The 576716-nt window shown below is 42.1% G+C and overlaps 2 protein-coding genes across 3 annotated transcripts; both read right to left on the reverse strand.

Moving 5' to 3' along the window:
- Positions 1-16622: 16622 nt before the first annotated feature.
- On the reverse strand, positions 16623-33604 carry Fam3d (FAM3 metabolism regulating signaling molecule D). The gene is made up of 9 exons (XM_051139660.1): positions 33470-33604; positions 30974-31081; positions 26807-26827; positions 24813-24930; positions 23565-23623; positions 21890-21940; positions 20323-20407; positions 18546-18672; positions 16623-17111 (listed from the first exon to the last, which is right to left on the reverse strand). The coding sequence occupies exons 1-9, from the start codon at positions 33480-33482 to the stop codon at positions 17022-17024; spliced, it is 672 nt and encodes a 223-aa protein (XP_050995617.1). The 5' UTR covers positions 33483-33604; the 3' UTR covers positions 16623-17021.
- A 64610-nt stretch (positions 33605-98214) lies between these two features.
- Cfap20dc (CFAP20 domain containing) lies at positions 98215-359865 on the reverse strand. 2 transcript variants are annotated; one of them, XM_051139606.1, is made up of 16 exons: positions 359761-359865; positions 357598-357687; positions 354987-355080; positions 347616-347688; positions 270084-270198; positions 251534-251690; positions 219360-219497; positions 206425-206561; positions 205633-205795; positions 204221-204337; positions 202867-202980; positions 198962-199290; positions 165380-165583; positions 153483-153544; positions 112076-112170; positions 98215-99124 (listed from the first exon to the last, which is right to left on the reverse strand). In XM_051139606.1, exons 1-16 carry the CDS (start codon positions 359779-359781, stop codon positions 99012-99014), a joined length of 2022 nt encoding a protein of 673 aa, XP_050995563.1. In that variant the 5' UTR covers positions 359782-359865; the 3' UTR covers positions 98215-99011. The 2 variants fall into 2 exon arrangements, with proteins under 2 accessions (XP_050995563.1, XP_050995556.1); XM_051139599.1 differs by lacking the exons at positions 98215-99124; positions 112076-112170; positions 153483-153544; ... (1 more) ...; positions 198962-199290; positions 202867-202980 and having other exon boundaries at positions 204025-204337; positions 206389-206561.
- Between the last annotated feature and the right edge of the window lie 216851 nt (positions 359866-576716).

A 576716-nucleotide genomic window follows, 5' to 3' on the forward strand; every position in this document is an offset into this window, starting at 1 on the left:
AGTAGAGAGGGAGGGGCATTAGAGAGGAAGAGGGAGAGGGGGACATGTAGCCGGTTTTGTCCTTTTATATGGCCCAGAGCAGGGCCACGCCCTCATGGCAGGTAAGCAATGACATCATAGGTGGGCAGACTGAAGCAGAATCCTAACACTTGCAGCCAGCTTTAGGGCTGCAGGTCACAGACACCCTCAGACAGCCTTTGCTCTGGGTGCTGTGACTCCCTGCAGCCAATGTCTCTGAGGTGGCCAAGCCAGAGGAGTGCCCATCGGCTGCCTTGCGGTGGTAGGCCCAAACCCAAGAAGTCACGCAAGGCTTTTCCCTGTCCAAAGGGCTGACCCCACTAAAGGACGTCCCTGACAAACGTACCACTGGCTTCCGAGGACAAACAGACCCCTGAACTTCAATGCTGAGCTTTCTAACTGGTGCACACACAGAAAGAGTGACTGTTAGAGACAGGTACCTCTGCTGGTTCTTAGTGCTGGGGTTCGGGAGTACTGATTTGTGGCTTGGTTTTGTGTGTTGTGCGTGTGTTCAGGCTGGAGGTCAATCTCAGGTGTCATTCTCAGAAGCCATTCACCTTTCTTTCTCTTCTTTGAGGAGAGCCTCTCAGTGGGCCCTGGAGTTTGCAGATTTGGGTAACCTGGTTGGCCATCAAATCCTAGGTCTATTCCTTTCTCCATATTTTCAGTGCCAGGATAACAGGTGCACCGAATCTGGCTCTTTACATGCGTGCTCGGCCTCAAATTCAGATCTTCATGCCATGCAAACAAGCTTTTTACTCACTGGGTGACCTCCACAGCTTGTTTATTTTCTTTTAAATTTACACACAAGACTGACTGGCCCATTGCGCTCTCCTTTTCTTTAGCAGTGTCTCTGCTGAGTCTTGATGCCAGGGTTGTTTTATGATCATGAAGCGAAGTGAGAAGTGGCCTCTCAGTTTTTATTGTCTGGAAAATTATGCATAAAACCCAGTGGTGATTTCCCTTAATGTTTGGGGAACGATGCCCTAAAGTTGATGGCCTAATGGCTTCTCTGTAATGGATTATTTCATGATTCATTTTCTTCAAATTAGTTATCAACGATCCGGGTTTTCTACTTCTTCTTAGCCAAATTTTGTTCAATAATATTTTCTAAACATTTGTAGAAAGTTAAAAAAAATCTGCAGGCTAAGGACTGAGCATGGTGGCTCATGCCTTTAATCTCAGCAGTTGGGAAGAAGAAGCAAATGGATCTCTGTGAGTTCGAGGCCAGCTTTTTAGAGGGCAAAGTCATTGTGCATACAGGTAAGCACTGGAGAAGCCGGGGAGAGTTACATGCAGAGCTTACCTCTGCAAAGGAATGAGGTGCTTAGGTGTTTCTCCCAGAATTCTGGGGAAAAATACAGTGTACAGCTTGGTGATCCTTTGCTATCTGTTGAGCCAGGCTCTGCCCACATTTCCCAAAAATATTATGTTTATTTATCCTAGGTCCTTTCTCCCTAAATCTTTGACATTGCCTCTGTGCAATGAAATAGGAAGTTCATGCCTAACATTCTGGCAACACCCACATGTCAATCAAGCATGGTATAGGCAGGTTACACAGTGGAGTCCTTGAAGATCTGTCCCAGACACACAGGACAGCATTGATGAATCTGTGACATTCTAAGTTGGACTAGAAAGAGGTTAGAAGTCTGGGATTGTGTGACAATGACCAGGAGAGTGGTGATTCCTACAGGGATGGGGAGGAGCAGCCATCAGGTGAGGGTGTCTTTCCAGGCCATGGTCAGCTCTTTGCTTTAGCAGGTGGTTGGTTCCATGTTTCATTGCACCTTGTGTATCTATACATTTTTCAAATAGTCTGTTGTAGGTACTTAACTATTAGAATAATTAAAAAAATTCCTGAAGCTTCCTCCTCCTCTTCCTCCTCTTTTTCTTCTTCACTTTTTTATTTTTCTGAGATAGAGGCTTCTCTGTGTAATAGCCCTGGCTGTCCTGGAACTCTCTTTGTAGAGCAGGCTGGCCTCGATCTCACAGCGATCGGCCTGCCTCTGCTCCCGAGTGCTGGGATTAAAGGTGTGCACCACTACACCTAGCCTGAAGTTTATTTCTGATCTCCTTTCTCACAGAACTTGAATTTCAACTCAAGTCCCCAGAGAGTAGAAGAAACTCCATTCCCTACCACTATAAGATCTTTCTCTGGCTCCCTTGTCCCAGGATCACTGGGGGTAGAGAGCTTGGAAAATTAGCTTAGATATCCAGAAAGGGCAGCTGGTCCTTTGAGGCATGTCCATGCTGACACCCAGACCAGTAGAGTCTGAATTTGTGATGTTGTGCAAAGCCAGGGAGGCCTGGGGAGGAAGCATGCTCTTTCCCAGTGCTTGGGTACTCAGCTTATACTGTTGGTCTTCCTGAGTGGATCACAACCACCAGGTGGCTCTGAGGCTGAGCTAGGTCTTCTTCACGCCTCAGGACTATTTTCAGAGTGAGTGAGCTCCCTCTATGGTAGTCACAGGCCCATTCATTCATTCATTCATTCATTCATTCATTCATGTCTACTGTCTGATCTTTAGAGTGTGTCTTGATCTGACACATAGTGTGTGTGTGTGTGTCTGTGTGTGTGTGTGTGTGTGTATTTGACATATATGTATGTACATGGTGTTTGTGGAGAATAATGTCTAGGAGACCAAATGTCCACGTCAAGTGTCTTTTTCTATCACTTTCTGGCTCTTTATTTTTCTTTGTGACAAGGCCTCTCACTGAACCTGGAGTTGACTGGTTGGGCTGACTGGTCAGTGAGCTCCAGAGATCTCTACCCTACCTCTCCCCAATGCCGGAGTCACAGATATATGCTTCGGACCCCAGCTTTTTATTATTTTTAAAAAAGATTTATTTATTACGTATATAATGTTCTGCCTGCATGTAGGCCTGCACGCCAGAAGAAGGCACGAGATCTCATTATAGATTGTTGGGAGCCACCATGTGGTTGCTGAGAATTGAACTCAGGACCTTTAGAAGAACAGCCAGTGCTCTTAACCTCTGAGTCATCTCTCCAGCCCGGACCCCAGCTTTTATGTGGGTGTTTGTGACTTAGGTCTTGTGCTCACAGCAGGCACTTTGCTCATTGGACATCTCTCAAGCCCCTTAAACCATTGTTATAAGAGAGATGCAGACACTCAGCGACAGTCCACCCTGAGGATGGGTAAGCTGAGATGAGCGGCTAGATGGGGCTGGGTGTGACCTGGCTGAGGAACTCTAATACTGGCCACAGCAGAGGCAGGGAAGGCATAGAACAGATCCCCAGAGCCATCTGGGGAGATGATCTGACAATACTTCGACTTCCACTTTAGAACCGAGGAGAAAAACCTTTCTGTTGTTTCCGTTCATCCAGGAGCAGGCCGTTTTTCACGGCCGCTCTATAGCACTGATGTGTCACTACCAGTGCCTAACTGGGATCATAACTTCACCACTAGGCAGTTGCAGTGGCTGGTTGTTTCCGGCCCACAGGACCCTCTACAAATATTTACCACATCATGGACCCCCAAATGACCCAAGGCATTTCTAAGAGGCTAGGCAGATAGAGAAAAGCTTTCCTTGTCCCTCAGAATGATAGACACCACCCCCAGGCCCAATTCTAGGCCAGTCCTTGGAGGTTCTTGGTGTGCCATTCTTTGGGGACAGCTTGGGCCCTATTCCAAGGTTCCTCAGAAGCAAGATGTCACATGACCGAGCGAGGCTTATCCAGCTTCCCAGGCTGCCTCTGTCATCAGTCCACTTAGATGTTAGATGGCAAAAGAAAGTCCCAGGCCTTGTTCTCCCCTAGGCCCCAGGCTTGGCGATCTGATTTCTCCCTTAACAAAGCCACTTATTCAGGCAGGATGGTAGACTCCCTGTTATCTGAGAACTGGTCCTGGCCCAGCCAGGGAGCTGTGATTTGGGTTGCAGCCTGCAGGGAGGCTGTCCTTTGATTTTGGCCTCTCCTGTTCCACCTCCCAGAAAGAAACGCGATGCTTCTGAACTTTCAGAACCTGTTCACTGAGGCTCCCGGGGGTGTTGTTACCTTCCCTGGCAAAGTGAAGATTTATTTTGATCCTAGAGCAGCTTCACCTCTGATGCTTGGGATACTGAAGATGTGGGCTGTGGTGGGTGGGTCCCCTGTATCCAGGCTTCAGTTTGGAACTGGTAGTGTGATCCTCACCAGCAGCTTTGATCCCTCAGAGCTCACATTTTGGCTTTGCTGAGACATGGCCTTGGCTTCCTTTGCCATATGGACTGATTTTTGTAGGAGTCCAGTGTGTGTGTGTGTGTGTGTGTGTGTGTGTGTGTGTGTGTGTGTAGCAGGTACATGTGTGTGGTGTGTGGTAAAGGCCTACTTCAGGTGTTACCCACTTCATTTCCCTCCCTCCCTCCCTCCCTCCCTCCCTCCCTCCCTCCTGCATCCTCTTTCTTTTTAAGGTGAGGTTTCTCACTGGCTAGGCCTGCTAGCCAGCAAGCCCAAGGGACCAATCTGTCCCCAACACTGACATTGGATACACACACCACCATGTCCAGCTTTTTCATGTGGATTCTGGAGCCAAAACTCAGGCCTTTACTTTGCTCACTAAGCACTCTCTCTAGCTCCTAGAAGGTGTTCTTAATTTGCTTTCTTGAAGTATGCATACTGTGGATGAGAAGGGTGAACCCCGGGACTGGGGTGCAGGGACAGGCTGGCTGGGCTGTGCGTTTCCGTGAGACCTTGACTCTGGTATCTGTGGGAGGAATCTGAGTCCCAGGTTGGGGAACGGGCTGTTTGATGTGCTTCCAGGCCCTGGCTGTGGACCCTGGGCAGCGTTAGCTCTCAAGAAAACTCTTGTTTGCCTGGTGATGGTGGCACACGCCTTTAATCCTAGCACTAGGGAGGCAGAGGCAGGCGGATCTCTGTGAGTTTGAGGCCAGCCTGGTCTACAAAGTGAGACCAGGACAGCCAAGGCTATACAGAGAAACCCAGTCTTGAAAAACCAAAAGAAAGAAAGAAAGAAAGAAAGAAAGAAAGAAAGAAAATGATTCTTTCTGTTCTTGTATCTTCCTTGTCTCAATCAATGTTCTGTTGCTGTGGAAAGACACCATGACCATGGCACCTGTTATGAAGGAAAACTTTAACTGAGGCTGGCTTACAGTTCAGAGGTTTAGTCCGTTACCCTTACAGTGGGAAGCATGGCAGCATGCAGGCAGACGTGGTGCTGGAGTGGGAGCTGAGAGTTCCACATTTGGATCAGCAGGCAGCAGGAGGGGAAAGTCTCACTGGGCCTGGCTTGAGCATCTGAGACCTCAAAGCCCACTCCCAGTGACACACTTCCTCCAACAAGGCCACACCTCCTCTTACAAGGCCACACCTCCTCCTACAAGGCCACACCCCCTCCAACAAGGCCACACCTACTCCAACAAGGCCACACCCACTCCAACAAGGCCACACCCACTCCAACAAGGCCATATCTACTCCAACAAGGACATTTAGCCTAATTTTTACTCTTTTGGCTCCTGGGATGGAAGTAGGATCTCATACTGCAGGTCTGGCTAGATTCTCTTGGAATTTGATTCCTCCCTCTACCTGGTCAGCCTTTGATACCCAGATGAGCCAGGCACCAGGGCTTCCCTCCTGTTCTCCCTGGGGCCCTGTGGTGCCCAGTCTTCCATGTTGCTCTCCCCAGAGTCCCCAGCACCTACTAGGACCTCTCTGGGGTTGATAACTCTTCTACTGGGCTCTGTACCCGGTTCTTCCTAGTGGCTAATCTCCAGGGCCTGGCACTCCATACTCAGTGCAACTTGTCAACTTGACAGGACTTAAAAAATCATCTAAAGACAAAGCTCTGATCATGTCCGTGATGGAGTTTCTGTCTTGGGTTGACTAACATGAAGCCTGACCTTAAATGAAGGTGACACCATTCCATGGGATGGGGCCCCCAGAATGAAGACAATAGGAGAAATCAAGTTGAGTAGAGCAGCAGCATTCATCTCTCTCTCTCTCTCTCTCTCTCTCTCTCTCTCTCTCTCTCTCTCTCTCTCTCTCTCTCTCCCTTTCTGCTTCCTGACTGTAGGTGCCATGTGACCAGCTGCCTCATGTACCTACTGCTGTGACTTTCCACCACGAGGTCATGTATGCGCTAAAATAAACCCGTTCTTCCTGAAGTTGTTTATGTCAGGTGTTTGATCACACTAACACAGCACTGAACCTGCGAATTTCAGCCTGGATCCTCTGTGACCTTGACCTTTCACCTGCCCTTTGGTTCCTTCATGGGGAAACAGCCCTCTTCTCTCCCTCTCTTGCTGCCCTTAGCTTATTGAGCTTATTTTTCTATGTGCTAGGAGCTGGGGACACAGTGGTAAGCCACGGATCAAACACAGTCTTGTCCTTCCATGACAAATTACAGGGTCAAAGATGAAGTCACAATTGCGATCAGTGCCGTGGACGTGTTAGGATTGGCCCTGGTCAAGGGGAACAGGGCAGGAGAGTGCCAGTGGCTATAGGGTCCCCTCCCAGGTTGCAGTCACACTAGGATTGGTTCTACCCATGCCACTTTAAGTGTCAGCTTCTGTTATGGCAGCCCCTTGCCCTGAGCAGACACTCTAGAGCCTCCTAGGGAGGGCTTCTTATGGGAAAGGTCAGTTAAGGGGGCAAGTTCTTCCTCCCTTAAATCCTGTGTGCGTGTGAGTGTGTGTGTGTGTGTGTATGTATGTGAGTGTGTGCATGTATGTGTGTATGTGTGTGTGGTGTGTGTGTGTATCTATGTGTGTGTAGGATATCCAGGAGAAATTTTGGCCCTGAGGTCATCAGAAGGCTGTGCATGAGAGTACCGAGGAGTTACAAGGCAGCGTTTCTTCCTCCAGCAGCCAAAGCCAGCATGGGACACAAGCCTCTTTAGCGGGGAGCTGCCAGATCTCCACCACCAGTAAACGATCCATCAACTGGACGCCTTGTGCAGTGCCCCACCTATACATCTGTCTGAATGAAGCAGGCCTGGCCATTCAACTTCTGAACCCAGCTTGAGGCAGGCCAGGGACAGAGATAAGAAAAGCCCCACTGAGAAGCCTTGACAAGCACACTGTTCAGTTTTCCTGCCTCCTAAGGTCACTATTGCTTTCAAATGACCCTTTCAGTGACTGCCAAGAGCTGCTCTGCTCTGACCACAGGCTTCCCCAGGAAAGTCGGTCCTGTTTTCTCAGCGTTGCAGCCTGGGGCCGTTCTGAAGGTGGGAGCTTATGTGGGAAGATCCTTCATGGAGACAAGTTGCCCAGTGTCCTCAGGCCAGGCACAAAAACATCCTGGGGCTGCCAGAGCCGGAAACTGAGCAGATGGAGTGGCAGAGGCAGCCTGGAATGGACCACAACGTCCTGAGTCCACGGGGGCCCTGCTCACTCCCTAGCCTAGGGTACAGCTCCCACACACAGATGTCTCCTTGGCTGGCACTAACTAGTGTTCTTTCTGGGCATGTGACCTGTGCAGTTACTCAGGCTCTGCTGCTTGGCAGGGTGGGTACCCAGTTGACTGATCTCTGCTGTCTGAGATTCTTGGTAGTTTTTGGACAGGAGGCTTACATGTGTATTCTGCATTGGGTCCTGCTAAACACAGTGACAAAGCCAGTGCTTTGACTCTTCTGTGGCCTCCAGGGGGAAGGCCCAAGGTGGCCCCTGACTCCTGGAGGATACTTAGAAATGGTCATTTTAAGCAGGGCTGGGGGGGCGGTGGTATGGGAGTGAATTCACTTGCTCTTTACCATACGCAGATGGAGAACTGAAACCCAAAGCGAGGAATGCATCCAAGACACTGATTCTCACATGTGACAATACCAAATGTTTTTTATTTTTATTTTTTACTTTTTGGTTATCTGAGACAGGGTTTCTCTGTATAGCCTTGGCTATCCTGGAACTCCCTCTGTAGACCAGACTGATCTCAAACTCAGAGATCCACTTGCTTCTGCCTCCCAAGTGCTAGTATTAAACCAAATATGTATTTTTTTTGTGGCAGTGTGTGTGTGTGTGTGTGTGTGTGTGTGTGTGTGTGTGTGTGTGTGTATGTGTGTGTATGTGTAGACAGGGCTTCTCTGTCCTGGAACTCACTTTGTAGACCAGGCTGGCCTCGAACTCAGAGATCTGCCTGCCTCTTTCTCTTGAGTGCTGGGGTTTAAGGTGTGTGCCACCACTGCCCATCCCTAAATGTGTATTTTTATCTCCACTTTACATTCAGGGAAACTGAAGTCTGGAGCCTCTGTTAGGCCCTATAATCCCCGATTTCCAAGGAATGCCAACTCCTGAGGTTAGGTCTGTTTCCTCCACTGCACTGGGGACAGGAGCTGGGCAAGACTTCAGGTGAGCATGCATGCACTGTGCCTGTCCAGTGCAGAGCATCCTGCCCAAAGAGCTCAGTGCAGCCTTGATCTTGCCACTTTTTGCTGGTGAGCACTGAGTACCAGGGTCCTGACTTGTGAGATAGGGATGAGAGTAGACCTTCCTTGTGGATGCTGGTGAAATTTCCTTAAAAAGTGGGTGGATCATGCAGCTTTGTGCCAGGCAGGTAGAGCCTCAAAAGGCGCAGGACCAAAGACCAGACAAATGAGCCCCAAGAGGCAAGAAGGCAATAAGTGCCACCAGACACCATGTGGATGCAGATGCTCTGGGGAGGCCAGCATAAACCTGCAGCTGGCAAGCTCTGCTCTGTAGTCCCTGCCTCCACCTCCCTTTCCTGGTTTTTTGTTTCATTTTGTGATGAGGTGTCAGTCAATGCTATAGGTAGGAACTCAAATACAGAAGACCCCAGTCTAAGCCAAGTGGGCGAGTTGCCTCAGAGGTGTGGTGTGTGTTCAGGAATTGGGAAGGCACATAGTCAGGTGCAAAGGATTCTGGGACATGCTGCCTCCTCACCTCTTGTGGGCTCTGGACCAATGTCTCACTGTTTTTACTCTCCCACTGTGGGTCCTCACAGAGTCTAGTTGTGGCCTCCTGCAGTACTGGGGAGCCAGGGGGATGCTTGGCCTTGGCTTCCCTCAGCATTAGCAGTGGAGGAGTCGTACTAAGGACCCCATACACCGCTGATCTGGGTGCTGGAGTGTAGGAGCCCTCCACTGGGCTGTGTGGCCCCAAGTGCCAGGTAGACCCTCCCATAACGGATGTAGGTAACTGTGGGAACCAGCAGGGCCCAGCTGTGCCTCGTGGGCTTCATTAGGAAGAAACATTTTGTCTCAGGTCCTCCATCAAATGCACATCTGTCCCATCTTTTTGTTCAAGTTTAAGTTGAGGAAACGGGCTGGTGATGAGGAAGCTTAAAATACCGCTCCCATTCAGGAAAGCAGGCTTATAGTTATCTCTGTAATATCAAGGTACCTGGTCAATTTGGGAAGCTTCTGGAATGTTCCAAATTGTGCCTGAAATCTTGCTTCCATGAATGAAAACTACCTTCATTTGATCCTTGTAGCAGCCCTGATTATGGCCAGGGGATTGGCTTTGCAGATGAACGTTTTCACAGTCCAAGGGAAGCTCACAGTGTGCCCAAGACAAGTAGTGCTGTCTGTTTTCATCTCAAGGACCACAGCATTTCCCCACTCTGTGCTCTTCCCTTCTGCTTGGGCACCCTCGCTGCAGAGGCCATCATCTTCCCCAGGTGAACAGCATGAGAAAAGGGTCATTATGCCCCTACCCCATGGAGTGACAGCTACACCCAGGGACACTGCTGTGTGCCTAAGGGTAGGCTCTGGTTGGCCTAGCCAGCCATTTGATGCCACCTGAATCCTTTGCTGGGACTCTAGATGTGCCTTGTTATTCCCCAGGGAGCAAAAGGGGCTTCATCTGCATCCACCCCTAACCCCTCAGTGACACCTTTTCCCCACTAGCTACAGGGCCCTAGCCTAAAATCTTACTTCTTGCCTCTCTAGTTCCCTCATGATGCTATGTCATTGGAGGCACTGAGTCTCCTATTTGTTGGGGGTTATGTGGGTAGAGAACTTGCCAGTCCCCTTATACAGACACATAGCTGAGTTCTAGAGGCTCAGGTCGTTTTCGCTGAGGTAAGTGGTAGCTGTGCCCTGGCTCCCTGACCGCACTGCCGGGGGGACTAGAAGTGACAGACTGGGCTCCTCCTGTATTCCACACACCACAACACTGACACGAGAAGGCTCTCTGGCCACATTTGCAGATGCACTGCATCGACGGAGCCCTCTGCAGACCTCAGCTCAGAATATAGGAAGGTGATGGAAAATGACTTGAACACAGGCCTGATGATGGCACAAAGCTGGCTCAGAGTGTGTGCTCATGGGCACATAGCTTCACTTATTCAAGTCTCACACTGAGTCTTTTAGATGGTGACTGTTACACACAAGGCAATGAGCAGAAAGCTTCTATGACTTGCCCATAGCCCTGTATCTGGTGACAGCCGGTTATTCACTCTGTAACTGTCACTTTGCTTTGCCTTTTTTCTATATCCATGTGACTATGTTTGGACCCTCTCCTGGGCACCAGTGAACCCAGGTCACTTCGTCACTGCAGAAATGAAGAAATCAGACACGGGCTTTGCCATGAACCCTGTAAGAGTTCCAGAGCAGATCCTGGCTGTGAGTTGGAGAGAGTTGCGAGGGCATGAGTGGCTGAGGCCCCTGGGTGTGATGAGGCTAACCCTCTGCATGATCCAGTTTCCTGGTCCACCCGAAGAGCCCCAGCATGACACACAGGGGCCCCACCTTCTTCCCTGGATAGTTCCCATGGCATGAAGTGGGTACGAGGCACAAGTGGACTTTAGAGCTAGGACCAGCTCCTCCCTGCTGGAGCTGATCTCAGGAACCAGGGTGCAGGGGGGCTTCCAGGGCCAGGGCTCCCCACCATTTCATGGTTTATTGTTGCTCCAAAGCCTAGAGCATTTCAGTCAGGCTTCAAGCTGCAAGTTCTCAGGCAGTTCAAGGCCCTTTGGGGGTCCCCAAAGCTCCTAACCTCCCTGCTTTCTCTCTCTCTCTCTCTCTCTCTCTCTCTCTCTCTCTCAGGAAAACCAAAGCAACTAAGGTGGTATAGAAGCAGGGGTGACAGAGTAGTCACACAGGAGTGCAGCAGGTGAACTCTGACTGGCTGGGCCACAGGGCTTGGCCTCACCCTCTGGCCAGGTACTGCTTAGCAGATAGCCAATAGTTGAGCTGCCCAGGGCAGCGGGGTGAGCCTGTGTGGGGACCTCGGCGTCCTCAGGCTGGGAAGTCTTATTAATCGGACATCTCTGAGGACAATCAGGCTGGGGTGCTTCTGGAGTGGAAACTCTGAGAGCAGACTCTATCATTCGCGAGGGCAGAGCCACGAGAGCGCTGGAGCGCAGCCGGCTGGGCTAAGGCCAGGAAAATGTCTGGAGGCTGGATTCCAGGCCAGAGGCCAAGTTCCCCAAGTGTCCCAGCAGTTACTCTCCTTTTCTTGCCGCAGGCCTTCTCTCTGAGAGTAAGGCAGGGGTCACTGTGGGATTAAACACTAGTTCTGCCCCTCACAGTTGCGTAGCCTCGGGGACATGGTTTAACTTTTCTGACACTTGTCCCCATTCATCCACAGGCTATGAGTGGGTGACTGTGTGAGTGGAAACCTTCATTTTACCAAAGCATTGCTTGGATCATACCACTTATCGATGTGCTTCTGCTTTGGGCGAGGGTTGACTCTTAGCCGGAGTGCACAGGGCCCCGGGCTCAGTCTCCAGCACTGACTGAAACTGATGTGCTGGTATCTGCTTCTCGGGCTGAGCTGCACAGTGAGTTCAAGGCCAGCCTGGGCAACAGGCGGCTCTTTCTCTCAACCAAAGGAAAATAAAGTAATAAAAGCTTGTGCTGGGTCAGAGGGGTACAGTGGCATCATCCTGTAGGGCTGAGGATGAAAGGAGGTAGTGGCTTGGAGAGGGCCTCTGGAGAAGGCATCTGCAGAGAAGGCACCGCTGTCACTGTGCTGACAACAATGGTGCTGAATTCTGGGCCCACAGCTGAGTCCCAGGTAGCTAGCACTTTAAGTGCAACTGCTCTCCTCAGGTGTGGGACAGGGGAAATCCTGCCGCCACCGCTTTCCTGGGGGACAGAGCCTGGCATGGAGTAGGTGTTAGGAAATACACACAAGGTGATTTTACAGTAGCATTTTACAGGGAGTGGAGGCCAAGTGTATAACCCCCCCCCCCCCAGGTTTACCGGGAAGATCTGTCAAGCCATGCTTGCTTCTAGAACCTCATTCCTACTCTCCCAAGAGTCTGGTTCACAGCACCTGCCCCTAAACCACAGGACCTTTGCACTTGCTGTTCTCACTCTCCCTGTGTGTTCTCCCCTCCCTACCCCTCATCTTTTGATTCCTGCCTTGATTCTTTCCTTTCAACCCCCTGACCTGTCAGCATCACCTTAGAAAAGCCTTCTCGCCCCCTGTGCAAAGTTGCTTCCTGCGTTCCTTGTTCAGTATTTTTCACAGCACTCAGCAACTGAAATATCTCTGGTTTTGGCTCACCTCTCTTGTCTGGGATGGATCTGTCGTGTCTGATTAGTTTCTCTCTGGGTTTAGGACAGTGTTGGTCCCATTGCAGTAGCTCAAGTGTCCCCCAGGGATTGGTGGTTCCAGATGTAATCAAGTTGTCAGCCAAGGATACCCACCACAACAGCCTGCGAGCCACTGTAACACCCCCCCCTTGACATATATCAACCACGCTTTCATAGATTCATTCTATCACTTCTGTTCCTCTAATTCTAACATAGTATGAAACCCTGTCTCAAAAATAAGGTGGATGGTGACTTTGGAAGTCATCCTGTTATGAACACCTGGCGTCCATATGCACACATCTGGGTGAGCACATATGCACATCATGAACACTCCATCATACACACACTCACACACATGGGCACACACATACGTGTTTACTCACACACACATACCACACAGTCACAAATTTGCACACTCAAACCCTCATACACTCAGACACACACTCACCCTGACACACACATTCTCTCACATACACTCATACACACCCAAAACCCATGCATGTACTCTCACATACACTCACAATATATACACAAATGCATTCACTTACACACGTACTCACACACATGCACTCATTCGCACATACATGTATACACTCACACATCATCACATGACAAAATTTAATTCCACAGTTCTTGTGCTGTGTCCTCTCCAGCCTACATTCTGGCTAGGAAAGCATGCATTTGCTCCCCACTCCTTCTTCCTCTAGTACAGCCTGGAGTGGGCTCAGCTTCCTTCTGGCTGGGAGAGAGCTGCAGGTTGCAAAGGGCCCAAATGGCCGTTAGCTGCAGTAGTCAACTCGAAGTCCAATCCCCTGGGCAGCCATCTGGAAACCATCCACTGCCTTGCCTCTTGGTGGGGCAGGAAGGAAGGCGTTCCACATGCTCATCACGTTTCCTTCATCTGCCTGGACACCTGCTGAAATAGGGCTGAGGAGCTGCCTGGGAGCCTAGTGACTGAGCCTCCTCTTGGACTTTGAAGCCCAGCATTGGGCAGAAGGACCCAGTGCAATGTCCAGACCACATTACGTCAGCGGGGGGGTCAGGCACGTGGAGAGCCAAGGGGGCAGGCGTTCCAGATCCCTCTTTGTACTTACTCACTGGGGGTGGGGTGGGTGGGGGCTCCAAACTCCCTAGCCTCTTGCTCTTTATCTGCAAGATGGAAATAAATATCTACGCCCTTCCAGTAACCAGGAGGAAGAAGATCACAGAGCTGAAGAAGTTTGGGAAGAGACACTTCAAACCCTGTAACCAGCTGGTCTCTGTTCTGCAAAACCATGACGGCAGGACCTGGGATGTTGACCCTGAGGCTCTGTCTAATTTTCAAATGTCTTCAGAGGAGGCCATCAGGAGGATCACAATGGGCAGAGGAGAGGGAGGGGAGATTAAGAGGGGAGAGAGAGCCATTTACCTCAGAGTGTGGTCAGGGTAATGGTATCTGAAGGGCGGGCTCAAGTGTTGACGGAGATAGCGGGAGTCCAGGCCTTATTCGGAGGCACTTCACCTGTGTGGGTCTGGACATGTCACTTGACCTTTCTGAACCTTCTTATCAAGTGTAAAAGGGAGTATCGAGGTTCCCATTCCATGACGTCCTGAGGGTGACGAGGAGGTAGGTGTTGATGCTTGACTCTGGGCAGAGCTTCTGGGGGTCTGCAGTTCTCCAGCGGCAAGGCTGTCATCTCGAAGTCAGTAAGGGTGATGAGTCCTCTGCCTGTTGGTGAGACCCTGATATCCAGTTCAACTTCTTTCCCAAGAGGTGAGGGGCCATGACACCCTGTCTCCCTTTCGTTCCTATGCTGCCATCTGCTGGTGAGAATCAAAACTGCAGCTTCTGGAGTGGTCGCGGTGGAAGGGAGCTCCACTCTTGGTGGACGCTTTGCTCTTCAGGTATGCAGCAGGCCAGTCATTGGCAGGGATCCTGGATGCAGATACAAGACAAGCCTCAGGTCCCGAGGCCACCACTGGCGTGCAGAGATTCTCAGAGGCTTGTGTCTAGCAATGAGCAAGTCAACTCCAAGTCTCATCCATTTTACCTTCTGACTTAGCCCATCATCGGCTGTCTCTTAACACAGAGGCCTCTTCTCAGTCTCCTGCTATATAACATCGAGTTTTGTTTTTTGCCTTTGCGTTTTAAATACAAACTGTAGACCTAACCATTCCTTGTCTGGTTTAAACATCCGTGTCACCACTATCCCAGGTCCAAACTCTCTGCCTGGCACAGAAAACTGTACCTGTTCAGTCTTACCCTCACTCTCTCGGCCTCCTGGGCCTTGCCCACAGGTCTCTCATCCAATCACACACCTTACTCCATTTCGCTGTCGTCTCAGCTGACTCTTAGACAATCTACAGAGGGGGCTCCTGTGGATGCTGCCGTTAGAAGCCACCACAGGTGAGGGGACCTGGGTGCGGTATTGCTGTTCCCCACTCCCCTGCTGCCTCTCCAATCCCCTTTATCCCTGGGAGTCGCTTCCCTCTGTTCTGAGCTGGCTACTTGTTCTCCCCCTTGGTCTAGTGCTCTGTACAGTGTGTTCAGTGTCTCCTCTTACACCCAGGTGGCCACTCAGGTCCTTTTAAAACAGTGATTCCTGCCAACAGCTACCTGTTTGCCTAGTCCTGTCTCTGGCCACAAACTCACTTTTAAAGACTTTATTGGTTCCTTTTAAATCTTATAAGGTATCTTTGTTTATTGTAAACAAACACTTTTGGGTATACAAAGCTGTTTATGAAAGCTGTCTGTCTGTGGTCATTCCCACGGTGGGCTTTGGAAGCATTTTAAGGGCGTGGGTTCGGATGTTTGCCTGAGGTTTGAAGGCATTCTAGGGGAGTCGGGAACACAGGGGTTTACTAGGGTGGCTGAGTGGGTACCTTTTAGCTTCCTCAGTTCCACTTACTCCCGGCTGCCCCTCATGCTACCATAGCCCCCAGGCTTTCTAAACTCTATCTTCTGTCTACCAGGCTCTTGACATGCGTGAAGTCCTCTGTGAGACCAGAGCTTAGACACTCAGAGACTGGGGCTTTCCCCCTAATGAAGCCCAAAGTCTGTCAGTACACACTGCTATGAGCCCTTACTAGGATTTGATCCAGAGCAGTGGTTCTCAAGCAAATGCTGCAGCCCTTTAATACAGTTCCTCATGTGTTTTTTGTTGCTACTTCGTAGCTGTACCTTTGCTACTCTTATGAATCGTAATATAAATGTGTGGTACACAAGATATCTGATATGCGACTCCCCCCAAAGGGTCGAGGACCACAGGTTGAGAACCTCCAGTCTAGAGCCTGGGAATGGGCCCATCTCAGAGATCCTGGGCGTGTCTTATCGCCATGTCTTTTGATTCTTCCTCCTCTTGTTTCACCCTCTGGTCTACAGGCAGCTGACACTGACGTCTTTTTGGCCAGTGACTCACTGTGAAGACACAGGTGGCCTCTTGTCTCTACATGGGGTGGACAAGAAGGGCCTAGGGATACACATCACCCCAGCAGCAGCAGCAGCCCTCCCTCACCAAATGGCTGGCTGCTGTCGGGATATAAACACCCCACCTCTCAAGATCTGAAGGATGCTGTGTCTGAGGTGTGTGTTCTACAGAGTCGCAAAGCTCCTGCTGGGATTGCATTCTAGTCTCCAGCAGTTGGGTTGGCAACACTACTTATTGGCTGCCCCCTCCTCCGAACATGGTGTCTGACCTCAAATGCTTGTCTCAGATTCTACCTCTGGGGACCCCAAAGGCAGGCAAATGTTTAGACACCTGTCCAGCATTGCAGACACTTTTCTGTTCTTCTTTTTCGGGCTACCCTCTGGCTTGCCTTAAAAAGAGCTCACCGAGCCGGGTGTGGTGGCACACGCCTGTAATCCCAGCACTCGGGAGGCAGAGGCAGGCGGATCGCTGTGAGTTCAAGGCCAGCCTGGTCTACAAAGTGACTCCAGGACAGCCAAGGCTAACACAGAGAGACCTTGTCTCGAAAAACAAAAAACAAAAACAAAAACAAACAAACAAACAAAAAAGCTCACCAAGATGATATCTGTGTGTACTGTCTCCTGCATCGTCTTCCCTGCTCCTGTCCATCCTGGGAACCACATTCTTTCATTCCTGACTGAAACCCCAGGAAACCAGGTTTCACCCCAGCTGACAAAGGACCCAGCACCCATGCTAACCGAGACTAAGACCAGAACAATCCCAGGAGGAAGCACCGCCGTGTGAGAAGTCGGAGAGTGAAAATATCAGCAAAAATAGAATTTAATCCTGCTCAAGTGTAGGCAGCCAGTCCTTCTGGAGACAACCATGGGCCGTCTTGGTAGGTCTCACTTGCTCTTTCCACCGCAGCCGTTTCACAGGCCCCATGGCTGCCCATGCCCAAGCTGGCCATTGTGGGGCAGTGGGAGGTCACTGCTTCCTCAGAGGGGAAGCGAGTTGTGCAGGAACAATCAGCCCATCCCACATGACTTCTCTACTCTTTCCTGCCAGTCAGCTCCTGTCAGCACAGACCCAGCCATTCTGGGTTCTTCTTTCAAGTCAGTTGGGCGTTTCTTCAGCTCCCTGGGCCGGAAGGGCCACAGGCATCCTAAAATATCTTCCGGGGAACACAACCCTCCAGCTCTAGTAACTCCGGCCATCCTTCATATTTGTTTGTTTGTGGGTTGTTCTTTAAGAACTAGGGAGAGAAGAGAGATTTTCAGACAGTGGGCAAAGCTGTCGAGGACTCATGTAGAAAGCATTTGCCCTGTCACTCAACACTCAGAAGGCGTCACTTTCCTCTGCTACAGCCTCATTTTACAGACGGGGCCCCAAGCTCAGGGAAGGACCACAACTTGCTCGCGGTCTCAGAAATGGGATCAGAGCCTATTATACCCCATGGGGGCACCAAGAAAGGGAGAGCTTGGGGAGCGGTACCCTTTCTCCAAATTTTCCACTCACCTCCCAAAGGCCCCAGATTGCAATAATAACAGCACAGAAAAGAGGAATCCTAATGGCATTGAGCATCTGCTGCATACTGGCACTATCCTAAGCTGCATATGTGCTTAGTCTGCACAACAGCCCCGGGAGTGCATACTGTTACAGTTCCATTCTGTAGGGGAAACTGAGGCACAGATAAGCAATGCCATTGGGACATCCTTCGTGTGATTTCTCTGATGTGTTACCAGTACGGGAACATAGGACATCGTTGGGGCCTTGCTTTGGATGGATCTGGATCCTTCCCTCTAAGAGGAAGAGAAGGGCCTGCCCAGTGAATGCACCTTAGCTCAGCCTGCTGTCCTGACTCCCTTGGCTGTGCTGGAACCCAGTCCAGGCCCTGCATTCTCACCCACAGGCCATGAGCATTCTCCCATCCTTCTCCTAGCTCAGGCCATCTTGACCTAGGCCTGGTGTCTAAATGTGGGTGGCAGTTAATCCTGATCGCCCATTGGCTGGACTGACAAGTGGCCAGGAGCTTTGGGAGGAAGGAATTCCTCTGGATATGTCTGTGCCAGCGTTTGCAGACAGAGTTAACAAAGAGGGCAGTTATTAACCCAAACCATCCCATTCATAGGCTGGGAGCCTGGATGAAGGGGAAAAGGAGAGAGCCAGCAGGCCAGGCATTTTGCTCTCTGCTTCCTGGCCTCTGCAAGGTGAGCTGCTTTGCTCTGCCATGACGGGTGGAAACCTCTAAAAGCATGAGCCAAAATAAACCTGTCCTTAGATCGTTTCTCTAAATCTTCGTCTCAGCAAAGAAGTAAGAACACAACAAAATTTCTAATGTGGATGTGTCCTTACAGAACAACATGCATACAAGTCAGCCCTGTCCAGTCAAAGGCACAGCCCCAGTGGTCCTCATCCTAGAGATCAGTCCTGCTTCTGCATTGGTCCCTCAGCCCTGCCCGCATCTCACAGTCTGTGCACATCTGGGTGCTGTGTCCTGTCTCATTATCACATAGGCATCCTCTCTGTCTCCTGACTCTCTTCTCTCCCACGGTGCTCTCTGTGCTTGGCCAGCTAAGGCTGCCTGGGAGACAGGACATCTTTGCTAAGTGAGTCACTGTCCTTCTACCCCATGAAGCTCTTTGCTCACTTAGTGCTCACTCAGACAGGGAGGCAGCTAGGAACCCACCTGCTCGAAGGGGCTCTTATACTTGAGGTCTTTAGCACCTACGAAGACCCAGCTGTCCCGGAAGCCCAGCTGCTTTGCGTAGGAACTCCCCAGGTTGGTGAAGAGCGTCCTGATTTTGTCATTCATTCTGCCAAGGAGAACAATTGGGGTGAGGCTGAAGGTCATTGATGGGAGGTGGGGAGCAGGGTGAGTGGCTCAATGGTCGGCCCCGTTCTCCACTGCACCCATAGGACTTGGCTTTGGCGGCTCTTACAGTTCATTGGGACTGGGCCAGGGGGCTGAGGCTTTCCAAGGGAGTTTTTGGTGGGGCTGGGCATGAGTTTGGGCAGTACAGCTCTGTTTACAGTACTTCACATCTTCATCCGGGAAACACGGGACATTGTGAAGAATCAACTAGACGGTGGAGTTAACACCTTCTCTCTCGCACAAGTCATTGTAAACATTTTAACACGATCATGAGTTGTTGAACGACGGGATCCATTCTAAGAAAGATGTTCAACCTGTCATTAAGCAACTCAATGATTTCTGCAAGGGAGAAGGGAAAGCTCCGCCCTTTAGTTAATTCATTGTAAACATTTTAACATGGCCACAAGTTGTTTAACAAGCTATGTAGCACAGTGGGCTTCTTCTTTTCATGTATGTGTATACATGCACACACACGTATGTTGCATGTGTGCGGGCACACGTGTACTATATGTGCCTATGCATGTGTATGTGTGGTGGCCCAAGGCTAATGTTGAGAATATTTCTCAATCACTCTTCCAATTTATTCTTTTGAGTCAGGGTCTCTCAATCAAATACAGAGCTCCCAGATATGGCTCGTTTGGCTAGCCTGCTTGCTCTGATAACCCTTGGTCTTGGCCGTCAGATGCTAGAATTGCAGACAGGCTACCATGTCTACCTATCACTGATGCAGGTTCTGGGGATTTGAACCCACTCTACTCTCATTCAGCAAGCTCATTATGCACTGAGCCGTCTCACCACCTAATAAATGCGCGCGCGCGCCTGTGTGTGTATGTACTCACTCAGGCCTAGAGGGTGAGTGTGGGGGTTTGCATGGCCTCCACAGGCTCATATACTTGAATGCTTGGTCACCACGGAGTGGACAGTTTGAAAGGATTACAAGGATTAGGAGATACGACCTTGCTGGAGGAAGTGTGTCACTGGGGATAAGGCCCATGTTAGGCTCAGTCTTGTTCTCTCTCTCTCTCTCTCTCTCTCTCTCTCTCTCTCTCTCTCTCTCTCTCTCTCCCTCTCCCTCCATTTGGATCAGGATGTAGCTCTTAGCTACTTCTTGAGGACCATGCTCGCCTGTCTGCTGCCATGCTCTCTGCAATGATGATAATGAACCAAGCCTCAGAAACTAGAAGCCAGGCCCAGTTAAATGCTTTCTACTATAAGAGTTGCTTTGGTCATGGTGTCTCTTCACAACAACAGAACATTAAGCCAGTGAACATTCTTGCAAGTCCTTAATATTTATCATGCCCATCACTTGCAATGTGGTGTGTCTTTTTTGTATGTACAAATGATGATATACGGCATCATGCTATGAGCTCTGTGGCCAGCCAGTCGCTATTGGATGAGGACAGTGTGCCACCATTGTAAGTGAAGGGCACAGCACACCACCAGAACACTATTTCCACACTCACCTGCTTCTTTTCTCAGGATAGTTTGCTGGAAGGTGGGCTTCTTTCAGGAGAGTGGGCAAATGCGTGCAGGTGTGGATGCATTTGGTTTACATTATCATGCAGCCTAGCAGGTGGGGTTTCCCACTTACTTGGTCCCTGGGTCATCATAGGAGGCCACCAACACCAGTGTGCCATCTGGAATTTCTGCAAGAAAGCTCATCAGGCGTTCGGGGTCTGGGAGAGGAAGGAAAGAGAGGCACTGGTTTTTCGGAGAAATGAATGCGGGCCATCCTTTTTCTCTTCTACTTCCCTAACGACCCAGGCAGGACCTGGTCCAGGCTGATGGGAGCTCAGACTGCAGATGGAGACAGTGTGATGGGGGTGGACCTTCCTGCCACATTTTTCCCAGGGCAGGAGAATGTGAGAAGATAACAAGAGGAATTTATTCATGTGTCCCAGAGGGCATGTAGCTCAGTTGATAGAGCACATGCCTACGATACACAAAGGGCTGAGCGGATCCCCAGCACTACATAGACCTAGTGTGAGGGCACTTGGGAGGTAGAGGTAGGAGGATCATAATTTTGCAGATCTCTACTGTCCAAGGTACCATGGCTTCTTCTGAGTCACCACAGTATAGGCTGTTGTTTGCCCTTGGTCATATAATGAGTGAAGCCTGGGCTTCACAAGTCTCTGTCTCAAAACAAAACAGCTCTCTGGGGTCTTGTGACATACCCACAAGGAAGAGTAATAGCCCTACTTGTGGTGTCTTCATGAAGTTTACGGGGAGTGCAATGCACGCCTCTGAATGGAAATATAAATTGTTAGCAGAACTGGCCACATAACTTGTGGGGTCCAGTACAAAATAAAAATGGAGGGCCACTGATGGCAAAAAAAAAACCGGTTAAGACCATCAAGATTGTGACTGTAGAGACTCAAACCAGCAGCCGAGCTGTTCATGGGACTCACATGCCTGGGCTCCAGGCCAAGGAGGCCTGCTCTGTCCACCATGCTAGAGAAAGAAGGGTGACTGTCCTAAGAGTAAGCCTTATATGCTTACTTATGCACAGAGACTAGAAAAAAAAAAAAAGGAACAAAACAGGTCTAAGTGGAGAAGCAACACCTGCAGAGAGAGGGAGTGGGGCACCTCTCAGAGGTGCTGTACGGACCTTAGGAGGTCATGTCCTATCCCTGGGTCCACTAGAGATCTCTGCAGCCTTGACTTTTATAGAGTGCTCTTCCTAGCGGGGCTCGAGGAGGCACCAAGGCCTTATGCCTCAGCACAACAGTGGATAGACATATGTCTGCCACTGATACCAACAATGGCATTATTTTAGCCTGGGGTTCTGCCTGGCCTCTAAACCTGCCCCCCTCCCCCCCGCCCTGCCCCTGAGGATAAGTCGGAATTGCTAGGAAGTGATGAAGCAATAGGGCTTTAAGCACCCCCCTTGGGTTATGTCAGAGGCAGCCAACGGCTTTCCAATTTCACACGTTGGTTTCATTTTCCTCCTGTTTCTCTCCTTGATCCGCCATGGGCGTTTCTTGAAATCAGCGTGTAAGCAAACCATTACACTCAGACCCTCATCTAAGGCTCTGTGCCTGAGTGTCTAACTCAGGAAGGTGCTTAAGGCAGCAGAATGATCCTCAACCCTCCCCTTTTCTGTGCCCACAACTTCCCTGCCACAGGAAGGGGCCCAGCCAGGTGACATCAGTGCCCACCTCCGGAGTACATGTCGAAGCTGCCCTTTCTCAGCAGATGTCCTGTAGATCCTAGTGAAAAGAGAAAGTTACTTCTCAAAATGTGAGTCACCCTGCTTGTCATTTTGCTGAATCTGGCCAATGGGTAGTGTAGAGCCTCAAACTAGAGTCAGAACCGAATGAAGCTAGGTCTCATGAAGATCATGCAGGGTACATCAAGGACTTATTTGAGAGGTAGAACACACTGGCCAAACGTCCAGAATGGAACAGAATCTAACTACTCAGGGTCTGAGTTCTGTCATGACAGTTGCACGGACACAATTCATCAGTTGGTCTTCAATGTGTGCACAAATTCAATGGGCTGCTGGCTCAAAATGGAATCTATCTAAAACAGTACGTGGGCTAGATATGTATTTTGAAAAAAAAAAAAAAGGGCACGGTTATCAGTGTCCCCACATAAGTGGGAAGTCTGCAAGCCAAGTCTCCCAACTTTTGGAAGCCATGGAATTTTCAGTGATTATGGTCCTTGGCTTTTCAGGGTCTGAATTGTGTTTTAAAGATTTAGGAGAAAATCTTGGTTTTCTGGAGGAAAGCCACAGGTCCCAATTCCACCACTAGATGGCAGTATTGCAGAGGGTATGGCGGTGCCGTGGCTTCTCCCTGTAAGTAGGAGCAGGCTCACCTGGCAAACCCTCCCAGAGTCTCAGAGCCATATGGAGCTCTACCCAGGGTCTTTGGAAGGGGTTATGCGTCTCTGTGAGCATGTTCATTTGTGGGGTTTTCTAGAATCAGGGTAGAGGTGAGTAGCATAGTCTGAAGTGTTTCTCAGAGGAAGCTCTGCACAGCAAGAGGTTAGGAGCCAGCCATGTTTTGCCATGCTTTGTTGCTCTGGCTAATTATTATCTATGAGGAGTCTGAGGCCCCAGTCTGCACACAAGTCTGGAGACACTGCAGTGCAAGGAGGCTGCTACCTGGAGTTGGCCAGACTGGGTTCAAGTTGTACAGTATATGTGTAACATGTTAGCTTTCTTCTCCTTTCTTCTCCTTTCTTTCTTTCTTTCTTTTCTTCTTCTTCTTCTTCTTCTTCTTCTTCTTCTTCTTCTTCTTCTTCTTCTTCTTCTTCTTCTTCTTCTTCATTATCTTTTTGGCTTTGTGAGAAGCCAGACAGGAAGTCTCAGTCTGGGACCTTCCTTCTGTTTTTCCCTCCCTACTGCCTAGAAGGGGGTGTCTCTCCTTTTCTCCTGACCATTTGTTGCTTTTTTTTTTTCTTCTCCTGCAGCTGTCTATCACTCATTCTGGAGCCTTATATGATTACACGTGCCTTATCTGTTGAGCCTCAATTTCCTTATTGTGATACCCACAGGGATCATGAAGCCAGGGCCTGTCCTTGCTCTCAAGTGTCCTGCCTAGCCTGCCTCATACTAGCTGCCGTTCACACTTGTGGAATAAAGAACACTGTGTTTGTACTCCACATGTGGTCTCACCCTGCCACTGTCTGCCCACCGTGACGGGAGTGGCTGTGAGAGTGGAGCCACGAGTCACAGCAGTGAACGCTTGGGCAGGAGCCTTGGGTGACGAGGCCTGTAAGACCTGCTGCTCCCCCAAGTCCAGCCTTGCCCTGTCCTGAATTCTGCAGGAGGACTCAACAGGAGGCAGGTCCCCTTCCTGGGCCTCAGGTGTGACCTTGGCCACTCACCGTTCACTACAGCGATGTTCAGGCCTCTGCCCACGTTGTTCCTCACGGGACTCATGATGCTGCGGAGGAAGGAGGAGAGTAAGGTAGGCCAGCTGTCCAGGAGCAGAAGGAAAATGCTGCTTTGGTGGTGAGGACATTGAAAGGGCCTACCGCTGGGGCCCAGGGCAGAGGCACTAGGAGACACATGTGATGGTCTGGGCTGGAGAACCTCTTCTGGAAGCCTATGGTGAGCTGTTATTTGTGCTGTAGCCAGTTAGTCCAAGCCACATTTGGGCCAGTTTGCACAGAGAGAGGCCTGATAGTTTGAGGTGTCTGGTGGTAGGGTGAGCCCCGTACCCTAGGATGTGAGGAAGTAGAAAGTAGAGTTTGGCCAGCCTAGAGTGGTTAGTCCCCCTGTGAAACTGAGATGGGCTCCCACCAGCCCAGGCTCCACACACTGGGCTCGTACTTTCGCACTCCCAGGCTGTGGTTTCTGGGACAGCAGACTGACCCCATCCAGCCTCCTCCTGATCCTTTGGCCATTGTGACTGGGCCAGGACTGGATTCAGGTCCCAAGGCAGGAAGGAGACCCCAGTCTTGGAACTGCTCTCATCCTGGTGAGGTGCTAAAGTGGGGCTAATATGTCAGAGTATGCTGTGGCCTCCCTCATTCATAGAGGAGTCCTATGTTAGTGGAGGAAAGAGTGGCTAGCAGAAGAAAACACAGCTAAGGTGTGGGAGGAAGGCTTGCTGGTGCCGTTTGCATGGCTAAGTCCTGCTCACCCTGAAGCTTGGAACCTCTGTCACTTGAACGACACATCCCAGTATGATTCCTGCTTTGCCTAAACCAAGTGGTGTTTAGTTCAGCATCCTGACGGGAACACTCATCTGTTCTCCAAGTCAGGATGAACATAACTTTTCTAGGATGGGAGTGGGTGCGATAGTTTCTTTCCCACAGCATTCCAGACACCAGAAACTCAGAACTTTTCTGTTGGGCAGACTTGCCATAAGCTTGGCAAGTAACAATAACAGCTTAACTGCCTGTGCTTGGGAGGGAAGGGCAACTTCGCAAGGTGTGGCTGAGTTGGAGCTCCTTGGCTCAATGCTATTTGTCACACACACACACACACACACACACACACACACACGGGGTCAAGGGTTGCCTGCAAAGGCAGGGGCTTCCTCACAGGCCTGCCCTGAGGCTTAACATTTCAGATGGATGGATGGATGAAATGCAAGTGAAAAAGCTTAGCCATCCCCGAGTACTTACATTTCATTTTCAAAGCACATGGAGGGGCCCACAACATTGGCAGCCCCACTGCTGATTTTAAATGCGAAGAAGTTGTCTAGGCAGGACTTGCTGAGGCCACACTTGGTCTTTGGGAGCCCTGGGAAGGTAACACAGCATTCTCACAGGGGCAGCATCTGGGGAGGGGACCGGGCCTTGGAGTTTTGTTTCTTTCTGGGCACTGCAGAGTTTCCATCAACTGCGTCAAAATGTACAGGGCTCTGGCTGAGGGTCTGGCCACCCTAGAATTAGTTTGGGGGCTTCCTGAGACAGGCTGCTCCTGCAGAGATTGCTGAGAGACTGGGCTGTGCCTCGCTGGATTATCTTGGTAGACCCTGTGCCTGGGCATTGGTGGATACATGGCCCCTGTTCACTGGCTGAACATAGAGCCTCTTGGTTTGGCTTGACTTTGGGCTGGAAAGGATGATATGGGTAGCAAACCAAGGGTCTCCCTGGTTCTCACTGGTGGGGAAGGTTCTAGTCTCTGGAATTCCCAGAGAGCTTGCTTGACCAACTGCAACTAAGTCTAACAAGCTTGATGTCAACAAGGCAGCTTAAGCAAGCTTTTCTGGAATTGATTTTCTGACCATCCAGCCTTCACCACCAGGCTGCTGAATAAAGAAAGAGAAATGATACTCACAGGAGGTCTCAGCTATGGGGAGCCAGGATCTGCTTTCTGAGTTGTGGCTGAAGGGACTGTCTCCATAGCTGCTTTGAATTCTGGGCCACATCTCTCTGGGAACCCTGGTGCCACTGCTCTGGGCCCGAAGCTGGTGGATTGTCATAAGCACTGTGTGTGTGTGTGTGTGTGTGTGTGTGTGTGTGTGTGTGTGTGTGTGTGTAAACATGCACTTGGAGGCTACATCAGGAACTAGAAACTGCTCTTCTACTAATCTGCTATGTGGTTTTGCTAAAAGCTTCTCCAATTATTTTTGCTGATGTCAAATCAGGGAGTTAGTTTTGGTCAAAATGGACTAGCAGGTTTTCTCCTAAATGTCAGTTTGGACCTACTATGAAAGGCTTAATGATAAAAACTCTTCAAGCTGGCTATGGGCTTGGAGAGTGAGGATGTGGGAATTGATTAGCGATGTCTGCCATGGGACCAGGAATGGTAGAATGTAGTATACTTGCTTGAGTTTTCTATTCTTCCAGCAGATGATATCTGCAAGGTATCATAAATCTGTGGGTCTGTTTCATAATTAGACTGGGGAGACTTCAGAGGGACGAGGTCAGGAGTATAAACGGGTTATGTGTACTCTTGTAGTCTGCTTTCTGCAGCCTTGTGTGCACTGGGCTCAGTAAAATCCTTACCCTAAAGCTTAGCTGTCTCTAGAGTTACCATGTTGGGTTAGGGGGTTGAGGGACCTGGCAGGTAGGTCTTATGCAAAGAGCTGTTGGGGAGTTGATCTCTAGAGTAGCAGGGTGGGGGTGTTTGACCCCCTGCTTGCCACTACAACTGCTTGGCGTTAGCCAGGTGATCTCATTTTTCTGAGCCTGTTTTCCTACCTATAGAAAGGGAGTACTCATGCAACCTGCATGGGGTATGTCAGCTTTATATGAGATGCCCATGAGGATGAAATGCAGCCCTGGCTCAGCCAGAGTTAATATCAGCAGCAGCCATGCTCCCTTCCTCTACCTGCTTTGTTCTTGGGAGCCCTGGTCCTTGCTGAAGCCCTCTTTCAATTCAAGGTGAGGTTCTAGAGAGAGGAGGCAGGGTGCCTTGTGGTCTAGACTACCCAGAAGGAAGTGCAAAAGGGAAAGAGCTGAGCCATGTCCCTACCAGTCTGAATGACTGAGAGGAGATGCCCAGCCCCCACTTCAGGAGGCACCACTGTCACACTGTCACTGTCACAGAGGAATGAGCTGGGAAGTCCCTGGACACCTGTGCTTCTCTGGGGCATGCAGAACTGGGAATAGAGACCTTGGGTCATCCTACCAGAGGGCAGATGATGGGGCGGGGCGGGGCAGATACTCACGGGTCTCCTTGGAGGACATGCCTGTTTGAGAGAAAGAATCTAGTTAGTGAAAAGGTACTTCAACCTCCTGCAGGATGGGGGGAGGTGGGGGCTGGGAAATGGGAACAGGAGACCTTGACGTGAGTTGCCCCTGTTACATCTCCCACTTGCTGCTGTCACCTGTTCACGAATAGGCACAATGCACATACACTCATATACATACAGGCACAGGTAGGGACACCCATGCACTGACACATACATGCATACTCAACACACATAAGCATAAGTGTACATATGCACCGACATGAATTATTCATGTTTAAAAATCAAACTGTGCTAAGTGTGAGGAGAGTCTGGAGGTCAAGCCTTAACCCCTTTTGTTTGGTGGGTGTGATGTATAAGCACCACGTGACTCAGTTTACTTGACAGCACACAGAAGGTATCACAAATATGCTTGCTGGGCTGTTGAGAGGGTCCTGTGAGACCCCGAGGGCCTCAGTGAAGGAAAGAACCATGCTGCTGGCTGATGCCACTGTGGTCCCTGGGTCTTTTCTTCCTGGGACGCTTGTCTGTGCTAGGCCTGAGGCATCCTGGTCACTGCCTGGTTTCATGTCTCATTCTGTCCTACTTGTTCCCAAGTTCCTAGATCAGGTGTGGACACAAAACTGGCAGGGAAGGAGGATGCCTCTTCTGGTTCCTAGGCACAGCAAATGACCAAGGCTGAGCCAGCCACACTACCACAGTCCTCTGGAGGCAGAGCCCTTCTTTGAGTTAATATATTCCTTCAGCTCTCGTGTGTGTCTGTGTGTGTGTGTGTGTGTGTGTGTGTGTGTGTGTGTGTGTACCATTTTCAGTTATAATGTGGGCATCTGGACAGTTGGTAGCCATCATGTGTCCTAGAGAGAAACTTACTATGGGTGTAGCTTCTACTGTGTTGAAGGAGAGCAGCACGCGAGGCCTGGGGATGTTGCTCAGTTGGTAGAGCTTGCCTCGTTGCAGGATCTTTGATCCCATTGTGATCTCTGAGATTGTGAACTGTAAAAACCTGTCTTTGATCCTAAATTGCGGTCCCTGAGATTGTGAACTGTAAAAACCTGTCTTTGCCCAGGTATGGTGGTGCACACCTGTAATCCCAGCACTCAGGGAAGCAGAGGCAAGCACATCTCTATGAGCTCAAGGCCAGCTTGGTTTACAAATTGAGTCTAGGATAACGAAGGCTACACAGAGAAACTCTGTCTCGGAAAAAACAAACCAAAGCCAAAGCCAAAGCCAAAGCCAAACCAACCCAAAAAAACCTGTCTTTGATCCTGTGTGATCTCTGAGATTGTGAAATACAAAAACCTGTCATTTGTTTAGTATGGCTGAGTCCTAACATACACCTTTAATCTAAGAACTTTCTGTTTATTGTGAACAGGCGGTTAAGGTGTGGTCCAGCCAAAAGCTTTCTGTACACAGGATTTAATAAAGTTAGTCCTAGGTCAAGAGGTGGAGCAAGAAACCAGCTGACAGGGATTAAAGAGTAGGAGGGACTTTGAGTTGAGGGGTATTTAAGACAGTGGGTAGAAGTAGGAGCTCATTGGCTTTTAGCTCTTGTGCTTTCAGCTTTTAGCTCCTTAGCTCTTTAGCTCTTTAGCTCTTTAGCTCTTCAGCTCCTCAGTTCCTAAGGCCTTTGGCTTTTGGGGCTACCAAGCCTTTGGCTTTGGGTTTTTGGACTTTTCCTCCTGGGCTATCAGCTGAACTAATGAGTCTTTTGAGCCTTTTCCATCAGGATGTGAGCTGGGAGGGAAGGTTAGCTGGGTGCTTTCTCTGCCTCTCTAAGCTAGCAAGTTTCTCACCCCAGCATCTGGCTCCTGAGTCTTTATTTTCATTTAAAACAACTTTGCCTAGCATGCATCAAGCCCAGCTGTGATCCCAACATTCAGGAGGCAGAGGCAGGAGGACCAGCAGGCCAGTCCATTCTCCACTGCCTGGTCAGTTTGAGGGCAATCTGGGCCATACAGGACTGTTTCCAAAACAAAACAAAACAAAACAAAACAGAACAAAACAGCAGCTACGGCATCCATGGGTATATAATAAGGCAAGCCATGGGGGGATTTGTGGCACCCCTGGGACCCGCTACACCTGACTTCTCAGTTACCCGGAGACACTGACACTCTCAAACTAGTTAATTCTATCCTGTCTCTCCTGCCTGGGTTGTCAGCTAGGCCAGGAGTTCTGAGCCTCTTCTTCCTATGCCATGGGCCTCAGAGGACCAGAAAAGCCCATGAGCTTCTTTCTGAGTAAGTTGGTCCTCACTCTCCTGGGATAATTAGTAAATTTCTTCTCTAGCAGAGCCCAAGTGCAAGTTATTAAGTGCATAAAGTAAGCCAGATTGAATTACGAAGGAAACCAATTATTATCATCTTCTTGTATATTAATGATAAGTGTACATTTGTGCTGTAGTAACATATAGGCTTTGGGATCAGCACATGAAGTCATAAAATAGCTGTGTGTCTGGGCTGCATTTCTGGAGTCTCTTAAATTAGGGGAATGCACTGCTGTTTTTCGGAGGCATTGTAACTAAGTCTGTTTGTTTCTCTAGACCATAAATGGGGGCCACTTGTTCCTTATTTTGGAGACCCTGTGACTTCACACGGAGTGTGAGCCCTGATGCTTGTGGGCTGGAGCTGTTGGCCTGTCATCTCCCAGGTAACAGCTTTGAGGGATAAATGGCTACCTGGGGATGGCTCAACAACATTTGCCCACTGCATTCAGACTGTGGCTGTCCTGTACAATACACTGTGGTCTTCTTATACTGCCCTGGCTAACATGTCCTTGAAACCAGCAGGCAGCAGAATCCATCTCTGGATCAGGGACATGGCAGCCACCAAGTGTCTATATAAATGAAATCCCAGTGTGAGCTCCGTGTCTCAGCTGGCAAGAGGCAGATGGCAGTGGTGGTGGGTCTCAATCTCCCAGGAAAGCAAATATCACCATATACACCCCTTCCCTTCTCTCTTGAAAGGCTTTAAACGTACACACTCAGGCTCTCATCCCTGTTCCAACACCTCTAATGGAGAACTTGGCTTAGTTTTAAAAGTTGTCCTGACTTTCTGTTTTCTCAGAACACACATGATGAAACCATGCTACCAATGATGCTCGAGTCTATTACAAACCTCATCAAGGACTACTTCCTGAGGATATCAGTGTATCTTAAATCAGAGACTGTATAGGAAAAGCAATAAGAACATATCCATCTCCCTTTTAATCCTTCATTTGTTCACCTGCCTACTCATCTGTCTAATCACTTATCTATCTACCCACCAACTCATCTACTTGTCATCCTATGCGTTCATCAATTCATCTATCCAATTACTTACTTACTGATCCAACCTGTCATTCTATGCATCTCTTCGTTCACTTACTGATCTGCTCACTCGCCTGTCTGTCCATCCACCATCTGTCTGTCTACCCACCCACTCATCTATTCATTCACTATCTATCCATTCATTCATTATACACATCCACTCATCTATTCATTCATTCATTCATTCATTCATTCATTCATTCATTCATGTATCCCTCTATCTATCCACCCACAAACCCATGCATCTATGCATCCATCCATCCATCTGTGTCTCTCACTCTTTAAATAGTTATCAGCACTGCCCTATAGATAAAATCCTTGCCTGCAGGAAAGTTACATTCTAAGAGGCGAGCCAGGCAATAACTAGGGAAACAAATAACTCAATGATGGTATTTGGAAAGAAATAGGCTGTCACAGAAGAGGCTAAATAAGAAGGCCAGGCTACAGCTGGAGCTGGGGAGGTCATGGAAGGCCTTTGGGATGGCAATATTTGAGCAGGAAGTTGGAGGTGTAGTGGAACAGACATGCAGGCCATGCGGGCCCTGCACAAAGAAAGTTTGAAGCAGAGTGCACAGCAGGTAGGAGAAGCCACTCAGTATCACTTCTTCATTCATCACTCAGCATTTTTTTCCTTCCTCACTTCCTTCTTTCCTTCCCTCTGTCCATCCTCAGGCCAGGGCCCTGGAACACTTCTCTGCTCTCTATAGCTTCAGCCTTCCTGGCAGTCCAGGGATCTTACACCATGCCCCGCAAAGCCAGTGCACAGATCACACCTGGCTGCCTGCTGGGGTCTTCAGCCGCCCATCCCTGGTCTGCAGACTATGGCCGTGAGCCCCACTCACCCAGCCAGCGTGGCAGGCGGATGGTTTTCCTGCCGAAGCTGACGTAGCTGCGGTAGAAGACCCACATGGCAACCAGGGTGAAGATGAGGGCCACGGCACGAATCAGACCTGCAAGCAGGGAGAATTTATCAGACCACATCCACACCCCAACAATGCTGCCATGCAGGGCCATGAAGAAATGTCATGTTTGAGCTCTTGATGACAAATTCCAGCACTATGGGACACGCTCTGTCATGGGTACACCATGAGACTGTGTGCTGAGACCACATAAGAGTTCATGCTGGAGTCAGACAGGGAGATTTATGAGCAGATGTTGAGAACACGCTCCAAAAATGGCCATTGTGAAGGAATTGAAAGTGCCCATCCTTGGGCTTTAGTTAGCCGCCCAGAGAGAACCCTCAGGAATGTATCCTGGGGCCTGTACTGTTCGCAGGAACTAAAGTCAGTCAGTCCTAAAGAGTAGATATGGTAAAGCCCTTCCTGCTGTGGTCCCTGGCTATCACAGTTCCAGCTGCTTCTCCTCAGACAGCCTCTCTCAAGCATCTTATTTCTTTCCAAACACCATTACCACACTGCTTTGCTGTGGTTTCCTGACTCTACTTCCCGGATTGGGACTTTCTTGAAGGCAAGGCTTTTGTTTTGTATACAGAGCATGTACTAATATGTATTTGATGAATGGAAGAAAAAAGGATGGATGAATGGATGGATGGATGGATGGATGGATGGATGATTGAGTGGATGGATGGAATGGCAGGTAGGTGGATAGATAATGCATGGGTAGAGGAGTGGATGTGTGGGTAGATGGATGGATGGATGGACGGATGGCCTGGATTGTTGCTATTATAGTCATAGTGGTAGGCTTGGGCATCTGAGGATGTCTTCCATATTTTTAGTCAGCTCAAAGCCACCACAAATAACCACACAGTAGAGTTGCTCAGCATTTTCAGAACAGGACAAAGCTCCCCAGCCTCCCTTGCTTTACAGCTAGAAGTGACTCTGGCTCCTACACCAAGGAGCAATCCCATACATGGGAGAGACACCAAGAACTCATCTACTTCCTTGCCTTGCAAAGACCAGAAAGTGTAACGCCATGATCTCATTTGGTTTGGGGTGTAAGGTGATTCCCCTCAGGGTCCAGTCCACAATTTGTGGCACCCATTATGTGGCAGGCTACTTCACTGACAGTTTTAAAAACAGGTTATCTCAATTTGTCTACTAAATCTTTGTGCTTGGCAATGAACTACTTCACAGATAGGGAACTGCAGCTTGAAGAGGGAGCTGCTTTCCCGTGATGACTTGGGAAGAGGAAGGTTGGGACCCAGGAAAGTAAGCAGACTTCAAATCAGGTGCCATGCTTTCTCATGGTTGCCTGGGAGTATAAGTGGTGTGTGTGTGTGTGTGTGTGTGTGTGTGTGTGTGTGTGTGTGTGTGTGTGTTGTATGCACACCCCATCTCAGTGCCTTTACAAAGGGATCCACTCTCAGGGTGTGCCTGAAGGCCTCTGTCTCATCGTGCTGTTATGTGAGGACCCTGAAACAGCCCTACCTTAGGTTGGTATGGGGTCCCTGACTTCTGGCTGGAGACAGGTGTTTCTAAGCTGAGATTCCAGGCAGATGGGGCCACTGGGCAGTAATTGTTCAGCTCCCCAAGCCTGTAGGTGTATCCAAACTATGACCTATAGGACACAGGCAGCCTAGGATAGCTACAGATGTGACCCAACATAAAAACCTTAAACTTAAAAACATTCAGAGATTTTCTTTTTCTCTTTCTTTCTTTCTTTTTCTCTTTCTTTCTTTCTTTTTCTCTTTCTTTCTTTCTTTTTCTTTTTCTTTCTTTCTTTCTTTCTTTCTTTCTTTCTTTCTTTCTTTCTTTCTTTCTTTCTTTCTTTCTTCTATGAATGGAGAGATGACTCAGTGGGTAAAGAACTGGCTACCCAGGCTTGAAGACCTAAGCTCAGATCCCCAGCATACATGTCAGAGCCAGTGCAGGGGGTGTGTATCTAGAACACTAGCACTACCAGAATACGGGGGTGGAGACAAGCATGTCTGAGGGATTTTATATCTGGGGAATTCCAAGATCAACGAGAGACATTGTCTCAAAAAATAGAGTAGAGATTGAGAAGAAAACATCTGACATTGACCTCTGACCTCTATGCACATACACTCACACTCACACACACACACACACACACACACACACACACACACACAAAGTGAGTCTCTCTCTCTCTCTCTCTCTCTCTTTATTAACTTATTAGTGGCTAAGAAGTGTGAACTTTGTAAATGACAGTGTTATGTCCCAATGTCCAGAGGCCTGGAGGCATGCCCTCCATTCTCCCAGGTCTCTCTCCTCCTGGAATTCTTGCTGAGACCTTTGACAAGAAATACTGAACCCCCCTGAGGCTGGGAGGGAGGACACTGATGATAGAAAAGTGACCCCCAAAGCAAATTTTAGAGCCAACCCCTCCCACCAAGAAGCTACAGAACCCTGACCTACCTGCCACTCTCATCCTTTTGAGGTAAAGAATGGCTTGGGGCCAGTACTAACCTGTGGAGAGAAGAAAAACCAATTGCCAACTGACTTCTGGGGTCTGAAGACCAGGGAGGGTGCTGGAACTGAGGCTGGCTTCCTTTAGCCTGGCCTCTTGCCTGCCCTAGGAGCAGGGGAGCAGTGTTCATCTCCTTCATGCAGCCTCCTGGATTTCACCCAGGGAATGCCGAGATAGCACATAAAGGGAGGTGCATATTCAAGGAGTCGCCTTACCTTCATTCCCTCCTTCCCCCTCTCTCCCTGCCTTTCCCCCCCCTTTCTCCAGCTCCTCTCACACCTACCTCCCTGACTATCCACCCGCCCAGGGCTGTGAGGCAGTAAAAACCATCAGTAAAAGCAAATGACTTTTGTTGATGTATGGAGACATAAGCAGGCAGGACGGGCGTCCTGCAGGTGAGCTCCTGCCAACTGCTCTATGGATATCTCTTTTCAGGGATTAGTAAGGACAACTCACCACGGCGAAGCCCAAGGACATTCAGCAGGTGAAAATGATGGATTTGGATGCACAGCTGCAGCCGCAGGGCCCCTGCATCCCCCACAGGGCTCCACTTCTAGCACACTTTGTTTCACAGGGGAGTTTAAAGCTGAGCTTTCTCTTTTCTTGTGTCGGGGCAGGGTCCAGGTCATCCTCCCACAACCTCTGCGTCACCTTTAGGCGCTGGGCAGTTGCCCGTAATAACGTGGCAACTTTGAAAGCTTCCTGGAGGCAGGCGGGGATTAGGAGGCAGGCCAAGGGCTGGGTGGTGGTGAGTTGGAGCCAGGGCCAAGTGGCCTTTCTGGCCTGTTATGATTTCATTCCTCTCCTCCCTTCCCCCCTGCCTAGAATTTTCTTTCTCTCAAGAATCTATCTTAACAGATATCCTCTCAACAGTCTCCAATGTCCAACTGCCAAGGACTCCGTAAGACTGGAGAAGGGATTAAAAACCCACGAGGGCCCTAACGCCCATCTGTGTCAGGTCAAGCACCACAGGCCTCCCTCTGTCTATAACGGGTGGTACTGAGGCAGGATCTGCCCTCCACCTTTAAACAATGGTAGCATCCACTGAACCCTCCAGTGAATAACTACCAGCATAAGCTCTGCCCACCCCCCGTGCCTTCAGAGTCTGGAATCTAAGCTGTTGTCTTGCTGTGCCTCCCACGCCCCTTTAAACCTGTACTTTCCACCAAGAAGGCTTTTGTAGACCCTTAACTTCCCTGAGATTCAAATGACACCTTTTTTTTTTTCAGGTACAAAAATATATTGTAATGTCCTTAGAACGTGACATGTAGTCCAGGGGCTCCCAGATGAGAGCTGAAGGACATTTTGTGCCCCACTACCATGGACATGTCGGGGCAGACAGGGTAGAAGGGCCAGGCTAGGATAGGGCAGACATGGACAGTAGCAGAGTGTGCAAAAAAAATGGCCGACTCAGTCAGGGGCAGGGGTGGGATGGGCTGAGGAAAGAAAAAAAAAAAAAAAAAAAGCAATGAAGGAGAAGTAGAGATGAAAGGTGGTGAGGGATAGAGGAGATGGAGGAGGGACAGATGAAGAGTAAGGAGTCTTGGTGGAAACCCAGAGATGCCCAGGAATCAGGCAGCTTTATTGAGAGGAGGAGAGAGGGCCAGGGCACACGGAAGACTCCGGCTGGGCAGCCATGCTTGGCAGGTTGTGGCTTCAGGGTTGGGGTTGGGAGCAGCACGTAAAATCCTGCCTTGGCCATGGGCTTACCAGCCTGAAAGTCCCTCCTGCTTTGAGTTCCTGGCTGCCCACCTGAGCTCCCGAGGAGCTCCCTGGGCCCCAGAGTCCCCAACGTGCTCACCGGAGCAGCCTGGCAGCTGAGTGGGTGTTGTAGGGTTGGAGTTTAGGGTTGGTGGGCTGGTAGGGGTAGGGGTAGGGGTGGGGTTGTGGGGAGGGGAAAGACTTCAGGAACAGATAACACAGGGTGAGGGAGAGATCTCTCTGCAGCCACTTAATATATGTGAGAAAAGAGTCTTTCCTTGTCACAGCTAGTCACTTGGGCTGCAGAGTTTCAGGTCCCCTTGTTGTAGCTGCAGCGAGGCCTGGTAGCCTAGGGCACGGCTACAACTGCCGGCTGATGCTCATACAACAGATAGGAAGGGTGTTGGGGAAGAAATGAGAGAAGGGTTCTGAGAAGGGCATGGGTTACTGTGAGCAGTGCCTTCCCTCCCTGGCCAGAGAGCTACCCAACACCTCCTTGTCCCTCTGTCTTTCCCGTCCCCACACTCTACTGATTTTACATGTTCAGATCAGGTTAGAAGCCTACAAGGCTTTCTTCTCCCCAGCAGGCCTTGTGTCCTGCAGAGCCAAGGCTACAGGGATGTTGAAGAGCTCCATAAACACTCAAAGGTGGGATGAATTAAGTCCTACACAGTCCTGGGAGGGGTGGGGGTGGGGTGGGGTGTCTGACTAAACCACCACACGGAGAAGCAGAAGGAAGAACAGAGAGGCAGAGTGATGTCTCAGGCCACACAGCAGGTGGCGCGTTTCATTCCTGAAGCGTTTGGGCACCAGGCACGGGGAACGGCAGGGACAGTCTCACTCGGGAGCACCACTGGAACTCTGCCCTTCTAGTCCTTTGTCTAGACACTGATGCTAAGACTCCATACCTAGAACCCACTTACTCAGTTTGCAGGGCTCGTAGTAAAAGCCGTTTTCTCTGGAAAGCCGCCTCTGAGCTTGGGAGTCAAGGCTAAACATGTCCGTGTGGTCCTGGCTGGACACGTTCATCACGTTACGCTACCCTGACAAATCAGAGCCTTTTCTATGTCCATTGAGCCTGCTTTTGAAGTTAACACGTGATTCAAACAAGACCAGTCTGCTACTTTACTGATGGGTGTATGGAGGCTAGGAGATTTCTCCCTGGAAATGCTAATGTAAGTCTGGATCGATGGGGCCAATTCCATGTTTCCTTTCCCAGTGGGGACATGACCTACCACAGGGGCCCGAGCAGCTGTGTGTGACAGCGTGGTCACAGAAGAATTCAACAGTGAAATACTTGAGACGCTGGCAAAGAAGCTGCATCTGGGCAGCCAGGCAAACCTGGGCTTGCCGCTCGTAAAGTGTGGCTCATATTGGGGCATAGCTCTCGAAGTCCTAATTCTCCCTTGGAAAAAGAGGTGATACTATCTGTATATTGTGGAGGGGCAGGCGGTGAGTTGCCCTGTCTAGAAGGGCTGTGGGTCCTGAGAGCGCCTTGCCTTCTCGCTTGCAGGACTCGCTCACTCCTCCTGCGCTGTTTACGTTCCTCTTTGGCCTCATTCCCACAGGGATGTTTATTCTTTCTGTGGAACCAAGGTGTTACCACAGCATCTCTGCCTGTGATAGTCCCTCGTACCCACCCCGCCCCGCACAGTGTTAGGCATTGAACCTAGGACACTGAGCATGCCAGACTTATGCTTTGATACTGAGCTCTACCCGTACCCTTTCTAATCTCTGCTGTGACATTTCCTAAAGGTCATGTAAGATCCAGGATGTCAGTTTCTTCCAATTTCCTGGAGTTCTCTATACACATGTGCCTTTCAGCTCAACAACAGCCTGGCCCAAGGCAAGGTAGCCAGGGAAAGGAGCGGCCCTGCTAGGCTCGCAACGGCCTGCCAAGACAGGAGGGTCAGGGCTTCTCCAGTGAAGTGAGAACCTCACCTGCTAGATTCTGGCTCATGGACCTTCCCTGCCATCCCAAGGACCCCCTCCATCAAAGCACTTGAACAGCTTTGTGTTTGGGCCTGAGCTTTTGGCCATCTCTCTCTGTGCCTGCAGCCACTCTAGACGCCTTTACTCCTGTCCTGGTGTGGGTGCCAGGCATGTGGAAGGTGTGCCAAGAACAAAGGAAAGGGCTTTTGGCAAACTGGCCTCCCTGTGCTGAAATGGCTTCTTCATTTTTATTTAATATATTCCCCCCCGCCCCCCCCCCGCCAAGCCAGATCTACCCAGAGGACACATCTGGACTTTAGAATGCACCTGGCTTCTGAAAATTTAAGTTGTTATTTCCACATCATCGTTGGACGTTTCACAGACGATGTGTAGTCACCCAAGCCTGAGGATCATTGTGTCTGTTCCTCCAGAGCTTCTTACCTGTCCCCATCCCTGCCGGGCAGTGAGTCATTGCTAAGGTCAGACACTTTGGGAGATGAAAGTCCCACCAGGGCGGTGATAGGGTCTGAGGGACACAAAGGCCAAGGTAGAGAGACATGATTAAGCGTGAACACTAAGAACACATGCTGACAGGCCTGCTACAGATCAGCCTGGAAGCAGGGGCTGCAGAAGGACCTGCCCGGGCCTGCTTGCCCATTCCCCCACTCTCCACTCACCGCTGTCCACCGTGAATACATGGCCTGCGTGAGGCTACCGTTTATTCTTGGATAGCCCTTCTCCTAAAGCCCTGATATCTACAGGGAATTATTGATGATGTCATCAACACAGAGGGAGATATGCAGTGAGTAACTCCATAAGCAATAAAGCTGCTAGTGGGAGTAATTTGTTTTAGTGATATTTGTTTAGGAAGCAAATAGCTTATAATTTCCATAATATCCTGTCTTCACTATTGTAGAGTTTTGCTTTGTTTTTGTTTTTTAAATGTGTAGGTACTGTTGTTTTTTTTAATTAACTTGACAGAAGCTTAGACATATCTGAGAAGAGGGAACCACAATTTGGAAAATGCCTCCATAAGACTGGTCTGCAGGCAAGCCTGTGGGGCTTTTTCTCTATTAGTGATTGATATGGGAGGGCCCACACCATTGTGGGTGCTGCCATCCTTGGACAGGAAGTCCTGGGGTGTGTAACAAAGCTGGATGGCTGAGAAAGTCATGAGCGAGCAAGCCAGTAAGCAGCATGCCTCAATGTCCTGTCCTTTAGGTCTTGCCTTCAGGTTGCCGCCCTGCCTTCCATCCGTGATGGGGTGTGGTCTGAGTTATGAGATGAAGTAGACCGTTTTCTCCCCTGTTTTCGACTGTGGTGCTTTAGCCCAGCAATAGAAACCATACCTAAGGCTGTGTGTGTGTGTGTGTGTGTGTGTGTGTGTGTGTGTGTGTGAGAGAGAGAGAGAGAGAGAGAGAGAGAGAGAGAGAGAGAGAGAGAGAGAGAGAGAGAGAGAGAGAGCTCCTGGGGAGGCCAGAAGAGGGTCTCAGATCCCCTGGAGCAGCAGTTATTTGAGGTTGTAAGCTGCCTTGTGTATGCTGAACCATTTCCCCAGCTCCTACTTATTAAAGAGAGAGTATCTTAGGGTGTTTCCTAGGAGAAGATAACAAATATTTTATACTAGGCACAGTGTAACCCTGAATTATTATAACAGCTTTAATCCTATAGCAGATCAGTGAAGAACCTGGGGAAACTGAGTCACAGAGTACTCGGGTTATACAGCTAAGAATCAGAGGAAGAAGATTTCAGATGAGGCAGTGTGTCTCAAGAGCCCATTATTATTATTTTTTTCTTTTTTAAACTTAAGACAGGGTCTCAGACTGGCCTCACACTCTTTACATACCCTAGGCTGGTCTTATAGTCCTCTTGCCTCACCCTCTTAAGTGCTGGCAGTACAGGCATGAGCCACCATACCCATCTAGGAGACCCATGCTTAATCAACCTTGTAGGCTGGACCGGGTAGGCAGGCCATTTGCTCCTAGAGATGAGAATTCAGCCTGGCTAGGTGAGCAGGATGGAAACTGCAGACAACATGTGAGTATGTGTGTGTGTGTGTGTGTGTGTGTGTGTGTGAATAAAGCATTATGAAAGAGGTGTTGGGTTGCTTGTGGGACCTAGTTAGCCAGTGTTTACTCTATGTGTAGTTCTGTTAGCTAAAGGTGCACAGGAGCCTGGGAGCTCCCTGGGCTGGGGTTTGGCTGAGCTTAGGTGATGGAGAAGGGATATGTGCTTGGGATATGGGGATCTAAGGTTCTCTCTCTACTTTCATCCTCCCGACTGGCAGGCCAGTCTCCCCAGGAGGCAGATCCATGAGTACCTGTTCACTTTGAAGGCTAGCTACTTGGCGTTTATCCTTACATGGCTTTTAGGAGGTCATTCTTCTGACCGAGATTTGGCTTGATGCGCTTTGCTCACTATCTCCTCCCTCACTTCCCCCACTGCCCAGGGAGGCCCTCAGTAAAACGACTGCTTTAGTCCCACTCACTCCTGTAAAGCTTCAAGTCTGTAATGCAGGTGGTTAACAATGGGACATGGTGGAGCCTGCTGTGGGCTTTACCGTGGCCTTGGCAGCCGCAGTCCTCTCTCAGCCTCTATTTTCTTGTCTGTCTATGCCACCATTAATGCCTAGCTTAACGGGAACGAGGTACAAGGATGCACCCAGACACCTGAGTCAGTACAAAGGATGTGCTCCTTAAGGGACAAGTGTAGGTAACAAAGCACCCCCTCCCCCGGCGCCTTCCTCTCTGGGAATGCTGCATGTGCTCCCAGAACAAGATGACGATGACTCCCATAGAGCAGCTAGAGAAAAGTGGAAGAAGTCTTCTCATGCAAGCCCTTCCCTTCCCCTCTATTGGCTGAGAAGGCAGTGGCAACTTCAAGGGCTGTACCTCCTGAGGTAAGCAGTTGGAGTCACCAGAATACTGAATCAGGGTGGGGCTACCTGCACTGTCAGGCTTTTTCCCTGCTCACAGCAGGCCTGCTGATAACTTGAGTCACTTCAGTTAGGTCAAGCATGAAGAAATGGACTCATTTCATAGGGAATTTGGTTCTATTAGAGGCAGATCATTCAAGATGGCTGCCTCTTGGGAATGTGCTTGGATATGATGTCTCATCTAAAAAGGTCTAAGACCCACATGTCTGACCAAAGAAAGAAAGAAAAAAAATCACAATAACGATTCTAATAAGCACAATTGTTCTGCCAATTTTGAGCCCACTGTTACCATGTAACTTCCAAACAATCTTGCCAGGTTTCATTTTGATGAACTATATTTTTACCAGTGAGGAAATTGTGGCCTAGAAAGGCTGAGCAGCTTGCCCAGTGACAGTTAAGTACAGTGGCTCAGGTAGCATTACAATCCACTGCTGTGGTAACAAGGAAAGAATGGTGGACATGAGGGTGCCAGGCACCTGTTGCCATGGCTACCTGTCTAACACCTAGAATCCATTATCTGTTCTACCGGTGAGCATTCTGATCATCATTTGGGAAAACACCTGTACCTTTATTCATTTGGATAAGGTTGACTCTAATCAATGACTCCAGGATGGCCATATGGCCCAGGCCTCAACGAGAAGAGTATGTGACATCCTTTTAGTACAGAGATGAGATCATCCAAGGGCAGATTAGTGCTCTGAAAAGATGTTTAAGCAAAGAAAAGCTGCTTTGCTGTTGGCCTCTTGAGTCCAGATGACTCAGAAATAGAACTAGAGTTTGTTTGGTTTTGGCTTTTTTCAAGGCAGGCTTTCTTTGTATAACAGCCCTGGCTGTCCTAGATCAAGCTGGTCTTGAACTCACAGAGATCTACCTGCCTCTGCCTCACAAGTGCTGAGACTAAAGGTGTGTGCCCCCATGCCCAGTGTGAAACTAGTGGTATTGAGGACGTCTCTGCTACCCTGCAGGGACAGTTCTCCTGTGTGACAGTTTGCTGGAGGATAGAGCATCTTGGAGATAGAATCCTAGGAGTGTCACAGTCATTCTGACTTCTCTATTCTACATGCCAATGTATGTCTTTTTTTTCTTCATTGGCACCTGAGTCCTACCTGAATTTCCATAACTGTTCAATAACTGTAATCCCCAATGGGGCTAAACGAATCAGGCCAACTCCTGTGTCCTCAGCAGCAGCTTCCTTCCTGATGGCATCTCTGTAAAGCCACCTTGCTGCTGCTGCTACCTTCACCAGAGGAATCCCCTATGGGGGAGATCTAGGTCCTTGGCGTGGTGCCTGTGTGCGGACTGTGTTGACTCCAGCTCCTGCCTCCACACTTCTGCTCTGAGGTATCTGCCATGGTGCCTTCACTTCTGTTTGCTTGGGACCCTATGCTTTGTGATATGTTGCCTCCTTTGTGAAGCCTTGGAAAGTCTTCCTCCTTTGGCAGATTACCTTTCCTCTTTAGGCTTCAGTGGTTCCCCTGTAAAACAGGGCTAAGACCCACCATGCAAAGTTGTATTTAAGTGCTCAATGCCATGCTAGATGCAGTCAACCCTCCACAGGCATCAGCTGTCATTTTGTGATGGCTACTTGTTTTGAGCACACAGAATCTACACCTATCTGTTCTGGGTTGTCTAGGAGATGTCCTCCAAAACTCATGTGATGAAGGCTTGGTTCCCAGTGCAGCAGTGTTCAGAGGTGGGTCCTATGGGCGTGATTGGATTGTGAGGGTCTAACCTTAGGACCAGATTAATTTATCGAGTCCATAGCTTAGTGGACTGCTAGGAAGTGGTAGTCACTTTAAGAGGCGGAGCCTAGTTGAAAGAAGTAGTCCATTGTACATTTTGTCCCCACACTCTGTTCCATGCTCTCTCTGCTTTGAAGTCATCAGCTTTGCTTCACTGTATACCGCACACCGTGCTGCCCTGTCACACCATGTGCCCTGGTCCAACAGAGACCAATGACAACAGAATAGAGACATGAACCCAAATAAATCTATCTTCTTTTAAGTTGACTTTCTCAGGTATTCTGTCACAGTGACCGAAAGCTGACCGACACACATCCCTTGTAGTGTTGCTGCTATTTACTTCCAGTCTTCAGTGTGACTATTCTGATAGACTGTGAACTTCCTGAGAGAGCATTTTGTCATTTCTAAAAGCCTGGTACCTTGCACAGTCCCCTAGGGTGCAGTAGGCACTGAACACCGACAGGAGTACCAGCCTGTTTTTGCACCTGCTCCATGCCAGCCCCGTGGCAGGTGCTTTACACTATTGACTTTTGCTAATTGATATCAGTCAAGTCTCCAGGAATTTATTAATGTCCCCATTATTTTTTAAAAAAGAAATATACCAAAATACTAATTCCAGTAAATAAGTGGGTTAAACTTATCTGCTGTAAAACAGATGGTTTACTCTTTGGAGAGAGAGAGAGAGAGAGAGAGAGAGAGAGAGAGAGAGAGAGAGAGAGAGAGAGAGAGAGAGAGAAGCTTAGGCAAGCACAAAAGATGAAGTAACTGGCCCAAGGAGACACAGCTGAACCAAAGGTACTCTTATCTGATCTCTGGGGAGGGAATTTAGGGTTCCGACCTGCCTTCTAGAGCTCCCAAAAGCAAAGGGTTGGTACCACCATTGGAGTCTCAGCACCATCTCCAATGAACAGCCCTCCTATAGGCTGTCTACTGTCTGCTTGAAGCTACATCAGCCACTCCGTTGGACAGACCACTCTCATGCTAGGAGGAGGAGGTGCTCCTGCTGGAAACGTTGCCAAGCCATGCCTTCAAGGATCCTCCATCACAGAAAAATGCCAGCGAGCAGGTTAGGCTACTCAGCTCTGCAGATCCCCAAGTCCCTACTGGAATAGAGTAAGCAGACAAGGTGTCAGGCTCAGAGAGCTGGGTAAATGGTGAGCGTGCAGGAGAAGGCTTCAAGCCTTCCAAGGTGGACGTCAGCAGGCACACAGACGGATCAACTGGGGGAGAGCCAAACTCTCCCCTACAGCCGAGGTTAACCTGCGTGTGACACTGTCTTATCTCACCATTGACCAGCAGCTCTACCCTCTTCGGGTCTGCACTTCCCCCCTATTCCCTCCTCCTGTTGGTCACTCCTCTCCTTGTCTGTCTTCCCACCTTCCAATTCCATACTGTTTCCTGGGAGAAGTCCATCCCAAACTCTCAGGCCATCTCCACAGCATGTGACAAAGCTGATTTGATAATGATGGTCCCTGCAGGTTGATTTTGCTTTCTGGCTAGAGCAATGGTGTATTCACATATCCTGCAGAAAGTGCTCAATTAATATTCTGTGAGTGAACCATCTACAGGGACACTCCCAAACCAGCTAGGTAGCATAGTGCGAGGGCACAAACTTTGCAGCCTTTCCACCTGGGTGAATGAAGTCCCTCAGTGCTCTGGCTTCCAGCTTTTGGAGGGGAGCAATAATGAGAACCAGCCTCGCAGAGGCTGCTGCATGGAGGGTGTGTAGCACCCTGTTCATGCTATTAGCTGAGCGTTAGTAATGTGTTCCACAGATGTCTGACTAACGAGGCTGAACCAGGATAGTCAGCTGCTCATTTCCATTTCACAGATGAGGAAAGCAGATCTTTGTGCGATGAACTGGCCAGACAGCAGTGTCAGAAAAAATCTCTCATGACCGTGTACCTTTGTCATGACATTTCAGGTCAGTCTTTCCAGAGACAAACAAAATTTGCAGCCAGAGAACATCCTGCCCCTCTTTATTAATTATTCAAACATCTGTGGAACTTGACGTTCACCTAGAATGTGTTCTTTCTTTTAGAAGCATGAATATACAGGTGAATTAATACACATGTTATCCCTGTGGTCAAGGAATAGCATCTAAGCCAGTGGTCAAACCCCAGGCTTTAGAACCCTAGATATTATCTTTGTACCCACAGCAGACATAACTAATCAATCACAGCATGCCCTGTACTGAGTGCTGACCCAGCCTTCCCCTTAGCCTACTGTCAGTTGGGCTTGACCCCCTCAGAGGAAATCTGGCTTTCCTCACTGTAGTCTCTTCAGTTTGCAGTTTCCCTTTTCCTTTTCCTCTTGCTTTCTTTCTCTTCATTTCCCATCCTCTCTGCCTCTACCATTCAAAGGTGAGTGAGAGGTAAAGTCTTCTCTCATCTGGCAGAAACGTACCTGAGGCTCAGGGCTTACTCTTCTTGGTAGAGAAGGGGTGATGAATCAGCTGTTGATGTCTTGGGTCCTGCCAACTGCCTCCCTGGCCTGGCTGCTGATGGAGCAGTCTCTTGGTTGTGGCTACCCTAGTTGGCTGCTTTCCTCTGGGTGCAGCTGCCCAGAGGGAGTGACGGGGCAGGTCTTGTGCCCCTTGGGAGGGTAGCTGCTTTCAGCCCTGCCCATGATCTACCCTGCTTGGAAGAGATTTGCAATTAACCCTCCCTGCCTCGTTAAACAACCTTACCAGGAAGGAGGAAGTTTATTCTAGAACTCTCTGGGGGAAGAAATGAGGCTAAAGTCTGGTAGGGGCATGGGCAAGGCTGTGCTTGCTTTCTTCTGAATATAGCCGCTCCAGCCTTCCCAGGTGACACTTGGGTGTGAGCAGGAACAGCATGGAGTGAATCCTCCCACCCCTCTTCCTCCCCCCCCCCCCCCACCCCCGCCTCCAGCTCTGCCAACACCAGTCAAATAATAAAACAGAAAATATTCAACTGATGCTAAACCTTTCAGGGTCTGAGTGGGGAAGGGGCAGGCACAGTGAGTCGGTGAAAGCACTAGTGAGGGAGAGAGGACCTCTTGGATTAAAAGTGAGGGTTAATGGGGAGAGGAGGTAGGAATAGGAGAAGGACTCTGGGTTTGGGTTTGGACACAATGAATTAAAGATTAAAGCTGGAGGTGGAGGAAGAAAGCAGAGGAAGGCACAGTGAGAGCAACAAATGGCACCTCTCTCTCCCTAGCACCCAGGTGTGTTTGGAGGGAGCCAACCTCCCTAGGCTTTGTTGCCAATGGAGACTTATTCTTTATATACCCCTTTAGGATGGGTTGTTGCCCAGAAAGACCTTTAGTCCTCACACACTTGGGCTGAGCTGGGGCTAGGAGAAGCAAGAGGGTCAAATGGGCCCAGCGTTCAACTCAGCAGGGCAGAGTGCTGTGACTTTGGGGTATCATTTTCTGAGCCCCAACACTGGTTTCCACTTATCTGTCCTGCTGTACTGGGAAGTGAATTCCGTGCAGTCAAGGAACACTGTCAGTGTTCGCCAGAACGGTGCCTGGGCCTCAGACAGTGCCTGGTGAAGACTTGGGAAAATAATGAATGAAGCATGAGTCCTGGTGACACAGGTGGCATTGGCAAGGACCAGTGTGGTCACCAGCTGAGACCCTGTGGAGTTGCGTGGTTTTGGGGGCCTATCCTGAGCATTTTCATAGAGACAGTGCTTCTATGAGCAGGATAAGCCCTTTGTTACAAGGTGGCTGTGAGCATAGAGTCAGAGAACACGTTATAGCCTCCAGGCATGTCCAACTTGCAGCTTCCAAGATTATTTTGAACACAACCCAAGGTAAAATTCCAGACTTGCTTACAGCATTGAGATTTTTTTGTTTTTGTAATGTGACTGATTAGTTCTCAAGCATGAACTTTGAAGATGACGGGGTTGTATTATTGCAATGCCAAAAGACTGGCAGCACCTGCAACCTGCACCGAAATCCTCAGGCAAGCCCACCTCAGGAATCATAGCACACTATCGTCTGTGCACACTACGGTCTGTGCATTTGGATTTTCTGGTGACAGAAGAGAGCTGCTTTCCCTTTTCTCTCTCAGAAGACAATCCTGAGCAATCAGACTCCATGTCAAGTCTGGATATGAGGCTTCCCAGAACAAGAAGTGTTGAAAACGCAACAGCTGGTATTTGACTATTGACTTTTCCTGCCATGTGCTTTGTTGCCAGTGGGGAGAAGAGGGTGGGGATATTTACCCTCCTACTGTCCCCAAAGGGCTCAGGACAACAGCAATCCATGCCTGAGGGAAGCTATTTTGGGGCCCAAAAGCACTTGTTTGTATTTAGTTATAAAATCAACAGAGACCCATCACAAAATGTTTGGAAAACTTCCTTCACCAGTGTGAAGGAAAAATAAGCAGGTGATGCCCCTGGGACTGTTGCTTCCTGCTCCAATTGTGGTGTGGGGTGTTGTATTCTCTCCACTTGTGTCCGAGGCACTTCACTCTAGTCATAGAAATCTGTAGACATGGTCTCTCAGTGCGCACACTTGCACACCATAGACTGCCATGCTTGGTCTACTCTCCAAAGCTGGGCACTTAGGACCCTCCTGGGTTTGAGTGTGTGAGTATGTGGGGTGCATACTTCTAAAGAGACTGCTGTGCAAATAGACAGATGTGAATTGTTTTCCTTTATGTGTGATGTGTGAGGTGTGTGTGTGTGTGTGTGTGTGTGTGTGTGTGTGTGGTGTATGATAGGTGAATGTGTAACTAGAATAACAGTATTGTTAAGTATTGTAGAGGGGTGTAGGCAGGATGATGAAGAATGCAACGTCATCCCCAGCTACATATTGAATTCAAGGACAGCCTGGTCTACAATGAGACCCAAGAAAATAACAAAACAATTTATAAAGAACACTATTAAATGAGATATGCATATATTTGTAATTCATCTTAAGAACCTCTCATAAAACTGTTGCTACCTACAACTTGCAAATGGAGACACTGAGGCACAGAGTAGTTAAAAACAATTTTTCCATGTTGACACAGCTCACAAGTGGGAACAATGAACACTTAACACACACACCCTTCCCTGAGATCACAGACATCAGCAATCAGGGCCCCTTTTAGCTCTTTGGAGCCTCAGAACACACAAGGCATTTTCTGAATTGAGGTTTCTCTCTCTCTCTCTCTCTCTCTCTCTCTCTCTCTCTCTCTCTCTCTCTCTCTCATTGTGTACAGTTCTGTGTTCCTGACAGGCAGATAAACTAATCTGAAGATGAAGTTTATTTCACCAGAGCTGGCATGTTTTTGGAATTAGAATGCTTCATTCACTGGAAAAAGCACAGAGGACCAAACCTCTCCTGGCTAGTCAAAGAGCAAACAGCAAAGCAAAATCACTTTGTGTACATCTGCATGTGGACTGCACAGTGTGCACATGTGTCTGTGTGTGACTGTGCATGCAAAGGAGGAGCACATGTGTGGGTGTCTACAGATCATATCTGACCTTAGGTGCAAGGGCAAGGGGAGTTGGCTCACCAGTGAAATAAATGTCCAGTATACCAAGTGCTTTAGTTTTAATTTTTGAGAGGAGACTAGACCAGGATCTATGCCAGGGTTTCTTAGTGATCTCTTTAGCACCAAATTGGCATCATTCTTTCACAGAACCCATGGGCCTTGGTAACAAAGGGAGGCCAGTGAAAATGAGTCCTCTTTAGGACTCCACACTGGATGTCAAAAACCATCAATGCAAAAACTTGACCCTTTTCCTCCAAGGGAATAAGAGACTTTATACTCGAGGCAAATATGAATGAACGATTATACCCAGAACACAGATTCAGGTTCCCCAAAGTACCATGCGTCAATGTGGTAACAGTGTTATGAAGCTTTTCATAGGAATGAACAGAAGAAAGAAAATCATAGCTATAGCAAAGCTGGGAAGCCTCTGCTATTGGCCTCAGGTGTCACCTGAAGGCATTACTAGCTCTGTCTATACACGCCAAAATACATTTCTACCTGTAGGTTACACGGCTATCAGGTCAAGCACAGATGTGGGCACTAAGTGGTTATTTAGGGGGTTAAGACAAGCTACCTTACCTCTGGACCTGTAACTTCCCAACCCTGAGGGGTTCATGCTGGGGATGAGACCCAGTGTCCTGCCACTGAGCTGTACCCTCTAGCAGTAATGTTAATATATATATATATTTAATTTCTTCCCCTTCTGCTACAGTTAACAGCAATCACTTTATAATCAGATTGCTGTAACACTACGTCCCTTCCCTACTCTCTCTGTCTTTCTTTTCAAGGCTCCCCATTTGCCAAGTCCTCCTGGGTGTGAATGTAGGTTTAACACGCAGAGATGTTCTCCGAGTGTGTCTCCCTACTGCCTTTCTAGGCTGTGGAGAGCTCTGGGCAGGGCAGAGATCTCGAAGCCCTGATGAGGAAACAGCCAATCTTTATGACTGACCTATAGCTTTCTTAAACTGTAGTTCACAGCTATTGCTCTTTCATTGCACCAGGATGTGCTTGCCCTTCCTTGCTTCCAGGTTGCTGGCCTGGCTGGCATCTAAACCTCTGACAACAGAGTCTCACATACAATAGGCCAAGGTGCGGGCTGGGCAAGCTAGAATCTCCTTTCCAGAAGCTGGGCCTTGAGTAGGAGGGCCCATCAAGGGATGTGGTGGGCAGGCCTTATTCTAAAGCGTCTCAGAGAAGGCACACATGGCACAAGCTTGGCGTTTAATTCTCTGGTTCTCTCTAGGCACCCTAGTAATCCTGAAAGGAGGCTAGCACTTGGGTTTTCCCAATCCCTAAAACTTTCAGCTCTCTTCCTGCTTATCAACAAAACATATTTAATGGACACCTTCCCTGGGCTAGAAACCAGGCTGGGCCCTGATATAGGGCAGGGTTGAGATCACCAGATGGCTCTGCCATTTGTTTCTTTGATCTCCTCCCTCTCTCTCTCCCTCTCTCCTTCCCTCCTTCCCTCCCTCCCTCCCTCCCTCTCCTGTCTCCTTAGACAGATAGTATTTCCCCTGTATCAGTAGCTTCTATTTCTGAGGTTTCAGTTACTCAAATTCAACCTTGGACTTAAAATATTACATGGAAACATATTAAGAAAGAGCAAGGGCAGAGGTATAGAGGTGTTGGAATAACCCTGCTATTTGAGGTTGTAGTTCTTCTGATCCGGATAGCCACTCTGAGCTCAGCTTTAGGGATAAGACCCCCTCTCCCCAGCAGGGCCTCAGGTTCTCTGCCTGACTCCATCTGGAGAGTGTCTTTAGACATAGATGCTCCTAACTATATTGGATATATGGCCCTTGACATAACTCCCTTCTAGCTCTCTTCTCCCTGTGCCTTTAGGATAATTAGGTACTGTGTTCCCGTTTATATGATAGGAGCGTGCTGCCAAATGTAAAACAAGCATCCTGAAAGTGCCTGGTTCCAACCAATTATGTACACCTATCCTGGAAGCCCCTCACCCACTCCACAACATGTACAATGTGTATATAGCCTTTGCTCTCCCTGATTTAAGTTGAACTAGCTCTTGAAGTGGTTCCTGGAGCGCGTGATCTCCACTGTGCTTATGGTCTTCCAGGCCCTGCGTCTCATCTTCTGCTCCTCTTTCCTAGCTGGGCTGGTGGCCAACAGCCCCCAGGGAAGAGGAGAACCACACAGAAAAACCACATAAATAGGATCTTATTATAGCGTATTGTTATAGCTGCGTCTTGTTCTTAGTAACTGTGTCTGGAGAGGAAGTAGCTCTTCTTCCTCATTTATGTGTGGAGCAAAAACATATGATAGATAGGGTGAGCTGCTCTCCATGAGTTAGGCATCTCTGGTGGTCTTGGTGTGTGGCTCTGCTGGAGGAAGTGCTTCTATAACAGGTCCTCAAACATTTCTGAAAACAAAATTTTCCTGATAGAGGAAACCAGTTATTTTCTAAGAAATATGAAAATAAAGAACTTTGTTTCTGGTTCTTCCATGTGTTGTCGTCATCGTTGCCATGGTGATCATTGGATGAAGACTTACTCTTCATGCTCACATTTGTCTTCCCCAAGATACCTAGGAAACCCCGGCCTCACCTGTCTGTCTTCTAGGGCCACAGGGCCTCAACTTGTATCAACAAGCCACTCCCTCCCTTTGAGCCTCAGCCTTCTATGCACAGTGTAAACCCCACACAATTGGCTCACAAGTAACGCTCAGCTGTTTCTCATTTTCACCAACTTGTCTGAGCCAGCCTATTGTGATTCGACAAAGCCACGAGTATAGATTTGCTTAGTTTCTGACTCAGCAGAGAAGTCTGTCAAGTCACCAAATGACTGTGTCTAATGCTGTCACATTGCTAGTTTTATGTTAATGAGTCAGGTGACTGTCCTAGCCTGTGGGACAAATCAAACCAGGGGTCACTTGAAAGATGACATGCGGACTGAAAGTGGGGACAGAGATGCGAGAAACATTGAGTCAAGTCTGGAGATTTCTGACCAAGTAATGCAGAAAAAGTAAGACTTTATATAGCAAGGTCAACAGGATCTATTGTAATCTCACTTCCTCCAGTCCCCAGGCAAGAATACAATCCCCTATAAGAACTTCCTTAATCCTCTGGATAGTTCCCTGTAAGAACTTCCCTGTTTCTCTGGGTAGTTCTCTGTAAGTAATTCCCTATTTCTCTGCCTAGACAATCCAAAGACAGCCTAGAACACAAGACCTCCTTCAGCAAGGTCAACAACTCTAAGGTCACAGCGTGCCGCCTAAGCATGGGATTTCCAACATGGCTGAATTTAGCATGGCTCCCCACAGGTGACAGTTAGAGCAAGAAAGATATATGCCCAAAGTGACTTTTCTGAATCAGATTAATAGTTAACACAATGGTTTTAATCATAGCAGATATTCAGATTTAATCTGTATTATTAACATTTCTCTATCATTTTCTTTTAGACAACCAGGCAGCAATGGACCAAGCTCAGAGTTGCAGTGTCTCAATTCTCACAGTAAACATACACACACCCACAGTGCATATGGTCTCAAGCTGCCATCATCAACTTTCTGAGTGTATCAGGAGTGGGTCTGTGACTTAGAGGACTTAGAGCCTCACATCTGTTTAGTACTGGATCTGGCTACCGGACGCTCTCCTGGGTGGCCAAGCTGGTACGTTTATTTCCTATCAAATCAGCGAGCTGAACATGTTTGTGTGTCCGATGGCTTTTGTGTACGTGTATAGTGGTGAGCATAGCTCCCTTCCAATCAGTTGATCTGGGAATTGAAGCTTCATTGAGTTTCTCGGAAGCTCTGGTTCGGAGGACTGCTTGAGCACCGATCAGGTACTGCGGTTTGTCTTTTTTCTGTCACGTCTTCTCTGTGCCGCCTGGCGTCTTTAAAAATGTCCCACCACTTGCGCTGAACAAGCACCAAGAAGACACTGGAACTGCAGAGTTTTGAGGGCGGCTGCTGTTTGGTCTTGGTGAAGGCTGTTTTCAGTTTGCAGCCTGGTTACAAGCCTGGCCCTCCAAGGGTGGTTTGTCTGTCTATCTTAAAATGTATTAACGTATGTGGACACTATATGTTTGATTTTAAATGTATAAATTTATTATGTTCTGCTCACCTTGCTTATAAATTACTGGTTATTGAAAATGGTTAACAAAAAAATTCTTTAACATCTGTAACAAAAAGGCTGGCTAATTTAAATTTTTAAGTTAGAATTGGAGCCATTCTAAGCAGCAAATGGCATAAGCCAACAGGTCTCTAAAGATACTTTTAAATTAAGGTTTTAATATAATTACTGGCCTATATTTAAAGCTAGACTTATAAAAGATAAGATTTAAAACAATGTTTCTTTAATAATATATTAAAGCTGCACTTCCAGGCTATATAGCTTAAGATTATACTGTGAACTCTTATCTAAAGATTTATAATTTGCTTATTGGATGTGATGTTTAAAATTCAAAGTTCAAATGATTGTTTAGAACATATATGTGTGCGTATGTATTTGTAACACAGTTGTTTTTAAATAACAACCATGCGAGTCACATGGACTGTAGCCTTCAATGTGATTCCATCATCTTGAGATATTCACATGGTATATGGCAATAATTTTAGAGCCTCTTGGTCCTAATGAGGTCTCTGCTTGTTATAAAGGTCAATTCAGGTTAACAGACTGCTGTATTGCATACTTTGGAAATGCATAATTCTAAAAGATACTTTTAAGTTAAGAAATATTAATTTTAGAGCTATTCAATTATTTACACTGTTAAAATTTGGGTTTTGTCTTCTAAATTTATAGTTATTATGTTCTACCTTCATTCTCAAAAAGGTAAAAATCACTGCCTTGGGGATATGTTTGGCTTTATTTTCTGAATATGGCTATGTTTTTAATTGCCCACCATAGCCTCTAACACCACATGGCTGGGAGCCACCTTGCCGTAGCCTCACCACCATCTTGGCTAAGGGCAGTCACATGGCTGGGAGCTGCTCTGCCGTGGCCTCTCGGCCATCTTGGCTAAGAGGAATCACAAGGGTGGCAGCCAGTTTGGTTGTGGGAGACTCAAGCCTCTCTATTGAAGGCTGACAATTGCATTCAGTTGCCTTGCTCGGTACCAAGAGCAACCTCTGTCCTTTAAGCTAGCTTTTGCTATTCAATCTTAATGATAAAATGTGGCAGAATCAGCAAGATTTCCAGTCCATCAATGAACTGTATCTATCATTAAAAGTTTTGCTTTGATATTCTGAGATATATTTAAGTTGTACTAATAACTGATGCAGTTTATGATCAGCTATATCAGTGAATCACTTAATGAAAAAATTCTAAGAGAATGATGCCTCACTCTCTAGGTAGGGTAGATGGTTTTTGGTTGTTCAAATCTTTGTATATTGATAAAAAAATTAAGGTTATATTTTGATTACAACATACTATGTATCAACTCTTTTAAGGTATTGTGCCTGTGCAATTCTTAAAATGCTATGTGCAGTTCCATTCCTTTTAAAACGCTACTATCACAAAGTGTTAAAAAAAACTTATGGTTTTATTAGGTACCAGTTCGGTTATTCACAGGTAGTTCATAAAACAATAAGCCAATATATAGCTAAAACCCAGCAATTCAGATATACAAAAAATAGACAGATGTCTAATTTATTAGACAGATGTCTAGCACTTATCTGTAGATTATAGATTATAACATTCTGTTTTATGTTTGTAAGATGTAGCTTAGAGCAGATAGCTAAAGGCAGACAGGGATTGAACACAGATATACTGGTCCTCAAGCTTATCAGAAATCTGCTGAGTATGGCATTAAATATATTTAAACTAATTATGACAGACAATCTTACTTCCTAGCAGTAATCCTTAAGGTCTCTGAGAAGATTTGACATGGCAGGTGACTCCAACTCTGGACTGTGGTCTCTCGCCACTGAGAAAAACTGCTCCATGGATCAGCCTTAATGGTGGACAAATTGGACACCCTTGGAGAGTCATTGTCTCACATTGCTGAATAGGGGGTGAGGTCAATCTCTTCTGTGCTCTCCTTCCACAGAAACATCCTCTCATCTTCTGTGCCTCTGTGTCTGATGGCCAGACTGTCTCTGCCCATGGTGCCATGTTATTACCACAAGAGACAACTGAGACAACTGTCTAGGTACCAGGATATGGTTAGACATCTCTGTCATTTTGATTGGTACATAATATTGTCTAGGTTACAATTTATCCTTCTCAGGTCTCTGATTACATTGATGGCTAAGCTAATGGTAGATTGACGGCTAGAGGACAATTAGATGCACTGTTGGTACATTAGTCAATTCATTAGCTAGTCAAAACTACTAGGTCCTACGTCTCTTCTCTTATTTAAAAAGACTAACAGGCTTGCCCTGCTGACAGACTTCATGTTAAATGGAACACAACTTTTAGTGTAACTCAACTTGCCTGTGTCTCTTAGTGAATAACTGGATAGAAAAAAGGCGTGGTTTATATAAGGTCTGAGGAGCTGTAAGTTTAAGTTAGGTGAGTGAAGTATTTGCAGGTTTGAGAAAGTGTTTAAAGGTTGATGCATCCAAGGTGAGAATGTTAGAAGGTCTAAGAAACTGTTCCAAGAAGATATTTTAAGGTTGTCTATAAGAAAGTGTTTCAAGTTGAAATGCAAGTATTTGAGAGTCTGAGAAAGTGTTTAATATTTGAGTGTCTAAGAAAATGTTTAGATGTTGGTAAGTGCAAGTTATAAAAGTTAAAGAATTTTAAGAGAAGCTTTAAGGTACATAAATGCAAGCTGTAGATTTAAAATGAGATCCATGGTTACAATAAGCTGGTAGAGTACTGGTTGCTTATTAATCAGTCCCAAGCTCAAGATTCTAATTTCCCTTTGGTTGTATTCTGAATATAGGCTTAAGGGTGCTTCTCATCATGCCAAAAATGAGTCTGTCCAATCTGTATATCAAGTCTTCTGGACTGAGAAAAGAATGCTCATCCTTTTACTGGGTTTCAAAGGCATAAGCCTACTCCACCTGTCTTATACACAATTTTAACTTCTGTCCCTAGTCTGTATTTGTCTCAGCAGATTTTTACCTGCCTCATAGATTCTATACAGAGCTGCTGAGATCTGATCCTGCTGGAAGCAGATGTATACCAGTCCCACAGATAGGACTACTCCCTGTCTCTTCAACTGGATCAGCTAAACAGATGCTTTTGATAAGTGCCCCATTAGCCTTTGACTAGATTTTCAGTCCTGACAACAGCGCCCTTAGTGTCAGCAGGAAGGAGTTACAGAAGAGAATGACCTCGCCAGTTTTCCCATTTACAGGCCGAAATGCTAAGTCAAGGGCAACTCTCTGACACGGAGTACAAATGGCTGTAAGAAAATAGACTCTTAGTTCTGTTTAAACCAGTCATGCTTTGTGTCCTCCCTTATATCAAGCAAAGATTGGGTGCCATCCAGGTAATCGTCATGAAGGCGCAGTACCTGGCCTTACAACAGGCCGACTTAGAGGAATAAGTTTCAGGAAGACTCATGATTGGGTCTTCAGTGAACCTGTCAGAGGGGGGAAATGTAAGGGAAAAATTAATGCCATATTCTATATTTTGCAATTAATGATGTTCTGTATGAGAACTTGTCATTTATGTGACCCTTCTCCTTGCGTTCTGGGAATGACACCTGCCAGCAGTCCCCAGAAACTGCACTGGAGCGATTACATACAATGAGCTCCCAATGTCCCTCTGAGATGAAAAGACTTCCCCTCCAGACTCAGCCTCCACCCAACCTGCCTGAAGGTCAACATTCCTATGACCTACAATTTCCCTGAAGATCCAGCCTCCACCCAACCTGCCTAAGGGTCAACATTCCTGTGATCCACCACCCTCTCTTCCTTTTATAAGCCCATTGCCCTTGAAGCTCGGGGTCACTCTCCTATCCTGCTGCGTCAGGAAGGATTGTGATCCGAAGCTCTGAGGCTGTAATACAGGACTTTGTGTTTGTTGCATCAGTATCAAGTCCTGGTGGTCTTTTTGGGGGTCTTACCATCTGGGTGATCTCAGTATTACACTGAGCGATCTTGGTATTACGTAAGTATTCTGTTGGGAAGAGATTGGAGGTGCCATTTTACAAACTCGTAGCAAGTTGGGAGGAGATGGGGGTACCATTCTACAGACACAACATATTAATGGCAAGTGCAGGGATCATGGAAGAGCCAATTTCAGACAAACAATTAAGATCTGATGGGTACTGAGTATACATTACCTCTGATTTTAATATATTTTTACTAATGCATGTAAATAATTCAACTTTTAATAATGGTATGCTCTCTAACTGGCCCTGGAGATTTCTGGAAATTTAGCAGTTACCTCTTCTGACCCAGGTAATATAAGCACACTCTCAGACTCTCTTCCATATGATTGGCACCAATGTGAGCAGGTTTTTATCCTTCCCTGGTCATGGTCTTTTTACAGTATCCACCGTAGCAGTCTTTGTAGGCACGTCTAATGAAGAACAGAGCATTACTATGCGCTGTCTGCTTCCTTGTTTGTAACGTCTTAAAATAAGGGCTTTGTTACAGTCATCTGTGAGTTCTTAGTCTTCAGCATAGGGCCTGGCACATAGCAGATTCTTCAAATACTGATGAATGGCTAAGCTCTAGAATGTAGGGAGTAACCAAAACTCTCTGTATGTGAGCAGAGATGGCCTCTCCCATTACCACGAGTAAGATGTTACAAAGCCAGGATATTAATGCATTACTTACATTTCCTCTCTTACTATGTATTACTATATTATTCCCCTGGAAGAGATTGTATAGTTTATATTAGTTGTCCATTGCTCCATGACAATTGCTGTATTCTTTGAAAAATACTTTTATTGTATATATATGATCCGTAGCGTATGTGCACTGTGTGCCTGGGTGCACATCTGGAGGTCAGAGGGCAACATTGCAGGGTTAGTTCTCTTCTTCCACCTTTACCTGGGTTATGAGGGTGGAATGAAGGTCTTCTTATTTTCCATCCTCCACAGTGTGGTCTCTTACCCACTGGCCTCACAAATTGTCATTCTAAATGGCTTAAAGGACCACACATTTATTACCTCATAATTTCTGGAGTCAGGCACACTCCCGCTGGATCTCCCACTTAGTGTTCCTCAAGGCTGCAATCAGGGCATTAGTTAGGGTAAGCTCTCACTGGGGGCTCACCTTGGGGAGGGTTTATTTGCAAATTCATTCACCTTGTGTGGCAGGCTAACATATATCTTGCAGTGTGACTGAAGGTCCCAGATGTCTACTGGCTGTTGGCTGGAAACTATGCTCAGGCTTGAGAGGCTGGACTATAACTCTTGGCCAGGCAGGCTCCGTGGAATGGCTGTTCACCCAAGAGCAGGAAGCATCTCTCAACTTAGGGAGGGTGCAGTCCCTTATTATGTGCATTCATCCAGTTAATCCGGGCCCACTGGACATTATCTCTTGTCTGGCTAAATCCAAATAAACTGATATGAGGCATTAAATAGGACAAATCCCTCCGACTTTGCCCTATACCAGAAGCCAAAGTTTCTACCTGTACTCAGGGAGTGTATTCTGTTATCTAGGTGATGGAAGTCACTGGAGGTCACCTTGAGGTCTGCTGTGTCACTTTAGCTCTTGGCAGAGCTGCCTAGGCGGCCACACATGTTCTTAGAACTTTCCGTTTTTCCTTATTAGATGGCTGATCTCTACGTTAGTGTTTATACGATACTGATGCTTAAAGCCAAGTGTTTTCACTGGGGCCCAGAATGTCTGGTAGAGCCAAAGTCCTGCTCTGCTTTATGGGCAGGTCGGAAGTGAGTGTCCTGTGACGTCTAGAAGCCATAGGAAAGGAAGAGCTCACAGAAGGCAAATGCCTCAGGGCAGGCATGGAGACCAGCTGGTGGCTGACTCCTCTTGATTTTGTCTGGGGATAAGAGGGGCCTGAGGAAAGCTGACACTGTGGAAGACCTGGGCTTAAGAACTCGTATCTTCTCTGGCACCCACTGTAGCACTCGGCAGGCAGGCGGCCCCCTTGTCTACTTTTATATCTTTTTCTCATACACAAAAGATAGTATAGTTGCCGGGTGTGGTGGCGCACACCTTTAATCCCAGCCCTTGGGAGGCAGAGGCAGGTGGATCTCTGTGAGTTCCAGGCTAGCCTGGTTTACAGAGTGAGTTCCAGGACAACCAGCCAGGACTGTTATACAGACAAACCCTGTCTCAAAATTAAAAGGAAAAAAGATAGTATAGTTTAGGAAGACTTCAGAAGCAGTAGCTTTAAGTTGGCAACTAACAATCAGAAGATCCAGTCACTCTTAATGGAGTAAAGAGAGAAAATTCTAGAAGCAAAGCTAGAGTACTCCAAGTTCCAGCCTAGGAAATTCTTGGTTATGGCATAGCATGCGAGAAAAGATAGCTGGTGAGGAGGCCAGGGTATGTGTAGACGCATTGGAGTGAAGGAACTTGGATTTGGTTGACTGATCCTAGAAGATGAGGGGAAGGTAGTTATCACATCAAAAAAACCAGCTCAGATTATCACTTGAGCTGGACAGCACCTCCAGGTACTGTGATGGCCTGCAAACCCTTATGTCCTCAGAACCTTCCTTTGCTAAGGACCAGTGGCCTGCTGAGAAACAGGCTGCCATCTATATCTCTCAAAACCCCCCAGTTGGTAGCTTTTATTGATTCTTGCATCGTAATTGCTTGTGGTTCTGTGCTGCTGCTGCTGCTGCTGCCGCCTAGGCGAGGTCTCTGTGCAAGCCTCCTGATCGCACCAGAGATGTGAAAAAGAGTTAGCCTTTTTAATGAGATTGCCAGTACCGGACAGCAGTGGGAACTTGGGAGTTCCAAAGCTGGTGGTTAAGCTGCCTTACTTGTCAGTAGTGATCAGGGCAGCCAAGTGTGGGTGGAGGAGGACAGCTCCTACTTCCCTGGAATAAATGAGGAGTCTCAGATGATCTTTGATGAAGGAGATGGTGCCGGCCCATTTATTTCATGTGAGACAGGGACCTGTATACTTTAGGCAGTGGGAGGGGCTTTGAGGATGGATGCATGCCATTGGCTGGGACTAGGATGATGGTGATGCTGTGTTTGCGTGGGGAAAGATGAGAGGAGACAAGCTCCTGTGATTGGCCACCTGTAACCGTGGGGCTGTGTCACATGCTCCCGAGACAGGCATGGGAAACAGCAAGAGGGCTTAGTCCCATAGCTTTGTTCTCAGGATGAGCTTTTAAGTCTCCAGTGTGGGATTTCTGGGGCTTGGACACATCCATCTCAGCAGTGCTGTGCCAGCTCCCCTGAAGGCACAGCCCAGGACTCCACAATTACTCTCACTTGGGCAGTACCAAGCTATTAATCAGGGCTTGATAACACCACAGATTCAGCTATTGTGAGCTGGGAGAGGATCTCTCCAGTCCAAGTCTCGTCACATCCTGCCTTGGGAAGACTGGCCCGAAGGTGGCGTTGACGCTTGAGCTTCCCTTCTCTACTCCATCACCTCTCTACCTTGCTGCTTTGCTTTTACCCACAGCTACCTCAGGTGCAAGCCTCCCATTGCTGACTGCTCTCAGGGCTCACTGTTCGGCAGTTGTCCAGTATGTCTTAGGAGCTCACTCCAAGCTGATAGAGACACTAATACAATTAATTGGCCTTTATAAAGCATTTTGGAAAACCGGTGTCATAAAAACCCTGAATCTAGAGAGCATGTCTAGCAGAGCCTGAAGCAGGATGGAGTCTGACTCAGCCCAGGATTAACAGGAAGTAGCTTGTACATCATCACTGGGCAGCCTACTCTCCTGATTCTGTTTGATGACGCCATTTTGAAACCATGGTTTGTCGGCATTCCTGCAAATCGGTGTCTTTGGATTTCCCCATTCCAGATGAAAATACTCTTTATTGTGTGTGTGTGTGTGTGTGTGTGTGTATGTGTGTGTGTGTGTACATGTGTGCGCGTGCACATGTGAGAAGGCCTGAAATTCACATCAGATATATTCCTCAATCATTCTCCGTCTTATTTATCGAGGTAGGACCTCTCTCGGAATCTGGAGCTCACAGATTCCACTTGCTCTAGGTAACTAGTGTATCCCACTAACCTCCAGCCTTTGCTTCCCGAGGGCTGGAATTACAGGCAGCTGCTACACCTGACCAGTTTTTATGTGGGGAACTTGGGTTCTCATACCTGTGCAAGCAAGCACTTATCCATGGAGGCATCTTCTCAACCCATAGGCAGTATTTTTATGGTGAGGAGACTGAGGTATAGAGAGGAATGATAACGAACAAAAAGACAGCCTGTGGTTGGAGGAGATGGCCTCTGCTGGCTGGGAGGTTTCACTAAATGGATGTGCACCTATTCCTCTAGGTAAACTGCCCAGGGACCCACACAGTGGGAGCTTACACTAACTTCCATGCTGTGGGTATTGAAAACCACTTTGGTAGGCAATTGGGTGGGACTGTCATTCTCATATCAAGAGCCACATTAAATATGCCTGACCATTTGTCTTTCTTTGTTTCTTTCTTTTTTGAGACAGGGTTTCCCTGTGTAGCCTTGACTGTCCTGGACTCATTTTTGCAGACCAGGCTGGCCTCGAACTCACAGTGATCCACCTACCTCTGCCTCCCGAGTGCTGGGATTACAGGCTTGCATGACGGCGCCTGGCTATTCAGTCTGCCTGACCTTTGCTCAGAAAGATCCAAATGCTTTAATCACAGCCCTTGCCGTTCCCCTTCTCAGGGCTGTCCTTCTGAAACCTTTCCAGTGTTAGTCTCTGAAGAAATTCCACCGGCAGCTCATATATAAACACATCTTAGCTCAGCTGCATCCATCCGGGAAGCTGGCTCAGCTGTTTCAGAAGCAGCTTGTGAGGCAGCGGTTCTCTTGGCTGGCTGCCCAACAGCACAGTGAAGAGAGACCCTGCTTAGTTTCCAAGCCTTCGGAAACCTCCCACCCATCTCACCACCGCCTCAGCAGTCCCCAGGGCTGTTGATCAGGTAGAGACTTTCCTGTCCCTTTCTGATATAAACGTGCAGTTTTAGCTCTTAGCACTGAGCACAAAGAGGGTGCTCGTAGAGCTCAGGCCACAGCGTTTCCCGGAGTGGCAAGGGGCTGATTGTTGTCATGCTTATTAAAGTATGGCCTTGAATGTCAGGCCAAACAGGGGCTGGTGTGTACTCTGAGTAAAGTAAAGCCCACTCCCCTGCGAGAGGTTGTAGCTGTGAGCAGACGATGAGGCCTTAGGGAAGAAGGAAGTAGAGTGAACATTCAAGGAGATATTTGCCTTAAATGGTGACAGCAGAGTTGCCAAAAGACCCAGAGCTCAGGTTGAAAGGCTGCAGGCAGGCGTGGTGGCACAGGCCTTTAATCCCAGCACTCGGGAGGCAGAGGCAGGCAGATCGCTGTGAGTTTGAGGCCAGACTGGTCTATAAAGCGAGTCCAGGACAGCCAAGGCTACACAGAGAAACATTGTCTCAAAAAAAAAAAGAAAAGAAAAAAAAAAAAGAAAAGAAACAACTATATATTGCCAACCAAGCAATATACAATTGTATATTGTGACTTGGGGCCTGAGGGCCCTGAGAGATCTTAGGGGTTCCCAGGGCTTGAAGCCAAACACTGGACACCATGGACATTGCCGGGAAAGGAATGTACAGTTTCCACTGGGTTTCCAAAGTATCCCAAGACTGCAGAAAGATAAAGAGCCTCTCTCAAATGTCTAGATGGTATCTCAGGGCACAGTCGGCTGGATAACAGGTGGGTGCTGGCAGGCCTGTGCTGGCCTGTTCCAAATCTATCCTCCCCAGCAGAGAGTGAAGCTGAAGTCTGGGGAGAAGAACTGAGAAAGAGGTGTGATGGACCCAGGGGTGTCCTGAACAGCTTGGAGGCGGGGTTTGCCCTGTTTTCAGGTTTGGAGGCGGGGCTTGCCCTGTTGTCATTGTTGTAAGTAAGGTCGCTCCAGTATGGAGAGTGGAATGACATGTTTCAATGACCACTCTGAAAACATGAATCTTTTTCAGCAAATGTACAAATATCGTTTCAGTACAGTGTCCTGACAGATAAACACCATTCTCAGCTCTGTAGGTTTTGTTTGTTTATTTGTTGTTTTTGTTTTGTTTTGTTTTTCTGTCAATTGGGTTGAAAGACTGTGTGATAAACTTAAGTGTCTACCATCAGGTGGCAAATAATGAGTAAGCAGGCTCTTCAGAATTCATTCTGTATCCCCAGGAAAAAGATGACATGGCTAAAATCAGGCATAGAAAGGAGGACAGGCTAAAGGTGATGGCAGAGAAGCCCACTCTCCCTGCAGCTGAACCAAAGGCTGTAGTGCCATGCCCCAACATGAGGCAAGCCTGATTTTCTACCCCTTGCACTTCTTACTCTGCAAGGAAATTAACCTCTCTGGTCTTCGGTTTCAGTAATATGAGAACAATGAGAGGACTCGCTGTGCTTGGCTGCAGGGATTATTATGTCAGATTCTTGATCTACAGCAAGTCCTAGTGACAAACAGATGAGCGGCCTCCTTCCCTTTCAGAATCCCTAAAAGCTAGGAGCTTGAGTAAGTGACAAGAATGCATAGAGCTGCTGTGGTGGTACGTGCTTCTAAACTCAGCACTCAGGAAGCTGAGGCAGAAGGATTGCAAGTTGCAGGTTAGCCTAGACACTTTAGCCAGAGAGAAAAATAACCATGCCTGGAGAGGAGGTCCTTGCTTCATATAGCCTTGAGAGCCAGAAACCAGAGGCTGGATAGCTCAGAGACTCAGGATAGAACAGAGCACAACTGGCAAAAAAAAAAAAAAAAAAAAAAAAAAAAAAAAAAAAAAAAATCAATGAAATTATTCCTAATACTACTCTGTAATACTCAAAGACTGGAGCCTAGCATAATCGTCACCAGAGAGGCCTTATCCAGCAGCTGATAGGAGCAGAGGCAGAGACCCACAGCCACACATTAGGCCAAGCTCAGGAAGAATCCCAAGAAAGAAGGCAAAGGACTGTAAGAGCCAGAAGGGTCAAGGGCACAAGAACACAGCCCACAGACTCAACTCACCTGGGCTCATAGGAGCTCACAGAGACTGAACCAACAATCATAAGTCCCACATGGGTCTGACTTAGGTCCTCTGCATATATGATAGGGTTATATAGCTTGGTCTCTTGGGGTGACTCCTAACGGCAAGAGTGTGGACTGGCTCTGACTCTTTTGCCTGTCTTTGGGACCCCTTTCCTCCTAATGGGTTGCCTTGCCCAGCCTTGATATGAGGATTTGTAGCTAGTCTTATTGTAACTTGTTAAGCCATGTTTGGTTGATATCCCTTAGACTCCTGCTCTTTTCTTAAGGGAAATAAGGGAGGGGGAGGTGGCGGGGAGAGGAACTGGGAGGAGAAGAGGGAAGGGAAACTGAGGTAGGGATGTAATGTATGAGAGAAGAGTAAATTAAATTAAAAAAAAAAAACTAGAACAAACAACATGTGTTTTTATACTCACTCCAGAGTTTTTCCATTTAACTATTGTGATATATAAGAATATTGGTTAAAAGCCCTGGGGTCCAGAGGCCTAGGGGTGAGTCTCTCCTCTGACTGCAGATCGCCATGGCCTTTAGCAAGTCATTTCTCTCTTCCCTGCCAAGGCTCCAGATAGGCGCACAGGCTTGCACGCCGATGCCTAGAGGCAACACTTGCTGTCTTAACCTCCTGCTCCAACTCTCTCCATAGCTACCTGTGACAAACATGTGCAGTCAGTCAGTGGAGGGGACAGAGTAATCCATTCATATTCTCTCTCTCTCCCCATAAACACATACACACAGGGAGAAATAAATATTTGTAAAATATATACAATGAAATATGTGAAAATGTATATGAAAATATGTAGAATATATATATGACACACACATACACACACACACACACATATGTGTGTGTATATGTGTGTGTGTGTATCACCTTGGAAAGGAAAGCAAAGAGGGCTGTAGATGTAGCTCAGTGGTAGAGTAATTGTGTTCTATATATGAGACCCTGGTGTCTATTTCTAACACAAAGAGAATCTAACCTAATTTCCTCATAAATGTTCTAATGACAAATGTTCAGGAAAACAAAATTAAGGTGGAGACTTTACACATAGAGTCCTTTCAACAAAATATACTTGGGTGTCTGGGTGACATCTAGGACATTCCTCCCAGTAAAGTCATCACATGGCCTTTGTAATTACTAGGACATGGTACAGAGAATTCTCATGATGGAAGTGGATTTTTGTGGCATAGTCATTCCTACTGGCATCACCCGGAGATGTCACTTGTAAATAGTGACAGATACATCCTGACACCAAGACATGAGGAGCTGCATGGTGGTCCCTGGCTCTTGCTGTTCACTGTTGCTTAACCATGATGGTAGGCTTAAAATTATCAACGGTAAGATCTCTGGTTCTTGCAAGTTTTCCAGTCCAGCCCCAGATGACACCATATTGGAGTTACAGACTATGAGATACACAGACTCTAAGATAGGGTAGCAATGACCTCAAGCCAAAGCGTGCACATGTTTTTTACTCTCCTAGGTGCTTACCCTGGTCCTGACTCATGGCAGATACTGTGAAAACACCCATCACATCCTGACAGTTCACCTCCTGGCCCCCTGATTCTCCCAGAAGCATCAAAAGTTGTACTTCATGTACGTGGGTAGGGAGATTCTGAGGAGTGGAGTCCTACCACAGGACATGTGTCTTTCTCAGACCCATGTTGAAGCTCCTCAGCCTCTACTCAGATGCTGCTGTGCAGGGGGAACCCCGTGATCGATATGGAATACTCCTTGGAGGCAGTCCCATCCCCTTTGCCACCATCATCAATAATTCATAAGTCAAAAGGACTGATGTTATCGACTGAGGCCACTACAACTCAGCAAGCACACCTTGAACACTGTGTGGAAACCAGCCATTTCGAAAGCCTATGGGCTCCAGGGAAGCATAGTTCATAAAGATCCCTCTGTTTTCCTGCTTAGGGACAGGGGAGCCCCCTCATGGCATTACTTCACCCAGTGCAGCTTCATAACCAACTTCAGAGGTTTCTATAGCATTATGTGTGGTCAGCAAAATGAAGCAGGCTTTGTTGGATCTGCATATCATTTAATGGTAAACGTAGCAGAAAAAGCATTCAGAAAAAAAAAAAAATGAAATTCAACATTAACCCCAGAATAAAGCCAGCGTAACCACTATTATCATTTTGCACCAAATCTGACATTTTCCAAGGCAAACAAAAACATTAAGTACAATGGTGTCTCTTCAGATGCTCTCCCATGCTGGTGTGGGTGCATACCTGTGTGTGTGTGTGTGTGTGTGTGTGAAATAAAGCCCGTTACTCAAAGAAAAATGCCCAGTGCTAAGAAGGTTCCATTTTAGTCAGGGCCCATGTGTCATCATACACCTCAAAACTGAATTACTGCCTGACGATTTGGTGGTTTGAGGGCACTGAGAACAGACCTTGTCAGATCTTATTCTTTGTGTTTTACAAGGCATGTCATAGCACACGTTTAAATCTCATGGATTTTATGCTGAAGCATGAGAGGCCTGGGGCTGTGAGTTCTGAGGTTAGAAAAGAGAAACGGTGAAATAAGATGCTGTCTGCATAGCCATAGAGATGTGTCATAACCCTCTCGGTCTACAAAGCGATACTAGGGTGAGAAGAGGCTTGAGAGAGGGAGAGTGTGTGTGTGTGTGCATCTTGGATTAGGGAGTTGGATCCGTGCGTAAAATGCTCATGGTGGGTGCAGTATGAGGACCTGAGTGTGAATCCCAAGAACCTACATGTGTCCCACACAGTGGCACACAAGCACAGCAACCTTATGGTGAAATGGGAAGTAGAGACAGGAGGATTCCCACAAGCTCATAGCCAGCTAATCAGGCATAAGGAGCAGCAAACAACAAAAGGCCCTGTCTCAGACAAGGTAGAAGGTTAGAAACCAACACTGGAAGTTCTCTTCTGACCTCCACACCAGAGCCATGTCACATGCCTACTCAGATGCCAGTTACCACCACCCGCTTCCCAGTTGTGGTTATTTAAAATGCCTTCTAGACATTGCCAAGTAATTCCCGGCCTCAAGGAGGAGTGCACAGCCTCCCCACTCCCACCCCCATTAAGAACCAGCCATCTACACTGAGTGGTATTTGGCTATAAAGAAGGCAAATATGTATCATTTTCAGGAAAACAGATGCAACTGGACATCTTCTTAGTAAGCAAACTAACCCAGGCTCTGGGAGATGAATATCACCCACACGTTTTATATGTAGACTCTAGAGGCTTTTTAAAGCTAGGCATGGTGGTGCACACCTGTAATCCTGGTACTTGGGAGGGAGAGGCAAGAGGATAAGGACCTCAAGGTCATTCAGTAAGTTCAAGAACAACCTGGGCTGCACTAGACTCTGTCTCGAAAAGAAAAAGGACAGGAAAGTAAAGATGGCGATAGAAGGCAGGTGCAAACCAGGGGAAAGAGGGATGACATGGTCAACGTGGAACACGGAGTGTGTGTTAATCACTCTTCTCATCTCTATAATGACACCTGCAGAAGCAACTTCTGGGGCCGGGGACTTATTTGGCTCAGGGTTTGAGGAAATAGTCATGGCGGCAGGAGGCTCCATCACAGAAGCAGGCAATGGTGGCTTGTCACATGGCATTGACTAGGAAGCAGAAAGACTAGGGCTGGAAGGGGCCTGGACTACAACATTTAAAGCCATGCCCTCACTCACCCACTTTCCACCTCCTGAAAGCTCTACAGTCTCCGCAAAGAGGACCACCATTTGGGGACCAACTGTTCAAATACATGAACATGGGACATTTTACATCCAAACCATGTGTGAAAACGTCATGATGAGAGTTGCTGCTTTGTGTAGAATAACGTATATGAGTAACCTAAAATTTTGAAATAGATATAAAACTGAAGAGGGAGAGGACCACTGATGTAGGCCCTGCAGACATGAAAGATGGTTTTTCTGCTGCTTATAAGCGCCCCCCCCCCCAAAAGCTTCTGGCATTCCGTTACAGCAGCTGAAAGAAACTGAGACAGCATTCATTTGCTGTTTTATTTTTTTCAGTCATTTGAAGAATAATCACTGTCGCCAATGTTTGACAGGGACTAGATCTGAGAGGAGCAGGCATTTGGACCTCCAAAGACCTCTTAAGCCAATGAAAACCCAGTGCTCTTCTGAAAGAAGCTGCAGGCTCCCAGGGCAAGGTAGAGGTGAACCAGGTGAACCCCATGTGGAAACTGCTGGGGAATGAAGCCAGACAAAACGGATAAGGAAACTGAGACTAAAGGGCAGGGCAGTGAGCATAAAAAGGTCCCCCAAAAGCCAGAATCATCCGTGTGCCTGCTGCAGCAAGATATAACACTAGACTGGAGAAGAAGGTCATCACAGTAAGTTCTTCCCTGGACTAGTTTATGAGGAACCCATGATGACCCTCAGCATGACAGCTTGGGTCTCTCAAAGACTGCATGGCACTCAAACTAACAATACAAGGTTTGTTTACAAATCAAATGCTCATATTACAAACAAATACAAAAGAGGGCAGCTGTAGAGGAATTTTAACTCATCATATGGCTGTCCTGGCAAGAGATCACATCCAAAGACCTTCTATGTCTGTGTGCTCCAAATGGAATACAAGCATGCCTTTCATCCAGTAGAGAGAGGCAACCAGATCTGAGTGCAAGGCCAGCCAAGTACAGAGCAAGTTTCAGGTAAAGAAAATCTTAGGTCCAGAAGTGGTGGCACATGCCTTCAATCCAAAACAATGAAGGTCAAGTTAGTTTGTAGAAGGAAACACCCTCCATCCTATTGGGACTCTAAATGAGAGATGCATGGGAGAATAGCAAAATAAAAGGATACAGAGGGTCCTAGAAATCTACAAGTAGAACAATATGATAGGCAGATTTTGGCTCAGGGGTCCCGCTCAAACTAAGGCACCGGCCAAGGACAATACAGGAGGTAAACTTTAAACCCCTTCCCAGATCTAGCCAATGGTCAGAATATTCTCCACAGTTGAGTGGAGAGTGTGATAAGACTTTCTCACGTACTATGGTGCCTCACATTTGACCATGTCCCCTGGAGGGGGAGACCTGGTGGCACTCAGAGGAAGGACAGCAGGTAGCCAAGAAGAGACTTGATACCCTATGAGAATATATAGGGGGAGGTGATCCCCCTCAGGAACAGTCATAGGGGAGGGGAATAATGGGAAAATGGGGGGGGGGGAGGAATGGGAGGATACAAGGAATGGGATAAACATTGAGATGTAACAAGAATAAATTAATAAAAAAAAAAAAGAAAAAAAAAGGGTCATAAGTGGGGGGGGGGGAAAGAAGGAAACACCCATGTGTGAAAGTGATGTTTAATTGAGTATCAGTCAAAGTGAGAAATCAGAGAAAGATTTGACAGAATAGGACACGCCCAACTCTCACAAGAAAAGAGAGGAAATGGAAGCTACTGAAGGGAGCAACACAGAGAACAAGAGAGAGAGAGGAGTTTTACCAGGAGAATAATAGAGAGACAGGTTGCAGAGAGGGAACTCAGGTAAAGACCAAAGGACCAGAGAATGAGAAGGAGCCAGAAGATTAAAGCAGATTGCTGAGTTAGTCTGAGGCCAAGCAGAGGAATTCTATGCCTTAGAGAGAAGCCAGACTGAGTAAGTCAGCTGGGAGAAGAGTTTGAGCCAGAACATCTGAGTTGAACCAGCCACCCTAGAGCTCAGAAAGAGCAAGAAAGGGCGAGCTTATTAAGCAGTAAGTCTCAGAGGCTGAAAACATTCTAGGCCTAGGTTAGATTGTACAGAGGCTAGAAGCTTCCAAGACTAGGCCTAGGTTAGCAGGAGGCAATAAGCCTCCCAGACAACAATTGAACCAGGAGAGAAGGAGTTCCTTTAACAAGTAGCTATCAATATTTTGCTGCTTGTGCTTAATTATCTTCAATAAATGGCATTTGAAGATAATTATTGGTCAATTAATATAATATCCGATTGAAGCACTTCTCATGGGTGTTTGCCAATTTGTGTGTGGGGTTCTTAATTATGGGAAATACAAGGCTTGGATGGAGCCTGATTCCTCACCGAGACCTCCAAAGGTCTGGTCCCAATAGTGCAGTAACAAAGCACTGAGAGGCATTTAGGGAATTGGGAAATGTGAGAAATACTTGCCTGGAATAAAATGGAGCAGATCCTGCTTCATGCCTCTCATGCAATCTAAACACTGGGTTCACCTTAGCCAAGCCACTTGAATCTTAACGTTGTGAGCCAGGGACAGGAAGGGCAGCTGAAGATTCCTTATCACATGATCACAAGATCATGATGCCATCTCACCCAAGAGAAAACTGTGGGTGTTCACCTATCTTCAAGCCACCCACTAACTCTGAGAACTCTTGTGTCCTGCCAATATATCCCCTTCCACTTCGTATGCTCAGCTTTCTTACTGTGCCGGTAACTAAGAACTTTGACCAAGACGGAAATAACTGGAGGGAAGAGAGACGCTGTCTATTAATCAATTTTTCCACTCAGGTTAGGTTCTCTGTGTAAGGAAAGAGCAGCTTGCTTTTAGAAATATGAGCGTGGCAGCCACAAGCCATTTAGCCTTGATAAATGCAGAGAGTGTGGTTTGGAGGGCACCTGTCTCCAACTAAAATGGGAACACAAAGAATTATGGCCAGAGTGAGAGGTGGGAGAGGGCAGTCGATCCATTTACCAGAACTCGAGAAATGAAGTCATTAGCCAACAAACAAACAAAGGGCAGAAACATTGTTCAGTCTGTTATCATGACTTGAGGCCCCTACTTAAAAGAATTATTAGAATGAATGACAAATATCCCAGGCTGGTTGTGAATCAGGACAGCTTTTCTTCCTGGATTGTCTGCCTGGCTCCCAGGGAAGTTTCTTCAGCAGCCTTCCCACTGTAGAGGCCCTGAATCAATGGGCAGCACACATTTAGGTACTTGATAAGCATTTGTTGAAAGAATGGACAAATTGTTACCCCAGTTCTATTATCCTTATTGTGGAAAAGAAGAGTAATACAGTCTCTAGAAAATGGCCATGCTTTTAGCCACTTGAATGTATTACTCATTTAAAGGTATTCATTCAACCATTTCATGTGTTTATAAGTTTGTTCACAAAAGCCAACCTCCAAAATGGGTGCCAATGATTCTTCTGACTTTGGAATTTATGCCACCAAATAGCCCCTTCTTGTCCTGAAGAGGAATAGATAGGTCTGACCAGTGTAACCGAGAATAATTCAGGAAGGATCACGTCTAAGTCTACACCACAAAAGATACCATGGCTGCCACCTTACTGTCCTGAATAGTTGGAGAAGAGCCAAACTGTCACGTTAAGGACATTCTAGAAGCTTTCCACAAGGTTCACATAGTGAAGAACTAAGGTTTGTTGGTTTGTTCATTAGTTGGTTGGTTGGTTGGTTTTGCCAAGAGCCATCATGAGCCTATCATGCAAGTAGATGAGCTATTTTGGACTTTTCCAGTCCCAAGCAAACCTTCAGAAGTCTGCAGCTTCCTGAGCAATCACAGCCCAGAAAAGATCAGCAAACAAACAAACAAACAAACAAAAAACAAAAACAAAAAACAAAACAAAAACAAAACCTACACCCCTAAGCATGGAGGAGAAAGGAAAAAGCTTTTTGTTGAATCTACGCTCAGAACAGAAAATTGAAAGCCTGGGAATCTGACCTCCCCTACAATGAGGTTTGGCCCACTTCCTGTCTAACCAGTCAACTCTGTAAGCCATTATGGCAGGCACACTGCAAAAGGTTGGGCCAGTCCTGGGCCTGCAAACAAACACCTGGTTCCAAAGTGAAAATGACTAAATGGCTCTTCACCTTTCTCTTCTGCAATGAATGATTTTTTTTTCAGTTTTTCCCTCAAACACATATACACAGAAGAGACAAACAGAAGATTCTACACACACACACACACACACACACACATACACAGTCACTCACTCACAAAGATAAGCACCATATTCTTTAGATACATACTCTTATGTATTCATATGCCATAAATAAGTCTTTCAGGCATACACAGAAGTTGACAGGCATGATTTTACTTCTGCAATATCCCATAGTACTAAGAGTCCTTTGTCACCCGTTGTTCCAGCTAGGTAGACTTCATGTTGGACAGTTTCTACACAGATATAATCAATATGGAATCTTGTTCCTCTTGGTGAAATGGTTAGGTAGTGAAAACTCTAATTAAAATGTGCAAATGAAAGCAAGGTATAACAGTGACCCTTCAAGGTGCCCTGAGTCAATCATTTCTTGAGAGTCACACACTAGAGTGAGATCTCATCACATACTTAACGTACTGGTCTGCATCACAATCAGTAATTTCCAGCAGTAGGTCAGGAAAGACACCGTGTCTTCCAAAGGCACTCTCTTGGATCAACCTGCAGAAGGTAGCCAGTTACCATGCCATGGGGACAGCTGAGCAACCCTTTAGGGAGACTGCCAAGATGAACAGAGGGTTCTCACTAATGTCAAGCCAAAATTGGACAGTCAGATGAGTAAGTTCTCTTGGATAGAATCATCCAATCCCATGGAACCTTTAGATGATGAAAACCCAATCCACATTTTAATTACAACTTCATTTCTGATTGCATGACTCTGAGCTTGATTTACGGAGCTAAACTGCTCCTGGATTCCTCACTCATAAGCATTGTAAGCGATAATACATATTTAGTCTTTTGAATACTCTGGGTTTTAGGGTAATTTTTCCATAACAATTGGTAACTGATCAGCAACATGAAATTACCAAATGGTGTTGTTAAGACTTCCCAGAAATACAGAGCTATTGCAATCCCAGACTCTCAACGCAGCAGATGGCTACACTGGGTCTGCATAGAATGGGTAAGACAAGGGTGAAGGACGGGTTGGGGGATGGGGCCCAACCCTCACTGCTCAACTATTTCCTACAAATAGATTTATGGCAAGGGGGTGCATCGTCTTCAGTAAATGAGTATGCATCAGATTCTTGGGACCCACTGTGGGTTTCCTGATAGGATGAAAGGCAGAGAACTGGAGGGACAGGAAATAAGTAGCTAAAGGGCACAGGCAATCTTCTTGCCAGACAACAAGAAACAGCTCTTTCAACCAGAACATAGCTTTTGACGCTTCTCATCTGGAGAAGTACAGTATTGTAAAAATGAAGTCCTTCAATAGCTCAGATACACTGGATTCCCTCCAGCTTGATTCTACCCCAACTCAGCGAACAAAGGTACACCAGCACCCAGGATGTGAGCCCAGTCTTGCAAAAACCTGGTTGACCCCTAGTCCTAATAAAGGTGGGTTATGTGTGGGAAGAGAACACACCCAGCAGTAAAACATGTGGTTGTCAAGACCCAATGTACTTGGCAATGATCACTCCCTTCACTGTGAAACTATCAGCTCTTTGAACAACACACTTGGCCAACATTTGCTTCCAATGTGTACTTTCTGTGGGTGTGAGCAGAGGCAGGGAAATAAAAGGAGACAATAGTATTTGCTTCCAACAGTGCAAGAAATCAGTGTCCACTGAGCACTGACTGGTCAGCTGGATAGGAAACAGTGAACAAGCTCTAACCACGGAGTGGAGGCAGAGAGAAGTAAACTGGATCCAACACATGACACTTGTATTTCATCCTTTGGGAAACATGAAAAGAGGGTTCCCCATTATACCAGTACATTGTGACGTCTTTCACGTAGAGGGTACATTGGTACCTGTCTTCTTGGAGGAATGCCAGTCAGCCTTGTGGGGTAGGAAGTCCAGAAATGGAAGTGCAGGCAACTCCACTCACTTCTCTGTATTTTCTATAAATCAGGCACAAGGATCATTCTACAACATATATTAGGTTCTGTTTACTGATACTTGGCCCTGTATTTAGCATCAAGCTCACAGAGTTTAGTATATTCCCATGACCTTGAGAGCTAAAATAATATTAAATAACTGGATCCTAAGGCTATCAAAAGCCAAGCTGGATGCTGGGACACAATGGCAGACACATGAGTTCCAGGAATCAGGACACTTTGGAAAGCAGATCACGAGTTTGAAGCCATCCTGGGTTACATAGTGAGTTTACATTTAAAGAACAAACAAACAAACAAACAAACAAACAAAAAGACCAAGTTGATGTTTGCTCCCAGGTCCCTGGTCACAAAACTTACACTCCTAAAGTCACTACTATAACAGGTGAAAGAGTGAAAGCAAATGAAGTCAGACCTTCCAGCCAATAGCAATCCAGAGAACACCAGAGTTGTATGCACACATTTACAATATAAATACCAGAGAAATTATAACCAAAATATTAAAAGATGTGTGAAAACTAAAGATAAACAAAAGGGACTAATTAGTATTAAGCAAAGAGAGATCTCTGTCTGTCTTAGGGTTACTATCACTGTGATAAAATACCATGACTAAAGCAACTTGGGAAGGGAAGAGTTTATTCAGCTTACACTTTCACATCACAGTTCATCACCAAAGAAAGGTAGTCAGGACAGGAACTCAAGCAGGGTGGGAACCTGGAGGCAGGAGCTGATGCAGAGGCCATAGAGGGGTGCTGCTTACTGACTTGCTCCTAATGGCTTGATCAACCAGGTTTCTTGCTCAACCACAAAATATGGGGCCCTCCCCCATCAGTCACTAATTAAGAACAGAATTCTGCTTAAATATAGGCAAGCTTGGATGCAGACAGAGCTGATGGCCAACTCTGCCAAAACAGAGTGAGTTCTCAATAGTTCCTGCCTCACAAATATGTCTGTCAGGTATATTGGGCCCAGAGACTGAAGATGATGCTCCAACGTTATAGAGAGTTTTGGGTGACTGTTCAGGCAGCAAACTTTCTCTGTCATTTTTCTTTCACTTTAGAATCTGCTAACCTGCACTTCCTGTTTACTCAGGTAATTAACTTTATTCCTTTCAAGTCTCTGATGAGGTTGAAGACCAGATAGTTTAGTCTTACAATTAAGCTTAGTTGTTTAGGGGTTAAGATGTTTTTAGGTCTAGATAGATGTTGTAAGTTGATAGAGATGAGATATGGTAGATATTGATTTACATTCAGAATTTTAGATGCACCAAGATAGGAAAGATGTTTTCTTCAAGGTTGCCAAATACAAATAGCCAAAACACTCTGAATGTAACATTAATATAATTCCTGAATATTTCGTGGTTCTTCTTGCTGTACGTAGTTTATTTTATGTAGGTGTAATAATATAAATGTATATGCAAAGAAATAAAAACTATAAAAGAAAAGAAAAGAAAAGAAAATGCCCTGTAGGTCTGCCTACAGCCTGATCTTATGGGGGCATTTCCTCAACTGATGCTCCCTCCTCTCTGATGACTCTGGCTTGTGTCAAGTTGACATTAAATTAGCCAGGGCACTGTCATATTCAATTAGTATCTGTTTCTCCATCTGCTGAAAGCTTGTTATTTCTTCTGGTCTATGAAATAGACACATACACAGGTGAGAAGGGGTGAAGTGTAAGCCTTCTGTAAAGACAGAACTACCGGCCGGGGGGCGGGGGGCGGGGCGGGGCTGTAGCTCGGTTGATAAAGTGATTACCTAGCATGCATAAAGTCTCCAAATCCAGACCATGTAAGCCAGCTAGGCATGCCTGTACTCCTAGCACTAGGGAGATGGAAGCAGAGAGAGCAGAAGTTCAACATCATCCTTAGGCATATAGTTGAGGCCAGCCTGGGCTACACACACATACACACACACACACACACACACACACACACACACACACACGCAATGCATGCACACACACACACACATGCACACGCGCACACACACACACGCTTAAGAGAGAGAGAGACAGAGACAGAAGAAGAGAGAGAAGTACATTTGGCAGTTTCTCTGAGTAACATTTCTTACCCAAGTACAGGGTTAAATGAAGCTAACAAGCCACTGTCCTTTTGCATATACTCTACACATTGACCCCAGCCAAGTCACTGATAGGCTTTTTATGTTTGTATGTCAAGGGGGGGCTTATGCAACCATTTGAAGCATCATTTTGGTGACCTGGTGTATCTACACAGTAAGGAACTGAACAAAGAGCATCTGGAAGAAGCGTGATGGGGCTGTCATACTGAGCTTCCCACCAGGAAATGCATCCTCAAAGCATAACCTGGACTCTCCTAAGGCAGTTGGCTTAGTCATAGGATGCGCTCAGTTCTCAGACTCTTCCAAAGACAGAGGCCACGCTTTTCCTCGTGTCCTTCACTCCAGGCCTGGAAGTGAACTTCCCAGTCCACTCAGCACACACAATTTCACAGGTAAACAGCAGAGTCTGGGAACCATAGGCTCACTGAATTCCAGAAGAGCCTCCTGATCAAGGGGCTGGCTTTGATCACTGGCCGTCCCTCAGTGCCTAGCACAAGAGGCAATGAGTGTCCTTCAACTTTGTGATGCATTCCGAAGCCCTCAATCTCTGCAGAGCCGTCTTCAAATAAAATCCCAGCTTCAAAGAGAAGTGTTTTAAATTCCACTTTATACTTGTATATACTAACATATGTTTCTCACTGTTTATTAGTGAAATACTTCTCCTTCCCAGCTGTCCCACGCCAGCTCTTCAACCTCTCAGAATACCTCTCCAACACCCTATACCTCTGACCTCAAAGACTTACCTGCTTCACCCTAATCTCCAGCCCTTACACCTTACTTCCACCTGTCCTTTCCAGCTCGGCCTTTCTCCTTTTCTTCTTCAACTGTCTATCTTTTATGCAGATTACAACTGACAGAAGTTCTGAGAACTAGGTAACAAAGTTCGTGGCCACAGGAGAAAGCAAGGGTGTCAAATGTGAAGCAGGTGACCCAGAGTGAGCAAAGCCGGCATTAAACCCAAGAGGAAGAACATCTCATCTGTGAAGGGGTTGGAGGGCAGCCCCACCCACAGGTGACTAGATAAACAGTGGGGATATAGGGTGTTAGCTTTGGAGGGACCCAGCCTGTGACACCTTCTTCCTGACTCCCGGCAGCATCAGGAACTCTCTGTTGAGAGGTTTATCCAGTGTCCACAGAAATCAGACAGCAGAGACTGTTTCCTCCTGAGTCCTAAACCAGGAGGGGCTAACAGGGCTCCACAAGAGGCCTTAGCCAAAGCTAAAGCCATAAACTTCTCCAAGTACACATCTTCCATATAGAAAAGACCAGGAAGCCGGGCATGGTGGCACATGCCTTTAGTCCCAGCACTCAGGGAGGCAGAGGCAGGCAGATTGCTGTGCGTTTGAGGCCAGCTTGGTCTACAAAGTGAGTTCAGGACAGCAAAGGCTACATAGAGAAACGCTGTCTCGAAAAACTAAAAAGAAAGAAAGAAAGAAAAAGAAAAGAAAAGAAAAAAAGGCCAGGACAAGCGAGGAAACCAAAGAACAGCAGGGTGAAGATGAGGACCGTGGCGCCTGAACCTGGGCAGGGCCAGTGGAGGCACCGATTTAACACTAAGTACATCATGGCAGCGGGTGGTCCAGACTTCAGCCTAGCATGGCCTGCAGCTTTTCCTTTTTTTATTTTTTTATTTTTTAGTTTTTTGAGACAGTGTTTCTCTGTGTAGCCTTGGCTGTCCTGGACTCGCTTTGTAGACCAGGCTGGCCTCGAACTCACAGCGATCCGCCTGCCTCTGCCTCCTGAGTGCTGGGATTAAAGGCATGCGCCACCACCGCCGGGCTAGTTGTTTCTTGATACTCCTCATCAGGACCTTCTGTGGATACTCAAATCTGTGGTGGTTCAAAGATCATGTAGGATGATGGAGTGCTCCCAGGGGATGCATGGTAAGCATCTCAGGATTGCTTACCATAACTAATGCAAAGCAAGTAGTGCTGAAACGGTTGCTGCGCTGTTTAGGGAGAGGTGACAAGATGCCCTTGTGGTGTGGTGTGGGCTGAGCCCATGAGTGTGAAACTAGTGAAAGCTGAACAGTTTTGGTTAACTACACAGTTCAGTAGGCGGTTCCTAGGCAGCTTCTAATAAGCCTTACCTCCTTTGGTGTATGCTCTTGTATAACCCATTCCTTGAGCACATACTGGGCTCCTGACTTGTTTCTGTGTCCAGACTGGCAACAGTGAAATGGTATCTATCACCTCACAGTCAAGATATAAGATTCTGGTTTTTCTCCCATTGTCTATCACTTGCTTTCCCACTTACCTTCTCCAGTAGACAGCCAGCAGCTATACTGTGAGTGTCTAATGTGCAACAAAGAGGTGCGCCTCAGGGACAGCCAGGGAGGGACTCAGTAATGATGTGTATATGCTTGGAAGTAGATGCTTCCCCAACGGACCCTTCAGGTGAGCCCACAATTAATCTCAGCACCTTCTTCAGTCTGAGAGACCTTGAGGCAGAGACCCTCAGCCTAAATAGAGGTGTCATTCCAGCCCACAGGAGAACTGTGTGTTACCAAGTGTCAGGGTAATTTGTTTGACAGCAATAAATTAATATAGTCAGGTCCAACATGTGAACATGCCATACAAAAGCCCAGACAATGTCACTGAAGAAATTCACAAACTGAACGTTCTTTGTTGTTCTCCTTCTTAAGGAGTTTGAAAATAGCACATGTGTCCACACCCCAGACTAGGGTAGCAGACAACCTTGTGTCTACTGAGGCTTCATGTGACCCAGCCTCTGCCAACATTAGGCCTCCCAAGAAAGCTTGAGAACCTCTGGCTTTTCCTTCTCAGACCTTGGCCATGTTCTGTAGCCAGAAACAGTTGGAGAAGAAAGTTGAATGGCTTTCATCTCTAAGGAATAACTATGTGCCATCTCCCTGAGGGACATGCTCTGTGGCCACACAGAATGACTGACCTTTGCTCACTTGATGGATGTGACATTATTTCTTTTGGCTCCCCAGAAACCTTGTCCTATCACATGGATCTGAGAGTCTGTGGTCTGGACCAATGGCTCTGGGTAGACTAGCAGCTATGATAATGGGGCGGGTTGAGAAAAGGTTGCACATGCCAGGCTGGATAACCGTGTAACAGTTAGAGTGCAAACTATCCCAGTGGGAAGATATCATGTCAGCCTCCACAAAACATCTCACCCAGAAATCACCAGGGTGGTCAACTGAGGGAGGCTTGTGGATGCTGATAGTGTCTGTGGGGGAAATCCTCCATCAGTTAAAAATCCTCACAAGCGGGCAGTCATTTCCCACCCCAGCACCTGGATTTGTCCTGTGAGTATCCGGAAGTTCCAGACTGTAGAAGGACCGTGAAAGAGGTATGCTGGTGCTGGGAATTGAACCCAGGTCCTTTGGAAGAGCAGTCAGTATTTTAACAGAAATTTCAAAGGTCTAAGTAAAAAGAGTCAGGGCTGAAGGATATCCCAATGTTTCTTGAGTTACTAGTATGTTTAATCTTGGTTCCAGAAATTACCATGCCCTTAGTGTTGCTCGTGCATGGGATAGGCACCCAGGAGAGTTCAGAATTCTGTTAGCCACAGAGCTTAACATAATAGAACACATGTTCTTAATTCTGGGGAGTGTGTCTTATGTGGCAGGACCTCCCTTGATAATTAGAGGTGCTTGATGATTTCCTTTCAGAAGAAAGGTTTCTCTTTTTAAAACCATTGATTGTGCATGTATGTAACTAGCGCGCGCGCTTGCGCGCGCGTGTGTGTGTGTGTACCATATGTGTGAAGATACCTGTGGAGGCTAGAAGAGGACGTGATTTGGAACTGGAGTTCCAGGAAGTTGTGGGCTGCCTGATATAGGCACACACATCCTTTGCAAGAGCACCAAGTGCTGCTAACCTCTGAGCCCTCTCTCCTGCCCCCAGAAGAGAGTTTTTATGCGTATAAAATACACAGGATTATGAGCTAACCAATTTTATTAGAAAAGTCATTAAATAATTAAAAAAAACCCAATATAGTCCTAAATATGCGTTTTAACTAGTATGTTCAACAGCTAGAATAAGAACTGAGTCTCTTGTGCAACTGGCATACTTTCACAAATAGTGATAACTGTGAAATATTGAGATATTGGCAATAGCTGTAGTATTAAAGAAAAACATTTGGGATTTCCATTGACAGTGTAGTAGCCATGGGAGAAAGCTCTAAAGAAGGTTTATAGGGATACAAGAGGGAACTCTAAAATATGCCACCCATAAGCCGGAGAGTGGTGGAAGCTCATGTTACAATTCAGGCTGAGTGCAAAGGCTTGAAAACAAAGTTTAAGAAACTGGCAGAAGAGCAGCATTTGTGTAAGTACAATCATCTGGAACTCTAATGTCTATGGGTGGGAGAAAACAGCTAAGATTTGTCCCAGCTAAGATGTGAAAGCATGGATTTTTCCTCCAGCCCCCAGTGGGTTAGACAATGCTCACATCCAGACTGGATAAGTCTAGAAATAGCATTTTACTGTCTGTTTGGGTGTCTGATAACCCAGGGACATTGGCATCTAAGGTGATCCATTGTAACCCTTTGCCAACATGGTGTATCTTCCTAATCAGTCTCCAATGAAGATCGATATCAGGCCACATAAAACACGATACAGCTATCCTCCATAAAATGTTATTTCCCTCAAAAGAGGAAGGAAGTGAAGTCCTTTGGTATGTTTACTCCTTTCACAAAATACCACAATGTAAATACGACGACACATTCATAACATTCAGGCAGCATATGCTATATGGGAACGAGAGGGAACGAGGAGGATAAAGTGCGTCAAAGTATGAGGACTGCAGTATGGGTTTCCATAACCTACAAAGAAGCTGGGCAGCATGGTGGTTGCCTGTAATCCCAGCAGTCTGGAGCCAGAGACTGGGAATCCACGTGCCATGCTGGCTAGCTACACTAGCCAGACTTGGCGAGCTCTGCGTTCAGTGAGAGCTCTTGCTTCATTGAATAGAGAAGGACGGAGGAAGATACTGATGTCAACTTCATGTCTTCACATATAGGAACACATGCACCTGTATAAAATGTATATGCACATGAGGGCATGTCACACACACACACACACACACACACACACTACACACTCACACACACTCATGAAAGAAAAAGAACACAAGAGGAAAGAAAACAAAAATAGTTATTTAATATACATATATGTGAAGATATATTCCTAGCAAAATAGGAAAGAAATATTCCTAGCAACTACAGTCCCCATCTCTTGGATAAATACCATTTTCCACTTATTCTGTATTCTCTCTGCTTTCTGCAGACACTCTAGGTAATGGACCAGGGCATTCACAGTATTGCCTGGATTGGGCTTGCTGCCATTCTTCGCTGACCTTATTCAAAGGGGATGTTAATTTAAAAAATACCTTTTGTTTTGAAGATATCCCAACTCAAGCTTCATCTCTGTACACCCCTTTAAGTCCCTACCCCCACCCCTCTACCACTCCTCTCCCCCAGATCCACTCCTCCTCCATATGTCTTCAGAAAAGACCAGGCCTCTCAAAGATATCAACTGAACACAGTGTAACAAGATACAATAAGACTAGGCACAGACTCTCATATCAAGGCTGGGTGAGACAACTTAGGAAGAGGAAAAGGGTACCAAGAACAAGCAAAAGAGTCAGAGACACCCCTACTCCCATTGTTAGGAGTCCCACCAAACACCAAGCTAACCATTATATACCCAGATCCCGAGAGGACCTAGCACAGACCCGTGCATGCTCTGTGACTTCCACTTCAGTCTCTATGAGGCCCCGAGACATGCTTAGTGGATGGATGTCTGTGGGCCAAGTTCTCCTAGTGTTCTTGATCTCTGGCTCTTATAACTCTTTGTCCTCCTTTTCCACTGGGTTCCCTGAGTTCCAAATGAGAGGGACCCAATGAAGATCTCCAATCTGGGCTCTCTTTCTGCCTAGTATTTGGCTGTGAATCTCCTCCCATAGCTGGAAGCCTTTCTGGTGGTGATTGGGCTAAGCAGCACACAGAGCTTTAAGAGATGTCTAAGAGCTCTCCTATAGCTTCCACACAGCCTCACTTACCTTTTAGTACTATTTCCTGATGATCATCTGGAGTGTTCACCATGTCCTAAACCATAACTTACTTCTTGGCTTGTTAATTCAGAGACACAAGGAGCCCAAAGAATCAGGGAAGAAGTGTCTACTTGCAGCTCTGTGGGGCCATTGAATCCTGGTACCTTTTTAGTTTCTAGTTTCTATAGAACTCAGACTTCTGGGCCATAAGAGCATCAAACGAGAGTTGGGGGAAGAAATGTACAAGGTTAGTAAGCAGGGGTTCAGTTTTATGTCCACACTTTGGTTTCTGTACCCATGAATCCTGGCCATGAAGAAAGATAATAATCCTATACGGGATGCTGACTCACAGTGCACAAGGCCTTCTGTGAATCTTGCGAGTCTTGAAAAGTGCTCGACTACAACTAAGTCTTCAAGGATGATGCTATGACTCTTTCAGGCCAGCTTTTGCAAGGTAGTGGGGAGCACGGTAAGACCAGTGATTTCCTGGAGCATGAGCCTAAAGCTGCGCTTCTTTGGTTGGGAGCAAACATCTTGGTCAAAAGCAATACTGTGGAATATCACGTTAGGGATAAGGCATGGTGTAATAGTTTATGATGTATGGTGAGCCCCCCCGCCCCCAGAAGCCTTATGTGCTGGGAACTGAATCTACATCTAGAGTGTATGCCTATTTTAAAAGCAAAGTGGTTTTTCTTCCATAAGTGAGCCAATATGTTTTGATATCTGGCTGGTTTTGGAAGACAACAGTGCCATATCAAGGTCCTGTGCTTATCTTGCCTCAGAGATGACGGGGAAGGCAGTGATGGTCACAGTAGCTCTGACTTGGTGAGTGGGCTTCATCCCCTGGCCACGTGGGGACTTAATCTTCCCACCTGCTTATTGCTGGTCTGGGGGCTCATGCATGGGGTGCAAGGGACTCCTAGAACATGAGGTTCAAATTAGTTTTAGTTTTTTCAGTAAAAACTTAGATCTTTCAAAAAGTTTTTTTTCCCCCTTCCATGATGGAAGTTTGCTCTGCCCGGTGACCTTCACCCTGACTGAGGCGTATACAACTATTTAGTGAGCAATAACTCTAACTTAATCTAAGCGTACTGTTTCAACTCTCTGCCAGGTGGGGCGGATGTGCATTGTGCACATAGTAGGGGCTTTATTACATTATTTAAGTGAATGGATACAATAGACGAGTGTCTTGCAGAAGCAAATAGAAGATTTTGTGATTCTTTAGCTACAATCATTGAGTGTCCTTTGGCTATGTCTGTTAAAAGGGAACATCACCTAGTTGATACAGGGCTTGAAGACCCACCCACACGCTCTCTACATGATTTCATGACAATCTTTAGTAGTTGGGTCTCCCCAAAAGAGGGCTTATTTCTGTTGGGCATCTTTCTCCCCCACAGAACCAGCTCTGGCTTATTTGTACCGTGTCTTCTGATTAGAGGGCTGTAACCTTAGCACAGTGATTAATACTGTGGGCTGCCTCGGGAGCCAGGCATAGCTGGCTAGAATCCACGTCTCAGCAGAGACCCAGCACTGTCCCCATGAAAACTGCTCTTGTCTTCCCCCTGCTGTTAACACGCCGAGGACATTTTGTTTTGTGTTCCGTTTGTGCCACATTGCTTGATTACCTTCCTGCTCACTTCATCCCATTGTATGATGGCTTTTTACTAACTTTGTCCCATTTTTTCTCCCTTTGAGAAGTATATGTAAGATGTTGTAGTTCTTAATAAACTTGCTTGATATATGGGGCTGGAGAGATGGCTCAGTGGTTAAGAGCACTAGATGCTCCGGGTTCAATTCCCAGCACCCACATGGCAGCTCACAACTGTCTGTAATTCCAGTTTCAGTGGATCTGACACCCTCACACCAATGCACATAAAACAAAATTAAATACGTTATTAAACACTTGCTTGACAAAAGCCATCAGCTTGTTCAAGGCCTCCTGAGCCTACCTTTCCTATTTTTCGTATTTCTGACCTTGTGTTCCATAGGACTTCACTGAAGAATGGCCTGCTTGTCCAGGTCAGCAGCTGATTACTTTGCATCTGCAGTCAGGAAGTAGAGGAAAAGGAATGTGCTCAGCTTAGTTTTTGTTTTTCTTTTTACTCAGTCCATTGTTCCATTCATATTTAACATGGGTCTTCCTGTAATGTGGTTTGTTTTTTTTTTTAACCCATGCCCCTGTTTTCCCAGAAATAATGACTCATGAGATTCAAAATGTATTTACAAATAGCTAGGCTCTTCTCTGACTAGCCCATGACTTAAAATAACCCAATTATTTTAATCTACATTCTGCCGTGTGGCTGATTACCTGTGCTCAGGTACCATGCATCTGTCCTCCTCACATCTTCCTGGATGACTCTCATGCACCTCACCCTCTCCCAGAATCTCTTCTGACTAGTGGATGTCTTATCTTCTATTCTACCCTTTCCTATAGGTCATAGTTTTTTTTTTTAACTGACAGATGTTGCATCCATATAATACATAAGGTATTCTCTCTACATCTTCCTGTCTCAAAACTAATCTGGGAACTTTTTCATGGACACATCCAGGAGTTTGTCTCCTAGGGTGTTCCAGATCCTGTCAAGTTGACAACATTAACCATTACAGTAACCAACAGAATGCTGTGCAGAGATGCCATGTGAGAATGCTGTGCAGAGATGCCATGTGAGGTCTTGTACTAGTTCTAGAAAGGTGCACAGCTTTCATCTGGTTCTACTGAACTTTCCATAGATTTCCTTCTTGGGATCCAGCTGTCATGTTGGCAGTAGCTGAGTGGACAGACCACAAGTAGGTCCTCCAGTTAGTGATCTCAGGTATGCTTCATGTGTCCTTTACTAGATACTAGAGACATGTGAAAAGAAGCTTCCAGATGGTTCTAATTGTCAGACATTTATGTGGATCTTCCCAGCTGAAGCCACAGATGCCATGGAGCTTAGTTAAGTCACAGAAAAAAATCCAAGAGTAGAATACTGTGGTTCTGGTCTTGTATTTCTTGAGTTTGGAGTTCTGTGTTATGCAGAATTGGTAATCGGAATGGATGTTAAAGGCAGTTTTGTTATGGGCTGGAGACCTGTGACATAACAATTTCCAACCTCCAAAAACCAACATTCAGGAGAATCAAGGCAGAAGAGGGGGCAGGTTACTCTGTTGTTGATATCTCTTTTCTACCCTGTCTAGGTATAAATGTCAAATTGTACCTATGATTTTCTGCAGGAGTCTTTCGTTTCATTGTTATTTGGGGACTGGTTGTTTTTGAAAGCTTCCCCAACTGATACACACTGCTGGCATTTTGCTAAGAGAGAGAAAGTCATAGCTTGCAGGACGATTCACTTCAGTGTTAGCAAACTATAGCAGCTGCCTCCCAGCAGAGCTGCCTGCCCTGGAAATACCTGGGTGGTCCGATTCAAACTCACCTTTCTGTCTGCTCCGTGTCCACTCTTTAACATGAAGCTGCCACATCTGTGACCTCGCAGTCATGTTTCTACCCCTCTAGTGTATGGAAGCCCCACCCCCAATCCATACTGGCATTTCTCCAATCTTGAATTTCCCCAGTCCCAGTGAATAGTCTTTCCATCCAAGAGTTTGAAATGGAACCTAAAGCAAAGCAAATGTTCACTTTTGTGGGCTTTAAAGAACACCAAGAATTCAATTGGAAATTGAAATTGCTCAGCACAAGAATAAATGCTTACCGTGTGTTGTTATTTTGCACATCAGGTGGTAAAACTGTAACTGTGAAAAAATTACTTATAGTAAGATCCTCCGCCTCGCCCAATAATGCTAGTGCAGCAGATGAGCTAATAAATATGTAACACTTTGTAATGACATTTGCAGTCTTGGAGAGTAAGCCTCTCCCGCCTTCACACAAACAAAGTGCACAATCATCCAATATTACACATTTTAATGGGCGAACTTAAGTCATGTAATGTCACTAGCATTTCACATTCAGCGATTTTCCTAGCTGAGCCACAGTGCGAAAGAACCTGTACCCTGGTGTTTGTGTTTTCTCTTTGCTGGGATGTTTTTGTTCTCTGAAATTCTTCTGATTGAAAGCGCAGAGCAATTTTTCCTTTGAGCCGGAGTCTCAACATGCAGCTCAGCCAGGCCATTCTCCTGCGCCAGCCTCTAGAACGCTGGGATTGTAGGATCGTGTTACCATGCCTGCAGCACAGGGCATATTCCTGCACCTCTATTGTCAATTAAGAGACACCCACAACAAGTACTGTGGCTGCAGGGAGCAGGCTGTGGTGGTGGACAAGCCTTAGTGTCTTGGTGACCTCCCCTAGATCCACTCTGTGGCTCTCAGTTTTTGACTTTGCTAGGCAAAGTACAGGTGGTATTTTCTCATGAGGGTTAGCACTAGGATTAAAGGGTCTGAATAATGCCTAGCCATGGAGTTTTCATGGACCGTGTGTGTGTGTGTGTGTGTGTGTGTGTGTGTGTGTGTGTGTGGTGTGTGTGTAGTAAGGGCAATGGTTAGATGTATTTTAGTGACTTCTAATAGAAGGGACATGTGCTCCAGAGGCACGCATCTTTTATTTTTGTCCTAAGATGGATATGGGTAGAACTTCAATGGCTTGTCTTGACATCAACATAGACCAAAACGCTTCAGTTCAGAGGCTTGGTTGGGTTCCTTCTCCTGGATGCAAAGAGCTTCATGTTGCAAAGAGGACCAAAGGGTTCTCGCTTGGTTTCTTGCGCCGACGGTGGTTCTTCTTTCCCCTGTGTGGGATCTACTTAGAGTTGAGCTGTTCGTCACTGTAGGAAGGTAGGGAGCTTGGGTGTCTGAGAACTTGGGAGCAGCACTGATGGGATATGACAGTCTGCCCTGAAAGGAAGCCGCTTCTGTGCTTGATTTGTAGGAGTATTTACCACGAGCAGGAGGTGAATTTTGCAAGATACTGTTAAAAAAAAGTCTGGCTTCAAGATTCAAATGTTTAGAGAGCATTCCTCCTGCTTTCTTTTCTGGGTGAATATGGGTGGTATTAGTATTCCTCTTCCTTTTAAATATTTACAAGAAATCACCAGTGAGCACTTTGGCCTGGAGTTTTCTCTTGTCTTTGACAGGGAGAAAGGCTATTATGGCTCAGTGTTTTAGTTCAAAATGGCACAGCAGAACAGAGCGGTTCATGGTGGCAGGAGTGTGTGCTGGATGCTGGTCACGGTGGACCCAGGAAGCAGAGTGTGGAGAGTTCTGTCACTTGCCACACCCCATCCAACGGGTCTTGGTATGTAGCCCCGTGACCCCTTAAACTCTTGCTCCTTCTGTCTCTGCTTCTGAGTGCTGGGATCACAGGCACAGAGGCTGGGATTGCTCTCTCCCCTGCCCGCATACCCTGGAGTGCTGCTGCTGAGGAGGATTTAAACTCTGGTTTCTAATGTTAGCTTATAGAACAATGGATGTCATTAAAGCATCTTCATGTATTGTTTGGTTGACCCCTATTCCTGTCTGCCCCCCCCCCCCCATGCCCCTGCCTCTCCTGCTGCCCACTTGGAGATTACTCACTCCATTTTCCTGTCACATACATTGTTAATCTCTTTTATACTTTCTCCCCTTCTTAGTTTTATGACCTATACCCCTCCCTGCCTCCGCACACATATATTCATGGCTGTAAAAATTAAAATCTAGGATCCACATATGAAAGAGTGTATTATTTATCTTTCTGAGACTGAGTTACTTTGCTTCACATAATTTTTAGTTCTGTGCGTTTTCCTATAAATGTCATCATTTAATTTTTTTATAGTTGAATACAATTTCATATTTTATGTGTTGCCATCAGTCGATATGGAGTTGGAAAGAGACTATGAATGGAGCAGATACGGTACATTTTGAGTATATGGACTTGGAAAATTCATCTACCTAAATGAGAGTGCATGTGATTGGTCTCTTTATAAGGTAATTATAGTTTTTTAAAAGCAATTCATAGGCTGGGAGATGGCAGTAGCGTGCCTGCCTTGAAAACATAAGGACCTGTGTTTGTGTCTCATAACCCAAGCCAAAAAAAAAAAAAAAAAAAAAAAAAAAAAGGCATGTATTGTGGTACACACACTTGTAATCCCAAGTGACAGAGACAGGTGGATTTGTGAGGATTTCAGGCCAGCCAGCCTTAGCCTAATTGGTGAGTTCCAGGGTTCAATGAGACATCAAATCTCAAAAACAAAAAACAAAAAACAAAAACAAAAACAAAAAAACCAGCATGGGTAGCAACCGAGGAACAACTCCTGAAACTGTCCTCTGACCTCCACGTGCACATGCACCCCCTCCCCAAAGCAGTTCACAGGACAATGACAAGCAGTGTGGCTTCACAGTAAGGCTTACAGTGTTACAGGAAGAGGTGCGCGGCAGCCACTCGAGTGTCACTATGAGCAGGCAAAGGTATGTCTCACCCCACAAGAATGCTTCTGTGGCTACCCAGCTTGAGTGGCTCTTGTAGTTGTTCCATGACAGGCCCAGATGACGTAATCTGATTATTTTATATGAAGAATAGCCTGATCATATCCTGTCCTGTATCAAGGACCTGGAGGCGCTGGCAGGCGCGATGAGACTGACGTCAGGAAAGAAGTTTCTGCAACTTTCTTTTGCTGGTTGTGGCTTTGTCTGGCTGTGTATCCTCACCGTGTGAGCAGTAGACACTGTAGTGGGAGGTATAGCTTGACTCCCAACATCCCCCACACCAGCAAGCTTCTTTTCTGAACTGTGAAGCTAAAAGCTGAGTCCTATAACACCAGCATTCTTGATACTTTCACTCCTGTGAAAATGTGAGTTTAACTCAAGATAAGATGTGCTCCGGGTCCTGCTAAACTTTCACACGATCTGTTGTGTAATGAACTGGAGGCTGCATTTCAGAACAAGTTGGGGGGGGGGTGATTATAAATCATCCTTTGGTGCCAATAAAAGGTGGCAAATGAGGATGCCAGGTTACTATAGAAACACCAGGGGAATAGAAAGGCAAGATGGATGCCATACTGAGAGGAAATAGATTTTTGAAATGATATGTGTATGTCACATGAACCATTTTCCTTTTATTAAATTTATAGACAATAGGAAGAATGTTCCTACTACACAAAATAATCAATAAACTTGAAATGTGGCTAGGTATTTATGAAGGCAAGATGCCTTATGGACATTCTTTTGAAAAAAATGTAGAGAGGTTTTTAAAGTGCAGTAGCTAAATAGGAAATACTGTTCAAGTTGCAGCTACAATGCTAATGCCTAAGCAGCAAGCAAGATGCTGTGATGAGCATTTGGCTTACTAATATACAATGTAGACATCAGCCATATGAAGACAGTTGCTGGACAGCAGTGCCTCTGGTGGCTAAGCCATGAAGTTTGATGTCACCTGGCCTCCCAGGAAGATCCCAAGTTTGTTCAGCTTCCTACTTTATGTATTGGATTGATGCTTATTCCTGAGCTGTCATGAGGATCGATTGAGAGAACGAATCCACATGTGTGATCGCTAATCACAATGGTCATCTTGATGAAATCTAGATTTACATAGAAGAAAGGCTTCTGAGCATGCGTGTGGGGGGTTATCTTTATTAGGATAATTGAGGTAAGAGACCCATTCAACATAGGTGATACTATTTCTAGTATGGGATCCTGGATTGAAAAAAAAAAAGGCAAAAAATGACCTGAATAGAAGCATTCATTGTTCTCTGCAAATTGTGTCAGATTCCCACTGCTGCAGCTTCCCTGCCTAATGGATAGCAACCTTGAACTGTGAGACAAACCCTCTGTTCCTTGAATTGCTTTTGTCAGGGTATAGAGTAGATATTATATATTTTTGAATATGGTATGTGTTATTATGTGTATTATATATTATATCATGGTAATGGGCAAAGAAACCAAGACAGCATGGTTCAGTGCAGTGCTTCGGAGCAGAGTGAGAACTCAGCTGATGGTTGTGTTGACAATAAACAAACCTGAAGACAATCATTGATTTCTGGGGCAGGGTAAAGTGTTTAGTAGAGTCATAACCCCATGTCTACCCTAATGGTTTATGAGGTAAACGGGGGGAGACAGTTTCTCTTTGACATATTAACTGGTGGTGTTGGTTGAAGTCAGTTCAGTATAAATGCTACAGAAATACTGTGGGAATGCATCTGAAGGACCAGTGAGCTCGGCACACAAACTTCAAGAGGTATCTGCTATAATGATGCCTGCATTGCTTATGGCCTGTGACCATGTGCTGGAGCAGTGCCACAGTAGGTGGTCCAGGATCTGTCAAGAGATACTTCAAATGCCCTTTATCACTTAGGAGTTCCTGAAATCAGTGAGAGATATGCCTCTCTGCTTCCCTGGGAGGCTGTTAGCTACCAGCCCACAAAGGCAGGAGTTGCAGAAGGTAAGGAACAGAGCCTGGATAGCTGTGAGCATGACGGAGGATGACCACTCCAGGATCCACTTCAGGGAGCTAAAGTTCAACTTTACTCAGGGAGAACAAAACCTTTACAGTCCTTGGGGAGTGGGTAGGGAGCTCCCAGGGTAGGTGTTCATAATTGGCTGGAATTAGGCACTTTAATGATGCTTGTTTCGCATTTGGCAGCATGACCATATCACATGAACAGGAACACAGTACCTAGTTATCCTATAGGCACAGGGAGAGGAGAGCTAGCAGGGAGCTGTGTCAAAGGCCATATATTAAATGTGGTTAGGAACATCTATGTCCAAAGACACTCTCCAGATGGAGTCAGGCAGAGAGTAGGAGGTCCTGCTGGGGGAAAGCGAGAGAGACCTCTATCTAATGCTGAGCTCAGAGTGGCTATCTGGACTGGGAAGACTGCAACCTCAAACAGCAGGGTCCTTCCAACACCGAGAACTTTTTATAGTAGGTACTATTTTAGAGGCAGGCGTGCACAGTATAGCCTGGTGTTGAGGTGGAATCTTATGCAGTTAGTAGAAAAGCTGCTTCTCACCTTAGTTGGTCCCTAACACCCAGCCTGGCATGAAAGCAGTGGCAAAAACAGTGCCCCACCCCCTGCATGTGAATCTCCAGGCGTCTGTGGGAGTCTGCGTTGCAAACTCTTTGAGAAAGAGGCATGGGAAACTTCACAGGGTTCGTGAAGACTTGGTGAGGCTTTCCTCTAATCTGTGATTAAATTCTGAACGAAAACTTGGGGAGAAGTTTGGAAATGTTTTCCAACCATTAGAAAAGCATCATTGATTTATCCTAAGGGGAAGGGAGCCAGTCTGGAACTGTACACAGTTTGAGTTCTAGATACTGATGATTTAAAGTCCTTTTTTTTTTTGGACAGGGTTTCTCTGTGTAGCCCTGGCTGTCCTGCTGCAACTAGCTCCATAAACCAGGCTGGCCTCGAACTAAGATCCACCTGCTCTGCCTCCCCAGTGCTGGGATTAAAGGCGTGTGCTACCACTGCCTGGCTAAAGTACTCTTTATATACCCTAAAATAGATTTCATATTAATAGTAAAAGTGGGATGGCTGAGAAAGCCCTACACAGTACCAGGAAGGTTAGGTTAGAAAAAGAAACCAAAGCAACCAACAACACCAAAACAAAACCCTAAACCATACAAAGAAACAAGAATTTATACAAGCTGGTTGCTCAGAGAAGCGTATCTGAGATCCTTGCTCTGTATGGCAGCTGTTGTTTAAATCTTGGTTTTTTTTTTTTTTTCTCTTGACTTAAGAGTAAGATTCTGAAAATTCATATTGGAATCAGTTCTTTCAACCATATGGGTCAGACCTGAATTATTACAAATATTGACTAAGTCCAGTTTCAAACTGTTTCCAAAGTGTCTGTTTTTCTACATGGTACCAGGTATTAAATCCCTAATTCGGGTTGGCCCTATTTGCCCCAGTTCTCAGGCAAGGTTGCTTTTTTTCTGAGCACGCTGTATAAAGTCGATGTCCCTATGTTTTCAGGTCAAACATTTTAGAGCCCAGCCTTCTAACTGAGCAGAACACCAAACTATAATGTGTATGCAGAAAACTATGTGCATGTCCATGCATACATTTAGGAATGGTGTAATCAGCACTGGGTGGTGTCAGAGTCCGAGCCTGCTGGCCCCTCGGCCCAACGCACCTTAGGTACAGACGACAATCATAGCAGCCAGTGTTCCCAGAACCCTTCATGTTCGCGAAGTGCATAGCTCATCTGTCAGCATCCTGCTTGTCTCCACGTTTCCTAGCTTGCTGAAACAGAATTGCCACTTAGGATTTTGTAAGTTACCTAGCTCATGCTCCCACCCCACAGATCAGTGCCGCCTGCTCAGTCTACAGAAGTCTCCAGCAGAGGATCCAGGCCTGTAGTCCTCCGACACCCTGTGACTTGGCTGACTTCTTGACTGCTCTTGACCTTTCTTCTCTATCGCATCATCAGGTTGCGTGTTAACTGTCACAGTTCCTTCCCAGTCCAAAGTGCTTCCCATTTAAGATTTTGTACAAACTAGACTTGAGGGGAGAGTTAGGGCCCTGAAGTGGTGACTTATGGGACGTTTTCAGCGCCCAGTGTCTCTTCCACTTTCTTAACACTCAGAACAGTGCTATAGGTCCAGCGAAGGTGAACGCCTAGGTCTATGCTTTTGCTTAGGTCAGAATAAATGTGATCGTATGTGGAACAAAATAGCTCTAATCCCCTAAGAGCTAAAATAGGAAAACTCTTAGGCTTCCTGGTTTTTTTTTTTTTTTTTTAAACAATGGTACTAAGTCATGAATGGTTTGGTGAGCCACTGGGTCTTGATTACACAAAACACTCTTTAACTGTGCCTTTTCTGATGAGAATTCCATTTTCTAAAGGTTTAGTTAGCTATGGTAAACTAAGCGTTGAAATATCGCTGTAATGCAATGAGGTTGGATGTTCGGAGAAAGACATTCACATTACTTCTGCTACAATCCCTTCTGAAACAGTTGTATTTGATGTTATTGTTAATCTCTTACTGTGTGCCCAATCTATACATGAAACCTACCCCCAGATCTGTAGATTCAGGAGGAAGGGAAGCATGTAAGGAATCTGTTATTAGTCACAGTTTCCGGCATTTACAGGGAGTCTTGCAGCACACCCACCCAGGACGAGGGGTGACTCGTGCAGATCTCAATAGCTTAAAACAGTGGCTCCCATCCCTTTCAAACATCCACTCAATGCATCTTCCTCCCCTTATTAATTTGGAAGCTGAGACCCAGATGTGTCCTGGAACATAGACAGCCAGGAAAGAGAATGAATGCTTCAGCTTGGAACGTACACACGATGAGACTGAAGAAAGTGAAACAAGCATGTTTCTAGCAGTAGCCAACCACAGTGCAGCTGACCTCAGCGGCCAGGATAATTTTGGATTGCCTACAGATGGGATCCATCTATGGTCAGTTTGCTGAATTGAAACCGTTGAATGCCGCAGGCGCCATATGCCCTTGGGAACGTCTAAACTGTTGCCTCCACCAAAGGAAGTCAAGAAGAGAAGGAAGCACAGGCAAGGAGAGGTGGCTTGGCCAGAAGGCTTCAGCCTTCGACCCACATAAGGACCATTTGGGTACCTTGCAAACATGCTGATGCTAGGTCACAACCCCGGGCTGGAGGAAGGAGGTAGAAATATGGAGGAGTGGGACCCAGGTTGCAGCAGATTTTAGAGTTCTCTGAAATTCAAAGTGTAGCTGAAGGTGATAGCCACCGAAAACAATAGGCAAATAAAAACACTACGAAATTATAAAAGAAATCTAGTCCTGATGTCCCTTATATATTAAAGCTTCTGTAGTGACCGTGCACTGCCAAGCAGAGAACATCTGAATTCCGTTCTTCTCTGCTTATCTGGCTTTCCCTTACACCTTCTTTTTCTGTTTCCCTTCATATTGCTTTCCTCCTTTTCCTGTGATAAGGACCAAACTCAAGGCATTGCGCAGGCTAGGCAAGCAGTTCACCACTGAGGTACTCCCCAGTCTTTACCTGAAGCATACATAGATTATTTGGTTTAAGAGAAAACCATCACTTTTTAGAAGAATAACAAATGTTCTATGGCAGATGTTCTTAGACCTTACCTCAGATTAAAACTGTTGAAATAAGCTAGTTAGCCTGATTAAAGTGACACTGTCCTTAACACTTTCTATATATAAACACTTAGACACGTTTTCTTTTTCATTATTTTTAGAATTATCTATATGTCAAAAGTCAAAGAAAAGTCAAATATTGGGCAAAGAATATCATACTTACTAAAAGTAGCAAGAAAGGTAAGTCTAGTGGCCAAAGGAAGCACTCTTTCGTGGGGTTGGTTGATTGAAAAGTTGAAAAAAATTAAAGCCTGGTTTTAAATGTATGATTTGGTTTTGCAGCTAATAGGTTCCATGGTTCAGGTGTGGGTTGGGTGTCCCTAAGGGGCTGACTGTGTTTTGAGGTGTCTATGGGGTTGTCCTAGTGGGAAGTGCTAAGCATCCTTGAGGAGGTGGAGTCTTGTGGAGGCTCCTCAGGCCACTGAGGCATCTTCTCAAGAGGCTGAGTCTGGCCAACACCCACCTTCTGCCCTTGCTCTGAGGTGTAATGCTTTGCTCTTGACCTTTGTGTTCCTCACTGTGAGGTTCTGAAGCCAAGGGGCATCTCATGCCACAGAATGTGAACAATGTAATGGGACCTTTGGATGTTCAAAAGCGTGTGTCAAATAAATTCGTTCTTTTTCACTAGGTAGCTTGAATCATGTATTTCATTATAGTGATGCAAAGCTGACAGATATAGCACAAAGGGCAAACGGCAAGATTTGCTTGATTTCTTTAATTAAGATAATCTTGCTTCAGGAAGATATAAAGCAAAGTTGAAGGGAGTTTTAATCCCATCCTTTGACTTACTGATAGATCATGGGAACTCTATTAATAGAAATTATATTTCAGAATGGCATATTACCAGAAATTAACAAAAGTAATTTCCCCTTCTGGACTTCTTAGGCTAAATTCTCCCAGATGATTTTCAATAATTAAAGTCCCAAGAACAGCAGTTCCCCAATGCCTTCATCCACTATGGCAAATGAGAGATCATTTCTGATCTACAGGTTAAGATATTGACAATACTTATTACAAGGAGGAGATAGCTTATACGCTTAAATCTTGCCAAGTTCAGCAAAAACACTGACAATGATGAGTTGGGCTGATGAAAACCAATCAATACCATTTCCCACACTTCACTTCTGTAACGCTTCACGGAATTACAGGTGATTAACTACAGAAGAATATGTCAGCAGTAAAAATTAGTGTTATCCGTGGCCCATGTTTATTGGCAATTTAATTCTTATAAGTCAAATTATTTTGACTTAATGTGATTCTAAATTATATTAAAACCACACAAACCAGGACCAAAGTATTCATTAAGATGTAAAGGTGCAACATCCATGATAAATGAACCTTCGCTTAGATTTATCCTCTGTTTGAAGTTAACTGTGTTACCTACAGTTACATGTGTGCAAAATTGAAAATGGGGTAAAGTTTCTTCACCTTGGGTGAGGAAGGCCCCAGCTGGGGAATAGTGAGGTTTCTGCACTCCTGGTGTTGGATGAAAACTGACTGAGTCTGAATAGTGTGATCTTGCTGCCTGGTCAGGACAAATATTCTAGCCACTGCTAGCCTGTTAGCCTTTTCCTTCCATCTTGAACAGGAGCATAGCTGTCTTGAATCAGGTGTGGCTGGAAGGCAGGGTGGGGACTGAGGTCAAGATTAGCATATAAAGAGAAGCCAGAACAGAGATGGAAAACTTTACCAACTTGGTGGCAACTGAGTGTAGCAGGCAGAGCATGAGCAAAAATAGTCACTTATACAAGTCAACTATAAGGCAGCTACTGGGAGCATATGCCATCAAACCCTTAACCTTTCTCCAGCTCTGGCCCACGGCTACTCTAGGGAATGCTTTCCCTACTTAACGTATTATTTCTGCCTGTGCTACTATTAGTGTGTGTCTGTCCAATTTCCTATTCTGGGCCACCAGAGCATGGAAGTCCCAGTGGGTGCCCACTGGACCTGGATCTCTGTCTATACCAGGGGAAGCTATAGGGCTTCATGAAGTCAGGCCCATTAAGGTCCCCTTGTAGAGGAACAGGGAGGCTCACTGGGCTCCCAGCTTCCATGAGGCCCCCACACCCTCTTCAGTTACACAGAATGTTCAAAGTTGACTGCAGAGAGGGTGTTTGTTCTTTGGCAGAGGAGCTCCCTGCAAGTTGCCCACAGAACCCTACAGTGGTGCAATGTCTCCTGAGTCGCCCCTGCTGTGGGTGGGGCTCTTCAGTAGTGTAGCTGCCAGTAAACTGCTTAGGGGACTTCTGGGTGGAACAGCAGTCTCTGAGTCACCCATGCACCTGCAGTTACCCCAGTTGATTCATTGGTTCATCAAATGGGACTTTGCTGGACTCTTTGGTTTGTGAGTATATTCCTTATCTAGGGTAAACAGATTTCTTTTTAAAATTATTCCTAGGAAAATTCCGGTGCTACTTGAATTCACAACCATCATCACCAGCACCTCCGCCATCACCACCCCACACCTGGGAACCTCTTTATAAAGAAAAATGACAATCCCATGTCTCTTGTGTGTCCTTGCCTTGAACATGTACCCCTTCTCCATTCCCACTGCGTTTACTGATCTGGAATGGAAGTTCTGTTTCTTGGAGGGCATACCAGGATGCTGATCCTTGGTGTATAAAGGCTGTGAGGCCAGTGAGTGTCCCTTCTGACAACTGAGGGAAGGATCTGCAGAATGAAAGAGAAGGAGATGCTAACCAAGTCTGGAGATCCCAAGCTCTTGGCAAAGTGTGTATAGGGTCCATTCAATGGCATGTGGACCATGGGAATCCTCAACTGATGTGGGAGAGGAACCCACACAGAAGTGCCGAATTATCTCTGCCCTCTGCAACTGAGTGCCTCTGGGTAGTTAGCTTTTCAAGCTGATTTGTAAAGTCAGAAGCTTAAAGAAGTCTTTAGTCATCCTTGCTCTGCCATTTAGATGACTGCATCCCAACCTGCCTACTAGGAGAAATGGAGAAAACAGAATTTGCTTGGCAAGAATTCTATGACCAGATTATCTGGAATATAAAATGAATGATGTATGAAATTGAGGTGCTGCTACAAAAACACAGGGGTGCAGCTGATGCTGAACTTCCATGATTCCAGTAATTTCAGAAGACTGAGGCACCGCATGCAAAGGGAGTAAAGCAAGTGTACTTCTGTGTTTTCTGCCACTGCACAGTTTAAAATATAACAGCCCAGAAACCTCCATCAGCTAGATCTTCAACTAAAGCCAAAGAACAACTTTAAAATGAATTCTCTTAATTAATTGTTCTTTGAGTTCTGCAGTCTCTATAGAATAGATGATACTATTCTTGTTTCTTAAAACAGATTATATATATATAAACCCGAACTAAGAATGTGTTTGAAACAACTGACTTGAATGAAGTTAATTTATAAAATACTCTATGGCAAAGTATTTCCCCAAACTCTGAAGATACATGTTAATCTTTTCCTTCAGTAGAAAACAAATCAATTGGAAGGGGAGAGAGGGAGGTTGGGCCTGCGGTGGGGGAGGCAGAGAGTGTTCGTTATTTCCAGGGACACTAAATCATTACTATCATATGATGATTGATGACAGTTTCTCTTTCATAATTTCTATTAATTGGGATCTGTAATTCAATAATAATTTAGAGACTGATGACTAGAAGTCATTGTAAGCTTCATTCTGATGAAAGGAAACAAGAAACTAAATCAGTCACCTGATTTATACCTAATAACCTTAGGATGTAGCTCCATATTGCTATTTTTTTTCAGTGTTCATTTGTAGCCGTCTGGTCTAGATATAAACGGCATATATTAGACACTAAGGCCCCGAGGACAAGTGGAGATTATGGGATGGTTCCCATGGGCATATAGAACTTGATACAGAGACAGAAAGCCCAGTCAACAACTTTGCAAAATAAGCAGACCGTGCTATTTTGTCTAAAAATTGGTGGTGTGAAATGAATCTCTTTATATCTTTCTATTCTTCTGTAGCTAACTGCTACCCCTTTAGAAAAGACAACACAGATGCACAGGCTGGTTGATCAGCCCTTGTAGGCACCTTTGGAGAGGCATCTCAGCTCGTCCTTCATCCACTGCCTCCAGCTTGAACAGCTCTTTTCCTGACTTGGGTTTCTGAATTGAAAATGGAAGCTAATGTTTCTATATGGTCAGTTACGGAATAGCAGAGTCCTGGCTTGAGCACCTAGCTAATAAAAGTTATGAGGAGAGAGCTTTGGAGAGTAAGAAGCATCAGAGGCAAGGCACAGATAACACTTCTAGATTTCCTAGACAGACTTGGTTGGTTTTTGCCTGGGTGATCCTCATCCCTCCATCCCCAGCACTCCTTTTTCCTTTAGGGACTCTCTTACCCTCGTCCCACTGGTCCTGTGGAAAATGGAAGCCAGGCTTACTAGTGACATTGGCTGATACCATCAGAGGTCTGAGGTCGACTCTTGGGGGTGTACCAGGTTTTTATGTCCCTCACCAGGAAATTTAGAAGAGACACGACTGTAACTGGAGGGATGATTTGTTAGAAGAAGCTACACTTCAAGGCAGAAAGCAGGCAGGAACAGAGAGGCAGGGGCCTGGCGCAGAGCTGGGCCAGGCGTTGGGCTCATTTGAACAGCATGGGCCTTTGGCATCTTGTGGTCCTAGTGCAGGCTACCTGGTCCAAACTCTACATATGGACCTGTGAACTTCATGTGTGACATATCTTGCTGGCATCTTAAATCTCCACCCAGGTGTGTGTGTGTATGTGTGTGTGTGTGTGTGTGTGTGTGTGTGTGTGTGTGTGTGTGTGTGTGTGTGTGTTGGTTTTATTATAAGCCAGAGAACTTCATATACCCTGGAACGCTGCTGTGCTTAGTCAGGAGCCTGCTGGCTTTGGTGGGTCCGGGCTGCAAGGATGTTTCTAGGTTTCCTTTGCCAGTTTGGTTTTCCCATATGTCGACTGTATAAAGCTTTTATGACCTCACTCTGCCCTCTTCTCCTGCCTCATTGGCTTCTTGCTCCTCAAGCAGAAACCTGAGGCAGGAAAAGGTACCACTACCATTCTAGTGACCAACTGCCATGAGGCTGCAGGGATCACACTGCAGCCACCATGACTCCGACCCAGACCAGAGGTGCTTGTCAGTCTTTGAATTGAGCTGAAGGTGGGGCCTGGAAATGTGGAAACATCCTGTTTTGGGGCTCATGAGGCATTTTTGCATCCTTAGCGTGCTCCCTAATAAACTGCTCATGTTTTTGATGTAACTGCAAGTGTTAGCCAACATAAACTTGTAAATGACACGGTCTACTCTGTGGATGGCTTTAACACCGCTTACCCTCCATTCCAGTCTTTACGTTCTTAATCAATATAACTCCGATTTTCCTGGGCGTGGTGGCCCATGCTGTTAATCCCAGAATTTTGGAGGTACTGATGGGTGAGTTTTGAGGCTAGCCTTGCCGACACAGTGAGACTTCCAAGCCATCCAGGGCTACATAGTGAGACCTTGTCTCACAAAAAAAGTCTCTTTTATAATTTTGTATGCTCCATGAAGCCTTATTTTATTCATTCTCATTTTGTAAACATGATGATATTTGAGAGAAAATTCATAACAAAGGTATAATTTGAGAAAAGGGATTAAAACCTTATCAAGCACAAACATGGCTTTAAATAATGTATGATCCTTGGGACAGGAGCCCAAATCTGCTTGTGGAAAAAAGTCCTTACTTCCTTTATCAACATGAAATGAAATCGGAGAAGTGCCATTAAATTCATCCACACACCAATAACTTCCCATTTCTAACGTGCTTGCCTTATCAAAACCCTTTATGAAGTAACAAAATATGCCTGTTCATAAGACCTGCCCCAACTCCATCTTAAAGCAGGACGCACATGTTTCTTGCTTTGGGATGAAAGTGGAGTTGCTCTGATGTCGCCTTAAGATGAGAGAAAGCAGAGCCAGGCGTGGTGGCGCACGTCTTTAATCCCAGCACTCGGGAGGCAGAGGCAGGTGGATCGCTGTGAGTTCGAGGCCAGCCTGGTCTACAAAGTGAGTCCAGGATGGCCAAGGCTACACAGAGAAACCTTGTCTCGAAAAAAAAAAAAAAAAAAAAAAAAAAAAGATGAGAGAAAGCCACCCGGCTCTCTTTAGGCATAGATCACAGAGGCAGGGAGGTGTGGAATGGTGTTCGGATGGCAACCCCTTGTTAAATCTGGATCCACAGAGCCAGATTATTAGGATTCTAAGACCAGTGGTAAAAGGTAAGAGCAGTAAAAGCAAAGCGTGGTGCTCAGTAGCCTGATGATTAACAACGCTGTGATCTCAGCTAACTCCGGAGGAGCTAGAATTGAAAAGACATAGTGGGGCCCATGCCCACAGACCCTGATCACTGAACCTGACAGCTCATGTTTCCTAAGAGTCTAAAAGTATGGCAAGTTGCCTAGGAATAATCTAGTACTGACAACAGGGTAAAACAAAGGAAGTGGTCTTTTGGCCACTATATTTTATTTTTAATACAAACAAGCCATAAAAAAGGTTTCAGACATCTTTTAAACAAGGATACGCTTTCTGTAGTGTATCAAGCCATCATTTATTACAGATTAACACTGGAAAAATTTGAACGAGTAATTCTTAATTTGCTTACATAACATATACAAAGTGAGAATTAGAGGTTTGGAACGAACAACTAAGAACAAATTCAAAACCTAAAATCTGGTGTCTGTATTAATTCCTTCACAAGTTTCAAAGCCACATACACACAGCTACAAAGAGAATGCAGATGATGTTAATTAACATTAAATGCCATTTACAAAGCATTTCTCTCCATTTCTTTTGACTCCCTTGGAGCCCCTGGCCACCAGGCAGGCCACCACACCTCCTGTGGACTTCACGCTGCTGTCACGTTCCATCTGCGCTGGCTGTTTTCTGCCCTCGAGGCAGGAACTAGACCAACTCGTAGTATTTCCCAGTCTGAGGGTCAAAGTAGCAGTTGAGACACGGGTCATAGAGCAGAGTCAGCACTTCCTCATCCTCTTCCACACTTGGGTCCTCCTCACCTGTGGCCAAGGGAAACCACAAACACATTAGCTATTGGCCTGGCCCAGAATTCCTAAAGTGACACCCCAGAAGGGAGCCAGGACAGGGGTCGCTACATCTCTCATGAGATTTTTCTCTATGCAGGCGGAAGTTAGGCTGGACAGGGGGGCATGGCAGAAAGCACTGCATTTACACAAGCTTGAGAAGAAAGCCAGGGACTCAAGGGCCAGCTCCAAAATGACGGATAAAGCATAAACGCCGGGCTGGAGAGATGGCCCAGTGGTTAAGAATGCTAGTTGCTTTTAGAGAGAAGATCCAGGTTTTGATTCCCAGCACCTACATGGCAGCTGGCACTTCCTGTAGCAACCCAGTCCCAGGGCATCCAATGTCCTGTTATGGCCTCCTTGGGCACTATAACATGGTACACAGATACACATGAAGGCAAAACACTCTTACACATAAAATAAACAATGAAAAACATGCAAAACCAAAATGGTATGGAGGAGAGCTTGAAGGGAAAAGGATCCAATGGCAGTCATGTCAGCATCAGATGTCGAGCGATATCCAAAATGCAATTCCCACATGTGCCCGAGCTATGCCAAGGGCAGAGCAGCGGGAGTCCAAGGCAGAATAGAGAGGCTTTATTCATTTTGTCCCCAAACAACCGTGCATTTAAATGATGCCATTTACAAAACTAAGACCCATAAAACAGAAAATGTGCCAGGTGATCCTTGGTTTTCTAAGCTTGATGGGGATCTAGGCGATGGCTTGAGTGGCGGGAACAGCCATTGGCCTAAATCATTAGCAGAGTATCCAATAAGTAGTATGCAGTTGAAAATGCTTTACTAAGCCTCTTGTGGCTCAGTTGGTAAAGCACCAGGATCTTGAGTCTGGAGGTCTAGGGTTCAAACCCAAGTAGAACTATTTTGGGGACTGCAGGGAAGAGGACACACTCAGTTCTGTCTTGATTTAATGAGCTGGGGTGGGTGGGTAGGAGGGGCTTTGCTTTTCTGAGGAATAGGCGAGGGGGATAGGGGAACAGAGAGGAAGGGTGGGATTGGGAGGGGCAGGTATGACCCAGATGTAAAATGAATAAAATAAAGAAGTTAATAAAAAATGTTTTACAAAACTACTTTCTGAGCTTCTTTGTGTGTCCAAGAGTGTCAAGGACTTCAGTATTTGAGTTCTGATTCCTTCAGAAGTTCGAGTCTTCATTTCTGAGCAAGAAGGATGAGGTAAGTCTCAGAGAACAGATGGTATTTAGGACATTTTTCTCTTTATTATTAGATCATGCCACTAAGGACCACAGACAACTGTGGGCTGTGAGCTCACCGAGGTTGATTTCCAAAGGGCTTGGGCAATGAGTATGAGAAAAAGATCTGCAAGTGACAGAGGTTCAATAAAACCCATATATGGTTCATTGGTGCATACATGTTTGACTGTGTGTGTGTGTGTGTGTGTGTGTGTGTGTGCACTGAATGGGGGTCAAAGATCAATGTCTAGTGTCATGCTTGACTGCTTTACATCTTATATTTTGAGATAGTACCCTTCCCTGAGCTGGAAGCTCATGGCCTTGGCTAGACGGATTGGCCAATGAGCTTCAGGGATCCCCAAATCTCCACCTTTCCAGTGCTGGGATTGGAGGTGTGAACTCCCATTCTTGGCTTTTATGTGGGTGTTGGGATCTTACTGTCCTGGGCACAGAACTATAACCTCAATAATCAGGGTCTAGAGGGCCATGAGTTCTAGACCAGCCTAAACACAACAATAGCCTGACTTAAAAAATAAACTAAAACAGAATGCACGGAGCCCATGATCTTAAATGTTACTACTTAGTACAATTGGGTGGTGGAGGGAAGCTTCCATTTTTATCCAGCAAAATCAGAGCAAGCTGTCACAATCACCATCAGGACATTGGCAAACTAGAGTTAGGACCACAGGCATAGGCCCCCATGACGAGCGAGGCTTTGAAGCCACTCCAAGCCCATCTTTCTTGTTACCACCCGAACCATTTAATATAGTCCTCCCTAGAGCCAGACACTGAGCTGGGTGCCAGGCACAAAGACTCTAAGAAGCAGGTTTGTTCTTAGGAGCGTGTAGTAAATTTGTGATGCCTTGCCTCTTGTGAGTTGAATTCTGCTTGAACAGTTCTTAAAAACGGGGCTAAGAGGGATGACTGCGTCTGCCCTGCTGGCTGGTATTTCCCTAATGGTTTTGAGGACATGTTTCTTGCAGTAGCTCCTTATACAATCATGCCTGGGTAGGTAGGATAGAGGGTATTCATTTTGCAGATGAGGAAGCCGAGGCCTGCAAAGGGAATAGCTCATCTGAGGTTGCTTGGTGGTGATTCACAGGCACAGCTTGGGACAAAGTGAAGTAATGGGGCATAAGCTCAGTGTCCCTTCTCATAGGCCCTTGTAAAAATGGACAGGCTATTACTAATCCGCGCTTGCTCCAGTACCCTGGGTTCCCACTTATTAAGCAAATCAAAGCCCCTGCTCAATATCTAAACAGACAAACACAGGCCTTGTGCCCTGCTGCTGAGAAACTGCCTGCCCATCCTCAGCCTGGCTTCCTCCTCAGTCCATCACATGGGTCTTCTTGGTCTAACTTTCAAGGACACATGTCAGCGTTTCTTCTCTCTCTCGCTCTCACTTGAGCCCACTTGGCTGCAGACTGGTAGTGACCAATGTTTGAGAGTTCTGGTCTGCTCAAGAAAACTCCTTAAAATCATAATGTGCCCAAATTTAGCTTCTAGTATCATGCTTGATGTTTTGTTTTGTTTTTGAAGAGTATGGAATCACGCATTTAATTGGGAGTTTAAACATGAGCTAGACTAGAAAAATGTACAGGGGTACTACATTCTCAAATATCAAAATTGGAAGCAGAGGAAACTGGATTTCTCATATTTCAAAACCTACTGGTGACTATGAGAGAGTCAGCTGGGAGGCCAGGGGTAATGGGTTCAGTAGGCCCAAAGGAAAAGAGCAAGCTTGGTGATGGTGGGGCAGAGGGCATTAGTACTTCCTGCTTTAAAGATGAGGGGTGCATAGGCATGAGTGGTTTATAGAGGATTCACTGGGGTCCCAGGAGGAGGAAGAGGAGGCGGCAGGAGGGCTTTAGGGAAGCTGTTTTGTCTCAGAACAAGGAGGTATTCTCTTAGCAGTAGAACTGACCAGTAAGTGGCAATATCTTAGGGCAATCCTTGGATTCTGTAGATGAGTCTATAGACTGCAAAGGGCCAGATCCACTGAAGATCCCCTGTGACCTTGACTACCAGGATTTATATCCTTGAAGAGTGACAGGACTCTGCTACCAATGACATTGGATTCCCAGTGGCAGCTGACTTGGGTACTTGGCACCATTTTTAATGAACAGCCGATTGGAAAAGGAATGTTGTTTTCCCATGAATGTGATTTAACCATACCAAACAGAGCATCCACTAAAGTTTAACAAGGAGTTACCAGGCATTGCATCTCCAGAAGGCTAAAAATACCTGTGGTTTTCCAAATTCCAGCATCTCTGGGGATGGGGATGGTTGCCTGAATGGTTCATTTGCCTCTGGGCCTTGATTTCATCATTTCTGCAAACTGGTGATCACAATGTCTCTGCCATGGGGCTTTGTGGAAGTCTAAGCTGGATGTGCATATGCATAGCACAGCGGCTGTTCAGTAAGTGGTGGTTACTACTGTTTAGGACAATAATGAGATAAATGATGGACTATTAACTATGTATTTTTAGTAATTTATATGTATCAATACAGCTAAGGACGAACCAAAGGCTGTGTAGAGGCAGGAGGTAAAACATCTAGACAATGTGGAGATGGCTCCATATCCCATTTCTACCTCACTGAAGCTGAGGGATGAGTGGGAATTCCCCGCAGACCCTCTATTTTGTATAAGTTGTGATATTAATAGAACCTGCCGTGGTTCCAGTGGGGATAGAGTAAGATTATACTCAGCATACAATGAGTTCTTCACAAATGGTACAGAATTGTGCTGGCTGGTTGTATTCCAACTAGACATAAGCTAGAGTCATTTGGGAATGAGGAACATCATTTGAGAAAATGCCCCCACCAGATTAGCTCATGGGTAAGCCTGGAGTGATTTTCTTGATTGATGACTGATGTGGGAGGGCTAAGCTCACTGTGGGTGGTGCAATCCCTGGCCTGGTGATCTTGTGTGCACTAACAAAGCAGGCTGAGCAGGCAATGGAGAGCAAGGCAGTAAGCAGCACCCCTCACGGCCACTGCATCAGCTCCGGTCTCCAGGTTCCTGCTCTAAGTTGTTCTGCGATGGACTAAGTGTACACTGAGACAGAGCCTTTCCTCCCCCACTGCTTTTGGTTATAGACTTTATCACAGCAACAGAACCTTACAAAGGCACTCATCACTATGGAGGACAAGAGACATTAGAGGAGGGTATTCCTTATAGCTACTTAGCCACCCAAACTGTATCTTCTTGAGTGTTACTACATACACACACACACACACACACACACACACACACACACACACACACACAGAGAGAGAGAGAGAGAGAGAGAGAGAGAGAGAGAGAGAGAGGTACAGTAAGTTCGAATGAAATCAGAAGGTATCAATTAGTTTATATAGGACAACAAGACGATTAAAAGTCCATAGACAAAACAAAAACAAAACACCATTTTGATTCAAAGAGGAAAACTATTTTTTTCCATCAAAAAGCCATTGAGATGGCTCAAATAATAATATGAAAGCAGTAAGTCACAAGGCTAATGGTAAATCATGAGTGCTTGTGGATCTGCCATTTAATTTCTGGTCTTTACTAAAGTGTTGGTTAGACCAGCCGAGAGCACAGGAGAGCAGTGGCCTGTGCAGCTGTCCAGTTTATCCTGTGCCTGCACTGAAAACAATAACAGTGTAAGTGAGTGCTGTTCAACTGGAAAACTTAATACGTTTACAACCAGCTGGGGAGCTTTCAAGATGAAAATAACCTCTGTGCCAGGCCCTGGGTCTTTCCCTCGAAACTGCAAAGGGGATCAAGGTGGGGCCCATCATTAACAAAGCTCTTACTGTATGATGCAGAATAACCAAAGCAGTAACTGCTGTATAAACGCATCCGACTTGGTATGTGCGGCCATAGAACGGGAGCATCATGTGTCTGAACCACGGGCCTAACATAATTTTGTGAGTTTTAAAACTACCAACAACGGTATATGTATAAAAATTGGGTGAGCTTATGTATAATCTTACAATGAAATAAGTACTTTAAACTTACATAAAAGGTTTTGTTTTCATTGTAATTTAATTTCTGTGGCCTCCAACTTAATCATTTTGCCATAGGAATCTCTGCTTAATGAAATTATAACATCATTAAGCAATTGCCAGTATGATGTCAAGTGTTGGGGAATGTTTCTAAAGGTAATTATCCTGCATGGGTATGGGGTAATTTTCAATTATATTCTCCTATACTGCAGAGTTTAAATTTTTCCCCTTAAAATGCTAAATTGCTCTATTTAAAGACTGGCTTTACAAACTCCAAAAGGACAAATTAACAAATAAAACCACTTTCTGCTACCAGGCTCAGAGCATCTGGACAGGGGTCCAAATTACATTTTTACTCTTCTCCCTATAACAAAGCCATTTCTACTGAAATAAAATTACCTTTCAGATAATAATCTATTTACAAACGTTCAGCCTCATCTGCTTTGAAATTGGTTAGCAGCAATAGGAAAAGAAAGCCCAGCAGAGCCAGACCGAATGCAGCAATATGGCTGCCCTCCCTCAGCCGCCTCAGCGTTGGTGAACAACTCCTTGAGTTCATCTTTGAGAGCCAATTAACAGAAATCTTTAATTATTTATATTTAATCCATGTTAACTGTGGATAATAGAAAACCTGTATGTGCAAGCTAAGGCTTAATGCTTGACAATAAGTGAAGGGCACCATTTATCAGATTTAAAAATCTCAGAATCAAGACACTCTACTTGATTTTCGATTTTTCTGATGTTGCCTCTAGAATTAAAAAACAAACACACAAACAAAGCATTTTCCCTTCTGTAGATCCTGAGGAATGACTGGCCGTATTTTTATGTGCACACCGATACCGTATTGTTTAAGAGATTCACCAGCGAGGAGAGGTCACTGTGTGGAGTAGTATGCCTGAGAATCAATCAAGATGACATCTGAGATAGGATTCTGCTGTGTACCAGTTGCCTGGAGTATCTTTTACCCACACACCTCAGAGCAGGGAGAAATCCATGCTCACTGGTGGCATCTGGAGGTCTCCTGTGAAGCACTTGATTTTGAACTTCAGCAACCAAGGGCCTTCAAAGTATAGGAAGATAGAACACCAAGGGTGGGGTTGAAACGATTTAAGGCTCTCCCACTAGTATTGCTGTTGGAAGGCAAGTCAGGTGCCACTGGGAACCAAGTGGCCTCTGTGTAGACAGGTGAGTATGTTTTACCTGGAAGATGCCATTTGAGGGTCACGCTGTGGGACTTGGATTAGGGGTCACTGCAACTTTTTTTCCTTCCAGGTCGTCTCTATTATAAGTGTGACTGGCCACGTGGGAGGGAGCCTCCTAGCCATACTGTTGTAGGCTACAGAGTTGTCAGCGTCTCAGGAACATGGTTTCTGGCCAGGTGTCAGCACCAACACCACACACTCTCTCCAGCAAAGAAAGCTGGGCCTCCATGTTGGCCATAATCCTTCCCAGAGTACATGTGGTACCCCATAAGTAGGGACGGTTCTAGAAGAGTGACTAGAGAGCTTTGGACTCAGCGATGTGCTTACGTTTCTTTCAGAGAGCTGACTTATATCCGTGAAAGGAAGGTGCCTCCTTTAGTAGTGAGCATGTCACTAGCCCAGAGCCTCTGACATTTACACAGGAGACAGCCCTGGCCCCTGAAAGTGATTTAAGAGAAAACATATCTCAGATGGTCCTCGCTTGCCTCATAGAAGTGGCAGGGACACTGCCTTTTAGAAGGTCATAGAAAACCCATGGATCATTTTATAAGCTGGGGATTGAGTTAGGGGTCTAAGTGGAATACTAAGAGGGCTCCTGAGAATGGGAGGGATAGCTTAGCTGGTACAACCCTTGCATGGTAAGTAAGACTTGAGTCTTATCCCTAGAACCCATTGTCTCAGTGTTTGCGACAGGGAGACCAGAAGGCTTGTGGGGCCTGCTGGCCTGGCTAGAATCTGTGGCAAGATGAAGAACATGTCTCAGTCAACAAGGTGGATATAATACCCACCTGAGATATAATACCCAAGGTTGCCCCCGCCCCCACCATGAAGAGAACTGATGAAAGACTCATAGGAAGAGACTTGCTAGATTAAAAGCCATCACAGTGGACCTGTTCTTGTTGGTTCTTTCTAACTTCAGCATACATTCTGTGGAGAGCACTACAATGTGGGGCAAGCTGCTGACGGTCAGGCCTGTGGCTCTACACTCCTTCACACCTGGGTATGGGACACAGGCTACTCTCCTAACCTCACTGTCATGTAGGACATAATGTCCTACTGGACAATATTGTGGTTTAACACTCAGAAAAATTCCATGTCATGCAGGGCAAACAGCAGAACCTCACTAAGGTTCTATTATTATTTTTACATTGCCAATTTTATACCCCCTCTTTTGGGGAGGGAGGTCAGCTCTGTGATTCCTTTGTTTCCCTTTAAGTCTTGGAAGAATCAGTTTTCTCAAAGAGTGTTGTCCCCAACAAGTCAACCACATTCTAGTGGAAGGCCACATATCTAAGAATATTTGGGCAGCACAAATTGGCCTTGGTGGGGAAAAAAAAATAGACACCAAGTTGGGTGGGAAGGGAAGTAGAGAGGTGGATCTGGGAGGAGTTGTGGGAGGGAAGTGAATAAGGCCAAAGCTCATTGTATAAAATTCTCAAAAAAAAAAACTTAGAAACAAAGCAAAACTAAAGAATATTACTGCCTCTAAGACAGACAGTATGTTCGCAGTTCTGGAATTGAAAATAAAGTCATTTAGAGTTTAAGAGAGAGACAGGGGTTTTGTTCTACAGCCTGGGTTGGGTGCTGTGAGCACAGGAGTGCCAGCAGCTACACATCTGTAATAAGCCTTGCATTGTAAATACATCCTAAGGAAGCCCACAGGCTCACTCAAATTGCCCCATGTCTCCCATGGAGCACACGCTCATCTGCTTATCACAACTATATGTCCTGGATGCCTCTGTAGGCACCAGGTACCACAGATGCTCAGTGAAGCAGAGCTCTCGGACCCACTGTTAGGCAGGAAGTCATTATGTAGCTGTAAGCAGTTACTAAGAAAGGACACTTCTGTGGATGGGGAGCAGGCAGCCAGATAGCCATCCGTGCATCTGCCTGTCTGTCTATAAGGAGCGGTGAGAATCCTGTGAGTTCTTGACTAGTAGCTTAGATGATGGATTAAAAAAAAAAAAAGCATTTACTGCCCATTTGTACCTAGTGGGAGACTGACGCCTGAACAGTCTGTGTGACACTGTCATACAGAACGTGCAGGAGTGTTATTTTTATGAGATGCTGACAGTACCGAGAACTCCTTGGAAGGCCTTTCTTACTCCAAGTTTTTGTGAACTACGGAGAGGTCTACAGGCTGAAGAGAGAGGTGATTATTATTCCATGTTGAAGCTGGTAGGTATGAATAATTTAAGGGTCATATCTGTAAAGGAACAAATGTCAAAAACAAATTGACAACCATTCTTCCAGCAAAGTACGGTTCATTTTCAAAAGGTCAGCTCGGTAGTTTTTTTTTTTTTTGAGTAAGTTCTGAAATCTTCACTTCTCATTTTACATTTCACACAGGCTCCGGGAAAACACTTTTTCAGTAAGTGTTAAGGGCACTTGTGCTTGTGGTAATTAATATTCCACAAGCATGTTACAGCCTAGGAGGAACTAGGAAGAGCCCACCAGCCCTCCTTCAGCTGGTGGCAGGGGTCAGAACGGAACTCTGTAAGCACACCACCATTTCTGCCAGGTGCACGGCTCACTTAAGGTGGCGGTTCTATTCACCCGGCCTCCCACTGAATAAGGCAGGGCCTCCTTGGGTTCCAGGCCAGATGTATTCCTGCATCTCCTTTTGAACAGCTTGGTAAGTTTTCTAGAACTACACCTTAGTCAGGTCATCATACTGGCCCCTGCTGGAGGCGCATTCCTAAGTCCTGCTCTGGGCACGGTGGCTTCTCCTTCATCGAAAGAGATGAGGTGGTCCAGGGCACTGCTGCACAGCCCCGGAGAACTTGTGGAGGACGGGGTGATAGCAATACCCACGCTTTGTACTCTAACGTTTAGAGGCTACTGTGAGAATCAAGTACAGGTGAAGGCCCGGAACACAGAAAGACAGATCACTCGTTAACTGTTATTTCTGTCCTAGAAGTGTCAACATGGATGATCCCTTTTCTCTGTGGTTCCAACTTGAAAAACAAGACAAAACAAAGCAAAACCCAAGACAAGATAAAACAAAACGTACTTATAAACTATACAGCAGTTCAGCAGACAGATGCTGAGGTGGCTGAAGCCCCATCTTAGCCTGGGCTCCACCTGGGAATTTGACCTCTGGGTTAGTAATTTACCTGGTAAGGCAAACAACAGGCTGAATTTATCCAGTTTGTGACGGATTCGTCAGAGTCCCAGGGTAGGACTTTAAGACACTCATCCTTCTCTGACCTCTTTTATATACTGGGATTTTATATGAGATCCTTTTTGAAGTGAGCGCTCACTGTTTAAAATAAAGTGTAAAGGCCACTACTTCATGTTTGAATTTCAGGAATCTTCCAGATGTATAAAACCCAGGGACGAGGAAGGAAACCCTGGCTCAAGTTTCCGTGAACTGCTCTATTGAGAATTTGGAAAACCTGATCCATGCTGGAGACTGCTCAGGGATGTGGGTCCTCGAGTTAGCAACTGGCCATCTCTTACATACTGAAGCTACTTGGGAATAAAAAGAAGAAAATGAGTAAGTAAAATGAGAGAGAGAGAGAGAGAGAGAGAGAGAGAGAGAGAGAGAGAGAGAGAGAGAGAGAGAGAGAGAGAGAGAGAGAGAGAGAGAGATGGTGCCCCATGAGACTCTGGGCAGAGCAGAAAGTGGCAGGTTACATGTAGAGACTCTGGCTGTAGAGGTCCCAGCCTTGCCCTGGATCTCCTCAACTGTGGCTAGCCATTTTGAACAGGCAGGGGGTGGGAGAGCAGGCACAGGAAGGGTAGCCAGAAGTCTCATTCTCTTTGTTCTCTCTCATTAAAAACACAGTGATTTAGTCCTGTATCCTTTTTCTGACAGACCGGAAACTCTCGATAGAAAGAAAAAATAATTTATATTTGCCTCATGACTGTGCTATGAGGGCTAAATACAATGACTCAGCACACATAAGTGGTGAGTGAATGGCAGCAGCAGAAGCCCAGGATGAGTTCCAAATGGCTGCTGATATTAACTAGAGACTTGAGCATTATTTTCTTTGAGAAATATTTTATAGGATTAAATGGAACCCCTATCTCAGTGTACCAGCTAAGCACAGAATGTGCGAGGCTGCCTAAAATCTCGCTGTTTACCATGGAGAGATTAAGCAAATAGCCAACCGTAGTCTTGATGGTGTTAACTAAGCACAAAACACCCGCGCACATCGCAGAAGGAGCCTGTGAACAAACAGGAAGCGTTAGCTCCTGGAGGTATTGCGCGTGAGCTCCTGGGGAGAAGGGAGGTGGACAGAGATGAACTGGAGGGCGGCAGGCAGCCGTGCACGCTCTTGATCTGGCTAACCCTGGCCGATGTGCTGCTACATACAACTCCCTGAATTTGGGACGTTTGTTCTCAGTGGAAGTTCAGTTGACTTTCCACATTATACAGCTCCCACTGCCAGCATGGGTGGTGCCATGGCGACTGGAAGATAGCCTTCCGGCCACTTATCACTAATACATCTAGCCAGTGCCTCTGCTCAAGGACCACGCTTCTGGGTCCTGTGGTTTACTTAGGACACTTAACATAACGTATTATTTGTTCCCTCACAGCAAGGTCTCCTCCTGACAGCCCAGACTCTATTTTTCTGTCATAAGTAATTATAGATGTACACCTCTACAAAGATTCCCAATTTGAGGGGCACAATCCAGTTCAGACAGTAAGTCACAGCGACATCTCCATCCCTTGGGCAGCCGCAGAGTGCAAGGCAGACGTATGAGCTCTCACACTGAATTTTCCACATCTGAAGAAAAAACGGATGCTCCATTTTCTCCCTGGGGCAACTGGGCAGCAGGGGAGAGGGGAGACCCGCTACTTTTGGTGGAACAATTTATATTAGTTTCACTTAAAAAAAAAAAAAAAAACAACTTTAGATACAGTGTTCTTCCATCTTCAAAAGTCAACTCAAAAAATTGTCTCAGCCCTATTAGAGGTCATTTGTCACCCCAATTATGTACTTGAATGAATCTGAGTTTCCTCCTAGCCCTGCCATCCTAACCACTGTTTTCACCAGAGATTCTTATTTGTTTCTTCATTTTGAGACAGTCTCGTGTAGAACAGGCTGATCTGAAACCAGCTGAGGATGACTTGGAACTCCTGGTTCTGTGCTTTAAGAGCGCCATGATTACAAGTGTGCTTTCACACTCGGTTCTGTATGCACTAAGCAGGCATTTTGACAACTGGCTTTCGTCTCTAGCCCAGAGGGTCTCTAGTGTTCCTTTTCCGCCCATCCCTGACATGCAGGTTCCCTGCCCTAACTAAGACCCAGTGGCTCCTCTTCATGACTTCGCCACCAAAGAGAACACCAAGGGGATTTTCATTCCGGTTTCTCAGCAGTGTTTGCACTGTTTGTAGGTATGTCGTGGCCTCATTTTAGTGAAAGGGCTGCGTCTCTGCATTAAGGAGAGTGTGCACACGCAGTCACTTCACAATGGGATCACACAGGGAAATAGAGAAATGTGTGTGTGTGTGTGTGTGTGTGTGTGTGTGTGTGTGTGTGTGTGAATGTCATAGAGTCTGATAGTTTATGCAAGCCAAGATGGCACAGCTCCATTACTTGATGTGTCTCCTGATGGGATCAAGAAATCAGTACACAGGAGGTGTACGAGGCTGCTGGAGTGGCGCAGCAGGCTGTTTTACAGTAAACATCCCTTAGTAGGTAGGAGGACATTTTAAAACAACGATTAAAAGTATAGTACAGTAAGTACACGAGCCAGTGACAGCTTATTATCACGCATCGTGTACCATGTGTGATTGTACGTACTATACATTTTTGTTTGTTCATTTGTTTTTGAGACAGGGTTTCTCTGTCCTAGAACTCGCTCTGTAGACCAGATGGTCTTGAACTCACAGAGATCCCCCTGCCTCTGCCTCCTGAGCACTGGGATTAAAGGCGTGCACCACCACTGCCCAGCCTGCATGTGCTTATGCTTTTAAGCCCTGCAGGCTGTTTACACTAGTAACCCACAAGCTCATAGGCAGTGTGTCCTGCTATGATGACAGTAATGACAAGGCATCAGGAAGTAGAAATTTCCCAGTTCTATTATAATCTTCTTGCTCAGGTGTCAGATGTGTGAGGTCCAGTCTTGACCAGGATACCACACAGTGTTCCAAGAGGCTGGGGCTGCTTTACTATTCTTACCAGCTGCTGGTATTTGGCAGTCACTGCTATAAGTGCTTCAAATACCGCACCTCACTGAGCCTTTACAAGGAAGTAGCATGTGGGGCTGAGCAGGCACTATAGAGGTGGCAACTAAAACTCAGTGGTCACAGCGGGAAGTGGGACAGTTGGAAATCAGATGAAGCTGATGTAGACATCAACTGTGTGCTGCCCTGGGGTGAGCCTTCAGAAGCACAGAGAGAGCCTCTCTGTAACCTACTTAGTAAAAGGCGAGGCACAGGTGAGCTAGCTCAGTGTGCATGCGCAAGCCTGTATGGTTAGTATGAAAGCAGAGGCGGCTCAGAGTGACTGATTTTCTCTATCTGTGGTAAGTGACCTTTACCTTTTTATTCACAGCATTTCTTGCACTCTTACCTTGCACACTCAAACTTGCAGAGGACTCCAGAGGCTGCTCCACCGGCTGCTGACTGGGAGGGATGATTGGTGGGCTCAGCATGTTCAACCAGTCTCTAAAGAGGAAAGAAAGGGAGTGAGCAACACAGGTGCAACCCACACATCGACCTGGTGCTCTCCCGTGGTTTTCACTTCTCTGGGGCTTACAAAGGAACACTTTATCTTCCCTCATGTTCAGTAAGAAAAATGCTGAGAGGTTAATATTGAGTTTTGTGAAGAGGTTAATCACGAGTTGATCATTCAATGAGTTGCTTGATTAAAACAGCAACCTAAATGATAACCATTTCTCTTCATATCAGTTGGCTATCCTGAAATTGTACATATAAATAACATCATACAGACTAAATAGGTTATATTTAGGAACACACACGAACACACACACACACACACACACACACACACACACACACACACATACACACACACACAATGTATGCATGTAACAACAATTAATGAAGAAAAAAGGCCATGCATTCGGAAGGGAGAAAAGAGAGGTTATGTGGAAGGGATTGGAAGTAGGTAGGGAAGGGGGAAAATAAGTAATTATACCATAATCTCAAAAATAAAAGAGAGAAATAATGATAAAAAGAAATACACTATTATTGCCATGAAAATGCAGTATATTTACTTTTTAACAAATTTATTTTTGGGTATATGATGTATATGTGGAGGTCAGAGGGCAACTTGTGGGAGTCAGTTCTCTTCTTCCCCACATGTGTCTCAGAGATCAAACATAAATCCTCAGGCTTGGTGGCACGGAGACATGTTACTTTCCTGTATAAACATTTTCCCCATAAGGAAATTATTTCAGCAAATCACGCAAAATACAGCAGAGATGATGCTCTTTTTGGTCTGGGGTGAGAAAGCTTGACACACTATGTGTGATGTGATCTGGATGACGGTGTTCTCCACATGAGTTGAGCAGAAGTCAGCCTGAGGTCTAGTGTGGGGCCACCTTTACTGCCCCCTCCTCCTCTCTCATAGTCTCCCGTAGCCTGTACTAGATACCTGGGTGGCACAGGTCAAATGCTTCTCATCCCTAAACCTGCTCCTAAGCTGCCTAGGTAGAGGGGACCAGGCAGGGGAATGGAAAGGATTTTGCAGTGCGAATTCTATTTGTTGCATGGATATTAGCAACTATATTGTTTACCCCTTTCTTCTAAACAGGACCATGACCTTTAAAAAAAAAAATCAGTTAATTAATTTATTCACTTTACATACAAAATTGTAGCCCCTCCCTCCTCTCCTCTAGGTCTCTCACTCCTTCTTCCCCTTATCCCCCCTCCCTAACCCCTCAGGAAAGGGGAGAACCCCCAACCTACTCCAGCATATCAAGTTACATCAGGACTGAGCATATCCTCTTCCTCAGTGGCCTGGCAAGGGAGCTCCACCAGGGGGAAGTGATCAAAAAGCAGGCCATAGTGTCCACGTCAGAGACAGTTCCCACTCCCCTTACTAGGGGACCCACATGAAGACCAAGCTGCCCATCGGGTACATCTGTGTAGAGGGCCTACATCCAGTCCGTGCATGGTCCTTGGTCGGTGCTTCAGTCTTTGTATGCTCCCCTGGTCCTAGGTTAGTTGGCTCTGTTGGTCTTCCTGTAGAGTTCCTGTCCCCTCCAGGTGCTTCTGTCCTTCCCCCTACTCTTCCACAAGGCTCCCAGTGCTCCAGTCAATATGTGGGTGTGAGTCTCAGTATCTGTTTCAACCCATTGCTGGCTGGAAGCTCTCAGAGGACAGACAGCTATGCTAGGCTCAGGTCTGCAACTGTAGGGAGTGTGGTTAATAGTGTCAGAGCCTGGCTCTCTCCCTTGGTGTGGGTCTCAGGTTGAGTCAGGCATGAGTTTGATATCCCTTCAATCTCTGCTCTATCTTTATCCCTGTACATGTTGTAGGCAGGGTGAATTTTGGGTCGAAGTTTTTGTGGGTAGGTTGGTGTTCCCCTCCCTCCACTAGGTGTCCTGTCTGGTTAGAAGGTGGCCTCTGCAGTCTCCACGATCCTACTAGGGATATCAGCTAGAGTGACCCCTGTATCCTCCCAGCAGCCTCTCCTGTCATATTACTCTGGCTTGTCTCAGAGATGCCCCCACCCAGGGTTTCTCTTCTCTCTGCAGCCTCTGTGTCTTCCTGCTCCTGCTTCTCCTACATCTGACCCCCAAACCCATCTCCCTCAGCACTCCCTGTCCTCTCCAACCCCTTGGGCCCTCCTTGTCACTTAGCTTCTTTGGGCCAGTGAATTGTAGTATACTACCCTGCACTATATGCCTAATAGCCACTTATAAGTGAGCACGTACCATATGGGTCTGGGTTACCTCACTCAGGATGATCTTTTCTAGTTCCATCCATTTGCTTGTGTTTAATAGCTGAGTAGTATTCCATTGTGTAAATGTACCACAGTTTCTTTATCCATTCTTTGGTTATTTTCAGTTTCTGGCTAGTACAAATAAAGCTGCTATGAACATAGTTGAGTAACTGTTCTCGTTGAATGGTGATATTTTGGTATATGCCCAGGAGTGGTATAGCTGGGTCTTGAGGTAGAGCTATTCCCAATTTTCTGAGAAACCTCCGGATTTATTTCCAAAGTGGTTGTACAAGTTTGCACTCCCATCAGCAATGGAGCAGTGTTCCCCTTTCTCCACATCCTTGCCAGCATGTGCTGTCACTTGAGTTTTTAATCTTAGCCATTCTGACAGGTGTAAAATGGAATCTCAGAGTTGTTTTTAATTTGCATTTCCCTGATGACTAAAGACGTTGAGCATTTCTTTAAGTGCTTCTCGGCCATTTGAGAGTCCTCTCTTGTTTAGCTCTGTACTCCATTTTTAATTGGATTATTTGGTTTGTTGGTGTTTAATTTCTTGAGTTCTTTATATATTTTGGATACTAGCCCTTTGTCAGATACAGGGTTGGTGAAAGTCTTTTCCCAGTCTGTAAGCTGCTGTTTTGTTCTATTGACAGTGTCCTTTGCTTTATAGAAGCTTTTTAGTTTCATGAGGTCCCATTTATTAATTGTTGGTCTTAGAACCTGAGCTGCTGGTATTTTGTTCAGGGAGTTGTCTTGTGCTAATGAGTTCAAGGTTGATTTCCACTTTCTCTTCTAAAAGATTTACTGTTTCTGTTTTTTTTATTGAGGTCTTTGATCCACTTCGACTTGACTTTTGTGCAGTGTGACGAATATGGATCTATTTGCATTTTTCTACATATAGACATGCAGTTAGACTAGTACCACTTGTTGAAGATGCTTTCTCTTTCCATTGCGTGGTTTTGGCTTCTTTGTCAAAAATCAAGTTTCCATAGGTGTGTGGATTTATTCCTGGGGTTTTGATTCGATTTGGTTGATCAATCAGTCTATTTCTATGCTAATACCATTGTAATTTTTATTATTGTTGCTCTATAGTACAGCTTGAGATCTGGGATGGAGATTCCTCAGGAAGATCTTTTATTGTACAGGACTGTTTTAGATATTCTGGGCTTTTTATTTTTCCATATGAAGTTGAGAATTGTTCTTTCAAGGTCTGTAAAGAATTGTTTTGGTATTTTGAGGGGAACTGCATTGCATCTATAGATTGCTTTTTGGTAAGATGGCCATTTTTACTACATTAATCCTACTGATCCATGAGCATGGGAGATCTTTCCATCTTTTGATTTCTTAAATTTCTTTTTTGAGAGACTTGAAAATTTTTCATACAAGTCTTTCACTTGCTTGGTTAGAGTTATACCAAAATAATTTCTATCATTTGTGGCTATTGTGAAGGGTGTTATTTCCCTAATTTCTTTCTTAGCCCTTTTGTCATTTGTATACAGGAGGGCTACCGATTTTTTTGAGTTAATTTTGTATCAAGCCACTTTGCTGAAAGTGTTTATCAGCTGTATCAGTTCTCTGATAGAATCTTGGGGGCGACTTATGAATACGCTCATATCATCTGTGAACAAGAATACTTTAACTTCTTACTTTCTAGTTTGTATCCCCTTGATCTCCTTTAGTTGTCTTATGCTCTAGCTAGAATATTAGGTATTATATTGAAGAGATATGGATAAAGTGGGAAGCCTTGTCTTGTCACTGGCTTTAGTGGAATTGCTTTGAGTTTCTCTCCACTTAATTTGATGTTGGCTATAGGCTTGCTGTATATAACCTTTATTAAGCTTAGGTATGGGCCTTATATCCCTGATCTCTCCAAGACTTTTATCATGAAGGGATGTTGGATATTGTCAAAGGCTTTTTCTGCATCTAATGTGATTTTTTTCTCAGTTTATTTATATGGTGGATTACATTGATGAATTTTTATATATGAATCATTCCTGTACCCCTGAGATGAAGGCTACTTGATCATGGTGGATGATGTATTTCATGTATTCACAGATCCAGTTTGTGAGTATTTTATGGGGTATTTTTGCATGAATGTTCATAAGGGAGATCGGTATGAAATTCTTTCTTCATTAGGCCTTTGATATAGTTTGATATAAGGCTGACTGTGGCCTCATAGAATGAGTCTGGCAATATTCCTTCTGTTTCTATTTTGTGGAACAGTTTGAGGAGTAGCTCTTCTTTGAAAGTCTTGTAGAATTCTTTGCTAAAATCATCTGGCCCAGGGCCTTTTTTGGTTGGGAGACTCTTGAGGACTGCTTCTATTTCCTCAGAGGTTATAGGACTGTTTAAACTGTTTACCTGATCTTGATTTAACTTTGGTAAGTGAAATCTATCAAGAATATCATCCTTTTCCTTTACATGTTTAATTTTATGGAATACATGGTTTTGAAGTAAGACCTAATGATTCTTTGGATTTCCTTGGTGTCTCTGGTTATGTCCCTCTTTCGATTTCTGATTTTAATTTGGATAGTCTCTTTGCTTTTTAGTTAGTTTGGATAAGGGTTTGTCTATCTTGTTGATTTTCTCAAAGAACCAGCTTTAAATTTTGTTGATTCTTTGAATTGCTCTCTGTTTCTATTTTATTGATTTCAGCCTTGAGTTTTTATTATTTCCAGCTAGCTGTCTACTCCTTTTGGGTGTGCTCGCTTCTTTTTTTTTCCTAGAGCTTTTAGGTGTGTTTTTAAACTGCTAGTATGAGAATGCTCCTATTTCTTTATGAATGCATGTCATGTGACGAACTTTGCCATTAGCACTGCTTTTATTTTGTCCCACAAGTTTGGGTATATTGCTCCTTCATTTTCTTTGAATTCTAGAAAGTCTTTAATCTCTTTATTTTTTTCCCTGACCCAGTGGTCATTGAGTAGAGAGTTGTTCAGTTTCCGTGCATTTGTAGGTTTTCTCTTGCTTCTATTGTTGAGATCTAACTTTAATCCATGGTGGTCTGATGAGAAACAAGGAATTATTTCAATATTTTTGTATCTGCTGAGGTTTGTTTTGTGACTAAGTATATGGTCAATTTCGGAGAGGGCTCCATGAGGTGCTGCTGAGGAGATGTGTATTCTTTTGTGTTTGGGTAAAATGGTCTGTAGATATCTGTTGGGTCCATTTGATTCATGATGCCTGTTAGTTTTATTATCTCTCCTTTTAGTTTCTGTCTCAATGATCTGTCCATTGGTGAGAGTGGAGTGTTGAAGTCTCCCACTATTAGTTTGTGGGGATAGATGTGTGATTTAATCTTTAGTAATTTTTAAAAAAATGAATGTGGGTAATCTCACATTTGGGGAATAGATGTTTAAAATTGAAACATCATTTTGGTGGATTTTTCCTTTGATGAGTATGAAGTGTCCTTCCCTATCTTTTTTGATTAATTTTGGCTGAAAATCTGGCTACTCCAGCTTGTTTCTTGGTTCATTTGCTTGGAAAACCTTTTTCCAGCTCTTTACTCTGAGATAATGTCTATCTTTGTTGTTCAGGTGTGTTTCCTGCATACAGCAGAATGATGGATCTTGTTTTCACATCCATTTTGTTAGTCTGTGTCTTTTTATTGGAGAGTTTAGTCCATTGGTGTGGAGAGATATTAATGACCAGTGATTGTTAACTCCTGTTATTTTGATGTTGGTAGTGATAATAGAGTGTATGTGTATGGTGTGGGTGCGCTTCCCTTCGTTTGGGTTTTCTGATGTGGGGCAACGTATTTCCTTTGGTTCCCTGGGTGTAGTTAGCCTCCTTGGGGTGGAGTTTTCCTTTGAGCATCTTCTGTAGGACATGACTTGTGGATAGATAGTTTAAATTCGTTTTTGTCATGGTATATCATGTTTTCTCCATCTACGGTGATTAAAAGTTTTGTTGGTTATAGTAGTTGGGGCTCACATCTGTGGTCTCTTAGTGTGCCTGTAAGGTATCTGCCCAGGCTCTTCTGGCTTTTAAAGTCTCTGTTGAGAAATCAGATGTAATTCTGATAGGTCTGCATTTACATGTGACTTGTCCTTTTTCCATTTAAGCATTATTCTTTCTTTGTTCTGAACACTTAGGGTTTTGATTATTATGTGGTGAGAGGATTTTCTTTTCTGGTCCAATCTATTTGGTGTTCTGTAAGGTTCTTGTATGTTTAATAGACATCTCTTTCTTTAGGCTGTGAGGTTTTGTTTTCTTCTATGATTTTGTCGAAAATATTTTCTGGGCCATGGAGCTTGAAGTCTTCACTTTCTACTATTCCTATTATTCTTATGTTTGGTCTTTTCATAGAGTCCCAGATTTCTTGGCTGTTTTGTGTCAGGAACTTTTTAGACTTAACATTTTCTTTGGCTGATGTACTGGTTTCTTCAATTCTATCTTCTTCATCTAAGATTTTCTCTTCATTTTGTGTATTCTGTTGGTGATGCTATGTTCTCTTCCCTAGGTTCTCCATCTCCAGGACTGCCTCAGTTTGTCTTTTCTTCATTGCTTCTATTTTTATTTTTCGGTCTTTACCAGTTTTATTTATTTTCTTCGTGTGTTTGATTGTATTTTCCTGTATTTCCTTAAGGGATTTATTTATTTCCATCACTTGTTTGACTGAATTCTTTTTTATTTCTTTAAGAGATTTATTCATATCCTCTTTTAAGGCCTCTATTGTCTTTATAAGGTTGGATTTAAGGTTGTCTTCTTTTGCCTCAGCTGTGTCAGGGTGTCCAGAGCTTGTTGCAGTATGATAGCTGGGCTCTGGTGATGCCATATTGTCTTGGATCTTGTTGATTGTGTTCTTACACTGGTCTTTAGTCCTCTGGTTGTCCCTGGTGTTGGCTGTGTGTTTTCGATGCTGACAGGACTCCTTGGGGAGGGAGGCAGAGCCTTGGGTCTGATGGTGGAGCTCAGTGAATAGCAGACTTCTCACTGCTGCTGGCTGGTGTTCCTGGAGACATGCAGCCCTGGATGTTCCTTTGCTGGCTGTGTCTCAGGTAGGCAGAAGAAAGGCTGGATTGGCTATTACCTGGATGTTCCTGGTGTCCTTCAGGCCTGGTTGATCCTGTGGACAATAGGCCTCCTGTAGAAGGCATGTTATGGAGCTCTGGGGGCTGTGTCCTCTGGCACAGGAGAAAAGCTGGGCAGGCTTTTACCTTGTCCTTCCTGAGGCTGGCAGGCCTCCTCCAGGGGGAAGGTTACAGAACTTTGCTGGCTGTGCCGCAGGTAGGCAGGAGAACGGCTGGGTGGGCTCTAACATAGCCATAGCTGTTTCTGAGAAATCACAGGCATGGATGATCCTTGGTCCAGCAGGCCTCCTCCAGAGGGAAAGTTATGGAGCTGGCTGAACCTGGAGATTCGCAGGCCTAGATGATCCTGGGGCTGGCAGACCTTCTCCGGAGGGAAGGTTACAGAGCTTTGATGGTTGTGTTCCCCAGTAGGCAGGAGAAAGGCTGGGCATGCTCTTACCTGGTTCTTCCTGGTGACCCACAGGCTTCGATGAGCTGGGGCCAGCAGGCCTCCTCTAGAGGGCCAGGATCATACTGTCACATCATATTATCAATATCTAATATTTTCTCCCTCAATTTCTGTATTTCATACTTTCATCTACAGTGGGAAGCAGCTCTAACCAGAGGCAAAGCTCACCAGCTGTCAGGCCAGTGCCAGCTCCATGCTCCCTACAGTAAGAGCTTGGCCACACCACTTAATGCTGTTGAGCTGGACCTGCACAAAGGAGGTCTTTGTTTGAATGCTGGGCCAATGACTTGATGTTTTTCCTTCCCAGCTGTAGGTGTGGAGAACATATGATTCTTTCTTAAGATTCTGTTTTGTTTTTAAAACCATTTCATTACATTTACTTTTAATCAATTGGTGAGAATTTTGCTTATAGAAATAGATGAACCCCATTTGGCACAGATCTGGGTACAGAGTCATCATTCTGTAAATTTTCCTTGTGATACTCTGATCATGGAAGCCCATGCGTGATCTGACCTACAATAGTAAACCAAGGTGGCCTTGCTGGAATTAAACCAGTAAGAGATGGCTTGAATGCTCACCAGAGCACTATATAGCTCAGCAATCGCCTTACATGGCTGAGGTTTCCCTCTGCAAGCCACTCATTCTCCAAGTATACAAGTATTTTAACATAAAAATTACTCAGTTTCTACTTGTAATATTTTAAGAGACTTTCAATCACTGCTTACCGCAATCCCTAGATTATGGTTGCTGAATAAGTGAGGTGAACATGCTGTGTAATTGAATTTCATAATAACATATTGAGAACATCAGAAAGGATTTGTCACAGACATTCAAGCTAATGGGACATTTTCTGATAAGTACCTTTTATTTAGTCCCTTTAATTATAGCAGACCAAAATTTCCCTGAACTATAGAAAACCATGAGGTCATATACAAATTACCAGCCCAGGAACCTCATTTCTTAATAAGAGTTTTGAAAAACAGATGAGAAAATAGGAGAATAGAATGGTATCATTGGAAGACCCTCTTCTGTTTCTGACCAGGGGCTCTCCACTGTGTGGGGAGGGGTCTTATTCTTGGCTTGGAAATTCAGGCAATGTGAATGTTGGTCCTTGTTTGAACAGTGGGCCAATGACGTGATGTTATTCCTTTCCTGCTGTAGGTGCGGACAATGTATGGCTCTTTAATGGTAAGAAAAGACTTCATTATATTTATTATTAATCAATTGGTCAGTCAACAGAAGTTGTAAACTACACTTCATAGGCTAAGTCTATTTCACAGCCTAGATATGTTTGGTATGCAAACTAAGTTAACCATTTAGATTTTAAATGGTTAAATGGATATATTTCACGGCATCTAAAAATTATATGAACTTCTGCCAGGTATGGTGGCATACTCCTCTAATCCCAGCACTCAGGGAGGCAGAGGCAGGCAGATTGCTGTGAGTTCGAGGCCAGCCTGGTCTACAAAGCGAGTCAGGACATCTAAGGCTACACAGAGAAACCCTGTCTTGAAAAACTGTGTGCATGTGTGTGTGTGTGTGTATTTCAAAATGCAGTGTCTACAAAAGGTTGGATTCTATGGCTACTTTTATCTACTATGACAGGTTTAAGTGTTCATTATCTGGTTCTTTACCAGAAACTTTTGATGCTTCTCCTCTCTAACCGGAAACTCATCCCGGTTCTTACAACACTAATCCAGCCCTCGTGATCATTCTCATCTCTGTCTTGTTTTTATTAGTAATGCCTTTCAGACAGTGATCAGCCTGCTCCTCAGGTACTTGGCTATAAACACATAAAAGTAGTTTCCAAAATGCTAAGTAAAACAAAGAAGACATGTGAAAACAGAAACAAAACAACACAAACAAACATTCCAGCCTACTACACAACTGCTCTTTAGAGCTTTATATGTATTTTTTTTTTCCTTTTGTCAAAATATCATGCTCAAAATTTTCGTGGGTTAGCCTCTCCTGGCCCTGTTCAGTGTGGTTGTATTATTCATGTGAAGAAAAAAAAAAAAACCTTTTTGCTCCTGATCATATTACATTTTTAGGATTTTCTCATCCATTTCCCCTAATTTATATTATTTTTAAAATGTCATCGAATAAGAAAGCATTAACAACTGAAAAATCAAAATGCACAGGACAATACATTCAGATAACATCAGACTGCTCCACCCTTCTCTGTGGACTCTCTCTCTGGTTTATCCCCACCCACACTGTTAAGAGTAATGTTTTGCTTACAAAAGAATGCCCACACATACCTTTTCCCCTCTTAAAAAGTTTTGAGATTGTAATTTATTACTTTCATTTTGCTTTCCTTTCTTTCCTCCAAACCCTCCCATATACTCCTTCCTACTTTCCTTCAAGTTCATGACCTTTTTTTTTTTTTTAGCTGTTATTGCATGCATGTATGCATATCTACAAACACATATCTTCCTTTAAAAAGACTTCCTCTTTTTATGAAAAAGCAGCATGCTATAGTTACCCCTTTGTAGTTTTTTTTTTTTAAAGCTTGTAATATTCCCTGGAAACTCTTCCTTATGTGTACAGAGCTCTTCCTTAGGTGTATGCTACAGCTGCATAACGCTTCATTATGTGGATTGACTGCCATTTATCTTAGCCCTGTCCTCCATTTGGGCATGTTTTCAGTAGTCATAGCTATAGTGAGCACTGCAATGAAAATCAGGCATTTCTCTCCAAGGTAAGTTCCTACAAGTGAGATTCTGGGAACAAAAGGCACGCTTGGCATATGAGGGCCAATCGCTAGATATTGACAGTTCCCTCAGCACCCATGTGCTCTCTCATCAGCCATGTGCAAGAGTGACAGTTTTCCCCGAGCAAAAGCTACAAGGACACTGTCTTCAGCTTTTAAATTCTTTCCAGCCTGATCCATGAGAACTGCTCTCTTATGGTAGTTTTGATTTGTCTCAATTTTTAGTATAAATGGATTTGACTGCATTTTCATGTTTAAGGCCATTTAAGAAATATATACATGTGCATACATATATGCATGTAATTGTATATAAATTACATATATGCATTCTTTTTCACATGCTTTCTTTGATATATATATATATATACACACACATATATATACATAAATATATATAATATCTCCATACATTAATGTCTTCTTCATCTTGTATCACAGTTTCTCTATTTTTGTTTGGCCATTTGTCTTTGCTTAGGTTTTTTCCCTATCTATGTAAAAAAATTTTTTTTTATTTTCCTGTAGTCAAATGTATGAATAATTTTTTAGAGTATTTACAATCATAGAAAACTTTCCCTTACAGCCACGTCTTATAGATATTCATTCATATTTCTTCCAGTCATTTGTCTGGCTTCATTCTTTAAGCTTGAATTTCTGATCCATTTGGAGTTTATTCTAGCATGTGGTGTGGGTCTGTTCTGGTGTAAGGTACATACAATGTTACTTTTCTCAATGACAAAGATTTTATTGACAATTCGTATTATTTTAACATTGGTTTAGAGTGCATGTGTGGTAGTTTGAATGAGATGCCCGCATAGGCTATGACAGTTAAATACTTGGTCTTCAGTTAGAGCACTTTCTGGGGGAGGCTGAGAAGGTGTGGCCTTGCTGAAGGAAATATGTCACTGAGGGTAGGATTGAGAGTTTAAAGTCTCTCACCAATTTTGAATTTCCTTCTTCTGCTTCCTGCTTGTGGGTTGAGATGTAAGTACTCCTTTCTCAGGGCTGTTCCAGTTGCCATGGCTGCCTGCTGCTACTCACAGTGAAGGTGGTGAACTTGATGCTTTGGATCTGTAAGCCCCCCCCCCCCAATACACCCCTCCTTCTACAAGTTGTCTTGGTCATGAAGTTTTATCACAGTAGTAGGAAAGTATCTAATATACAATGCAATTAAAGTTTTAAGTAAAGTAACTCTTTGGTTTTTCCTGGGCAAGCTATCTACAAACTATAGTTTTAACAGGGGTTTGCTTGTTAACTAAACAGGGACTAAACTGAACCGACCAGGAATTTTTCTTGCAGTCCCTTCCAGAATCTTTAAGATACCACGAATCTCCCAAGTAGAAGTCGGACAGAGGCTGTAGCACTGGCCCAGTCATGGCTCAGAACTGTCATATCTCTTGGAACCACACGGCACACTGTGAGAAATGCTGGTCCCTCTTATGCCATTTTCCTGCCTAAGTGACCCCTTCCCTTCTCCCCTCCTTTTCCCTTTTTAATATGGGGTCAAACCTGACCCAGTGCTCTGTGCATTCTACTCAAGTGTCCATCGTTGAGCTATAACCCAAGCCTTTAAAAACCCAACACTTTATATATTCTTAGCAGCACCATTTTTCTCAAGAACATTCTTTTTTTGTCACTTGTTCAATAGCAGCCAGTGGTTCATGAACTGTCCCTTACACATTGGCCTCTTTGTACGTGTTTAGTGCTAATCCAGTATCTTGGCTCATAATCAACTCCTTTAAATGTCCACACAAGCAAAACACAGACAGCAAATGGGGACTTCAGCTAAGATTCTTTCAGAAGCTGCTGTACTGGTTAGTTCTTTCTCAACTTGACACACAATCTGGGGAGAGGGGGCCTCAACTGAGGAATTACCTCCATCAAACTAGTCTGTGGCTCATGCCTGTGGCTCACTTTCTTGATTTATGATTCATGTGGGAGGACCCAGTGTCATCCTAGGCGGGTGGTTCTGGGTTGAAATAAGAGAGCGTATTGAGCAAGCCACGGAGAGCAAGCCAATAAACATCTTCTTTTGATGTTTCCTGCTTGTGGGGTGGATTCTTGGTTGATGACTGATGTGGGAGGGTGCAGCTGGTTGTGGGTGGTGCTGTCCCTGGATAGGTGGTCTTGGATGTATAAGAGAGCATGCTGAGCAAGCCATAGGAAGCAAGCTGGCTAGCAGCTATCCTCTATGGTCTCTGCTTCAGTTCCTGCCTTCAGGTTCCTGCCTTGATTTCTCTCAATGATGGATATTGATCCAGATGTGTAAGCTAAACAAACCCTTTCCCCAAGTTAGTTTTGGTCATTGTTTCATCACGGCAACAGAAAGTCACCAGCACAGGCGCCTGTCACAGTGTTACTTCACAGCCATTTACTTGAGCGTCGTCCCCTAGCCATGCATGTTCCGCAGTCTCTTCTTGTTCTTTGTTCAGCCATTCTCACAGCTGTCCTGTTGTCGACACTGGTTGTTCCCTCGGCTCTGACCAGCAAACACCCTGTACTGAAAGGCCTCTGCTCAGACAGCATTTCTTTCCACCACACCGGCTCTCTGAGCACACCTCAAAGCTTCTTCTCCCTCCTGTTGGTCTGAGGACTCAGACTTCCCAACACTCCTCCCCTGCCCCCCATTTGGAACACGAGCGAACTCCTGGCCCCGTGTGTAAATGACGACAATGGTTTATCGAAGAGTCAAGGTAGTGGAATAATTTTGAATAGCACACACAAAAAGACAGTGCAAGAAGAGAATGAAATTATCTTTTGAATTTTAATAAGGCTAGGGACCTTAAAACTTTGGTTAAAAAAAAAATACTTAATGATCCCATCTAACCCATGCGCTAGATAGTGGGTATTATTTGAGTAGGGCTGGATCAGATATTAGCTGAACTGAAGACACTATTATCAGTTAAAACAGACTGTTAGTTTAGATTGGGAAATAGCTCATTGTGTAAAATACTTGCTGTGCAAGCATAAGGACATGAACTTGGATCCCTAGGTCTGGTAGCATGCATCTGGAATCCCAGTGCTCCTATGGAGAGATGGGAGGTGGCGACAGGACAATCCCCAGAAACTCACAGGCTAGTTACCTTGGTACAAAGTGGTGGACAACAACAGCAGGCCTTGTCTCTAAGAAGGTCTGACTCCATGGCATGCTTGCACGCGCGTACACACACACACACACACACACACACACACACACACACACACACACACGCAGAGAGGGAGAGAGAGACAGACAGACACACACACACACACACAAACAGATATACACAGACACACACAGACGCTAACATACACACACACAGAAAGACACAAACACATACACATACACATACACAGAGACACACAGATAGACACACACACATACACACACACACAGACACACGCATACGCAGACACATACAATATGAGCACAAGCTAGCCTATCATCTCTTTGCATATATGGTAACTACGGACTCAATTCCAATAAGCCAGGCGCTGGGAGCTGCAGGATACAGTCATGGCTCAATGGAAGAAGCATTCTAGTGGACAGAAAATGACTACAAACCAGGGGACGTCCTCACTGGCTGATCAGCTACTCCGTGAGTGTCCTTAAAGGGTCTCCCTGTAGTGAGGCTGCTTATAATCTGGTGTACATTTAGGTGGCTACTTAGGGGAGTACTTCTTCAGTGACATCAAAGTCGACACTACTGGACTGCTCAGACGCCCGCTACCATAACGTTCTGGGTAGAGGAACAGATCTGATAAAACACTTCTCAAAGATCTGCCGAGAACTAGGTGGTTTGCAGCAACACCTGCCTGTAGGCTTAGATTTGTCAAAGCCTACTTTACTTATGGTTCTTAAACACTTCAACTTCTCTTCTAACCCACCAACCAGAGGAAGGGGAGAAGGAAGGTTAATAGGAAGAATGTGATATGGACCTGTTTAGATGTAGTTGCTTGGGCCAATTCCACTCTGCATTGCCAGGACACAAGTAGTGCAGTCCAATGGTCAACACCAAACAGCACACGAATCCACAGATGTGGCACAATCCAGCAGAAACTGCAAGGCTCTGCTGAAGTGGCATGAGTCCGTGGAAGCAGCCAGAACCAGCTGCAGTACCATGAGAAGTTTTCTAGAATGTTTCTCTCTGTGAAGTGAAGACTGGCGAAGTTCGGCCAAGACCAGTGAAGTGTTTGCCAAAAGCCTCTCACGGTCTGTGGTTGTTTTTATACTCCTCCCCGCCATTAAGCGCCCTCTCACGTGTCTGCTCCCAGCAAAACATCACATGCCCTCTCTTCCAGAAAAACATGTGACCCCTCACAAGCCAGCTTTCAGCAAAACACCACGAGATACACTGAGTTTTTAAAGAAATCAGAATCTTCCACTTCACTTGTCTAATACTTAGTGACATCCATTTGCTACCAATGACTATTTCTTATTCACCAAGAGAAAATTGGATTCTAAAAAGTCTTCTCTGGTCATAGAAGAGGCTGAGGGGAAGATTGGTAAATATCTCTGTTTTGGGGGAAATTCAGTTTCTTCTACAACCTGGCCTGGTTTTCTAGCAAAATATATGTGGACTACAAACTTCCAATTCAGGAAGTCAGAGGCTGCTCTGGACCCCAAAGAAAGAACTTCTATACTACAGGTCTCCTGGAGGTGATGGTCCGAGTTTTTCTGGGAAGCACTGGACAGTGTGTTATGAGTGAACCACATAGTCTTCTTGTTCTTCTTGTGTGCTGTGCCAGAAGTATTCATTTAAAAGGTGCTGAGCTGGGTTCCCATGGGGCTCTAGAAACATAGGCAACAGGCAGGATGTGACCTGTAAGCTGTGTTCAGTGACCTCTATCTTAGGGGAAGGAACCATGGAATGGAAACTTCTCAAGGTTCTGTCAAAGACTGCTGCCACATTTGAGTCCACCTTGTCACGGACTCTGTTCCTATTACCAAAGTCCAAGCCACTGTTTTGCGGGAAGCTCTTGCTCTCTGCAGCACAAGTCCCTAGGCTCCTCAGGCATTCCCTTCTGTGCTGTTCTCCCTGAGATGGTAACTCGATACACCCCCCTTCTACTTAGCATCAGTGAAAGTCACTGGGAAGCCACAGGACTGGGAGAAAGCACCTCCCCTACCTTGCCTTTGCTCCAGCCACACTGCCCTCTTGTCACTGCCCACCATGTCCTTTCCTGTGACGGGGCTTGCTGTTGCCCTCCCTTGGTTTGGTGAATTCCTTCCCAGCCTTTGGATTACAGCTCAGGCATTACGTTTTCTGAGGTGATTGTGACATTCTCTCGCAAATTCAGCTGGGTTCCTTTTCTACTTCTCACTAAGCAATGGAGTTCTCAGCACTGTGAGGCACTGTAGCTCCCAGCTGCACCCTGAGCTATGTGGTAGAGGCAGTCCTCCACTGCATAGGATATGTGATGAGGTAGTCCTCCTCTGCATATGATATGTGACAGGGCAGTCCTCCACTGCATAGGACATGTGATGAGGCAGTCCTCCACTGCATATGACATGTGATAAGGCAGTTCTCCACTGCATATGATATGTGATGAGGCAGTCCTCCACTGCATATATGTGACGAGGTAGTCCTCCAATGTATGTGATATGTGATGGGGCACAGAACGCCTTCTGGGCTTTCAATATCCATGTGTCATGTGCCTCAGTTAAGTTGAGATACAGGATTTGGGCCCATTATGAGGAATTATGGTGATTAAATGCACACACAGTATACTTAGTAATCAAATCAGGATAATAACAGTTTTATTCTTGCATGCTGGAGATTTTGTCTTTAGCCATTTTGAAAAGTATCATAGATTATTTAGACTTATAGTAACTACTATGCTAAGGAAGAGGAAAGTGCAACTCCTTCCTTCATGAGCTGGTAGCTCCTTCTATCTGCTTCTGCCCGCTTCTGCCCCTCTTTGCCTCTGTTCTGCCCACTATTTCATCCCATTTTCTACAAAACTTACCAACTTCTGCCCACAAATTAATGAGAGCATGGTGTATTTATTTTCCTGTGTCTGTCTTCTTTCACTCAACATGATGATCTGAATTTCATTCACAGTGCTACAGCATTTCATTACCCCCGCTTCACGTGTGGGCATGCATGCACTTGTTTAAGCCAGACGACAATACTGGTGTCATTTCTTGGGAGCCAGCTATCTGGCCTTTTGCTGGCCTGGGACTTGTCAAGTAGGTTGGCTGGCCAGCCACTGAGGTGGGCCCAGGGATTTGCTTGTTTCTGCATTTCCAGGATGGGCATTTCAAGTATGTGTGTATGCAAGCCAGGGGAGAAAAGCGATCAGTAATCCTGCTTAGTATGAAGACTATGAAACATCAGTGACCAGAACAAGAAGACTGCCCTGATGGTATAACAGTGGCACTCTTATCTTGGGGCTAATCAATCATTAGCTGTCTGATTAGATTCAAGGTCTGCTCAACAGGAGGGAAGTCACACTTGGTACTGTAAACACAGGCAACAGCTGGTGGCTGGAGAGGTCACAGAGCTGAGAGAAGAACGTACTACTGACATTTTCCTAAGTCAGTATAATCTCTCTGTATTTGAAACGCTGATCTTATAGTCAGAGCATAGCTCTCCCTCTTCCTCAAAGAAGCTCCTTTTTACAACAGGGTTAGACTACTATAGAGATCCACAACTGGCCAAAGTGTGAAGTGATTGTGGGACGCCCATTCCCAGTTGAGGCATCCATAATGCAACCCCTATAGCTGTGGCTCGGGAACACAGTGAGAGAGGACAGAGAGACTGCAAGAGCCGGAGGAGGACCAGGACAGCTCCGGGATGACTGGGATGCTGCATCCATGAAACCTCCTCAGTATGTTTGCCTAAGTAGGACCTGCACCTCACAAGGCTCTACTGGTACAAGTGCTACAAGGTTGCCATTGGAGGTTGCTAAGAGAAGGAGATTCGGCTTCCTGCAGCAAGAACTCCCAAGTGCTCAGCTCTAAACACACACATACAAGCAACAGTAAAACAGACGTAAGAGTAACAAAGTAATAATAATTAAAGACGAGGTCATTAATTTGAGATGAGGCGGCAGGGGGAGATGGGAAGAGTTGGAGGGTGAGGAGAGAAGAGTAGAAATGAGAAATACAGTACTCACACATGATATTCTCAACGTTTTAAATAAGAAAGGAATGGAAGAATCATGCCCCTTCCAATTTTAGTTTTTAAGGAATCTCCATACTGCTTTCCATAATGCCTCCTCTAATTTACTTTCCCCCACAGCAGTGGGGCATACACATCATGGCCAGCGTTCATTTTCTGTCTTTTTGATGTTAGCCATTCTAACAAGGAAGAGAATATCGCTTTGTGGTTCTGCTTTGCAAGTCTCTGATGGTTAGTGAGACTGAACACTTTTTAATAGCGTATAGTCATTGTCCAAAATGATAAATCCACTATGACACTTTCATACATGGATATCATGTGACTTACTAACTTTACTCTCTTGTCCTGCCTCCCACTATATCTCCTCCTCACCTTTTTTCACATAGTTGCCACTGTGCTTTCTCATGTTATATATATATATATATATATATATATATATATATATATATATATATATATATATATATATATACTTTTGCATGCATATCTATACATATTCTAGATTCTACATAACAGAAGAAATATTGGATATTTGTTCTTGTGAGTCTGGCTTATTTAGTTAAAATGATCTTTCAGTTCCACCCATTTTCCTTCATTGGTCATAATCTCGTTGTTCTTCATGGCTGAACAAATTCCATTGTTTAAGTACATCAAAATTTACCTACGCGTTCATTGATGATGGCCATTTAGGCTATTTCCATAAAGCAGCTATTGTGGTGAGTGCCATAGCAGACATGGGTGTGCAGGCACGCCTGCTGAATGCTGACATAATTTCCTCCAGGAATTTAAATTACTCAGGAATGTCACAATAGGATGGTCTAACACTTGTACTTTACGTTTCTTGAAGAGCCTCTGCTGATTTTCATAATGGCCTCATTAATTTGCATTTCTTCCCACAATGCACTGGAGTTCCTGCTCTTCCACCCCATCTTCTCCCACAGCACGGACAGCCAGAGGTGTGTGTATGCATATCATGTGTGTGTATTTTTTGACAACAGACATTCTGACTGTGACAGCAAGATAGAATTCCAATGTAGTTTTGACTTGTATTTCCCTCATGACTAAGAACTTTGCGTTTTATATAAATATTTATTGACTGTGCTGTTTCTGAGTAATATAATTCATTTGTCTATTTATTATTAATTATCAATGGGATTTCTGGTGTCTTAAGGTTTGAGTTCTGTGTATATTTTCTGTATAAATCCCATCACCTCTCTCTTCGGTAGGCTCTCTCTTTACTCTGTTCACAGAGCTGTTCAATTTGATGCAATCTCACTTTGTACTAATGATCTTATTCCTCGGCCTCCTGGTGCCCCTTTCAGGAAGTTCTTGTCTATGCCTCTATCTTGAAGTGTTTTTTCCAATTGGTTTCCAAGTTCTAGGTCTTACATTAAGGTCTTTGATCCATTTTCGATTCTTTTTTCTAGTTAAGTAGACAATTATACTTTTACAGTCATTCTTTGGTGATCCACATCTGCATATCATGCACTCCAGTCATTTTCACTCCACATTACACCTTCTCCGCCGCATTTCCTCTTTCTCCTGAACTCTTTCTTCTTCCTAACAAGTCTCTCTCTGACTTTCATGCCTTTCTGCTGCTTTGTGACCCACTGAGTTTAGTTAAGATTGCTTATCGTGCATGGGGTGGGGGAGGGTTATTTACTGGAGCAAGGACAAGTTAGCGGTGGCTACACCACTGAAGAAAATAGCCACCCCCAGTAACCATTAGCTATCAGAAGGTCTTCAGGGAGGGATGGATGGGGCTGATGACGGAACTGATGTTTGCACAGGGTGGAAGACAGGGGCTTTGTCTGTAGACAGGAGCTTTGTCTCCTTCCCCTATATGTGGGTACCTGTTTTTCCAGCAGCATTTGTTGGAGAGATTATCTTTTCCCTCATGGTTTTGGTGCATAGTTTTTTGAAATTCAGATGGCTGTGTGGTTTATTTCCAGGCTCCTTATCCTATTTCATTGGTATATTTGAGACTGAGCACTGCTCTATGCACTTGGCCCCTGCATGTCTTTTCTGAGAAGCACCTACTTCTGTAGGCAGTTTTCAACCAGGTTGTTTTTTCCATTTAGATGTTTGAATTTCTTATATCATGAATATAATATCCTAGATCCCTTGGGAGATGAGTACCAGGAAAATGTTTTCTTAAATTCTGCTGGTTGCCTGGTAATTCTGTAGATTATTCCCATTGCTGGGTACAGTTTTTTAGGGTGAAATGATCATAGCAGCCTATATTTGCTTTTGTTGCCTGTGCTCTTGGGATCTTATCTAAAACACTGGTTCCTATAAGTGGCTGGAAGTGTTTCCCTTTGTACTCACAATTTAAAGTTCAGCAGTTTGGTAAGAGGAATGGATCTAATTTTATTTTCCTGCAGTCGGAAACACAATTTTTCAAGTATCACCTATTGTAATAGTTGTGTCTTCTGGCCTATGTTCCAGGAACCTTACTAAAAAATTTGTTGGCCACTGGGGTCATGAGACCAGGAGAGCTGGCCATGCCTCTTACCAGATGTAGCACTTGAGAGAACAGGCCTTACTTTACCTGGACGGCACAGTAGAGCTCACCCTGGTGGCAGGGGCTCCCCAAAGGGTGTGAGCATGGGATAGCTGGCCCTGCCACTTGTCTGCTTTGCAGTGACATGGGCAAGAGAGAAATGCCCCTTCTCTTGCCCCTTGCCACCTATCAGGAGACCAGGCCCCAGGGTCATCACTACTGCCCCTGCCCCTCACCACCAGCTGCACTTGGGACAGTGGGGCCTGCACTTTCCCTGGGCAGCCTAGTAGAGCTGGCCTTGGATTTGGGAGTTGCAGGTGAGCTGGACCCAAGGGCTCATACATGGGAGTTGACCCTACTTCTTGTATGCTGTAAGGTATTACCAGTGAGGAAGTGATGTCTTCTTCCCCTCCCTCATTACTCACCATCTATGGCAGGCAGAAGAGCTCGCCCCAAGGTCATGAGAGTGGGAAAACTGGCCTTGTCCCTCACTGGCTACAATACTTGGGAGAGCAGGCTTTGTACCTTACTTGGGCAGCAGGGTAGAGCTGGCACTGATGGCATGGGCATAGATTAACCAGCCCCAAGGGCAAAAGAATGGGAGAGCTGGCTCTGCCCCTTGCTGCCTGTGTCATTGGGTGGACCAGCCAGTATAGGGCAGGAGAACTCACCCCCGTGGTATGAGTGCGGGAGAGCTGGCAGGCTGACCAGCTCAGATATCTCTCAGGTCCAGATCCATGGCTTTGAGTTGGCACACCCCAACATCTGCCCGATCTACGAACTGCTGGAGTGCATGAGGGGGACAGTCCTACAGATCCAAAACCACAGGATTTCCATAACACAGGGCAACAACAGGATATTTGAGAAAAGTCCTAGTGAGGTTCCAGTATTGATAAAGTAGCAGAAGCCAGAGGCCCTGTACCAGACCAACAAGTCATTGCAATGGAGCTTTGCAGGCAAAGAAGTGTGGACAAAAGGGTATACTGTGGGACACACTGTGACACTCTACAGCTACCACATTTTTTTTTCTGTTGTTGAGGAGGCTGCAAAGGTGGAGGGAGATATGAGGGGAGGGGAAGATGAGTAGGGCTGAGGTGCATGATGTGAAATTCAAATCATGAATTCACAAAGAACCAATAAAAAGTTAAAAAAATATATAGTTGGCCAAATGAACACGGATTAATTTCTGGGTCATTCTGTGCCATTGCTGTATCCATCTACTTTTATGCCGTGCTGATTTAATTACTGTAGTTTTGTAGCATGTCATGAAGTCAGGTACTGTGATGTCTCCCATAGGTTTTTTTGTTTGTTTGTTTGTTTTTCTCCCCTTAGAAGCACTTTGGCTAGTATGGATGTTTTTGTGGTTACATGTGAGTTTTAGGAAGCTTTTCTGTTTCTATGAAAAAGACATTGACATTTGGTTGGCAATTTTACTGAATCAGTAGACTGCTTTGGGTAATACGGAAATTTTGATAACAAGGATGGCAGTATTTTTTTATTGTTTTAATGTCCCCTAGAGATTCATAAATAGTTTGTAATTTTTCAGTTCAGAGACCTTTTTACTTTTTAATTCTGTTTCTTCCTAAATATTTGTTTTTGTATACAGCTCTAATGAACAGCCTTTAAAAATCCTTTTCATCAAGTTCATTATGGTTATGTAAAAATGCTACTGGTTTCTGTATGTCGATTTTGTGTTCTGCAACTTCACTACATTTGTTTAAAGTTCTAGGAACTTTTCAACAGAGTATTGTCTGGAGACATAAAAAGTGTTCATATGAACAGGGAGGGGTTCTCTTTTCTCCTAGTCCCTATACAAGAGGTCCACCTCTCCATGTCATTTGTTAGAAAACCGATAAAACAGGGAGTACCAGGTTCCACTAAGTTCTTAGTGTTTCAAGAAACCACAGAAGCACTGCATTCCTTATACTAATTCAAATATACTTTATATGTTCTCTGTAGAACTGAATATCAATATATCTTGACAGTATTATCTGTAAGGTAAAGACTATATTAGCAGCATAGGAGACACACACACACACATATGCACGTACACACACACACACACACACACACACTCCCATTTGACATGACAGATAATTAAACTCTAGAATCACTTATCATGGCACTAGATATAAAATACAATTAAGACACACGAGCAGTAACACCCTATAGACTTGAGACAGCACAGAAAAGGACCGGCCCTTTTATTTTATTCTCCTAACTGTTTTCAGCAAAGCTGTTTTATAATTTAGACTTAGTTGTTTATTGATCTCCTGAGTTTTAGCAGAAAGACATGGCTCCTGCTCTTTAGGAGTTCACTCATGGGAGTGGTTAGAGTCACATAAGAGAACCTAACCCGGGAAACAGCTGGGTGAGAAGTTTATGGAAAGCTTTATAGCAACAGTTATGAGATGGTTATTCCTTAAGGATGAGAACGAGGCAACATTAGGAAGCAGGTGGGAAAATACTCTAGAAGAAACAGTATGCAATGTAACAGGAATGCAGTGCAAGGTAAGCTGAAGCACTTGTGGCCACAAGAAATGATGAACTAAGTTATGAAGGCCCCAAGGAATCAAAGTATGTATGTATGTATGTCATACATTTATGTATGTGTTACATTCAGTTGCTGAAAAAATTAGAATGCATGGGTGGCAAACTAAGTTATGAAAGCCCCAAGGAATCAAACAAAAGATGTGAGTCTGGAAGAAGTGTGGATCTGCATTTTAGAAAGACCCCAGTACAGATGCATTGAGAATGGGTTGGTGGGAGACAAGAGAGGGGCCATGAGGACTTTGCTGCTTTACAACTGGAAATAAATAATGGTATTATTTAAATATTTACACGTATTAGGAAATAGCTAGGAAAACACAGAACTTCTGCTTTGCCATTACTAATTCCTTTTGGAGCACATCAAGCCTGTTGGTAGGCACTACTCCACCACCCTGGTTCCTCTAAGTTGGAGCTGCCTGACTGTTTAAGCTTTCCTAAAAGTAGGGCATACATTTTCTCCACTAAAGGTGCTTTTTTGTGTGTGTGTCAGAGAGAAAAGAACATTCTTATCATCAAAGATGGGAATCTGACAGGAAGATCAATCCATACAAGCCTTATGAAAAGAACTCTCATCTGCCAGGAGTTTCTCTTATACACTTCCTTGTCCTCTTCCCACGACTTACTGCTTCTAGCTAAGGTCCCTTTCCATTTCCTTTCTATATGTTGTGTTTCTATATTTAATCTAGCTCTGTTAAAGGGGTGTGGAAGCGTCAGTATCTAGTTTCCTTTGGCTCTCCATTTTCCCACTGTGAAAGTCTGCATGCACACGCAGAACTTAAAATATTAATGTCAGAGGGCTCGCACTCGCATGTTCTGTCTTTGGTCAGTAGGATTCCCAAGTCCTAGCTAGAGAACCGAGGGGGTAACAGAATCTTCTGCCCCCAACATTGTGCAGAGATCTCCCGAGAAGATCCCACATTTAAATGGTTCTTTGGTGACCTCTAACATCCTTGGTAATGGTGATTTGCCTTAAGAGTTTTATATTCTTTTTTTAAAGATTATTTTTGTGTGCTTCTTAGTGTTCATGTGACCGACACTGTGTTGGATCCACAGGGATGCTGAGCAAATCAAGGTGTAAGTCCATACACGTCTGAATAGGCAGTCAGAGAAGAAGGCATGCCATGTTATTCAGTGCATGGAGAGATGTTTGATACTGTACAGAGAGATGCAAGCTAAACTAATGATGTTCTACTCACAGTCAGGCATGCGTTCTATGGTCGTAGAGACTAGAAGTGGGCAGTGGATGGGCAGACTGGAAAGGCAAAGGCAGGAGGAGGAGGAGGGAATTCAGGATAATCCTCACCTGTGTAATTTGTTCAAAGACTGCCTGCGTCTGGTTTTTTATAGAAAACCCCGACACAACCCTCAAACACACAAGATGGTGAAGTACTTAGACGGCTGGTAGGAGTAATCGGTGAATTGGTAAGCAATTTGGCCATGCTTATCAAGTTCTCCTTTGTCTGAGTGATTCTCCTGCTGGAAATCTACTGTGGCCTTTAGGGAATTGCCTTGAGTTGCTTGTTCTAGTGCCCTTGGCAATAACAAACACGTGGAAACCACCTAGATGTCCAGATGCTGTCAAACAAGGAAGTGATTTCCAGGAGCTCATGAAAAATTAGCCCATCGGTTTGTAAAAATTCAGAAAGCTGCCCAGGGCCCGCTCACTGAGTTCATAGGGGAAGCAATGCAGAGGCCAGGCCCATCCCATTTGTGCAAACAAAACAGAGAAGCTGCCTTTTCTAGTATATGCATAGGAAGTTTCTAGATGTTAGGTGCTTAAGAAACTGTTACCCACCATTACACCTGGCAGTAGAGATGGGGGCGCTGGGAGTGGAGCTATCAGACATCTTTTTCATCTCTACTTTTCTATTGTAGTTTTGCACTTCAGGCATCATTGTTGTTTTGGTGCTGGGGGTAGAACAAGAGCTTCCCTCTTGCTGGCCAAGGGCTCTACCACTCACGTCCACTGGCAGCCATAGGCACTTTCTATCTTAATGTTAGACTCTCTCTCTTTAGGATCTTCCACCATGATGAGAGGTCTGCAGGAAGACTTCTATCTAAAAACATCTAATGTCAGTTGTTAAGGTGGCCGCTGCTTATTGGACACAGGGCTTCATAGACCCCTTCTACTGATGGGAAGGGGACAGGAAAACAGGTTCCTTTCTCATTGTCACCTCCCACCAGCAAGCCAAGGTCCTGGCAGCCTTGCTCACTGGGTGGGTGGACAACAGCTCAAATCTTCTTCAGTGTCGGCAATGCTTCTGGAAACGTTCACATTTGTATCTGCACGAATGACAGGTGTTTCAGCTAAAGATATGACCGAAAAGTGGGTGGTCATGTCAAGACCCATACATGAGACTGGAATAGAAAAACAATGCTGCTCGATGTGACACCTGATACTTCAGAGGACATGAGTTGACAAAGAATGGTTAGGGCAGGCACTTTAAGAGATATTTTCCTGTAGAGGGCAGGCCACCCCAACAGCTTCAGGGGGATACAGATTTCCTTTATTCCCCAAAACGTGTTCAAATGATTATGTGATGTTTAATATTACATTTTAATTTGTCTTTCAATAGGCTTTCCTTCTCCCTCCCTCCATCTCCTCTTTCTCGCTCTCTCTCTTTCTTCTTCCTTCTCTTTTAATTTTTTTTAGTTGCTGAAGGATAAAAGGAAACCAAGAAGTCACCCAGGTGGCGACTCACTTCCTTACCTTGCAATGGAGAATGATTCAGGGTGAAAATTCTCAAGGAAGTCAGTTTATCTCCTCAAAACAGAAAAGCCCAATCAAGCATTGTCTGATTAATTAGAGACACTTGGAAAAAAAAATGCTATCAAGGCCCACAGCTGTAATCAATTTAATCAACACGCAAAGAGCCAATCTATGGTTTTCTTGATTAACAAAGCTGAATGTTAAACAGACAAGAGTGACATTGTAGTGCCATTAGCTAAATCTGCAAACTGAGAATTTTCCCTAAATATTCAAAGTCAAGTAAGGGTGAAGTGAAAACTCTCTCAGGCTGTCTCGTGCTATGAGCTCCATGGGCCTGGGTTAAAACAAAAAAGGTGGGAACGAGAAGTGAGTACCGGCTGCTCCAGAGAGGGTGCTCACGCGAATCGACTCTCGCCACTCCGTGCAACGCAGTACCCCCTACCACACTGTGGAAGTGTGAGTGGTTGTCACTTGAAATTCCAGAAAGAGCCCCGGGGTGGAGCAGCTCTCTGTGGCATCTGTAAAAGCCTCTAAGGCAGGAGCATTGCTGGGTGCATCCTAACTCAGGCTTTGGCAAGCTAAGTGTGGAAAACTGTTGCCTTTTCAAGTCTGAACTAGAGAACCAATTGCCCTGAGATTAGAATACAAAATAAAAATTCACTTAAACCTTCTGGAGAGACTTAGAAGGAACCTCGAGAGTGGGTCGGGCTGTAGCTCAGCCTTGTGGGCTTTTGGTCGGGATGACACAGGCATCATTTTATCACTGTGTTGGGCTATCAGAAATGATATTTGCATTGTGACTTCCATTTTCCTTTTGGAAGTTTGGCTATACCTTTATTTTTAGTACTCAAATAAAACAAGGGTATGCTGAGAAAAGAAAGGCTCTTTGAGGTGAATGACTATTTGCCTCCTGCCTCTCCTTCCCCTTACCGTGTTGACTGGCTGCACAAGAAAATAAAGAGCTGAGAAAGCTGACAGGATATTCCGCTGACAAGATTAATTTTTTTCAGCAGTTGCAGACTGTGTTAATTGTAACATTTCAGTTAATGAAAAATATTGTGATAGGATGCCGATGTGGGTGACAAATGGACTTTTAAACAGATATGATGGCAAAATGCTATTTAAAAAAAACATTTGGGAGGAAATAATCTTGTGGCACGGGCATGGGCCATTCCTCTGAGTCAATTAGGCTTCCCAGAGTGGGTAATAACTCTTCCCAGTGGCCAGGCTAGCGTAGTCGATGTAATTACTCAGTGTTACCACAGCAGCTTTCAGGGGGCTCTCACTCTGCAGAAAGCTTACAGACACAACTGTGACACAGAAGGACAGACACTGCAGTATCAGAAAGAGCATCGGGACCGCATCAGAACAGACCCAGAGCTACACTCCTGGTGCTCATCGGGGAACTTTGCATGGAAGGGTACACAAGTAATAAACCGCACAACTCAGGGAGCAACACCAAATAAACCCCACAATTCAGGGAGTGACCCCAACACCAGTTGGAGCTGCTACCTGGGCAGAAATGTGGAGTCCTCTCTGCTCCTTCTAGTCATTATGTTCTTTTCCTCAAAGGCCACCAGATGGCGACACTACAGCTCCAAATGCCAGCTTGAACAGTGTATGGAGTCCTTCGGTATGTACTCCTTAGCTACCCAGAGTCTTTTCTGAGCGTTATGAAATTCATCCAAGCTTTTGAGTGTAATTAGCATTCTGTCTTGTCAATGCAGCGCAGTTTATTCATCTCTTCTAGCATATAAAACCACGTCTTTCCAGCACATGGATGTTTCGGGTATATTTACGTGAGTTCTGCTGGTTGGGGTCTGCAGAGTAACTGACGGTAAGCAATGAGAAGGCAGTTTACTGACAGTGTGTGTTGCTCAGGAATGAGCGACACACTGAATAACTGGTGATACAGGCTCGCAGAGCAACTTAACAAGGGGCCTATTGGACTTTCAGTGTTACTGGTGATGACTATATCTACAAAGGTAAATTAGCAAGAAATTCCCCTGGGGGCTGGTGACTAAGGGCAGCTGGGTTTCAGGAGGCTTTGCTTTCGATAAGGAAAAAGACAAGATCTTGTCCTGTAGCTCAACTGCTTTCACTTAAAAATAATCTTAATAGCAGTTCTAGGGAGGTTGAGTGGACCCTCAACCTCCATAGGTGACTTTGGATGCACACCTGTGTGCCCTTGTACTGGCCATGTATGAAGGAGTGTTACTGCTGGATAAAAGGCCATGCTATGTTTAGCTCATAGGGAACAGTGTTCCAAAGCAGTTATATCAATGTGTATACTCCCTTGGCAGTGCATCTGCACATCGGCAGACAGTGTAGTCACACCCCTCATCAGTTTATACCCACAGACAGTGCAGTCATACCCCCAGCAGTTTATACCTCTGCTGGCTGTCTATGTACACCCATTACCACCGTGTTTATAGCCCCTCAGCAGTATATTCATAGCCCTTGGCTGGGCATTCAGTCCCCTCCTGCAGGTGTTCATACCTCCTTGGCAGGGTGTCTCTATCCACTGTGGCATTTACATGGTATACTCACACCTACCCAGCAGAGTACGCACACTCCTTGGCAGTGCATCTATATCTCCCATAGCATTTACACGGTATAATTACACCTCCCTTAGCAGTGTACTCACACCCCTTGGAAGTGCACACAGCTTCCCAAGCAGGGTACTGCTATTCCCCTCACCTGTCTTGGACATTTTACCTTACTTTTGGTTTGTCTCTATTTTTTTTCCTACTGACTCATATTTTGTTCATATACTGAGGACACTAGCCCTTGCATTGCTAATAGCTCCTATTTTGTGGCGTGGCTTTTACCTGAATTACTCTCTTTTAGTAAGTTCCCAATTTTAATAGAATTTATTAGTTGGTTCCTTTATGGCTTGTGAGACTGAGGACCTATTTAGGAACTGTCCTCCTACCAGGAGGCTATACACCTCTTCTGCAGTGCTGTCCTTGTCAAACATGGAACGCGGAGGGCGGGGCAAGCATCAATCAGTGAATAACTACACAACAGTATGGAACTGCTACGATGTTTATGTTGCTCGGTGCTTGAGAAGTAGCACAGTGGCTGACAGGCTGTGTATGAGGCAAGGTGGCTATGAGCAGGGAAGGCACTGTAGGGGAAAAGGCTTGGCACGGGCAGGCTTGAACAGAGGGGAGGTGGCCAGAGTGGCTGCACACAAACCCTTATAAGGGAAACTGTATAAAATATATTTGCACCAGCAGGCATGGGCCAGGTCGCTCAGTCTCACAGTCTGTATCCGGCCAGTGAAAGGTTTTAATAAGGAGATGTAGACTCAGATCTGTGTTTACGAAGTTCATTCTAACTGCTCCACCGGGAACAGGCTGTGGTAAAAAAAAACATGCACGATGCATAGGGACTCCTTACTAGTCTATAGCAACAGTCCAAGGGAAAGAGATGGTAGGAGGTGTAGAACTAATCATGAAGCAATTAGGGAGACAGGGCAACTCAAACCATGACCATGATTTGCTCTGCACCATGAGGCACAGGGTCCTGGCGAAGGGTGGCTGCAGTCCACGCAGTTTGGATTACATCTAAACTATCTTGTTCAGCTGAGAGGATGCCAGCTGGGCATCCCAACAGTGTGCCACCACGGCAGCTGATTACAGCCAGCAATGATAGGACTAGGATGTGTAAGAGCCTGCAGGAGTGAACAAAGTCACTCAGATGTCCTACACAAGAACGATGTGTGAGGGGGCGATGGCTCAATGCACTGTTCTGAGGGGGATGTGCCAGCTTGGCATCAGAGTTTCCAGGCTGGACTTGTCTGATAACGGAAGGGTACACCTCATGGTGTGCCAAGCTAGTTTCCCGGGGCATACGAGAAGACCCTGGGATAAGTCACCTCCCTGCAGCCCTGTGATGTTTGCATCTCTCACATTGCAATTGTCCTTTCTCTCCTCAGTTTACCAGTGATACCCTATTATCACTGTTTAAAATTATGAAAAATTCCATATTACTAACGAAGTTGATACCACTTATGAAGTTAATCATGAGATGGTCTGTGTATTGTCTCAATGAACCCTGGAAGGAAGCCTGGAAATAGGAAGGAAGGTCCTACTTTTTGGGTAACTGGATTAAGGCTTGGAGAGGTTAAATAATTCACAAGGATATAAACCTGCACTTACTGCCAGAGACTGCGCTTTAACCAGAGCGTTTTCCATCTCCAAAAACCTCGTGTTCCATGTGCCAATTCCAAATAATAACTGAAGCCATTTTGTTACTAATTTATTGGCTATAATGAGTGGGGTGGTTGGCAGCATGTCAAAGAAAGAGGAAGTGTAAGTGCCAATCAAATATGTGCCTGGAAGTCTGAAGGCCTGGAAACATTTGGCAAATAGTATCAATAGCTACTGAAGACTGACTGTGCAGGGATGCCAGAGCACAGCTAGCTGCTTCCACCAGGCACACTTCCGCATCTCCTCCTTGCTTCCTTCTTCCAGACACTCCTTTACTTACCCCAACTTGGGAGTGTTAATTTCAGAATAGGAAAAGCCCACAACCATGTACACACACACACACACACACACACACACACACACACACACACACCATAATTTCAAGTCTCATCGTCTAGTATTCAAGTGCTGGTTACTGGGATTAGGCACAGAGTTAGGTTGGTTTTACCCCACCCCCACCCCTAATATTTTATTGACTATTTAGGAATTTTATTGACTATTTGACTAATGCATCCTGATCACATTCGTTTCCCAGTCCTCTCAGGTCCACTCCCCCAATCTTGTGACCTCTCTCCCCCAAAAAGATAGAAGAGGAGGAGGAGGAGGAGGAATAAGAAGAAGAGGAGAATGAGGAGGAAGAGGAAAAAGAGGAGGAAGAAGAAGGGAGGAGGAGGAGGAAGAGGAGAAATATATAAAATTCAATTTGTTGCTCATATATTCACTGGAGCATGGTCAAGTTCTCAGTGGCCAGGCCCTTAAAGAGATCTGAGTCCTCCCGTCCCCTCCCCCTGCTGTAAGCCGTCATCTGTGAAGAGCTACACTTCAGGGTCCCTATCACATTTTTAAGAGTTCTCTTCAAGGCTTCCTGCCTAGGCAGTTACTTTCTGGGGGCTGGGTGGGGGGAAGAAGGGGAAGATTTATACAGCAAATATTAGCTCCTTTCAAATTTCAAACATGCAATTACATAGATCCACCATTGGCAAACCAAGAGAAGACAGTGTGAAACAAGCCACACCTTACTTATGTTAGGTATAAATGCTGAGATGTTAAGAGAAACACTGTTTAAAGGCACCAGAGGCATTTTATCCTGATGCAAGTCCATCCTTGTCACATTAGTTACATGTGTGGTATTCACATCTCATATTTATTTATATAAAATAAAAATTTGTTAAAAGTTTTTTTTCCTGATGAATATCTACAATGATACAAAATAAAAGTAATTTATTTTCTTGCTCTGGCTGAGTGAGCACTCAGACTAAGTCCCTTTCACCCACCATCCATAGGAAGACAGTAGGCTTACTCAAATATACTCTGTAATCTCAATACAAAGCTAGCCATGACAATGAGAGCCCATGAGGACAGATAACCCTCATGCTACTTAACATGGCTGTTAGAAGACGGGTTTACATGGACTCTGTGGCCTGCTTTTCCATCACCACGCCCTGTCAGGGCTGCCTTGCCTGGCCTTGCAGTCAGCCCTGATGAGACCCGATGTACTGGGTTTGGTTTGGGGTGAGGATCCCTCTTTTCTGAGGAGTAGAGGAGATAGGGGAAAGAGGGAGGGAGGGTGGGACTGGGAGGAGAGGAGGGAAGAATGTAAAGAGAATAATAATAATAAAGCGAAGACAGGGTTCTGTGACTGAAATGCCTGAAGAGAAGGAGAGGCAGGCACTGCGGAGGCGCGCTGGAAGGAAGCCAGGCTGGGAAAGGCCAGGTATGCTCGCCACGAGGGTGCTGCTTTCTCTTGATTCAGAAGCTACAAATTTTAAGGGAATAGCCCGAAGTGTTTTTTAAGGTCAAACTAGAAATATGCTGATGATTTAAAAATGCAAGCCAAGTGCTTTATTCCATTACACCAGCAGTGCTACTACAGTTTAGGAATATCATTAAATCAGCGCAAACCCACACGTACCGTTTTCTGTACATTTTTCACCGTGCTGCCTTCTGACTACGAGTAAGCAGCTAATCTGCTCTTCCCCTCACACTTCCTCAAAGTGACAGATCCAGCCCTTGCCTAGCGCAGGAGGTCTTCATTTACTGCGTGCCTTGCCAACAGCACTTTTTGGCTAGCCAGCACTTGAATCTGGAAGTTCCCTGGCGGTACCCAGAGGCTGTCGCATGGGCTGTGGCCCACCTTGTTCCTCACTTCTTCCATTAATCCAGGAGGCTTTTTTCTAGACCCCTACTATGGAGTAATCGTATTTGCAGAATGAGGGCAGTTTTTGGTTTGGGTAAGAGTTTTGTTAAAAAGAGTTTGAGAGGGCAAATTGTGAAAAACAAGGGAAGTGTACTCTTTACCAAGTCAAAACACTGACCATACCAGGTTGGAAATTTCTTTTAATTCTCGTGGCCAATGAGTAGACTCCCACTCTTTAGTTTTAACCCCTGTGAAAAGAAGAGCATCATCTACAATTGAGGGATGAATCCTGCCCACAGGAGGAAGCGCTGTTTGCATAATAATGTGTATCTGTCACACATATGACCTGAAAACAGAGGCTATGTAAGATGCTGGCCTGTAATTATGTTCAGTAAGTGGTAATAAGGCCACATACAACTCACCATTTGGCTACACTTGTTACTGAGCCATGTATGCACGTGAGCATTCAGCAGTCACTATTAACCCGACAATCAGGAACAAAGAAGTTGTTCATAGAAAAATATGAGAAATACTTTCTGTTAAGTCTGCTTAATAATACACACGACTGTTTCCCCCATGAGTATACATACCCAACCCCCACATAATTTTCTCTAAAAAATTATTTATTATAATTTAGTCATGTCACATCCCGGCTGTTATCCCTTCGCTCTTATCTTCCTGTTCCCACCCTCTCTGCCTCTTCCACTCTCTTCCCCTCCCCTAGACCTCTGACAGGGGGTCCCTCTTGGCCCACCATCAGACCTGTCTGACCTCAGCCTATCAGGTCTCATCAGCATAGTCTGCATCCCCTTCCTCTGTGTGCCAGCAAGGCCGCCCAGCCATGTTCTTGTCCTGAGCACCAAACTGCATCTGATTCGCCTTAATGGATGGCAAAGGGTGGGAAGCCTTTTAAAAATCGATGGGCAGGAAAGAGTCAATAGAACAGTAATGTTTGTGTTAGTTCAGTCAAATCAGCTAAGGGTTGTTCGCCTTTTCACCTTGGAGTCATTTGAAATAGGCTGAGCATTTGACTCACATAGGGTTTATTATACTGAGTGGGTTTTTATGTGTAATGAACATCATAATATGAAGCTATAAATGCTAATAAACATAATATATTGCGAAAATGAGAAATTATGTGTTTTAACTTCGATCAATTTAAAAACATAATGTTTTTCATTAACAAGGGAAACGAAAAGAAACACAGGGAAGAAACAGGCAACATCTAACAAGAAGTGGAGTCTTTGCATGGCACCAGCTTCGTAAGGTGCCATTTTCCTGTGCCAGGCTTGGTACATGCTCTCCCGCCTCAGTGCCCTGCCCCCGCCTCGCTCATCTGCACACTATCTGCACGACACACAGAGGGGTGCGCTCAGGCTCATGGAAGGCATTTTCAGGTCTTGGGGCTTCCGAAACACTAAGCAGCCCTGAAGCGAGGGGCTGAAGTGCACTCTATGCCCATGCTTTGGGGTTTCTTATTTAGACAACAAGGAAGCTCTTCTGCATTTCGCAAAATGTACCGTGAGGTGGTGGATCTAGAGGCATGACACTCGGGACACTTGTGGACTGTGGACATGACAATCATCATGGTCTCCCATTTCTCAGGGTATATGTCCTTGTCTGAGATCTTGGCCTGCCCTGCCGCCTCACCTCTAGCAGAGCAGACATGTTTTAAACTAGAACTGCCACTTATGCTGGCTGAAAGTTTTTATTATTCTAAAGAACAGGATGTTTTACTTAAAAATTGAAGCTATACAATTGTTAGAATGGTAAACAATTGCTTTGGTAATTATTATCTTTCCACTGGACTGTGGGCCTCCTGGGCTGTGAGTTCACTATTGAGATGGAGAGCAGTGATTAGGGAGTCCTGAGGGATCACACTCTGCTGGCTAGAGATGCTCAGATTCTTTAGGGATTTTTCATTTCAGACACAGAGGCTTTGACAGCCTGGGGGTACAGATGCACTCTGTCATTCTGAAGTCCCCATGAATAAGAGTTCCAAAAGTTTGCAACTTTGGAGAACAAGTCAATAACAAAAACATTGGTTATGTTTACCAGTCTCAGTATACACAGTGGAAAAACTAGACTTGGGCTGAGTGATGTGTGGAACGCCAGCAGCCCAGAGAGACCCAGTCCCAGTGGAGGGCAGTGAAGAGTAGGGTTGTCCTGGGCTCAGAGTGGCAGGTCCATCCAGGCATGGTCAGAGAAGAAAGCAAAGATGAAGACATTTTGGGTAGGTAGGCAGGCGTGGGTTGTAAGTCCTTTGCCGCAATGGCTACATAGGGCCTGGGACCTGAGCAAACTTGCTGAGGGAGAAGAATCAGGAAGACCAAGATTGAGAGGGGGGGCGCAGGTCAGCATGTACCAAAGGCCAAGGAGGAGGAGGAGGAGGAGGAGGAGGAGGAGGAGGAGGAGGAGGAGGAGGAGGAGGAGGAGGCAGCAGTTGTGAAAGGGTAGGCGAGCACTAGCTGCCTGCCCTGATCAGTCACATGTTTCTGCTGGTGAACTGCTGAAGCCCCTACAGGCCAGGATGAGGGACGGTTCTCTGAGGTGGGCAGGTCATTGTCCTGGGTTAAGATGGGTTAAGAGTGGCTGGAGGGAAAAAGCTGGAGGATTCTCTGGGGCTTTGGCTTGTTCTGGGAATCCTGTCCTTGCAATTCTCTGCAGCAGCACAGAGGCTGGGAGAGCTGTTCTGACTCCTGGCTTCTGCTGGGGGTTGGAGAGGAGAGGGCCCAGATGACTTAAGCCTGCTCTCACAGAAGAACAGTGGTCTCAAGAATCTCTTCAAGAAAATGGTGGGGCGGGTGGGAGAGGCTTGATTTAAATGTGCCATCTCCACCGGCTCAGGTTTTTTACCTCTTTCTCCTTTATTCAAAATATATGTGCACCTACATCTATATACATATATACATCTGTGCACCTCTTAAAAAAATCCCCTATTTGCTTATTTTGGCCAGTGACGGCTAACCCACCTTTTTCAGCAGTGGGACCCAAGCACATGGCCAGCTAGCAAGTGGACTGACTCCATAAAATGCATATGAACAGCCAGTTGAGACAAACCCTTTCCAGTAAGCACACGAGAGAACAGACTAACTCCATTTTAGTAAACAGTCTCAGTTTAAAAGCTTAAAATAACCACCTATCAGAGACTTTACATTATGGGTATTTTCTTGGGTGTAGTTTAAAAACAAATCTGTGGGAAAAAGTAGGAATAGGGCCAGGTACCTTAGGGCCCCAAGGGAGCAAGATATTTGGATGTGCATGGGTCAAGGATCAAGGCTCAGTACATAGGGATGTAGCTTGTGAGGACAGACTGGAAAGCCATCTTTGAAAGGTGAGTTTCAATGATTTGAACACACATTTCTTATATGTTTATTGGTTTTGGGATTGTTTGAAGAGGCAGGAGTTCAGTGGAAAAAAGCAAGGACTTGCACTTTTTTTGTTGTTTGTTTTTCAAGACAGGGTTTCTCTATGTTATCTTGGTCATCCTAGACTTGCCTTTGTAGACCAGGCTACCTTTGAACTCACAGCGATTCACTTGCCTCTGCTTCCGGAGTGCTGGGATTAAAGGCGTGCACCACCACGCCCAGCAGGACTTGCACTTTTGCTCATGCACTTTGCACATTAGCATTCTGGAAGGGGAGGGTGGGGGCATGTAGACAATGAACAAATAATAAACTGTCAGTTACTGGAGAGCCCTATGGTCAAAATAAGAATGATATTGTATTAAAGTGAGACAGTGATGATTTTAGGGTGAATGTGTAAAGAGATGGTGGATACCTGATCCCCCGCAAAGCTCCCGAGGTTAGAGCCCCCAGTATGTGAGGCAGAAAGAGGACCAGAGTGTAGTGCGAAGTGAGCAAAACACTTGGGAGTGCAAAGCTGAGAGGTGGGATTAGAAATGAGACTTGAACTCTCTCTAGACAAAAGCCTCCCATAAAAGCACAATTCTACCTGACTGTAAATACGGCAAACTTACCGTCCTATCATGAGAAAAAGTAAGGGGAGCTCTCACACAATCACAGAAACAAAAATGCAAACTTTAACTGGTTAATATTCAGGACAAGCAGTTTCGTTTCCCAGCACGTTCCACATAACACTTCTCTCTCCTCTTGCCCTCAACTCAAAGGCTGATGGAGCTTCTATCCTCACCCAGATAACAATACGGGCAAGAGGAAGAAACAGAAAAGAGACAGGAAGTGTGTTGGTCAGCTTTCCATCGCAGTAACAAACACCTAAGATGAGCAACTTAAAAACAGGAAAGATTTATTTGGCTCACAGAGACAGAGGTTTCAGTTCTTGCCTACTGACTTTGTTGATCTGGACCAGTATGCTGTAGTGGGGGACATGTAGCCGTATGCTCACTCCATGACAAACAGGAGGTGCATGTATAGACACACACAAACACACGTATTCACACAGATGTGTGCACATAGATACACATACATACACAGAGGAGAAACAGAAAGCACAAGAAAGTGATAGGGGTGAGGAGGAGGAGGAAGAGAGGGAGGGGGAGGGGAGGGGGAGGAGGAGAAGGGGAGGAGGAGGGGGACGGGGAAGGGAAGGGGAGGGAGAGGATGAAGGAAAGGGGAGGGGGACAGGGAGGGGGAGGGGGAGGAAGCTTGTGGTTCAGCATCATCCTCAAGGGCACACCTCTAATGGTGTGCTTTTTCCAACTAGGGCCCCCCCCCCAAGCTTCAACTGCCCCCAGTTTCACCACAGGCTTAGACGCAGACCTTCAACACATGAGCCGCGGTGCTCTAAGTACGGAAGATTGAGGCCTCAAGCAAGCAAGTGTGAATCTGTGGTGATGGAGTTACAAGATCAAGAGGCACTGATACCCTTTCCCATAGAGAGACCGCCAGAGAAATGATAGGAGCAATCTGTGACTTTATATATGCAGACCAAAAAGACATAACGCAAAATCCAGGCAGCAGGAAGACCACGAACGGCATAAGAGAAGAGAGATGCTTGCTTAGGATGGAGAGTCTCTGTCCTACTTTAAGATGGCCCAAATGTGACAAGGTGAAGAGGAGCCTGAAGGGCAAGCTCCGTGGGCTTATTTTCACATCATCTTTCTTGTGCCAGAAGAAAAGAGGGTTGAGCACTAGAAAGAAGGTCCATTCGGCAGAATCCTGACAAGTGGAATTCTGCTTCCACCAGGTCGGCTAAGCCAGCAGGAACTGAGGTCATTGGGTATTAGTCATTCGTCAGAGTCTTCGGGGCTTTATCAGATGATTGCAATTATAAATATGTTCATATCACACAAAAATATGGCAGAGCCACAAAAGACTTAGACCCTAACATAATCTTCAATGGCATTTAAAAGAACCAAAAAAAAAAAAAAAAAAAAATCCCAAAACACAAAACTCCCAAACCTAAGATGGTAACAAACAACAAAGCAAACACTGTGTATACCCATACCTTCCACTGCTGCTTGGGGATTCTACAGCCGTTTTTGATATTGTTTATCTCCATAAACATTTAAAACCTTAGGAAGCATTTGAATCCAGTCCTTCCCCTCCCAAACTTTCCAACAGGTCGTAAAATAGCAGGTAGCATTGCTATTTGACAGAAAAACTGAAAGTCAACTCATCCTTGCAAACACACAAGCAGAACGCAATCACAGCTTATTTCATAAAATTCATTCCTGAGCAAAAATACCTTCTACAGTTCTGAAGAGTCTACATAAACATATAAATGGCTGTGCCTAAGGGACAGCTCTAAGCCTGCAAACCCAGAGATGGCATTTTCAAATAAATGACTGGAGGCTGCAACAGGCATCCATTTTTGCTCTTTCTGGCAGCATGCAAATTTACATGCTAGGAAACATTTCTCAACATGAATGAACTGTGAAATTGTTTCCTCCTGCCCCACACTCCTCTAAATTGTATTAGATTATGTCAGCCATTTCTACACCTTGTAAAAGCTGTGAGTGCCCCATGAGGTAGCCCCAGCGGATTGGGAGGGAAAGGCCCCAGCGTGTGAGCTGCTGCCTAAACATCAGTTGGCGCATTAGGGAAAAATAATGGGGACTACCACCCATTGCCTCAGGATGCATGGGAAAATGGCTCTGCTGCAAATCGAGACACGCCAGGGTGTGTGATGAGGTGAACCATATACATTTCACTTCCTAGACTGTAATCTTCTCAGGAAAATGATTACCGTTGCGTCCCACCTCGATCCAATGTCAAGCACTGCCCTGAGAGTACAAGTGAATGATTTCACCGGGAAGAAAACACGCTCTGAATATAGTCAGTGTCTTAGCTATTTCCAACCCGGAGCCAACTTTCCATCACCTGCATTTGCTTGCTTTGTGAGTTGTATATTATCTCTAATATTAATCCTGCACACACAGAATGAAGAGAGCAATTATGTTTCAGAAATGAAAATCTTTCCAGAATAAAATGTAAATGAAAGACCGGAGGATACTGACTGTTCTGTTACGCTAATGAAGTTAACTGAAAGTTGACTTCAAATCATACGTGTATGCACATGAGTGTATGAAACATGAAAGTCTTAGGTTCTTAGATGCACTTCACTGAAGGTACTGTGGTCACTTGTCACAGGGCCACATCCTGTGGTCCTATTACTGTGCAAACCTGCATATGCTTCCTGTCTGTGCTGTGATTATAGTCACATTAACACCTGCCTCGTTGCCAGCGCTCAGACTCTCCCTATGCAGAGCTTCCCAGCTAGGGGCCAGGTTAGAGGCTCATATATCTGAGAGGGTGCCTCAGAGATTTAGCTTCTTTCATATTTTTTTCAAATTAATTGTCTCTTTCTCCTTTAACTATAAGGCCCTATGTTTTGAGATGTGAAATATAGGGTATTATTTATAAGAAACACAATAAATCACATGAATTGATCACATGGATCGATTCATCCCCCTTTATATGACAATACATACTGATCTTTTACATTTATGGCCCAATAATGCCTTTCTGTCAACTCCCCAGGCTGCGGCATTATGAGTCAGAAGCCAATGCACAAAGCTGTAGGTTTTTTGAACTTATATACTATTGTTAAAAATGAAATTATGGACAACCAGATAGCAAATGGGGTTGAGAACACCTTTTCCTCTTCATAGTTTGTCCTTTTAAATTTCACTATGAAGAAATATAAACTAGTTTTCCCTAAGTGAATGAACACTCGGTTGCATAAAAGTGTTGTCTGTTCTGTTGGTGAATTTTCTTGTATCCCATCTATTAGAATCAACCTGGAAAAGGGATTATTAGAGTTGTGCACTATCCCATCAAAATGTCAATCACTCATCCAGTGTTTAAGGCTCTTTTCTATTCAGCTTGATGAAATAAAAGCAAACCATGGGACCCTTCCCTTCATAGTAGCCACAGAATCCTAAGGTTGGATCTGACCTCAGATGGCATTAACTCCAATGTTTTCTTTTACACATGAAGGTGTTTGTAATAGTATGTGAAAACTGGGAAGGGCGACAGCCTTGTCTGAGATCATGTACCAGGCTAGTGACTGAATGGTGATAAGGTTTAGCCCCTTTCTTCTTCTTTTGAAGCCAAGGCTCTACTTTCTAGCATATTTAACTCTCTTCTCGCTTGTTCAAACTACAACTTCTCAAGCTGTTATAATTAGGATTAAAGTTGGATCTGCCCCCTCCATCCATCCATATCGGTCTGTCTATCTATGTGAAAATGCCTTTTTATACACACTGAAATTCTAATTTCAATTTTAGGCTCATGATTTGTGACGGTGACAATTTTCCATGGACCAGGACCACAGGGATGAGTGCTAACATCTGCGCATGTCATAAGTATTCCCAGCTCTAACAAAACTCCTGTAAGCCGTGTAGATGGCCTCCCAGGAGCCTTGTTAGGACTCTTCCATGGCTCCGCTCACTGTTCACTGCAGATTGGATCAGAGGTGGATACTTGGTTCAATCTAAGCCAATCACATTGACAGCAGAAACTAGAAAGTAGAATTGACATTCAGACAGAGTCTGTCAGCCTCCACATGTAGACAAAACTGTGATATACAAACTTCAAGAGCTATCAGACAGCCACACTTGGGATGAGAAGCAGAGGGAGCTAGAGTTCAGAGAGAGGCACGGAGCAGAAGTGAGGATGGAAGCAGCGATGGAGATGGGGCCTTGCCTGGCTGCTCTGCGGGCTCTTTAGTCCTGGCCCATCCTGAGACCCGCCTGTCCTTCCATCCTACCATGCAGCATGGTATTCTACGAGACAGACGCGCTACCTACTGCTGTAATGAGGCTCCTGCAGCCCGGCATTCTAACTACACGAATCCTTCCTGCGTCTGGCTCTCTCTTCCCAGCTCTCTCGATGCTAGCAAGGTTGCCTTTGCTCCAGCTCACTTCAGTCTGACCTGAAACATGACGTAACAGAATGCACTCTGGAGCTGAAGCGATGCTCTTTTTGGTGTCAGCCTTCTCCACAGGGCAACTCACAGACTTGGTGAGAGATGCATTCCTGTAACTAAGACTATTAGTGGAGCTCGAGGTTCCCTGGCTTCCAGTAACACCCAGCGCATAACAAACAGGAAATTAAGTCATGATTTATCTGAATAAACTAGCTTCCATAAATATGTATAAGAAGGCGGTAGTGTTATACTGTATGCATCTGGTCTTGTCTGGTTTTTTGAGGCTTGATTGTACTCTGTAGACCAGGCTAGTATAGAACTCACTATGTAGTCTAGGCTGCCCTCAGGCCTGCAGCAATTCTCTTGTCTTAGCCTCTTGAGGACTGATGATCCTATGTATTTTTAAAGCCCATTCACACTTATGTATTCCTGATTAGCCTAAAATAATTCAGAAGCCAATAATGTTTTTGAGATATCAAAATACTTATCAATCACAAAATTATGAATTTGTGAAAAAAGTGAATTGTCATTTGAACTTACATAATTTTTCTTGATAAATTTAAAGGTATATAGAACACTCATACTCCAGATGCACCAGACATCAAATGCCTATTAAAATGGCATATTTATGAAAACCGTGAGTAAGTTACTGTTCAAAAGAGCTTTCCCTGTGCTGAATTAGCCCATTTGAACTTCCTCAAAACATCATGAAGTAATTATTGTGCCTGAGTGACCTTGCATCATATGACTTGCTCAAAGCCCTGCAGCCAGGTATTTGAATACAGGTGGGTTGTTACCACCACATCACAGTTTGGATGAGAAAAGGGTATGAAGTAAGACTTCAGACGAAATGATCTCTGGCTGGACATTGGCATAGGCAGGTGGATCTCTGTGAGTTCAAGGCCAGCCTGATCTACAGAGCAAGTTTCAGGACACCGTTACATGTTGAGTTTGTCTCAAAACTGAACCAAACCAAGCAATGCCCGAAACAAACAAAACACAACCACTACCACCAGCACCACTCTCACCACCACTGATACCACCAGCCCCACCGGCACCGCCACTGACACCACCAGCACCAGCCCCACCCCAACATCGACACTACCACTATTATCACCACTACCACCACCCACAATACCACCATCACCAACACCACCACCACCAACAACAACAACAAAATAAGAACCCTGGGAGATGCTTTGCGTGTTTGGCAAATAAGTTTTATATAATCAAAAATAATCTACAACCTTTAAAGTAAAAGGGTTTAAGTCAAAACCATGTAGGTTCCTGATGATTCTTACCGAGGGTTAGATGGAGAAGGCGGATTCATTTCTTTCTGATAGTGACGGCCCTGGTTCACTGGCTGAAAGAAAGAAAACATCTGTGAGGCAGGAAGCAATAAATGCAATGTGCTTTAAGTTCACCTTCACATCAGTTCTCAGTTTTTATAGTTTGATATCAACACTTGTCAGTTTTCACATCTTATTCTACATACAGGAAAGGACTGGCTTCACTTCCCAGCATAGGCAAAGGCTCTGAGAGGCCCAGCAAATCGCAGGGCGATATAAATGATGAAACACAGGCCATTTCAATACTTGGTGATAAGCTTCAATAGCATCTACAATGCAGATAAAGGCCACACATAGAGTTCTCCTTGTGAAGTTTTTATGCTGTTGCTATCTCCAGAGACAGGAACAAATAAACAGCAACAACAAACAAAACAAAACAAAACAACACCCAAACACCACCACCACCACAACAACAAACCCACGATCTCTTGTTGAAAGCATGAGCAATAACTAGCAAAAACTAGCTAAGTTTGCAAGGATTTCTTCTATTGCCATTAACTTGGATCACTCATGCAAATCTTAGGTTCCCCCCCAAATGTATAAGACAACTGTAAGCATTGATCAAACTGAGCTGAGAAAGTGGTGCTAATAAAAAAATGTGAACTCTCAATTCCCGCCCCCACAATAAACCTTTCATCATTATTTGAAACACAACTAAAAACAAACAAATAAACCAAAACAAACCCCCCCCAAAAACAAACTAATGCTAACAATGAAATATGATCTTTCCTCTTTGGCCTATAAAGAGAGAAAGTTAGTTACAGCTAATACCAACTCCATTTTGAACAGCATTCTAAATATTTTCCTTATGTGGTTAACAATGACAAAATTCTAACAAGAAAACCACTTTATTTCAGCATTCTTATTTTACTGCAGGTTGGAATTCGGATGCTTGTGTGAATTTCCTTGGAATGTTTCTTCTATTTGCAGAGAAGTTGTTAAGGCTTCCGTACCCATGGTAGGTGTGGCCCTCAGTGAGGACCCCAGCCAAGGCCAACAGTGCAGCTGTGGCAGCTGTACATGAAAAGCCTAACTTCCTCCTTCCCCACACAGTCCTTATTTTAAGGGGTTCTAAAATAGTAATAGCACAGCTGGTGAGAACTTGTAAGAGTAAACACTCTCTTGCAAGTATTCCTCCAATAGCCAGGTGTGGTGGCGAATGCCTTTAATCCCAGCACTCCAGGAAGCAGAGGCAGGCAGACTGCTGTGAGTTTGAGGCCAGCCTGGTCTACAAAGCAAGTTCAGGACGACCAAGTATCAAACATCCGTGGGATCATCACATGAGGTAGCCTCGCTACCTGTGCCGCACTCAGCTACTTTGGCAGCTAATGGCATCAGCTCATCACCATTTCAGGACTACACAACAACAGCTGGGAGAAGAGCGGATGGGAAGCATGTCAAAGGCACAACTCTGCTCACCAGAGAAATCAAGCTGTTAGGAATTTGCAAGTGAAATTTAGTTGACAATTTATGCTCTAATATTTCATAGTGAAAGACATTAGCAGGCGAAAGGCCTAACGGGTTGCTTCTCTGGATCAACTCCCACTGGTATAGGAAATCATTCCCAATAATGCATTCATTGGAATTCACTCAGTACTTCAGCAGCACCAAGGCCTCCAGTGAATGGACTTCTGTCTATTTATTTCCACAGGCCTTTCCAAAACTTTCTGAGCATCACTGTCCTGATATTCAAGCAAAGTCCATCCCCAAATCTTACAGCCATTAATTCCATGAACACTCATCCCAGCTCCTTACTCCAGATGCTGGTTTTTTTTTTTTCCCCCATTGGAAGGCACCTACTGTGTTTGTGATGCAGCCCCTAACTCCAGATGCTGCCTTTCCTCCACTGGAAAGCGCCTACTGTATTTGAGAGGCAGCTCTTTGAACTCTGTAGATCCGTTCCTCTCCATCTTTGGTCATGTTTAGATAAGGCGGAAGAAGAGCACAGCCATTAATGACTCTCAAGTGTTTGAAAACAGTCAACAGAGGCTTAGAGGAGTGAAAACTGTTTATGTGAGACGTAGGAAGGCCAGTGGCTGCCTGTCCACAGTCGAGTGTTGCCAAGTGGGTGTTAGGGGGTTTAAAACACACTACTCCACACTTGTATCTTGCATTTGAGAAATAGAAGCAGCGACAAGGTCACACATTCCTGTCCTCACTCTTTACCTTTCACGTATCTCATAAAACCTAGGAAGGTCTTGGTGATCTGCCCCTGAGATAGGCCACAGCACCCTTATGTGACTGGCTCCCTTCCCCCCCCCCCCCCCCCCCCCCCACCCCGGGAAGAAAGGAAAACCCTTATCTCTGAAGATACAGAAACACAAGAAAGAAGCTGATCAAAAGGCCTTGCTAAGCGCTCCCACTGTGTTTCCAGGAGATCATATCACCTTTATTAAATCATATTTCTCCATAATTTTCCACTTTGTCAAATCTAGCACGACAATATGCATTTAACCATTTCTCCTGTAAGATACATGTTTAACCATTTCTCTGGCTTTTCTTTTACTAATCTGTCTTGTTGTGGAGCCTCAGGCATGGATCTAGAGTGGGTAGTGAAGGAGACATTTTCCTTCCCTACTGTGTTCCTCTACATACGTATCAGTGTATTTTTAGGTAGGTAACATCCTGTGGTGGTACCTGTGATAGAAAAAAATAGAATTAGCCTTATCTATAGACTACCATAAGTAGATGCCAAAGACCATTTCTGACACCTGCAAGTAACTACAGCATTACCGACAGTGGCAGCAGCTTACCAGTGTCTGCAAACAGCCATGAGAGCAACGGCACTGACTTATATCTACTGCGCATTTGCTTCATGCTAACTCTTGAGAGAGATGATCTCATGTGAGCCCCACAGCAAGCCCGTGATCTATACGTAATTAACTCCATTTATTAGAAGAGGACATTCAGCGACTAGAGTGAACCCATGATCGTGCCTGGCAGGAGGCAGTGCCGCCAGAGGCTGTGCCTATTCAGCGAGCGTCAACAGCCTCCTATCTCGACATGAGTTTGTTTGTACCATTTAATGCTGCTTGGGAATTCATGCAAGCTGTGGACTGCATGTTCTTGAGAAGCAGCGTGGCAGGGTCTATTCAGTATATGGTATGAAAAACAACCACCACCACCACCACAACAACAACTACAAAGCAGTCCCAAGACACATTTGTCTGAAGGATATGAGACTGCCTAGTTTTTATCAATTACATTCACATGATTTGACTCTCATAGCAAATCACTATATAATTAAAATTAAAGACAGTAAGTTTTTTTTATCACAACGATAAATTTGGGCCTGTCGTCATTAAGATGTAATAGACACCGAGGACATTTATATTGTGAGGGGACTTCCATAGTCACTAACCACAGAACAACTCACACATTTCCATATTTTCTCCTGGCAGCAAAGAAATCATTGTGACTCTATTATCAGTTTTTTTTGGGTATTGTTTCTATAGTTTCATCTGATTTTTATCGACAGCTTAGCACAACCAACCACCGCCCCCCCCCCCCCCCCCCCCGCAACCTTCCAAGCTTACCAGGATGAAAACAAAGCCAGCATACCCTGCAAAGAGCTGAGGGACTAATGGATCTATAGGTTAGAAGAAATTGAGACCTATTAGATTAAAAAAAAAAAAAACCTACAATGCTAGGTTTGTATGCACAGCATCCTGGTGTCATGGAAGACGCAGATAAACTCCTGGCAGATACATGAAACAGAACCCGGCAATGGAGGAATTTGTCCTTTTGGTGGTGCTGTTGCTATGCCTTAGTGCCAGGAAAGCTGTGCTCATAAAATTAGCCACCACCCAGAAGCTTTGATTTCCTATGATCAATTTGCTGGAAATGTTGAGGTAAGGGAGAGCAGGGAAGGCTAAATAAAAGAACAAGAGATAAGATAATCCTGCTATGTTGAGAGGTACAGATAATATTTTTATGTTGTTATGTAAAATCTATTGAAAATGGCAATAATATCGCAAGGTTAATCAAGGCCATAAATAACTTGTCTGAGAACCTCGCCATATGCTTAGGATTTTATTAAGTGAATTTTGCCTCATTTTCTCCAAATATTATGCTCCGCAATATGCCACATTGACGGATGCATAAAATGAGCATTTAAATCCCCCTTGCTCCCCTTTTCCAACCTAGAAAGGCTTATATATTTGATATTAGGTTATGGTATGAGGATTTTTAATTTGAAGAAAATGATAGCTTTGAGGCATCTAATCAGAGAACAGCATGCACATTAGGTGTGCTTTTCTTGACTCTCGGTTCATAGAGGGACAGAGATAATGAAGTAGTTTTAAAAAAGGAAACTACCAAAGACTGTCAGCAAAGTTCTGTGGGGGACAGTGTGGGCACCAGTGTGTATGCTCAACCAAACACAAACACACCTTTGCTAGTACAGCTCCAGTCCATGTGCACAGCCCCAGTCCACCTGCAGAGCCCAGTCCATCTGCACATCCCCAGTCAATCTGCACATCCCCAGTCAATCTGCACATCCCCAGTCCACCTGCACATCCCCAGGGCACCTGCACATCCCCAGGGCACCTGCACATCCCCGGTCCATCTGCAGATCCCCAGTCCATCTGCACACCCCCAGTCCATCTGCAGAGCCCCAGTCCACCTGCACATCCCCAGTCCACCTGCACATCCCCAGTCCACTTGCAGAGCCCCAGTCCACCTGTACAGCCCTAGTCCACCTGTACAGCCCCAGTCCACTTGCACAGTCCAGTCCACCTGCAGAGCCTCAGTCCACCTGCACATCCCTGGTCCACCTGCACATTCCCAGCATATTCTCAGTCTACCTGTACATCCCCAGTCCACCTGCATATTCCCAGTCCACCTGCACATCCCCAGTCCACCTGCATATTCCCAGTCCACCTGCACAGCCTCAGTCCACCTGCACATCCCCAGTCCACCTGCAGAGCCTCAGTCCGCCTGCAGAGTCCAGTCCACCTGCACAGCCCCAGTCCACCTGCAGAGCCCCAGTCAACCTGCACACCCCCAGTCCACCTGCACAGTCCAGCCCACCTGCAGAGCCCCAGTCCACCTGCATACCCCCAGTCCACCTGTACATTCCTGGGTCACCTGCATATTCCCAGTCCACCTGTACATTCCTGGGTCACCTGCATATTCCCAGTCCACCTGCACATCCCCAGTCCACCTGCACAGCCTCAGTCCACCTGCACAGCCCCAGTCTACCTGCAGAGCCTCAGTCCACCTGCACATCCCCAGTCCACCTGCACATCCCCAGTCCACTTGCAGAGCCCCAGTCCACCTGTACAGCCCTAGTCCACCTGTACAGCCCCAGTCCACCACTTGCACAGTCCAGTCCACCTGCAGAGTCTCAGTCCACCTGCACATCCCTGGTCCACCTGCACATTCCCAGCATATTCTCAGTCTACCTGTACATTCCTGGGCCACCTGCATATTCCCAGTCCACCTGCACATCCCCATATTCCAGCCACCTGCACATCCCCAGTCCACCTGCACAGCCCCAGTCCACCTGCAGAGCCCCAGTCTACCTGCAGAGCCTCAGTCCACCTGCACAGCCCCAGTCCACCTGCAGAGCCCCAGTCCACCTGCAGAGCCCCAGTCCACCTGCACAGTCCAGTCCACCTGCAGAGCCCCAGTCCACCTGTACATTCCTGGGCCACCTGCATATTCCCAGTCCACCTGCACAGCACAGTACATGTACACAGCTCCAGTCCATGTGCATAGACCCAGTACACCTGCATAGCTCCAGTAGCCACAAAAAGGGTAAGTGCTCTGGAAAACTTGAAAAAATTCCTCTGGGAAGCAGCAAGTTCCTGTCTTGGGAACTTGGCTCATTTGCTGACACAAGGCAACAGGGAAAGACCCTTTAATGAATTAATTTTACTGGTGATTTTAGTAAACGACAAACATGGGATTTAGCCCCAGACAGCTTTATATTCTTTTTGTTATCATATGAAACTGTATTCATGTTTGTGTGTATGTGTGCATGTGTGTGCACATACAAGCACATGTGTGTACACACACACTCACATACCATGAATGGAATAGTTTTATGTTATTGCCAATCAAAATCAGAAACACATTTACTTTAAAAACTTATTGCAACTAAATCTTAGTTCTCTTCCCAAGGCGGCTGCGAACCCAGTTTTTGAACAAATCTCATGAGGGCTACTCTTTCCAGAACGCCTCCAAAATCGATTACTTGTAGCCTGGTTTCCACAGAAGTTGTAAAGTATTGTTTTAATTGAATTTGGGTCTAAGTTAGAAACTTTGAAAAATTTGTCTGTCAAAGGCCAATGGATTTCTCAGTAGGCTTGATTTATTTAGCTTAAGAAGCCCACGAGAGGCAGTTTGTGAGGGAAGTATGGTTACATTTAATTACACTTTTAAATGACTAATTTATTACACCTAAACACCTCTTAAACAGTACACACTGCTCAGGACTGTCGTGGTGCAGGAGAAGCAGCATATGTGGCAAACACAATAGCTTTTGCTAAGGCCTTCACCACGCTCTGTGCCTGCTCTCTAGATGCAGCACTTGTGAGATCCTCCCACAAGGACAGACGCTGGACACGGCCTCACTAAAGCTCCTTTGCACACAATGGCTCATGAAGCCTTGCTCGTGGGGAGAGCTTCTCTGGGCGTACACTGACTGTTTAGTATCAATATTTAACATAAAATATTGCACGTGCCACTCAAGCTTTACTTAAGCAGAACAAAGCTGATGTTTGTTTTGGAGCTGATGAAAGCCAGTTTACTTTAGAGTAAAAAGGAATTATTTAGTGTGCATGTTACATTTTATCAGTTTCATTTAATCAATGACAGACAACCAGCTGTGCGGCCTCATGTCGGCTGTCTTTATGGGCTTTATATAAGGACTGGGGACACTTATAACAATGTTATTTATTGTTGCTAAGGGCTCTAGTTGAGCCTATTGACCATGCAGGAGGCTGAAAATATGTGAGGAATAGGACAGGGACATTTATTTGATGTTTAGGGGCTGAGTCAGCAGGCAACGGCGCTCTCCACAGCGCCTGATACAACGGGTTCAGTCAACCCCTGGGACTGCCATGTGGAAGAAAACCAACTCTCCCGACCTGTCCCCCAACCTCCACACCTGTGCCATAGGGTACCCCGATCACAACTAAAAAGCGAGCCAGTGTGTAAGCAGAGAAGGTAACACAAGCCACCCAACCAAATGAGTGGGTGCATTCCAAAGGGAGAAGTGAGATGGAAGAGTGCCCCAGGCAGAGAACAGGGACAGGGACTCCCCCAAGCACGGGCAGCCGATGCAGTGTCCTGTGCATATGCTGGATGGGGTGGGGGTGAGTGGGCGTGGTGAGTTTCAAGTTCTCTGGGAGCTGAAGGACAGGCAGAGGCCTGAAGAGAAGGGTGTCTGGCACAAGGAGTGATGCTGCTGTCCCCACAGACTTATGTCTGCTCCTTTTTGGAATCTGAAATCCTTCTTCCGCGTTGCACACATGTAAACCGGCACTCATTCGTGAACTCTGGGTTACCTGATGCCTTCACTGAAAGCACGCCTGGAACCCAGGAGCCATACTGATGGCTCCTTCCAGCATCTTCCCATAGTTCTTTGTTTTATTGTCATCTCATCATCCTGAATTACAGAGCATCTGTCTCTCTATGAACATCTTAAGGTGGGGGCAAGTTTTATCCCCAACGCCCAGCCGGGTCCCTAACACACTGGACTAAAAAGGGTGTAGAATGAGAGACTGTAGCACAAATGAACAAGTTTGGGATGGGAGTTAGATATTCTTGGCTCTAGGGCATAAAGTAAGATAGAGCCTTCACCGTGAGGCCTAGAGTAGAGTCACAGAAAGTTCTGGAGTGATCTGAGGGATAATCCAGTGCAAGCTACACAGATATTCACACAGCACAGCCAGGGAATTATAACCGGTTTGAAAGCATGGAGTGATGTGAGAAAGGAGGCTGAGATGGGGGCAGTTCTCAGAGTGCAGGGATCCCTCTGTGCCAGACACAGGAGGCGACAGGGAGCCACGGAAAGGAAGAAGTAGAACAGATCTGGGCTTTAGAAGGTCTAGTGTTGTGTACTCTGGTGCCTCATATTTGACCGTGACTCCTGGATGGGGAGACCTGGTGGCACTCAGAGGAAGGATAACAGGCTACCAAGAAGAGACTTGATACCCTATGAGCATATAGAGGGGGAGGAAGTCCCCCTCAGTCACAGTCATAGGGGAGGGGAGTAAGGGGAAAATGGGAGGGAGGGAGGAATGGGAGGATACAAGGGATGGGATAACCATTGAGATGTAATATGAATAAATTAATAAAAAAATAGAAGGTCTAGTGTTGAAAATGAGAACTGAAATTTTAAGAGGACTTTCTTTGGTTATGTGTATGTCTGTGTGAATATACACCATGTACGTGTGTTGTCTATGGAGACCAGGAGAGGGTGTTGGAGCCTCTAGAGCAGGAGTTACAGGTGGCTGTGAGCTGCCTGCCATGGTGCAGCAAACAGAATCCTGGCCTTCTGCCCGAGTAGCACACGCGCTCGACATCTCAGCCATCTCCGACAATATGGCTTTTACTAGGTGCTTACCGTGTTTCAAATTCAGCGCCACTTGTTTTACAAGATAACAGGCTGGCTTTCACTCGTGACATTGACTTCAGAACAAGCACTCCTACCCCACAACCTGTGGCACTTGGATCAGAGGCAAGAGGATGAGGAAGTGCTGCTGAAGAAAATCAGACGAAGAGCCACCATGTCAAATCTGTGGCGTTGGGCAATAGGGGTTAAGAGGGAAAGAACTGGAGTGATGGCTTATTGGTGTAGAGCACTTGGTGCTCTTGCAGAGGACCTGGGTTTGTTTCTCAGCACCTATCTGGTGGTTTATGCCATTTGTAACTCCAGTTCTATGGGATCTGACACCCTCCTCTGACCTCCAGGCACGAGAAATTCAAACACCGAGCATCTACAAGCAAGCCAAACACTTACACACATAAGATAAAATAAATACCGTCCCCCCCAAAAAAAACTAAATAAAAAAGGAAACAAATAGAAGAGCCTTAGAACCCAAAGACTGATATGAACACGGGGGAAGAAAATGTGTGAGCAGGAGAGTTGTGTTCCAGTCTTCCGGCTCAAGGGCCATTGGGGGTGGGGCAACTCCATTCACTGAGGCAGAAGAAGAGCAGGGCATCACAGTGACTAATGCCAGGAGCCCTGTCACTTTCCTTCCCAGTGTCTGCACACCTTTTCTGAGGAGAAAGGCACAAGGTCTCAGAGCAGCTGAAACAATGCTTGCAAATTGCTCTATTTAAACTCCACATGAGCAGCAGGATACAGAGTTCATTACGGAATGCAATTTCCCATTTGTTGATAGTTCCAATATTGGAGCAAACCAAATTTGATGAAATAATAAACATATCCTATGAATACTAAAGGTAGGATTTTTCAAATTCTTTCTGTCTAAAAAATAGACTTTTCAATTTCTCATTTGGCTGAATGGAGGGGTTATTAAGTTCATTACTGATGGTGTTATTTTTGGCCGTGTGTTCTTACAGCAGGGTACTTGTCATGCAGGAGCCTTCAGTTGTTGCCAGAACAGGACAGTGATGAGAACCCAGTATCCAGGGCAACCAAGAGTTCAGACTTCTCAGTCCATAAATAATCATTCCTCAGCTTGCCCTCTGTACTGCTGGCCTCCGAGCCACTTCCTGATGAAATGAGCTCCATCCCGAGGCTACTGTTCCCTTTCTAACTGGGGTCTAACTGACTGCTGAGGACTATTCTATAAGAAAGGCACTGTTTCTCTTTTGCCTGCAACTGGCTCTGAGGCTCTTCACTCTGGTGCGAGGATGCTCTGTGGCCAAGGTCGCGGGGACTTAGATATTTTTCTGGGTGGTAGATACTGTCCAGCACTCAGGCTGCTAGGAGGGTTATGTGTATCCATGGCCACGTCTAATGAGATCACAAATTAAGGGAGAGAAAGCTGGGTCAGGGGAGATGGAAATAGAAGGTCCTAAGTGAACGCTGGTGGTGAGTGTCCCCCTTTGTATCTCCTGGGAGTGTATTTGAATTTGCCCTCCATGATGGCTTGTGTGTTTACTCGAGAGTACAGGAAACTCAACTTCCATCGGATGTCTGTAATACCTAGCTGACAAGCCACTCACACATCAAGAGCCAGGAAGACAGTCAGGCCACTTCTAGAGGGCCTCAGTGTTGTCACGGGGATGGAAAGCTCTAATGGCAGCGGGAAGCACTCAGGTAACACATCTGACTGCTGGACGAGGGGGCTGCAGCAGCACGGAAGGCCTCCAAAGATGCTGGAGGCCTGGGAAAAACTGGCTCTAAGATAAAAGCAGATGCAAAGTGTATATTTATTAAATATATGAAACTTGCCTTCTGTCTACCAAATTGGAATGTAATATTTATGTAAAATTAAAACATAATTTAAAAAGTTATTAATGTTCATTTTGGTGTGTTTGAGTGTTTTGTCTGCATGCTTGTATGTTTACCACCCATGTGTCTGGTGCCTGTAGAGGTCAGAAGAGGACAGTAGATCCTGTGGGACCGGAGTCTTAGGTGGCTGTGAGCCACCATATGGGTGCTGGAAACCAAACCCAGGTTCTCTACAAGAGCAGTGATCACTTTTAAATGATGAACTGTCTCTCCAGGCCCTAGTTTATGTTTTTATTACAGGAGCTTTTCATTATTTCTATTCGGCATCCAAGGAAGTAGGCAAGAGATGGTCAGGAACCTGTGTTGACCCTGGAGAACACAGTCATTCTCCTGCTGTTGTAGTTGGGATTGCAGACAGTCTGTGTGAAGGAGAGCCAGCTTTTGTTTATTAGTGTTTCCGCCAGGACCTCACACATGCTGGGCAAGGACTCAACCACTGTGCTATATTCCTAGCTCTATACAGTTATATACAAGCTTTGGTCAAACTTACTATTTCCTTCCATGCTAGGCCATGGGGAGGGTGATGATTATACCAATGCATTCTAACACGTGAGCACATGGGGATGCAAGCCTTTAAAAATAATACCTGCAGCTCCTATCCTGACCCCTCAAACACAGGGAGGAGTTACTCAACATCTGGGGACTTCCACAGAAAGTTCTCGTCTATCCTCACAGGTAAGCAGTGTTTAGTACAGCTCTAGTCTTTCCCTTTGTTCGTCCAATTAATAAGTATTTCACTGGTAATTATTAAGTCTCTTATGTGGCAAAGGGCTTGTGTGCTAGGAGCAGGACTTGTCAGAGCCCATTTCATTGCATGGTCTTGTATACTGCTCTGATTTTAGTGATTTCCCCCAAAGTCCATATATCAGAAACTTCAGTGTCTATGTGAGGGGCAGAGAGGTGGGGTCTTTGTGAAGCGATGGCTAGGGCGTGAGGGCCCTGAGTTCACAAATGAATCAATCCTATTATTGTGGGAGTAGGTTTTGATAAAAAGATTCATTGAGCCCCTTTCCATTAATGTGCTTCTCCGCCTCCCCAATTCTCCCCGCCTTCATGGGATGGTGATTAAAGAAGACCTCTGCCAAGTGTAGGTCCTCTGACTGTGGACTTTTCAGCCGTTAGAACTCAACACAACAGCTCCTTGTGTTTGCAATGACCTGGTTCTCATCTATTGTGCAGAACAAAATGGAACTAAGACACTCAATCATCACACACACACACGTTCCCAAGACTGTATAGACAGTGAAAGACAGGACAATGGCATCCTCTACTATCTGTCCCTTCCCTAAAGGACCACTTCACTGCTTGCTTTTCATGGCGGGCGGCTCCTCATTGGCTCTGGTTTCCCTGGATAAGGCTGAGCTTGCTCCTTTTGAAGGCAAGGAGACAGGATGCAAAGTACATGACTCACAGGCGGCAGACAGGAGTTCCACGTGGTTGTGTCATCGCTGCTGGTGCTGATGCTGACATTACAGCTGTCCACCTGGGATGCGCTCAGGCCATGAGGAGCCCCAGTATCTTCCAAGTCTTCCTTCTGCTGCCGCCTGAGGCTTGCCAGCATCTGCAGCTCAGATTCGCTCATCTGGCTGGGCTGGTAGTTCCTCCAGTTGTATTCCTGACCAAGAGACAGAGAGATGACAGCGTCACTTGGTTTCCGTTTTATGGGCCACCATCAAGTGTGACTCCACCTTCAACGGAAGCCCAAAGGCTCCTCACAGCTTCATGAGAGGCTACTCTGTGTACTCCGTACACAGGCACATTGCTTTCATGAGGGACCTCAAAAGCACCAAGCTTGCATCTGCCTCATCTCCCCTGTGCTTGCCAGCCCCCCTTGGCTGCCTGGCTGGCTAACTGATGTGACTCTTCCTCAGGGAGGTCTTTTTTTTTTATTATTATGAGAAGTGGGACCACATCCTCTAGTGCATGTTCTCATAGAATCTAAAAGCTTTGCCTTTTAGCTCTTGTCCCGGTTGTAGCTGTCTAACTAACTGCCCCTGCAAATGACGAGTCAGCCACGAGCCCTCCACAGAGCAGTGCCATGACTGTCCGACTCCAGCTGGATTGCCATGGTGAAGATTTGTAGGTACTTAACTGTGGGGACCAAACTCAAAGCAGTTTTTAATTAAATGAATTTAACTGTTTACTACTGACAGCCTTTGGGTAAAGGGGTTCCCGATAGCCCAGGCTGGCCTTGCAGTCACAGCAGTCCTCCTGCTTCAGCCTCCTGAGGGATGGGGTTGCAGGTGGGAGTCACCATACCATGATCAACTTAAAAGGAGCGTTGAAAAGAGAAACATCCTTTCCAGACAAAAGCCCAGTTTATAAGGGAGAGGATGGGTTGCAGCAGTGTTGCCTACTAAGGCCAAATATATTCAAATTACATGGACATGGAGGGTAATGACTACTGTAAAAAGCCACCAAAAATATCTGAATGTAAGGTGGGAAAATGTACGTTCTGCAATTCAGAAAGGCCTCACACGTGCAGTAGACATCTACTGACAAGGGACAGACAGTAGCTGGAATCGAGGCCCTTGCTGGAAGTCGCCGGAAGCTAATACAAGTAAACATTATCTATTCTTCAATTTTTAAAAATTTCATTTGTGTGTGTGTGTGTGTGTGTGTGTGTGTGTGCGTGCGTGTGTGTGAGAGAGAGAGAGAGAGAGAGAGAGAGAGAGAGAGAGAGAGAGAGAGAGAGAGAGACATGGAACACATGTGGAGGTCAGAGGACAACTAGCAAGAGTCAGCTCTCTTCTACCACATGGGTCACAGATGTCAAACTCAGGTTGTCAGGCTTGGCAGCACGTGCCTCTACCCACTGTGTCATTTTGACAGCATATAAATCATATATCAATGTATAGGACAGGCATTAGTATATGAAAGCTTGGACACGTTTTATTTCTTTTCCTTTTGGCTTAAATCATGGCTAAAATCTTGGCCTTACATATGAGAAATATACTTCATACTCAAGTCTAATACACAACTTAAAAGTAATTTTGAAATATCCTGGTCTATCTGGAAATGTTGGTTCTCATGACACATGAGAACTTTCAGATTTTCCCACTGAGACTCCGACTTACCTTCTTGGAAGACCCTATGAAATAGAGACCGCCTTTTCTTTTTTATTACTTTATGAAAAACTGCAATTCTGAAAACAATTCTTGGGATGCCAAATGCTTTCTGATAAGATATTGCCATCTCTATAACTTGAATTTTTAAAATATTGCTATTTGGTAATATGATGAGCAGATTTTTTGGAGTGTTATTGGGAAACCTCAATTAAATCCTTACTCATGACTCCAGAAGCCTGGTACAACAAGAGTCCTCTCCCTATGTACGTAATTACTTTTTAACGTATCATGCAAATGCTTTGTATGTACTTTGCCATTTATATACTTGGTCATATTAAAAACTCCTATTACAGTTTTTTATTGATTTATAAAACATCTTTATATACCTAGGACAATATACCTCTGCCATAGTTATGCAGACATTTCCTTGCCATCATCTTGCTTTTCACTTTGTGTACACACACACACATACACACACACACACACACACACACACATACATATATATCTTCATGGTAAAACTGTATAAATTTCCCACTACAAATATAGTATCTCCCTTTCATGCCACATGTATTGTTATTTTCTCTTGTTTTCCTAATTTTTCCCTCTCTTAATATCCCTTCCTCTCCTTCTCAGAGTCCCTTTTTTTCTTCCCATCCCAGATCCCTCTAAGTCCACTTATGAAAGTAAACATGGAGCATTTATCTTTCTATCTGATGTTTTGTTTAACATAATAATCTCTAGTTCTACCAATTTCCATGCAAATGCCACGAATTCATTTTTTTTTTTAAAGGCTGAATAAAAATTTATTGTGTAAAAATACCAGCTTTTTGGCATCCTATCCCCTGGGCTCCAGATTCTGCCCTAGAACTCCAGTTGCTTCCCCAGAGGCCAGGCTGGCACCAGGGACCCCGGGCCATGATGAGTCTTGGGACCCCAGAGGTTAACATTGGCATTCAAAACCCCAGAGGTCACGCAGGCCACAAGACCTCCAGTGGAGACACTCTACTGGACCTGAAGTCTCTCTGGTCACTGAACCCCAGGCCACTCAGGCCAGAATCCAAGAGAAAAAACACCCATGTAACAAAGATAAATTCAGAGATCATCACCTAAACCTATAATAAACCCAAACCCGGACTAGGAGCCAGTGTAAGAATATAATCAACAACAGCCAGGGCAATATGGCATCACCAGGACCCATCTATGCTACTACAGCAAGCTACTAACACAGCTGAATCACAAGAAAATGACCATAAATCCAATTTATGAAGATGACAGATGGTTTTAAAGGAAATGAATAAATCCCTTAAAGAAATCCAGGAAAGAAAACACGTGAAGGAAATGAACAAAACTGTTCAAGACCTGAAAATGGAAGTAGAAGCAATAAAGAAAACACAAACTGAGGGAGAGATGGAAAACTAGGTAGGCAAACAGGAACTACAGATGTAAACATCGAAGTAAGAATCTCAAGTGTAGAAGATACGATAGAAAAAAAATTGATATATCAGTTAAAAATGTTAAATCTAAGAAGTTCCTGATACAAAACATCCAGGAAATCTGGGACACTATCAAAAGACCAAACCTAAGAATAACACAAACAGAAGAAGTGGAAGATTCACAGCTCAAAGGACAAGAAAATATTTTTTAGTAAAATCGTTGAAGAAAATTTCCCAAACCCAAAGAAAAAGATGCCTATAAATGTACAAGAATCTTATAGAACACCAAATAGATTGAATAAAAAAAGAAAAGCCCTCCTGTCGCATAATAATCAAAACACTAAACATAGAGAAAAAAGAAAGAATATTAAAAGCTGAAAGGGAAAAGGACAAGTAACATATAAAAGCAGACTTATTAGACAAAGACTCTAAAAGCCAGAAGGGCCTGAGCATATATCTTGCAGAATCTAAGAGACCACAGATGCAACCTAGACTATAATACCCAGCAAACTTTCAGTCACCATAGATGAAGAAAACAAGGTATTCTATGACAAAGCCAAATTTAAACAATATCTATACAGCTCCACAGAAGATACTAGAAGGAAAACTCAACCTAAGGGGGTTAAGCACACTCTCTAAAACACAAGAACTCACAGAAAATGCATAATTCCACTGCAGAAAAACCAAAAAGAAGCAAAGAGACACATTACCACCACAAACATCAAAATAACAGGAACTAATAATTATTGGTCATTAATATTGCTCAGCATCAATGGACTCAATTCCCCAATAAAAAGGCACAGGCTAACAGAATGGATGCAAAAACAAGACCAATCATTCTGTTGCATAGGAGAAACATACCTTTTTTTTTTTTTTCCCAGCAACAAAGAGACATCACCTCACAGTTAAGGGCTTGAAAAAAGATTTTCCAAGCAAATGGATCCAAGAAGCAAACTGGTATAGCCATTCTAATATGTAACAAAATATACTTTCAATTATAATTAATCAAAAGAGATGGGGAAAGTCACTTCATAATCATCAAAGGAAAAATCCACCAAGATAATGTCTCAGTTTTGAATTTCTATGCCCCAAATGCAAGGGTACTCATATTTGCAAAAACAAACAAAACAAAACAAAACAAAAAAAACCAAAAAGCTTAAATCACACATTGAAGCGCACACATTAATAGAGGGGAACTTTAATACCCCACTCTTATAGGACTGGTCATCCAGACAGAAACTAAGTAGAGAAATAATGGAACTAACAGATGTAATGACTCAAATGGACCTAACAGGTATCTATAAAACATTTCACCTAAACACAAAAGATTATACCTCAGCAGGTTATGGAACCTTCTCCAAAATTGACCATATACTTGGTCACAAAACAAGCCTCAATAGATACAAGAAAATTGAAATAGTCCCCTTGTAGGCTCAATTTTCTTAACAAATATATTTCATTACAAACTAACCAAAACAATAGGAAAAGAGGATTAAAGAATACAATAACAAAACTGTAAGGATATCAGTTCTGAGGAATGATTCTCCTGGCATAATCAGCAGGATTTCTTCTGCTGGAACCTGGAGTAACCAGAACTCGGAACCTCAGCAGGAGCCCGGAGCCCCAAAGCCTTCCCTCAAGCGGTTCTCTCTAGGAGCATCTCGAATTGGAGCAATGAACAGCCAAAACTATCCCAAGTCTCCAAAGGCCCCCTCTCCAGTTTTGGGCTCATTTATACATCTCCTCCTGGAGTCTGTTCATGGATCTTTTCAGCTGGCAACAATCAAGCTCCCGCAAGGAGGTGGTTTGGCTTCTAGTTGATTAACCTCACCTGTTCTCTCACAAGACCGTTCTCCATCCCACACTTGGGATCATAACAAAAACAGGTTTATCTCTCCTTCACCCCCTGTGTCTTATCAGACCACCATGGACTAAAGCTGGTCTTCAACCACAACAGAAACAACAGAAAGCCTACAAATTCATGGACATTGAACAATTCTCTACTCAATGAACATTGAACTGGGTCTAGGAAGAAATTAAGAAAGAAATGAAAGACTGTCTAGAATTCAATGAAAATGAATGCACAACATACCCAAACTTATGGGACATAATAAAAGCAGTGCTAAGAAGAAATTTCATAGCACTAACTACCTTCAGAAAGAAATTAGTGAGGCCGGGTGTCGTGGTGCACACCTTTAATCCCAGAAGCTGGGAGGCAGAGGCAGGTGGATAGCTGTGAGTTGGAGGCCAACCCGGTCTACAAAGCGAGTCCAGAACAGCCAAGGGTACACAGAAAGAGAAACCTTGTCTCAAAAAACAACAACAAAAAACTAGTGAGATATATTAGTGACTTAACAGCACATCTGAAAGCTCTAGAACAAAAAGAAGTAAACACACCCAAGAAAAGTAGATCACAAAAGATAATCAAATTGAGGGCTAGAATCAATAAAATAGAAAGAATGAGAAAAATACAAAGAATCAATGAAACAAAGAGTTGGTTCTTTGAGAAAACCAACAAGATAGAAAAACCCTTAGCCAAATTAACTAAAAGGCAGAGAGACAATATCCAAATTAACAAAGTCAGAAATGAAAAGGGACATAACAACACTGTGGAAATAAAAAAAATCATTACGTCTTACCTCAAAAGCCTGTACTCCACAAAATTGGTAAATCTAAATGAAATAAGTGATTTTTTGATAGATTCCACTTAGCAAAGTTAAGATTGAGTAAACAATTTAAATAGTCCTATAACCCTGAAGGAAATAGAAACAGTCATTAAAGGTCTCCCCCCGACAAAAAAATGCCCAGGGTCAGATTGTTTTAGTGTAGAATTCTACCAGACTTTCAAGGAAGAGCTAACACCAATACTCTTAAAATTATTCCCCAAAATAGAAACAGAAAGAACATTGCCAAAATCACGCTGATTTTGCCACAGTCACTCTGATACCTAAACCACACAAAGACCCCCCAAAAGAAAGAGAATTTCAGACCAATCTCCCTCATGAACATTGGTGCAAAAACATTCAATAAAATATTTGCAAACGGAATCAAAATTACATAAAAATATCATCTACCATGATCAAGTAAGCTTCATCCCAGGCACACAGGGGTGATTCAATATACAGAAATCTATCAATGTAATCTACCACAGAAACAAACTGAAAGAAAATAAAATCACATGATCATCTCATTAGATGCAGAAATACCTTAGACAAAAATCCAACACCCCTTCATGATAAAAGTCTTGGAGAGAGCAGGAATACAAGGCACATACCTAAATATAATAAAGGCTATATACAGCAGGCTGATAGCCAACACCAAACTAAATAAAGAGAAACTTAAAGCAATTCCAGTGAAACCAGGGACAAGACAAGGCTGCCCACTCTCTCCGTATGTCTTCAGTATAGTACTTGGAGTTCTAGCTGGGGCAGTAAGACAACTGAAGGAGGCCAAGGGGATTCAAATTGGAAAGGAAGATGTCAAAGTATAGTTGTTTGCGGATGAAATGATAGTATACCTAAGTGACCCAAATACTCTACCAAGGAACTCCTATAGATGATATATACCTTCAGCAAAGTGGCTGGATGGATATTAAGTCAATTAGAAAAACTAAGTCAGTAGCACTCTTATATACAAATGATAAACGGCTGAGAAAGAAATTAGGAAAACACCTCCCTTCACAACAGTCACAAATAATATAAAGTATCTTGGTGTAACTCTAGCCTTGCAAGTGACAGACCCGTATGACAAGAACTTCAAGTCTTTGAGGAAAGAAATCAAAAAAGGTATCAGAAGATGGAAAGATCTCCCATGCTCATGGATCGGTAGGATTAACATAGTAAAAATGGTCATCTTAGCAAAGCAATCTACAGATTCAATGCAATTCCTATCAAAATTTCAACACAATTCTTTACAGACCATGAAAGAACACTACTCAGGCCGTATGGAAAAACAAAGCCAAAAACACAATAGTTAAAAGAATCCTGCCCAATAAAAGATCTTCTGGGGGGTATCAGCTCTCTGATTTCAAGCTGTACTACAAAGCAATAGTAATAAAAACCTGGGCCCACAGGGCATCACAGAAACTGAACTGCCAACCAGGGAGCATTCATGGGACCGACCTCGGCCCTCTGCACACATGTTACAGTTCTGCAGCTTGGTCTTCATGTGGGACTCCTAACAGCAGGAGCAGGGGCTGCCTTATTCTGCCGCCTGCCTTTGGGACCCTTTCCTCCTATTGGGCTGTCTTGCGTAGCCTCAGCAGAGGAAGACGCACCTAGCCTTACTGCAACTTGATATGCCAAGGCTGGCTGATGCCCATGTGAGGCCTCTGCTTTCCGGAAGAGAAAGGGAGGAGGAGTAGCTTGGGAAGAAGAAGGAGGCGAAGACTAGGAGGAGAGGAGGGAGGGAAAACTGCGCTTGGATGTAACAGAAATAAATACAATTAAAAATATAATCAGAAGCAGAATGTGACCATCGAATCAAAACCATGTTTTTATACCACAGTTCTAGGGATATTGGCCTGGTTAATTCTGGAACAAAATGTAAAGAAGGAATAGCAAGAGGAGAACTCTGTCTGATTAAAGTTACGTGGGTCAGCTGCCCATGAAACAAACAAACAAACAAACAAACAAAAAAACAAAAGTACCATCCTTTTTTTCCCCCTTCCCCTTTGATGGGCACCCAGGCTTTTGTGAACATTACAGCAATAGAGAGGAGTGTAACATTATCTCTGTTTGTTGACTGAGAATCTTTTGGGTATGTCCTGAGAAATGCACCTAGGACCTAGGGTAAATTTTAGTTTTTAGAGAAACTTTTACCCTAAGTTCCACAGTGGCTGGACTGGTTTATATTCCTGCGAGCAGTATGAAAGGGTTATTGCCTGTCTTCTTGATGATAGCCATTCTGATGGAGTAAAATGGACTCTCAAAGCAGTTTTAATTTGTATTTTCCTGATATCTAAAGATATCAAATATCCCTTCAAACTTTTTTTTGGGGGGGGCTATTTGTGTTTCTTCTTTTGAAGACCATCTGTTCAGTTCCTCGACTCATTTACTGAATGGATGATTTGTTTCTTTTTCTGGTGTTTAAGTTCTTATAATTCTTTATATATTCTAGATGTTAATCTCCTGATTGAGGAGTGATTGGCAAAAGTGGTACCTCCATTCTGTGGCTGCTTCTTTACTCTCCTGAATGGCGTCCTTGATTGTTCTCAGGTTTCTAAGTCCCTGAGGTGCATTACTGACCTATTTATTTGCGATTCCTCAGATTTCTCATTGGTTTAAGCTTTCCTTGTAGAACTGACTTAGTTACACTGCAAGGATAAGTCTAGCTGTCCTTTAATTTTCGCTTGATTTTACAAATTTAAAGGCTTCCACGGATTCCTTCAATGGCCCACTGCGTCATTCGTGAGTGCACCAGCCAGTCCCCAAGTCTTTGTGTAAGTTCTCTTGTTTCTGAGGTCTAGTTTCATTGTTATGACCTGATAACACCTAGGGAACCATTTTAATGTTTTTGAATTTGTTTGGACTTGCTTTGTGACCTAGAATGTGGTCTATTTTTAGAAAAAGTTAATGGGATTCTGGGAAGAGTGTATATTCTATAGATATGTTAGGTCCATTTGATTTATGGTACAGCTCATCTGAAGCTTTGTTGAATTTTAGTTTGCACTGCCCATCTACAGATGAGAGCGGAGTCTCAGCGTCACACATTATAACTGCATTTTGACCTAGCTCACCTTTTATTCCCATTAGTGTTTGTTTTATAAATTAAGAAAAAGTCTCAAATTTGGCCTCCACATATTTACAATTACTATGTCTTCTTGATGGCTTATTTCTGTTATTAGAATGTAGGAGCATTAATGAGTATTTAAGTATTTAAGAAGCTTTGGGAAAAATAACACAAGATAACAACAATTATATTCCAGTGGAAAAACCACTAAAAAAGTAAATATTTCAAAGTCACGAGAAGTAGTCGAGGTAACACTAAACATATGACAATGTTATAAGCATCACTGTCAGGTGATATACGCAATTCATAATTACAGTGGCTATATGAAAAAGAAAGACAACCAGTGTTGGCAACTGTGGAAAAATGAGACCCTTGACACATCGCTGGGTGGGAATAGAAAGTGGAGTAGCTTGTCTGGAAGAGCAAGTTTGTAGTTTCTCAACATGGTCAACATTAGAGCGTTCACTGAGACCCAGAAAGGCACTCCTGAACATGTATGATGGGAATGAAAAGTCCATGTTTATACACACACACACACACACACACACACACACACACACACACACACACACACACTCACAAGCGCGCGCGTGTGCCCAAACAAACCTTAAATGGTTTACATGAATGTCCATAGCAACATCATTCCAAGTAGCCAAAAGGTGAAAATAGCTGAATGTCCACGTATTAGTAAATGGAGTTTTGTTTATCCACTTTATATGATATAGCTCAGCCACAAAGGGTAACAAATGTGTGTCACATTACACAGTCTAGACAAACATTGAAAGCCTCATGCTATATGACAGCAGGCACATGTAAAGACCACATATCATGTTATCCCATTATCTGCCAAGTCCAGAGTAGGCAAATACATAGACATGGAAAGTGGATTAAGATGTCAGAGGCTCAGGAAAAGGAATGGAAGCAACTGCTAATGGGTATGTAATTTCCCCTTGGGGGTGGTGAAAATGCTGTGAAATTAGGTCACCGTGGAGACTATAGAATGCATTAAAATTCTTGGATTGCTTAAAGCAGGTGATTTTTATGGTATATGAATCATCTCAATGAAAAAATAGTTTAGTAACCTGAGGTGGTAGGAACCCCTGATTAACTTTGGGTGCACCAGTGAGCATGTGACATGCTGTCCTTCCCTTCAAGTTATGGAACTGAACATCCCAGTGTGTCACACCATCATGCCACTTGGCTTGCCATTTTAACATGTGTTTTTACAATGGAAAATGACACTTTAACTTTTGAATTTTTCATTGATAAGAAATTAATATGTCATTGGTATGTCTGAGCCGGGTATCCAATCTGTTTATTTAATTCATAGGCCTGTACTGTGCCTGATCAGCAGCCGTTGGTTTTTGTGAAGAAAATAAGAGAGCTTGAGGTGGAGATTACGTCAGACAAAACTAGGGCTTTATCCAGGTCCTAGTTTTGCCATTTTCAGTCACGACTAAGGACAGCATGTATCGCTTTGTGCCTCAGTTTTCTTCATCTGCAGAGGCCACAGTAACCCTATGGGAAGTTTGGTGGGCTTAGTTGTAGATCGCCAATGCTTAGCACAGCAGTGCACAAACGGCGAGACAGCAGGCTAGTGATAGCTGTGCTTTGCATTTAAGAGAACAGTGTGTTTTAGCTCTCACATATCCATTAAAAACACATGTGCTGGAGACTCAGTCCTTAGCACAGGGTCTAAGGAGGGGAATGGAATACTCTGTGTGTGTGTGTGTGTGTGTGTGTGTGTGTGTGTGTGTGTGTGTGTGTGTGTGTATACATGTGAGTGCCTGTGCATGTCTGCTCTGGGGTAAGTGTGGTAAGAGGACTTGTAGAGAGGTTTTTCTCTTTGCACCTTAATGTGGATTCTGGGCGCTGAACTGAGATAATCAGGCATGTGCAGCAAGTTCCTTTCCCAACTAAGCCATGCTACTGTCCCTGGAAGTACAGCTTTTGAGAAGTGGGTTAGTGGTGGTCTTGGCTCACTGGTTATGCCATAAAGGGGACTGTGGGGCTTCCCTGTGTCTTCCTTTGCTTTCTCTGTCACCACCTGGCCATGAGGTTTTGCCACATGCTGTCATTCTACAGGACCCCAAACAACAGGGCTGACCAATCATGGACCGAGACCTTCAAATTGTGAGTAAAAATAAACCTTTCTTTATAAGCTGGTTATCTTGCCTATATGTTATTGTCACAGCTAATACATGCTCCTTCATGTATAACTACATTAAAATTATGTGTAACATAAAACATAATACAAAACATATTTACTAGCTGAGATTTAAAAGTTGAAGACAGTTTAAACCTTTCTTCTGAATCCAATGGGTTATCTTTGGAATGCATGGCTTTAGTGGGAAAACATCTCTCCAGGCCCTTAGTGCTGACAATCAATTCCTGTAGTCACTGCTGTTCCCTTCCCTCATTTTCTCTGTTGCAGAGAGAGGACTGGGATACATGAGGGATGCAGCACATGAGTGATGTCATTAACTTTCTAGCAGAATTAGACAATGCCTCACTGAAGTCCAGGTGACATTTGATAAGTGTGCCGGCAGCAGAACTGGTGGCCTTTAGTATGATCCTTCCAGCACGGGCAATACCGCAGGGGCTAGGGGAACACCTGGCTGGGTGACGACAGTGATCTGCAGCAGTGGAAATAGAGACTGAGTAATTCATTCTATGGATGCTGACTGAGACGCCCTCCCAGCCAGGCTTTTTCACACTAAGCTTGCTTAGAACTCTGTAGTCTCATGCTTTTAATGCACACTGCGACCAACCACCATACGGAAGGGGCACAGAGAAGGAAGCCGCTTTTTCCAGGGTCACAGATAGAGCAACTGGCACAACAGTTTTGATTTGCAATTGCTTAAGCCGTTTCAGAATCACCAGAAAGGCGGAATCATTTATTTTCCTTAGCATTTTAAAGGAGGCCTGCAGTACAATCTTCACGTCAAGGGGACTCCACACATGAGATGTTGTCTAACTGAATTGCCCAACCACAGAGAGGGAAAGTGCTTCTTGTAATTCTGACTCTGAAGGGCTCAGTATCTTAACTGTAACCTAATGTTGTCTCCAAACAGTCTTGCAGGAAAGGGAGATGCTGCCCATCAGATTAGGTAGGAATAAGACAATGGGACGAAGGCTGTCAACTCAGCTGGGCTCTGCCCCCTGGGAAGGTCCTTCAGATGTCTTTAGACATCAGTAGCAAAGGCATGCAGGCAGCGGCCCTCAACCTTCCTAATGCTGTGCACCTTTAATACAGTTCCTCATGCTGTGGTGACACCCAACCATAACTGGTTTTGTTGATACTTCATAACTGTAGTTTTGCTACTTTCATAAACCATAATGTAAACATCTGATCTGCAGGGTGGTTTTAGGTAACTTCTGTGAAAAGGTCAGTTGATTCCTAAAGGCATTGCGGTCCACAGGTTGGGAACCACTGCATTAAGGAACAGCTGTTGTTCTTTGAGCCTTACAGTAAGCAAAACAAAGGAGACTTCTGGGGTAAGATGGCCATCAGGCAGCCAATGATGAAGGGCTGCACAGGTAGGCACAACATGGGCTTTTATGTCAGCTAAAAGAAAAAGTAACTCTGGTGGAAAGATAAAACACGACACACAACAAAACAACCTTTGAACCTGACGCTCTTTATACCCAGTCTCCTTTTTCGAGATTTTAGCCTGGAATAGCTTAATTGATTAAATATCTGCCTGCACGATTTGGGGAGCTTCAGCCTTCAGTTTACAGTGTGGAGACAAGTGATCTATGCTCTCATGGCCAGAGCAGACCAAGAACCTCTCAGTGTCTTCACAGATGGGAGGGGAACAGAGCTCTGGGAACACTGGGAAGCTGTCTTTGCTCCAGAGCTTATAAATATCTAAGATGCTTAGGAATCAAGTCCCCACTGTGACTGCAGGCAACTCTTACTGCACAGCAGGAACGCCGCGCTGTGAAAACTGACTATGAGGTCAGTCCTGAGCGAGGGCTGCGGTTCCATGGTAGAGTGCCTGTCTAGCTATGGCTGAGCCCCGAGTTCCATCCCCAGCACACGGAGGAGGAGTCTACCAAAGCATCCTACCCTCTGTATTGTTTCAAGCGACACTGAGTGTATCTGTGTACTCACCCACTCTACAGAGGGTGGCGGTTGGCAGAGCACAATACAAACGGTGACATCAGAGCTTATAAGTGCAGTATATTCCAACCCTCAGGCAAAAAAATGTGAGTCAAGCTGGAAGTACGCAGATCATTTCCATGGGAAACCTTTAAGTAGACTAGAAAGTAACACTTCCACATTACTATTTTAGAAATGGAATAATACTGACCCAAAGTAACATGGATGGGAACGGTCATAATTAATTGAAACTCTATAGTGCAAAACTGCTTCCTGTGTCCCATTCATGTATCATTCATTAAAAGTCGAAAATTTGACCAAAAGATATATTATTAATAGTTCACAAATGAAAACTACCCCTTTGCTGGGTAAAACTGATAATGATGTCACAGTCACACAGGGGAAAACTATGCAGTCGTGAAATGACTGCTCTTTTTACTCTCACCAACAAAATGTTATGACAGAGGGCATCAAAGAGAAACAGAGGTAGAACTGACCCTGGGGACAGAGGTAAAGGGGCAGGGACAGGAATGTGCAGGAACAGAGAACACAACGGGCGGGGCCTCTGAGTTGTTGTTACTGTTTTTCTTTCTTCACCTGGACAGTGGTTACATGAGTTTTTTCAGATTGTGACCACAATATACGCTCATGGTGCCCACACTGCCACCTGATCAACCACAGTGACAAAGTCTCAGGCTCAAAGAGGATTTGTGTGGACCTGACTGCTTGTTAGTCTGCGGCAACCCATTCACTCTGGCAGTTCTACAGGAGAAAACAATCATCGGTCTGTAGAGCGCGAGTGGTGCCTTCACACTTGTATTCACTCTTACGCTTGTAGATGTAAATGGAGTTTTCAAAGATTTTTTTTTTGGGGGTCCTATGTGACAGCAAGAACAGTAAGAGAGTCAACTGTTGCAGGCTAACTTTAAACTTTAATTGCTATTTTAAATTGAGTAATCATTTCCCTTCTACTGCACTTGTAATAGTGTTTAGTTTCTGAAACTGCCATTTAAAATTGTACGCGACGGCACGCTAGCATCCTGGGGCATCTCTTCACTGGTGTGGCTGTGCTATGCATCCTTGCCAGGACTTGCTCTGATTCACTGCGGATGCAGGGCTAACAATACAAATGAGGATCAAGCAGGAGGCGCAAACTGGAGCTGTAAAGTGGCATACACTTAGCCACTCTGCTCACTAACAATTTACGGTATTTTGCAGCATGTGTCTACTACATGAGGGGAAAATTAAAACTTCAAGATGGAGCCATGATGTAACCTAGAACGCTTTGCTAAGTGTCAAGGATGTGGTCTCAGCTCACATAACATAACCCAGGAGACTCCAATTGGCAGGAGCAATTCCCAGAGTCTCCACTGTGTTTCAGGTCAGTCACATATCTAGGTGTAAGTGGGGCCAGTGCCATTAAATATCTGCCACAGGCCTTTCAGCAGCAGACACACATGACAACCCTGCATGTCCCCCACACCTATCCCCTAAAAAGGACTCAGGAAGAAAATCTTGGGTAGTTAAACTCCAGTTAATTCCTTGTGAGGAGATAGGAAATATTTAGTATAATCCATGTGCCCGTGCCTTTGGGAAGGAGGGCCACCAAGCAGTTTCCACAAGTTTTTCTATTGAGAGAATACCCCAATCCGGCACAAAAAACACACTTCCATACGTTTCCTCTTGATGGTCAACTTGCTAATTTTCAGAAAGAATTCTGACAACTATAACTGGATTCTTTTTAACTTTACAGAGAGTTGAAAGCTGGTTTAGAATTTTCCAGCACCTATCTTCAGAGTTCACGGTCCTTCCTGAGCAGCTCACCATTAAATGTACTCTAGAAGGAATATGGCGAGGTCAAGCTGAAGAGGACTCACATTCAAGGATATGACATCTTTGAGGTCACAGTAACCGCGGACATGAGGCAAGCATGGCAGCCTTCAATAAGGGATTAAACTATGCTTTAAGAAACCGAGTTACTTAAGGAACTAAGGATTTTGGATATTACAGAAATGAAAATAGCAGAGTAGGCAATTTGAAGTTTTGGGGTGTGAAGATGGAACATGTCATGGGACTAAGAAGAGAGGTGACAAACATGTCCCCATCTGTGTACATTTACTGCCAACAGAAGTCAAGAAGCCACCTGGACTGCTATGGAACTGCTTTTGGAGATCTCTAGTTGGAGACAGGCACCTGGCTTCTGGAAAGTTCAGGGACTGACCCTGCTTGTCACTTAAGAGTAGCATCTAAGAGTAGAGTCTAAGGAAGGAGTTTAAGGTGTAGCTGGGAACTGAGGATCAAGTACAGTGTACCCTGCAGAAAAGGTCATAGAAAGAGCTCCCAGAGACTTCAGACCTCCCAATGTTTAGAGATCCTGTTGGCCTGGTCCTCTATGTAACACAGGAAAATGGCAAGTAAGTCTTGACCCTACCTGAAATATAAAATCAAGATATCAGAAAGACAAGTTTCTTCGCTTGAACAAGATGCTTACTTTAGCCTTAGCATGTTGGAGAACGTACAGGGAGCTGTCACCGTGAATTTGGCTAAAGAGTCCAGGCATCTACATTACCTCATACTTCTGTTAGTCCTGTCGGCTTGGTCAACTTCTTCTACTTACAATTTATTTAATTTTTTTTTCATGTGTATGTGTGTGTGTGTGTGTGTGTGTGTGTGTGTGTGTGTGTGTGTGTGTGTGTGTGTGCGTGTATGCTTGCATGTGTGTTGGTGCTTATATAGGTGTATGCACTTGCATGTGGAAGTCAGAAACTAAGGTCGAATGGCATTCTCTACTGTTTTCCACCTTCTACGCTGAGGCAGGATCTCTCGCTTGAACTGAAGCTTCTGGCCTAGCTACTCATACTAGCCTGCTTGCTCTAGAGCTTTCTCTGTCTCTTTCCTTGTCGTGTCAGGATTCCAGGTGGCCCTTTACCCGACTTGTCTCCTCAGATCCAATTTCTTCAACTTTTGAAAATCTGAAATTGATCTCTTCACGACATTAACAGGCGTACTGGTCACACGGCAAGCTGCTCACTAACGGATACCACAGTGCCCTGCTCAACGACAATGCTACCAAAATTTTAGACTATTCAACTTTTCATTATTTCACGTAACTTCTGCTCTAGAGAATTGGGCCTTAGTAATAAATTGCCAGAAACTAACCACTCTGTAACAACTGTAGGATTTGGGAATAAATACTGTCCGAGGGCACGTGGGCTAGGATCAGACTCCTCTACTAATTCACGCATTTACCAACAGCACAAATGCCTCTTAGTCCCTGGCTTCTGTAGTCTCAGCAATAAACTTAGATGAAACTTAGGTAAAGACCTTGTCTTTTGTGGGATAGGAGAAAGTACAATTCTGACAAAACATGAAATATCAGAAGTGAGTTCCCTAAAAGCTTTTAACTGGCGGGAATGTCCGTGTCATTCAGCACTCTGGGTCATGAAATGCTGCTAGTTTGGCCTTGATTTAATTTTGCCCGTCAGCAGTGAAGCTCCACCCCTTACAGTTTAGACCTGGGAACAGAGCAGGCACACAGAAGGCGGGGAACGAGGAGAAGCACCGCGCCTGTTTGTAAATACTTCACAGAAGGGACACATGAACCCACTCTGTGCAGTGCTTATTTAACGATGGAACACCAGAAGCATATGCCCGCGATAGCAGCCACTTACCAAAGAATCACTGTTGTTAATTTTTGGACTTTATTAATTTGCCTTAGAATGCCAGAAATAGTGGTTTCCATATGGCTGAGAAGTAAATAAATGAACCATTCTTCCTTGTATAATGTTCCATTGGATTATGGGATAGATGCTCTACACACACTATTTTATTTCATAGTTGAAACATGCTATGGACATGCATTGTTTTCCTCCAGCCCTGGCCTTTAGACGAGCTGACTGAAGCTGAAGATATAAGTAGCAAGTCCAAGGTCACAAAGGGAAGAATGCCACACGTAGTCTCCTGCAGGTCTGCCTGGCTCCAGTCAGTGTGCTGGGCCACTGTATCCAGGGCTCCTGACTTAGGTGCTTGGGGGGTAAGGAAAGGCAGGTAGAATTGATGGAGTGCTCTGTGTTGGAGAAGCCTGTTGTCGGCTGTCTCCAGGGCAGCATGGGGCCACTGGGCACCGGTGATGGAGCTGTCAGATGGAGGAGAGTCACCTCTAAGTGAACCTGCACAACTGGGCCAGGGCACTGAACATTTGTCTAATATGGAGGGAACCTGATACTGAAACAGGTGTTGGGAACACAGCAATATTGTTGTAGCTTGAGCAAGGGCTCTGAGACACATTTCTAAATTCTTTAAAGGATGAGGTATTGCTGGAAAAACAGCTGCAAATGGCATATTCCAGTGGCAAATTCAAAGAGCGACAGATGGCTTCCCTTTGAATAAAGAGTATTATATAAATTAGGAAATGTGGAACTTCATGTAAATGGAACAAGGCCTTTAAAACTTTAAAGGAATTTTAAAATTCACTTTTCATTAAGTTTGTAGAGCAAAAATTACAGCCTTTTGAAATAAATATGGTGGTAGCCACTCCCTGCTCTAAAAAGCCTAGATTAAACAAAGCCTAAAATACCTTTAAAAAGTATTCTTCTATAATTGAATTTTGAGACTAAAAAATTGGACATTAAAGTTGAAAGTTAAAAAAAAAAAGAAAGGATTATTGTCTGATTTTTTCCCCTATGGAAAGCACCTGAAGTCGTACTCTATAGCCCTTTGGTCTTTCTCACGAAAATGACCAGTTTTCCATAGGCTCCGCCTCCTCCTGGTACTACTTTGCCCATTCTCACTTTGGCAACAAATGCACAACAACTGGAGCTACCAAGCCCAGTAGATAAGTCTATTTTGTGTGTTTGTTTAAAGGTGCAAGGAGCGACACGGCAGGGCTAACACGGCTCACTCATAATGCCTTGAATGCAGTTGTTTACGTAGAGAAGTTTAATTACCAGCTATCTACATGGCTGCAATATTACCCCAAGGGCCGTACTTCTTTCTTAATTAAAAATATTTGAGCTCCATAATAAAGAACTCGATTAAAATATGAATAAAACATTGCAAAGGAGAAGTTTACCAAGCACGCAGCAAATCAATTTCCAAAAACCTTCCCGAGAGTGGTACCTTTCTAGGCCGGGGCCACAGACAGCTCCGTCCCTCCTTGTGTAAGAGCCTTTAGCTTTCCTTTGCCATAAAGGGGGTTCCCACTCGGTCAGAGTGCAGGTTTGCAGCGGGGCGTCCACGCACAACTCCAGGTTGTCGGGACTTGAGGCCAAGCCAATGCTTGAGCTCTGGAGCAGGAACAACATTTCTATCTGTCCAGGCTCTCAGCTTCTGAACTCTGGACAATCTTTAATTTTGTGTGTTTCCTTTTCCACATAATATGCTAATAATATTAGCGCCATGCCTCAAACATCTGTCTCTTGCTTTCCTTCCTTCATCTTGACTCTGGACGAGCAGTGGAATACCTTGTTCCGTCCCTGCCTGTTAGTTACATCAGTTCTTGATAAGCCAGAGGCAATCTTCTCAATGCCATGCTTAATGCCCTCCAAACGCTTACTATTGCTCCTAGGATGGAGACTTCCCTCTTTAAAAACACTACCTGGGTCCTGTGTACCTCTGCGACTTCATCTTCATCTACTTATCCTTTGGCCACGTGACCCGTCATTGTTCTCAAAGCCTTGCATCTGGTGCTTCTGATGCCTGACACGCTACTCCCAAGGTTACATGCACATCACAGCTCAAATATGACCACCAAGATAATCACTGATGTACCTGGCATGGTGCCCAGCCCTGCCGCTCCATTGCATTATTTGTTTTTTCCTATACTCGTTGCACAGATTCCTCTATACAGATGTTTGTTGTTTTTCAACAGCTATAACCTGCTGAAGAGAGAGGCCTTATCTAACTTTGTCAGTGTTGTACCTCTAGCACTGAGGAGAATTCCTGACCTCAGGCATGTAGCAGATGTCTTTATCCAGAAAGCGAACCACACAGCAAAATTCTGTCATCTGGAAGTGTCTCTTTTAGATGTCCAGCAGAGGTGGTAGTGATGCCTGGCATGCCCGTGAGCTGAGCGTATGGCTAAGAGAGCTGGTCCAGCAGTGGTGGCTGCAAAGTGATGCTAGACTAATTCTCAAGACTGATGGGTGGCACCAAGTATATGTTCTAGCTGGTGTCATTTGTCAATGTAAAACTAAAATAGGCAAAGTACAAAGCAAACAAAATTAAGAAAAAATTCCATCGATGATAACTTATGAAGGCAGCAAAGCAAGAAAGAGAAATAAAGACACATAAAAGAAGCGAAGCTATTCTTTTTTGTATAAACAAGCAGGTGGTGGGATACAAACAGACTCCATTTCTATATATTAGCAGTGGACACACAAAGATAAAATCAAGAAAACTATTCTACCAGAAAGATAAAATATGTGCAGATAAATTTAACAAAAGAAGCTAAAATTCACATACGGAAATGGTGAAGCCCTGCTCAATGACAAATGTGTAAAATTGAAAAAAAGAAAGGTACACCGAGAGTTTGAAGGCTTAAGATGATACCAGTTAATATTAATACCAGTTGGTGCTATTCACAACCTGCTCTGGAGCTCTGTGTCACCCATGCTAGTCAGCTCCCCTGCACACACTGCTGTATGTGTGAGAATAAGCTTGCCAGGAAAGTTGATTTAGATAAAGATTCTGGAAGGTCCAGCCTCAGATAGGGCAGTCTGCTCTGGTGGGGTGCCAGAGACGCAAGGCAGGGTGCACATGGCAGAGGAAGTTCTTTTATGTCATACATAAGAGAAGCCAGAGGAGAGGAGAGAGAGGGGAAAATGGGACTTGCCTTCTACAATACTATTCACAGTCCAGGGCCAATGAGAGAAGACTTCGCATAGCAGCCCCCCACCCCACCCCCAAAGGTCCACAGTATAGCCCAACCGCCACAGCAAGCCTACAACTAAGGGGACTGTTTTAGTAAATTTTCACCAAGATCCCAGCTGTTTTTTTTATGCCAAAATTGACATTTTCAAATTCATATGTAAATGCAAGGAACCTAGTACAGCAAGAACAACAAGGAATGGGCAGAGTGAACATGGAGAATGCTTACACTTCTTGACTTTGGACCTTACACAGAGCGAGAGGAATGGAGCTAATATAGTACCGGCAGAGAGAATATGGATGTATGCTACGTGTATCTCACATACCATTATACTGGGAGAAATTTCTTTCCTAAAAATATGCTGGAACACTAAATCTCCATGTTAAATAATGTAGGTAGATCAGCATTTATTCTACACACACCATATTAACTTAACATAGGCCACAAAAATAGTTGAAAAGTCAGAACTATAGAAGTGTCAGAAGAAATCTTCAGTGTAAATAGTTGTGGCCTTGGGTCAGGTGCCGGCTTTTTATATATACTACCAGATTCGCAGCAGCGGAGGAGAGCAACAAGTTCATCAAATTTTAAAATGTTCATGTTTCAAAAGGCCCCACCAGGAAATGAAAAGGCAACCCACGAGTAAATATTTTAAATCATATATTTGGTAAGAAAGCTTCATTCAAATCTTATTAAGAATCCTTGCAAATGAATAATGGTAAGATAATCTAATTAAAAATAGGCAAAGGACTTGAATAGACATTTGTCTCAAGGAGATGTGCAAATGGGTAATAAGCACCTGAAGTGCTGCTCAGCATCGTTAGTCGTTACAAGGATTCAAATCAAAATCAGCGAGGGACCACTTCACAGCCACTAGGATGGCGTAGGTCCAAAAGACAGACCAGAAGAAATGCTCATTAGAACATGCAGAGATTGGAGCCTTCAGACACTGCTTATAGGAAAGGAAAACAGAGCAGACATGCTGGGAAGAGCTTGGCGGCTCTCCCCTCCAAGATAGCAGCAGAGTTCCTTACAATGTAGCGATTCCACTTTTACATATGTATTCAGGACAACTGAATCCACATGCCCACAGGAAAACGGCCAGGAAAGTTCATAGTGTCCTCATTTCTAATAGCCCAAAATAGAAGAAGCCCAAACCCCTCAGCTGATAATTGAATAAGAAAATAAGGCATAGCCAAATAAAGGATTCAGGTACAGTGCGATGGCTGTTATTGGTTGAAGACCCAAGCAGCTGGGTATATCTGTGAGGGATTTTTTTTCTTAATTAAACCGTTCAATGTGGAAAGATCCACCTTTAATCCAGATTTTTTGAGGTGGGAAGAGCAACCTTTAATCTGGGCCATACAAGGAGGCAGCCTCTATAAAACACATGGAAGAAACAAGTTCTTGTTCTTTGCCTGCTTCCCCTTGCTCTTACGGGCAAGTTCATTCCATCACTGGGATTGGAGCCTGTTCCTTCAGGATTTTGGCATATACTGATGATATTCCAGCATATACACCCAGCCTCGAGAAGTGAAAATGATTGGACTCTTGGAGCTTCCCATTGGTAGACAGCCCCTGTGGGACTAGTTAGACCACAGCCTGTATGCCACTCTAATACAACACACACACACACACACACACACACACACACACACACACAGAGACATACACACACATACATATACACAATACATATGTGTATAGATATACATATACCTACATTATTGCACATACTCACTCTATCGGTTTTATTCCTATAGAGAATCCTAATAGAGAAAAAATCAAGTGCTATGAGGTATATATTCAGCCAGAGAAATCAAACACGGAAGGCCACATATGATGGTCCCATCTGCGTGACATGTCCAGAGCAGGTAGGGAAGAAGCAGACGGGTAGTTGCACAGAATGTGGCAAGGGTAACGAGGATGACTGTTAGGGAGGGCTGGATATCTTCTGGGATGACTGGTGATGGCAGCACCTTGATAAAAAAAAAAAAATGCCGAGCCAACATTTTAAAGGAAGCATTCTGATAAGTGAAAACGCTCTTAATCGAATGGTTAAATTGAGGGGGAAAGCTGCTTCTATGGGTCTGTCGGGGAATCCCCCTGTGGAGGAGGCACAGCATCGGAGGGAACTTTCACAGGTTCTTAGTTGCGGAAACCTAGAGTCCCCTGTAAAACGGTGAACATGAGCTTGAGCTTTGTGCCTCAGAAGAACACTCCACTCCTGCTGCAGTTTCACTCCTCGGCGAGGCAAAGCTACCTTTTGTCTCTAATGACTTTACATCCTGTTAACTAAGATGGCCGGCTGCACTTGCAAACGTGAGCCATGGGCCGGAGTGGTTATATGGGTTGTCAGAGATGTAACAAGAATAAATTAATAAAATTATTTTGAAAAAAAAAAAAAAGTCTCCTGCTTCAGGCAGGACAGACACGTTGGAGCTGGGCTTTGAAACTTGGAAACTATATTAAAAAAATCTCCTGAAATAATCCAAAGGGTTTCTGGGAACTGTTGTGACTCAAGTGGCTCTTAAGTGAGGAGAATGTCACCATCTTTCGCTCCAAACTTTGGTTCCTTTCCTCTTCCTGTCACTCCCTGGCAGGACGCAGAACCTACCTTGCTGAGTGGCAGTGAACTTCAAGTCCACGCGTGCCTTTACAGGCTTACTTTTGTGTTCTGGTTTTAGTTCTGTTTTAAAAAAAAAAAAACCAGATAGGAAGTAAAAGTAACCTTTTGAATACATAGACTGACGGACTGTATTTAGCTGTGACAGCAAAGAAGTCAGGGGGAGAAGCGACAGGGCCGGTCACTTGCCGAGGCCTGGCCGGCTACATAAGGTTAAGGGAGGCAGCGTTGCAGAACGACCCTCAAGGCCAGCTTATGACAACTTCAATTTGTTAGTAGAGGGAAATAAATAAAAAATCACAAGGTTAAATAATTAATGGCTTTTTGATTGCTTTAACAATATTTTATAAATTAAAAACATGAAAAAAGGTACACACAGCCTTTTCCCTAACTAGTCACAGAACAAGTGATTTTGCTATTTGTGGATGAGCACAGGTTTGACTTTCGGCTTTGGGTATCAGTAATGTATTTTCTTCCTCTTCCTTGAAGAGAGGTTGTCAGCATCAGGAGGAAGTGGTTCACAGTTATTCTCATGGCGTGTTGTGCATGGACAGGATTCTAGAGTGACTTAGAGAGTCCACGCTCAAGTTCCAACCACAGCAGCTGTTGTCCCTGGAGTGTGACCTTTTATATCTGAGTGTCCCATCTGAGTGGTGGGCACAATGGTTGTCCCCAACTCTTGGGGATTTTGTGAAAAAAAAAAAAAAAAAGAAAAACACAGTGGAAGCAAAGGGGTGTGGCACAGTGGTGGACATATGGAATGTTTAGCTATATTAGCTACTTCCATTGTCCTGATGATGAAGAGGTGGCCGTCTGCGACTTGTACTCGGTTGCTACTGATTTCAAAATGATTAGAGCACATATGAGGCAAAGTTTTGTACTGTAACAAATACAGAATTTTTTAGACATGATACATAACATTTTTCATGCTTTGAAAAAAGTGGAGTCTGTGTGGTTTGTTCTGCAGCATCTCATTTATTTTCCAGTTTCTGAGTGTAGTTTATGAGAAAGTGGACGGAGAAAAGCACTAAGGAAGAGGGGGAAGGTCACCCTGATGGACATGCACACAGCCAGCCACACAAGCAGTGCTGAGGTTTAGCTGAGGACACGGCTTTACTCTTAACCTTCACTCATATCATTTATTATTTGTGAAATTGCAGCACAGAGATGAGAAAACGAAGAGAGTAATGATGCTTTTATGGCTCCTAATGTAGATTGTTATTGAAAATCTGTCAATTTAACTGGCAAGCTTTTGGCTCAAAAAATAAGGTCTCATTTATAATTTGCAGACAGTGATCACTCAAATTATAGGAAGTAACTGGGAAATAAAAAATAACTATTATGATGAAAACCACATAATTATCTTTCTCATTAAAAGCATGAGGCATTTTGTTATCACTGGGATGTGCAGCATACTCTTTAACAGCTGTTGTAAATGAACTAAAGCATCTGAATGAGGAAGAAAATACATTACTGATCACCCAAATGATAAAGAATACCTTCTGTTGTAACTGTGTAAGTGCACCAAAGCACAACCTAGCGGGAAGTCCCGCCCACACAGAAAGCACAGCAAGCACACACACAGACCCTTCAGGAATCTTTTTCACCCTTCCCAAGACTTATCCTCAGGAAGTTCTGGTTGCCGAGGCTGGCTGTTATGGCAGGATCCCTCTGCTGTGATCAGGGGATCTGGGATTTTCTAAGAACACCTTCCTTCCTTAAGGGCTAGAAATCCAGGAGACAAGCAACAAACCCATTTGTGACATCAATCTTGGCTGTCAACTCTGGATTGAGAGATACCTGAACAACCGTTAAAGCACACTTTAGGCTAGGTGTATCTGTAAAGGTGTTTCCGGAATGCTTTACAAGTTGGTCAGGAACAGAGGGGGAACGCCCATGCTGAATGTGTGTGACATTACCCAACAAGGCGCGGTCCTACACAGGACAGAGTAGAAGGTTTGCTGTTGCTAGGACCCAGGGACACCAGACAGCAGATTCTAAGCATTTCAGTGCAGACTTGCAGCAGTGACTCTTCCAGGCCTACAGTCCTAGACTGGGGCTGCACTCTTGTTCCCTCCTGTCCTGGGGCTTCCAGCTTCCTGCTGGAGAAGCTACGGTTTCTTGAACTATCCCAGCAGCAGATGGCCACGGCAGGCCTTTGACGCCTCTGGTTCTGTAAGCCACTGAATAACCTCATCGCTACATATACACTAGATGGGCTATTTTCCTCTCCAGAGCCTTGAGCAGCATGGTAGTTTAAAGTTATTTCTATGTGTTTGCCTCACTGAGGAATTCTGGCTTTCTGGTGTTCCTCCTCCCAGGGAGGCCTTTCCTAGGTGGCTTCCTCACGTCTATCCTGCTTTCTAAAATGGACTACCACAGATGCACTGGTACTTGGGACGGGAGAACCCTGGAGACTATGGTTACCCCACACTGAGGAATAAAGTGAAAATCATTTTGGGCAGAAACTTATGAATAAGATATCAAGTACAAGTTTTTAACAAGTTAATAAGTGCCTATGAATAAGGCACTATATATTTTACTTTAATATGAAAAGTGAAACATTAGTAGCTTAGACAGATATACAAATCACAAATAGGTACTAATCATTTGCTAAGATGCCTTTCTCTATAGTTAGTAGTCTTGATAAGGCATATTTTTCTACCCCCCAGTAAGCAATCAGAGAACACTTAAAATATTCACACATTTGCTTCAAAAAACACCTAAAAGAGGACCCACAAGTGAACTACAGCATTTAGAATGGAAGGCTGTGCCTTCTACATGCTAAGCTGCGTGCAGGAGAGAAACCAAAGCATAAGAAATGTAGCTTATTTAAATGAGGGAATGGTATTCTAAGAAAAAAACACGGTATTTTTGACTGCTGTCAGGAAGTTTTGTTGTTTAAGAGCAGTAGATAATAAAACGTGCTTTATAAAGTGTTTTTCTTACATGAACATTTCAATGGAAAGTGTATTTTTTCAGAAAATATCAAAATCCTATTCAATATAATTACTCAAAAAGCTGGAAATGAATGTTAGAATATCTATCTATCTATCTATCTATCTATCTATCTATCTATCTATCTATTTCCTGTCTGTGATCTATCCATAGGAAAGCAAAGGTGAAAAAAATTAATGGCCAAGGAACTAATAAATATTGGAAAAGAGCAATACAGTGTCTTTTCCATGCTATGAAATACTACATATTGCACCATAAAAATTTCTTGCTATATGATAATATTTAAAGAAACACCTATATCATTTTATGTATGTATGGTAGATTTTTCTAATTTGACTCACTCATATTTACATACAGTAAGCAAATGATGGTCAAATAGGCTTGTATCAGAGGAAAGATAAAATCCTAGCACATTTAAAAAAGTGTCAGGTGGTGCCTGACCCTGACACCAACTGCATAGGGACGCTCAGCAAACTAGTCCTTGACCTTCCATTTAGAGCCACATAGGACTAAATACACAGTTGCTACTAAAATTAGGTGTCTTAACACAAAGTATTTGGTGAAAAAGTTGGACAGCTTAGTTTCACATATGTTCAGTAATAATGATCCCACCAGGAAGGTGAAATTTCCTCTTCAGAAGGAAGAGCATGTGACGGCGAGGAAGCCTGCTCTGGGCTGAGCGTGGGACAAGGGGAGAGTTAGCAGAGATTTAGTTAGAAAGACTCCATTCCTGTCTTCTGCCCTTCCTTTCTCTGTCATCATTTTAGATTCTTGTCCCAGGCAATGTGGATGGCGGGAACATAGTGGCAGACCAAGTCCCTGACACCTGGAGATGTTAGTTATGTGATTGGAAGCAGTCTATCACAATGACACAGCACGGAGTGCACAGGTATGGCACTGTCTGTGGGATGCTGGGAAGGGCACTGACTTACAAGTGTCCAGTTCTGGGGCTACAGCTCCATGACGTGATTACGAATACCAAAGGTGTACTGTGTATTCCAGAAACCCAGAGATGAGGACTTAAGCAGTCTTTGCCATAAATAAAAAAGATGGAGAAGACATGCTTAACCCCATTTAAATAACAAGCTACATGCACACATTGCAGCATCACATGGCACAGCATTAATCTGTACATGCTTTGTACTCTTCTGTACCAGTTAAAGGAATGGAATTAAAAACCTGTAATGGCAGAGAGAGGACTGGAGCAAAAGCAATGTGACTCACAAGGTAAGAGGCAGTAAAGATCTTCCAGAGCGCAGACACTCGCTTGTGAATATTTAAAAGGTGACTAAAACCCGGATGTTTGCTACCTCTTTTAGAAGGGCCTGCCCAAATGACCTCACTTGGCAAGAGGTCTGCAGTGCATCAAGGTGCAGCCTTTTCTTGCTCCTCGGGCCCACCTTTCTGCATGGCATAGGCAGGGTGGATACACGTGAAATCACTCACAAGCACGTGTCTTGGCCATCAGCTCACACTTTCCTTATGTTACACCCCGGTTTGGAGGTCAGCCAAGACAAACACATATCCCAGTAAGTATACTTCCCATGCTAATGTGATTTTTTTTTTCTGGACTATTTTAAATATACGGGAAGGACAAATAACTGAAGGATCTGCACAGGCAATCGTAGATACATTCCAGTCGCCGGCCCCGGACCCCTAGTTGTAGTTTATACCAGACTCAGAAAGGAAATTAAGATGATTGAGAAGGACAAGATGATATATAAGACTAAGCTGAATTAATATTTTGATGTGACCTGGCTAGCTTTTCATTTAGAGGAAAATTCTACTGTCGTCGCCAAGAGGAGGACACTGAGATGACTATGTTCTTTTCTTTAGTAATGCTTCTGCCTCTTGTACAAGCCATAGCAGATGCTGTCCACTGACTTAACATATGTAATGTATTTGGGCTCAACTTGCTGGTGAGTCAATTCCTGTGTGAGCGCTATGCATTTGTTACATGCATGAGAAGTCAGCTTCCTGAGAATGGATCAAACCACCACACTCTCCCTTTAGTTGATGATGGAGGCAGTGAAAACCTGCACAGCAGCCAAATGTACTTTGTCAGAGGAGCAAAGAGGGCATCTACCATTTTCACATTCCAGTTATCTGTGTAGAGTGATATATTTTGTGTGCCTGGCTCTTTAAAAGACCCTACGCCTTTCAGGTTAGTTTGGCTCTGGGAATTCTGGGAACAGGAGAGGACATAAAATGGGAGCCCGAGGCTGAGAGAAGGAGTAGGATTGGGGAGTGGGGCAGGAGGAGGGTCCAGCTGGAAGAAGAGCAGGGTCAGAGAAGACAGTTGGTGCAGGAAGGAAGAAGAGGGAGTGGGGCTAGAGAGAAGAGAAAAGACTGATCAGAGTGAAAATAGGAGACAGCCGAAGTGAACTGGGTTAGCCGACAGTCGGAGCAGAACAGTTGGTGACAGCTTGAGCCAGGAGAAGCTGAGCTGAGCCAGAGAAGACATTAAGAGACAGTTAGGAGAAGAACCCAAACAAAGTAATGAAGTAGCAAAGAAAAGAAAAAATAAGAGAAAAACAATGATAAAAACAAAGTTACACACTGGCTCATCGGTTTCTCAGAAGAACAAGTATAAAATGCTTTTGAGTTAGTATCTCTTTTTAAAAATCCAAATCTTTTCAACTGTGTGTCTACTGGGCACAGAAACATTTGTTATGTTAAATACTCAGTCATGCCCCAGTGCCAGGGACAGGGACAGAGTGTGCCTGGTTAGCTGTGGCACAGCATATGTACGCTGAAGAGCATGGCTCCCCGAGGAGCCTGCACTGCCTTTGCTGAGCTACATTTCTTAGAAGGACGTGCAGATGGGCATTTGGGCAATCATTTCTGGATGCCCAGAATGGATGGATCTTGCTGAGCTGTAATTTTGAGAAGATAATTTTGAAGACTCTTGAGGGCCACTGACTTAGCGCAAATGGGGGCCTGAGCTCTTTGAATCCTAACTTTCATGTTGAATGAGTCAGGACAGAACTCATTCTAGCCTTTGTGAAAGTGGATGTTCCTGTATAGGTAAAGAAGGGAGCCTGTAACATTCTAAACGACTCTGTAACAAAACACATTTGCAATATTCCGGGCTCACCCTTGATGGCAATCTTGAATTGCAATCTGGACAGTGGGAGTTTTTCAGTTTTGGTCAATATTAAATGTGCTAATTGACAACAACTTTCAGCTGCACAACAGGGCTGGCCAACAGCTGAGGTGATACTTTGGTTTTTGAGGAAAGAGATTAGTTATCTGGACAAATTATAGCAATATACTTAGAAAAATCAAAACTCAATTTCTTTCATGAGAATAAGACAGGCCATTCCAGCGTGTCTTAAATGTCTTTAGAACAACCATCTCCAAACAGGATTTCTCCTTCTTGGCTATTACAGGAAACCATCAAAGTATTAATATCATTCTCTGTGAATGAGAAAGAAAAAAAGGAGAGCAGTGTCTTCCACTTCTGTTTACTAGTTTGTAAACAAAGTGAAAGGAAGGCAGGGCAGTCCGCAGCCAGCTCCCAGCCTTCATCCTGGCTGACACTGGGTTGAGCAAGTTCTTTCTGTTTCAGTATTGTAATTCCGCTGCAAGGCAGTGACTGTGTGATGGGAAAGTACAAGCATATGAATATTGGGGAAGTAATAAGGTTCCTGGAATTGTTCAAAACAAATCACATTTTCCAAAGACGTAGGCCTGATGGTTGTTTAGATCACAGCACTGCAAAGAGTCCTTACACAAAGTCCCACCTACGACCACACGCTGATCTGCAAGACTTGCAGCTTCCACCAAAAATGGCAGGACGTTGGGTTTTAAGTAAAGAAGTAACTTATGCCATCTTCTGTTCCCACACAACATCTCACAGCCTTGTAGAAGGGACGAAGAGGCCTTTGGCCTTTTGAGAAGTGCCTCGGTAATAATAAAGATATGCCACTATGAACAGGCCAAAAGGATTATTCATACAGAATAAATATTAGATTTGTCTGGCAGGCTACTCTGAGGAGGCCATTACATTGTAATTCATAAAATACAGGAATTAAATGTGAGGCAATATATTTAAAAAGCCCTTTCATTTTCCTAGTACATATACTGACATTTAAAATTTTTCAAAGACTACACCGAAACAAAATGTCACACGTAGATCAAGCATCCTTTCCATTATATGTGTACAGATGTGTGGAGGAGCTAATCAAAAGACAGTGGAGGTGAGGGACTTATAATATAATGCAGGAATGTACTCTGTTAGGAGAAAGCACGCAGGGAAAGTAGCTGATTACTGAATGAAAGTAACAATCCCAGGAAAGAACTAATGCGGGTATTAACGATGCTGCTTACACATTTGTTCCTTTCAGGCTTCCATACCGTGGGCGGACAGAAGACATCAAAGACTGCCCACTTGATCTGAATGCAACAGGTCTATGTTCTTTGGGGCCCCAGTTGGGTACTTCAGGGGCAAATGTTCCAATCTTGACTGTTTACAGGATAAGCAGGTGAAACCATCTGCATCAGTGTGTGCTACGTTACAGCCACAGCTGGGGTGGTGGGAGGTGACAGGGTGCTAAGGAAACGTCAAAGCTGGTAAAACCTGCAGAGCAGATGCACCTGCTAGCCACGAGGGGAGCAATGACGGGACACCAAATGGCTTCGTACAGACGCTGTGACAGTATGCGAAGCCCTGTGTTTTAATAGCTTTCCCAGATTTACATGGTACTTTCAATTTTATAGCTCGTCATGAAATATATTTCTGTAATATGCCTTTCAAATAAAAGGCACAACTTCAAAATTAACTGAGCACCAGCATATCAGTATATATGACAGCCTGGGGAATAAAATACACACCAAGCAGAGAGTACAAGAGGATATTTTAAAAATCCACACTTTTGAGGCTTTCATACCGTGGCCTCAGATGTGGATTAAGTAAGGTAGTACACCCTTAAGTTATAAAGACACTATATCAACAGAACCTTATTTTAATTAGTTTCTACTATGGAATGCATGCTTTTCTTTTATTATAATAACACAATGTGATTCTACCTGGTTTATATGTTACTGAATTTAAACTAATTTTTCTTTAAATATCACTTACTTGTCACACATTATATCAAGTCTTTTATTATTGAGTAAAAATTTCAAGTATAATAAATAATTATTACCTGTCCGTATACTAAAATATCAATGTTTCCCTTAACTATAATTATGTTGCTCTAAGGATGTCACCTTCTGAAACAGTATAACTAACATTAAAGATGCTATCTAAATTCATCTTTCTTAAAACCTGGAGATGTATTTAAAATAAACACTGCAAAAGATAATCCAATTTCCTATAGTTTATACAATCGATAAATAAGATAAACTTTCCTTCAAGAAAATATGACATGCCCCCAAGCCAACCACCAAACAAAAAAGGAAATTGATTTTGTAGTTAGACTTCTGTAAATGAATGTAGTTGTGTATGTGTATGTGTGTGTGTGCGCATGTTTGTGTGTGTGTGTGTGTGTGTGTGTGTGTGTGTGTGTGTGTATCTTATTTGTGTCTCTGACTCCATGACATGGCAAGGCTCTGTCTCTTCCTAATGCACTCTTAGGAATCTCTGACTGACAGTGCACCAGGCCAGTGTGAGCGATGAGATGGTCCCAGCACAAACTCCAGCCATATGAGGGCCACATTGACAGGCATGGCATGGGGGTGGGAAGTGGGGGATAGAGGTTAGGGGGGCGGGGTGGTGGTGGGAGGGAGCACCCTGCTATGCAGTTAGAGCTTGGGGGCAATGCATGAAGAATTTAACTTTCATTTCATATAGTTATTAGTAAATATATTTTTGTGTAATAAACATTGAAGGGCATCAGAAATAGAAGAGATAATAGAAAAAGAAAGCACATAAAGTGGTATCAAATTCAAACCCCCAGATGGGAAAGTCTTCACTTCCTCCAAGACCTGGATAGCTTGAGGCCTATGTGTCTGTCATTCAGGTAGAGGAGCTAAGTTCCTCACGGCGTGCTCTTTCCAGGGAACTGATACTTCTCACCTGTCAGGACATTTCCACTAGTAAAGTGAGTCTTTTGCAGGTAAGTAAGAAAGATGGCTTTAGGCTAATCCCTTGTGTACCTTGTAGAGTTTTTTTTTTTTAATTGTTGAAATGTTGACTTCCGCACCAGCAGAGAGCTGAGGACAGGCTGGACTTTGGTAGTGTGATTTTTATGAAGTATCACCTGTCTCAATGTTTTGTAAACATCTTCTCCATCACCTTCTGATTGGCTTAATAAAGAGCCAAATGGCCTCTAGAAAATCAGTAAAGGACAGGTGGGACTTCTGGGCAGAGATAGGAACTCTGGGAAAGAACTGGGTGAGGAGACTCACCAGCCAGATGCAGAGGAAGGAACAGGTGCCGGTTCTGAGGCGAGGTAACAAGCCACGCGGCAGAGCATATATTAGTAGAAACGAGTTAATTCAAGTTATACGAGCTAGTTGGGAACAAGCCTAAACCAAGGCCAAGCTTTCATATATTACTAATAGTCTCCATGTCACTACTTGGACGCTGGCCAGTTGTGACAGTCCAGTGATAAGTGCAGCCCAAGGTAAGGTGACAAGATAGTGCTGTGTGTTCCTTGGAAAGACATAAGCCTATACTTTATATGTATAAGTTAACTGACCAGTTTGGCCAAGTGAAACTTAGAAGTGATGGTGCGAGATGGAAACCCTATTAGATGCTGAAAACAAAAGTCCATTTTATACTTTTTACAGCTTAATGATTTCAGGGACAAAAGATAGAAATGTCTAATACCAACAATTAACATGGTGGCACTTAATGCCACCATATTTAGCATCATGTATTACTTGAGCACACACAGAAGCCAGGGTATTAGATAAAAAGGATCCAACATATATTGTGTTGACAAAGTTGATTAAAAGATGTAAACCCCATAATTCCTGCGAAAGCTTTGAGTAGTGTCCTCACATTCTCAGCTGGCTCTGCACAGAGGAGGTGAGGACCTAATCTGCAGTGCACTGTGCATGGGGCATTCTCACTCAGTTACAGGCATTTCAAAAAGCCTGTAAGCACACATACAAGTTTTTCCTAATTATTTCTATATCATATTAGGTGCACATACTTTCTTAAACTTTAACTTGACTATGGTGCTTTTAAAATATGTTTCTCTAACACATAGAAATTACTATTGTTAAGAATAAGGATATATATATATACACACACATACACACATACATACATACATACACACATACATACATATTGGGTAACATGTTTTCCTGACAAGCAGGAAGATCTGATTTTTGAGCCTGAAAACTCCCAGAAAAAGCAGGGTGAGGTGGCTCATGGGAAAGAGGAGACAGGCCTGCCAGAATAACCTGCTTAGCGAGCTGCAGGCAGTGACAGACCATACTTCAGAAAGAAAAAAAAAAAAGGTGGAAGTGACACCTGAGGCCTCTGCATGCATTGTACATAAGTGCACCCAATACACATGAACTACAAATACACACACACACATGCACATGCATAGAGGAAACGCATATCCCATTCACTTCACATAGAGATAATAGTTATAGCATTTAGTTTCTAAACAAATATTTCTAAGCCAAATTCAGCTTGAGTTTAACAAATTTTTATCAGTTTACTAACTTACATATATTTATATTCTAAATAATTCTAGACAAACACCTCCTATAAGGAAAGTCCCAGTACTAATTCATGATTCATTATCTAAACTTTAATTGGCACAACTCTTGAAATTCTGGAACCATATGGAAAATAATGAGTCCTAATAGGTCTAAGGTGAAAAGATGGCAGGGGAGAAAGGAGCCAGAAAAGTGTCAATTCTGAATGCTTAGCAACTGCACTACAGATCTCCAGAGACCCTGACATTGGGTTGCCAGCTTTGCAGTGGTCTTGTTATCATGTACTCAACTGTAAATTATTTCTAATTCTGTGAGCCAAAGATTAAAATAAAAATATAAACAACTGAAAAACTGGCTTCCATAATTAAACATAAAATTGGCTGTTAATAATAAAAACCTCCAGAAATTTTTAGTTACCATAACAACCTGATGGAACTGTTGACTGACATCGCAATCTGCTGCATTTTTATAAATAGCAATTGATTCCCCCCTTTCATTCCAACATGTTTTAATGCTCATTGGCACGAAAGGGACACTGTGCTTTAAGCCTATTTTACTCATCAAGTCGTGTACCTCTTCGCTGCTGTCGCTGCCATAAAAATCGTCTTCCAGCTCGGTGTCTCTCCTTGTCACTTTGCTGTCCACCTTTGGGTCCAGGACAAATGGGCACCCCCTGGGGGACATATCATGATTCTTCCCGTGGGGCGCGGACCTCGGTCTGGATGAGAAGGTGAATATGCCTTGGGGAGCCATCCGTGCTTCCTCTGCCTCAGGCTCACTGTCCTTGCTGGTGTCCAGCCACAGGTGTGGAGCCATGCGTGAGTCCACATCGCGGAGCAGAGACGGACTGCCACACTCTGGGTCGGAGGTCGGCTCGGCCGTTTCAGGGAATATCCACTCATCTGACGACAGCAAGAGAGGTGTTCCAGTAAGCGTTCTTTTAGCAGGTGCTTAGGAAACATTTCCTGTTGAAGCAGATCAAGTAAGGCAGAAAGAAGCCAGGGGAGGCGGTTTCTCCACCATCTTGGGCCTTGCTACCCAGTTGCTCACAGAACAGTGCCCACGGCCACAGGCAACTCATTTACACTTCTTCATTTGAGCTGAAACCCTGGCCAGGAAATTTGTAAGACTGAAATAATTATCACCTGTCTTGCAGCAAGTTCTGTATAACACACCCTCATTAATTTGCCATCCAGTGAGGGGAGCAGTCAGATCTTGAGAGGATTTGAGTTATGACACCTCCCTTTTACCTCAGGAAGGCAGAGGACAGTTCATAACAAGCTTTCTTATACAGACCATCTGGTCACTGTGGGTTCCGAGTCAAGGAACCCAGGCAGGGATGACTGGCGGTCTGCTTCTCTGCCACTTGTGGATAGAAATAATTCAGCCTAAACCTTGCAGATACTGCAAGCTAAATCCACAGAAATACTGTTAATCCGAGTGGTAGCTTCTCAAGTTTGAAATACCCTTTCATATTTAATTTTAGAAGATATTTTGATATTATTTTTGCTCTTATTTGTTTTTTTAAATTCCGCATATGACTGCCAAGAAAAAAATTTTTATCAACTATTTAAAAAACCTTTCACCTTTTATACCACTCCGAAGGTGGTTTTATAACTATGATCTAGGCAATGTGAGAGGACAATGTTTACTGGAAATTCAACTAAAGGCAATGTTTGCTTGCTTCAGTTAGAAAGGCTACAGCAAAGAGGACTATTTCCCCATCTTAGCCTTTTTCCTTGAGCGCACCTTTTCTCCCTGCATTGTCTCCGGGGCGGGGCTTTCAGCTGTTCTGCACAGCCATGAATCGATGGTGTGATTTGTGCTGGACCTGTAGGCTACTGCGGTTATGACCACAATGAAGGTAACCATGGAAGACGTAAGAATTGCCAACTACAAAGCCTAAACTCTGAAAGCAAGACCCAGAAACCTCTCACCAAGATGACATTGATGGCACAGATGGCAAGCAGCTCAAAACTACACTCATCAGTTACTCACCATGGACCGCTGTTACACAAAATGACTGGTGGTAAAGGGGTTGATAAAATATATAATGTATAGGTCCATGGCTGGAGTAGGCTAGATCTACTTTGTCTCTGCCCAGAGGTATGTGCAGTCTGAGTCAGTGTGGGCAGGGAGAATGAACAAGTTGACTGGACATGGCTGTTTGGGGCAGGAAACCCTCCTGTAGGGACTAGGCACACACTGGGGCTCTGCAAACCCAGGGAGTACTCTGAAACAGTGTCTATATAAATTAGCTTTGGGGTTGCAAACTTTTGCTAACAATAGAAAGGATTCTGAATGTGCAACATTCATAAGCTAACTCAAAATACAATGAATGCACAGTGAATCGCAGGGGTTTCTGATGGTGCTCGCCCATGTTGCATGGCCCTTTCATGCTGTTAGCAGTGACTGTGTCATTCGTAAAGTGGCTCTATTTCGGTTTAACAGCCACAATTCCTAGAACTAAAGTAACTTTGTTCCCAGGTGTTTTTTTTTTTTTTTTTCTTTTTTGTATTCTTGTTTCCCTGACCTACTGATCCTGGAAACAACTGACCATAAGAGATGTCCACTAGTGGCCTGGCATTCTTCATCCCAGTGGACACACCACCTCCCTAGCTACCCACGGCAGTGGCTTACTGCAGGCTGAGGAAGGAAACATTTCAGTCTCCTTGGCCTTTCTTTGTTCTGTCCTGTAGGTACCCACCTGGGTCTGAGTCTTCCACTAAGGACCTCTTCAGCAGGTTTTTCTCCCTGATAAGGCCCATGTTGTCCTTAGTTTGCTCAGCCCTTTGTTCTACTTATAAACACTAGGTACTTTCAGCATTGACAACTATAAATACAAAAATATCAGCCAGCCCTGAAAACTGTTGATGACATTCTATGTCTTAAAATATATTTGGTCACCATCCATTAATATTTGAATTTGCTTTCCACCTTAATAAATGGTGAAATCATATCTACAAATCAAGTAATTGTTTGAAAATAATTTTTCTGGAAGTATTTTCTCAGATGTGTGATTTGTATGCCTGTTTTATTTACATACACACCTGGCACTTTATAAAAATTTCATGGGTCAAGCCTGAGGCTGAACATGGTTATAAAAGCCAATGTACTATGTTCTGTACATGGATGTGTGGAGCAAAGGAGCAAAAAGGATTCTGGGAGTCTTCACTATTCATTAGACAATTATTCAGGGCCTCCTTGCCAAACATTATTAACTGTCAAAAAGTCAAAGTGAGAGGAGTGTTTTACACCAAAGTAATACTAATTATCTCAATACCACAAGCTTTTCTGGAATCTGTACTTTTACCTCAAGTATTTCCATATCAATTGTAATGAATAATTTGGTGTGTTTTCTTAGAGAAATATGTAAATTACCGTGTAATCACAATATTGCAGCAAACAAGATAAATGCAAGAATGATCACCTAAACATCTAATTAGTTTTCCTACACAGTCAGATTTATGCTAGAGACACTAATTGCACCTAACATTTTAATGAAGGTTTCAACACTGCATAAATAAGACTGACAAACTACAAACAATTTTCATTTATTTTCCTTTTCCCTTTGCTCAAAAACAATTTGCCTTTGTAAAAGTAGCAAACACCTGCTAGGCACGATACGTTGATGGGCTCAGTGCTCTCCATTTATACAGAAGACTGGAATACAACAATAGGTGATGAACTTGGCAGGGGTGGGGTAGGTTGGGTGTGTGTGTGTCTCAGTGTGAGGGCAAGGCTTCAAAGTTTTAAAGTTTCATTTCTGAGTGGGACAACTCAGGTTTTAAAATACTCTTTCATCCATTAAAGTGGTGACGTAAGATTTGAGGGTAAAAGGGAGATTTACAAAATATGATACATTTCAGCAAATAATCGTATCATTATTTTTGGAAATGACTGAGTTCGAAATGTTTGGGTTAAAGTAGCCTAAAGCAAGGGTTCTGCTGTGGGGACGGATTAGGGAAAGCCATTTGTCTGGTAGGGATGGAGGCTTGGCATTCCAACCTACCCAAAACACAAAGGAGCTAAGCCACATGGTCAGGCCACTAGTCTCTGAGGAAGGTAGGACCCACCCTCACCCTCGGGAGACAAGTCTACTTTAAACCCTGAGAAAGACAGAGGTGACGTTTAATGAGATGATGATGTACTTGTCCTTCTCAGCATGCCCACCTCCTCGGCCATGGAGGCTTCCTGCCTGCCCTCTGGCTGCCCTCCACGGCCAAGGCTTTTCCCTTTATTTACAGAGGTGATACTGAGAGATGCAGCTAGTCTGCACTGGGGATTTTTCTTTCAAACTCTAAAAACTGCTTCTAAGTTTTCATTTGAGACTATTCCTAAACTCTTTTATTAATGAAACTATGAACCTCAAGATGGGACTCCAATTCCCCTAGTAATAGGTGACAATGGTGGTAGACTCCCAGACTTTCCAGTAATAGTTGGCACAACTATATTCTGTGAATACTAAGGATGCCGACCTGCTTGGTCAGGAGCTGGGGGCTCTGGCGTGCTGGCGCTCACTGGCTGGGTGACACTGTCGAGGGCGGTGGTGGCGTCTTCCTCTTCATTCCTGTTACTTCCCGAGGAACTACCTGTATTGAAAGAGATATTTCCACCCTGGCATGCTATTGATGCTTATTGAAAGTTGTTTTTGAAGGGTGGTATTAATTTTGTATATTTTTTCCAGTTATTTGAGAGCAAACGAGAGGCATCATTGTGGTTCACGTGCATTTCTACAGTACTTGACTGTTGCTCTCTTGCTCCTTACCCCCTCTCTCTCTCCCTCTCTCCCTCCTTCTCTTCCCTCCACTCTCTCCGGGGTACCCATCCTGCCCCCTCCCCCCTTTCCTTCTCTCCCCACGCTCATTTAATAAACGCCTCATCTAATAAAAAAATAGTTGAATGTTTTATGATACATTCTGTTGCATTTTCGTAGGACTTTACCTTACAGTATTTTGATTTGCACAGGGACGTTTTAGATTTAACTGTTATAGTATGTAATAAAAATAATTCCAGAACACATATAATTTTAAAGGGGCCTTCTATTTTTTCTTGATTTTTCCCACAGAAGAATTAGATGATAATTCTTTTAAAACAAGCTCTCTTTCTCATTGCCGTAAGAAGATGGATATGAGCTTTACTGTGGAATTAGTTTTTCTACCTACCCTTAATAAAAATAACATCAGACCTGGCAGACTGAATCTTAAAAATTTGGAAAATAGCGCTAACAGATCTATTCATGCCATCCTTGGGCTGTCTTCAAGATGGACTAACGTATACGTCTACAAATCTACATAGGCAATGCCTCACATCCCATCTTTAAGGGGATAACTTGAGCAGCCACTTCCATTTATCCAACGCTTAAGTGTGGATGTGGCTATGTTTAACTGCACCATATCATGCGCCAAGAACCCAAAGGGAGACACGGCAGGGTAAGGAGCGTTCTGAAAGAAAGGGCTTTAAAAGAGAAGACATACACTGAGTCTGAAAAATGATAATAAAGCTCAACTGGAGAAAAGACTTCAGGAGGGAATTTCCTCTATCACATTTGGGTCCCAAACAGCAGCAGCCCTTTAGGTTTCCTTCAGCCCTGAGAGTGGAGGGAGGGGCGCTGCCTGTGTGTGCTCCTGTCTGCTGACTCCAGCTCGCTCTGTTAGAGTAGACTCTGGAGCAATGCTTTTGCAGAAAATTTGATTTCCGTAATCCCCACAGAACAGACATTTATATTTTAAATCAATTGGCTCATAATCCTTTGAAATTTACAACCTGCAGAGAGATCCCACTGCCCCGAATAACACACAGATCTGAGACAGTACTGAAGCAATGCCATACCACAGTGCGCCTCTGTCCTTTCTCTGCTGGTGCCTTTCAACCAAGATCTTCTTCTGTTGTTCCTCTTATCTGCTGATGGTTCTTGAGGGGGATGTGGGTACATAATAGGTAGACTGGCTGGTAAATTTCCATATCAAAGAACAAAAGCCAGAACAGAAAATACTATATTGATTGTAATAATACAGTAAATGTATTTATCACTATAGCATTCATTGCATCATTGTGACACAGTCTGAGGCTATATAAAAGGCACAAGTTAGTCCTTTACAGAAAATAGGTGCTCATTCCTAGTTCAGCAATAGAATTTCTACATGAGTGATAAATTTCATGCGAGGAATAAGACTCTTAACATTTATAGAGGGCTACAAGAAGTGTGATTGATGTTACTCATACAACATGCTATATTAAAAATGTATTTAAAAATGACAGAAAAATTCCTTTTTCTGTAAAGAGAAAATATAGCAGGGTAAGGAGTTTTCCAAAGAAGGCTGGTGAGTGGAGACTAAGCCTGGAGAAGAATTCTGAAGTATGATTTGGTATTTGAATAATAACCATAGCTGCTAATGTTTACTAAGTCCTTTTTTTTTTTTTTTTTTGAGCAGTACCTTCTGTGGAACTGGTTTTCATCACTGGCTCTCACAATGATCATTTGAGGCACCTACCATTCACCACCATGCCCAGGGCCTGCCAGAATGCCTGACTTGGCTTAAAGAGGAGGAGAATGAGGTTCCGTGGTGAAGAGGTTTGAAGCAGGCTTCAGAGACAGCCATTGGCAGAACAGGGCCGTCCGTCTGTGCTATTCATTTTCTCATGCCGTTTGTTATGCCCCATGGGCCTGAAATGGTCATCGTTAATTTCTAACTCAAATAAAATTAATTTAAATGTCCTCTTTTCCTCATTTACTGAAATCAGACCAAGAAGGGAAGAAAAATATAAGACAATTCTAAATCTTGTTTTCTGGACTCAATTTTTCTAACAGATACAAGTTGCCAATTCCTTTATTTCTCTGTTAGATTTGAGCTCTCAATCTGAAATGAGACCAGTCTTCCTACAAAGATTTTTCTTTTCATCAATGAGAGAAAATAAAGAATACTCTGCAAACAGAACCTGAAATCATAGTAAAACTTAAGCATAGAGCTTCCAAAATATAATGATAATCAGATACTATTTTATTTTGACGTCACTATCAGAAAGCAAAACTAGGACATTATAGCTACTTAAAATAACAATAGGCAAAAGGACAGAGAAGACAAAATGGTGCATGAATAAGCCTTCCAAATGTATTTCAGTACCCAATGCCTTTTTCACTATGAAATGGTCATTTTCTAGAGTTAGCTCGGTCTTGATTCATCTCAATAAGAACATCTCTCACTATTTTCCGCTGGCTTTTACTTTCCATGCGACTTTCTTACCGGGAATAGGTGTGGTCTGCTTCATTTGGCGACTGTTCCCTTTTTGTTCTTGCTGCTCAGACTCAGGTGTTGGCAAGGCTGACACTTGTGCACTGTTAACATGCTTCTCCATGGTAGGCTGCTGGCACAACTGGCTATTTTTGCACCCGATGGATCTTACTGTCTGTAAGGAAAAGGAATTAGTATGCATTCTTAAAGATACAGCGGTTACATTTATTATTATTATTATTATTTTTATAAAACCTATATAGGCAAAAACTTAGACAAATAAGTGAGAAAAAACCCAGAGGAGCTATAGCTAAAAGGTGATGTGAAAGGAACTTAGAGAAAACTAGAAATGGAAGGAAAAAAATAGCATGAGATGGAATAGCAGGCAACAGGTTCCCTAGGCACACAAATTAAAAGGTACTGTGAGCTATGCCTGCCTGCAATAGTAGAGCCTAGTAAGAATCATCCTACATGCCAAAGATTCGAAGGAAGTCAAAACGCAGACTATTTGAGAGTCTGTGCATCGTATGGTCACTGGTCTACATTTAACGTTTCTTCTTGACAGAGATGGAGATATGCCTGTAGGCGACATGTTTATTAAAATACTACTAAAATTTTTAATTACGTTGACATGACAGAGGGAAAAATTTTAAAGTCTTTTAAGACTCTACATTCCTGTTGAAAATTTATATAGGCCTACTTTGGGCACATAGTCAGCTTCTTTTTCCTTTTCTTCCCACAGCCCACATGTCTGTTAGCATCCTCTACCCTTGCTTGGGTAGGCTCCTCAATCCTCCTGCCCACCTCACTTGAGAGCCTTAGGTTATTCCGTCTGCCAGAGAGTGGAGGTGGTCCAAGAACCCTGGACCCGAATGCAATGTGGCAAACATCTTGGCTTTTGCTGTTCCGGATGCTTCCTGCTCCTCTGTTGATGAACTGGTCTGTTGGTTAAAGAAAGGCAATCCATTAGTGAATAAAGTAACCATCACCACATTACAGTACTTCTTGGAGTTCAGATGCCATAGGATGTGAGTCAACACCTATTCAAAATGAAAACAGTGTGTCAGATGTATAGAATCTATAGGGTGTTTCTGATAAGGCAAGAGAGTTCAGGATTATGAGGGAGGTTTTAGCAGCTGGCAAGTAGCTAGCACCCCTTACATTCTATTTCCCAAATTTAGCCATGTGGCCCCTGTTGTCTCAATTTTCTTAACCAATATATTTTATTACAACTTATTAACCAAGCACACATCACTTATAATCCGACTAACCTAAACAATATGAAAAGAGGATTAAGGAACACACTGACAAAACCTTAAGGATATCAGTTCCGAGGAATGATTCTCCTGGCATAATCAGCAGGATTTCTTCTGTTGGAACCTGGAGTAACCAGAACCCAGAACCTCAGCAGGAGCCAGAGCCCTGAAGCCTTTCCTTGAGTGGTTCTCTCTAGGAGCGTCTCGAAGTGGAGTGATGAACAGCCAAAACTATCCCAAGTCTCAAAAAGCCCCGCCTCCAGTTCCGGGCTCATTTATATATCTCCTCCCAGAGTCTGTTCATGGGATCTTTTCAGCTGGCAACAATCAAGCTCCTGCATGAGGTGGTTGGTCTTCGAGTGGATTAGCCTCACCTGTTCTCTCACAAGACCGGTCCGATCCCGCACTTGGGATCCTAAAAAACAGGTTTATCTCTCCTTGAGGCCCCCAAACCTGCAGAGAAGGCTCAAAGAGGTGATTGAGCTGTATCCCAAGAAGGAAAGACGGCAGGAAACATGTGCCATGCCTGAAGGAACTCTGGTTTGTTTACTTTCTGCCTAAAACCTTCAGGCTTGCCCTGTTACCCAGCACATTTACTTTAGAATATGCCTTTAGCATTTTAAGGCTTTCCAAAAGACCCAGCTTCTCCTTCCCATGGTCTAGTGTCTAGTCCCTTCCCGAGTGTGCCTGCCCTTCCCCGCCCTCGCCCCATCCTTCCGCCAGAACTCACCTTCTGCCCAGAGTGTCTACACGTGTTCTTGAATTCTACACGTTACTTAAGAGCACACACTTCATTCTCACCGCCAGGTGAACTGTTTGTGCTGGGTCTCAGGCCTCTAGACTGCCCAAGAGCAACCAATGATGTATTTGCCATTTGTGTGACTGATAATCTCTAGGATAATGCCCAAGAAAGCACACATTTCAATATTTGTTAAGATGTTGTGAATAATTTTATTTAACTTGCTTTTCTAAAAAAAAAAAAAAAAAAAAAAAGAGGAAGAAGAATACATATATACATATTTTGGTATTATTTTTAAATAATTTTATTTACATTATTTCCTTAGGGAAAATATTTTGACTATCTTTAGTAGCTTAAAAAAAAAAAAAAGACACACACAGAGTGTACAGAGTATTTCTCAAACAATGGTGAGCATACACAATTACCCAAGGTACTCCCATGACTGCTCCAGCGTTATGTATCATCCATTCTCCAGAACGCAGCCAGAGGCCTTAGAGACAGGAAGTACTGTCTCCTTTACTTCCTTCCCTTCAGCTCCTCAATGGCTAGTCCCCTGGAACCATCCATTTTGGCATCTCCTTCCATCTTACACCCTTGTTTCCTGCTCTCTCCTGGCCTTTTCAGTTTTTCCTTCAAGGCATCGCTGCATGTCACCCTAGGGTGAGGAGGCATCTCCTTCTTTGTCTTTATGTCTTAGGTACCGTTTCTTCAGACATGTCTCTGGGTCTTTCTCATGAGGATAATTTCCCTCATCAGGGAACATGCTTGAAATTCATATTTACACATCTCTGTAGCATCTCTTGTAGTGTGTGCTCCAGTACATGCAAAGTCAGTGGTGACCCGCTTCTGGCACCCTGACATGGAGGCGCCATCTAATGCACTCTTGCTAAGGAAAATGGTGTATCATATGGAGTGTGAAGGGATGCTGGATTTAAAACTCAGATACTTCTAATGACACATCTTGAGGAGGAGGAACCTATGAGGAGGATGTGAAGGTTAAGATAAAAAAGTTAACGGTTTGTCTGAGTGGTGAGGCTCTGAATGTCAGAAAGACTCTTGTGGCAATCTCATGCCTGTTGGGTTAAATGCAAAACTTCCCACTAGCAAAAGACTGAAGATGATGCCTCAATGTTATAGAGCGTTTTGGGTGACTGTTCAGGCAGCAAACCATCTCTATCATCTTCTCCATTTGAAAGCTACTAACCTGCATTCCCTGTTTACTCAGTCTCTGGTGAAGTTGAAGACCAGATAGTTTAGTTTTACAATTAAGCTTAGTTGTTTGGGGGTTAAGATGTTTTTAGGTCTAGATAGATGTTTTAAGTTGATAATAATGAGACATGATAGATATTGATTTATATTCAGAATTTTAGATGCACCAAGATAGGAAAGATGTTTTCTTTAAGGCTTCCAAATACAAATAGCCAAAACACTATGAACGGAACATATATGTAATTCCTTATTGTTTTGTGGTTCTTCTTGCTGTAGGTAGTTTATTCTATATATGTTTAATAATGTGAATGTATATGTAAAATATTTAATAAAAAATTGAAAAAAGCCACATATATGTGCATCTGTGTTTTCCCATTTTCTTAACAAATAACCATTTGAATCAGTAGACCATAGCTTCTCAAGTTGAAAAATTAAAAAAAAAAACAAAACGCAAATTCCAGGTTAGTTGTAAAATCTATTAGATATCATTTGTACTTTTGATGATAAAGTAGAACACATACTAGATGATTTATTCTCTTGTAATGTTCATTTCCCTGAAGAAGCAGCAGCGAGGCTCTGTGGGATGCAGTGCAGGCCTACACAGGATTGGCACCATGTGGGGAGCCCTGCTCTGCCCTGCCCTGAGAACTGTCCAGAAACGGACTGGCACCGTGTGGGGAGCCCTGCCCTGAGATTTGTCCAACACAAGTTTATCTTTCTCTTCAAGTATCTCACAAGGGCAAGGGCAATTTCCTTGTTTTGTTTTCTCCTCACACTCTTCATCTAAATTCAGTTTCCTTCTAACCAGTTTAAGTTCCTTTGTGTAAAAGACCATTTAGTTTGTATTCTATATACCTGTCTGCCATGCTTAGTTCGGCAAATGGGAGACAGTGATTGAATTTCACCAAAATCATGGATGTAATGTAAGAGGAAACCAAGGACTGGGGGTGGAGAGTTCAGCTATTACATTGATGAAGCTCCAGCTACAGTATAAAAAATGAGCATATGGACATATCAACTATTCACACTTACACTTTCAACTTTTAAAACTTTATACTTTTTTGAGAATTTTATACCTGAGGACTGTATTTGCCTCATTTACATGCCTCCTCCCTCCTCTCTCTCCTACCACGGCCCTGACCCACTTTCATTCAAGTTCACAATCCCTTCAATGACTGTTACACACGTATACACATACACATGCTACGTAACATGCACACATACACAGGGACACATGCACACACATATGAAACCTACTGGGTCTTACTGATGTATGGCATGTGTTTAGGGCTGATACTTGGGACTGGATAATACATGAGGGAGCTTTCCTCAGAGAAAGCCAGGTCTCCCTCTCAGCAGTCACGGCCTAGAGCTCTTTATCCTGGGGTAAGGCCTGTGAAATTCCCCCATTCCCACCGGCATGACGATTGTTGTTGCTATTAAGCAGGTCTTCTTTAGGCAACCACAGTGTTGAAAATTTATAGGTGGGTGCAGCTCCACCATTACGTCTAGAAGACATGTGTCTAACAAACAGCAAGGCAACCTGGTCCTGTGGGTCTTGCAGGGCCCTTCCGCCTCTCAATATTTCCTGAGTCTTAGGTGTAGGGGACGTGTTACAGATTTATAGTGTGAGCTAGCATCTCGTGGCCATTTGTTCTCTGCATTGTCACCAGTTGTGGGTCTCTAATAGTCTCTACTTCTTGCAAAAGAAACTTCTTTCATGAAAAAGAGCTCAACTCATCTGCTGGTATAGGAATTCGTACTATTAGAATACAACTTGGAGATTTTAGTGGTTTAAGCAAATAGCAGCAATAGCTCTCTGCTAGTTGGCTGGGCATGAACGATTAGGCCCAAATTCACTTCTATTAAGTGAGCCTTAAATCTATGTGGACAGCTGTTGGTCACCCCTAAAGTATGTGCCAGTGTTTTAACTATTGGGGCTATCTGGCCAGGCTGGTCACTATGGCTCACAGACTGTACAGCTGGGCATGACTACTGACCACGTCTGTGTCCTGAGAGCTTTCATGGCACCTTCTGATACTGAGACAGGAAGCTTTCAAGTGAGTTCTAGCTTGACTCCTCCAAATCCTGTGTCTGAAGAGTGTGGCGTCTTCACTTTCTGGGAGGCAGGCAAAGGCAATGGCAATGGACTATCTTGTTGTGGGAGTCTCTTGGACTCTCCCATAAGCAATGACTGGAAAGGAGGTTTCTCATTATCTGGTACTGGGCATTTCTTAGTCCATGGCTCACATTGGGAATACCATCAGTTCAAGCTGTGCAGCTTTATTTAGACACACACACACAACCCCCCCCACACACAGTGTTTTACAGTATGCTTATAAATAATGCTCCTCAATGGCTTTTTCAAATATCCTTGGTGTTATATTATCTCTTTCCCTACTCCCCATTTAGAGTGGCCCCTGTTCTCATTTCCCTCTTCACAGCACCAGCGTTTTTAAAGGAATCTTTTACTCAGTAATGGATGTGCAGTGATTATTAAAGATACAGCCTACCTGAGATGTTGTCATGTCCTAAATCATAGAAAACTAGTGTCATGCTAGTCTACCAGAGATGAGCACCCGGACACAGTCTATAGGCAACTGAAAAGTCTTTATTCCATCCAGCTAATACCACAACCAAGTGTTGGTGGGTCCTAGGTGTGACCATGGGCGTCCAGAACATGGGGTTATTAAAGGCAGATGCCACATCCTGGCATCTCACTTGGCACTTGCAGGGGGCTTTGTAAAACCAAGCAATCTGACCAGAAGGTAAGAAAAGCAGTTAGCTGGAAGGGGAGGTTTGCACAAAAGGCAGTTTAGGAAAAACCTAAAGCAAGTTAGCTAGGGATATCCTGACCTTGAGTTCCTAGAACAGAGTTGGGTGATTTTCCATGGGATTCCCATCAAGGAGATCAAATTCTAGTCAAACCTGTAATACCCTCAGCAAGACTACAAGATGGAGGAACCTTTGCACTGTCTTGCCCTTTCACACTAGGTAATAACATGGATTTTAGAAGAGGACCTATTATCAGGTTTTATTATAGAATAAGCCACCACACTGTATTTACATTTGTCTGTTACTAATTTTTTTTTTTTTTTTTATAATTCTGGCTATAAAGAGTGCAAATACTCCATTATTTAAGATATCTTTAAGCTTGATACCACAATGAACATACAAGTTTTATAAATCCTTCTTTGTCTTAACAATTCACTGCCTAGAATCTTATTACCTGTCAAAGTCAATTCTCCATTACTGTGCATTATTTTATGCATTTGTTTGGATAGGTTCCTAATTAAATCCTACAAGGCGAAGTAATTTAGGTTTTTGGTTTCTAAAATAAGAAGTAGAAGGGACAGAGTTTCTTCAACAAGAAACATCTTAACAGAAGGAGACTATAGGCAGAGATGTATGTGCTTTGGATTTTAAAAGCAGCTACTTTAAAAGTTGACATCAATCTGCATAAAGTGAGATTAGATATCAAGATTAGATTAAAATCTTGCTCAAGGCATTTCATTTTCCTGAGTTTGTAGAAAGTGAATTTGGTGGCGGTCAGGGATTTAGCATTAATTATTTTGCTATTTCACTGAGGGGGACATGCCTTTGTAGTTAGGTTGTAAAACCTCAGGCTGCACTCTCTAATTGTCTTTTAGAGAAATAAACAGCCATTTTTTTTTTGTCTCAAGATACAATGCTCTAATTATTATAGTCATTTAAGCTTGCAAGGTTTTCAAAGCGTAACCAGACAGACATGCTTCATTTCAGCCCTCACCACTGAGGGGCCATGACTAACACTTTCATCTAACAGTCCACTCAGAATTAAACTTGGCACCAGGGTCCAGATTTGGGATTAATTTTTATTTTTAGCATATTGTGTTGTTCTACAGCAAAAACAAAACATGAACAAAGGTTGATTCTAGCATAGCACTACTATTTTGGACAAGCCATCTGACCTTCTAATGCCTTAGCTTCTCCCTTTGTAAGACTGGGCTAACAACGTACTTAAATCACAGCATTGTCTGTTAAGACTACATGAAACTAGGCATGTTACGTACTTGCGTTGTGTTTCGGAGGGAATTGGTGTCTAGCACGTAGGTTGCTAATATCTTTCCACCTTTGATAGTGTTTAAAGTTTACAAAATATATCCATAGTCATTAATTCCTTAGTACTGACCAGGTGCTTAGCCTGGTTGGCACTGAGTGAGACAGCGAGAGAGATGGAGCACTACCTCATCCGGTGAGCTTGCAGTATGACGGATGCAACAGATGACTACGTAGTTCTAGGCCCTCCTCTATGTAATGTCCTTATTCTATGTCCATAGGAGAAGAAATTAAGCTGTGTCCTCAGTCTGAGCCAGAGCTCAAAACCAAGTTTCTATTCACTTGCCTTAAAACAATTACATGACGCTGCCCTCAGTGAACATGGGTCAGGAGGACATCGTATGAGAGTCTTCCCATATTCAATATGTGCTTTCTATGTAATTTTACAAAGCCTTCTAGCTAAAACCACGTTATCTCAAAAGTGGATGATTGATGATTGTATTGATAGGTACCAAAACTTCATGAATATTATAATCCAATGCATGTCACGGGGATTAATGAGGTCTGTGAGGAACTAAGCAGCTAACATATGACTTTAATGTCCTGTTTCAAAGGGAGTGGAGCTGGGAGGAGAAGAGAGAAGGCTGCACTGAGGTGGCTTTAGTGCCTGGCAGGTAAGGCATTCCAAAGGTACTTGTGGGCTGTGGGGTAACCGGCTAATTTGAGAGCCTAGGCCTGGTGCACAGTAGTCAATCAAATGCTGTTTTCAGACTGCTGGAGAACTGTCAGGCTACAAGCCATGGAAGTGGGATGAAAGGAAGACACATAAATGCCCCAGGCAGGACAGGCCCTGGGAGATCACAGTCTATCTCCAATTTTTACACATAATTAAAGCCAGTATGCAGTCTTATCTCATTAATAGAAAGTTTACGACACTTTTCAAGGCAATAAAATGATATTAACAACTGCAATTGGATTGTATCTTTCTGTGCTGAGCTGCAGTAGGACTGTACACAGTTTGTGCGTGAGGCTGGGCCAGTTCTGCAGTGTGCAGCATAGTTTTCCCCACAAGGTCTTGGTTTATTGAAAAGCAAGAATTATCCTAGTTTTTGTTTCTTATGCTTAGTGAGGAAAAACAGAACTAATTTTAAGGGAAATGGTTGTATTTTGAGAAGGCCTTCTATTCTGAATAAGGACCACAGTTTACTTGGTCCCGGATATGGGACAGAAATGCGGCATTTTCCCATAAATCCAGCAGGCTTCCAGGAACTAGTTTCCAAAATACCGAGGAGAGATCGTGAAGGGAGTCAGCAGTGAAGACCCAGCTCCACAGGCAGACTTCTGTTCACACGCTAGCTCCACCACTTGCTAACTGTTCATCTGTGACAGGTTCAGTTTCCTCATCTACAAGATGGTGATTTTGATGGTGTTGCCCCAAAAAGGCTTTGTGAGAATTCAGTAGGACAGCCATGTGTGGGGTTTAGTGCTTGGAACACAGTGACAGGTCACTAAATGTTAGCTTTGGTTACGACCATGAGGAATTGTTGGGAAATAGCCTGTGTTTAAGTCATCTGGTTAGCATTGTTTTACTCATTCATTTGATTACTCAGTTGACAAGTGTTTCTTGTGCTTTTGGTAAGTAGTGAGTATTAAGGTGCTAAGTACTAAATTAGGTGCTATGGAATACAACCAAAAATGAGATCCCTGTAGTGTCCTCCTCAAACATATGTTTCTCTCTGTCTCTGATCTGGGGTGTGTGTGTGTGTGTGTGTGTGTGTGTGTGTGTGTGTGTGTGTGTGTGTGTGTGTGTGTGTAGGTATGCACATAAATGATGTGCCTGTGGAGGTCAGAGAACATGCTGTAGGAGTCAGTTCTCTCCGTCTACCATGCAAAATTCAGGGGACAGAACTCAGGTCATTAGGCCTAAGTGGCAAGTAACATTTCTTGTTGAGCTATCTCGCTAGCCCAGGATCCCTATTGTTTTGGGGGGGGGGATAATAAATAATGAAAGTACACAAGAAAATATATTATATAGTATTTATTAAATATATATTTAATTATAATACACACACACACACACACACACACACACACACACACACACACACACACGATCTAAATGAAATTGCCAAATAATGGAGAAGACAGAATCTCAACTGGCTATTTCTCTTGTCACCCAATGAAACTTTCAGTATTGGGTTTGGGTTACATCTAATTGAGTTGTTGGTCAAAGGGGCCTGATGGGAATCTCCAAATAACACAGGCTATAGCCAAGACTGTAGGTTTCTTTCTGCAAAGTGACAGCAAGGCCCATTGCTTTAGACAACACTTACACAACTCATTTAAGATGGAGATGTTGAGCTGGTGCTTACATAGAGCCTTCACCTCCGCATTACAGTGTCTTTGGTAAAAAAAACATGCTCCACATGATATAGTACCAGCTAGCTGGAATAAAGACTTTCTATAGGCTGTAGATTGTGTCTGACTGGACTTTGTTGGGTTCCCTGTAACACAGCAAACATTTTTCTCCAACTCTGTAGCCTTATTGCTTGAGCCACTGGAGACTCTTTTCAGAAAGTTCTTGCATATGTCTATATCTTGAAGTGTTTTCCCACCAACAGTCTTTAGAGGCTCCCTTCACATATTACTATCTTCAATCAGTTTGAACTGATTGGTGTACAAAAAGAGACGGGGATCTAGAGTCATTCATCTACGTCTGAATATCCAGCATTCCTGTGCCATTTGTTGAAAAGGCTGTCTTTTCTCCACTGTGTGTTTTGAACATCTTTCTGTAAACTCAGGTGCTTGTAGGTGTGTAGGTTTTCTTTGGTCCTTTATTCTATTCTGTTGATGTATATATATCTGCTTTGGTGTCAGAATCATGCTGTTTTTATTATGGATCCATAGTATAAACTAAAATCAGGAATATTGATACCTCCACCATTGGTTTTTTGCTCATGATTGCTTTAGTTGTCTGGGGTCTATTGTGCTTTTATAATGAATTTCCGGACTTATTTTTCCTATTTATAGAAAAGTGTCATGCAATTTTCACAGGGTTTGCATTGAATCCTTAGACTGGTTTTTGGCGATACAGCTATTTTCACAATATTAATTCAACTGATACATAAAACCCATAACTTGGCTCTATGACAGCATACACTAATTCATTTTCCTTTTAGGTTTTGTTTCACAGTAGATTTTAGTCTTTGGTTTGAATTTTGCTTTCATAATATGAACTCTACACAGAAATCTAATACAAATTGCACCAGTGCCAAAGAGAGCTGCCTAATTCATCCTCCTTTTTCTTCCCCTCCCACCTCTCCCTGCCCACTTCTCCCTCCCTCCTTCTTTCTTTTGCCTTTAGGTGCATTAATTCACAAGTCTGCAGTTGCAGTAGGTGGTAGGAATGCCTGTTTCCTCTTATTTAGAAAGTGAAACCCCAGGAAAATAGCTGCTGTGAAAAGATGGGCAATGGGGAAAGGCACCTTCCGATTTTTAATTACGACTTTTGATTTGTGTTCAGGGGGCCACTGGACCTTGTCATTAATGGTGAATGCTCCCTTTCAATAACCAGACCACATTCTCTGGTTCAATTAAACTGGGTCCTATTAATGGAAGTAAGATGATCAGATTCCACAGCCCTAAAGTCATTAGCTACTGTGCACTGGGAGTTGACGGAGAGAATGGGGGAACTGTGGAGCTTTTTGGAAGCATAGCCTTCTTAGAAACAGTGCTTTTATTAATTCCATTCAAAGCTCTTGATCAAGCTACATGGCATTCGACACAATACTGTCTGAGAGAGTTAAAAAAAAAAATCTCAAGGTTTTTTTTTTGGTCATGTGAAAATCCACGGGAAGTGGCTACTTCTCTAGAGGCTTTATTGTGATCTCTCAATATGTGCATTTATGATAAAATATCAAAATTTACATGAGCACTACACAGCCAATTGTATGAGCATACAGTCATTTTCTCATGCAATTCAAATTTCATTGTGGGAGTTCACTTTCTAGAAAGGGACAGGAACAAATAGTTCAAATAGAGACACATCTGGTGGCTTGGCCATGATTAAAAAAGTACCTTTCAAATCAAACACCTTGTACAGAGAGAAAACATTAATATACTCGTTTCTGGTAAGCTTTAAAGTCCACATATATGAAAACCAGCTACTGGAATGTATTTGTAAAAAGGAGAACCACACAGTACTATGCAGGTTCATGTCATCTTGGCTATCGTGAATGTGCAATGAGACTGACCTAAGAGAAGCAATCATAATGGATCACAAATGGATGTAATTGGTATTTGAGGAGAAAAAGAAATATACTCATGGACTGTGGCATGGACTTGACTATTATTATGCACCAGGAGTCTACTTACAGAATTTGCAAAAGAAAAAAAAATTCTCTTCTGTGTGTTAGGCTTGAATATAGCCTATGAAAGTGTTCCTATGTAGTTAGTATTTATTAAATCTTATTCAGTTTAAGCATCTTTGGAGGTTTAAATAAAAGTGACAATGATATTGTGAATACACTTGTTTTTTATTTTAAAGACCGCTTGTAAAGCGTTCAGCTGGAAGGACAGAGGGTAGAAAGAGACCCTTCGTAATCATGTCCCCTGATGTGCTGCACAGGCTAGTCATTCCTGTTATTGAAATTATCATCTACATCACGTACAGATACAGCGTCTGTTATTGAAAATACTCTTCCTGTACTTCTGTGGCAGATTTTAAGATTAAGCTGCTGCCTGAAAAGCAGTGAACTTACTTTTATGCTTTGATATGTGTGTCCATGGCTCCTTAACAAACATGGCTTGCATGAAATCTTTCTGTTTCTCTCTGTGTCTTATTATATACACAGAAAGTGCACATATTTCATTCTTTGCCTCATTGGTAAGAAAGGGGCCTATCCAAAGCTAGTAACTGTGAAGCAGCTGAGGGTCTCACTATACATTCTGTTTTTCTATGACTTTGGGAATGATACGATCAAGGGTAAATAGTATAGTGCCCACTAACATACAGACTTCTTTTGTGCTGAAAAAAGGACAAAAGAGGTCTGATTCTTTAGGGAACTGCAGCTTCTGGAATATAATGCTGATCAAAATTGGCAGAGAAAATACAGGTGGATAAAGAGTTCATGCTTTCAGTTTTCATTACAAGCTTCTGCTTTTTCCTGTTTTTATCCGAGCACTCTTGACCATTTCTGTTATCTGAGAAGCCACCAATCCTGCCGCTCCCCCCTGCAGTTTCTCTCAGGGCTGCTGTTGATACTGGCCCAGGCCCTGTCACTTTGGACCCTTCCATTTTCTATCTGATCACTGCAAAGGCATCTTAGTTACCCTCCTTTGTCTCAACCTCTCACCTGGTTTCAAAAGTCACCTGGAGTCCTGCTGTCAAATTCAGCTTCCTAGAACATCACTGTCTCTTTACCGGAAGAAGGAGAGACCCTCCCACAGTATGATTCTAAGAGAGTGTTCAATCAGTCAAGCCATTTCTTTGACAAATGAGCCAAGGATTCGCCATCACCTTGGTCTTACTCAGTCTTCTGTCCTGATATACTTCCATAAGTCTCTTATTAATTTATTATAAATACATTAATATGCATAGAATATTTTCAGGATCTACTGCTACGATCTATATGCCACTATGCCTATTTTTTTAGCTTCTTTTGAGTTAGCTCCCTGTATCTGTGTTACTTGAAGCACATAGCCTTCTCAGGCTGAGAGATCCAGTGGTCTCAATGTTGGCTGCACATAACCATCACTAGAGGAGGCAAAAGACAAAAACAAAACAGACTCGCCAATTAACTAAGGGTCTCTGTGGGGAGGGTGTAGACATCAGGAAAAAAAAAGTTTTGTGCTGCCAAATGTTGTAATTTTAAAATGCCTCAGGGGTTCAAACATCTGGGGGAGTTGAGCTTATATTGGGTTTGATATGAAGGCGTTTCATTGATTTGGTCAGCTGGTGTGAGGTTGGCACAGAGGTGCAACACTGGAAGTCCACAGGGCATTTAAAAAAAATGGTGACTATTTAAAGAGGAATGCTACATATTCAGGCAGGGCAACTCTAGCTACAACTGACCTGCAGCTTCCTTTTTAAACTGACAGTGAACTTCAGTCAGCTGCAGACCTGTCACTCCCTACACCTCCTCCTTCACAGAGAACAGCATTGCTGGCCTCTTATTGTAGTGCTCCAGTAAAGTTGTCTTTTAGTGGAGGGACAACCACTCCACAGAAGAGCACTGCTCCACATTTCTTGCTACCTTCTCCTTTCCCCCAGCGAATCACAGTGCTGAAGCAGATAAGGGTTCATATGGGTCGAATGTCACATGCCAAATTCGTCATCACAGTTGTCCACCTGGGCTGGCAGGGGACTGAGCTTGCAGGCCCTGGCCTTGTACACTGACAGTACTGTGGAAGAGTGAGGCATAGGGACATCTTTAAAGGAAGACACCTTCACGGGAAAAGGGGACACAGATGATGCTTATAGGAGCCTCGGTACATACCTGATTCTGCTGATCTCAGAGGATGATCTCCAAATTTTATTTCAGTTTGGCGGAGCTTTGTCATGTTCAACAGCTGTGTGACATGAGGAACGTCTGCTGAAAGTTGACAGCTTCGCGGAATACTATCTGTGGGTTCATCTGTTGGAAAGGAGTGTCATATACTATGTGAAATGAAGGGGCAGCCATGCCTAAGTATAAGCCATTCTGCCAACTGAACACACTTTATAAGGACGCCAAGTGGAGCAAAACACTTCAGAGTGCAGCTCTGGACACCTAACTCAAACTTTTAACCTTGATGTCTGTGGAATGGGCTTGGCAGCTCCGGGAAGGAGATGAGAAACTGCCTCTTCTCCCATGGAGAAGAGCTCGAAACAGACATGATTCTAATGAACGAAAGAGTCAAAGGACATTAGAAAGGCACAAACAACAGCAGAAAAGCATGGGAAAACAAAGGTGGGTCACTCAGAGGAACAAAAATCAGCTGATGTGAGAGCTACCGGATCTTCTGCACAGTCATCAGGAGTGGCCATTAAACGTGTGCTGACTTAACATGGATGCCCGTGGCTGGAGCTGCAGCTGGATGCTGTGCTGAAGGCGCAGAGTGGTGCTGGCTGGGAAGCCTGCTGCACAAGTGTTGCATGGGACCTTGAGCTGAGTTTCTCCACAAGTGGATGATGAAATGGCAGCTACTGCTCCTGTCAGTACCTAGGCAGGCAACAGCATGGGACCCCAACAAGCGCATTGAGTCTTACACTGGACAGTAAATGCAAGCTCCCTCATACAAGAACCAGGGGACATGGGTGGTGAAAGACATCTGAGATCCCGCCGAGGAAGAGAATACCCAGCAAACATACACTCAAAAATAAACACAAAGGAGAGAATCTTCCAGACCACCTCAGAGGCCTAGCCACTGAAAGTCCTCAGGAAAGCTACAGTCCCTAGCATAGCAGGATTGGACTGGAGCTGGCAGGCAAGGAGTGGGTGCTAACAGGGGTGACTTCTGCAGGCTTCTGTTAAAAGGCTTGCTTGTTTTACTCCCCCCTCCGACAGCCAGCTGGGATGAAGTTTTTCTGTTTTCTTTGCTTTAAAAGCTCCCTGTAAGATGGAATTTAAGGGTGTCCAGGCATGCCAAGACCAGCTTAAAAAGACTCTCTAGTCTTTGGTCATGCTGTGATGTCTTTGGGTCTCTAATTTGCAACAATAGTAACTTCTGATTTTATTTTTTATTGACATAAAAAACTTTTATTTGCATGGTTGTATTGCCTGCATGCATGTTTATGCACCACATGCATGCAGTGGGTATTGGATCCTCTCGGATTGGCGGTATAGATGCTTGTGAACTACCACGTGGGTGCTGGGAACTGAACTCTGGTTTTCTGAAAAAGCAGACAGTGCCTTTAACTGCGTGCCCATGTCTCCACTTCCCAGGGATACTTCATGTATTTAGTTGTTTTGCTTTAGCTTGTATTTCACCCAAACAGGCCTTCATGACATCCTTATTTGTTCTAAAGTTTATTTGTAACATTTTCGTTATTGTTTCCTCATAGTCCCAATCCATACAGTCTCCCTCTTATTCATACTAAACTCTCTCCCATTTCCCATCTACTTCCACTTTTTCTCCCTGGTTTTTTGAGACAATGTTTCTCTGTGTAGCCTTGGCTATCCTGGAACTCACACTATAGACCAGGCTGGCCTCAAACTCAGGAGTCTGCTTGTCTTTGACTCCCCAAGTGCTGACTCCCAAGTGCCACCACCACCTGCCTCCTTCCTTTCTAAAATTACCTCTAGTTCAAAAGAAATTGTAAACTAAAAACCATAATGAAATTCCCCAACCTATAATCTACATTTTCCTCACTCTGAATCATTGTGCCTCTATCTCTGAAGTTTTTTGGAACACTAATGTCTTCTACTGCAAATCAACCTCAGAGCTTCTGTCAAGTAACTGCCTATATTTCTTCAGTCAGTTTCTCCTCAAGTCATGGTGAGGAACCCAAGTGAAGACAACTCACCAGAAGAAGCACATATAATCAAAGAAGGGGGGAGATCCAAGATGGTGGTGCACTGCAGGATAGCAGTGACTACATAGTGACTTAAGGACTGAACTGAGAACTACAAAACACCAGTGCTGGTGATTCCCAGGCGAGAGGGGTCCATACTGTGTGGTGTACGAATGGGCCTGGCTTTGGGCCACCTGACTAATCCACAGAAAAGTCCCCGGGTCCCTGCAGGCATGGGAACAGTCTCCGAAGTCTGCTCTGGGTATCAGACTGAACTGGAGACTACAAAACACCAGTGTCTGGGTTTTCTAGCCCAGAGGACATTCCATGGTCTGGAATACAAGTCGATCCTACTTCAGGTCACCCCAACAATCTACAGAAAGTCCCTGGGTCCATGCAGGCACAGAGGGTTCAGGAGTCCTACAAGGAGGCCATCAAGGCTGGTGGATCTGGACCCAGGAGGGCCTGCACAGACTGTTGCACCAAGGACAATGCATGCAGTAAACTTAGACCCCCTGTTCAGATGTAGCCAATGGACAGCTCATTCTCCACAGTTGGGGGGGGGGTAGGGACTGCCTCTGACATGAACTCTGATGCCCCCAATTTGATCACTTCCCCATGAAAGGGAGGCCCAGAGGGCATACAGGGGAAGGGGAAGCAGGCTATCCCTGTGAGACCTGATAGGCTGTGGTCATATGGTGGAGGAGGAAGTCCCCTTCTGTCAGAGGTCTAGGGGAGGGGAATAGGGCAGAAGAGGAAGTGGGAAGGAGAAGATACAAGTGAGAGGATAACAATTGGGATGTAATCTGAATAAATTATAATAAATTAAAATAAAAAAATCAAAGGAGAAAACAAACAGGGTGAAAAAGAGAAAATGCTAAAAACTGGAGGATACATACATACCAATAGATGTAAAACACACACACACACACACACACACACACACACACACACACACAGACACTCTCCACACAGACATGAGAAAGCAAGCCACTATGACACCTTTTCAAAATTACAGCTTCCAAATATCAGAAATCCAAGATAATGAGACATCTGAAGTACCAGACAAAGATTTCAGAGTTCTACTTTTCAAAAGAATCTGTGACACACAGAGGACATTAAAGAACAGATAAATGAAATAAGGAAATTCAGGATCTATATAAGGAAATCAGTAAAAAGTGGACAAAACAGGCATTTGGAGCAAAATTTAAAACGCCTGAGTAAAAATTCAGCATGGAATTACAAATTTTTAAAAATACCCAATAAAAATGCTAAACATGAAAGGCCAACCAAACAAATAAAAAAACAGTGAAAATCATCATGAGAAAAGACCAAGTAGAATAAAAACTATCAGGACAAGGCTGAGGGAGCAACACATCCATCCATAGGTACATTTACAAAACATCACAAAAAAAAGAGCATCAAATAACTGTCCAAGAACTTTGAAATATATTCAAGACACCAAACCTAAGACTCCATGGAGAAGGAGCTGCCACAAAATCTAACTTAGTCACTGAAATGATAGCAGGAAATTCCTAAAGCCCAAGAGCGAAATAGACACCTATACACGAAGCATTTATAACTTTAATGTGAGGTAATTCTACAACACATAACAGTCAAGGAATAAAAATAGAATGCAAAGGACAATATTGTATGTTGTAAGGAAAATGCCAACTCAACTATAATGAAAATGCACCAGTATAACATCAAGTCTCTTGTCAGCAACTCTTAAAGCCCAAGAAGCATTCAGTGATACATGTTAAGCCCTGGGAGTAAATAATGGTTAACAAAGATGTTATATCCAGCAAAGTTATCTTTTAAAATTGGCAGAGACGTATGTATATTGCCAGTCAGACAGAAGCTAAAGCAACTGAGGAACCCCAAGCCAGCATTACAGAGAGCACTTAAAGGAAGACTATACACAGAGAAGGAAGAAAGACAGTCTTGGCCATGAGAGGATGGGATGAGTACATTTCATAAATGGATGAACAAGGAGGTAAGAAGAGATCTAAGATGTCCAACACAGTAGCTTCATAAAAGGAACAAGGAAGAAAGAAAGGAACAATAATCCAGACAATCTGAGAAGCAATCAAGGAAACCTCAGAAGTAGCAAACTCTTCCTCATAGTAATTGTAAATGCAAAGGACTCACTCACCATTTAGAAGATGCAGATGGCATAACTGAACTAAACATAAGTTCTTATTATTTGTGTCTCTGAGAATCATATACCACTGGCAAAATGGTTGACTTATCGTTATTACTGCTGTAATGAAACACCATGACCATAAAGCAAGTTGGGGAGGAAAGGGTTTATTTGGCTTACATTTCCCTATTGCTGAATGAAGTCAGGAGAGGAACTCAAACAGGGCAGGAACTCAGCGGCAGGAGCTGATGCAGAGGCCAAGGAGGGGCGCTACTTACTGGTTTGCTCCTCATGGCTTCCTTAGTCTGCTTTCTTATAAAACCTAGGACCATCACCTACAATAGGCTGGTCCCTCCCCCATAAATCACCAAGTATGATGGTGGCCTAAGATCTTGCCCATGCCTGGATCTTATGGGGGCCCTCTCTTCTCTGATGACTCTAGCATGCATCATGTTGACATAAAACGAGCCAGACAAAAGAGTCAAAGCATGGGAATTAGGCTCTCAAGCAAGTAAATATAAGCCAATAAGCTTGAATATTCTAATAGCTTGGTAAAGCAGATTTCAAACCAATTATAAGAAGAGATAAAGAAGGTCACTAAAGTTAATAAAGGAAACAAAATCAAGAAATGTAACAGTTGCAAATAGACATGCACTCAATTTTGGGGCTCCTAATTTCTTTCTTTTTTTGGGGGGGGCTCCTAATTTCATAAATGAAAAACTGATGGGCAGATAAGGTCACAGTTCCCGACACAGTAATGGTGTGACTGGGGACTTCATTAACCCCATTCCATCTTTACATATGCCGTCAATAAAGAAACTTCAGATCACTAGATTTAACAGGCTATCTCATCTACCAGATACAAAATATACATTCTCCTCAGCAACTCCAGGAATTTCTCTAAAATTATTCACATTATGCGCCATAAAGAAAGCTTTATTAAACACACACACATACACACACACACACACACACACACAATTCCACTACCTTACTACAGTAGTCAAGAAACAGAAAGAAACAACTACAGAAACCACAGAAATTATACAAATATATGATCACTGAAGAAACCAGGGAAAGATTAAGAAATTCAGAGAACCACATGGAAATGGTGGCGTTAAGTGCAAGGACTGGGAATCCATTTTCCAGCTGTAGAGAAAATCAGTGGCAGAAAAAAAATCTTCCAATTAATAAATGAGCTAAAGAACTGAATGGACAGTCCCCAAAGGGGTAAATACAAATGGCCAATAAATATATGAAAAAGTTTTCATCATTCTTATCCACAAGGAAAATGAAATTAAAATAAAGAACGACAAATACTGGCAAGGATCTGGTGCAGAAGATCTCTCAAATACTATTGATGGTCTGGAATGCCAACCGGGCATCCTCTACAGAAATCAGTGTAGTGCTGTCCCAAGAAATGGAAGATAGAACTGATGTATGCCCCAAACATATCATTCCTGGGTAACATGCTCAAAGGTCGTAACTTCTACCACAGAGATCCTTGCCCACTTATATTAGTATTTCACTGTTAACTATAGTAAAAAATGGAGTAGTTCAGACGAACATAAACAGCTGAGTAAACCAGGTAAGGTGGTGCATTATAAACAGTGGAATTTCACTCAATGTAAAGAAAGCTGAAATCATGACATTTGCAGGAAAATGACCGGAACTGTGAACACTGATGAAGAAAAAAAAAAAAAAAAAAAAGGAGGGGAGGAGAGAGCTGAGGCAGGGGACTGGCAGGAAAGAGAAAAGAATGGAGTACACATGGTATTAAAGCAGAAGAGGGGGAGGTGAATCAAGAGGGCTGGGAAAGACAATGAGTAACAGCAAGGTGTGAAGAAACCACACTGAGTACTTTGCATACTAGTTTAAAAAAAATAAAAATAATAAATCCAGAAGTAAAGTGTGTGTGAGGATTTTGCTGCTTACTTCCGGCGTTGGGGGCATTAAATCAGGTAACACTTAAAACGTACAGTGAGACCACAGACCTGTGCACTGAGTCCGGGCACGCACTGGCAAGATTTCGTGTTCTCTTCTTTGTGTTTAGTTAGGTTTTTAGGTTAGCTCACAAATAATGGCTTCATCGTGGCCTCTTCATAAGCATGTGCCATTATATTTCGTTCTCATTTATTCTACCTCCTTTTCAGTAGCAGGGGTGTAAACGAGAGAACTGGCTGACTACACTCCAGCTGAGATTCCTTAGAGTACACTGGTTCAGTCATGAGCTCAGGAAGCACAAAGACATCACTGAAAACTGAAACACCCACAGCCATTATTAGGTTAAACTTTCTATCCTGAAATAATTAAAGCAAACAGACTCAAAATTGAGTGTCCTGTTAGGGTGTTCACCCAGCTTCCTGACGTTAGCCCTCACCGGTGAACACTTCCATTGTGAGATCACTTGTACTTTAATGCCGTTCATATTTTATAGGAGTATCTGAATTTTTAGCAATTTTTTTTACTCATATTCTTATTCATCAGTACATTTAATGTTATTTACTTGTATAGTTTCTTTTATTGTAAATAAATTAATCCTCTCATTGTAGGAAATAGAAATAGAAATAATCTATATATACAGTAAAAGTCTTAAAATGAGCATGGCACTTTAGTAATTTTATTGCTTATTATTTTATTATTTGTGGGTTTTTTGTTTGTTTGTTTTGGTGACAAAGTCTTACCATACAACTGGCTGGCCTGAAGCTTACTGTGTAGACCAGGCTGGCTTCAAACTCAAAGATTAGCCTCCCAAGTGTTGGGATATAAGGTTATCATAACTATGTCTGGTTTATTTTGTAATTTTAATTTCCATTTATTAGAAATTCAAATATTAGAAATTTGGTAATCGATATAGACAAGGGTTTATAGTTACTGAAACATAAGCAACTTAAATTTCTAGTACTTCAGGCATAATGAACACAGTACAGTGTTTCTTGTACTTGGAAAAAAAATAAAACAACAACAGCAAACAAAACAAAACAACCCCCCCAAACCAAACAACAATAGGAAAAAACACCATAAAAGAAAATGTATCTTTGAAGATGATGATACTATGGGAAAGAATCAAAGAGAAGTCAGATGAAAGCAACAGACAAAACTCTCTATGGCACAAAACAAACACGCACAATGTACGTAATAACAAATGATTCAAAGAAAATAAACAAAAACGTAAAATAAGTTTATGTGGTTAGCTTAGGCAACATTTAATTTTATTTTTCTCTTCTATAAATATCAACATTTATGATATTTTATTACTATTTATTATTTCTTGACTGTTTTACTGTCTAGGGGAAATTTGTATATGTTGACTATTAGCATGAAAAATTTAGCCCAAACCATCCTTCTGAATGTATAAAGTCTCCACAGTGAAGCAGGCAGATAAGCCACTGTATTTGCATAACATTCTAATCTTGAGGGGAAATGAATGACTTAACACAAACCTTCAATGCTCAGAGGTAATACAATGGTTTTCACCAGTCTAAACAACAGATTTACAAGTTGTGGTGTTCAGCTCTTTATTTTTAATTCATTTTTTATTCGTCACTGGCATTTAGCAAGCTGGGTTTTGGGTACACCTTGCAAGGTCAGTACTTAGAAGGCTCATGTATGTAAGAGCAGCCTGGCCTACTCAGTAAGATGTCTCAGGCTTGAAGGTTAGAGACAAAAGAACACCAGTGGGAAGTAATGCAAGAAATGAACTCACAAGAGAACATATTTAGAAAAATAATAAAACCAACTCAGATGCATATGTCATGCAATATAATTTGAATTCCTTTATTTATTTATTTATTTTTTACCAGTGCCATTGCTGTTTCAATTTCATGTTGAAAGAGGAAGAGAATTTTAGAGATTAGAACCTAAAAGCAAATTTGTGTACTGACTCTTATAATGGGACAAGCTGGACAGGGTAGGCTACTGGGAGGATGTGGGGGGAGGGGGGAGCCTAGCTGAGACTTCTAGTATCAGGGATCATGGAGACTGAAGAAGACCCCTTCTAACTAGACACAACTCCTACTGGAGGGAGGGAAACACCAACCCACCCACAAAAACTTCGACCAAAAATTTCCCCTGCCTATATGATGTGTAATGATAAAGATAGAGAGGAAATTGAAGGAATGTCCAACCAATGCCTGGCCTAACTTGAGACTTGCCGCATGGGAGGGAGTCAGTCCCTGACACTATGAACAATACTCTGCTATGCTTGCAGACAGGAACCTAGCAGGGTTATTCTCTGAGAGGCTCCACCCAGCAAAATATTAAGACAGGTGCTGAGACTCATAGCCAAACATTGGGTGGAGCACAGAGAGTCTTGTGGGAAAGTGGGGTGGGGGGAGGATAAAAGGACCTAGAGGTGATAAGAGCTCCACAAGAAGACCAACAGAGCCAACTAACCAGGGCCCACAGGGGCCCGTGGAGTCTGAAGCACCAACCAAGGACCATTCACAAATTGGAACTAGACCCCCCTACCCATACACAGTCTATGAGCAGCTTGGTCTTCAAGTGGGTCCCCTAGTAAGTGGAGTGGAGACTGTCTCTGTTGCCTGCTTTTGGTAACTTACCCCTGGCAGGGCTGTCTCTCCATGGCACAGGGGAAGAGGAGACTTGATGTGCTGGGGTGGGTTGGTGGAGGTGTATGCTCTCCTTTTCTGGGAAATAGGGGATGGGAGATAAAGGGAAAGGGAGGAGGGTAGGACCAGAAGGCGAGGAGGGAGGGGGCTATGATCAAGATATAAAATGAATAAATTCATTAAAAAAAAAAAAAAGAAGTTGCGAACTCTATAGTAAAGAGGTTGTGTGAACAGAGTAGGGTCCAATGCCTAAATGGCCAACATGAAGCTCGAGTTTATAACTTCCGAGGGACAGTCAGAAATCCCCCAGCATAAGGTTTCTGTATGGCTTCTTTATTTGTTATGCTGAGATGTGGTTTTATGATGTAGCCCAAGCTGGCTCTGGATAGGCACCGAAACGCTGGATGGTGGTAGTCCAACTCCACACCAGCCTACATTCTTTGATGGCAGCCAAACTATGACAAAACTCCAGTCTGCATCTCGTAGGAACATGGTTAACATGAAAGTCTGAATTATGTGCTCTCTTACAACTTAAATCATTCTCTGAGAAAAATTGCAAGTAGCATCATATGTCAACAAAAACGACCACTGATAACTTAAAAACAAAGACTAGTCATTGTATAGCTCAGATGTTACACAGTCTTCATAAGGTAAAGGTTTGGTCCCAGGGTAGCAGCAATTAGGAATGGCAAAGCCTCTGAGGTGGGGGGCTGAGTAAGAGGTCCTCAGGTTATTGAATGTATGCCCCAGAGAGGATTATGGGACCTGTTGTCTTTCTTTCTCCTCTTTTGTTTCTCTGCCACTGACAGAGTTTGCCTTTCCTAGCTGCCACAGACCCAGAGCACCAAAACAAATTAGCCATGGAGTAAAACCTACTAAACAGTGAGCCAAAAAACACTTGTTTCTTTATGAGTTGGTCATCTCAGGCATTTTCTGAGAGTGATGAAAAGGTGACCAACACCAACTGTTATGCCAGCTTAGGACATCTGGATCACAACGTTGCTCTCAGACCTCAGGGGGCATTAGTCTCTAATGAGGCATTAGTCGCACTTCCATGGAACACAACCATGGCGGTGCTTTATGACCACTGAGTACTTGGCAGCTCAGTGTTCCGTAGGTCCAAGAGGAAACTGACTCATTTCCCACCACTTATATCCCAACCATTTCCCTCCTTCAGGCCAATTACTGAGTCACTTTATTTTATTTATTTTTAACATTTATTGCTTAATTTAAACATTAGGATTAATTCTGAAAAACAGCACAGAGCTTACATAAAACTAAATAGCTCTAAATTGGGAGTCTAAAGAGAGCCTAGTTTGTCTTAACTTCTGTACTTACTCCATTTAGTTTCTATTTTGAGTGTACTCATTAAGCCTTTATTAATTATAGGTGGCCGCTCTCTATGGCTTAGAATCTAGTGGTAGGCCAGAGCAACCTTCGGAAGCTCACACCTAGCAGACCATATGAGAAATATCGTGATGATTAAGTGAGGTTCAATAACAATTAATGTGTCTGTATGAAGGCGTGCCTGGTTGCTCAGCAACAAGTGTGTGTTTCCTACTGACAAGTATGTATGGGCATGACAAAAAGCTCAGAGGTCTAGATTCAATAATTATCGGTAGGTGACTTCAATGGCTGGCTCTCATTTTTGGCCAGGTTATTCAAAGTAAAACTCAACAAAGAAACTTCAAACTTCAACTAGATCACAGGTGAAATGGACTTAACAGAAACTACAGAGTATTCGGCCCAACAGATACAGAGGGCACATTTTCAAGCAGCCCATACGATCTCTAAAACTGTTTTCAGTACAGACCACAAAGCAAGTCCTTAAAAATACCCAGAAACCACACAAATACTTGAACATTTAGTAATGCTCTCTTAAATGATGTAAAGTCACTGAGGGAATCTGGAGGAGACTAAACATTCCAGGAAGTGAATGAAGACGAAGGGCAACATACCAGAACCGTGAAGGAAACTTTACAGCAGTGAGTGCCTAGGTTAGAAAACTGGAGAACCTAAGAGGAATGTACACACGCCTAGACATGTGTGACCCAACCCACTACGGATAAGCCAAGAAGATAGGGATAAACACAGCCATAGCAAGCAACAAGATTGAAAGAGCAGTAAGAAGTCTCCCCACACAACCAAAAGCCCAGTCAGGGATGAACCTAGTGCATCCTAAGAGCTTGAGAACACCCTCTTCTTTTCCTTGGCCTGGACACAATCATGCAAGAGTGAGATGGATCTGGGGATTAGGCTTCACGGACCATGGAGATTAACCCAGGCCACTGGGGACAGATTGTGGTTTCTAGCTAGATTTCTCATCTAGTCTTATCTATCATGAAAGACTTCCTGGAAAGCCAACAATAGTATCAGTAGATACTGAAGAAACTATCTAGGCCAAGGCTCTTCATGTCCAGGAAACGTGCCATCACTGAAACACAGGAACTCTAACATATCTCTGTTGGTCTCAGGGTTTTAGTGCTGTGAAGAGACACCATGACCATGGCAACTCTTATAAAGAAAGGATAACATTTAATAAGATTAGCTTACAGTTCAGAGGTTTAGTCTATCATGATCATGGCAGGAAGCATGGCTGCACACAGGCAGACATGGTGCTGGAGAGGAGGCTGAGAGCTCTACATCTGGATCCTCCGGCAGTAGAGAGAGCGAGCCTCTGGATCTTTCTTGAGCTTCTGAAGGATCAGAGCCCACCCACAGTGACACAATTCCTCCAATAGGATCACAGCTACTCCAACAAGGCCATCTCACTCGAACCACTACATGGCCTTCTTCTCTCCTGTTGGCCCTTATGCACCAGAGGAGCTTACAGGATAGACTTGATGTTAGCTCTGTAAGATTTCCTAAAGAATATCAGTTCTCAAGCTGTGGGTTATGACCTCTGTGGGGGTTAAATGACTCTTTCACGGGGGTCAAATATCAGATATCCTGCATATCAGATATCTACATTATGATTAACGACAGTAGCAAAATTATAGTTAATGAAGTAGCAACAAAATAATTTTATGGTTGGGGGTCATCACAACACACGGAACTGTATTAAAGGGGTGCAGCATTAGGAAGGTTGAGAATTGCGGGTGTCGGGGGTGAAGAGTGAGAGGGAAGGACTAACGTTGGTTAGGGAGGGAATGTGACAGGACACTGCTCACAGTATACTCTGTGAGTCTTGGTCTCCTTGGCTACTGCTACTCATGTCTGGCTTGCACAGAGGGGCACAGTCTATGACAGAGACATTTTTGAAACATTCTTACTCTTTAGAAAGAATGAACAAGACAGAGACGAATGAAGATAAGAATTTTGGTCACTCCTGATGAGATCCCTTCTAGCGTTTTCAGCCCTGGTGTCACTGGGGTTTCCCCAGCTCTTGTGCCTCTTAGATTGAATGGATTGAATCTTGTCCCTCTTCCCACACTCATGGGCTGAAACCCTAATCCCAGTACCTCAGAATGTAGAGACAGAACCTTCAAAGAGGTGCTTAAGTTAAAATGTCATTATTAGATGACAAAAGATGATATGGCCTTAGAAATAAGAAGAAAGAGTTAGAACACAGGGCTGGCTACGTGGAAACAGAGAGAAAGTGACCCATAAGCCAAGGAGAAAGGCTCAGAAGTAACCAATGCTACCAACACTTTATTTGGACTTTCACCCTTCAGAATTATGAGAAAATTCTGTTGGTAAAAATGCTGGGTGTGTGTTTTTGGTTACCCTAGCCTGCTAGGATTTGGGTATGGTTTCACATGTGTTTCCCTAAGGGCTCATGCCTACTGTGGCCATGTGAGGTGGTGGAACTTTTGCCAGATGGCATTTAGTGTGAGATAATTCTGTCTAGAGACATGATGTTGGTCCTTTGAAATTAGTTCATCCCACATATACGGCCTCTTCTATTTACTCACCATGATGCTAACACTACGGTGTCTGGGCCACATAGCCACCAGAATTATGAAGCAAATATACATCTTTATATATAAGCAAACAAGAGAGATTTTATCATAAAACACAAAGCAGCAGCTTTTTTCTGTATTAATGGTGAAATTTGCCAAGAAAAAAGATGAAAAATCAATAGCCCACAACAATGAAACAAACAGAACCCCACAAAACAATACTATATCATCATAGGAAAATAAGCCCAACCAAGTACATAAGAGATATCTATATGAAAACCTTAAGACAATATAAGAAGAAACCAGAAAATGGGAAGGTCCCATTCTTATAAACGGACATACCTGACATAGTGGAAATGGCTATATTACCAAGTCAGTGCAACCCAAATTCTAATGATATTCCTCATGAGAATAGGCAAAAGAATGCTAAAATTAACAAGAAAACATGGAAGGCATCAGTGAAAGTGATCCTGAGAGGAAAAAGCAAAGCTGGATGCAGCATAATACCCGAGTTTAAACATACTGCAGAGCAACAGGAACAAACCAGCATTGTGCTGGCACAGAGCCAGGCAGACAGACTGTGGTCGTTTGAATAAGAGTGGCCTCATAGGCTCATATATCTGGATGTTTAGTCATCAGGGACTACGAGAGAAGAATTAGGAGGTGTGGTCTAATTGGAGGAAGTCTGTGCCTGGGGGCGGGCTTTGAGATTTTAGAGTCTCTCTCTTTCTGCTGCCTGTGGATCCAGATGTAGAACTCTCAGCTACTTTTCCAGCACCATAACTGCCTACTTGCCACCAGGCTTCCCGCCATGATGCGAATGGACTAGATCTCCAAAACTGTAAGCCAGCCCCAATTAAATGCTCTCTTTTGTAAGAGTTGCTGTGGTCCTGGTTTCTCATCACAGCAATAGGATACTGACTAAGACAGGTAAGTGGAATACATTAGTGGACAGAGAAATGAATGCACACAACTCTAGCTACCTTATTTGTAAGAAAAATATATTAATAAGACAGCCTCTTCAACAAATGGTGCCAGGTAAATTGGATTATACACATCATGAAGAACGGAAGTAGATATGCATCTTTTACCCCAAACCCAAACCAAATTGGACCAATGCCTTCATTAAGGCCTAAACTTTTGAAACTGCTGCAGAAAAACAAGAAAGACACTTTGAGACGTAGGCAAAAGGCAAGGACTTTCTGAAAAGGACCCCAAAAGCATCAGAAACAATCTGAAGAATTGAAATATATAATTATATGAAATTATATATAACAGAGGAAGCACAGTGCTGAGCAAATTTACCATAAATGAAAAAGAAAACCTTGCCAACTACACATTAGGTACGGTTAATATCTAGAATATATAAAGTATCATAAAATTAAATACCAATAAAATATATCATCCAATTAAAAAAGGGGTGGCTAATGGTATTTGGTCATGCAGTACTTTAGCTTTGTGAGAATTCTGCACCCCAGTTTCAAGAGTGGCTACACTAGGTTGCAGTCCCACTAACAGTGCATGTGGATGCACCTTTCCCCCATATGTTCTGCAGCACTTGTTAATGGTTGTCTTGTTGATGGTTGTCTTGTTGATGGTTGTCTTGTTGATGGTTGTCTTAGCCATTCTGAATGAGCTGAGATGAAACACTAGAGTTGTTTTGATTTAAATTTCCTCAATCGCCCAAAAGATCCTTTCTTAAAAAATGATATTTCTCACTCATTTTTACTTCAAATTTTGAAAAACTCTGTTCAGATCCATATAAATCACCTGTGGACAAGTCTCAAAAAGCTAATAATAAATTTTCCATGTGACCCAGCTATACCACTGCCTGGCATATGCCTAAAGGTCTCAACTTCCTACTCACTAGACACTTGCTCAGCCATGCATATTGCCACTCTGCTCACAATCACTAGGAAATGAAAACGAGCTACGTATCCTTCAACTCATGAATGGATAATGAAAGTGCGGTACACACACACTATGGAATACTGTTCAGCTATAATGAAAAGGAAAACCATGTAAACTTCAGCTAAACTGATGGAACTAAAGATAGATGAGGTGACCCACAGCCAGAAGGACAGATGCCACATCTCTTTCTTTTTTTTTCTTCTCCATAGTTATTTGTTCTCAATATTTTATTCCAAATGCCTCACATGGTCTCGGTTATATTTAATTTGTTCACTTTGCATCCCGATTGTAGCCCCCTCCCTCACAGTCACCTAATCCCACTCTCCTACCTCATACCCTCTCCCACCCTCCCTCCCCTAGTCCTCAGAAAGGGGAGCCCTCCTCCTCTAACATCTGACTTCAGCCTATCAGGTCTCACCTGGACTGCTTGCATCCTCTTCCTCTGTGGCCTTGCAAGGCCGCCTTGCCAGGGGGGAATGATCAACCTGTGAGGTCAGAGTCGACATCAGAAGTAGTCCCTACTCCCCATATTATGGGATCCACTAGGAGACTGTGTTGCCTCTGGACTACATCTGAGCAGAGGGTCCAGGTCCTCACCATACATGGTCATTGGTTGGTGCATCAGTCTCTGCAGCACCTCCCTCCTCTGCCAGGATTTGTTGGCCCAATTGGTCTCCTTGTGGACCTACTGACCCCTTCGGGTCCTTCTATTTGCCAATTCTTCCATAAGACTCCCTGTGCTCCATCCATAAGTTTGGCTGTGTGTCTCAACATCTGCTTAGATCTCCTGCTGGGTAGAGTCTTTCAGAGGATCCCTATGGTAGGCTTCCATCCTGTTTCTTCTCTGCAGCTGCTTCTGGTGTCTATTCTATTTGTCCTTCTGAATGAGAATTAAGCATTCTCACTAAGGAACTACTTGTTATTTAGTTTGTTTAGGTCTGTGTATTATAGTGTGGTTATCCTGTATTATTTGGCTAATATCCGCTTATAAGTGAGTATATACCAGCATCTTTCTGGGCCTGGGTTACCTCACTCGGGATGACCATTTCTAGTTCTATCCATTTGCCAGCAAGTTTCAAGATTTCCTTGTTTCTTAATAGCTGAGTAGTATTCCATTGTGTAAATGTACCAGTTTATCCATTCTTCGGTTGATGGACATCTAGGTTGTTCCTAGATTCTAGTTATTATGAATAAAGTTGCTATGAACATGGTGGAGCAAATGTCCTTGTTGTATTGTGGAGCATCTTTCGGGTATATGCCCAGGAATGGTATGGCTCGGTCTTGCAGTAGCACTATTACTAATTTTCTGAGAAAGCACCGGGTTAATTTCCAAATGTGTGTACAAGTTTGCACTTCCACCAGCAATGGAAAAGTGTTCCATTTTCTCCATATCCTCACCAGCATGTGCTGTCACTTGAATTTTTAATATTAGCCATTCTTGTAGATGTCAGATTGAATCTCAAGAGTAATTTTGATTTGCATTTCCCTGATAACTAAAGATGTTGAGCATTTCTTTAGGTGTTTCTAGACCATTGGAGGTTCCTCTGTTGAGAATTCTGTTTAGCTCTGTACCCTATTTTTTAAATTGGCTTATTCGGTTTGGTGGTGTTTAATTTCCTGAGTTCTTTATATATCTTAGATGTTAGTCCTTTGTCAGATGTCGGGTTGGTGAAGGTCTTTTCCCAGTCTGTAGGCTGTTGTTTTGTTCTGTTGACAGTTTCCTTTTCCTTACAGAAGCTTGGCCTTTAGTGAAGGGTGATAAATAATGGATCTATTTGCATCTTTCTACACGAGGACCTCAAGTTAGACCAGCACCATTTGTTGAAGATGCTATCTTTTTTCCATTGTATGGTTTTGACTTCTTTCTCAAAAAAACCAAGTGCCCATAGGTGCGTGAGTTTATTTCTGGGTCTTCAATTCAATTCCATTGATCCATCTGCCTGCTTCTATGCCAATATCATGCTGTTTTTATTACTGTTACTCTATAGTACAGTTTGAGATCAGGGATGCAGATACTTCCAGAAGACCATTTATTCTATAGGATTGCCTTAGCTATTTTGAGTTTTGTTTTTTCAATATGAAGTTGAGAGTTGATCTTTTAACATCTGTAAGGAACTGTGTTGGGCATTTTGATGGGAATTGCATTGAATCTTTAGATTGCTTTTGGTAAGATGGCCATTTTTATTATGCTGACCCTATTGATCCATGAGCATAAGAGATCTTTCCATCTTCTGATATCTTCCTTTTGTACAAAGGAAGGCTACTGAGTTAAAAAAAAATATTTTGTATCCAGCCATGTTACTCAAGGTGTTTATCAGCTGTAGAAGTGCCTTGGTAGAATTCTTGGCGTCATTTATATATACTATCATATCTTCTTCAAATTGTGATACTTTGACTTCTTCCTTTCCAATTTTTATCCCTTTGATTTCCTTTAGTTGTCTTATTGTTCTAGCTAGGACTTCACGTACTATATTGTAGAGACATGTAGAGTGGACAGCTTTGTCATGTCCCTGATTTCAGTAGAATTGATTTAAGTTACTCTTCTTTTAGTTTGATGTTGGCTATAGGTTTGCTGTATATTGCCTTTACTATGTTTAGGTATATGCCTTATATCCCCTATCTCTCCAAGACCTTTAACATGAAGGGGTGTTGGATTTTGTCAAATGCTTTTTCAGCATCTAAGGAGATGACCATGTGTTTTTTTTCTGTATTGATTGATACTGTATGATATATTATATCGATGGATTTTTGTATATTGAATCACCCCTGCATTCCTAGGATGAAGCCTACTTGGTCATGGTGAATGATATTTTTGAAGTGTTCTTATTTTGGGTTTGCAAGTATTTTATTGGGTGTTTTTGCATTAATGTTCATAAGGGAAAGTGGTCTGAAATTCTTTTTGTTAGTTCTTTGTGTGGTTTAGGTATCAAGGTGACTGTGGTCTCATAGAATGAATTTGGTAATATTCCTTCTGTTTCTATTTGGTAGAACAGTTTGAAGGGAATTGGTATTAGCTCTTCTTCAAAGGTCTGGTAGAATTCTGTGCTGAATCCATCCAGCCCTGGGCTTTTTTGGTTGGGAGACATTCGATGGATGCTTCTATTTCCTCAGCAGATATAGGACTATTTAATTCATTTACCTGATCTTGATTTAATTTTGGTAAGTGGTAGTTATCAAGAAAATTGTCCATTTCATTTAAATTTTCAAATTTTGTGGCATTTAGGTTTTTGAAGAAAGAACTAATGATCCTTTGGATTTCCTTAGTATCTGTCGTTATGTCTCCCTTTTCATTTCTGATTTTGTTGATTTGAGTGCTCTTCCTCTGCCTTTTAGTTAGTTTGGCTAAGGGTTTGTCTATCTTGTTGACTTTCTCAAAGAACCAGCTCTTGGTTTCCATTGATTTTTTGAATTGTTCTCTTTGTTTCTAATTTATTGATGTTAGTCCTGAGTTTGATGATGTCTAGCCATCTACTTCTCTTGGGTATGTTGGTTTCCTTTTGTTCTAGAGCTTTCAGGTGTGCTGTTAAGTTGCTAGTATGTGATCTCTCCAATTTCTTTATAAAGGCGCTTAGTGCTGTGAACTTTCCTCTTAGCACTGTTTTATTGTGTCCCATAAGTTTGGTATGTGGTACCTTCATTCTTTTTGGATTCTAGGAAGTCTTTAATTTCTTTTTGCATTTTGTCCCTGACCCAGAGGTCATTGAGTAGGGAGTTGTTCAATTTCCATGAGTTTGTAGGCTTTCTGTTGTTTCTATTGTTGCTGAGTTCCAGTTTTAATGCATGGTGGTCTGATAAGATGCAAGGGATTATTTCAATCTTTTTGATGTTTATTTTGTGACCAAGTATATTGTCAATTTTGGAGAGGGTTCTGTGTACTGAGAAGGTGTATTCTTTGTGTTTGGGTGAAATGTTCTGTAGATTAGTTAGGTCCATTTGATTAATAACATCTATTAGTTTCATTATTTCTCCATTTAGTTTCTGTCTTGATGATCTGTCTGTTGGGGAGAGTGGAATGTTGAAGTCTCCCACTATTAATGTGTGGGGTTTGATGTGAAATTTAAGCTTTAGTAATGTTTCTTTTACAAATGTTGGTGCTCCTGCATTTGGACATCATCTTAGTGTATTTTTCCTATGATGATTATGAAGTGTCCTTCCCTATCTCCTTTGCTTAGTTTTGGTTGAAAGTCTATTTTATTAGATACTAAAATGGCTACTCCAGCTTGCTTCTTGGGTCCATTTGTTTGGAATATGATTTTACAGGGCTTTATTCTGAAGTAATGTCTATCTTTATTGCTGAGTTGTGTTTCTTGTATGTAGCAGAAGTAAGAGTCCTGTTTTTGCATCCATTCTATTAGCCTGTGTCTTTTAACTAGGGAGTTGAGGTCCTTGATGTTGAGATAGGTCGATGACCAGTCATTGTTAGTTCCTGTTTTTTTATGTGCTGGTGGTGATGGTGGTGGTGGTGGTGGTGGTGGTGATGGTGGTGGTGGTGGTGATGACGGTGGTGGTGGTGGTGGTGGTGGTGGTGGTGATGGTGGTGGGTGGTGGTGGTGGTGGTGGTGATGGTGGTGGTGGTGATGACGGTGGTGGTGGTGGTGGTAGTAGTAGTAGTAGTAGTAGTAGTAGTAGTAGTGTGTGTGTGTGTGTGTGTGTGTGTAGTGTGTTTCTTTTCTTTTGGTTTTGAGGATCCTTTCTTTTGGTTTTACAGATGTGGGGTTATTTCCTGTGTTTTCCTAGGTGAAGCTAGCCTCCTTGGATTGGAGTTTTCCTTCTAGTGTCTTCCGTAGGGCTGACTTTGTGGCTAGGTACTGTTTAAACTTGATTTTGTTTTCTCTATCTGTGGTGATTAAAAGCTTTGCTGGGTCTAGTATTCTGAGTTGGCACCCGTGGTCTCTTAGTGTCTGCATGACATCTGTACAGGCCCTTCTTGCTTTCCTGGTGTCTGTTGAGAAGTCAGTTGTAATTCTGATAGGTTTACCTTTATATGTGACCTTTTTCTCTTGCAGCTTTTAATATTCTTTCTTTTTTTTTTTCCTGTACATTTAGTGCTTTGATTATTATGTGGCAGGAGGATTTTATTTTCTGGTCCAATATATTTGGAGTTCTGTATGTTTATGGGCATTTCTTTCTTTAGATTAGGTAAGTTTTCTTCTATGATTTTATTGAAAATGTTTTCTGGGCTGTAGAGTATGGAGTCTTCTCCTTCTTCTATTCCTATTATTCTTAGGTTTGATTTTTCATATTGTCCCAGATTTCTTGGATGTTCTGTGTCAGATTTTTTTTTAGATTTAACATTTTATTTGACTGCTGTATTGATTTCTTTAATCAATCTTTAATCGTCTATGCCTAAGATTCTGTCTTCCATCTCTTGTATTCTGTTGGTGATCTTTATGTCTGTAGTTCTTGTCCTCTCTCCTATGTTTTTCATTTCCAGGATTGTCTCAGATTGAATTTTCTTCACTGCTTCTATCTCTGTTTTTAGGTCTTGAATTCTTTTATTCATTTACTTCCTTGTTTTATTGTAGTTTCCTGTCTTTCATTAATTTCATTAAGTGATTTTTTTTTTCAATTCTTTTATCTCCTCCTTTGTATTACTATTCTAGTTGGAGGGATTTATTTTCCTCCTTTAAGGCCTCTATCATTTTTCATAAACTCAGATTCAAAATCTTTCTCTTGTGCATCAGATGTGATAGTGTCTCCAGGGTTGTTATGGTAGTGCGACTGCTGGTTTCTGGTGGTATCAAATGGCCCTGGGAATTGTTGCTTGTATTCTTACGCTGACCTCTTCCCATTTTGATGTCTCTGGTGTTAGCAGGTTTGGTGGTCTACGATAGTCAGAGAATTTGAACATAGGTAAAGACAATGGGGCTTCAGTCCCGGCCATCACTTCTGCTAAGTTCACTGTCTCTGTTGGCTTCCTGTTTATTACCCAGGTACGTCAGGCAGTTGGGGAGCAGTCAGAAAGATATCCGAGCAGAGGGCTGCTCTGGTGGATTCACTGGCTTCGTTGGGGTGGAGGACAATGGAACTTTGGTCCCTCACCCAGCCCAACTCACCTCTGATGAGCTCACTGTCTCTGTTGGCTCCCTGTTTGTGATACAGGTAGGCTAGGCAGCTGGGGAGCAGGTGGAAAGATGTTCAAGCAGAGAGCTGCTCTAGTGAGCTTGAGAGCTTCCTCAGGCTGGAGGACAATGTGTGCCACTGGTGTTTTTGAAGTCCACAGCTCCCTGTGAGCTCCGGAATTTGGAATATGTGCACCTGCCAAGTGTGTGGGCAGTCTTTGGAGCCCTCACCCATGACTACAGGGACACAAAGACTTTTCTGTGAATTAGCCACGTGGCCTGAGGCTGGACACACCTGTTTGGAACCCTCTCACCTGGGGATCACCAACACTGGTGTTTTGTAGTTCTCAGTCCAGTCCTTAGGTCGCTGTACAGTCACTGCTGTCTTACTGATCGAATAAGGTGTATGTTCGGTGCTGCCATGTTGGATTCCCTCCTCCCCAGAAATTTAATTTTAAAAAGGGACAAAACCAATAAAAAAATTAAGAGATCTACCAATGGATTAAGATATTGGAATAATGAGACACGAATTTAAAAATTGTATTAATGTAACTGACGAGCTTGATAACAAGATGAAGAATTCTTTTAGAATAATAGCTGTTTTTAAAAATGAAATGAAATTCTAAAATCAATACACATAGCTGGAGAATGAGAAGTATGTACTCATTCAGCTACATACAATGCACTCCAATCACAGAAGGCTGTTCCAAGCAGCATTAGTTTAATAGCCTAACAATAAACGACGTAAGGGTTGTTCAGCAAACATCATAGTACATAGCAGTGAACAGGAGCAGACCAAAGAGGCATATGGCACAGACAGACCTACAATGAAAGGCACCACATGATCCCAGTTTTATTAAGTTCAAAAACAGGTACAATTAATCAGACAGAAGTGAGGAAGGAGGAAGCAACAATCAGGTGAGGACAGCAGTGTTTTTATAATATTTTTAACACCCAAACTTCTTGATCAGAAATACAGAAATGTGTCCTCATTGCTGAAACTCCACAAAGGGCCTCTTTAGAATATGGGCATGCTTCTATATGCATAGAAAACATTAACAGTGTAATACCTATGCTTCAATAAAATGATCATTGAAGTGAGGTAAGAACAAATTCTTCTTCTTTTATAGATGTACCTTTTATTAACATTAAGACATCCCCAACCAAACATAATTCCTTCTTCCTGTTAATTATAACTTGTGTCATGTGCCTGATGTACCTGAATTCAGGAGCTCTCTCTTGTTCAGTTTCTTCAGAGAACACCTCTTCCATGTGTTTATATACAGGCAGAGATGGAACATACTGCAACAGCCCCCGGAATCAACTGTGGCCACTCTCACTATCTTTATTGTATCCTTTACCCTATGAGGGTCACGAATGAATGAACTCCCCTAAAGTTGCCAGCCAACTTCTATGTAGGCTCAAGGCTTTGGCCTTATATGTTCATTTAAGACGCCCCTTCAGCTTAAAAAATACACAAGTTCCATTGGCCTTCTGTTTTCTCTTCTCTCCATGTTAACTCTGAATTTATACTCTTTTAAAAATATTCTGGATCAGAGACTAAAACATACATTTAACTTGTTGTATTTTATTCAGTTTTTTTTTTACCATTATATTAACAAGGCTGTAATTAACTTCCCATGATCTGATTGAGTGTGCATGTATTTTCTGTACTGTACTGTAGCATCTTGCTTTATACAATATTTTCAATGGTAGCCTATAACTCTTTTAAAAATATTCTGGATCAGAGACTAAAACATACATTTAACTTGTTGTATTTTATTCAGTTTTTTAAACCATTATATTAAAGAGGCTTAATTAACTTCCCATGATCTGATTGAGTGTGCATGTATTTTCTGTACTGTAGCATCTTGCTTTATACAGTATTTTCAATGGTAGCCTATAAGGTATCCAGTGTACTCATCTGCTTGTGACCTCTCTGGAGAGCTGTCAATATGCATGGCTATGTTTTATTATCAAATGAAATGTATAGGCACAGTGCTCTGTGAATGACCCACATCCAGATAGAGCACAAGTTTAAAATCCACAGACAAACTTCTAAGAAAGCACCTTGACATCTTATGTGCAGCTCTGCTTCCAGCTTCTAAAAGAATTGATTTTTAATAAAATAACACCAGGTAAAACTAAAAGGAAAGCATTAGTATTCTTTCAATATTTTTGGTTGTGTTCTAGCATATAAGCACTAGACCAAGGTGTAATCTGAAGATCAATTAATTAAATTAAGAATAATATAAATATTCTACTCCTTTTTAAAATTATATTTTATTAAATTATTCATATTATATCTCAATGGTTATCCCATCCCTTGCATCCTCCCATTCCTCCCGCCCTTCCATTTCCCCCTTACTCCCCTCCCCTATGACTGTGACTTAGTGGGACCTCCTCCCCCTGTATATGCTCATAGAGTATCAAGTTTCTTCTTGGTAGCCTGCTATCCTTCCTCTGAGTGCCACCAGGCCTCCTCATCTGGGGGCCGTGGTCAAATATGGGGCACCAGAGTTTGTGTGAACATCAGTTTGCACTCTCCACTCAACTGTGGAGAATGTCTACCCAGTCCATTGGCTAGATCTGGGTAGGAGTTTGAAGTTTACTGCACATATTGTCCTTGGCTGGTGCCATAGTTTGAGCAGGACCCTTGGGCCCAGATCTGCCCATCATAATGTTCTTCTTGTAGGTTTCTAGGACCCTCTGGGTACTTCTATTTCCCCATTCTCCCTTGTTTCTCTCACCTAGAGTCCCAATAGGAAGTCCTCCCCTCACACCCACTTTTCTGGTAAGTGAAGACTTTCATGGGACATGATCCTTGGGCTAGTGTCCAGATATAATTGAGTATATACCATTTGACTCCTTCTGCTTCTGGGTTAACTCACTCAGTATGATCATTTCTAGTTCTATCCATTTGTCCACAAACTTTGGGAATTCCTTGTTTTTAATAGCTGAGTAGTATTCCATAATGTAAATGTACCACAGTTTCTTTATCCATTCTACTACTGAGGGACACTTAGGCTGTTTCCAGGTTCTGGGTATTATGAATAAGGCTGCTATGAACATGGTTGAGCAAATGTTCTTGTTGTGTGCTGGAACATCTTCTGGGTGTATTCCAAGGGTGGAATAGCTGGGTCTTGAAGCCTTATTCCCAGTTTTTTGATATAGTGCCAGATAGATTTCCAAAGTGGTTGTACAAGTTTACATTTCCACCAGCAATGAAGGAGTGTTCCTCTCTCTTCCCATCCTCGCCAGCATGTGTTGTCACTTGAGTTTTTAATCTTAGCCATTCTGATGGGTGTAAGATGAAATCTCAGAGTCGTTTTGATTTACATTTCCCTGATGATTAAGGACGTTGAACATTTCTTTAAGCGTTTCTCAGCCATTCGATATTTCTCTGTTGAAAATTCTCTGTTTAGTTCTGAGGCCCATTTCTCAACTGGGTTATTTGGTTTGGTGGTGTTTAATTTCTTGAGTTTGTTATATAATTTGGATATTAGACCTTTGTCAGATGTAGGGTTAATGCAGATCTTTTCCCAGTCTGTAGCCTGTCACTTTGTTCTGTTCACAGTGTCTCCTGCCTCACAGAAGCTTCTCAGCCTCATGAGGTCCCACTTATTGATTGTTGACGTTAAGGCCTGGACTGTTGGTGTTCTGTTTAGGAAGTTGTCTCCTGTGCCAATGTGTTCCAGGCTCTTCCCCACTTTTTCTTCTAACTGATTTAGTGTCTCTTGTTTTATGTCGAGGTCTTTAATCCACTTGGACTTGAGTTTTGTGCATGGTGACAAATATGGGTCCAATTGCATTTTTCTACATGTAGAAATCCAGTTTAGACCAGCACCATTTGTTGAAGACGCTATCCTTTTTCCATTGAATAGATTTGGCTTCTTTGTCAAAAATCAAGTGACCATATGTGTGCGGATTCATTTCTGGGTCTTCTATTAGATTCCATTGATCAACCAGCCTATTGCTATGCCAGTACTATGTTGTTTTAATTACTGTGGCTCTATAGTACAGCTTGAGATTGGGTATGCAAATTCCTCCGGATGATCTTTTATTGTATAGTATTGTTTTTGCTATTCTGGGTTTTTTGTTTTTCCATATGAAGCTCAGAATTGATCTTTCAATGTCTTTAAAAGATTGTGTAGGTATTTTGATAGGGATTGCATTGAATCTATAAATTGCTTTAGGTAAGATGGCCATTTTACTATGTTAATTCTCCAGATCCATGAACAAGGGAGATCCCTCCATAAATATTCTACTCTTACATAGACAATGTAAGGAAAAACTCAACTTTCCATTTCTAACACATTCAATAGGAAATTATTATTGTGGTCAAATCACTACATGAAACTCCTGCAGAGCAAGAAAACAATGAGGAAACTCCAGAGCTCTGGACCTCTCTGTCACTTGCAAATCCTTAGTAGCAAGGTGTCTTTCCCATGCAATGCCTCCTGCTTTGCAACACAAAAAAACAAACAGGTGCATCCACCAGGCTCCCATGCACTGGTAATCTGGGGTCTACAGATCAGACAATCGCCATAACATGTGTCACTCACTAGAGAGAAGCAGGAGGAAGAAATCTGTTTCTTGTGAGGGTGCCAGAAAACTAGACATTGGCCAATTTCCTTTTAAAATTCCTCTACTTCTTGAGCCCCTTCGAGAGAATTTTGTTTGCAATTAAATCCCAGCTCAGATGGAAAGTACTATCATAACAAAAAAGAAGCAAACATGAAACGTAGGCAAGGTTTTGTGATATTAAGCTATGGTAAAGTCATTTGATCCAGAACAAATCAATATGATTATGAGCAAAATTACTTTAGTTGAACAAGTTAAACTACTGAAGTGCACACATACTACCCCAAAGGCGTGGATAATTTTAAAAATACAGCAGAGACTTTCCAATTTCCTAGGATTTAGATCTTCAACATATGCCTAACAGTCTTCTGAATTTCATTGGTGTCTGCTACAATTTTCTTTTGTCAGTCTAATTGTATTGATTTGTATTCTTTCTCTTTGGGTACATTGTCAGTATGTTCAACATTTCGTAGAGCAAAACCTTTGTTTCATATGGATCTCTGTACTGTTCCGATTTGTATTCCTTCTTTATACTGATTTTGACTTTGGCTTAGTTCTATTTTTTCACCATTAAGACATGCATTTGAGGTTTCTGTTGTTAAGGTAGGTTTTTGTACTTACAAATTGCCCTGAGAAACACTTTCATTGTGCCCCACATGGTTGGGTGGGCTGTGTCTTTGTTTATAGTTAATTCTGTGATTTTTTAATTTTCTTGCTTTTCCCCATCGACCAGCCATTATTCAATAGTGTTCAAATTTGATTTTTTTTTTATGCTTTGTAGTTTCACAAGCTGAACTGAGAAGTTTAGAAAAAATTTCTAGACACACATGATCTATCAATTATAAATACATAAATTTAATTTGACCTATAATGAACAATAAGATTGAAGTACTACTAAAAAGCGTATAAACTAACAACTCTATGCCCACATTGATTTCCTAGTGAATTCTGCCAGACCTTTAAAGAAAAGCTAACATTAGTCCCTATCAAACCATTCTGTAAAATAGAAATGCCAAGTACAGTACTGAACTCATTTTATAAAGCCAGTATTACTGATACAAAAATGGATAAACACATAAAAAATAAAATTGTAGGCCAGTCTCTGTAATGAGCACAGATGTGAAATTTCTCAAAATGTTTGTAAACCAAACATAATTATGCATAAAAAGATCACTTATAGTTGGATGAAACTGTATTGCATGTATGTACCACATACATCCTATTCATTCATCAGTCCTGATTTCTTAGACACTATGAACAGAGCAGTGAAGAACACGGATGTGCATGTATCTATGCAGCAGAACACAGATGTGGTGTTAGGGTGGACAGCAGGAGCTCAGTGGGGAGGAAGAATGCGATCAAAATATATTGTGTAAAAATATGGAATTCTCAAAAACAATATTATATTTACTAAAAGATAATACTCTTATCTGTGGGTACACGGACAAATATTTAGAACGTAATTAGAGATTATGCTGGTCCATGACTTCAGTAGCCTGGGTAGCTGGCCAGATTTCCTGAACCAGGCATGATTTCCCTCTTGCTGTGTGGGCCACGAGGTCAGCGGGCCAGTGGCTGATTGCCACAGAGGGATGGCTGCCACTGATGCACCGTTAGGGTTCACCTGCTGTGCTGGCCAGTGTTGAGCTTCACAGCCCTGCTGGAAGTCCACATGATGCCTTCCAGAACCATGAGAACTAGTATTCAGAGAGGAAGCATTCCTTTTGGTTAGTTCCAGATCAGAGGAGTCTGGGTTCTGTGTCTGAAGTGTATGATATCTTCAGCAATAGGGGCTTAGCAACTACCTTGGAGGGGCAGCGGAAGGCAATAGACTGTAACGTTTGGGAAGTTTCTTGGAAAACCTGACAAACTACCCCAAACAGGCCTGGTGTGTGTGTTTTTGCTAGATGGTCTTTGGCGCTTTGAGGAAGCATCAGCTCAGATGAGTGTATTTCATTTAAGCTATGTATTTATACGTAGACTTACTACAGTCATCATAGGCTTTTATCTATCTATCTATTTATTTATTTATTTATTTAGTTTGTTTAGTTTTTTATTTAATTAATTTATTCAGATTACATCTCAATTGTTATCCCATCCCTTGTATCTTCCTGTTCCTCCTTCCCTCCTGCTTTTACCCTATTCCCTTGCCCTAGGTCTGTGACCGAGGGGGATGTCCTCCCCTACTAAATGGTCATAGGTTATCAAGTCTCGTCTTGGTAGCCTGCTTATTCTTTCTCTGAGTACCACCAGGCCTCCCCACCATGGGGAAGTGGTCAAATATGGGGCACCAGAGTTTGCGTCTGAGTCAGTCCCTGCTCTCTATTCAACTGTGGAGAATGTCTTGTCTGTTGGCTAGAACTGAGAAGGGATTCGATGTTTACTGCAAGTATTGTCCTTGCTTGGTGCAAGAGTTTGAGTGGAACCCCTGGGCCCAGATCTGTCTATCATGATGTTCTTCTTGTAGGTTTTTAGGACCCTCTGAATCCTTCTGTTTCCCCATTCTCCCACACTTCTCTCACCTAGAGTCCCAATAGGATGTCCTCACAACTATCCTAATGTCCTGGTAAGTGAAGACTATCATGTGACTTGCCTCTTGGGCTAGTGTCCAATTATAAGTGAGTATACACCATGTGAGTCTTTCTGCTTCTGGGTTAACTCACTCAGTATGATCATTTCTAGTTCCATCCATTTGTCCACAAATTTTGGGGTTTCCTTGTTTTTTATAGCTGAGTAGTATTCCATAGTGTAAATGTACCATAGTTTCTTTATCCATTCTTTGACTGAGGGACATTTAGGTTGTTTCCAGGGTCTGGCTATTATTAATAAGGCTGCCATGAACACGGTTGAGCATATGTCCTTGTTGTGTGGTAGACATCTTCTGGGTATATTCCAAGGAGTGGAATAGCTGGGTCCTGAGGAAGCCCTATTCTCAGTTTTATGAGATAGCGCCAGATAGATTTCCAAAGTGGTTGTACAAATTTGCATTCCCACCAGCAATGAAGGAGTGTTCCCTTTCTCCACATACTCGCCAGCATGTGGTGCCACTTGAGGTTTTGATTTTAGCCATTCTGATGGGTTTAAGATGGAATCTCAGAGTCGTTTTGATTTGCATTTCTCTGATGACTAAAGATGTTTGAGCATTTCTTTAAGTGTTTCTCAGCCATTTGATAATCCTCTGTTGAAAATTCTCTGTTTAGTTCTGAGCCCCATTTCTTAACTGGCTTATTTGGTTTGGCAGTGTTTAATTTCTTAAGTTCTTTATATATTTTGGATATTAGATCTTTGTCAGATGTAGGGTTGGTGAAGTCTGTGGGCTGTCGCTTTGTTCTGTTGATGGTGTCTCCTGCCTTAACAGAAGCTTCTCAGCCTCATAAGGTCCCATTTATTGATTGCTGATGTTAAGGCCTGGGCTGTTGGTGTTCTGTTCAGGAAGTTGTCTCCTGTGCCAATGTGTTCCAGGCTCTTGCCCACTTTTTCTTCTAACCGATTTAGTATCTCTGGTTTTATGTTGAGGTTTTAAATCCATCTGAACTTGAGTTTTGTGCATGGTGATAAATATGGGTCCAATTGCATTTTTCTACATGTAGACATCCAAATAGACCAGCACCATTTGTTGAATATGTTATCCTTTTTCCATTGAATAGATTTGGCTTCTTTGTCAAAAAATCAAGTGACCATGTATGTGTGGATTCATTTCTGGGTCTTTGATTTGATTCCATTGATCAACCAGCCTATTACTGTGTCGTACCACGCTGTTTTAATTACTGTTGCTCTATAGTGCAGCTTGAGATCAGATATGGAGATTCCTCCGGAGGATCTTTTATTGTACAGGATTGTTTTAGCTATTCTAGGTTTTCTGTTTTTCCATATGAAGTTGAGAACTGAACTTTCAATGTCTTTTAAATATTGTATAGATATACTGATAGGCATTGCATTGAATCTGTAAATTGCTTTTGGTAAAATGATTAGGCTTTTATTTTTAGGTAGATATTTTAATATGATTCCTATACCTTTTAGACATCCTTACTGTTGCTTTATTCTTGCCCTCATTTTGTATTTGTCTCCCTTCCCACTCCCTAGTTAGAGCCCCTTTCCTCTTTTTTCTCATTTCTCCCATTAGATCACTTGTACATTGTTCCTCCTTTTCTATTGCTCTCCCTTCCACCCCAAGCAATGGCCCTATACCACAACACTTCTCAACAGACGGCGACCGTTACAGAAAACCACAACCAGTTGAAATGCAGAGCTGTGGAGCCCTGTCCCAAATATAGAACAATGCCCACACCTAAGGCTCAGGGATTATTTCTGAACTGGGAGCAGGAAGATTGTAAGAGCCAGAGGAACAGGGGGTTTGCTGTGACATTATGTCACCCGATAATGCTAGAAGATACACTCAAAAATTATTAGCAACAATGACTTCCTAAAACTGAGCTGAACAAAACCAACAATAGACATGCTAAGGTGGATAGATGAAAGCCTTCATGGCCTGAATTCTATGCAAAGAGCTAAAGGCAACCAAGCAATGCTGAGAGCAGAAAATGAGTCTTCCCTAGGGAGAGGCACACAGACCAGTCATCCAACCTCACATGGTCAGTCCTTAAAACAGGAACACAAGTAAGATTACATGGACTGAACAGGTTAATATATGTATTTAGGAAGATATTTTATATCTATGTACACATAAACATATATGTATATGTCTGCATACATATACACACACACAAATACACAAACATACACACACACAAATACACAAACACACACACACACAAATACACAAACATACACATATGTGTATGATAACAATTAAAGAAAATAGAAGTCAAGAGTTCGATAAAAGAGCAAGGAGAGTATATGAGCGGTTTGGTGGGAGGAAAGGGAGGGGAAGTGAATATTTTCTCAAAAAATATTTATTACTAAGTACTTTAACATAAAGATGTCTTTAAAGGATATAAAATTTTATTTTCTGATTATGAAACCTACCTTTAAAAAACTTAAGAGTCCAAATGGAATAAAAATAGGTCTGACCCACCCTCCTGGGGAAAAAAAGGGGTTATTCTCCATGACCAAGCAGGTTTCATTCCAGGAATGCAAGACAAACCAATGCACACACAGAAACTGTTGTACATATATAGAACTCTGGACAGAAATCACATGATGATCAATAGAGACCTCTGACGAAGTTTAACATAATATACATGATAAAACCAATGAAAACAAATAAAAAGGAACCAGTCACATCACTAAAAGGCAAAATATGACAGAACTATAGCTAACCCTGTACTACAATGTGAAAACCTTCAAGCATTTCAGTAAGACTCAATAAGTAAATAAAAGATACAAATAAGAAAGCACGAAGCCAATATCCCTATTCGAAAAAAATATGATCTGATACATAAGAGAGTCTGAAGACGCTAACATAAAATTTCTAAAACTGATAAACGCCTTCAGAAAAGTATGTGGATATAAAAATCAACATACAAAAATAAGTAGTTTATCTATATGTGAGAAAAAGAAATATGATAAGAAGAATCAGGAAAACAACCTGATTCATAGTATCTTCAAATATTATCTTAGGAAAAAAACCTAAATAAGGAAGTCAAAGATCTCTCTGATGAAAAACATAAAACAGCAGAGGTAGAAAGCTCTCCCCAGGCTCATGGTCAGTACAATGAATAGCCTAAAAACCGTTACATCGCTGCAGGAGAGCTGTAGATCCTTGCCATGCCTCCAAAATTCAAATGACACCGTATCTACATGCGGAATTCTCAAAGAGTAACATTTATAAAATTCAATGAAGCTGCCTTAGGAGACAGAGGCAGGAAGACCTCTGACTTTGAGACCCAGCCTGGTCTACAGAGTGAGTTCCCTACACAGAGAAACCCTGTCTCAAAAACAAACAAACAAAAAAGCAAAAACAAAAACAAAAACAAAAAGAAAGAAAAAAGCAAGCAAGCAAGCAATGATGTTTGTGATGCAGCTTCAGGTAGCAGCACCAACAAAAGGAGGGATATGCGGGAAAAAAGATGATTATTCCCTGTGCTCACTTGGCCCTCTTCCTAGCTGCTGCTGCTGCTGCTGCTGCTGCTAGAACCAGCATTTCCAGGCATCTGTCACTGACTGAGGACCAGTGGGCCTGAGGAACTCTCCAGGTAGTCTTTTGCAGATTGGGACTTCTGAGACACTTATCACATGTGACTGAGCAATTCCTGCACTGTTGGCCTCTCCACTGTGAGAGGGCCACCTTGGACTACACAACCCTAATGTAACAGTTGTCACAGAATTAGAAAAAAAACATTTGTGAAGCTCACATGGCCACACAATACACACTGCATACCAAAGCAGTTCTGAGCAAAGGGAACAGTGCTAGTAACATCACAGTGACTGATTTTGGACAAAGATGCCCAAACTACAATATAGAGAAAAGAGAGTCTCTTCAAAAAAATGTTACAGAGAAAACACCTAAAGCGCTGCAGTACCGGAGTGGACTCCAGTAGCCCAGGAAGCAATAGCAAGAAGAAGGAGACAGGGATTCATGAAATGTGAAACTTCTGTATTACAAAGCAAGCAATGAGCTGAGTGAAGACACAGCCCACAGAACAGAGGACTGCCATCTAGAATATCAAAGAACAGCCTGCCCAGAGTCCTAACAACTCAGGTACTAAGTAAGCCGAGGAAACCGCGGCTCTCAAATGAGCAAGTATGAAAGGGTAGTAAACATAAAATGTGTTCAACATCCCCACTACAGAGCTTCAACCTCACCAGTCCAGAGCGGCCATCACAGGGGACACAACAGAAGTGCTGGCAAGGGGTGAGGAAAGGCAACCATGTGTACTGCGGGAGGCAATACGAAGTAGTCTATCCAATACTCAAACTGTTCTCAATTAAAACAAACTTTCATGTCTATAACTTAATTTCCATTCTAAATTGATGTTTAAGTTATCTCTTACTTTACATTTCTCTTAAAGGACCCCCCCCCCCGGAAACGTGAAAGAGCATACCATCTCTATCAGCTGTTTCTTGAGGCTTTGACTTTAAAGTGAAGATCTTCCGTAGCTTACAGTTAGCAGAGACGATAATGCCATCCAACGACTGGAAAACTGCTCCTTTGAATATCTCACTGGTGAAGGCGACCAGGTCAATGCACAGATTGCACCACTGAGATCAAGAGAAGCAGACGCAAGTTAGGACCCTCCACGGCACAGATGCAGAGACTCACACCACGTGAACCATCTCATCTGCCCCTCCCCAGGCTCCAGTGTGCTCTTTCAGTTCTGACTTAAGTTTTCTTTAAAGTGGCCTCAATTCTCTTCCACAAATGCCCACAATCTGAACTACACAGTGGTTATCTGACTATCACACTCCCATCATGAGTGACCCATCTCTGGGACAACAGCTCTCTTGTCCGTGGGCACCATGCTAGGGGCATGCTAAAGGCAGGTGCTTTACATCACTTGAAGCTTGAACATTAGAGAGAAGTAGCCCATTGTTTTTTCCAAGGGGATTAATTTGATTACAATTAGATACTTTAGTTTTGGTTTTTAAAAGGTAGGGATTAAATCAGAAGATCGGTTAAATGGTACCCAGTACTATCTACTTACAACCACTTAACCTGTTATACAAAAATAGATTCTTCTAGAGGATTTGTAATTATGCTGGGTGTGTGCCAATTTTGAAGTACTCTTGCAGGTACTAATTCCAGCCTACTAAACAATTAGATCCCTTAGCACTTCATCAAATGAATTCTATGGCCTAACTGAATAAAGGAAGAGGAAAAATAATCATTAGTGAAAAATTAAGACATATTTAAGAATGTACGATAAAAGAAAAATAATTTTTGAAATTGAAACAAAAGCAGTATTAAAATTTCATGTGCCTCTTTTAAATATTAGGGTCTTGAATTATTTTTGGAAGCAGTTTATAAATAAGACCTTTTCTAGGGAGGATGTTGATTTTACTATGGAGGTGAGTCCAAGGTTGTCTTGGTAACAGATCAGTAAGAGATTGTACTGAGTTACTGATTAAACCAAAATGATTATTTGTTGTAGATGTCTCAACAAGAACGTTACCTACCTAGGCTGTGAGAACACTATGGTGTCTTGGGGAGAACAGCCTGGAGTTAGCTAGGGAGGAAGTGGGTTTAGCATAGCTAGATAGTGACAATCAGATGGATTGTGACATGGGGGAAGCTTTTTTTTCGGGGGGGGGGGCGGTTAAAGCCTGTGAGGCCAAGCTCTCAAGAATCATGAAGGAGACCCTAAGATTCTCAACAAGAAGAAATGCTTTCTTTAGTTCTGCACATAATAACATGCAAATGCAGAGCACTGGGAAATTAAGCTTGGGTGGACCTTGATGTAGGAGTGTTCTAAGTGACAGAGGTCTTGGGGCTGAGTTGTGTCTGAGTCAGCATAAAGATCACTGAGACACATAAAGAATGAAAAAGAAAGAAAGAAAGAAAGAAAGAACAGGGAATGTAGAAATATATAGGGAGGACAGGACAAAACGTAGACTAGTGAATCTACCCCTCAACTTAATGCCTTGTTACTCACAAGGTTATTTTTAATTCACTGGTATAGAATTTTGCATATTGAGGCAAAATAAGTTTAATTTTGATATAATGGTATAGAATTCAAATTTAAGATTATTCTTCACACACGTTTTATATACATATATATTTCTACTCTAATGTGTGGTGTTGTGCCCATACAACTCAACTATGATACAAGGTTTACACCCAATACTTTGAAAGTGCTATTGCAGGCTGTTTAGGATAATTAAGTAATACAAGTTAACTGTTAGTTGATCAAATCATGGTCATGTCCATTACTAGTTTATTTTTATCACAAGAATATACATCCTAGGTGCAACAGATATATTTGATTCTATAGACAGATAAGGTAAAATAGATATGGTCTTCAAAAACCTCAGAGACCTACAGAATATGGAATTTAAAGATGTTTTCATTACTTTAAAGATTCTTTGACAATAATACAGGTTAACTCCTGGCAACACCCAGCCTACCTTATGGAGATGGCTTCAAATGTGTCAAAAAAGCCACTGTCCTATTTTCTACCACAGACAGAATTCTGCGTAAAAAAGGGCAAGCTTGGATGCAGGCAGAGTCGACAGCCAAACTCTGCCAAGAGAGGGTAAGCAAGTCCTCAATAGTTCCTGCCTCACAAATATGTCTGTCAGATATATTGGGGCCAGAAGGCTGAAGAAGATGCTCCAACATTATAGAGAGTTTCGGGTGACTGTTCAGGCAGCAAACTGTCTCTGTCATTTGCTAATTTTGGAAGCTGCTAACCTACACTTACTGTCTACTCATATAATTAATTTTATTCCTTCTCAAGTCTCTGATGGGGTTGGAGACAAGATAGTTTAGTTTTACAACTAAGCTTATTTGTTTAGGGGTTAATATGTTTTTAGGTCTAGATATATGTTTTAAGTTGATAATGACAAGATATGACAGATATTGATTTACATTTAGAATTTTAGATACACCAAGATAGGAAAGATGGTTTCTTCAAGGTTGCCAAATACAAATACCCAAAACACTATGAATGTAACATTTATATAATTCATGATTGTTTTGTGGTTCTTCTTGCTTTAGATAGTTTATTATATATATGTGTAATAATATAAATGTATATGTAAAAATAAAAATAAAAAATAATAAGAAAGCATAGTCTATTGTTTGTCAGTCAAGTAAGTATGAAGTGAGAAGGCTGACATGGGAATTATTAAAATATAAGGAACAATTGATGGCCCAATGAAAGCCAGATCATAGGGAACGGAGGTGTGTGTTTCTTTTATCCATTAGAACATTATGCAATCACTATTGTTCTATAAATGTAATTGTTTTCCTAAAAGACTTAACATGCCCCAGTTCTAGCTAACTAGTTCAAGCCACCAGGAATGCCACTTATTCTTCCCCTACACACTGAGTACAGATGAGCTTCCCTTGCCTCCCTTCCAGGGACATAAACACACATAAGATAGTCTTCTGTCCTAGGAAGAGAGGCAGCCATGTGGCTCTTCTGCTTAACACAGTCACCACAGAGGGGCCTTAGGATGTATGGGTTTAGAGAAAATTACTTAAAATTGTTTCAATAATAAGTCATACATGCAAATAAAAGCCCAGTACTGGCAAGGTTTCACTTGCTCATTCTGTTAAGTCAGTCTGGTAACTGTTCCTGTTCTCTGTAGTTTACTGTTTTGCCAGTGTCAGATACCAAATCACTTCCTCCCCCCAATTCTTATATGACCTTTAGTTCACTTACACATCCTGCTTCCTAAACTTCATCCTTCCTGGATTATCATCTGTTTACTCTCTTTTCCCCTAGCATTTAATATCCTGAGATTTTATTAATAGGAATGTAAATATTGTACGCAATGAGAAAGTGACAACTTTCTCTCCTACCGTACAACTTCCCCCCTTTACATTTTGAGTTAATTGGTGCTTGTGTTATCTAACTTTTAAAAAAGTGACTCTTAAGTCTTCTACTTCTTGGAAAGGCTTGAAGTTTGGCTTTAACAAAGAAGTAACCAGGCACAGAAGACAGGTGAACATGCATATCATTTCACCTCAGGGCCCTTTCCTTACTTCCTGCCTATCTGACTGTGCTCTGGGCTGTCCTAGCAGCTCTGCTAGGGAATCAGAGCCCACCTCCTTCAGAGGCCAAGGAAACCGCTGCTTATCCATGGCAGCCACGATGCTTTTATCTACTCGACCTGACTATGACTAGAAAATCTTCAGTAGATCATGGTAAGTGTCTATGTATGAAGATTTGAAGATATGCAAATGCATTCACGTCGTCATAAACACACACACACCACAGAAACTTTGATATTTCCAATCCTTAAACAAATGTCTGAGAACTGATGTCTTTATTCCATGGATTCACCACCAAGAAAGTAGATCCTGAAAAACCCAGAGAAACCCTTCACAATACACCTTGGCTAGAGAAAATACAAGTATATTCCCATAAAGTTTTTCATAAGCTCCAACAAACAACTGATAGTCACATAAATGCTATGAATGTGTGTTACAACGTTTTGGGAAAGAGGATAAACCCTCCTAACAAGTGGGGTGTATGACTCTTTATAAACTACATCTTCATTATTCTTGGGGTACCATCCATTATTAAAGGCCTTATGCTTTTTGACATTTTCTTCATCTTTAATTATTCTATTTTTGTGTACAGTTTTAATGCAGCAGGAAAGAACTATGACCTCACATGTTTGTAATTGTGAGCTGATACATAGCAATGGAAAGAAATTTGACAGCAGAAAGAATGTGTTATCTTCAGGATATTTTTGAGATTCACATAAAAATTCTTGGTGAATGTTCAATGTACATTTGAAAACAATGTATACTCTGTAGTCATTACATAAACTTCCAACAAATGCCAAATAGTTCAGGCTAATTGACAGCGACTCCCGGCATTGTCTTCCCGTCAGTTTTAAAAAGAAGAGTCTTGTAATTTCACCACAAAGTATTTGCCTTTCTGTATTTGGTCCTTTTAGTTTTTTTTTTTTTAAATACATTTTCAAACTCTTTTATTTAAGTGGGTACACATCTGCAGTTCTCATATAATGTCAGTAATATTTTTTTCCTGTGATAAATACTTGAAAAAAGAATTATTTTGGTTCATTTCTTAGAAAGTTTCAAATTTGCTCGGTCCATTACAAAGAAGAAACACTATGGGGAGGGCGAGGTAGAGGAAAGTTGTCTAGTTGTCTGCCTGATGGCAGCCAGAGAGCAGAGAGGAGACAAGAGCAGGACAAGGCAAGACCTGACCCTTCAGTGCTGAGCGCTCAGAGACCCACTTCCAACAATGCTCCACCCACCCCACATGCACTCCACGAGTGAGTCCACCACCTCCTAATACGTGAAACCTGCAATTAGGCCAGAGTCCTCAAGCTCAAATAAACACTCAGACATAGTTTACTCATCTCCCAGGTATCTCTCACACACTAATGGTCATGATTAACCACTGCGATGGGGAGATGGCTATGCAGATAAAAAGTACTTGCTATGCCAGCGTGAGGAGGGCCTGAGGTTTTGGTTTTGTTTTTGCTTTTTTTTTTTTTTTTTTTTTAAACAGGTTTCAGGTATCAATCCTCTGTCAGGCTGTCAGGAGAGGGACTGGAGAGAACAGAAACTCACATGAAAGAAAACAGTTGGTAGAGGGCTACAAACTTCGCCCCAGGTAGGCTCCATAGAACAGTTGGAAAAGCCAATGACACACAGACAATGAGAGAAAGAGGGTGCACTGTACATGACCTATAAAGGGTCATGGTAAGTCCTTTGCCAGATCACACTGTGTCTTGGGAGTGCCTCTCTTTCTTAATAAACTTTTTATTTCTATTACTCTGTGTCTCTGGAACAACTTTTAGTCCTAGGACTTAACCTGGTCCTCTCCCACACCCGAAACAAGATGTATAGATAGCAAAGATTTTCTCCCACTCTACGCGCTGACACTACATAAATGTTTCCTTTGTGGTGCAGAGCCTTTTAACTTCATCAAACCCCATCTGCTCGTTTTCATTATCTTAGCTACTGGGGTTCTTTTTGGAAAGCCCTTGCTTCTGCCTATGTACTGAAATCCCTTCCCATGGCAGGTTCAGGGACTTACATCTGCTACGAGGGTCTTTGATCCATTCTGAATAGCTTTTTTCTATAGAATGAGCAATACGGGTCTAGTTTCACTCTTTCACATATAGTTATCTGGTTTTTCTACCACCATTTGCTAATTAGCCACCCTTCTTTGTGCAGGTTTTTAGCGTCTTTCTTGAAAAGCAGATGTCTGTAGCTGTGTAGGTTTTATTCAGGCCCTGCGGACTCACAGGTTTGGTTTTTTCTATCAGTGCCATGCTGCTGTTGTTACTACGGCTCTACAGTGTGACCGGAAGTCAGGCATCGTGACACCATCAGCACTGTTCTTTTTATTCATGCCTGCTTTGGGCATTCTGAACTTTTTCTGCTTCCATGTGGGTTTTGTGGGTTTTATTTTCTGTGGCAGTGTCACTGGAGTAGACACAGAATCTATTGAATCAAGCAGACTGCCTTCAGTGACACAGCATTTTCACTGTGCTGATTCGGTTGAGTAAAGGAGCATGGGATTTTTTTTCACCCACATTCTAGCATCTTCTTTGATTTCTGCACTGTTTTATAATTTCCACTGTAGAGAAAGCTTTCTCTTTAGGTTAGGCTTAGTCTGAGGTATATTTTAAGAATGATTGTGAATAGGATCTCTTTCTTGATTCCTTTCTTGTCACGTTTGCTGCTGGCATACAGGAAACTCCTGAGTTTGGGGTGGTCATCTCTGTTACTTTGTTGAATGGGTTAATCAATTTTAAGTTTTCTGATGAACTCATTAGTGTATCTTACAAATAGGATTATGCAAACAGATGCCTTGATTTCTTTTTGATATCTCTCCCCTTTTCTTTTCACTCGAATCCTTCAAGCACACACATATGGAACAGGAGTGGGGAAAGAGGGCAGCCTGGTCTCATTGTGTTTTGAGGCAGATCTTGAAGCTTGCTTGTCTTTCGCTCCTAATACTGTTGACCACACGTCTGTCATATTTACCTTTTGCTATACTGCTGCCTGTTCCTTAGTCCAACTTCCTTCAGGATTTTCATCCTGTGGCAGTACTGCACTTTGTCAAAGGTTTTCCCTGTGTCTACTGATTGGCTGATATGGTGTGCTGCCTAGTTTTATGTTGAGGTGACACAAGCTAGAGTCATTCTGGGAGAGGGAACCTCAATTGAGAAAATTCCCCTATCAGTCGGCCCTGTGGTGCATTTTTTTTTCAATTGACAGTTAACATGGGAGTCCCCAGTTCACTCTGGGAGGTGCCACTCCTAGGTAGGTGGCCCCGGATGCTGTCAGAAAGCAGTCTGAGCAAGCCACGGGGAGTAAGCCAACAGGCAGCACTCTTCCATGGCCTCTGGTTCAGTTCCTGCCTTGAGTTTCTCTCTGACTTCTCTGAATAATAGACTACACGTGATAAGATGAAATAAACCCTTTCCTTCCCAAGCTGCTTTGGGCTTTGGGAACCCTAACAAGATGCCTGCCTTCTACCATTCTCTCCTCCCTAGAAGGAAGCCCAGTCACAGTGAATGATCTTGCTGATAATTAATTGGAGTTCAGCCTGCACACGTTTTATTGAGAAGTTCTGCAACTGTGCTTATACCAGAAGACTGGCCTATAATAACACTTGTTTAATCTTTATCTGATGTTTGTATAGTAATACTGGTTTTATAAAACTAGTTTGGTAGCAAGTTTTCCTTTCTGTTTGAAGTGTACTGGCTGTATGTCTTCTAAAAAAGTGTAGAAGAATCTGAATTCTGGGTAAGGTTGTTTTTTACTTTGGAGATGTTTTTATTACCAGTGTGAGCATGGGTTCAGGGTCTGTGCTTGTCTTTTTACTCTCTCTCTCTCTCCTTTACCTTAAAAACTTACAAACATGTGGTACAAATGTCCCCAGAAGCTCCTTGTCTCCTAAGTTAAGGGTCTACCCCTCGGCAGTTGCACCCACTAGCCACTGGGGGCAGTGCACTCCGGCTGTGGCTGTGGAAGGGGCTGTCTGCTTCTACCTCAGCTGTCACTTTACACAGGGTAGCTCCTCCTTTCTGAGGAACACTAGACATCCTTGCTTAAGTGTCATCTGACACCTCAAGTTCCCCATCCCTACATGATGGATATTGCTTTTGTCTATTTTCTATCTTTAGAGACATCTTTTATTTGTGTATTGAATATTGTGAATGCTTTGTGATTCAGCTTCTGAATTGTTTAAATCAATCATATCTTGTTACCACAGGAAATTAAATTATTTGCAACCATTTCCAGTTTGACAAACCATGTCTGTTATCTTCAGTTTGACTAGTCATGTCTGGTATTTTCTTTTAATACCAGTGCTGTGTGGACCGGTCTCCTATGAGTTATTGTACAGTATTATACTATCCTTGAGAATGGTAATGTCATTCATTTTTGGATTCACATGCATTTAGTAACTTAATAAATATTTGTTAGCTAAGATAAACCAGTTTAGTCATTGATTTACAATAGTAGAAGTTAATGGGTTCATGTTTAGGGAAAACAGCAAAATAGCAGTCTTTTCTGAACCTAATATTAAGTGAGCATTTACTGTGAGCTTGAGTTGCTACTGAGTGAGTTTTACCACTGACCCTGTTTAACTGACAAGAAAGCTGAAGTGCTAAGAAATGAACAGACTTGGCCTAAGGGTCTGTAGCCAAGAAGCAACAGAACCAGACTCTGTGTACCTGCAATAAAGCCCCAAGGCCTACACTTCGCTCCCCAGGGCATGCTGCTTCTGTGCATGCTCTAAGAATGGGCTAGCCTTAAAGCTGAGTCGTCTGTTTCTAAACCTCCTTTGGCCAGTGGTTCTTCCTTAAGTATCTGAGGTCAGCAGAGGATAAGCTCTCCTGAAATAAATGCAGCACTGGTATTAGCCTGACAGGAGTAAAGAAAGAAAAATGGGCATTTAAAGACTGACATTCATGTGAGTGAGATGAAACAGTTACAAACCCTTAAATAAATACCATAAATAACACAGTGAAGGCTATTTATAACTATTTTAACAAACTACTTGATGTATCTTAGATAATCTTGTATCTGAGTATGCCTGTCTTTTATTGCCTTCTCATTCAGTGACAGTGAAAAATTAAATGCTGTTTTTTTTTTAACCCAAATTTCCAAATATTGGCTTAATGGGAAACATGATGTTTGAGAAAAATGAGGTAAAATGGTCTTTGAGCAGTTTGGGGTACAGTTAGACCTCTAGCTTGTATTAAAATTCATAGCAGATGGCACTAGAATTTAGTTCAAGAAGGTACAAGTTTTAGAGGGTGACATTTTTTATTAATTTATTAATTTAATCACTTTACAGCCTGATTGCAGTCCCCCTCTCCTCTCTTCTCAGTAACACCCTCACATCGTGGCTCTTCCATTCCCTCTTCCTCTTCTCCTCAGAAAAGGGGAGGCCATCCATGAGTACCAACCTACCCTGGCACATCAAGTCACAGGACCAAGTACATCCTCTCCCACTGAGGCTGGAGGGTGAATTTATCCATTTAAATGAGAAACACTAGGTGTCTGAGTTGTGAAGATTGCTAAAAGATTTGGCACGGTAACTTATTGAATTGCTTTGTTCTATCTCCAGTGGATGATTCATTCTGAACAACAGCTCATGGCTGAACATTCAAACAGAATTAAATTTATTATATATTATAGCACATACACCAAGATAGTGATGTGCATCCGACCCATCACCAACTAACCAAAGTTACAGTAAAGAAGAAGTGAAATGGATTCCAGTGAGCCCTGACTAAGTAGGCACTTCCAGTGTTTAATGTGATGGCTATTAATTTTTAAAATTGTTCTTGCCATTGAGGACTCAAGTCAAAAATATAAATTGCTGTAACTTAAAGGTTAAAGTGAATCATCGTAATTAAGAATAGTATGGAAAATAAAATTGGAAGGTTAACATTTAAAGATAATTGAAACAGAAAGTGGCCTATATATAAGTACTCAGATCGGTTTGGCTGTATGAATTTAATTTTATTGCCTATTGGTATCAAAAGGATTTAGCTACAGAACACAAGAAGAGTGAACAATTCAGCAATACCATTCTGAATCAGGACTCCTGGAAGTCTCATGCAGACAGCTGAGCAGAATGGAAGCCCCTTGTTGTGTACACATTGTATCAAATGAGAGGATTCACAGGGCAGTGCGCAGCCCCTTAGAAATGCAGTGGGCTCAGATAAGAAGCCAGTGGCATCTCTAGAGATCAGAAATCAAGGATTTGTATGAGATCTTCCAACTTTTAAATGTTAGCTGAGTGCTTTGAGAATGCTCTGTTGAGATTTACCATCAAGAGAGCTACAAATCGTGATGGATAGGAAAGAGCCCCCACTAAAAGAGCAGAAAACTAGGCAGCTATCATTTCAACAGTGGGCAGGGGCTCCAGGGGTGGCATCCTGGATAGATGGGGTATGCCCAGCTTCTCTGCACTTGAGATGGAAACTGTCCTTAAAACATGATTCAGCGACAGGGCTGGACCAGAAGATGGAGGCAGTAAGTGCCTACCATATCTGGGCAGGAGAAGGGCAGAGACTGCACATCTAGTCAGTAACCTGACTGTTGACTCCAAAACACTAAAGTTGGTATTTCCCGGATGGGAGGGGACAACCTGGGAGCTGGTGACACACAGCTCCAGGCCCCCATTGGCTGTCTCACAGGTCAAGGAAAGGCAGCCCCCTGCACTTTCTGCCTATTCAAATGCAGATCTCCAGAGACTCTCTGTTCTAGCAATCAGCTCTGGGATTCTTCCTGTTTCTCCATGGGCAGTACTAGAATCTAGGGGACAGCATCCCAACCTCCAAACTCTACTGGTTCCTCAGTGGAGACAGTTTAGAAAATAGGATCATACAGGATCCTGGTCCCGAGATGGCAGAACTCAGATGAATCTGGGTGGCCCTGGGAGCTCAGCATCTACTTGGCCAGTAATACGCCAGCATGGCTGGATCTAAAACATCAGAGCCCTTTCATCTTCCTCCAGATTTCTTCTGCCATCCAGAAGACAATTTTGGACTCCAGAGACTTGAAGATCCAGCCTTCAGTTAAGCTATTTCCTGGACAGGAAAGAGATATTGCAGGACCTGTGGAGCCACAGGTAGAGGTCCCCAGCAGCTGTATCCCAGGTCCAGGAATTCAGCACAGTTCAAAGCTTGTGGCCCCTTCTGCTTTCCTCCCACTCGAGTGCTGGACCCCAGTTCCAGGGGTGCTACACTCCTGTAATCAGACTTTCGATTCATCCTGTCTCTTGAGGAGCTGCAATGGAGAGACCAGCAGGACCTCACTGGATCACAAAGGTCTGAGAAACCCAGCAGGTTCTGGGAACTAACAGCCAACACCACAGAAAACCAAATTGCTAAAGTCCAGAATAAGAACACAATCAACAAAAAAACAGAGCAACATGGATCCACCAAAACACTGGATATTTTAATGCACCTGAAACACAGGAAAATGACCGTAAAGCTATGCTTATGAAGTTGTCTGAGAATTTAAAGAGGGGGAAATGAGAAGAAATATAGGAAAATACAACAAAAAAGTGAATGAAATGAATAGAACAGTTCAAGACCTGAAAAGGGAAATAGAATCAACAAAGGAAAGACAAACAAACAAACAAACAAAAAATCTTGAAACGGAAAACTTAGAGCAGAGAACGGGAACCACAGAGGTAAGCATTAACAACAGAATACAAGAGATGGAAGAGACAACCTCAGCTGTAGAAGATACAGTTAAAGAAATCAATGCATCTGTCAAAGAAAATATTAAATTAAAAAATTCCTGACACAAAACATCCAAGAAATGAAGGACACTATGAAAAGACAAACTTAAGGATAATTGGAATTGAGGAAAGAGAAGGCCAACAAAATCATAGAAGAAAATTTCCCCAACTTAAAGAAAGAGCTATCTATAAACATAGAAGAGGCCTACAGAACACCAAATAGAGTAGACTAGGAAAGAGAATCCTCCTGCCACATAATAATTAAAACACTAGATGTACAGAACAAAGAAAAATATTAAAAATGGCAAGGGAAAAGGGCCAAGTAACACACAATGACAAACCTATCAAAATGATACCTGACTTTTCAGCAGAGACCATAAAATCCAGTGAAAAAGAAGCGAAACTGAGAAATAATGACACTAACAGGTGTCCTGAATCAAATGGACCTAACATATATCTACAGAACTTTTCACTCAAACACAAAAGATTATACCGTCTTCTCAGCACCTCACGGAACCTTCTCCAAAACTGACCATATAGCAGGTCACAAAGTAAGCCTCAACATACACAAGAGGATTGAAATAATATCTTGTATCCTATCAGACCACCAGGACTAAAGCTGGGCCTCAACAAAACAGAAATAACAAAAAGCCTACTCACACATGGAAACTGAATAACTCTACTCAATAATAACTGGGTCAGAGAAGAAATGAAAAAAAAGAAATTATGGACTTCCTAAAATCCAATGAAAATAAAGGTACAACATACTCAAATTTTGGACACATTATGGGACACAATGAAAGCAGTGCTAAGAGGAAAGTTCACAGCACCAAGTGCCTTCATAAAGAGAATGGAAACATCTTATAAAAACAAATTAAGGGCACATCTGAAAGCCCTAGGGGGAAAAAGAAGCAGACATATCAAAGAGGAGTAGATGACTGGAAACAAATCAAACTCAGGGATGAAAGCAATGAGTTAGAAAAAAAGACAATAATTCAAAGAATCGATGAAACCAAGAGCAAAGGCAGAGAGAGAGAGAGAGAGAGAGAGAGAGAGAGAGAGAGAGAGAGGGAGAGAACTCGAATAAACAAAACAAAATCAGAAATAAAAAGGGAGACATAATAACAAACACTGAAGAAATCCAAAGAATCATTAGGTTTTTACTTCAAAAGCCTATATACCACAAAATTTGAAAATCTAAACGAAATGGACACTTTTCTTGATAGATTCCGCTTACCAAAGTTAAATAAAGATCACATAAACAAATTAAATAATCCTAAATCTCTTATGGAAATAGAAGCAGTTATAAAAAGTCCCCCCACAAAAGAAAAGCCAAGGGCAAGCTGTTTTCAGGGTAGAATTCTACCAGACCTTCAAAGAAGAGGTAATACCAATACTCTTCAAACTATTCCACAAAAATAGAAATGGAAGGAACATTACCAAATTTATTCTATGAGACCAAAGTCACCTTAATACCTAAACCATACAAAGAACCAACAAGGAAAAAGAATTTCAGACCAATTTCTCTTATGAACATTGATGCAAAATTTCTCAATAAAATACTTGCATACTGAACAAGGAACACAATGAAGATATCATTCACCATGATGAAGTAGGCTTTATCCTAAGCATGCAGGGATGGTTCAATATACAGAAATCCATCAATTTAACCCACCATATAAACATACTGAAAGAAAAAACCCCACATGATCATCTCCTTAGATTCTGAAAAATCATTTGGCAAAATGAAACATTCATGTTAAAAGTCTTGGAGAGATCAGGGATACAAGGCACATACCTAAACATAGTAAAGGCTATATATAGCAAGCCCATAGCCAACATCAAATTGAATGGAGAGAAACTCAAAGGAATTCCACTAAAATTAGGGAATAGATAAGGCTGCCCATTCTCTCCATATCTCTTCAATACAGTACTTGAAGCTTTAGTTAGAGCAATAAGACAGCAAAAGGAGATCAAGGGGATCCACATAAAAAAGGAGAAAGTCAAAGTATTGCTATTCACAGACGATATGATAGTATACATAAGTGACCCCGAAATTCCACCAGAGAATTCCTACAGCAGATATACACCTTCAGCAAAGTGGATGGATACAAGATTAATTTAAAAAAATCAGCAGCCCTCTAGTATACAAATGAGAAACAGGCTGAGAAAGAAATTAGGAAAACTACACCCTTTATGATAGCCACAAATAATATAAAGTACCGTGGTGTAACTCTAACCAAGCAAGTGAAAGACTTGTATGAAAAAACTTCAAGTCTCTGAAAAAAGAAATTTGAAGAAGATATCAAAAGGTGAAAAGATTTCCCATGCTTGTGGATCAAGAAGATAAACATAGTAAAAATGGCCATCTTACCAAATGCAATATGGAGACTGAATGCAATTCCTATCAAAATACCCACATAATTCTTTACAGACCTTGAAAGATCAATTCTCAACTTCATATGGAAAAACAAAATACCCAGAATAGCTAAAGTAATACTATACAATAAAAGATCTTCTGGCGCAATCTCCATCTCTGATCTCAAGCTACACCACAGAGCAACAGTAATAAAAACGGCATGGTACTGGCATAGGAATAGGCTGGCTGATTAACGGAAGCAAATCAAAGACCCAGAAAATAAACCTACACACCCATGGACACTTGATTTTTTACAAAGAAGCTAAACCTATACAATGGAGAAAAGATAGCATCTTCAAAAAATGGGGCTGGTCTAACTGGATGTCTACATGTACCAAAATGCAAATAGATCCACATTTATCACCCTTCGCAAAACTCAAGTTCAAGTTGATTAAAGACCTCAACATATAACAAGACACACTAAATCTGTTAGAAGAAAAAGTGGGGAAGAGCCTTGAGCTCATTGGGACAGGAGACAACTTCCTGAACAGAACACCAATAGCTCAGGCTCTAATATTAACAATTAATAAATTGGACCTCACGAAACTGAAAAGCTTCTGTAAGGCAAAGTACACTATCAACAGGACAAAATGGCAGCATACAGAATAGGAAGAGATCTTCAGTAATCACATATCTGACAGAGGGCTAATATCCAAAATATATTAAGAACTCAAGAAATTAGCTATCAACAAACCAAATAATCCAATTAAAATTGGGGTACAGAGCTAAGCAGAGAATTTTCAATAAAGGAACCCTGAATAGCTTAGATACACCTAAGGAAATGCTTGATGTCCTTAGTTATCAGGGAAATGCAAATCAAAATGACACTGAGATTCCATCTTACACCTTCCAGAATGGTTAAGATAAAAAATTCAAGTGACAGCACATGCTGGTGAGGATGTGAAGAAAGGGGAGCACTCCTCCATTGCTGGTGAGAGTGCAAACTTGTACAACCACTTTGGAAACCAATGTGGCACTTTCTCAGAAGATAGGGAATAGTGCTACAGCAAGACCCAGCTATAACAGTCCTGAGCATATACCTGGACGATTCTCCACCATACAACAAGGACATTTGCTCAACTAATTCATAGCAGCTCTATTCATGAATGAACAGAATCTGGAAACAACCTAGATGTCCCACAGAAACTGTAGTACATTTTCACAATGGACTACTACTTAGCTATTAAAAACAAGGAAATAATGAAAATTTCAGGCAAATGGTGAGGTAACTCAGACCCAGAAAGGCACGTATGGTATGTACATGGAGTTTAGCCATATCGTGCAGAATAAACATACTACAATGCACAGATCCAACGAAGATAAGTAACAAGGAGGACCCAAGGGAGGATGCTTAACTTTCACTCAGAAGGGGAAATAGAATAAACAGGTAGTGGGTAAAGAGAGGGAACAAGGTAGAAGAGGCAGCACAGAGAGATATGAGGGTGGAGATCAGACCTCAGGGAGCAGGGACATGAGGACAGAAGGTCTGTAAAAAGAGAGAGAGAGAGAGAGAGAGAGAGAGAGAGAGAGAGAGAGAGAGAGAGAGAGAGAGAGAGAGAAACTGGGCTAGAGCATCCTTGTGACAAGCTGGAGATCTGAGTCAGGGTAGGCTCCTGGGAGGATATGAGGGGGACTCTAGCAGAGAATCATAGTAGCAGGAGCCATAGGGACTGATGAGGACACCCTCTAACTAGATAAATCTCTTAGTAGAGGGAGGGAAACACTGACCCACCCACAAAAACTTAGACCCCAAGCTAACTCTACATACAGTATGTGCAGGGATAAAGATCGAGCAGAGATTGAGGGAATGTCTAACCAATGCCTGGCCCAACCGAATACCCATGCCATGGGAGAGAGCCAACCCTTGACACTACTTACAATACTCTGCTATACCTGCCGACAGGAGCCTAGCAGAGCTGTCCTCTGAGGGGCTCCTCCCAGCAGCCTTTCGAAACAGATGCTGAGACTCACAGACAAACATTGGATTTGTGTAGAGAGCCTTGTGGAAAACTGGGGAGCTGGGGGGTCGGGAAGGACATGGAGGTGACAGGAACTCCAAAGAAGAACAACAGAGCCATCTAACCAGGGACCAGAGCAGTGTGCTGAGATTGAAGCACCAACCAAGGACCATCCATGGACTGACTGGAACTAGGCCCCCTACAAAGATGTAACAGCAGCTCAGGCTTTATGCGGAGCAGGGACTTTCTCTGACATGGACTCTGTTGACTGCTTTTTGATTGCTTCCCTCTGGCAGGACTGCCTTGCTAGACCACAGGGGAAGAGGACAAACTCAGTCCTGATGCAACTTGATGAGCTGGGGTGAATTAGAAGTGGGACTCCCTTTTTCTGAGAATTGGGGAGGGGGTTGGGGAGAGGGAATGAGGGTGGGACTGGGAGGTGAGGAGGGATATGGCTACGACCAGGATGTGAAGTAAATTAACTAATTAAGTAATTAATTTAAACAACATGACTCAGCTTTAGTTCAATAAAGGCTCATTGGGAGTACAGAATACCAACCTTGTGCATCATCACATTACATTGAGAGGGAAATGAGAGCCAGCTCTTAGTATTACTTGGATATTCCTGGACACGTGTCAAACCACCAAGCACATTACAAAACTTACATGCTTTGGCTACAAAACACTCATTATTTTACCAGGAGGCATGTTAAGACTTGCCAATTTGTTCAAGCATTTGTAAACACTTCAGTTCAGTACAGTAAGTGTACCATGTACTGACAGTAAGTAGGCCTAAAAGCTCAACAGGGCAGGCAGGCAGACAGTACCATTAAATAAAACTCAGGTAAGTGGGTGGGTGAAGGGTGGACTATGGGCGTGATGAGGGTTGAGAAACCCAATGCCAAGGATAAGCAGCTCCCATGGGGGCCAGTCCATGGGCTTTATAGGAAGTAGCATTTAAGGTGCACATAGCAGCTATGATCTTTACCCAGGTACTCTTCTAAAAGCTTTACTATTTAAACATGGAAATCTCAGTGCTTTTTTGATGTTTAAGCTTTAAATACTTCATGTTATCTGCATTTTACAGATGAGAGAAATAAACATGAGAATCTATACACTAGTAAATAAATTATGTTTATTTTACTAAAATTTGAGAACTTCATCCATGAACATTGAATATACATCACTAAGACCTACATCTCCCCCCAACTACTGTATTCCCCTCTCAAATTCACAATGATCTCTTTTTTAATTCCTATTGTTGCATACATGGACCCATATATATTAATTATGAATATACACACAAATATTAATTATATATGAATTATGGGAATTATATATAAATACACATGCACCCTATTGAGTCCATTTAGCTTTGCTCATATGTACACATGTCCAGGGATAACCTATTTCTAAGCTGTATAAAGTATTTGTATTGCATATATCTTTAATTTATATATATGTACACACATACACATGTTTAAAAATACAGCAAATGGCTCCACCCTAGCTCTTTTTGCTCTTGCAGAAGGCACCACATATCTGGGTTACTCTGTGTACATATGCCTCAGTACAGTAAATGGCCACGTGGTTTTCACTTTCTGTCCATTCAAATGGCTGCAGAACTCACTCCCAGAGCAACTTCCTGAACCCACGAAAACCACGGAACTAGAAACCCTTTCTAGTTCAAAGGCCTTTCTTTTTGTGTGTTTTGTGGTGGTAGGGATGAAACACTGATGTAAATGCATACAGGACAAGCTCTGCATCACTTACCTGCATCCCCAGCCCTCTCCATTGTTGTACTAAGTTCCTCTTCTCCGCCACAGTGGTTTACACAGGTGTGTGTGCACGTGTGTGTGTATGTGTAGAGGCCTGAAGTTGACACGTTTCTTTATTGCTCTTCACTTTATCAAGGCAGGTCACCTGCTGAACCAGGAACTCATAAGCTCTGAGTAGGCTTGCGATCTAGTCAGCCCCAGGGACCTCCTGGCCCTGTTTCTGCCTCCGGAGTGTTGGGATTCTAAGTGGATGCTATACCTGCTCAGCTTTTACCAGGGTTCTGGGGATGTGAAGTCCAGTTCTCATGTGTAAGCAGTGGGCACTTTATCCACTGAGCCATCTCTCCAGCCCTGTTTATATTTTATTTTGGAAGACTATACAAACTTCTTCATTAATACAAGTTATATAAAGCTTTCTTTTAAAAGAAAATCAAGCAAAAAATTTTTTTAAAAAGGGGGCCAATTTAAAGCAAAGAATTAAGCATATCCTAGAATAGGTGGTACACAAACACGGTACTGAGAACGGTGCCACTAAATTGAAACTCTATCCGACTGAGGCTGGTGAAACAGTCGTCAGCCACGCCAGCCCTGCCAAAGTCACCCTGCAGGACAGTGCACTGTGGCACTGTGGCTTCCTCGGCTGTTTAAAATCTGGCAGCAGGGATGACTAGTCTGTGTTCCTGAGGGACATACCACTCCCAGGCCCCAAGCTTTGGCCATGCTGTCCCTTTGCTTGGCATGCTGGGTTCCTACGTCTCCTGTTTACCTGCCTTCCAGCTCCACAGGAATGCTGTGCCCCGCATGAAGCCTGCAGCTGGCCAACACATCATTTCTGTCCCTTTTACAGAGTTGGTGGCCTCTCTCTCTCTCTCATGTGCTTTGAGGACATTGTATTTAAACAATATGCTTTTGCTTAGCAGAGGTCGAGGGGCAAGGAGGAAAGACTTGCATTTGATTCACCTTTAATAGCATTACAGAACCTAACAAAAGGCATTATACACAGAGAAGGGCATAATAAATGTCCCGGGAATTACATTTAATCCTCTTTTAGGCAACATTCATGTGATACTTACAATTTTACGCTTGATCATGAAGAGTGGGATTTTTGCATGAAGAGGGGTTGAGGACAGTTCCTTGTGGACTGTTGATAAATACAATCTTCTTTTGATGTTTCCTAAATCGGTAATTCTGAAAAGTGAGAAAGAGAGATGGGGTAAAAAAAGAAAGATTCCCATGAATTTAAAATACATTTCTGTGGATAATCATCAAAATGATATAATTTATCAAATACGCTCTTTCCAACACGGAGTTCGAACACAGAATTGAAGAATTGTCATTTTCTTTCAAGAAGTAATAAAATTTCTTCCTTAAATTCAAAGTGCTCACAGGCCCGAATGTATAAATTCACTTAATATGCTAATTTATTTCAGCATTCTACACTGAGTTTCCACAGTCCTCTAGCCTATGAAAAAATTCAATTTGTATGAACTGGGAACCCGCTAGCCTTTAATAACCATGCTTGTTCCAGCCCCTTAAGCTTGTGTTATCTTGGGACACACTGTCACCTACTAAATAGGAAAACATTATGGGTTTCTTTCCTTAAAAGTGCACCTGTCATTTTACATAGGCTCTTAGTCTGCGCAGAGGCAGACATGAGGCACCGACTGTCGGCTTCACTTCCCAAGCACATACCTTCCACCTAGAATTTTAATACACCAGTTTATTGCTCACTATTCAGGTCACCCTACAGTGATACCAAGGACACCAAATCTCAACATCTGTAATAGATTTAGACCACAGCCATGATCACAAAGATTAGGTTTGCTTCAAACTGATAGAGGCTCATTTTTATGTTCTGCTTCTTTTATGTCTCAAAGGTAACACACCAGGCTGAAAATCACAAACCGACCTGGGCTGCTGTACTGTCAAATTGATGAGTTCTTTTTTTTTTTTTTTTTTTTTTTTTTTATTAATTTATTCTTGTTACATCTCAATGTTTATCCCATCCCTTGTATCCTCCCATTCCTCCCCCCCCCATTTTCCCATTATTCCCCTCCCCTATGACTGTTCCTGAGGGGGATTACGTCCCCCTATATATTCTCATAGGGTATCAAGTCTCTTCTTGGCTACTTGCTGTCCTTCCTCTGAGTGCCACCAGGTCTCCCCCTCCAGGGGACATGGTCAAATGTGAGGCACCAGAGTATGTGAGAAAGTCGTATCACACTCTCCACTCAACTGTGGAGAATATTCTGACCATTGGCTAGATCTGGGAAGGGGTTTAAAGTTTACCTCCTGTATTGTCCTTGGCTGGTGCCTTAGTTTGAGCGGGACCCCTGGGCCCAAATCTGCCTATCATATTGTTCTACTTGTAGATTTCTAGGACCCTCTGGATCCTTTTATTTTGCTGTTCTCCCATGCGTCTCTCATTTAGAGTCCCAATAGGATGCCTTCCCCTCTGTCCCAGTTTCCTGGTAAGTGAAGGCTTTCGTGGGACATGCCCCTTGGGCTAGTATGCAGATATAAGTGAGTATATACCATTTGATTCTTTCTGCTTCTGGGTTAACTCACTCATTATGATCATTTCTAGCTCAATCCATTTATCCACAAATTTCGGGAATTCCTTGTTTTTAATAGCTGAGTAGTATTCCATAGTGTATATGTACCACAGTTTCTTTATCCACTCTTCTACTGAGGGACACTTAGGCTGTTTCCATGTTCTGGCTATTATGAATAAGGCTGCTATGAACATGGTTGAGCAAATTTTCTTGTTGTGTGCTGGAGCATCTTCTGGGTATATTCCAAGGAGTGGAATAGCTGGGTCTTGAGGAAGCCCTATTCCCATTTTTCTGAGATAGCACCAGATAGATTTCCAAAGTGGCTGTACTAGTTTGCATTCCACCAGCAATGAAGGAGTGTTCCTCTCTCCCCACATCCTCGCCAGCATGTGGTGTCGCTTGAATTTTTGATCTTAGCCATTCTGATGGGTGTAAGATGGAATCTCAGAGTTGTTTTGATTTGCATTTCCCTGATGACTAAGGAGACATTTCATTTAAATAACTATTATTAATATTTATAGTGTAATTATTTTAAAAATAATCAGCATAGTGTTTTTGCCTGGCATGGTAGTGCACACCTTTAATCTCAGCACTTGGGAGGTGGAAGAAAATGGATGTCTATGAGTTTGGCACTAACCCGATCTATGTGGAGAGTCCAACCCAGCCAGAGCTACATAAGACACTGTCACAATCAAAAGAAAACAAAATAAAACAGAAAAATCTAAAACCAAACCAAGCAAGCAAGTCCATCCTATAGTTGTCAATGCTGCCTCCTCACATTCCCTGCTTTACTAAGCTCATTATTACCTATGGGACACCTATGATCTCATTGTTACCTATAAAGTAGTCTCCGTGCCTTGTAGAAAAATATCTAGCATTAAAAATAAGATGGGATGATTTCAGAGTACACTTCTAATTCCTCCCCCAAAAGTTCATTCCTCTTGCACTAAATGTTAATATAATTTTTTTTCACCAATGTTTGTTCTTTACTCCTTCATAAAAAGATGCTGATTGATGGTCACCTTTATAGAAAGACCCAGAAAACAAAACTATGGAAGGATTCACTGCTGATAGTAGCTAGTATGTCTGGATTGTCTGTCACATTTCCTGTGTACTGGAACATCAGCGATGCTAGGTAGACTCCAATGTGTGGAAGACAAAAGTGCAAGGGAAACAAAATATGTAGGTTCAAACATGACCAGGAATGTGGGTTCAGAATTCTGATACTGATGATACTGATACAGACACAGACAAATGTAGAGATTAAAGGAAGCTAAGCCACTTGGGTTGATAGTGCTCCCCACAGGAATCATAGATGAATAAAACCCCCAGTACAAGGTTGGAGAAACCTCCCTTTACATGGTTTGTCAAAGGGGTCCAAGTGACTCCCAGTACAACATAGATTATTGATTTATCCCATTTAACTTAAAAAGGAAGGAAGGTTTCCATGCTGGCATCCAAGCTAAGGGTTCAAATTCAACTGCATTAACTCTAGCACAGTCTTTCCCATCAATGTTAAATGTGGTCCCTCCTTCACTTCAACTGTACACAGCCGACTTGAAGTGCCAAAATAAATATATTACAACTTTCATCTGATCCTTTTAAATGTTGCCTTTGTGACTGTTAGATCTTGTAGTAGCAGAACAACTACTTCTATTTTAAAAATAGAAGCGCCACGTGGTGGGTAGGCATTAACAACTTCCTAATGGTGTGCAGGAGTGTCAACTACAGAGTTGCCCAGTGTACCGAGGCATGCTACAACAGGTGTGAGTGAGACATCTCGAGAAGCTCAGTCGAGAGGGAAGGACTGTGTGAGCGTGGGTGGGAACTCAGGCTGAGGGGACCACAGGCAAAGGTGGAGTGCAGCAGAACTCTGGCAGTCCCTCTTTCTGGCCCCCCCATCATGGGAATTGGGCTGCTCTGGCTCACCTTCCCTGCCTCGGTAGAAGGCATTCTACCACGACATGATTCTTCTGAAGTCAGGAATTAAAGTAAATATCCTCCCTCAAGTTGTCTGTGTGAGCTATTCTGTCAGCAGCAGGAAGAGAGTAGATGTGAGGAGCAAGTGTGAGTAGATCAAAGGCTATCACTAGGGACACTGTGTCATTCCTGCACGCTGTGCTGGGGGGGGATGGGGATTAGAGGAATGCAAAGGAGAAGGAGCAAAAAAGAGGCACCGTGTTAACCAACAATTCTCCTGTGACCCAGGTTAAAGGTCTGCCATGCTTGCAGGGAAGAAACACTGACGTTGTCCACATCGTTAAGGACTGCAGTCCAAACAGCAGTGTTCCGGTCCTGTCACTGTAGTAACGTTCATGTATGTATTGACATATTCAATAACTGCTAAGCCAGGTGACTGCTGGGAACACACCAGTGACACAAGGGTGAGAAGAGCAAAGGTCCCAGTCTCTTGGAACTTCTTTGCTGATGGAAAAGAGAAAAAGTACAAGGAGAAATAAGAAATGGGGGTTATCAAAAATGTAATAAAGGAAACAGGCAAGATTCTTAAATAGATATCAAGAAACTGCCTACTTCAGACTGTAGCAACAGCATGGTAAAGGAGGAGCATTAAGTAGAAGGCTTAGGCAACAGCCAATCACACGAGGCCATTGTGCTGATGTAAGGAGTCTTATTGTTCAAAGGGAGCTATTACAGGGCCTACATTCTACCCTTGACTACAAATAGTTACAAAATAGTTATGCTGTCTTGTTTATTGTTTTCTTTTCTCTTTTTAAAATATTGTTTACACCTCAAACACAGCCTCCTCCCTCCCTCTTTCCCCTCCCCCTTCCCTATTTCTCAGCGAAGGGGAATCCCCTCCACCAACCCACCCCACCTCATCAAGTAGCATTAGGACTGAGCACTTTCTCTTTCCCTGTCACAATCAAAAGAAAACAAATCCACATTATCTCTAGAAACACTAGGGTGGGGAGGAGTCATGCTACCAGTACAGGAAACGCTGGAGGAAAAGCTACATTCAAAAGACATCATACAAACTTATGTGTGGATCTGTTTTTAGACTTTTCCTTGATCAACACTTTTTTTTTTTCAGGGTTCACTTGTTTTTTCTTATGTCAGCAACATACCCTTTTGATTATTATAGATTAATAGTAAGTCTTTGGTTTTGTCTAACACTTGTTTAACTTTGCTTTTCTATGGAGAGTTAAAGATCTAGTTATATTTAGGGCTGAGTTTACTGGTTATATTGAAACTAAAACAATGTTGAGTTTTCCAATCTACTATGACACATCTGCATCACTTGGAATTTGTCTGATTTTTCTCACATTGTTTGTGATTTGCATTTTATAAATTTTGTATATCTTTAAAAATATTTTTAGTTATTTGGTACTTTACTTCTACACAATTGAAATGACATTTGTAATTTAACTTTGTGGCTATCTGCTGCTGGTATAGAGTGATCAGCTGATTTTCGTATGCAGACTTTGTTATTAGATATTGCTTCATTCCTTCGCACGTTCAGTCGCTGTTCAGCATATCCCCGAGGATGTGTGACATATCGTGCCATCAGTGCATAAAGATCCTTTGGTTCTGCCTTTTCCCTCTCTACACCTTTGTTTCCTTATTACATGGGGTATGTGAACCTTTAGCAGTTACAGTTATAAACAGGGAAGAATGAGGCTAGAAGCGCCCCATTCTAGATCCACAGCCTGCGCCACAGTCTGCCAACTGTTTCCACGGTGCTGCCATTTGCCACTGTAGTGGGGGGGGGGGGCTCAGAGAAACTGGGAAACCTGACCAGGATCTCACAGGGAGCATGTATCAGAGCCAGGAATTCTAAAGCCTACAAAATAGACAAGGAATAAGGCTAAACTCTTTCTAAGTTGATTTGACAATTCCAAAGAACGGCTGTTGCCTTATGTCTTACTTAGCATTCCTGTTGCTCTGAACAAACACCATGACCAAAAGCAACTCAGAGAGAAAAGAGTTTATTTTGGTTTATAGTTCCGTATCACAGTCCAAAATGAAGGGAAATCAAGGCAGGAACCTGGAGGCAGGAAATGGAACAGGGGCCATCGATGAATGCTTTTTTATCTTGCTCCTTGTGGTTTGCTCAGCCTGTTTTCTTATGTAACCCAGGAACCACATCAGTCATTAACTAAGAAACTCCTCTACAGACCACTCTGGTGGAGGCATTTTCTCAACTCAGGGTCCCTCTTCCCAAATAACTCTAGCTTGTGTCTAACCAGGGCCTTAGATCTGTGTTTTTGACATTTTGAATGCTAATGAGGAAGGGAAAAGGCAGCAGGCAGTTAACACTTACTTCTACTATTACGGAATTCTAGAGGAGGGACTAGCCCAAGCTACTTGTAGTTATGGTTGTCCTTCTGACAAACACACTGGATTTACTACAGGAAAAGATCCCAATGAAGTGCTTCTGTAAAGAATGCTCTGATCTCTCTAGAACCGCTACAGTAAACAAGGCAGAATCCATAGGCTCTTTGAAAAATACCACATAGGCATAAACATAAACTACCCAAACATCTCTCTTTGGCAAGAGATGATCCCGTGGGTACTGCTTGGAGCATCCATTTGCTAAACCTGAGTAAAGTGCGTTTAGAAAGGACTGGACAGTTGTAGCAGTGGCTAGATTTCCCTTTCTCAAGACTTAAAGCCTTCAACCTATCAGTAAACATTAACATCGGCTGAGGTCTCTCTCCCCGTGAGTCTTTAGCAATCCAATTGTTTGGGCTATTCTCATAAACCAAGCTGTGCTATGTTCCCTCTTTTTGAAGCACACCCCCAAAAGTAGAATATGAGACAGGCAAGTGTGTGTAAGTGTCTTGAGAAGTGAACCCATTAAGCAGGGCGAAGGAAGTCAGGGGAGCAAGTGCAATGGAGGAAAGCTCAGTGTAAGGAAGCACTGTCAATGTCACTGCTACTCTATCAGTGCCAACGCTGTCCATCACAGCCTCTGGATTCCATTCTTCATGGCCAACAGAACGTACTATTTAAAGAAACGGAAGAAGGAGCACACACAGCCAGATTTCTGGCCCCCAAAGTTGAAGAGGCGCATACCTGGGAACTTTAGCATCCAACTCTATCCAGCCTGAGAAAGTGTGCTGCATCCAGAAGTGTGTCCAGACAATGTGGCATGGTAGGGACACTGGAGGGACTGCAACAGTTGCAACAGTAGCATGCTTATTACATATTATACATATTTGTGCTATTGTTTTCATAGTTCTCTGGGAAATCCCCTCCTCTGTTTTGCCAACTGAAATTATAATCATTCATCAAAATTTGTTTTGAAATGCCATATCCTTCAAGATAGCATCCCAGATGTCCAGATTAAAAACAATCACATGTCTTTGTGACTTACTACAGCATATTTCTAACTTCTATAACTATTTTTTTTTCATTTTCTCCTTTGATCTACACCAGTGACTATATTCCATTTTATAGGCCATAAAAGGATGGAAATCTTGTATTTTCATGAGTCACATGCAGTCCCATGCATTTCAGATTTACCGCTTGAAAGTCATGTTTTTATTGAGTTTAAAAGGCACTGTTCTACAATGTACAAAAAACACTCACTTTAACTTCCACCTTTATTGGAGGGCTCAGCAATTCACCAAGTTCTCAGTGATCAGCATAAGACTGGTAGACTTCTTTAATTTTGGGAAAAGACAAATCAGTTGTCAATACTGGTTTGAGCTGATTACTCAAGTTAGCTTTCAGTTATGAGTGCACACCAGCTACTGCCAACTAACAGTAGCAGAAATGTGTCACACTGGGGGGATGGGAAAACAGCTTAATCACTAGCATGCTTGCTGGGCGAACATAAGGACATGAGTTTGGGTCCACAGCAGTGGTGGTTGTGTGTCTATAATCCTAGCACAGGGTGGGGGAAGACATAGATCTGCAGATCCCTGGGGCTTGCTGGCTAGCCAGTCTGCACAACTGATCAGCACTGGGCTCAGTGGAATCCTATCTCAAAAGGCAAGATGAAAAATGACTGAGGAAGATACATACTGTTGGGGTCCATGCAGGAAGGAACAGCAAAACAGCTCTAGAACTCATGCAATATGGTCCACCAGTTAGCATACCCATGATGGGTGTGTCTTGGCAAGGCATAACCCCGAGAACTGTACGTCCTGAGGACTTCATGCTGTTATGGAGCATAGTTCTGCTTGTTACTCTTGTAGTCCTCATAATCCTCCTAATGAATGGATTGGATTGTGTGAATACTCTAAAAGGGGCTTCTAGACCCTCACTGGGCAGTCTCATTGGCACTCACAGTAACAATGCTTCATCTCTTTCAGGCATTGCCCCTGGAGCAGATTAATGACTCAACAACCACAACTCTCGAAAAGAAACCTGCAGATGTAGATTACAATGACCCTTAGAAAGAATTTGGGAAAACAGATTGTTCAACAAGATTAGGTAAAGATATTTTTATTATCGGCTCTGATGCAGAAAATCTTATAGAACAATTTGAAGTTAAGAAAAAGCACACTCTTAATAGTAAAGTTATGGACTTTTTGAGGTAGGTGAACAATTAGCACTAGTTGACGTAACTCACTGAAGCTGGACTTCAAGGTGACTAATTTCTTTTATACGTATTTTTGCCCTCAGCTTCCTGATATGATTTAATAAAATTATTGATGAGTAGATGAGCACCTTTAAGATTTAAAGTAGAAATGGCTGATTATTTTCATATAGAAGTTTAGAATTGTAATTCTTTTAAGATGTTTATAAGATTACTTTTTTAGATAATTGACTCTTTCTTTGTAACCATAAGTTGAGGCCTGCCAGTAAAGAAAAGCTGGCTGAGAAATCACCTTGCTTGCTTATTCTCTGTTAATTATATAACAAGTTGCTTAGTTAAAATGTATATGGGTTCTTGGGAATAACTTGTTTTTCATGTGTGTTTCTCACCCATAATACAACAAACATTTGATCATGTGAAGGTACTGAGGAACATGTTTTTCTTATGTATACTTATTGTAATCATTCACTTAAAGAAAATAAAATGTAACCACATGGTGATTTTTGTTCTGCTTGAAAGACCTTGCTGGGATATATAAGCCGTGGGAGAAATAATAAGGTTGTTGGAATCTTTTTCCTTCCACAAAGATGTATACATGTATATATATATATATATATATATATATATATATATATATATATATGTGTGTGTGTGTGTGTGTGTGTGTGTGTGTGTGTGTGTGTGTGTGTGTATAAGCTTGCTGGAACTCGCTCTTCAGTGTTTGTCCCATCCACCAAAATGTGTGTGTGTGTGTGTGTGTGTGTGTGTATGCATACATGTATATGAATGTGTAAAGCAAAAGAAACTTGGAAGAAGCTTGTTGGAACCTACCTGCTGGAATCTGTCTTACTTCATCATCAAGTGTAAGTGTGCGTATGCATGGTTCCTTTCTTTCCTTCTTTCCATTTCCTTTTTAGATGCTTGCCACCATCAGTGGAAGCTCCTGCTAGGAGCCATCAGCCCTGGCCCCAGCTAGAAGCCATCAGCCCTGGCCCCAGCTAGGAGCCATCATCCCTGGCCCCAGCTAGAAGCCATCACCCCTAGCCCCTGCTTGCTACCATGGGTGGAATCTATTGCTGGTAACAATCAGTTCTGGCCTGGGAGGTGCCCACAGAGAAAGTCTGCAGGGTCACCAGCCAGCTGCGAGATCTACACCCCGCCCAAGTTTCCCCAGTTGATGGCGAAGCTGGACTTTGATAATGCACCATCAATCTCCGGCCTCTACACACATGGGCACACATAAGGATACGCACACACGCACACACACACTCATTTGCATATACATAATACAGATACAGAAATATGACCTACGTGTTCTTTTTAACCATTTTAAAGCAAGGCTTTCTGGGTTCAAACCCTGCCTTTACCATGTAGTTTTTGAACAACAGTGGAAAATCATTTAATCTCCATGCTTTAATTTCCTCACTTGTAAAATGCAGACAGCAGTCAGGATCTATAGACAGTTGTCAGGACTGCACTAGAGAATATGTGAAAATGCCTGGAGTGGCCTGACACAAAGAAAGCCTCCTAAGGCCTAACCTTCACTGGGTTGCTTGTCTATGGATTATTTAGTAAGGTCTGTGCACTGGGGTTTTTAACGTTTTCTAATAACTAAATTTACGTGGGTCATTCACACCTCCACCGCTCTCTATCAGTGAACCATCCTGCATAATGAAAACCATTGAACAGTCTGGATTTTATGTCATGGCGCCTTTTATCCTGCTGTGGTTAATTTATGGTTATAAACAAATAGTGTAGATGTCACCAAAGACTGCCACCCTCAGTTTGTCTCCTCTATGGCCCTGAGTGCTACACCTGGACATCATGGTTATTACAAAGATGGCTCAGGATTGTTAATTAATTTAATTGACTTTACTTGATGAGCTTCATTCTTAAAAATCATACAGAAATCATGTTTGTTCATCTATTTACTGTGCATGTTCTCAGTGCCAGCCATGGAGCAGATAATGAGGACAGCACCGGACAACGCAATGTCTCCATCCATATGAAGCAATAAACAAATAAACAAATAATGTTACTTAGTGTGTCCTCACCTAACAAGCACCATGAGAAAGTAAGGATGGCGACAAAGAGGGATGTGAGTGGAAGATTCTATTTTGACCCATCAGTTAGGCAAGGCCTCTCACAGAAGATGGCATTGGACAGAGTGTAAGGTAGAGCAGGTAGTATTCCCACATCTGTGAGAAAGAGCATTTCAGGTAGACTACTCCACAGAACTGCATGAAAACACAGACAAAGAGTTGTTTCTGTGACACCGTAGGTCTTTCCTTGTACCCAGTACAAGTATAGTGTTAAGAGAGGTGATCCCCTGGGCTGTGAGGCTCCCAGCAGGAGCTCCTCCCTCACAGAGGTCAGGGTTCACTCCACACAGAGCAGATCTTTTAGACCTAGCCATCATGGCTCTGACATTGGGGAGATTCTCTAAAGGATCATGTGCCCAGCTATGGATGAGGCCTCTCAACGTGATAGGAGCTTATCCACTGTCTGCAAAAATTAATATGCAAACCTTCTCATCTCATAATCAAGAGTCGTTGGTTTCAGAGGAAAACAAAATCATGTGCTAAGCTTAAGTGGTTCTGAAAGCAAGCTGAGTTGCTACTTTAAAAAAAAAAATTAAAATTAGTCATTCATGAGAGAAAGAATATAAATGCCTATGTGTGACTACTTTAAAGCTTCATTATGTGAATGTGCTTTTTGGGGGGCAATTTAGCTGCTGTAAGGAAGGCAGCTTGTAAAGCAGCCTTCACTTGTAATGCAGGCTTGATTTTCATCACTTAAAACCTCCTGCAACCTAACGAAAAAGAGAAAGAAGAAACAGTGGCATTAGGCCTCTTGTACCTAAAGATGCATTAAAAAAATACGTAAGTTAAAATGCTGCTATAACTAACCTCAAGCAAGCTCTCACAGCTAAGGGTCAGCAGTAAGATAAAAAGATGTGATGAGACCATGTTGAGAAAAAATGGGGAGTCGACAGGAAAATCAACCTAATGTGTAATAATATTCCAGTGATCAGCAGGTACATGGCTCTCCCAGCTATGGTCATTAACGACATTCATTCCAAACTTAACGTCTAGATTTGCAAACCACTTGAAAAGAGAATTACTTTTCAATTCAATCTTCGGTTCATTTTTATATCATCATCTTTGATTGACAATTTTCTCCTACTGGCAAGCTCAGTAAGAATTTGAGTAAATGGTAGCAACCTTCCAAGAGGGTAAGATCAGCCCATCTATTCAGTTATCTTTGCACTTTTCTTCTCCCTGCACAATCATTTACAGCCATTTGGGAATGTTCACTTTGGGTCAGCATGAACTTCAGGTTAGAACTGATCTCACACTTTGGAAGACTGAATTCATTTGTCAGAATCATTTGTTCTTGAAGTCAAAGTGGTTCCGACGACTTTGATTTTTCCTTATTATTATCAAAAATAACCAACACTGAATACACATTTTAGGCCTAAGCATAAGGAAATAGTGAGATTGCAAAATAGCATCTTCAAATACATGGCATCTTGTTTAGGTTTGTAGCAACGTGGCTATGGATCGCAATTTAAAGGCCGGTACAAAATGGTTCCACCTTTATCTAGCCTCTCCAATTCTGTACAGTTACTATGAGGACTTTCATTTTGTTAGGTTCTTTCCATTTCCTTTGTTTCCATCGTCAAGTGAAGCTAAGGCAAGAACTGAAGGCAGGAGCTTAAAGCGCAAACCATGGAGGGATGCTGCTTACTGGCTTGCTCCCAGGCTCTGGTTCAGCTGCCTTTCTTATACAGCCCAGGCCACCTGCCTTGATGGTACAGTCCACAGTGATCTGGGCCCTCCTACATCACTGCAATAATGAAAATGCCCCACAAACAAACCTATAGGGCAACGTGATGGAGGCAGTTCTGCAACTGATGTTACTCCTTCCCAAGTGTGTTAGATTGACAGGCAAGATTCGTCATAGAGGAAGCCATTACGTCTTTCACTACCTTTTCTCATCTTAATTTTTGGAGTCTTCATTATGACTATATGTTGAGTTTCGTCACAGGTCATCTGTCTATACTGAAGTGGTCACAAATTTTATTCTTCTTTCTACCAGAAGGGCTTACCTAATTTCAACATCATGAGAAAAATACACATGGCCTTAGAGGCCAGCAGGATAGGAATCCATCAAATACCATTGAGAACAGGGGCAGAGGAAAGAGACACACGGAGGAAACACTAGGAGAAGAAGGAATAGCCAAAAACTCTGCCATGTGATTGCAAACACTAACAACTCTACATGTAAGAAGCTTGACAACTGCACATATAATGATCTAAAACCAAACAACACCTAGAAGGCTCACAATCACACCACAGAGAGCCAGAGACAGCGAGACTATGGAGAGAGGCAAGAGGGAAGTGGTTCCCTGTGCAGAAAGGAGCCTCCTTGAGATTAACAGCTGGTGTCTCACCAGACACCAGAGGCATTAGGGAGATATTTAGACAAAAGTCTACCAACCCAGGATTCTGACCTTAGCAAACCCATTGTTTAGAAATGCATATTAAGATATTCTAATATAAACAACTAATTGCAAGGACTGCTTGCCAGCGAGTCCCCCTTGAGCAGATCGTCGAAGCAGCTGTGACAAGGTTGATTGCCATCATGGTGAGGTACAGAAGCATCATGGCGAGGAGGCTCTGGCCATCTGTGAGGGAGTGTTGAGATTACATTAATGGAGGTGGGAAGACTGGCACCGTCCAACAGCTGGGGTGACACACTGAGCAGAAAGGTGACATGGAGCTGAGCAGCTGGCATCGGCATGGCCTGCCTGCCGACCTGGGCCAGCATGACCTGCTGTCGCCCTGTGTTCTTTTGCCACAACTCTTCTGCCACCAAAGACCACAGCTCAAAGGGTGAGCCCAAAGCAGCCCTTCTTTGCTTGGGTCACAGCAAGAACCATAAGCAAAAGGCTTAAGCAAAAGGGCAGGGAACAGTAATTCATGTGCAGATGAGGAAAAAAGAAATTTAAGACAGGTAGGAAAACAGACAAATACAGAAGGCACTGCAAGTATATTGGATGTAATGTTGCCCCTAAGTAGTCTTACTTAAAGACATAAGCAGCTGGGTGTGTTGGTTATGTGTCTGTGCGATCCAACCCTTGTGAGGATGGGGTGGGAAGATACAGAGTTTAAGGCTCTAACTTGGGCTCTACTGTAACTTCCAGACCAGCCTGGGTCACACAATGAGACCCTGCTTCAAAAACAAAAAAAAAAAATTCTTCTTATAAAGAAAAAAAAAAAAGCTGCAGGTTGTGGTGGCACACACCTTTAATCCCAGCACACAGGAAGGCAAAGGCAGGTGGTTCGCTGTGAGTTAGAGGCCAGCCTGGTCTACAAAGCTAGTCTAGGACAGGCAAGGCTACACAGAGAAATCCTGTCTCAAAAAGCAAGCAAGCACAAAGAAACAGAAACCAAACCAAATCAAATTATAAACCTGTGTTTAGAATTACAAAGTATAAGGGAGTAATTTGTGTGACAATAATAGCACAAAGGGGTAGAGAGAACAGAGTAGATCCTATATACTATTGAAATTAAGTTCATACTACACAACATTATTATACACTTAATTTTTAAAAATGTAGTAATCAGGATGTTCAGAGGAAACTAATCCTCGCAATAATTTTTTTTTTTTTTTTTTTTTTGGAAGGGGTGGCTTTTAGATTCAGAAACTTACACTGCTATTGTTTTTCTTCTTTTTTCTTTTTTTTTATTATTTTACTTTGTACATATACATTTATATTATTACACACATATATAATAGATTACCTATGGCGAGAAGAACCATGACACACTCAGGAATTATATAAATGTTACATTCTTAGTGGTTTGGCTACTTGTATTTGACAGCCTTGAAGAAGACATTTCTCCTATCTTGGTACCTCTAAATTTCTGAACGGAAATCAATCTCCATCATACATTGTCATTATCAACTTAGAACACCTATCTAGACCTAAAAACATCTTAACTCCTAAACAATTAAGCTTCGTTGTAAAACTAAGCTACCTGGTCTTCAACTCCCTCAGAGACTTGAGAAGGAGTAAACTTGATTATCTGAGTATGTCGGGAGTGCAGGTTAGTGGCTTTCCAAATGAAAGATGACAGAGACAGTTGCTACCTGAACAGTCACCCAGAACTCTCTATAGCATTGGAGCATCTTCTTCAGCCTTCTGGTCCAATATATCTGACAGACATTTGTGAGGCAGGAACTATTGAGGACTTGCTTACCCTGTCTTGGCAGAGTTTGGCCGTCGACTCTGCCTGCATCCAAGCTTGCCCATTTTTTAGGCACTGCTATTGTTTTAACCCGTCCTGTTTGTGGGAATAGGAGCACAGTACTGAGAAACTAAGGTAGTAAGTAGGTCTCATGTGTTCTGTACTAAGGCCAAAGTCGGAAAGTCTTTTGTCTAACAAAGTGGTGCCTGGCATTCATTGTGCCTTCCAAGTGAGGATGAGAAGACCAGAGAAATCTAGGACGTCAATCTTTAAAATGTATGCTTCTTATTGGCTTGTCAATTTTATTGGCTTTTCTTCTCTCTACGAAAACACTTGTTTTTAAACAGTATTTCCTTAGAAAAGTGAGAGTTGTATGTAATCTAAACAATTAAAAAATAACTGTCTCTAAGGGAAAAGAATTCAAATTACAGAAATTTGTTTGTTTGGTTGGTTTTTTTTTTTTTTTTTTTTTTTTGAGACAGGGTTTTTCTGTTTAGCCTTGGCCATCCTGGACTCACTTTGTAGACCAGGCTGGCCTCGAACTTACAGTGATCCACCTACCTCTGCCTCCCGAGTGCTGGGATTAAAGGCGTGCGCCACCAAGTTCAAAGCCAGCCTGGTCTACAAAGTGAGTCCAGGATGACCAAGGCTACACAGAGAAACCCTGTCTCGAAAAACCAAAAAAAAAAAAAAAAAAAAAAAAAAAAGATTTAAAAACAAATTACAGAAATTTACGCACACACTCTCTCACCTTCCAAACATGTCGTGCATGGACTGCTATTGAACTCAGCTTTCACCGGGAGAAGCGACTTCCCAGTTCTCTGACCTTTGTTCACTGCAGGCCAGGACACTGACTGTCCCATGTGACTGGCAGTTCTGCCTTCATTAATAGTATCACCTTAAAGGATTGCTTTTCAAAATTCACAATAAAAAAGGTATTTGATGATAAAAGTACATTTTTAGCAAGCCATAAACCAGTTACATTCCCAACTGTTAATATAAAGTACAGCACAAACTCTATTAAAGATTTTCAATTGCCAGGAGTTTTTGAAAACTTGAACATTTCCTGTTTCCCTAATGTGGGAATATGACAGTATCCAACAAGGGGAAAAATCTGTTGGATGTCCTTAAATATCTTGACTACTTACTGTTTCCATCCTTTCTTCTCATTTCTGCTTTCCTGAATATATCGCTATAAGTGAAGACGGAAATATATACATTCGCTTGTTCTATTTTTCCATGCTAATTTCACACCTCTTTTAATGGATGCTATTTCACAAGTACACAAACAGACACTTACGGGAATGTTCGCTGTAACCCTGACATTACACAGAGGGAAAGCTTGGAGGCCTACCATAGGGCTCTAAATAAGCTAAACCATGCCATGCTTTGGAAATTCATGGCAGCTATTAAAACAAATGAGACAGGCTCCCACATAGCAACATGGAAAACTTCCCAAGGCTAGTGAGGCAAAGGGCAGCACTGTCACCAACAGATCAGCCGCCGGAGTGTGAACCGGCAGAGTTGGGAGTGTCATGTGCATGCACAATGGAGTTCTTCACAGAAATGCTATTACCTGTGCTTGTGGAAAGCAATTCCAACCTTTCTTATTAAAGACACGCATATGTTATTACACAATATAATATGAATTGGAATGCTTTAAGCCTAAAAGCAAAGCATTGATTAATGCATAACTATTCATTTGGGATAAAATACACTAAGAATATGCAGGATATTAACAAGCAATATTGAAAAAGGTTCTTTGATAGCTGAGACTTTTAAAAAGACTTTGCAGACGCCAGGAGGGAACCACAGGAAGGGCTCCTCTGCCAGGCCCAAAGCCTTGTGGGAATCAATAGACTGGCCTTCGAGCCGGGAACACAACAATTTACTTACAGTGGCTTATTGAGTAGTTAGTTCAATAGGAGTGGACATTTTGTCAATATCATTCTAATAGATGCTGGGGGTGACAGTTCAGTGCTATAATATACAAACTGGAAGGCCATATGATAAAACTTATATGTCCCCAGAGTCAGACGATGATCATTTGTAGACGCTCTACAGAAAAATTTCAAAACTCATTGTATTGCAGGGCTACTGGCTGCTTTGGATGTTATGTGTTAAAGGCAAGACAGCGGTGTCATCGTAAGTTTTTTTTCTCTTACAAGTTTTTAGGACATGAAAGGTGAAATTAAAAAGCTTCCCTTTTAATTTGGGTTAGGCTGGAAACTTACCAATACAAACACATTTCCCGTTAGGTTAGACAATATAAACAATTCACTAGCTGAGCAGGATTCTATGGGTCCACAGAAGCTTGAAACGTGCAGGTAAGTGAAGTCCTTAAGTTCTGCAGCCAGTCCTCAGGTTCCCCACACAAAGCTGCCACGTTCACGCGAGTTATACTGTGTAAAAAGTGCTGCCCCTTTAGCCAAACGTTCACTGAGACAGCAAGCTTGCTATATGGCTGAAGTATAGAACAGCAGCTTTACATTTGATTTCTGAAGGACTTCTTGTTTTCTCCTTTCTCTAGAGTGGATTTACAAATTATTTTTTACAATATTCCGGGAGAAATTAAAGTGTAAATTCAAGCTGGATAGAGTGGTCCATGTCTTTAATTCCAGTACTTGGGAAGAAGGCAGAGAAAGACAGATCTCTGTGAGTTTGAGGTCGGCCTGGTCTACACAATGAGTTCCAGGACAGCCAAGGCTACACAGAGACAAGAACAAAAGCCAAACCAACCAAACAACGCCCCCAGCCCCAAAAAAGCGTGCATGAAAATAGTTATAAAGGCCTTTAAATGCCATGAACTCTTCAGCTGTCTTTAATATGACAAAATGAACCAGAAGTTTTCATAGGGACCGTGTATCTACTCTGTCCTACCTTAAATGCTTCTACTTGTTGGTAAAGTTGATTTAGATCTCTAGCCATGGATCCTTTTCTTGACATTTTTTTTCCTGGACAGGACTACAAATAATAAAATTCACTAAATAAAAAAAAACTGCTTATTATCTTCGGTCACTGCTCCTCAGATCAGAAGCCTACCATTTATGATTCATATCTCCTCTTTGAAAACTCTGCTAGCTCCAGGTGAGCCACCTGTCTGTCTGTCTCGGGCCAGGTGCCATGATTTCTTACCTGTGTAGCTTCCCAGCGGGTCTCTCTTTATCCGTTATTCTTCCTGCTTCCCTCAAATCATCAGCCTTAATGGCTTCCAGAGTAGCCACCTTCAGTAGGCAGTAGGGGAGAATGGCATAATGGCTTCACACAGCCTTGAGAACAGAACCAAAATCTGTAGCTCACAGGCGCCTATGAATTGCCTATTCTCACTCAACAGGCCTCATTCTGAAAGCCAATGACCTAGCAGAAACAGAATTCAGTTCCCATGGTTCAAACGAAGAGATTATCACAAACTAGTGTGATGCAGATGTACGGGAAGGGTTCGCAAAACAAAAACAAAAACAAAAAACCAGTAGGGCATCCCCTGGATCCTAACTGTGGAAGTCATTACCATTCCCAGTTCTGGAGGGGCTAGAGGAAGTACTTAAGCCACAACAGCAAGCTGTCACTGGAAGGATCACGAACAGAAACCTACAGCAGAGAAAGAACAAAGTACCTGGCTCTTCCTTCTTTTTGCCCTCTAACCTCTTGGCATTTCTTATTGTCCTGAAGTCAGAATCTGCAGACTAATAAAGTATGCAGTAGGAGGCAGGACAAGATCGCCTCTCAGGCTCAGAGCATGTGGGAGAAGGGCAGCTGAGGGCAAGGTGGGTAAAGAGAACCTCAGCATGCATGCAGATCCCACTGGCGTTCCCGCTTGCCCAGGCGGCCCTCCCAGCTCACACCTGACATGTTATGTTCACATTTCCTGACTTTCACTTTGTGGGTGTGTCCCTGCCATCCATTCGCCACAGTACTACTTCTTCCTGACTCTCTAAGTTTCATTTTGTGGCCGAGTCTCCTATAGCTCAAGGTGACCTGGAAGTCACCATGTAGCCAAGGATGGTCTGACCCTCCTGCTCCCATCTTGCAGGTGAGGGGATCATAGGTGTGTCAGTGTGCCTGGCTTCCTTCAATTCATGGTGTAAGTCTTCAGAATTAAGAATTATTTGGAACTACCTTCCTAGTTAGTCTGTGGCTGTCTTCTTCTGAGCATGTGTCTTCATCTGCAGCCACTTTATTTATTTGCTTTTTCTATTTTCTCTGCCAGAATATTAGGGTAGTGACACTCTGTACAGCAAATGCCTACCATTCAGCAGGTGTGCAGTGAACATCAATTGAATAATATTGCCAGATCCTACATAAGGATTGTAACACTGTCTATGGAGACCATGTATTTAAAGACATATAATAATCTGCATACTTTCTAAACTGAGGCAGCACTTAGGAAAGCCTATTTAATCTTTCTTTTTTTTTTCCATATAGCATGGGTATAGCTAAGAAAACACTCAAGCCTTCATATAAAGATTTGCATATTTGATGGATGCTCCACTGTTCACTTAAGAGAAAAATGTCTACTGTGGCCCCAGTGCACTACAACTGAACAACTGAATCCTCAGAAGGCAAGGCTTATACTCATTTCTTTACTTCTGTTTCCAAGGCAATAGCTTAGCATCACCTGTTTGCGTCTGTGATGGTCTTGGTGTTAGAATAGCATTCATTTTGATAATATTTTTTTAAATTTAAGAAATAGAACAAAGGAACAGGGAGGATTCTGGAGTATAGGGACACTTGGCTGGGGGGAGCACGTTTTAGATGGGGTGGTGATCCTCAAAGCACAGTCTGCATACAATGGCAACAGTACTTCCCCATGGCTACATCAGAATTCCCAAGCGTGTCTCTCACTCCTCTGAAAGAGGACCATACTATGATCCTGGATCCCAGCGCACTTTCCTAAGAAGCTGGGGCACTGTGGAGGATGCTGAACAGCAAGGGCTCTGTGCTTTCGTAGGAGGCATTTAATAAGAAGCACACACTGTCTTCATTTGCATGCTGCCTATTTGAAGCATGATCACAAGAAGTGGGCAACTCCATCCTGTAAACTGTACCTCCACACTTCAGCATGGACAAAATTAGGATACATTTTTGTGTTGGCAGGGGAGGGAATGCCATGGGACTACCCCGAGTCTGAATGCAGGTGAACGTGATCGTAGATGAGGGGTCAATGGAGAAGCAAGTAAAATGTGGACAGGAAGAAATAGCAATCATTTAGGGGTCACCGCTAACAGGCAGAATGGCATCATCACTTCTCTGGGTGAAGATGACAACAGCAGCCCAACCACTGACCTATCGTGGATACACTCATATACAAATTTCCTTTCTATCGCTCTTTCTCAGCTGGGAACACAGGCGTGAATGTGTGTGAAGTCACTCTCAGAACGTAAGAAGATAGCTGAGGCAAATGCTTTGCAAGAGTAAAATCACACAACATAAAGTAACTTCCAGGCAGCCATTTCTGACTGGCATATACTGGCCTCTATGGGTACCTATGTCTAATTGTTGAGGGCTTCTTCACTTCTGAAAGTCTCTGGAAACGTAGAAATAATTCTGGACAGTCTGCTCTCTAGTCAGGTAACAGGAAGCACGCTGGGGGAGTAGAGGGGGCAGTATAAACCCAGCTGTGCTTGGCAAGGAGGAAGAAACTGCCCAATGCCCCCTCTCTCCTTTATCTGGGACTGAGGTTAGAACTCTGCATATGGACCTGTTAGAAATGTGGGAATGTGGGAAGGACAGGACAGAAACTGGTCATCAAGGTGCAGCTTTGTTTGGAGAAAGCCGAGCATTTATACAGATTGAACAGGGGAAGGTGAGAGTTGTTCTGTGTGTGGAGGAAGGCTACAACATGCATGCAAACTCCTTTAAGTTAAATGGGTAGTTTGGAGTAGCGATGAGACTCAGTCAGTTCTGTCTGTATCCCAGAACTTTGAGAACTGAGTGTTTATGTGCATGGAAAGCTCCCAAGGATCCAGGGACTTTTGCTAACCCAGATTTCTACAGAAAAGGCTGGGTTGAACAAGGCTAAAATGCAGGCTGAAATGCAGGCTTGGAAGCTCCGTGTAAGAGTGTCAACTCTACTTCCCGCCTGCTATCTAAGTCTATTGATTCCATCTTAAGTGGTAGCATTTCAGGCACTTGTGAAAAAGTCAGCTATAAACTGACCTGCCAGGCCTGCTTGAGATGCCTGATATGAGCCATATTCTATTTGCTCCCTAAAGGAATGCCTTCACAAAAGTGAGATTTAATGTCGTGTCCTTGGGTTTTTCTTTCTTTTATGGAAAATCAATATTAGGAAAAATGCATTTAAAGAAATCTCTCCTCTCCTCTCCTCTCTTCTCCCACCCCCCCCCCCCGCCCTCTCGTTCAAGACAGGGTTTCTCTGTGTGGCCCTGGCTGTTGTACACTCACTTTGTAGAGATCAGCCTGCCTCTGCCTCCCTGAGTGCTGAGATTACCGGCATGTGCCACCACGTCCGGCTTATGCTATCATGCTATCTTTTTTTTAAAACTTAGAATCTTTGACTCCAAAGCTGCCACATCAAATGTCTGGTAGTGGTGGTCTAGAGGGCTCTGTTAGAAAGGATTTCAAGGCTGCCGTAACTCACTGGCAATCTCACCAGGGAATCCATGAGGAAGAGTGGTGGCTCCAAGACACATCCACATGCCGTTGGAATGGCTGAAAGCACAGCACACTGTGCCTAGGCAAGCTGTGTACACTCCACAGGCATCTCACCACTGAGTCAAGAACATGCTAGTCCCTGTTCTTCAACTCCTTTCCTCCTGCAGTCAAGTATCCCTCTGGGGGTGAAGAGAAGGCTATTCTAGAAGTTACCAGGACGATCCCGTGAAGGGTGAGAGCGGAAGAAAAGATGTTCTCAAACGGAAGCAAGTACAGGGCAGATCAGGGAGTGAGGCGTGGGCTCGAGTCTCAGGAGTTCCCATGTGCAAATCAAAGGAGAAGGTCTGAGCCAACGAGATGCTGAAGCCGAGTGAGCAAGGCCTCAGAGAAGCATCCAGCCACGGGCACCAGGCAACACAAAGTAACTCATTGGGATAATGCATTTGCATAATTCTTTCCAGAACTATCAAAGTGACATTAAAGTGTCTAGGAGGCCATCTGTGGGCAGTGCAGCACCTGGGCAGGTTTATGAGCAGTCTGCCCTGGCCGTTAGGGCAGCTCTTGGGTGTGGAAGCCCTCTGCAGTGTCGCTTTCCAACCCCACTCTTAATTTTGCTTTTTCTGCCATATTAATTTGTCTACATTACTTAAGTCAGAAAGAATGTGGGTATACTAGATGATTTCCAGTTTCACGAAGAGAAACACCTCTTGAAAAACCATACTCAATTTAAAAGTTTCAGAACTAACAGTTCAGTTTTAGGTCTTTTCTGTTTGAATAATTTATAAAAAGCAGGGTGTGGGCTACATGCCTGCAATACAGCCAGCACTTAGAAGGTTGAAGCCAGCCTGGGATATGTAGTAAGACCTGCCTGGTGCTGGTGCTGGTGGTGGTCTTGGTGGTGGTGGTGGTGGTGGTGGTGGTGGTGGTCTTGGAGGTGGTGGTGGTGTGCTGCTGCTGGTGGTGGTGGTGGTGCTGGTGGTGGTGGTGGTGGTGCTGGTGCTGGCGGTGTTTAGACAAAGAGAAAATAACCAAAAACCCCAAGAGTAAATGCCGTCACAGATAAGCATCGAAGAAACTACTTTTGTTTCTTCTACTCAAGCGTTTGTTCACTGGAGATATGAGGCTTTCCCGGTGCTCCATGCTTTGCCAATGTCATATAATACTCAAGCCCATGGGAGATGCCTGACCGCTCCTGTTTTATAGAGTAGGAATCTGGGCACTAGACGTGGATCACACGTGCAGTGAGGCAGGCAGGCAGCCTGGCTCTGGCTCTAGTATGTCTCTGAATCAGCTGGATATACCTTCCCTTCAAATTTTATTTTAATTTAACATCTGTGAGGTATGAATTCAAGGGTGTCCCCAGCTATTCCTGAATGTTGTACTTGTGTCTCCATGTTCCTTTATCTATTCTTATTAATGTCTTGAGATTGGGGGTGGAAAAAGTATGTACATATGGCTGGGTTGAGGAAGGGACGGATGCCTTTGTCAAAGCCCAATAGTGATGGTATCTGTCCTGTCATGCTTAGATCTTCTCTACACAAACACACATACACACAGACACACACACACACACACACACACACACACACACACACACTCTTTTTGAAGAGCCTAAAAGAATATCACTTGCAGTAAACCATCAATAACTGTCATTAGCTCCCTTCCTTTAAAAAAATAGGATAGTGCCACTGTATTTGTCAGAAAATCCCTAACTCACTATGCTTGTCCCTGTTGCTGAACTATGAAGTAAACGACCGATTATGAGTACAGCTTCTCAGTTAGTTTTTCTGGAGAGTTTGGGGGTATCCATTGCTGTCTCTCCTACTGGCTGCTGCAAGCACCATTGGACTGTGTAAATAGAGTGGGGCACACTCAGCACACGGTGAAGGCAGATGCAGCCTCACCGCACGGGGAGAGAAACTAAAGCATTTTCAGCTTTTGTGGGGCCAACCTTGAAAATGTAATTAGCTTACAGTTGAGAAGTAATTTGAAATTTCAAATTATAGTTATTTAGAGACTCTTGAATTGCTCATCATTTCACTTTATAAAACTATAATATGAGGTAGAGTTCTAAAAAAAAAAAAAAAAAAGGATTAGAATTAAAAAAAATATATATATGCCTATGGAGAGTCAAAACCCAAAAACCAGTGACAGCCCCAGGCTGCAGCGCCCTGGTATGATGGGGGGCTGTTGCCGACGATTTCTGAGCCTGTGCTCTCACCCATCACTGACCACATCTTACAGACCTGTATGAGATAATGAAGCCTGGCAAAGTGCTGCGCCGGTGGCCTTACTCACACCGTTTTTTATTCCTTGTAACTTTCCGTAATTTTTGTATATATTAGCTCTGAAATTTTTCTCAGAGTCTGAAATCTTGCTCTTCACTTCTTTTTCTTGCTGTTCGAAACCCATCATCATTCCCTGCCCTGGCCTGCAGCCTAACTCAGATCACCCCTTCTCAGCATGTTAAGATCTCATTAGGAAAACAAAACAGAATGCCACTATACTCTTGATTTGTACAAGCATGACCACTGCCTACAGAATGAACAGAAAATCTGGGCCTATTTCTCTGTGTAAGGCCAGCACTGCCTCTACCTGCTATTCTCTCTCTAGTGACCCCGTGTTTTACACTAGTGGTAGAAGACTTTTACAGTCCTTTCCCTCTAGTCCTTAAATGCCTTCTTTACCTTTTGTGAGCATTTTTTTTTTTTTATTCTATAGGACTCCTTAGAATTATCCTCCACTCCATCACATATCTCTAATAAAAGGCAAAAATAAGATCTGTGCTTGCTCGACAGTAATAGGTGCTGACTTGTTTTGGATTGTGCCATTCTTCATAACCTCCATAAAGGTGGGAGATAGAACTAATTCCTCTTTTGCATCATAGATATATCCTATTATCGTCTATATCTATGTCCTCTAGTCCTATTTGAATATTGCAAATAGCTAACTGAAACAAAATGGTGGCTAAAAAGAAAATTCAGGGCTGGTGAGACGGCTCATTGGTAAAGACAGTCACTGCCAAGCACGCGGACCTGAGTTTTATTCCTGGAACCCACATGGTGTAAGGAGAGAAGTCATTCCCACAACTTGCCCTCTGAGTCCACACATGTGCCCTGGCACATGTCACTGACACCACCACCCAACACACATAAAATTTTAAAAATATTTATAAAAATAAATAAATTAAATAAAAAAAAATGTAAAAATAAAATAAAATAAATTCAATTGAAGAACTAGCCCCAAATGTACAAGTCACAACGCAGAGTTAGATTAAAAACCCAGACAAAGAGGGTACAGGGACAATTATAAGAATGTTCAATGAATTCAGAGCATGGGAGTGAACTCGAGCGAATTCAAGAAAACAAACAACAAAAGATGTTGGGGGAAGATTGGGGAGATGGACCTTTATAAGCTGCTGGTTAGAACGTAAATCTGACAATAAGTGTGGGGGAACTACCACACGACTTACTGTTATATACCTGAGGGAGATCCTTGTGCATTCATGCTTACTGAAGGCCTATCCACAACAGCCTACTTATACAATCTGCCTAGGTGTCCACCAACAGATGATGGATAAAGAAAATGTGATATACACACTACATAGGAGAGTTTTATTCAGCCAAAAGGAAGAATAAGATAATTGTTTGTAAAAGAAAGTGTATGCAACTGGAGATTATCATAGTCAACAGGATAAGGCAGGCTCAAAAGCCGACTAGCACATGTTTTCTCTCGTTTGTGGATTCTAGGTAGATTTTATACAGACACATAAAAACCACAGACACATACATAAAAAGGGAGGGAAGGAAGGAAGGAGAGAGACAGGGGGCAGACACACAGACACACACATGTTGTGACATGAAAGTAGAAAGTAGAAGCAGAACTGTGGAGGAAGAACGGGGATACTGGAAGAGCAGTGGCCTAAGAGGAGAGGGCTGGGTGTGGCCAAAGCACAGGATTTACTTGTCTAAAACTGTCTTTATAAAACTCAGTGTACAATGAAATAGGCCAATCAAAAAACGAAACCTCATTATTTGTGAGGACCTACAGAATTTTCTCTGCAACAGAACGGTATTTAGTGTGAAAATTTTACAATGAGATCAACAAATTAAAATAAAACATGATTAATTCAAATGCAGAAAAAAAATCACTTAATAAAATTCAGTGCCCATGAATATTTATAAAGCCTTGGCAAACCGGAGACGTGAAGACTTTGAGTTGTGACTCAGTCACATTTTAAACCCTCTTTCTGTGACGATGGTTTCGACGGGCTGCAGTGAGGTCTGCTCAACAGAGCAGCAAGTGTTACTTGTTGTTCATAATTCATGAGCTGTGGAGGCAACAGGAGACTCTACAGCTCTAGGAACACAGGGCCCCAGATGGGCACACACTAACTTCTCATATTTCTTCGCATGCTTGCAACTCAGCTGTGACAAGTATGTATACATATTTTTTGTTTGTAAGCTAAACACTACTTTTGTACCTTCACTTAGACCTAAAGGTTTCATTGTTAAAACATTTTTTATAATTTAGGAGTACTTGCCATTTTAATAAGACTTTAAAATTATATTATAAATAAGCCTGAAGGAAAAAGACTAATAATTTGCCGAGAATAATAAATTGCTATTTATAATCAACAATCCTAATTACAAGTATGTGGATTTTTTTTTTTCCTCAAGACAGGATTCCTCTGTGTTGCCCTGGCTATTCTAGACTCGCTTTGTAGACCAGGCTGGCCTCGAACTCAGAGATCAGCCTGTCTCTGCCTCTTGATTGCAGGGATTACAGGTGTGTGCCACCAGGGTTACAGTAAAATTTTCAGAGAGCACTCATTCATAAAATACATACATTATTTATTTTTTACAACCATCTTTCACAACTAAGATAATAGAAGATAAGATTAGCATATCATATCTTAATAAGACTGATTGTAAATATAATAAACTATATAATACTAAAAACAATAAACTATATGAATAAAAGAAAATGTGGATAAAACTTCAGCGTACATTTTCATTACTGAAACCAGAAATGGAAAATTACATTGTTGCTCTTTTCTTCTGTAGATTTGCTCTTTTTACTTATATTTATTTCATTTCTTTGTAGCTATGTGTGCACCTTTACCCCTATCATGCCAGCCCTATAGATTTACTCCCACTAGTGTGGGAACTATTTGAAAAATCAAGTTGATGATACCTAAGCCACATGGGATCAAGGTCACTGTCTCGGGCCTGGCTTTAGCTCTATAGAAGGAAGAGTGAGTGGCACAGCTTATGCACAAGGAAAGTAGATACACGCCACTATAGTGAGGAAGTCAGTGCACTAAGGAAGAACATGCCATTTTTAGAATTTTGCTAATGATGATTACATTTTAAATCCTTCCTAGAGTTTTGCTAGATACAGCATTCCTCATTTCCTGTCTTTAAAAAGTACTCAGAATTGCTGAAGCATGCAATGAGGACACCGCAAGTGCATGACCAAAGTTTTCAAGATTCATTAATAAATTTTTCTAAATATTTGCACTTTACCTAAGAAATGCAAAATTGTGAAATATAACTTTCTGTTCCATGACAAATCTAGAAAAATGAACTTGTGACGGGAATGTTGGACTTGCACATGGCTGTCAACAAAATAAACAAGACTTATTTTTGCATCTCACAAGTGATTATTTTTCAACAGTGGAAGCAAATTAATTTTTATAGTTACGTGAACATAAACAGCAGCAAAAATTTTCTGGCTAAGAAAAGCATTTTAAAAATTAATGCTGGCCATCTATAACTTCATTTGGCTCAGAATAAAGAATGAGCCATTTATTTGTTTATTATTAGCAGCGCACAGGGCACAGGACAGAAGCACAGGCTACAGCAGAAAAGGAAAGGAACATGACCTCCAACAAAGGAGGCAGTTCCGAAATTAGTTAATCCCATGGATAAAGGACAAAAGTTACAGCAAATGAAAGTAATTTGTATAAAGAAGAATTCCCAGGTGTCTGAGAGAGGGGCCTGTGGTGTTGAATGATAGCATGTAATAAAGGCAGGAGTACAAGGAATGCATTCTGTGCGCTGACAATGCCTTGAAAACACAAATGCAGCCTTGAATAGCTCCTGCAGAGAGGTCCTGGGAGGATGAGATAGTTGATGAAGAAATTAACAACTCCAAAGAGGCAGAAACATGTATTGGCAAAGTGAGTCAAAGTAGAAGTGCCTTTACATGCCTCTATTGCCAGAGGGGATACCAGCCTCTGCTGTGAAGACCTGAGGTACATACAGCCAGAGCTTTTGGCCACTCTCCTTCCCAAGAATAATTAATGGGCCGCAGCTGGGTGTTTATGTGGACAGAAAGAGTCACATCTGCTTGAGTACAAACCTTAAACAGCTGGAGCAGGGTCACTGCATCTAGCATTACACAGGGCACTTTGAATGCCTGGGACAAAGCCTGCCTGCACAGGACAAGGGGCAGTTCTGACCTGCTTTGGCTGCTCTTCTCAGTTTTTCTATGGCCTCTTCCTGACTTGTGGGTCATAGTTCCTCCTTCCACGGCCTCATTGTCAGCACTCTTTCAAAAACAAGCTTTCTGTGCACACTCTCACTAGCTGGGCGTTTGCCTAACTGGGGCTTTGGGTTTTGCTTTCCTATAGCGAATTTCTTTTAACCTGTTTTCTCCCTGGCAGAACATAAACTGGTTTTTATCTGCCTCTACCATCACCAAATGCACGTGTCATACAGTAGGTACTCATGTTTATTGAGTTAATTTATCAAATGTAAGGCTGTGAAGAGAATGTAATATTGCCTTAGTCTGGGCCCAAGGTGAAAACAGTCTTGGGATGCTTGATCCCACTGAGACTTTGTCTCTACAAACTGATAAACATCTTAATATAGAATCAGAGGAGGAAGGATCAGCCCAAGGCAAAAGACGGGGTGGGGAGGGGGCTGGTGATTTTAGGCTGGGGGCTTGTATTGCAAAAACGACCATTGATTGGGAGGAGGAAGGGGGGGGGGAGAGAAAGAGAAGGGGTGGGGAGAGATTGAGATTGGGGAACTGGAGAGAGGGAGCGGAGGTCCCTGCCCATGACGGCGGTCTCGGTCTCAGTGGAGACCTCCAAGTTCAGTCCATGGACAGTGCGGCTTCTTCTGTCAGATAGATAATCTGCTAGACTCCTGAGAATTGCACCAGGGGAATCGCCCCACAGAACTGATACCCAGAAGGTTTGATTCTTGTTCCCCTTAACCTCCTTTCCCTCTTAGTTAGGATAGTCGGGTTGTAAGGGAGGTACATGCCTTTAACAAATCACTAATGAAGTAGAATCGTTAAGGAATCAGGGCCAATATAAGGCACACTAAAATGTCTCATAATCACAAACAAAAGAATGGGTCTCTTTTCAGGAAGACATCTGTAATACTCTTTACACGTGAAGACAGATAATGTATTAAGTCCAAAGGTGACTCATAGCTTCTATAATCCCTAGAAGCAAATGTCCATCGTTTCTCTTAGAAGGAATATTAACATCAGCCTACTGAAGAGAGACCTCCACATGGACAGCAGGGCCGCAGACGCTGACCTACTAATGCTACTGCCTTATGGGCAGGAGAGCTGGCACGTGCTGCTCCTGTGAAGCACTGAGAATGCCCATGTGAACATTCTAGAGGCCAAGTGTATCAACTTGAGCTAAAGGACTGGCAAGAATATCTGGTAGCTGAGAAAGGGAACAGTTCTCCAGCTACAATATCCGACAGAAACTCAGGGCTCACTGCTCCTGCCCTGTAACCTTTAAAGGTTGAATGTACAAACATGCGGTCAGAAGCGACTGTCCTCTGAGATGCTCCACCCAGCAGCAGATCAAAACATACTGAGAGCCGCAGCCAAACAACAGGTAGAGCTCAAGTCTTGTGGAAGCGTAGAGGGGTAGGTTAGAAGGACCCTGAGGGGACAAGAACTTCACAAGAAGACCAACAGAGTCAACTAACCCCCGGGGAGCATCAATCAAAGAGCATGTATGGACTGGAACCAGGCATGCTACACACATGTACCTGATGGGCAGTTTGTTCTTCATGTGGGTTCCCTAGCAAGTGGAGCAAAGGCTGTTTTTGACATGGACTCAGTGGTCTGCTTTTGGATCACTTTCCTCTAGCTGGACTGCTTTGTCTGGAGAAGATGCACTCACTCGTGATGTGACTTGAGGTACTGGGGTAGTGGGAGGCTCCCTTTTTCCGAGGAGAAGGGAGGGGGGAGGGGGAAGACCAGGAGGAGAAAGGAGAGGGGCTGTGATCAGGATGTAAAGTGAATAAATAAATAAATTTAATAGAAAAAAAGAGAAAATATTCAACATTAAATGTTCTTGAACGTTCAAAGCTTTCACTCATATTGGGCAAGTAGATCAGCCACCTCAATATTTTTCACATATATTACTTTTATGGTTCTTGATTGATTAGTACAAATCTTTAAAGTAACTTTGGAGTGGTAGCATATCTATCCTCCCTGAATTCAGGAGGCTGATACAGGATGCTCAAAGCTCAGGGCTATGCTGGGATTATGGTTGCAGATTTGCCTCAGCTACAGGATGAGACTGATTCCCTCCCCCCCCCCTCCCCCTCTCTCTCTCTCTCTCTCTCTCTCTCTCTCTCTCTCTCTCTCTCTCTCTCTCTCACACACACACACACACACACACACACAAACAAGCAAACAAACACAATTTAAATTTTAAAATTATTATTCCAGATAAGTTGGCAAAATATGGAGATTTCAAATAGGTTCAAGATGTTACTTACTGATTTGGTACAGTTTCTACTGCTGCTAAAACCAGTAAGTAAAAATTATTACTACCATGTCAGCTCTACCAGATACAGTGTGTCACTCTTTCCATTTTACCAGTGAGGGGCCTGACCTGGAGAGATTAAACAATGTCCCCTGAGTGTCATGGCCAGTAAAGACCTAAGCTCAGATTGGGAACACTGCTTGGATACACAACGGATTAAGTGTCAAGACTGAGTCATTTTTCAGAAACATTGACCAACTGGACACACCACAACATTTGAGACTGTGGCTACAATGATGAGGGCAGGAGATAGAAATGGGTCACCCATTTCAGAATAGGGATCTTGGAAGCGAGAGTTCCATCCTTATCTTTGGCTGAAAGTTGAAAATGTTCTTTGGTCCTGTCCTGGCAGGATGCCAACATCAACTAGTATCATCATCATCTGGGGAATTCTGGTCTGGGTCCTAAATGATTTTGAGGTCTCAACTTTTTTTTTTCCATTTTATTTTTATTGAATGTCTATGATTTACACATCATGCACCATAATCCCTCTCCTCCCCGCAGTAAAATAAGACAAACAAACAAAAAATCCTGTCACAGAAGCTGTAGTGTATCACGCAGTATAGCCTTTTGTCCACATATGTTTACTTTCAAATGTTCATTGCTGCGAGTCATTGCTGCGGGTCTGGTTTGAGGCCTACACTATCGTTACCGGATCCTCACTGGGACTGCTGTCAGATATCCTGTTGTTGCTGTGTGTCAAGGAGATTCTTAATCTTTGAATCTGCAGGTCCGGCCCCTTCATGTGTTCCAGTAGGTCATACATGGGGTAGATGTTGGGGTGAGGTCCACTCAGAGCCCTGGATCAGGGCCAGCTCCCTTCTCCTTAGGGCAGAGCCCGCTCTCCAGGCCAGCCAGCCCTGCCATGATGACACAGGAGGGGGAGAGCAGTTTCAACTCTTCATGGGGAAATGCTAGATAGTTAGACAGGGATCAGTAGCCTTAGAGAGAACCAGGGCTTTGAACTCTACACTAGAAAAGTAAACATAAGCTTTACCACTCATGGGGCTTTAAATTACTATAGGAAAAATATCAGGCATCTGAGCTTTGTTGAGGCCTATTCAGGAAAAAGTATTTTCTTCAAGTCAAAACAATGGAATCTATCTCTGGCCCTCGGGGGAGACATCTCATCTCCTCGGGGGAGACATCTCATCTCCTCAAGGCTTAGAACATCACACCCTATTGTGGCTAAGTTTGTCAGTAGCCTGGCCAAGAGCCCACCCCTCAGGAAGGCTGATTCTCCCGAAGCTATGCCAAGGGGATGGGAGGGACCATTACCCCCCCTCCCCGTAGGAGACAATATATTTATCCTTTCAATAAGCCATTCCAGTATGTAGTTGTTGGCAGATCTTCCAACATGTAGCACTGACGTCTGGCATGTTTTCCTAGACACTCTGGGCTTTTTGTACTCTTTCTCTGAACCTAGTACTCTACCCTTCTGTTATGTGAGTGCTCACACTGGCATATTGCAATATCTTCCTCTAGTCTAGTAACGTACAGCTTGCTCACCCTTTCGTGTATGTGTGCGTGTGTGTTTTTTACAAGTTTTAATAAAATTTTTCTTAAGCTTCTTTTTGAGTCTACATTTTAGGTGCTCTTTAGGAGACTAAAAAAATCCATAAAAGAGAACCCTAACCACCCCAGTATAAACTGGTTCAGCCTTGTTGGGCAGGGCATACAGAACCCACCTCCTTATCAATGCAGTGTAATCTAATTTATAAAAAGGGGTTTCTGGGCTGAAGAGATGGCTCAGCAGTGAAGAGCTTTGGCTGCTCTTTCACAGGAGCCCCATTTGGTTCCTGGCACCCATACTAGGTAAAATACCACACGTTAACTTCAGATCCAGGGATCTAATGTTCTCCTCTGGCCTCTGCAGGATCATGAACACACATGGCACACACACATAGACAGATTCACACACATGGCACACACACATAGACAGATACACATACGGCATATACACATAGACAGATACACATATGGCACACACACATAGACAGATACACATATGGCACACACACATAGACAGATACACATATGGCACACACACATAGACAGATACACACATGGCACACACACAGACAGATACACACATGGCACACACACAAAGACAGATACACATATGACATATACACATAGACAGATACACACATGGCATATACACATAGACAGATACAGATACGGCATATACACATAGACAGACACACACATGGCATATACACATAGACAGAGACACATACGGCATATACACATAGACAGATACACACATGGCACACACACATAGACAGATACACATAACACACACATAGACAGATACACATACGACATATACACATAGACAGAGACACATATGGCATATACACATAGACAGATACACACATGGCATATACACATAGACAGAGAGACATACGGCATATACACAGACAGATAAACATAGACAGATACACACATGGCACACACACATAGACAGATACACATATGGCACACACACATAGACAGATACACATATGGCACACACACATAGACAGATACACACATGGCACACACACATAGACAGATACACATATGGCACACACACATAGACAGACACACATACGGCATATACACATAGACAGATACACACATGGCACACACACATAGACAGATACACATACAGCATATACACATAGACAGATACACATATGGCACACACACATAGACAGATACACATACAGCATATACACATAGACAGATACACATATGGCACACACACATAGACAGATACACATACGACATATACACATAGACAGATACACACATGGCATATACACATAGACAGAGAGACATACGGCATATACACAGACAGATAAACATAGACAGATACACACATGGCACACACACATAGACAGATACACATATGGCACACACACATAGACAGATACACATATGGCATACACACAGACAGATACACACATGGCACACACACATAGATACACACACACACATGGCATACACACATAGACAGATACACACATAGACACAGAAAAGATTTTTTAAAAAGAACTTTCTAACTATGATTCAGAAAGCATTTGCTAAAGCATCTCTACATGTTGATGCAGGATCCCAGTAGTACGGCAGACTAAAATCTAGACTGTTACCCCAAGTTCTGGGCTAAGAACGCTGGTGGGCTTCGGGGCATCTTCTCCAGTTATGTGTGTGATGAATTTTCAAGTATATTCATATTTACTTCCTTTTCTATCTTGTCTTAAAAATGTTATGTAAAATACAAATAGCCAAAACACTAACAATGTAACATTTATATAATTCCTGCTTGCATCATGGTTCTTCTTGCTATAGGTAGTTTATTGTATATATGTGTAATAATATAAATGTATATGTAAAAAATTTTAAATGTACTTAATAAAAAAATTTAAAAAGAAAAAAATTATGTAACTAAGGAGAGAAAAAAATGGACACACCCAAGCATGCAGGTTTGCGCACAAAAACAGATCTCTGTGCTTAATTAACACTCAAGTGCATAGCAGTGGGCGTGGCCTTTCCCTTAACCACAGTGCTTTCCTGCTTCTGAGCCTCATCCCAGATTTGGAGGCTGGAGAGTGACAGCTGAGTAAGTGGGGCTTTACCTGTAAGGATTTTGCAAAGTCAGTGTCATTGTCCTGTTTTTTTTTTTTTTTTTTTTTTAATGGAGAAACTGCAGCACACAAAGAAAGTTAAATAACTTGCCCAAGGCAGCAAGCAAATTAGTGTCAAAGAATTCAAGTGTTTAAACCAGCTGTTCCTCTCAGCTGCAATACAGCCTTCTCCTCTCTCTAGAGTTCAGCATACACACTCTGTCCATGTATCTAAAGCACACTTTATGTACGTCCATCTCTAGACACCTCAACAAACCAGCAAATACACTTTCCAAGTATGTTTTCTTATTGTCAGCTCTTGAAACGATAACATAAATCTTTAAAACATGAAATCATCAGGAAGAGAATGGATGAGTGGAAGCAAAGAATAAAAACAGCTTCAAAGACTTTGAGTAAAGAACCACAAGATTAAGAACTACTTGTGGGGCGGGGATAGTCTTTCCCGCTGCAGCTCGCCTCTTTGCCTTTCTTGGGCAGCAGGTGGAGCTCTGGCACTGTGCAAGGTTACAGGATGCCTCCCTCCGAGAAGGATCCAATCCACGCAAAGCATCACCATTTTCTTTCGCATTTCCAAATGATCCCTTTCTGCTTTTTGAAACATTTTCCTCTGGGCTCCGAGACCCTTTTGGCCGCACTACCTACACACTTCTTTTCTTTGGGTCGACAAAGGGTTACTACCTCCACTGCACAACCTTATGAGGCCATTTTGAAGAGAGTATCAGAAGATAGAGTTGCATAAGGCAGCCTGCCTTCCTCTGTGCCATCACACAAGAGATTTCTTCTAACCCACCAAATCTACTTTGTTAGACTGCAAACTTGTCTGCGCCTGAAAATCTTCCATAACAACTACCACTAAGTCCTCATGTTTTCAACTGTAATTTAGCAGAAACTGTTCTCAATAATTTCCCATCAAAACAGTATTCTAAAAATTAGAATAAAAATTTTTTTCATCTAAAACAACAAAAAGGAGTTAGAACATTTCTAAGCTTAGGCTAAATTATTTTGAATGGGAAACATTAGGGGAATCTAGTATTGGTGTTTTCCTAGACCAGCGTGAGCTAGCTGCATCCAAAAGACTGGGCCTACTCACACATCAGTGTAGCCCTCACCTCTCTTCACGGAAGCTTCGACTTACAACACATGGAGACTATCACAGAACTAAAACTGCTCAAAATAAAGTCTGTGAATGGTGGTGGGATGCTTGCTAAGGTTCAAGAAAGTCATGGATGAGGAGATGGAAGGAGCCTAAGAGCCAGAGGACCAGCACAGCTGCTGTGAGGCAGTGTCTTCTAGACAGGCCAGGCTGATGCCAAGAAACTTCCACACTATGGCTGCTTAGATAAGAGCTACATAATGACAGGACTAAGGAGCATGCCAATGCCGGTAGGGGAATTTCACAAGGGCCTCACTCCTAGATGAAGAGCTATAGGCAATGCAAGGCTGCAGAGAGAGGGGGAGTCAGCTTTCTCTGGGGAGAAGCTCTGTGGGAGGCTATCAGATTCTAAGTGATCAGCCCTAAACACGCTGTACACACAAGCAACATGAAATGGATTCAGTAGGGGTGTGTGTGTGTGTGTGTGTGTGTGTGTGTGTGTGTGTGTGTGTGTGTACAAATATGTAGGTAGCTAATAATCAAAGAAAAGGGTCTTACATTTGAGAAGGAATAGAAGTGACACAAGGAGAGCTACAGCCTGGAAAGGGAGGGCAATGTTACAAATATAGCACTCAAGTATGACATTCTCAAAATAGTACATTTAAATTAAAAACAAAAATCTACAGTTCATCTTCAAATCAGGCTCCCATTATCTAATATGACTATAATAGTTACTTTTTTTGTATCATCACGACTGAATGATAACAGACTTAGATAAACATTTATTCTAGGAACGTTGATCAAAGTTGGTTTGAGACAGACAGGCTAAGTAGAACAGATTGCGTCCCAAGTGTGGGTGGCCTCAGCTAGTCCTCAGGAAATGGAGAAGTTGCTCTCTGCCTTTTTGGGTCGGTTATCAGTTCTTCTCCCTTGGGACTTGGAGTCAAGCCTTGAACTAAAGCTTTTAGTGATTGGCACCCTTAGTTGCTAGGCCTTTCCATCTGAACTATACCATCAGCCTTCCAGGTACTCCAGATTGCTCCCTATGGATTATAGGATTTCTCTGTCTCCATCACTGCACCTACAAGTCCATTAGCTAAAGCCACATAATAAGACAAAAAATACACACATAGTTCTGTTTCTCTGGACAACCTAGGTTAATATAATTACTAATTTTATGTTAAATTGTTGAATATAAATGAATCAGACTATATTTACTTATATTAGTCCCTTCCTGAGTAAGACTATATTTTGTCTTATGGGCCAAGCAATTAGTATCATTTCCAAACTTATTTATGTAAATAAATTTCACCTACTAAAAATATTTTTAGTTTTTTTTTATACCAAAACCAACCACTAAACAACAACAAAAGCCAGTTGTGGTTGATGCCAACTGTAACAAAACAACAACAAGATGGTCTGAAACTGTTTATTATTGATCTGCAAAGATGGCGGGAAGCTTGCACCAGGATGGAAATCAGTTTTTTCACTGAGCACACTTATTTTTTCCTAACAGAAGTTTTCAAAGAAGGAAAGTGTCATATTACACTGTGGCCCAGCTTCCTTATCACACTGCGACGGCCACTTTGAAGCACTCTGAACAGTACTGTCCTATGATTTCAGAAGCTCTCATATGCTATTTTGTTGTTTATAATAGCTCAGTTTTTATTGAATTCTTATTGTGTGCCCAAAATTTGCACTAATATATTCATTCCTCTCAAAAGCTTTGTGAAATTCATCATCATCATCATCATCACCATCATCGTAACCATCACCACCACCACCACCATCATCATCATCAATTATCCTACCTTCTCAATGAGAATGACTGAAACACAATGTTTGCAGACAGTTGGCAGCAGCCTGGGAGGTGAAGTGGGGAGTCTGCCTGGTGATTGGCTACTTCATATACTATCTTGAAATGTGCATCCTAATGGTAACTTAGTGAAAGAGGCATTGCTGTAACTACCTCAGAAATGAGGGACAATGCTCCCGACTGTGAGCTTCTCAAAGACGGTGCTATAATCTACGCCCACTTGCTCTTTTTGGCAGCCTTTACTATCCCTGGGCTGACCAGCATTGCAAAGAATTACCATGACCTCTCTCTTCATGAAGCCAGATGTGTTACCGATGACCCAAGTACCAAATGGATAAGATGTCTTGCCTTGGGTAACTGAAGTTAAAGAGGTGTGTGTGTGTGTGTGTGTGTGTGTGTGTGTGTGTGTACACATGTGTACTATATGTGTATGGATATCTTCCTTAATTATTCACCAACTTACCTTTGGGGAGAAGGTCTCTCACTAAACCAAATGGCTAGACTGGCTGGGCAGTGAACCTCAGGGGCCTTCCTGTGTCTTCATCCCCAGTTTTGGAACAACAGACATGAGCTACCACATCTGGTTTTTATGTGGTGCTGTGGAACAAATTAAGAGCCTCATGTTTGTGTGGCAAGCACCTCAGTAACTAAGCTAGCTTTCTATCCCACAATGAGTTCTTTTAAAGGCATATTCAAACCCTAAGGCTTTAAAGAAGGCAAGTCTAGTCACATAACATTGTGAATGCCTGTATACCTTCTTCTGTCATTATTATAGTAATGAAACCAACAGAAGAAGAAAAAATAGGCATCTCTATCAATAGTGATATTCAGACAGATCTCCTACAAGATCTGGCTTCTGCCTTGAGAGGAAGGAAAAGAGAGGGTGATCCAGAAGGAGGTTAGACAAACAAGTTCCCACAGATGCCAGTGTCAGGATAGTATGCACAGCCTGTTCTCCTAACATAGGACAAGCATGCCAGAGTCCAGAGTACAGCAAACACCACTCAGTTCGGGTTTGTTCCTGTGAGGTTTGGATAACGTGATGTAAGACTCGGGTCAGACATGACCAAGTGCACCTCAGGACTGACTCTGATGACAGCTGTCCTAGAAATAGGGCCTTCCTTTCCACCTCATGGACCAGTGACAGCATGAGGAGGCTGCCCCATGCCTGACACAGGGGCTTAGGCAAGGATAAAAACACTGCTGGTGTCAAAAAAGGGAAAAGAGAGCTCTGTTCAGTGACTACTATCCACAGTGCTTTTACATAGATGGAGACAAGGGTGGACTCTGTAGTTTCAAGCCATGGGGAACTACAGGAAGGATGGTATGTGGTCTGAGATACAAACATGCACATTTTAGAGAGAAAACACAGTTGGACTCAACGATGTCTCTCTTGTCCGGGAGCGGCCAGGCGTGGGGGGGAGAGGGGGGAAGAGAGAAAGAGGGGAAGGAGGGAGGACAAAAGGAGAGGAGGGAAGCGACGCCGCAACGGAGGCGGGAAGGGGGACGCACAGGGTGGAAGGCCGGGGGAGAGAATGGGGGGGAGAGACAAAAGAAGGGGAAGGGAGGACAGGGGAGAGAAGGCAAAGGGAAGACGAGCGGCACACACAGACCACACACACACACACACACACGCACACACACACACACACCCACGAGACACACACACTATACACACACACACACGATACACACACACACTATACACACACACACGAGACACACACACACTCATACACACACACTATACACACACACACTACACACACACACACACACACCACTACACACACACACTATACACACACACTATATATACACACACACACTATACACACACACACTATACACACACACACTACACACACACTATACACACACACACACACACACACTATACACACACACACTATACACACACACTATACACACACACACTATACACACACACTATACACACACACTATACACACACACACATACACACACTATACACACACACACACACTATACACACACACACACACTATATACACACACACACACACACACACTATACACACACACACTATACACACACACACTATATACACACACACACTATATACACACACACTATATACACACACACACTATACACACACACACTATATACACACACACACACTATACACACACACACTATACACACACACACACACACACACACACACACTCACACTCTAACATGAGGTATTGTACCCATATAACTCAATTACCGTACAAGGTTTATTTCCAATACTTGGAAAATGCTGTTGCAGGCTGCTTAGGACAAATACATTATACAAGTTAATTGTTAGTTGATCAGCTCATGGTCATATAAATTACTAGACTATTTTTATCATAAGAATATACATTCTAGATGTAACAGATAAATATGATTCTATAGAAAGATAAAGGAATATAGTTAGATAAGGTCTTCAAACACCTCAGAGACCCATATAATATGGCATTTAAAGATGTTTTTATTTTTTTAAAGATACATTTATGAGACAAGTTAACTCCTGGCAACACCCAGCCCACCTCAAAGAGGAGGATGAATATCAAAGAACTTCCTTATGGAGATGGCTTCAAATGTGGCAAACAAGCCACTGGGCAAAATGTCCTCATTTCAACCACAGACAGAATTCTGCCTAAAAATGGGCAAGCTTGGATGCAGACAGAGTTGACAGCCAAACTCTGCCAAGACAGGGTAACAATGCTTCCTGCCTCACAAATTTGTCTGTCAGACATATTGGGCCAGAAGGCTGAAGATGATGCTCCAACACTGTAGAGAATTTGGGATGACTGTTTCAAATCGCAAAACTGTCTCTGTCATCTTCTCATTTGGGAAGCTGCTAACCTGCACTCCCGGTATACTCCCGGTATAATCAATTTTATTCCTTCTCAAGTCTCTGATGGGGTTGAACACCATATAGTTCAGTTTTACAATTAAAGTTAGCTGGTTAGGGGTTAAGATGTTTCTAGGTCTAAATAGATGTTTTAAATTGATAATGATGAGATATGATAGATATTGATTTACATTCAGAATTTTAGATGCACCAAGATAGGAAAGATGTTTTCTTCAAGGCTGCCAAATACGAATAGCCAAAACACTAAGAATGTAACATTTATATAATTCCTGATTGTTTCATGGTTCTTCTTGCATACATGTGTAATAATATAAATATATATGTAAAAATAAAAATATTTAATGAAAAAAACAAATGTACACATTTAAAGCCTCACATTGGGCTGGTTTTGGTAACCACAAGACCTAACTCATAAAGGTCTTAATGGATCTCAACAGGGTTTCAGGGCTTATGTGTAACTATTCTGTATGAGAAACAACAGAAATATAAAGTTCCAGCTTAAAAGTTTAGTGTAGAAAAAGTATGTTTGAACATTCAGCTTTTGTCCTACATTGCTAAAGACGCTTTTGCAGAAGTTCTGTGTGTGGCCAGCGTGCAGCATGGTGTTAGGTAAATGTTTGAAAAACAATGTAGTATAGCAACTAGAGTCTGAGAGGAAAATAAATGGCTATTGTGTGCACAAGCATGTACACACACACACACACACACACACACACACACACACACACACACCTTACTTGTTTAAATTAAGGGAGGGATGACTTTATAATACAAGCTGGAAATACAGTCCTCGCCAAGGTGGGCAGGGAACTGTGATGTCTGGCAGGAAGGATATTTAGATGTGACAATGAAGGAACGAAGGGAAACTGGACACATTTCAGGGCCTGTTAGTGCATGAAGCAGCGGCGCTCCAGGAGAACCAGAGGGCAGCCAGAGGGGCTGAGAAACTGACTCTGACAGACATGGAGCCAGAACAGTGGACTGACACCTGGAGGCCATTTGGGGTAAGACAGACAGAAGGCCAGGCTGTGTACCTCTCCAGAAAGACAGACCTAGGGGTAGAGTTTCTGGGACACAGTTCAAGAGGCACTTAGTTGGGGCTTAGGTGAATAACACAAGGACAATATCCCAGTTTTGAACTAAAATTGAAGCTTCTGACTAGATCCTTAACCACAAGGGAGTTAAGTGGAGAGAAGGGCTGCTTGGTGAGGAGGAAATAATGAAGAAAACTGAATTTAAGTTAAAATATAAAAAGTAAAATTTGTTTTATTAATTCCACATGATTTAAAAACATGTACGTGTAACAAAACTAATACACACATATTGCAAGTAAATAGAGGTTTTCTCTGTCTGTGTTTTTCCTGGTTAGGTACTTTTATAAAGACCAAATTCAAAGAGTTAAAGCCTATTGGATGGAAACAAAAGCATAGACGAGACTCAGGGAATTGAAAAGAAGGCTAACTCAACACAGTGTAAATTGTGGCTTGTGTATTTAATTCCTGCATTTTCCATTCTTGTTCTCAAAGATATTTTGACATTATTGTAAAGACACAGGATTCAGCATAGTGCGTCTATAAGTTATTATGGCCCTAGGAAGGAATACTATAGTAGAAAAAGTTCAGATTGGTCATGATGCTTAGGGCTTTAGGTACTGGATAAGACCAGTTTTCTAATCTCTACAGAGCAAAGAATTATCTGCAATGCTTCTGACTATGGCTGGCTTCAGTGTAGAGGGGAGCATCCAATGTGACTGTAGGACTTGGGGGACTCCCAAGGACTATGCCATTGGTATGGCTTGAAAAGAAGGAAACAAACAAACAAACAAACAAACAAACAAAAAAAACGGTGATACACGGAAAACTATGAAAGAAGATTGTAAAATTGGATATTCAAAAACTCCAAAACGTGTACTAAAATAGTATTTGATAGGCCACCATCTTTATAGATACAGCATTAGTAATTAGTGAATTAGTGTGCACTTGCTCTCAGACGTCAGCTGTCCTCTTCTACCACATGGGTCCCAGGGGGCTGGACTTGGGCCATCAGACGGTCAGGGAGCGGCAGAACTGGGCTGGGGATGCAGCTCTGCTAACGGGCTAAGAAGCACTTTGGCAAAATGACTTCCAAGGCCTCGCTTTTCTCATTTGCAAAGGCACCTTTTACTTCTACATGTTAAGAATACGCTCACATGGGGCTGGCTGGTTCACTCTCTCCCTCCCTTCTTTCTCAGAGACACGGAGCACTAGCCTGAAGATGACACCTGCAATTTCTAAACAAAAGTCACTGGGGAAAAAAGCAGTGCTTCTAAATGGCATAACTAAAATGCCTTTAACCAGTGAGAACTGCTACATATTTTTGAATATGAAATTAGTTGAGCAACTTTTAAGTACCAGGCACTGTTTATTAATTAAAAATAGCAGTCAGATTAAAATCTCCAAAGCCCACCACTTGAGAAACATGCTTTAAGAAGCTGATGACGCTACAACTGTGAATTCAGAGAAGTAACGATACATACCCTGGTCACCACAACAAAAAGCAGTAGGCCGACATGTATAATGTTTGGAGGCACGGACAACAGTTGCCACAGTTTTTAAAAAAGGAAGGAAATGAGAAATCACTGTACAAAAATGTATTTGCCAGAAAAGCTTGGGCGTTTATAGATATTTGCAACTTATATCTATTGAAAAAAAATCGGATGTTGAGTCTCTATTTGGCAATTATATATTTCAGAATAGCAAGTCATGGGTTGCTTTTAGAGTTTGATTATATTTATACTATTGCTCTTTATATTTCTAAGCCAACAGATGCACAGCAAACCAAGCCACAGGTATCAAAGATCCAAGTTAGAGAAAACAGAAACAGTGTCGATAGTGGTCAGATGTCTGCTCAAATAGAGAAAAAAAGCTCAATCTGCTGGGACAAAAGTCTGAAGACATGTGCAGTCTACTTTCACAACTTAATTTGCAAATGGAAGAAATGGGGCATCTGACTATATGATGAACTATTAGGCCGTCCTCACTGCACCAGAGCGGCAGAGATATGAAACTAACCTCCAGGAAGAAAGCAGAGCCTCACAGGTTAGAAGCAGTACCTGCAACAAGACGGAGGTTTTCTAATTTCACTTTCATTTCCTGCAATTACTAAGGGCTCTTTTTAAAATCGCTTTTGCTTAGGCTAAATACACAAGCAGCTCCTTTAGCAGACACACTGGATTAACTGACACTGTCTCTCTGTTAAATGTACCAACTGCTGTTGCCTCTGGCTGTTCCTACCTAATAAAGGTCCCGAGACAGGGGCATGACAGGGCCTGAGGTGGTGATGATGCAGCTTTAGGACAAGGCCCTCAAGCTGCAGAGAAAGAGAACATGACCTCTGTGGGACCAGGGTCCTCTGCTTTGTGAACTGATGAATCATAACAAGCTAGAGTGGATGCAGATGTGTAACAGGTGCTTGATAAATGCATGACACAAGCAAAGGTCTGTTTGTGGCACATGAGAGACAGCAAGACTTCATGCCAGCACAAAGCCTCGATGCTTCCTTGAAGCCATGAAAAGTATATGAGGGCCGTAATAATAAGAACCTTATAACTGCTCAGGTGGGACATGTTTTATACTGTGCATGGTGGTCCGTGCCTGGGACTTCAGTATTCGTAAGGCTAAAGCAGTAGGACTGCAAACTGGATGCTACCCTTGGCGACACAGTAAGACTCCATCTCAACACACACACAGACACACAAAACACACACATAGACAGACAGACACACACACACCCTACCTCATGAATGTAATCTATACACTTATGGACATATACACTTTCATGGCAATTTAAGAAAGTCTTACTAATAGTCATTACTGTGGTGAAGTTGATAAAGCCCTGGCTTTACTTAGCTTTTAGGGTTAGGAAGTGGCATTTTTTTTATTAATTAATTAATTTATTCACTTTACATCCTGGTCATAGGCCCGTCCCTCTACTCTTCCCAGTCCTACCTTTCCTCCCTCTTCTCCTAGGGGGAAGTGATCAAAAAGCAGGCAACAGAGTCCATGTCTGAGGAAGGCCCCACTTCCCTTACTAGAGGCTCCACAGGAAGCCTGAGCTGTCCATCGGCTGCTTCTATGTAGGGGGCCTAAGTCTAGTCTATGCATGGTCCTTGGTTGGTGCTTCAGTCTCTACAGGCTCCTCTGGGCCCTGGTTAGTTGGCTCTATTGGTCTTCTTGTGAAGCTCCTGGCACCTCCAGGTCCTCCCCAACCCCCAATTTTCTACAAGACTTCCTATGCGTTGCTCAATGTTTAGCCGTGAGTCTCAGCATCTGTTTTAAGGTGCTGCTGGATGGAGGCTCTCAGAGGACAGTTCTGCTAGGCTCCTGTCTGCAAGCATAGCAGAGTAACCTTAATAGTGTCAAGGACTGGCTCTCTCCCATGGGGTGGGTCTTGCGTAGGTCCAGGCGTTGGTTTATAGTCCTTCAATTTTTGCCCTATCTGCTCTATCTTTATCTCTGCCCATCTCTGCCCATTTTGGGTTGAAGCTTTGGTGGGTGTGGGTTGGTGTTCTCCTCCTTTCACTAGGAGTCATGTATAGTTAGAGGCTGTCCTTTTCAGTCTCCATGACCCCTGGTACTAGGAGTCTCATCTAGAGTCCCCCTATCCTCCCAAAAGCCTATTATGACTTATGTCTCCAGATTGTCACAGGGATGCCCCCGCCCACACTTTCTCTTTTCTCTGTAGGCCCTCTGCCCTCCCTCCTGGCCCCACTCTCCTGAGGTCTGATCTACACACTCATTTCTCTCTGTCCTCCTTATCCTAACTTTTCCCCTCTCTTCAACCACTACCTCTGTCTATTCTATTTCCCTTTTTAAGTGAGATTTGAGCACCCTCCTTTGGGTCCTCCTTGTTACTTATCTTCTTTGGGTCTGTTCACTGTAGTATGTTTATCCTGTACTATATGGTTAAAATCCTCTTATTAGTGAATGCATACCACGTGTGTCCTTCTGAGTCTGGGTTACCTCACTCAGGATGATATTTTCTAGTTCCAACCATTTGCCTGAAAATTTCATGATTTCTTTGTTTTCAATAGCTAAGTAATATTCGGTTATGTAAATGTTTCTTTATTGATTCTTTGGTTGAGGGACAGCTAGGTTGTTTCCAGATTCTGGCTATTACAAATAAGGCTGTTATGAACACAGTTGAGAAAATGTCCTTGTTAGCTAGGCTCTGAGTGCCACAGGCTGCACAAACCCACAGCCTCACTGAGCTCCTTTTCATCAGCTGCCTACCTCTGTTAAACCTGAGATAGGCCTGTCCTTGTGCCAGCAAATACCAACAGAGACTGTGCTTTCAGAGAACTGTGACCCCAACTTGCAGTCTTAGTGTTTCCCAGAGAAAATACCTACAATGGTGTCCTGGAGCATGCGGGGCCATCTTCCTTTGCAGAGAACAGCGCATTGTTCCAGGGCTTCACCAAGCACCCTAGCCATCTTCTTCCATGGAAGTTGGCAATTCCCAAACACATGGGCAGGATTAGCCTCTAACTCTTAATTCTCAACAGGGCTTTGTTAACTTTAGGTATGACACTGAACTTGCTTTGACCAACAGAAGGAGAGAGGGGTGGTAAGTTAGCTCTGAGCTTAGGTCTGAAAGGGTTGATGTGTATCCACTTACTCAGCTGCGTGCATGACACTGAAATGGATGGGTTGTGATACTTTCTGTTTCATCAGCCTTCACCTGAAAGAACACATGAGGAGCCCAAACCTTGAGAGGAGCCAAGCCCACCTGTATGCATGTTTCAAGTGCCTTAACCCAGATAAGGTCAGCCAAGACCACCCACCTTCACTGCCCACACGGAATGTGAAAGGAGACCTACACCATACCTTACACCAGTGCATCTTCGGTGTACAGAAGGTAGCTGATACACACAAGCATTACTCACTCTATTGTGACAAGTAAACTTCCCTGAAAGACCATACATAAAGTATACATCCTATGTCATAGCGTTTAGTATTAATTAAGCACTTCTTTTTGTCATTCTACAAATTTTGAAGTAAACTAAACTAGTATGAAATAAGACTGATGACATCTTGCTTAACCTCCCACCTATATTTCCACATAGATAATAGATACAATCAAATCATTAGCTCTTACTGTCATTAAAGTTTCAATATACTAATGAAATTAAATGTTTTCATCATCTGAGTCACAATTCAGTCTTCAATACAAAGTACAGTATTAGCAAATTATTAAAATTTAAGTATTGATTACACTCATCTTTAGATTTCATGGGCCCTCAAAGACAATATAAAGCATTAAGTTCTCATTTGCAAAAATACTCTATACACATAGACTTGGATGATGGCATTGTTTTCAGCAAGAAGGATATTGCTTCTCTCAGCTGTTTCTGACTCTTGTGGCAGCATCTGGGGCCCTTTTCCTCCTACTGGGTTGCCTTGGTCCAGCCTTAATATGAAGGGAGGTAACTAGTCTTACTGTAAGGATATGCGCTGTTTGGTTGATCTCCCTGGGAGGCCTGCCCTTTTCTGAAGGGAAATGGAAGAGGAGTGGATCTGAGGGACAGGGAAAGTGGGGGAGGACTGGGAGGAGAAACTATGGTCAGGATGTAAGATGTGAGAGAAGGAAAAAAAAAGAGCTGAATCTTTTTTTACAGTCATAACATTACTTTAGTAGTTTGGATACATAGGGTAAAGGTAACTATAAGATGGTTATATAGTAATGAAAAATATTTTAAGGTGCTAGAGAGAGCTCAGCAGTCATGAGTACTTGTTGCTTTTTCGGAGGAACTGGGTTCAGTTCCCGGTATTTATATGGTAGCTTGCAACCATCTATATAACTCCAGTTCCAGGGGCTCTGACACCCTCTTCTGACCTCTGCAGGCACCAGGCACACATGTGCATTGATGCACAGATATACATATAGGAAAAACACTCACATAAAATATTTTTTCAAAAGAAAAATGTTTTAAATCCCTACACTTCTGGATATACAATAGTCTCTCTCTCTCTGTGTGTGTACATATATATGTTTGTATATTTATGTACTATACACACATATGCATGTAAGAAAAGACAATTCAATTGGTGGGCAAGAAAGAGAAGGAGGTGAGAGTCTATCATTTGTAAAAAGCTGCTACTCTCATCCATGATACAAAACAGTCTAACAACTATAAAATCACAATACATATACCCACCATGGCAATCATACAAAAAGACTCAGATGGACTAAATCCCAGGAATGGATGAGCTCTTCATAAAAGCACAGAGACCTGCCACTGTTTTAATCTACAGAGGAGCACAGAAGACAGACAAGACACCAGCCACACAGATGAGGAGAAGAAAGCAGCCTTTTTTAGTAGCTGCATTGGGCTGGAGTGATTAGAATTCTGAGAAGGCCCCACTGTAAGGCAAGCTGCACCTGCCTGCCAACGCCTTCCCGGGTCTCCAGGGTCTCCAGGTGCAGATGATAGATAGATTCGCACAGGAAACAAGAGGGCAGGGAGAATTTTACTTGCTGCATTCTGGGAGTCTAGCTACCAGAGGTTAGCAGGGACCCAAGACAGCTGAAATAGCCTCTGAAGAACTTTAGGCCTTCATGAGGCAGCTGTTCTCAGTCTTTTTTGGACTGATGGTCAGTGTCTTAGTGAGGGTTTTCTATGGCTGTGATAAAACATGACGAACAGAAGCAACTTAGGGAGCAAAGAGTTAATTTATCTTGCAGCTATAGTTTCTGATCCAGGGAAGTCAGGGCAGGAACTCAAGGCAAGAACTTCCAGGGAGCAGCTGATGGCTGCCATGGGGAACTGCTGCTTACTGGCTTTCTCCTGCTTTCTCATACACTCGAGGACTGCACTGCACTGCCCAGCAGTAGCACCATTGTGCAGGAGTGACACTACTGTCCGGGGAAGGCACCACTGCCTGGAGGAGGCTGAGTCCTCCACATCAGTCACTAGGAAATCCTACAACAGGCGAATCTTATGGAAGCATTTTCTCAACTGAGAGTCTCTCTTTGTATCTTGTGTCTAGCCAGCAGACCCAGGAAGGACCAGATCTTGGACAGCAGAGAATTCTGGTGGAAGGATGAAAGACAAAGAGAACTCCTAGTGTTCCTGGGACTGGACATCAATCAGAGAAAGACACTAACATTTGCACAGCTTGTCACACATACGTAAATCTGTTAAACTTGCACCTGGAGTCAGAGTTCCAGGCCTGCTATAGGATGGCTCTGGCCTTTCCTCAGAAGATGTGAGGCAGTAATTAACTGGATCAAACTGAACCAACAGCAAACTTTAGGCCTGCCCCAACCGTGATCAGACTCCGCCTCCATTCCCCTGGTCTGGAAGAGAAAGGGGGCCCTTCTCCTGGAAGTGCGTTTCTTTTGCCTTAGGGTTACTCCTCATTATATGCTCTGTCCCCGACTACAGGTTTTATACCTGAGGATTCAACCAACTGCGGATTGAAATATTTTCAGGGAATAGTGCGTCTTTATTACACACACAACAGGACATCATGACTCTGTACACAGCTTTTACACTGTATTAATTATTATGAGTGATGTAGAGTTGACTAAAAATATATGAAAGGTTCATGTAGGAAAAGTATTTCTAAAACCATTTCTAAAAAACAAACAAAAAATGCTAAAAATTAAAAAAGAATTGGAGGTTGGGGCTGGAGAGATGGCTCAGCAGTTAAGAGCACTGCCTGTTCTAGATGTCTTGTGTTCAATTTCAAGCAACCACATGGTGGCTCACAACCATCTATAATGGGATCTGATACTCTCTTCTGTCATGCAGGCATCCATACAAATAGAGTGGTCATATACATTAAAAAAAAAAAAAGAGTACTTACTCTTTTCCAAATGCTGCTTTAGATAGCAGAGCTGAAAAATAAAACATTTCTACATGGAAACCACAGTCTACCAGGTAAGGCACACCTGTAAATAACTACAAATCAACTGAATAAATGCTATTACAGAACTTACAAAGAATCTGAAAGAAGCTACAGCAGATGTAGTGGATATTAATTCAAATCGGAAGAGGCAGCTTCAGGGGAAAGGTACTTTAACTCAGTGTGAAAGAGACAGAGAGATTTCACAGATATGAGAGGATGGGTACAAGGGGAAGAGAAGCAGTGCCTTGAAAGAGCTGTAAAGACTACGCTGGCTTGCGGATCTGACCAACAGCACAGTAGGGCTTTCTAGACCGTGTGGGCCCAAGGGGCGCTAGACACCGAGAGAAGGAGTGGGCCGTAGATTTAGCTGGACATAACAGTTTGAGCCAGAATGAAAAAACCCTGAGATCATCACATCAAAGATCCTGGGGCATGTTCAGGGCAGGAAATAATAAAGGCAGCTTTGCATGTTTGACAATACCTCTAAAGCATGCAGTGCTGCCACTACTATTTAGAACCTGGGTTCCTTCCCTGGGTAGAAACGGGCCAAGAAAGAAAGAAGTTAAGATTTGAGAGGTGAGGCCACCGAGATGTCACTTTTTCCAACACAAATACCTACTAGGAATATGTAGTACTTACTTGTAAGTGACAAGGCTTATTAATAAAGTAATGCTTGTTTCCACATAAGGGCAGGTGAACATGGCTTTTAAATTTCCAGTGTGGGCCGTGTTTTAAAAGAAAACACATGCATAATCAAGAATTTGATGTAAACAAAACAATCGGATTGAAGGAGCAAGTACCTGAGCTGGTCAGGACAACCAGGGATCCAGACTGTCCTTGACTACACTATAGCTTGGGACAGCCATGCAATCTACTTCTGGCCATTGAAAGGAGTCCTGCCCAGAAATTTCAGCTACACATCATTGGCTGAATGTAGTTGGATTTGTGGCTGTTCTTATTTATTTATTTTTGGCTTTTTCTTTGGTTTGGTTTTTTGGTTTTTCGAGACAGGCTTTCTCTGTGTAGCCTTGTCTGTCCTGGGCTTGCTTTGTAGACCAGGCTAGCCTCGAATTCACAGAGATCCACTTGCCTCTGCTTCCTGAGTGCTGGGATTGCAGGCATGTGCCTCTGTGCAAGGAGTTCATGGATACCTTGACCAACATAGTTTTCAAGAAAGAGGGAATGAGTCTCAGCAGTGAGCACTGTGTACCACAGTAGCCTGCCCAGCTGCCCTGCGAGGCTGCAATCCTGCTGCTCAGAGACACACGCTGCTGAAAACTCTCACCATCCTAGGAAGGAAGACAAATCCTGTTCTCTTCAGGAAATCAGCTCGCTTTGGCTTAATGAAGGCTTGGATGCGCATCTTTTACTTGAAAGGGTGTTCCCAGGATGATATAATTTGAATGATAAATTTAAAATACAGAAAATCTGTAAGTTTACATAAATTTATTACATACAAACAGACTTTCAGGTCTCCAAGCAGACAGTTGGTATTTTATCTATTATGCATATCAATACCACTGAAAGCCTGAATGCTTGATACCACTCCAACAGAAGCAAGGACACCTGCACACGCTCAGCAGGCTACACGCTCGCCATAATGCTGAGGACAAGCCAGCTGCTATTTTCCTTCCTGCCCAAATATTTTCCAAATACTACCCTATTTTTGTTACAGTAACAAGGTAACAAAATTCACAGAAGAATTTAACAATTGGCTACTATATATATGACAGATTGCTAAATTTACTATTACTAACAGTCCGACTGTTCAACAATAAAATTCAAAAAAAAATGCTACATAAATTCCACACTCGGTGGCCTTAATTCTAATTTAACTTAAGGTAATAAGAATTAATTTGATCCAAATATTTGCCAACAGGATGAACTCTGTGGTGTATGAAAGGGTAATGCTGAAGTCAGTTTTCTGTTTCTTGCCACTAGACAACATATCAGCTTGTGTTTCTCCTGAAATTGCATGAAACGGGTAGGAGAGCTAATTTAAACAGTTGTTTGTGCATTCAATATTTATAACCCGAATCTTGCATGACTGACTGGAAGCAGTCAGTTAGAAGGGTTAGCTCAGCTGCTGCCTGGAGTGATGGGCGGCCTCGGAGAATTCCTTGTTCACTGACCAGATCAATCACATAACAGAATGGGGAGAAAAAAAAAAGGCTCAGCCCAATCCAGACCCCCAACATTTCCATCTGTATGCAAAGCTGCTGCTGGAAAGAATGTATCATAAAACATAATGTAAAACTACATAAGAATAATAAAAGCCCACTGACATGACGTAGAACGCAAATAGATTAGGGTGACTGGGTGATAGTTTACTTTTTAACTGAATATCAACTAAAATTTTATGACATTTATATTCCAAAGTTATGTCAGTTCAAGGGGTATTTTGACTGAGTGCAGATACTTGAGAGGAAGCAACAGTTTGGAAATCAGTGAAAGGGTTAAATATTTTTGGCAGTGTTTGTGACTGGCTTTTTCTTAACCAGACTAGAAGGCAGTGCTGTGACAATTATGATGTACTGCTGCCGTTCATTATTTCAGTGGCATTCTGGAAAAAGGAGTCTGTTAGAGTGTGAACAGACATCCGTATTTCAAACTACACAATGCACACAATGAGGTGGATGGCTAACCTCAAACCTGTATCAATGGAAGCAGCAGTGCCAAGGAGGAGCCTTCCTCACTGTGTAGATGGAGACAGGCCGTACTGACTTAGGAGACTCCACTGTGAGAATATTCATCCAGGTCCTTATGGGTGATATCGCGCTAACAGCTTGAAATCACCTGTGGTAGGAGTATTTACCCCACAGAAACTAGCAAGTATGCAACATGAGCGCCCCACCCCCACCAAGAGACAGGTGCTAAGCATTTTCCAGAATATAGGACTACAGTCCTTCTCAGGATTGAAATGTATGCATGTGGTGTGAGGGGAAAGCACACCAGTCTGAGAGCTGATAAACATAACATTGATATCTTGCTGAAAGCGTACAGGAGAGAGGTCTCAGAGCCTGGATGCTTCTCTTTGGAGGCCTAAAAATGTCCGAGGTTAGCATCTATGGTGGTAGACATGTCATTTAGCATCTACTGTCCCTTCGAATGATGATATCCTCCACTTGAGTAAGTTTACTCCTAAAAGTAGATGTGAGGGAGGAGGATGAGCAAAAGAACCCAACAAATGATAAGACAAAACAAGCAAACAACCAGACAGAGAAAGCATAGAGCAATAAAGAAAAATAAAAGTAAAGAGATAGAAGGATGAGGAAGAAGTAGAAAACAGAACAAAGTGACAGCCAACAGACTGGGAAAAGATCTTCACCAACTGTACATGTGACAAGGGGCTAAAATTCAAAATATATAAAGAACTCAAGAAATTAAGCTCCACCAAACAAAATAACCCAATTAAGAAATGAGGCTAAACAGAGAATTCTCAACAGAGGAATACTGAATGGCTGAGAAACACTTAAAGAAATGCTCCTTAGTCATCAGAGAAATGCAAATCAAAACGATTCTGGTATTCCATCTTACACCATCAGAATGTCTAAGATCAGAAACTCAAGTTACAGCACATGCTGGTGAGGATGTAGAGAAAGGGAACACTCCTTCATTGCTAGTGGGAGTGCAAACTGGTACACCCACTTTGGAAATCAATCTGGTGCTTTCTCAGAAAACTGAGAAATAGGGGTGTATATCAAGACCCAGCTATTCCATTCCTTGGAATGTATCCAAAAGATGCTCCATCATACAACAAGGACATTTGCTCAGCTATGTTCACAGCAGCCTTATTCATAATAGCCAGAATCTGGAAAACAACCTAGATGTCCATCAGTCAAAGAATGGATAAAGAAACTATGGTATATTTACACTATGGAATAGTACTCAGCTGTTAAAAATAAGGAAATCTTGAAATTTGCAGGCAAATGGATAGAACTAGAAATGATCATCCTGAGTGAGGTAAAAGAAACCCAGAAAGATACACATGGTATATACTTACTTATAATTGGACACTAGCCTAACAGGGATGTCCTCCGAGAGTCTTCATTTAGTCGGGGGTTTGGGTAGATGCTGGGACTTCTTACTGGGACTCCAGGTGAGAGAGGTATGTAAGAATGGGGGAAATGGAAGAACCCAGAGGGTCCTGGAACCCTACAAGAAGACCATCAAGGTTGGCGGATCTCAACCGAGGGGGGGGTGTGAGCTCAAATTACTGTACCAAGGACAGTGCAGGCAGTAAACCTAGACTAGCCAATGGACAGCACATTCTCCAGTTGAGTCGAGAGTGAGGACTGACTCTGACATGATCTCTGGTGCCCCCTAATAGACCACTTCCCTATGGTAGGGAGGCCTGGTGGCACTCAGAGGGAGGGTAAACAGGCTACCAGGATGAGACCTGATAGGCTGTGATCATATGGTGGGGGAGGAGGTCCCCTTCTGTCACAGGCCTAGGGGAGGGGAATAGGGTGGAAGAGGGAGGGAGGGGGAACAGGAGGATACAAATGAGGGGATAACAATTGAGATGTAATCTGAATAAATTATTTGAATAAAAAATAAATAAAAAGGAAGTAAAAGAGGGAGAGTAAGGAAATGGAGAGGGATTAGGATGCAAGAGTCAGCTCCTGGCAACAGCGAGTCAAGTCTTACAGCAACTGACTTGCATCTACCTTGCTTCAGGAGGTAGTCCTGCTCCTGAAAAACCTTTCACAGAAGTACAAATATGGTGTTACACTAACGAGATTATAAGTGGCCTCCTCGGCAGTTGAACTGCTGCTGATAGGTTTTTAAAATGTCTTAGACATGCTGGACAGATGGGGTCTGTTCTGGGGACTAAACTCTAGAGATGAAGAGTGTGGTGGCTTGAGCAGGAATGGCCCCAACAGACTCAGGGGTTGGAATGCCTGGCCACAGGGAATGGCACTATTAGGACACATGGCCTTGTTGGGGCAGAAGCTCAAGCTGGGCCCGACATGACATTCCCCTCCTGCTGCCTACCATCCAGATGTGGAACTCTAAGCTCCTTCTTCAGCGCCATGTCTGCCTGCACGCTGCCATGCTTCCTGCCATGATGATAATGGACTGCACCTCTCAACTGTAAGCCAGCCCCCAATTAAATGTTTTCCTTTATAAGAGCGGCCGCGGTCTTGGTGTCTCTTCACAGCTACAGAACCCTAACTAAGACACAGGGTCTAGAGCCGAGGGGTGTCAACTCTGTACGGTTGCAAGGCTATCCTCTTTAGAAGCCAGGCGTGAGGGTTTGCTCACGAAGCACTGTGGGAGGCATGCTGGACTGGGTTTCTGCGTGTGTTCATCAGGCGACAGCTAGGGCTGGAGGCAGTCAGAAGACAGAGACTGGGTGGCTTTATGCGACCTCAAGACGACAGTTGTTCTCCAGCTTCGGTTACATCTGCATCATTTGGACAACTTGTTCAAGTACATGCCCTGGGAGCACTTCTCTGAGCAGTCTGGAACGGGGCCTGAGAACTTGCACATCCCGTGTCATTGCTGCAGGGATCACACTCTGTGATGCCTTGCCTCCGTGAAATGAAAAACAATGAGGGCATGACTGCCCCGACTCTCTGCATAGTCACAACTATGCTATCTGGGCACCTTAGCAAGAATTCAAAAGGGAGAAAAGCATGCTACTATTGAGAGGCAGCAGTCCTGAGAGGGAAGAAGAAAGGTATCATAGGCCAAGCTTTTTACTTATTATGCTCTCAGCTGGCTGTGGCATCTATAATTATTTTTAGCAGCTAACTTCAAAATCCTCCTGACTCACTCTCCAAATCTTCCCCTTACCTGCAGGGGTAGGCCTAATGAAACTATCTGTATACTAATGGTCACAAGCGGACAACTTAAACACCGTGACTCCACACCATACTCTCAATTAGGTGTTATAAAATTAGGTTGGTGGGCCTTGAAATAAACCACAAACATGGAAAAAGCTATGAGGAAAAAGAAAGACAAGAGGAGAGAGTGGGGGAGGGAGGGGAAAGGAAAGGGGAGAGGGAGAAAGGGATAGAAGCAGAGAGGAGGAGAGGGGGAGTGAAAGGAGAGACATTATGAGAGTGAATTCAAGCTGTCTAGTGCGGGATCTCAAACCATCTGCAAGGACATCCTTGAACTTCCTGTGGCGACAACACACCAGCATTTGTTTCCCACTGTTTTAATTCACTCAAGTTGACTTAGTTAACTGAGTCCAAATGCAGCCAGCCCTCTCCACAGCCTTAGCAATGTCACTACTAAAAGTTACCACCTGTGCAGATGGGATCATTGGTGGATGGACCCAGTCCTGTTCTTCCTGCCACTGTGGCCTCCTGGAAGCCTGTGCCATGCTTCTGTCACCAAGCTGGCAAAGACATGGACATCGGTATTTATTTTTGCTGGCTGCTGGAAAGATTTCATCTGTCTTTCCTACAGCCTTTTAATGCCAAGGAAAAATTATTAGTGCTTATTTGTACTAGAAGCAACAGAACTAACCCATCTCAAGCTAGTTCATCGAAGATTGTTACAATAGCTCACATCAGTGAACGCCACAGAACTTCACGACTGACTGACTTCCAGGCTAAAAACCATCACTAGCGACCCACTTGTTCTCTGATACTCCCCTTCTGATACCGGTTTTGGGTTTATCCTATCAAATAATGAATCTAGTTGTGAACAGGTGCTCCCAGTCTAACATCCCAAATAGAAACCCTAAAATGTCCTCAACATGGCCGAGTGTGTCAGATTCCTACTCCTCAAGAACAAACATGACTGAAAAGGATGAGCCAACTGGCCTACCAATCAAACACCACTCCGGGACCTGCATTATGACCAATTTTGTTAAATACAGAAAGTTGATGATGGGGTGATAAATAAATAAAATTCAGGTGATTTAGGGAGAGAAAAAGGTGACAAAATATAGTAGGCAGTCAGCCAAGACTACTATATTTGGTCCTTATTTCTGTCACTAGACGATAACTTAAAATTTGGATGACTTTACAGCCCCCATAATAAAAACAGTTTAAAGCAGAAATCATCATGATAAAGTAGTGAATGAGGAGCAAGGCATTCATGTACTCCCCAACTGTATCCTCCAAAATGACTAGATACGTCGTAACTTCACTGTGAGTTGCTGTGATGGATTCATTTTAACTAAGTGACTGAAGCTTCATCCCATATGAATGCAAGGTGCCTCCTGGAAACTCTATCGGTAGAGTACTGCATCCAGATCTGCAGGACGCAGGGAGAGAGAGACACTAAGTTAAGCTTGGGTTTTTGAAACCTCAAAACCCACCCTAGTGGCACACTTCCTCCAACAAGGCTACACCTACCCCAAAGAGGTCACATCTCCTAATCCCTCTCAAGTAGTGCTACTCTCTAATGACCAAACATTCAAATCTATGAGCCTATGGAAGTCATTTTTATTCAAGCCATTACATCCCACTCACTGGCCCTCACAGGCTTACAGCCATATCATAATGCAAGATGCATTTATCCCAACTTCAAATTAACCCTTAGTATAACAGTCTCAAAACTGCTTAAAAGACAAAAGGCCAAAGTCTCTTCTGACACTCAAAATAATCTCTTAACTTTAACTCCTGTAAAATCAAAATTAAAAAGCAAATCACATACTTCTCACATATCATGGCATAGAATATGCATTACAATTCCAAAATGGAGGAAAGGGAGCATAGTGAGCTAATACTGGGCCAAAGCAAGACTGAAACTAGCAGGGTAAACTCTAAACTCTGCATCTCCGTGTCTGACATCAAAGTGTTCTTCAGATCTCCAGCTCCTTTCAGCTTTGTTGACTGCAACACGCTTGTTTCTCTTGGGCTGGTGCCACTCCAGGTCTGCAGCTTTCCTTGGCAAGTATCCAATGACCGGCACCTCTAACCTCTTGGGGTCTCCAAGGCAATCCAGGCTTCACCTGCACAGCTCCACTCAACGACCTGTCTTGGGTCTCCATGTAGTGGCACTCTTGACACATGCCTGGTCACAGCAGCTTTCCTTAGCCGTGGAGGGAGATTCCACAGGCCCTTTCTTGTATCCTTAACTCTTAAGGCCAAAACCACGAGGCTATAGCTGCCAAGCTCTGTTGATTTGCGGGGGCTGGGGCCTTGCCCTGAGGCCACCACTCCCTTTATTTCATTCAGCGTCAGCTCCATCACACTTCCTGTGGCTCCTTTCCTCCTCTCACTGTGCATTTTACATTTCCCCTTACCCAGCTTCTTCCTTTTCACTTCAGATCTGCATGAGAGTGGTCACTAATAACCAGGTGACACAGTCATACTAGGCTGCCTTGGCATCTCCTCTGCCCACATAAACAATGCAAAACTCTTCAATTCAGCCTCAGGTAGATTTTTCAGATAAGGGCAAAAAGCAGCCATATTCTTTGCCAGAATCTCACAAGAATGGTCTCTAGGCCACTCACTAATAGTCTCCTCTGAAAACTTCTTGAGCAGGCCCCTATAAGTCAAATCATCCTCAGCACCACTGCCATCCATGTTCCTACTAGGCTGGCCTATGAAGTAAAGCATTCAGCTGCCTGTCCCAAAGTATTCCATATCCCTCCAAACAAAAGTGTGGGCAGGCCAACCACGGCAACACCCCACTCCTAGTACCCATGGGGGCCGCTCTAGTCAAACTGCCACACTTGTTCTGGACCATAAGCTAAAATAAGCCGCCTTTTCTTTAAGTTGGTTTTCATCATGGTATTTTATCACAGCAACGGAATGTAACTTTAAGAGTTCAGGTCTTACTTTTAAGACGTTGACCTGTACTGATGGATTTTGAGTATGGTGAAAACAAAATTTAATTTTCTGCATGTGCAAATCCTTGTTTGCCTAGCAAGATTTCTTAAAGACACTTTTCTTTCTCCCGTACATTTTTGGCACCTTTGTAAAAAAGCAATTGGCTGTAGACCTCTGGCCTGATTTCTGGGCCACTAGTCTTCTCCTGGGCCGTATGTCTGGTTTTAAGCCAGTATAGGACACTGTGGTTTTTATGGCTCTGCAATGTCCTGAAATAATATATTGTGAGTTTTGCTCTTTTTTTATTGCAATGGGGATAGTATGGGGTTCTTTGTGCTTCCATATACACTGCACACTTGCTTTTCTCTAGTGCTGTTCTGATGGGGAAAACTGTGGCTCTCCTTGGGTAGTATGGACAATATTAATCCTTCCAATACACAAACATGGGATGTCTTCCAGTATTTAGTGTCATGCTCAATATATTTCATCAATGTATTGTAGTTTTCACTATAAAGGTCCATTACTTCAAGGAAAAAAAAAAAGGTCCATTACTTCTTAGCTAAGCGTATTCCTAAATATTTTTACTTATTTTTTTGGCAATTGAGACTGATATTTCTTTCTCAAGAAACTCACTATGAGTATATAGAAAAGTTAACTTCTGTTGCATGTTCATTCTATACTGTTACTGAATTAACTGACCAGAGTGGACACATGGACACTGTGTGTGTGTATGTGTGTGCACGCGCGTGTGTGCATGTAAGAGAGAAAGAGAGAAGACGAGACAGAGAGAGGGAGAGTGTGTGTATGGATGTGAACACACATGCATGTTTCTGTAGATGGAATGGTATCTGTAAACCAGAATGACCTGGCTTCTCCCTTTCCTATGCATATTCTTTTCATTCCTTCTAGCACAATTGCTCTGGCTAAATCTCTAGTACTATACTTAATGGGAATGGTAAAGATAAAGTTGAGCATTGTGGTGCATGCCTGTAATTCAAAATTCAAGAGGCTAAGGCAAGAAGAACATGTATTATGGCATTTTGTGCCACCAAACTTCTAGGCTAGCCTGAACTACACCGGAGATTTTGTCTCAAACCAAACCAACCAAACAAACAAAACAAAAACAATAATAACAACAAAAATGGTAACATTGGACATCCTAGGTTTGCTGTGGCTCTTAGGAGAAATTTGGAAGTGTTTGTGCTAGCCTCACAGATGAGTCTGGAAGGGTTCCCACACTCTTAATTTTTGGAACGGTTTGAGAAGCCTTGTTGTTAGTTCTGTATGTTTGGTATATTCTAGTTCCCAGGCACCTTTTTGTTTTGAGGCTTTCTGTTACTGATTCAGACTAGTTATTTTTATTTTCTTCAGATTTATAAGTCACTTGATAGGTCATATATGTCAGAACACTTATCCTTTTCTCTGTATTTTTCAATTTATTGACATGCAAGCTTTCAAATCATTCCTGTTAACAACTTATAATTCTGTGGTATTAATTGCAATATCTTGTTTTCCAATCCTAAATTTTGTTTATTTGGGTCTTCACTTTTTTGTGTTGTTCGGTTTAGCTAAAGGGTTGTTGATTTTGTTTATTCTTTCAAAGAACAAGCTCTGTATTTTAATCTTCTTTTGTACTCCTGTAGACTCTATTTCATTTATTTCTGCTCTGGTCCTTATCAATTCTGTGACTGGGGTCACATGCATGCTCATGATACATGTGTGAAGATCAGAGGACAAACCTGGGTATGGGTCCTTACGTCTTTGCCTCTCACTTTGAGATGGGGTCTCTTTGCTGCGGGTGCTGCATCAGCAAGGCTTACATATTTCCTGTATCCAGTTCAGATCTTGCCATAGGAACACTGAGATTAAACGTGCGCATATGTATCTGGCTTCATATGGGTTTCAGGAATTCAGACTCACGGCCTCATGCTTGTATGGAAAGCGTGTTACTCGAAGAGCCATCTCCAATCCCCCTTCATTTCATCTGACTGCTTCTGGGTTTGGTTTGCTCTGGCTTTCCTAAGCAACTATGACTGTTTACCTGGACATTTTTAAAGTTCTTCCATAAGTTCTCAACACTACAAAATGCTTAGTACTGCTCTTGCTGTACCCATAGATTTGGTGATACCATGTTTCCTTTTTTATTTATTTCAAGGATCTTGAATTATTTTCCTTCGGACTTCAGTGATCCATTTGGTCATCACGAGTGTCATGTGACTGGCATGGTGGCACACCCGTCTTTAATCCCAGCTCTTGGAAGGCAGAAGCAGACAGATATCTGTGATTCTGGGCAAGCCTAGGCTACATAGTAAGTTCCAGCCTAGCTAGGACTAGAGAGTGAGACCTGGTCTCAGAAAAAGAAAAGAACTAAAGTGTCTAGTTAGGCTTTCATGTATTTCTGAGATTTCTAGTTTCTCTTATGAACTTCTACTTTGATTCCATTGTGATGAGAAAAACAACAAGCTATGATTTCAGATTCTTAAAAACCCATTCTGGGTACTCGTGAGAAGAACATGCAATGGAATGTTGTGCAAACGTCCACTGAGTCCACTTGATTTGCAGTGTAGTGTACTATGGATGCTTGTTGCTCTTCTTGTGTAGATGATCTATTTATTGATGAGATCAGAGTATTAATATTCCCACTATTATTATACCACAGGCTATATCTCCTTTTAGGCCTAATAGTGTTTGCTGTCTAAAACTCAGCAAGCCAACGAGAGGGATATAGTCTTGATGAAATGCTACCATTATTACTTGGTGACCCTTATGTCTTCTGTGTTTGTCTTAAGTTCTGCTTTCTCATATATAGTTATGGCTGTTTCTGTTTGTTGTAGTATTCCGCTTGTCTGTAATCATTTTTCTATCCTCAGTCTGTGTGTCTTGGCTGGAAGAGATGTTCTTGTTCTGTAGATAATTGTTGGGTATTGCTTTTTAAACTATTTAACCAGTCCATATCTTTCACTGAGATAACTACTAATGACTTCATTTACATTAAATTTGTTATCTAAAGGTATAGATATATTCCTGCCATTTTACTGAATAGTCTTGATTCTTTTCTTACTTGTGGACTGATAATTTGCTTTATTAATAATGTACGATGGTTTCTATTTTGTTTTGTGTTTATCTTTTGGGTAGCTCTTCTTTGGGTAAGTTATACTTTCCAAGCTATCAAGCTATCTCCCTTCCCCTTCCGGATTCAGGCGGCGCCCAAACACCATTTGTAAGGCTCTTTTGTACACCCTTATGTCTGCTTACCTTGGAAAGTCTTTATTACTTATTTGCTTTTGAAGAGTAGTAGCCTTGGCACATGTACAGTAGCTTAAATTGACAACTGTTTTCTTACTCAGGACTGGATAGAGGCCAACCATCCGGTAATAGTGGAAATGTGGCGACAAGTTGATAAGGGAGTCAAGATGACAAGGTGTGGACTTGTGAAGATTAATCTTCATTGACAAGTTTACTGAATGACCTTGGAGGCACACCTCCGACTGTCTATGAGGTGTTTCTAGAGAGGTGTAATGGAGGAAAGACCTAATCATAATGGGGCAGCACTATGCGATGGGCGAGGGTCCTGGTCAAATAAAAAGGAGAAAACAAGTTGAGATGTGACATTCATATCTGCTTTCTGACTGTGGTGTCACCTCAAACTCCTGTCACTATGCCTTCCTGGCCATGGTTGACTGTATCCCTTCCAACTACAAACCAAAGGAAACTCTCTTCCATTAAAAAAGGGGTTTTATGTGTGTGACTCGCGTTACCGTCTCGCCAGCAAGAACGACGCTGCACACACAGGATCCTTCTGCAGTAAAGCTTTAATGCGTCTTAAGAGGGAGAGCATAAGCTTACGACAAGTAAAATGGAGACCCCAAACAGCAGAAACCCATCCCTTATATAGGAAACTGTTCTCCGCTTAGGATGTGTCAGTCCCTGATTGGCTGTTACTCATCAGGTGATATGACGCCACGGGAGAGGCAGAGCACAACAAGTGGAAAGTTCCTTCGCACATGCGCAGATTACTTGTTTACCAGTTTGGGACACAGGATGTCAGCACCATCTTGTAATGGCGAATGTGAGTGCGGCCTCTCACATATGTGTAGAAGCATTTTGCCTATATGTGCAGCACGTGTGTGCTAGTACCCTGGGAGGTCAAAAGAGGGCATTGGACTCTTGAAAAGGGATCTATAGATGGTGTGAACCACCATGTAGGTACTGGGAACTGAACCTGGACCTTCTGAGAGGGCAACAGTGCTCTTAACCACTGAGCGGCTTCTCCAGCCCCAAATCTTTCTTTTTATGTTGCTCTTGTAGGTATTTTATCATAGCAACAAGAAAACTAACGTGCATGCTTTCCTGGCCTATAGGCTTTCTCTGAGAAACCCACTATCACTTTAGTGGGGTTTTCCTCGGCACTTTTCTTGAGGGCTTTGGAGCCCATCCTCCTTGTCTATTTGGCCCACTATGGCAAGGGTCTTTCCTGGTCACAGGTTTACTTGGGGCTTTATAAGGCTGCTGTGCATAGATGCTCTGTGGTTTTTCAAGATAAAGGAAGTTGTCTGCTATTATCTAATTTAATAGACTAAGTTTTTACTCCTAATTCCCTTCCCTTTAGGCAGGCCAGTAATAGATTTTGGTCATTTAATGTAACAGTGCCCTGAGAACTTGGGAGTTCTCCCTTCATTTCCTCGGCCCCCCCTCCCCTTTAGAATATGAAAATTGGAAAGTCTCATAAAGCTCCAACAGTCTTTTGCTCCATCTAATCTGTGGGCAAAGCTTTCAACTAAAGTTTTCACTGACTCACAAAACTCTTTATTTCCAAGACTAGATCATTTTTCAAAATCTCTATTTTGTTGCTGAATTTCCCACTCATAGCCTGCATTTTCTTCCTCACCACATTTAACTATTTATCTATAATCTCTGGAATCTTATCGGGCTCCTTCAAAGTCATTATTTTAGTTTATCAGGCATTTGGGCGATTTAGGTTCCGTTGGGACCGATTTCTAGAGAGAGAGTTAACATCTTTGGGATGTGCACTCATACCTGGAGATGTCACATTTCTCTTGTTCCTATGGTGATATCTGAACTCCGGGTAGGAGGGCTATCTCTGCCATTTGTATGGGAAGGACCTCTGCTTTTACTTGCTCTGCAAGCACTTTAGCTCGGAGGAATGTTGTGGACCCTGCCACAGTCCATCCCTGACTCCTTTCTGGGACATTCTGTAGTTTAAAAGCTGGGAGAAGAGTGATGAAGAAAACATCTGGTCATCATTCCAACTCACGCATACACAGCTGCCCAGTGCTCCTATAACTGCCCAAATTCAGAGAAGTGCCTTCTCAAGATAGTGCCTACAGCCCACTGAGGACGTTCCTGCGCAGACCTCAAGTTACATGTACAGTTGGCCTGCCCCCTGGGAGGGTTGTGAGTTTCTATGACAACAGTTTTCAGGAAGCCTTTTCCTCCATATCCCTGCAGAGGAGCGTCCACTGGTGGGGTGTGGGTGGTGGGCACTGGGGTGTTTCACTTTTTCACTACCGTTTTCTCTTAGGTTCCTGGATCTCGCGATTGACATCCAGCTAGACACCTGTTGTTTGGTTCTTCCTGGAGGAAAGGTTGAGTGCTGGGTACCTCTGTTCAGATAGTTCGCCATCTCTTCTTGAGATAATTTAAAAGAATTCCAACCTTCAGATGCATGATCATGTAAAAAGTTGTGAAGTTATTTTCCCTTTCTTTACTTTCTTTTGCCTTGCTAGTTGTGCTCCAGACAATTTCTTTCTGATATTTTTTAGAGGCAGAAGTAAATAAACCTGGATTGTGGTAACATAATTAGCCCTTTGCAATAAAGAGTCCAAGGCATCTAGAGAGATAAATGGGCTTATAAATATGCCAGAATTCATGAATTTGAAACCAGGCTATGTCATTTTCTCCTTTTTGCACTTCAGGATCTAAAAGACAACACAGATATCCAGGGAAAAGCTGGAGATCTCCACTCAGTGGGAGAATAAATTTTTACCCAGCATGCATGAGGTCCTGGGTTCAGCAGTGTGTGTGTGTGTGTGTGTAGGTAGGGAGTAGGAGACCAGAAAGTCAGAAAGTCAGGAGTCTGAGATTTTTGGCCTAATGTTGCCACCAAGAGGAGTGTGGGCTGAGGTGATAGCTCAGTGGGCTAACAAGTACTTAATCTAGAAGCACGAGGAGCTGGGTTTGGTCTCCCAGCATCCATTGTAAAGCTTGGCATGACTGTACATGTGACACCAGCCGTGCAGTTAGAGCAGTAACCACAGCTGGATCCTGAGTGCTTTGCTGACCAAGAGCTTAGCTGAAATGGTGAGCTTCCAGGCTTCCACTTTGGGAGACTCAGGCTAAGACTGAAGATGACAGAGAAAGGTATTTGCTTTCTTGTTTTGGTCCCCACATGTGTGGGCATAGGGACACACTACACATACACACACTGAGAGATAGAGACAAAGAGGGGAGGGGAGGGGAGGGAGGGAGGAAGGGAGGGAGACAAAAAGAAACTGTAGTAATGTCAGAAGCCTCAGAGTTGTTTCTATTGAAAAATGAAAAATTGGTAAGATATATGGATTCTCTATAATTGAAAATTGAGCAGCTAAAGGTTTTAAAAACAGTATGCTAACACATCACTTTCTAAAATACGTCTGATTTGTATATTTATTTGAAATCACTGTGGCATATCAATACTAATGTATTGCTTTTAATAATGCTCAGATATTTTATTTTACATATTATAAATCAGTAGCATTTAACCTTAGGGGAAAAAGAGAGACGTATATGAAGCAGAGCAGCTGTTTCTATTTACTGCTAACAAATGCAACCCACCTCCAACTACACGAAGAATTCACTGTCATTGCTTTGAACCGTTTATTGTAATAGCCTTTTAAGTATGAAGCAGATATAAAACGTAAGATCACTAAAGTGTTCCAATAAACAGGGGAAACTGCTTGGTTTTAATTAAAGTACTCTTTGGGGAGCTCTACTATAGGCTTAGAGATAGCGTTCATTTCAAGTCACACATGGTGCTCCATAGCTGCAGTCCAGCCTTGAAAAATCACTTTTATGAGCAACCACTTCTTACCATACGTAACTTACTTCATCTGATATAGTCATCATCCTGTCAGGGAAGTGCATGTGTGACACATGGGAGGGAACAGGAAAGAGGGATCGTGGCCCACTCATTAGTTTCTCAGAAACACAGAAATGAGAAAGGAGAGCTGAACAAAACCCTCTGCTAATTATTTCTATCTCTATTATCTCCTTTTTTTTTTCTGGTTTTTTGAAACAAGGTTTCTCTGTGTAGCCTTGGCTGTCCTGGGCTCACTTGTAGACCAGGCTGGCCTCGAACTCACAAAGATCCACCTGCCTCTGTCTCCCAAGGGCTGGGGTTAAAGACGTGTGCCACCACGGCCGGCTCCTATCTCCTTTCTTACTGTGATCCCTTTTCCTCCTTTTCTACTTATGGTGACATAAAATACATCAGAACACTTCACTGTAGCACAATACAACCAATGCTAGTGAGACCTTATGTGAACTTATGAGTCTTCTAGTACCACTGCCATCAAAATGACGTCTAAAATGTAGTCCTGGCCTTCAAAGAAGTCATGTCTACAACTATGGGGATACCTAGGAAGCAGGACACAGGGAATAATTCAGGAGGATCGATATTATGGTCTGAATGAGTCTGTCCCCTCTCTCCTGTCACTCCCTCTCTCCTCCCTACAGGCACGCCTTTCTCTTTATCTCCCTCCCCCTCCCTGCTGTTCCAAATAAATCTAAGTTTATATATAACTTTGTCTCGCATTAACTCATTCCATTACACCTTTCAATGAGAAATATTCCCAATAGTCTCATATCGGAACACTTGGTCCCCAGTTGGTGGCACTGTGTGTGGAGGCAGGGGCTGACAGGAGCACGGGAGCACTTATGCTACTGGGAGGCATTTTGAGGTTAAAGTCCGGGCCTCCACTTCCTCCTGTTTTCTCTGTTTCCTGTGTGGCCATCTGGCCTCATGTCCCTACTGCTGTGCCTCTGCTGCCATGACAAACTATACCCCTCCGAACCCTGAGCCCAAACAAATCATTTCTTGTCTTTTCTCGGGGTTTCTGTTGCATCACAGAAAAGCAGCTAACGCATTCTACACTCTGCTCTGCCCTTAGACAATAGCTGAGCTACAAAAGGTGTGAGAGTAAACCCAGGTAGGATAAAAACTTGAACCAGCAACATGAGACTATGTGAGGAATTCAGCACCAGGCTGGCTACATGGTTACAGTGAGAAGAGGAATAGAGCGAGCTACAGAGGGAGAGTTAGCTAGGATGAGCCCCCAGAAAAGCCTCCGACGCCCAGAGACAACCAATTCCGTGGATGGAGCTCAGACTGCAGCAAATTCTGACAGGCCCAGGCTGCCCCAGACCAACTTTTATAACTTTTAAGGTAAAGTAGATGTCCAGTTACCTTAAATAGAGTGTGAATGTGATCAAAATTTACAACATCATTTTCAGCTACTTAGGTCTTAGTACCCAAGTTTACAGAGATGGTTGAACTATACCTGTGGGCTTCCACTTTCTGGTGGAGCACTGGCATCCTACATTCATCTAACACATTACAACGGTGTTCATCTCCAAATATATGCAAGACCTGAAAGTGGAAAGTTAAGCTGTTGTTTCTGAAGTAACAGAAGTAATACAGACCCATTTAAAAAGCAATTTTAAACATTCTTCGCTACTTTGAACATTCTTTCACCTAGCTCTGGAACTTTCTTTATATGAATGGAATTCTAAATGTGAATGTTACCATCTCACCCCCTTTGAGAGGTCTTTGTCTTCGCTCTTTCCCCTCCCTGCTGCCAAAGCACACAAAGCCACACAGGGAAAACTAAAGGAGTTCAAAGATTGAGGGGAACAGGAGGGATCACATGTGGGGAGGATGGCAGGAAGAAAGAACTACAGTCAGTGGGAAGCATCTCTAAAACTAGCTAGAAATCCAGGACAATGGAAACTCCCAGTAATCTACAAGGTGACCCTGGCTAAGACTTCTAGCAAGAGGGGAGACGGAACATGAAATGGCCACCTCCTGTAACCATGCAAGACTTCCAACAGAGGCCTGGGGATACCAACCCAGGCACAAGACCTTCGAGCCACAATTGTCCTTGTCTACAAGAAGCGCAGGGATAAAGAGGGAGCAGAAAGTGAGGGGATGGCCAAGCAATGACTGGACTACTTTGAGTCCCACGCCATGAGAGAGAAAGCCCACCCCATACACTACTACTAATCTTCTTCTGTACTTGCAAATAGGAGGCTAGCATAATTGTCCTCTGATTGGCTTTACCCTGCAGCAGATGAAAACAGATACAGAGACCCACAGCCAAACATTAGGCAGAGCTTGGGGAATCCGGGGGGCGGGGGGGAGGGCGGAGGGTGAGAGGTTAAGGACATCACAAGAAAACTTAGAGAATCAACCTGGGCGCATAAAGACTTACAGAGAACTGGCATGGGACGGACCTAGGCCCCTTATATATATGTAACAAGTGTATAGCTTGGTCTTCATATGGGACCTCTAGCCACAGGAATAGAGGCTGCCCTGACTCTGTAGCCTGCCTTTGGATCCCTTTTCCATAACTGTACAGCCTTGTCTAGCCTCAATAAAACAAGATGTGCCCAGTCTTACTACAATTGGATATGCCAAGGAAGGTTGATATCCATGGGAGGTTTCTCCTTCTCTGATGAGAGAGGGGGACATAGGAGGAGGGTAGTTGAGAGGGGGCAACTGGGAGGAAAGGAAGGCGGGGAAGCTTTGATCAGACAGAAAAGTATATAAGTAAATTAATTAATGAAAAAAAGGAAACAAAAGAAGCTACCATCTATGGATTGCTACAGGTTAAGTACTATGTTAAATCGCTATAAATAATGCGTAGTTCAACTCACTCTGCTGCAATCTACTGTAATATCTGGGCAGTATCTTTTACAAATGGGGCCAAAACAGTTCAAAGTTTAACCATAGCCTCATCAGAATCCAGAATGCTCAGGCTCTTAAATACCCCACGTTCTGGTTGTAGGTGGAGACCTTGCTGTACAGAAGTAAGATGAGCACTGTGAGATAAATGCCATCAAAGGTACCTAAGCACTACCATCAAACGCTCAACAAAAGATTCTAAAGTATTTCAAGCTACACAGTAAAATGCCCATTATTAGGAGCTAGAGAGATGGATCATCAGTTAAGAGAGGGCACTGCTCTTGCAGAGGACCCACGTTCAATTCCCAGCACCCATGTCTGATGGCTCATGAACTGCCTGTAACTCCAGCTTCAGGAGACCCAATGTTCCCAGCCTTCAGGGCATCCACCTTCATGTGCACATGCACACACAAATACATTTATTTTTAAAGACCCACAAGTAATGGAAAACTTCTCAAAATCAAGAACTATAAAGCTATGATATTTCTGCATAGTGGAATTTTCCCTGTATGTCATACTTGCCAACTTAATCAAATAAATGCCATATTATGTACTGATAAAGAGCACACTCATAAGAGTTATATGTGAGATATATATATATATATATAAATGTCTCATTAATGAAGATATTAAACACAGCTACACATTATATTAATAAGACTATGTAAATCTAATAACATTGTTAGTTGTTTCAAATTATATTTATTAAAATTAACTATCAGAATAAATATAAAATTCAGTGAGACAGAAAGAGATACAAATCAGTGGAGACAGTCTCCTGATTAAAAAGAGACAGACAGGTAGACAGACAGACGACAGACAGAACAATATGTCACAACACTGAACAATCATTCCCCTGAAAGTAGACAAAAGAAAAAGAGAGCATTTAGGAGATGTGTACTTACTACGTGATCCTAAATGATGCCATTGAGGGAAAGAAGGCAAAGGGCAGCCAAAAGTAGCAGAGAACAAAGCTCTGTTAATAACATGGAGTTTTAAGTTTCCTGTTGTGTCCCCTGGGGACTTCTCTATCTGTGGTCCCACACTTGGTTTGGTCACCTGGACCCTGTTGGTACCAAGACTGTAATATGAGCTCTATAGCTACCAGTGGGTAGCCACCCAGCTTCCACACTGCAGCAGGAAAGCTCACTTCTCTCTTTGTCCATGCCAACCTTGTCTTTCTAGAAGAGGATCCCGAGTCAACAGTGATGTAAGCTTCAAAGGCAAAACTGTTTTCGGTCTCCCTTCAGGAATTTCCTAGGCAGCTTAAAATGCTTCAGATGAGTAATTCAAGTACTAAATATCACTGTACTCTCATCTAGGATAAACACCTTCAGCAAAGTAGCGGGATACAAAATTAACTTTAAAAAAAATCACTAGCCCTACTGAATACAAATGACAAAGGGGCTGAGAAAGGAATTAGGGAAACTATACTCTTTACAATAGCCAAAAATAATATAAAGTATCTTGGTGTAACTCTCACCATGCATGCAAATGAACAACTTGTATGAAAAAAACTTCAAGTCTCTGAAGAAAGAAACTGAAGAAGATATCAGAAGATGGAAAGATCTCCCATGCTCATGGATTGGGAGGATCAATAAAAATGGCCGTGTTGCCAAAATCAATCTACACATTCAATGCAATTGCCATCAAAAATCCTATACAACTCTTTACAGACCTTGAAAGATCAATTCCCAACATCATAAAGAAAAACAAAAAATCCAGAATAGCTAAAACAATCCTGTACATTAAAGATCTTCTGGAGGAATCTCATACCTGATCTCAAACTGTACTACAGAGTAATAGTAATAAAAAACAACATGGTACTGGCATAGAAATAGGCTGGTTGATCAGTGGAATCGAAGACCCAGAAGTACACCCACAAACCTATGGACACTTGATTTTTGACAAAGAAGCCGAAACCATACAATAGAAAAAAGGTAGCATCTAACTGGACGTCCACATGTAGAAAATGCAAATAGACCCATATTTATCACCCTTCACAAACCTCAAGTCCAAGTTGATTAAAGACCTCAACATAAAACCAGACACACCAAATCTGTTCGAAGAAAAAGTGGGGAAGAGCCTCGAGCTCACCACCAACAGCTCAGGGTCTAAAGTCAACCATTAATAAATGGGACCTCATAAAACTGGAAAGCTTTTGTAAGGCAAAGGACACTGTCAACAGAACAAAACAACAGCCTACAGACTGGGAAAAGATCTTCACAAGCCCTACATTCAACAAAGGGCTAATATCCAAACTATATAAAGAAACTCAAGAAATAAACACCACCAAACCAAATAATCCAATTAAAAATGGGGTACAGAGTTAAACAGAGAATTCTCAACAGAGGAATATCAGATGGCTGAGAAACACTTAAAGAAATGCTTAATGTTCTTGGTTATCAGGGAAATGGAAATCAAAATGACTCTGAGATTCCATCTTACACCTATCAGAATGGCTAAGATAAAAAATTCAAGTGGTAACACATGCTGGCGAGGATGTGGAGGAAGGGGAACACTCCTCCATTGCTGGTGTGAGGGCAAACTTATACAACCACTTAGGAAATCAATCTGGCACTTTCTCAGAAAATTGGGAATAGTACTACCACAAGAGCCAGCTATATATGCCACTCCTGAGCATATCCCCAAAAGATGCTCCACCATACAACAAGGACATTTGCCCAACTATGTTCATAGCAGCTTTATTCATAAGAGCTAGAACCTGGAAACAACCTAGATGTCCTTCAACTGAAGAATAGATACAGAAACTAAAGTACATATATGCAATGGAATGCTATTGACCTATCAAAACCAAGGAAATCATTAACTTTGCAGGTAAATGGATATAACCAGAAACAATCATCCTGAGTGAGGTAACCCAGACCCAGAAAGACATGCACGGTATATACTCACTTATAAGTGGATATTAGCCCAGGATAGATGTCCTCTGAGAGATTCCACCCAATGGGGGATCAGGACAGATACTGGGACTTGCAGCTGGACTCTGGGTGAAGAGCTACAAGTTGTATGAAAGAGCTGGGGGATAGAAGGATTGGAGGTGACTGGGGGAGGTTGTCAGGAGCTCCACAAGGAGACTATTGAGTCTGGCGGATCTGGACTCAGGGGGGCCTGCACAAACTGATGCACTAACCAAGTCCATTGCAAGCAGAGAACCTAGATCTCTCTGTTCAGATATAGCCAATGGACAGCTCATTCCCCACGTGGAGAAGTGAGGGGAGAGCAGGGGACTGCCTCTGCCATGAACTCTGGTGCCTGAGATTTGATTACTGCCCCTTGGTGAAGAGGCCCAGTGGGAACACAGAGGAGGGGGATGCAGGCTATCCAGATGAGACCTGATAGGCTGCGGTCAGTTGGTGGGGGAAGAGGACCCCACCTGTCAGAGGTCTAGGGGAGAGGAACAGGGTAAAGAGGGAGGGAGGGTGGGAACATGAACATGGAGCGAGGGGATTACAATCAGGATGTAATATGAATGAACTGTAATAAATAGATAAATAAATAAATAAATAAATAAAATTGCCAAGGGCACTCATCACAAAGCCTTCTGCTTCTAGCTGGGATTGCATTGTGGATGACAGGACTAGGGATTCCTTGTGGTTGAGGTGCTCCCTCCTTGCCTTAGTGATATCAGGAGAAACCTCTGTGCTGAGAGCTGGGTTTATGCCTATACACATCCCTCCAATGTGTCCACAAGCAGTCATAGCTATGTAAAGTCTTCTGGTGCTAATCTCAACACGTCGTCTGCGTGTAAGGGGAAAAAAAGAATTCTTCCAAATATATACGTATGTATCATTTTTCTCTTGCTGGTATTTTATTTTCATTTTGTACAAATATCTAGGTTATGTAAACGGTGCTAAAAATAATTTAAAGAAAAAAAGCCAAATTAAGAGATGAGAAAAGACCTTTCACAAACATGTTTAACAAGTAAAGCATATGGCATCTGATTTATATACCTGTCACATGTGTTATCTAAAACTTCTTCATGAAACCTATTTTAAGGCATGCAAATTTAATACATTGAAAGTCAGTATGCAAAGCACCTTAAAGTGCTCTCTGTACTAATGCATGTAACAAAGTATACTGATTATGCAAGTACATTTAATTGGATATAATTAAAATAATGAGATTTAAATACTGATGATTTTAAAAAGAAAAAAATAGAAGGTGAGGTGAGACATGAGCTGCATTCAAGACGATAAAAAGCTGCACCACTCCAGTGCTACTGTAGTGTATATCACTTGCTCACAGAGCGCTGATGCTGGCCACTTCCCCCGACTGCAGACAGGTGCTTTACAGACGGATGCACTTGGTAACAGAAAAGAGTTCACAGAAGGAAAAGAGGGTTTCATTAAATAACATAATACTTCACGTTTGGATAGCATCTCTTTTTATAAGAAACCTGGGAGTGCGACAGCGACCATTATGCTCTTCAAAGGAAGTCATCAAAATGACCAGAAAGATAAGAAAGCAAATTTCCCACAATGACCTGTGCTTGGTTAAATGGACACAATCTTGAGAGCTCTCACCAGTGTCACTGTGACCCAAAGATGTCAAGTCCAGGTATTCTCTCAACCGTGGTGGCTTTCGAGAGGCTAGTATATGAAAGGAACAGGTGCATATCTACAGGCTGTAGGCGCTTTGCGGGGAGGGCGGGGTTTAGGGTTTCAAAGGAACTACTGTTCCTGACATGGCTGAGGAAAAACAGGCACAGAGTCAATGGCAGGGAGGGACCTGGAACTTTCATTAAATTTCTTTTCTAACTCTTTCGGCTGCTTCACTAAGTACAAAGTAGAAAAGGTCATATAAGCGGAACTTTCATTAAGTTAGCCTGAGGGTAAATCTTTGTTTGGTAGGATGTTCCAATTTTCTATAATATAGTAAAGGAAAAGGGAGCACTGAAGTCGACACGGCCCTAAAAATTCTTAAGAAAACAGAGAAACACTGTCGTCAATTAACTACGACAATAATGCATGGTTCATATTACCACTTAGGGAGGGAGAACGGTGATAGGCATGCAGGCGTCATGGCCAACGCCATGCAGTTGGGTGTGGGTAACACAAGAGAAAGCATCTGCAATGAGCATAAATCCCAGGCTGAATTCCAGGTCAAAACCAGTACCATCTATTCAGACATAGTTTCAGCGTCAGACTAGTACAGCACAGAATCAAAGGGTGCTGAAGCTGTAAGGGACCTCTCTCTTTTTAAACCCAGGTTTCCTTCTTACCTTTGTCAGATCCTAAATACAAGCGATGTCTCCAGTAGCAGAGGGCTAGTGTATACAGCCATGTAGCAATGGCGTCCTCTAAGGCCTGTGGGCCGAGAATCTTAACCCCTCCAAAGAGCACGTCATGTCTGCCACATGCGCTTTCACAGCACTGTCAACCCACATACTGAGAAAGCACTGGCTGAGCTGACTGAAAACAAAGAAATAATGTCAGTTCACTGGCAACATAAGGGTCCAAAATGCCTCTCAGAATGCATCGAGATAATGACAGAATCGGGACAGAGAAAAGAGCCAATGCTGCCCAACAGTCTCTGCTAGAATGAATGCAATTTTTGTCAAAAAAAAAAAAATATAATACTCTAAAACCATTCAGTGCGATTGACGGCATGGAATAGAGCCAAAGTGGATGTCTATTTTAAGATGCAGTTAGATCTCTGCCAACAGCGTAGGCTCAGGGTGCTCCTTCTGAGTAGGAGGCGTCTACACCTCAGACGGATGGCCTCCAGCACCCCACAGTACAGTTTGGAAAATAACAAAAAGGAAAAAAAGTTTTACAAAACGGTTGTTTAGTCGAGTCAGTTGGGCACAGTTTGTCTCCCAAGTTGGCTTTCCATTCGGAGGTAGCCAGGCACTGTCGCTGCACACTGGGCTGCACTGGAGGGGATGGCGCTTAGTCAGGCAGGTGGGGTTAGCAGGATCTCGGTTGCTGGCATGACTACAGGAGAAACAGCCTTCTCTGGAGATGGTTTTCAGTGGAACAGCTCTCTTTATTAGAAGGAACAAGCCTTGGGGAGTGGTTAGGGGTTTGGGGCTGAGTGTACATCATTTGCTGGGGCCTGGTGTGCTGGGAATGCTTCATTTGCATGAAGAGGAATTCCAGGTGTTTGCTGGACATGGCCTCCTGAGGGGAGAGGAAGTTTAACCTAAAACCTGGCCACCAGGCTTACCTGACCACCTCAAGGGCAGCAGAGATGGGAGTCAAAGGCTGATGGTGTGCTGGGGCAGCAGGCCCAGCGCAGGGAGGAAGCAGTTCTACCCCCTGCCAGTCTCAGAACAAGATTTTCAAGATTTTCAGGGTTTGGACACAACTTGACCTCACTCTTGCTCCAGACTAGCTCCCTTGGTCACAGGGCTTTGCTGGCCCCACAATAGTTACACTAAAATACTTTGGAAAATTACAACTAATACCAAAAGTTATGCAAATCAAAATGACATTTGTTTAAAAAAAAAAAAAAAGCAGGGGAGTCTTATGGGCTGACACAGAACTGTGGGATGATACCCTCACTGAAAAACACAAGACAGATTCTGCTGCTGTACTGCTAAATACATGTGTTGATGCAGTGAAAACTCTGCTTGAGCCCTGCAACATTCTGTAGCCGTCTTAGCCATAAAAGCAAGATTTTGAATGATGTAGTTTTGATGTTGAAAGAAGAAAGAGGCCCACACAGGAACCAAAGTAAAGAATTGACAGACAGGTTAAGTTCTTGATTTTAAAAAACGATTAATATGAAAACCAATAATAACAAAAAAATGAACAAATCTTTTATTTCTTTCAAAGTAGTAAAGCAGAAGCTGCCCAGCAAGAAAGCCTTTCCATCTGGGACTCTGAATACACTGTTGTGGGAAGGCCCTGAAGAGGCGCAAGACTTCGCACCTTCATCTTGTACTGAGATTGAAAGGAAGGATTTTCTGCATATCACTATATGTGTGTAGTCAGAAAAACGCCAGGATTGCAAGTAAGGCCGCATGGGATGGTGATACAGAGCACAGGTCCTCGTCATAAACTAAGCATCTGAACCCTGGCTTCAGGGGTTCACAGGACTGCATGCACTGACCAGTCTCTTAATCCTTTAGACTTTAGCATAATCAGTGAGTGACTCAGTGGCTAATGGTTATGACCTACTGAACAGCTTATAACTTTGTATGTATTAAGCTAAATAAGCAAAGTATCCAGAATAATAATAATGTAACTCCTAGATATATCATGTAAACAAGTAAAAGCGATTGCTACTTCGCGTTAATTTTCTTAATTAGCATCTATGACCCACCTGTAAAGTGTCCTTACTCTCACCCCAAGTCTATGATCTACCCGAAGTCTCCCAGAATGTCGATGCAGATATGTCCACATCCTTTCTTATACGTCACATTCCCCAGAGACCTTGCTCTTCTGCCATAGTAACACTTGTTGAAATGTAAATGGATCTTTGGATGTCAGAGCACAATGTATGAGGACAGAGACTGGACTCTGCCACTCTTTAGTCCATGATCAGCTTGCCCACTCACCCACATTTCAGAACCTACGTGGGTCAGGCCCTATGGTAAGTGCTAGAATGACATGCTGAATCTAACAGGAAAATACGGTCTTCATGGACCCCAAAACTCTACCTTTCTAGATAGTAATTATGCCCCTTTATAGTTTAAATAAAGGAAATGAGCAAGGTGCTAGAAAAGGGCCTGAGAGATGAATCTCATTTAGTTTAAGGGGAGGATTAAAAAAATACCCTTTAGTCATAAACTGCACCCGCCTATCGCTTCCCCTTAACTGGGCTGCCCTGCCTGGCCTCAGGGGATGAGTATGAACTCAGTCCTGATGTGACTTGATGTGCTGGGATAGGCTGGCTGGGGGTGACTCTCCTTTTCCGAGGAAAAGGGGAGGGGTGCAGGGGGAGGATGGTGGGAGGGAGGGGCTGGAAGGAAAGGAGGGAGGAGGCTATGATCAGGATGTAAAGTGAATAGAGAATATATAAATTAAAAATAAACAAAACAAAACACCCAGCTTTTTGGAAGAAGAAATTCTTCTGGGTAGGACATGGCTAGGAAGAGTTGGGGACAGAAACTAATTGTGCACAGGAATCTAAAAAGGGACCTCACCAGGCTAGTATGGAAGGATAAGAGCCAGGAAGATGGAAAGATGGGGGGGGGGGGGGCCTGAGCACTGTCACACTCAGAGTGGGCAGACGAGAGGAGAAAGGACGAGCCAGCACACACAGACAGAACGCTGAGGACGTAGGACTTGATCCTCGGTTCACTTGTGGGAATTCCCACTAGTTTTTTCTAAAGGCAATGCGCAGCGACTGTTCAGTGTGAACACTGAAGAGGGGGGAAGCTGAGAAGTCCTGAGGAAACCTGGAGCCACCGGGACAACCACGACGCTGTTTGGGAACAGCAAACCCAGCAGAGGTTGAGGAGACCAGCACAGATTTAAGGTGCTTTGAATCCCCAAGGGGCAGCACTCTGCCTGACAAGGCTAGACCTCTAGTGCTTTCTCGCTGGGTGAAGGAGTCCTGGGGCCCAGCATCTGCTGGATCTGAAGCATCCCCCAGTTCCCCCCATAACCTTCTCCTGGGCCCAGTCAGTCATCCAGGAAGCATAAAAGGCGCAGGAAGAGGCTGAGGAAATGATTGCTAAACTCCTAAACTACCTCGCAAGACCCCACTTAGGAAAATCTCTTGATGTATAACAAAAACCTCTGTGAAACAAAATTGCCTTTCCCCACTCTGATGATGGAGAAATTTAGAAGCCAGGTATGGTTCTGCTAGGTGACTTTCCAAGCTTGTTAGAGAAATGTATTATTTAAAATAGCCTGGGGCTATGCTGCTAGGAACAGCACAGCTCAGAGGGTACTGAAAGAAAGCCCCTTTCATTTAAGGCGGGGGGCGGGGGGCAGGACGTGCTAGAATGAAATCTATACCTATCATCCCATCTTCCTTTTTGCTGAAAACCGGGCATCTGTCATTTCTGCATGAAACAGAGCTGTTTTGACTATCAGTAACAAATTCAGTTCACACATGATAAACCGACACAGCCTGGTCAGAACAGAGTCTGTCTCACCCCTGTTCTTTAATCATTTTAACCTTTTTGTCCAGAAGAATTTCTTTTCCTAGAATTATAAAGCCAAAGTCATTTAGAAAATCAACCTGATTCCACGTGGCCATGAGAACACAGAAACCAGTGAGTACAGCGGACCACGTTGGCAGTCTAACAATCCCAGCACCTCTCAGGAATGCTTCCCAAACACAAATTGGCCAGGGGCGCCAGCAGTGTGGTGGCCAAGAGCAGTCTGTCTTCTGCTGGGACCAGGTAAAAGATACCCGTTGGCTTCTCAATAACTAAAGCTTTCTTGTCATTAAATTAACTATGATAGTATCTTACCTAGCCGAGGGTGATATGTTCAAGTTTTTAGGCACAAAGAAAAAAAGAGGTCCCATTGGCAAGGAAGCCTGTTCTAAGGTCCAGCCAAGGGTCTCACAGATCTCTGATCAAAAGGCCGACCAGCAACACCTTTACCACTGCTTTGAAGATGGTTAAAGTGTGGGTGGGGGCGAGATCCAGGTAAAAAGGGGAGCGAAATTGGATTTATTATGTAAGGAGCTTTACAAGTCTAAAACATCATTTGCCTCCTTTCAATTCAGAAATCACTTTCTCCTGTGCTGAAAATAAAGCTCTCTGTGGGACTTTCTGTGCCTTCAGCATGCCTCTGGAGTCTTGAAAATGCTTTTTACTGCAGAAACCAGGAAGTGGTGTATAAGGGCATCAAATGATGCTTTGGTCTTCTCTCTCTAAAAACTATTTTAAAGAATGGCAGTGGCTATGAAAAATGATAAAAGAAGATCTTACAAGTTCATAGGGCTTAAGGTTGAGCAAAACTAAAGTGTGTGGTGTTCCATGTGTCTTTGTTTTATCTAAGAAAACAAGGCTGCACCTCAGAGCTCAACGTCAGACTCTGACAGCCTAAAGTTCACTTATTTCCCAGTTTACACAAACAGAATTGAATAACTCTCATATAGTAAGATATCTCTCTCCCTCTCCCTCTCCCTTTCCCTTTCCCCTCCCTCCCTCCCTCCCTTCCTCCCTCCCTCCCTCTCTCTCTCTCTCTCCCCTCCCCATTGGTCTGCACTGAGCACTGATAAGCTGGAGCAAGGCTGTCTTTATTAGCAACACACTTTTGTCCAGGATGGAAGACAAATGTCTATGCTTGAACTGTGTATAGCTTTTAATTAAAAACAAAACAAAACATGAAATGGCTTATTTAAAATACATAAATCCAGCAATGAAATCTTAGAACATACCCAAATTCTGTATGAAACTACAAATTCAACGTTATTTTCCATTACTACTATTACTCACCGAACACATAGTTCAACCGAGTGAAAGTAATTTTTTTCACTTTTGCTAAACAATCTTGCAAGGCCACTGGAAATAAACAGACTCCAAGCTGTCTCTACATGCTCAAAAGGAACCAGTATATCAAAAGTACAGTAAATAGTACTAATTCAATCAATTGAGCCAACCATAGTTCTGCAAAGAAACAAGACAAAGCAAAATCATAATCTACCGTATCTTTTGAAACAGATCAAACCTGGTTCCTTTCTCCGAAGAAATGCCAGAGCGTAGCAATATCTAAGAAATACAATTAGATTATTTTAATTACTTCATGTCAACCTGATAAGTCACTACTGTGTAATGCAAAAAAAAAAAAAAAAAAAAAAAAAAACCTTGATGCCACTTGCAATTAATGACTATTAGTACTGCTTCAATTGATCAAATGTCTAACGCACATAAACCATTCAAAGACATTCTATATATCTTACAGTAATTCAGTGGAGAAGTCCTGTCCCAGGGGTATGTAAATCTGAAGTACGAGAAACCTCTGGATCAGTCCAACTAGAATGAGAGAGAGAGGGGGAGAAACATGTAATGAAATGTTCAGGCCACTTGTATGTGCACATAAACAAACACAGGCACTGCAGGGTTTAGCGCTCCTGGAGCAAACCAGACTACAGTTATACATCCATGATTTATAACCTGATTATAAAGGTGAAGACACTGACAACAACTGAATCAAACTTCAACCAGTGTTGCAATTTAAAATCCCATCTGTGGCCCTGGTGAAATTTTTATGAAAAAAAAAAAAAAAAAAGAAAAAGGATTTGTATTCACTCTTTTGTTACGCTGTAAGAGAACGTGAGCGTAGAGCTGCACTCCACACGTATAAAATTGAACTATGGATTCCCATCAGGATGGTCATAAAAACATGTGCAATTATTTCCATTCACTGACAGGTTTTATAGTCTTACTACACAACTCAATAAGGAAGAACAGCTCAAGAAAAGCAACTCTAATTATGACAACCACAACTGAAGGCCCAATGAGGCGGGTCCCGATCCCATGATCTTAACGGTGTCCACAGTGAGCTGGATGAAGAAACCCAGTCTCACTCACAATCCCTGTTGTCAGCATGCTCTTTATTAACTCTCACCAAGAACCCACAGCTTTTATTCCCTGTCACGAGTTTCACAAGGATAAAAAAATATCTGGAGAAAACCCAGCTCACATGGCACTATTGAGAGCTCGTCTACAACTGCTTAACCAAAGTCAGCTGATGTTTGTACCGTTTCTCCACAGGTCACTTAGTTCCTTCCCATGAAGGGCTTGAACTTGTGACTGATCCCTCGATTTATGATGTTTTTATCAGATGTGGTAGTGCTGCCCTCCTTAGATGGCGTAAGCGGCTGTAGAATTTCACAGGCAAGGCACACAGGAGATTCTGGGTTCAACCCTCAAGGAAATAAAAAATGACAACAAAACCCCACAAGGATCACAGCTCCTAAAATATGCAGGTGAGGAACATTTTTTTTGCATGGTGTAGGAAACAGAGATGTCCTACCTTTGTCTATGACCCTCTCCTATAAATACGAAAGTGCAAACAAACAGTCAGAAAAGAAGGCTTTAAGGAAGAACCAGGTATGAGGGTGGTCCCCTGCAATCCAGGACTCGGGAAGTAGAGGCAGAAAGATCAGGAATTCAAGGTCATCTTCAGGGTCAGAACCTGCTTAAGCTATGGCTGAAATGCTTGCCCAGTGTGTACAAAGGTGGGTTTAATCTTCACACCCACAACACACACACACACACACACACACACACACACACTGACATAGGACTCCAAGGAGAGCAACTGACTTAAGGTGATAATAAGTTTTATTTATTCTAATAGTAAACTAAATAACTTTAAATATTATAATCCAACAATACACTTTTGATTACTTTATATAAAGACTTTCTGTTTTACAACAGTCCTGAGCAATATAGGCCATTTCTATGTTTAATCCCAAACAAACATAATTAGCCAAATATGTTTACTAATGCTTATTAATGTTTTCATCAAACACACAAGGATAACTCCTTTTACATTACTAAGCTTATAGATGTGTTCAGAGAGAAATTCTAAGGTAAGCAAAACAGAAATGGGAAACCAAAGGCTCCACCCTAGAAAATTCTCTCGGAATGTGTTCTACCACATTTACAGACAGATCCAGTATGGCGAACCAGAGTTCTGACTCATAAAAGCAGTGAATAGCAAAGTGAGGCCGCCTCAGATAGGCTGTCATCAGCTAGCCTCTCTGGTCTCTGCACTGGATGGTCCTATGGTGAGTGGACTGCCATTTCCACAGTGCTCTCTGATGTAAACAGAGCTTGGAGAACATCAGATCAAACTAAATCAGACCTTTAAAAGGTCCCTAATCTATGCCACAGATCTCATGGAATCAGTATTGTTCACGTGAAACACAAAGAGGCCCGTGTAAAAGGGGGTTTTTAGAAATGAGAGAACCCTGCCATTCAACACTCTCACACACCGAGGCCCCAGTTTCCAAAAGGCTTTCATGTGTGGTGATGGTCTCACAACGATAAGAGAGCTTCGATACCACTTGACAGGCTGATTCTGTACGTCAGCAGTGCTAAATAAACTCCATTGCAGTATACGTTCTCTGGGCCTAGGACATTTAAAGCAACCCTTAATGTCTGCATTGTACTTAAAGTCACTCTAAGTAATACTGAGTATGCACTTCATTAGCTTTGAAATGTCCATCAAGTACATAAGACAGAAATTTGTTGTTAAAGGGGTAAAGCCTCCATCCCTTTTTCTCTTAAATATTGAAAAAAAAAAAAAAAAAACCCCACTCATCTTGTAAAATGCCATTAGTTTCAAGCAGTGGTTATACAGCTGTTTCATTAGAGGAAATGACAGACTGCATACCTCACATACATTTTACAAGGATTACATCATCCAAGAAGTGGGATGAGGCCCCAGGCAATTACTCCTGCTTACTGCCCAGAAAGCTCAGGATGAACTCACTCCCAGGCCTCAATCATAGCCTTAGCATAGCTTTAAATCTGTGCCCACTTGGGATGTGCAGTATGGTTTCACAAAAGGGAAGGTTCAACGTTCTATGACTGCACTTAACCACAGGTGCTCAAGAGGAAAGGGATGATCAGTAAAGAAATACCACAGGAACTGAGCTTGGAAGAATAATCAGGATATGGCGGGGTGGGGGGAGGGGTGCGGAGAGAGGGACACAGGAAGGACTCCATCTTATAATGGTCGAAGGATGTCCATGAGGACGGATGTAACAGCTGGAATGAACCTCAACATGTTCACGTGGCTGGCATACCACACTGAGGAGAAAAAGAATGGATTTGAAAGCCAATCATGTGGAGCCGCGAAGGCCAAGTGGAAGCTATGAGCCAACCTAACATCAGGGGGAAGCCACTGGTTCGTGCATTTCTTAGTACAGATTGGCTTGATCGTATACCAGGTAAACAGGACAGAATAAAGTTTCTGGCGGTGAAGTGTGGTTTCCGCAATTGGCTGAAAAACTAGAAAAGCCTCTATCAATTGCATGCATGGTCAGTGCTGGTCATGGTATGAGGGCACAGCATCCCTGGTCCCTGCTGGGTCAAAGGGCTGAAAACCGGAAACCAGATGGAGCATAGGTGTGACTTAAGTGTGCATCAGGTGGGCCTCACTGAAAAGATGGAAGGGAGGAGGCCTTGCTGGGCTCCACAACAGCAACAGGCTTGAATGGGTCGAACGCAGGCCAGAAAAAAGAGTAATAGAGAGAAAGACAGAGAGTTAAGAGGGAACCAGATGGTTTATGTTCCCATAGAGAAACTATTTTTACTTTAAGAAATGGGACATTTTTCAGGAGAAGAACGACATGGTTTACATGCCCCTTATAATTAAAAAGTTCTACTCTGGCTACCAGTTTGACAAGAAACTGTAGGGAGGACGGTAGAAAGCAGCTGCAATGAAATCTAGGCCTGAGAGAACACTGCTGCAAGCCAGGCTGAGGGCTAAGAAGCAGCAGAATGGCAACCTCTTTGCCAGTACCAACAATATCTCCATAATGGATTCAATAAGAAAATAAAGACAAATAGAAGCCAATTTAATGAGGAATTTTGGTCTCGTCGGTTGAAAAGGCGATGCTGCTTGCTTGCACCTTGAAGGAGGCAGCGTGAGGTGGGCGGAGGGGTCAGCAGCCTGAGCCAGGAGCAGTACTTTCATCACTCCACTTAGGCAGGCTAGGAGAAAAAGGCCAGTGGATACCTGATGTGCAGGGCTGGAGTAAGACAGGAATGAATGACATGAAAAACCCACAGTCCTGAGCCTGATAGCCAGGGAGAGCACGGAGCTACAGGGCTACACATAAAGTCCAGGGCACTGCGGCTCTCAGATGGTAACTGGAGAAGAGGGAAAACAAGCAAAAACTATCAGCAGCCTGGTGTACAGCAGGAGGAAGAATGAAGGTTTGAGATATCCGAGGAGCTAAGTGAATGAAGTCTATCAAGGTGGTACCAGCTCTCTCAGATGCTCCCAGAGGGGAAAATGAGGGCTGACAAGCCCTGACCCATTCAGGAACACAGAATCCTACTCACTCTGATAAGAGCACTTTAATGGAATGGTGAGACAAAAGCCACTTATGGGGGGTGCGGGGGAGGGGTGCGGGGGGGGCATTGAACAGAGCAAGGACCGCTAGAAGCCACCCTCCTCTTCACAACAGCTGAACTTGGGCTGCAGAGATACAGATGGCCGGGCAAACACTAGTTGATTCAGCAGGGAAACCAATGACTTTGGACGTGACCCTGGGGCAGAAAGTCCCCACTGGATTATTTATGTGATGCGTCTTACATGGACAACTCCATAGAGCACGTGGTCGGTGCTGAAGGGTGGCAGAGATTTATCTAACTGGTAAACGATACACTAGCGTGTCATTACCGAGGGCAGGTGGTTACACTCTGAAATTAGGAACTGAACTGTCAAAGTTTCTTACTGTGGCGAATTTAGCAAACTTACTGAACGTCAATGGTATGTCATCATGGAGTTAGGGGTCACAAAGAAGACGGTTCATACCCTGGGGAGGTACAGTGTGATGCTCACTACCACATGCTCCTTTATCTGATGGGTGATTTTATTTACACAATAGGCTCTCAGGCTTGGGCTCAATCCCTAGCAACATATAGAACACATATTAAAAAGAACATCTATTGAGTACCTCCCATGTACCAGGCACTGGGGAAAGACCTGCTGTTGGTACCTGCTTTCTCACTTTAATTGCCATTATAAACTGTACAGATTCTAGGCTTTATATACCATTTCATGCACTGTGTGACACACATCCAAACAGGAATATGAGGAAGCCATGAATTGCTTATGGCAGCGAATTAATTTTTAAAATTTAACAATAAGTATTCTCTTTCAAGGTCAGTATCTCATATTAGTTTATAAAGAAACAACAACAAAAAACAGCAGGGCTAGGGGGATGGCTCAGCAGGTAAAGACATTTGCTTGCCAAGCTGATAACCTGAGTTCCATTCCCAGAACCCACAGGAGGGAAGGAGAGACATTGTCCTCTGAACTCCATACACGGCACAGTGCAGGCCTATACCCACGCAATAATAAAGAAAAGTAATAACAAATTAAAAAACACAACTACTATTTATATTTAGGATCCATCAAGTACCATTTATTTCAGAATGATCACTATTTAGGAGCAGTCAAACTTACATAATTTCATCACGGAACTTTCTTGTTCGTATCTAATATAGTCAGAAACACAAATGAACTATCGAACGTCAAGTTTGCATCAAGTGTATGTTTACTCTTAAGATAGGAATGCATAATGGTAACTGAACTTCATTTAGATGCTAATTGAAAGCCACTTCTCCTCTATTTAAGGCATGCTTTCTACGCTCAGTTTAACTATACCCACCTCACACAGAAGGTCATTTTACACAAGTAAAATTAACCATGGACTTCTGTTATCACAACTTCCAAGGAGCTCATCTGAAAGGCATTCGTGCCAGGGAGACCACGTAAACTGTTTCATTTGCTACACTCCTGCACATGCTACAGGAAAGCCAGATTAATTTTTAATTGCAGGGCATTGTGTAAGAAATACATTAGAAGATTCTTCTGTTTCTTCTAATTAAAAGCCATCATCATTACATTTAAAGAGGTAATTATAATACACTAAACTGGGTTTCTGAAGAAATTAAGGGAAAAAAAACCCTCAAGAACTTGAATAAGAGTAGAAAGGGGGAAGGAGGGGAGTCCGTATTTAGTCACTTTGGTAGAGAAGGAATCTTTCTCAAAGCCAAATGGGAAGGACGTTAGGAGTGAGTGACAAGACCGTGGGTACGGTGCAGAGGACACTGAGAGGCAGGCAGGCTGTCTTTACAAGGCCAACAATAAGGGCAAACAAGACAGCCAGCTTCGAACAGCCATGTTCCTGCAATGTACCTGTTTCATAAAGTTGATACCCTGAAACAGATGAACTGTGCCTCTTGTAAGAAAAATAAAAACTGCAATTGCAGATATGCTCCCCTGCCTTGTTTTAGTTCACTTACAAATACAAATGTATATGAAATTAAAAACAACAACAAAAACACCCTGCTATCGATCACACAGCCAAGTAGGAACTGTAGGAGGCCATATTTACTTGTGGCAGAAAATTAATCTTAAAATTTTAACCATAATTATCTATTCTCTTTCAGGGTTGCTTTCTTACACTAGTTTATAAAGAAACACCAGCAACACAGTCTAAATTAAATCATCTTCCATCTGTAATCTGCATGGCTTGATGATTCACATCTTAGAATATGTCACACTGTACTTGAAATGGTACATGAAGCCTAGAATCTGTACAGTTTACAAAGAAAATTAAAATGAGAAATCAGGTACCGGCAGCAGGTCTTTCCACAGTGCCCGGCGCATGGAAGGTACTCACATGTGTTCTTTTTAATATGTTTTAGTCTGTGTTCTAGGGATTGAGCCTGTGAGCCTCTATCACTTGGCAGTATCTGCAGCCCTGCAGTAAATGTTCTTAATGAAAGAAGTAAGTGATAAGTACAAAAGAGAACTGCCTATTTATTTCTATAAAATACCAGAAATCTTTATTTAACCAATAGGACATAGTTCATAAAAAGTCTGATTAAATTTATACATTATATTTCTCTGATGGCATCACTCTATTGAGAGTTGAATCTGGCCACAGAACCTTAAATCCCAACCTCACCTCTGCCAACAACTGCCCTTCTGGGTCATACCTTTAAGTCACCTCGTGAGGTTCTGTCTGCTTTAAAAAGCTGCTGCCAATTCTCACACTGGAATCTGTAGCTGTCTGCTAAATAACATTCACGCCTGTACTTATTAGATATTAAAGTTCCTAAAGGTTTATTAATTGTTGTTACTATTAATGTCTTGTGTAATTTTTTTTCCATTTTTACTCTTAAAAAATAAAGCCCTTGTAACTTATGGACTCTTGAGTTCCTGTCAAAACTTTGCCTTTAACCACCTGATTTTCTAATAAAAACCCAATGTTTGCTCCTCTGTTAAGGAGTGCTATGAAAAAAATCCCTCACACAGAAATAGTCTCAACAAATGCTACTATCACAAGTGGCTACTAAAATAATCTCTTAGGTCTTAAAATAGTCCTAAATTTCAAACAGAGAGTGAAGGCAGGATATGTGTGTAAAGTGCATAGCACATAGTTGATTTCTACATTAAAAATACCACATGACTTCACACCAGCAGACGCCGCATCGGTCCTACGAACACGCCAGCTTCTGAGACACAAAGCAGAGTTCTCTCAGTGTTACGCGGCAGTAGGAGATGTCTTACTCACGGGTTTGCTTGTTCTCCTTCGGTAACTGAATCCTGTTGGTTTGGCTGCTGCCTTCCAGCACAAATACAAAACTTTTAACTTCTTTATCAAACTCCTATGGAACAGAATGAAAAAAAAAAAAAACAGTAATTGAAGCATATAGCATTTGGCTTCTTCTATAAAATTGGAACTGCAATGGTTGGGACACAAAACCACACTAACCACATGGCTAATTTCTTATTACATGAAAACATCTATCCTCCAGATGAAAAAGGCGTTCTCCAACTTCAGGGGTTCCAAAGCCATTGACCTGGTTCAGGGTTCCGTGGCTCCTTGCTGCTTGTATGCACTTCCATCTAGGTGCAGCTGATTACTGGCCCTGCCACTGCAGAAGAAAGTTATCTAACCAGTGCTGAGTTCACACTAGAACGCCTCTGCTTTGGGGACATAGGTCAAACGGAGTTAACTATCATTTCATATCTGCTGTGCTTTTGAAAACACTATATTTAAAATCAATATGAATTAAAATATAACAAGTAAGGCTATCTAAAAAGTTAAGCTAGGGGGCAGGAGAGATGGCGAGGCTGTTCAGAGTTCCTGCTGCTCTTCTAGAAGGACCCACGTTCAGTTCCTAGGACCCATGGTGGGCAGCTCACAACAACCTATGTTTCCACTTCCTCTCGCCCCCACCGCCACTCCACACACATAATAGAAAAAAAAATCTCTTGTTTGTAAAAAAAAGAAGTCTGTAATAAGTCAATCTATGCAATGTTTATTTTATTATCATCCCCTATAGGTCTGCAATGAACATACATGTATGAAGCATATTACTTATTTTACTTAAGCACACGTTGGGCCTGCATTTAAAATTTTTCAACAGCTTTATCCAAACCTTCAACATAGTCACAAAGCATTTGTACGCTGGTCTCTACCCAGCTCTTCAAACTTACTCACTGCATAGTATGTAGGCCCAGCAGCTCTCTCAGCTCCTTGAAAACTCTAAGTTCTCTCCCAATACAATGATTTTATTTGTACTGCTCCCTCTGCTTGGGATGCTCCACTGTGCACCGGCCTCACCTGATGCCTGCTTGACTCTTAGTACCTGGGTTAGTTACTTTGGGCAGCTGTCATGCTGTATCCGGCACAAACAACTGAAGGCGATGCGATATTTATCTTAAGGTCAGGGTTTCCAAGAATGTAATCCACAGTTCCCTGGCCCCGGGAACAGTGGCCGCCCATTGGTGGAAGAGCTTCTTCTGGTGAGGACTAGAAAGCTAGGGCCAAGGATAACCCTTCACGTGCCCGGCCCCAGTGATCTACTTCTTACATCTTGACCCCACCTGCCAGAATTTCCACAACCCCTAGAAACAGGTCCACCAGTTTGAGATCAAGTGCCCAAACACAGGAGCCTGTGGGGGCACCACAACACAACTCATGTCTCCTTGGAGAAGGCTCCCCTGACTTGCCTGGTACATAGTCTCTGAGTCCCATTTCTCTCTCATTCAGAGTGATAGCTGCACAAGGTCGGCCCTTGGCTTTCCAGACAGAGGGGCACGTAACTATCTTTCTCACCATGTTATTTCCCTCATATAACACTCTGTAATATGCTTAATGTTATGCTTGACAAATGTTAAGCACTTAGTAGCTTTAAGTTTCATCTACAGGTATTCTTAGTCTTCCCTTGGACAGAGCCAGGATTTTAGGTATGGTGGCAGCGGGCGGAACAGGCTTCCACCGGATGGCTCCCGTTTTCCCTAGGAAGTGTGTGCTGGGTGTGTGTGTCACTTTCTGGTGAGTGAAAGGGGCATGCGTGGGTGTGGGTTTGGGTTGAGAGTATGCAGAGTGTGGTGGTTGGAAATAGAAGATAACAAGAAAAGGTCATTTTGGAGACGGACAAGAACATAACAGGATAGTTTTCTGGACTGCTGGGGCTGGGTTTACAGTGATACCAGTCTAAAAAGGCTATAGGCACTTTCTCCAAAAGTACTGAGAAGCCTAGACACCGGCAAAGGAAAGACGAGGGAGCTGGCCAGGACTGGCTAGGCAAATGTCAGGATGGTATAAAGAGCAAAGGCATTCGCGGTCCTCACGTGACACTTTACTCTCTGCAGTGGAAAAGGGGATGAGAACTCAGAGAGCGTAAATAAAACTAAACACAAGGGGAAACAAGAGTGCGTGGCCTGAAGGTCCCGACCAGAGCAGAGAACAAACAGAGCAGGAGGAACAGAACAAGTGACCTTAAGAACCAGAGACTGAGGTAATTTCAGAGGTCCTGCTATGTGCGGTGATGAGAGGTCAAGGGTGTGACAGGAAGAATGAGGCTGCAGCACAGTGGAAGAGGATGAAATCAAGAAACCGAGCGGCCCAGGGCTTAGAGATTTTCTTCACTGACATCAAAGTCAGCTGAAATGATAAAGCAGGACCCAGGATACATGAAGCAGTCACACACTGTGTGGCAGTCCTAGCCAGCTAAGGAGGGGTGTCTGGAGCAGCTGCAGCCAACAGCACGCAAGCCTCTTAGAGGGTGAAGGAACAAGAGCATCAGTGCTGAAGTCTAACGGGGCCCTCGATTTTTCTACACCCTTCCCTCGGATTTCTTCCCAGGATTTGACTCTGAGTTTCTAACACTTACTTTCCAAATCACAGATGGACTGCCAAAGATCTTCCATTTTGCTCCAGGATTTTTCCCCTGAGCGCTAAAAATTTCAACAAATGCACCTCCCTAGAAAATAAGAACAAGAAATTCAGAGTGAAACACAATACTGTGGCAGAAACCGTATCCCCCCCCAGAGTCTAAAACCAATGTTCCAGCCATCTGTCAGTTAAACAGAGCTGAGAAGAAACACTATCCCTGTTTTTAATGCCCATTTTATACCTTGGCTGTATTTAAGTCACAACCATTGTGATTTGGGTCTCCTTACATTAACAGGGAATTCATTTTTTAAAAGATGACAAACATCAATTGTGCCTTAGAAATAGTACGGATGGAGCCCAGTGACTTGACATGTACAGATCAGGTCTGCAAGCATTCTAAAAATACCAGGCTAAAGGGCTTAAATGCAATTTGTCAACTAAGCCAATAAATTCTTATTATTATATATAAAATGAATATAGACTTAGTAGTCATACTGATTTGGACTCAATACTTTCTTTTTAACTTTCTGAATTTGGAGTTTTTTGATGTCTTGATGTTTCCATCTGTCAAATCATCAGAGACAATACGTGGCATACAGCAAGGGCTTAATAGTGCCATCAAAGATTATTCAGTTAAGGGGAAAAGGCCTAAGAAGGACTGGGGTAGAGTGGAAGAGTTCTTCCTCGACATCTCTATACTACCTTACACATAAATAAATGTGGAAGTATATGGGAAGAACAAAGAGAAGATTTTCCATAGGTTGCTTGTTACCTACTGTAAACTCAAGACCACAAAGTCACACATCAGATTTAGCGTTTAATATAAAAATGCTAAAGATATTACTAAGTGCCCGCATACTCTGCTCAAAACAATGGGGGAAATAAATGATTATCTCCAAGAAAGAATTTATTGTAAAATTTGAGAGGCTGAGATGAAGACTAAACATGGTTTGAATCACAAGAAGTACACTAAAAGGAAAAAAATACCTGTTTAATTGTGTGTGTGTGTGTGTGTGTGTGAAAAATTACTAGTCTTTTTCCTCAAGCATATATTTTTCCTTCTGACACGCAGACAATTTCTTCTATTATGTGCAAAATTGTACGTGCAGGTCACTTTGCTATGAATTTTAAGTTTGAGGCAGCTGAGTTTAAAAGAGAAATTCCCTGAAACTTAGCAAAACAGCCAATCTTTTCTCTCCACTTTTCCCCTATGTTTTTCCAATTACTCACAGTTGGCATCTGCTATTTCACAACACTATACTTGATCTACATGAAATGAGATTAAACGAAGTTTATTTTCATCCACAGAATTAATTTCTAAAACCAGACAAAAGAAAAGCACACAGTGCTTTAAGGACAAGTAGTGCTTGGCCCAAAGGATAAAGCTACGAAGAGGTAGAGGCTGAGGAATGGGGTATTGGGCATTCTGACAATGTTCCTAACAGCGAAGTGAAGATGCTGGTAGTTTCAACTGAAGCCAGGAGAGGGAGGGCAGGAGAGCTGGTGCAGAAAGCCATTCAGTGAGCTGAGGAAAGGATGCCATCCACAGGGCAGTGTGACCGAGGAACGCTCAGAAACAGCCTGTCCAAATGTAATCCTTGCACTTGGGAACTGCTTTAAAAATTAGATCAGACTGGCTAATCCCATCTGCACATTTTCACTCTCCAGATCTAGATGGAGGGTCAGGAAGTCTTTATTTTTGTTAACTACTCCCCAGCTACTCCTGCTGTACTCCCATGCTGGAGAGTCACTAACTAGGAAAAAGAAAATGGCACACTACTCAAGTGCTTACTTTAATCCTGGGTTTAAAAGGATCCATTCTTTCTTTCACTCTTCTAATTAGCTTCAGAGATATCAGAGAGCACCCCTGGGTTTTAACCCCGGGTGCCTGTTAAAACTCAGGATGTCTAGGTCCTCTGCTCAAGATTCCGATTCCGGGTATCTGGCGTGTTGGGGGGTGGGTGGTGGGTGGTCTCATGACCTGCTCAGTAATCAGAACAGCTGAAAAGCACTGAGCTGGATGGAGCATGAACGCCTCACAGTCAAGACAACTTAGCCACTAATTATTTTTCACCCAGGGAGGGGGGCCTTCACACCCAGAACGGGGTTCAGCTCACCCCCGAAGAGAAAGCCAGAGAGTGTGGAAGCCCTTTGGGATTACCTGGTACTCATTTTTGAACATTCCCGCAGAGGGCCCGGGGTTTGGGGGGGACAGAGTTTGTTGGCTGGAGACGGCCCCGCTGGCTCGGGCTCTCCTCGGTGCCTCGTGCCTCGCGCCTGTAGTCAGTCGCCGACCCGCGCCATCCTGGTCCCCGCTCGGGGCGCCACAGCAGGGGATGGCGTAGCGACCTGCGGGCTCCGCCCGCCGAGTGATTGTGCGTAACCTACGAGACCGCCCAGCCGCCTCCTCCAGGCACAAACCGACTGCGCTCGCAGGAACCGCGCAGCCCGCTCTGGGGCTTCATGTCCGCGCCCATTGGCTCCCCGGAGGCGCCTGCGCACTGAGCCCTTCCCCTTTATACCTCTGGCTAGGCTGAGGCGTTGCCCAGGCTACTGTGGGGCTTGTCCACCTGTGGCAACTTGTAACCTACTAGCAAAAAAGCATGGGGTTACTTCAAGCTCTAACACGGATCTTGTATCTTTACAGGAGCTATAAGTATTGTTAATTCTGGTAACTGCTGTTTGGTCAGGTGGTCCCTGGTTCATACACTCCCCTACCCATTGGGTTCTTTGAGAAGTAACAGTTTGGGAAGGGCTCGGAAATTAGGTTGTTCATTCAAGATTGAACCCTTTCCCTTTTTTTAATGTTTATTTTTTGTTTTTGTTTGTTTGTTTTTGTTTTGAGTTTGTTGGTTTGGTTTGGTTTTTGGTTTTTTTCGAGACAGGGTCTCTCTGTGTAGCCTTAGCTGTCCTGGACTCGCTTTGTAGACCAGTCTGGCCTCGAACTCACAGCGATCCGCTTGCCTCTGCCTCCCGAGTGCTGGGATTAAAGGTGTGCACCACCACCGCCGGACTCAAACCGCTTAAACTAACTGAGGTAAGGGCTCCAGATACCATGCTGAGAGGCTAGCTGTGAAAGAGTAGGTCCCGCCTGCACCCGGGTTACATTATAGGTGACAAAGGCAGTAATTAAATGAATGAAAATATATAACCGCAACTTGGGCTGAATGTTGTGAACACAGATAGCGAACAGCACTGGAAGAGCGTGTTAGTTGGTGGTGGCTATTGTGACAAGTTATCACAAAAGTGGCTTGAAAATGAGAAATATATTATCTTGTAGTTCAGGAAGTATTAAGTACAAAGTAAGTAGTCAGCAGGGCTGCACTCTGTCTGGACGCTGGCGAATGCCTTTGTCAGTTGTCATTCCTGCCTGGGCTACAGCTCACCAATCTTGGCACCCTCCGTCTCCTCTGTGTGTCCTCTTTGTACTAATGAAAAGGCATGCGATGATGAGTAAAGCCTGTATTGGCTAACGACCCAAGGAAGGAAAGTTTGTTTTTTGTGTATTTGTTTGTTTCCTCTCATAGTTTGAGAGGCAACATACAGTTCAGTGTGGCAAGTGTAATGCCCCAAATTAACCTGTAAGCCCCATCAGCCAAACCTCCTGGGATGCTGGGAGTTGTAGTTCTTGGGATAGAACAAAGTTTCACAGAAAAGTACCATGACTACAGATTTGTCTAGGAAACCCTGCAACATGTGTCTGAGGGCCACACAGGCAGGAAACTCCAGGGACTGGTCCTGACCAAAGTCCATATCTTGGTCTGTATTTAATATGTAATAAATCTTGCTTCAAACTTGGCCCAAAATGATGGAATTGGTTTTTCTCTGGCAAAACTCGGGATTGACACAAGAAAGGCATGGTGGCCGAAACATGAGGTCACCTTGCAGAGAGATGAACTGAATCACATCACTTTCTCCATTTTATTTAGCCTAAGACCCTAGGCCCTGGGACGGTGCCACGCATGTTCAGCCTCACTGACATGCCCAGAGGTCTGTCCCTCAGGTAATTCTAAATTACCCAAACTATGATAACACTCTTCTAATTACCGCTTTGTTGACAACCATTTACAGTGTGGTAAGAGTATCTTTATGAACTGCAAATCCCAGGGCTGGGAAGAAGGTTCAGTCAAGCAATAAGGCCTGAGTTCAATCTCCAGTGCCCATATAAAACCCAGTGCATCTCTTGTTCCATTTCTCGAGAAAACAGACGATAGAGAGAGGTTGATCTCTGACACCAGCCAGCTTGGTGGAATTGGTGAGCTGCAGGTTTGGTGACAAACCTTGCCAAGTGGAGAATGATGGGAAAAAAAAATACTTGATGTCAACCTGTGGCTTCCATACACATTGCCATGCGCATGTGCACACACCATGTGAATACACATATACATACATAGAAACACACATGCATACACAAAGTAAAAAAAAAAATTTTTAAAGGTGAATCCAACCACACCAGATTTCCCCTTCTCCCCTTAGGACTACTGAGCCTGTGCTGGCTCTGTGACCTCTAGCCCCCACCTTCCTCTCCAGTTCCAGCCTATTTACCTATTTTCCCACCCTTTACTCACGCTGCTTCCATCCCAGGTGCATTGTGTACTTTTTAAATTCACATTTAATGTGTTCCTATTCCCCGCAAGCCTTTATGGTTAAGAGTTTGCTTACTTAAGGGTAACTTAATAACCTAAATCAAAAGATCAAATTAACTAATTGCTTTATTTCTTTGTATGTACATTTGTGTTCACATATGCATGCACACACATATGTGCATGGAGGTCCTAGGCCAGCCTGAATGAGACATTTCTCTCCTTTAAGCACCTGAGCCTCAGGGCTTGAACTCAGGTGGCAAGCACCTATGCCCATTGAAGCTAACCTCAATTTTTATAGAAAAAAAAATCGCTACAGATCCAAACATGATAACCACAGTACACTCATGAGTGTGATTACTCCAATAGCTTTGTTTTCATTACTTGTTTCTTCTGTTTAAGGCTGTAAGGATATAGTTTCATGTGCTTCAAGGCCGAGCGTCAGCTCCTAACCCTCTGATCTCTTGGCAAATTAAAGACACTGGGAGTTGTATTTTCATTTGTAAGTTTGGTATAGGTCTAGCCAGACAATGGGCAAATCTGAAAGCTGCCAAAAGCAGATCAGCTTGACATATGACGAGAGCTGCCCTTACCACTCACAGTGGCAGCCGAAGCAAAATAACCATATATAGTTCTTGAGCAACATACGCTTAAAATTGGCGATGGGACGAGGTCCAATTTTATAATGGCAATTGCTCTTATTTAATTTGGATGGATGCTAGCTATGTGCAAAACCTTGGACTTGACGATGCCTTCAAGAATATCTACCAGAACTGTGAGAGAGAAAAAAGCCAGCCTCCCCAAATAGCTTGGCTTAAAACACGCTATTTATGTGTGTTATAAAAGACAGTGAAACTGTTTCTTTAATTGCTATAATTTTTTAAGAAGTCAGTACATTTAGTAATTGCATTAAATTGCTTAACTTAATTTGACAACATTAAGAATTAGTCACTTTACAAGCTTTAAAATGTTCATTTTTGTTCTACGAAGAAAGTAATTTTGTGGTATATTAATATTATTAAAGAATATAGGATGGCATTTAAAACAGAATAGGCTAGAGACAGCTTTTCAAGGTGGCAGGATCTTTTTTCTGCCAAGTAGCTATTAAGTTAAATGTCTATGATTATCAGTTTGGTGAGTAACAGTTCTCTTTTGAGCTAGGAATATATTGTTTATACCACAATCTACTTATGGTTAACATTTTGGGTGTGGTTCTTAATTTACTTGTCACAAGGAGAATAAAAACGTTGATTTGATTATCAGAATTTGTTATGCTTCACAGTAACATTGAAATGTTTAATACTTGAAGAGTGAAGACTTTTCCTCACTGTGACTGACTTTGAGTTTAATTTTGAACGGTGTCTACTTGGTAGTCTTAAGCAAGTTATTATTGAGGAAGACTAGTGATAGCCAAGGTATCTGTTGGACTAGTGACTGACAGTAGCAATGTGCTCTTTGACAAGAAGGTATAACATCATGTCGGTTTTTATGTTTGTACTATTTTTAGAGTTTCTTCTTAAACAGTTCTGGTCAGGGAGCTTTATGGGGATGTTTTCCTAACTTAAGATGACCAAGGGCTCTAAAAGTTATGCAGAAACCTGACATTCCCAGCCTGACCTGCTCTCTGAAGGCTGTCTTAGGCTGACAGCACCATCCTGGGTACTGAATGTGGAACTATCACTACTTTCCTATGGAATAACAAACGTTTAGGTGTAAAAAAAAAATGAATAACAAACGTTTAGTGTAAAAAAATGAATAACAAACGTTTAGGTGTAAAAAAATGAGTAACAAACGTTTAGGTGTTTAAAAAAATGAACATACTTTCAAAATGCACTTTAGAAAAACTTAAATTGAGTAGATATCGATATTGAGAAAACTCTGGGGTCCTTTATAAGGAAGGAGAATCCATACTGAGCAGCCAAAATCAGATGCATGATCTCTAGACATAAATATCCACTATAACAACAAGATTTTTACAATATCACATGTAGGCAGGAAGACAGAGAGAGATAGAAAGAGAGAGAAGAGAGAGAAAGAGGGAGGGTGAGAGAGAGAGAGAGAGAGAGAGAGAGAGAGAGAGAGAGAGAGAGAGAATGAGGACAGCGTTCAAGATTTTTAGCACATCTCCAAACACCAACACTCAAGCATCTCTTTGTTGCCTCCCCTGTGGCCCTGGTAAAGTAAAAAGGATGGTGGGTGGGAACACATGATGACTGCCTTCCATCATGGCACTGTTGTAAATCACGTAAGACTAGACGAGCCGGTCTCCCTAGTGCCTGAGGAACATTCCCCTCATGTCACAATGCCATCCCCTATAGTGTCAGCCATGACACTGGGTAGGTTGGCTGCTGAGGCAGCAATGCACGAGCCACTGCAGTGGAGCGTTTACAGGTCCCAGCAATAGGAGTTTTGACCCTAGAGTAACACAAAGTCAGACAGGCCCCTTCTCGACGTGGCTCCTTGCTACAGCAGACTCGGGGCTGCTGAGAGATAATGTAATTCCTTTTCTAAAGCCAGGCTGCATGCAGAGTTTCATTTACTTGTTTAATTGAACTACCATTACCAATATCTGTGGTGACTTTCTTTCTCCTTCATCTTCACAAAGGGGAAGACTGCCTCTTCCCAGTAGATGGAAGTTTGTTCTGAATCAAAACATTCCCTCCAGGAAGTAGGAGGAGGATGACCATGGACCTCCGGAAGAAAACAAAAGGTCACAGCTCTGCGAGAAGAGACACTTGGGAGATTCTCCTCACCGCCCCCCCCCCAGGCAGTATAAACAGGAATAAACAATTGCGATCTGAAGAAAGCCTAACAAGCCTAGCTACAGAGAGGACAATCCTCAGACTGCTGAGCTACAGATAAACCCTACAGAGTGGTTTGCAGTTTTTGTGAGGCATGGCTCTGGTGAGGCAGGCCCTTCAGAGATGCAGCTGGGATCCCTCAGCTGTGCTTTCAGACTATATCTTCAGAGACTTTTGGAGTATGTTCTAGACATATTTACACTTTATAGCAATAAGCTTGTTGCTCTTCCAAGGTGAAATTATGTATTAATTAATCAGATTGAACAAAAAAAATGAGCCTTTGAATACTTTCTGATTATGACTTTATTCCCAATGTAATCTTCAGAGGAAACAATTTCCTTCAGCGTGCTGAGCCTGAAATCCAGCACCCATCACCCACAGGGTGTTTAGGTCGGAATTCCTTCAGCTCTAGGACTGCTTCCTCTCTCATCCACCGGAAACTCTTCTCTCCCCTCTTACCCTCTGGTCAGGACTATTTCTGCACGAATAGTTTTTTTTTTTCCTTGTCTAAAAGCAGTCACCCGAAGCAGCTGAGTGCAAAGGCTGTGTCAGGTCCCGGATGTCACATCCTATAGGCTCTGCTCCTCAGTAACACAAGAGCTAAAATTAGCTGAGAACTTTGCTGCTGGTAGGTCCTAATCTCCAACCCTTAGTGTCCTTCATTCCTGTAATCCTCCAGCCATGCTAAGAGGCAGGTCCTAATGTAACATGTATTTTATTGAACATCATACAGTATAGGATAATTTGTCTATGTGTCTATGAGCGTAGATGAGCGCGCAGAACAGACGACAGAACATTTGCACAGAATGTGCCAAGTGCCAAAGCGTATTTGTTTGAAAAACAAAATTGGGTCTCCTTTGGCTTCCTAACATGATCGACTACCTTTATTTTATGTGTCTAGAGTGCAAAATAGGATTCTTTAAAGTATTTTATAGCTCTGATCCCAAGAAATTCCAGCAAATGCCATTTGATGCATTAGTGTAGCCTATGACTGGAGCGCTGTAGTGTTGCTGGCACTCTCCATCGGCAGCATTGCCTCTTTCCGGTCTTATTCCTTCAATATGTCTCAGAGTAAATACAGAAGACTGAAAAATAACCTCCCAAATGGATAATCATGGATGATGAACTAAGGTAAATTAAAATTAATGGTAGCTATATTTAGATAATAAAATGGTGGCACTGTAAACAGGATTCAAATGTGCACAGAACAAAAATATAATCACTGTATAGTAGTGCTTAGGGAATCTGCTACCATCCTGATATGGGTTAGAATGAAGTTACTTAAAACCGAATTGTTCAACCTTTTACTTTTCTTTCCCTGGGTGCTCTGTCCTATTGGTTTATCTCCTTCTTTGGTTTGGTTGGGCCTTCCCAATCCTTGTATGTTTTTGAAATACTATTATAATTCCTCTAAGACTAAAAATACATATCAAATAGAAAAATGTAAATCTGTAAAGGCATTTCTGAAGCTGTGTTTTCTGCATATTTATTTATTTGGGAAATCCTTCATTAGCTTTCCAGAAAGCTCTTTTATTTATAAACAAACATGAAAATCAGTGTTGGGGCTGTACTTCTATATGTGTCTTTAACACTATAGTATCGTGGGCAAACATATCAATGTATAAAAAACATTGTCATTGTCATAGGAATATTAATCCTATTCCATGGGAAATATCTTCCTTTGGTTTTTACTTCCATTCATGTCCTAACGGGCATTTCCTTCTGTCGCCTGAAGTGGTAGATGACCTGACTTCTCCCCTGTCACCTGTTGTTGTGGTAGATGACCTGACTTCTCCCCTGTCACCTGTTGTTGTGGTAGATGACCTGACTTCTCCCCTGTCACCTGTTGTTGTGGTAGATGACCTGACTTCTCCCCTGTCACCTGTTGTTGTGGTAGATAACCTGTCTTCTCCTCTGTCACCTGTTGTTGTGGCAGATAACCAGTCTTCTACTCCTTAGCCTGCTGTGGTAAATAACCTGTTTCTCCCCTGTCATCTGCTGTGGTGACAGATAACCCATCTTCCTTTTTGCTTCACATCATTGTAGTTAGTTGCAACATGCTGAGAAATGGATGGGTTTAATTTACAAGATTTTTTTCAATGTCTAAAAAAATCCGGTATATGATCTTAAAAACCACTCCAATGAACCAACCCAAAGGATGCATTTTTGTCTTTTAATTCATAACAGATTATTTTAATTTGAGGGCATATGCAAAAATGGATGAGTGTAGTATACAAAAGGATGTGTATGTATGGTCTTATGTAGATTTACCTGAGTATCCTTGGAATTACAAGTCCTCTCGCTGAATATTAGCATAGTAGAATCATTTATTCAGATATAGGAAACATTTTTATGTAAGAAGGGTGATACTAATTTATATAGATTTAGGTGGACAGATAAGAGTTGTGACACGTTTTCTTAGAAAAAGTCTTCTAATATTTTAGACTTTCCAGTTAAATCTGAGGAAACAGTTTTTAATTTACATATCATGGCCTTTTACAATGTACTTACAGAACAAAAGGTCAGTAATCATTGTAATCATTGTTTCAGTCAGCTGAGGAGATTTAGGCCACAGGAACAAACACTTAGCAGAATAATAAAAGCTGGCCCTTCCCTAGGGTCTATGGCCTGCCTATCTGTAGATTCTTGGCCTGATAATGGTGCCAGGTATAGATTTTAACTTGTGAAGCAGGACATACATCCAATCAGAAAAGTACTAGGATCCTCTCATGATGCTCGTGCCAGTAGTGCACTAGCGAGCATTTCTTCCCAGGCCAGTCACTATTGGAGCTCACAGGGCTCACACCTGGGAGCAATTGATGATTACTTTTTCCCCCACCTCTGGTGTACATAGCACCTTTCAGCACTGAGAGAGCTGGTCAGTATAGGTGAAGTCTCCAGGCAAGCTTAACTTTTCCATGTACTATAACTCAAGGATGGTGCTATATTCAAAAATAGGTCTACCAACTACTCAAGAGAAATGCAAACAACTCTGTACAAGGACAATTAGGAAACTCACAGCAACACTATTTATCACAGGCCAAACTGAAACAAGCTAAGTGTCTGTCATCTGCTTGTAGACATTTGTGATAGCCCTATAGTGAAATATTATTCTTCAATCCAAAGAATAAGCTGGTGATAATTTCTACATGATTAGACACAGTGATAGACTAAATCGAAGGCATGCACACTGGATGCTTGTGAACTCATGCTATATGATTGAATTTGTTTGGTATGTCCAGAGCGGGGGCATTCTGTAGAGGTAGGAAGCAGAATAATGCTTGCCTGGGTTTGGAGTAGAAACGTAGGTGAACTGTAATGGACGTGAGAGATCTCTCTGGGGAAATGGCATGCTTGGGAGCTGATTTACGGAAATGATTGCACTGCTCTTTAAGCTTGATCGGTTAAGTTGTTTCACTTAAAGGAGCCACTCGCCAAAATATAAGGAGATGAGAAGTGATCACTAAAAATGCTACTGGGTTTTGCTGTCTATGGAGAAAATCGTAACAAGGAGATGGTTGAATGGATGGAAGATTTTTCTTTTGACACATTAATTTTGTCCTTGGTTGCCATGTTCTATGGCAGCCTAAGAATCTCCATCGCTGGGAACTTTAATGTGGATTTAAACTGATGCTATCTAAACACTGAAAACAAAAAGGCAAAAAAGGACACCTTTTTGGGGCATCTTTAAGGGCATCTTCTTATTCTCTGAAAGTCTGCAGCCCACTCTCTAAATCTCTTTAGGGACTTGTCTTGCCACCTACTTTAGACTTCACATAGTTCCCTGTGGTTGTTTTTGACTGTAAACTTTGTCTTTAAAGGTTGTTTTGTAGGATCCGTGCACTGTTTCAATTTGGTCTTATAGTAAAGGTCTGTGTGTTCTCTCAGTTTCAATATCTTGCTGTGCAATGAGTTTATGGAAACATCTGTTCCCTTGGCAGTCATTTTCACACTGTCTGTAACTTCTTCCCCACACAGTGGGCAGAGGAACAGGTCCAGCTCTATGTTCTAGAGCTCGGCAGCATTTAAAAGGTGAGCAGAGGAAATGCAAGGGAATCCGATGCGTGACGCACACGGCGTGGAGACGAGTGGTTGGGCCTTCTCACTGTGATGAAAGAAATGCAATGTTAGTGGTTTGGTTCATGATTTTAGACAGTTCAGTCCACAGTCCTTGGCCCCACTGCTTCATGGTCTATAGTTGGGTGGAGCACGTGACAGTCACTGCTTAACTCATGAAGATCCGGAAGCAGAGGTAGAAGGAGGGATCAGAAACCAGATATCATCTTCAGAGGCGTACCCCGCAATGACCTACTTCTTATAGCCATGCCTGCAACCCTCCCAAACTGTCCTTCATCTCAACAATTATCACCAGCTGGGGACCTAGGTCTTCGGTGACTACACCCATAGGAAGATATGCATGTACAAACCATAATGACTCTTGCCGGGAATGTATGCTTCGATCTAAAAGATTCCATCTACTTCTATGAGTTATACTTGTTCTCTCAATAGTGCCAGGGTAGGCATAAGGGAACCCAAGGTAAAAGGAAAATTGTGTATCTTTATATATGCTTATTAGAGTATAATTTAGCTATTTTATTTTTAAATATTTATAATTTAATATTTTGTAAATTATAATTTTAACATTATAAGTATAATACTACACCAAACATGTCTTATTTACTTATAATTTTCTAGGATATATTAGCATATTATATTATATGCTAATGGTTATATAATTTATTGAATATAATTTCACTAAGTAGAAAAAGTTATTAAAAGTTTAATTATAAAATTGTTATATAAAAAAAAAAAACTTTATGTTGGGGCTAGAAAAATTGCCCCGTGGTTAAAGTTCTTGTCATATAAGCCAGAAGATTAGAGTTTAGATGTCAGAAACTATGTAAATGCTCTGTGTGTGTGACAGTCCACCCATATTTCTAGCCTCAGACAGGAGAGACAGGAAACCACCAGAACAAACTGGTTAGGGGAACTAACTAAATTGTAAGTTCTGGGTTTGATTGAGAGACTCTTCCTCACGGAATAAGAAATAAGATTCCCTAGATCAACTTTTAGCCTCCAGAACACACATACACATGCATGTGCACCCACACACACCATACACACATGCACATACACACCACAAATGCACCTGTAAAGAAAAAAAGAAATATCTGTATTGCCCAACCAGATTTGTATCCTTTTAAGTTTCATTAACCTGGCCAGTGGTATGAGCTGATGGGTAGTTGATGTCAGAGCAGAAAGCTGACTAGAAATTACTATCTCCATGGTACAGGAAGGGAGAAGCAGATGAGGTAAACAATGGATTCTCATCATTAAGTCTCTCATATTTTTCACCACAGGTTTTTCCTGTACTAACTTTGGCTCTTCAAATACTGCATCAAAATGTTGTTTTTCTTGATTACTGAGATTTTTTTTGTAGCATTTGACATTTTGTACTCACACAATACCCATTGTTCTTCATCCTAATGCTGGTCCTGGACCTAGTACAAATATTTCCCCATCTTAAAAGTGAAATGACAAACTCGATTTTGACACGAAACCTTATATTTTAATTGTATTGGTTAATTAATGAAAATGTAAAAAGACAATAATGGCCAGGAAGGGCATAAGGCATTCTACCATAAAGCACATAAACACCATGAGCACCTATAGAGCACATCAACACCATGACCACCTATAGAGCACATCAACACCATGACCACCTATAGAGCACATCAACACCATGACCACCTATAGAGCACATCAACACCATGAACATCTATAGAGAACATCAACACCATGACTGCCTATAGAGCACATCAGCACCATGACTGCCTATAGAGCACATCAACACCATGGCCACCTATAGAGCACATCAACACCATGAACACCTATAGTTCACATCAACACCATGACCGCCTATAGAGCACAGCAACACATGACTGCCTGTAGAGCACATCAACACCATGACTGCCTATAGAGCACAGCAACGCCATGAACACCTATAGGGCACATCAACATCATGACCACCTATAGCCCTAGCCACTAGGGAGCTTGGATTTTAGTCTTAACCATACTACAGGACACCACCTTCCTAGACCTCAGGGGTTTTACATTATTAAAAGCAAATTTCTTTGTCCCTATGGATAACAAGCATAACTATTAAATGGAATCATATGAAGTTATGGCAAATCAGCCATTTTGAATCTATAGATATAAAATATTCATGTGGTTCAACCTGATTGGTTTGTTTAACTTATTAAACATGAAAATGTGATGACCCAGTAGAGAGATGCTGGGCCATCCAAGGCCTGGGATAAAGGGAAAATTTGCTCTCCTGTGTTTTGCAGCAAGGCCCGGAATTTGGCCAAACTTTTCTAGCTGGAGGACAAAAGCCCTAATGAGGACAGCATTATGACCTGTATGTTTTCCTGCCAATGTATCAGGTAATTTGATCTGAACTCTCCGGGGTTTTATCTGCGATACCTGTCCTGTATGCGTGTCTCTAAGTGGTCCTCCTCTCTGTCTGTGCATGGCTTCTGCTATGGACCTGAATGACTTATAAATATGAAGACAAAATTAAGCTTTTATTTTTAAAAGTAGCTTAGAAAGAAGCTGTTGAAGTTTAACATTAAAAGAAAAGGAGTCTTTATTGACACTTGCACATTGATTTTAATCCAAAAAAGGTAAGTGAATTTAGCATTAACCGAACTTAAAGTGGAGCTGTTCGCTAGCTGCTTCCAATTGAAGTCCAACTACCCATGTATCCCAGTTGCTGGGTGTCTACAATGAAGTGGGCCTTATGATAATCCGCATAATGTTTTTTTCTATTACCCTAGGCAATTAATTTTAAGTTCCAGCTAGCATATACAATCCAGATCCACAATTATTTCAGCCTGGGTTACATGCTGTAAAATCTAGTTCCGTTCTTTATTACATAAGGAACATGAATTCTAAACTCCTTGTTTCAATGTAATACTTAGTGTTGAAGCAACACTAAGCATGTTTAGTCTCCTCATGTGCATAAGGCTCCTAGAATTAGGATTCAATTTAAAAAATGTGTATTCTACATTCTTGTTACCCATCAAGGATACTAGACTGAGGAGAACATAGCTAGAGCCTGGCATAAAAGAGCTGTGTAGAACTGATACATGTAGCTTACACAGTAACCAGCATCAATGCTGTCTCCAAAGGACCATGGACTAGCACCAGAATTAACCTTTCTCTTCTTAAGCTGATGTTTCTTGGGCACTTTGCCCAATAGTGGAAAGATGCGTAACATATCCCATGCTAGATTCAATTCTGAAATGAGAAATTTGAAGTCTTAGGACTCTTGATTTCCTTTTAGCTGGTGAGGACAGTAGGCAGAAGGGACCGTAAAGATGTAGTCCAAGTTTTGAAAGGTTGTGCCTGCCAACCTAGACTGTCATCCATTAACCTACCTATTACAATTGATGGAGAAATAAAAACTGTCCATGATTTAAAGAAAAAAAAACACACAGACTAATGGAATATATAGCCACTAAGCCAGTTCCACAGGGAATACTGGGGGATATGCTTTGTACTTTAGAGAAGGATAAACATACCCAAGAGGTCACAGGGTGGAAGAGGCTGAATAGGAGCAGGGCAGCTAACAGGAAGGAAAACATCACAGGATCCGCCAAATGACTTAACCAGTGTAGATCTTTCAATAATTAGTCTAAATTGGCCTCAACTCACCAATAAAAAGACATAAATCAGCGGTAGAATCAGAGAATAGGATCTGTCTTTCTCTCGAGTCTAAGAGACACACTTCACCACTGAAGATAAGACACTTCTTTATGGTGAGAGAATAAAAGAAGGAAATGGAACAAGCAGGCACAGCTATCTACTGTAAGACAGGAAAACCTTTAAGCCAAAATTAGTCAGAAGAGACTTTAAAAGGCCACTTAATATTCCTTAAGGGAATAGTATGTCGAGAGGCTATTATAATTGTAAACACAGGCACCAAACACAGGTGCATCCAATTTTATAAGACAAACAGTAAAGCCACAGATGAACCCGAAGACAGTAACTAGATTTCAATATTTCACTCTCACCACTAGACAGGTCATGAAAGACCAACAGTAAACAGAACCATTGAAGTTAAATAAAGCCATAAATCAAACGGACCTAATAGGCAGCTACAGAACACTCGGAGCACTACCGAACTCCTCCTTCTTCTCACAAGATCATGTTAACGTCTCTAAAATAGACCACCTACTAGGATGCAGAGAAAGCCGCAGAAAATCTAGGAAAATTGAAATAACTGATTTTTTTTCTGGCCATAAGAAATAAAGCTATATAGCAACAGTATGAGAAACCATAGAAAGCATACCGATTCATGGAAAGGAAACAGAATACTAATGAAAAATGAATGAGTCACTGAAGAAGTTAAGAAAGAAAAAGTGTAAAATCCTAAATGAAAATAAAAGCACAATATATGGCATATCATGAAGGCAGCCTCAAGAGCAAAAGTTTATAGCTATAAGTGCCTATATCAAAAGGTTTGTGGAATCTCAAATAAATAATTTTATTATAACTTAAGGACATAGAAAAGAGAATAAACCGAATTGCTAAGTAGTAGATAGAAAGAAATAATTAAGTCAGGGAGAAATTAATGAAATAAGATGAACAACAACAGTACAAAGAATCAATGGTATACAGAGTTAATTCTTTGAAAACATAATCGAGATTGACAAGCTCTTAGGTATATTAACAAAAAGAAAGACACAAATTAATGAGATTATAAAGAAAAAGAGAGAGATAACAGATACCATGAGATTCAGAAAACCATAAAGGCATATCTTAAAAACCCATATTCCATCAGCTTGGAAAATCTTTTTAAAAAATGGATGAATTTTTACATACACAGGACATACAAAATTAAGCCACGATAAAACAAAAAAATTTAGACATATCTATAAACCACTGATTAGGTTGAAAGTTGCTTCCAGAAAAGGAATTTTACAAGTAGTTGGAAAAATGATAGTAGCCAATAGTTTCTTGGGGCTCCACTGGGAACCTGGATTAGGTATAGCCACTTTCTAAAGTCTATCCGATGACTTCAGAGCTGTGTGCTTAAGTTATTCACCCATCCACACCATAGCATGTAGGGTGAATTGATCACTGTGGACACTGAGAATACAGCAGCAACCAAGGTAGGTGTAGTCCCTGTCTTTGGAGGACATATGCAGAAAAATAAAACAAATAAGCAAAACAATAAAATAAAATAGCTACAGATCAAGATGCAGAAAATGCTTCTGCAGAACAGCGACCACTAAAACAAGCACTCCATTAAGGGGGGACTTTACTGAAAATTGAATGCTAAGAAGAAACTAAATGTGATTTGCGTAAAAGAAAAAACCTGAGAAATATGCTAAAGGCACACTAATGAATTTGGCAGTGGCAACCTGCATCACGTCTGTATCTCATATATTGAAAACAGTCATGTTTGCAACTGACGTGTTTACAGAGCTCAGCGTAATTCATGCTTCTAGAGTTAATATATTTAGTTAAGTGAAAAAGAAGGCCCATGGATGTTTCCATTCTGTGTCATAGGCTGCTTTTCAGTCACCATGTAAATATTCCAGAAGCCGTTGAAGGCTGACTTCATGCCTCTGCTCCAATCCCACTCTGATACCTGCACCTCCCTAGGACACAGTTAATTATTTGATATTTTCAAGTTTTAGCTTCTTTCCTGTATAATCACCCACTTCTCTGGTTTAGAAATAATTGTGATATGAAAATGATTTATGAATGCTTATCTATTGTTAGACATGTAGTAGGCTGTCAATAAATGAGTTGATATTGTTACTACAACCAAATCCTTCCCTCTCACCCAAGAACTCTGCCAAGAATAAAGGGAGAGAGAAGGGAGAGGGCAGAGGGGAGAGGGGAGAGGAGCGAGGGGAGAGCTACTTGACAGCTGAAACTCAAAACTGGCTTATGGTCTCCTTCTGTCCCCTTCAATGCACAGAACAAGCCTCAGCTTGCAGAACCTAACAACTGAGAGGAGCAAGCTTATTTCCTTGCTCCTAGTGAGCCAGAAGAGAATGTGGCCTGTATACATTCCTAATGAAAAGTAAACGAAAGACTTCTTTGGCCTTTGGCTGCAAATCAGAATACTATTGTGAAATTGAATTCATTTTGTATTTGCTTCAGGATTAAGAGACTTGTATTTCACCATCACTGATTTTTCCCTCTCCACTTTTCTGGCTCTCAGTGTATCCCAGATGTCTTAGAATTGGAAGGGGACACTTTGGTTGATCACAGTAGCCATTGGGAAGTTGTTTGGGAAAGAAACAAAAATAACCTTCACTGATACAAGAAATAAAAATAACTTCTACAGTAGTGATATCGTAATTTGAAATTTTTCACCAGATTAGACTAGAGAATCTCTGTGGCCATATACAAGTTATGGGCTTAAAATAAAACCACTGTTAGAGTAATTTTATGTCACCTAGCCTCTGGGGTGGGGCATATTAGTAGGAAAGAATTGGTTGAAAATACTTTGAGGAATATCTTAATTTCTAAAATAAAAAATTGTGCTAAGTAGTTACCATAGCTGCCAATTCTATTGATAGAATCTCTTATGAATCCTGACCATAGGGAAATGACTCTACAAAAACTTAATAAAGATAATTGCTGCCTTGTTCTTTATAAATAATCTGTGTTTTCTGGGATGGACTAAGATTGTAAAATTAACTTTTTAAAACAATATTGAGGTGGAGAGGGTCTGATGGTTTTAAGCTCAGTTTTCAACTTGGTGACTTTTAGAATCCCCTGGGAGAAGGGCCTCTTGGAATGCCGGTGGGAGGTTTTCTTGGCTGAGTTGGTTGAGGGATACCCTCCCACTACAGGTGGCACAATTCTAAGTTGGGATCCTAGACTGTGTAGGAATAAAGTGAGCTGAGGACAAGCTTGCACTGCCTCTTCTTTCTCACTATGGATGCGACATGCCCAGGTGCTTCAAGTTCCTGCCGCCTTGACTAACTTCGGCATGACTCTTGATCTGTGAGCCAGAGTGAAGCCTTCTTCCTTAAGTTGCTTTTGTCAGGACATTTCACCACAGCAACAGGAAACAAACTGATCCGGAGAGGTCAGCGAATACGACCTGATCCGTTTGAACCACTTCAAGTCCTCCAGAGAGAAAGCACTTCTTGTCTTTTTGCAAAAACTTCTTCTCACTAAATTGCATGTACTGCGGGGGCAGTCCCATCCTTAATGGACACCTTTTCTAAATTGTTCAAAGACCCTGTGTATGCAAGGACGGCTATCGTGTAGGTATTTTAGCTATAATTTTTAAGTAGCCTTGGGCTAGGGAAATGGCTCAGTGATTAAGAGCTCTCATTGCTCTCGCAGAGGAACTGGGTTTGGCTCCCAGCACCTGCATCAGGTGGCTCCTGGTGGCCTGTTGCTCCAGATGCAGGGATTTGAAGCTCTGTGGCCTCTATGGGCACTACACTCATGCAGTGCAGATAAACTCGTGCAGACATACACATAATCGTTTAAACTCTTTAAGATGCTCTAAACTTAGCCTGTAGTACATAAATACACTTTTCAAAGAATATGCAATCACTCCATGGTTTTCACATGCAAGTTTAAAATACAAGGTTGAACGTATGTGAAAACTCCCAAAGTTCACCAAGCAGTTAGTTTGCCCCCTTCTTGCGTGCTTCTGTTCATCTGCTGCACAACATAAAGGAATAATGGTACTAGTAATGGTACTAGATACAGAATTTCAGTGGGTGCCATCAACAGGGAAGGAAATTTAACCCCTTTTTACGTTATCACTGTTTGAATGCATATATATCATTGCGATGACCTGTTAATTTATAATGCTACACACTTAGCATAGTTGGTTGGGAGCATCAGGAGTGTTCCCTGAATAGGTGCTAACAAAGAGGTGGCAGTTTTCCCCCTAAAAGTATATGATTAGCTCCTGGCCCTGCTGTTTTCTATTTACCCTTTGAAGAAAGTCCATGCTGAGTGTTTGCCTCTCCAGCGATTGTTCAGCTCTCTGGATGGGTCCTTTTGGGTAGCTGCCCAACCTCATTAGGCTTCTACATCCAGCTCAGTCAACAGGAGCAACTGGTTTATTTTAATATAAACATTATTCAGTGTGTTACATTATAACACGAGTTTTGTGTCTCTGTGTGAATTCCTTTTTAATATCTCTTTATTCCCACAAAGAAAGCCTTTCAGAGCTTTTCAGTGAGCCACCAAATCCTTTTGAGATCACAGCTTTGACTTCTGTGGGTTCCCTGTTTGAAATTGTGGGAGTCAGTGGTTAATGTGTTAATCATATGATCCCAGCTCTTCAAAGACTAATAAATCTTTGTGGTTAAAAACATTCTAATCATATCAGCTTTGTTTTTCTTCTTTACATGTGCAAGCATTCTTAATGCGGTGTTGATGGTGATCCTCAGCGAGAGGAAGCTGCTATGACATGGATGGGTGTCAGGTTTGTCTTTACAGACTAACCAACTTCCTTAATGTTTACTCTCAACCAAAGTCACTGATAGGTTAGCGTAGCACACTGTTGAAGTACATTTCCTCCACAGCCATGTTACTTTTGTATCATTGTGACAAAAATCCCTGGAGGTTTGAGTCCACAGTTTTCAGGTGTATTGAAACTGAGTATGTGATGAAGTGGAGCATCACGGTGGCAAGATCCATTGTGACCAGAAAGCAGAGTGAGGTGCGAAAGGGCCACTGCCAGATATGATGCTCTTTGCTACTCCCTCTCCTAAGCAGGCTCCACCCTTCAGTTTCTACCATCTCCCAAGGGACTCTTCAGACGTTTTAATCTATCAATATTAGGTCAGAGCCTTCATGACATAATCCTTCCTGGAAATGCCCTTATAGCCTCACCCAGAAGAGCACTTAACTAATCTACTAGGCACTTTTCTATTCAATCAAGTTGACAAACAAGACTAACTACCAAGTGATCTATTTTCCTGTCTCCCAAAAACACTATCATTGTTTTACTTTCAGCCCATGAGGTAATGCTACTGCCACACGTGGCTCAACAGATACCATAATCATTTCATTAGAGAGAGAGTCACACGACCCAGTGGGGCCTAGTAGATCTTCAGCTGAGTCAGAACTGTAGGAAAGAACTGGTATGGTTTGCTAGCAGACATCAGTAAGGAGAGATGTAGCATGAATGAGAAAATACAGGCTCTCTAGGACCCTATCTTAAGCCCACTAGAGGATACTGTGTCTTTCCTAAGATGGAGAAACAGCAACTAGACAGGCACAGTATATTAGTCACTAGTTTCATAGCTGGGATAAACACCCGACTGAAGTAATTTAAGTGAAGAAGGACTTATCTCATGGTTTGGAGAGTGAGGTATAGCCCATCATATGGAAGCAGGAATGGTGGTGAGACCAGCTCTTGTCAATGACAATGGGATATATGTATGTATGTATGTATGTATGTATGTATGTAAGTATGTATGTATGACCTGTTACATGTTTCTGTTACATAGCGCTTAGAAAGAAAAGGGGCTGGACTGTTATCCTAAAGGTCCTCTATCTAGTGACCCACTTCGTCTAGTTAGTCCTCGCTTCCAGAAGATTCCACAGCCTTTCCTAACAGCTTGTATACAATTATTCAAACATGTTGAACCCATGGAGAACTCTTTGTATTTAAACCACAGCAGACAGATTTGTTTGAATCCTTGTGTCTAAAGACAGATTTACCCTCAGAGTTTTACATTATATAAACAATTATTACTCACTTAATTTCATTTGTTTGGTCTTGGGATAAGGAACAGATAGTATGAAGAACAAAAGAAGTAACAGGTTAAGGATGTCTATGGTAAGACTGAGGCATCATCAAGACAGTTGGGAATCCTTTGCCCTCCCCGAATGTCTGTGAGAACATCATCCATTTGAGAGGGCTTTGGAAGCTGCCAGAGCTATTTTTAAATGCATATTTTTACATTTATACCTCTATCTATCTATCTATCTATCTATCTATCTATCTATCTATCTCTGCTTATCATCTACCTATCTTTTATTTATTCATTTATTTGTGCTTATGTTTGTGTGCATTCATGTATACGTACCATAGCACGCATGAATATGTCTGCAGACAACTTGTAGGAGACAATTCTTTTCTGTTACCATATAGGGTCTGAAGACTATAGCCAGGTCATGAGGCTTGGCTACAAGTGCCTTTGCCAATAAGATGTATCTGAAGCTACTTTTAGGCTAATTTTCATTGTAATTTACCATAGTCCCAAGATGGGCCAACCCTATTCCTCTCAAATATACAAAGAATGTGGAGAGAGTCTCAGCATCAGATTATGGTCCTTCATTGGCTCATCCTCATAAGCAGAACTGAGTGATGAGAATCATGAGGAGTGTCAAAGGTGATGGGCAGAGAGCACAGAGAGCCGCAGTAAAACTGTGTTAAGGGAACTGTAAATTAGCATGTCTCCACCTGGTTTGGGGTGAGGTACTTCACAAGTTAGGATGAGCAATTTGCTTAGTGTCCAAATTTGAGGCTACTACATTATTTTCAGAGAGTTTGAGCCATTTTCTCAAAAATAATAGGTAAAAGAAGAAATTTTAAAAAGACAGAAATGGTTGCATATTTTTGGGGTATAAAAATGCTAGGAAACGTCCTACATAATATTTGGTTATGTATCTGAGACACTAAGCTTTTCCTCAGGTAAGAGTAGTCAAATTATTTATGTAAGGCTTGACGGAAAATTGCTTGCCTTTTATATCTAATATATGTGCACTTTTTTTACATGTGTCTCAATGTTAACTTTAAAAATAGTTATTAAGTGATATAATAGTAAAATTATTCATACATGTGTATTGATTTGACTAGAATTATTGATTTTTTTCCTCTCAAGATGCAAAACAATACCACATTGGATTTAATCACTATGCCTCCTCAGCTTCTCCTGTCTGTTTTTCTTTTCTTTTCTTTCTTTCTTTTTTTTTTAATTTTTTTTATTTTTTACACCAGTATCTCATTTCTTAACCTTGATACCATTGAAGATTACTGATCATGGCTATAGCTTGGTACATGTATTGAGTCTACCTTAAATGTTCAGTAATCAGAGAATACTTCATTCATTTCACTCAAAGACAATTAATAAGAAAATCTGAATGTGATGGCTAAAGTATTTATGACAAGTAAGAGTCCATCTAAGGAAAAAAAACATGCAAGCCCTTCATCTTCATTTTTCTTTGTGTTTAGTTTATAATTTTTTACTACTTAAAAATGATTTTAAAAATGTCTTTTTTAGGACAGTCTCAGCATGCCCTTCGCCATAGTCTTTCACACTGTGTGAAATACCAAGATTTGATTTGGCCCAGGCTTTTTTCCAATGTATTTTTGAACAGATTAATTTATCTATTCATGATTCTCCAATTTAATTCTCCGAGGCCAGGTCTGGCCTTACATAGAAAGCTGGCTAAGCTTCACTGACGACAAGCACAGAATGAACTGTTGAATTGTTTTTATCGCAGTCGCTTTTCTGATGTTATTTAACTATTCAAATAAAGTCCCAGGTCTCTCCATTTTTAATGAACAAAACTTAATGGATAGGAATTGAAGCTTCCAATTTAGACATTCTATCAGTCTGTCTTTTATCCATCCATCTACCATCCATCTATCCCCTCACCCATCTCTCAAGAGTCTGTCACCATTGCATTTTAATTTTAGTTACGCTTGTGAGACTGATCAAGTGTGAAGTTCAAGGTTCTCCTTTGTTTTCTGCTTCAGGACACTGTGATTAATATTAATGCCCTCACGTTATTCTGTTGTTTGTAATGAATGAAGCGTGTCCTGTGTGCCTTTGCGCATTCTGTTGCTACATTTCCCATTGTTTGTGGCGTGGTTGTGCTATGGTTGTGAGCTGGCACTTAGCCATAGTAAATAAGGCATCAGTTTAGAATATTGTGTAGTGAGACTTCTCCTTTGACATGAGGCACTCTCTGGTAAGAAAAACCTAGAAATAAGAGTGGTGATGTGTTTATTAATTAAGTTTTAAATGTGTCTGTCATCCTAGGTATGCAGAACTTAGGATGTGGCATTCCTCAGCTCCTCAGATGGCATACAAAACTTTCCCCACAGGGCTAAAGACTTTGCCATGTCTAATGAATGGGAGCTGGTTGATATTGACAGACCTCAAGGATGATAACCCTCCCAGTCAGAAGCAGTGGAGCACATAATACCTGGATCAGATCATTGCCAAATGCAAGGAACACTTACAAAACATACTCAGCCTCTAGACATAGCAATAATATCCAAGCAAATAAACGTTAGATTGTAGCACTGAGATAATGGCCTGACATTTAACACTTCCCCACAATGCAGTTCCAATCTATTCCTTCTTCACCTTCCTGTGCCTTCCTGCTCCATGAGCCGTACACCACCCCGCAAACGCTCTTATCACCCTTTATCTTGTTGTGAGGATACGCTGCTCTTTTAGCTTCAGGGATTGCAGGCATGGCTACCATACCTAGTTCATCAAAATTTCTGTTTATGAAATAAGACTTGGTTTTTCCTTTGCAACTGAACCAATGTTTGCGATGTCCTTCATGCCTACATGAACAACTCAGGTAACAGCGTTAGTACCTCTGTGCTGTCACTTCATCAACTCCTGTGACATTTTATCAACTGCACCTCCTGTCAACTGGTGAGCTTATCTCTGTTGTGGTGCAGACACCATGATCAGAAATATTCCTGACTCAAGCAGCAAATGGATTACCTTCTTTTAGCCTCTCCCCCTTTCTTTTGTTCGTTCTGTCAAAGACAACAGTTGGTTCTACCTTTGAATCCCACACTCCCCTTCCTTTCTACCTCTTTTCATCTTTGAATTACTCAAGATTCCCCGCCCCCCCCGCCATGTCTTAAAATTTTCTTTCTTTTTCTTTTCTGTTTGCTTAACCTGGGCAAGTAAGCAGATCTCCCCCGCCCCCACCTGAAACCCTGGTTACCCTCATTATGTACATTTCCCTTATTTGCCCCTTAAGAGACACATGTTTCAAGGATAGTCTACTCACCTGTCATCTGCATTGTAGGCTGCTACAGTTCAGCTCTACCATACACTCACCAGCCCATCATCTCTCCTTCCCAAAGTGGCCGCTTCCCACCACAGAGCTCACACCTGTGGGTATTTATCAGCCCTCATCTTAGTTGGTCATCCTTGTTAACCACTTTCTCTTCTGTGAAAGCCTTTCATTTTGTGTCAATGGCACCATTTCCTTTTCTACAACCATTCTGCCATTGTGTGCTTCACAGGTAACTTAAACTCATCTATACAAATTGAACCGTACATTTGCTACCCAGGCAGCACCTTCTCTCCTCTCTGTCTTGATGAGTGATGCCACTTACTTTTCTGGAGCTTAAAATAGAAACTTCTCATTTTACTTTTCATTTGTTGTGTCATTTCTTGGTTTTGGTATTTGAGTGATACTGCCTTTGTAGATGGAAGTGGGGGATGTTTCTTCTGTCTCTGTCTTTCAAGAGATACATTGAGAAGTATTAGTATTATAACTTTTCTTTGAAAGTCTAGAACCCACTGTTACCTCATCTGGCCCTGGACTTTTTATAAGTGTCTCAATGTCCTTTTTGGGGGTGGTTTATGTTGATAACCTCTTCTTGGTTTGATGTTGGTGGTTCAGTTGAATCTAGAACTCCTCCAGTTTCTTTTAGAAATTTTTTTTGGGGGGGAGGAGCTCAAGTCAGGGTTTCTATGTATAGCGTTGGCTGCCCTGGACTCACTTTGTAGACCAGGCTTGCCTCGAACTCACAGAGATCTGCCTGTCTCTGCCTCCCAAGTGCTGGGATTATGGATGTGTGCCATGTGTTGCCAGGCTAGATTATTTTTTAACTTAATGGAGCATGAAATGTTTTTCCTGAGATTATAATATGGTTATATTTCTCCCTTTGTTTCCCTCCCTCTGAACTCCCACCTAGAGCTCTCCCCACTATCCTTCAAATTCATGGCCTCTTTTTAAACTCAGACTTTTGAAGTATTCCTTATAATGCTTTCAATTTTGTTTGTGTCTGTTATAATTCTCCTTTGCCTATCTCTATTTCTGTTAATTTGTGTCTTATGTTTCTTTCTGGCTAGTTGGGATAAGGAGCTATTGATTTTGTTTTTACTCTCCAAGAGCCAGTTCTTAGATTCTTTGACTCTTTGTACTACTTTCTTTGTTTCTATTTCATTAATTTCTACAATGACTCTCAAGGCCTTGTATTTATGTTCATGTCCCTCATACCTTCTTTCTCATAACAGAATGATTCTACTGGCATTTTGTCCCTCTAATGTGTCCTTCTCTAACCTTTTCACATGCTATTTGGATGAAATTTCCAATGAGATCCAATGCAAATGAGAGCAATCCTTCCCTTCAGTGTTTCCAGTTTTCTTCAGGCTAAAACACAAAACCTTAACATGGACTCACAAGCTCCAGCCTGAGCCCAGGTTACTGTGAAGTTTCATCCATTGTCTTCTGTTTTTTTTTTTTTTTTTTAACTTATATTTTCTCCTGCCTCAAGAAATGCTAATTTATTTATTTATGTATTTTTGGATAAAAAAAAAGCTGTCTGCCCTTCAACATCTTACACTTGTCTCAAATCATTTCTCCTACGACTGCCTTCCTTGGCCACTTCCTTGCCCACATTGGGATAATTAGATGATGCTATGCACCTGGCCATCTTGGATCCTGTTAAAGCCCTCAGAAGCCCATATGATGTATTCACTTGACTACCTACTCATGGAGAATTACTGAATGTGTGAACCAATGCATTGCTTGGATTTTTAAAAACAATAAAAAAAAACACTATATCTTCTACCCTTCATTCTAGCCTTTTCCCAAGGGAAAAAAAGTGAGTTAACCCAGAATTTATTGCAGAACATCATTTGTGTCACATTTCTTTTTTTCTTCTTAAATATTTTTACATATACATTTATATTATTGCATATATATATATATATCACATGTATATATGATAAACTACCTACAGCACGAAGAACTATGAAACAATCAGGAATTATGTAAATGTTATATTCATAGTGTTTTGGTGCACCTAAAATTCTGAATGTAAATCAATATCTATCATATCTCATCACTATCAACTTAAAACATTTATTTAGACCTGAAAACATGTTAACCTCTAAACAACTAAGCTTAACTGTAAAACTAACCTATCTGGTCTTCAATCCCATCAGAGATTTGAGAAGAAATAAAATTAATTACCTGTGTATACAGGAGGTGCAGGTTAGCAGCTTCCCAAATGAGAAGTTGACAGAGACATTTTGCTACCTGAACAGTCACCCAAAATTCTCTACAATGTTGGAGCATTGTCTTCAGCTTTCTGGCCCAATATATCTGACAGACACATTTGTGAGGCAGGAACTACTGAGGCCTTGCTTACCTTGTTTTGGCAGAGTTTAGCTGTTGACTCTGCCTGCATCTGAGCTTGCCCAGTTTTAGGCAGAATTCTGTCTGTGGTAGAAATCAGGGCACTTTGTCCAGTGGCTTGTTTGCCACTGCATAAGGAGCCTCTTTGATGCTCATCATCCTTTTTGAGGTAGTCTGGGTATTGCCGGGAGTTACCTTGTCTTATTGTAAATATATCTTTAAAATAATAAAAAAAATCTTTAAGTGCCATATTCTGTAGGTCTCTGAGGTTTTTGAAGACCTTATCTAACTACATTATTTTATCTTTCTATAGAATCATATCTATTTGTTACATCTAGAATGTATATTCTTGTGATAAAAATAGACAAGTAATTTATATGACCATGAGTTGATCAACTAACAATTAACTTGTATAACTTATTTATCGTAAACAGCCTGCAATAGCATTTTCAAAGTACTGGAAGTAAACTTTGTATTACAATTGAGTTGTGTTGGTGCAGCATTGCATATTAGAGTAGAACAACATATAATGTGTGTGAAGAATAATCTTAAATTTGAATTCTATACCAATATATCTAAAATTAAACTTATTTGGCATCTATATACAAAATTCTGTACCAGTGAATTATAAATAACCTTGTGAGTAACAATTAAGGCATTAAGTTGAGGAGCAGGTTCACTAATCTACTTTTTGTCCTATCATCCATATATATTTCTATATTCTCCCTTCTTTCTTTTCAACCCCTATCTCCAAACCTAAGAATGAAAGCTGAAGGAGAGGAGAGACATCCCTGAGTCCTTGTTTTCTCTCTAAATAAGACCAATAATAATTTATAACCAACTCCCCATGAAAATAAACAGCTATCATCCAAGATAGCAACCAAAAAAACATACCCAACCCTGCTTAAGGGAAATGGAGGGTCATTCTCTTAAGGTTTCTTCTAGCTGATTTGGGGGCACATAATACCTTTGTAGGTGCCCAAATAAAATTAGGAAAATGGTTAAACAAGCTAAGAATAGCATTTGTGGTCCATTTTCTAAATGTTGATAAATTCTAGGCTTAATCAGAGTCTTATTAGGGTAGTCTGAAATGCTGGACCAATTGGGATTGGAAGTTTTCTTTGATAATTTGATAATGTCCTGGGAGCTGTCCTGTTCTGATCAGCCACAGCAACTGAGGCACTTGGTGCTAGAACATGAAGGATTTAGGTTGTCAGTGTCCAGCATGCTGAGAGGAGTGAGTCCTGTCAGGTCTGATCCAGCAATAATATCCAGTCCTTCTGTTCTGAAAATACGTAATTTCTTACAAGCATTATACAGAACTAAAATTATAATATATATTTATATATAATGTATATATAATGTATAAGGTGTGTGTGATGCAGAGAACAGTTAAGGCTGGTTCTCTGCTTTTTGTATGAGTGGAAAAAAGACATCTGCAAGTCTTCATTCATGTCACAGGGATCCTGTAGCCAACAGGAAGCGTTGTCTATGCATAGACATTCATGTCTCAGCCAGTCTCGGAGCTATTCCCATGTAGTAGGGTTAGCAATATAAGTCACCTGCTCATTCTGCAGTTTGAATTCTTCATATCCCAAGTGTATTCCCCTTCTTCATCCCCTTCCAGTCCCCTCCCTCCCTCCCCTAGTCCTCAGAAAGGGGAGCCCTCCTCCCCTAACACCTGACCTTTTAGAGAAACATGCTATTATAGATGGGAGATGGATTTTCAGGCAATCAATGGCCGGTTAATTCATAAAACGTCCTAAATTTATTTATGATTCTTGGAGTTTTTCCATGTATTTTCATTGCTCTATGAATCTCATTTTTTTTCCTGGCTCTTTCTACTATAGTTTTCGTTTCCTTCCGAGTACATCATAATGGGTTACTCAGAGGTTTGTGAATTTGTGTGGGGCGTCTTAGCACCACTGATGTCTTGATCCAAGACAAACTGTAGTTTTTGGTTGGTTGGTTGTTGTTATTATTATTATTTTTCCAGACAGAACTTTTCTGTATAACCAGGCATCATATATATATATATATATATAAAATCATGTATATAGTGTTCTACCTGCAAGCACTCCTGCACTCCAGAAGAGGGCATCAGATCACATTATAGATGGTTGTGAGGCACCATGTGGTTGCTGGGAATTAAACTCAGGACCTCTGGAAGAAGAGTCAGTGCTCTTAATCTCTGAGCCATTTCTCTAGCCCAACCAGGGATCTCTTAAACTTACTCTTTAGACCAGGCTGACCCCCAACTCAGAGATTTGGCTGCCTCTGCCTCACAAGTGCTGGGGTTAAAGACTTGCACTACACCACCCAGCTCTTAAAGTTCAGTTCTTTTTTTTTTTTTTTTTAATAAATTTTATTTATGATTATGAATACAGTGCTCTGCTGCATGTATACCTGCAGGCCAGAAGAGGGCATCAGATCACATTATAGATGGTTATGAGCCACCATGTGATTGCTTGGAATTGAACTCAAACCTCTGGAAAAGCAGTCAGTGCTCTTAACCTCTGAGCCACCTCTCCAGCCCCCTAAAGTTCAGTTCTTAATAAGAAAGTGATTCAGCTGCACAGATAATGGATGTAAACTGGTTGAATCTGCTTCACCTGGCAATTCTTTTGTTTATGGAAAAAAATGTAGTGGCTAGAGGTTACTGCCATGATGCCTACAACCCACTATCAGTTACTGAAATGGGACAGTAATTTTTCCACCCATATTTTCTACAGACTGTTGACAAGGAAGTCTGTGGCCACTAGGGATAACAATAGTAATGGCTGTGTCAGTGGGCCAATTAGCAGTTTATATGTACAAATGCTGGCTGACTATTGAAGTTTACAAAATACACAGGTTTCCTGTCCAGGATTAAACTCTGTTGTGTAGAGAGCATCGCTGTCTGGGCTACCGAAATCAAAGACAAACCATGCTGTGAAAGAGAGCAACATCTATCTTGAGGTTGTGTCTCCTTGGTGAGAATTATCTGATGAAAAGTTCTTAAAACCGAAGTTCCAGCTTATACCTGAAGAGTTAATGTTCAGTTTTCATTCACATCATGGACTCAGCCCAGTGGTACACTTTGCTCTCTGATTAGCTCCTTCATCGCTGTTTGCTTCTGTGTCCTTCAACTGTTTATGTTACCCGATACTTTAGTTGAAACAAAGGCACTCTCAGGAGCTCCCAGGTATCAAGGTCACCTGTCTATCTCCTCCCAGTGATTTTTGGCAGTCAGTAGGTATGCTGCAGCACCCCTCAGTGAGTGTCAACACAGAGAAGCAAGGGATTGCCTGAGGCTGGTAAAACATGAAGGTTGTTCATATTGGCTATTTATTTCTCAACTCATCTGAATCTATTCATCTAAGGAAAAACTTCAGTACACATCTTTGCATAGTTGTAAAAATACTTATACCTATAGAATTCATGTTTAAATGAATCACTTGCCTTTTGTGCTTCAGTATCAGTTGCTTATCCTAAACTACAGCTTAGGTTTGGGAAGTAAATTCACTAAGATGTGTGAATAATAATTTTACTTATAAACTTATCCTGTTGCCCAAGATGAAACCAATTGCTGAAATCAGTTGGTGGTCTGGTCTCATAGGGTTTAAAAATTACAATTTGTTGTCTTGTTATATGTTAGGCATTATAAGGAAGTTAAATCTTTGATTTAGCCACTCAGAATACATACTTATGAAATGGTATTAAACAAGACCCTGGGCAATAGTTAATTAAGTACAATCCTATAGAGCAAACCTATAGTACATGTCTTAGGATTTCTATTGCTGTGAAGAGACACCATGACCATGGCCATTCCTGTAAGGAATCAATTAGCTAGGGTTAGCTTACAGTTCAGAGTTCTACTCCATTGTTGCCATGGTGAGAAGCATGGCGGTGTGCAGGCAGACATGGTGCTGGAGAAGGAGCTGCACTAATAGTGACACTCATGTGAGGCTGTTGGGGACCATTTTTCAAAGCATGACAATAAATGTTAGAGGCAAGAAATGGCCCAAATAAGGAAAATGATGTTCATGTAATGAATTCAAGAAAAGATTTGCTGAGAGCTTATGTTGTACCAAGCACTGGGCTGTACTTAGATGCTAAGGCATCAAGATGGATCCCGTGGTTACTTTTGTTTGGGTCTTCAGAAGGATGTGCAGAAATGGCCAAACTTCCACAGCTATAACAAAAAAGTCTGAAGTGTGCATTTGTGTTTGTGAGTGGGTGCCCATACACTCTTGCACATGTGTGTGAAACTTTCAGAAATACAAAGAAAATTCATGAAGCTGTGTGTACAGTTCTTAAACACAGTTGTCACTAGCAGAGTTTGTTTTCTAGTTACTTTGGGTAAAAATGACTTGTTATACCCAGATTTGTTCCAAGCCTTCTATCACTAGAATGACCATTTACAATTCAGGAAAATAAGAAAGTTGAACTTTTCAAACTAGCATATTGGTTAAGCAGAGCCCTTTGAATTCAGTTTGTAAAGACTATGTGCCAAGGAAGGCAGTGAATTGAGGAGACATTTGCTGTGGAGTAATACAGCAGAGGGACATAGTCTGGGAGGTGCTTGGGAAACAAAACTGCACTGTCAACACAAGAAGCTCCTTCACGGATGCCTTACCACATCTACCATGTCTGCTGCTCGTCCTGTCGTGTTGCTCCTAACTTCAGGCCAGGTCATGCTTATCTTTGAAGCTACTGCTATAACAAAATGCAACGTGCTATTTAAAGTAAGCAGAAATTTATTTCTTGACATTTTGGAGACTGGGAAATCTGAGATTGAGGTATTAGCATATTTGGTATCTGGTACGGATCCAAATCTGAACTGTCAAGGCGGTATTTTATTGTGAAGTCCTCTGGAGAGGAGGAATTTTGTTTCCTTATGTGGCAAGAGGAATATAAGAGCAAAGAGGTATTACGTGGCCTGTAGCCTTTTAATGAGGCAATTATTCTTCTGTGGTAGGGGAATCTTCATGGCTTAGAAACTCCTAATAGTCCCACTTCTTATGACTGGGAATTAACTTTTAACATATATTTGAGAGAAGACAGAAAACATTCAAATTGCAGAACACCAAAGATACAATAGAAAGTTAATACAAGATGAGCCCTGTATGTCTTAAATTTCCAAGAATGTTAAAAAGGTTAAAAACAGAAAACAAAAAAACAAAGAGTTAAGGACAAGTTTAACAACATGTGCCATTTAATGTATTCAAAATGTCATTTGACAAATAACCAATTCATAATTTAAGAGTATTAATGAAGTGACTGATTTATTTTAACCAAGTCTCTATAATGCACATCTCAATTCTAGACTAACCACATTCTAAAACATCAATAGGCATATGTGGCCCTACCGTGTTGGACAGTGAAGATCTAGGCAGATACAAATATATTCTACTTTTTAAGAGTTTATATTGGAAAAGAGTTTTTACCTTTTTCCTTGTATCCTAACCCATTGCTTGTTGATGCTCAGAAAATTCTCTTCAATGTAGTCTAAATGTCCACATTTGCCTATATTCTTGGATGTTTTGTGTCAGGAATTTTTTAGATTTAACATTTTCTTTCATGGTTGCATCAAATTCTTCCACTGTATCTTCTACACTTGAGATCCTTTCCTCTATCTATCTCTTATATTCTTTTGGGGATGCTTACCTCTGCAGTTCCTGTTTTCTTCTCTAAGTTCTCTCTTTCCAGGTGTTCCTCAACGTGTGCTTTTATCATTGTTTCCACTTTCATCTCCAGACCTTGAACCATTTTGTTGATTTCCTTCGCCTGATTGTTTGAATTTTTCTGAATTTCTTCTAGTGATTTATTTATTTCCTCTCTATAGGCTTCTGTCATGGCATCCCTAAGGTCCTCCATCTGTTTGGCTGTATCTTCCTGTATTTGTTTATGGATTTTATTTGTTTCCTCCATTATCATCTTCATGATGAAGGATTCTAGGTCATTTTCTTGTGCTTCAGTTGTGTTTGAGTTTCCAGGGCTGATTGCTTTGGGATAACTGGGTTCTGGAGCTGCCATATTATTTTGGCTATTGTTGTTTGTGTTTTTACGTTGGCCTTTTGTCATCTTGCTGTTTCTGACAATGAATGGTAGTTTCTGGTGTCCTTCACTGGTTATTGAGAGCATCTCACAGGTGAGTGGCTATAGGTTGAGACACCTCACCTGCAAGGATCAGGGAACCCTTCCATGGATCAGGCAGGTGACATAGGTTCAGATCTAGGAACTTTCTGTGGTGGCCATAGTTCAGATCCACTTGTGCTGTACACTGTGGGGTCTCCTCTTGGCTCTAAGATCCAGACACTGCCATCTTGTGGCCCACAGTTCCATCTGAAACACAGGGTATTAGTCCTGCTGTGGCATGTGGCTAGCTAGGCTTTGGAGCCTGTGCCTGCTTGGACTTTGAACTCTCCAAGGATTGGCAAAGTAATAAGTTGTATGATCCACCAGTGCTCCATACCTTGAGGTCTCCCCTGGGCTAGCAGACCCAGACACTATTGCTCTGAAGCCCACAATTCAGTTCAAGACACAAAGTCTGAGATGGAGTGTACAGATGCAGGTTGCCCATTGACCAGTTGGATGTCCCAAGGCCAGACCCACCTGTGGTCCACACAGTGTAGACATCTCTTGCCCAGGGCACTCCAGCTCTGGTGCTCTGTAGCTCCCTGCCTGTCCTGCTGATCAGACACAGTGCATGATGAGTGCAGCCCTCTTGGATCCTCCCATTTGAGGATATTTTAAGTCCAAAGTTTCACACTCTTCCATATTTTTTCCACCAATGATTTTTAGAACCACATGTTCAGATTTATCATAGCAACTGTCCCACTTCTCAGTACCAATTTTCTGTTTAATTTTTATTGATGTAATAAAATATCCTGACAGAGCAACTCAGGGATAAAATAGTTTATTTTGACGTACAGTTTCAGGTGTCTACAATCCATCATGGTATGGGAGACACATAAGCCACTGGGAAAGACATGCTGGCACGAGCAGGAAGCTGGTTGGTCATACTGCACTCACACTCAGAGAGCATAGTGAACTGGAACAGGAAGAAGAATGAACAAGAAATGGGGCTAGCTAAACCTAGCTCCCATAATCCCACCATAAATATTTATCACATTTTCACTCTATGCTAGACTTTATCCTAAATGTTGGAGGATAATGGTAAACAATACTGTGAAGATGCCTGTTTTCAGAATGTGTGGGCTGTATTTAGATGACAAACACCATCTATATGAGCACATTGGATGTGTAACTGTAACATGAGCTGGGAGGAACGTGTCTGTCCACAGCTCTGAGTATAACAGGAGGTACTGACAGGCTTTTTCAGTGAAGCTGCCTTTGATGCCCAAAAAGGGTTTCTGAAGAACAAGAGGTCAGTATGGCCCTTGTGTAAAGAAATAAGGGAGGGGTAAGTCAAGTGAGCTGGAGATATTGTTGAGACCAATACACATAATGATCTTCCTAAGAGCAAAGAGAAGCTACTATATGCTTTCAATAAATAGAGGGATTTTTGGATTACTTATAGAGTATCAATACCATGTAGCATAGACTAGACCAGAAGGAAGAAAAGTTGACTGTGGGGAGACCTTTCAGGGAGGTACTTTCTAATTTAATAAGAAGATAGGCAGTGACTATCAAGGGTCCCAAGCTGATGACTTTGAGACTTACTTAGTAGATGAAATGCACTGGACTCTGGTTGACCAGATGGAGAAGAGGACAGAGCAGAACATGAGTGAGCAGTGAAACTCCTACCTTTAAAGAAATGGATGTGGGAATGTATAATAATTCTCTCAGTTCCCTTCTGGCATCCTGGAAATTTAATGGTAAAGTATGCGTTAGCTAAGATAGAAATTACAGTGTTATTTTTGTCTCCAGTTTTGTTTCTTTTTATTGCTTAACTCGGAAATTTAAGTGTCTCGCTCTAATGGTGATATAACAGAGAAAAATTAACACCAACTTTCTGTCCACACCTCATATTTTACCTGCCCAATAGTCAAGAGTGAATCATTTAACAGTATTACTGCTTTCAGTGTTGCTATTTTCCCTTATAAATGATACCATTTTTGCATTGACATACAGTGTTATTGCTATAATGCTGTCAGGATTAGAAGTTGATGGCAGTCTTTTCAGAGGAAGGCTAAAGGGAAACTGTAAAAGAAATAATTTGCCTGATCCTGGAGTTTCTTAAATCAATTATGAAATGACAACAATAAAACTTTTATTTTTCATAAGCGGTTTGTGGAGATTGGCAATCATTCTTCGCTAATCATTTTTAAATTGTATTTCACGTTGCTATCCCTTTTAGTCTTAGTTATTAACTTCCTATTCAAATTCAAATGAACTTGAAAAATCCAAACTGCCAGATAATTCAACATAGTTGGACATTGGCACTCATATTCATTCATTTATTCATCCACTCGTGGGGTAATTATAGAGGGCCTAGATGCTCAGCCACCTAGGCAGACTTCCAGGAGTTCACAATATAGCAGCAAAACCATCAGGGAATAAACATGGAATACAATGACCTTAGTGATAAGTGCCACTAAAAGCATAAAAATGATAATAAGTGGTAGAGTAATAGGAGCTGTCTTAGATCATGATGGGGAAGGCCTTCCACATCAGTAAGGATGTATTTCTTTCTAATTATTTTTGAGACAGAATCTCACTATATTGGCTGGGTTTCCCTAAAACTCATTGCCCTAAAATATGTCTCCATGCTCTCAATGCTGAGATTATAGTTATGTATAAATGTGCCTGGCTATTATGTGCTCTTAAAGACTTATGGGTTAAAGTAGGTAGATGCCTGCAAGGAGAAAGCTCAGGGAAGACGTGCAAAGATTTTTGCAGTGAGTATGTACATCTTTGACACATAGAAAGGTTGCCAGAACAGCTGAACTAGCAAAGAAAGGGACAATGGAAAAATGAGAGAGAAGAGGTGACAATGGACCACTGCACTGTGAAAGGGAGATTGGAATTGGTAATGGGCGTGGGGGGGGCAAAGTTAAATCCACTCTTTTGGCCAGGTCTAGGAAGAGAGAAAATTCTCTCTTCTTTTCCTGTAGAAGTTAAGACTTTATAAAAAATATATAACAAAAGCCAGAAAATAGACAGATATGGATTTTGACTGTCAGCTTCCTAGGAGTTTTTATTTTTCGAGAGGCATCTCCTGGCCTCAGGTCACTTTCTGTCTTATCCTGGGCTCTCTGTTGCACACTTGCATCATGGCCTAACTCAGCATTACAGGAAGATTTGCAATTTCATTGTAAGAGTTAGGGGAGTTGCTGTAGGGCTGTGAACAGGGGGAAAGGTTGCATTTAGATGCATGGGGAAGAAGAGTCAGGCATGCTATCTGGGCTTCAGTCTGGAGTCGCTGAATGTGGAGGGCTGTCACGCATAGGGATGGGGGACAGTGGGAATTTAGAGGAGAAAAGGAATTAGTTTGTCACAAAGAACATTAGGCTTGAAAAGCCCAGCGATGGTGGAACACAAAGACACAGTTTAGGTGACAACTTATGGCTGAGCAAACATTTTTGACACCTAGAACTTAAAACAGTTGTTGAAAATGCCTCACTCATGGATTCTAAGACTTCCCCCACTTCCAGCTGTGAAGGTGAACATTTCTAGGAATTTCCCTTCCCTTGTGGCTCCCATTTTCAAGTTGATCCGATTATAACCCACCATCGGCACCTCTGGAGCCATCCTGTAATCTCACTTATCAAAACAGAGAAGTGAGAGAATGGAACTGTGGGCAGCCCCGCCACTGTTAACAACGTTCTAACTTTGCCTAAGTTTACATCCAGTGCTTCTATTTTCTTTAGCTATTTTTCTTATTGCGGTTACTGAATACCTCACAAGAAGCAAGGCAAGGGGGGAGGGCTTATCCTGGCTCATTGTTTGCGATCATATGCTTCATCATCACAAAGACCACGTGAAGGCTTCGAGATGGCAATGTGAAGCAACCTGCTAACTGCTAACCTCCATAGCTGACCAGAAAGCAGAGATCTCCAGCCAGAACGGGGAAGCTATAACCTATTAGGCCTGCCCATACAAACCCACATCAGCCAGTTAGCCCCCTTGTCCGAAGTGATTCACAACCTCCAGAAACATCTCCATGAGCTAGGGCCAAGTGTTCAAGCACATGAGACTGCAGGGAACGTTTTAAATTCAAGCCATAATACATTTCTACAGCTAAGTCCACCCTGTCACAGCTAAACCACATATTCGTTGTAACTACTATTTCTTTTCTTGCTTTATTTTCAGTCACAAGTGTAAACATTTACTTGGTAAGCCTGATTAATGGAGCAGGGCTGAACCAGTTCTAAGAAGCTGGCTAACATACTTGATGAAGTTCTCTGTTTTCAAATTTGGTGCATGCTTTAGGGTGGGAGAGAGATTTGAAATGAAACAAACTTAGAAATACTTATGAAGCTCTGTGCTTTGCTCTTGACATAGTAGCAAGGGGTAAGAAATACCAGCCAACAGCTGGAACTAATACCACTCTTTAGGGGTAAGTCTATAGGTCTTATGGAGTTTGTTAATAAAATCAAACTTATTTTCTTGGATTTCAGTCTTTGTAATGAGTTGTAAGCATATGTTCTTGATGTAAGAACATTGTTGAAAATATCCTTTTGGGAAGTTTATTAGTTCTTATTTTGAATGGTATTCATAAGTCTGTGCCTACAGTTGTGTATTATCATTCATATAATTTGAAGAGAGGAAACTTTTACTCTCATGATGCCTAGATTCATCATTCTTTTTTTTTTTTTATTGTTGAAAATTCTTGTGATTTTTTAAAAATCTCTTCTGATCTGAAGAGCATGGGTTTTCTCTTTGTCTTAGTTAGAGTGTTATTGTTGTGAAGAGGCACCATGACCATGGTAACTCTTGTAAGAAAAACAATATACTGGGACTGGCTCACACTTTCAGAGGTTTAGCCTGTTACATACATCATGGTGGTGGTGTGCAGGCAGACACAGTGCTGGAGAAGGAGCTGAGGGCTCTACACTGGGATCTGCAGGCAGCTGAAGAAAAATTACAATAGTATACCTAGCTTGAGCCTGGGAGACCTCAAAGCCCACCCTCATATTCACGTACTTACTCCAACAAGGCCACACCTACTCCAACAACGCCTCATCTCCTAATATGACCACTTCCTATGGGCAAGCATTAAAACACATAAGTCTATGGGGACTATTCATATCCAAATCAGTGTATCCTCCCATATTATAAAACAAGTTTATGAATCGGACTCTTAAATTCAAATGTATGATCCATTTTGAGTTTGATTTTGTGTATGGTGAAAAATGGAAGTTCAAGTGTATCTCACGTCTTATGCAGTTCTAGTTTCATTTGTTGAAAAAAAAAAAAAACCCCTGTAATTTGACCATTGAATTATCTTGACATCTTGGTTAAAGACTACTTAGACTAAAGAAGGACATGCGGTGTGCTTGGTTTGGATTCTTGTGTGTATGCTCAAAAGTGTGTCTGTGTGTCTGTGGGAGCTATGTTTTGGTAGGGGGGCTCATGGACATGTATATGCATAATGAGGAGGCGAGCAGACAAAGCCAGATATAGCTTAGCCAGACTGACTCACTGGTGGGCTCAAGGAACCCATGTGTCTCTGTCCCTGGTGCTGGAATTATAAACACACCTGAACAAGTTCGACTTGCCTTTTCTTTATTTTTGTTTTCATGAGTTCTGATGCTCAAACTCAGATACTCACCCCTGTGTGGCAAGCACTTGATGGACTTACCAATTTCTCTAGCCTTTTATTTGGATTCTTAACATTGGAGACAGTTAAATGGATATGGTTTCAAGCTGCCTTCTAATACTGACCTTTATAGTAGAAGATTAGCACTGCTCTCGGCCCTCATCAGGAAACTTCTTTCCGCAGTGGGTGGTGGTTAGAACAGAGATCCACAGCCATACAAAAGGTATAAGATGTACACAGACCAACTGACCCCTGTGGCCATATTGATCACACTCCCTACCCAAGAGGCTCAGGGATCATCATGGGAGGGGACAGGGCAAGATGGTAAGAACTAGAGGTTGAGGAGGAGTGCTGAGAAATGGTGTCTTCTGGATATGACAGGGTCATTGCATTCGTGAACTCACAGTGATTGCTGTAGAGGATGAAGCCCAAGGCTGAGGCCTTTTGATTCCATTTCATGAGGGGGAAAGGACTTGGTAGCATCTTGATGGAAATGCTTGTGTATAACCTGACCTAATCAAGGAAAGTTAGTGGAAGCAAACAGGCTTAAGAAAAGGATTAAATTCCACACTTTACTACAATAGGGATTGATCAAACTCTACTCAAAAGATCTACCAGCTCAACTGCCTACAAGTTCACTGACACTAAAGTACTCCAAAAGCTAGGGTCCAGGAGTGACCTTCCTGTGCCTCCAGGACTTTTGAAATTCCCACCACCTGTGTCATTTACTTACCACTAGTCAGCTGCACTTAGTGTCCAAACTTGCTACTATCAGTTGTACATGTTTCAATTATAATAATATATATAATTATAATATAAAGCTACATGGGACGTAAACTGGTGGACTGGGAATGTGAGGAGTGTTACTTGTGCTACAAAAACAAACTTAGATGCCCTGGAAGAGTCCATAAAAGGGGGCTTTTTTGAGACATACAAATATTAAGAAAAAGAGATACATTCAGAAGAACTCTGTGCTCATTGTTTTGCAAGTAAATTTACTTTATCTTATAGTAATGGATCTCTTTATAACTACAATTCGATTTATGTTAGCTGAAAGCAAAACTCTAATTAGCTGTTCTTTATCCAAAGAGAAATACATGATACTATAATGAAAGAAAACTAATGCATAATAATAAGCTTTCAGTAAACATTTAAAAATACACTAAGAAAACCACATTTGGCCAATTTTATTATTCAGCCATGTTAGCACTCTGAATGCACACACACACACACACACACACACACACACACACACACACACACACACACACATACCAATAGTTTCAAAATAAATTGGAGATGCAATACTTTATTCCCCCAAATACTTCAGTCACCATCTCTGAAGAGTAAATATATTTTCCTATATTAACATAATATCATTATATATAATGTAATATGTTATCCTTATTGCAATAGTTCTAGTAGCCCCCTCAATCTGTTAAAATATATTTTTTATTATTCTTTGAGAATTTTTTATGTGTGTATGATGTATTTTGAATATATTTACCCCTTATTTCTCAATCTCAACTGCTTCCTCTTGCCCCATAGCTCCCTCTTCTGCCCTATTCCCCTCCCCTAGTCCTCTGACAGAGAGGCCCTCCTCCTCCACCATCTTACCTCAGCCTATCAGGTCTCATTAGAGTAACCTGCATGCCTTTCCTTTGTGCGCCTCCCCCACACACACGCCCATCAGCTACCTCTGAACAGGGGAGCTAGGTTCTCTGTATGCATTGTCCTTGGTTAGTGCATCAGATTGTGCAGGATGCCATGGGTCCAGATCCACCAGCCTTGATGGTCTCTTTGTGGAGCTCCTGGCCCCTCTGGGTCCTTCCATCGTCCACTCTTCCATACTGCTCTCAGCACATGCTTCAGAGTCTGGCTGGGAGTCCTAGCATCTGTCCATATCCCCCACTGGGTGAAGTCTCTCAGAGGACATCTATGTTGGGTTAATATCCACTTATAAGTGAGTATATACCACCCCTGTCTTTCTGTGTCTGGGTTACCTCACTCAGGATGATCAAGTTCCATCTATTTGCTTGCAAATTTCATAATTATCCTTGTTTTCAGTAGCTAAGTAGTATTCCATTGTGTAAGTGTACCACAGTTTCCTTACCCATTCTTCTATTAAAGGACATCTAGATTATTTCCAATTCTGTTATGAATAAGGCTTTATGAATAAGGCTGCTATAGGACTTCCAGTGTATGCCTAGATACAGGCTGTCCAGTGGAGCATAGGCACCTTAGCAGAGACCTCATCCTTGAGAAAAACTTGCAGGCTCCTCAGCTAGGCTGGGGTTTTTGGAGGCAGCTTCCCCATATGTGCTTGAACTTTGACTGGCTTGCTCTTGACTTTTGCTTGGGACTTCTCATAAGAGCTTAGGCCGATTGTAACTGGCAACATTTGTTGATTTTCTTTCTCCACTAGCCTTTCCCAGAGAATAAAAGGTAGCAGTCTCATGCACTATGAGACTCCCACAGGAGCGGTGGGCTGTCTCTCCCTTTGTGAGCAGCACACCAGGCAGCTAGATCTGATTTCTGTCTTTCTTCATTGAACTTGCTGCTCAGTTCTTCCAAGAGGTAATGAAAAGAATTGTTGAGGGAGACTTATGGCCTGGTTTGTAAGAGGCAACTTTTTTCCTTCTCCAGAGCACACTGCTTCTCAACATTGTTCTTCCCTTGGGGGTACTATTCAGGGACTGGCTTTTCCAGGCAGAGCAGGAAGCCCTAATTATTTCACTTTCAATCAATTTTTGAAAGCTCAAAGACTAAGTTGTCTTTTCAGATCCCTTCAGACACCAAACAGAACTACATCCTACTTACTATTGTGCTGGCAAAAGTGTTTGACCACTGCATAGGATACAAAGCAAGAGATGGGCTTAGAGTGTGGTGACTGCAGAGAGACACAAAATAATTGCCTTTGCATTCCTCCATATTTTCATGTTGGTTCTGTTTAAAGTGGAACACACTACATGGTCTTCTCTTCACTCTCCTCAGAGATATTCAGTGGGTGCTGGTGGCTACTTCCATCTTTGTCTCACTTTTATTTTCAAATCACCTCCTAATCTATGGTATTTTCATGGCTTCAACTTATAGTTCATTTGTCAACTACAAGAATCTTACAAATACAATTCCTGTAAGATATAAACTACAGGCAACACAACAAAATAGAATTGTACATTATACAATGGACAAAAAACCCCCATAGGTTATCAATTCTATGAGGTACTATTAAAAAGAGTGAAACAAATATAACCAGCCAAGGAAAGACTGGCATAAATTTGTGGGTGTCAGATTCATGACTACATATTAAGAATTGAAATTCCGAAAGCTTAAAGATAAAAATGGAGATACATCTCATACTATGTCCCAGGTGATGGTTAGTGTCAGTGGTCAACTGGACACAGTTTAGAGCAACCTGGGATACTGATGGCAGAGCATTTTGTTTATGTTAATAGATGTGGAAAGACTGGGTGGCACCATTCCGTAATGAAGATCATGGATTTTATGCTTGGAGAAAGGAAGCTAAGTAGCAGCATGCAGCATTCACTATCTGCTTCTTGACTGTGCATGCAATGTGACCAGCTGTTTCAAATTCCTGTTGCCTTGACTTCCTCTCCGTGGTGGACTTTGAACTGTGAACCAGAATAAACCCTCTCTCCTTCGGTTGTTTTTGCCGTAATATTTTGTCATAGGAACAGGAAATGAAACTAAACCAGCCAAGGACAAGGTGTGAGAACCATGTAGGTGTACTTGTTACACCACCAGTTCTTGCGACACTGGTACCGTCATTCTCAATTTGTTTGAGATGAAATCTTTAACTCTTGATTTTAAAGAAGTCCTTCCAGTGATCTGTAAGCATACCAAAGTCTGAGATTACTTGTTTCAGGTTTTATACAGCTGCATAAAAGGTAGTAGTCTTTGTCCTATAATAAGAGGCCTGAGCTGGATGGAAAGGCACATGGGACAAATGTGTGTTATGTGGGATACAGGTGAAGAACTTCTAGAAGGAAGTAGGGATGTGTTCATTGCACTCCAAGAACTCGGAGGAATAGAGTATCAGACTGGGTGAGCCAAGGAGGCCTCAAAGAGAGCATCACTTGAAGAGTGTGGTGGTTTGATGAAAATGGCCCAATTAGGAGGTGTGGCCTTGTTGGAGAGAATATGTCACTGGGGGTGGGCTTTGTGGTTTCAGATGCTCCAGACAGGTCCAGTGTCCCTTGCTGCTGTATGCTGATCCAGATGTAGTACTCTCAGCTGCTTCTCCAAAACCATCTCTGCCTGCACGCCACCATGATTCCCACCATGATGATGAAAATGGACTACACCTCTGAACTGTAAGCCACCCCAATTAAATGGTTTCTTTTATAAGAGTTGCCATGCTTATGTGTTTCTTCACAGTAATAAGAAGCTGACTAGGACAAAGAGCATGTTGTCTTCTCACATACACCTGAATCAGCGTTTGTGTGTGTGTGTGTGTGTGTGTGTGTGTGTGTGTGTGTGTGTGAGAGAGAGAGAGAGAGAGAGAGGGAATATGTGTCCTAAAACCAACCTCAGCTGCTGTTCCTCATGAGCTATGACCCTTGTTCTCCATTATTGGTCTGGCACTCACTGATCAGGCTTGGCTAGGTGGTCAGTTCATCACAGAGGTCAATGTATTTCTACCTCCACAGTATTGGGATTGCAAGTGAGCATCGCCAGATCTGACTTTTCTCTGTGCGTCCACCGCAGAAATGGAACCTCCACCCTTAAGGGTGGAACCCAGGTCCTCATATTTCCATTACAAATAACAATCTCTTCCACCCAGTTTTTCAACACTGTAAAAGCAAATCAATAAATAATTAAAAATTGTATTTTACTAAGACATACAGAATGGGAGATTGGAATGGCTGGAAAAAAAATAGAAATGCAGAAAGCAAATGGTGCACCAATGAGCCTAAAAACACTCTGATCCAGTCTCGCTCTAGGAAGAAGCAGGTTTTGCAGAAGAGGGATTAAGGTATATCTATATAGATAAAACAATGGGGAATATACATATTGAATCTTAAAGACTTCCTCCTCATCAGGCAGTGGGCAGCTATCCTGGCTGCCTGCCTTTTGGTAATAGTTTTATACTGTAGATGCTCTGAACAGAAGGTGTGAGGTTGGTGACATTAAGCACAGTGAAGTGAAATGCCAAGGGAAGGACTGAAACCAGGATCCAGTAAATTTCCAAATAAAGTGAGAGTTAGCACCGCCTACACCCCATAGTCTAACCTCAGGGAGATAGCTGACTGACATCTCCAGGCCCTCACCTTTACCATGATGTCTGAAAGGCACAGATTTCTCAACTGCAACCAAGCGCTGTTGTTAAACACATCGGACCATAGTCTTCTAAAGAAGTGTGTGAACCCAGCCAAACTGTTGAGCATGGAGTAGGATAAGAGGGGGAAGAAAGAAACCTGGAAGGCAATGGGAAATTCAGAAATCGCAGAAATGAGAAGACCTAAAGAGCAGCCAGCAGGGAAAAGAACCCCTGGAAAAGACTGGTCAGTTGGACCGCACATACCTCTGGAGGTTCCCAGCGGCTCATGCACTTCCTGGCTTGGGTAGATGTTGTCACTAGTGCTTCATCCTTCCTGCTTCTCCTTTATCTTGTTTCTAAGTAAAGTCAATGTTTGTGCCTGTATTTATTTTTCTTTTTTTTTGCTGGCTTATCATTTCCATTTTTTGATATAAGAAGTACACTGCTTTGGGGGATTATATAGTCAAATGTTGCAAGGGTTTGAAGTAATTAGCATAGTTTCCATGTTCCCATTTGAGTTGTTTCCTATAGCAGCTAATGAAAAAGTAAGACTAACATTTATATACAGAAATCTAGGTGATTTTATGTTACCTCTTATTTGTAGAATTTTTAGAAATTTACTACTTTATTCTCCAGATTATTCACTAAGTAAGTCGAAAGGGCTGATTTTCCATTCCTGTTTGGTGGGGCACAGGGGAGGGAAACAACTTCCAATAACTACCATTTACAGGGAAAAATTTGCACTAGGCAATGCCTTAAAATAATTTTGAAATGTTTTTATTTACATCTCAAATATGACTTCTTTCTAAAATGTTCAAAGTCTCATTTTCACAGCTGCAATTAAGTGACTTTTTAGGATAATGTTTCATTTGGCTCTATTATGTTAATAATCAGCTCGATGCTGTACATCTCTCTCATCCTTATGTACTCATGAATTATTCAGGAGTGTTCTCTTGCAAATGAGGAGTGGAAGTATTCAGTTCCCTTTTCTCCAAAAGGGTCAGGCATGCTGTGTTTTGGTTTAGAAGGGAGAAGGAGGAAGGGAGGAGAAAGCAAAGAAAACTAGTTTCTCCCTCTTCTCTTTTTTAGGTCTTTTAAATTTTGTTGAAGTGAACAGTTGGAAATCACTCAAGTAACCAATAATTTGGAAATGTTCAAGTAAACTATAATGCATTTTATTTGAAAATATGATGTAACTATCAAAAAATAAGTTGTAAAACAACCATAGCTAAGTAGGACCATACTATATTTATGTATCAAGTGAAAAAAAATCAATATATAAAATGTGTACATTACAATTAAACTGAAAGTAGTTATAGGAAATAATCTGGAAGAAAATCAATAAAAAGACAGTACTTACATTACTATGGGAAAAGTGTTGGTAGCTATCATTTTTCACACATTTGAGTGTTATGGTTTGAAGGCTATTGTGTGGAAAGCTTGGTCTCTAGCTGGTTGTGCTATTTGGGAGAGGTTATGGAAAGTCCCGGAGAAGTGTCATAGATGATGGAAGTGACCAGCAGAGGTGTGGCTTTGAGAGTCCTTTCCTTAGGCTTTTCTTCCAGTCGGCCAAGAAGTGAATGGCGTCCTCTTCACATGCTTTAAAAATGTCTGCCTCAGTAGATTCAGCATTAAAAAAGTGTAATTAATATTATTGTTACTTTTTTGAGAAACAGCTGTTTGGGAAGATATAAATGAAAAGTATAAGCATAGTAATAAATGATGTGTCCCTTTAAACCGAAGCATTCCGTTCTGGAGAGAGGAAGAATATATATAAGACTTGAAGAAAACACAATTAACAAAGCTAAGGAAGCTTCTGAAAGTTACGAGATATATAAGGTTTCTCTGCAAGGTTATATAAACAATACCAACTGTTGGGGAGAAGGCATGGCTCTCTGATGTGACTGCAAGTTGTGAAAGGGATGTAGCTTTGGCGAGCTGTCAGAACACATTGAGCAGGCTTTTCGGTGAGTGATGCAACTGCCTGTCTTTGAGTCACCCAGGCTCCTATAAGTACCCCCCTCACCTGTACTCCTTAAATAACCCCAATAAACTCACTCATTTATTATGCCAGACTTGGATAGGATCATTTCTTTGGTTTATTTCTTTGATAAGTACTCCAGCTACTTATCTGGGCTAAGTAGACATTTAGTCATGTCTTTCCAGGAAAATTCACTCAACTATATCAAAATAAATTGGCATGTCATTCAAAAATATTAACAAAATTTCACTGAGATTGTAAGTGAAAATATCAGTAATTTGAAGACTTAATAGACAATTTCACCTATTTGTCTTATAATCAACTCAGCAAGCATGAGGAAGAAAAAAAAGACTTTTTTACAAACAACAAAATCACAAAGAACTTGCTCACACTTACGATATGGTTTCTGGAATTATACCTTTATAAAAACAGTATTTTACCTCAACCAGGTAAAGTTACAGCCAGAATAGAAAGGGACATAGTACATAAACCCTCTCAATAAACTCAGGCACACTTGCTGTTCATCGTTTGCTTATTAATGTACTAATTATGTCATTAGCTAATACATTAAGTATGAGTTACCATTGATTATTAATCCACTATATATTAAATAATATCTAGTTCTGACAAAATGAAAGATTGATCCTGCCTTGACTGAAAGTTCACATGAAGCCATTTAAGAAAAACTTCTCAGGCACTAACTGTCAGAAGACACTTTGTGAATGAATCCCTGTGAGATCTCTGTGGGCTTGCGAGAAAACGCCAAGTAAACAAGGCAGAGTCCTGTGATTTCTGTTCTTCTACTTGGTATGTGTTTTTGTGCCCCTCCCAGGTGTAAAAGGGAGTCGGCTTTGTTTACATTACCCATCATTTTACTATTATTATTTAGATGATGTTTTCAAGGATGTGTTGCCCTCATGAGCGTGTAGAGTTTAAATTCATGTGACCTTGTCCTTGTGACTGTAATACAGCTTGAACTCAAGGGGACTTTGCTCCTTTGACCTTGCTGAACCCCCAGAGTGCCCTAGGAGTATAAATTGTCTGATGCTCTGAATAAAGCTGGCTAGTGCATGAGATTTTACTCTGCCTCTTTGGGGCATTTGGGGCGGTATCCACCCAGTTTTGAGTCGCCACCTAGAGTGGTAACAACTCACCTCTATGGTTATAGAATCTGTTCAGACTTGAGATACAGGTAAAATGGAGCCAATCCCTACCTGCATGGAGCGTAAGCTCTTGTGCCAGGAAGAGCCCAGAAGCTGAGGTCAAGCTGAGAAAAACCACATGGGGGGGGGGGGGGGGTAGGCCTGAAGCACAAAGGAGACTTTGGCAATGCTTAAATAGGGTAACACCTTGCTGAGAAGTCTAAGCAGCGGCCTGAAGCAGGAAAGGGATGATTTGAATCTGAGCAAGGGAACTTGAGGCAGAGAATGCCCGTGGAACAGTGAGGAGAGTGAAACAGAATCAAAGAAGACATCATGTATGGCATTGTGAAGACAGGGATGGTATTAGGGAATGGTTTTGTCACCTTTAAATTTCAGTGGACCATTCTCGTCATTCTGTACATAAAGATTATGGAGGAAATAGGGGAGAGGTAGGAGCCCCCAGTAGGAGGCAAATGCAGTAAGGAGGATTGGTACCTCCAAGGAGGCATGGAAGGTCACCAGAAGCTATGAGAGATTTGGATTTTGCCCTATGGATTGCAAACTAGCAAGTTAGCCTGACACAGGTTCATGGGTGCTGGCTATGAAACTCTGGCTTATAGATAAATGTCTTTATTGCTGCTCATGACATAGCAGTCAACATTGGCTTTGCACTTACTTTAGAAACACAAGAGACTCACAGAGAACTGTCATATATGTATGTCATGTAAAGTGGCTGGCGTATTCTGGAAATATTTTATAAGTGGAGCTCACAACAAAGATGGGTTGTAAGAAAGAGAACCAAAAGCAACGCCATGCCTTTTGCCAACTGCTCTGCTAAGTGCTGTGAATAGCATAGCAAATGAGACAAGCCAGGCCTGTGCTGCCATGGACTGGCCTTCTGGGCTGGAGACAGAGCTAACGTGGCTGAAGAGGCCAGGTAAGCCCAAGCTCATCAAGAGCAGTAAACACTATGCAGGACATAAGCAAGATTGCAAACAAACCTATTTTATCTGTAGATTCTAGAAATTTCATCTCTGTAAAATATAACTCTATTCAACCAGGTAAAATCATAGCCAGTATAAAAAGGGCAAGAGTACAGTAAACCTTGTCTTTTCTCTTGAGACCGAGAATTTCCTTGGGTTTATGCCTTTCTCAAATAGACACACACCATTTTTTTTACATTATTAAAAATTCTGACATTTAACTTTGGGGAAAAATGTAATTTTAAGAAGTTCTATGTTACAAGCAACTCATTTTACTTTTCTTGTTTATAGACATAGTTTGGATGCTAAAGTAATGAGCTGTTGTCATTCGTGGAAAACCATCATTAATTTTCTTATGGGTCTACCATCTCTGTCTCTACTAATTGAAATAAAAACTCAATGCAAAACAAGATTTGTTGTGAAAATTGTTTTTAGCCTTTTAAAGAGCATTTTTACTGTTGTTTTACTTGAGAGTGTCCCCTGTAGACTCTTGGCATTTGAACACTTGCTCCCCACTTGGCAGTATTGTTCGGGGAGTTTTGGAAAGTGTGATTTTGCTCGAGGAAGTATACCTCTGGGAACAGGCTTTGAAGCTTCAATGCCTCACACTTTCTGAGTTTCCTCTTTACTTCCTGCTTTGTAGTTTGAGAAGTGAGCCCTTGCTCTCAGCTTCTGGTTCCAACTGCCATGTCCATGACCTGTTGCAATGCTGTCCCTTCCACTATGGACCCTAGCCCTCTGGAGCTGTAAGCCCAAATAAACCTTTCTTCGGTAAGTTGTCTTGATCATGGTGTTTTGTCAAAGCCACAGAAAAGCAACTAACACAGGTTTGCGCTAGGTATTTTGTAAGTAGATCTTAAATGATGCAATGTCTGCATACTCTACATATTATTTTTCATTCCAATTATCATAGATAGACTCTTTAGTACCTGTTTTATTCGATCATTCTTTCTCATCTTCCTGACTTTCTATCACTTTTGGTCCCATGGATATTCTTTAAGACGTATTTTCCAAATGTTTGCAATGGTAAAAGTACTGAAGCAATGCTTTTATGTTTATTAACCGTACGTTGGCTTATCCCACTGTGAATTTAAAAGGAAATATTCAAAGCTATTAATTTCACTCTCTTCCTCCTTCACCCATTTCCAAAAGACGACAGTTTTTGGTGGATAAATTTACCTGTCTCATCTTAGCCTCAAGTTCATTTTTATTAACTGTTGTTTTCCTTGTGTGTTTCTTGTGAGTGCGCATGTGTTTTGAGTGATCACACTTGCACATGTGTAGGGAGGACAGGGAGGCTTTTCAGTTGCTCTCCACCTTCAACTTTTGAAACAGGCTCTCTCATTGAGTCTGGAGCTCAATGAAAGGCTAGATTGGCTTGTAGTGGATGTAACTATGTTTTTGTTTTGATCCCATGTGTGGAATGTGAAACAGACTTGTGTAAGAGTGCGTGGTATTTTTTTTTCCACTGGAATCAGACTTGTGAGAGAATAGGTGATATTTTTCCACTAGAAGAGAAGCTGCCTCTTGTGGGGGCATGGTCTCTGCCCACTGATAAAATCCTAGTACAGACTCTGAAAGAAGTTATGTATATGAGGCCCAAAACAAGAGGGTTGGCTTTTTTGGCTTTTTGGTTTGGGCATTGCTTCTTACTGTTTGGCTATTCATCACTCTACTTCGACACGCTCCTAGAGGGAATCTTTCCGGAGAATGCTTTGACGTTCTGGCTCCTGCTCTGGGTTCCGGCTGCTGCAGTTGCAGTCACCTTTGCTGAATTGCTGGTTTGCTGTTTAACAGGTCTGCTGGAATCCTGACTATGGAGAGTGGAATCGCTCCAAGGAACTGAGTCTAAAAAGGTCTGCTTCTCCTGTTCCCATTAACCTCTTTTCTCTTCTATCCAGGGTAGGTGTGTTGGGAGGGAGGTATAAGCATTAAAGAACTCAAAATAAAGTAAGTTTGAAAAAGTTCAAAGTCTACACAGGCTGGCTAGCAAAACCCAGGGCTCCTCCCGTTTCCACTTCCCTAGAGCTGGGATTACAGATGTGTGACACCATGCTTGCATTTGTATGCGGTCCTGGCTTAGCATCCAAACTTTGGTCCTCACACTTGTATATCAAACACTTTGCTAACAGACCTATCTCCTCAACTCCCTCATTGTTCTACATTTTTTAAAAAAGGTAGATGGAAATAGCAGCTCAACTATGTCTCATTAGTACTTTTATGAACCCTCTTGAAGTGGTATATATTTTCCATCGATTTATTATTTTATGTTCTCTAAAGTTACTCTTCCAGTCCTTGTTATTAATGAGTCCATACTCACTAGATGTGTCTGTTTTTGAATGACACAGCTCGAAAGTTGTGAGCAGATGTTGACAGCTGGAATTTACAAAATTTCTTTCTAGGTATTAGATTGTCCCAGATGACAGTGCCAAGTAAAGTTCAATCAGGGAGATGGAGAAGCACGAAGGTGCTTGTGAGAAAAGGCAAGGAGCTTCCGGGAATGTACTTCCAAGCAGAAGGGGTTTTCATGTCTAATGTAGCGAGCCTCTGGTATCTTAGCTACCTTTGGCACCAATGTGTTTTTTCAACTACCTGCCGCACACCCACCAATCAATGGCTTTCTACTGTATGCATGGAAAAAAAGGTAAACTTTACCCAATTACAATGTTCTATAAATATGATAAAAAGATAAGGTGTAATTCAAGAAAATGGCAGAGAAGGGATGAGTGATCAAAAGCCTTCCTTAAGTAAAGGGGCCTGAAGAGAAAAGATACCTACAGGCACCTAGAATGTCACGTCTGTGGTAAAGTACAGTCTAAAGTGTTATTACAACCTACTAGAGCGTCTTATTCCTGTTTGGCTGAACTATAATATCCTGTGAGTCAGAAAGTAGTTTTCTTCTTGGTATCTATTAAGATGATTATGGGAGGTCATAGAGATGAAGGAATAACGTATTCCTTCAGTCCCTGACAGTACTGCCCACGTCATGCATTAGAGAAAAATATCTACGTTTGCTTGAAGATCAAATAATGAGCTAATCACTGTGCGTTGTTTCCCCATCCTTCCCACGGTACTGAAATAGTAATCAGAGATCAGGAGGAACCACTTCTTCCTGATCCTGTGACTCACACTGTGTGAGCCGCTAACACAGCATAATATACAATACAGCCATAATGCTGTCTGCATTGCAGCAATCAGAATTCCCATCAGTGCTGTGTAAAGAGTTCCTGTCTATACATAGAGGCTCCTATGGTACCGAGGGAGCATGAAAATCTGACTTCATCTGGCTCTCTAGCATCAATCACCTTTTCTACCCTGTTGGCTTATTCCTGTACATTTGCTCTCATTTAAATGGATACCAGGGACCCAGTATCCTTTAGTGGCCAAAAGGGATTAATGCTACTCTTTTTTATTAGTTACAATTTAATCCTCAAAAACCCACAAGGTAGCAAAGCAGGACTACAGCCATGTATGTGACAGGAGAGGTGGTTATCTTGCTGCACATGGCTATGCCAACTTACTTACTGCTCTATAACACCATAGGAGCCATGAGCCTGCTCCATTGCTAGAAAAAGCAAACACTTTTACTCATATCGGGCTGGGGACTGTCTCAGTGTCTAGAACATTCTTTGTTTTTGTTTTACTTTTCCCTTGGGTTTTATTAGCTTACCTGAACTGGTCTTAGGCCTTTCCCCTGGCCTCCTTTTTTTTTTTTTTTTTAACTTTTTTCTCTTCTCAGGTAGTCAAAAAGGGGGGGGGGTCTACTGTTCCTGGGGCCGCCCTAGAGGGTGATAAGGGATTGGAGCTGGAGACACTCCATCAGCTTCCGCATGACCAGGATTAATCTTTGCCAAGCTTTGGGGATGGGGGTACCATTGTATAATACCAATTTCTTTGGTGCCAAAAATGATCACTCTTATATCCAAGCTCTGATACAATTATACAATGGACTCTTCCACTAGGAGCTGGACTGAGAAGGACAGAGCAAGTACAAGTGACAGAGTCTGGACCCGTCATAGCTAATCTCATAAGGTTCCCGAACGCAGCATAGTTCATGACAGACATCTTCCAGCCGCCGTGTGAGAAAGGTATCTTTGCTACAAAGTGCTTCCTTGGTGTAAACAAATTAAAAATCATCACAGTTCCAGTCTCGCAGCAAAATTCAGTGAGCTGGGAACAACCAAGTGGCCCAACCAACCAACCAACCAACCAACTAACCGATGGAATTGAATATATTTTTTTTCCTAGGCTCTTTGTAACTTGTGCAAAATAAATTATAAATCCATGAGTAACGCCTCCTTTTACCCAATCAATGGGGAAAAGGCTTACTTATCCTTCACACAACCTGAGTCTTGCTGACAACAGCATTGTTACCTGAGGGAAAAGCATCCATAATTTAGGCTTTCACAGTCATTGCTCAGGTCTGTAGAAGCTCCCTATGGGCTCATGTAGTGGAGTTTTATGTAGCCCGTTCTCATGGGAAAGATAGGCCATATACTAAGCTGTGCTTCAGAACTGCTTCTTCCAAAAATGATCCATCACGAAAGAATATATTGGTGGCAATCCTGAGCCTGTTAACATCTTGCTACATTAAAAGGAACTTCTACTCAATAAAAGTTGTTTTTCTGAATGGCCTAAATATGTATGCTTGAATACCCTCTATTTTCTCCATTTTTCCTAAAAAAAATGGCATTTTAAAGTTACATCATGCTAAGGACTTGTACCCATTTCTCTTGTAATTATTTTAATTACACTCACTATAATCATTGCTTTTCAGAGTCAGCCAACTAAGCTTTAGACGCAGCTTTTACTCTAGGAACCAAAGAACGTTTCCTTTGTAAGCGATATAAAAAGATGCAACATATTATGTGCTAAGAAAATTAGTTGTTTTTTTCCCCCTTTAGAGTGCCAAAGAATCTCTTTGATCTCGTGCATTCTCTGTAGCTCATTACTGCTTCATGTTTGAACCCGTCCCCTCAGCAGGGAGGCTTATCTGGTCCCGTTTCACCATCTTCACAGAAACCCAGAGCTTTTCCAAAGTTCTCCGAGATATGGAAAGCTTTTTTTTTTTTTTAAATCTCATTTTTTTTTTAATATTTCAGTTGTTAAGGATCTTTGGGTTGTTTTGGGTACTTTGTCTCTGCTACAAGTTCCTTTTACTCTTACCAGCAAGAGGAAGCCAATCAACCCCCTTCAGGAGCACAGACTGCGTTTCTAGAGGAACAGCATTCCAATAGTGGGCGCTACTGAGATCCGTGCTTAGCTCTGAACTGCTCAGTGGTTTGAACTAGCAGCCCTCCTATCACCTTTTTTTTTTTTTTTTTTTTTTTTTTTTGCTTCTTCTTCTCCCACCGTTGGAGAATTTCTCCTCTTTGAACCCTTTCTTTCATGTAGCATTTATGTTTTCTGAGCACAGCTTTGTGAATTCCGCTTGCTCTTCTTGTACCTTGAAAGTGAAGGTGAGGCTGGCTTCAACTGTGTTTTTAAGTGTTCTCCTGCTGTGCCTGCTTCATCTCAGGGCCCCAGACCCACCTGGCCTGGTAAACACTGCTAAATCATTGTCAAACGAACGAACGCTGTGCGGGCTATGGAGGAATGCTGTTGCTGGGTTCATATCTTCGTGGGTAGGGGCCGCGCTTTTCATTTAGAGCCGCTCTCACACACGGCTGGAAGAACCTGCCTGCAAAGAGCAGACCGCGTTTGTTTAACACGGGTTCTCTTCGGAGCGTTTGTTTAAGTAGATGAGAGGAGTATCCTGTCTCCGCCAGCTCAGCTCTCATGTCAGGAAGAATGGCAGTTTCAAAGCTGTACCTCTGTGGTTTGAGCGGCTCTTTGAAGATGTGACAGTGGCAGGTGGAAAAACAAAGGGCGCAGCTAGGCTCCATCCTCAAGCTGCCACTCCAGTGACGTACCTGAGACTCCTCAGTGAGAATAAAGTGGTCCATACATTCAAAGATGTGCTTCTGGAAGGGAAGAAAACATTATCTGAGGGGTGACAACATTTTAGCCCTTACTTGCCCTGAAGTTGAGTAAACATCCGGTCTTTCAGCACCTTTTTCTGCTTCAACCTCTTCTGGCCACCCTGACACCTGTGAGCCCCTACAAACAGTTTGGAGACGACATGGCTGGTCAGTAAATTCTTCCTTCTTTAACGTCTTAATTCTTCCTTTGATAGCCTTGATCCTTTGATACGCCGTGTCTGTTACAAAAATCATACTTTTTCTTCAGATCACCAGATTTTCATCAAGTGAATTAAAGGGCGGGGCCAAAGTGCTATTCACTTATTTGAAGCAGATTTCTTAAATCGCATGAGTTGGAGCCCCCCGGGATAACTGTGTTTTTTATATACCTAGTCAACATTTCTGTGTAAGGTTGGTACCCTTTACGTGGATTTTCAAAGGGATTTAAAAAGATAACATGACTAGTAATTTCCTCCTGCTAACTGGGATACAGCTGGCATTGGCTGAATTAAGGATGTCAATGCCATGCGGTGACTGCCTTTGCCACCAACTCCTCGGTAACTCAGATGATTCAGATCAGAAGTTCTAGGCTTCTTGATATATATATATATATATATATATATATATATATATATATATATATATATATATATATATATATATATATATTAGGATTTTTCTAACTTCTGTTTTCCCACCTCCTTTGAGACACCCTTCCCTGGAGTTTTAGAAGCCCCTGGATCCTTTTGCCCTTAATATGAGTTTCATAGTTCAAGTTAGACCCATAATGTGACATTATTGGGGACATTTCTTAAGTTAGTTAATTTATTTATTCACTTTACATCCCGATTATGGCCCCTCCCTCCTCTCCACATGGTCCCACCTGCCCACCTCCTTCCCTCCTGACCCTTCCCCCATCCTCAGATAAGGGAAGCCCCTCCCCCCATCTACCCACCTATTTCAGCTCATCAAGTCACATCAGGACTCAGTACATGCTCTTCCCTTGTGGCCTGGAAAGGCAGCCACACAGGGCTGGGGGTAGTGATCAGAAAGCAGGCAACAGAGTCCATGTCAGAGGCAGCCCCTGATCCCCTTACCAGGGGACCAACATGAAGCCTGAGGTGCCCATATGTTATTTCTGTGGAGAGGCCTACGTCCAGTCTGTGCAAGGTCCTTGGTTGGTGCTTTAGTCTCCTTAAGCTGCTCTGGGCCCTGGTTAGTTGGCTCTGTTGGTCTTCTTGTGGAGCTCCTGGCACCTCTAAGGTCCTTCTATCCTTCCATTTTCCACAAGACTCCCTACACTTCACCTAATGTTTGGCTGTGAAGCTCAGCATCTGTTTTGATCTACTGCTGTGTGGAGACTCTCAGAGGTCATATATGTTGGGCTAATATCCACTTATAAGTGAGTATTACCATGCATGTTTTTCTGGTTCTGGGTTACCTCACTCAGGATGATCTTTCTATCTCCATCCATTTGCCTGCTAATTTCATGATATCCTTGTGGAAATCATGTGGCTGAGTAGTGTTCCATCATGCAAATGTACCACGGTTTCCTTATCCATTCCTCTGCTGAGGGACATCTAGGTCATTTCCAGATGTTGGTTATTATAAATAAAGTTGCCATGAACATGGTTGAGCAAATGTCCTTGTTGTATGGTAGAACGTCTTTTGGGTATATGCCCAGGAGCGATACAGCTGCGTCTATTCTTCTGACTTTCACAGTCTTTCTGCCTGTTCTTCTGGAAGGATCCCTGAGATTTTGGTGCAGGAGTTGTGTCATGTATATATTGTGTTGAGACTGGCTTCCACAACTCTACACTTTGATTGGTTGAAGTTTTCTGTAATAGTCTCTATCTGTTGCTAAGAGAAGTTTGTTTGATGAGGAATCAGGATAACTACAGTTATCCATGGGTATAAGGACCAATATTTAGAATGTCATCAGGGATTGTGCTGGTTTAAGTAAAGTTGTAGTTCTAGGTTTTCCTCCAAGAGCCACGAGTTCACTATCCCCAGGTAGGTTTTCAATACCAGACATGAATTTCCTTTTGTTGTCTGGGTTTTAACTCCAATTAGAAAGTTGTTGGTTGCATCTAAGGTATTTGTGCCACTATTGCACCTTTGGGGTTATTGTTCTATGCTGGGCATTTTTTTTTGTGTGTGTGTGTGTGTTTCACAGGCATCATAGCTAGGGAGCTATTGGTTGTCCCCCTGCCCCCCGTTGGAACCTTGCACAGCACCTTCTGGTCCTGAGAGAGGAGAAATTCAGATTAGTTTTAGCTCAGATGCTTCTGGGCCCTATGTCTGAAGTACATGTCTTCAGTAATAAAAAATTACCTTCTACCTCTGGGAGAACAGCAGAAGGCAATAGCAATGATGTTTTGGAGGTCACAAAAAAGGCTTCTCATGCCTGGTGTTGCTTTTTTTTTTTTGTTTTGTTAGATGGTCTTTGGCTTTTGGAGGGGACATTGCCACTCTAGATGTGGAAATTACATTTAAATTATGTGTGTATGTTTATATACCGGCTTATATGTACTATAGGTGTTTTAAAGTAGATTGTTAATAGTATGACTTCTTGTGGCTTTTCAGATATCTTTGTGGCTATTTTACCCTCATCCTTCCTACCTTCTCCCACCCTAATTAGAGCCTTTCCTAATTTTACCTTCTGCAAGGCATGGTGGTATATATTAATTCCCGTATTTCAGAGGCCGAAGCAGTTTCAAGTGAGCCTAGACTTCATGACAGGACTATCTCAAGAACAAAATACCAAAATTGCATTTGTTTTTCAAATTACTGAAATAACATGAATTTGTATTTAAAATGTAAATGATATAATTGCTCACATATGCCTGCAAAGTTTAGCATTTTCTCATCTCAATGTCTTCACAGCCTGACTTGGCCCATTCTGCTTTCTCTTCTTGTTTTGTATACCCATAGCAGTAGGGATATGAACACAAATGCTTGTTATTGAAATAGAATCATGCTGTATGCTATTTTCTTTTCACTTAATACCATGGGCATACTTGTAAATTAATACAGAACTAACAGCTTTCTCTTCATTTCCTTTTTTTAGTTCATTATCTCTCTCTCTCTCTCTCTCTCTCTCTATATATATATATATATATATATATATATATATATATATATATAATTTTTTGAAATTAAAATGCAATTATATCCATTTTCCCTTCCTCCCTTCTTCCTTCCTCCCTCTAGTCCCTTTCTTATACCCCAACTATCTCTCAAATTCATGGCTGGTTTAAAAAATGTTGTATACATATGCATATGTATACATACGTATGTTTATGTTTCTAGATATGTAAGTACAAGCTGGTCTGCTCAGTCTATACAATGCTACTTGTATGTCTATCATCTGAGTGCTGGCTACTTGGTGTTGGATAAGCAATTGGAGGCTCTTCACTAGGGAAGACTGTTTCTCCTGTTCTCAGCACTCCTTAGTTACCTGGAGTTCTTTGTCTAGGATTTGGTTATGTGTTTATAGACACAGATATTTTAATAAGGTGAGCAGGATAATAGCACTTCCTGTTGGCAAGTACTTTTCCATTTTATTGCAATGTCTACTACTACTGTTATTATTGTTTCCATGTATAAGTTCTCAGACTATACATTTCTTTTCATATGTACTATCTTATTTATTCTTCTGTGAATTGGTCCTTAGTAACTGTTTTTGTGCAATTGGGAAGCTTATTGAAATCAATGCCTTTTTTATATGATGAAGCTAGTAGACGTTCACAATTCTGGCTCGGCCTGTCTGATTCATGCTTACTGGGACCACTTAACAGTCTCATGATGTTTAGAAATGATTGCAGGAAAGTGGGCAAATCCCTACTGAATGGCATTTAGAATTTCCTTCATCATATCTATAACTGTCAGTATCATTGACCCTTTAGCTACACAGCCTCCATGAGTTCTACCATATTTGTTTACTTGGCTAGTCCTGTTCTATGGAGTAGATTTTTTTCACCTTAATTTTCAAGATGGTTTCTTATCCATTAAACTCAAGTACTGTAACATTTAAAAATCTATTTCCACCTTATATTATTTGCTTCTAAACTCATTTTATCTACAATTTTTCTGGGCTAAGCTCAATTTGCTATACATTATTTTCAAAGCTCAAATGATTTATCTGACTCCAACTGTATCATTTCTTATTATGTCTTATGCTCCACAATTTTACTCAGCCTGCAAACTTAATTTTTGTGCTTCTTCCAGATAAACAGCACAATAATAAAGTTTTAAAGATGAAAATGGAGCTGATTGGGAGACAAATACTAGTCTGAGAAATGGCTTGGCTTTGCCTCATGCATCCCCAAAGATATTTTCCCTTTCTTATTTTGTTAATAGTAAAAAGAGTTCATTATAATGATAGGTTTGAATATCCAACCAAGGATGTCTGGCCAGCAATGGAAATAGAAACCTCTCGTCAAAGATACTGGTAATTAGTGAAACATATGTGCTTAGCGTGTAGAATGCTGGAGTGGAAATAAGACAGATTTTAGAGATTGGGAGATTCCCCTCTGATCCTGTGCTCTGTCACTGGCCCAGGCTTTCAATTTAGACAATCTGACAGTTCCTCTGAACTGAGGTTTCTTCAGCTGTATACTGAGAAATTACCAGTAGAGATGTTGTGAGGATTAAATGCTGTGAGGTGGCATTTGCATTAGAAATTCTTAAATAGTTGGAATGTTTAATCACATCAACTTATTGATTTTCAATTCAATTTTTCCTATAAAAACAATTTTATAGCTAATATTCCCAATACCTAATATATCTAAACTCCCAATATAAATATACAGCTAATTCTAACTCAAACCCTTTTAATTTGCATATATGTGTTTTATTGGTTATTTTCTTCTTTATCACTTTCTTAACCCTACTATATACATCTTCTTGTTTTAAAGACACCTTTGGTAAGATAGCTCTTTTAAAGACCTATTAATCCTAAGTTAGAAATGTTAGTAGTTACATTTTAAAGTGTATCATCACAACACTCTCCAAGAGTTAAATTATTTCTCACTGAGTTTATTCAAGTACAGATTCTTCTAATATTCACATATATGAATATGTGACTTATAGTTCATGTGCACAATTTACAATGGATTTTATTTAAGTTTATGGTATTCAGGTAGAAAAATAACATATCTTTCAAAGGGTTTTGAGTCTTTTACCTACTCCCTCTTGTCCTCTTCCTCCTTTTTGTCTTCCTTCTCTTTTTTTGTCCTCTTCCCTTTTGTCTTCCCTTTCCTCCTCCTCCTCTTCCTCCATCTACCCCTCCTCCCCTTCTTCTCCTGTTCTTCTTCCTATTATTTCTAAGGAGCAGGAAAGAACTCTCCTTCTCCTGTGTGTGTGTGTGTGTGTGTGTGTGTGTGTGTGTGTGTGTGTGTGTGTGTGTGCGTGTGTGCGTGTGTGTGCACGCTTTGGATCTTACTAAGGACCTACTGTTTTCTAAGTATGCCTTTCGATTTTAAACTGTATTGAGCAGCTAGTTTCATTCGTTCATGAGGGTGGGAGTATAAGTATATACCTTTGAGATTAAATAACATTTAGATTTCCACCATATGCATTGCACCTTAGAGACTAGTAGACTACAGTTTTATTGTGAAGACATTTATTAACAGTTATTTCTCTATTATGGTCATATACTATTCAAAGAATCAGTGATAAAAACAAACATCCACATGCTGGTCTTGATGAGTTAGTGGGACAATATAATGGCTCATGAATGTAAACATCAATATTTTTTCAGACACTGTATATATCACATGAATATATAGAGTAAACTGGACATCCTTAAATAAGAGGAAGATAGGATTTGGTAATCTGGAAAAAAGTTTCCAGTCCCAAGGAAAAAGCTTTGAGCTGAGAACAAGACTGTGAACATTAAGAGTCAGACGTGTGTGCATGTGACCATCAGCAAAGGCAATGGTACATGGAACCTGTTTATGAAGATGAACTATGAGGAACCAGGTGAGTAGATTAGGGCCCATCCTGTCTCCTTTGAGTTAATGAATTCTTACTCAACTTTTTCCAATATCAATATTCTAATATTAATTTTGGGATATCAGTTGGGATTCTGTTGTTCTATCCTAAGAGAGACTCTAAAAGGCACTGGAAGAAAGAGGTTACATTGTCTTTTTTTCCCAGATTTTTTAATTGAAAAATGAAATCATTCATATTACATCTCATTTGCTTTCCCATCCCATGCATCCTCCCATTCCTCCCTCCCTCCTGCTTTCACCCCATTCCCTTTCCCTATGACTGTGACTGAGGGGGACTTCCTCCCCCTGAATATAATGCTAGGGTATCAAGTCTCTTCTTGGTAGTCTGCTATCCTTCCTCCGAGTGCCATCGGGCCTCCCCATCAAGGGGACATGGCCAAATATGGGGCACCAGAGTTCGTGTGAAAGTCAGTCCCCACTCTCCACTTAACTGTGGAGAATGTTCTGTCCCTTGGCTAGATCTGGGTAGAGGTTTGATGATGACTGCACGTATTGTCCTTGGTTGATGCCATAGATCGAGCAGAACCCCTGGGTCTAGATCCGCCCATCCTAGTGTTCTTCGTGTAGGTTTCTAGGACCATCTGGATCCATCTATTTCCCTATCTCCTATATTTCTCTCGAGGTTGCATTTTCTTAAAGGAAGAAGGTGGGTATGTTAGTAGACATAATATAGTTTTTATGTAGTATACACTTTGTATGAAAGGCCTGACTCCATAACTGGCTCTCTGGAGCTGAGCCTTGTCAGTTCAGTCACTTCTGTCTTGTGAAACTGTGTCCAAGAGAAAAGTACCCAGGCCTGTTGGCTCTCTCCCTCTGGTTTCCATCTCTAAGCTGGCATTGTAAAATGTCATCTCATGTTCATGTCAGCATCTTTGAGAATGAAGCCAGAAATATTGAAAAGACAAGTTTATGTTTTCATTCTTAATCCTTCCTAGTAACAGACATGTATTTAACTAGGTTAGCAATTCCCCTGGATCTCTAATGATAGCACATCTTCATCTTCAGCGTGAGCTGCTTACATTTTTATTCCCAGAATTATCTGAGCTGGAAAAGCAAGGCCGAGCTGTGCAGTTCAGCTGGATTCTCAAATCTTTGTAAGGAGTCTCTGCCCTTAGAGAATAAAGAAAGCAGAGGGTTTAGGTCTGTCTGAAGATCATCATTAGCAGCCTTATTATGTGTAAAATTCAGAGTATGGAGAATTTATTAAAAGAAAAAAATTTCTCTAGATTACTTGAGCACAGGGAAAGTTTGAATATGTACATGGAATAAAAACTAAAAAGCAGTTTAGACTTACATTCCATCCTCTAACCACCAAGCAGACACAGATGGTTTCTGGGGAAAATTTTTTTCAGTCTTTTTGCTTTATTTCACCAAGCAATATTACCTCATTTTCTTACCTGGGCTTTTGTTGTTTTCAACATTGACGTTTCTCAGCCAGAAAGCAGAATAATTGGCAGTCCTAGGGATAGAAATTCATGTAATGCATTGCATTCAAAGACTGTTTTGAGTAAAGATTTATAGGTGAGGTTCTTAGGTATTCCCAAAGCAATCCAGTTCCATAAGTATATTTTGCTTAGAATTCTTAAGAAAACAGAGAGGGAGCAGGCAGCTAACATCTGTGGATTCCTATAATCAGGATGCGTGGCTGTGACATGAGAACACACAAAACGGACCCGCTAGGAAGCAGGCAAAAGATAGATGCTATATTCTGTTGCTTACTGGCTATCATAGGTTTCAGAAAGGAAAGGGTGTGGATACAGAAATAAACACATACGAACAATGTGTTGTTAGAAAAATGAGGCTTTGACAGAACAACATGAAATTATTTAACCGGTTTATAGTTTGGGAAGAGTTTTTAAAACTTTTTTTAAAAGGATGATTTAATTTATTTATATGATAATCTTTATATGTAGGTATGAAGAAAGCCTCTATTCTAATTTCCTCATTATGTTCTTGTTCCCTTTCTTCTTTCCAGACCCAAAACACGTTTATAAATTGACAATAATCTCCCAAATCTGCATTCGTATTTCCCCTTGTTTAGTACTGCGAAGTATTTTATGAATATGAAATTACATGCCATGTTTCTGAAACACAAGTTCCCTATGCATCATCATTTCATCTTCAGTATTAATAATAACCGCGAAGCGAGCAGGGTTTGTGTGTGGAGACACCGGAGCTTAGAGGACCGTATTACATATGACTGAAGTTCATGCATCCGTTGCTGGAGCTCCAGTTTACACTCTCTGCCTTTTTGCTAATGATGTTTTAGTATAACGTTATACAGAGGTATGACTTAGAAGGAAAGAGCTTCTGGAATAAAGTATCTGAACAGGATTCTGTAGCTCCTATGCAAATAATTATGTTCTTATCATAGTCAAAGAACTTCATTGTTTATTTTATCAATCAACTTTTCAAGTAAGAATGACTTTCTTTTTTTTTTTTTTTTTTTTACTAATATTATGTCTACAAATAAAAGAGTGAATCTCATGTTAATTCCAATAGTCTAGATAAAATCATGGTTCATATCTTTGTATAAAACGTAGCATCATAGCATTTTAGGAGAGTTATGAGTTCACAGGTAGCATTTTTGAGATTTTATTTATTTTTACTTTATGTGTATAAATGTTTGACTGAATGCATCTGTGCACCATGTGTATGCAGTCCCTGCAGAGGCCAGATATGGGCATTAGATCTCCTCGGACCAGAGCTACAGATGGTTGTGGGTAGCCATGTAGGTGCTGGGTATTGAACTGAGGTCCTCTGGAAAAAGACAGCCCTCTTAACCACTGAGCCATCTCTCCAGCCACAGAATTTTATACTCGTTGCATCTTCACCCATGGGAACCCTTCAAAGGCCACTGGGAGTCAGGTCAAAGGGTGCCTGTCTTTACCAACGGAAACTTTGAAAGCACTCTAGTTGTCTTTTAGTTAGGTGAGCAGTCCTACCCTGAACTTTGCTGCTCCAGGAACAAATTTAATTTCTAGAAGTTGAATTTGGTCAATAAAACTACATTTCATATGAGGTATGGGGTACACCATTGCAAAAGTGCCCTTGGGCTCTTGGTGAGAGGATAGACATTTACTTTTCTTTTAGTAAAGACAAATCTATATTGCCTGTGTCCATTTTTCTACTTTTAAAATGTTAACCAGAACTTCAATTTATTAGTAAAAAATCTTATTTTGAGCTTCACCAACTTCTATTTACTGGCCTTGCTAATCTAACATATAATCTTGCCTATCTCTGTGTTTAAATTTATGTTGATCTAAATTTATAGTTGCTTTGTGTTTTCCAAATTCTTAGCTCAAGCATACTGGAAATTTAACATTGATCTCTGTTGCCCATGCCAAGCACCATTGGAACACTAATTGTCTAAAATGTGAAACCAAAGTAATCCTTTTTCAAGGCAAGTGCTAAAAAAAAGTCTGGGTCAAAGGCAAGAGCTACAGGGACAACAAAAAGATTGGTAATGGTGGCTCAGAAGAAACAGGAGGATGGTGCTGTTGGAGGTCAGCAGGTTTTTAGAATGAGGAAGCTATGTTCTATATTACATAGTGACAGTTACATTTTGTTATATATTCATCAAAAATACATGGAATGTTTAATGCCTAGAGTCAGTGTAATATGTGAACAATAAGGGAAACTATGTGAAGAGGGTGTATGAAATGTTTATGTGTGTAAATACATATACTTATGTATCTTCACACACATATATGACAATGGCAATTACCCACAGTTCCTCCTGAAATTTTCTATAACTAAAAAACCTAAAGTGTATTAATTTTAAAACAATTTTGGGTTATATTTCAAATATGTCCAATATAAAGAGCTTTACTTAGATTTTAGTGTGATAACTCCCATCAGAAAAGGCCTTGGGATTCACAAGTAAATTCAGTTAAGTTTCAGCACACTAAATGAGCACACCAAGCAAGAACTTGCCAAGAAGAGATTTTAAACTATTCAGGAATCAACATATCCAAAGATGTAAAAGATCTCTACAATTAAATTATAAAACAATGATTAAGATGATAGATACCACAAAAAGAAATGGAAAGACATCCCATGTTCATGGATACTCAGAACTATTTTTAGAATATTTTTGAAATGACTGTATCTTCCAAAACAACCGATAGATTCAATGCAGTTCTCATTACTATACTAATGACTTTCTTCTCAGAAATATTCTTTTAAAATTCTGCCATTCATGTGGAACCACCAACCCCTTTTTAGTTTTCTATTATGTGTCTCTGTCACCTGCATTCATCCCTGTGAGCTTTTACACCCAAGGTCATTTAGCGCTTGGCATGGTTCTTCCCTGTTTTCAGGTGACTCTTACAATTGCCAGGTGGTTGCAAGGATTGGGAAGGGATGGCGCTAGTTGTAGTTGATATAACTCAGAGTTGAGGACATCATTTTGACTTTGAAAGAGGAGAAACGTGTGTAGAGATAGATGCCTGGGAGATGAGGATGTTACTGATGCATCATCTGTGTGTTTTATACTTTACTAGTTGGTCACTCCATAAAGCTTTGGACTTTTTTGGACAGGTGTTGGTGCTCGTTTGATTGATCTGTTTTCCCTTTTGTAGGTTTAGTCACAGAGGTAGACTGTATGTCAAACAGAGAGAAAGACCCAGAGTCTCTGCAACCCAAGCAGATGTTTGTTGGGGCATATGTAAACTTACAATCTTGATGGATATACATATATAAATGAGTATGTGAGGGAGTTCTGTTATTGTTATGAAGCTGGCTACTGCTTTCTTACTATGGCATAACGAGAAGTCTGCCAATCACAGCTATGGACATTTAATGTACCTAAATATTTTTCTGTTTTGGCATGTCTGATCTGTATTTATGATATTCATTTCTTGTCTTTGGACCATTATAGTGGGGTATTGTTATTTAACACTTCTTCAAAGTATGACCATTAAGTCATACAGTCTTATCAACAAGTATAAGTTGTGGTCCTCTGCATTGTTCTGTTTATCGTTCTGAGATTCACTGTGGCCTGGGTGTTTATATCCCATTGTACTTATTATAATATGTACCCCAGGTTATTTTTGTGTCTTTCTGACCACAATATACCTTAAAGATGAAAACGCTTACCTTGGATCATAGTTTCTAAGAATTTCAGTGCCTTGGTGGAGAAAGTAAGGCGAAACAGTTCATGACTGTGGGAGTCTGTGGGAGACATTGCTCACACCATGGCAATCAAGAAAGCAAGGATCAACACCAGAAGCAGAGGCTGGATATAGTCTTCAAAGACACATCCCAATAACTCACTTCTTCCTATAATGCCGTAGCCTCTCAAAATAAGGCCCTTATTTGGGGGGACAAGTATTAAAAAATCAGGCATTATAGCAGCTTTCTGGCCCAAACTACCCCTCAGTGTTATGTGGTAAGTGAAGGGTAAATGCGACACTCCCTTGGTTGGAGAGCTTTCATTGCTTGCTCAAGTCTCAATGCGTCTTTTGAAAGGTTTGCCTCAAGTTTTAGTTGCCTAGACAACAGTGACAAGAAAAGGAGGGTTTTGACATATTCTGTACAAGTGAGCATTTGTAATTGGCTGAATCCACGGATAAGGAGCACAGATGTAGAGAGTTGGTTGCATGTAATGTAAATATATATAGTCTAATCACTCGAATCTAGAATATTACTGTGAGTTTATAGGTGGGAATGAATCTTCCATATGAGAATTCAGTTTTTTTGGCAAAGGACATAGTAGAATTTAAAATTTTTTCTTTCTTTCTTATTTGGAGAATAGATGGCATTTGTCTTGAATTCTTTGACTCAAAATGGGTATCGCTTGGGGACCTTAGAATTTAATGAAAACCTTAGGCATTTGCCATGTTTTCTATTTGTATATTTCACTCTTTTTCTTGGACAGCATGTCTCTGTATAGCCATAGCCGTCCTGGAACTCACTCTGTAGACCACGCCGGCCTTGAGCTCTCAGCTCTGCCTGCTTCTGCCTCCTGAGTACTGAAATGAAAGGAGTGCACCACCATGCCCAGAAGGATGGTTCATATTTTTTATAGTGAGAAAAATGTTACACTTAAGTGGTTTCAATCTGGTGCTGAAGGTTACAAGTTCCCTGGAGAGTCACTGCTACTGAGTCCACATTAGATGGTTAAAGAAGCAAGAGGATAATGTCAGGGGCCAACAGCAGTAGTAGTTACAGTCACTAGCAACCTGAGTCTGCTGGCACTCAAGAGGCCAAGGCAGAAAAGCTGCCCAGAGCTTACTCCAGACTCATTTACATAGTGGCTCATAATCTAGTGCTGCCTTGTGAGGCCCTACTTTAGAATGAAACAGAAACAAACTGCAACTAATACTCCCGACTTCACTTTTCATATAGGCAGTCCACTTGTTTGAGGGTGCCACCCATCTTCAGGGCAGGTCTTTCCTCTCCTGTCCACTGTCCCATGTGTTGGTCTTTGGGAACACCTGGAGACATACATGGGCATGTCACTCTCCTGACATGTCTTAACACAGTCATCAAAGCTGATGGTTGATAACTAAGCCCAACCATCACTGTGTATCTTTATATTTAAGTACATTTCCTCTTGTGATTTAAAAAGTCTATTCTGTTCAGATTTGGTCTTTCACATGGAGCACTTTGTCTGTTTCCAGGTAATATAATCATTCATTTGGGTGGATTTCAGTTCACCATCTTGGTTTTAGCCCACTCTCTTGCTCTTTACTCAATTTGTTCCACCTGTTCCCTTTTCCTGGTTCTTTGGGGTGGGGATATACCACTTTACTTAGTATTTCTTATTGCCACTCCTGACTTCATGTCTTTTGTAGAATTTTTTGTTGCTTTATCTAGATACAATGTAATTTGAAGGTCAAGCTTTGGGAGGACATGTACAACCTAGACATATTTTGTCGGGAAGTCTGTTTCTCACTTTGTCAGTTCTCTGATTAACTCTTGTTGCAGTTTGATTGTCTTGTCTCCAAAGTTTGTGTATTGACAATTTAATCTTCTGTTAATGTGTCATTGGTGCTTAGAAGAGAGGCTATAAGGTGAGAATTGGGATTGGGTAATGTCATGAGAGTTGGACCCCATAGTGCACTTTTAAAATTTTATTAATTTATTCAGATTACAACTCAATTGTTATCCCCCTCACTTGTATCTTTCCATTCTGCCATCCCTCCCTCTTTCATCCTATCTCCCTCCTCTAGGTCTGTGACAGGAGAGGATCATGTCCCCCACCATATGATCACAGCCTATTAGGTCTTATCCTGGCAGCCTGCTTACTCTTCCTCTGAGTGCCACCAGGTCTTCATGAAGGAGAAGTGGTCAAATAGGGGGCACCAGAGTTCATGTCTGAGTCAGTCCTGCTCTCCATACAATTGTGGAGAATGTGCTGTACATTGGCTAGATCTGGATAGGGGTTCTAGGTTTACTGTATGCATTGTCCTTTGTTGGTATAGTTTGAGCACACCCCCTTGGGACCAGATCTGCCAGCCTTAATAGTCTTCTTGTAGGTTTCTAGGACCCTCTGGATCCTATTTCCCCATTCTCCCTTACCTCTCTCATCTGGAGTTCCAATAGGAAGTCCCAGTATCTACCCCAATCTCCTGCTAAGTGAAGAATTTCAGAGGACATCTCTGTTGGGCCAGTGTCCAATTAGAAGTGAATGTATACCACGTGTATCTTTCTGGGTCTGTGTTAACTCACTCAGGATGATCTTTTTAGTTCCATCCATTTGCCTGCAAATTTCAGGATTTCCTTGTTTTTAATAGCTGAGTAGTATTCCATAGTGTAAATGTACCACTGTTTCTTTATCTATTCTTTGACTGAGCGACATTTGGTTGTTTCCAGGTTCTGGCTATTACAAATAAGGCTGCTATGAACATGGTTGAGCATATGTCCTTGTTGTGTGGTAGAGCATCTTTTGGGTATAGTCCAAGGAGTGGAATAGCTGGGTCTTGAGGTAACCACCCTATTGCCAGTATTCTGAGAAAGCACCAGATTGATTTCCAAAGTGGTTGTACAAGTTTTCACTCCCACCAGCAGTGAAGGAGTGTTCCCTTTTCTCCACATTCTCACCTGTCACTTGAGTTTTTGATCTTAGCCATTCTGTGTGGGTGTAAGATGGAATCTCAAAATTGTTTTCACTTATATTTCTCTGATGACAAAGAAGGAGATTGAAGGTGACATCAGAAGATGGAAAGATCTCCCTTGTTCATGGATCAGGAAAATTAACAAGTAAAAATGGCCATCTTATCAAAAAGCAATTTACAATTCAATGCAATCCCTATCCTAACCCCTACACAATTTTAAAGACATTGAAAGATCAATTATCAACTTCATATGGAAAAACAAAAAAGCCCAGAATAGCTAAAACAATCTTATACAATAAAAGATCTTCCAGAGGAATCTCCATACCTGATCTCAAGCTGTACTATAGCACAACAGTAGTTAAAACAGCATGGTACTGGCACAGCAATAAGCTGATTGACCAATGGAATCGAATCAAAGGCCCAGAAATAAATTTACACACATATAGACACTTGAGTTTTGACAAAGAAGCCAAATCTATTCAGTGGAAAAATGTAGAGTCTTCAACAAATGGTGCTGGTCTAACTGGATGTCTACATGTAGAAAATACAAGTAGATCCATATTTATCACCATGCACAAAACTCAAGCCCAAGTGGACTAAATACCTCAACATAAAACCAGAGACACTAAATCCATTAGAAGAAAAAGTGAGGAAGAGCCTGGAACACATTGGCACAGGAGACAACTTCCTGAACGGAGTTCCAACAACCCAGGCTCTAAGGTCAACAACTAATAAATGGGACCTCATGAGGCTGAGACGCTTCTGTAAGGCAGAAGACACTGTCAATGGAACAAAGCTACAGCCTACAGATTGGGAAAAGACCTTCACCAACCCTACATCTGACAAAGGGCTAATATCCAAAATATATAAGGAGCTCAAGAAATTAAACACCACCAAACCATTGCATCTGTAGACTGCTTCTAGCAATTTAGCCATTCGACAGCCTTGATTCCACAAAGCATGGGAACACTTTTCAACCTCTAGAGTCTTTAATTTCTTTCTCCATTGTTTCCAAATTTTCACTGTAGAGATTTTTTTTTTTTTTTGCTTACTTGGCTAAGCATAGTTCAGGATATTGCTTTTTGAACCTATCATTAATTAGTTTTCTTTCATGATGTTTCTAGGGAAGTTCACTATTGGTATATAGAAAAACTATAAACTTCTATATGCTGATTTTATAACCTAAAGCTTTACTGCCAGTATTGATCAGATCTAGCAGTTTTCTAGAAGAGCATTTATGGTCTTTTAGGTAGAAGAACATGTCATCTGAAGATAGAAATGATTTGACATTTCCCTGACCTAGTTTTCTCTCTTTTCTCTTTTCTTCTCACTTAGACTTCAAGGACTGTGTTGAGTAAGAGTGGAGATGGTAGGCATCATTGTCTCATGTCTGTTTTCCGAAGAGATGCTTTAGGTTTCCCCCATTCAGTATACTTCTGGGTGTAGATTTATCACAATGTAATCTTTATTATGTTGAGGCATGGTCTCTCTAAATTCTTAAGGGTTACTATTGTGAATTGATGTTGAACTTTGTCACAGGTTTTTTAAAAAAAACTTCTTGAAAAGATGTGATTCCCGAGCCTGAATCAGTTTGTGTGCTACATTACGTATTGTGCATATGGCAGCATCCTTGTACTCTGAAATGAAATCAACTCGATCATGCACACAAGCTAGTTAGTGTGCTATTGAATATGCTTGGCAAGGTCTTTATTAAGAATTTTGCATTTAGCTGGGCAGTGGTGGCACACACCTTTAATTTCAGCACTTGGGAGGCAGAGGCAGGCAGATGTCGCTCAGTTCGAGGCCAGCCTGATCTAGAAAACTAGTTTCAGGACAGCCTGAGCTATTACACAAAGAAACCGTATGTCAAAAAAAAAAAAAAAAAAAAAAAAAAAAACCTAAAAAGAAAAAAATTTGCGTTAATGTTTATCCAGGACTTGCTCTACAATTTTCTTCCTGTCTGGGTAATTGTTGAGACCTTACCTGGTTTTTGAACTAGGCTAATACTGGCTTCATATAATTGTATTTTTTTAGGGCATTAAAAAAATCTGATTTATGAACTAGTTTAAGGAACATTCGTGGTAATTCTTTGAGGGTCTGATAAATTTAGCAGTAAATAGTCCAGGGCTTTCCTTTGTTGTAAGGCTATCATTGTGTAGTCTTGTTGTTTCTTATAGATCTTCTTAAGATCTTTATATACTCTTGATTTAGTGTGGTGGGTCTCATCTGTCTAGAAATTTATCTGTCGCCTCTAGATATTTCACTTTTAAAATACAATAGTCCTTTCTTTTTCATTAGTATCTGTTGTAATGTCCTCATTTTGTATCCACATTTATAAATTTTGATTATTTATTTTTTAATGTAGATCCTCTGTTCTTTCTTTCTTTTTATTTTTTGAAATATTAAAAAATTTTATATATACATTTATATTATTACACATATATACAATAAATTACTTATAGCAAGAAGAACTGTGACACAATCAGGAATTATATAAATGTTACACTCTTAGTGTTTTGGCTATTTGTATTTGGAAGCCTTGAAAAAGACATATTTCCTATCTTGGTGCATCTAAAGTTCTAATTGTAAATCAATATTTATCGTATCTCATCACTTTCAACTTAAAGCATCTATCTAGACATAAAAACACCTTTCCTCCAAACAACTAAGCTTAATTGTAGAACTAAACTATCTACAAAGGCAGTGTTCATCCCAAACCAGCTGGAAGAAACCTTAAGAGAACAACAACCCATTTCCTTTAAGAGAGTCAGGTAGGTTTTTGGTTGCTTTCTGAGACTATGGAGGGGTATTTTCAATGGGAGTTGGTTACAAGTTATTATTGGTCTTATTTAGAGAGAAAACAAGGTTGGACTCAGGCATGTCTCTCTTTTCCTTTATCTTACTTTCTTACGTTAGGAGGTAGGGGTTGAAAAGAAAGAAGGGGGAATATAGAAATACATAGGGAGGTAGAACAAAAAGTAGATTAGTGAATCTACTCCTCAACTTAATGCCCAATTGTTACTCACAAGGTTATTTTTAATTCACTGGTATAGAATTTTGTATATAGATGCAAAATAAGTTTAATTTTAGATACAGTGGTATAGAATTCAAATGTAAGATTATTTTTCACACACATTATATATATTTCTACTCTAATATGAGATATTATACCCATGTTACTTAATTATACTACAAGGTTTACTTCCAATACTTTGAAAGTTCTATTGCAGGCTGCTTAGGATAAATAAAATATACAAATTAACTGTTAGTTGATCAAATCATAATCATATCAATTACTAATATATTTTTATCACAAGAATCTACATCTTAGGTACAACAGGTAGATATGATTCTATAAGAAGGTAAGGTAAAATAATTATGTATGGTTTTCAAAAATCTCAGAGACATACAGAACATGGTATTTAAAATGTTTTTTGTCATTTTAAAGATTCACTGATTATTTCCTTCTTGAACTTAGTTTGGCTAAGGGTTGGTCAATCTTATTTTTATCTTTATAAAAAACAACTACTTACTTCATTGACTTTTTTCTCATGTTCTTTCAATCTGTATTTCATTAACTTCTGCCCTGTATTGTCTCTCCAGGCTCCTACTTGATCTTGTTTTTATAAGACCATGAGATGGATCATTGATTTATACATTAATAATCTGATTTTTAATATAAGTACCCATATCTATAAGCTCATATTAAAACTATCTTTGCTATATTGCAACATTTCTAATAAGTTGCATTTTCATTTTTATTTGATTGTATAAATTATTTCATTTACTCCTTGATTTCTTCTGTTACCCACTGGCCATTCAAGTATGTATTGTTCAATCTCCGTATACTTGTATAGTTTCTCTTGTTGTTGATTTCTAAGTTTATTCTCTAATGAGATAAGGTTTATTTATTTGCAATTTAAGAGTTGCTTAATAGCCTAATTTATGATTTGTTTTAGCAATTACTAGATACACTATTCTACTAAGTCGCTTGGATGATGTTAAAATTTAACTCTAAATTTTCTTTAATGGTCCTTTTCATTTTTTGTTCTGGATGAACTATCTGTTGATGACAGAGGGCATTGATGCTGTTGGTTATTATTTTATTTGGATGTATTTGGCCTATTTGACCCTTAATGCCTAGTAGTGTTTGCTCCATGAAATTGAGTCTGACAATGGTAGTGCATATGGACTTATGATTATCACACCTCTAAGTGAGCTGCTCACTTTAATAATATGTAGTGACATTCTTTGTCATTTCTAGTTTGGACTTCAAATCTTCTTCATCTAAGTGTAGCTACCTCTGCTTTGTTTGGGGTCCCATTTCCTTAGTATACCGACATCTACCCTTTTGCTCTGAGGCTGTGTGAGTCTTTGGCAAAGAAATGTAATTCTTTCAGGCAACAGTTTTCAACCCATTCACCAGGTTTGTGTTGTTTAGTTAGAGAATTATGACCACTGTGAGTATGGAAACGTGGGGCTGTTCTTGGGAGGTGCTGCCCCCTCCTGTTACTGGGTAGGCTGTTTCTGTGTTGGTATGGTCACTGCTGCTCTTCTAACTGTCCCCTGCCCATGGTAGGGTTTGTGGGTCTACTGAGGTAGATGTCACTGGGTCTTTCTAGCACTCCTCTGTTCATCTATTTTATCGATAAAATTTATTCCTTCCTGTGCCCTTACAATTGAGGCTTTTGTCACAATGTTTGCAGGATTCCTTTAATTAGTTTGTGCAATGTCAGCTTGGTGGTCAAAGATTGCTTTAGTTTTGGCTTATCTTGAATTATTTCTTATTTCTCTGTCACTTTCCTTTTTAATGAATCTCAGCTTACCATACAGAGGAATATGTTTCCTCAAGGATCTTCACACATCTCTGTAGGGTAAGCCCCTTACTCTCTGTCCTTGCTAATTCTCCTGATGCCCCTCTGGCTGGTTCCCTTCCTTTCTCCATGTTATCTCTCCTTCTATTCTCACATCACGTGTATCCATTACCCTCTTTGTCCCTAAGAATTTTCCTCTTTATTTCCTGTGTAACACACACACACACACACACACACACACACACACACACACACACACACACACACACACACACACGGGAGGAGGGATATGGTTTTAAATTGGGTTTTGCATATGAGAGAAAATGCGGTATTTGTCTTTATGAACCTGGCCTACTTTACTTACTATCTTGAGTTCTGCTTCCATCTATTTTCTTGCAAAGGCCAGGATTTTGTTTTTCTTTTCTGTGTGTTTGTGTTTGTTTTTGTGCATGTGTGCTTGGAAGTGTGAGTGCGTGTGTGAGTATGCATGTGTGTGCATAGGGTGGTCAGAGGTTAATATTGGGATTGTCTCTCAGAAACTTTCTATCTTACTTTTGGGAACAAGGTCTCTACCTGGGACCTGGAGTTTGCCAGTTTGGTGAGGCTGGCTCCAATGATCTTCCTGTCTTCTCTGCCTCCCTAGTTCTAGGATTACAAGAATGCATTGACACAGCCAGATTTTTAAAAATGTGAATACTGGAAATCAGACTTATGTCCTTCTTAGCACTTTACCGACTACTGACTGAGAAATCTCCACAGCCCATAGCGTAGCTTGGTTAAATGGAAGTTTTGATTTTAGTCTTTTGAGAAATCTCCACACTCATTTACACAGTGGCTGTACAAGTTCACACTCCCTCGAGTGTGTGTACGGGTTCCTCCTTCCACATTTACAACAGGATTTGTTATCTTTTGTTCTCTCAAGGCTAGTCATTGTGATATCATCACACAGAATCTCAGTACAGTTTGATTAGCATTTCTCTAATGGCTAAAGACGATAAACAAGACATGTACATTCAATGAACACACACACACACACACGAGAGAGAGAGAGAGAGAGAGAGAGAGAGAGAGAGAGAGAGAGAGAGAGAGAGACAGAGAGAGAGACAGAGAGAGAGACAGAGAAAGACAAAGAGACACTGAGACAGAGAGAAACAGAGACAGGAAAAGACCGACAACAAGATATATCTGTCAAAAGAAACTCTGCTATTGTTCTGTTTTCTCCAGCTAGACTCCAGCTATTAGTAAATCATTAACTTTGAACTCACCAATGTACTAATCCACTAATGGAAGTTGCCTTGTCAATAGACTACTAATAATACATCAATCTTTTGGGGAGACACTTCCTATCAAAACTGTGTGTGTGTGTGTGTGTGTGTGTGTGTGTGTGTGTGTGTATGTGTGTGTGTGTGTGTGTGTTGGTATGTGTGTTTGTGCATTCATTTTCTTAGCTTCTTATATGAGAGTAAAACCAAATAAATACCACGTTAAATCATACCACAGTTTTCTTAATAGATGTATAGGTATTGAGTCACCTGTAGTTGAATTTATTTATGAATAAGATAATAAATGTTAGAAACTAAGAAACATCATTGAGGGGGCTGGAAAGATGGTTCAGTGGTTAAGAGTTAAGAGCACTGGCTGTTCTTCAAGAGAGCCCGAGTTCAATTCCCAGCGCCCACATGGCTGTCTGTAACTCCAGTTCCAGGTGATCCAAAACCTCACATAGATATACATGCAGACAAAATGCCAATGCACATACAATATAAATAAATAAATCTTCAAAAAAGAAACTTCATTGAGTGTCTAAACCAATTCACATTTGACTTAGGCTATTTCTCTGGATAATAAATTTGCACAAGATTGTGTATATCAAATCAAAAAGTTTTACTAAAATTTAGAGGCAACTGAGAATATTCAATATTTTGGTGAAATGGATCTTAATACATACTTATTAAGATGTTTTCCTTCATTATGGCGAATGCTCTCAGCCAGAATTGCTGTGGAATCTATCCTCGTCAGTATTTATTGTCACATACTATTTTAGTTCTGGGCAGTGGGGAAATAATGCAGTAATTCACAGAGCTATTAGAACACTAATGAGGTTCAGCCTTTAATGGTTGAAACACAATTTTGAACTGAATAATGCAAGGCAAAGCATGCATATTCAATTAAAATATTAAATGTTGAGGGAACATTTTTATTTAATACTAAATAAAATTAAGAACCTCTTTAATCACTGAAAGGATCCTCACAAGTGAAAGGAAAACTCTACATCAACTTAAACATTTCAGGACATCCAATTTTCACTAATTTAAAACCACTTTCAAAGCTAGAGATATAAGCAAATGAGCCATTTTCTTTAAGAATTCTGACTCATCTTGGGAACATTAAAATTAATATAACTCATAATCTTGAGTTCTATTCATTTGTGAATGTGTTTTCAGTAAGTACACATAATTGGGCCTGGGATCTGACATTCCCTTGTAGATAATCACCATGAATACACATTGAATTTTACACCATTAATATTTCAAATTAATTGATTCATGATTTTGTAAAATGAACACACCCATAAAAGAACTAATACAGGAAACAAATCATATATTAGACTAGTGCAATGCACTATATTCACAGAGTAGCAATAATAAAAATCCAAAGAAGGGGCTAGAGAGATGGGTCAGTGGTTAAAAGGATTGGCTGCTCCTCTAGAAGACCCAGCTTTGAGTCCCAGGACATATACAACCACTTACAACCATTTATAACTCCAGCTCCAAGGAGAGCCAATGTCCTCTTTTATTCTCTGCAGACTTCAGGTTCTGATATGTATGTATGTGTGTGTATGTATGTATATATATGGGCACCCTATACATACATGAACATAAACATAAAATTCAGAGGAAGCATTCCAGTTGAGGCTGGCTGTTTTTCACAGACTTCTAGAGTGTGGACATATTGATGGAAGAAGTGGAAAGGAGGGAAGACAAGGAAGGATTACACCTCAGTTGCGTTTTCCCAAAATCTCAGGGATAAATCAGTCAGTGCCTCATTTCTGAGACAAATGTTCAGAATTTATTTTCCGCACATAATTATTGAAGCATTATTATAATGTGCTTTCTATGATGTCTGACTCCCCAAGTTTGTTTTACCTTAGTTTCTGGTGCCTTCCTCCTCAGGGCCTGTCTGGACTTCAATTGTGAGTCTGGCGTGGGAAAGGCAGGAGGTGGCTCACTTCTAATGGTGAGAGATGCCTCAGTTAATTGTGCTACTGTGGAATTGGTGATTAGGCTTAGAGAGAATTTCAAGTGTGTATGAGGCTAACCAGAGTGGAGCTTTCCTTGGCACACTGCATTGTGGTCTTGTTTCCTCTTACATGTCCTGCCTTTGCCAATCTATTATTTCTGGAGGCAAGCACCATTGTTCAATTAAAAGAAGAGAAACAACAGCAACAAAACTTTACCCTGATTACTTCAGTATTTAGCTGTGATGTATAGGTGGCAGATTTAAAGTTATACTGTATGTGGCCTGATGAGGAAGAAGTATTAGGATAATGAAAAGAAAGACAAACAAACACACAAACAGACAAAACCAGGTTCTACTGTGGGCCAAGGGGAGAGGAGGCGCTTTGGAAATTCACAAAAGCAGTGATAGGAGAGCCGAACAGTTCAGAGAAACAGAGAAATGCATGGAAAAGAATTAAAGGAAGCCAAGCTAGGCAGGCGAGGTGTAATACTAGAGAAATATTTCTTAAAATTTTTACCACAAGTTATCAATGACCTCATTAGAGAATACAAACGAGTAGATGGATGAAATAAGAGAATAAATAAAGCATCTAGAGAGGCTGGTGCTCAGTGTGTAGGGAGGAAAAAAAAATCAACAAACAAGGTGAGAAATGAGCAAATACGTGAAAAAGTCAGCTAAATGGGAAAGAAATTCAGCAAGAAAATTGAGATTTTAAAATAAAGAATAACTAACATAATGAATAAAAAACCCACAAAAAACAAATCCAAACCAAAAAAAAAAACAAAAAAACAAAAACCAACCAACCAAACAACAAAAATCACAAACACACAAACAACTACAGTGGGACTTGCCACCAATAGAATCGAACAGGCATAATTAAAAACTATCAGGCATGAAGGCCAAGGGAGAGAAAATAATACATTTAAACACCAATAAAAAATGAAAAACAAACAAAAAACCAAAAAACAAACAAGCAAGAATTCTCCCACAACAACATGAGCTTGACAGGAAAGTCAAAGAGTTCTTGAGACATGATCTAGGACCCAAATTTAAGTATTCACAATGCAGGAAAAAAAAAAAACCACGATGATAAATGTTAAAGATGTAGAAAACCAACTGAATGAAATTACTGCAGAAAAAAAATCTCCTGAATATAAAGAACCACACATACAAAAACATAACATATTTAGTAACTCAAATATCTATGGCCTGAGTAGAACTTCTCCATGATGTATTATACTCAAAATGTTAAAAGCACAAAGCAAAGAAATATTAAAATATTGAATATTTAATTATAATTTTATAAATAAATAAAATATTAAAAAGTTACAAGCATAAAATGTTAACCTACAAAGGCAAACACATAAAAATAATGTCAAATTTTTAAATCAAGCATGGAATAATATTCCAAGCCTTAAAACAATAGCTAGAAAAAATTAATAGCTGCCAATTATGGTTTCTCTGATCAACCAAATTATCTTTTAATACATGGAGAAATAAGAAAATTCTAAGAGAAGCACAAGCTAAGGCAGACCATAATCACTAAGCAAATGCTGCAGAATAGAACTAAAGGTACACTATACACAAAGGAGGAAGGTAGTTTTATTCATTAGAGTGACTACAGGAAAGAATACATTTCATGAAAGAACTAGTTGGACAAAAGAAGGCTACAAAGGAATGTGTGTGCAACATAACAAAACAGAAACCCTTAATACTAATGGTGGAGAAAGAAAAGAAACAAGAAACCAGTAACTCAGCTAACCAGAGAAACACCCAAGACTTTTACAAGAATTACAAAAATCTCTCTCAACCCTAGCCTTAAATGTAAATGGTTTCACCTCACCAGAAAAAAGAAGGAGGAGGAGAAGCAGGACACATGGATTAGCTGACTGGATTCCAGAATCAGATTGACCTATTTGTTGCCTCTTAGAAACACATCTTGACAAAGGTACCCATAGAGTCAGAGACTGGAAGTCAATACACCACTCTCACCTTCAGACAAGCCATTGTATTAGTTACTTTTCTGTGGCTGTGATAAAATACCATGACCAAATGTAACTTATAAAAAAAAGTTTATTTGGCTTATAATTTTCAAGGTTAAGAAGACATCATGGGCCATGCCCTCGGTTCAGATCCTAAAGACCCCCCCCTACTGACACCCCTTTCTGCCACTCTGCCCAACACTGTTCACCACAGCTGCTATACTTTTACTCTTACCTTGGGCAGACATCCACCGCTCAGTTCATCACATGCCAGTAAGAACAGGTAAGAGCCCCACCTGCTCTTGGAAGCTGCCTAAAACATTGGTTCCAATACCAAAGATCCAACCCACTGACACCCCTTCCCATCCACTGTTTGGTTTCCTATGCTGTGACTACACCCCTACATGAGCAGATATCTCCTGCTTAGATGAAGACCACTCCAGTCAAAAGAACAGAGATCTGCTGCTGGACCAAAGGCCACACTAACTGTCAGAAGTCAGCTCTCAACTCTGACAAAAGACTCCCTGCTGGGCCAAAGATCACACTGGCTGCCAGTAATGCAGACCACAAGACCAGAAGACCACAGAGGAAACAGAACCAAGGAACAAAACACACATCCAACAAAGAGAAACTCATAAGTCAGCATCCTAAATACTTCAAGACCAGTATAAGAACACAGTCAACAACAGCCAGGGCAATATGGCACCATCAGAGCCCAACTATCCTACATCAACAGAACTGAATATTACAACATAGTTGAAACAAAGAAAACCACCTTAACCAACTTTCTGAAGATGATAGAGGTCCTTAAAGTAAAAATGAATAAATTCCTTAAAGAAAGCCAAGAAAGCAAAGCAAAATCAAACAGGCAAAGGAAACTAATAAAACCGTTTAAGACCTGAAAATGGAAATAGAAGCAAGAAAGAAAACACAAATTGAGGGAACCCTGGAGATGGAAAATCTAGGTAATAAAATAGAAACTTCAGATGCAATCATCATCAACAGAATACAAAAGAGGGAAAACAAAATCTCAGGCATAGATGATATGATAGAAGTAACTAATATATCATAGAAAACATTGAATCCAAAAAAATTCCTGGTGCAAAACACTCAGGAAATCGGAGACACGATAAAAAGACCAAATCTAAAAATGATAAGAATAAAAGAAGAAGAATCCCAGCTTAAGGCCCATAAAATATATTCAACAAAATCATTGAAAAAAATTTCATAATCTTAAGAAGGGAATGCATACAAAGGTACAAGAAGGTTACAGAATGCTGAATGGATTGAACCAGAAGATAAAGGCCCCCACTATATAATAATCAAAACACAAAGCATAGAGAACAAAGATAGAATATTAAAAGATGCAAAGGAAAAAGGCCAAGTAACATATAAAGGCAGACCTATTAGAATTATATCTGACTTCTCAGTGGAGACTCTAAAACCAGACAGGCCTGGACATACTTTTTGCAGAGTTTAAGAAAACACAGATGCCATCTTAGACTACTATACCTACCAATATTTTCAATCACTGTAGATGGAGAAACAAGATATTTCATGACAGAGTCAAATTTAAATAATATTTATGAACAAATATAGCCCTATAGAAGATATTAGAAAGAAAACTTCAACCCAAGGAGGTTAACTATGAAAACAGGAAATAAATAATCTCACATCAGCAAAACTAAAAAAAGACACACACACATACATACACACACACACACACACACACACACACACACAAACACACACACACACTATCATTAACAACAAAATGTCTTATTTAGGGCTTCTACTGCTACAACCAAAAAGCTTCTTTGGGGAGAAGACCACCCTCTCAGAGATGAAACCACTCATAATGGGCCCGGTGCTCCACCATTAATCACTATTAGAGAAAATGTCTTACAGATGGATCTTGTGGAGGAAGTTCCTTAACTAAAGCACCTTTCTCTCTGATGACTCTAGCTTGTGTCAAGACGGCACAAAGCCAGCCTGTACACAGAATAACAGGCATTAACAATCATTGGTCATTAATATCTCTTAATATCAATGGACTCAAATGCTCAGAATAGGTTAAAAAATAGGATCAGTCCTTCTGCTGCATGTAAGAAACACATCTCAAGATCAAAGATAGATCTTATATCAGAGAAAAGGGATGGAAAAAGATTTTTGAAGTAAGTGGACCCTGGAAGCAAGCTAGTGGAGCTATTCTAATATCTAACAAATAGATTTCCAAGAAAAATTAGTCAAAAGAGATGGGAAGAACACTTGATATTCATCAAAGGACAAATCCAACAAAATGACTGCTCAATCCTTAACTTCTATGTCTCAATTGCAATTGCACCCCCATTCGTAAAAGAAACATTACTAAAGTTTATATCACATATTGAACCTCACATATTAATTATGAGAAATATCAATTTCCCACTCTTACCAATGGACATGTCATCAAGACAAAAACTAAACGAAGAAATAATGAAAGTAACCAATATTATGAACCAAATCAACTTAACCACTATCTACAGAATAGTTCACCTGAAGACAAAAGAATATACTTCCTTCTCAACACCACACTGAATTTTCTCTAAAATCAACTATAAACTTGATCACAAAGCAAGCTTGAAAAGATACAAGAAAATTGAAATAACTCTTGTATACTATCACACCGCCAGAGATTAAAGCTGGATTTCAACAACCGAAATAAGAGAGAGCTTACAAACTTCATGGGAACTGAACAACTCTCTACTTAATAAACATTGGGTCAAGGTAGAAATAAAGAAAGAAATGAAAGACTTCCTAAAATTCAATGAAAATGTATGCACAACATACCCAGACTTATGAGGCATAATGAAAACAATGCTGAGGAAAGTTTAACACTAAGTGCCTTCTTAGAGAAATTGGAGAAATATAATAATAGCAACTTAACAGCATATCTGAAAGCTCTAGAACAAAAGAAGCAATCACACCCAAAAGGAGAATATGACAGAGATTAATCAAACTGAGAGCTGAAATCAATAAAATAGAAACAAAGAGAACAATACAAAGAATCAATGAAAAAGAGTGTTGGTTCTTTGAGAAAATCAACAAGATAAACCCTTATCCAAAATAACTAAAAGACAAAGAGAGACAGTATCCAAATTTATAAAATCAGAAACAAAAAGGGGACAACAATACACACTGAGAAAACCCAAAGAATCATTAAGTCTTACTTCAAAAACCTGTACTCCACAAGATTGGAACATCTAAAATAAATGGATGATTTTCCTATAGGTACCATTTACCAAAGTTAAATTAAGATAAGATAAAAATTTTAAATAGACCTATAACCCCCAAGGAAATAGAAGCAGTCATTAAAAGTCTCCCAACCAAAAAAGCCCAAGGGCAGACAGTTTGGGCTCATAATTCTACTTTATTTTCAAAGGAGAGTTAATACCAAAACTCCTCAAATGATTCCACAAAATGGAAACAGAAAGAACACTGCCAAATTCATTTTATGAAGTCATAGACACTCTGATACCCTAGCCACACAAAGATTCAACATAGAGAGAGAATTACAGACCAATTTTCCTCATGAACATTGATGCAAAAACACTCAATAAAACACTTGCCAAATGAATCCAAGAACACATAAAAAAAGATCATCTCATGATTAAGTAGGCTTCATTCCAGAGGTGCAGGGATGGTCCAACATATAAAAATCAGTCAATGTAATCCACCACATAAACAAACAAACAAAAATCCCACATGATCATCTTATTAGATGCTGAAAAAAACCTTTGACAAAATCTAAAACCCCTTCATGATAACAGTCTTGGCCTGATCAGGGATACAAGGCATATACCTAAGCATAATAAATGCACTAAATAGCAAGCTGATAGCCAACATCAAATTAAGCAAAAAGAAACTCAAAGCAAGTCCACAAAAATCAGGAAAAATACAAAGCTGTCCATACTCTCCATATTTATTCAATATAGTCCTTGAAGTTTTAGAGCAATAAGACAACTAAAGAAGATCAAAGGGCTACAAATTGGGAAGGAAGAAGTAAAAGTATTGCTATTTTCAGAGATATGATAGTATACATAACAACCCCAAAAATTCGACCAAGAATAGATAGACACCTGAAACAACATGTCTAGATTCAAGGATAACTAAAAAAAAAAAAAAAATCAATAGCCCTTCTACATACAAATGACAAACAGTTTGAGAAAGAAATCAGGGAAACAATACCTTTCACAATAATCACAAATAATATTAAATATCTTGGGGTAACACTAACCAAGCAAGCAAAAGGCCTACATGACAAGAACTTCACATCTTTGAAGAAACTGAAGAAGGTATAAGAAGACGGAAAAGATCTCCATGCTCATGGATAAGTAGTATTGACATCATTTAAAAAAAAAAAATGGCCATTCTATCAAAAGCAATCTACAAATTCAATGCAATCCCCACCAACATTTCAACACAATGCTTTACAGATGTTGGAAGAACAACACTCAGCTTCAAATGCAAAACTAAAGAACTCAGGATATATAAAACAATCCTGTACAATAAAAGAACTTACAGAGGTATCACTATTCCTGATTTTAAGTTCTACTACAGAGCTATAGTAATTAAAACCACATGGTATTAACATAAAAACAGGCATGTTGATCAATGTTATTGAATGGAAGATCCAGGTGTAAATCCACACATCTATGGATGCCTGATTTTTGATAAAGCCATAAATATACAATAAAAAAAAAGGAATCATCTTCAACAAATGGTGCTTGTTTAACTGGATGTCAATATGTAGAAGAATACATATAGATCCATATTTATCACCCTGTATAAAACTCAAGTCCACCTGGATCAAATACCTCAATATAAAATCAGAACATTATAGATAGAAATGAAAGTCGGTATTAACCTTGAATTCATTGGCACAGGAGACAACTTCTTGAGCAGAACACCATAGCTCGGGCACTAAGATCAACATTTAATAAATGGGACCTCATGAAACCAAAGAGCTTCTATAAGGCAAAGGACACCAGCAGGAGGACAAAATGGCAACCTAGAGATTAGAAAAAAGGTTTCTACCAACTCCACATCTGACAGAGGGTTAATTTCCAAACTATATAAAGAACTCAAGGAACTAGATATCATCAAAACAAATAATCCAATTTAAAATGGAGTATAGGCTGTGTACAGTAGCACACACCTGCTACCCCAGGACTAGGGAGGCAGTGGCAGGCAGATCTCTGTGAGTTTGAGGCCAGTCTGGTCTACAAAGTGAGTCCAGGATAGCCAAAGCTACACAGAAAGACCCTGTTTGAAAAAATAATAATAAAAGGGAATGTACAGATCTAAATAGAGAATTCTCAACAGAGGAATCATAAGTGGCCAAGAAGCACTTAAAGAAATGTTCAGGATCCTTAGCTGTCAAGTAAATGCAAATCAAAACAACTCCAAGATTCCGTCTTACACCTGTCAGAATTAAGAACAAAATCACAAGTTACAGCTCATTCTGGTAAGAATGTAGGAAAGGGAATACTCCACCATTGTTGGTTGGAGTGAAAATTTGTGCAGTTACTTTGAAAATCAATATGGTGGGTTTTCAGGATATTGGCAATCAATCTACCTCAAGACCCAACTATACCACTCCTGGCCATAAACCCAAAGGATTCTCTATCCTACCTCAAGAACACTTGCTCAAATATGTTCATAACAGCTTTATTTGTAATCGACAGAAAGTGGAAACAACCTCTATGTCCCTCAAGCAAAACTGGATAAATAAAATGTGGTACATTTATACAATGGAATATTACTCAGCTGTTAAAAAAATAGCATCACAAAAATTTCAGACAATTTGATCAAACTAGAAAAAAATTTTGAGTGAGGTAACTCAGACTCCGAAAGGCAAATATGGAGTGTACCCTTTATAAGTGGATATTAGCTGTAATGTAAAGGATAATCCTTCTATAAATGATAGACCCAGATAGGCTAAGTAACAAGGAAGGCTCAAGGAGAGACACATAATCTTCTTAGAAAGGAAATAGAATATATTACATGGGTATTGAGGGAGGAGGGGATGGAAAAAGAAGGATCAGTTGCAAGGTGGAGGGAGTAAGTACTGGGAGAAACAAGGAATTGGGGAATTCCAGTGTTAACATAGAAATGTAGTGCAATGGAAACTCTCTGGGATCTATGAGTGTCAGCCTAGTGAAGACCCCTAGTAATGGGGGATGATGCAGAGCTTGAATCAACCATCTTTTGTAACCAGGCAAGGCTTCCAGTGAAGGGATTGGGACACTAACCTAACCACAAAACCTTTTACCTACAATTTGTCCTGCCTGCAATATGTGCTGTGGTAAACTCCTGGGAATGCCAACCAAAGACTAGTCTTTCTTGAGATCCATGCCACAAGAAGGATCCCATCCCTGACACTGCCTGGAGGACCAGGAGACAGAGGCTGCATAGTCCACAGACCTAGGCTAGAACCCAACAAGACTGGTGAAAAATGTCAACAAAATGATTCCTAATTTTATTCTGTTATACTTGTAGACTGGAGTCTAGCATAACTGTCATCAGAAAGGCTTTATCTAGCAACTGATTGGAACATATGCAGAGATCTATAGCCAAACATTAGGCAGAGCTCAGGGAATCCTTTGAAAGAGGGGGAGGAAATAGTGTAGGAGCCAGAGGTGTCAGGGACATTACAACAAAATCCACAGGATCAACTAAGCAGGTGTCATACGGGCTCACAGAGATTGAAGCAATAACCATGGACCCTGTAGAGGTCTGAACTAGGCTCTCTGCATATGTGCATATATGTTATGGTTGTGCAGTTTGGTGTTCCTGTGGGACTCCTAACAATGCCATTAGGGACTTTCTCTCACTCTCCTGCCTGATTTTGGGACTCTTTTCCTCCCACTGGGTTGCCTTATCCAGCCTTAGTATGAGGGGACATGTCTAGTCTTATTAAAACTTGATATGCCATGTTTGGTTGATATTACTGGACGGCCTACTCTTTTATGAAGGGAAATGGATGAGGAGTGGATCTAGGGGAGAGGGGAGGTTGAGGGGAGAGACTTGGAGGAGAGGAAGAATGAGAAACTGCAGTAGGAATATAAAAACGAGATAACACAAAAAGAACACCTCATGTTGGGGAAACATATCAACAAGCTGTAGGCTTTGAACTTTTTCAGACCTACTTTATTTGTGGTTATTTAATGCTTATACCTCCCTTGAAACCCACTTACCCTACATAAGAGAGAAAAGAGGTTAATAGGAACAAAAGAAATAGACCTTTTTTAGACTCAGTTCCTTGAAGCGATTCCACTGGGGTAGTCATCACGATTCCAATATACCAGTTAAACAGCAAACCAGCAATTCAGCTAAGGTGACTACAACCACAACAGCTGGAACCTGGGGCAGCAGCTGGAGCCCAGAGCAGCATCTGGAATTGGAACTACAAAGCCTTCACTGGAGCAGTTCTCTAGGAGCACCTTGAAGTGGAATGATGAACAGCCAAGACCAAAAAGCCCTGCCTCTTGTTTTGGGCTCACACACACACACACACACACACACACACACACACACACACACACACACACACACACACACACACCATGCCACCACAAGAGGCAATTCCTCTTCCAGTGGACAAATATCACCTATCTCACACAAGTCTGTTTCACATCCCACACTTGGGATAAAAAAATATCTTTACATCTGCTACAACAAGTAATAGATATGGTGGCAGGAACAGGAAGCCGAAGATTCACATTGGGAGAGAGAGAGAGAGAGAGAGAGAGAGAGAGAGAGAGAGAGAGAGAGAGAGAGAGAGAGAGAGAGAGAGAGAGAGAGAGGAAGAAGAAGGAAGAGGAGGAAGAGGAGGAAGAGGAGGGGGAGAGACTGATTGAGACTGGAAGAGGCTGAAGCTTTTACCTTCAAACTTCCTCTAAACCCCGTAACACCTGGGGGACAAGTGTTTAAATGACCAAGACAAGACTGTGGGAGCATTTTCTCATTTAAACAACAATTATCAGAACAAAAAAATTTAACAAGTGATCTGCAGAATTAAACTACCCTGTAGGTCAAACTGTAGATGGATTTGAATATCTGTAGAGGATTCCATCTTAACAAATATAGAATACACATTATTTGCAACAGGGCATGCAGTCTTCTCTAAAAATACGTTTAATTTATAGTTCACAAAGCAAGTCTTAGAAAATACAAAACAAAAACAAAACAAGCAAAGCAAAATATCAACAACAACGACTCTCACTCCTAAAAAAAAAATCAAAGTATTTCCTTGTATCTTATCAAGTCATGGTAGGAATCATTAGCAAAATTACTGACTATACAGATAGCTGCAGACTGTGGGTGGGGCACAGTCCCGTTCACAAGTGAGTCAACCTTTAAACACGTCCTAGATACAAATGAAAATACAAGCACAACTTAACCAGAAACTCTGAAATGTGGATCAGATATTTCTGAAAAAAAGTTCATAGCTGTTTGTGCTTACATTGAAAACCAAAAGAGCTCAAATCAATAATCTTATAATAGGCCTCCAGATCTTAGGACATGAGCAAGCAAAATCCAAAAGCAGTACATGACAAGAAATAGACAATTCCATGGCCTCTTCATGGAGACTAAAATAAAAACACATGGATTCAATCAACAAAAGGGCTAGTTCTATGAAAAGATAAGCAGGATTGGCAAATTGTCATCAATTTAACAAGAGAAACAGGAAACTCACAATAAATAAAACTAGGCATAAAACAGGGGCTTACTATGAAAAGCCATGAAAAGCACAGGGCCAGACATGCTCACTGACAAATTCTCCTAACGTCTTAAAGATGACCTAAAACTTAGAATGCTTCTCAAACTGTTCCGCAAACCAGAATGGGAAATGAGTCAACCAAAGTCATTCTAGATGTCAACATTGCCCTGGTTCTGAAACACAATAAAGACATGACCCAAGATGCAAAAGACAGTTTTCTCTGTTGAAAATGGACACAAGAAAAGTCTCCCAACAACAACAACAAAAGCCCAGGACCAAATGAGTTCAGCACCGAATTCTACCAGACCTTCAGAGAAGAGCTAACACCAGCTCTCTTCAAACTATTCCACAAAATAGAATCATAAGGGAACATTACCAAACTCATTTTATGAGGCCACAGTCACCTTGATACCTAAACCATGGGAAGACTCAACAAAGAAAGACGATTTCAGACCAATTTCTCTTATGAAAATACTGAGAATAGTCTCATTACATAGTATGGCTGTCCTGGAACTCTGTGTAGAACTGACCTCAAACTCACCTAGATCTGCCTGCATCTGCCTCCCAAATGTGGCTATAGGAGAACTCCACAGGCACCTGGCCTTATGGATTCTGGGCATCTGAACTCTGGTCTTCAGAGTTGGCATGGTTAAGTGGTGTCTTCTCTAAACTATCTCGTCAGCCAATTGTATAGTTTTTTTTTTTCAAAATTCAGTATATGTCCTTTATTTTAAACTGAATGCAATGTCTAAACACATTTATAGGAATTATCCATGTTTACGAAAAATTGTTATTAAAGGAATCATGGATATTTTAACATTTATATATCTACTCAAAGGTTTAAATGTTTAAAGAACTATTGTCTTAACATTTGATAATTTCTGTTTTCTGAATGATTTACTATTTTTTGTTCTGAGCATGCACATGTGTTTGTGTGTTGGTATGTGCAAGTAAGTGCAGGTGCCTGCAGAGGCCAGACAAAGGCATCAGATCCTTGGATCTGGAGTTACAGGTTGTTAAGAGCTGCCTGATATGGGTGCTGGGGCCCAAACACAGGCCCTCTTCAAGAATAGCTAGCAAACTTTATTAACCACTGAATCATTTCTCCAGCCCTGGGGATAAGAAGAGAGAAATTGCATGATTACAGAAGGTTTGAATGTACACAGTTTATCTTAAACTAGAATCTTTCAGAAGAACAATATAACATGAAATAATGTGATTTTTAATATAATGCACATATGAAATAATACACTATATTATAATATTATATATGTTATAATATATACATTGTAATATAAATATGAATAATATAATAAACAAACTCTGAAATGAATGTAGATAATATTTTCATATTACGTTAAACTGCCATGTCATTGAATTTAAAAATAATTTACCTTCATATTCAGAACGAATTTCTCATATAGTTAGTTGGTTAGTGTCACTTACAGTGATGTGGCTGCGTTCACGATTTCCACCTACAGACTTTTAACTTGATCTGGCCTTACACATTTAACAATTAAGTTCTTGAGTGAAGATATTTCAAAGACTTAATTATTGAATTCAGATAATGAACCTCACAAATTGGTATATAATTTGTTGTATTATTGGTTAACTTTATGGTATGGAACCAAAATGCACAATTTTTATTATTAAGTTTTAAGATATAAAATAACTGTAAGAATTATTTCAGGTGAGCTGAGTTTCTGTTTATCCTGTGACTTCAAGAGCTGGATGTTTCAGAGTTTGGAAACCTGTGGATACCATCAGAAACTGGGATGCCGTAACTAGTCCCTCATCTAGGCTGCCCTCAGAAGACACTGTCTGTATGAAGTAGGCAGGGCTTCTGTGGAAGTTGGTTTCCTGTTGGTTGCTCCTGTCTTAATGTAACAACTGGACACATTGTTTACTGGCTTGTTCCTCATAACATACTCATCCTGATTCCTTATTCAACTTAGGGCCACCTGCTCAGGAGTAGTACCAAGCCCACTGGGCCAAGCCATCTCACATCAATCATTAAGAAAAAAAATGCCCCCACAGACCCTGTTTGATTTCCCAAGCGTACCAATTCACCTTTTTCGTTTGTTTTTAAGCAAGATGCAAAACTCTCAAAACTCTGAAGTCAATGTTCATTCATTTTAACAAAGTATATAACACAGACTTCTTTAGGAAAAGCTAAGAGTGATTTATGAAATCAAACAAACAATAATGGGATATTCTATTCCCAAGAGGCTGAGATTCATTAGTTGAGTCATTTAAGTGGTAAATGCAATCCATTTTCAAAAAGGGAAATGAATGAGCTGCTCCTTTAGTTGATACCACTGATGGGATGTTACCATGATGGGATGCCACTTCTCAGCTGTTCTCCCAATGATGCACATTCCAGAAGTGATGTCAGTGTTCACAGAGGCATCAGGACAAAGCAACTCCCAAAGGCATCCCAGTTTGTAGCTGGGATGGGTTTACATCCTTGTTGTTAAAGGTACCTTTGAATGTACAAAGTATTCCAATAAGTTTTAGTATATACGTTAGATGTCCTCCCTCCAGTTTTCTGATTTATCCTGTTTTTTATGCTATCTCTTTCTAACACATACTCTGCCTCTCACTGTGTCTCTGAGCTTCACTCATTCCCTGCTCTCCATTAAACTCCAGAGCCTCACTTCATGGCTTCTTCTGTCTGTGGTTAAGGTGCTGGTCACTCAGGGGTGAACGAATGATGGTATGTGGGTTTTAGACAAATTAGAGTGAGTGACAAATTGAGACTCTGTCATAAGGTAATAGGAATACCACTGCAAAAATTATTTGTAGGTACTAGAGAGATGGTTCTGTGGCTAAGAGCACTGGATGCTCTTCAGAGCACTGAGGCTTGATTCCTAGCACCAACATGACAACTCACAAGCTGGTACTCTCCTGGGCCTGTCTGCTTAGGGTACACAAATAAAGATGCAGGAAAAACATCCATACCGATAAAATTTAAAAATGAAAAAAAAAAAAAAAAACCGAAAAGTTAAACATTGAGTATTTATATTCTGTTTTGTGTCCATCAGCACAGGACTATCTGGGTGACCCTGTCAAGATATTATGGCACAAAATGTCTTTCTCTGTCCATAAGTGGCTTCAATGGCTCTTTACTTGGTGATGAGATAGAAATGATCTGTTTCCAAATACTGATTTGGTACTTTATCAGGAAAGAAAAGGAGCACGGGCCACTTGTTATTAGATCTATAGCACATTGCTACATCTTTTTATCTGAGTTTAGTCTCTTGTTATCTTATTTTCCTCTCCACATGGGCCTCCGTAAATTCTGTCAATGGTATGTCTCCTCAAAGATACCACCTGCAAGGATATTTACACATGAAAATGGTTCACAAACTTGACATCACAAAGAAACTGCTTGATACATTATGGTGGCATAAGTGTAAGTATATTAATTTGTGAGGAACAAAAATAAAACTTGGGTTTGGGTCGGTGGTAAGTAGAGGTGTTCAAAGACCAGAGTCTCAAAAGCCAGAGAGATTCTGGAAGATCAAAAGTCAGGGTTATATAACTTGTTTAAAAATTTTGAGCTCCACTTCAGCAATGTTCCCAATAAATAGCTGTATTGGGTGACTTAACTCATAAGGTGGAGTACTCCAGTTCTAGTTGTTGTACTGCAAGCCTACTGGTGGTGTGGGTGAAATGGTTATACTTCAGGGCCTGCATCAACTGACTGAGATTAAACCACTTTCCCCAATGATAACTTTTCAGCGTGAGGACTGTTATAATCAATCTCTAACTTTTGATCTTGATGAAATCTTGCCTTTAATTTGACAATGAAGTATAGATCAGCTACGATAGACTCTTGGAGGAGATAAATAAATGAGACAAGTTTGATGTATATACATATACATATCCATACATATATGGAAAATATATGGACTGAAAACATGGTGATTGTTTATAAAATCCCGATGAGTACAGATTCTCAGAACATGCTTACATGTAAAGCCATCCAAATAGTACGTGTTGGTGTATGGAAGGACTGCCAAGTAGTAATCACTTTCAGGAGACACCCTGTGACCCCAAAAAGCTACAAAATGGAGTTCAAATATATTATTATTTCAAATATTTAACATATACATTACCCCAAAATTTATTAGTAAGTGTCAACTATTTAACAGTGATTATCCAAATATTTCTAATTTTATTTTAAATTGGTATGAAGAAAATTTGAATTTTATATATTTTAAGTAAAATATTCAGTTAAAAATACCATCCTATTCCCTAGAGATGATTTTATTGATGTTATTTTCCTGCCATTTACATCTATTTTTAACCTATTATCTGAGATAAAATTCTAATGCTTTGCTTCATCTCTCAGACTTTAATGCAGAGATTCAAGTAATCTCTTTTTAAATTATGATGACTGTAAGCCATGTTGAAATATTTATCAAACATATTCACAGTCTCTTTATTATGTGACTTTTATTTGATGAGTAAAACTTTGGTTTAGACAGTAAAAGACAATATTAACTTTTCTTAGGGAAAGAAATGAGGGGAATGGATGTGTGTATGTATATATGCATTTGTATATGAAATTGATTTATCTTCTGTGGTTCTTAAAGTTACTAGATAATAGCAATAAAAAACAGTCGTAAGAAAACTGGAGAGAAAGCTTTGATACTTTGTGCTGATTATCTGAACACACACACACACACACACACACACACACACACACACAAATAACTTGAGCATCAATTTTATTGTAGCACCAATCACAACAGCCCATATATTACACAAGACACCGATGGACAGATGAACATAATGAAAATATAACAAAGAAACACGGTGGATTTTTATTTGGCTATAAAGATAAAAGGTTTGAAAACATCGTAATGAAAACTATTATTTTTATATGCTAATTAAAGGAATCAATTGTTTTGTTTTATTTTTATTGAAAATAGATTTTTCTTGCGTACGTCCTGACCACAGTCAGCTTTCCCTCCCTCCACTCTTCCTAGCTCCACCCCCCCATCTTTCCTATCCTTCAGATCCATCCTCTCTTCATTTCCCTTCAGAAAGGAACAGGCCTCCAAGAGACAACAACCAAACAGGACAGAACAAGACACAATAATACAGGCAAAATACTTCAAGTTAAGGCTGGACAAGGCAATCAAACGAAGGAAAAGCAACCTCAGAGCAGGCAAAAGAGTCAGAGGCGTACCCACTCCCACTGTCAGAAGTCTCACAAAAATACCAAGCTAACAGCATGATCCATATGTAGAGGACCTGATGCAGGCCCTGTGCTTGATGCTTCAGTCTCTGTGAGCCCTGCTTAGTTGGTTTGGTGGATCATGTTCTCCTTCCCCTCTTCCAAAATGTTCCCTGTACTCCCAGGGGAGGGACCCAATAGAGACCTCCAATTCAGACTCTCTCTCTGCAAAATGACTAGCTGTGGGTCTCTGCACCCACTACCACATGCTGCCAAAGGAACCATCTCTGAAGACGACCGGACAAGGCACAGATCTATGACTGTAGTAGAATATCATTAGGAATAATTTCCTTGATTTTTTTTTTTTTTTTTTTTTTTTTTTTGGCCAGTCATGTTTGATACTAACCTAGGCCTCTGGGCGACCCAGTTTCCGATTCCTGACCATCCAGACACTGTCAAGCATGGACTCCCTCTCATGGATTGGGCTTCAAGTCAAACTAGACATTGGTTGTCCACACCCACAAGTTCTGGACCACCACTGCTCCATCACTTCTTGCAGGTAAGGCAGATTGTAGGTCAAACGTTTTGTGGCTGGGTTTGTGGTTCAGGTTTCTCCTTGAGTAGGCTGCAGAGTACCTTCCTGCACCAAAGGAACGTAGGGGTGAAGGCTTCATGAAGGCGCCAGCTTGAGATTTCTACATTCAATGAGCTCTGTGGATATTGTCCTCGGCAAATGGGGCTCCAGTGTCAGTTTTGGGAGAGAAACTCTCTGTCCTAGCATCAACCTGGGATATTTGGGGATTTCCATGGAACCTCCTTGGCCAACAACCAAAATGAATGCAATCCAGTCCCATTACTGGAAGCCTTGCCTGGCTACAAAAAATGGCCAGCTAAGATACCATATTTTTTATTTTTAGGAGTCCTCATTAGAGTCACCTTCAATGATTCCCTGAAGTTTCCAGTGTACTATTTTCACACCATTCCACTAATGCTCCCTCCTTCTAATTCTACCTGTCTCTTCCTGAACTCTCTCCATCAGTACTTACTACTTTCCCCCCCATCCATCCCTAGTCCAACTGCACACTTTTTATTTCCCTTTCCCTGGGAGGACCATGTGTCCTCTTAGAGCCTACCTCTCTATCTAATTTCTCTGCGTCTGTAGTGGATATTTTAGTTTGATTATCTGTAGGTGAATACATACCATATTTGTCTTTCTGGGTGTGGGTTACCTCACTAAGGATGATTATTTTTCTAGTTCCATTCATTTGCCTGAAAATTTCATGACGTCATTTTAAAAAACAGTTGAGTAATATTCCATTGTATAAATGTAACACATTATTGTTATATACTTTTCTGTTGAGGGACATATAGGCTGCTTTCAGCTCCTGGCTATTATGAATAAGGCTGCTATGAACATAGTTGAGCAAGTGTCCTAGTGGTAGGCTGGAGTGTCCTTTGGGTTTATCCCCAAAAGTTAATTAGCTGCTGCATCTTGAGGAAGACCGATTCCCATCTTTCTGGTGAACTTCCACACTGATTTTCAAAGTGGTTGTGCAAGCTTTCATTACAAACAGAAATGGAGGAGTGGTCTCCTTGTTCCACATCCTCACCAGCATGAGCTGTCACTTGTGTTATTGATATTAGCTATTCTGACAGAAGTAAGATAAAATCTCAAGATAGTTTTGATTTACATTTTCCTGATGGCTAAAGATGGTGAACATTTCTTCAAGTGTTTCTCAACTATTTGAGATTCCTCTGTTGTGAATTCTGTTTATATCTGTACCCCAGTACCCCAGTTTTAAATTGGATTATTTAGTTTGTCACGTTTCTTGAATATATAAATATATAAACACACACACACACACACACACACACACACACACAAGTTTTAGTCTTATATTAGATGTGGAGTTGGGAAAAATATTTTACCATTCCTTTGGCTGCCACTTTGTCTAATTGATGGATGTACTTTGCCTTGTAGAATTGTTTCAGTTTCCTGAGGTTTTATTAATTGTTGATCCAAGTTCCTGTGCTGCCCGTGTTCTGCTCAGAAAGTTGTCTCCTGCGCCAATGAGTTTAAAGCTATTCCCCACTTTTTCTTCTATTAGGTTCATTGTGCCTGGTTGAGGTGTTTGATCCACTTGTACTTGAGTTTTGTCCAGGGTGATAGATAGATATGGATCTATTTACATCTTTCTATATGCCAATATTCAGTTAGATGAGCAATATTTGTTGAAAATTATTTTTTCCAGTGCATATTTCTGGCTTTGTTATTAAAACTCAGGTGTTCATAGGTTTGTGGGTTTAGGTTTTGGTTTTACACTCATTTTCATTGACCAATGTGTCTGTTTTTATGTCATACAGGTCTTTCACTTGCTTGGTTAGATACTTTATATTATTTGTGGCTATTGTGAAAAGTGTCTCACTGATTTCTTTCTCAGCCTATTTGTCATTTGTATACAGGAGAGCTACTGATTTTTTTTTAGTTAATTTTGTATCTGTCCACTTTGCTGAAGGTTTTATCAACTGTAACAATACCTTGGTAGAATTTTGGAGGTTAATTTTTTTCATCTATCATATCATCTGTGAATACCGATACTTTGACTACTTCTTTTCCAGTTTGTATCCCCTTGGTCTCCTTTAGTTGTCTTATTGCTCTTAGCTAAGCATTCAAGCACTATATTGAAGAAATAGGGAGGCAGGGAGGCAGCCTCTTCTTGGCCCTAATTTCAGTGGGATTGCTCTAAATTTCTTTCTATTTAACTTGATGTTGGCTATTGGCTTGCCGTGTATTGCTTTAATTGTATTTAGGTATTTGCATCCTATCTTTGATCTCTCTAAGACTTTAAACATGAATGAGTGTTGGATTTTGTCAAAAGCTTTCTCAGCATCTAATGAGATGATCATGTGGTTTTTTATTTCAGTTTGTTTATATAGTGAATTACATTGATGGATTTTCATATGTTGAACCATCCTGCATCTCTGAGATGAAACCTACTTGATCATGGTGGATATTTTTTATGTGTTCCTTGATGCAGTTTGCAAGTAATTTACTGAGTACTCTTGTTTCACTGTTCATAAAGGAAACCGGTCTGAAATTCTTTCTTTGTTGGTCTTTGTGTGGTTTAGGTTTCAGGGTGACTGTTGCCTCATAGAATGAGTTTGGCATTGTTCCTTCTGTTTCTATTTTGTGGAGTAGTTTGAGGAGTATTGGTAGTAGCTGTTCTTTGACAATTTGGTAGAATTCTGAAGTGAAACTATCTGGTACTAGAATTGTTTTGGTTGGGAGAATTTTAATGAGTACTTCTTTTCTTTTTTTAATGAGTACTTCTATTTTCTTAGGGGTGATAGGTCTGTTTTTTAAATTGTTTACTTGATCTTGATTTAACATTGTTAAGTAGTATTTATCAAAAAGTCATGAATTAGAGGATAAAAAGACCCAGAGTGTCCAAGAGCCCCACAAGAAGACCATCAAGGTTGTTGGATTCGGACCCAAGGGGCTCTGTGCAAACTGTTATGTCAACCAAGGTCAATGCATGCAGTAAATCTAGACCTCCTATTCAGATCTAGCCAATGAACAGCTCATTCTCCACGGTTGTGGGGATAGCAGGAACTACCTCTGACATGAACTCTGGTGCCCCCCTATTTGATCACTTCCCCTAGGTGGGGAGTCCCAATGTCATACAGAAAGGGAAGCATGCTATCCAGATAAGACCTGATAAGCTGCGTTCATACTGGGGGAGGAAGTCCCCTTCTCTCAGAGGTCTAGAGGAAATAGGGTGAAAGAAGGAGGGAGGGGGAACGGGAAGATACAAGTGAGTGGACAACTGGGATGTAATTTGAATAAATTATAATAAAAATACTGATTATAAAAAATCATCCATTTCATTTAGATTTTTTAATATTTTGTCATACAGGCTTTTGAAATAAGACCTAATGACTCTTTGAATTTCCTTTTCATTGTGTCCCAGATTTCCTAGACACTTTGCGTCAGAAATTTTTTAGCTTTAACATTTTCTTTTATTGCTTCTACTTCTATTTTCATGACTTGGGACAGTTTTATTAATTTCTTTGCTGTGTTTTCCTGTATTTCTTTCAGGGATACATTAGTTTCCTCTTTAAAGGCCTCTATCATCTTCATGAGACTGGATTTAAGGTTGTTTTCTTGTTCCTCAGCTGGGTTAAAATACCCTGGGCTTGCTGTAGTATGACACTTGGGTTCTGGTGTTGCCACATTGGCCAGGCTCTTGTTACTTGTGTTCTTGTGATGGTCTTTAGTCATCTGGTTGTTTATTGCATTGGCTGGTCATCCCTAGGTGCTTCCAGTTTCCAGGAATGCACATAGGTTTGTGTTAATGCCTGTCTGTGGCTCTGGGAAGGCCCAGGGTAGGATCTCTGGGGATGTATGTGGGCTCCCCTCCAGTTCACTTCATCTCATGGGTCAACTAGCTAATGACTCAGTCAACTGATCAGGATTGAAAGAAGAAAGAAGGAAGGAAGCCCAGTGTTCCTTCCCCAGAGACTGGCTGTACTGTGGCCAAGGAGGAAACTTAAACTGACCCCTGTTTTCCTACAGCAGAGGCTGTAAAAGTGGCTTCTAGCCAGAAACTGGAGAGGTCTTTTCTTTCAAAAATATTTTATTAATTTATTCACATTACATCTCAATGGTTATCCTATCCCTTGTATCCTCCCATTCCTCCCTCCCTCCCATTTTCCCCTTACTCCCCTCCCCTATGACTGTGACTGAGGGGACCTCCTCCCCTGTATATGCTCACAGGGTATCAAGTCTCTTCTTGGTAGCCTGCTATCCATCCTCTGAGTGCCACCATGTCTCCCCATCCAGGGGATGTGGTCAAATATGGGGCACCAGAGTTCGTGTGAAAGTCAGACTCCACTCTCTACTCAACTGTGGAGAATGTCCTGTCCATTGGCTAGATCTGGGTAGGGGTTTGAAGTTTACTGCACGTATTGTCCTTGGCTGGTGCCATAGTTTGAGCAGGACCCCTGGGCCCAGATCTGCTTATCATAATGTTCTTCTTGTAGGTTTCTAGGACCCTCTGGATCCTTCTACTTTGCCATTCTCCCATGAGGATGATAATGGAGGAAACAGCTGAAGGGAGGTCTTAAAAGGAGGTTCTTTGATCTGTAGATAGGCTTCTTTGTGGAGATCTCTAGTAAGCTAATGTAAACTTAGACCTGCTATCCCTAGAAGGCTGATGGTAAAGCTCTGAGTCTGCTAACTTTTTTGTGAATCTACAGGGAAATAAGAAGTAAGAGAGAAATAGAAAATAAGCCACTCATATACACATACATTTAAGAGAAAACGTGGATGAAGTTAGGCATCTTTACTTTAACTGGATGAAGTTAAGCTTTCCAATTTCAATGCTGTTTATTGTTGGCCACTGTACTTAGACTTCTGAGAAAATAAAATTACCTCATAGTCAAAAAAGGGCAATAAATCACAAAAACAGATGAATCTAAAATATAACAAGTTACATGTTTTAAAGATAATTTTTTTTTCAAGACAGGGTTTCTCTGTGTAGCCTTGGCTGTCCTGGACTTGCTTTGTAGACCAGGCTGGCCTTGAACTCACAGCGATCCACCTGGCTCTGTCTCCCAAGTGCTGGGATTAAAGGCATGCACCACTATGCTTGGCTCTAATGCCAGATTTTAGAGCGATGCATCAGTGCACAACTGATGAGGTTGTCTGAGGTTGGAAGCAATTCTGGGGTGCATCACAGTACGGACCTTGCAAAATCCTGGATCCCTTCCAGAGATCTCTCATGCCTATTGGACTTCTCCAAATCAATGGCTCTTGACATTGTGTCAGAGGCTGGAAGCAATTCTGGGTGTGCATCATGGTACAGACCTTGAAAAATACCACATCACCTCCTAGAAAGCCCACATGCCTAATGAACACCTTTAACAAGATGGCTCTTGGCAGATTTGAGGTCCAGTAGATGGAGGATAGAGGGGGCCAGACCTAGGTCACCACTGCCATGTTTGCCCTGTGTCCTGGTGCTCCCTGGGGACTGTAGGCCTCTAGATGTGCATGTAAGGGTAAGGTCAGTAGATGGAGGGTGTAGGGAGTCAAGTATAGCTCACTGCTGCTGTGTTGTCCCAGCTGCCTGGTACAAGCAGTGGGCTGGCATGTAGAGATCTCACCTGTCTTCCCCAGGTGGTCACTGAGGGTCTCCAGGAATGGGGCTCTGGGCCGGGAATAGGATTCTTAGGAGAAGGGGTGTGGCTCTCCGCTGCTAGGTGTGCTGGGATGACAGGGCAGGCTGGGAATTATGGTCCATATGGTCTCACCTGTCTTCCCCAGGTGGCCACCAAGGGCATCCAGGGATGGGGTGCTGGACAGGGAATGGGGAGCGCAGGGGATGGGGCAGAGGTCTCCACTGCTAGGTTTGCCAGGATGACAGGGCAGGGTGGAAATTTTGGTCCATGCGGTCTCACCTGGTGGTCCCAGGGGTCACCAGCCTCCTGGAATGCAAGTAGTTGTGAGTCCAGTGGATGGAAGGTACGTGGAGCTCACTGCTGCTGTGTTTGACCAGCAGCCTGGTGCAAGCTGGGAAATGGCAAGGAGAGATTGCATCTGCTTATCTGTCTTCCCTATGTGACTGTCAAGGACCTGTAAGGATGGGGCGATGGACTGGGAATGGTCAATTATGTGTGTGTGTGTGTGTGTGTGTGAGAGAGAGAGAGAGAGAGAGAGAGAGAGAGAGAGAGAGAGAGAGAGAGAGAGAGAGAGAGAGACGGACGGACAGAGATGGAGAGAAATCAGAAGGGACTCCATAGTAGCTCATCTTCCAGGCCAGCCGTGTATATTGGGAATTCACCTTTCCCGATCATCTGGAACTCAGGTCTCTCTAGCTGTGTACCACTGGCCAGACCTTTCTGCCCAGAGCCTGTCTTCACAGAAAGGGCACACCCAAGTTCCAAGGAGTGAAGGGCAGGGCTCTGATGCCTCAGCATGAGCTAGCTTGGTTGTCTCAGAGCTAGTTAGCTAGGTTTTTGTTTTTAAAAGTTTTTCTCTTCACAGTAGGAATAACTCAATATCAATGGTCCCTAATAGAAAAAATAAATAAAACTGGCCCCATTTCTAGCACAAGAACAATTACAATTAGGACATGCCTTCAACAACTTACTGGTAAGGAGCCTATGAAGAGTATTTCCTGTTAAATAAATGCATTAAAAAGCAATATCTGTTCTGCATTGGTAATAACTGACAAGTTTTTTTATAATGTTATTCTGTATTTATAGATAATTATACAGAATATTACCTTTTAAGGTTTTTCTGAAGATACCCTATGGGTATTGCTTAAAATTACATCTAGAAATCCTATGGAGATTGCTTTTAATGCTGTTATAGATGATTCTTAAAAGGACAAGAAGCATATATTTTATATACAAATTCCACATGCTCCCCTGGCCGTGGAGTTCAACACTCTAAACTTGTTATAGCTGATCAGTTTTTATTAAATGTTTCTCAGCCACTGAATATTTTCACTGACTCTGCTGTTTATTTACATTTTTATGACAGGTTGGGGATTTTATTTATTTATTTATTTATTGCCGACTATGGAAAAAATGAAGTTTTCAGTCATGACGGGTAGCTTTGGAAACCCAGTTTGCACATCCTCACCCAAAATGAGTATCCTGAAGGACATTGAGACTGGACATTAACTGATGTCACAGACAAACTAGCATGTGAAGGGTAGAGATGCACTGAGAATGGAAAGTGTCCTGACTTGGGAGAAAAGGGATGCCGCAGAAGGATGCAAGATTGTGCATGTAGAAAGGATAGAGCAACGAAGGCGCTCGAGGATGACGTCATGTAAGCAGAAAGTTGGGATGGGTGGGACATGAGTAGTTTGGAGATAGAAATGAAGAGACAGAAATGGGGGAAAGGGTCTAGTGTGCTTCTTCATCTGAGTTTCCTTGCTTTAAAAATAATAAATAAATAAATAAATAAATAAATAAATAAATAAATAAATAAATCCAAATTCTGTGCAATGTGACAGTAATACTGGACTGGTGACACTGCAGTCTCTGAAAACACTATCAGGATACCCTGTCTAGGAGGGACGCCAGGAACAGCTGTGGCTGTTATTGGTAAAAGGCAGCACCTATAAAACTTTTTAGTCCTAATGAATCTTCTGATTATTATTCTATCTTCTTTTTAAATTCAGGAGGCAATAGCAGATCTCCACAAATTTTTTTTTATTAGGATGGATTTTTGGATGATGATAAAGTCCTAAGGTTATAAAGATATATGCAGGTTAGCAAAACTGATTTGAAAAACATGTGTTTATCCACTTATGTCTTTGCTAACAGTTTTCAAAACTAGGCTTTTAAATTTTTAAGTATTAAGCAATATATATTTAATAAATAAGGTATATTTGATTTATATGATTTTATAAATTCCTAAGGCTAGAAAACTCCAAGTTAAAAACAGATGTCTAGTCTGTTTGTCTTTGTGAATGTTCATTTATTTATGGCTTGAAGTTTCATTTTTATGCCAAGGAATTTTCAATTCAGATTTTAAGGCTCAAACTTAACAGGTATAAAATTATAATATCCCAATTTTGTAAAAGCTACTAACTTGTAAACTTTTAGATAGTTAAGCCATACAAGCTACTTGTCAGTCATTTGTCAATGATCAAAATTTTAATATGCTCAGAACTAAAATTGTAATCAGGCTAATTCATTTAAAAGGATAAGCTTTGGCTGTCTAGAGTCTAAAGGAGGTAACTAAAAACAAATAAAGTTTGTTAAATAACAGATATACTTAATAGATGGTCTTCAAAACCCTCAGAGAGCTACTAAATATGATATTTAAAGGTATTTAATGATTAATACAATTTATAATGTATTTTAAATGCATTGAAGTGTTTAATGTATTGTACAAATATTTGGATTATATTTTCTGCTCTAATTTAACTGTAACCTTATAAGTTTGACAACAATATTAGCAAAATAAGAAATATTATCTTTTCCTTTATTACTAAAACTTAATAATACTGACAATATACTGGCATTAGACTCCCCCAAGTCAGATCCAGGTTGACAAAGTCAATCTGAACCAGGTTTTCATTCTCATGTTTTTTGTGGGTTCACTTCTTGCCACAACAACTACAGCATCCCCATCAGGGAGAAATGTGTGAAGCTCATGGGATATTTTATAATATTCATTCATCATTTTTTTATTATTTATAAGCACCAACAGAATACCTTTTAATGACAGTTATTACTGTATGCCGTGTTGGGTATATTCTCTCTCTCTGTCTCTCTCTGTCTCTCTCTGTCTCTCTCTCTCTCTCTCTCTCTCTCTCTCTCTCTCTCTTTCTTTTATACACACACACACACACACACACACACACACATGTCGGTGTGGGTATGCATGCGTGTGTCCACATATGGAGGCCAGAAGATGACACGAAATCTCCCAACCTACCACACTCTGCCTTATCCCCTTGAGAAATGGTCTCTCATTGAATCTGAAGGTGAACTGGCTTATTATCACCCCAAGATATAGTCTATGTGTTGTTCTTATTTATAGTTCATGTACGGCTGAGCATGTAGCAGACACTACTCATGATTTCTATTTCATGGACTTTTGATATTGCCATTGATTACTGTTTACATGCTTGTAAATTCTGTGCCTTAAATAATTATCCAAAACTGTGTTCCAGTACACGTATTTAATTTGAAAAGGGTTTAAATTTTTTTTCATTTTATGTGTGATGTGGAAAATGAACATTCAGTGTATATTGAGAAAATTCCCCTTTACCTAATCCTACCCTTTGCCTTCTTACCCCTTTGTCTTAGTTAGAGTTTTATTATTGTGAAAAGACACTGTGACCACAGTAATTCTTATAAAGGAAATATTTAATTTAAGGCTGGCCTACAGTTTCAGAGGTCTAGTCTATAATTTTCATGGTGGAAAACAAGGCAGTATGCAGACAGACACGGTGCTGGAGAAGGAGCTGAGAGGTCTACATCTTGATCTGCTGCCAGCAAAAGGAGACTGTGTGCCACACTGGGCATAGCTTGAGCATAGGAGACCTCAAAGTCCTCCCCCACAGTGACACTATTCCTCCAACAAGACCACACCTACTCCAACAAGGCCACACCCACCCCAATGAGGCTGTATCTACTACAAGGCCACACCTACTGCAACAAGGCCACACCTCCTACAACAAGGCCACACCTCCTAATAGTGCTACTTCCTATATGCCATGCATTCAAACACACGAGTCTATAGGGGCCAAACCTCCCACAATCCACCATACCCTCCACTATTAGTTTCCTTTGTCATCCCAGACAGTTTTACTTCTACTTTAATGCCACATAAATGTTCATGATTCTATCTATTTATATAAAATCTAAGTACCACAAAGGAAAGAAAACATACGGTATTTGTCTTTCAGAAACTGGTTTAATTTGCTCACTATAGTACTCTCCAGTCATAGCCATTTCCCTACAAATGTCAGAACTTTGTCCAATGTGAAAGTATCCCTGTGATATTTAGATGTGGAGTTGGACATTTCAGAGCACAGGAGACCCTGCATCGGAGCATGCTTGAGAATGTTCGACTCACGGCTGCACTCTGAGTAATGCACATTTGAAAGGGACAGGAAGGACTAATGCTAAATAACAAACCCATAAAATGCAAGGATTGCTGTGAAAACACAGGGAGGGCACAATAGATTTTTTCCTCAGCTCTCAGCTAAGTTAAAAAGCAATTTGACTTTACACCCTGCCTCTGATGTTACAAATCTTGCCAACTCATTTATCAATTTAGCACCGTTAGCAGCCTTCTTGGAAGCTACAGAACCTGTTCAAGCAGGTCCAGCTGGTAGAAAGTGTGAGTGAATGGGTTTCAAGCCCATGAGCAGAGCTGCATGATGGAAATTGCATCAACACAACACAGAAGCACTGTTCTAAGAACTACTTGCGAGCAATGAAATAGATTTATTTTTGACAATGATAGTATTTTTTTAAACCCAAATTGATAAAAAGCAGATTTAAGGAAGTAGTAAAACTTAATTCAATAAAATCTAATGATCGTAATCACTGAACTATATCTTTTTCATAATAGATAGAGTTTAAGGTTTTAAAATAATACAATCCTGGTTATCCATGAATGAATACATCATCGACAGCAGATATAATTTTACTGGGTGATAAAACATTACCCAGTTGCACAATTCAAATGAGTGTTGATTAGAGAACAGCCTTAGCTAGATTTATGCCACTCTGTGGAAACACAGGAAACATGAATTTTACAGGAATGACTGGAAAACCAAGGACTACTGGGAAGGCTGCTTGCCAAATGCCAGAACAATGAATTTTCAATCTGCAGTTCTGAGGACCAGTTAGCTATCTTCAGATAAATCTTCTGTCACTCAGAAGGAGATCTAGTCTACTTATGAAGAAAACTCAAAAAAGACAATCAAAGAAGAACACATTGGCTAAAGAACGCATGTGTAAATAGAAAGATTATGAAACAACTTGAAGGATTTGCAGGCTTTGGGACCCTGATGTGTGACATCTCATGAAAAGAAAAGAAAAAAAAGATAAAATCCATGCTATTATGGACTTAATATGTCAGTGGAGGTTATAAGATGAAAGAGAGCTAACAAGTGAGTTATGCCCTGTGGTGAATTGTGTAAAGTTAAATGCTGATGATTAAACAAACAAGGAAGGTAGGCGGAGGGACATTATTTGCTGTCCTAAATGAGATGCTATGGAAAGTGGGGCCGTTACACTGACTGTGTTTAGGGCACAGGAAGGGGGTTATACCCCGCTGGATCAGGCTCAAATGAGAGCAAAAGCACCATAGTTTCTTCCTACCGCCGGGATGAAATAATTGGACAAAACCAACTTCAGAGCAAAAGAGTTTGTTCTACTCACAATTCCAGATTATGGAACATTGTGGCAGAGAAATTCCAGTTGTGGGAGCTTGAGAGGTCAAGAGCTAATGGGCAATAGATTGATGCATTAGCACTCAGGATGCCTTTCCATCTTAGGGAGGACAGGATGCCCTGTCAAGGGAGTGGTCCAAGCCACAAGTAGGACAGGTCCTCCCATAGCAGGAAGTGTACTCAAGCTAATGCCTTCGGGGCGTTCTCAGAGGCTGACCTTACTAGGCCATCCCTCACAGGTGTGCTAGAGGCTGGCTGCTAGGCATCAGGTTGACAACTATCAAAATCCTCCACAGAACCTCACAGGTACCACAGACTCAAAGACAAGGAGACCAGGCTGATCATGTCCCCGCTTCCAGCCCCTCTGACAACTACTTCTACTTTTATCATGGAGTGAGACAAGATTGTATTAAAACATTTTTGATCAACTTATTCAAGATTTAGAGCAGATTCTTGTTTTTCAAGTTTTGCACTTGTGCACTAAATCATATGCCTTCTCCCGTCAAATGTTGATGCCTTGCCTCGTGATGTGAGTGCGCTGGGGACAGCACTTTTAGGAGGTAATTAATGTTAAATGGGATTATCAAGAATGAGTCCTAATTAAGTAGAAATTTGACCTTAAGAGAAGAAATTCTTTAGGTCTGTGGAAATAGCTCTGCTGGTAAAGTGTTCACTGTGGACCCGAGCAATCCCAGGGACTCGTGAAAAGCTGCATCTGGTGGAGTGTGTTTACAATCCTAGCATTGGGGAGATGGAAACAGGCAGATACCGAGGCTTGATAGTGAGCCAAGTGTAACATATCCGGTGACTTCTAGGCCAGTGAGAGACCCTGTCACAAAAACAAGAGCAGTGGTTGCTGAGGAACAACCTCCAAGGCTGATTTCTGGTCTTTTTTTCGAGACAGGGTCTCTCTGTGTAGCCTTGGCTGTCCTGGACTCACTTTGTAGACCAGGCTGGCCTCGAACTCACAGTGATCCACCTGCCTCTGCCTCCCAAGTGCTGAGATTAAAGGCGTGTGCCACCACGTCCAGCTTGATTTCTGGTCTTTACATGCATGTGCGCGCGCGCGCGCACACACACACACACACACACACCTCTTTCTCAATCTCTCATTTTTCTCCCTACTACCATTTCTTCTTTTTCTGCAAGCCAGGAAGAGAGTTCTCATCAGGAACCAATGTTTTTTTATTATTAATTTATTCATATTACATCTCAATGGTTATCCCATCCCTTGTATCCTCTCTCCTATGACTGTGACTGAGGAGGATTTTCTCCCCCTGTATATGCTCATAGGGTATCAAGTCTTTCCTTGGTAGCCTGCTATCCTTCCTCTAGGACAATACGTGCAGTAAACTTCAAACCCCTACCTAGATCTAGCCAATGGACAGAACATTCTCCACAGCTGAGTGGAGAGTGGGGTCTGGCTTTCACATGAACTCTGGTGCCCATATTTGACCACATCCCCTGGATGGGGAGACCTGGTGGCACTCAGAGGAACCAATCTTCGGAACACCTAATCTTAGCCCTTCTAGTTTCCAGATATATGAGGCAATGGATTTAAAAAAAATTTAAGCCATCTAGGTCATGGTATTTGATACGATAGCCCATTTTTTATTAAGTATAAACTGAAACTAATTTGTTATTAGAACTATTTGGGTGGTTAAAAGATGAACAGAACAGGTTTATATATCTCTCCTTTGCCTGTGAGATGAAATCAATTACCTAAAACTGAGTGTAACTACCATTTGCTCTGCCTTGTAAGGCAGGTGCATACATTCATATCTGTTGGAAAATGGGTTTTTATATTGCTCTGTTCTACTTTTGAAGTGCAGTCAGAGAATGAACTCCACTCATGGACTTCTGAATTAAAACTTGCCTGGCATTTTATTACATGTTTTATTTTTAAAACTGCAGGGAAGTGCTCTTTTCGTCTTTGTACTGTACTCCAGCCATTATGCATTAAATGGGCCTTAATAGGCCACCCTGAAAGCATTTGTGTATTATTTCTATAGGGAACACGCAGTCTGATTTTTAAATCATTGGCTTCCATGCGAGCGTTAAAAACACATTCCATTAACGACTGGAAATCACCTACACAAGCAGACACAAACAGGCAAATAATGATAATAATGATCAGTCCTTAATAGGTCAAATAGTCTTACCGGGCGTCTCCAGCAGGATGATCCTGTTCATGCTCTGAGGAATGCCCGCCTGAGTTTAGCACGCAATCTTCAGCTACTCAGCCAAGACCGTCTTGGTGACATTGATAGTCAGACTGTTTGAGAGATTTCATTTCTGGACTGAAACCTAACCACAAGGGTAAAGCTCGATTCATCGGACAGACAAAGCCAGTCAGTCCCCTCCCGCACTCATCTGGTCTTTCCATCTGTGAAATGATTTCTGGCACCTCTTCTGAAGTGCTGTTGACACGGAGGCCTGTTTAGGCTTGGACCCCCCCAGAGCATTTTTGGTATCGGAAAGAAGGATGCACAGCCACTGATAGCAGATGCTCTGAAGTCAGGCAGACTGAAGTCTGAATCCCAGCCCTGCAACTGCTGGCCTATAGGCTTTCTGCATGCTGACTACTTTCTCCTAGGCCACTTTGTCTCTCTTCACAATTGGGATTCCATCTACTTGGCTTGATCAAGAGGAACAGTATGTGGAGTGTGCAGCCATGCTCACTCCTGAATGGGTAAGGAAGATTAAGAGTAAAAACGACCCTGCTTCACTATGCTTTCCTGTATCCACATCCTTTGAAATATGATCCTGAGCTCATGTCTCTGTCTTCCATCTTGTTTTGGGAGTGCTGGGATTACAGATAAGCGTGGCCACATCAGGCTTTACATGGGTCCTGGGAACCTGAACACATACTCTCATACTTACATGGCAAGTGCTTTTTCCACTGAGCCATCTCCCCAGTCCCCCTCTTCTGCTTTTTTGTTGCTTTATTTCCACCTCCCCTAAGATTCTTCCCCCCCCATGACTCCTCTTTTAGTTTCATGACCTCCTCCACATATACGAACACATACACGATACACACACACACACACACACAAGCTTAAATCTAGTTTATTCATGTAAAAGTATACATATAGTATTTCTTTTATGAGTCTAGTTTCTTTTGCTAATTATACTGTTAAAAATAATTTTTGGTTGTACTCATTTCCCCTAAATGACATAATTTCATATTATTTATAGCCACCCAATATTTCATTGTATATATGTACCTCATTTACCTTATACACTCATTGTCGATGGCCATCTAGGCTTGTTATGTTTCCTGTCTGTTTCACGGAGTGTTACAGTAAATGTTGACATGCACCTACCTGTGGCTGTGTTGATGGTCACCTGATAGTCCTATTTTCAGTTTACTGCAGATCATCCATGCTGATGATCATGGTGGCCACACAAGTTTACACCCCCACCAGCACTGATAAGGATGCTTCTTTCCACACCTCTTTGTAGGGTCCACTGTCCTTTGCTTTCTTGTTGACAGTCATTCTGATTGAGTGAGATGGACTCTCAGAGAATCAAACAGAAGTTTTTAAAATCAAGTATTTGAAGACAATCTAACCCCAAGGCATATTAATTTGATGCTTACATGTTGATGATTAATGATAGGAAACTATTAAAAGTTGTGTGAGTAAGGTCTATATAGATCTGTGATATGGTTACTTGGAGTTCTTCAGGTACAGGTTGGTCTTGTAAAGCTCTAACTTTGATCATTGAGAAGCCTCCATGCTGATTTCCATAGAGTCTGCATCAGTTTTCTAAAAAGCATTGTTTTAAGAGGGGCTAGAACATGGTTAGATCCAGAGGAACAGGGAGTTTTCTGTGAGAATGTGTCCCTGAGACATGTCAGAAGCTCAACGTAAGACTGTCCATCAGCAGGAATGTTTAAACAAAGTCTCTGCCTAAATAAAGACTACACCAATTGCAAGCTAATGTGGTGGGGAAAAGGCTCGCGAGGCCTTAGCCCTAGACAAAGAATTACTGGCAACTAAGGAATGCTAGAGTAGGAGAAAGGCCTGCCCAGGGGAGAACACTGATTAGCTATCCTATACCAAATGGTCAGCTTTGAAAACATACAGCCAGGCATGGGGTGTGGGCTGGCCTTTAATCCCAACACTCTGGAGACAGAGGCAGGCAAATTGATGTGAGTTCAAAGCCAGCCTGGTCTACAGAGTGAGTCCAGGACAACCAAGGGTACACAGAGAAACCCTGTTTAAAAAAAAAAAAGAAGAAGAAAAGAAAACATACATACAAGTAAAGTTATACAGACTAATCAGGTTGTATTTATATATTTAGGAACACACACACTGATACACATATGCACACATATCCATACACACACACACACACACACACACACACACACACACACACACACACACTTAAAGAAAAAGAGGGCATGAATTTGAAAATGATGAGGCCTGGTTAAAGAAGCCGAGCTGACGCCATGTCAAGCTTCAGTTTGGTTTGCTGCTGGTCTAATTGCTTAAGGATGATTTACTGCCAGTCTGGAAATCTCTTATCTTATGATTGACTCATGACCCTAAGTAAGTTTGCCCACTCTTTTTCAGTATGAATGCTCCAATCATGTTAAAGATTGCCTAACCCTCCCTTGGAATTCCCTCGATTGTCTTTCAAGCTCACCTCGGGATTGCCATCTTGTCTAAGTGGTGGTCCAGCCTGCTGGATAAACGCTCTTTGTTGCTTTCATTCTATTTGAGTCTGGGGTCTTTTTTCAGTGCTTTCAGAATCCTAACAAAAGAAAGCAAGGGTCAGGAGTGTACATGGGAGGGCTTAGAGGGAAGAAGAGAATTGGAAATAATGTATTACAACCTCAAAAATGTCTCTTAAAACCCTCATGTTTCTATGAAAGGAGAAAAGTTCACATGCATAGTAAACATGCTACAATTTGTTGCATGCAATACTCTCAGGTCCGAGTTGATGAGCTTAGGTTTTGCTTACTGACTTTGTTTGGTGTGATATCATGCACATCACAGAGCGCGCATATCCTGGGTTCACAGACAAGGCTGTAATGAAGTCTCATGATGACATGTAGGCAAGTGCCACCAGAACACCTTTAGATTAATTACTGTCCGACTTTCGATTAATTGTTGGTCTTTGTGTATTCATAACCTTTTCACATTGTTATTTTTCCCATGGGATAACTCATGCAATTATACAACTCTGTATGCGGTTGCAACCAACAGTGCAAATATGTGGGAACTAGCTTGCTGATAATACAGCAGATGACCACAATGAAAATGCAGCTGTTCATTACTGAAGAGAAAGCCCACTATAACACCCCTGTGGTGGCCACCATAGGCTCTTACACTTGAATGCTTAGTCATCAGGAAGTGGCACTATTTGAGAAGGTTTAGTAGGTATAGCCTTGTTGGAGGAAGTGTGTCACTGGGTGGCCTTTGAGGTTTCAAAAGCCCATACCAGGCCCAGAGTCTCTCTGCTTTCAGATCAGGGTGTAGCGCTCAGCTACCTCTCCAATACCTTACTTTCCTGCCACCATGGTCGCTGCCACCATGGTCGCTGCCACCATGCTCATCACCATGCTGATAATGGGCTAAGACTCTGGGACTGGAAGTGAGCCCAATTAAATGCTTTTCTTTATGCCTTGCCTGGATCCTGGTGTCTCTTCACAGCAATAGAACAGGGAATAATCCAGCCACTAAAAAGTAACTCATGCTTAGTTCAGGATGGTTGTGGGGAGATATAAAGAAGCACTTCCAGCACTGATGGGTATGAGGAGGAATCCATCCAAGTCCAACCTGAGCAGCCCATGAGGTCACTGGAGCACTTACAGGAACATAAGTGACACATGGAAATCATGTGTCTGGCAATGCACAAGCAAGTTATACTGCTAGGAACCTCAGCCCATCATGCAGCCTTCCTATTACATAATCCTGGTGAGGGGAGGAGCCTATGGTGATCTTTAGAAGGCCCCGTGGGCCTCTTGAGCTTATAAACGTCCCACTCCATCCACAATGGAATGTTCTGAGGCTGGACCTCCTGAAAGTCTCCTGCAGCTGATAGTAGCTTCTCTGCTTCAAGATGGTGATGCTCCTGTCTAACCGAGAGAAGATGGGTACATGATAGAGATGTCCGGTATATGAAAAGGTACATATTTCTGAAACATGTGAGTTGGTGAAATTTACATATGTAGTAACATGAAAACACTGCTATCTAGATAAAATACCCATCACTCTGATGATTTCTGGGCCCTTTGTCTTGCTTCCTGCATTCTTACCTTCTTAGCCACCAATGTTGGATCATTATTATTCTGAATTCTGTCACTTTAGGCCAGCATGTGTTTTCTAGAATAATCTACAAATGAAATTAGACCATATCATTTGTCTTTTAGTTGCCTGCTTTAACTAAAATAATTTTAAATTCAGCCACATTTTTCTGTATATATGTCAGAATAATATTCCATTTTATAAACATATTATAAAATGTTTATCCAGTTAATATCAATGGATTGTCTCTAGTATGTGATATTGTAACTACAGTGGCTATGAAAGATTTGTTCAGTTCCTTGTATGGACATATACTTTAAGCTCCCTTGGAAAATAACCCAGCCTGGTGATGGTGACTCAAGCCTTTCTCAGCACTCAAGAGGCAAAGGCAGCCAGGTCTTTGTGAACTTGAGGCCAGCCTGCTCTACAAAGTGAGTCCAGGACAGTCAGGACTACACAGAGAAATCTTGTCTCAAACTCCCCTCGCCCCAAACTACCACCACCACCACCAGCAATAAATAAATAAAGAAAAATAAAGAAAAAAATAAAAGGAAGGAAAACCTCCTATTTCATGTGGTTGTATCACTTTGTACTTTTACTAGTTGTAAGACCTGAGAGCATAAATGCTATATTTAGAAAATGGGCAAGAATATGTCTCCTTTTCGCAGTTGGTTCACTGCCAATTCTGATGTGAACTTTTTACGATACACAAAGGCACTTACCAGCAACCCCCTTTTAATACTCCATAGTGCATTCAATGGGTCTTTCATGGATAGACATATTTCCTAGCTGCCCCTTGTCTCAGCTGACATTACATTGAGCAGCCTTGTGTTCTTAATGCTGAACAATACACTTCAACACGTGGTATCTTTGCCTGAGTTAGTTCCTGGTCTGAGCAGGCTAAAGTCTGGCCACATGCCACTTTTATTTTAGTATTTCAGACTTTCTAGCCAGCCTCCTAGTCAACGCCACAGGTGGAAGATGAGTTCCCTGGGTTGAGGAGCTCGCCTTGACTTTGGCAGTGGCATAGGAAGCTGAACCCACACTGACACACAGCCTCCATATGTCTCAGACAGGAAAAGTGATGAAGTGTGAGGGTGGGAAGAAGCATGATTCACACAACATGGCTGTCTTGGACGGGAAGCCACACGATTGGCAGGGGATGGCCACAAGGAGAAAGAAATGCTGCCATCTGTACCTCCTCTTTGGAGCGAAGCTGGAGAGAGCTCCCACACTGCATAGGCAGAACAGCCATGGCAATAAAGCGCTCTTCCTGAAGTAGGAAAGCACTGGGTGCTTGGGAACTTGGAGGTAAATTAGATGTCAGAGCACTTTCAATGAATTGTTTGGCTATCATGCTGGGGTTGGTGTCATCCCCCCTGCCACTGGCCCCATTTCCTCATGGTTGCTGACCTGCCTTGCCATCAGGAGGGTGTGTTAAGCTCACACAGGGGATTTTTCTTGGTGGCTTCCATCTGTTTTGTGGCACCAATAGCTTTTCTTTCTAATTTTTAAACACTGGTACAAATCTATATATAATATAAAATTTATGATTTAACTATTTCTATGTGCATGGGTCCGTGGTGTAAAGTACAGTCGCAATGCTATGAGACCATCACTGCCAATCATTTCCATAACTTTGGTCATTTCATAAGATAACAGTTCCCGGAAATCACCAGTTTATTTCCTGTCTCTGTGATTTTGACTGCTGCAAGTTCTGCATATAGTTAGAATCATATGTTTGTCTTTTTTGATGGCTTTATTTCACTTAAGATTGCCTTCAGAGTTTATCTACATCATGCAGCAGGTTCAAGGATTTCTCTATTTTCAATACTTAATAATATTTCATGTTGTATATGTCACTTTTTTAAAAAAATTCTGTCAGTGGACATTCAGGCTGCTTTTGTCTCTTGGCTAGTATGATCAATGCTTTGATAAGCATATGTATAAACTTATCAGGTTTCCACATTTCATTTCTTTGCCCTAGATACCCAACAGTAGTCTTCCCATGTTGTTTAATGATGTAAGGCTTAATTTTAAGGTGCTAATAAATATGGTGTTTTCCACTGTTGCCATGCAATGTAACATTCTTACTGGCAGAGTGCAAGGGTTCTAATGTCTCTGCATCTTTCCATATAACAGTTGACTGTCACAGACACATAGATTTTTACACATGCTTTTGTTTTAATTATATGGTACTTAGAGACCTAGTCATCAGTTCCCGGGAACTGTCTAGAGGAGCTGCTCAAATTCATCTGTTCAGAAATATACCACATACATAATAATGATACAGCATATGTGCAACATATAGGTACACATTTTATCTGTAATATCTTTTATGCAGGACCTCTCATAAATTCTGAATGAATATCAGAGAATGTATTTATTGATGCAATGAGGGCAAGACAGAATCCTTGACTGTGACAGGCTTTCAAATATCAGATGGGATTAACAGGAATTAGGGTATTGGAAGATCCTGGTCACAAAGATACAACCAAATCTGTGGCTCTAGGTCCTTCTTGCCTTGTAAATTTGCTGAAGGAATTTTAGGGACCACAAGGATGGTGAGTTTACAGAAAAGAGTTTATTATGGACACATACACAGGAGCTTAAGAGAATACAAAAAGCAGGCTGCTATGAGTAGGGCAGGTCCTGGGAGCCATATAGCAATGGGTCCCTGCTACTCTGGGCTTTTTATAGGGCTGATGGTAAACACTAGGTGAGGCATTTTGAAGATCAGGGCAGGACGTACAGTTGACCCACTCATGAGGTGTCCACTCATCTTTATGCCATAGTAGCTGGATTGAGGGTTCTGGTGTATAGCACTAGTGCCTCTGGCCAGATCATTTTCTGGTATGTCTGGCCTTCATCAGGACATGACTCAATGTGTCTGGTCATAATATGCTGGCATTCCTCGCCAAAGACAAAACTCAGAATGGGTCAATTTCTAGGTTCTTGTTGATGTCTGCTTGTCCGGTTTCTGTCTCCTGTTCTCATATTTAAAGAATGAGTACACAAATGTTCACAATATAATTTCCCTTCCTTACTTTTCACTCCTTCTCTTTGCCTTGGACATTATTGCTACCTCTTCTTCTGCCTGTGGTGAAGAGATAAACCTTGTGTGTCAGTAAGTAAAAACTGGTTCAATTGCAACCTTGGGGCATCTGACAGAAATTCCAGGGTCCTGCTTTGTGCTTTATAAATTGGATCCTACCTAAGCTCTTTGCCAAGAGGAAGAGAAGCATCCTGTCATCTCAAGGCAAGGAAGAAAGTTACAAAATCGTGGGGCAGAGAGAGCGGAGAAGGACACATAGTCAGGACAGTGGGGGAGGGGACTTGGCCTTGATGATGAACAGAAGGGACAGTTCCAACTGGCACTTGCAGGTTACATGAGAGTAAAGTCAGTCTTGCCTTCATATGCCCACTGAGATGTAATCTGCACTAAGAAATCAAGACATTCCTGTCATGGCAACACATTCCATACAGGGAGGGTCAGGGTTTCAAGAGCAACTGTAGAGGAATTTTATTTAATCAGCAACATGGCTACTCTGGCTGGAGTACAGACACACCCTTAGTGTACACCTTTAACCCCACACACTAAAGATAAAGTCAGTGTGTAGAAGGTATCACCCATGCTTGAACGTAATGTCTAATTGAGAGACAGGCAAAGTGACAAATCAGAGAAAGATTTGACAGAATAGGATATGCTCAACTCAACAGAGAGGAAAGAAAAACCACTTGAGAAAGCAGCAAGGAGACAGAGAGAGACAGACAGACAGACAGACAGAGACAGAGACAGAGAGACAGAGAGACAGAGACAGACAGACAGACAGACAGACACACACAGACAGAGACAGAGACACAGAGAGACAGAGACAGACACATACACAGAGAGAGAGAGACAGAGACAGACAGATACAGATACAGAGAGAGACAGAGAGAGACAGAGAGAGAGAGTAGAGGAAGTTTTACTGGGACAGTTGTACAGAGAGAGGTTGTAGAGCGAGAACAAGCTAGACACAGGTGAAGACAGATGAGGCAGAGAATGAAAAGGAGCCAGAAGATTAGAACAGATTGTTAGAGTTAGTTGAGGCCAAGCAGAGCAATTCAGTCAGAATCTGAGGGAAGCCAGTTTGAATCAGTTGGCTTGGGGAGTAGTTTGTGCCAGAACAGCTGAGTTGAACCAGTCAGCCAGAGTTCAGAAAGAGCTTGAAAGGGGGAGCTCATTCAGCAGTAAGTCGCAGAAGCAGAAAACATCCTAGGCCTAAATTACATTGTAGAGACACTAGAAGCTTCCAGGACTAGGCCTGGTTTAGCAGACAGAGGCAGTAAGGCTCGGGAAGACAATTACATCTGGTAAATCAGAAGTTACTTTCACAAGCAACTTTGCTGTGTCATTTCTAAATGGGGCACTTAAAGGCGAGGGGGGAGTGTCACTACCCCACCTCTTTTGTCCGCAGCCTTAGTGAGTCATGGCAGGAGGCATTGTCAGGAAAACTTGATACAGCTGAAGCAGGCTGACAATGATGAGCTAAAACCTGGGACAGCGCTGCTCCAACCGGCTTTACACAAGGATGAATACGCAGCTCCTGTGTCCAAATTCTGGGCTTTGGTGGGTATTTATCACACTAGAAGAACCTACATAAATCTAGTTGATCTCATAGGGCTCTAGTCATTAAATAAGGTTGTGTGACTTTTCCTGGGGAGTTCTGAGCACACACATATTCACCCCAGGTTGGACACACATGACAGACAAAACAAAGACTTCCAGCCAAGTCTAGCCTAGTGAGTATACTGTGGTGACTTACAGAAGCCTGGGTGATGCAAGCAAAAGCTCCTGCATGAGTGACAACTCACACAAGCTGCATCCCTGCAGGGCCCTCAACAGCTGCAGGCAGATCACTGCTTGGGGAGGGCCCTCGTCCCAGCATTGCTTAATGTGTTTAGAACCTTGCAAGGTGGAACTTTCTGAGATGCTTGGTTTACTTTATGAGTCCTAAAGCCTCTGTGTTCCCTTCAGGAGTTAAGTGCTTCAATATGGACAGCACGGTTTACCTATCAGGTAGGTAAGATTTAAGCACAGACAATAGCAGCAAGACCACAACCAACCATCACTGACTAGAGCTGAGACTGTAGGTGAAGCACTGAACAGAAGCTACTGTTTAATGCTACATTATGACGTGTCCTCAACCTCCTCTGATCAGTGTGTATTGTTAATATGTGTGACCTTATTTAATCAACTCATTCCACCCAAGTTCTACTAGAGTAGCAAATGCCCTCAGTTCAAGGGTTTTAGCACAACTAACACTGCTTCTTGCTTCTAGAAAGTCTTTTGGAGCCACAAGGTAGCCCTCCAGGAAAGAACCACTCTACTCCCTTTCATTGTGTCATGTTTTCCTGTCACTGCTTCCTGCCATCATCACTAAGGCTGACTACAGAGACAGGTTGAGTATCAACACCTGCCATTAAGTGTACCCACCTGGAAATGGCACGGCCGACCTGATCACATGACCAGTACTAACCTTAAGAAAGCAGGCTCCTTCAAAGTGCCTGAGGGCGAAAAGGAACATTGCGGCGCTCAGAGACTGTACACACGCCTCGTCAGTGATGTAAGTACCACTTTCATCCTTGCTAACTGATAGTGAACTGACCCTCAGAGAGCCTGAAAACATTCTTGGAAACCCACTCTGCTACACAATTGAATCCCGACTCTCCTAAGCCCTCAGGACTCACTCGTACCTGTGTGGCCCCCGCCTCCCTAGAATATTGACGTTATATTTCATGAACATAACACTTTAAAGATGAGAATAATCCAGGTCAAGTTCATTAATCTTAGGGTATTTTTTAATTAAAAAAATTAAAATATTGTAGAGCTTCTGGGATCTGGGCTGGTTGCATATACTGAATTAAATTGGCCCTGCCTCAGGTAGACGATATTAAGAAACATATTTGACTTCTAACCCTGTGCCCACCTACACCAAAGAACTACACTGAGTCAAGGCAGTTTTGTTGATCTCAATAACTGTTCATTTTCAAAAATGTCTGAAAATGAGAAACAGAATTTAACGTCAGGACTCACTGTATCTTGGCACAGCATCGCTTAGGAAGGTGTCTAAAGAACGACATGGTGCTCAGTTGTGCTGGATTAAATAGAAAGCTGTGTGTAATTCTTTCCTGAAGGTGACTATTTCTTCTGCAACCAATCTGAAGGTTTGAGCTCATGAGAATACAGCACCCCGCACAGATTCTCACCTTGACTGACGCTAGTTCAGGACAACTGCACAGTTCCTTGAACAGCAGTGGGAAGGGTCCACAGGAACAACAGCATAGTTGATACTCAGTGCATACACCCTTCTTCATGGGATTTTATACTTCATCTCTGGGGTTTAGAAAAAAAGTCATTGCATTTAATACATCACCTTAACTATCACATGTTGCTTTCGGAAGCTGAGGGCCCCAGGTGCTAGATCTGCACTGTCAAGTAGAAACAATGTGCTAACAACATATGACTTTGAATTGTCTAGTAGTCACATTAAAAAGCATATAATGTGAGGTAAATTTTAACGATAATTTTATTAAATTCAGTATATTTTAAAACTTAGCATATTATTGTTCAGTATATTTATTTAACACAATATAATGTCTGAGCATATGTGTCTGTGTGCATTAATTAATGAATTTATTATTAAATCATCATTAAAAACCTTATTCTTGAAAGTATGGTGTGTTTTATGCTCAGGATTCATCTTAGATCAGATTTGCCACATCTTTACTCAATTCCCGTTGTGACAAATCCAGAGTTTCCTTGTAGCTAGTTGGGTTGTAGTGAGGTGGGCACAGCCAAGAGAAGCAGTGGACTCTGGGACGAGAGATATGCAGCAAAATGTGAAGACAGATGTGGCAGATGTGGAGGGGCATGGTCAGTAGGAGGGAGCTTGGGACTCTGTTTTTATTTGTCAGCTGTGGCATGCGGCAGTGTGTATGCCTCCTCCACCGATACTTTTGAAACAGGTGTTTTCCTATAAGGTCCAGGTGTTACTGCGGAAGCTGAGGTTCCTTTGGGGACCCTTAGTCTCATTAATAAAATAATTTTTAAGCTCTATGCATAAGAAAGCTCAAGAGTTTGAGAGAAAAAGAGGAGTTCAAGCAAAGTGAAAATCATGGCAGATATCAGAGGGAGGTGAAAAAAAGATGTATGTTTCTAAGTTAGCCATGGAGGCCTGAGACACAGTGAGAAAACCCAGAGTGTCAGGAAAAAATGGATGTGCTGAGCCATGTATTTAGGTTCAGAGGGCATTGGATACTAAACCTTAAAGCTTTGCTATCTGAAAACGTCTGTTTCGAGGAAGATGAGGGCCTGGTGCCCTGTGTATGTGATGTGACTCCTGCTGCCTCCCACCAAAGCAGTTTCTGTCCTTGGGCTTAAGAGATTAGAAGATAACTCAGCATCTATATTACAGTATGGAGTGGACTTCACCATTATACAAGACAGTGGACACAATGTGGACACAGTAAAGAATTTGCTATTTTTCTACTATATTCCCAGCTACTTGGCCAGGTTCTCGGTAATAATGTGGACAAATGGGGTCCTATCCTATGAGAAAGCTAACCAACTCACGTATAATATGCATCCTAAATTGTCTTGAAGCTGTGATGACTTTGAAAGAAAATATAATTTTCATGGCTTTTCACTGAACTTGAAATAAAACTGTGTTTGTTTGCTTCAAATAATGCTTAAATGCACTATAATATGACATAAGAGCTAAAAAGCACAGCCTTTTAACAGACCACATTGTTTTATTTGCAGTGAGTCAGTAAGGAGACCCTGTTTTTCTGAGTATCATTTGAACTAGAATCCTTTGCAGTGTTCTCATCCTGTATCCCAGAAAGTGGTTCCGTTCTCTTCCTACTTAGTCAAACCAAGACACAAGAGACAAAGGACACAGAAAGAAATACATTTGATGCCCGAAGAATAGAAGCATAGGGGCCCCTGTCACCCATCAGCCTCTTTTCTCCAGGAGTTGAGTTGTTAGGCAGGAGGCCAGCTCCAGGAGGATCTGATCAATAGATCCCTCCAAAATAAGACATACAAAATCAATATGTAACAGTGGTCACTCTGCCCAAGCCATAAAGACAATGGTGCAGGTGAGTGACAAGGGATGTAAAGACAGTCCCTTTACGTGGTCCAGGTTCAGGGCACCCAAAACAGGTGCAAAGAACAATAAGTAGGTGATGATGATCTGTAGTTGGATTAGTTTAAACCAGCTTCAGGGACTTTCTCACCAGAGGAGCATTGAGGAATGCTTGCTATTGCTCTTTCCATAGTATAAGTTTCAGATTCAGAGATGCTTAACCCCTGTACGTGTTCTTGCATCTTATGTCTACTTAGGTTGACTTCTGTGTAAAATGGGCTTCTAATCAAAGCGCACCCCTTTCCTGGAAATGCTCACCCCAGGGTGGCAAAGGGTGGGGAAGACTTGGAGAGAAAAAAAATACAAGCCCCATGCCTGCAAGAATGAGGCGCTCACTACCTGGTGTGGCCTCTTTTTATTTCTCCATGTTTGTTTATTCATTCACTTTACATCCTGGTGGTAGCCACAAACCTCCTCAACTCCAAGTCCCACCCTCCTTCCCTCTTCATCATTCCCCCCTTATTCCTAAGAAAGGGGGAACCCCCTACCCATCCACCCCAGCTCATCAGTCACATCAGGACTGAGCATGCCTCTTCCCCTGTGGCCTGGCAAGGCAGTCCTGCCAGGGGGAAGTGATAAAAAAGCTGGCAAGAGAGTCCATGCCAGAGATAGCCCTTCAATAGAGAGCACACATGAAGCCTGAGCTACCCATCGACTAGATCCTTGTAGGGGGCCTATGTCCACTCCATGCAAGGTCCTTGGTTGGTACCTCAGTCTCAGCAGGCCCCTCTGGGCTCTGGTCAGCTGGCTCTATTGGTCTTTTTGTGAAGCTTCTGTCACCTCCAGGTCTTTTTCTCATTCCCCCAACTGTCTCACTAGACTCTCTATTCTTTGCCTAATGTTTGGTTGTGGATCTCAGCATCTGTTTGTACCACTGCTGGGTTGAGTCTCTCAGAAAACAACTCTGCTAGGCTCCTGTCTGCAAGCATAGCAGAGTATCCTTAATAGTATCAGGAGAGAGGTAAGCAAGAATGGGGAAATAGAAGGATCCAGAGGGTCCTAGAAACCTACAAGAAGACCATTAAGGCTGGCAAATCTGGACCCAGATGGTTCAGTTCAAACTACTGTACCAACCAAGGACAATGCATACAGTAAACCTAGAACCCCTATCCAGATGTAACTAATGGACAGCACATTCTCCACAATTGTGTGGAGAGCAGGGACTGACTCAGACATGAATTCTGGTGCCCCCATTAGACCATTTCCCCTGGGTGGGGAGGCCTAGTGACACTCAGAGGAAGAGTAAACAGGCTACCAAGAAGAGATCTGATAGGCTGTGATCTTATAGTGGGGGAACAAGGTCTCCTTCTGTCACAGACCTGGGGGAGGGGAATAGGATGTAAGAGGGAGGCAGAATAGGAAGATACAAGTGAGGGGATAACAAATGAGATGTAATCTGAATAAACTACTTACATAAAAATTAAGGTAACAGTATACAATAAAAAAAAATAGTGTCAGTGGTTGGCTCTCTCCCATGGGGTGGGTCTTGGGTTGGTCCAGGCATTGGCTGGACATTCCCTCAGTCTCTGATCTATCTGCTCTACCTTTATCCCTGCACATCTTGTAGGCAGGGTGAGTTTTGAGTTGAAGTTTTTGTGGGTGGGTTGGTGCCCACCCCACTAAGAGACTTGTCTAGTTAGAGGGTATCCTCTTCAGCATCCATGGCTCCTGATGCTAGGAGTCTCTGCTAGAGTCCCTCTCATATCCCACCACCCCTGGAACCTACCCTGACTTAGATCTCCAGCTTGTCACAGAGATGCACCTGCCCACAGTTTCTTTTCTTTATAGGCCTTTTGTCCTTCCGCCCCTCTCTCTCCTTGTCTGACCTCCACCCTCGTATCTCTCTGTGTTTTCTCTCTTACCTTGTTCTGTCTCTTTATCCACTACCTCTGTCTATTCTATTCCCCCTTCTGTTTGATGTTTAAGCATCCTTCCTTGGATCCTTCTTGTTACTTATCTTCTTTGGGTCTGTGCGTTGTATGTTTATCCTGTACTATTTGGCTAAAAGCCACTTATAAGTTAGTGCATACCATATGTGTCTTTCTGGTTCTGGGTTATCTCACTCAGGATGATCTTTTCTAAATTTATCCATTTACCTGAAAATTTCATGATTTATTTGTTTTTAATATCTGAATAGTATTCCATTGTGAAAATGTAGCACAGTTTTTAATTTATTTTTTTATCCATTCTTCAGTTGAGGGCTATCTAGGTTGTTTCCAGATTCTGGCTATTGCAAATAAAGCTGCTATGAACATAGTTGAACAAGTGTCCCTGTTTTATGGTAGAGAGTATTTTGAATATATACCCAGGAGTGGTATAGCTGGGACTTGAAATAAAGCTATTCACAATTTTCTGAGAAAGTGCCAGATTGATTTCCAAAGTGGTTGTGCAAGTTTGCACTCCCATCAGCAATGGAGAAGCATATCCCTTTCTCCACATCCTTGCCAGCAGGTGCTATCACTTGAGTTTTTGATCCTAGCCATTCTGATGGGTGTAAGATGGAATCTCAGAGTCATTTTGCTTTGTATTTCCTTAATGACTAATGACTTTGAGCATTTCTTAAGTGCTTCTCTGCCATTCAAGATTTCTCTTTTGAGAGTTCTTATTTAGCTTTGTACCCCATTTTTAATTGGGTCATTTTGTTTGTTGGTGTTTAATGTTTTGAGTGGTGAAGATCTTTTCCCAGTCTTTAGACTGTAGTTTCATTGTATTGACAGTGTCCTTGACCTTACAGAAGGTTTTCAGTTTCAAGAAGTCCCATTTATTGATTGTTGATCTGAGAGTCTGAGCTATTGGTGTTCTGTTCAGAAAGTTGTCTCCTATGGCAATGAGTTCAAGGCTCTTCTCTGCTCTCTCTTATAATATATTTAGTGTACCTGCTTTTATGTTGAGGTCTTTGATACACTTGGACTTGAGCTGGGCCATGGAGACTGTCTTTGACTTGCTTGGTTGGAGTTACACCTAGATACTTTATATTATTTGTGGCTATTGTGAAGGGTGTAGTTTTCCTAATTTCTTTCTCAGTCCATTTGTTATTTGTATACAGAAGGGCTATTAATTTTTTTAAATTTAATTTTGTACTTGGCCACTTTGCTAAAGGTATTTATCAGCTGTTGGAGTTCGCTGATGGATTTTTTTTTTTTTTTTTTTTTTGGTCGCTTATGTATATCCTATTATGTCATCTGCGAATAGCAATACTTTGAATTCTTCTTTTCTTATTTAGATCCCTTGATCTCCTTTCATTGTCTGATTTCTCTAGTTAGAATTACTATATTGTACAACTATATTGTAGGACTACTATATAACACTAATGTACTATATAGAAGAAATATGGAGAGAGTGGACAGCTTTGTCTTATCTATTACTTTAGTGGACTGCTTTGAATTTCTCTACATTTAATTTGATGTGGCTATTGGCTACTGTATATAGCCTTTATTATGTTTAGGTATGGGCCTCGTATCCGTGATCTCTCCAAACTTCTATCATGCAGGGGTGTTGTATGTTGTCAAAGGCTTTTCTGCTTCTAATGTGATTATCATGTGATGTTTTTCTTTCAGCTTGTTTATATTGTGGATTATATTGATGAATTTTTGTATGTTGAGCCATCTCTGCATCCCTGAGATAAAGCCTACTTGATCATGGTAAATGATTTATTTGATGTGTTCTTGAATTCAATTTGCCAGCATTTTAATTGAGTATTTTCAGTGAACTTGGTCTGAAATTCTCTTTCTTTGTTGTGTCTTTGTGTACTTTAGGTATCAGAGTGACTGTGACTTCATAAAATGAGTTTGGTAATGGTCATTGTGTTTTTATTTTATGGAATAGTTTGAGGAGTATTGGTATTATATTTTTTGAATTTCTGGTATTTTGTGCTAAAACCATCTGGCCCTTGGCTTTTTTTTTTTTTTTTTTTTTTTTTTTTTGGTTTGGAGACTTTTGATGATTGCTTCTATTTCCGTAGGGGTTCTAGGACTGTCTTAACTGTTTACCTGATCTTTATTTAAATTTGATAAATGAAATCTATCACAAAAATTATTCATTTCTTTTAGATTTTCCAATTTTGTGGTATATGGGCTTTTAAAGTATAACCTAACGATTCTTTATATATCCTCAGTGGCTGATGTTATGTCCCCCTTTTCATTCTTGATTTTGTTAATTTGGATACTCTCTCTCTCTCTCTCTCTCTCTCTCTCTCTCTCTCTCTCTCTCTCTCTCTCTCTCTCTCTGTGTGTGTGTGTGTGTGTGTGTGTGTGTGTATGTGGCTTTTAGTTAATTTGGCTAAGGATTTGTTTATCTTCTTGATTTTTTTCAAATAACCAGCTCTTGGTTTTATTGATTCTTTGTATTGTTTCTAAGTTATTGATTTCATCCCTGACTTGATTATTTTTTTCATCTACTCCTCTTTGGTATGTTTGTTTCTTTTTGTTCTAGAGCTTTCAGTTATGCTTTTAAGTTGCTAGTATGGGATATCTCCAATTTCCTTATGAAGGCACTTAATGCTATGAACTTTCCTCTTAGCACTGCTTTCATTGTGTCTGATAAGTTTGGGTATGTTGTGCCTTCGTTTTTATTGAATTATAGAAAGTCTTTAATATCTTCCTTTCATTCCTGACTCTGTAGTCACTGAGTAGGGAGTTGTTCAGTTTCTATGAGTTTGTAGTCTTTCTGTTGTTTCTGACTTTGTTGAGTTCCAGCTTTAATTTGTGGTGGTCTGATACGACACAATGGATTATTTCCATCTTCTTATATCTGTTGAGGTTTGCTTTGTGATTGAGTATATGGCCAGTTTTGGAGAAGGTTCTGTAAGGTGCAGAGAAGAAAGTTTATTCTTTTGTGTTTGGGTGAAATGTTCTGTAAATATCTGTTAGGTTCTTTTGATTCATGATGCCTATTAGTTTCATTATTTCTCTGTTTAGTTTCTGCCTCAGTGATCTTCCCATTGGTAAGTGTGGGGTATTAAAATCTCCTACTAGTAATGTGTGGGGTTCGCTGTGTGATTTAAGCTTATTAATGTTTCTTTTAGGAATGTGAGTGCCCTTGTGTTTGGGCCATAGATGTTCAGATTGTGGCATCATCTTGGTGTATGTTTCCTTTAATGACTATGAAGTGTCCTTCCTCATCTCTTTTGATTAATTTTGGTTGAAAGTCTATTTATTAGATACTAGAATGGCTACTCCAGCTTGTTTCTTGAGTTCATTTGCTTGGAAAACCTTTTCTCAGTCCTTACTCTGGGGTAATGTCTATCTTTATTGCTGAGATGTGTTTCTTGTATGCAGCAGAATGATGGGTTCTATTTTGTCATTCATTTTGTTATTCTGTGTCTTTTTATCAGGGAGTTGAGGCCATTGATGTTGAGAGATTTTTAATGACCAGAGGTTGTTAATTCATGTTATTTTGTTGGTGCCGGTGGTAGTGAGTGTGTGGGCTTCCTTTCTTTTGGTTTTGAGGATGTGGGGTTAATTACATCCAGTGTTTTCATGGGTATAGTTAGCCTCCTTGGGTTGGTGTTTTCCTATTATCTTCTATATGCTGTATTTGTGGATAGGTACAGTTGAAATTTGATTTTGTCATGGGATTTTTTTTTTCCATCAGTGGTGATTGAAAGTTTTGCTGGGTATTGTAGTCTGGTCTGATATCTGTGGTCTCTTAGTGTCTGCGTGACATCTGCCCAGACACTTCCTTCTGGTTTTTATAGTCTCTGTTGCTATATGTAGGTATAATTCTGATTGGTTTGCCTTTATATGTGACATGGTGTTTTCCCCTTGCAGCTTTTAATATTCTTTTTTGTTATGTAAATTTAGTGTTTTGATTATTATGTTGCGATATGATTTTCTTTTCTGGTGCAATCTATTTGGTGTTCTGTAAGCTTCTTGTATATTTAAAGGCATCTCTTTTTTAGGTTGAGGAAGTTTTCTTCTATGATTTTGTTGAGAACATTTTCTGGGCCTGTGAAGCAGGAGTCTTCTCCTTCTTCTATTCCTATTATTATTCTTAGATTTGGTCTTTTCATGGCGTCCCAGATTTCTTGTTTGTTTTGTGTCAGGAACTTATTAGATTTAACATTTTCTTTTATTGATGTACTGATTTCTTCAATCATATCTTCTATAACTGAGATTCTCTTTTACATCTCTTGTATCCTGTTGTTGATGCTGTGTCTATAGTGCCTGTTCTCTTCCCTAGGTTTTCCATTTCTAGGATTGCCTCAGATTATGCATTTTTTTTATTGCTTCTATTTCCAGATTCAGATCTTGAATAGTTTTATTTATTTCCTTCTCCTGTTTGATTTTATTTTCCTGTATTTCCTTAAGGGATTTATTGAATTATTTCTTCTGTTTGAATGTATTTTCCTGTATTTCTTTGAGAGTTTTTTTTTTCCTCTTTCAATACTTCTTTCATTTTTATAACATCAGATTTAAGATCATTTCCTTGTGCTTTAGGTGTGTTAGGGTACTCAGGGCTTGCCAAAGCAAGATGGCTTGGTTCTGGAGGTGCCATATGACCCTGGGTTTTGTTGCTTGTTATCTTACCCTGATCTCTTGCCATATGGTTGACCCTGGTGTTGGTAAGTCTGTTGGTGCCTGATGGTAATAGGCATCTAATATTATAGGTAGAGGTGGTAGTCCTGGGTGGTAGCAGACCTCTAGTTTTTCTGGGTGATAGCAGGCCTCAGGAGATACAGGGAGAACTGGTAGTCTCTGATGGCTGTTGGTGTCTGGGATTACAGTTGGAGATGATCTCAAGGAAATGGGGATGGTGGGGAGCTATTGGAATCTGATGATTGTCTGTCTCTGCTGCTCCCTTTTGGTTGGTGCTGTTCCCTGATGGCTGCTGGTCTTCAGGACTGTTGTTCCATGATTTTTGACTATCTCTGTGACTGCAGATGGTGATGTGGCTGGGGAAATCGAGTGTTCCCAGGAGATGGGGAGCAGAGCACAGTGGGGATGAGGGAAATCTGGTCCACATGGCCTGGAGGCAGCCCACACCCTTGCTGGAAGACTCTGTTGTTCCTTGGTGGCTTCTGGTCTCTGGGATTGTAGGTGGGCGTGGGGTCCTAGGAGATGGAACACACCTTGGATCTGGAAGCATCATCGTGTTGAGCAAAAACAGGCTCCCCCCCCCCCCCCCACAAAGTGACCTGTGCAACTGCTTATTATAACACAGAGGGCAGAGTTGCTGTATGCAGAAAAGCTCATCAGGGTCAAAAAACAAGGTGCCCAGATGTGTGATATGCCAATTTAATTATTTCTAAGTCCACTGCAAGCAAAGGACAGTATATCTGTCCTTTGTAACAATCCTAGTCATCAATTTTTCTCCAAACCTGATTGCTTTTTATTTGGAGATGTTTATTAACTCTTGTATTTATATTCCTTTCTCTAAAATACAGAGGTGCTCAGGGGAATTAAAATTTGGATTGAGAAGTGGTTAATGTGACTTACTAGGAAATAGAGGATATCAAGGCCCCAGTTTAATTAACTTGGCCACTCTTGCTTTTGTGTGATGCCTGACTAGGTTAGCCTAGGTTGTCCTTGAGATAGATAAAGAGAATGAATGGAAGGCAGAGAAAATAAGGAGTTAAGTATGAAGTATCCACTGTGAGAAGAGAATAAATTAAAAGAAAAATTACTTTCTAATAAAATCAACCTAAAATTCCAATTTATTTGTACATAGTATTGACATTCCTGCTTTGACGTTTATACCCAGTTTTTGTTTGTTTGCTTTTGAGTAAGTACATTGCATGCAGTTCCAACTTCTTGAGTTTGGAATGTTGAAATAAAGTGCTTAGAGACTGATTTTTCTTTTCTCTGGAAATCTTAGAACTCAGAAAGTCACTTGTACTAGAGGAAAGAGAAAGGATAGAGATCCTCAACCCAGTTGATTGGCAGAATGGCAGCCAGATTACCAGAGAGATATGTCTTCCTGCACATGCACAGAAGGCCAGGACAGGTTCTCTGAGCTAAAAATGAGTGGCTATTGTTCTTTTTGGTGACGTTTTTCCAGCTGAGAGATCATAAGGAGAAGGAAGGGTCATTTTTTTTTTTTTTCTGATAGTCTGTTCCAACTGCCCCTTCATCTAATTTTAGCTTGATTTTAAAGACCTATTTTCAGGAGACTTTTTAAAAAATTCCTTCTTACACTTTGATAGTCATATGCAAAAACCCTTAGAGAGCCAAAAAGAATGAGTACAAATGTTAAAGACCTAGCCATTTTCTAAGGCCAAATATATTATCCTTTTTGGCTAGACATATGAACCCCCATAGGGAAATAAAAATAAAGGAACAAAAAGCCTGTTGACTTTTTATATTAATGAAGTATAAAAACAGAAGGAAAGAGGGTTCCAGAGAGAAGCAGAAAGACCACAGTGCTTTGGTTACAACAGCAGCAGCAGCAGCAGAAACAACAACAACATTAACAACAACAACAACAACAACACACACACACACACACACACACACACACACACACACACAGAAACATTCTGGAGTCATGGTGTTCCCATTAGGCATTTTGCTATAGTTAGGGACAAGTCGCAGAGGCCATTAGAGTGATTAAGGCTACAGATTACATGCTGGCTTCCCTGTGATAATTTCTATTGTCTCAAAATGGATTTCTGGAATGTGTATCTATGCACATGATCAGTGATTCGACAGTGGACTTTTTCTTATGCAAATTATGGGAATCAATATTATGAACTCACCTCAAAAGATTACAAATAAAAAACCCACAGCAGAGAGCAGATGAGAGCTATTCTCTTCGACAACATTCTGGTCCTATTGGAACATGTTCAGAAGAGTTGAAAGGACGTTGCAAGCTGCATTTGCCACTCAGAGCGAGCCAGGCCAGCCTGGGACAGATGCTGCAGCATTTCACAAACAAGAGCAGCAAGGCAGTGCTGCCCAACTTTGATTTTGCTTTGATTTTTCCTCCCCTGTGGAGAAGAATGATCTTCAAGCAAGATAAACTGAAAATCTGTAAAAATGAATTCAAGTTCGAGAGAGATTTTATGAAGAGCACTTGGGCCTTTACAGGAGCTCAGATCAAAACTCCAAGGCAGCTGCTAGATCATGAATCTGATCAAAGCAACTCAGTTGGTAATCTTTGAGAAAAAGGCATGTGAGAGGGTTTGCAGGACCCCGGGGAGGAGGGAATAGCCCAGTTTTTGGAAGGAAAGGATAAAACAGCTGGTTGATAATAAACTCGGTGTTGTATAGTTAAAATAATTGTTTGTAAATAATAACTCTAAATAAAAACTAAAGTGGATTGAGTAACGATCCATTTGTAGATAAGCTTCTCAAAGTGGGGAAATCACTTTTGGGTCCTTGTCAGGACTTACTGAAGTCATAGTCAGAAACATTGGCCACCCATGGTATGATGATGCTTTTTGACCCTGAAAGGAATGTGAGCATGAGGCCTGGCAGGGAAGAGGGGATATGGAAGGGGGCCCCAAGGACTAAGAAAAAGAAAACAGATGTGCCTATTGGCTAGTGTTCTTGTGTGTACGTGAGGGCTGGTCCATATACTACCACATTTCTCTTCAGCTCTCTTCTTTCCCTGCTCCTGAGTTCCAGCTAGTACTAGCGAGTAGTTTAAAGAACCTAATCAGAATTTAAGTCCCCATATATGGGAGATGAAGAATTCAACATTATATCTGCTCTATTACATTTGGACTCCTGACTCTGAGAATATATTCTGTAACCATGTCCTGGTAAAATTGTGATCCCATTTCTTAAACTTGAAAGCGTTCTGAACAGTTCTGAATAGTTTTGAAACTCAACCGCCCATTTTCCTAGCTTATAAGAAACCAATTTATTTTTATCTTACAAAAGCTTTTTAGTGTATACAATGCTCATACATTATATGTGCTATGTCTGTGTCTATATAGTAATGCCTTGGCCTCCTCTGTGTTTGGCATAAATGGTAGTATTCTACGTATACAATTTTGTAGTTTTGTTTTCTTTCAAATGCTTTCAGAGACTCTTTTGTGTTGGTACTCCATGAATGTCTTCATTCTTCTGTGAAGAATACATACTCTTTCACTCCTCACACCTTTAATGACTCTGGCCTTTGTTGTGCTGTAACTGTGCTGTTGTGAATAAACTTGTATGTTATGTCATTTCTTGAAAGAACAACCCTTATTTCCTGTAAGGGTGAGTCTTGATTATCAACTTGACATGTTGTCCAGTCACTCCAGAATAGTCTCAAAATCTCTAGTGAGGGTTGGCCTGTGGGCATGCTAGTGAAGGGATTTCCTAACTGGATTAATTGAGGTGAGAAGGCCCGTGTAGTGTGGGTGATATTATTCCTCAAACAGGGAGTGGCTCCTGGACTGGTTAAGAATAGAGAAAGTGGAGAGCTGAGCACTAGTGTGTGCACACCAATTCCTGGTTCTGCTCTTGACTGCAGGTGAAATGTGTTCCGTTCTTTCAAGTTCATGTTGCTATGGCTCCCTGCCACATTGGCTGTAATTTGTAATCACGAACCAAATAAACCCTTTCTCCCCTAAATTGCTGTAGTCAGGGCATTTTATCACAGTGACTGGGAAATGAAACATAGATAACTTTAGGGGAATTTTTTTTTCCTGAAGGGGAGGCTGGGGCACTGGCTCAGTGATCAGTGTTTGCTACATGAGCATAAACACCTGGGTTTGCATCCTAGCTCTCATGTAAAAGTTGGGCAGTTTTCTGTGTCTGTAATCCCAGTGTTGTTGGGGGCAGAGAAGAAAGCAACCTGGGTCTTATTGGCTGTCAGATCACCTAAGGTTCAGTGAGATACCCTATCTCAAAAGAATAAGACAGAAGATGATAAAGCAGGTCACCTGACATCCTTGTCTGGCCTCCATGTACACAGATGCATGCCCTTGCACAAACATGTGCACATATGCCACACATATAACACACATATACAGAGAGAGAGAGAGAGAGAGAGAGAGAGAGAGAGAGAGAGAGAGAGAGAGAGAGAGAGAGAGAGAGAGAGAGAGAGAGAGGGAGAGAGAGGGAGAGAGAGAGAAGGAGAGAGAGGGAGAGAGAGAGAAGGAGAGAGAGGGAGAGAGAGAGAGGGAGAGAGAGATTCCTAGACAGGGAATTGCTAAGTAAAGGTATATGAAGTTGTGACTTTGATAAACATTACTAAATTTCTCTTTAAAGGGGCATTCAGTTACACTCTCACTGCCTTCTCTTATGAATAATCAAGTCGCTGTAGTTTAAAATGATCTCTTAATTGTGAACATCCATTTTTGTGCTTAAGAGTCATTTGCATTTCCTTGATGTGTCTATTTATATTCTTGGCCCATTTTCTATTGGGTTACTGGCAATGACTTTCTGATGTGTCCAAGTCTTCTCTACTTTTATCTGTTGGTGCTATGAACTGCATACAGCTTGTGAAAATTTAATTTTGAGCATTTCTCTGCATGGGCTTTCCCCACCTTTTCTCTAGGTTCACTCACAGGTTCTTGCTGTGATTAAATTTTCTGTAACTGAGTACTTGCAAAACAGGCTAAACCATGGTTTGGTAAAATACTGCTGTCATGCTCATGGCCTGCTGTGGTAAACAGTGGTTTACAGGAATACAGCTATGCCTGCTTGCTTACTTATTGTGACATAGAACAAATTTGCCACGACACAGATATACAGTTCACAAAGTCTAAAATACTCGCTGTCCAGCCTATTATGGAAAAACATTTGCTGACCCCTTCTTAATCTCCTTCTTTGAGGTTTTGCTCAGTTTTTAAACCATGACCCCTTTTAGCAAATAGCAGGTAGTCTGTGTTCTAAATAGGATATAGGTTTAAATACTGCAAGGTTAAGATTTGATTCAAAATATTGATTCCTTCTGAATAAGAATAGCATTTATTTTATAAAAAATGTGGAACATCTAATATTTATCTAGCATGTTTCTAGTGCTGTGAATATAGCAAATAACAATTATGCAAAATTTAGTATCTTTTAAAAAGCCACCAGATACTGGGCATGGTGGCACATGCCTGTAATCCCAGCACTCAGGGAGGCAGAGGCAGGTGGATCATTGTGAGTTTGAGGCCAGTCTGGTCTACAAAAGAAATCCAAGACAGCTACACAGAGAAACCCTATCCCAAAAAACAAAATCCACCAGACATATTCCTTACTAATTTGTAAGTATAAATTAAGCTTATGGCCTAGCACTGTGGAGGCTGAGCTGGAAATTTCTCAAGTTCAGCTTTGACTAGTGGTTAGATGCTGTCTCAAAACAAAACACCCAAACAAAACAAAAACAAAAACAAAACCCCCAAAAAAACCACCACCAACAACAAAAAACAAAACCAAGAAGGAAGACTGAAAAGAGAAGAAGAAAGTATTTGTTAAAGGTGAACCTAGGACAGTCTTCTTTAAGACCACATTTAATGTGCAATCTTCCTATACATGCTGTGTATGATCTCTGTGTCCGTATGTGGCCATCTCATACATGGGTGTGGCCTCTGTCAGTGTGCAGCTGCCCCTTACAGTGTTCTTCATGACATCACTTAGTATGCAGCCATCCTGCCTGATGTCTATATGCTCCCTGTTGGAATGTACTCATCCATCACTGTGTTCTGCATGATCCCTGTTAGTATGCAGACATCCTATACAGCGCTCTACACAATCACATTTACTATATGGTCATCGTTCACAGTGTTCTGTGACCTATGCTAGGATACAGACATCTGGTACAGAAAATTGCTGATCAGGTATAACATACGGTTTTTGTGAAATATATTGAGTTTTGAACATGGAAGCTGTTCATCATGGTGTACTGCCCAGTAAGGTAGCCTCTTTCTAATTACTGAGTGTAGATATAATGGAGTAGTTTGATTGAATGATTGGAAATGTTCAGTAAGTGTAAAACACCAGCTTTCAAAGATTTCTTAGAAGTGGAACAACGTATCTCTCTAGTAATTTTACACTTACTTCTTGTTGACAAAATATATTTGGTATATACAGGAAACAATGGCAGTCACAAAGGCACTGAGACAGAATATGTCTTAGTTGACAAAGCCTGTCTCTAGGTCATTGTCTGGATTTCTTCTTGCCTTTCTAAATAAAAGCCATACAAATGTTTTGAAATATAATTCTGCTATTTGAACATAATTCACCCAATCTTGAAAAGTTCAGTTTTAATTCTAAATCATTAAATATTGAGATTGAACATATTTGTTTGCCAATAAGATTCATTTTCAAAGTATGTGGTTGTAAATGGGCTTCTTCACTTGCATGGCGACATAGAGAGGACTCACATGAAGGATAGTGCAGCATTATTAGTTGATAAGCCATATTTCTGACAGAATAATATACCACTTAAAAGCTCTACATAATGGGAAATGACAAATTTCAGGAAGCAATTGAGCTGAGAGTTTCTCGGAAGATAAATGCTACCATTTGTATGTGCAGAAGCTGAGTGTGTGTGGCTGTAAGCTGCAGTGTCATAGTCTCTGCTGGGATTCTTGTTATCCAGCCCACTGCGAGGGCCTGTCCTCTGAAGACACTGCCTCCCACTCCCAGAGAAACAGAGTCATGGCTCTGGACCCCTTGAACTCAGAATCAGGCCTCTATTCAAACATTTTTCCCAGCATTAAGTCCAATAGTTGTATGTCTTAGGAACACACCACTGATGTACTCTGCACAGAGTCCTGAGTCACACAGCACACACTGGGCAGAAGCTAGCATGGAGACCATCCATATGAGGGTGGACCTGTAGAAGCCATTCCTAAGAAGGACAGAAACATCAGTTGTGACTTTCAGCATCCCTCTTGATCTCTCCTTACACATTGTAATTATCAAAAGAAACTTTTATGCTTTCTACCTTCTGTTTTGTTCTTTGCAGCAGATAGAAAGCTCATCAAGTAGGAATATAAGGAGGTAGGACCACAGGGAAGTTGAGTGAGCGAATCTTTTCACCTAAGGTTGTGCCTGGGGAATATTCCTGCTGCCTGTGGCAGAGTTGCCTTGATTGTTCAATCTGCTTAATCAGGAAGCTCTACAGAGTCCAGCACAGAGTTGAAGTGAGCATTAAAGTTGACAGAACTCAGTAAACCCAGTCTCAGGGTCCTGGTACAGTCCATACCAAAGTCCTCATAAACCAAAGAAACCACAGAGCAACTAATGAGTGAAACAAATTAAAACAAGAGCACAGAGTGAGTAAGACATTTGAGATACAACATTCCCTGTGATGTTCATGAGGATGTGTGCACTTTTTTGTTCTCTGTCTTCGTCCTTCTCCCTCTCCCTCTCTCTCTCTCTCTTCCTCCTTCCTTCCTCCCTTCCTCCCTTCCTCCCTCCCTCCCTCCCTCTCTCCCTCTGTCCTTCCCTCCCTCCCTATTCCCTTCTCTCCCTCTTCCCCCTATCCCTCTCTCTCTCTCTCTCTCTCTCTCTCAGGGTTCTAATTTTATATATTGGACATTTCCCCATGCTACATGTCTCTTAACTCTTTTTCATAGTTTCCTTTCCATTCTATTGATTTTTCTCCTTCTTTTTGAAAAAGGGGGTTATCTTGATTGTTAAGCTATTTGTTGAGTTCTTGATTTTATTGTTTGGAACTTTAAAATTATATAATGTCACTTATTTTCCCTTTATGTGGTATGGTTATTGCACATTGCCTTTAGTCAGATTTACAGTGAGGAAAAAAAGATATGAAAATGTGCAGTTTGCATAAACAAGGGGCATGATTGAATTTAAAGCTTCAAAGTAATTATTATGGAAATTAGCTCAATTAAACAGAAAACACTCGTTTGTACTTGCGATCATAGGAAAGATTCCTTGAGAGTGTGACCACACTCATCAAAGGTCCTTTAAAAAGACATCTAGGAAGAGAGAACCTTGGGGGTACCCTATTCCAAAAGGGCTACCCAGGGAAATATTTTCTCAGGTATCACTGACCAAGCATTGGAAGCTACTACAGCCATAGTCCAAAGAGGGATGAATTTTACTATATATTGAGCTGGCAGCTTACTCTGGCTCTTGACCTATGGTTGACTTTATTTGATCCTGTTTACAGAATACTATTGGATTAAAAGTGTGTGCAAGGACTGAGCCACACCACAACTAGAAACAAGTTTTTCCAGTACATACTCTTGGGGTTCACAGTGTGATCAAATATCCTGCACCAGGAATGTGACTTGCTTTATTAGTGTATAGGAATTTACAGTTAAGAAATTGTCTTCAGTCTTAAAAGAAACTTTGAACTTCTGATTAGTGTTGGAGCTACAAGACTATGGGGCTTTCTTAAGTTTAGAATAAATACATTTTTTTTTGTAAGATGACCATGAAGATGACTGTTATGGCTGAATTTGATGTGCTCCCCCTATAGGCTCATGTCCATAAACACTTCTTCTCTAGCTAGTGGTACTATTGGGGGGCAGGGCAAGGTTGAACCCTTAGGACATGGGACCAGATGGTAGGTTCTGTCTCAAGGTCTTTGCTTCCTAGCATACTGAGTAGTCACAGGCACCTATTTCTGCTACCATGATGTCCTTCTTGCTTTCCCTGACGCAATGGACTGTACCATCTCAAACCACGAGTGCAAATTAATTCTTTCCCCTTACATTGTTTATTTCAGGGGTTTTGATAAGTTGTTACTAAACCACATGCATTGGATACTTAATGATCAGGCAGAACAGGAAGGGTTGTACGTACATCAATTTAGTCCTTACAGTCTGCCCTATAAAACACAAACAAACAAACAAACTCTCTTTGAGGGTGTCATTAGCTTAAGTCACACACATCATTGGCAAATGATAGAAATACATGGCCTTGTGTCATAAAATGGAGTGACTAGTGTGGTAGTCAGAGGCACACATGCCAGGCTTAGTATTCGGACATGTCACTGACAAGCTATGTGGCTTACATCATTGACCTCTTTGAGTCATCCTGTTTTCCTTTTCTCTGTGTAGCCTTGGTTGTCCTGGCCTCACTTTGTAGATGAAGCTGGCCTCGAACTCACAGAGATCTGTCTGCCTCTGCCTCCCTGAGCGCTTGGATTGCAGGTATGAGCCACCGTGCCCAGCTCTGAGGCATCATATTTTCATTCAGTTACAGTGAGTGCCTGGTAGCAATGTGGTGAGAGAGCATAAGATGATGTGTGCTACAGCACCCGGCATCAGTGCCGAAGATTGTTGTCCTTTGCCGGGAAACAATAAGCATTTGTTTGAAAAGCACCTTAACCCACTCAAAATCATTTTGAAAAACAGCATTTATTTAACCCTTTCCAAAATGCTGAGCGTCATTCTTCACAGGAAGAGAAGAGGATTGGAGTCATTTGCCTGAGATTACAGAATTTATGCATGGAAGGGATAAGTTTTGTGAATTGCTGTGTCCCTAGATTAATACCATTTATATATGATGGTAACGGTGTGGTTTGCATATTAATTTATATTTTAAATGTACAAGAGGAACATTATATTTAAAGGGTTCTGGCAGTGAATGCCTTTGTGACATCAGGATAATTCAAGAAAGGAAAATTTTATCCTAATAATTTATCTTTTATAATTTTGGCCTTTTACTGTCTCCTTAGTTGTATTTGAAATATTGACTTTTACATCCTCAAAATGTCTTCCTGTTGATAAGACATTGTTACTTCATTCCTGGAATCTAATTATAGTTGATAGTACTCTGTGGGACAGTTAGATGTCAGAACCCACTAGGGTTAATTATTTTGAATGTCTGTTTAAAGTAAAAGAACATATAAAAAATCAATGAAACTGTGGTTGCAGAATTAAATTATCCTGAGCCTGTTTTCCTCAAATATGTGATTCATTTGAACATTTTACTGTTTTGTTCAAGAGAAGCATTTGAGCTATTGCTAATGTTCCAAACAACAACTTTCAGGTCAGATCCGTTATGTGACTGGCCTCTATGTGCAGTTCAAATGGTCTCTAGTCAAGCGGCAGTTGTGGAAGGTTCTTTAACTTTCAGAGAGAAAATCAGCCCTGTTCTCGAGCCTACATTTAGTTGGTTGGTACATCCATCTTCCAGTCTCCCAGCTGAGTACACACACTCTTACATTTCCTTTTCTTCTGGCCTTTCCAAGCTCAGATACTTACCTACATTCATATTTAGAAATGCCCAATGAATTTTTACACATCAAGTTTGGTGGCTTCTAGTCTTTCTCCTCAGGTATGTTAGAGGAAGATATTTGCGTTTAGTGAACTTGCTTGGCTAATGTTGCTCTCACCAGGTGTGGCCCACAACACAGCTGGGATCCATCGTACTGGAGTCCTAGCTGGAATCCCATCTCTTTCTCTGCCGGTCTGCTGCAGCCATCTAGTGTGTTGGAGGCACTAGCATTAAAATAGCCACACCCGAACTTTGACCATCTGTGTGATGATGGTCCTATAGGACTTCATTATTTTCATCACTCATCAGATCATGAACTCAATTTCTCTTTGGTGTTGGACTGAAAGCCTACATTGAGACACATTAAAAGAACTAACATGGAATTTGCTGTGTCATCTAGGACTTTTCAGTGGTTTCTAAGCAGGTTGCCGGGCATAACCACACTTGACAATTCAATTTTATGATATAGTTAATAACATTAACATATGAAATAGTTTTTAAAAGGTGCTTAAGATGTATTGTTTGTATTTATTTTACCTAATCTCTTGGTGCTCCCCCTCCCCTATTATAGCAGGATGAAGAAAATCTTTAAAAGGGGGCTGAGAGTTTATCTCTTTCCAAGTTCAGATACACATGACATGTTGGAAGCTTGAAATAGGCTGTAGTTGGAGTGTTTATTCCACACTTCCTCTGATCAGCCATGTCTCCCTCAAGCCTGCCCAAACACATCTACTAGCTCAAGACTCCTGTTAGCAAGGATGTACTGTGTGAGTGGCAGTAAGTAACAGGGAAGCTTGGCCTTAGCTCTCAGAGACGTTGAAGTGTCCTTTCAGGCACATGCCTACTTTGCTTAAGAACTGTAATTTTTGTTAGCAGCAGTCCTTTTTTATTTGCTTAGACTGTTGAATTCTAAAAGCCAAATTTCTAGATCCCGTCCTTAAAATACAAGAGACCCAGATTTAAAAACAAAACAAAACAAAAAACAGCGACAAAACAAAGCAAGAAATCAAACAACTATTCGGGACTCATTTTGGTTTTGGTTTTTTTCTAGTTTTCATCTCTCCCGTTTCCCATACCTCCTCTCCCTTCTTATTTTTGTCTTCTGTGTTTCTCTTTGTTCTATTTTATGTTTTTTGAGTTTATTTTTATACATGGATTTTATTGGTTAGCTCTAAGCAATTTTACAAGAACATGGGAATGTAAAAATAAGTGACACACTTTTCTGAAGCACATGCTTTTCTTTCAAGGTCTGATCACTTATCTGCTAATCTTAAGGACTTATTTTTGACTAGACTCAGACTTACAAGTAGAATCTCTTGGAGAGGACAGCCCACATCTTTTTCTCTTGGCAATCTGTTCTTGACTTTTTTTTTTTAAAGCTTCCTTCATGATCTTAGACAAAAGTTTAGCATATTCTGCAGCCTCCCCCTTGTTTCTTTTAGAATATTGTTTGTTCAGAGCAACTTATCAGAATTTGATTTGGAAGACGCATAGAGTAACAAGATGCTGAATCTTGAGTGCTTTGGTCTTTGCTTACCTTCCTTGTTTAAGGGCTTTCTGACAACATTGGTGGATATCATCTTCTTTGGAGAGACTGAAAAGCTTTCAGATTCTGCTAGCTCTTTGGGGGCCTACCCTCAAGGCACAGTGGAATCTCTTAGCCCAGGAATATCACTAGCTACAAGTCAAGAGCACTCAGATGGGCACCCAAGATGCCATGCACTTCCGCTCTCCAGTTCCCCTCATCTATAACAAGAATGCCCCTTACTCAACAGCAGGAACACCGCCTTGGGTCAAGGAACCTTGCTTTAGAGTGAACTTTTGTCATCCGTGCCGTAGATCCCTAGCATGTAACTTTTTCACCCTTCAACCAGAGGATCAAAGTTACTTCTGTGGTATTGGCTTCTCATAAAAGTCACTAAGCTTGTGTGTATCATTCACTCCAGTGAATTTCTGACAGCAGGTGGCTGGAAGGAGATGTTCAGCTTCACATGGACACAGTTGCCTGCCTAGGGAGTGCCATGAAAAAGAGCTCCAATAATATACTTTTAATGGTATTGATTATTAAGGCTCATGTTTTATTTATAGATTTCTATCTTAGTATACTGTTTCTCAAAGCTTCTTCCTGCTCCAATATGTTATTTTTAAAAAGTTCAAATATCCCATGGTCCTGCTACTGCTGGAGGTCATGTTAATGTCTGTGCCCAGGATGCCAGGGGCCATGCAGATGTGAGTGGCCTGTGCTGTCACTTGAGGCCATGTTGATGTCTCTGGTCCATGTTGCTGCTGGGAGCCATGGCCATCAAAGTCCTTACAGATGACTGTAGTATGTGCCGCTGCCTGAAACCATGTTGCTGTACATGGGCTGGGGTGCCTCCAGGGACCATGTTGGTGTCTGTGGTCTGTGCTGCCATGTTTGGGTCCATGGTCCCGATGCAGCTGGGGAATGAGTTGATGTATGTGGCTCATGTTGCCACCAAAAGCCATGTGGCTGTCCATGGTCTGTGCTGCCATCTGAAGCCATGTTAATGTCTACAGGGACTATGCTGGTGTCTATGACCTGCAATGCCACCAGAGACCATACTGAGGTCCACATGACATGCTGATGCTGGAGACCAGGCAGATGTCTGTGGTCCATGTTGTTGCCAGACAGCATGTGGCAGACCATGATCCCAGCTCCTGATGAGTGTAGAGGAGAAGGCAACTCTGCAGTGGTGTGAATGACTGCTGACTCACAGCCAAGAAAGAGAGGCATAGAAGGCATCTGTGACCATCTCCTGCACCCCGAAAGAACAACCCAGATGGGAAGCCATCAAGGAGAACTCTTAAAAATTATGACACATCAGATGTCCAGCGGCAGGGATGGAGGATGGGATGGATTCAGTTTTCTTTAAGGAGGTGGCCACGTGGAGTTTGACCACGCTCCAGTGACTATGGCATGCGCCACCACGCCCGCCTTCCAGTGACTATATAAACAACACAAATTAGATTTTTTAAAAATCTTTTTTTGGAGGGGAAGGCCACAGTGTGTGTGTGTGTGTGTGTGTGTGTGTGTGTGTGTGTGTGTGTGTGTGTGTGAAATCTGGGAGGACTAGGAAGTAAGGGTGATCAGGGCATATTATGTAAAATTCTCAAATAATCAAAAAACATGTTTAAAATGAAATAAAAGTTCAAATATAGGTTAGGAAGTTTAAAAAAATACAGGTTAGAACTTCAGATATTAAGAACTCACAAAGTGTTCTCCTAGGGGAGGGGAACAGGTTCCTAGACCTTCACTGTTTAGATTGTAAGAATCAGGAAGGCAGGCTGCACCTCAGTGTAGAACTACAGTACATACTTTTGAATGAATAATAACTGATACTAATACTAAAGATGTTAGTCACAGGACAGTTACCCATCTCACATTATCCATGCAGTCCCCATGTAACTGTAACAATGCTCCGAAGCAGAGGCTTCTCTGCCCACTGAATTCTAAGGAAATGTGACCACAGAAGACTGGCCATGGGGCGCAGTGCTAGGAAGAGGAAGAGGAAGACAAATGACAAGGAACCAAAATGTGCACATCGCCTCCATAAACCGAGAGAGGCAAAGCAGCAAATTGTTTCCCAGAACATCTGGTAGGGAGTGCAACTCCGATGGAGCATTGGTCTTAGACCCAGAGAGCCCTCAGACCTGTGAAGCAGAGGTGAGTTTGGTTTGCTCTAACCCATGAAGCTCATGGTGACTAACCCGTAGACAACAGATACCAAGCGCGGCAGCAGGCATTTCACTCTTTTGTTCGCTGTAGGTCCTGCTCCCTTGTGAGCAGGCTCAGCTTTCTTGCTCCTCTCTTCTACTTCCGTGTCACCTGCCCATGCTGTTCTTCCTGGAAGCAACTTTTCCTCGCTGGACCCTGGGCAGGCCACTCTCCTTGCCTTCGGCTCCCATCTTGCAATTTTCCCACCTGCTTGTGTTGCTCGCCTTTCAAGAGGCTCCCTGCCTCAGGGCTATCTTCCTGTTTCCACCTCTTTCCTCTCTATGCTCTCTGATTTCCTCCGGCAATGGTATAAGAGCACTATTAGCCTCTATTGTGTCTGTGCTACACCTTACTGTAACCTTACCACACAGACTGAGCATCTAATGTGCCGCGTATTAGTGTCGATTGCTACTTTAAGGGCCATACACTACAAAATATAATGATGTTCTTTGATTCCCGACTTAGTGATTTTGTACCCCGTGTGTCTTTGAAAAGAAACTTAACTTCTGTGCCTCAGTTTCTTTATCTGTGGAAGGCAGATAATATCCACTTTATGAAGATTTGTAAGGGTTAGAGAAATCTCTACAGCTGTTTACTTTCTATGCTCCCAGGTCATGGGGACAATGTCATATGATTCTATTCTACCAACGTCGTTGAGTACAGTCAGTGCTCAAACTCATAGGAGGGTTACAGACCTGGCTTCATTTTGTCATGAAGCTTTGTACCTTATTAAATATTTTAACATTCTATGCTTCTGTACCCCGCCAGTATAAGTTACCTTAAAAGTCTACCTTTAAGTCTTGTAAGTCCTATTAATTAAAAATGTTGAGAAATTTCCTATAGCTATCTGAAACGTCTTAACCTATAGCATGAGCTAGTTCACTTCTGACAGACTTGTATGTCAAATCCATAAAACATTTCTCTGCCTTCTTTGGATACTGCTGCTGTCTGGGGCTACTTCCCGCAGACTCCTCCTGTGGCCCACTTTATGTGATTTTCTGATCACAGCATTCTGACTCCACACAGCTGCCTGCCTTTGCTCGATGCTTTTTCAGCTTTGCTTTAACAGGCCCTGTCCTGGGTGTATTGCTTTTGGATGGAGACGTTTCTGTGGTAGACAGTGTTTTATAATAAATGAGAGCTTCTGCCTGCATTACGTTCTCCACATTTGAGGGCGCAGGATGTCTGCTCTGGAAACCTTCCTTGCTTTTCACAGGCCTGGGCTTCTTCTTTGTTTCAATAAACATTAACCCTTGGTTGCTTCCTCAGGCTGCGTTTTCCCACTGAACTGTGTTTCGTCTAATGCCCCATGAGCCTGGGAGCCAGGGCTTTCCTTTCCACAGGAAATCTCTGATTTTCACTCTTCTCTGATGACTTTCTGCTGATAACACATTTCAAGTTTGAGTCTTTGGCCAGGTGCGCTCTGCTTCCTACCACTTGTGTTCTGATAAACCTTTGTGCTTGAGTTATAGAATTGGATATGTAGTTGGTTCAGAAGTGCTAGAAGAAATCTTTATAGGTGAGATGACATTTCTGAAAAGTGGATCCCACAGCGCGTCTTACGAAACTGTGTATTTTTTTTCCATTTGGCTGTGGGTTTAGGGGTGTTAAGAGATCTTTCCCACTCCCATTGATTCCCTGTGACTTGCAGAGAGTTTCAGGCTAACACTTATTTTTGGAAGTCAGCAGTCATAATTCTTAGAAGCTAATTTTAGATCCTGAATGTCTAATCCATCTCTCTGTTGATACATAGTCACTACACTGGTTCTCAACTGATATGATGGGGAGTGCTACACAGCAGATCCCTTTACATGAATGTCCCCAAACCTTGTCATATGTTGCAAACACCTAATTCTCCTGTTTTGCTGTTAGGGTTGTGTGTGTCACATGGATCCTTGAACTGTGTAATTAACTATAATCAGGGTTCTTAGCCTATCCTAGCCTAAAGATTGTGGTCAAGGCAGAAAACAGTTTTTAAAGAGACAAAGAGATTCGTGGTGCTTGTGGGTACCACAGGTACTTTTGCAATACCTGTGAAATGGTTATATTGTCATAATCCATATTTAATACATGTTTTTTATTTTTATGATGCTGTCGTGACTCTTGTGATAGTTTTGATGCTACACCCCAAAAGTATAGCATTGAAGACACAGGGTGAGCACAGCATGGCTCATTATGAATAGGCCCAAAGGGGAGCCAGCCTTACCTAGTTGTGGATGGAGGAACTTGCATTATTAATTACTCTGCCTGGACCCACTGTGCTAATCACCTTTCATCTCTTTGCAAGTGGTTTGCAGCATATGGACAGGTATTTGTACAGTGAGAAGTGTGCTTTTCTGAAGTCTTTTCCTTGGTCTTGGGAGATGCTCAATGGCTTTCCCTTGTGCTCACATCTCCTCCATCATTTGCAGACTGTAGAAACACAAAGGTGGCCGAAGCTCCTCTGACACAATGCTGTTTCTGTGGTTGTTCTGGAGCCATCAAATCAAATGTGCAAAGACTGTTTTAGAAGCAGGCTTATTCTGGTCCTCATTTGAAGGATGAAAAACCAGCACCCGTGGAGCAGAGGTTCTGGTCCATCGTTAATGCCCCTTCTCCCTGTCTCCCCTTTTTAAAACACATTTGTAGGCAAAAGGCATGGGAGTTTTCATACTTGCTTGTTATCCCATAATATGCCGAGTCTCCCTCTACCAAAATTTCTAGAGCTATTATTCTTGTAACTAAACATAATATTCAGAGTTTGCTGAGGAGCCAGAGTTTCAAATTTTTGGGATCTTGTCTCATTAATTCACAGATATATAGTGAGTTATTTATTATACCCAAATACCGACAGGGAATTTCCAAAATATCAAAGGAATGAAGCACCAGGTTCCCATGGTAGTAAACACAGCATCACAAGTTTCCTTACTATAAACTATTTTTGTTTCATTCAGTTAAAGTACTTTCCCATGGAAATATACTTATGAAAAACTACAAGTGAAGTTATTGTTAAAAACAACAACTAAATTCCCAAACAAACAAAAAAAACCAAAAAGGAAATCTTTTTGTTGTTGTTGTTTTGTTTTGTTTTAAGGTTCAAAGTTATCCCCAGGAAACAGGAACAGCTCTGTGTTCCAACCAGCAGGGTGCAGTATTGAATCTTAGTGACTGCTCAGATGGAAGGAAGGAGAAGGAAACAGTAATGTTCTTTCCCACTGACTTAATTTATACAGCCTGGTAATTGGACATTTCTTTTGGACTTTACTAGCATACTAGATTCAATTCTAGACTCCTTTGTTCCAGCCACTTCTTTCCTAGTACCAGTGAGTAAACTGAAGGTTCACGGAGGAGAACGTTACCAGCCTGGGAGACTCGGAGAAAGCAGTATTATTTGATTTTTTTTTCCTCTCTGCAGGAGATGTATCAGGTTGTCAGGAGATGCCTTCAGATGCTCTGGAGCAGCGGTTCTCAAACCTGTGGGTGGTGACCCCTTTGGAAGTTGCAGATCCAATATTCTGCATATCAATATTTGTATCATGATTCATGGCAATAACAAAATTACAGTTGTGAAGCAGCAATGAAATAATTTTAAGGTTGGGGGTCACCACAACATGAGGAACTGACTGTATTAAAGCATTGCAACATTAAGAAGGCTGAGGCCCACTGCTCTGGAATGTCCTTAACCGTAAAGTCTGGGGTTTAGTTGGCTCTTTCCCAGCTTCCATCCTCCCCTCCCTCCCTTTTTTTGATTGTCATTACTGTTTGATGTCTAGTTACACTCTGGCTATAATGGAGAGTAAAGAGACTCCCTCTTCACCTAGCTCCAGCTCCCCAGATTGTCACTCTGAGATATTAGATTTTTATTGGAAAGCATGGATATATTTCTATTTTTAGGAGGGAAAAGTACTAAAAGAAGTGCTATCATCTGAAAACTTATTGCCAAGAAATCATCTCAGTAGTCCACACGGGAAAACAGTGGGGCCATCCATGAAAACTTTCAGAAACTTGTTTGTAGAGCCATTTTGGGGGTGATAAATGCATAAACATTGGCACAGGCATGTAGTGTTAGCTGCCTCAAGCAAGGAGTTATCAAAGTGAAGTTCTGGACCTTTATTCCTAGCCATTTGGTAACAGTATTTTAGAATTCTCCCAATAATTTTTTTGAGTATACATGGTTTTAATTACAAATAGATGCAAAAGGAGAACTTCTTAATAGGTTAAGTACAAAAAATTAAGTATTGAATGTGGGAATAACATGTGCATGGGCCACCATAGCTTCTCCTGTATTTAATATAAAAAAGAGTCCTCGCCTCTGGCCCTATGATTAGGGAGCACACTTAGCCCCCCCCCCCATCTTTTGAAAATTCTGTTGTGTTCAGATGATCTATATGGACCATGTTGGATTCCCAATTAGAGCAAAGGAAGACTGAATAGCTTGTCGTGCAGTCTGATTCATGTAGAAGAAAATGCACCAGAACCTTCTTGTTACAAATACCACATTTTAACATTTGAAGGGGACAATATAACTGCTCATATGCATTCATGGATTTAACAGTTAAAACCAGCTTCAGGTGAACAGTGCCCAGTCCCTAAAGGATGCTTGGCTGTGTGCATATGGACATTGTCTTGGTAGCCTACCATTTGCAGGTTTTTACCTCCATTCCCCTCTGCCTGTGACCAAATCAGCTGCTATCACTCTTTTGTGTTCTCCTACTTATGGGATTGGCCGCTCTGGGGTTAGCTTGATCTTCAGCGGATGTTCTCCACATTATAGAAGAACAACTCAAGCAACTGAAAATGTATTTTTCACTTTAAAATTTGAGGTTGAGAAATTTCATACACGACTACTATATTTAAATAATTCCCACCCACCTATTGCTCCCCCAACTTGTCCTATTACTCTAAGTCCATCAAATTTATGACCTCCTCTTCTTTCATTATTGTTAGCTTCCTCCCCTTGTCTCTTACACACACACACACACACACACACACAAACACACACACCCATTTAGTGGTGTTCATATGTACATGGCCATTTGGAATTAGATAACTGATCAGGGTGTTTATCCCTGGATAAAACGGGTTTTTCCTTTTTCATCAACCGTTGTTTGCCTACAGCTCTTCATCTAGGGTGATTCTTTGTGAAATTGCCCTGTATACACTAGCATGCCGGCTGGTATCATGGTTTATTGTAGGACTTGTTCACACAGCCATATTGAGATTTCATAGGCATGGCTCCCCTGTCATGCCTAAAAGACGCGTCATAGCAGCAGATGTCTTAGAACTCCGGATCTCAGAACCTAACTCTTCTTATGCATTTTCCCCTGAGCTTTCTATGCATTCTAACCAGGATAAATTTAAGGATAAGTGTTGAGAATATACTTAGGAATTATATTGGTTTACAAAAATGTCAGTAGTAGGTTCTCTTCTAGGGTCTGTGATCCTTTAGCCCTGCGTATTGGCTCCATTTTATAGTACTAGATGTGAATTCCCTTCTATTGTTGTGGGCCTTAAATCTAAGAAGACAGCTGTTGGTTCCTTCCACCTGAAAGTGTCTCTATTCAGATATCTTGCTGAGCCAGTCACTATTGCCACCCATAGGCTGTGCAGCAGCATTCCTCCATTGGCAGTTGGCACAGTACATATGAGAGTTAACATTGATGGGAGGGACTTTCAGTGAGTTCTGCTCCATTTCTGCACATTCTGTATTCAAAAGGTGTAGTCTCAGCAGTAGGGTCACACCTTCAAGTTCTGGGCAGTAGCCAAGGGCAATGGCAGTAACCTCTTTTGTTTGGGAGTAGTGTCTTAGACACTCCTAACCACAATTGGAAGGAATGCTTGTCAATGGAGTCTTTGTTACAGAGTCTATTACTCTTGGGGGGAGGGAACATTATCATCATGTATGCCATCACTCAATTATGTATATGTGTGTACATGTATATTATATATATATATATATATATATATATATATTTTAAGTAATCTTATAAAAATATTTCTCCATGGATTTTTCAAACTTACTTAGTGTTACTTATTCTTCTCTCTCCCTTTGTATTACCCGTCATAACCTTTCCCCTTAATGCCCCCATTTTCCCATTTCTCCCTTCCAATTGTATCCTGCTTATCCACTTCCTGGATCTTCTTTTAGCTGAAAATACTTGAGTCAATTAACAACCATAGTTTATTTCACATTATTGCTTTTGTATCAGATTCTATAAAAATAACAAGTGATGATGATGATGATGACGACGACGACGATGATGATGATGATGATTATATCAGGAATTTGAACCTCTACAACCACACACTAGTAGCAATACTGTTTATTTGGATGGTTCCCATTAGTCAAATGGCAGAGGGAATTTTACTATCATGAAGTTACTATAAATATGCTTTTGTCAGGCTCGGGGCTGGGGATGCTGTAAGATGAACGAGACATTGGATCCACATGAGGCCCTGCCTTATAAACAACTCTGAGAATTATTAATTCATAGAGTTTTTCTTTACTGTAAAACATATACATATGAATATTTACATACACATGTATATGTGTACTTATTAATGTGCATAATTAAAAATATGTGGAAGTAAGGTAACATATTGTGGAAATTGCTTTAAGTAAAAGAACAAATCAAAGGGTAACTAGAAAACTTTCAAGGTATATTGTATAATAAAAATAGTCCTTTATATCCAAAGAAATGCTTTCATATAAAAATGCCAGTATCACAAAGGATCTCAAATAAGCAACCTGACTTGACAAAATGAGGGAGTAGAGGCCAAAGCCCTTCAAGGAGCAGAAAAACTATGACAATGAAGATTAGAGCCAAAATAAGTAAAAGTGAGAATAAAAAATCAATTAAAAAAAAACCAATGAAATGAGTTTTTTTTTTTTTTACAAAGGTAAACAAAATTGATAAGTCTTCAGATAGATTTACTAAAAAGGGAGAAAGTGGATTCAAATAAGTAAAATAGCAAATGAAAGGGAACAGAATCTCACAATACAGAAATAAAAAGTATTGTAGAATATTCCAAAAAAATAAAAAGTCTTTATTTTAAAATACTTTTTGGCAGACTCAAAATTGTGATCTAACAGCTTTTTCTTTCTTTTACCTCAAGACTATTTGTTCTATTTCCTTTTTTCATGATTCTAATGAGGCACCTGCTACTAATTATGGCCTGGAATTTTATAAATAGCGTAGGCTGGCCTTGAGCTCCTAATGTTATGTTTCAGCCTTCTGGATGGTAGGTTTGCTTAAGTCATAGTTTCTTCAAATGCTTTTGGTGGCTTCCTTTCTCTTTCTCACTTCCTTCCTCCCTTCCTTCCTTCCTCCCTCCCTTCTTTTGTTCCTTCCTTCCTTCCTAGTATTTTGATCACAGATGTGCAGAACTTAACAGTTTAACTGGGTTTCTGCTTCTCTGACTCTTTACTCCCTATTTTCCCTTTGGACAATTTCTGTTCATTACTTTTCAAGTTCTCATTTTGTTTCCTTTGACACTTAACATTTCTTAAGTGAATACTTTCTATTTTTCTATTCCCCTGTTGAAATTTCCTATCTTTTTATTCATTGTGAGTGTACTTTGTTTTATTTTGTCTGCTAGTTCAAATATCTGGTTCATTTTAGGGGTGAACAGATCTCATTGTATTTGTTCTTTATATAAGTCAGACATTGTTCAGTTATATAAGATATAAGACTACTAAGTTATGGAGATTAAGCATTGTCACTCTGTATATTTTAATCTACTGTGTGTGCACTTGTATGTGCAGGCATATGTATGTACATGTACAAAAATGGAGGCAGAGGAGGATGTTAGGTGTCCTCCTGTCTTCTGATTTGCCTCACTACCCCAAGACAGTTTTCTCACTGAACCTGGAAGGGTCTTGCCTTGTGGCCATGGAGCCCTAGAGTCCTATTGTCTCCACACAGGGTTGCAATTACAGAGATGCATGCCACACCTAGTGTTTCACATGAGTACTGGGGATCCGAACTCAGGTCCTCTTGCCTGTGGAGCAAATACCCTTACCCATGGAGCCATTTCCTCATCCCCCAACTGTCGTCATCGTTGTCGTCATCATCATCATCATCATCATCATTTGATAAATGTTGGGTCTTCAAATGAAAGAAAACCCGATACTTGCTTTTTTTGAATCTGGTTAAGTTTTTGTACAGACCAGCTACAAAGGTTAATTTTCTCTGTCTCTGAGAAGTCTTTAAGCGTGACAATATGTGACATTCTTTGTTACAGCTCTCAAAATAATAAGCCTCACCTCAGGGTTCAAGTGCTACATCTAAGTAAACAAAATTACAAATAATAATCATTTGGAGTTATTATTCCAATGATCATTATCAATTCTCAGAACTGTAATTGTCTAGTTGAATCATTCCCTTTGCAACAGATTAATAGGTGACAATCATTAGAGAATGACAGAGCAAAAACTTACCATCTGTACTAATTTTGACTTTGAAAGATCAGATATTTCACTGTAGGCTTAAAGTAGTCAAAGTACTAAAGCTATTCTTCTTTTATAATTTTCCTTACTTAAATGTTTTCTAGTATTATTAATGTGTTTGAGAAATACGTCTGTCAAATGCGTGTTTTGTACTGAAACCTGCACGATTTCCTTCACGTGTCCAGACTTAACTGATGATTCCATCTTGAGTTCATATTTATTATAAAATGGCCCTATGTGTTCCTATAGGGGCAAAGGACTTCTGTGGCTTCATTTGAAGGAGCTCATTTCAAATCCAAGCAATGTCCTGCTAAATGCAAGTCAGCTTTTATAATTTAGATCTGATCAAAACAACCTGAAAGGTAAAATTGTTGTGGTTTTGCTTTAGCAAATACTTTGCTAGACCTGATCTTAAAACCATGTGTTTTGTGTCAGACGCTTGGCTTAGACCTCAATTCGAGTCTTGTTGCTACATGAACTAGTTTGTTCACAGATGAATGAAATGTCATTGACAGCACTGGAGGACTTTTTTTCCTCAAGTATTTCTTATCCAACTTCCCTTGCCTGAGTAATTCTCCCCAGCTGTATTTTTTTTTCCCTCACATCAAACCATAAGCATAGTTTTTCAAGCAATCCCTACAGCTTGGCATGCGCCACCCCAGATACTAAACTGTTGGAGGAATTCATCTTAAGCCTTAGAACTTATAAGACGTGTCATATTTTGACAGAAGGTCTTTGTGGATATTAAATTGAACATCTTGGGAAGGATGGATTGTTCTAGATTATCCAGGCAGGCCCCAAATATAACACAAATGTCCTTGTAAGAAAGGCATATGGAACTTTAGAAGTGGCGGGTGGATGGAAAGACAGTGCAACAGATCCATCTTTTCATTCGTTGTGAGTATACTTAATTTTTTCTCTTAGGCCAAAGATCTGGTTTATTTTAGATTTAGCTGATTTTCTTTTCTCTTGGGAAAATAGTGAGTGAGAGAGTAGAGAGAGAGAAATGATCTCACCACAAATCGAGAAATGCTGGCAGCACCCATCCTGGACTATCTGCAAGGGTTCCAGGGAGTCTGAGAGATGCTGTGCACCTGCTGGCATTGTGACAGAAATCTGACCTCTAGACGAGAGAGAGAGAGAGAGAGAGAGAGAGAGAGAGAGAGAGAGAGAGAGAGAGAGAGAGAGAGAGGGTGTTGTGTTTTAAATCAGAAAATCAAAACAAGAAACTAACACAGTATATGAGAAGGGACAACTTTTTCAATCCTTATGGAAGTCTGTTGTGAGTTTTACAGGTAAATTGAACTTTTCTCTAGTTCATGATTCTTTAAATGTGGAAAAGTCCCAGGGCCTCTGCCTATTTCTTGACTATTTAAAATCTCAGGATTGTTTTCAGTGATCTCTTTCTAGTGTGGTATTATTTTCACAGTCTAGTAAGGACAGCTTGAAGAAGCAAGGAGGTTGGACTTTAGGTAACTTACGTGATTGAGCTGTGATTTCCATCAGTCTGCATGAAGTAATTTATGCACTCTCTGGGTTGCTCTGTGATTTTTCTGTCTCCATAGTTAAGCCCCTGGACTCTTAGGAAGGTTTTGGAAGTGACAGCTTCCTTCTGCCTGGAGTGTGAACTTAAGGTTCTGAAAAGTTGTGAAAAAGTTAATGAGCGCTTCCTGTCTATTTTCAACCTCTGATGTGTTTTAGAAACTCATTTGAGAAGAAAGAACCTAATAATTATTAAAAGTAATTTATCACTGTAAATGAGTGAAATATTTCTCTTATATTCTTGCTTATGCTATTGTACACATGCACATGGGTGTTCGTGCACATGCGTGGGCACACACATACATCTTCATGAGCGTAGGGCTTATACTGTACTTTCTTTTTTTTTTTTAACTTTTTAAAATTTTATTTTATTAGTTTATTCATATCACATCTCAATGGTTATCCCCTCCCTTGTATCCTCCCATTCCTCCCTCCCTCCCATTTTCCTCCTACTCCCCTCCCCTATGACTGCGACTGAGGGGGGGATTTCCTCCCCCTGTATATTCCAAGGAGTGGAATAGCTGAGTCTGATACCCAGAAGATGCTCCAGCACACAATAAGAAAATTTGCTCAACCATGTTCATAGCAGCCTTATTCATAATAGCCAGAACATGGAAACAGCCTAAGTGTCCCTCAGTAGAAGAGTGGATAAAGAAACTGTGGTACATATACACTATGGAATACTACTCAGCTATAAAAAACAAGGAATTCCCGAAATTTGTGGATAAATGGATTGAGCTAGAAATGATCATAATGAGTGAGTTAACCCAGAAGCAGAAAGAATCAAATGGTATATACTCACTTATATCTGCATACTAGCCCAAGGGGCATGTCCCACGAAAGCCTTCACTTACCAGGAAACTGGGACAGAGGGGAAGGCATCCTATTGGGACTCTAAATGAGAGACGCATGGGAGAATAGCAAAATAAAAGGATCCAGAGGGTCCTAGAAATCTACAAGTAGAACAATATGATAGGCAGATTTGGGCCCAGGGGTCCCGCTCAAACTAAGGCACCAGCCAAGGACAATACAGGAGGTAAACTTTAAACCCCTTCCCAGATCTAGCCAATGGTCAGAACATTCTCCACAGTTGAGTGGAGAGTGTGATATGACTTTCTCATGTACTCTGGTGCCTCACATTTGACCATGTCCCCTGGAGGGGGAGACCTGGTGGCACTCAGAGGAAGGACAGCTAGTAGCCAAGAAGAGACTTGATACCCTATGAGAATATACAGGGGGAGGTAATCCCCCTCAGGAACAGTCATAGGGGAGGGGATTAATGGGAAAATGGGGGGGGGGAGGAATGGGAGGATACAAGGGATGGGATAAACATTGAGATATACTGTACTTTCAAAGATACCACCTTTTGATTTCGCTCGGCTCTGTCTTCCTTCTCATCTTGTGTTTACTTGCTCTCACTGAATCACCCTTCCCACCTGGGCAACATCCGCCAACAGTCAGCTGTGCACCTTCTTCATTCTCAAGAGTTACACAGAGCTGTAGACAAACAGGGCTTCGAGGTCATGGATAATGCCATTGTGCTATTTTTTGACACCCCCTGTGCCTTTTGAGGAGTTATCTAATAATCATAATCATAATCATGATAGATATTCCTGCAAGTCTATAGACTTAGCTCTCACTCCTTCTTAGTGTGGCTTGGATAGAGCTTGTCTAATCTATTATTATTGGTCACCACTTATATGTTCTGATATTTTGTATATTAGGCCATTGTATCACAGACATTCTTATAAATGCATTTTATGTTTTGCACTTGGGGAGCTCCATGAAATACAGAGTTGCAGAGGCAAAGCATTCCATGTCTTTACTTTCAGAAAATTCTTCTTACTTATTTCTAGAAAGACTATATCAATTCATATTTTCATCAGAGAAGTAGAAATGCCCCCATTTTATGTCATCCTCACAAGCCATAAATATTCTTGATACTTGAATTTCACCTTCCCAATAGTCAATACTGTTTATTTCATTATTGCTTACCAGTGATTATTAAAGAGGTTGACAATACAGTTAGTTAGCAGTTATTTCTACTTCCTCAGCCTTATCTTTCCATATTCACTTATTTTTTACCAGGATATTTGCTAGTTAATTTTTTAGTTAATATATACTAGTTAATTCAAATTTTCTACCCCACACCAAGTTAGCTTATTTATGATATATAATGAGTATAATATATTATACAATAAATAATATATATGGAGGGAAGGAGAAAGGGAGGGAGGGAAAGAGAGAGAGAGAGAAAGAGAGAGAGAGAGAAAGAGAGAAAGAGAGAGAGAGGGAGAGAGAGAGAGAGAGAGAGAGAGAGAGAGAGAGAAAGAGAGAGAGAAGAGAAAGAGAGAGAGAGAGAGAGAAAGAGAGAGAGAGAGAGAGAGAGAGAGAGAGAGAGAGAGAGAGAGAGAGAGAGAGAATTATATATCACAGGCTGGTCTCAAACTTACTTTGTAGCTGAAAACACCCTTGTAATTCCAATCCTCCTGCCTCCCCTTTCCTGAGTGCGTGGATGTGTGCCCATGCTTATTTTGTGTGGTGCTTGGGGTCAAACCCATGCTTCTGTGTCTACTGGTTAAGCACTCTACATACTGGGCTACCATTCTAGTCCAGTTTTGGTAATTGTGGTGATTTGAATAGGAATGGCCCCCATAGGCTCAGGTATTTGAATGGTCAGGGAGTGGCATTAGGAGGTATGGTCTTTTAAAGTAGGTGTGGCCTTGTTAGAGGAAGTGTGTCCCTGGGGATGGGCTTTGGGGTTTCAAAAGCTCAAGATAGGTTCAGTCTCTCTCTCTCTCTGTCTCTCTTTCTCTCTCTCTCTCTCTCTCTCTCTCCTTCTCCCTCTCTTCTTCCTTACTTCCCTCTCTCCCTTCTTCTCCTCCCCCCCCCCATTCCCCCTGCTTGCTGCCTGATGATCTAAATGTAGAACTCTCAGCTCCTTCTCCAGCACCATGTCTGCCTGCGTGCTGCCACCATGCTTCCCTCCATGATGATAATGGACTAAACCTCTGAACTGTAAGCCAGCCCCAATTAAATATTTTTCTTTCTAAGAGTTTGCCATGGTCCTGGTGTCTCTTCACAGCAATAGAACATTGAGTAAGACAATAATTCAAATTTTCATGATTAATTTTAGAACTTCAGATGAAAGCACTTAAAAATGAGTGTTCATTGGGTTTGGTTTTGAAGTATTGTTTTCATTCCTGTCTGAGTTTTAGCTGAGCCTTCACTTTTTTCCCCTTTAGCCCAAAGGTTAGCACATATTCCTTCTTTCCCAGAGAATTAATGTTACTTTGACTTCTCATCAATAATATGTTATCAAGGCTACTATGCTTTGGTCCTAGAGAGTTGCTCACGTTAGCTGTACCTCAAAAACAATTGTTGGGAAGGTGGTGTTAATGGTGTGTTAGTGGAGGAGCTTCCTTGGGGGGGTAAAGCGCTTGCTGTGAAAACATGGGGACCAGAACTTGGACCCTTAGCATGCATTTAAATGTTGGGTAGGTCTTGTCCCCTTCCTGAGATCCTTCAGGAAGCAAAGACAAAATAATCAAGCAGGCCAACTAGACAGGCTAGCAGAATTGGTGACCCTGTTTCAAAACGTAGAGTGAAAAACAGTCAGAAAAGACACATTTTACTTTTTACTTCCACGTGCATATGTGTGCACAGGCACTCTTACACAAATGCTCTCAAACACATGAAAACACACACATGATGCCACACACAAATACAAAAATAGGAGATTGTGTTAGAAGACTTTTTGTCACTTAAGAAAAAGGATTTCTTTTTATTTTGTTCTTTTTCCTTTTTTTTAATGAAAATAACATTACTCCATCCTCTCCCACCTCTCCAATGTCTGCCCACCAGCCACTTTCTTTGATATTCATGGCTTCTTATTATTTAGTTATATGTAATATTATATGAATAAAATATATACATGTAGTATTATGTGAAATGTGTGTGTGTGTGTGTGTGTGTGTGTGTGTGTGTGCGTGTGTGTGTGTAAATGCAGCCTGGTGAAGTCATTTAGTCATGCTTGTATGCATTGTTTTTGGCCTGACCACTTGTGTTTGTGTAACTGACTTTGAGTTTCTACTGCTGTGATGAAACACCACGAGCAAAGAGCAAAAGCAAGATGGAGAGGGAAGGATTTACTTGGCTTACACGTCTATATTGTAGTCCATCACTGAAGGAATCCAGGACAGGAATCAAACAGGCCAAGAACCTGGATATAGAACGCATGGCTTGCTCAGCCTTTCCTATAGCACCCAGGATCACCAGCCCAGGGATGGCACTTCCTACACTGGGCTGGGCCTTCCCCTTTCAATCACTAATTAAAATGCTCTACAGCCAAATCTTATGGAGGTGTTTTCTCAATTGAGTTCCCTTCCTTTCAGCTAACCTAGCAGTGTACCGAGCTGACATAAGAGCAGCCATCACAGTAACTGTCTAGGGTACTCCTTTCTAGGGAAGACTAATTTGCCTTCTCTCAGCAGTTTTTAATCGCCTATAGCTCTTCTTCTAGGGGTGTGGTCCTGTACAATTTCCCCATCCCTGTTGTTAGTCGTTGCTGTTATTGTTAAGGTCTTACTGATGTAGACATATTGTTGAGAGTCCACAGCTGAAGCTTCAGCGTCCCTGTCATCTCTAGAAGACTTCGCCTTGCATCAAGATTCCAGGTGCCCTGGCTCTTCCAGTCCTTTGTCTCCATCTTCTATAACACTCCCTGAGACTCAGGAACAAGGGCTGTATTGTAGATGTGTCAGTTGGGGCTGGGCCCCCATGGTCAGTCCTTCTCTGCACTAGTTGTGGCTTTCTGAAGTCATGTCCGCTTGCTGCGAATGAAGCCTCTTGGTGAGGTAGTGAGAGGCGCACTGCGGGTATAAGGCTGACTGCTTAGCATGTTGGTAGGAATTATACTGTGTAGGAAAGCGACATTAGAAGGTGCTCTTCTAAGATCCACGACCTCACTAAGCACCAGTGGTTGGCTAAGTTTTCAGAAGGAGGCACAACTCCCTCTTCTTTAGTGAACCTAAAACTCAATTCAATTTGACAGCTGTCCATTACCTCCAAGATAGACTGCTTCAGCTTCCCCTTTAGAGACGCCTCGCTGGTCTGTCATTTTCTGTTCTTAAGCATCAGAGCTGGGTGGAACTATTGAATGCTTTCCTCCCTGGGCAGCTTGTATAGCACCTTCAACTATTATGAAAGCTAGTCCTCGGAGGGAAAATTCTTTTGGGTCAGATCCAGCTCTGCTTGGTGCCTTCAGCATCAGGGGCATAATTTCAAGTTCCGGGAAGTAATCAAGAATAGCAGCCATAGCCTACATTGTGTGGAGAGTCACTTGGAGCTTCCTAACCAACAATTTGAAAATCGTTGGTTACTCATGCCTGGTTGTAGAGCTCTTGTTAGACAGCCTGTGGCCATTTCAGGGAGTATCGTCATCACAAGCAGATTAATTCATGTAAAACACTATATACGTGTCCACACACTTACATGTGTTTATGTGTCATTTTAGGTAAAATAAAATAATATGATTCCTAGTGGTGTTTTCAAGGATTTTTATTTATCCCTCTTTCCTCTTTCTATACTACTGTGTTGACCTCCCTTTCCCTTCCCTAATTGGAGGCCCCCATTTCCCCATTTCTCTATTTATATCATCTTCTTTTTGCTATTCCTCTCTTTAGTACTGCCCCCCTGTTAAAAATTTTAAATAAAATGGGGAGTCATGTCATGGATGCAAAATATTCATTCAACAAATTGTTATTGAACTCAACTCTATGCCAGGTATTTTCTAAAGGTTTGTTTGTGTGTATGGGTGTATGGGCATGTGTGTATGTGTATGTGGGCATGTAATGTTTATATATGTGTGTTTGTGTATGTGATATATGTGTGGGGGCGTGTGTGTGTGTGTGTATGTAAGATACATGTAACCAGTGCCCATGTAGGTCACAATGGATACTGGATCTGCTGGAATTGGAGTTACAGGCGGTTATGAGCCACAGGGTAGGTGCTGGAAATGGAACCTAGGTTTTCTGTGAGCGCTGCAAGTGCTCTTGAACTACCCCCTGCAGCCCCATGCCAGGAGATTTTTAGAAGTGCTGGCCAGATAGCAGTGAGCAACATGAATATGTACCTTGCTTCATGTAGTTTGCTTACTAGTAATATTGTAATTTTATGATGAGAAATAAGCTTATAATCAAATTTATTAATTATTTCACGGGGTTCCTATATGATCTGACTCTTTTGTCTACTGTGTCTGTTAGGCTCCCAGGTTTTTCTATTAGTATTCTGGTTTGTCAAGCTCTGCTTCCTCTGTAGTGTTGTTGTTTTATAGTTTAGATGCTCTGGGTTTTTTCCCCCAGATAAACAGTAGGCTTATAGATTCCCAGTGAATTATATTTTCTCTAGTTACTTGATATCTACCCTGAATATCAGATTGGCCTCTTTATTAACGTTAACATTTCTGTTGCTATATCCATTTTCCTTTGTCTCCATTGGCTGAACATGAATGCTGTAACTTTCAACTGTGGTTGTTTTATTTCAGCTATGCGGATACAGTTTTGTTTTATTTTATTCTAGAATACAACAGGTTCTCTTTTGTGGGAGCACATTTCTCTACTATACAATACTATGACCCATATAGCTGATTTCAAGTCTTGCATGCATTTATTTACTGATTTATTCAACAAAAATATTTTAGGTACTTACTGTGTGTCAGCGAACTAGAGGTTCAGCAATGAACAAAGCAAATACATTCTTGAACTTGAGTTATTAATAGTATACTTGGGAGATAATGAGAATGTGATAATCCTAGCATGTTGAGTGTACTAAATTATAAAATGTATGCAGAAATATGTAACAGGGATAATGTCGTAGGTGGTTTAGGGAGGTGCTATGGTTTGGATGTATTGTCAAAGTCCATATGATTAATTTGATACCCCTAAGAGACGTTGGGTGGTGAGAGCTTTCAGAGATGGTTAGGCCATAAGAGCCCAGCCCTTGTGATGGTTGAAGTCAGGCTCCCTTTGTCTCTTTCTGGTCTCCTCTTTCCCCTTCTGTCATTTGATGCAGCAGGAGGCCTTTGTCAGATGCCAGCGTGTTGGTATCAGACTTTCCATCCCCTAGAATTGCAAGGAATGATTTTTTGTTGTTGTTGTTCTTTATAAACTACCCAGTGTGTGGTATTTTGTACCAGCATCACAGAAAGGACTAAGATGGAGGTTACAATGTGACACAAGGTGGGTTGAGCAGAGTAGATTCTGCTGAGATACTGACTCCTGGAAAGGAAAGGAAGGAAATGAAGTGAGTCATGTAGGTAACTGAGCTAATAGTCCTCTGGCATAAAGCATGGCCACTGCCATCTTTAGTGTGTCTGGCACATTTAAAGCTCTCAAGAAGGCTAGAATGGTCAGTTTGGAAATGAAATAGGGAAAAGAAAGGCGGTTGTGTTAAGGGGAAAAAATGGCAGTGTTTTAAAAGACTTGTATCCTAATTGAATTGGAGTGTCACCAGTGCTGTGCCTTTGTTTTGGTCTTGAGATGGTATCATACTGTTTTGCTTAGTCTGGTGTAGAACTCATAATCCTCCTGGCTTAGCTTCCTGAGGCATGCACCACTGTGTCTGGCTACAATGAATTTGTTTTATTTTTCTATTTCGTGGTATGGGAGATTGAACCCAGAATTTTGCATGTATTAGGCAAGTACTCTATCAGTATGTTACATCCCATACCAACGATGTGTCTAAATGTTATGTTTACTCATATCTAAAGAGGTATAAATTTATACATAAGGAAATATACCTTATTGAGTCATGACATTTATATAGCTGTCTAGCTGTCTCTATTATCTAGAAATGGATACCTTGATTAACCAGAAAGTTGGGTAGGGTTTTTTTTTTTTTTCATTTTTAGTCAGTAATTATCCTGCTATACCTTGCCACAGGAAACTAACAATCTATTTGTCACTAAAGATTAGATGTGTGTTTCCTAGTTTTCCGAATATATGAAATGACAAAATGTCTTTCAGTGTCTGCCTTCTTTCGCTCAGCAGGATCTTTCTGATGTCATGATCTTACTTCTGATGTCATGATCTTACTCATGATGTCATATTGTCACTAATTTGTTCCATTTTTATTGCTGAATAGTAGTTCCATGTACAAAAATAGCTCAATGTAGGCATTCACCTGAATGTAACTGTCATGCACACTCATATGCAAATCTTAATTTATCTGTTTTCATTTGTTTTGGATCACTATCTAGGAGTACAATAGCTAAGTCACACAGTCAGGATATGTTTGATATTATAAAAAGCACAAAACTATTTTCCAAAGTGGTGTGGCCATTTTACCCACAAGTTTGAAGAGTTATGAGACTTGGTATCTTCGTCATAACTTGGCATGTTCAAATCTTGGCTACTCTGTACTTTATAAATATGGTGCCGTTTTGGTATTTTATGTGTCATTTAAGTTACGCGTCATAACTTTATACTTTTATAGTGTTGTATTATATTTGTAATTTCCATTGCCCTAATTACTCAGGGCATTGAAAGCCTTTAAATGTACATACTGTATTACAGTAGCTTCTTTCTATGGAGATTCTCTTCAAGGCTTTGTCTGTTTTTGTGTTTTGAATTAGGAATATTCCCCACAGGCTTTATGTACTTGAACACTTGGCTCCCAGCTGGTGGTACTATTTAGGGGTGTTAGAGAGGGCTTTGAGTTTTAAACCCTGGATCTACTTTGTGCTTTCTCGCACTCTGCTTCCTGTGTGCATATGCAATGTGATCAGCCAGCTTCCTGCTCCTGCCATCATGTTGTCCCTTATTGTCCTTATGCCCTCCTTACCATGATGGACCCTATTCCTCTGAAACGATAAGCCAAAATAAATATCTTATTTCCTAAGTTGTTTTTGGTCATGATATTTTACCATACCAACAGAAAATCCATTTTTGTTTCTTTATTTAACTCTCTATTATTGAATTATAAGACTCCCTTGTTGAACTGAAGGAATCCTCATATATTATGCACATAAGCCTTTGTAGCATACATGTGTGGGTACCTCTACTCATATATGTATACATGCATGTACTTCCATATATATATATATATATATATATATATATATATATATTAATTATAGTTAAGAGAACCATTGACAAAATAATATGTTTAAAAAATAAAAAATCATGGTGGAAATTTTCTTTAAAAATATTAATAATGGGTCAGGGCTATGGGCTGCCTGAGGTACAGTACTGTAAACACACTGAGATTATAGGCAGAACATTATTGTGTAGCACTAATTGATGACTGAACATTTTGTAAGCCACTGTGTGGAAGTATTATTGCAAATTCTTTAATTCCAAATGATAACATTAACTCTCCACTGGATACATACTGAATGGCTTGATTTCACTACTTGGCAAATTTTCCTCATTCCTGTTGGCTTTCTGGAAACACAGTCTAGTGAGCGTATTGTGTTATAGATGTTACACAGCACGTCACAATTTAGACTGCTACCAATGATCTCCCTCTCTACTCTGCAGCTCAATAGATCTAAAATTAGGCTGAATATTTATGTAGCATGACCTTTTGAAAAATCTCACAAGGATGAAGTTTTATATATGCTAAGGGTTTGAATAGATGCTTCAACAGTTTTAGCATCCTGGGGACAACAAGAAGACCCATTTTCCCAGCAGTTACTTCATCCCATCGTAATATATCCTTTACCTGTGGGGAGAGCAATGGTGCGTCTCTCCATGCTCGGTTCAGTCTGCCAGCTGAGTCCTTCTTTGTTCTTTCTCCTCTGTTCCCCTAACCTGTGCCTGCTTGGTATACAAATACCAGAAACCAACCTTTCTATTTCCTCAGAATTAGGAAATATTATCCCAGCCAGGGCATTGTTGAAAAATTAACAAATAAAGTGCAGTGAAGTTTTAAATATAAATCAGACACACATCCCTAGGATTTGCTTTTAACTGCACACCTTCTAAAAAAAAATTATATTTTCACTCCCGGCAAATTACCTAGCAGAAAAAAAATGACAAGAGTAATCTATTTTTTTCACAGCTGGTCGGTTGGCCAGAGTTTCTCATCAAGGAGTACATGCTGTTTTGCTCCCCAGATGGACAGCCTGGATGAGCTACAAATCCACGGAGCCTGGGACACAAGGTAGAAATTAGACTGCCAGTACTTTTAATCTTGCACAGCTCTGCACACTCGAAATTGCAAGAGGCCCATTTCCAAATGAGCATCTATTGGGGCAATATCCTATATCTTGTCAGAATGAGTCCCATTAAATCCTCAGCTGGAATTAGACCAAAACCTTGTAATAATTACGGGAACTTATTAAAAAGTTGAAACCCTAGACTGTGACAGTGGAAACACTCAGGCAACATTAACAGTAATTGAAATCTTTGTGCGTTTTCCCTTTTCAATCAGTGCTTGTTGATGGCCCAGAAGTTAAAAAAGAAAAAAAAAAAGCCTAAATAGGAAGGTGGGAACTCAACACACCCAACTTTGCATGAGTAAATTGTGTTTGTATTATTACAAGTCTTGTTGATGTGGGGTGAGCTGCTCACAGTGGACAGTGGCAATTACCTTCCCAATGCCTAGGGGTCCTGCAAAGTGCATTCACCACTCTCAGGGATGCATCCACCTCAAGTTTCTTTCTCATCTCCCATTTCACCTGTGTAATCCATCGCTTCCTTTGCTGTGCTCTGAGAGGTAAGGATTGTGGAGAGCAGAGGAAGCCTTGAATGACTGAAGCCTAGGGTGAATGTGTTATTGACATTCATGGGCTCAGCCATGTTAGGACTGCAATGCCTTTGGTCATGGGAACCAGTAAAGTGAATACCTGTTTGGCCATGCTCTGCAGAAGTGGCAAAACTTTCCTTGGGAGTTGAATATGAATGTTTATGAGGGATGTATCAGTGAGTGCAAAGACTGGCAGCTGCAGTTCCCTCCTCCACTTATATGCTGACACCTCCTTCTAAAGCTAGTTATCCCCCCCCCCCAAAAAAAAAAACTCAGTATGTGTGAATATGTTACAAGAAAGTCCACTTTGGGTAAAAACCAAAGAATGACACTTGTGGATACTCCCTTTGTCTCTATATTCTTAAAAGGGGTTCTAAGGCAGCCTCAGTTTTGTTTTGTTTTGACTCATATAACTCAGGATGCCTTGCAAAGGGTAATTTTGGACTCTTAAGAAAGGAACAGAGGGATAGAAGGATGGCTCAGTAGTTAAGAGCACTGGCATACCCTAGCACCCACATGGTGGCTAATAACAATCTATAACTGCAGTCTTGTGGGATCCAATGCCTTCTTCTGGTATGTAGACATACATGCAGATAAAATATTCATATGTACAAATACATCTTAGGAAGGAAAGAAGGGAGAGAGGGAGGGAAGGAGAGAGAAAATAACTAAAGAGTTGGCTTCAGGGGAGAGTAGTGAAAGGCTAATCTGGGGGCAGTGACTGATGGAATTGTACCCATCTTCATAGAAATTGCAGTGTTAAACCAGGTGCTTCAAGTAGGTACCAAATCACAGTTGGAATGGAAGGCCAGCTTGTAAGGCTGTCTCTGGGAGGAGCCAGCAACAAAGGCAGACTCAGAGACTCTTGACACAGCCAAGGGTCATGCTCAGCAGCTAAGAGAACCAATGAGACCTGACTTGAGAAGAGGCAGGTTGCTCGTTTTCCTTGATTGCCAAGGGCAGAAAGGTAGAGAGCAGAAACCCCAGTGTGTCCAAGACTAGAATAGATTTCATTTCTATGGTAGTGTCTAGGGGAAGATTGGGCAATCATTGGCCTGAGTTCCTGTTGGCGAACCCATAGCTGGACATGTGGGGAGTGATTCTAGGTCCTTCCAACTTGCATGCCCAGTTATTTTCTAAGACTTGCTTGACATTTTTCAAGAGGGCAAAACACGTTTCGTAATTAGTATCCAAAAAAATATAAAGCAGGAAAATCATCTGACTGAATCCTCTGTGGATCCCACTCTTGGATTATTCTTTATCACGCCTTTCTCATAGCGATTGTGGTGTAAACCTGACTCCACTAAACATTAAATTGAATGGGTCCTGGAGTAGCTAACATTCAGTGAATTTGCATTTGTAATGAGAAAATGGGTGCTGAAGGTGGTAATTGGCCCCACTTCAAACACTTGTTTGAGTAAGATATTGGCTTTGCAAGTATATAAAGCCTCTGCAGAAAGGATCCTGAACTGTCTGAACTGTCTTCTAACCCTTCTGTGATATAAGGCCATACTTCTTCACTACATTTCTTATTCTTTTAACTGCTAATGGGCAACTCTAAGCTCTGGAGCAGAATTGAAATCTCCATGCCAGGTAAGATGTTGACTCTCTGACTGTTAAGTGGTAACACAAATACAGTGGTACCACAAGCACCATAGTTGGCCTTGGCTGACAGCCATGGATGTACAGGGAGAGAGTACCAAGTGACAACCTGGAACGTGAGAGGCTCTGTTTTTATTCAGCCCGATACCTATGATAGACTCTTTGCACAGTGAACTACAGTTGTGTGCCCTCTAGTGATTCCCTGCTTGGAAGAGATTAAACCTAGGAAATCCAAGGGTAGTTTTAATCCCACCTCTCAGAAGAGGTGGGCCAAAGGAGGCCCAGGAAGCATGGAAGATAACTGGAATTTAGACAGAAAAATTCAGGAACAGCAGCTATCTACTATTGCATCTTGCTAGATGCCACTGAGTTTTTATCTAACAAATCCCCTTTTGTCAGTCGCTGTCTGTCCTTTTGGCCTCCATGTTATCTTATTTATATTTTGCTTGCATCATGCAGAGAGCTTAGGGTATAATCCTTTTCCCCTAGTTTCTTAAGGAATAGAATAAGAAAGCGGTGGTGTTTGACTGCCGGGTTCTTCCACTTTAAGGATAGTTATCTCAGAGGCAGCTTGGCCCTAGACTCATGTGTTTATTCAGCTGCACCATGGGGATCAAGATAAGCAAGTTCTGCTCATCTCAGCCTTGAGTCTCCTTCAGTGGGGGATGATATATTGGAGGGTATTTTTCTTGACTCTTTGTGCTGCCAGAATCTCTTTTGTCGTGAGCAGACCCTGAAGAGACCTTTCTTACTTAGGGAGCATATTTGGAGATCAAGTTTGAAAGCAAATGTAGAGTCAGAGGAAGTGTCAAGTAAGTGAGATTGTAAAACTGAATACAAGATCAACATTTCCCATCCTGTTTTCTCCCACCCAGTAATTCCTTCCTTCAGGGTAGAACACTACACTGTGCCTGTCAACCTTGACTTGCTGATGCAGGGCCAAGGACTTGCAACCTGTCCTATTGCTAAAAAAAGGCTTTCCACTGGTAGACACATCTGGGCCCTGACATTTTTCTCCTTTCTCTTCTATTGACATTGGTATGTGCTTTGCTCATAACACCAGAGCCTGCTGGGAGATGACAAATGGCTTCCTGGATAACACAGTGGGACACAGACTATCCTCTTCCATACAAATGGAGTGAGTTGTATATTGGTTTCCCTTTATGTCTGTACTGACTTGCCACACATTTTGTGGTTAAAAAAATAATACAGACTTAACTTAGATATCTGGACATCACAAATCCAAAATGTGTTCCTTCTGGAGGCTTCAAGGGAAGATCTTAAGCCCTTACAAGGGTGCCCTACAGTCTTTTCCTGTCACCCCTTTTCATCTTACTCCAGTCAATTGCTTTTGGCCCCACAGTTGTATCTCAGAACTCTCAGTTTCTGTCGCTTCTCAGGAGACCCTCAATGATGTAAGATATAGGTCTTATATCTGATCGACCTGAGTACTCCAGAATGATGTGGTGAACTTGCTGTAGAAGGAAATAGATTCACAGGCTCTAAGAGTTATGATATCTTTGTATGTGTACATGAGGTATGTGTGAGACAAAGGAGAGAGGGCGGCGGGGCACGCACACTCTTCTCAGCCTACAAGTAGTTTTCTGGGGAGAGATGTCTTAATCTAGTGCTTCAAACACAAGCAATATGCAAACTCCCTTTTCAAAGGAGTGAAACTTTATCAACTCCACATCTTATGTATTTTAAGTTTTTACATAAGTATGTATTAAGTGCTAGTGCCTCATTGCTTACAGCTTCTCACAGCAACAACACTAATTACAAATAGAAACAAACAAATTATAAAATGAAGCCTTTTAATATAAGGATGATGTAGTTTCTCGAGAATGTAGTTTACAGGTGTAGTCCTGGAACCTTGGTGTTTTCTGAGCCCAGCACACCTATGCTTGTTATGTGACCCTTTCTGGGAAAATAGAAACAAATGCACCTCAGACCAAAAAAAAAAAAAAAAATATCTGATAAGAGATCAAAACAAAAATTTCACAAAGTCCAACTTGATCAACTGTTGATTTTTGTTGGAGTTAATAATAGTACTATGGATGAGGGGTTACTTATAGGAACAGAGATGACTCAAGGATGGCTCTAACGCTTACCCCAGCATGGATGATGGCCCCCTAAAGCTGAAACGTGGAGCTTGATGCACAAGAGCCATGCAACTCAACAGGTTGGAGACTACCTCTTTCTTCTAGGCAACTCAGTTGGTCTCTGATTCTTCTATACATCGTGGCTTTTCTGAGAGTCTTCTAGCAGCTTGGCCTGTCTGGGAGCATCTCTCAACAGTTATTACTTTGTATCTATACATTAGGGAACAAGGGACCTATTGTGTGTAGTCATTTTCAGGGATTTCCTGAAGCCTTTCTTTACTTTGTGAATTTAACAATCTCTCCTGCAGGATGATGAGATAGTCCGCCTATCTTTAAAACATCTGTCTTAAGGAGCTTCTCTCAAGGATGGAACATCTCACTACTCTTTAAAAGATCCTGGCATTTCTTACGCTAATTTAAAAGTAAGATTTAATATGAGTGTTGTAGTTACATCATTTCTACCTTGCCTTATCCCATTTCCACTCCTCCTGTGTCTTCCCACTCCCTCTCAAGTTCATGAACTCTTTAATAATAATTATTATTTGCACACATGCTTCTTTTCTAATTTGCTCAAGACAGTTAATCTATGTACTGAGTCCTAATACAGATCTAAATTTATGACAACACTTTATTAGAAAACGATCAGCCAGGTGATCCAAGATGTAGGTGTGTGTGTGTGCATGGGTATATGTGTTTAGTCTTGCAAATTATACTTTCTTAGCAAACTGATTTGAGGTACTGATTTTAAAGGTAAATCCTATTCATAACGTCCTTTCTTATACCTGTATACTGTATGGTTCTGTCTATGTTTTATTCTAGAAGTTTCAGCATTTTAGGTTTTACAGTGAGGCCTTTGATACACCTTGGAGTTAGTTTTTGTGAAGACTGATAGAAATGGGTCTAATTTTTGTTCTTCTGTATCTGGACATCCAGTTTTCCCAGCACCATTTGTTGAAGAAGCTGCCCTTTCTCTAATGTATGCTTTTGGCATCATTGTCAAATATCAGATGGCGCTAGTTAGGCTTACTCAAATTTGCATTTTCTGTTTTGTTCCACTGATCGTCCTGTAAGACCCTGTTTATATATCATCGGTACATAATTGATATTTGGAGAACGAATGGATGAACAAATGAAAGATGTCATAAAGCTGATTTTGAATTTTTTGCTTAGTACACTGTTTAGATGGCAGTAGAGCAAGAAAGAAAGTCAGGGACATTTGAGGGAACATGGGAACCATTTGGAGTCTGGTTTGTATTTCTCACTGGCTCCAAGTCAAGAATTTGAAAAACCTGCTGTGAAGACTGTCTGAATGGCAATAGTGCTTCCTTTCCCAAAATAGCTCAGACAAGAGGACCAAAACAGCTAGCCAACCATGCGTAAGGTCAGGAAGTCTGTCTAATGCTCACCCTGCAACCTTGGAATCGAACCTTGTAGGCGTCCTCCCTGATCTCTCAACCTGAACAATGAACCTCATTAACCATCTTGTGAGTCCACTTCGGAGAGGAAGTTCTTCACGGTAAGAAAAATAAACCCAGGTTAAAAATTTTCTTAGTTTTTAAACTTTGCTTAATCTCTAAGCCTTGTGGTAAAATATATCCATGGACCACGCTGATTTAAAAGCTGCAAAAATTATACTTTTTTTTTTTTTTTAAAGACTGATCATCAAAGTTTTTCTGAGGTTTTTTTTTGAGAAAAGATTTATTTTTTTTTTAACAATTATCTAGATGTGTTTGTGTGTGTACGTGTGTGTGTGTGAGTGTGTACCTATGTCAGTGTATGCCACATGTGTACCAGTGTATATCACATGTGTGTCAGTGCCTATGTAAGTCAGAGTAGGCAACATGAGTGCTGGGAACCAAACTCAGGTGTTTTTAGAGCAGCAGCAAGCATTCTTAACCGTCTTTCCAGGCCCTCACGTAGCTGTTTCGAAGACACTAGAATGCATGCTTTTCTTAATGCTGGCACTCTGAGTCTTTGAGTTTATGTTTCCACTTTCTTAATATACCCAAATTTTGGTTCATTTTTGACTTCTCAGATTCTCTCTCTTTTTTTTTCTCCTGAAATTCTTTTCTTTGGTCTAAGCCAAGGTTTTAGCCACACTTGAAAGGCACTGGTGACTTGTAAGGTGTGGGCCTATTGGAGACGGGTAGATTGGGCCTTCAGTGTGTACTCAATACCTTTCGAGCACATGGTAAATGATGAGGTGAAGACAGTGTTTGTGTAACTGGGCCTGACTGTTACAGAATGTCTTCATAGTGGCTCCTTTGATCTTTAAACAAATATGTATAAATAAATTTACACATTTTTTTCCTTCCATACATAAATGCATCGTCCCGTTCTTCTAAACCAAAGGTGGCAACACCATAGATCTGATTTGGATCTTTCTAGCTTATTATTTTTATTATTTTAATATAACATTTCTCTCTTCTTTTCCTCTTTGTGTCTCTGTCTCTCTTTTTCCATATGTGTAAAGTTTTTGGGTACATTCATAAACATTCATAAGTTAAGAAATCAAGATTTCGTATTTTCCCCAACATGGAGATAGTTGCTTTTCTGTTGTTGTGACAAGACACCATGACCAAAGCAACTTAGAGGAAGCCAGTTTATTTGAGCTTATAGAAGAGTAATGGAAGCTCATCTTGGTGCGGGGGGGGGGGGCGGGCACAGGAAACATGGCAGCAGGACTAGGAAGCTGAGAGCTCACATCTTGACTGTGAACCTGAATCAGTGACAGTGAATCAGAGAGGGCATGAGGCTTTTAACCCTAAAGTTTGCTCCCTGACTTCCTCTAGCAAAGCTGCACCACCTAAACCTCCCCCAAACAGTATCATCATCTGGGACCAAGGGTTCAAATGCCCAGGACTGTGGAGGTCATTTCTTATTTTAACTACCAGAAGAGGATAAGTTAGCATTCCGCCAACTTCAGGCAACTGTGGTTGACATGCGAATTTACATCCATGATCCCATTCCTTGCCTTTTTTTTTTTAAATGGCACTCTTCGGAAGAGTTGTCTGCACTGATGGAGTTGTGAGGATCCCACTGGATAGAGCGTTCTTTATCCGCTGATCAATTATGAGTCATATTCGGCTCTGTCATCTCAGGGCATGCCATAACTTCTTCTCTGTGCACCCTATATCCTCCAGCAAACCGCAGTAGCCCCACCTTCACAGAATGCCTGGAATCTGACCTTCTTTGGCCTATGTGTAGCTATTTTCTTGGTCCAGGCAGAATTACTATGCAGGGTGAGTGCAGCCCCCTGACTGTTCTACTTTTGTTCTTGCTTATTCAGAATATTTGTGTCTCTAAAATTCACAGATGAAATCCTAACCTCCAAGGTGACTTGATGAGGAGATATCTGGGAGGTAATTATGTCATAAGGGCTGAGCCTTATGAGTGGAATAAATATCTGTATGAAAGAGATTCGAAGGCCAGGCATGGTAGTATATGTACATAATCCCAGGACTTGGGAGGTAGAGGCAGGAAGCTCAGGAGTTTAAAGTCATTCTTGGCTACAAATGAGTTTAGACAAGCCTGGACTATAGGACTAGACACACGAGATCTTGTGTGTGTGCATGTGTGTGTGTGTGTGTGTGTGTGTGTGTGTGTGTATGTGTGTGTGTGTGTGTGTGTGTGTGTGTGTGTGTGAGAGAGAGAGAGAGAGAGAGAGAGAGAGAGAGAGAGAGAGAGAGAGAGAGAGAGAGAGAGATCCAAGAGAAAGCTCTGGTTCCTTTTGCATTCTGCCCTGCAGGTCAGAATGAGAAACTCATACTTACCTATGAGGAGGTAAGCCTGTCTGCTATTAAATCTTCAGACACCTTGATCTTAGACTTTTAGGCCCCAGACAACAAGCCACCAACCTTTTGTATTTTGTTACAGTAGCCTGAAAGGTCTTAGAGAATCCACTACTTTCCAGCACATACTCCTCACAGGAGGCATTAAACATTATTATGTCCTATCTGCCCAATGGCTGCCAACCCTACTCCTGGAAAACCCCCAGAGATTATATAATGCTCGGTGTGACTTGTGATGACCATGTTAATGGGTGGTGGCTCCTCGCTGCCTCATTTTATCTCATTTTGTCTGTTCAGTCACTCTGTCCCTTTTGTTTTTGTTGCCTCTTGAATACACTAGCCACTTTACTGCTCATCAAAACCTTTGCTGTTGGCTGTTCACAGAACTGCCAACCACAACTGACTCCACTTACTAGGCTGCCCAGCCATTGCTTCCTAAGCTCTACTGAAAGAGGGGGCTTCCTCTAAGCATGGGGTTCCTCCCAGAAGCTGCTGTCTTCCTGCCTTGCTCTGTCTTTCCCGACTGCATACATCACCTCACATCAGGTCTCATCTATACGTGCATCTGTTTGCTTGCTACATGCTGTGCCTAGACTCTTAACTACCATGAGACTGGAAATATTATCTACTGTTATTTCCCCCAGTGTCTAGCATTATGGGACACACCCAAGAAATATTGAGGTTATAAATAAACAACTTTAATATTCTTCATATTGTATAACTAAGTTACTTTTTATGAAAGGCGTTATAGAAAGCACAACAAACTTTTAAAGACCTAATAATTTGTTGGCACTTCTCCATATCAAAATTGTTCTTCCACGGCATTATTCATAACAGCTGCTTGGCATTCCGTCTTAGAGATGTGTGGGCATTTTAACTAAGGCTCTTTTAATACAGGTTTGGATGGTGTGCAGACTTTTCTGATGAAATAAGATGAACTTAAGAAAACACATTCCCTTCCTTCTCCCCGTATCTTTGATTTGGTTGGAACACGCACTGGCAGGTGCTAAGGTTGCTGGCAGGCATGGGGTTCTGCAGCTGGCCCCTGTGAGTTTATGGCACCCTCTGTGGCCTTCTGCTTTCTTCACGTTGTAAATTTCACATAGCCACCCAAATGGCGGTTTGTTACTGTCCATATGCCGCATGGTACATTTGACTCAGTAATGAGATGAGCCTATGATTCCTATTCTTCCAGATGAGCATCCTGTGTCTTGTGAACTATATATTTCAGTCTTCTTCCTAGTGGGCCATGTTGTCACTGCCCCAATCTTTCTGTGATCTTTTTCTTTTTAGGGGATTTTTGGTAGATCCCACAGGAATATAGCTTATTTTGATTTTTGTTGGCTTGTTTGTTTTGTTTTTTGAGACAGGGTTTCTCTGTGTAGCCTTGGCTGTCCTGGACTTGTTTTGCAGACCAGGCTGGCCTTGAACTCACAGGGATCTGCCTGCCTCTGCCTCTCTGAGTGTTGGGATTAAAGGTGTGCGCCACCATGTCCAGTGCTTATTTTACATGCATAATTTCATTCACATTCTTATTTATGATGTCATCTTCAGGACTTCAGAAACAGAGGTGATGTGGCTCGAACATCTGCTTCCCCTTCCTAGTTAGTAGTTAGTAATGGGTCAATGGTTAGTCAGTCCTCAGTTTGCAGAGAACTAACCAGAAGTCTTGACTTCCTGGTTTAGACCAAGCACTGATCGGCCCCTGGTTCCCAGTATACAGAACTACTCCTGTGGTCTGATGTGATTGTCCTCTGTAGGAAGATAATCTCCTCTATAGCACGAACACAAGTAGACCCTTCAGCTTTAGAGACTGTCCTTTCACCTACCCAGAGGGATGCACATTTCAGTTTTCCTGCAATTAAATGTTTAACAAGATACTACTGTGAATGTCTGTGCATGCGTGTGCGTGTGTGTGTGCGTGTGTGCGTGCGTGCGTGCGTGCGTGCGTGTGCGTGTGTGTGCGTGTGTGTGTGTGTGTGTGTGTGTGTGTGTGTGTGTACTCTGTACACGCCCATGTAGATACATGTAGAGAGGCTGACACTGGTGCATATCTCCATAGCTTTCCACTTTGCTTTTCTGGACTGGGTCTCACATGAACCTTGGACCTCACTGTTTCGCGAAGGCTGTCAGGTCAGCTAACCCCTGGCGTCTGGTGCCCTGGTCTCTCCTTCACTGCTGAGGTTACAGACAAGTGCCACCATACCTGGCTTTTATGTGGTTGCTGGGATCGTAGCTCAGGTTCTGAACAAGCGCTTTATTCACTCCCCCATTTCCCCAGTCTCAAAAGAAACATCCCATATCCTTCTTAATTCATTCAAATCAACTGGCTTGTGTTGTCCTTACTCAAAGGCTTAGAAATATATTAATATATTTACATAAAATATGTAATTAATAAATATTAATTAATATATATTAATAAAACAATGGTATGAACTCCTAGTAATGACAGGTTATATTTGTCTAGAAAATACACTGTACCTAAATTATCACATGATAAACACAGTGGTAATGCTTTGTTGTGTTGCTGTGTTGTTGTTGGTTTTGGTAGTGTTGGTATTGTTGTTGTTGGTGATATTATTTGTTTTTGAGCTAGGGTCTTACTATGTAGCCCTGCATGGCCTTGAACTTCTGGGCTCCACTGATCTGCCTGCCTCAGCTTGGCCAACAGCCAGGACCACTGGTGAGTACCACAGCGCCTAGCTCAGTACTTGCTATTTTTAATGCCTCATGGCTTACAAACGTCTTCTGCCTTCTCCGCTTTTGGCTTTTGGAACCTGCAGATATTTGTGTTATTGGAGAGGAGGTGGATTCTTACAAAGGTCCAGATTCTGAACTAATGTGTGTGATGCAACAATTCCATTTCCAAACACAAATCTATTCTTATGTCACAGCTTGGGTGTCTGGCTCTATCCAGTGCTCTTTAGCATCCTGTGAATGATTATGCGTTGATGAGCATTTTTATCAGTGCAGATTTTGGGCCTTCCTCTCCTCACAGACACTGGGATATTTGGTCTACAGTAGGGTCAGTAGTCTTATTTTTAAAAGACCCCTTCACTAATTCTAATACAAAGTTGTGGACTGACCACTGCAGCATACCCAGGCAGACATGACAATAGGCAATTAACAACTCATCAAGATGAGATGCAACTTAGCTCTAGAATTAGAAACAAATGTCTTTATTTTGCTCTCCCTCAATGTCATCAGGAAAAAGAAATTGTGATAGTGAAAACTTATTGCATAAAGATGTAGTTCTTGTTTTTATTTGGAATTATAGAGTGGTGGAGGCTCCCAGATACTCTATGGACCAGCCCCCATCCAAGGATCTACTTTTGCCTGTCAGAAATGCCCTTTTAATACATAATGATCAAGTAATTTTAAACTTTCTTTTTGGACTATAAAAGTGCTAATCATGCTCTTTTATACATCACCCTAAGAGCTGACCCCAGTCAGTGAATCTTAATTTTTTTTTTGTTTCTCTGTGTAACAGCCATGGCTGTCCTAGACTCACTTTGTAGACCAGGCTGGCCTTGAACTCACAGATATCCATCTGCCTCCCGAGTGCTGGGATTACAGGCATGTACCACTTGACTTTCTGTTTCTCCCCTCCGTCTCCTCCTGCCTAGTATTTGAATGGGTTAGGCCATCTGCAAGCCTCTGGCTGAGTGCCTTTTACATACTGGCAGGGAAATGATTGGCATTTTCTGCTAGATGCATGTGAGCACTGTTGAATCAGTCAAGAATTCCAGAAGCAACTTCTATAGGGAGTCTCATTATGTGTACATATACCAGTGTGTGCGTGCTTTTATGTGTGTGTGTGTGTGTGTGTGATCTGTGTTTTTGTGTGTCTGTGTCTGTTTGTGTGTATGTGTATAAATGTCTATCTGTCTGTATGTTTGTTTGTGTATGTATTATATATATCTGTCTGTCTCTGTGTGTGGGGGTTGTCTGTCTGTGTGTATGTATTTGAATGTATGTGTGTCTGTGTCTGTCTGTGTATATGTGTATAAATGTATGTATGTAAGTCTGTGTGTGTATGTGCATGCTGTGTATGAATGTATGTGTGTCTGTATGTATGTCTGTATGTGCATACATGCATGTGTGTGTATATTATATATATCTGTGTGTCTATGTGTGTGTTTGCACATATGGCTGTGTATGGAGGCCAGAGGTTGGGGATGGGAAACTTTCCTCAGTTGCTTCTCTGCCTTATTCTTTTTTTCTGATTTGTTTTTGTATTTTTTGTTTAAACTAAGATATAATTAGACCATTTCTCCATTTCCTTTTCCTTCCTTCACCCCCTGCCCTCACCCAACTTCTCCCATATCCCCTATCATTTCTTCGCACACGCATGATTTCTGTCATATTTTTTGAGATTGGCTCCCTTGATAAACAACTAACATTCAGCTAGACTGGCTGGCCCATGCACCTCTGAGATCCCCTGTTATCTGCTCCCCAATGCTGGAGTTACAGGTCGAAGCTACTATAACTAATCTTTTAAAGTGGGGGTTCCGGATTTGAACTCACGTCTTCAGGCTTGAGTCCTTTACTGATTATTGCTCAGCTAATTCTGCCACTGTTAGCTTCTTCCCATAAACCATGCTCCTGCCATCCCACAGAACAGTATCCCTCTATCTGAAAATGTTGTTCAGAAACCATTCAAAATGCAGACATGGCTTTAAGTTGCCAATCACATGACAAAGGAAACAGTATTTATTAATGCAATACATTGCATAAAATGAACAACTAGTGATATGCTAGCTTATTTGCTCTCTCCATCTTTCCCCTCTATTTCTCCCCTCTTTCCCCTCCCCATTTCTTTGCCCCCCTTTCCTCCTTCTCCCTCCTCTACCCCTCCCTTCTTTGCTCCATCCCCAGACAGTTGCAGGAACACACATTAACAACACACTTATGGAACCATGTTGTATGACAACCTTTCCTCACATGCGCATCCTGAAGTTAGCAGCATTCCTTTGCTAACTACTGATTTGGACTTGAAACTCAGAGGATTTAACTTGCCTAGAGCTATAGGCACAGGTGGCACTCCAACCCTGATCTCTCTGATTTTGAAGACTCTTGCTGTGAGTATTGCTGAGCTCCTTGGATAGAACATCCAGTTGGAACATAGTAAAAGAGACCTCAAACTGTACAGTTCAAGCTGTATTCTACTTTCATAAGCCTAGAACTTTGAATGAAGCAATTTGACAGGATAAGGAATGGAAATTTTAGGGTGCTGGTGATTTGAGTGAATAGTTGTATATATTTGTGTGTTTGTCATGTCTAAAGAATAACACATGATTATAATTAACTGGTTCAAAAAACTCCTCATGATAAGTGGAAGAACTCTGCGTATTGAAAAACCCTGGAGAGTCTTTAAATAAGAACTTTCCAAGAGGAGGCAAATATCAATAAAACATCTGTGTGGCTAATCAGAAAGGTGCAAAGCCACACTTAGTCAACAGAAAGAGTCCCTACAGAAAGACACTACTCAACGAAGTGCCATATGATTTATTTGCTGTAACTCAATTTCCATCTGTCTTGTAACATGGGTTTGTATACACACTGAGTTCCAGGCACCTCGCCATGGTGAGAGCAGACCGCGGGGCTGAGAACAGTCCCCTCCCTCTGGCTGCTGTTGACACGATCTGCTAAGATCCAGGTATGGCCCAGGATGGTCTACAGGGGCATGTCTTAGACCACATCCCTGATATCTCAGACTGCTGAGGTTGGGCTGGGTCATAAGCTTTGAGAAGGCTTTATGAAGATAGTGGGGCCAGGTGGGTTTGAACATTGTGCTCTTTCCAGAACCTCCACTGATTCTCATCCATAATCTCCAGATGGGAATTCTGCCAGTTCAGGCACAATGCTGCTCATAGTTGCTTATATTTCTCAAGCAAATCGAGCACAGACCAAGTAAATGATGTTGTGCTGTAGTGTGTGGAAGCAAATGGACGGAACTGCAATCCTCCTGTTCAGGAAATTGTGTACACAATATAGGAACTGCTTATGGCTACGTTGAAACCAGTATGCAGCTATGAAAACAAACAACTGAGTGAGAACCAAAGAATCCTCCATCCTTCTGAAAACTAAGGGTTACTTCTGCACTGAATAATAAGCGTTTTGCTTATTTCTACTAGCTAACAGAATCCTTATATTTTCTTGTTTCTGATGCTTCCTTGTTTAGGTCACTATACTACCATTAGTAGGATGGAGGGGGATGGAAGAGAGGAGAGTGAGGAAGAGGGAGTGAGTGTGCACTCAGTGAGTGGAGGTAAACGTGTATGTGCCTAAATGTGCATGGCTGTATGTCCATAAGGAGGCCAGAGGCAGGGTGCTAAGTGTATCCCTTTGTCACTTTCTGCTTTATTCCGTTTACACTGGGTCACTCATATTCCTTGGCTCGGCTCACAGCCACCAAGTCTTCATATCATGTTGTACCTGTACTTGGATCTGATCCTCATCCTTGGACAGCAAACAACGGAGAGGGGTTTTCAGAAGTGATTTCTATATTTTCTTTTGTTGGACAAATCTATCTTAGGAAAGTCAGGGATATGGCATATTTTCTGTGGAGAGTGAAGGAGGGAAGTATGCAGGTATCCACATGGGGCCGTACATTCTAGTCGCAGAGCAGGATTTCTGGGAGCACCCCTGAGCTGTGACTTGGGGCAGTCATTTGATGATGCAGAGACATTCTACCTTTGCCTGGGGTATGGAGATGATGTGCTTCCTATGGGCTTCTCTTGAGGGATGGTCAAAAATTATGTAAACTGTGTCCTGTTCTGTAACCTGAGTAGACAGTATTGGGCAAGCATCCCAGCTTAGCCTGGGTGACTCACTGGGACTGAGGATGTCAGTTTTCACTCTTCCACAGTGAGCCTCAAGCGTTTACAGGATGTAAATAGTGTCCAGTGCAGATAGCTGCTCAACAACAGAGCTACACTCTTAGAACCAGGAGGGATGGCTCAGTGGATAGTGTTTGCTTAGCATGCATGGGGACCTGAACTCTGGTCCTAGAATCCACAGAGCTACTTGTGGCCTTACATGAGCCTGTGACCCCAGTGCTGAGGCAGAGGCAGTGGATCCCAGAAGCTTGCCTAGCTACCTGCCTGGCTCCAGGTTCGATCAGCAACTCTTGTTTCAAGGGGTAAGGTGGAGCCCACCCCTGTCTTCCATGTGCATATACAGGTATGAACACCTGCATAAACCATACACACATAGATTTTGGGGCTAAGTTTATTATTTGCCCAACATCACATATAGAGACTAAAATGGCTGTCATGTCTGGGTCTTCAAATTGATTCTACTGATCAATGTGTCTGTTTTGTGCTAATATCATGATGTTTTTATTAAAAATGCAGCACTGTAGAAACTGGGGGTGGTGGTACCACCATAACGTCTTTTGTTTAGGATGTTTTTAGCTATCCTGGGGTTTTTGTTTCTTGATATGATGTGGAAATTTTTCATTTCAAAATATGTGAAGAATTGTGTTGGAATTTTGAATGGAACTGCTTTGAACTGTAGATTGCTTTTGGCAAGATGTTCAGTTTTACTCTGTTAATCCTACTGAATCCACTAGCATGGGGGAGTTTTCCATCTTCTGATATCCTCTTCCATTTATTTCTACCAAAAATTGAAGTTTTCATCATACAAGTCTTTCCGTTGCTTTGTTAGAGTTACTCTGGGATATTTTATATCATTTGAGGCTATTGTAAAGGCTGTTTCCCTGATTTCTTCTTCAGTCTGTTTGTCATTTATATAAGTAAGAGGGCTCCTGATTTTTTAACGTTAATCTTGTATCCAGCCACTTTGCTGAAGATGTTTATCATTTCTAAGAGTTCTGTGGTGGAATTTTTAGGGTCATTTATGTACTATCATATTATCTGCAAATAAAGATACGTGGAATCATCATTTTCCAATCTGTATCCCCTTGATCTCCTTCAGATGTTTTATTGCTCTAGCTAAATCTTCAAGTACTATATTGGAAAGATATGGAGAGAATGAACAACCTTGTTTTGCTCCTGATTAAAATGGAATTGCTTTGTGTTTCTTACCATTTAATTTCATGTTGGCTATGGGCTTTCTGAAAAGTGCTTTGATTATGTTCAAGTATGTCCATATGTCCCTACTCTCTCCAGGATTTTTACCATGAAGGGTATTGGATTTTTGTCAAAGGCCTTTTCTATATCTAATCACGATCATGTGATTTTTGTCTTTCAGTTTGTATATATGGTGGATTAAATTTATTGATTTATGTATATTGAACCTTTCCTGCATCTTTGGGATAAAGCCTACTTTATTATGGTAGATGGTCTTTTTGATGTGTTCTGAGATTCAGTTTGCAAAATATTGAGTATTTTGCATCTATATTCATAAAGAAATTTGGTCTATAATTATTTCTTTGTTAGGTCTTTATGTGGTTTGGCTGACAGAGGAACTGTGGTCTTATAAAATGAATTGGGCAGTATACCTTCTGTTTTTGTCTTGCAGAATAATTTGAGGAGTATTGGCACTAACTGTTTCTTGAAAGTCTTATAAAGTTCTATGTTTAAGCTATCTGACCTTGAGTGTTTGTTTGTGCTTTGGAGACTTGATGGCTGCTTTTATTTCACTAGGGGTTCTAGGCTTGTTAAATTACTTATCTGATCTTGATTTAAGTTTGGTAAGTGTTACTAATTGAGACAACGATTCATTTCTTTTTTCTTTCCCATTTTGATGGGGTATTTTTTATTTTTTGGGAGCCTGGCCTTTAATGGCTGAGCCATCTCTTTAGCCCATAGAATATAGTTTTTCAAAGTATGTCCTTATGGTCTCTGAATGTCCTCATCATCTGTTTTTATGTCCCCATTTAAATTCTAATTTTGTTAATATGTATATTCTCTCTTTTCCTTTTAGTTAATTTGGATAGGTTTGACAATCTTACTGATTTTTTTTTCAAAGAATCAGTTATTTGTTTCTTTGATTTCTGGGGTTTTTGTTGTGGTTTTTTTTTGTTGTTTGATTTCATCTATGTGTGTTTTTCTATTTTATTTACTTTGGTCCTGAGTTTGATCATTTCTCATCATTTATTTCTTCTGCTTATGATTTCTTCTTTTTGCTCTAAGCTTTCAGGTGTGCTGCTCAGTTACTATCATGAGATTTCTCCATTTTTTTAATGCTGGCATTTATTGCCTCTTAGAACTACCTTCATTGTGTCCCGTAAGTTTGAGTACGTGTACAATTTAGTTTTCATTCAATTCTAGAAAGTCTTTTATTTCTTCTTACATTTTTATCTTCACCCATTTTTCATTCAATAGCGAGTTGTTCAGTTTCCCTGAGTTTATAGCTTTCTGTTGTCTCTGTTGTTGATGATATCCAGCTTTAATGTGTGGTAGTGTGATAGGATGCAGGACGTTATTTGGGGTTTTTTGTTTGTTTGTTTGTTTGTATCTGTTGAGACTTGCTTTGTGTTCAAGTATATGATCGAATTTGGAGAAAGTTCCATGAAGTAGTGAGATAAAGGTATATTCTTTTGTGTTTGGGTGACATGTAGATATCTGTTAGGTCCATTTGATTTTTAACTTCAGTTAGCTCCCACATTTTTCCGGTTAAATTTTGTCTGGGTGACCTGTCTATTGTATAGAGTGGGGTATTGAAGTCTATAAGGGTCCATATGTGCTTTAAATGGTAGCATTGTTTCTTTGATGAACTTGTGTTTTATGTTTGATGCATAGACAATAAGAATTACATTGTCTTCTTAGTCATTTTCCCTTTGAGTTTGTAGTATCCATCCCTATCTCTTATGTTTAGTTTTGATATAAAGTCTATCTTGTCAGATAATTAATTGGCTATACCAGATTGTTTCTTAGGTCCATTTGCTTGAAATATCCCATCCTTTTACCCCAGGAAATGTCTATCCTTGATATTGAGATGTGTTTCAGCAGGGGGATCGATCTTGTTTTCACCTCCATTCTGTTAGTCTGTCTTTTTACTGAAGAATTGTGACCATCAATGTTGAGAGATATTAATGGGAAATGTCTCATTACTCGTGTTATTTTGCTGTTGCTGTTGTTGTTATTATTGTTGTTGTTAGTGTATGTGTGTGTGTGTGTGCACCTATGCTTGTGTGTTTCCTCCCTTTTGTTTTTCAGGTCTGGGATCATTTATACCCTGTGTTTTCTCATGTCTGGTTAATATCTTTCGATTGGGGTTTTCCTCTTAGAGCTTTCTGTAGGGTTGGATTTGTAATTAGATATTGCTTAAATTTGGTTTTGTCATCTTATAATCTTTATCTATTGTGATTTAACGTTTTGATTGGTATAGTAGTCTGCACTGGCATCTGTGGTCTCTTAGGGTCTGTAGCATATCTGTCCAGGCCCTTCTGCATTTTAGAGTCTCCTTTGAGAAGTCAGGTGTAACTGTACTAGGTCTGCCTTTATATGTTACTTGGTCTTTTTCCTTTGTAGCTTTTAATATTCTTTCTTTGTTGTGTACATTTTGTGTTTTAATTCTTATGTGCTGAGGGGACTTTTTTCTGGTTCTGTCCATTTGGTATTCTGTATGCTTCTTGTACTTTGAGAGGTGTCTTTTTTTTTTAGGTTAGGGAAATTTTCTTCTGTGATTTTATTGAAAACATTTTCTGTGCCTTTGATCTGGATTGCTTATTCTTTCTCTATTTCTATTATTTATAGATTTGGCCTTTTCATAGTGTTTTATATTTCTGCATGTTTTGTGCCATGAATTTTTAGATTTAACATTTTTCTTTGGCTGAGGTATCTATTTTTTTTTTTTTATTCTGTCTTCAGTGCCTGAGATTCTTTTTCCTATATCTTGTATTTTGTTGGTGAAGACTTCCTTTATGGTTTCTGTTCAAGTTCCTGAATTTTTAGTTTCCTGGTTTCTCTCAGTTTAGTTTTTATTTTAAAAAAATTCTACTTCCATTTTTCAGGTCTCAGACTATTTCATTCATTCCCACCCCCAATCCTTCTGTGAGTGCCTGTGCCTTTTCATGGATTCTTTAAGGGTTTCTTTCGTATCTTCTTTAAGGACATTTCTCATAATCATAAAGAGTACTTTAAGGTTTTTTTCTTTGTGCTTGACCTATGCTGCAATTCTTAGGGCCTGCTGTAGTAGGGCTTTTGGGCTCTTGTGCAAACAGTGTGGTCTGGCTGTTATTTATTATGTTTTTAACACTGGTGTCTAGCATCTGATGATTGGTAAGATTATAATTCTAGGAGCTGACTTGTTCTTGTCTTTGTTGAGTGACTGCTGTATTTCTTACTTTCTGTTGACCTCTGGTTCTTAGGAGAGTGTGGTGGGTGGGTATTGCCTGATGGGAAATTCTTCTGGGATTTTGATAGTTGTGGCCACTGGGGGTTCCAGATAAAATATGTTTCTAGGTATTGTGACCTGAGACTGAAGAATGGGGACAGGCTAGGTTGGGGGTTGAGGGTGTCCACAGGAGGGAACAAACATGGTGTCCCACCAGGATCTGCTCAGTCCTGTGGGATTGGGGGCAGGGAGTGAGGGAAGGCCACAGAGCTGGGAATGGGACTAAGGGATTGGACTTGGAGACATGGACTGGAGGTGAAGCTCTGCAGTTAGCCTACCTGCTTAGCTACCTTAAGTGGCCTGTGCGTCCCCAGGGTGTGCCTATTGGAGCTGGAAGCTGTGGGAAATCAATGAGTTGGGGAGAAAGAAGTTATGAGGGCAAAAACCTTGGGGACAAGGTATGGAGGGAAGCTGAAGCCTGTAGTCTGCCACAGAGGTATGGGTGAGCCTAAGGGACTGCATTTGAAGGAGCTGAGGGATAGGTACGTATCTGTAGTTAGCCTATTTGCTTCCCTGCACAGAGTCAGTTTGTGAGTTTCTAGTGATCACTACACTATCCATGATGGTGAGATAAGAACCACAAGACATGTGGGCTGATATGCAATATGTCCACATGATCAGTTCCCTTTGCCAGCAATGGAACTACCCCACATCTATATAGGCTGACATGAAACGGGACCACATGGTCAGCTCTCATTTCAAAATGGTAGGTCTCTTCTACATATGACCTGACATGAAACAAGACCTCGTGGTCAATTCAATTCAATGACCTGGGACATGCTATTCAGATTATGAGCATGCACAAGTACTGGGAAATGATTTGTCTCCTTAGCTTTCATCTGGGAGTGGCCTAGGCCCTTGGTGGTGGCTTGTCATGGAGAAAGGCAGATGGGAGACCAGCTGGGACAGCAGAGTAGCAGCCATGAAAGCCATGAAGTGATCACAGTACTGCAATAGTTGTCTGTTTATTCCCCGCCCCCCACTTATGTGGAGTCTGATTCTAGTTCTTTGCTTTGGCCATACCAAATCCTATTCAAGCCTCAACTACATGGGAATGCTCTTTCCCTCCCTCTGAAAGTTATGAGCCTGAGCAGAGATACACAAAGCTATTTCAAAGATCTAGGCCTATTCCCAGATCAGCAACAGGAACATAGTCTCGTTTACCCTTCAGCTTGGTATGGAGGCCCCGTCCCAGAAGCACCTATGATCTCAGGCCTCCTGGTGGAAGCAGAGGGATTACTGCAAGTTTGAGGCCAGCCTGATATACATAATGGGTTCCTGGCAAGCCATAGCTACACAGGCAGGCCTTGTCTCAAAACAAAACAAGTCACCAGAATAAATACAAAAGAGTTTCGAACAGCAGCAGAATGGCATTAGCAAGAAGTGTGTGTCATGTATGAGGAAGAGAAAAGTGAAAGCAGCATTTCTTTGAAGCCTCTGTCCTCTCAGGGCAAATGCCAGTCTACCTTAGCCTCACACCAGAGAAAATGCACACAGTGTAGCTCTCCTTCATTCGCTTTCATGTTCAATCACAAGCCTTTTGATTATGACTTGTCTTCAGGGAGAAGATCCACCAGCCATACCAATTAGCCTGCTGTAATACCAGTTATTGTTCATAGGAAACAATCCACTGGCCATCTGGTGCTTTACATCATACTGCTGAGTGTGGTTAGGGTGAGTTTACTCTGGGTATATGCTCTGCTCCCAAGTCTAGATCATGTAGTTTCTAGGCTTGCAAAAGGAAGGACTGCATAGGATGCCAGCAAATACAAAAGCGGATGCACCGCTCCTCCAGTCTTGTCTCCATAGTGCTCTCCCCATCACATCTTCATCTTTGAGTGCTGCTGAGGGTCAAGCGTGTACACGTGGCCATTATGACCCTTGCCTTCTTATTTCCAGGCAGTTTTCTTTTTTACTGGCCTCTGAAGCCTGGTAGGCATTATTCCTACAAACCCATCTTAGAACACTGAAACATTTCATCTTGTACTATAGATATGTGTTCATAACCCACATCCCCATTTGTCAATTTGGAACAAGTGCAGTAAGGTACCTAGTGGAATAGCACCCACCGGAACATGGAAGATGGGTTTGGCATTCCATGTGTGCCCATGGGTATGTACAGAACTTGCATCTGAAGCAAAGGAATTTCCCCTGAGAGCATACCCAGTTGAATGTCCTGGTGGTAGGAAGAGGGCAGCAGGCTAGTCAGGAACAGAAGGGGATTTTTGCCTAGCGTAAGGGCTTAGCCATGGTTCTGAGCCCCATGAGCATGGCTACTCTCTTATCTCTTTCAATGATCCTGTGATGCAGACAACTTTACTTTTCTACTGTTACAGCCTGTGGCCACACGGAACCAGGATAACAATGAATGTGGTCGAATGCAAAGCTGTAAATTTAATTAAACATTATCAGATTCTAAAAATAATTTTGTAAATCCAATGCACCCTTCTCAAGGGTGAACTTTGTGGATGACATTGTGTTACCATGTCAGGAACTGGACACATTAAGCCATAGCTTCTTTTTTATTTTTTTTATTATTTTTAAGGTGGTTTAATTTTTTTTTTTTTTACATTTATTCATTCGGTGTGTGTGTGTGTGTGTGTGTGTGTGTGTGTGTGTGTGTGTGTGTGTGTGTGTTGTGTACATATGAGCACAAGCCAGCACTCATATGAAAGTCAGGGGACAAATTGAAAAAGTCGGGTTTTTCTCCTTCTACCATGTGGGTGGGTCCCAGGGTTCAAACTCAGGGTACCAGGATTGCCTGTTGAGCCATCTCATTGGTCCCTGCATGGAACTGACTTACAGGATAGTGAGAGTCCTCCACCCTGGACAGGCATATCTGTGCACTCACTGTGTGCACTCCAGCTACAGCACATGGATCACATGGATGCAAAAGGATGGAGAGTGCATGTCCTCAAGTGCGCCTCCACACAAGGAACTCCCCAGCGGCCATAGCTTCTTGATGAGCATGGCTGTAGGGAAGGTCCAAGTGAAGGAACTGCCATCAGCCAACAACTACTCTGAGGCAGGAATAGGAAGGGAGGACCCTGGGCCCACATTTCTTCTCCCTGGTATATCCCATGGATGGTGTAAATCATGCTCCAGTGGGTAAATATTTGTACTTCTCTGCACTAGCTCTTCCTTGTGTGTAAGGTAAGAGCTTTTTGCAGACCACAGGATTCAACATTATTTTGGAAATCAATCTTGAAGAGAAGTTACTATGAGTGGGTTCCCTTGCAGAAGAGGGGACTTACTCCATGTCCTTGGAAATAGCCATGCAGGGTGGCTATGCCAGATGACAGGTGTGCTTTCACGGACGGGCATAATGGTGTGATATATGTTCTCTATAGGGTGACTCCACCAGAAGCTGTGAAGGAAGTATGTTGTGTGGTGTCAAGAGAAGTCTAGCTAAACAGATTCTGGTGGCTCCTGGTCAGCTGTGGTGACGGGAACTGAAGTTGGCCAGCCTTCTACCTTCACTATTTTTCTCTGCAATTCAAAAGAGTTGGCACTGACACATACGTGCCTTTGGATGAGAAAACCAAGTGACAAGTTCCATGTCTGTTTTGAAGAGGGTGGTTTTATGAGCTCCTCCACTGAGTTTTGAATGTTATTGGTTAGCAAAGTGGTTCTAAGGTTCCAGCTAAAACACATTTTCACTCAGTGTGAAAGCCCCTTCCCTTTCTGTTTTTCTGAGGACAACATCTGTCTTTACAAGTGAGCCCACTGAACCCGCTGTTATGGAACATGGCCAGAGGGTCTTTGAGGATGCTAGGAAGTTGGCATCTCAAAAAAATAGGGCAATGCTCCTGGATTTTGTGGCGAGGTCTAGGGTAATCGCAGGGTTCTTGGAAGGTGGGAGGGATCAAAGGTGTGAAGAGTAGGCGTGGCAATTAGAGAGCAGAGAGTGGAGTAAGGAGACCTCATGATGATGGAGAAAGGCCTGTGAGTCAGTAGACTGGGACATGAAAGGCATGGAGACACACTTTCCCTTGAAGTCTGCAGGAGCTCACACCACAGTCCCTTGCATTCACACTAAAGACCTTCACACCCCTAAGAGAAGACACCCTGTTGCTTTGGGGCACTTGTTTGTGGTTATTGCAGAAGCCCCGAGAGGCTAACAGCATACTCCCCCTCCCTCCTCTGCCTCTGTCCTTCCTGCTCCCTCCCCTCCTCTTTCCCTCTAGGCTCCTTTGTCCCTCCCCTTCCAGGGACCTTTCCCTTTTGGGGTCAAATAATCCAGGGAGTGGTTAGGAATAAATCTGATGATTTAGTAACAATGGGTTTTTTGTTTATGTTAAACTTTTCTCTGATTATTATGAGCTCTGGCGAGGAGATTAATTCAGTTACAGTGATTTGTTTCCTTGTCTTGACTTCATAAAAATCACAGAGATACAATAATATAGTTATACATCCCCTGGGCTTGAGAATGCCCAGTAATTACAAGTGATTCACGAGAACGGCTTAACTTATAAGGGATTGTATTGTGCTCTGTGGTAAGCAGTCATTTATTGAGTTTTAAAAGTGCCTTTAGAAAGGATATAATGTGATCATCCATTAAAAGTATGTTTGGAGAAAACTCTTGGGCTGTCGATGGTAATTTTTCTTTACCCAAACTTGCCCACTACTGTGTGGTTGCAGAATGCCTGTCTCTGCTTTGGAAGGACTCCTGACCCTGGCAGTGCCCCCTGAGGACAGGCAGTGTCGTTCAGCGCTCAGTCCAGGTGGCTCTCCCACCCAGCCATGTCACTGTGGCAATGTAGGAATTACATCCCACACACAGATTACTCTCCATGCTAGGAATGTCAGGTGGGACACTAACAGATGACCACAAGTGATCTTCCAGCAGAAAACAGCCCTTTCTGGCAACTTCCAACCCCTCTTTCCTCTGGTGCGGCCCAGAAGAGGCCTTCATCTGCACAGCTTGAATGTGCAGCATGTTTCCTCCCCTCACACTGCGGCGTAGGACCTGGTACAGAACTTGATGGCTGCCAGCTTCCAGCCTCAGGGTCACTGTGCTCTTTGCCTCTTCCAGACTGCTCTCAGCAGAAGTCTAGGCTTCTCATCCCCTGGAGAAGAGCAAGCCTAGACTGTGGCCTGCCCCTGGTGGCTCTGGACATTGCCTGCAGCCTCCCTGCTTTGGCTGATCTCCCCTGACAGGCAGCCCGGGTCTTTGTAGAGCTTCTCGCTTCTTCATTCTGAAGCATCTAGGCCTGAGATGCTGCCTGCTGTTCCTGTGGCCTCCTCCTGGCTTGCTTATACACAGTCTCTTCATGGCCTCCTTTCTCTCCCCATGGAGACCGATGCATCCCGTCCTCCAAGAAACTCACCAGCCTCCACACCTGGTGTTGGCTGCTCTCTGTCTCCCCGTTCAGCTCCAGATGGCCCATCTCCTTACCTCTTATTTCCCCTCAGGCCCTCTCAGCCTGGCTCCTGGCTGTCATATTCTACTAGAAACTGCAGCCAGTTGGTACTTCCGGCGACAATTTCCCTGCTCACTTTCCTTGGTCCATGCTATAATGTATACCGTAGTTGCCACTCACTACTCACTGCACTTTAAAGCTCCTTTCTAGGAAACCTTCAAAATCCTCCATGCTCTCTCGCCCACATCGATTCTTCCTGTAATGTATCCTATATCATCGATGACAGCTATACTTTGTTCTGTACGGTCTACATCCCACCACCCCCCATTTCAGCCACTCTGCCCCCCTGCACACATTTCTCACATATGGCACTGATGTCTGTTCATTTTTTGACTCTAAGTAATTTTATTCATTCAGAAATATTCTTGGATCATCCCTGTGGTGCTGGACATTTTGATACAGTGAGAAGAAACAAAACAAAATAAAACAAAACAAAAAAGCCCGAGTTTCACTCTATGGTGGTTGAAGTCTATTGGTGACAAAGAAGGGTGTTAGATAAGAAGCCGTGCAAATAGGGACCCACTTTGTATAGGGGCCCACTTTGTATAGGGGCCCACTTTGTATAGGGGCCCACTTTGTATAGGGGCCCACTTTGTATAGGGGCCCACTTTGTATAGGGGCCCACTTTGTATATGCAGTGAGAAAGGAGTTTAAAGGCCAGAAATGTGGCGTCTTAAGAAAATGCAGTGGATGAAGATAGACAATGGACTAAGGACTCAGGAGAAGGCAGATGAGGGGAACGCTTGAAACCTAATGTTTGCTTGAACGGTAGTGAGGTGCAGGCAGCGTATAAAGAGACTTATAAGCAGTATCAACTGCATATGCAAAGGCTTTGTGGTGACAAAGGCCAAGGATCTTGTCAGAAAAGGCTAGATAGAGGTAGATAGGGCCCTGAAGGTTTAGGATTTGAAGAACTCTGCTAATGGGGAATTTTAACGGAAGTACATGAAGGGAGCATGGTAGGCCTTGCCTATTGTCAACACCCTGTTCCTTTAGCCTCTATTCATATGTCCAGTTTTTCCTCACATAGAGCATGCTTTTGAGATTTGTGAGGACAGAAGGTTAGCTGGACTGATCATCATGAACCCTGTTTCTGGAAATTTCCGGTCTAGATATGTGAGACAGAGTCAACATGTCTCCCAGCTGTTGTGAGTAGGGAAGGAGAAGAAAAACACCAGTGGTTGAGCCGAGTCTCTTGGGGGCCTCACCTTCTTACAGCCTCTCTGGCTGAATGACATCACACCGTGGGGCAAGAGCAGGTACTGTAAAGAAACCATGGTGGAGGCAGTATGTAGGTTGCTGTGGGTAGCTGAAGGTAAAAGGAAAAGTAGTTGAGCTAATTGCGTTTTCAATCACAGCCGTTGTTCAATTTTTTTCCTTAAAAATACTTGATGCCCTCAAGAAAAAAAGTCTTTTCCAGAGCAGAGGAGCAGTGGGGAGTGAAAGAAGGCTGGTGGCATCTACTGCCATTGCTTGTGCAGAATGTGATGTTTGCAAGTGTGGATTTGAGTGGCTTGCTCAATTATTTTCACCCTGCGCATACTAATGGTAATAAACTTGGAAAACTGAAACACATGAGCCTACAGTAATTGTTTTGCAGATAGGGCAATAATTCATGATAATTGCCTGCAAAGCATTTCCCCCTACCTTGTCTACAGGGGTAAATACATTATAGCTGCATTCTCCTATACTATTTTACAATCTATTAGCATAATAACCCATTGTACAATAAGTCCTGCTGCTATGGGGAAGCGTGCAATATTGGTCCATTAGACACCTTTGTTGTGTATATAAGCAACTAATGGCGCTATTTATGGCCATCTTGGAGCTTGGTAGATGCTTGTTAGCAGCTAAGGGATTCAGAGCACAGGGTATATAAAGTTACCATGCACAAACCATCCGCCACGACTCCTGAGCCTTGTGCTCAGTTGAAAATTGCTTTTGGCCCCCTGTGAAAGACAAAACTGTCTTGACAAATGTAGCTGCAAGCTAAGTTATAACCAGTGTTCACAGAAAGTAATCAAATTAGATCTTAAAGCCTTTAATTTCACCATTAGCATGTACTCTTTTCCCCCAGTATATTCAGAAAAAGAATTTTCTTCTGTATATACATTTATTAGGTGTCCAGGGTTAAATTTGGACCTCTAGTAGCGCATACATCTGCTTGCCCTTAAATTAGAATGGCCTTAACTACACCTGCAGAATTAGAAAAGTAATTGATTAGCTAAAGCAAGGGAATTCATGGCAAATAAGATATCATTATGTTTACACAAGCACTATTATAATCTAAGAATTGTATAATTAGCCAAATTATACAGAGGAACATTAAATACTCATTATTTACTTTTCTTGGACATTTTGTGGGTTCGTGAAAAAAATTTTTACTGCACACATGAGATTAATTCTTCTCAAAGTTTACATCTGTTTTGTACCACAAATCAAACTTCAGATAAATGCTCTTTTCTGACTCTTGGCAACAAGAAAGCCAGTGTCTTGCAGTTACAAAATAGCTATTGCTATTGGGTATGAAGGCTGTTTCTATGGCCACCCTCAGTGGCAGAGCTGTGGGTTCCGGGCTGGTCAGAAACTGGTCCTAGTTAAATCTGGACCTCTAGCAGAGTGTGCATCTGCTTGTCCTTAAAATAGAATGGTGCCAATGACACCTACAGAATTAGAAAAGTAATTGATTAACTAAACCAAGGGAACCTGCGAGCTGAGGCTTACCTTCCAGAAGCTTCTGGGCTCTTCAGGGCCTTCTTGGCACACTGCTCTGGCTTACTGGTATCTTCTCTGGTCATCCAGACTCCTTTCCATCTTGAAATGGAATCTGCTGCTGGGGTTGGGTTCATGAGTTCCCAGGAACATGTGAGCTTAGTTGTCAACATGACTGCGTTGACACTTAGGCTCTTCTGACTGCAGAGCCACACTGGCCAGGTTGCTGGAATGCACATTTCTCTACAGAGCTGAGATTCCACCTTCCAGAAGCTGCTGCTGACTGGTCAGGCCTGAGGCACAAAATGAAACAGACATGTCATTCCTGGCTTGCTGAATGAGTATGCAATGATCACATACTTCCTGGGTGCTAGATATTCCGGGAGTATCTAGTGACATGACATTAAATAAGCACATTTTCTAACATGGTGGTGAAGATGGAAAAAGACTCATCCAATATAACAACCATTTCCTCAGAAGGGATCAGGCAAAGGATTAAGATAGACAATAGTGATTACAAGTCTGGTAAAGACCTTAAAAAGATGGAGGTGGAGCCCACCCCATCCCAGGACGTCGTCAGGGACACCAGGCACAGTTCGTGTCAGTGCATATCCAACCGTTTCATTCCCAGTACATACATTTGCAGCCTGGTGTGATGTGAGGACATTGGTATAAGTCACTTTCCTTGGAATGTACCATTTTCTGTGCCCACCAAATATCTGTTTTAGCCATTAGGTGTCTTCATGCCCAGAGTCTCCCTTATCTTTTGTTTACTATCTACAGAGACCAAGCCCAGGAAAATTAACTCCAAATTAAAATTGTTTTCTGCTTGTCATTATGCCTCTGTCTCTGCCACCACCACTCCTCTGCTTCAGAACTGAAGCCTTTCCACTTGGCTTCCACCCCCAACCCCACCCCTGCAGGATTCCTGTGGATAGAGTTTGAGCACAGGGGTAGAATAATGATGTTCTCTAAGGCGATTCACTCCTGCAAGGGAGGCCCTCAGTGCCCAACTATTGACATTGCCTCATCCTCTTCTGCCACACTGTATAAATATATTTAAAATGGGATTAGTTTGTGAGTCCTTGTCTTGAGTTATAATACATTTTCTAATTCAGATATGTGCTGCTACAGTTTAGCTATACAAAATAAACATTAAAAATGCATTTTTAACCTTACATTAAATTTATTCCCATGCTATTATGATTTTATTTCTGTCAAGTAATATTCAGCTTTCAGACACAGGAAAAAAATAAGAGCACAATACACATTGTCATCATTATTTGGTCTTCTCTTGGTTATCTAGCCAAGAGGTCACCTGGGTCTCCTCCTTTCTCCACCTACCATCTATTAGTACCAGAAAGATGAACATGTGCTTCTTGGTTCTGTGTTCTGCCTACTCTGAGAACTTTCTGTTAATGATTTTTCCCCTCATTACTTGAATCCCATACTAGAGTAGCAAAAACTTTATCTCCTGCAATTGTTGATCATCCATTTGGAGCCAGAGGTCCACAGTTGGTAGGGTAGAGCTGTTGGGTACTAGTGCCAGTTGTAGAAATTGCAACTACCAACATTCACATATTTCTTAATTAATTCATCTTAGAACTAGTGGCCAGAGACCACTGGCTTGCTCCTCACACTGTTCTGACCCCTGTGCTGTGGCATCACCCTTCAGTCTATGGTAGCAATAATAATAGTTGCAGCAACTGCATGCTATTAGTTTTGAAAACTTGATGGTAGCATTGGTGTGGTAAGAGACTCAGATTTACAAATTGCAACCCAGCTTTAATTCTGAAAGTGGATGTGACACTCTATGTTCTAGAAAACTGGGCAGTGTCATCTGCCATTACAGTATTGCCAATGTTGCTTTCCAAAGGGCTGATGTTCTTGTCTTTGTCTTGCTTAGAGTAAGTAGTTTGGTCAAATATGGCTAGATGAGTAATTATTGCCTTTCAACGTTGCTTGACAGGGTCTAATGGAAAATTTCAAGAAGAAATTTGCCAGAGCTACTGTGTATTATAGTGGATAGAGGGTACTTTGATGAGCAGGCCACACACTTGCATTCCATCTTCACAACAAGCAGATGTACTAGGTATTAATTCAGATGTACTCATCTTACAATTCAGAGACAGAGGTTTACAGAAATTAAGATGTGTGTGTGTGTGTGTGTGTGTGTGTGTGTGTGTGTGTGTGTGAATGACTCCATGATGGTATTGAGACGCTGACAGAGTTGCACAATTTCCAAGTCAGAACTCTTACTCAACTTTCTTCATTCCATATGGAAGAGATTCTTGAAAACATGAACAGCTTTGACATCAAGTTTTAGATCTTTATTTAAACTCTACCCAAGGAATACTAAAGTAAAAAGCAGGTTTTCATTTTGCTCTTTATCTTAATCATTTTCTACTTTTGTGCTCTCAAACAAGTAGTTTCCCAGTTTGGGGTCTTCCTACACTCATTTGAAGAGGAAAGCTAATGATACCTAATTTGAAGGAGGCCATGAGGAAGCCTTTTGTATTTAAAGATACTCTTTTAACGGGCCATCAGCATACTGCACACTCTCTCCCTGGTTTTATCTTATTCAATCTTTTCATTATCTGGAAAATATAGGTCACAATCAGCACAGTTTTGGACAGTAGATATTGGAGAATGATTAATCAGGAAACATGGAGGGTATCTGTAGGGTGAACTGAGAAATTAAGACATTCACAATGAAATATGACCCCTTTAGAAATCTACGTAATAGGTAATGATATTCAACTCATCATAAAACAATGATCAACATTTATTCACATTAACTATATACTAGGTACTATTTTATACTCTTTACATACATTATCATTTAATTGTCAGAGACACTGTGCATGATGAGCACCATATATTGCTTTATTTCACAGGTAAGAAAACTGCTCTCTCTTTGTCTATGTCTCTCTCTCTCTCTCTCTCTCTCTCTCTCTCTGTATAAGTCAAACAGCTAGAAAGTGGAGAAGATAGATAGCACATGAGCTATTTAACATCATACCACAGTACAAAGCTCAACAAGCAAACTTTTTTTTTGCCACATCAATAGAAATATTCCACTTGGCTGAGAGCTGGTGATCTCAGCCAACATCTTTTTCAATTGTCCACAAATTTTAAATGCTTCTACCCAAGAAAATATATCAAGAGCTATTGGCAAGCCGTAGAGTAGACAGAGAGGAAAAAATCTGAAGAATGTTTAAGGTGGATCAATATGTAAAGAGAGGAGGAGAGGAAAGAGGGAACGGTGACATGTAAATATGTCACATAGACTTCAGAACTGAGCTCTTCTGGGTGGAAAGATACAAAAGAGAACTTCTGTTCAGTTCAAACTGTTCTAGATGCATCTGAAGCGAATGTGTTTCTGCTAGAAGGCACTTACGCTGCTAACGTTTCCGTACAGATCACTTAGCTGTTAGGAGAGTCTACACTGCTAGGACAAAATCACTGGAGAGTTCAAATCCATTGCAACGATCCACCACCCCGTTCCTCATGATTCATGTAGACATTCTTTTCCTTATTTCTTTTGTGTTTGAGATTATAATGTAAGTATATTCTCCCCCTCCCTTTCCTCCCACCCCCCTCCACACCCGCCCATGTATTCTTCTCTGCTCCTTTTCAAATTCAGGGCCTCTATTTGTCATCAATTGTTGCTACATTCATATGTATGGAATAATCAATAGATAATTATATGTATGTATACATAAATACAACTTGCTTGGTCTGTACAATGTTACTTGGATGTGCATTTTCCCAGGGCTGACCATTTGGTGCTGGATAAGTAACTGAAGTGCTCTTCCCTGGGGAAGACTGTGTCTCCAGCTTTCTGCATCCCTTAGCTGCCTGTAGGGATGAAGCCTTCTGTGCTTTCCACCATCCACTTTAGCATGTGTGTTTCTGTTGCCCTTGTTCAGCTCATGTTTGGGCAGTCACATTGGTGAAACTTCATGAGTGTAGCTTCTGACAAAGAAGTGTCCTTGATAATGGGTGAGGACTACACTTATCTGTGGGTGTAGGATGAATATTTATAATATAATTAGGAACGATACTATCTTAGTAAAGTGGTTATTGTAGGTTCTTCTCTCATTGCATGACTTCCTTAGCCCTGAATAGTTAGCTATGTTTCCAATACCAGGTATGATTTCTCTCTTGATGAGAATGACTTAAATCCAGTTAGAAATTGTTGGTTACCAACCAAGGTATGTAAGACATGACTATACCCTAAGGTTATGTGAATTGCTAGGGTTGAGACAGGGATTGAGAGGAAAATAGTACGGTATAAATTATCTGATCAGGGAAATGGAAAAAACCAGAAGCAGGCTCTAATAAGGGAGGTGAGAGGGAGGTAAACACAGATGGAGAGGAATAAGTAAAATAAAAATAATGATGTTTGAAAATGTGGTAAGGAATCAAAATATAAACTATTTATATAAAAATACCTATAATACATGTAAGTCCACATATGCATGAACATATATAGTTTTAATGAATCGTCTCATATGTACTGACAAAGAGCCATGAATCATCTAACAAAAGTCTGAACACAAGGCATGAGAAGCCGTCTTTTGAGTTGTTGGTCAGGGTTGGCCAAGAGACTCCCAGAACATGCACTTGGTTGTCCCCTGGATGTTGAGGGTAAGGCACTATTGCTGAAGGCACCGTGCCCTTTAGATTCAGAGTTCTGAATGGACCTGACTCAAAAGACTCCTTGCTTCCTAAGGACTAGCTTTTATGGTGCCAGATAGCACCATGCAAGATTCCGATAGAGGGAAGCAATCAAGATTCCTCCCTATCTATAATGCCTATGAATGACACAGATGTTCTTATATAACATATCACCAATGGGCTAGTGTTGGAACTGGGCTCACGATTTGTGTGTCCCTTTTATGACGTGGCCACAGACAGCTGAACGAGGCAGGGGTAAAGCCATGAACCAACCTGGCTCAGTCAGGTTCTTTCTCTTGACATTTGCAGCTGGTTGTTTTTCTGGCACTGGGAGGTATTGGAGCTGTTGGCATGGAACAGTTCTCTTCATGCCATAGTGGAGAGACTACAGGCACCAGAAGACAAGGGCAAATGTGGATAGTACAAATTAATGGCAGGAGAGATGGAGAAATCCTGTGACTTAACGAAGGCAGAGGAAAGAAACGGGAAAAGAAAGCACGCACGCACAGACGTGATGAAGCTATCTCCATCCGTTCCTTGTGGCTTTTTCATCTTGGATTGCATTTCTTTAAGTTTGGTTTCTAGGTTCAAGGAGATCCCACTGACTGGATGTTTCTAATTAGTTCTCATTATCTGGTTCAAACCAGTTTAAATAGATTTCTATAATCTGCCACCTCAAGTTCTTTCACTCTGGCCTATTCTTTTTTCATATGGTGACTCTTCTATTTTTAATATCAAAAACTTGCTTTCACTGTCTCCAATTGGCCACTTAAGAGTGGCAAGTCATTACAGGTGCACATTTTCTCCGAAGATATAATGATTATAATTAAGTGATTCAAAAGCACTTCAGTGCAGAAGGGCCAGAGCTGCCCAAATGTCAGACTACATTATAAAGTGAACGGAAGGAAAATGCCCCAAGATGGAACCATCCATAATTTATGTGTAGAAGGATCACATTAGTCAAAAAGAAATGAACTGGAATGATTTTTTTCATAGTTTCACATGTTTGTATATTAAAAGATATATCTGAGTTGCAGTGAAACATTGAAGAGAAAGAAAATCTCAGGAGTGGAACAATCTTACCATATCCCTGGAACCACATGGATTGGATCATGCGCCAGGGGAAATGTCATTAGTTGAGACATTCCTTTATCAGCCTGTGGGAGTCAGCACCATGAATATTTTAGGTACATCTTTGCTTCTCAGGAGGATCTCAGATTGCTAGGTTGTCATGGAAGAAATTCCTGTTTTTTCGTGTAGGAGAGATGCCCTCTGAAATGTAGACTGTAAGACAAATTCTCACAGGCCCTTAGAGCAGAGTCCTGCCTACCAAGAATAAACACAGATTCAAGACTATTTGCAGTGGTCTGATATGACAGCAACACTTGCAATCAACTTGCTGAAAATGTTTGTTTTGCTGGGTCTACATAGACACAGATCAATGAGCAAAGCTGTGGGTTGCTGAGTAGGCTGGACTGTGCGGATGAGGGGTTGCCACACTAGCCGATGGCATTTACGGCTTCAGCATTATGAGAAATGAGCTGAAGGATTTGTCATAATTAAGGCTTCAGATTTTTTTTTCTAGGCATCTAAACCTTCTAACTACATTGTAACCCACAGAGTTTGACCCACACTTCTCTTGAGCAGAAGCCAGACAGCTGTCTTCGACATGTGTGGAATGCACATGGTGCAGAGAGCTTCCAGTACCTTGTGTGAAGATTTATTTACAGAATTGGCAATGTGCACACAGACCTGCTAAGTGTTTGGAAAGAAGCAACACAAGTGTCTCCATTGTATCTTTGGGTATCTTCCGAACACTCTCAAAGCACATGTGCTTGAAGAAGACAGTAGCTCATGCTTACTGTATAGTTGCTTTCAGTCCAATGACCTTGAAGCAGGACTTCTTTCTCAGCACATTGGCACCATATTTCATGTAAAACTGTTTTTCAAGAACAGGGCCTGGTGGTTCACACCTGTAATCCCACCATTCAGGAGACTGCAGAGGAGGGAGATCCTTAGATTGAGTCTATCCTGGGCTGCAGAGTTAATACCAGACATTGAAATTTTTTTTCTTTCAAGCTGTAAGTTCGCATGTGTTAGACACACATCTTTAATCTTCTTGTGTTATACACATGAGTTTAATCTCTTCTTTCCTTTGTCTTCTCTACTCATGACTCTAACCCTCTTTTACTCTTATTCTAAAACTTTTGTATTTTTATTGATATTCTTTAAACAAGCTGGACTGTGAAATACATATCAGTTAAAATCTTTCAGCGTGTCAAAATTATAAAACCAGGTTATAAAGAGAATTGCAGTAGCTACTAAATGTGGAAGATGGCATTTTACAACTAAAGAACAAACCAATAAATAACATGGGGACAATAGAGTAACATCAACTAGGTAAATCTCCCAGATAAGAACTAAATATATTATTAAGGAATTAAATAATGAGTTATAATTCACTAAAATATACTTATAAGAAATTGTCTAAAACCAAACTGACTATTTTGTTTTGTTTTATTTTTATATTCAATGCATTTTAGACCTAGGTAAATAGGAGCTCACCATTGTCCTGTGATAGGAAGAGTTTGTTTTTCTGCATGGCTGATTTAGGAGACAGATAACTTGACCTGGAGAAATTTTTACATAAAGCTTCTGTTCGGCTATTTGCATTGAAACAACATTCTTTTGCCTGGAGGAAAAATGAACATTTTGAGAAATGAGGAATAATGCCTTCTGATGTTAACTAGATTCCTCAGAGCTATAATGCCAAGTTTTCATTTGTTTTTCTGAATTTTAATAAGTAGCACTGGGGTTTGTTCGATTTCTTTATCTTCAAGTTTTATTATATGTGTCTGGTGAGAATGATGAAATTTCTATAGTTAAATTTATCTAAAGTTATTATGATGTACCCAGATTATCCCTGAATCTGGTTCCCCTGTGGGTTTTCATGAGCTGTGTTTGCATTTAGTGAGGGAGAAAAATCTCTGTTGTAGTTGTCTCATTGGCCTCATTGACATTCCTGGGACAAAGGCATCTTGCACTCACAACCGTGTTTATTTCTCCATTGCTTGCATTTACTTAATCATGTACCAGAAACTCATTTGCATTACCCCAATCAATGCACTGATGGATCCCTGTCTGTAAGTGTGTGTGTGTGTGTGTGTGTGTGTGTGCGCGTGTGTGTGTGTAGGTGCACATATGTGTGTGCATACATATATGCACAAATGGAGACCAAGAGTTGACACTGAGATCATTCTCAGTTACTGGTCACTTCACTTTTTGAGACAATCTTTCTTCTATGGCCATACCATCCTGAATGTGCCTGATCTCATCTTGGAAGCTAAGCAGGGTTGGGCCTGGTTAGTACTTGAATGAGAGACAAAGGCAGTCATCTGACATGGTACTTGCTGATTGGCTAGACCAACTGACCATCAAACCCTAAGGATCCTTTTATCTCTACCTCCCTTATACCACACATATCTAGACTGTTCTTATGTCATGGCTATTGTATATAATGATGAAATGACAGACATCTCTTCAGCATACTGATTGCTAATCTTCCTAGGCAATATGGAAATTCTATATAAAGACTCCATACTATTTTCCAAAGTAGGAAAACCAATTTTCATTATATCCTTCAGTTGCCAAGAGGTCTATTTTCTCCACATTCTCATCAATATTGTTCATTCACACTTAAAAAATAACAACCATACTAGTTAGGTTAGCATTTATTTCCAAAAGTATCAGCCCTCTTCACGTCAGAATGGACACATTGTACACTGTCAAGCCATCCAATTAAGATGGTAATTTGGAGGAGTTGTGGCCAGATATCAATCCGTGCTTCGCTAGGATCTGTGCATTCCATGGCACCGTGGACTGATTAGATAGATGCTTATGCTCCTTAGCAGGCTCCAAGATAATCCTGCCATGTGTCACTGACCTAAGGGAGGACAATGGCAAGCCAGAGGGAAACTTTAGTTTCTAGGATATTCTATAAATAACTGTCTGATTAATGGCTATGCCAGGGAAGAGCTGAAATCTATGTTGTGTCTCAAGACAGTGATGCAGTTACCACCGTGCCTTTCTAGGTGTTTCTCAAAATGACCCATTTACCTAGATCACTGGCTGAGTTTCACTTATTCATTTAACCTTTATGTGTTTCTAGGCTTTAATATTTGGGACATATAAGCTCATCAGGCAAGATGTTTCTGATGACCTTTCTAGTGCAGTTTAATGTATATTCAAGCCTTTGAGATAAACTGTCTATCAGAATATGGCAACAAATTCATCCCAAGCCACAGTGACCCCATCACTACCATTACATTATTCAGTTATCCAGTTCAGAGGTCCTGAAAAACTCTCAAAGAGAGACCAGGTGGTGCTACGCCATGTTAACTTAGTTCCATAAGTAACCAGCAGTTTGGAGCATGGAAAGTAGAAGCTGGGTAAAATTATTTGCTCTTTGAAAAAAATGTTTGGAGACTTGCTTAGAGAATAATAGATACCTTTAAGCAGGTTACTTATCCAAATTGGTTTTTTTTTTTTTTTAACATGCTGTAAGCACAATAGTTTTTAAAAGCTTTATTGACAAATATTCAAGTATAATGTAAATTGCCAAAATTAGCTGTAGATGTCTCTCCTTCCTACACATGTACACCGTTGGAGAGTTTATTCTCCATCAACTGTTTGAGTCATGGTCTCTAGCTGACTTGACTCTGCCTAGCCTTGTGGCTTCCTTACCTAGTGGAAAGGGCAGAAGTGACAGTGCTGTGGGAGTTTAGAGCAGGAGGTTTTGCTATTCTTCGCACTTCTGCTGTTCTGAGTTTTCTATGTGAAGGATAGCCTGGGCTAGCCTCTTCGAAGATGACAAGTCATGTGCAACAAAGGCATGCCAGCTTAGGTCTATAAATCAACCACTATACAGACGGTTCTTCCCAAGACCTCTGGGTCTAGCTGTCCCCTTGCTGCCTGTAAAACATCTCTTAATCCCCAGATCCATGAGCAGTACAAAACTTTTATTTTTGTAGACCTTTAGTGTAGCTATGCTTTTATGTATTAAGAGGTAACATTTATGTGTGCTATCAAACTAATGCATGACACATTCACTTTGAAGATACATCTTACGGTAGGATTATAGGTGATTTTAATTATCTTCTTATGTTTTCTAAATAACCTGCATTACTTTAATGATAATATTAATAATTAATAGTATTAGACATATTACTGTTTTTTAATAACATGACAATTGTGCACAGCTACTTACTGATTGGCTATTCAATCACTCCCCTTAGAGAGTCTCTAGCATAGTGGATTCCAGTTATCAGCTACCGTCTGAAAAGCTACACTGAAAACTTGGTGACTGGAGACAGTAACATCTTGCCTCATAATTTTTTGGTCCTGAATGTGGGCTTGTACAGTGAAGGCTTTTTGACGGCTAAGGTCTCGGCTACATACTGAAATGGCAGGCAGCTGAGAGCTCTCTGGGGGTATGCTCAGGGTCCCTATTCTAGCTCTTGGCAGGTTTCTTTCTTCTTTTCTATATTGTATCTGGTGGAGTTGGACAGTTCAAGATGGTCTATTTATTAGTCACCTTTCTGATGCCGGGGCTGAGTCAGCTGGGACTCTCTCTCTCTCTCTCTCTCTCTCTCTCTCTCTCTCTCTCTCTCTCTCTCTATCTCTCTCTCTCTCTCCCTCCCTCCCTCTCTTTCTTTCTCTCCCCCCACCACTCCCCACTCCTTCTCCCTCTCTCTTCTTTCATATATTTGTATTATGTCAATCTTGAGCAACAAGGCAGTCTTGGAGAGGCTGGGTGGATTTCTTACTTCATGGCTGGCTTCATCCAAATCAAGCACTAATGTTGGAAGCTGTAATGCTGTTTATGACCTCTTCTTGGAAGATCTACCCTGTCACTTATTTTTAAAGAGTAATGTTTTAATTTTTATTTTGTGTATGTGTCTCTGTGCAGGTATGTGTATATCAGTTTAGAGACTCATGGAGGCCAGAGGCTTTGGATCCGATGGTCCTGGAGTCACTGCTATTGTAAGACATCTAACATGGGTCTTGGGAACCAAACTGAGATCTTCTGCAGGATCAGTAAGTTCTGTTAACCACCGAGCTACCTCTCTAGCCCCACAATGTTACTTCTCTTTCATTTAATTAGTTAAACGAGATTCTAAAAATCTTCTCAGGTACAAGGGGGTGCTTACTACTAAATTATACTAGCGGCAGCAAGTTATGACAGTCTTTAGCCTAAAAATGTCTACCTTTTGATCATAAATCAAATTATATTTGCTACAAATACCAAGAATACCTATTCTTTTTATGCCTTTCCCAGTTCCACTCTATTACAAAATTGACTGTGAAGATATCTTTACTGACATCAACAGGAGGTGAATAAGCCTTCTTTATAGAAAACTGTATTTGAGAAGAGGGTCTTCTGTGGCTGAAGACCTGGGAAATACAGACACAACCTTTCTCTTTGAATGCTCACCTGACCTATGGTGTGAAGGACCACACCCTACAAAATGACTAGTCTCCTCTGTAAAGGAGGAGGATGGGAACAAAAGAGGGAAGATGGGAGCACAGAACAGCTGTTATTTCACAATAGTCCTGAAGTCTAGCCAGATGTGTGTCAGAATACCTGATACCAATGAGTGAATCTCACTCTGGAAGTTCCCTCCCACCCTGCTGTGAATCCCAGAGTGCACAGAATGAGGGTATGTGAATTTTGTTCCTGGGTCCAGCTTTATTAGCCATGCAAAGTATTATTTTACTTCTCTGAGCTTGAGGCTCATCACCTATCAGAAGCACATACTCTAATGTACCAACTTTTCACATTGTTGTTTTTAATGTCATTGGGAATAAACGACCTATTATGTATACTTCACACTCAACAAGTAGTTTTCCTCTCTAAATGATATCCCAGAATGTTTAGGCAGTGATAAAATTGTCACAGGCCTTGAGAATACCACAGTAATACCCCAAGTAAAGGCTATTATGGAGTGAGCTACAGACCTGGCTGTGAATTGGAGTGTGGCCTGTGGGACTGACAATGGACTTGCATTGTAGGAAGGAGTTTTTGAGAGAATCTCATCAACTTGCTTGGTAAACATGAATACACAAGGTTTCATAAACTGTTCCATGAAGTATTTTTTCCCATTTTAGTGTGTGTGTGGTAAGCATGTATGTGTGGTGTGCATAGGTGTGAATATATGCATGTTTTGCATGTGTGTAGATTCCCACGCATGTGTATGTATGAGCATGTGAAGGTCTGCGGTTGATGTTAGGAATTGCCGGCAATTGCTCTCCTCCCCTCTTCACGGAGGCAGAGCCTCTCAACCAAGTACAGAACTCATCCGTATGGCTGTTCTGGCATCTAGGATCCCTGTCTCTGCATGCTAAGGCTAAATTCAAAGGTGTGCCGCTGTACCTACCTGGTATTTACGTGGGATCTGGGGATCTGAAATCTAGTTCTCATACTCCTCTAGCTGCTTTAACTATGGGTCAATCCCTGCGGCCTCTGGGTGTTGCTCTTAAGCCTGTGGGAGTATGGCTAATTTCCTGCTCCCTAGTTTGCAATCGCTTTATTCTGTTGCCTTCTATAAAGGAGCTACTGTGAACAGGGTTTCACATGTACAGGGTTTCGAATGGAACCAGAATATGTCTCAATTTCAAAATAGTCTTTGGCCAGCCATTTGGCTCAGAACTGAACAGTTGATGAGGCTTAGTAGTCTTAAGTAGTTGGGTGAGAACTCGAGGTAACTATTCTACAGTAAGCAATATTTGATGTCAAAACCTGAATGTGGGGAGACTAGAAGGTGCCAGATCAGTGTGGTTCTCTCGATTAACAACACAACCTTACTCAAAAGGACGGTAAGATATGATCCCAAACACAATGTGCAATCATTATGCCAAGTGATTTAATGAAACTTAACAGCTAACACAAATGCATACTCACGAATAACAAGGGAGAGTGCAAAAACAGTACATCAAATTTAATGTACAAACACTCACTTGTCCCTTTGGAGCTGCACTGGTGAGGCACACATATAGGGGAACACAGAGCAAGTGCTGTCCTGTTAATGCTTGCTCAACTGAGTTCTCACCACAGTCTCTACCATTTTCTCACCCCCTGCTTGTGCTGCTCTTTCACTCCAGCAGCTACCATCATCATAATCTGTCAGCAGCTGCCCACAGGCACTAGCAGACTGCAAGTCCCATAGTGCTTAGGGATATTCAACCTTTTGATGGTCGCCAATGGCCAGTAAGTACAAGAGTGTAAACCAAGACAGCTTTGATGAGTAGTGTCTCTATCGCTTCCCTTTCTGGGTAGGATTAGGCCAGAGTCTCCTTATGTGGGATGTTGCTTGGGTTGCCAGCTTCTTGTGAAGCTACTTCTTGGTTCTACATCCCTGTAGCCCTTCCATTTCCTCCAGAGAACACTTCCTCTTCAATCAATTTTTAGGCAAATCCTTACTCTAGTGCCTGTCTCTAGGGAGCCTAGTCTACTAATAGCGTAAATGATGCTAACATCACCTTGTGAAATCTATTTTAATCCTCCTAATTACAAGACTGTTTCCATGACTCATACAATCCTAAAATGTTAGTTTTGCACATTGCACTTTGAGAATCACTGAACTACATCATCCGGTGGATAAGTTAAAATGCTATATAGAAATATCAAGATCTTTAAGATAATTTCATATTACTTCTTCAACTTTAGATTAGGTTATTTCATCATGGTTGCCAATTGCTAACTTTTTACTTCTTTGTAGTTTCTGGATATTAATCCTGAATCCAACAGATTGTTGGGAAATTGTTTCTTCCATCCTGTAAATTGTTTATTTTATTATTTATGTAACGTTTTGATTGTCATATAGACCTTTCACTTTGTTGTGATCTCCTTTATCTCTTTTGCTCTGAGGCCCTCAAGAAACTGTCTGTACCAATTTCCTGAAATGTTTGCCCCATTTTTTTCTGTGAGCAGTTTTGAGTGTTGCATGTAGGTTTTAGATTTTGAGCTGAATTTTGGATGGGTTGAAATTTTGGAGTCAAGTTCAAATTTTCTGCAATAAATACCCATGTATCTTAGCACCACTGACTGAAGAGTGATCTTTCTCCAATATATGTTTTGGTAGGTCTGTCAAGAGTCAATTGACTCCATTGCTTGGGTTTATTTCCAGAATCCCTATTTTGTCCCATTGTCCTACGCATCTATTCCATGCTATCTTTGTCACCATGGCTCTGCAGTGTGCCTTCCATTCAGAGATTGTGATACTTTGAGCTTTATTCTTTTTTACTTAAGATTGTTTTGGCTAAGTTGGAGCCTTTTATATTTCTATCTGAATTTTGGGAATTACTATTCAAGCTTCATGAAGACATAATTGGCTTTTTATAAAGATTGCATTGAATCTACACATTGCTTTGAGAATATCCATATTTTAAAAATATTAATCATTCTAATTCCTGAACATGGAAGATTTATCCATTTTGTGATTTCTATAATTTCTTTTATAAATTATTTTATAATTTTAATTACAATAGTATTTTAGTTTCTTCATTACACTTGTTTCTAGTTATGTTATGATTACTTGTTTCTAGTGGGTGTTCAGAAAAGCTACTGGTATATATGTGTTGATATTAGGTCCTGCAACTTAATTTAGCAGTTCTAATGGGCTTTAGGTATGTATAGTATAAACACATACTTTGCTGTATTTTATTTCTTCCTCTTGCCCAACTGCTATATGTAAAACTTCTTAAACTATATTGAATTAGAGAATTGACAGTGACTACTCTTGTTCCTGAATTTAAAGGAAGTGCTTTCAGCTTAGTCTTACTCAGCACAATGTTGGTTGTGGCTTTGTCACATAAGACCTTTGATGTATTGAGGCATAATTCTTCTATTCCTAAATTGTTCAAGATGCTCATTACACTACAAAACACAATATCACAGAAACACAAATATTTTATCAGGGCCTAAATGTATCATGGATCCTAGATAATGTGGCTGCTGGACCTATTTCCTGCTATCGTTGAGCTAACATTCCAGTAGAAGAAAAAAATGGCAAACAGGTCATAAGTAAGTAAAAGTTAGCATATCAGAACAGCATAATGAAGAGATTTGAACAGGAGGTCTTAGAAAGTGACAGGGGAACCTGGATGCACAGAAACATGTCCAGAACAAGCTACCTGGGAGGATCACCCTCGAAGTGAGCGCTACCATGTTTTAGGAAAAATCCAAGGGCTCATAAGAGTGGTATAGAAGAACCAGGAGGAAGCTTTGTATATCTGGGAAGAGTGTGAAGATTTGTGAGTCACAAGCAGAGAAGATGGAAGGAGAACAATATGAAAGGTAACTAGTGATTGTACCATGCACAGTCAAAGCTTGGAATTTATTCTAAGCTGGAAAGTCACAGAGAGAAAGAAAGACTACTGACTGTTGCGAACAACACAGGAAAGACAAAGTGCTACCTTGTGCCTAGGTAGTGGAAGTGGAGGTGGAGGAAGGATCAATACAAACTCTCCTGGAAGTGTGATCACTGATTAGCAGGTGCAGGTTGGATTAGACAGAGAGAACAAAAAGAGAAGCTGGGGAGACTTAGGGGTTCAGATTGAGAGGAAGTGGCACATGCTCACACTGGCTTTTGCAAGCACTGTTTCTACAGTTTCACTCTAAGGTGATGATGACCTGATTTGCTGTGCTCTGATTCTCAAATTTTCTGGGGGGCATTTTGCAGCAGAAGCAATAAAATTTGTGACCTTGAGTTACCTCTAGCATTATGGAATGACTGCTTCAGACCACCATACTGTTTATTGAGCTGGTTCACCATCAAACTCTTGTGTTTTGCTTCATATAGCATTTTACCTGTTAATGTAGGTGCCTGGCTAGCTTACACTTCCTTTTGAAATCAATCTGAAACTTATAGGCCAATGGTTCTCAACCTTCCTCATGATGCAGCCCTTTAATACAGTCCCACATGTTATAGTGACTTACAACCTTAAAATTATTTTTGTTGCTACTTCATAATGTATTTTTGTGTCTGGTAGGAACCCTAATGTAAATATCTGTGTTTCCCAATGGTCTCAGGCAACCCCTGTGAAAAGGGAACCCACAGGTTGAGAACCACTGTTCTAGGATGATCTAATTAGTTCAGAATTCACTGCTCCATCCTGATCCACAAGCCACATCTGTTCTCAAAATACCAAATTTCCTTTCTGTGTGCAGGGTATAATTGGCCATTTTGACATGGGTCAATGATGTTTGCTTATGTACATTTCATGTCATCTGGCATTCCCTTCAGTACTTTAAAGGACAATGAGCTCAGGTGTCTGTGCTCACTCATTTTGTCTTCTTAGTTTCTATTTTTGTTTTCTGAGCAATAACACCAATTCACCCGTTCACCAAATACAATGACAATAAAATATTCAGCCGGCAGATAATGAGTGTGCTATACTTACAGAGCAGATACTGTATGAGCTATACTCACACAGCAGATACCATATGTGTTAGGCATTTGTGTCATCTTCAAGATACCCTGTGATAGGGTAATCTTGAGGATTACCCTGTGACAGGTACTACTCTAATCTCTGTGTCACGGGAAGATGCAGGAAATTGATACATATTAGAATCTTGACTGGCATCATTGTGGTACCTGATAGGGCCAAGATCAAAACACAGACAAGAAATTTTAATGCTTTCAGTAGAAAACAACCCAGTATTGTCATCTCTTAAAGTTGATGATGTATCTAACTTACAAACTCTAATATCCCATTTTTAGCAGGATTTTTGTATTTGAATGTTCCACAAAAATAATTTAGCTCAAATTACTTAAAGCTAGCTATTTTCTCTCCCTACAGACCCATTTTTCCTCTTAAAACTCAGAGAATGATATTGCCAGCACTGATAACTAATCTTTTTTTTTTTTTTTTTTTTTTTTTTACAGGGTCAGGAGATTTATTTGAAAATCTTAAAGTATACAAATTAATATAAAGAGGTGACTGATAGAAGTGTGTGGTATAGAATACAATATAACAGAGGAAATGTTTAAGACACCCAAGAGTTGCTCAAAATTATTAAATGAAAGCTAAATGACACCAATCTGTATATCTTCAGTCTGTTCTGATAACTAATCTTAATTGTCAACTTGAGGTTAAGAATCACTATGGAAACCAATCTTTGGGCAAACCTGCAGGGGAGTTTCTATATTGTCTTATTTGCATAGGAAGAGCCACCCTAGATGTAGGCAGCATCATTTCTTGGGCTGGGGACTTGGATTTGGAATAAAAAAAAAAGTGAGCTGAATACCATTGTTCATCCATCTCTGCTCTGGAGGCACAAGGTGACAATAGCCTCATGCTCCTGATGGCATGATGCCAAGATGTCTCTGCCATGATGAGCTATACCCTCGAATTGTGAGCCACAGTAAACACTTTTTTCCTTTCTTGAGTTGCTTTTTCCAGTCATTCTGTCACAGCAATAAGAAAACTAACCAGTGCACCAGCCAAGCCAACCAACTGCCTAAGACAGGAATCTTAATGCCATTCTTCTACACTGATGAATAAATTTCACTGTGCAGAGAGTATCTAGTTATTTACATGTTTCCAGTCTTTTTTACAACTCTTATGTTTTGGCTTTGCCCATTTCTTTATCTCCATTCTATTTTTTAAAGATTTATTACTTTTGATTGTGTGTGTGTGTGTGTGTGTGTATGTGTGTGTGTGTGTGTGTGTGTGTGTAGGTATGTGCACATGTGGGCATATACACCCATGGAGTGTAGAAGAGGCTGGTGGATCTAGACTAACAGGTGGTTGTAAACCACACATCACTGGTAGTCGGGTGGTCAGACTTTGGTCCTCTGCAAGAGCAGTGTGTACTCTTAACCACGAACTCCCCAGCCGCACTCTTTTAGCATCATTCTAGTCCTCATCCCTTGTTTCCTGATTTTACTGCATTCCGCTTCATCTTGTGGAGTGATAGAGAGAATTTATGTCAGTGATAAGACAGACATAGTGCCCATGACCAGGAAGAACATGAAGAGTGCTGTGACTAACTGAGGGTATCTCTCATGGGAGCAATGGCCACCTTGGCTTTGCCAGCCTTGATTTGCCAGTGCAATATGCATCTGATACATGTGGGGCATATAACTGATTATGTATGAATGAAGGTGAATATTAATAGCTTATTGTCTCTTTACACTTAAGAGCAATGTTGTAGACCATACACAGTTGGTCAGTTGGTTGATAGTTGTGTGTAAGGGATCCCTTCATCACTTACAATACCTGATCAATTTCTGACAAGTCAATCAGGTTTAGCACTAGTGAGAGCCACTTCTTGGCTTCTTGCCTTGGTCTCTGCATTTAATCCAGGTCAGCTAGGTTTCTCCTTCATTTCCACCCATTGCTCCCCACCCCCATACTTTTTAACTCCCCCATGTTGTGGTAGCCTAATCATTTTAAATTTTGACAGTCTTCTCATGGAAAATGTATTGTATGTCCCCAATAATAAAGCTGTTCAATATGCCATGTGAACATGTATAGGTGGATCTAGTGACATGTATAAATCTCGGCCTCACAGTCATGTGTGTATGTATTCAGACATGACTGATAAACTCTGAAGCCTCAACTGATTTGGAGATGACCACTTGCTTGGTACTGTCTCTGTCAGGTATAGGTCCTTGGGGTCGGGAGTTTTCAAAGAGTCGGTGGGCAGAAGATAGGCGAGTAACAAACAGACCAACTTAGGGTAGTTTGAGTCTGAGTGTGTTTTGGAGAAAAACAAGCCAGGTTTATATACACATTTCAAAATGGGGGTGTACACTTGTGGTTACATTATTTTTTCATACAAATAAAAAATACAGGATGTAGTGCAAATATGTTGTCATCAATCTTGAACAATCAGTCATTCATAAGTCTTTAGATTGGTATCAGTCTGTGTATGTGCCCTCTTCATCAAAGGTCAATGTTCTCTCATTATGTCAAACATCTGTGAGTCAAGACAGTTTGTTTTCTTAGCTCATCCACCACTATCTGGAGTTTTACTCAAATTTTTATTTGTAAGTCATAATATGAACTATGATTTATTCTTAGCCATGTTTTCATTAACAAGTGGAATGGAACTTAGTGGTAAACTTGATTGAATTGCCTTTGGCTGTAGTTTTAAGTAAAGGGTCGCCTAGCAACACAGTTACGTCTGAGAAGTTCTTTGATAAGGGAAATAAAAACAAAGACAGAAAGAGAAAATATTTAGAAAAAGTCAGGATGTTTCCAAAACAATGAGTGCTGTACTCAGTTACTATTGGCAAGAACATCAGACTCGTTCTAGGAGGTTCTCCCTTGGGTAGGGGTCGTCACCTTGGTTCTGTGGTAATGGTTGTCACACAGACTCCATTGGAGGGGTCATGACAATGATACAATCAGAAAACAAAGCCATTAATTCTCACTTACTTTCCAAAGACTGCAGTAGTCTGTTGGGCTGTTGTCCTTAAGATTTAAGGGATGAGCTACCAATAATGCAAAACTACTGAGTAGCCTCTATTGGTCCATAAAACTAAAGAAGTCTTAGCATTGCAGGTCTTTTGTAGTTGGCTGAGATCAATGTCCAGAGTCCAGAATTATTATGAGCTGGAGAGAGCATTGAGAAGCTAGTGGCCATTTTGAAGGTGAATCTTTACAAATGCATTTTCTTGATGCCAAATAATTAGGCATTTCCACTCAGTCTTACATAAGTGATTACGAATGAGTAGGGAAGTGCTCCAGCAATCAATCAATTCTCTGCTGTTCCCTTGTTTTTCCATGACATCAGAAACCTATCCTGGGCTTATGCTTTGTACATCACATAATCTAAGTGTTCTCAAGTTATAAATGACACATTTGGAAAAAGGGGCCCTCTCAATTGTGAGAGGAAAGGCTACAGAATGAAAGAATCACTCCTTGGTCAGTATATTAGCCTTATATCACCATCAGACATGAAGTGTGGAGGCCCTAAATATCAGCCTGGCTTTTCTCGTTTAGTCTGATTCCTCCATACACTAGAGGAATCAAGTCCAACAACAAAGTGCTAAAATTAGACAGAGTGTTAGAGTGTGTACAGATACAGACAGTGCGATGGCCACTAGAGGTTATCAGGGAGTGGATAGAAGCATTTTGAGGAATCCTCTAGACAGTTCATCAATTGCAAGATGGCACTGACAATGCCAAGGGCACACAATTGCATAATGCCTCCCAGGAGGAAATACTGAACGCATTTTATGCAAGAAGTGGAAATGGCCCAGACAAAGATTACTTCAACACCATCTTGCTTTGAGGAACCATACAGGCTGATAAGGAAGACAGCGATAAGCACAAGCAGTCATAGAAGGGACACGTGTGGTCATGAGAAGCCTGTGGTATCATGAAATGCACAGCACTGAAGTCATTCTGGAATCAAGTCAACTAAGTTCTGAGCTTCACATTAGCTCTCTAATGTGACCATGGGCAAAAAGAAAGTCTTCTACAAAACTGGTGCTGCTTTCATGAAGAGTCAGTGAGGAGAGGTGAGAATATAGGTTTTGTTGGGGGCTGGAGAGGTGACTCAGTGGTTAAAAGCATTGTCCACTCCTCCCAAGGACCCAGGTTCATTTCCTAGCACCCACGTGGCAGCTGACAATTTTCTGTAACTCCAGTTCCAAGGGAGCTGATACCCTCACAAATATGCACATAAAAATAAAATTAAATAAACTATTAAAAAATAGGTTTTGTTCATATTTATTATCTTTAATGTATTTAAATATGCCTGATGTCTATATCTATATCTATATACGTGTAAACATATCACATATATATACATACATATATACACATATATGTATACATATATACATGTATATATGTGTGAGTGTTCCAGCAATTGGTCAATTATATATATTAGAAAATGTCTGATATATAATGTTTTATAAATATTTATTTATATATTATAATATACATATTATAATAGATTATAAAATGTATGAATATATATATATATATATATATATATATACACACACACACAATGCCTTTTGTAGCTGGCAGAGTGAACAGTGATAGCTAGGCAGTATAGTAGTAGCACCACTCATTGCTTTTTTCAAGTTTCTGCAATTTTGTTGCTTGTAATTTACGTGATTTTACCAGCAACACAGTAGCCTTGTTTCTGTAAACACCCTGATTCCAATGTTATAATGTATATACTAAGTGGTCCCTGTTTCTGTAAGCAAACTAGGTTCCTAATACAATTCACCAAGAACTCTAAAATGCGTTATATTTGGCAGGAAACAAAATTAGAATAGAGTAAAGCCTGATTTTTTCCCCCCTAAGTAACTAGTAGCCAAAGCTACAGTATAACTCTTGGTTCTGTGGCTTAAGCAGTATAGTCTTGATTTGTCAACTTGTCTTGTAGTTTGTCTTTTTTTTTTTTTTTTCAAGAAAGGGTTTCTCTGTGTAGCCCTGGCTGTCCTGGACTCACTGTGTAGACCAGGCTGGACTCGAACTCACAGAGATCTGCCTGCCTCTGCCTCCTGAGTGCTGGGCTTAAAAGTTTTTAAAATCTATTCTTTTAAAATTTCATATGTTTACACAATATATTTTGATTTCCTTTAACTCACTTTTCTCCTCCATCTCCTCCCACATCCCCCATACTCATGTATTGCCCTCATCTCAAACTTTAAATCTCATTACTGTTGTTAAATAACCCACTGAGCCGATCAGCATGTCCTTGTATAAACGGGTGTAGAGGGCCCTCCACTGGGGCATGGTCAGCATAGCATTGCTGATACCTCAGTGAAATAGCCTCTCCCCATGCTCAGGAGCAATAGAAGTCAATAGCTCTTCCCCTATTCATGCTAGGAAGGGATAAAGTAGATCCTGTGCCTTTATTTCCATATTTTCTCTATAGAAACAAAATTTGAAAGTATGAAAAATCTAAAGCTAAAGTACTGAAGTCATTTCAAAGATAAGCAATGGAAAATTAAGGAAAACAACACACACAAATGTACTTTATAAAAAGTCTCAGATTAGTGATCTAGATATATTCAATTTTAATGTACTATAATGTTAGTTCTAGTGACTAAGTTCATTATAGTAATAAGTGTATAAATTTTCTGGTAAGATGGCAAGTGTTTGGACATATATTTCATAATTATTAGTGAACTGTAAGATAATTTTATTCATCCATTTTCACATTTATTTTAGACATGTGTGTTTTTCATACTTTTAAGCAACTTGTAGCTAAGTGGGTCTGTTGATTTCTTCATTTTCTTGAGTATTTGACTGACAGACATATTCTAAATTAAAAATTTCTGCTTTGGAATCCATGTGAATTACCTCTCTATAATAGTGCCCTGCTCACTACAAGTGCCCAGGTTATGTTTGCTACTGGACCTCAGAGGAAGGAAAGTCAAGGTTATTTTACAGTACATAGTAATTGTTAGTATTCTGGTTCAGTCCACCTACCTGTGATGTCATTGCCTACTGGCCATGGGGCTGTGGCCCTACCCAGGGCCACATAAAAGGACAAACCTCCATGTGGCTTGCTCTCTCTCCACCTCTCTCTCTACTTCTACCCCCCCCACCTCTCTCTCTCTCTTTCTCCTCTCACATACTCTTTCTACTTTCTCTGGGGTACCCCTTTGCCCCTTTCCTTCTCCCCCCATGCTCATTTAATAAATTCCGTATAACATAATATGTGCTGCCTGGTACCTTCTTATATCTTATCACCTTCTATCCATCATTATCTTAATCTTTAAATATAACAGTTATAGCGTAAGGAACATGTTTGCTGTGAGAGTCTGTGCTTGGCTGTGACAGTCGCAGTAGTCATGATGTGCCTGCACAGGTGTTTATTAGCTTCTCTGATCAGAGAATGCCAGTAGCCTTTCACCTTCCTGCTTTCCAGAGGACATCCACCCCTCTCACCCCCCATGGTAACCCCCAGAGGTGTTACTCTTACCTTTGAGAGCTCAGAGTGAACGTTATCTACTTTTCTATTCCCTACACTTCTCTCCTAGTCATCAGGTCCTGACTTTTTACTCCAGGAGAGATGGGAGGAAGACTTCTGATGAGGAGATATGGAGACAGAAGGTGTGCATATCAACAGATGAGTCAAGGACCTACCCACAAGGGGGTGGAGAGACAGGGACAGTGGATGAGGGGATAGGTGGGTGTGTGGGCTGGGGCAGGCTGAGGGAAACAGTGATCTGCCTTGAGGGTACTGCTAAGGAATTTGGATTTGTTTCTTTACCTTGGAGGAAAACAGAAAGAAGACTCGCTTATGATACGAAGTAAAGTGAAGTTAAAGGAGTTTTACATGCTCAGAGTAACTGAAGGGGAGGCCGTACTCAAAGGAGGAGGATGCCAGGAAGATATTCAGAGGAATAAAGAAGCAGAGACAGGAATGAATAGAACATGTGCCGGGAAGAGCATTTCAGAGCTCAAAAAGAGTAACACCAGGATTGAATTATTCAAAATACCACTGGAAGATAGATGAGGGTGCAGAAAGGCCAAAGCTCTGGGTTTTTCTTGAGAGACTGACATTACATGACTGAGGATGCCATAGCTGGGTGGATAGGAAATTCTGAAAGGCAAGGGAGACTCCTAACTGAGAATGAGGCCTGAGTTTAACTCTCAGCTCCTTCCCTTACAGGCTACAGGGCCCTGAGGAAGTTAAGCCAGCTCTCTGCAGGTTAATTTCTTTATCTGTTAAGCATGTCTAGCAATAACAGAACTGTCCCTGGGGTTGTTACAAAGGCTGTGTAGCCTGGGAAGTGCCAGCGCCTCTCACAGCAAGTGCCTTCAGTTGAGCCATCTTAACTCAAGGGGTGAGAGGAGGTTGTTTGTAGTCTGAGAAAAAGTCAAGAGAATGAATGTTGGCTCTCCTTTCTGCTGAGAAGCTGAGCATGCACTGCTTGGGAAGAAAACATGTCCATATCGTAGGCAATCATAGAAGGAAAAGGGGCCACCTTTCTGTAGAATAAGCATCACTGAGAATCTTATGTAACTTCTTCTCAAGGGTTGAATGTCTAAAGTGCTCAGTGGAAGGAATGCCAGCTATGCAGACAGGGTGGTCACACGGCCCGTGGGAGGCAGTGCAATTCTGTCTCAGGCATTTCAGGAGGAAGGTAGAGTTGGATGGAAAACCTCTGGGATTTCCTTCAAATGTAATTCTGGAGCCAGGTGGCTGATGACACCATGTTCTCAGGACCCCATTTTATGATGTGTGGGTGGGCTAGAGAATCCTTAGTGTGGAGGTTTATTGGAATGCTCATCCTGGTATCGTGAGCAGTCAGAAGACACTATGGGGGCAAAGGTTATGTAAGCAGATATGTTAATGTGGATATGAAAAATTGTATTCTCTTTGCTCTCGGAAAAAGCTCCCAAACACTTGATCCTACCTGAGCCTCATTTTGGTTTACTTTTCATTTTTAGTTCAGGTTCTAGTTTATTTTTAGGTTGTACTAACCTCTTTCTCGATGTAACTCTTAACTTCTTTAGGGAATAATTCGGTAACCCTGTGTCTTTGGGTGAGTTTCTTAGAGATACACTTCAGGATGAACAGATTCTAGAGGTTTGCTGGGAAGTGCTCCTGGGACATAAACCCATAAGAACATGAGGAAGGCAAGGGTGGGTAGGGAAAGAAGCCGAGTTATAAGTGGGTTGAATCTGAAGCCTCAAGAAGCCCATTAAGGTTAGGACCTGAGATGGTTTTTCAGAGTTTTCCCAACTGAGGCCAAGGGGCCACATCTTTGCTCCCCATTATTCCCAGTTGTTGTCTATAGGGGGCTCCTGTGAAACAGCCTAAACCTGGGTGAGGCCACAGGGTTAAGCCAGTGGTGGATACTCTGAGAATTCATCTGTGTGCCCTGTAGGTTAACTCAAAAGCAACCCGACATGACGCACTCAAGCATCACTTCAAATGTCTCCCCCAGGTGGCGTCTTTAAGCCTAGGAGTCAGAGGCATAGATAAGTGGGTCTCCATGTGTTGCAGGCCATCCTGGTCTGCATAGTAAGCAAGAACGAGAAACATTTCTTTTTAAGTTGTCCCTGTTCCATTAGGGTTTAGTAATAGAGAGTGAAATGGGAGGAGAAGATAGTGGGGTCAAACAGGGAAGGTAGGAGAAGATTAAAATCTTATTTTATACCATTCCCAATTTTTTCCAAAGATCCCTTCAAGAGACAAAGCATAAACACTACAGGTGTTAGAGTTCTTCAGTCGGCCTACCTGTGATGTCATTGCTTACCTGCCACAGGGATGTGGCCTTGTCCAGGGCCATATAAAAAAAATAAACACTCCTCGTGGTCTCTCTCTACTCCCCCTTACTTTTCCCCTCTCTTCTTACTCTTCCTGTCTCTGTCTCTCTCTGGGGTACCCCTCACCCCTCTCATTCTCTCCCCATGCTCATTTAATAAACTCCTCTACAACATAATATCTGGTCCCTTGAATCTATCATCACCTTATTCTCATATATAAAAACAGGGAACTGAACCTGATGTGTGATGTATGGATAACTCTGATAGTCCACAGAAGAAGGAAAGGAGCTTATAGATTCTGTATTACTCTCTCTGTTCTTGTTGGCATAGCCAGAGGTCATGTTTAATATCAGTGGGGTCACACCCCATTTAGCAATGGTACAGTAGAAGTACAAAGAAATTCATCCACACACCACATGGATGCTAATAATGAGCATCTAATAGTTATTGGAGTTAATGAGGTAATCACAACAAAACTATAGCTTCCTTGAGAGAAGGTACCTTTGTAGAAGAAAGTGCATTGGGAATATTTTTGAAACACACAGAATGGTTACATACCAAATCAAAGGTAAAACAGGCAAGTTTAAAGTCAGAGAGGTGTAAACTGAGGTTTCTGGTTCTAATGTGGAGTGCTGGGTTACCCACTTGGAAAGCACTGCGTGGGCAGTAACAGGGGTGTAGAGGTCCATATATACAGACGCCGTTGAAACATACTCTATTGGCGTCATCTCTAGGAAGTTTGTGGAGTCATCCGTAGTCATCTTAGTACCAAAAACTCTTCATCATAATGACCTTAAGATCTCCCTTTTCAGTACCATTATTTGCAATAATTTCCCTTGTTATTTGGGAGAATTGATTCCCTGTCCACAGAAGGCAACTCTTGATGCTTCTAGAAGTAAAAGCAAAAACCCCTGAAAATTGTTCATGTCCTGACACTGAATGGTGGCAATTCTCTTCTTCCCTGGAAGAGAATAAAGGGACATAGAAAATGTGGTACAAGGGAGCATCTGATAGATTCCTCTTCATTAAGGTGTGAGTTTTGCTCTGAATGTGCCTATTTTTCTGCATTGTAAATTATCATTAGAAGAAACAATAGAGTCTGGCCATTCCCAAATTTATGAAATCATGTGGTCTTTTTCCTGCACAAAACTCCCTGCTCAACAGCTGACTAGCTGCTAATGATAATCAGGTCATCCAAGTGCACAGCTGCTGGATTTCCAGGGTACACACAGTGACTGATTAAAATTACCTAGCAAATCCATAGCAGAGTGTTATTACATCGATTGGAGAATTGTTCATGGAACGGAGCCTTAGGCATCGATGGGAGCTGTTTAGTCAGCCTGCCATTAATTAGCAGGGGAAACCTCTCCTGTTTTAAATAATTTATACCTGCATCCAGAGTAGATAATCGAGGAAGCATTACAGCTCACCAGGAGGTCTTTTCCAAACATAATTTACCAGAACAAAAAAAGGGCCTGGGTTTGAACAGTTTGCCCCTGACAAACCTCGCCTGAAGAATTGACTTCTCTGATGAGATTATTTACCAAGCGACCGAAGCCGAAGCCAGTTCATCTACTAAGCTAAGGATAGAGAGAATGTGGAACTGTGATGTTTGGAGAGCCACTAGCATCAGAAAGTCTCTCTGTTGGCACTACATTTTTAGGAAACGAACATACCCTTTGCTCGGCTCCTACATCATTTCTTCTCGTGCGTTGGTTGGAATAGCTGGCAAAGCCATTGCAATCAGCACCACTTTATCCAGTGGGGAAATTGTAGATTGATTCTGTTCATATAAATAATAAATTCTTTGAACATATAAAAATTTCTTGAGCTGCATTAATGCACATTTGCATTTCTCTTTAATATGAAGCAGCTGTTGTATTTTTCATTTTATGGCATTTTAAAGAGAAGGGAAGAATTGGGAGCCAACATGAGTCACAGAGCCCCAGCATGCTACATTAAAGACAATATCACATCAATTCCCACTGCACCTGCATCTGATGGTGAACAGAAACTTTCTTCATTTTTTACACCCTGAGAGTTAATGTTGAAACTTTAACACAAGCATTTAAATTATCAACTCAAAATGAGGAAGGGAGTCAGCCCTGTTACACATCAGCTTAAATGCGCCATTCTGGATTCAGGAGCAAGAAAGGCATAGACCTTACTTACATAAATCAAACCATCCTGGTGAAAAGTAGCCGTGTAAATTCCCATTTCTCACCCAGCATTCTCACTTGGATGGGAGAATTGGTTTTCTTAGCAATAGAATAAGCTTCCCACATTCTTTTGCTAACTTAGTTTCTTCATAATTATGCAAACTGCACCTCAGTCATCTTCCTTATCATGGCCTTGGGAAATAAAAATCTGGCCCGCTAAACATGGCCAAGATTTTTCATTACAGTGTGATAACCTACATTCTATTGTGTAACAATGGCAGAACCTACATTTTTTTGTTCTGATATGCCCAAACTGAAAATGAAATTAATTATCAGTAACTGTGGCCTCATAGCTTTGTCTTTTCAATAGGATATGACGGTGCTCTCCAAGGAAACTTCTGTGCCACCTGCCTCTTTTCTCTCTGGATTTTATGTGTGAGAGCTATGGGAGATGAGGTCAGTGGTCCAACACTGTGTTTGTTTATGTAGTTCAGAAATTTGACTCTGCTTTTAACATTGGCAAACTAAAGAAACTTTCTGAGCTCCAGGCTTTGGGGTTTTAAAATGACCATAGTTGTCGCTTCAGATCATTGTAAGGATTAAAGTTGATTATCTGAGTACAGATGCCATCCATGGGACCTCAGGCCAGTACGAGTTCACAGACACTAGTCAATTTCTTCCCAGTCTTTCTCTCTTCCCCTTGTTTCTTAGCTCACGGAGACAGGGCCTTGGTAGCTGGGAAGGACCTCTCAGCTGCAGGCTTTCTCACAGAGGACCCGAGTCACCACCACCACCGTGGACACTAGGCCATACCTGATGCCCAAGTCTCAACCCCAGGTTCACCGTGACATATATGTTAACAATGAGTCATGGACTGTAGCCTAGAAACACAGACATCCTAAAGATCTCCACCCAAAGAACAGGGTGCCACTACTGCCAAAGGGTGCGGGCTTTGTGTCTCCTTTATCTCCAGGAGTAGTTATTAAAATCACTATGACTGGAAACAAAATATCAGTTATGTACATGGCTAGGGTATAGCCATGGGCAAAATCAGAAACCTGAGGGGTCACAGCGTCAAACACATGTGCAGGAGCTGTGCAGGGTTTATTTCTATTCTTATGTACCCAGCGCAGGGAGAACTCTCTATTTTATCTCCGCTATCCTTAGAAAGACCACTTGTCTATTTTTATAAAGAAGAAAAAGCTCATGGGGTTGAAGGCAGCACATACTCTTTTTGCAGTGGGAGGTGCTATGTAGAAGACACACCCGTAAAGCTAAGAATTACACTTTTTCCTAAACCCTAAGCATCAATCCCCTCTGAAGAACAGTGGGAATCCCTATAGGTTGCTTTGCATATTTGATGGGTTGGGGGGCCAACTCTTAAGAATCTTTCTTTTTAAAGTCTTCATCCTCTTCTTTCTTTCTAGTTTGCAAACTTGATTCTCTTCAGGCCCTCTGTCACGTGACTTTTCCTGGAGAGACATAGGAGAATGTCTATTCATTCTCTTACCAAAGAAAGGATTTATGTCAAGTCCAGTTTGACAAGTCTGTGGACTCAGTGAGATTACTTACAGGAGCTTGACTCACTCACAGGCAGCCTCACAACCCGGATAACTCAAGGGCAGTTACACTCACTAGCAAGAATTCTGACCTCCAGTCTATTGCTTATTTCTTACATGACCTCAGAGAAGGGACCCCTATGGTGAGTTTGAGAAAGTTCAGGCCCCAAGTGAGCCTCCCCTCCCTGCTCTGTGCAATCTTAATAAGCCCAGACTCTCAAGGGTCTCATGTGACCAGGAGTGCTCAAATTCAGGGCCGCAATAAGATGCCTAACTTTGAGGAAATAGACAATAGCTTCTGACCTCTGAAGAGCTGTCCCACTCACCCTTATATTGTCTTGATGAGTGCCTAGATGTCACCTTTGATTCTCCTGCCCCTCATTATCCTTCCCAGCCCCTCTGACCCATGAGTCTCTAGGCTCTGCAACTAAACCGCTTCATGGGTCTTTCTACTCATCTCCATTCTTGCTTTATAAACTTACTGGAAAACTACAGCGTTCTGGTAAGTTTGATTTTGCTCATGCCCTCTACGGGCTAATGTCCACATTACAAAATGACCCTTAGAAATGCAGATCGTATCCTTAGACTATCCTTAGACTCCAGCAGGTCTTGCTGGCTTCCTACTGTACAGCTAAGCCAGCTGTAACTTGCCATGTAGAAACCAGTCAGAACGTTGCAAATCTCCTACACTTTATTCTTTTGCCTCCAATGCCTCATCAACAGCTTATCTTAGGGATTTCACTATTGTTGCCTCTGGTCATAAAGGCCTTTCTCATCCTTTAGATTTTAGAATCTGGAAGCTAAGTCCTAGTTTATAACCAGAGAGAGGCCTCTCTGAGTTCCTTATGTAAGGTAGAACTTTGACCCAGCCATTGTTGAATCTTAAGAAAAAGATATAAGAACAACTGTATTAAAATAAAATTCTATTTTGACATTTTTTTTCCCTAGAACTGTCTTTGTCCCTGAGTGGAACATGTCACTTTCTGCACTGATTACCTCAATGACTGTTTTTAGATGATGTTATCTAGAGACTGTGGGGACTCTGGACATGATTTCACATCCCACAATGCAATGGGGCTCAGTAAAAAAGCTGCTAACATGACTACTCCATGATATGGCTAAGGTTTTTATTGTCAATATGAGAGAGAAAACAACTAGAGGCATCTGGAAGAGACCAGAGCCGAGAGAGAAAGTAGCCTGGGCATAACCAGCAGACTGGACATGGCCAGGGAAAGGGAAGTGGGAGAGCAGGAGAGAATAGCAGAGATAGCAAGATAGCAAGAGATAAAGACCAGAGAATGGTGAGAGAAAGAGAATAAAAAAGAGTAAGTGAATGGAAAGAGATGGTAGATAGATAGATAGATAGATAGATAGATAGATAGATAGATAGACAGATAGACACAGAGAGAATAGTGAGGATAGCTGGTTATAAGGAGGGTGAATACCTGGGGTATGGAAGGGCCAGGAGATATGGGGACCTTTGAAATATATAACAAGTACTTGTAAGTAGGGACCAAGGGAGCCTGGAGGCTGACATAGGCTTCGAGAAACTGGTACAGGTATATGTCAGTGGAGAACCATAATGTTGCTCTTGCCAGAGGTAAGGGAAGTGACTCCTGCCAGATGGGAACTGGCTCCTTAAGGTCCTGTGGAATGCTGGCTTTTTATCTCATCGCCAGAAATCCCATAGCTCAGTTTGAGCTCCTTTGTGGATATACCAACTATCTTTTGGAGTGTGGCGGATTGGAGTTTCCTTTGGACTTAACGTACAGTCCTGTGGGGTGGAGCAGAAGGAGGTAAGTCAGCCGGCATGTAAGACTGGGCCCCATGCTTCAATCAGAGAGCTGCTAGGCCATCTGGGTTTCCTGGTGAGGTTCTGTCTGACGTTCGGTGTTTGGAAAGTATTGTTCCCTTCATCCTTGTGACGTCGTCTTCTCACTTTTCTTGGCAATTTACTTGTTATTCATTTTTTTTTCCCATCTCCATGCTACATGGTCTAGCAAATAGACAGTGGGGTTGAGTAAAGGAGATAACCCTTGGGTACTAGGCATAACCTAGTGCTGGCCCATTGCCTAGCCCTGGGCACAATGAGTAAGCCTCTTTTGCTATGAGATCCCGGTATCCTTGTCATTGTCAGTGTTTGCAGTTGCACAGTTCAAGTCGTTTATGCATAATAAGTTCTCTTCCTCTGCCTCCTCCTTCCCTCTCAATTATTTGAGTTTAATTTACAGTTTGGCTTACCTTTGCTAGTCTGTTTACACTCCCTAACAGCTTTCCATTCATCCAGTTCTTCCTCCAGGGGGTGTAAGCAGATTGGCCAATTAGCACTTTCTTTTTTAACAAACAGATAAATATATCACTCTACTCAAGTATGGAGGACACCTTGCAGTGATGAGATAAATCAGAACTTCCCTATAGATTTTCCTTACCTGCACTGAGTACATCACTTGAAGCAATTACATCAATAATCATAATGTGCACACAGGCTCATATTTCAAGGCGGTGTCTCCTCTGGGAGGTTTGATTTCTCCTTGGAGTCAAGGACTATGGTAGTTTGTGGGCTTTCTCAGTTTTCCTGGAGGTTAGATGGGCTATTTTGCTTAATAATTACAATGCATGAAGGATGTTAGTGAAAAGTGGGTTGAGATAAAAATACATGCTCTTTGATGGCTGTTTCCTTGCCCCTCACAAGCTTACTAGAATTATAAATCAGCATAAATTATAAAAGATAAAATTTTATTTACTGTCTTTTCTCATCCCAGATGACTGTGACCTTTCTACTAATTAGCTTCCCAAGTAAATTGGGTGGTAATTCTAAGAATGCACAGTTAATATGTTAAGGTGTTAGTTTATTCTAAATAATAAGCATCACATTTTACTCTGTGGTGCTTTTATTTACAGTGTTATTTGCTATATGTTTTCATGAATTAGCAGTTTTCTGAAATACTAAATTACCTTGTTTAACTGAGGAACAACAATCAAGTTGACTTTTGATGCTGTAGTAACTCAAAGCTGTATAGATGAGGGTGCCAGCATCAAACTGTGATATTCTATTATCGAGACTAATTTCAAAGTAGTATTTCAATTTAACTCTCACTAAAGCATCCAATTTGTACTTAAAAGGCAGTTAATATAGGTTAGTGAAATAGTGTTAACGTAACACTGGTGAGCTTTCTTATAATGTAACACTTCTTACTATGAAATTTCTTGGGCTGAATGCTACCATATACCTAGGGGTGTTACATGCTGCTGGATTATGTGCCAACCTATGCCAGGGTACATCAGTGTAGGTGGGACACAAACTGAGTTAAGAGATAGTATATAACCCAAGACACTCATGAATATAGGTAAGAGTACAATTGAGGGAAATAAGAAAGCCTAGAGAGGAAGTGACAGGAACCCAGAAAGAGAAAATCCCTCTTTCACCTAGAGGTTTATAAATGGTGTAAGTTAGAAGATATGGCAAACAGGAGTGGCTGAGGAACACTAAAGATAATTTTTGGTAACATTTTGGATGTTGTATTGTAGTATGCTACTGAACTATAATTACTCTACCTAGTGAAGACATTCCTAAGAATACTTTAATTACTAAAACTATCTTGGATAAAAACTGGTCTCTGTTCATTTGGAACAACAATAAATTCTTATGGTAAACTGCTTCCTGGACCAGCCATAAATAAATTCCTATACCTTGT

This window comes from Acomys russatus, chromosome 3 (genome assembly GCF_903995435.1).
Source record: "Acomys russatus chromosome 3, mAcoRus1.1, whole genome shotgun sequence".
Classification (NCBI taxonomy): Eukaryota; Metazoa; Chordata; class Mammalia; order Rodentia; family Muridae; genus Acomys; species Acomys russatus.

What these genes read in the sequence shown, in the direction of transcription:
- Fam3d (XM_051139660.1), bottom strand. An exon ending in CATGTCCTCCAAGGAGACCC is followed by an intron (nt 24,931 to 26,806) that starts GTGAGTATCTGC and finishes TTACCTTCCCAG; the next exon opens with GGCTCCCAAAGACCAAGTGT. An exon ending in CTTCGACATGTACTCCGGAG is followed by an intron (nt 20,408 to 21,889) that starts GTGGGCACTGAT and finishes TTCCTCTCCCAG; the next exon opens with ACCCCGAACGCCTGATGAGC.
- Cfap20dc (XM_051139606.1), bottom strand. Translation starts at nt 359,781, where the DNA reads ATGTTCAAAAATGAGTACCAG. An exon ending in GAAGGAGAACAAGCAAACCC is followed by an intron (nt 347,689 to 354,986) that starts GTGAGTAAGACA and finishes CTCTCATTCTAG; the next exon opens with TTGGACTGATCCAGAGGTTT. An exon ending in GACTTCTCCACTGAATTACT is followed by an intron (nt 270,199 to 347,615) that starts GTAAGATATATA and finishes CTCACTTTTCAG; the next exon opens with AATTACCGATTTAGGAAACA.